This window comes from Camelus ferus, chromosome 17 (assembly GCF_009834535.1).
Source record: "Camelus ferus isolate YT-003-E chromosome 17, BCGSAC_Cfer_1.0, whole genome shotgun sequence".
Taxonomy (NCBI): domain Eukaryota; kingdom Metazoa; phylum Chordata; class Mammalia; order Artiodactyla; family Camelidae; genus Camelus; species Camelus ferus.
In genome coordinates, this window is record NC_045712.1 from 33,769,472 (window position 1) to 34,346,187 (window position 576,716).

At 43.2% G+C, this 576,716-nt stretch overlaps 5 protein-coding genes, 3 long non-coding RNA genes and 1 other non-coding gene across 40 annotated transcripts; 6 read left to right on the forward strand and 3 right to left on the reverse strand.

The window, feature by feature from the left end:
- Positions 1 to 15,529: 15,529 nt before the first annotated feature.
- RAD18 (RAD18 E3 ubiquitin protein ligase) lies at positions 15,530 to 115,611 on the reverse strand. 3 transcript variants are annotated; one of them, XM_032458862.1, is made up of 13 exons: positions 115,477 to 115,611; positions 112,831 to 112,912; positions 100,569 to 100,630; positions 99,429 to 99,499; positions 87,975 to 88,309; positions 85,485 to 85,584; positions 80,683 to 80,867; positions 70,644 to 70,720; positions 69,290 to 69,350; positions 54,832 to 54,969; positions 50,275 to 50,449; positions 27,863 to 27,925; positions 15,530 to 16,420 (listed from the first exon to the last, which is right to left on the reverse strand). In XM_032458862.1, the coding sequence occupies exons 1-13, from the start codon at positions 115,525 to 115,527 to the stop codon at positions 16,288 to 16,290; spliced, it is 1,533 nt and encodes a 510-aa protein (XP_032314753.1). In that variant the 5' UTR covers positions 115,528 to 115,611; the 3' UTR covers positions 15,530 to 16,287. The 3 variants fall into 3 exon arrangements, with proteins under 3 accessions (XP_032314753.1, XP_032314754.1, XP_032314755.1); XM_032458863.1 differs by lacking the exon at positions 27,863 to 27,925; XM_032458864.1 differs by lacking the exons at positions 85,485 to 85,584; positions 87,975 to 88,309.
- On the forward strand, positions 89,601 to 89,672 carry TRNAV-AAC. The gene has a single exon. It is a non-coding gene; the product is annotated as a tRNA-Val (tRNA).
- A 10,581-nt stretch (positions 115,612 to 126,192) lies between the features above and the next one.
- On the reverse strand, positions 126,193 to 413,894 carry SRGAP3 (SLIT-ROBO Rho GTPase activating protein 3). 7 transcript variants are annotated; one of them, XM_032458881.1, is made up of 23 exons: positions 413,775 to 413,894; positions 407,610 to 407,741; positions 240,491 to 240,683; positions 223,094 to 223,256; positions 204,152 to 204,214; positions 192,546 to 192,731; positions 188,506 to 188,634; positions 186,945 to 187,166; positions 185,344 to 185,445; positions 182,991 to 183,188; positions 178,895 to 178,979; positions 171,785 to 171,812; positions 166,761 to 166,863; positions 162,072 to 162,132; positions 160,304 to 160,381; positions 152,325 to 152,459; positions 150,252 to 150,357; positions 149,818 to 150,045; positions 146,933 to 147,012; positions 139,072 to 139,252; positions 137,655 to 137,804; positions 135,382 to 135,709; positions 126,193 to 131,442 (listed from the first exon to the last, which is right to left on the reverse strand). In XM_032458881.1, the coding sequence occupies exons 4-23, from the start codon at positions 223,154 to 223,156 to the stop codon at positions 131,029 to 131,031; spliced, it is 2,940 nt and encodes a 979-aa protein (XP_032314772.1). In that variant the 5' UTR covers positions 223,157 to 223,256; positions 240,491 to 240,683; positions 407,610 to 407,741; positions 413,775 to 413,894; the 3' UTR covers positions 126,193 to 131,028. The 7 variants fall into 7 exon arrangements, 5 of the variants coding, with proteins under 5 accessions (XP_032314772.1, XP_032314771.1, XP_032314770.1 ...); XM_032458880.1 differs by lacking the exons at positions 166,761 to 166,863; positions 407,610 to 407,741; positions 413,775 to 413,894 and adding exons at positions 162,834 to 162,864; positions 346,300 to 347,063; XM_032458879.1 differs by lacking the exons at positions 407,610 to 407,741; positions 413,775 to 413,894 and adding an exon at positions 346,300 to 347,063.
- LOC116657218 lies at positions 138,911 to 146,602 on the forward strand. The gene is made up of 3 exons (XR_004312266.1): positions 138,911 to 139,078; positions 145,019 to 145,020; positions 146,592 to 146,602. It is a non-coding gene; the product is annotated as an uncharacterized LOC116657218 (long non-coding RNA).
- LOC116657217 lies at positions 382,912 to 396,839 on the forward strand. The gene is made up of 4 exons (XR_004312265.1): positions 382,912 to 384,151; positions 384,265 to 384,453; positions 394,905 to 395,132; positions 395,970 to 396,839. It is a non-coding gene; the product is annotated as an uncharacterized LOC116657217 (long non-coding RNA).
- Positions 413,895 to 413,944: 50 nt separating the features above from the next.
- Positions 413,945 to 435,269, forward strand: THUMPD3 (THUMP domain containing 3). Of its 4 annotated transcripts, none has more exons than XM_014557204.2 (10): positions 413,945 to 414,069; positions 415,385 to 415,671; positions 416,786 to 416,863; positions 423,241 to 423,717; positions 425,611 to 425,741; positions 427,963 to 428,032; positions 430,283 to 430,398; positions 433,284 to 433,394; positions 434,038 to 434,161; positions 434,329 to 435,269. In XM_014557204.2, the coding sequence occupies exons 2-10, from the start codon at positions 415,417 to 415,419 to the stop codon at positions 434,476 to 434,478; spliced, it is 1,512 nt and encodes a 503-aa protein (XP_014412690.1). In that variant the 5' UTR covers positions 413,945 to 414,069; positions 415,385 to 415,416; the 3' UTR covers positions 434,479 to 435,269. The 4 variants fall into 4 exon arrangements, with proteins under 4 accessions (XP_014412690.1, XP_014412673.1, XP_014412677.1 ...); XM_014557187.2 differs by having other exon boundaries at positions 414,001 to 414,086; XM_014557191.2 differs by having other exon boundaries at positions 414,002 to 414,115.
- A 9,765-nt stretch (positions 435,270 to 445,034) lies between these two features.
- Positions 445,035 to 518,823, forward strand: SETD5 (SET domain containing 5). Of its 19 annotated transcripts, XM_032458868.1 has the most exons (29): positions 445,036 to 445,378; positions 473,261 to 473,320; positions 476,472 to 476,656; positions 477,219 to 477,316; positions 477,473 to 477,697; positions 479,367 to 479,965; positions 481,034 to 481,226; positions 481,506 to 481,611; positions 481,938 to 482,146; positions 482,484 to 482,542; positions 483,041 to 483,219; positions 484,151 to 484,189; positions 487,238 to 487,480; positions 488,060 to 488,208; positions 488,594 to 488,711; positions 489,447 to 489,556; positions 490,458 to 490,704; positions 491,034 to 491,156; positions 491,897 to 492,154; positions 492,846 to 493,166; positions 493,580 to 493,822; positions 498,958 to 499,087; positions 505,606 to 505,850; positions 508,949 to 509,005; positions 510,918 to 511,388; positions 513,705 to 514,003; positions 515,085 to 515,218; positions 515,697 to 515,785; positions 516,118 to 517,089. In XM_032458868.1, the coding sequence occupies exons 7-29, from the start codon at positions 481,135 to 481,137 to the stop codon at positions 516,724 to 516,726; spliced, it is 4,530 nt and encodes a 1,509-aa protein (XP_032314759.1). In that variant the 5' UTR covers positions 445,036 to 445,378; positions 473,261 to 473,320; positions 476,472 to 476,656; positions 477,219 to 477,316; positions 477,473 to 477,697; positions 479,367 to 479,965; positions 481,034 to 481,134; the 3' UTR covers positions 516,727 to 517,089. The 19 variants fall into 19 exon arrangements, 18 of the variants coding, with proteins under 18 accessions (XP_032314761.1, XP_032314764.1, XP_032314762.1 ...); XR_004312260.1 differs by lacking the exon at positions 477,219 to 477,316 and having other exon boundaries at positions 445,035 to 445,378; positions 515,697 to 515,933; positions 516,118 to 516,258; XM_032458865.1 differs by lacking the exon at positions 477,219 to 477,316 and having other exon boundaries at positions 516,118 to 518,823.
- Positions 518,824 to 530,822: 11,999 nt separating this feature from the next.
- On the reverse strand, positions 530,823 to 555,034 carry LHFPL4 (LHFPL tetraspan subfamily member 4). Of its 2 annotated transcripts, XM_032458885.1 has the most exons (4): positions 554,903 to 555,034; positions 553,493 to 553,977; positions 537,087 to 537,323; positions 530,823 to 534,544 (listed from the first exon to the last, which is right to left on the reverse strand). In XM_032458885.1, the coding sequence occupies exons 2-4, from the start codon at positions 553,896 to 553,898 to the stop codon at positions 534,444 to 534,446; spliced, it is 744 nt and encodes a 247-aa protein (XP_032314776.1). In that variant the 5' UTR covers positions 553,899 to 553,977; positions 554,903 to 555,034; the 3' UTR covers positions 530,823 to 534,443. The 2 variants fall into 2 exon arrangements, with proteins under 2 accessions (XP_032314776.1, XP_032314777.1); XM_032458886.1 differs by lacking the exon at positions 554,903 to 555,034 and having other exon boundaries at positions 553,493 to 554,062.
- A 391-nt stretch (positions 555,035 to 555,425) lies between these two features.
- LOC116657216 lies at positions 555,426 to 574,508 on the forward strand. Of its 2 annotated transcripts, XR_004312264.1 has the most exons (4): positions 555,426 to 555,558; positions 556,372 to 556,415; positions 573,493 to 573,735; positions 574,487 to 574,508. It is a non-coding gene; the product is annotated as an uncharacterized LOC116657216 (long non-coding RNA). The 2 variants fall into 2 exon arrangements; XR_004312263.1 differs by lacking the exon at positions 574,487 to 574,508 and having other exon boundaries at positions 573,493 to 574,269.
- The last annotated feature ends 2,208 nt before the right edge of the window (positions 574,509 to 576,716 follow it).

The window sequence follows — 576,716 nt, forward strand, 5'->3', positions numbered from 1 at the left end:
AAGGCTTGAGAAAGGCCTGAGAAATAGAAAATGCTGCTCACACCGGCAACAATAACCCGTTCTCAGGAGGGAGGACCGCATTCGGGAAAGCTCTGGACAGGTGACATCTCTCGGGTGTCCCCACTTCTTTCTTTTTTGAGTAGGATGCTACCAGCTGCAACCCCATCTCTAAAGACATTAGAGACACACATCACTTAACATATGGAGTCCAGACCTGGACATGAAACGCGGCTGCCCAAAGACAGCTTTGAGGCTGAGGATTCTCTCAGTCTCCCTGTTCCCCTACCTTTAGCCTGGGCTTTGTCCTTGGACTCACTCCCTTCCTGGGTGCAAGCTGGTGGACCCCAGGGCAGCACCACATCCAGACGCAGAAACATCCAGATGAAGACGATCTTCCTCCTGACAAAGGAAGCCTTTCCCAGAAGCCGCGACCATGTACCTCTCACATCTCCTCGACCAGAACTGCACCAAGTGCAAGTGCCCAAACCAATGACCAGCGATGGGAGCCAGACGCAGGGAAGGGCACGGTCCCAGGAAGGGCAGATGCAGCAGATGGAAGCGGAATTCCATGAGAAAAAGGGAGGGGGATGTCCCGGGACAAACCAAAGCGCTGCTACACCCCAGGTACCCCGTGCTCTTGACATTACCCCTCCCCCACGACAGAAAGACAACTCCCTGACCTCTCCTACTGTCTCCTTTTCTTGGGCCTGTGGTCCAGTCTACCCAGGGATCAGAAATACTCTTCCTAGACAAGTCTTACTGGAGACCATCATGGTTTCTGTGGAGCTCGCTGGGAACTCCTGCCTCAGTCAGAACTTCCTCTCCTAAGTCCTGCATCATTGTCCTTATACTCTCCACTGTCTGTCTCTTACACTAATCAGTTCAGTGTTTTCTGTATTTCGCAAACTAGACCATGAGCTTCCCGGGTACAGACACTCTGTCGGGTTCATGTGGTGGTCCCTGCAGTGTCAAGCTGTCTACTTCATATTCTCCATTTGTCCACTTGCAACCACAAGAGCTTTGCATCAAGTAGCTGACATCCAAGCACCCACCTAGCACACCCATGCTTATGTTCCTAGTTAAAAACAGTCTAGGTGAATGTGAAGCTAGGCAGGAGGCTGCGGCCCTCCACCTGCTGGCTAGTTTTGTGCACACATGAGTCCTTGAGACATTACACAGCAGCAGATGGAGTCACCTGGGCCTTAGTGAGCGTCCCCTGCAGTCTCTCCCCCCAGTCTCCAGCCCAGAGAGGACCAGCATCACCCCCAAAGCAAATGTCTCGGAAACACACAGAGCAGGCCAGAAACAGGCCAATTCCTCATGACTTCCTCTGAAAAACTAAGTTCCAACCAAGTTACTGGTCACTCCTACTTGGTGAGTGCTGCCCTACCAGTCCTCAGGATGGCCATACCCTCTGCTTCAGAACAACTCTCCCTCCGGGCACACATCAGCCCGTGATGGAACTCCAGACAGAACTCCTCTCTCCTGCCCCTGCTTCTGAAGCTAAGGCCTGAAACTCCTGCATGACTTTCCACGAGACGGGATACTCTCAGCTGCCTGCTGGCCTCACTCATCCCAAAGCACTCAAGCTTGTCAGTATCCTCCAAAGACGAGAGAGCAAAACCTGACACTCTAGTGATGGTGTGCACCCAGAGCAGAAAAGAGGGGGACTTCCTCTTCCTCAGTAAGATGCTAAAAGAATCCCAAATTGCATTATTTGTCCAAACAACTATTTAAATGGCCACTTATGTTGAACTACCCAGTTTGGAAAGTGCACCAGCTTTGCAGTCAGTCAGAGGTGTGTTCAAATCCCAGCTCAGCTACCGATCCGTCTGCTGTGTGACCTCGAGCAGATCCAATCACCTGAGCATCAGTCAGCTCGCCTCTCAAATGGCAATAATGATACTGATCTCACAGGGTCGCTGTGACAATTAAAAGAGAATGCACTCAAAGAACCGAACACAGGCTATGAGCCCAATACACAGGAGCCACGACTCCTGTAACCCATAAAAACATTAACCCCTAAGTTGTTCTTCCACTTTGTGCCCCTTCCCGTACTAATGACACCACTGGTGAGTATAAGGGTCACAGAATGTCAGAGCTGCAACTGCTCTCAGATATCAATTACTAGCTCAGTCATTCTCCACCCCTGGCTGAAGCATCTGGGCGCTTTCAGAAAATACCATCTGACATGGCCAACGCAGACCAATGAAATCAGGATCTCTGGGGACAAGGTGCGGGCTGTGTTTTCTTGGACCAGTCTCCTCACTTTATAGGGGAGGACGTGAAGCCCAGAAAGGTGAAGTGTGATTTCCCACTGGTCTTTTCCAATGTGATACTGCGGCATCAGTCCAGCATTTCTTATCTCGGACTATCCTGGGAACTCTGATTTTATCAGCCTATGTCAAGGTCCCTTCCAGGCAACACATATGATTGACCTGTCTTCATATCCTCACCCAGTCCTCTTCAGTGCAGACAGGACAAGGCCTCAAAGGGTTTGCACGATGGGGAGAGATGGTTAAGACGGATGGGGCACATTCCGGGGGGGGGGGGGGGAGGCAGGAACATAGAAGCGACTCACCACTGCCTGAATGATGAGCCTTCTTACGTCAGCGTCAGGCTCCCTGACGTCCAGGGTGTGCTGCTCTCCCGGGAAGAAGGCGCTTTCTCCTATTGGCTGTTTCCTACCCAACATCACCACCCTCTGGGGCCTTATCTCCTGCCTCAGCCCCAGCACGAGTTGGGGGAGCCCCCCCAAAAAAACATTCAAAAATTAAAGAGCTAGTCATTCAACAATTCAGCACCTACTCTGGGCCACGCTAGAAACGGCGTCCCCACAGCGAGGGAGCCGAGATGGTGGCTGCCCTCACGGTGCCATCACTCTGGCGGGAAAACAGCTCCTTTCCCAAGTCAGCCTCTAACCCGGTCACAGGAGGAGCCTCCCTCAGCCCAAGCATTTGCTGCACAAGGGAGAGCCGTACTCCGAGAGCACACACTGGACAAACGACAGCTGCTCTACAGGGCTCGGGGCAGCGCGGAGTTCAGGGCTGCAGACTCTCAGAAGTGGACGTGCTTAGGAATTCCTTCCTCTTCAGCTGAGGAAACGAAGTTACAGGCGCGTGACCCTCGCCGGGTCGGAATCCTCACGTGCGCAGCGTGGGGCCCCGGAGTGAAGCTGATGCTGACTGGCTGAGTGTTAGGCGACTCTGGAGTGAAGCTGTTGCTGATTGGCTGAGTGTTAGGAGTCTCGCGAGTGAAGCTGATTGGCTGAGTTTAGTCGAGACTCATGGGCTGGGCGTCTGATTGGCTCTGGGGTAGCTAGCGCGCTGCCAGGAGCTATGGCAAAAGGTTAGTTTTTCCTTGATGTTGGCTTGTGGGAACTTTACCCCCACCCCAACCCCAAGACCCCTTCTAGGTCCTTTCTCAGCCCTGTGTTCTGAAAGGGGGACACTCCAATCCCTAACTTTAAGAAACTCACGGTCTGCTTGGGAATTCAGGACACACTCCTAAAAATGGGGCCAGACGTGCTGTTCACTGGGCAGACGTTTATGCTATGGGCTCCAGCTGTGTTTTAGCCCACGTGGAAGCACTGGGGCTACACAAGCCGTAACCTCAAGGCCGTAGAAGGGTCAACAGCAAAAAATCAAAATAAAATAAAATAAGGTCTTGGAATTGAAGGATCTCTGAATGGAAACATGACAGGTACCCTAGAGACCTTCTGCTCCAGCCTCCTCATTTAAAGGGTAGGAAAACCTGATTCCCAGAGGTGGTAACTAACATGCCCACGTTCACACAGCAGGTTAGTTGACACAGTGGGATTCTGGCAACCTGACCCCTGGTCCACTGCCCATGAACAAGAAGAAAGGCACAGGCTGCTGTCATGTAGGGTGATGGGGGAAAGCTTCACGGGGGAGTTGAGCCTGCACCTGGGCTTCAGGGGAAGGGTATGAGCAAACATGAGTACAGAACCCCCTTCCACCTGCTCATTCAGGTGCCCCAATCCCTCACACCAGTCCTGTTGTCTTTTCCCTCCCTCTGCCCTGGTGCAGGGCTCCCACTTGGCTGGAGTATTCACAGCTGGAGCCCTGAATTGCAGAAGGCACATCAACCGGGATTTCTGAATTGCATTTGCAGGTCTGTCCCACCAGGTCCCTCAGGGGAACAGCAGAATGAGAGGATACCAGAGAGGTCACCTAGCTAATTGGGCAGGCACCCCAGGCTTCCCCTCCTCCCCTTGCTTCTGGAGCAGCTCTTCCAGCATACTCTCCAGATGCTCAGGTGGGGTCAGCGTAAACAGCTCGTTTGTGGCAGCCACAGCAACCACAGGCTGGGAGTGGCCTGTGACCTGACCTGAGAGACGTGCTGGAGGCAAAGCCTGTCCTTGGCACCCACAGATACACTCTGCTCATTCACATCCTCACCCTGCTCCCTGCTCTTCCTAGAGCCCCTAAACCCTCCCCTAAACCTGCTCTTTGATATAGTCATCCTTCCCTCTTACAGAAGGACACATATCCTGGACCTTCCATGTGTCAGATGCTGGAAATAAAGAAAAACATCAAGTAATCATGAAGAAGTCAGAGAAAGAGATTTTAAGAGTATATATGAAAAACCAACATGTTTATCTATTTTCTACATAGTAGTGTGTATCTGTTAATCCCAAACTCCTAATTTATCCCTCCTTCTTCCCCTTTGGTAACCATAAGTTTGCTTTCTATGTCTGTGAGTCTGTTTCTGTTTTGTAAATAAGTTCATTTTTAAAATCATTTTTTAGGATTCCACATATAAGTGATATCATATGATATTTGTCTTTGATTTACTTCACTTAGTATGATAATGTCTAGGTCCATCCATGTTGCAGCAATTGGTATTATTCTTTTTTATGGCTGAGTAGTATTCCTGTGTATGTGTGTGCATGCATGTGTGTGTATACAGAATAGTGGGAACAGAAAGATATTATTTATATTGAATTGAAGTCTGTCTCCCTGTAGGTTTTACCTGTTGGTCCAAATTTTACCCCCAGGTCCCACAGGAAAAACTGAATTCCCCAGATGTGGTTAAGACTGCAGGAACTGGAGTCAGAGAAACTCTGGTTCAGATCCTGGCTGTGCCACTCTTAGCTCTGCAGCTTAGCTCTCTGCTCACCCATTTTAGCCTCCATTGGTGGATCTCAACTGTGGGAATTAGTACCGTGGTAGACTAATGGTGATTTTTTTTTTAACCTGTGCTTCAGTTTCACCATCTGTTAGTGGAATGTGGGAGAATTTGAAAAAGTATGTAATTTGAAAAAGAAAGTACGTAATGTAGCACAGTATGCCTGGTACATACTGAGCACCCCGTAGATGCTAGCTTTCTTAGGTTAAGCATCCATAATTCTCAGGCCCCTCAGCATCCTGGACTGCAGGTGCAGAACATGCTCTGGGTGACCATCGCCCCTCTGATGGGACTTCCTTCACCTGCTGCCTGCCCTGTCCTGCTGTCATCCTCTACTTTTCAGGGCCAACTAACCCCTTGGCTGCTTAGATACAGAAACTGGCAGGGCTGTGCAGCAGGAATAAGCTGTGCTTTCACATCTGGCAGAAACAGGTGACCGGGAAGCTGAGAATAGCTGTCCGGGAAGTGAGCAGGGAGATGGCACCAGATGGTGGGGGGCGGGGGGTAGGCAGGGATCTGCATTCGCTTCACTGCAGACCGTGGGTGATGCCTTGGCCACTGCCCCGCCCAGTGCTCCCAGCTCCCTTCGGACTGGCAGTAAGCAGCGGAGGGAGATGTTCCTTCAAAATTATGAACTCCCTGCAATTCCCTACTCCAGGCCTCTTTGACCTAGAAAAACAGCCCAGCAGAGAATGGTTGCCCCATCTGGAGTCACACAGTGCACTGGGAAACATCCCACTTCCTCCAGTGCTTCAGGAAGCCATGAGAGGGGAGATGAAAAGGGCAGAACAAGGCCATGTGCACTTTAAATCAGTCACAAGCTCCTAGAATGTTCTAGCAGGAGTGGGGGTGGTCTGCAGATCATTTTGCCACTGAGAAGCCTGAGACCCTAGAGAAGGAAAATGAGCTGCCCTGAATCATGCAGGGGAGCTGTAGGAGAGCCTGGCTTAAGGCCCAAGTCTCCTCTGCCTCCTGTGATCAAGACTTCTGTATTTCCTCCTTACCCCACCTCACAACGCGTGTGCGTGTGTGTGCACGTACACACACACACACGATATACACACATATGTAGGATTCTCAATGAATGTATTAGGGTCAATTTAGAAAATGTAGAAAAACAAGAAAATTAAAATTCTTCCCAAAATACCAAAGTTCAGAAATTACATGTTGGGGTATTATCTTTCGTCTTCTCTCTGCATACACGTAACACATGAATAATACATGGTTATACATGTTGAAGCATTGCTGTTTATTATAGATATGGATTTGTCTACTCACTATATCATCAAGTTATGTCTACAAATATTCTTCCCACATATTTAATAGCTTTCAGATACATCACACACATGTACCACATTTATTTAACTATCCCCCTCTGGATGATCTGGAGATTATGTTTATTCTTTTCCAATTTAAATAGCAAGGCAATTTGGGCAACTTTAACTTCCAGATTTACTCTCTCTCCTGATAAAAAAAGTTTTAAAAACATACAAAACATTTTGAAAACAGACAACACAAGCAAAAATAGTTTGTAAAAACAGCAATTTTCAAGAAACCTGCCATCAGGCAATGAAGGATGGTGACCCCTGAGAGATGGGAAACCACCAGGCGAGAGAGCCCTTCAGCTGTCCCGCTCACTGCCTTGGGAGAATCTCCAGGGGCTGCAGGGATGGGAGACCCAGGTAAAGCTTGATGAACCCCCTGAGTTGAGAAGACAGAACTGGGAGTCCAGGGACACCAGCTGGACAAAGACGCAGAGAGATTTCTGCATAGGGAGCAAAGCTGGAGACCCGCAGAGGGTGCGTCTTGAGTTTTCAGGATAATATTGATTAGCATTATAAAGAAACTGCTAGAGACTGGGAAAGAACTTTTCAGAAGGATTAGAGGTAGGAGTGCCCAGCATTCACATACTGTGGAAACGGTTTATTTTTGCAGCTGGACACAGCCTGTTCTCACCAGTCAGCCTGCAAAACTCATAATTCACAGGACATTCACTTGAGTAGTCAGGGAAATCTTACCTCAACAGTAGGGAAAAATTAGCCCTAGACTGAGCACTGTTCTGAGCCCACCAAAAATATCTTAAAAGCAAGAACCAAGAGAATCAAATTGTTTCCACATAGCTCAGAGCACTGTTCTGAGCCCACCAAAAATATCTTAAAAGCAAGAACCAAGAGAATCAAATTGTTTCCACATAGCTCCACACATTGTTCTGTGTCCCAGAACAATGATCAAGATTACTTATAAGGAAAGAAAAATATTCTGGGCCCAACAAGGTAAAATTCACAATGACTAGCATTCAATAAAAAATTACCGAGCAGGCAAAGAACCAAGAAAACACAACCCATAATGTGGAAATAAATTAATTGGGTAAAACTGACCCAGATCTAATACAGATGTAAGAATTAGCAGATAAGGACATTCAAACAGTTATTCTAGCTGCATTCCAGGTGTTCAGAAAATTGAGACTTAGAAGATGTAAAAAAGTTCCAAATCAAACTTCTAGAGGTGAAAACTGCAATGTGTGAAATAAAAAAGTACAGTGGATTCAATTAAAGGCAAGTTGGACTTTTCAGAAAAAAAGATGAAATAACTTCATCTATAGCAATAGAAAGTATTCAAAATGAAAGACAGAAAAACAGAATTTTTAAAAATAAAAAGAGCAGCAGTGAACTATGGGACAACTTCAGTGGCCTAATACAAATGTAACTGGAATGAATCTTCAAAGGAGAGAAGCGAGAGGGAAGGACTGAAGAAAATGAAGGTCAAAATTTTCCAAATCTGATGAAAATGGTAATTCCACAGATCCAAAGAGCTCAACAAACCCGAAGCACAAGAAACATGAAGAAAATGACACCAATGCATATTATTATTAAATTGTTCAAATCTAGTAAGAGAAAAATCTTAAAAGCAACCAGAGGATAAAAAGACATGTTACAAAGAGAAGAACAAAGATAAGGATGACAGAACCCTTACAGGAAACAAAGCAGTAAGAAGACAATGGGGCAACATCTCAAAGTCCTGGACAAAAATGTCAACCCACAATTCTATACCTAACTAAGAGTTCTTTCAAAATTGAAAGTGAAATGAAGACAAACAAAAGCTGAAAAAATCAGCAGCAGCAGCAGCAGCAGCAGCAGCAGCAGCAGCAGCAGCAGCAGCAGCAGCAGCAGCAGCAGCAGCAGAAATGTTAAAGAAAGTCCTTCAAGTGGAAGGAAAATGACTGTAGGCAGAAACATGGATAAGGAAAAATGAGCCCCAAAAATGGTGGCTACGTGGATGAACAGACATGACTTTTTTCTTCTTATTATATAAATCCCTTTAAAAGATAATTTACTGTCTAAACAACAATAGCAATGTATGGTTTATAACATAAGTAAAAGCAAAATGTATAACAGCAATAACATAAAGGGGGGATAAACGGAAGTATCAGAAGATGATTGTATTACACATGAAGTAGTCTAGTAACACTTGAAAGCAGGCTGTGATAACTCAAAGATGACTACCATACACCCTAATTCAACCACTAAAATAACAAAATGAGCTATAGCTAATAAATCACCAAAGGAGGTAAAATGAAATAAAAAATACTTAATCCAAATACAAAAGAAAAAGAGAAAAAAGGGAATAAAGAATAGATGGGAGAAAATAGAAAACAAATAATACAATGATAGAATTAAACATAACCAAGGCAATAATCACATTAAATGTAAAAGTTCTAAGCACACCAATTTAAAGGCAGAAATTGTGATTGTCAGGTAGAATAACAAAACAAGACCCAACTACACATGCTACCTATAAGAAATGTACTTTAAACATAAAGGCACAAACAGAAACAGACTCATGGATATAGAGAACAAAGTAGTGGTTACCAAGAAGGAGAGGAAACAGGCGAGGGACAAGACGGGGGAAGAAATTAAGAGGTAAAAACTAATATGAATAAAATAAATAAGCTACAAGGATATATTGCACAGCACAGAGAATACAGCCATAGTTCATTTTAACTTTAAATGGAGTATTATCTATAAAAATGTTGTGTACCTAAAACTAATATAACATAGTATAGTTGTAAACCAACTATACTTCAATAAAAAGTAAAAATAAATTAAAAATAATTTTAAAAAGTAAAAGATGGAAAATGCACTAACCAAAAGAGACCTGGAGGGGGTATTCTAATACCAGACTAGGTAGATTTAAGAGTGAAGACTATTACTACAGATAAAGAAGCTCTACTTTATGAAGAATAAAGAGGTGAATTCGTCAAAAGGACATTAACAACCCTAAATGTTTATGCCCCTAAAAACAGAGCTTCAATATAAATGAAGCAAAAACTGAAGAAATGTAAGGAGAAATTGACAAACCCACAGTTATATTCAGAAATTTCAGCAACTCTCTCAACAAATGATAGAACAAGCAGACAAAATCAGCAAGGCTAGAGCAGACTTGAACATCACTGCCAAACAACTTGATGTAGCTGACATTTATCAAACACACCACCCAACCACAGAGTACATATTCTCTTCAAGTGCATATTGAACATTTTTTACCAAGATAGTCCGTCTTCTAGGGCATTAAAAATAAAAGTCTCACTGCACGTGAAAGGGTTCAAGTCATAAAGTTATGAAATGAAATTAGAAATCAATAAAACAAAGCTCTCTGGGAAATCTTCAAATATTTGCAAATTAAGTAACATTTATATATAACTTATGTGTCAGAAAAGAAATCAAAAGGGAAATTAGAAGGTGTTTTGAACTGAGTGAAAATTAAAACACAGCATATTAAGTATTTATGGACTATTGTTAAAAGCAGTACTTAGGGGAAATGTTATAAAATTAATTAGAAAAAAAGAAAGGACTCAAATCAATGGCCTAAGCCTCTACCTTAAGAAACAACAAAAAGAACAACAATTAAATCCAAAGTAGGCAGCATAAAGAAAATAATAAAGATCAGAGTGGCAAACAATCTAATAGAAAAGAGCAAAACATTAGAGAAATTCAATGAAACTAGTTCTCTGAGATGACCAATAAAATTAATAAACCTCTAAACAGTCTGAGGAGGAAAAAAAAGAAAACCCCAATTACCAATAGCAGAAATGAGAACGGTGAGAAAGGCTCTCACAAAAACTTGTACACAAAAGGGGAAATTATGAGGGACTTTTGCCTGTAAATCAACAAGTTAAATGACTGTTTCTGAGAAGCCAGTGCAGGTCCAGCTCAGGTCCAGCCTCCCCGACCACGCCCCTCACTGGCCCTTCCTCCACCGGAAGCATCCCCATGGCAGGGGACCCTCAGGGCCAGAATGGGGAGGACTTTGGCGACTGGCTCCAAGAACTCTGGAGGACTCCAGCTCACCCTCCTGTACCCCAGGAAGCCGGGGTCCTGGTGACTGTCATGTGACACAGTTCTTTTGCAATCTAAATGGGAGTAATAAAAAATGCCATGTGCACACCAGCCAGAATGGCCATCATTCAAAAGTCCACAAACAATAAATGCTGGAAAGGGTGTGTAGAAAAGGGAACCCTCCTACACTGCTGGTGGGAATGTAGTTTGGTGGAGCTGTTATGGAAAACAGTATGGACATTCCTCAAAAAACTAAAAATAGACTTACCAGATGATCCAGCAATCCCACTCCTGGGCATATATACAAAGGGAACTCTAATTCAAAAAGACACATGCACTCCAATGTTCATAGCAGCACTATTTACAACAGCCAAAACATGGAAACAATCTAAATGTCTATCGACAGATGACTAAATAAACAAGTTGTGGCATATTTATACAATGGAATGCTACTCTGCAGTAAGAAGAATAAAATAATGCCATTTGCAGCAACATGGATGGACCTAGAGATCATCAATCTAAGTGAAGTAAGTCGGAAAAAGAAAGAAAAATACCTTATGATATCACTTATATGCGGAATCTTAAAGAGGAAAAAAAAGACACAAATGAACTTATGTATGAACCAGACTCACAGACACGGAATACAAACTCATGGTTACCAGTGGGGAAAGGGGGTGGAAAGGAATAAAATGGGAGTTCGAGATTTGAAGACACTAACTACTATATATAAAATACTAGATAAGTAAGTTTATACTGTATAGCACAGGGAAGAATATTCAGTATCTTGTAGTGAAATGGAAAGGGACATATGCATGTCTATGTATGACTGAAACATTATGCTGTACATGAGAAAGTGACACATCATTGTAAACTGAATATACGTCAGTAAAAAAAAAAATGCCATGTGGAAGTCTGGGGTTTCAATTATGAAACCTGTAGTTTCAAAGCTATAGAAAAGCTGTACAGGGACCAAAAAACCCTCCCCAAACAAAAACAAAACAAAATCCTGCTGGTGTTCCTGAGCCCACCCAGCCCCCCACTCAAGTAAAGATATTCTTAAGAGTATATCAAATTTGCCACCTCTTCATCTGGCACTCAAAGCAGTGGACCCTTCTCTGGCCAGTACTGAAAAAATAACAGCTCTAGAATCTTGCCAGGAGATGTATCCAGCTGGGGTGTGAAGCACTATAAAAATTTGTCTGTCCACTCCCCTCAGAGATCCTAGATACTATCACATGAGAACCCCCAAGGTACTTTTGGTCTGCTTGCTTAAAACCTCTAGAACTGTCTTTTCTGAGTCCCCTTCCATTTTAGACTGTCAGCGTTGACAGTTAACAGTAGCAGCAGCCACACGAAAGCTTTTGCATGCTGTGAAATTCCCAGGAAGGGCCCCAGTCTATTTCCCAATAACCATTTTTTTTTAAAACCCACGAACAAACTCCCTTTAGAATGTAATATCCTGATGGCCCCTGTTTTGCAAACAGCCTGTCCATAGATTTTATTAAGAGCTAATGTTTCAACAATTCCATTTGAGACTCTAACCTAAGGAAATAATTCTCTTATTATTTATGACAGGGAAAAACTGTAAGGAACTTAAATACCCAAGAACAGGAGACTGTGTGCGAAGGTGGCAGAAGATCCAGATGAGTTCATGATGCAGTGATTCAAGAACAGTCGGAACGCCCTGCCAAAGTGCTTTGTGATAAAATGGTAAGAGCACTGTGTGTGTGTGTGTGTGTGTGTGTGCGTGCGTGTGTGCGTGTGTGTGTGTGGCGCTGGTCCTGGCTAAGTCATGTGAAATCCTAACTTGTCCGGCTTGTCTGACATAACTGTGAAATTAGTGAATACATAGACATGTATTTGCATGAGTCGACTTCCATGAATATTTTCATATTTTGTATTTTGGACCAAAGGAGTCAGAAGATACATGCACAGATCCTAGGGATGGGGACACAGAGGACAAGGAGGGAATACGGTGATTAACATCACCCCCTTGGACTGATTTTCAAGCTTCCTATAGACAGAGCTCATGGGCCAAACGGAAACCCCTCTCTCACGCGCTTTCATGAGGCCGGGCACCTCTGCGTCGCTGCACTCACCACAGCTGTAACCTGTGTGACGATCTGATCTGGTCCACAAGTTCCACAGGGCAGGGTCTGTCTGTCCTGCACACTATTGAACATGTTGTCATGGGAGCGGAGGGAAGGCAGGGGAGGGAGAGAGGAAGGAAAAGGGGGAAGGGAGCGGGGAAAAGGGGAAGGAAAAAGAGAAGCAGCAAATTTCCTACTGAGGACGCCATGGTCCCAGGGGACAGCACACTATGGACCTGGGAGTGCAGTCTCACTGCTCCCACTCTGAACACGGCAAGGCCAAGAACCAAGAAAACCAACAGGGTGGCAGGGATGCCTGACACCGTGCAGGTTCGCGCCTCGGGTGCGCTGGGAGACAGCATCCCAGGCAAGACAGGATCCTCCGGCAGGACCGGCATTGGTGCCTGTGGCGGGGCACTGGGGAGGGTGGCAGACGCCCAGCAGGCATCGGCCAGGAGAGCAGTGACATTCAGGCGTGGACTGTCCTGTATCCTCAGTAGTCCGGGGAAAGGGATGGGGAAACGCTGCCAGAAGCCTAAGTGTGCGTGGGGACCCAAAGCCAGCAACACGGCGGGGCAGGGCCCATGTGACCTCTCACAGCCTCAGATAATCACCGTGAAGGACACCGGAAACACCCAAAAACTAAAACCAGAGAAAGGTATCAAAACAGTAATGAATTTAATGGCTGTCATGATTACCCCCCTCTCATGCTCATTAGGAACTACTCTTACAATTTAAAAAAAAAAGGGAAAAACATGTCTTCGTTGAAGAATTGTGATTTTCTTTTATCAGATGGTAAGAATTTTGTAATCCACTGTTTCTGCCTTTTCCAGGTTCTAAGAAAACTGGAGTCAGATTTCATATTCAGCCCCAGTAACCACATTTGTGTGGCCATCTAGGGGGTTGCTTCTCATTCTACAGAGCCAAGGCCACAAGGAAGAAAATCCTCCACAAAGCCTTCTCTCATGATTCTACCTGTTGCCATGAATCTTTACCATATGAGGCCGTTTTTAAATGCGTACCCCCCTCCCTACATGACCTGCACTGTCTTACACGTACGCACCGCCTTTCCAACCAGGCCAGCGATTCTCAGTGAGGAGCACCAAAGACAGAGAAGGCATGAGGCGCGGAGGATGGCCGGACCCAGCAGAGCCATCTGGAAGCGCGTCTGTGAGTTACACACAGCTGCCCTCCTGCAGCATCGCTGCGGAGGGGAGATGACACCCCCACGGGAGCTGCTACACCCTGGAGAGGAGCTGGGCGGTAAAAAGAATGAATAATGACGGTCATGTTTTCACTAAAAAGTGAATTTTGGAATCAGAAGCTTATTGGTTTCAATCCTGGATCTAACACCTTATGTCTTGATTCTCAAGTGGGTATAATAACGCCTTTCTTTCAGTGTATGAATATTAAGTATGCAAGGTGCAACAAACAGAGCCCAGTAAATGCCTATGAGGCTTTATTTTTCAAAAGGACTTGGGACTTCCTTAATACTGGGGGCTTCTCAATCTAACACCGCTGACATTTTGAACAGGATAGTTATTTGCTGTGAGGTGTTGCGGGCTAAGTTGTGACCCCCCAACTTTGCCATTCATCTACTGAAGTCTTAATCCCCAGTACTTCAGAACATGAGTGGATTGGAGGCAGGATCTTTAAAGTAGTAATTAGGTAAAGCGAGGTCATGTGGATGGACCCTGATCCAATACTACAGGTGCCCTGATGAGAGAGATTAGGACACAGACACGTGCGAGCAAAGACGAAGGACCACGTGAGGACACAGGGAGAAGGTGGCCATCCACAAGCCAAGGGAAGAGAACTCAGAAGAAACCAATGCTACTGACAACTTGATCTGGGACTGCCACCCTCCAGAGTTGTGGAAAAAACACCAAATTTCTCTTGGTGAAGCACCCCCTCGCCTGTCCGTGGTGCTTTAAGGTAACCCGAGCACATGCCCCAGGGGGCTGACGGGGGCCGTGTGGGATGCTCCGCGGCACCCCTGACCTCACTCTACCCAATGAGAGCAGCAGCAGTGCCCCACCCACTGCTGTGACAGCTATAAGGTCCCCACACGTGGGCAGGTGTTCCCTGAAGGGCAGAATCTTCCTCTCCAGCCTCCTGAGAACCAGCGTTTCAGATGGCCTCTGGCCACCTCTGTATCCCTGGTGCTCTGCACAGGGACTGCTGCCTACCTAAGTAGTTAATCAGATGTTTCCCGAATGAATTCACTCGCCTGGGTCCCTCTCTTGGGCCTCACCGCTCCGTTGCAAACTCCTTTTGCTGCAATTCAAGTAGAAATTACTTCCAGTTTAATTTACAGCAGGCTGTGTAATTTTTAATGAAACAAGTAGTTTTCATTTTAGCATAATTTCTGGTAACTCAGTGATGTAAGTATCACATCAATGTTAAACCCTATTCTGTTCGATATGGTTCACTTACCTCACATCAGATCGTTTGATACATTCAGTGAGTGGTGGTGCTTTTAGCTGCCTTAATGTCACCACTTATGATTTTTAGCGGATGAAATGACTATGACAAATTCTTAACCATTTGAAGCTCAGGGAACTCATAAAGAAAACAAAAGGCCACTAAAGTGTGAAAATGCTGAACTCCAAGTCATAATGAGACTCCACACATTACCAAGAAACCCGAAAGCATACCAAAAAGCCAAAGTCAATGGAGACGTTCTTTGGAAAGGGGAAGTCACAAACGCCCCAGCACATTCATAAATTTGTTGTCTTACCGCTGCTGTTTGCTGTCGTAGTATTTAAAAGCCGGTTTGGGTTGGGAGGTGGCAGGGGGTTGGAGTTGGGGGGACTGGCTCTGAAATGCCAAAGACAGGCATTAGAAACTCTAGAAAGAACTGGGAACTCGGGGGACATTTTACACAGAGATAAAAATTTCTGATGAACCCCATTCAATGATCTGTAGCTTGAACTCAAGTATTCACAGGAGACTGTTTCAAGGACTTTATTTTAAATTGATATAGATGCTATTACAAAATTCATTTATTGCATTCTTTCCATTTAATAGCTGGGATTTAAAGTGTTAAAGATTCAATTTGGCCCAGTGGAAAAAAAAAAAGATGAAGGAATCCTTTGTAAGTGCCATTTCTAAAGAATATGCCAAAACGTTTCAAAGTTATTGTTTGTGCCTTTAGGTTACAGTGCTAACCTCCTACCCCAAGTCAAGTGTAAGACACGGTCTAACTACCGACCACATCAAACTCGGGCAGCCACTATCCTGCAACTGCTGTGACACGCACGCCGACACCCAGGCACCCTGAGCTCACACACACGGAGGACCCGAGTTAGGACATCCTGCCTTTCCAAAAACACAGTGGCTCTGAACACCTCGACTACTCCTGGTGGAGGGGGGCTGGAGGATCCTTTTCTGAAGCTAGTTTCTCCATGGAAGAGAAGGAGAGGGGCTTAAGGACATTCTGGAATTTAGAAACAAAATCAAACAAAACCCCTTTGCCAAAAAGTCTGTGTCCTCTGCAAAGGTGGTGAACGAGTGAGGTCGGTATCTTTAGAGAGAGATGTTTTAGAGGCAGGAGGTAACTGACCAAGTGAGGATGTTTTGTAACTTTTTTTCCCTGGAAGGTAGAAAAGACTGAAAATTGGTTGAACATAGTATTTAGAATTTAACCTCTTCACTTGGGCATTTATGAATATGAAATCTATACGGCAACAAAGGGTACCACATTCTGGTCACTCATGGGAACAGTCCGCACGCCCGGACTCGTTCCTGTTCCGCTTGTTGCTTGGCTCCAGCTCAGCGCTCTCAGCTGATCTCACACGACGATTCTGTCTTGGGCTCATTTCTGCGCCTTGAAGATCATTTCTGAAAATGGAAAAAAGAAAACGCTGCTTAGAAAGTAATGGTCATGATTATTCCACAGCAGTTTCTAGTTCGCAAGCAACTTTCCATGCATTTTCATTTAATCCTCCAAACAGCCCTCCACTCCACTGACAAATCTACTCTGATGATGCGGCACCCACTTCACAACTGAGAAAACAGTGACTGGGCACAGATCTTCGGGGACAGAGCGAGGAGCTGAACCCCTTTCTTCTGAATCAAAATCTAGCCATTTTACACTTTTGCTTCACATGTAGAAAGCTGCGAAAACACCCTGACAGGACGAAGCAAGAGCGTCTAACAAAATCACAACTTGCCCCTATCCTGTCGAAGAGCTGAGGCTGCAAGGGAACCAAGAAAACAAAACTCCCTCCCAAGAGAGCTGGGCACGTACGTCCCCTCGCTTCAGGCGGAGCATGGGGCCGGGGCAGGGGCAGCCGCGGGACAGACGGGGGAAGGCGGAAGCTGATGCTCTACTGCTTTCTGGGATACAGGCAGAAGCCCGTGGCACAGGGGTAAAGCAGGGGACGGGGCGCCTGGGTCAGGCAGAAGCCCTGCCTCTTCCTGGACCCTTCTGTCCGATGAAGCAACAGCTCTGAGTTGCTGAGGGAAGAGCAGGAAACTCACTGGTCCACAGGCTCGGGCAGAGCCCAAAGCCTCTGGGAGGAGTGGGAGTAAAATCAGTCTGCCTGAGTGGGGAGGCCAGGAAATCATTTGCAAGACCCCAGGCAAAGATTCACTGCTGCTGGGAAATGGCAGAGACAAACCTCCACCTCCAGAAGAGAGGCAGCAGACTCTTTGGGCTGACACGCTCAAACAATACCAAGCAGAGGGTGGGTCCGGGCAGTCCGACCGCCTGGGAGGCGGGGGAGAGCACCGAGACCCAGGCCACAGGGCTTTAGACCGGCCTGGCCCACCACCAGCCTGGCACCAAGTAATAAGCAACTGCAGGAAATGGCTGAGGGGGAGGTACCCACAGGGAGAAGAGATGGCCCTTGAGGGGACTAGGGGTGCAGAACCCACTGGAAGGAAATTGAGCAAAATTAGTGAGCAAACCTCCGGCCACCCTGCCTCGACACTAAGCACCCACTGCTAGAGGAAGTTGGCCCCTCTGATGCAGCGAAGGTCACGTTCGTAACAAGGAAACTCCAACCTAGGTCAACGCCCCACACTAACGGCCCGACAGAAGAAGAGGGCTGCCTATTTCCAGCCATAAATGTTATTTACCTCAGTCTCTATGGGCATTCATTTAGGCAAAATGTACGCTACACAGAGAAGAAAAAAAAACAAAAAAATCCATTGGCAAGAGATAAAGTAGCCATCAGATACAGATGAAATGACCACATGTTGGAACCATCAGGTCAGTACCTTAAATAACTATGACTAATGTTAAGGCTCCAGGGAAAAGCTGGACAACGTGCATGACCAGATGCTCCAGGGGCGGCTCTGAGAGACGAAGGTCATTACCGCCCTCCCCCTCCACATCCGCCGGAGCCTAAGGTTCCCGCCGCAGGTGGCCTTCTTGTTGTTCTTTCTCCACCTCCACACAGAATCAGTGTGCCTCTTTCCTATTAACCATAACTTTACCTTTTTTGTAATCTTCCCCATTCACATCCAGTCCTTTTACCCAGAAAGGTGAGGTGTGAGAGGGATAAGGGCATTTTTATAAAACGCTCAGAGCCTCGTTATGGTCCCCACCTTGACTCATCTGGGCCGTGGTAAGGGACTCAGTAAGCACTGTACTCAACCAAGTGGTCACCAGGCTTTTGACCTAGGACAGGGGCTGGAAAATTTCTGTAAAGGGACAGGTATTTGGGCTTTGTGGGCCAGTCTCCATCACATGTACTCAATTCTGTTGTAATGTGAAAGGAGCCACAGACACTAGATAAACAAATGTGTGTGTCTGTGTTCCAATAAAACTTTATTAACAAAACACTAGAGCAGATGCGGCCCCTGGGCCATAGTCTGCCAACCTCTGACTCAGATCATGTCAGTCCAACAAGTGAATCCAGGTGGCTGAACCAGAGTCAAGTCTGAATCCTCTAGCACCTCTCTTGGCCAAGCTGCCACTCAGAGGGTGTACCCATCTGGCCAATGTGGCATTGCTCTTAGGGAGAGAATGCTGTATCATGCCGAGGAATAGTGAAGAAAGAATCCTGAGTTTTTGGAACAGGTTGATATAACCCCAACACCCTTTTTGTCCTGATCATTACCCAGAAGGTGGCCAAAAGGAGATGATTCCTTTCTGAGCACAGCAGCACTCAGTGAGCAAACTGCCTTGCTGAGGTGTGTGGACCAGGAGGAGGTGAGGGAGTTGCTTTTTCTCAAGGAGGCCATTCTAACATTCAGTAATATCAAATGCCTGTGGATTGCAGGGAGGACAGAAAGTTCAGCAAGATCCTTAACCATCAGCCCACTGTTGATTCCAGTCAGTCTCTTCAGAGAATAGGCCCTTCCTACCTACAGGAGTGACCCAGATGGTTTGATCGATGCCTTCCAGGTTTTGCAGCCCCAAAGGGGAGGGGTGTCTTTATTTTGCCAATCTGTGACCTTCATGACAAGTCTTATGACCTGATTTAACCTTAATTACCTCCTTAAAGGCTTCATCTCCAAACACAAGTACATTGGAGGTTAGGACTTCAATGTATGAATTTTAGGGAGACATGATTTGGCCTTGACAGCCTTCATGGGTCAGACATTCAGTTTTGACAAGATCCTAGTAGCAAGCTAACATCCACTTTTCGAAAGGGACATAACTGGTAGCTAGGCTAGGCTGGAGACAAGCCCAGAATCCCAAGGGGTGCCTCTAGGTGGACGCTGCCTCCCTTTGCCAGAGGCTCCAATCAGTAAAATCATTCGCCATAAAGACTTGTAGCTCAAAGGGGTTATGTGGGTTGTGGGAACTCACGGGTATCTGGGCTTCTCTACAGTGGCTCTTCTCTATCAGAGAATCTGCTCTGGTGCTTACTGGACGGGGAATTAAAATCCGGAACACATCATCTCCTGTATATACTCAGATGTAGAGGCAACAAAGACAGCACACTGAATTAGCCCAAAGGGCGCCACCTATAAGGCCACAGTGCTTCCCTTCCCCACTGTAAGGCTCGTCAAACCCCACGGAAATCAATCCTGGTGCTTCCTTTCCCCACAGAACAAAGCAGGATGACGCATCTGCTACCTCTGTCCAGCACGGTAAAATCTGAGTCCCTCCCCTGCCCAATGTTCACTCCTGGGTTCGTGTGGTTGGCCTTTTATCTCCCTTAGGGAATGGGGAGACCCCAGCCCCACAACTAAACAGCAAAGCTAGAAGGGCCAAAACAATTCTGAAAAAGAAAAAATTATAACACCAGTTATCTGAAGACGCTGAAGATGTGGAGCAAGAAGCATTCCCATTCATCGCTGGTGGGAATGCAAAATGGCACAGTCGTTTTGGAAGAAAGTTTGGCAGTTTCTTACCAAATTAAACAACTCTTACCATATGATCCAGCAACCATATTCCTTGGTATTTACCCAAATGAAATGAAAACTGTGTTTACTGCAAACCCTCTACTTTATTCATAATTATAATAATATAGTTATATGTAGCACTTTACAAAGCATAATTGCCAAAATTTGGAAGCAACCCAGATGTCCTTCAATAGGTGAATGGATAAATGAACAGCAGCAATCCATACAATGAAATATTATTCAGCACTGAAAAAAAACGAGCCATCAAGCCACGAAAAGATATGAGGCAATCTTAAATAAATATTACTAAGTGCGAGAAGCCCATCTGAAAAGGTTACAACTGAAAAGGCTACACTTGGAAAAGATCACAACTAGGCAACATTTTGGAAAAGGCAAAACTATGGGACAGTAAGAAATCAGTGGTTGCCAGGGGGTTGGGGAGAAGATGGGGTGAAGAGACAGAGCACAAAGGAGTTCCAGAGCAGGGAAACTATTCTGTCTGATGCTATAATGGTGGACACGTGCCAATAAACGTTTGTCAAAACCCACAGAATATACAACACAAAGAATGAACTCTAATGTAAACTGGAAAAAAAAGTTTAGGCCTCACACTAGCTGATTTCAAGGCTCATTATATAGCTGCAGTAATGAAGGCAGTGTGTTACTGGTGAAGACAGACATATATAGATCAATGGGACAGAACAATGATTCCAGAAATGGACCCACACATACCTATTCAATAAATTTTCAACAGAAGTAACAAAGTTACTACATGGAGAAAGAATAATTTCATCATTAAACAGCGTCAGAACAACTGGAGACCCATGTGTGAAAAAGAAGAACTGAACGTCAGTCCATATCTTGCACCATTTACAAAAACTAACTTGAAATAGGACATAGATCTAAACGTAAAACCTGAAACTTCTGGAACGTATGAGAAGAATCTTTGTGACCTTGAGATAAGTGACTGCCTAGGTAGAGCACAAAAAGTACAAAAGAAAAAACTGATAAATTAGATTTCATCACAATTTAAAACCGCTCTTTGCAAAACACATACCTGATAAAGAACTCTCAAATCTCAATAATTAAAGGAAAAACCCAATTTACAAAATGGTCAAAAGGTTTCAAGAGACATTTCATCAAGACATAGGGATGGCAAAATGCAAATGAAAAACGTTCAATGTCACCAATCCTTAGGGAAATGCAAACTAAAATGACAATGAAATGCTACTATGTATCTATTAGAATGGCTTAAAAAAAAAAAGGCAATAACCGAGAACATATTGGTCAAAATATGGAGAAACTAGGACTCTCATACATTGCTGGTGGAAAACGTGTGGCAGTTTCTTGTAGGCGGAACATACACTTATCATACAATCTAGCAAAGCTACCCCTAGTGTTTACCCAAGAGAAATGACAACTTATGTCCACACAAAACACTACTCCTGGAAACAACACAAATGCCCATCAACTGCTAAATGGATAAGCAAATTGTGGCACGTTCACATAACAGAACACCAGTCAGTAATAAGAAGGAACGAACTACTGATACACGCAATAACATGGGTGGCTCTCAAAAGCATGCTAATGGAAAGGACCAGACACAAAAGCCTACATTATTATATGATTCCATATATTTAACACTGTGGGAAAGAATGATTAACTGTAGGGACAGAAAAACAAATCAGCGGTTGCCAGGAACTAGTGGTGGGAGAAGGGGACTCAATACAAAAGAGCCCCAGATGACTGTCTGGTATGATGGAAATGTTTTATATATTAATTTTAAGAGTGGCTACATCACTGTCTATGTTTACCAAAACTCATAAAATGAAACACTTAAAACAGGTGACTTTTATTATCAAACCTCAATAAACCTGATAGAAAACCAAACATCTTTACTGTAGTTTTAGGAAGATATCACATAAGTATACCAATTACTTCTACATTATTTTAATCTTATTTCTCCCTCGGTAAATTTGATACACTTGCCTTTATGAGATAATAAAAATTTAGGACATCTTTGGGCAAGTCTAACGAAGTCATAACTGGACTCTACCAGAGCTCACAAGGGCAACTTATTTTTCCCTTAAGAGCAGATGGCAGTACAAGTGACTGCACACAGTACGTACATTTGTTTGAGGAATGCTCCATCAGAAAAACATAGAGACAGAAATAAAATACAGCAAATGAGTCAGAGTGTGTTTGCAGTGACCCCACAAAGTCAACAGGGACTCTCACACAAAATTTGGTTTGGATGTTGAAACTGATAATAGCAAGTGCTCACACACACTCAGACACACAGACACACAGAAAGGGTGTATGAAAAGGTTTATTACTTGCATACAGAGGCTCTCTGGGGAGAGCAGGGCAGGCTTCCCAAGCTGGTCTGAAAAAGGCTTGAGAGAGCAAGGGAAGGAAATCAGCTTGGGGTTTTATGGTGGGTAATTGGGTGGGGCGGTCAGAATGAGGGCTGCCACACATGCAGAGGTTTGCCAGCTCCGAACTGGGAGCACCCAGGGTTTCTTGTCAGCCTGCCCAGGTGTGGGAGGGCAAGAGGCAGGACTGAGACTTAAAAGCTGTCAGCAAACATCACAAACATGGGATCAGACTCTATTTCAGGTGTACACTGATGAAGAACTCAGTTCAGAGAATAGCTGTGCACAGTGGGAAAGCACTAGACTTGGCTTAGGACGTTCGGGACAAGTCACTATCCCCCTGGGCTCAGATTTCTCATAAAACAAAGTGGACAGAATTCCTTCCTTCCACTGTAAACACAAGGATTAAATGATACAATGAGTATCAAAGTACTTGTTCCTTAGGTGATCAGCACATATTAGGAATATGATAGATGTTAAATTTGTCTTCTTCAATACCCAGAAATAACTTTTGCTAATTTATTAGTATTCACTTCCAAAAAAATAAAGGCATACAAGAAAAAAAAAATATCAGCTAACATGCAGCCTTTCTTGGGATAAAACAATTTTTGTTTCTAGATAAAAACCTCTTAAGAGGGGTGGGTCTCTGATTTTTTTTCACCAGATGACAGAAAACTCTTTGATAGGCAATATTAAAAGAAAAGGGAGAATCAATATGCTATATGGCAGAATTGGCATCCAAAAATTTATAGGCTGGTGTCAAGGACTGACACTCACCAGAGGAAAAGTACAAAGGATGATAAATGTAGTAAGGACTTGTACTTCAGTCCAGAAATCATTTCCCAAATTCAGGATGGGAAGCCACGGTTTACTGTCAGAACAGGAATACTAGGTTCAAAAGGAATGAATAGTGAGAGATGTTAATAAGCAGACAAGATTAAATTTAAGATCTTGGAAAGTCAAATAAGAAATACAAAAGCAAGCAGTGATAGCCCCGGACAAGTTTTGCGCTGAATGTAGTTCTTAGCATAACACTTCAAAAGGAACATGGACAGACAGATTAGCGGCTGTAGAACGGGCTTGGGATTTGCAGGGCCAAGGAGCTTCCCAGGTTCTCTTGTCTTAAGAGGCCATTCTTCTTCCCACTCCAGGCAAGACCACCGATGAATACGATCGCTGCGTGGAGACAAGTCCACAGGCTCACTCTGCCTTTAGACCGCAGAATCTTCATACACAAAGGACTGTAAACAAGCTGGGGCCAGGCCCATCCACAGTAATTTTTTGATGGGCCTTTTGTTTTTATCTCCTTTGCTTCACATATTTTGGGGCTCTGTTGTTACGTGCATAGATGCCTGTAATTATTACATCTTCTTGATGGATTGATGTTTCCATCATTATAAAATGTCTTTCTTTGTCTCTAGTAATAATTTGGTCCTCAGGTTTAGTTTGTCTGATACTACTATAGCCACATCAGCTCTCTTTTGGTTACCGTTTGCATGGTGATATCTTTTTCTATCCTTTTACTTTGTGTCTTTGAATCTAGAGTCTCTTAAAGACAGTATATACTAGAATCGTGTGTTTAAAAATATCTGTTCTACCAATCTCTGCCTTTTAATTGGTGTTTAATCCATTTATACTTAATGTACTTACTGATAAGGTAGGATCTATGTGTGACATTTTGCTATTTGTTTTCTGGTTTTGGGGTGGTTTTTGTTCCTCCATTCTTCCATCACTGTCTTCTTTTGTGTTATTCTTTGAGTACTATTTTAATTCCCGTCATTTCTTTTACTGTATTTTAAAATTTATTTTCTTGGTGGTTGCCCTGTAGATTTCAATTAACATATTAACTTATAACAATCTAGTTCAGCTTAATGTCATCTTAATTTCAAGAGAATCCCAAAACTTTGCTTCTGTATAGGTCTGTTTCTTCCTCCCACCTTTCTGCTGTTATTGTCATACAAATTACATCCTTTATATATCATGTGCCCATCAACATAGATTTGTAACTATTGCTTTATACAGGTCTTTTTTAAAATCAGGTGGGGGGGAAAGAGTTACAACAGAAAACATGTCTATACTGTCTTTTGTATTTACCTATACTTTTAAACTTGCTTTTACTGTGACTTTTTAATTTTTCACATGGATTCAAGTTACTATCTAGTGTCTTATCATTTTAGCCAAAAGACTCTCTTTAGTATTTCTTATAGAGCACATTTCCTAGTGACCAATTTTCTCAGGTTTTATTTCTCTGGGAAGGTCTTAATTTCTCCCTCGTTTTTGAAGTATAGTTTTGTTAGATACAGAATTCTTGGCTGACAGTCTTTTTGTCTTAACATTTTGAATATGTCATCTCACTGTCTCTGGCCTCCACAGTTTCTGATGAGAAATCACCAAATTCCTTTTAAGTGAAGAATGCTTTCTTCCTTGATACTTTCAAATCATTCTGTCTTTGACAGAATCCCTTGAACTTCTTGCACGTGTAGAATAATGTTTTTTGTCAAATGTAGGTAGTCAGCCATTATTTATTTACATATTATTTCTGCCTATTTTTCTTTCTCCTCTCATTATATGTATGTTGGTATGCTTGATGGTGTCCTACAGGTCTCTTAGGCTGTTCATTATTCATCCTTTTTTCTTTCTGTTCCCGAGACTGAATACAGTCAGCTCTCCATATGCTCAGGTTCTGTATTAGCAGATCAAAAATATTTGGAAAAAATGTTCCAGAATGTTCCAAAAAGCAAAACTTGAATTTGCTGCATGCTGGCGACTATTTACAGAGCATTTACATTGTATTTACAACTATTTATGTGTCATTTACACTACGTTAGGTATTATAAGTAGTTAGAGATGATTTAAAGTATACGGAGGATGTGCACAGGTTATATGCAAATACTATACCATTTTATAAAAGGGACTTAAGTATCTGTGGATTTTGGTATGTATGGGGCAAGGTGGGGTGGAGGTGGTCCTGGAACCAATTCCCCATGGATACTGAGGGATGACTGTAATCTCAATATTTTCTTACACCTGCTCAAATCTGCTTAGTGAATTTTTCACATCAGCTATTATGTTTTTCAACTCCAGAATTTCTTTAAAAAAAAATTTCTATTTCTTCATTGGTATTCTCTATTTGGTGAGACATACTTCCCTTTAATTCATGAATATAGTCAAAACAGTTTATCAGTTGCCCCCTCATCCAGTGTACAGGCCACAGTTTCTTATTTCTTTGTATGTCTCCTAATTTTTTGTTGCAAACTGAACATTTTTACCAATATACTGTGGTAACTCTGGAAATTAGATTTGTATCCTTCTTCAGGGTTTGTTGTTGGTGGTGTTTGCTGTTCTTATGTGACTTTCTAAACTAATTCTGAAAATCACATTCTTTGTTGTGTGTGACCACTGACATGTCTGCTAAATGAGCTTAGTTGTCAGCTAATGATTGGGTAGAAGTTTCTCTAAACACCTAAAACCAATGTAACAACAAACCCCTTGTCAAAATCAGTTTTTGCCAAGGGATTCTGCATGTGTGTTGGGGCATGCGTTAAGCACTTCATCAACAATTCTGCCTTAGCTTCTACTTTCTGCTTGCACAGAGCCTCATGGTTTGCTAGAGGTGAGAGCTTCAGGACCTTCTCAGGTCTCTCCTAAGCATGCACAGAGTCCTATGCATGAATGTGACCTTTTAGATCCACAAAAATATGTCAGAGCTGTTCAAAGCCCCCAGAGAAATCTCATTTTCCAGCCTTTCCTTTAAGCTTTTTGGTTAGCATATTGTTTGCCCCAACTGTTAACCACCACCTCAGACGGCTACACAAAGTTAATCAATCATCTCTATTTTAAACAAACACCCTAGGAGGAAAGAAGGCTTTTCACACTGAGTGAGCTCCAAGCCAGGTAATGACAGTCTTGCAAGTGGGGGTCTTCAAGGGAACCACTAGAGAAGGCACATAATAAGAATTCTCTGGGAGTGAGGCTGTGAAGGAGCTCCAAGTCTGTTCTGCCTTCTCTTGGGCTGCCAAGCTGCTGGTCCTCATCAAAATTGCACGCTACTGGCTTCCAAGGCCACTGTGGAGCTGGAGAGGTGGGGAGGGGAACAGCGCAAGTCAAATTACCACAAAGCTCTTCTTACCAAGACTCAGGCATTTTTCTTGAAGAAATGCTCCTTGGATTGCTACTGCCTATGGTTAATTTTCAGAGCTCTAAAAAAGTTGATTCTGACAAGTTTCATCAATTGCTTTTATGGAGAGAATTTGCAGAAGTCCTTGTTTCACCATTTTTCCTGATGCCACTCTTATCTTTTTATTTTCTTCCAGCTTTTAGCACCTGGTCTTGATACCTCTAAACTTTCACATATCAAATTTTTTCATCTTAACATTTTATTGCCATTTATTTATTTGGCTTGTTTGTTTTCTTGTTTGTTTGCTTGTTTTCAAGTTTTATTGTAATATTCCCCCTTACAATTGACTTCTATAAAATTACTATTTCTTAATTTTCTTACCAAGCTTTTAATTTATTTCTAAAATTTTAAGTAGGAGTGGTATAGCTGACTTATCAAATGCAAAGAAATCAAAGAAGATGAGGCTAAAAAACTATCCTTTGGATATAGCAACAAGGATTCCGTCAGTGACTCCAGTGAAAGCTATTTCGGAATGATGGGCCTGGTTGAGAATGCAGAAGAGTAAGCGGGAGATGAGGAAATGGAAAGTGAAGCAGAGGCCGTCCAGGAAGAAGGGCACGATAGCAGCTGCTTGGTGAGGCCGAGTGAGAGGAGAGACTGAGTGGGGTGTTGGCTGGTTTCAAGATGGGAAAGATTTGGGCACAATGAGAACTCAATGAGAAAGAGAGAGAGAGTGGGGAGGGAGAGGGGTCTAAATGAGAGAAGGGAGAAGGAATAACATGCCTGACAAGAGGGTAGGAAGGAGGTAGGAGAAATGAGACTGAGAAAGGAGGAGGGACAGCCCTCGATTACAAAAGTTAGGAATTATAAAAGGAGGGATGAAATAGATACACATACAGGTGGATTATACATCTGGTATTGGAAAGATGACGGTTCTCATATAATGGCTTCTATTTTCTCTATAAAGGAAGAGGAAAGGTCTTCAGCTCAGCTGGAACCACTGAAAAGAACTGAGAAGGGTTCAAATAATCCTTGTGAAGAACAAGACAAAGGACTAATCACAGAAACAGTAAGACAGCTAGGCAGTTCTGAGGCACACCTGAGTGTGTGACCTTCATGAAATCACAGTGGCACACATCCGCCCTGCTGTACCGCAATCTTATGACTGGGAACATCTAGGAAAGGATGAAAAGGCTTTCTAAAGACTCTGAGCCAGTGCTTAAAGCCCGACTGCTAATTGCCCATCTGAACAGTTTATCTTTAGACAAACAACTTCTGACAAGTAACTGGAGTTATGGCAGCTGAGATTCCATTTCTAAGCAGAAACATATAGAAACTAGCAGTAAACTGGACATCGTTACCTTGATACGTGTGAACTATCACGTTCTTAAATCAGTAAGCACAGAGTCTTTGGCTTGAAAATTAACTGTACAGAGTTATAATTTCTCAGGTCAAGTACACGCTTATTTCTTGATCATGAGGACTCACTTATGTGACGCTTCCCAGGCTTCCTCTTCTTCTAGGAGGTCTCTTATGATGTCTGAACTGGAACTAAAAGGATATGTATGTCAGTATTGCCAGACAATAAAAAGACTGCATGGTTCGTTCCATTTATATAAAATTCTGGAAAATGCAAGCTAATCTACAGTGACAGGAAGCAAACCAGCAGACCAGTGGTTGCCTGCAGGGGGCGGGCTGGGCAAGGAGGGACGACAAAGTGGTGCAAGGAAACTTTGGGAGCCGTGGACAGGTCACCATCTTTATTGTGGGGCTGCTTTCATGGTACACAAAGGACAAAACTCATTAAATTGTGCGCTTTAAATACTTGCAGTTTATTATACCTCAATTTCAATAAAGCTGTAAAAAAAAAACCTTAATTAATTAGCAATAATAATTTTTTAAAAATCACTAAAGCTTAAATAAATCCCTCAACATAAAACCTGGACTCAAATCAAAATGCAATACAATCGCGAGCCTTTTCTAATAACCTATAATGAAAAAGAATATGAAAACAAATATACGTATGTATATGTATGACTGAAACATCATGCTGTACACCAGAAACCGACACATTGTAACTGACTACACTTCAATAATAATAATAATAATAATAATAATAATAATAATAATAATAATAATAAAAAAATGCATTAAAAATACTCCAAGAAAAAAAAATGACGCACCTTTTCAATTTCAACTGATGGCAACCAAAGACCAAGTCGTGTTTTAAAAATTGCACTCTAGTAAAGAGAGTCACAAGAGATACTAAGTTCCTAAGTGGCGGTTAGTCCCTTTGTAACCAAAGTAAAGTAAAATGTAATTAATTGGAAACTGTGTTAATAATGGGATTTGTTATAACACAACCTAGCTTAATGTGCTGTGTAATCTTTGGCCTATCTGTGCAGGGCAGCAGAGTGAACAGGTTAGAGAGGACATATACTATTTCTTAAAAAAAAAAAAGCTGTTTTAAGGCTTTTAGCATCATGTCCTTACCCAACTACATTCCTACCAAACATATACAAATAGGTTTTTTAAAGATGTACATCATATAAAAAAAGCATTTCTTTAGACATCCAATACACAGAATGTCGTGGGCAGTGTTAGGGACAACTCAGAAAAAGGGAGTCACTACCCCCAGGGTAGAGGAGGCTAAAACAAAGGAACAACTCTCAGGCAAGAGACAACAGGTTTGCAGATGTTAGTGCCAATCATATTTCTAATGATATTCTAATAGATAACAAAAGTTTAAAAATTATGAAGATTTCAAATGCCAGTGAATCATTCTCAACCACTTCCGACAAATCGCTCTGAAGCAGTGTTTGCCTGTGATGCCTGAATAGGAAAAGGGCAACAACAGACAAAAAATAGTTTTGTACCAAATGTTTTACTTGAGGGATTTCCCTGCCCCCCAACCCCCAGATTCCCAAGACCCTCAAGGAGCTACAAGCAGGGCACCCTTAGTCTGTGGTTTGTAAGTATACTGGGCGATGTGTGGGGATTCCATTTGCACTCAAGTGTAGTGACTCCAGTCCAGTGAGCGCAACAGTTCCCAGACATTTCGGGATGAGGATCTGCATGTGGTAGGAGCAATACTTTTAGGATTTGTGGCTTGAGAAAACACGTATCAATAATGAATTATTATAGACATAGTAATACTGTTAATTTATATTTTATCCTTTAGAGCAGCACATGTATACATTTAAAAAATAGTGGACATGCATTTGTGAGACTACTATATCTACAGACAATTCTTGATGTGCATGTACTTTTGCAGACCCACTGCAACCATGCCTTCAGGTCGCTGGGCTGGGAACCACTGATCTAAGCTGTCAGGGTACCTCAGCACCTACTACTCTTTTACACTGAGGATGGTCCCCTGCTCAAATGCAAGTGTCCCTGAAAATAGTAACACATTAATTTATCACCAGTCATTTTCACTTTAGTATAAACAAGCCTATAACAAGCTTTCCCATTAAACACCTAGTTAAACATAGTTCTCATTAAGAGGGAAGAGGGAAAAGCGGAAAACCCTTAAGGAGATGCAAGGCAGACTTCATCAACTCTATCTTCCTAAGAGACAGACCCACACAGCCACCCGCTGGGGAGGGCTAATATCCACTGCCACTCCTGTTTCTAGAGAAGAGCTCTAAACCTCTCCGCTCACAAAATCCCAGGCTTTGTTATTCCTCATTTTAGTGATAACTACTCCAACTTTATAAGGAAAACTGAAGCTGTTTATGTAACTTCTCCATTTCCTTCTCTCTACTCCAAGTTATACTGATGCCATCATCCACCCTTCTTTACCTAATAGAGCCACGGCAGTGTTTTTCCAATCATTTTTCATTATTGTCCTCACCCTCCATACCTAAGCATTTTCAGACATTTTTTTCCCCTAATTGCCCCTCAATGAAATTTTAATACCACAAATATAATGTGTATCTGTTTACATATAATACATGTAGCATATATACGTATATATACATACATACATATAATACATGTAGCATACACACACACACACACACACACACACACATGCTTTAAGATGGAGTAGGATTTTTTCACCATTCAGCACCTCCCCCTCAACCAATTCCCACCCCTTAGGGGGCGAAATCACTCCTATTGGGAACGCATGAGGTCAGGGAATGGGGGAAAGGCGGTGCTCAAGTGACGCTGGGTCCTGGCAGGTGTCACACAGCTAGAGAAATAGCAAGGTCAGCTTCTTGCTGACACCACCCTCCCCAAATCCATACATGCAATTTAAAAAAAAAAAAAAAACCAGCAAGGTTACAAAGCATCCCCACTATTCCAGCTAAGTAAGCAGGACGGCCAAGCCTGTCAAATAACCTAGTGGTCTGGGATCAATTTACCTATGGGCTTTTAAATCACCAGTACAAATCGCTGATTTGTTAAAGGAAAATATTTGCGGTGCACTAACGACACAAACCTAAGCGGTGTTTGCTATGCTACCCCAGTGAGAACAGACGGCAGAGGAGGTTTACAAAAAACACGTCTCAGAAGTGGTCTGCAATCTCCTCTTCCTCCACACGTCACCACCACTGGCCAGCACGATGCGTGGCTCCCCGATTTCCTCAGTTCTCATCACCTTTCTTTCTACTCCAACTCCAGCCCCGCTGCTAACCTGATGAAAACCAATCACTAAACCGAGTGATTCAAAGTTTGGGACGTTTAAAGCTTACCTAAAGTGAAATTTCAGCATATAGTGCTACATTTGCTGCTCCAATTCCAGTTACCCCAAGACACTGCAAGATGATGCTAACACAACTAAAACAGCAGACAGAAACGTCCATTCCTTTCTAAGGTAATGTACTCGCTATATTCTACTCAAAAGCCGCATTTCTGAAATTGAACACACAGTTTCATAATAGGATTTTAGAAAGAGATGATTCGGCATGACACAGTGTTACTAAAATGATCACTCTCAGAGCTCTTCCTTGTGGATAGCGGTAACTAATATTTTTGAAATCTTAGTCATTTTAATATGCCTTGGAGATCAAAAATTCTTTTCACACACTTTCAAGATATCTAAACAATCCTCCACAGGAGAAAATAAATTACTCACTCCAGTATACCCAGGGTCAGGGCACAAACAGACCTACACAGCTGTAGCTTTAAATTCTCAGACAAGAAATTTTTTCAGAGTAGACTTCAGACACCCAACTATTTGGGTTTGAAACACTCTGGTGGACCATGATTTAAGAAGCCAGATGAATGTGAAGTCTGGTACATGAAAGTTACAGCTCCCCATGGAAGGGTATTCAAATTGTGCTCTGATGTTACCATCCAGACAAGGCTAGAGTGGATATAATTATACAAATTAAATACAAGAGACAAAGGTTCATAGGCACAAAATATGATTCTTGAGTTCTATCGGATTCCCAGCCCTTATTCAGGAAGATTCTAGTAGATGTATTTGGAACACTCACACTTGATTTTTCATGTAATTTAGACTTTGTTTTTAGCTCAAACTTTCAGAAGTGTACACTCAACTGTTTTTTGTTTGCTTGCTGGTTGGTTGGTCTTTGGCCTTTCCTATATAATTTTACTCCTGTCATTCCTGATCAAAAGTAGCAGCATAACATCTTACCAGGTGAAGGAAAACTCTTTGCTTATTTCTTTTGTAGCCTTTTATTTATTCTAACAGTCAAATTTTACCATCAAAACTGAACAGTAACATACCAAATACCTCTGGCAAAGGCATGACTGGTCATACTACCCAGAGGAAAAAACAAAATCACAGATTTTAGTGTCAGACAAAGTTAAGGTTTCATTCCTGTTTCTGTCACTAGGTATGTAAGTAACCCTGGGCAAGTTACTTAATCTTTCCAAGTCTCAACTTCCTCACCTGGAAAGTTAGGATTATAACACATGTAGTTCATAGGAATAATTAAAAGGTTAATCAATATAATACATAGAATGTTTAGCATAGAGCTTGGCACACCGTAAGTGTTCAATAAATGTTGCTTCCATTTTCATAAACCCAATTTGGGTCTGAATTACCTGAATAACTGCCTCAGCACCATGCTTCAGTGAGCCCTAGGAGACCAGATCACCATGTGCTCTGCTTTAATCTTTGATTTCTGCTGTTTCTATGACACCAGGGTGCAAGTTCATCAGAACCTGCTATTTATCCAGCATGGCAGGTACACAGGGTACTCTGGGGTAGGCAAAATGCAAACACCTGCTATAAAAATCCTGTGGACTAAAGGTGACTTATGAGTGGAATTTTTCTATTATCTAGTAGTTACTTCCTGCCAATCCCTCCCCAACTCCCAAATCGCTTCTCATAACTGGCATTAAATTGAGCATGGCTGAGTATATTCAACTTAAAAAAACAAACAAAACCTCTTTAAGGGCAGATCACTGGAGGACTGATGGACAGCACACAATACCCACCAGACAACAGTAAAGTAAACGCCGCCAGCTCCCATGAACCCTTCCCCAGACCCCTATTTTTAGTAATCTGTTCTGTAGGGTGAGCAACAGCTTATATGACAAATACTTCAGCAGTTGGCTGACAATAATGCATTTAGAACACTAAACACCCTAGGTTAAAAAAAATCACTTGTTGACAATAACAAAAATTACCATTTTGTGAGCAACTACTTCTACAGAGATCATCACAATGATCTCTCTAGACACAGTAGCTTTAATTCATACACGCATCCCAGTTTTATCCCCATTTGACAGACGGACAGAGGCTCAGAGAAATTCAAGGGAAAGCAAGGATGTTGTCATGCTTTCCACTAGATCTAGAAAAAGATAAAATGAAGAAAGCTTCAGATTCAGATTTTAGAAAAAGATAATACCAGAAAGAACTTATTTATCAAGTAATACATGGTAAATCCTTAATAAGAGATGAAGCCAAAGCATAACTAAGTTTATGTTCAATTTACAAAGAATTCACAATATATTTTCATCTCATTTGCTTTTTATAATCACCCAGGGAGGTTTCCAGGGCAAAAACACTATTATTCCATTTTATCAACAAGGAAATTGAAGCCCAGGGAAATTAGTTCCATAATCTACCACGTGCCAGGCACCCTGCTAGAGGCACAAAGCCAGGCTGAGCTGAACTCCCACAAAAGGAACAACGAAGATGGATGGCTAGGCACCAGGCTCTCGTGAACACATATATTTCAAGGACTTGATGTCATAGTATCTTAAGGGAAGATACATTCCCTCAGAGCAATGTCCCATTCATCCAAAGGACAGCAGATCACATGTACTATCTAGTTTAAGCTCTTTTAAAAATATAAAAGATATGGAAAAATTATTCCGTGTTCTCACATTTTCTCTAGCAACTTTGAACAATCAAAATTCACCACCAAAAATAAGACGAACAATTTAGCTTTCACGGTATTCTGAAGTTCATAAATGTTCCCAGGAAAAAGGCTATAATAAAATACAAAACAGTAATGTATATCAGTAGAAAAAGATTTTGCTGCAACATTAAATTCCTTCAATGACACATTCCTAACAGTTGAAAAATCAAATGTGTAGTATGTTAACCTTCCAAAAGCAATTATGAAGATATTTAAAAATAACAAAGCTACCACTGAATTATAGTAAGATACTTATACCTTAGGTTCAGTTACTTTGATAATGTTTCCTTTAGATACTGTTTTCTCTTAATTTGACAGAAATATAAACATTTAGCTATTTTCCTAATAATCCCAATGCCCTCTAAATTACAAAATCCCATTAATGTATTTGTCTTACCCTACTGCCTGCATGACCAAATTTCATTAACCAATTTTTAATAATGACATTGATGAAGATGACGAAGATGTCCAAAACTTTACTTTGAAGTACTATTCTTTATTGCTTAAAGTAGATTAATATAGTTACATGCTTCAAAATGAAATTGACGCAAGAAGATACACACTGAGAAGTCTCTCTTCCTACTCTGTCCCCAGCCAACCTGTTCCCCTTGTCTCCAGCAAGTAACTACTTATTAGTTTGTTGTTTATTCTTCTGGTGTTTCTTTATACAAAACTAAATAAATATAAGCATACATCATTTCTTCCCCTTCTAGAAAAAACAGAATGCTATCTATGCTGTTCTGAATTTTGGTCTCTTCACTTATAAACATATCCTGGAGATCTCTCCATATCAGCACGTAGAGATCTTCCTTTCTGAACAATCATGTCGGATCTCGTGCGGATGTTCCGGCGTACAACACTTTTAGTTGATCTCACCAGATTCCTCTCCTTAGGGACTGTATTATGTAGCACTTCAACCAGAAATAAATGAGAGTGTCTGTTGCCTCACAGCCTTACTGCAGAGTATATTAGCAAATGTTAAGATGTTTGTCAACCTAACAGGTGAGAAATGGATTTAATTTGCATTTCTCTTTGGGCAAACCATCTGTTCATGACTTCTGCCCATTTTACTCATGGGTTTGTGGGTCCTTTCCTTCTCAGACTCTAGGTGCTCAAAAAGAGTATCAAATCTTGAATGTTTTAAAAATGGTTCTATTAAACCCCTCTAAATGATAAGAAAACATATTAGCAAATCTTCTTTCATTGTCAAAGACATTTCTAAGTTATATCTGAAAACCAAACATTATTTTTTAAAGCTACATATTTGAAGTGTTTCTTGGTTGATGAGAAAGAATTCCAAAGCAACTGTCTATTACATTTATCTTACTTTTAATTCTGAGTGCAGTTCACAATCAAATTGGTCTGATTCTTTCTAGTAAACCCTACTACCTCTCTGTAATCAATGCAGGAACCTGGCTAACCCCTTAACTACCTACTCTGAGCTGTGCACCAGCAGTTAAGCACGCTGGGGAAAAAAACAAAACCAGAAACAACCATCTATTCATCTGACTTTATCTGCTGACTAATCTCACTTAAAATCTCTGATCACAAATCTCACATGGGCAATCCTTACTCCCGGGCAATCCTACAATACTCACCTGGCATGTTCTGTCTCCCACTCTCAGACTCACACCTCAAACTGCCCACCCGCCACCCGACCCCCACCTCAGCTGATGAACCTGCCTTTACTACATTAAGAAGATAAAAGCAATCAGGCAGGAACTTACTGGTCATGCCTGGATCAGATCACCCACCTGCACTCACCTGTACCAAGATCCTCTGGCTTCCTTGCTGTTTCTATGGATGGACCAACCCTGCTCCTGGCAAAGGTCAACCCTTCCCCTGAGCCCACCTCGCTGCCTCCTCAGAACTTCACTTATTCCACACATTCCCCACATCAGTGCCTCCTTCTCTACCCCACAGCCCCAGCTAATCCCCCCTCGACTCCCTTGGGCTCCCCCAATACGGTTCTGATCTCCACCATCCTTCACAGCCAGTCGCCAAGAGCTGTCAAGAGCTGCTCTCCCTCCTTCATCCCCTAGATCCCGTTTCAGGACACGAGTTGCTCTTCCACGGGAACCCCTTCACTCAAGACCACACTTGCTAAGCAAGACCTCTGTGCTGCCCACATCCACATCCTTCCTCGAGTCTTATCTGACCTCTCAATCTGTCTTCTGTCTGCTTCCATGGCATCACAATGTCTTAGTTTTCCTCATCCTCTACTGGTTTTACTCTTCCTGGATCTCCTTTGCTCAGTCTCTTGTGTTTCTTCTTTCTAAACGCTGGGGTGAGAGAGGATTCAGTCCTTGGTGCCTTTTCTTCTTCTCCATGTCCCCGCTACAGGATCCCAGCCAACACCATGCCTTTCCATGTATCTAAGGCCCCGACCTCTCCCCTTACCTGCACCACTTTGTCTGCTATCTCTGCTTGGTTAGCTCACAGACCCAGAACAAAGCCCTCGATCACCAATACAACCTGCTCCCCGAAACCCTGGCCCAACTTTCCATTGTCTTTCTCAAATTTCCCCATCTTACTGAGTAAGCAGTACCACCACTCACCCAGTTGCTAAAGTCAAAATGCAGGATTCATCCTCAAAACTGACCTTTCCCTGCCTTACCGTATCCAAACCGCCTGCAAGTTCTGTCAGCCCTACAACCAAATTTATCCCCAAATCCACCCATTCCTATCTTCACTATGACTGTCCTGATCCACTCGACCATAAACCCTAGAAGGGACTGTACAGAAGCCTAACGGTCTCCCTGCCGCCACTCCTGCTTCACCTCTAGGCCCCCACCCCTTCTTCACAGCATGTGGAGTGAGAACTTTAACATATAAACCAGACCAGACTGTATCAGATCAATATTGATAAGTCAGTTGGTCCTCAAATTAATCTATAAATTCAATGTAATCGCATCCAAAATTTGAGCAGACTTTCTTTTTTAGCAACTGACAAGTTGATTTTAAAGTTTATATGGAAATGCAAAGGATCTCGAATAATCGAAACAATTTTTAAGCCCATGGCAGGCCCCTCTGGCCACTAACATCAACCATCCCTTTGATGAAACTGACACACAAACACTACCATTCTTCATGTGCCAAGAAAAAGTTAGGGGATACTGTATTAAAAAGAGTATCATACCTTTTAGGTCAATTACTTTAAATTCTGATAAAAAGTGAAGAAAAGTACTATGTATTTTTTTAAGGAAGATAAATAAAAGGACATTAGGTTAACTGTAAACATTGGAGCCCTCTTGGCCCTCTGGAAAAAATTTAATTTCCAAATACAATCGAACATTTGTGCTTAAGTTAAACTTATAAACTTCAGGGGGGAAAACAGGCATCAACTCTGAGTGTCTAATGTAAGGGAAAATCTTTTTAATTAGCACAATTTTCACTGCCACAACTAGATACTGAAGCAAGGTCTCAAGGTAAGTGGGCGGCGGGACAAATCATGATGCCTCAATGTTCTTATTCACTCAGCTGTCGTCAGTACACGTGACTGTGACCCAGCACAAACAAAACCTAAACACGAGACGACACTGAGGTCTTGGTTACCAGGTTACAGTATTCAGCCCCGTAAGGAGAAACGAATTAAAAGACAAGCAACATTCCAAAGATGAAAATTCCCACTACCACTTAAGCAGCGTTCATCTGATTACAGGTTTCTCTGATAACAGAGACCCAGAGGCAGGTACGAGGCTTGTGATGAAACTAGCGCATCTCCCACTCAGCCGGGCCAACCTCTATACACTCTACCCAGCTGCCCGTCCCGGGAACGCACATCCTTCTGTGCAAATGTGGGATGCCTGGCCAGCACCAACCACCAAACCGCAGAAACCCAGTATCAGGCCAAAGTCAGGCTGTAAAACTCCAGTCTCACAGCCTGTTCAAGCAGGAGGAAAATTTTAACACTACCCTGTACCGCTGGGTTTCAGGCAGTGGACACTGAACTGCCCTGTGACTCAGTCCCACATAAAATGAAGCATCAGACTAAATGATCTAGTGTATGAGAATTATCCCTCTAAAACTATATATACCCCAGATTTTAACACTGACACATTTTAAATTTTTTATTTGCACTATTACCCACACTCCAATAACAAGTGATAAACGGCTCTAACAAATCGTGCTTGCTAGGGCAAGGGAAGCGGAGTGAAGCACACACTGAGGAAATCATGGCATCCATAACTGACTTCTGCAGAATTACGTAAAAATATAACACGACTCTGCATCTGGGGATTAGTCAGCAGATAAAGTCAGATGAATAGATGGTTGTTTCTGGTTTTGTTTTTTTCCCCAGCGTGCTTAACTGCTGGTGCACAGCTCAGAGTAGGTAGTTAAGGGGTTAGCCAGGTTCCTGCATTGATTACAGAGAGGTAGTAGGGTTTACTAGAAAGAATCAGACCAATTTGATTGTGAACTGCACTCAGAATTAAAAGTAAGATGCACGTTGCAATGTTTGAATCTCTCTGCAATACAAGAACAATGTGCACTGCTGATGTGGTGAAATCAACAAGAGTGAGCAAAATCAGCGATCTAATACATCCCGTGTTCCAGAATGTAACTATTTACGCGAGAGTAAAGAGAACAGAAAAGACGTGCAAATTAATACCGCATGTCCTTCTAATAAGGCAACCGTATCACCTACCGTCTACACCCAGACACTTGGGAGAGTGACAGGGTGCTGCTAACAATGATGCCAAGGCAAGAAGTGGAAGCCAACCTGATCTCAGGGAAACCAGAACATGTGGTCACACTATGTCCAACTGACATTTTGAACAACTCCATTAAAATGCTACTCTACTGACGAGGAAGCAATGGTGCCCAAGACAAAAATTCTGATGCAACTCATGCTGCAATGGGGAAAAACCTGGGCTGAGAATGACTGGCTTCAATCCTGTTCAGTGAACAACTGTAGGTAAGTCACGTCACCGCTCTAGGCCTCCATTTCCCTACCTGTGATACGAGGTTACTATATTTAGTGATTTCTCGAGGTACCCTTGAACTTGAAAATGTTGGTATTCTGTCCCAATATGTCTTTACGCAGGCTCTGAAGGTCTCTAAGGAGATCTCATAAAATCTGTTCCTCTGATTTAAAAGCAAAGATAGTATAAAAAGTGAGAAGGCAGAAAAAAAGCTGATTTTAAATTCCAAGTGGACTGTAACAAACTATAAACTTGATCAATTCACTAAAAAGACAAAATTCCAATAGATGATATATAAGTTACATTTCATTTCTAGTCCACCCAATTTCATTCACCAGAACAAGGCCAAAGGATTCTGATTCTGACATTCTGTTTTAAACTACAGAAAGCTCTTAACTGGCTGCCAACGTCTGAGGGTCTGGGAATGCTGATCCAAAACAGCCACTGACGGTACATCTAACATCTAGAAGGGACTCGTGGTTGCTTCAAGGGCCCACACTGCCTCTTCTCAGAGCATTCTGACATACACATTCTCGGCTATTCTTTTTTCTTTTTCTTTTCTTTAAATGAAGAACTAAATTCTGAACCAGTCAAGATTATACTTCAGTCTTACGAATCAAGCCAAACATGCAGAAGCACACGAGACAAGAATTTCTATAGTTTACAAATGTCTGAAAAACTAAGGGAAACACACTTTGAAGATTTTAACCTTATGCAAATAGCAAGTATTACTACGTCATGCCAACCCAAACTCTCAACACTATGGTCATCATACCAAACCTTGGGGGACGATCAGACACTGCCACAAGCTATGGCAAGTGTGGAACCTGGAAGAAACTGCCAATTTCTAGAAGCATTTTAGACACACAAGTATCACCCACTATGGAATTGTAACACTCTCTCCTGATACAGAAAACTGAAGGGTTCAACGTAATTTCACAGAGGACCTGTGTATCATGGCAGTTCACAAATTTGGCAGAAGCAAACAAAACTACTTGCCACCTAGGATTAACTCAGCATGCTGAAAAATCATGAATTTATTCTAAAACAACAATAACAAGGCTACTATAAAGAAGCCCATCAGATTACCCAATGAAAATGCATAATAAAAACCCCTCAAAAGGCACCAACATGAACCATCAAAGAGTAGAAGAAAACCTCATTATTTAACAGTGAATAGCCTTCGCCAATGAGAACTGGAGAAAAGATAAAAACTCTCTGTACTTTCACATTGTTCTTGGAGAATCAGTATTCAGGTCACTTTTACAAGCATGTCTTCACTAATAAAAACACGAGAACTGAAGAAGATGAGGCAAACTGTAACTCGTGCATGTTCTCCTTCTGATGATATGGAAGGCCTGGGTGGGCTACATCCTCTGAGGTGCGATCACTCTATAAAGTAAAAATATTAGCACAAGAAAGCAAAACTGATCAAACAAGTAAGACGATGGAGAGGAAAACAGAATTCTTCCTTCATGCTTCACTCATGGATCAAATTTTAACCTAGCACAAAATAATGCATTTTATAAAATGCATTAAAACAGGGCTTTATTAATTAATTTATATGACTAAATGTAACATGTAATTAAAATTTTTTTTTCTTTTTTCTCTTTTTCCTCCCTTAATGGAGGCAATGGGGATTGAACCCAGGATCTCATGTATGCCAAGCGTATGCTCTACCACTGAGCTATACCCACCACTCCCCAATATTAAATGAAAGGAAAAAAAGAATAATTCAATAACCAAACTTACTACAACCCAGAAACTGTCCAATTTGCCACTGACGAAAATAACGTTTCCAAGATTTTGGTTTTCCAATATTCAAAACATTCTTTGAATATTTTCATACCAAAATCCCTCTTTATTTTGATGTTGTAATGTACTTCTTAAAAAATAAACTTTTAATTTCACAGTAGTTTTATATGTACAGAAAAGTTGCAGAGATGGTACAGAGAGTTCCCATGTGCTCCACACTCAGCTTCTTCTTTGGTAAACATCCTACATTAGGTCTGATACATTAGTTACAACCAATGAAGCAATATTAATACACTATTAACTAAAGCCCACACTTTACCTGTATGTCTTTAGTCCTTACTTAATGTCCTTATTTTGGCTCCAGGATCCCAGACAGGACACCACACTACATTCAGTTGTCGTGTCTCCTTAGGTGCCACCAGACTGTGACAGTTTCTCAGACTTCCCTTGTTTTTGATGACCCTGACAGTTGAGAGGCGTGCTAACAAGTTACTCTGCAGAAAGACCCTCAACGAGAGTCTGATGTTTCCCTCACAACCTGACTGAGTTACTGAGTCTGGGGAGGAAGAGCCCGGGGGCCGCGTCAGCCCCATCACATCACCCAGGAGGACACGCCGCCAGCATCACACCGCCGCTGATGCTGACCTTGATCTCTTGGCCCAGGCAGTGTCCGTCAGGTTTTTGTCTTCTCTTTTCTCTTCCTTTCCCCTTCCCTCTCCCCTCTTCTCTCTCTCCCTCTTTCAAGCACTTTCTGCCCCAGTCCTGGAATCAGCCATTTCTCTAAGAACCATGGTTCCTTCTTTTGGAGAATGTTACTAGAAACCACGATCAGGGCACCAGGTGTGCCCCCTGCAACTGTGGTGCCCCTGCTTCTGGGCCCTGGAGCTGACAGCAAAAGGAAACGCATGTGTGTATACTAGCCCACTTGCACACACAGACCTGTAAGTATTTCCAGAGTATCCGTCTGAGTCTATATGAAGCCAAACATGAGTTCATGTGAAGGTCCCAGCTCTAATCCAGCACACATGGATAGTTTTAGCCTTACCTGTCTGTAGTCTCCCCTCCAGCAGTGAGGAACCGACCCCCGCCTGCCATCCATTTGAAGACCCGGACACAAAACTAACATGGCAGACAAACAATGTTACGTGAAACTACAGATGGAGAATATTAGACAGTGTCTTCTGAAATAAGGCAGGGAGAAACTCTGGCATGTATATATGAGACAAATATTTACGGTTCACACATCAGTGCAAATCAAATAGTACAGAGAAGCACACTTCGAAATACTACTTTCTAATTCTTAAGCATGAAGAAGCAATTCTGTGCAAAAAAAAATTTTTTTAAACAATTACCACTAAATGTGCTAAATAAAGGGTTGGCTTTTTTTCTTTATGTCCAAGGAGGGTTCAAAGGCACACAATACTGTCACATATCAGTGAGGTACTTCTAAAAACTTTCCCCCAAAAGACCAGCAGGCTGCTTCTGCCACACCCCGGAGCCTTGTCGGGGTGGAGAGGATGTCTCCACGCACCACAGGGCCACCAACAGCGCTGAAGTCTCCACCAAGGAGAAACCTATCAGAATAAAAACCGGCTCGGTGCCTGTGATTCTTCTGCCTAAGACCCAGAGATTTCTATCTAGCCTGCTGGTGAACTTGTTTGGTAAAAGATTATTTCGTACTTCAGTTCATTATCTATCACATATGATGAATAAGTAAATTGTTTCTTATCAACACATTCTCTCCCACCAGTTCGTGGACTCAGTTACCTCAGAGCTTTCTAGATAATCTGTCCCTTTCTCCCCCTGACATGTGCTTGTCGACCACGTGTTCAACAGCCCCCGGCATCCTCAACCCTTCCCTTCCTGGCAGCAACATGCAAGTGAGCACGGCAAACAGGTGCACAGAGGGCAGTGAGCCATGGGGCCCACCCCGCGCCAGGCTCTCTAGGGTTAGAGATACAGGCCAAAGTCTACAGCATCCCATTTCTCTCAACAAAGCCTGAGGAAAACCAAACCGTCTCCCTACCTTCAGTCGGAACCACCGCCTCGGCAGATCCCATTGGTGCCCTGCCCCTTTCCCTGGAGGTACCTGACTTGACTTCGGATGGTCAGCGCCCCTGCCCTCTCACTGCTAGAGTGGCTGCATCACCAGCGTGGAAGGCCGCAAGCAGCAGGGAGCAGCTCCCAGGGCAATGACGCGGACCCCTGCCCTTGCCTTGGGGTGGGGGCTGGGGGTGGGGGACGCCTCAGGTGAGAGTTTTAAACCAGCCCCAGTTCCCAGGAGGATGAAACTCCAGTTGCTCACAGTGACATCTAGTTTGATAACATGCCCCTTAAAGGTGGTTCTCCTTTCCTGTCTCACTTCCCCTGTCCCTGTAGTGGCTGCTTCCCCTTCCGAGTTAACCACCTCCACGCAAACCCTTGTCTCGGGGTCTGCTTCTCAGGAAGCTCAATAACTTCAACAACGGCATGTGCACACTCTCAACAAAGTGAAGAGCGAGCCGGCTGGCCACAAGCATTATCACAGAGAACGTGGGCGCTCAGGTCAGCCAGGCCTGGGTTCACAGCCCAATGCTGCCACAGACCATGCGCCCAACTCTTAGCAGCTTATTAAGTCCTTTGACCGTTCATTTCTGCATCTCTATGATGGGTCTGCCTAGCACTCCTAGCACTCAAATAACATTTGTAGAAACCATCCTGCCTACATTATCAACATTTTGCCATCTACTACTGTTTCATCAAGATAACTTGACTGTTTCAAGAGACTCTTGTACAAAAAGATAAAAGTTGCAAGTAACTTTATTATTGAGCTCCAAAACCTCCCATAAAACCCCTCAGCTTTACAACAGAGAGCATTGAAGACATAACCCTAACATCTCTTTGAATCCCTCCTTTCAAAATCCTCATCTTGCTGTACTCACCAATTCTGAACTATTAGGGTCACCCAGTCCCAACATGACCGGCATTCAAAGAACTTCCTGAAACCAAAATCAATCCCAGTGCACACCTCGACTTTGGCCCTCTGGCTGGGGGGCCACTTTGATGATGGAAGTAGTGTTTCTGTTCCCTTCAGTAAGCAATAAACTCAGCTTGAACTTATCAACAGGCTCACGGCGCCCGTATTCCACATTCCTTCAATGAATGTCACAATGGCACTTTTTCTCTTAAGCTTTCCCCATTATCCCCCAATTTACTTAGAATTTAAGAAAGGCTGAAATTTAATCACTCCTTAAATTTTCCAACAAATGATAATCAAGATTTCTTCACATGCTTTTGGGTTTGTTTTTTTTTTTTTTTTTTTTTCTCTCTCGCTCTTTAAGAATTCTGGACAGAGAGCTCTTTCAGAAAGGAACAAAAGGTGAGGAAACCTTGTACCAAAATGTATCAAACGCATGGCATGGCTGGGCCTGTGTCAGTGTTGGACTTCCTACACAAAGATGCTGCTACTAACTTAGTATCACAGAAGAGGTGATCGTTTATGCCAGGAACTGTGAAAAGTTAAAAATGTATGCATTCAGACCTTCTCTGACCCAACTTCTTTTATGACCAACATTTGACATCTGCAAGAAGGTTCACGTAGGTTACTGGGTACCAAGCAGTGACATGAGCTGTCTTCGTGATCCCCTTTGTTAAGTACTGAAACCACATCTCGACTTCGTTAGCCCACGTTCTCTCTGACGTCCCAAAGCAGAGACAACCATGTCAGGCTGGTCCTGGACAGAGTGACTGAAATTAACATGGTTTCATTGACTGGAAACCACATTCACCAACCACGCAGACCCCTGGCTACAACTTCTTTTAGCCAATAAATCGTAAGTATAAATCTTTCCTTTAGAAAATCTCCTAGAGTAAACAGACTTCTTTGATTATGGACAATCACTCTTTTCAATAATTTTTTTAATTTTAACAATCTCAGACCTATAAAAAAAATGACTCCCAAATCACCCAGATTTCCCAATTGCTAACATTCTGCCACATTTGCTTTCTCTCTCTGTACATGTGTGTGCGTGTGTGTGTTCTCACACACATGTGATTTTTTTTAAACCACTAAGATTAAGTTGCAGCCCTCATGTCCCTTTAACCCTTCAGTGTGCATTTCTTAACAAGTACATTCACTTACACGACCATAATAAAATTATCAAAATCAGGAAATTGAATATTAATAAAATATTATCTAATCTATGACCTTACTCAAATTTTTCCAGTTACATTTTAAAAAGGCTCCTTTCAACTTATATTGCCTAGAACTAAAGTGCACAAAATTTTTTTTTAAATAATGATCTAAAAGTTCTTCCCAAGAATAGCATGACCACTATCCATCTCAAGATGAAGACAAAGCTTCCTCTCTAGGGTCATAATCAAAACCATCTTTTCTTATAACTTAGCACTCAATAAAAATGCAATTTTCTCTACTTGCCAAAACTCAGGGAACAAAAGCTCTCTTTTCTTAATTAAGAAGAACAATAAGTTAATTTACAGAAATTTGGACAAGTCTCTGGAACTCCCGGAAATCATCTAGGAGGTGTACAAAAATCTAAAATTCTTATCAATTTGTTTATCATCTGTCTTCAGATTGACAAGAAAGAATCAATGAAAGATTAATGGTTCAAACTCTAAAAGAAGTCCTTACTTAAGAGTTAAGAATCAAAATTAGCAACAATTTCATCCTAAGAGTTAAGAATCAAAATTAGCAACAATTTCATCCTAATAATTATTTGGATTGGATCTTTAAAATAAGATTATTCTTAGCTGTCAGCCTGCGTAACTTTAAATACTGCTCTAATATAAAGAAAACCAATAGTGTTATTCAACAATATAAAAGTAATATCTATGTTCTGTATTACAGTATGACTGCATTAATTAAATAACAATCCACAATATATTTGCACTCACAGTAGACCTAAAACAGCATGACTTGTCTCTTAAAAAGAGAAAAAAGAAAAGAAAAAAAGCATTAAGAAAAAAAAAAAAGCACTATGATACTACTGTTTTAAAAATGTTCCTCTATCTACCCATGCATCCACCCCACTATCTTTAGAAAGATATACATATGAAAGTGTTAATGTTATTTCTGGCTGATAAAATTACGAAATTTTACTTTTTGGTTACCTAAATTTTCCATCTGTCACCACAAACATGCATAACATCTAAATTAAAAGTACTTCAAAAAATTTAGGGTTCCACAATGAAAGCAATAAAACTATCATAGGAAAAACAATGAGAAAATTTTTGAAAATGAAAGGGATAAAGCAAGGAACACTTTAATATACAAAGAATAAGTATGATTCTAGAAGGCTGACTCAGGGTCTGCAATGGACAAGTGGTCAAAGAACACAGATAATTTACCAACTACTACACTTGCCACAAATGACAGGACTACAGTGTAGTGCCCTATCTCTCTTCCATCTGATGGCTGAATATTATGGAAAATAAAAGTTAGACCAGACAAATAAAGACCACTTATCTCTAAAATGCTTTGATTCTAGTAAAGGCATTTGGTTGTGATGGGTAAATTGTTTTCCTGATTTCTATGGTGTTACTACTCTAATCAACTTGGCATCTCTTTTGATTCTGCAGGTTTTAGAGTTACTGAATGACACTGGCACTAACCCATGGATCAGTATACTTTGCAATAGCCTTCTGCCAAGTTACCAACAACTTTATGAGTTTCCAACAACTTTATGAGTTTCCAACTAAGTGATGAAGTTATGCTTGAAGTGAGCCAGGGACCGTATTCATATTCAGATACTGCATTTCAAAAATTTAAGTAAGATGAGCCATTATTTTTAATTTTTACATACCCAGAGAGTTCTTTTAAACATATGTGGACATACGTTTTCATCTTCTACCACTGATGTGCATATATATAAAAAAATTTGAAATAAATTGGTTAAAGTGTTCCTAAAATGCCTTCAGACTCAGAGCCCCACTCTTGTTCATAATGTTTGGACTCAATATCTCTGATGTCTGAGTTCCCCCTCACAAAGTCATCCTCCGTACTACCAAAAGCACTGAAGACAAAGTATTTCTTAAAATTACTTGACCATTGTCTCCAGGAATTTCATCTAAGGCACTGATACCCATTCTGCAAACCGAACTCTTAATTTTGTTTCTTTCTCAGGCACATCTCATGACTGGAAGATAAGCAGCTTATGTTCAAAGTCAGTAAGAAATGTCTGACTAATTGATATTTGACACCCTAACAATAGTCTTTCGCAACAGATGAATCAGTCAGGCTGTTGACTACTTTGAAATTTTTTCCATCTATTCCAAGGGATTTGACCATCTCTCTGGCCTTCAGTAGGTCATGGAACAAACAAGCAATCCTTTGTACACAGCTCACTAAGAAAACATAACTAGTCTTCAGATACTTGTGCAGTATCTTTAGGTCCTGTGAATCACTTGACTGTTCTTGCAAGAAAACATGGAATTGCAGTCTTCATCCAAGAGTAAACACTACCTTGCTAACATCAAACTTACACCCTGCTATCCTTTTTCTTACTTTCTTCATCCATGATAACCTTTTTTCTCATTATCTTGCTGAAGACATTTTAAATGACAAACCAATGTAATGTTACCAATATGTGTAACTGAACTGAAACTCACGCACTGGCAAGTACATCAGGACATAACCTGGCTGGCAGCAACTGTAAGGCACCAATGATTACAGTACACATCACAACTTCAGACATTAAAATGTGTAACAGAAAATGTACACCTTAGAATCAATCAATCCTTTACTTAATAAAGGTCTTGCAGAGACACTAGACAGGAGGTTTTTTTTTTTAATGAGCGACAGATTCAATTCTTCAGGAGTTTGATGAGTAATAACAGGAATGACAAAGATAATCAAATAACTGTAATACATGGTAAGATTTGATTTAGATAAAGTGCTTTGGAATTCAGAGACACTGCTATAGGAATTCACGGAGGAAGTTGAAATTACTTCCTGCTTAGTGGGAAGAATAAGAGAAGACAGATTGGAGGAAGGGCAGAGAAGAAGGGCCATCCAAGGGCAAACTTAAGGAACCAGTGATGGAACAGTGTCTTAAAGGAGGTGGGTGAATCTGTCTTAAGAAAGGTCTCTAGAAATGTCTTAAGAAATTTTTCTCTTACAATTAACAAGAAAGAAGAGGTCAGAAATTACAAGAAACCTTAAAATGGAAAGGACCTGGAAACAGGTCAGATTAGCTGCCATGGTGAACTGGGAGACGAGGTGTTCACTCTAAGCGAGGAAGCACGGTTTGGAAGGGGTGCTGGGAAACCCGAGAAGCCTGCGCCTCAGTGGTGTGGTGAGCGCCCCACCAAGGCCAACTTAAACGAATTGTGAATGGAGCTAATCAGCCCAGCTCACAACTTTCTAAAGATCAGAAGTAGGAACAAAATGATCAAGGACTAAGAAGGCATTTCTGAAATACGCGGTCATGGAGTCCCAAGTTTTACAGTATTACTGACGAAAATTCAACTGATTTGGTCTTTATAAAACTAGAATCAGATATTTATCAAAGACTCCCACATTCTATTATCTCACTTCATCTTCCCAACACATCTGAGAAATCAGATATTCACATATGCTTTTCACAGCTGGAAACAGACTTCAAAAGACTGACTCTCAGATCCCCCAGCAGATCCTGAGCTGAAGTCATTCGAGCAGCTCTCCTGCTCCCCTGTGGCTGCTACCCCTGCACACGGACTCAACAGTCTGCTCTGGAAGCCCTGGTATCAGACCAACCACTACTTTGTTCCCACTCTTCCTTTAGCCTTCCTGAGTTCCTAGATCTTGTAGAAGGAACAGCCTCAACCTTTTAAATTTAAAAATCTTAGACTGATAAAACAACAGAGCAAATGAAAAGGAAGGTATAAAAAAGAACCTAAATAAAGTTAAAATGTTAAAGATGAACATACTTAATATTTATAATGTGTACAACATTTTTTATTCATGCTTGAGATATGAGTAATAGTCACTGGCCACTTCCTCAAGGCAAGCCAGGCACAGCCTCATTTATGGACTCTAAAGCTAAGCCTCCAAAGTGTGCGAGCAAACTCAATGGTTTTGTCCTTGTCAAAACTGCAATGAGAAACAACCCAAATGCCCATCAACTAATAAATGAATAAACAAAATGCATATTTATACAAAGGAATATTGCTTGGAAATAAAGAGGGATATAGTACTGAAACATGATACATAATGGGTGAATCTTAAAGACATTATGCTAAGCAAAAGAAACCAGTCACAAAGACCACAGAGTGTATGATTCCATTTACATGAAATATCCAGAAGAGGCAAATCTACAGAGACAGAAATAAGACTGGTGATTGCCAGGGGCTGGCAGACTGGGGAAGAACTGGGGAGTGACTGCTAATGGTATGAGGTTTCTTCCTAGGGTAATGAAAATGTCCTAAATTGTGGTGATGGGTATACAACTCTGGGAACATACTAAAAATTACCGAATTGTAACTTAAATGAATGAATTGTATGGCATGTAAATTATATCTAAATAAAACTTAAAAATTTGCCATCAGTAGGTAGTTCCACTGGTCATGAATGTATGGGGGGAGGGGGTGCACAGACATGTATATATGTGTAACTAAAATGTGGAAGAATATAAGGGCTCACTTTAAAAAAAAATGAATGGTTTAATAATCCTCTACAATTAAATCCTCAGTGATGCCAGTGTGTCTGCGGCCAAGACCCCCATCAAACTGATTCTGTTTCCCACACCCTCCCCACCAGATAAACACACATCTGGCTGCCATGTGTCTCTCCTTTCACCTTCCTTCATTCTCCCCACTCCAAATTTATAAAAATGTCCTTTTTCATCAGCATACTGGAACATTCAGGCATCTCACAACCATGCTTAAAAACCAACTCTTACTTCCCTGGACTCTATTTTTTCCTCCATGTCTACCCTGTATTCCTATAAGACTTGTGTTTAAAAACAAACACTGCCCCCTGGACTTGCAAGAACGGCTTGATCCTAGGAAACTGGGCAGTGGTATCACACTCTTGGAGAAAACTCGGCTCCCATGGGTTTTTTCTTCTCCAACTTGAGATACGATGTTTCTGTACATTGAAAATATTAGGGGTAAAGTGAGAAGATTTACTCTTCCTAATACTTGGTTCTGAATAATTTGAAACTATTTCCCAAGAACCCTAGGAAAGCAGAGGGTCTTTGGATATACTCTTCTTACAAAAAAGTTTTCTTACTTTGATGTTTTAGATTAGACATCAGCTCTCACTCTAGAGTACTGTTAACAATTTTTTAAATGAACAATTATCAAAGGTTAAATAATTTCCAAGACACATTCATATGATGCTGTTGGCATTTGAAATCGGTCTAATTCATTCAGAAGGCAATGATAACAGCTCCCGGGGTCAAAATGATGTTACAGATAAGGATATAATTTAACTCGGTCTTTTAAAAATACATCATGTCTTTAAAAAAAAAAAAATCACTTGGAAAAATGACCTACCTCCAAATCTCTCACTTTTAAAGTTTCTCCATCCATTCTATTTGCTCAGTTAAATTTTTCTTTTTTGTCTTCCTGGTCATTTCTGTTTTCCAGTATAGTTATCTTTATCTCCTTCACTCATTCTCTTGGTAAAAATATCACTGTCAATCATGCTCTGACTCTACGAAAAATATCTATATAAAGGCCACAGAGCAGAAAACAAAGCCCCTTGGAGCTGCAGCACTGGTCTCCAGATCCTGCCTTGCTCCCATCAGGAACCCTGCAAAGCAGTGGACAGAGACTGCGGGGAGGGAAGGAGGGACAGCACCAGGCCTCAAAGCTATTTTTTAGTTATTTTCACCTGTCTAAGCATGCACAGGAAATAGAAATTTAAAATAATCAGCTACTACAAGTTCCTCACCTATTGCAGGACTCTGATTCTGGTGAGGACAGGGCTTCTTCTGGAATATCCGCACAGCTGGGAGAATCATCTCGTCTCTCAGGCTCTAATTTCCCTGGGGAGTCCGGCTTTGATTGAGGGAAGTGGTTTGTTATGGGGGGCATATCCAAGAACTTCATTTTATTATTTTCCTGTCCTAAAAAGGAAAAAATAAATGAAAGAAAGAAAAAGAAAAGAAAAAAAGAAATATTTAAGAGTAACTTAAAGTTTACAACCTCTCTGTGTTTATTATTTCCACAACATTTAATATTGCTATTTGTACTTGGTAAAATAGAAGTTTATGTATCATTGATTCCAAAAGTCTACCAACAGCCAGAGATTAAGAATTAACACTACAATGGTGTCATCTAATTATACTGTCCACTCTATGTATTTCCAGATTAATTAATTTAAATATAAAATTTTCTTTAAAACCAGGGGTGGAAAGGAACTTGTAATTCTAATGAGGCTTCTATTTCCAGTATTACTAAAGAATTCCTACATATTTCAGAGATCAGAGAACACTGATATACATAAGAGACAAAACAAATAAAGATCAGAGAGTCAATTAATAAGAGAACCACAATATTTGTCACTGACTGCTATAGGGTAGTCAAGCTATCCGAATATTTTTCTAATTGTTACAAAGAATCTAATATTCACTGGGGAAAAGGAAAACTAATCAGACATAACCAGGATTTCTGCTTGATCCAATACATGTCACATTTCTACACATCCCATGTCACATTCTCAATTTCTGAGGTCTCTCAGCGCAGATAAGATAAAGGCTCAGGAAAGCTGGAGTGATGCACACGCAGTGTTTGCAGGAACGTGACATGCAAGGATGAACAGGTATTTGCCAATATGCACGCAGAAAACACTGCGCAGGATTCCTCTATGTCCAGGCCTCCTCTTCACGATGTGTTCCAGGGCTCTGCTGGCATTTCAGCTGTGCTAAGATTCAGGGACTGACCGAGCACCTGACACGCAAGCCGTGTGTGCTAACAGAGCAGAGCCCCCTTTCATGCTTTTGATCACAGAGATGAGCTTTTACTTGAGGAGGGAAGTGACCTTTAACAAAGGACACTAAAAAGAACTGTCAAGGTTTCATTATAAAGAAAAAATTTATGGAGAAAAAATATGACAAATTCTTCAAACAAAACAAATCAAAAAAACCTTTCCAACTCAATACAGTCAAGATTTTACCAGTAATAATTATAAGTTTTTGTTACACTAGAGAGCAGCATACATCACACAAAAGAATAATTTCTAAAAATAAGTTCCTGATGTTGCCCAGCTTTCGATAAGCCTGATTACTACTGAAACAAAAATGTACCCTCCACTGTTTATCTGGGAAAGGGAAAAAGCAGCTAATTAGGATGACCATCGAGGATCTCTGGGATCTTCTCTGGTCAACAGACACCCAGGATCACATTAAGAGAAATCAAGCTCTCAGTAAACTCAGTGAACCCAGGCAACTACCACTCAACTGGATGGGAGGATGCAATCAAGTTGGCAAACAAGGGAACAGGAATTCAATTTAAAACTATCTTTTACTTTTGTACCTGATTTATATTCTTCTCCTTACTTCCCTCACCCCCGCTTAGGTAAGTTTCTACAGGATAAATTCTCTGGTGTGGACAAATATCACTCAAAAATTGTGGGCAATGAAAGCCAGTTATCCTTCATCTGTTTATGGATTTCAGAACAGAATTTCAAATAAAGCCTAAAAATATGAGGCCCTGACAAGAAACCTCCCCAAAGACATGCAACAAAAACAGATGGAGGACACACATCTTGTTTACTTATACCAGCACTTTAATGAACAGGTTTATTCTAAAGAGCAAAGATTACACTGGTTGTATGATGCTATACGAAACCCAAACCTTCAGTCTGCCTTCCTTTCTCTCGCGCTCTCCACCCCTCAGACACACGCTTTCACACACAGCAACCTACCAGCAGCACTCCTCTCTGAATCCCAGGGACAGCAATATTTGTGCACGTACAAAGAGAATACACAGCCCCTGAGTACAAGTGATTAATCATTTTCAAAAGAGACTCAACCAAAAAACAAAAATGTTCTCCTAATCCAAGATATCACACTGGATTTTCTCAGGAGCTACACTACTTTCTGACAAAACCTGTAACAAATGTATAAACAAATTTCAGTTGTTCACAAAGACCATGAGGCATATGCATATCCTCAGGCAGCAACCTGCTAAATGACACTAGGAGAACTTAGCACAAAATAAAAAATGCAATAGCACTAAAAGAATAAAATACTTAGAAATAAATCTAACCAAGGAGGTAAAAGACTTGACTTATATGCTGAAAACTACAAAACACTGTTGAAAGAAATTAAAGAAGATAAAAATAAATTAAAGACATCCTATGTTCATGAATTGGAAGACTTAACATTGTTAAGATGTCAACTAACCAAAGCCATCTATAGATTCAATGCAATCCCAATGGCACTTTTTGCAGAAATAGAAAAGAAAATCTATCCTAACATTCATGTGGAATCTCAAGGGAACCAAACAGCCAAAACAATCTTGAAAAGGAAGAATAAAGTTGGAGGACTCATACTTCCCAACAATGAAATTACAAAGCTACAGTAATAAAAACAGTATAGTACCAGCATAAGGACAGACATACAGAACAGAAGAAGGGCACAGAAATAAACCCTCACACACAGTCAACCCACAAGGATATCAGAAACATTCAATGGGGAAAGGATGGTCTTTTTAACAAATAGTACTGAGAAAACTGGATACGCTACATGTAAAAGCACAAAGCTGGACTCTTACTTGCACCATATACAAAAATTAACTCCAAATGGTCATAGACTTAAACTTAAGAGCTAAAACTACACAATTCTTGGCAGAAAACAGAGGAAAATCTTCACGACACAGATTTTGCAACAACTTCATGAATGTAACAGCAAAAGCACAGGCAACAAGGAAAAAAAAGGATAAATTAGACTTCATCAAAATAAAGCACTTTGTGCATCAAAAGATACTATCATGAAAACAAACAGGCAATCCAGAAAATGTTTAAAGATGTTTGCAAATCACATACATAAGGGATTAATATCCAGAATATTTAAAGCACTCCTAAAACTCTAAACAACCAAAAACAAATAAGCCAATTAAAAAATGGGTGAAGGACTTGAAGAGACATTTCTCCAAAGAAGAAAAATGAATGGCCAAAACCATACAAAAAGATGCTCAACATCATTAGTCATTAGAAAAATACAAATCAAAACCACAATGAGATACCATTTCACCTCTACCAAGACGGTGACAGTAAAAAGAATAAGAAAAAAATGAAAATAACAAGTGTTGACACACATACAGAGAAACTGGAATCCTTAAGCATTGCTGGTGGGAATGTAAATAATTACCATATAAGCCAGAAATTCCACTCTTAGGTATATACATATACATCCAAAAGAATGGGAAGCCAAGACTTGAACCGATACTTGAACACCAATGCACAGAGCAGCATTGTTCACAAAAGCCAAAAGGTGAAAATAACCCATTACAGATAAACAGATAAACAAAATGTGGTATATACATACAATGGAATATTATTCAGCCAAAAAAAGGAATGAAATTTTGATTTCATGGGAATCTTGAAAACATTATACTTAATGAAATCAGCTGACACAGAAGGACAAATAATCCATGATTTCACTTAGATGAGGTATTTAGAATAAGCAAATTCATAGCCACAGAAGGTAGACCAGAGATTACCAAGGGCTGGTGGGGGAAGTGGAAGAGAGAGTTATTATTACATCAGTACAGAGTTTTTGCTGGAGAGGATGAAAAAGTTTTGGGTGTAGAGTGGTGATGGTGACCCAAAACTGTGAATGTATTTAATGCCACTGAATTGTATATTTATGAATGATTAAAATCTCAAATTTTAAAATTGGTTGAAGTGGGAGGGTATAGCTCAAGTGGCAGAGCACATGTTTACTATGCCTGAGGTCCTGGGTTCAATCCCCAGTACCTCCTCCAAAAAAACTAAACTTAATTACCTCCACCTCATCTCAAAATAAAATAAAACTAAGATTGATAAAGGAAGAACTAAGAACTTAAGAACTAAGAGCTTAAAAAAAAATGGTTGAAATTAATTATGTATCAGCTTTAGATATTTTAGCAGAGCATTCTATTCAAAGTAAACACCAGTGGCCTACAATAAAAATAATTTATTCCCTTTGTAGGATATCTGCGGATCTGCAGCAGTAAGTCCTACACCTGGAAAACATCCTCAAGCTTAAATAACTAAGAAACTTCTGATTTATCATTAATGGCAAGGAAGACAGATTTTAGAAACTGTGTCTTCAGGACATCTCCCAACCATTTTTCCCAGAGGTATAAACCTAGTTTATATTCAACAACTGCTATATGTCTAAAAATACCTTTTCCCATTTCAAATACCTAATAAGCCCAAAATAAATTCCCTTGGTTTTATTATCCTTTTAAATTAAAAACAGTAAATTTCAATATATTTCTGTTTTTAATTAAAGTCTCTTACCCACGCATACAGATAATAGCTTTTCTGTACATTCATCTTCTTTTCTTGTTACTTTTTTTTTGGACGTTCCAACAGTTTTCTTGTATCCTTGTTTGGCCTGATCCACCAGGAGCTGGAATTCATTCTGATGTTTTTTACCTGAAATTTAAAAGACCTTCTCAGTAAAGCAAGGACTACACAAGCTATACGTCTACAACGGACAAGCTGAGCATCAGGAAGCACATGAGCTTGTTCAAGGACAGCGCCCGGGGCCCACCTGCGTGAATTTACAAGGGCAGGAGGGCTGCGAAGACTGCTTTTATATCATCTCCCTTCCTCAGATACAAACGTGGAAACATGATATTCCTAGTTTGCAACTGTAGGTTTCTTCCCAAATCCCACACTCTTTTTCATAAAAGGCTTTTGATATAGAGCATGAAAGATGCTGTTGTCTTAAATATATCCAAAAGACAACATTTTAATTTCCAAGACACAACAGAGTACTAAGATCAAGAGTATTAATGGAGTGTAGAAGCAGAAGCTTTTAGGAAAGTTGGGTTACAGAAAGAAACGATATCCATTTCAATTCCCTCCTTTTCCTTCACGTTTCTTGCCTGTTTCCCATCAGAATCCATTTAACAATCTAAGAACCCACCACCACCACCAATCCACCTTATCCAAGGATATTATAATGACACCAGTTTTCATTTACTACCACTAAAACACCTCTGAAGATAACTGAAGGCTGACCTCTAGGTCACAATTATTAATGTACATTAATCTACTCAATAAAGAGTAGCTGCTCACTGTTAGAGCGTGGACTTTAAGACATCTACGTGTGATCGTGAACCACGGTTCAAAGAGCTGAGGCTGCACTTACTTATCTAGCAACCTTAAACACTCAAGTCATGGTTCAAAATGATGTTGTAAATCCTGAAAAATACATTTTAGAAAGAATCACACTGCAAGTAGTTAAAACAAAGTTTTGAGACTGTTTTCATCCAGTAACCATCATTTTCCCGAGAGCACAATACCAAGGATAACTGGGTTCAGGGAGAAATTTGTGCTTCAGTTGAAAACCATCCATTTTCTAGAGCTAACCTTCCAGGATTCCAGCCATCCACTGCCTTTGAGCTATGTTACAGCTCTGTAAATTGTAGACATCTGATGGCAATGGAAAATAATGCTCGTCTCTAGACAAGCAAAATCCTGTCTGGTGAAATTTCAATGGACTTCCCCTCCCCCCCCCCCCCACTGTGGAAGAAGCTAGCTTTGCTTCTATTTGCATATTCATTTCAGTTTAGCAAGGAGATCCATACACGTGACTGCTCTTTGGACATCAGGGAGAGACTACTCCTGATTTGAATATATTTATACGTATGGTACGTGTATGAAAACTCCCAGTGAAACTAAAGAGTTGGGTTGTAAAGTGTTCGGTAAATTATAACTAAGTTACTGGTTAAAATTTCAGCAAAATATAAGCTGGTCATAAAGATTACTGGAAAAAATTCACTCTTCAGAAACAGGTGAGATTCTATGCAGGATACAAACTAAGTGATTTCTCTTAAGTCCTATTTGACTCTACACATGTGAGAATGAGTACTTTGTACTTCTTCAGCTCCCCAGAATCAATGGGCTAATGACATCATTATGCAGGTTGTAATAGGCACAGGGGTGACACAGAAGTATGGGGTCTGTATCATCTAATCAGACCTGGCCTAGGCTTGTTTTCCTAGTAAAGGCTCCTCTATTGTGCACTTACGGATTGTGGACTTAAGAATTACTCAGGAAACTTGCTAAAGTAATCTCATTAACAGTTAAAGAGGCTTAATGACTTTATCTTCTCAAGTAATAAAGTCCCAGGTTTAAAGGAGATTTTCTTTTTAAATCTAATTACCCCTACAGCTAGGCTGGAAACCAAAAAGTAAATGGCAACCACTGCTCTGCCTTTGGCCCCAGAGGTCCAATAACCCCTGCTCAAAAGATGAACAGTGCCAAGAGATTATGACTAATAAAATTGTTCCCACTCATTTCTTCACCTCATTTTAGGAGTTCTGCCATTTGGCAAGGAGAACTTTAGAGTTTAAAATCTCAGTTCTGCTGGTTAGATGCCCAGAGTTTACCTCTTACAAGCCTGAAATGGCTCAGAGAGTTGTCAGTTCTGATGAATAAGCCCACATTCAACCAGGTCACACTCCTTCTTAAGATTTTTAATACTTGAATCATACCACCCTTTCTGCCTCTCCAAGCTGAAATGTCACAATTTTCTCTAGAGCCAAGTCAAGCCCTTCATGCCCCGACCACCTTAATTCCCTCAGACCGGCTTTCACAGACAGAGTCTCTGGGTCTGCCCATAAACCTGGGGTGCACAAGCCCAAAACCAGGCGCCCAACAGTGGGACAGACTCGAGCCTCTAAAGTGATGCCACTGAGAAACTTACTCAACTACTTTAAGTCATGGTGTGCGTCTGAAGTCAGTGTCTCCCAAAAATCTCATGTTTTTTCATCAACCACCTATGACACGCAGGCAGCTAAGCATGGAAGAAGAATGGATTAACAGTAATGACTAACATTCACTAAGGGCTTATTCATTTAACCCTGAACTCTCCTCACTTTAAACCCATGGTCTAACCCTCAAATGAGCACTCAACACCACCGTACAGCTTCCACCTTTCTCTAGCAAACTCTGCTTTACGTCTCTAAAAGGACAACTTCACACTTTCTCCAAACCTCCAACACTCCCTCTCAGCCCCTCCTCAGCTGGCCTTACACTACTTTGAAAACACAGAGAAGTTCTAACAGTCAGTCTGTCATCTTCCCAACTACTGTTACTTCACTGTGCACATGATCCATCTTCCTCGAAGCTAAAATGAAACAACTTTCCTTGCTGCAATTAAAGGACAATCCCTAACTTACACCCTGGATCCCAGCACTAAGGACTTCTCAGTGATATGATACATGTAATTATCATTTGCTGTATCATCAGGTTCTCCCTCTCTTCTTCTGATTCTTTCCCACTGGCATCTAAACGAGGCTGGGACAGGACTGAGGTTTACAAACTGAGAGTGTCGATTGCGGAAACAACTTAGGTCCAGATTTTTCTTAAATAAAATATAAGAATAGAATGAAAAGTGTCAGAGTGCACTAAAATTGGAAAGAGGGAACAGCCAAGGTGTCCTTCAGTAGGTTAATGGATCAATAAACTGTGGTACATCCAGAAAATGGAGTATCATTCAGCTCTAAAAAGAAATGAGCTATCAAGCCATGAAAAGACATGGAGGAACCTTAAATGTACATTACTAAGTGAAAGAAGACAATCTGAAAAGGTGACACACTGCATGATTCCAACTATGTGACATTCTGGAAAGAGCAAAACAATGGAGACAGTAAAAAGATCAGTGGTCGCCCAGCGTGGGGGTGGGGGAGAAGGAACGTGAACAGGTGGAGCACAGCAGACTTTTAGGGCAGTGAAAATACTTTGTAAGATGCTGTAGTGGTAGATAACATGTCACCTCACGTCTGTCAAAACCCACAGAAAGTACAACACGAGGAGTGAACCCTAAAAATAAGCTATGGACTTAGCAGGATTATGATGTGCCAATGGAGGTTCATCAGCTGTAACAAATGCACCTCCCTGGTGGGGATGCTGACACCTGGGGAGGTTATGCACGTGCAAGAGCAGGGAATATATGGGAACTCTCTGTAACTTGACCTCACTTAAAAAAAAAAAGAGTAGAATGCATTATGCATTACGGTCTGGATATGTATAACCAAGTGGTTTGGGAAGTCAATTATCCCACTCCTTTTATTTTTTCAAAGTCACTAAAGAAATTTTGAGAAAAAATGATGGAAAACAGTATTTTCTTTTTAAAAATTAAAAAAAAATTGGGGGGGGGGATTTTTTCTGACGTTGGAGACTTTTAAAGTCAAGGAGGGGGAATATGAACATCATTTGAAAATATCTGAACACAACCTTTAAAAAAATGGAATGGGTAAAAATTGTTTTGCGAAACTTACTTCAGTCTTAATGTGTGTGCATACAGTTAGTAGTGATAAAAAATATATTTCTCACTGTGGGTTGCAATCAAAAGAGATCTGAAAACCACTGGGTTAAGTATCTCCCAACTTAAAAGAATACTTAAAATAACAAAGAAATTAAACCGTCCCTGGACCCAACACCCACCTCCAGCTACAACCTCATTTCTCTGCTCTCTCTGACACAGTAAAACTTCCCCCAAGAGCTGCCTGCCTCAAGGTCCCTACTCACCTCAGATTTGGTCTCAGTCAACTCTAAGTGCTTCTATTGCTCCTCTCTGCTGAAACCATTCAGTCACCGGAAGCACCTATGCTGAGGAGGCATCTGTGTGACTGAGTTGTGAGCTCGTCACTTTCTAAATGAACACGCCTTTTACTTGAAACAACAGCAAAGTATGATTATACAGACTTAGATAATCTATTTTCTCAAAAATGAATGAGTTGAGTTGTCACTTGAGGGTAAGCAAGTGACAGTATTTGCTGCCAAAGATAAAAATGAGAGCTTTCAACAGAAAGTCAGAATTTTAGATAACTTATATCCACCACTAAGAGCTTGAGAGTTTCCCACTTAATTTTTCTGATGATGTTAATGACTGTTATTTTTTAGCATTATATAATTTAAATGAAATATGCAAACATTTGTAACTCAAAAAATCAGTATTTTTCAAATAACGAACAAATAATGTTACAAAATAATCCCTAAGTAAAAGATCCATTTGAAGTACACAACAGACGAGTGATTTTTAATGTAATAAAGTAGTACAAAAACTTCATTAATATATCTTCAAATTCCACTATAACTAAGCTTTCTGAAATAACGCTTGCCAAGTTTTAGTGTAGTATCAAAGAACAGCCACAAATATCTAAAAATCTATTAAAGCACTGCCCCTCTCCTCAATTACCCATCTCACAGGCTGGATACTTTTCATATACCTTTATCAAATCAACACATGGCAACAATTTAAATGCAGAAGCTAATGTGAGAATCCAGATAGTTTCTATGGAGTAAGTCATTAAAGAGATTTGCAAAAATAGAAACATTCTTCTCATTAAATTTTTAAAATCAGACTTACTGAGAAATAATTTGCACACACAAAAAATTGAAGTGAATAATCTGATACATTAAAAAGAAACGTAGAGTTATGTGGTTACCAACACAGCCATGAAACAGAAGATTTAAATCACCCAAAAGAGTTCCTTTGTAGTCAGTCTCCCCCACTCCCCTTTTCCCACCCACAGCCCCCTGGCGGTACCAATCTGCTTTCTGTTACTATATTCTTGCCCCTTCTAGAATTTAATATAAATGGAGTCATGCGAAGTGCTACCTTTTTAGTTCGGCTTTTCTCATAGCATAACGTTTCAGAGATTCATCCAAGTTGTTTCGGATGTTTTACAGCTAAGGATTGCTCCACTGTATGAATGCATCGCAAAGTGTTCATGGCTATGTAGGTTGTTTTCAGTTTAGGATAATAAGAATAACCTGCTATAACATTTGTCTGTAACATTCATCATACTGTTCATTTACAACTGCTTAATTTTATTTTTTGTAAATTATACCTTAATAAATCTGATTTAAAAAATCTAGGTGTAGACATATGTTTCCATTTCTCTTGGGTAAATGGCTAGGAGTAGAATTACTGGGTTGTATGGTAGATATATGTTCGAATTTATAACAAACTACTAAGCTGTTTACCTAAGTGGCCATCTCACTTTGCATTCTCACCAGCAATGTGTAAGAATTCCATTTGCTTTACACCTTGGCTGTCACTTGGTATGTCCTTTCTTTTTTTCCTGTTTCTTTTGCCATCAAAATAAGTGTGTAGTTATTATTTCACCGTCATTTTAATTTCTATTTTCCTGAAGATTCATGACTAATGACTAACAAGACTAACCATATCTTTTGAAGTGATTATTTGGTGTTTGAGTATCTCCTTTTCTGAAGAATCTGTTTAAATTTTTTGCCCTTTTAAAAAATATGTCCTTATCATTGAATTGTGAAAGTTCTTTATATAATATAGATACTAGTACTTTGTTAAATACAAATTTTTACAATCTTCTCACAGTCTGTGACTTGCTTTGTCATTGTCATATTTGTCTTCTGAAGAGTAAAAGTTTTTAATTTTAATGAAAAATAATTTATCAAGTTTCCTTTATCTTTTTTTATGATTCGTACTATTTGTGAAAGATGATCATGTTGACTGTGAATAAAAAGTTTTATTTCTTTCTCTCAAATCTGAATGTTATTTCTCTTTCTTGCCTTATCACACTGGCGAGGACGCCAGTACAATGTGAACAAAAGTGGTAAAAATAGACATGTCTACCTTGTTCCCAATCAGAAGCATTCAATATTTCACCATTAAATATGTTAGTTGTAGGTTTTTCATTTATCTTATACCAGGTAAAAGAAATTTCCGTTTAGGGAGAGTTTTTATTACTAATGGGTGTTCAATTTTGGCAAATGCTTATTCTGCATCTACTTATAAAATCATGTAGTGGTCTGTTAATACAATGAATTATATTGACTAATTTTCAAACATTAAACCAATCTTGCATTCTTAGGATAAATCCCACTGAGTTATAATGTATTATCCTTTTAATATATTGCTGAATTTGACTTACTAAAATTTTGTTAAAGATTTTTGCATCTATGTTCATGAGGAATATTGGTCAGAACTTTTTATTATACTATTGTTGTCTGGTTTTTAGCTTCATGGAAATCTTAGCTTTATAAAATGAGGTAGGAAGTAGTTTAGTCTTTTCAATTTTTTAAGAAGAATTTCCATAGAATTGGTATTATTTCCTTCGTTATGTGTTTCAGAGGAAGCCATCTGCATCTGGAATTTTCCTCCTGGGAATGCAAATTCAATTTATTTCATAGATACAGGGCTATTCAAGTTTATCAGTTTCTTCTTGAGTAAGGCTTAGTGATTTGTGTCTTGCAAGAAATTTGTCCATTTCATGTATGTTCTCAAATTTATTGGTATGAAATCATTCATAATATTCCCTTATTATTCTTTTAACACATTGATCACCCACTGTGGATTGGGTGCTCCTGAGGAAACACAACTGTTACCCAGATTTGGGTGACGTGGAAATCAACGTGTTAATATCAACACAATGCTTAGTAATTTCCCCTTTTATTCCTGATACTGGCAATTTGTGTTCCTCTCTTTTTGTCCTAATCAGGCTTGCTAAGGTTTCTCAATTTTGTTCATTTTTACTAACAACCGGCTTGTGGTTTCACAGATTTCCTCTGTCAATTTCATTGATTTCTGCTCTTATCTTAACTATTATTTTCCTTCCGCTTACTTTGGGTAGAATTTGCTCTTCTTTTTCTAGTTTAAGATGAAAGCATAGATGACTAATTTAAAACCAGATCTCTTCTCTTTTCTACTATAATCTTTTAATGCTACACATTTCCCTCTAAGTACTGCTTTAGCTGCAACTCACATTGATAAAATGCATTTTCATTCAGTTCAATTTATTCCCTAATCTGTTTTTACCTCATTCAGTTTATTTTTCAGTTCAAGTATGCTTGTCATCTAAGGAATCCCATTTGGGTCTTTTTAACATCATCCATTTCTCACCTCAGCAGGGCCCTCCTTGATTTTTCCTTCTTCACTTAAGAAGCAAATTTGTAAATTTTGTTTTAACACTTTTATTCTACTAGCTTCGTATCTCTGTCATTCCTGGGTCTGGTTCTACTAATTGATTTTTCTCTTTTTTCTAGGACCTTATTTTTTGCTTCTTTGAATTTCTGGTAATTTAAATAGGATACTATTAATTTATATTGTTGGTTGCTAATTTTATTCTATCTTTAAATTCTGGAGCACATCAAGCTACTTGGAACCAACTAAATCATTTCAGCTTTGCTTTCAAATATTATCAGGGCAGATTACCAAGAAAAGAGAATGAGAACACAAGCCACAGAGTGGGAGAAAATATGTGCAAACGGATAAGTAAATGACTTATCCAAAATATACAAAGTACCTTTTAAGACTCAATATGAAAATGAACAACCCAATTTAAAGATGGGCAAAAGACATGAACAGGCACTTCAGCAAAGACATACAGATGACAAGTAAACATATGAAAAGATGCTCAACATTATAAGTCATTAGAGAACTGCACATTAAAACAATGAGATACCACTATACACCTATTAGAATGGCAAAAATCAAAAACACTAACAATACCATATGCTGGTGAGGATATGGAGCAATGAGAACTCACTCATAGCTGGTGGGAATGCAAAATGGTACAGACACTTTGGAAGATAATTTGGCAGTTTCTTATAAAAGTAAAGATACCTTATGATCCAGCAATCACACTCCTTACTATTTACCCAAATGAACTAAAATTTATGTCCACACAAAAACCTGCACATGAATGTTTATAGCACATTTTTTCATACTTGCTAAAAGAAGCAACTAAGATATCCTTGAGTAAGTGAACTTATAAATCAGCTGCGGTACATCCAGAAAATGGACTATTATTCAGCACTAAAAAGAAACAAGCTATAAAGCCACAAAAAGACTTAGAGGAAGCTCAAATGTATTACTAAGTAAAAGAATGAGAAGACTATATATGGTATGATTCCAACTGTATGACATTTTGGAAAAGACAAAACTATGAAAACAGTAAAAAGATAGGTGGTTGCTAGAGGTTAGGGAGGAAGGAAGGACGAAGATGTGGAGCAAAGAGTATTTTAGGGCAGTGTAACTAGCTATCCTGTATGGCAGAAGCATAGCATTATATATTTGTCAAAACCCATAGACTATATAACACCAAGGGTGAACCCTAAGGTAACTGTGGACTCTGGGTGATAACAACATGTCAATGAAAGTTCATCAATTGTAACAAACGTACCACTCTAGTGTGGGGTGCTGATTGTGGGAGATACAGTACACGTGTGGGACTGGGAGAAATATAAGCACCCTCAGTATTTTCCACTCAATTTTGCTGTGAACCTGAAACTGCTCTAAAAAACAGTAAATTAAAAACAAAAAAACAACTTTTTATTAGGGAAAATAGAGCAGTCATTAGCCTAGAGCAGAGATTAGCAAATAATAGTCCAAGGGTCAAATTCAATCTATGGCCTATTTTTGCATGGCCCTCTAGCTAAGAATGCTTTTGATATTTGATAAACAACTAGAAACAAACAAACAAGAATATCTGATAGAGATCATATGCATCCTGCAAACCCTAAACTACTTATCATCTGGCTCTAAATAATTTAGCCCTCCTAATACCTTTTTGAGGCTTCTGCCTGATGCTTTATATACTAAGACATTTTTTCTACAGCAGCTGGTGATGAATACAAACTGTTCCCTGCCAGAAATTGTTCTGGAACTAATCCTTTTAAGCAGTTCTTTCCCTGGTCTCAGGTAATTCCTCTCGTTCATGGGCAGGTCGCTAGGCAGCCAAAGATTTGACCAGATCCTTCTGCAGATCCTTAAAGCTCTCTTCTCTCTGCGGGTCCCTCTCTTCTGAAACTCTATCCTAGTCACCTTGGCCTCCACAGCTCTGATTTCTGTTGTACCTATTCAGAGATACCATCAGATTATTTTGGGGTTCCCCCATCCCGGGCCTTGATACTGCCTGCAAGCTGCTGCAACTGTAGAGCTTATCACCTGATTTACTCTCTTTCTCTCAGGGAGAACAGTCCTACCTTTTTTCAATATTTGAAAACCCATTGTTCTATACGTTTCACCTGATTTTCCAGCTTTCAGTGGAGGAAAGTAAAGTCTTGGTTATTCCCTCTGGGTTAGGAGCAGAAATCTCCATTTATTTAAATTTTTGGTGTGTTAGGGAAAGTTTTTTTGTTTTTTGTTTTGTTTTGTTTTGTTTTACCAAAACAAGTTATTTATTATTTATGTCAACATGTAAAGGATTTACTGTTGCTTTTAAAGGAGTTAATAAATACTTTTGAAAATTTCTCAGTTTTAATTTTTCTTAGACCATGTGTTATTTGGAAGTGTATTATTTAGTTTCCAAATATTTGGTGATTTTGAGCTCCTCTCCCCATCCACAACCCTCTCTCTCCTCCCCCACCTCCACCCCAGTAAACGGCATCACCATTTATCCAGTTGCTTGAACCAAAAATGTAGAGGTCACTCTTGATTCCTCTTTCAGTCATCCCCCATATTAAATTCACCAGCAAGTACTACTGGTGCTACTTGGCAAGTCCACCTTGAATTGTCCGTTTTACCTCTGCTACCATTCCAGCCATGGCCTATCTCTGGCCTAATTCACTAAAACAGCCTCACTTCACTCAGTCTCTTCTCACACATCAATATCACCTTCTTAAACGTGCCTTCCTGGGCCAGCAGATCTAAGACAGCAGCTCCAACACTTTCTACCCCTACCTTAAGTTTCTCCATAGCACATATTTCCAGCTGACACATTTTACTCATCCATTAACTGTCCGACTGTTCCCATTAGAATGTAAGCTCCGTGTGGGCAGAGACTTGGTCTGCTTCCTTACTGTTACATTCCCAATACCTAAATATTGTCTGGGATACAGTAATTGGTGATCAATAAATATTGCTTGGGTGAAAAACCTTCAGACTGGTTTTCTTACTATTTCTTGCCACCTTACAATTTATTCTCTATTCAACAGATATCATGGTCTTTTAAAATATAGATAAAATCATTATTATTTGTCCCTCTAAATTCTCAATAACTTCCCACTATACTAAGAATAAAACCCAATATACACTCTTACAAGGTCTTACAGGACCTGGCCCTGTCTTCCCATACACCGTTCTTCCCCTGGCTCACTACACTCTAATCACACTCACCTACACTGTTTCTACATCAGGGCCTCTGCCCTGATGTTCTCTCTGCCTGTGAATGGCTGCTTTTATTTTAATTTTGATTTTTTTTTTAATTCATGACTCATCTCAAATGTCAACTCCTTAAGAGAAGCCTTTTCCTGACTACATTATCTAATGCCCCTATAATTTCTATCAAATTACTCTGTTTTACTTTCTTTATAGCATCTGCCACCTAAAACTGTATTACCATTTGCTGATTTATTATGTTATTTATCTGTCTGCTGTTAGAATGTAAACTCCACGGCAAGAGAGATGCATGTATCTTGCTCACTGCTATATGCCCAGTACACAGAATAGCAGCTGGCACAGAGTGGATGCTCAATGAATATTCATTGAGTTCACGAACAACCACATTAAAAATAAAGGAACAAATTAAGCTAAACCGCCTTGCCTACTTAACAAGATTAGGTTGGTACTACTCTCAGGAAAAGTTTCAGGAGATAATCCCAGAGTGCTCATTTGGAGGTTTGTTGTTTCCTGATAGAGTATAAAACTATAATTTACCAAGGTAAAGAGCATGAAAATCCCCAAGATACATCTGTCACGGCAGTTAGGCAAGTAGAGTAACTACTTCCGCCTCTCGTTGGAGCAACTCACAGTCTTAATTAAGAAGACTTATCTGAAGCACTTGATATCTGAAATCCACAGAGAACTCAATAAACTCATTTGATTCAACTCTGTATGAAATACAGTTTCTACAGATTGGCAACTAAGGCTCAAACTGATTTCACGGTTTCCTTCCTCTACTATGAGGAATTCATGAATATAAATCTATCCGAAAGATTGCTAAAGAAAATAAGAAAGATATATCATCACAAAACTACCAAAGTAACTCATGCATAAAATTAAACTTTTTTAAAGCATTGTGACCCGAAACCCAGAAAAGAGGTTCCCAACATACAGGTCACGCACTCAGATTCAAAGCACAGCACAGTGCAAAGAGCTTAAACTTGATCATTGGGAGGTTCTGGGTTTAATTTCCACCCTGCTTTTTACTAGCTATGTGGGCCATTTATAAGTCCAATAATGAATCAGTAGTAAAAGTAATATTTCCAGTTACATGTGGGCTCAAAAAATATTCCTCCATAGATCCTTTTACTCAGGTAATTTCCTGGAAAATGTATTCCACTGAACAAGGAAAGAGAAGAGGTAGGTGTGGATCCTGGACTAAGTGAAAGGACACAGGAGGGAGGAGAGAATGCCTTGAAGGCTGCTGAACGGAAATTCCAGGGTAAGAGCAACCAGAGGAGGTTGGGGAAGAGCAGTAACAGAGGCTGGGGGCGGCGGTGGGCACGCCGTTTCCGAGAAAAGAGTGAGCTGATAAACAATCCACGTGTGCCGATGTATTAGTAAGTGATTTACATTTCTGATGGAAAGTTTGGAGATAGGTTAATACTAGATAAATAGAAATCTAAGCAAAGAAAATTATTAGTTATAGGAAAAAAGAATATTTTCCTTAAAGGACTTATAACTGTAGGGGAAGAAAAAATAATTTTCCCTCTAACCTTCTTAGTTCTTAGCTGAGGCCTTATAATAAAACACAGATTTACATGAGAAAAACAAGCAGGAGTTTATTACCATGTACACCTCACATATACATGGAAGAAACGCAGAGAAAAATGAGTACCTCTAAGCCACTCAGAGATGACTTAGAACACTGGCCTAAATGCTGTCTTCACCTAGATAAAAAAGAAAAGTGTAGGGGAGGCCAGTTATGGGGAGATTGCCAGGGAAAAAAATGCAGAGAAAAGCAAAGTCTTTTATGTTGATTTAAGTCAGAGCTTTCTCCATTGACACAGAGACTAACTTACCTCAAAGGAGAGACAGAAGAGGAGGGACAGACACCTTCATAATTATGTCTTGCACTCAGACTAACGGGGCAAGGCAGAGAGCTTTGTTCCCGCTGCTTCTCAGCTGCCTTTAGCTCAAAGTAGTACGCCACAGGGGCCCAGTCTGGGCGCACACCCTGCTGCCCTGCAACACCACAGCAGGGTGCTGTCTGGTTCAAACTATAAACGATGTCTCTCCCTAAATATTGAACTTACAGAGAACTAGGACAGTATTCAGAGGTTGGGAGGGAGGCAAAAGTAGGAGTCAGGATGTACAAGCGCTAAATCTTCATTTGTCCTGTTAGGACTTCAATCAGCTGTCAACACAGAAAACTGAGACACTTCAAGAAATAGCAGAAAGAACAATCTTTTATAGGAATGAAGGTAATTACTGAAACAAAAGCCAAAAGGGTTGACAGCTGTTACCCTGAGGAAATGGGAATAGAGATAGGTTGGTGGTAGAGGAGGCAGATTTTTGTTTTTTATAACCCTTGTAGAAATATGTGGTTTTTAAAAAACCACCCGCATGTAAAACGTTAATAAAAATGTTTAAAAGAAGAGGCGATACCAGTAGTATATTTGGATTCTGATACTAAATCAAACTGTATGACTAAACTATAATGCTAAGTACTTAAGTTTTAGAAAGCATCTGAAAGGTTAAAAAAAAGGATATATCGAGGTTTATTTTAGGGCTAAATGAATTAATTTAACATGATCTATAAACTTTTTAAAGATCTTTAAATTGTTGGCAATAGATATTTGCATATTGACTGTATCTAATCCACTGTTTCTTTAGTGTAGCTTAATTGTTAGACACTATCCTTTAGTGATTTAAATTATTTTTGTTTCATGTAAATTTTCTTGTTACAGGCCTTAGTTTTGCCACTTCAGTGATCATCTGATACTCTCTAGCTCCTGTAGCAAGAAAAATCATTTTGGCTTCCCAAAGGCTGATCAAAGAGAACCGATCACACTTGCTTATGTCTCAAGCACGAGAGCTGTGGCTTCTGTCCTACAGTCTCTGGTCCGTGAATCAGCCAGGCCCCTCTCCCTACTCCGGGCAGGCACAGGCCACCCAACTACATCCTCCCGCCCCAGACAGAGCACGGCTGAATCCGCCCCTCCAAAGCTCAAGGAAGGAAAAGAGAAAACAAAATTCTCTTAGCACAACTAAAATATATCATGTAGGGGATACAAATATTAACCACCTACTGTTTGCCGGGGACTTAAATTGAAATCTAAACTAGAAACCAGCCAACCAACCAGACAACAAACAGCTACTTAACTGACAAAACAGGAATGTGCTACCACTGGAAAAGATTCAAACAAAGGTCATTTAAGGAAAATGAAGCAATAAAGTTGGGAAGCTGGTAATAATGAATAAATGAAAACTATTTCTGGCACAAATTTGCAAGCTACAGAATGCTGAAATTCTTTACAGAAATACTGTCACTGAGTGGCCTGAGGACACGATGGCAAGTTAGGAATGTTTCCATTTTAATCCCATTTTCTTCCACAGAGATGCTTTGAGAGTAATTCATTAATATTTGCAAAGTGCTTGGTGATAAGTTCAAGGTGGAATGTTAGTCACAAATCATAGAGCAGGCACATAGGGTCACAAAAAAGGTCTGAGTAAACACTCAAGTAAAATTCAGTCTCAAGTAATATTAACAAGGAAGTTTGTATTAACACTAATATAAAAATTTATTTTAAAAAATTACTTAAGATGAAAAACTGCAACCCAAGTTTTTTACAAATAAAACATCACATAACTTACGATATTTACTGTGAATTTCATCTATTTCCTTTTCTGTTTGGTCCTTCGTAAAAACCAGTATCTAAAATAATCCAAAAATTCTTAATTAAAAATTCAAAAAAAGACAAAAGTAGAAATTAGTACTATAAACTTTAAAATCTCAAATCTGGATGTTTAAAATAGAGGAAAACAATCTCTCATCTGTTTTATATATACCCAGGAAGATTAACTCCTGCCTACTTCCCTTGAATTTTGTAATAAATATACATTTTACTCATTATTTTTCTTCATCAGTAGTAAATGCAACACTGATTCCATTAGAATTTATGAAGAATTAACACAACAATTAAATTTCCCATTTGCAATATTTAATTTTTCACATTCATTAATACAAGTAACACTTAAAATAACAAGATGGAAGAGACATTTAGCAGATCATTAAAAGGTAGATCTTTTTGTCTGCCTTCTATTTTTTCCAATCTAATTTTTCCAAATCTACCACAAAGATACATAAAATGAAAATACAATGATACAAGGCTTCGTATGTTCAATTTCTGTTCTACTTTTTTAAATCTTAGACTTAAAAGATCAGAAATCTACTTACACGACTCATTACAGTCTCCATCTTACAGTTAGCACACAGGTAATAATAAAGTCAATGAAAATCTCATTTTTTCCTACTATCTGATTATAAACTTACTTCCCTAAGGTTGTTGCTTTCCTTACAAACACATTACCGATGGTCTAGAAAAATAGTCTATTTGGGAGAGCCCAAAACACTTCCTCCAGTGTCAAAGGACACAATGACTACTTTCTTCTTTGGTATCCTTCCCTCAAGTTTTGGACCATCAAGCTAGAGGAAGGCAATAGTGAAGAAATTTAGGTCTCTGATTCCCTCAATAAGCTCAAAAGATGCTCAACCTCACAAATTCTTATGATACTTAATTTCTTCATGAGTATAATCATAGAACTGAAGAATTCCAGAACTCAAAGGATCTCAGAGATCATACAGTTCAACCCCCGAGTTTTACAAATGAAGGTCCTATGGATGCAGAGGTTAAATGTCAAATAACTTATCACCAGAGAAAGGGCCAATACCAAGGTTACCTAACGCACAGGCATACACTTTTTCCACAAAACTCTAATTCATTAGTAAACTCTACTTTGGATTGCATTTTGTGCCAGAAGACTGCTAAATATGATAGAATTTTGTGCTAAAAATGAGCTGCAAGTAAATTATAATACATTAAATGGAAATGTGTTCTAGCACATTTCCCACTCAACAGATTTAATACTGGTTTCTTTTAATTTGTAGGGTATTCAATTTTTCTTTCCTTCATTTCTACCCAGATACTGAAAGAGAGCATCAACATACACTTTCGTTGAGTTTACTAGCTTCAAGACGCATCCTCGTTTTCTCCATATTTTCAATTTCCTGAACTATTTCAGCAGCTGTTGAAATAAGGACATATAGCCAATGTCAGTTATATGATTTTGCTCAATGTACCTGGTTACACAACTGTTAATACTGAAGCTGGACGATGGGTATACGGGAACTCCTGCCCTATCTTTAAAATTTTTCTGTAACTCTAAAGTTATTTCAAAATAAAATGTTGGAAAAACTAAGAACACAGAGTTAAAACATGTAACTTTCACACACGCAATCACAGTTTAAAACATAACCAGAAGAGTACAGCAAAGTCATTTTGCTCTTTTCTTTGAGTATATAGGTGCATATATAGCAGTCCCAATGGAATGTGAAAATTAATGTTACTGTGAACTCTATTCTTAGGGGATACCCATTCAAACTCAACATAATAAATGTAGTACAATAGGCTTCTTTCTTTTTAGCATCTTAATATAATACCCATTTATTATCTCAGTAGGTTTTTTTCCATTTTTAATACAGTTTTGAAAGAACATTTTCCACTTACAGCTATTACAAAACATTGGCTATATTCTCCATGTTGTACAGACATCTTTGAGCCTGTCTTACACCCAACAGTTTATATCTCTCACTTCTCCACCCCAACTGCCCCTCCCCACTCCACTGGTAATCACTAATTTGTTCTCTGTATCTGTGAGTGTGCTTCTTTTTTGTTATATTCACTAATTTGTTGTATTTTTTAGATTCCACATATAAGTGATATCATACAGTATTTGTCTTTGTCTTATTTCACTTAGTATAATGCCTTCCAAGTTATCCATGTCACTGCAAAAGGCAAAATTTCATTCTTCTTTTTAAATTGAAGTAGTCAGTTACAATGTGTCAATTTCTGATGTACAGCACAATGTTGCAGTTATGCATATACATACATCATATTCATATTTATAATTTCATCCTTTTTTATGGCTCAGTAGTATTCTATTGCAAATGTATATACATCTTCTTTATCTATTCATCTGTTGATGGACACTTAGGTTGTTTCCACAGCTTGGCAAATGTAAATAATGTTGCTATGAACACTGGGGTGCATGTAACTTTTCAAATTAGTGTTTTTGGGGTTTAGATATATACCCAGGAGTGCAATTGCTGGGTCATATTGTAGTTCTGTTTTGAGTTTTTAGGGAATCCTCTATATTGTTTTCCACAGTGGTTGCATCAATTTACATTCCCACTAACAGTGCACAATGGCTCTCTTTTCTCTATATCCTCGCCAACATTTGTTATTTCTGTTCTTTTTGATGACAGCCATTCTGACAGGGGTGAGGTGATATGTCATTGTGTTTTTAATCTGCGTTTCCCTGATGATTAGTGATTTTGAGCATCTTTTCATGTGCCGGTTGGCCATCTGCATTTCCTCTTTAGAAGAATGTCTATTCAGTTCTCCTGCCTATTTTTTAATCAAATCATTTGGGGTTTTTTTGATTTTGACTTGTATAAAGCTGTTTACATATGTTGAAATATTAATCCCTTATTGGTCATATCATTTGCAAATATTTTCTCAGAGAAAATCTTGAAGCCAGTCAGAAAAAGAGGGTATATTATGCAAGAAAAGTCAAGCATTACTACGTCATGCTTTTCATCAAAAACTACTCAAGATAGAAGAAAATGGAATTAAGAATTTAAAGTGTTGGGGGAAAACACCCACCCACCTTGAATTCTATAGCAATGGAAATATTTTTCAAAAGAGAAATAAAGACTCTCTGAGACAAACAAAAACAGAATGTGTTACCAGCAGACCTGGACTACAAAGTGTTCAAGGAAGTTCTTCAAGCAGAAGAAATCTAAAACCAGAAACTCATCTCTATAAAAAGAAATGAAAAGTACTACAAATGACAAAAATTAAGGCAAATATGAAACATATTTTTCTTATTTTTAACTAATGTAAAAGATAACCGTTTAAAGGAAAAACAATAGCAATGCATTGTGTTAACTACCAGCATACGTATAAGCGTAAAATTCATGGCAACAACAGCACAACGAATTAAGAGATTGGGGCTGTACCGTTGTAAGATTCTTACACTACAAGCGGGGCAGGATATTATTTGAACGTAGACTGTGGCTAATTGAAGGTGTACATTATAAACCCTAAGGCAAACACTAAAACTTCTTGAAAAAGAGGTCAAATAACAAGCGAGTAGTAGAAATGAAAAGTAATTTTAAAAATAATTAATCCAGAAGACAATAAAAAAGGATAAAAGGAACAAAAAAGCAGATGGAACAAACAGAAAACAACAGCAAGATATTAGGTTTAAAGCCAACTGTATCAATAACTACATTAAATGTAAATGGTCTAAGAGCACCAACAAGAGACAGGGAATGCAGAATGAATAAAAAAGAAAAGCCAAACAATATGCTGTGAACCAAGAACCCATTTTAAATAAAAGACATAGATAGGTTCAAAATAAAGTATGGAAAGAGACATATCATGTAATTACTAATGGAAAGAAACCTGGAATAGCTATATTAATATGAGGCACAAGAGACTCCAGAGCAATGATTATTATCCGGGATAAAGAGGGAAATTATATAAAGGAGTCAATTCAGCAAGAAGACTTAATCCTTAATGTGTTTGTACCTAAAACATAGAGATTTAAAATATGTACATGAACAAGAACTTCTGGATCCAAACAGGATGGGCTAGACTCATTTTTCTTCTCATTTCTCGTAATCTTCTGCCTGAGTATAACGAAAAACCCCAGATATAACAGACAACGGTAAGAGAACTCCAAAAGGTGCAAGGAGGAAAATGGACTGGCTAAGGACCTCAGAATTTGAGGTACAACACTGTGGTAAGTTTCCAGAGTTTTCTTTTCATCCTCTAAAAATCCCAGGCTGGTCTCTGGTGAAAACTGCAACACAGAAATGCCAACAGGCACAGAAGGTAAAAAAACAAAATAAAACAAAACAAAAAAAAACCAAGAAAAACCTATTCTAAGCAAAGCACTGTGAAAGGAAGAGATCAGAAATCTTTTGAACAACACCCTTTGGACAATACCTGACCTATTCCAGCTGAACACGCTGATGCTCCCAGCGCCCTCCCTGCAGTATCACTGGAGGGTAGGTGGGGAGTGTGGACCTCCAGCTCCCCACCCCCAACACCCAGCAGCAGCAGGGGGCCTGCAGCAGGCTTTCCTCTCCTGCCAACAGTGTCAGTGGAGACACAGTGAGGAGTCCAGATTTCTACTCACTCAGCAGAGGCAGGTGGCACCCTCATCCTCTCAACTAGTAACTGGGGGAAGAGGCTCTCAAGAGAAAAAACCTGGAGGAAAGTATTCTTTACTCCTGCAAAAGGAAATCCTGGATATGCCTCTGACCGACTCACACGTGAAATGGTCTAGAATTAATGTGGCAAAAGGTTTACGAACTGAGCCACAGTGTGGAATACCAGGTTTCCAGAGTGGCCTCCAGGTAGCAATTACATGAGGCAAACCAGAATCACACCGCAAGGGCTCTAAAAACTAAACTGTCATTAGAAATTAGAACCACAGCGCACAGAAGCAGGCCAGGATCTGTGGTGCCAAACCCAAACAAGGCGACTGCTCACTGAAACAGAGTATTTAGGGGAGCACTCATCCAGTCTCTAGATGGGATACTGCCCAATTCATGAGGCACCTAATGAAGCCAATTAGATCTTCCCCAAAAAAGAATATTTTTAGAAGTATAGAATCTTATAATATTATGCTGAAAATGCCCAGGGTATAATAAAAAACACAGTCCACAGTAAGAAGTAAGGAAACCACAACTTGAATGAGAAAAGATCATCAGCAGATGCCAGCACGGAGATGACTCAGATGTCAGAGTTATCTGACAGGAACTTTAAAGCTAACATAAAAATGCTTCAACAAGTAATTAGGAAGACTCTTGAAACAGAAGAAAACAACACTGTTAGTGTGTGTAATACCTTTATGACAGCAATGGGTCCATTATAAAAATACAGTTGACCCTTGAGCAACAGAGGGCACCAACCCCTAGCACAGCTGAAAACTCCCATCCTGCTGTTTCTGCCTCAAAAACAAAGGAATTAACAAATGGCAGGAAACCCAAATGGTTTGGATAGAATCAGGACTCAAACCCTAGTTCTTTTGATTCCCCTTACTGTGATCTCTAACGGAACACAAACTTTTCCCCACACTTAGTTAATGCAGTATCTGTAAAATGAAAATACAGTACTGTATTTATTGAAAACAATCTGCACATAACTGGACACACACAGTTCAAACCCGTGTTGCTCAAGGGTCAACGGTGTATCTCTTTAACGTAATTTAAATGTTATATTTTTTATTAATTTCTCATACTTAGAAGAGAAAACTAAATAACAACAACAAATATTGGAAACAAAGTGAAGCAAATGAGCAGGTCACTGTATTATTTCAAATAAGAACATAACCACAAGGAAGTGAAAAAAGAACTTATGAACGCAGCGCCTGACTATGTGCCCTGAGTCTGGGCAAGGGGGAGGGCGGGGAAGAGCCGGGTGGAGAGAAGTGAGAAACCTGGAACTCTTGCTCTGCTTGCAGAGGTGTAGCAGCAGAGATGAAGCACTTCTGGAACTATTTCAGATGTATTACAGAACTGAGCAAATTGGTAAATATGCTGATGCCACTGGGCGGGAAGATCTTCCTGTGATAAAGGGAAATACAAACATGAAATACAGAAAAGCACAGAGGAACTCTGCGGGGCGGGACTGAAAGTAGAGGTGTTGGCATGTTCTCATGATTCCTTGTACACACAAGTGGACTTACATGCGTACATATACATGCAGCATACTGCATCCACGCAGGTGTGCATATACACACATCCGTGTACGCATCTGTATACATGTGCATGTATTCCTGAGCGCCACCTGCTGAAAGAGCATCGAAGCTAAGGCAGCAGGTAGCAACGAGTGCAACTAGTAGCCGTATCTTGGTTCCCCCTCCAAAAAAGACCAAAGCTGGTTCCAGGGCTGGCATATGCTAGAAATAAGGAAATGGTAGTAATAATGATGATGATGATGATGATGATGATGATGATGATGATGATGATGATGATAAGGGTATATCATGAGGACCATGAATCAGCATAGAGAAGTTCCCATTGACCTAATCTGGAAATGTAAATACCAAAATAATCAAGGAAGGAAATAAGCTACAAATCTGTGAATTCCTGTTGATAAGAGACAAAGAATAAAACAAGATGGGAAGGCTCCTTTTCAGAATTACAGCAAGTGTCGACTGGTAAATGTGGAAAGAGGGCTGAAATTAGAAAATCATCATTTTGCAACTATACAGAAAAGATTAGTTCAGGTGAAAATTACCAAAGAATGTTAAATATAGGGGCGAGATTTTAATGACATATAGGATATTTACATGGTGTTAAAGTGTCTCCCTACAGATTTCTTATTAGGAGTAAGGAGGAAACTACACAATGAAGAAACTGGCAAGGTGATCAAATCTGCTACCACAACGAGGAGCACAAAAATGTCAAATACATCCAGATGTGACATTCTGAGGACAAAACATCATTTATAAATGTAGCATTCTGGCCACGAATGCACAACCTGAATGTAATTATAAGGAAACATTAGTCAAAGCCAAAATGAGAAACATTCTGTTTGGGGGAAAAAAACTAACAACAACAAAGACTGTATTCTTTTAAAATGCCAATGTCATAAAAGACAAAGAAAGGCTGAGGAATTGTTCCAGACTGAAAGAGATTGAAAAGATATTACAACTAAATTTAATATTGTGATTCAAAACCGGATCATGGGCTTGAGGGAAAGAAAAATCCATAAAGGCCATTATTGGGTCCACTGCCAAAACTGGAATCGAGATGATAGATTGAAGAACTGTTTAATAACAAAGGTGAATTTACCAAAGTTGGTAACTACACTACAGCAATAAAAGAGAATATCCCTTTTCTTAGGAAATACACAATGAAGTATTTAGGAGTCAAGATTATAGAACTTCTTCTCAGATGGTTTAAGTAAAAACATGTGTATATAAAGATGAACACACACAAGAACACATATACATTCATACACACAGAGAAATTGTAATGCATAAAGCAAAGGGACAAAATGCTAACAGGTGAATCTGTGTAAAAGGTATATATGTGTTCTTTATGACAGTGTTTCAACTTCCCATAAGTTCAAAATTATTTCCAGATAAAACTTTTTTTAAAAAATATGCAAAATTAAGATGTCTCCAGACAAATAAAAGCGAGAGAACTTGTCTCAACTGCACTACAAGAAACGTTAAAGTTTTTCAGGCCAGAAGAAAATGGTATCAGATAGATGGACCTAAGGAAAGAAATGAAGAACACTACAAATGGTGACTGTGCTGGCACATATATGCTTTCCTTCTCAATTGTTAAACTTTCTTTAAAGGAAATTGACAGTTTAAAGCAAAAAATGGTAACAATGTATTAAGGGGTTTATAAGATATGGAAGAAAAATCTATGACAATAAAACCAAGGATGAAAGTTGTAAGGTTCTTATGTTAAAACATGTCACATAAAGTTAGAGGTAAAGCTAGAAACCAACAGTGGAGATAAAATGGAGAACTAAAAAATATTCAATAGAAAAGAAAGAAAAGAAAAAAGAAAAGAAAAGAAAAGAAAAGAAAAGAAAAGAAAAGAAAAGAAAAGAAAAGAAAAGAAAGAAAAGAAAGAAAGAAAGAAAGAAAGAAAGAAAGAAAGAAAGAAAGAAAGAAAGAAAGAAAGAAAGAAAAACAATGGACAGGACAAAGAGAAAATGAAAAGATGGTAGACTTAAACTCAACCAAACAGATTAACTGAAAAAGTTTTAAATTCTACAATTTAATAATACATCTTGTCAAATTAAATTTAAAAAGCAAATCCAAACCATATACTGCTTACCAAAAAACACAATATAAATATAATGATATAATTTGTTTAAAGAAGAAAAGTGAAATAAGATTATTATTTATGGAATATCATCAGAGATTAAAACAAATATTTCATACTAATAAATAGATTAATTCATCAAGAAGACATAACAATACTAAATGCACATACACCTAATTACTGAGATTGAAAATGTAAAGAAAACTGAATATACTGAAAGGAAAAAAAGAAAATCTATAAATACACTTGGAGATTTCAATAATCTTCTCAGTAACTGATAGTATCAGTAAAGATGCAGAAGACTTGAATACACTATCTAGCAACTTTACATAACTAACATTACAGATCACTGAACAAAAAAAGGAAACTTTTCAAGTGCTTAAGGAACATACACCAAGGAAGACCTAATGCTGAGTTATAAAACAAGCTTCAATAGACGTAAAATGTCTGAAATCATACAGAACTGGTTCAATGGAATCAAATTAGTAATGAATAATAAAGAGGTATCTGCAAAATATTCAAACACTTGGAAGCTGAAAACACTTCCAAATAACCCATGGGTCAAAGAAGAAATCACAACAAAAATTCAAGTCTTTTAACTGAATGAAAAGGAAAATACAAGAGAAATGAAAGCACACAGCTACATAAAAACCTGAAAGCCCATGTTCATAGTAGCTTTATCCACGATAAATTGGAGATAATTTCAAGCTGCCTGTGAACAGTCATTCAGTCATCACTTCAGTCAGAACACAGAACATTTTCACCTCCAAAAGTTCCTCTGCTTACCCTGCAGTAAACTCCTTCCCCTTTACCCTAAGGCCCTGTGAAATATGATTTCTTCTATGTCCCTATAGTTTAGCTTTTTCTAAAATGCCAGATAAATGGAATTTTAAAACTGTACATTACATAGTCTTTCATATCTGGCTTCTTTGAGTTAGCACAATGCTTTTGAGATGTATCCACGCTGCTGCATTTATCATCAGCAGTTCATTCATTCTTACTGCTAAGCAGTGTTCCACTGTATGGCTGTACCACAATTCGAGTATCCATTCATCTATTAATAGACAATCTCTACAAATAACAAAGCTGGAGGAACTACATTACCAGACAGCAAGATCTATTATAAAATACTCATAAAGTAATTAAGACAGTGAACTGGGATAAGTAAGGAGTGTACAAGGAGAAATAAATGACCCAACAGAACAAAACAATGACCAGACCCACACAAATACAGTTAGCTGATTCTTAACCAAGATGGACTGACAATTCAGGGTGTAAAGGATGGCTTTTCAATGAACAGTGCTACACCAGTCAGCTATCCATATGGAAAAAAAAGAATCTTGCCTCTGCCTCACAGCATCAGTCAATTCCAGATAAGTTTTAGGTTGAAAGGTAGAAGCAAAAAGAATAATGCTTTTAGAAGAAAACACAGCCTTGTGGTAGGTAAGGACAAAAAAAGTTCTAGCTAATGGAAAAGTTCAACGAATGAGATATAAAATTTAAAACTTCTACTTCTCAAATGAACCATTAGGAGAATGAGAAGATGAAACAAGAGATTAAATATACATGTATCTAGCAAGATTTGTATCCAGAAAAATTTATGTACTTCCACAAATAAATTAGGAAAAAATAGATCCACAGCACAGAAAAAGTGGGCATGAGAGATTCAATGGGTATTTCACCAAGGAAGATATCCAGATGGTCAATAACTGTATAAAGAAGGGCTGAACATTATAAGCCACTAAGGAAATGCAAACCATAATGAGATACTACCATTGATCCACTAGAATGGCCAAAACAGAAAGTTGACAATACTGATGGTGCTAAGATGTGGGAACACTAGAACTCTCATACCCTCTGAATGAGAGCAAACACTGGCACTGGGCTTCTGTACCCATGAAAACTGAACATCTCCAAAAATACAACATAGTAATCCCACACCTAGGTACACATATCCCCGAAATACATGTACCTGTGTGCAAAAGAGATCTGCAAGAGATTACTCAAAGCAGCATTATTCTTAAAAGCCAGAGAGTGAAAAATCCAAATGCCCATCAAGCATCGAATGGACAATGTAATATATTTACACAATAGAACACTTTACAGCAAAAAAAAAAAAAAAAAGAAAAAGAAAAAAATCACAACTGTAAACAAAAATATGGATAAACATAAGGTAGCACAAAATGAAGCCAGACTCAAAAGAATGCATAAGCTACTCATTATTCCATTTATATAAAGATAAAATATAGGCAAAATGAATAATACATGGTGTTAGAAGTTAAGATGGTGGCCATCTGTGAGAGCCTTCGAAGGTGGCAGTGATTGGGACGGAGGGCAGGGCTTTGGGGATGCTGGCAGTGCTCCGAGTAGTGGTTACAAAGGCATTATCCCTTTGGGAAATTTACTTTGTGATAACTCACCAAACAATATATTTTTAATTTGTGTAATTCTGTTTGCAGATTATACTTAAATTTTTTTAATTAGGCAATTCTATACATATGCTAATAAATTAAAGAACTCCAAAATCTGGGTGTGATGAAATGAAAAGAACAAACTATTACATAGTGTGTATGTAAATTTTTATAAAACAGTAATGATCAAGGACATATGTTTGTGGATAATAATCTTAATAGCCTAACAGTAGCATTTACTGAATGCTAACTACCTGCTAAGGTACTATGCTCGGACTCTACGTGCATTTTATCATTTATTCCACTCAGAAACACTGAGAAGTAGCTACTATTTTAACCTTACTTTAAGGGTGACAAAACTGAGGTACAGGGATAGTAAGTAACTTGCCTAAAAAAGTCACTCAGTCACAAAGCAAAACTGGGATAATAGCCCACACTCTCTACATCAACCTTCACCCCCACTACCTCTGGAAAGATAAATAAGAAGCTGGCAGCAGTGGACCTGAGAAGGGATCAAGGATGGAGAGATTGGCTGAGAGAAAGGCTGGCTTATCACAGGACATTCTAGGTATCTTCAGAAGGGGCACATTTGCACGTCTTACCTGCTATCAAAAATATATTAAAATTTTTTTCTGTGGTTTATAATCCCCGAGCTACACAAAATTGCTTTATCCAGAGGAGAAACATAACTCATTGTTTTATTACTTTACCTGATTTAGGATGCAAAGCATCACACTGGGCATTGTACATGTGTACAAATTCCTGGTGCCTTTTAATGAGCTGTTGTTTATTTCCTTGAATAGATAATCCATGCTGTTTTAGCTTCTTCTTTAAATCTCGATCTGAGAGCAAATTATATACAGTTTTGGGCAATGGCTTCCTTTTGTGAACAGAACTGAAAGGGGAAAAAAAGAGATCACTGAGGATTATTGTGAATTATCAAATGCTTTTCATGCAAAACAGTAAGTTACCTCCTGACTCAATAATGGGGTGAGTGGGAGAACAGTGGAACGATTAAGATACAAATAGGAAAGAGAAGAAGGCTCAAATTTGCGAGTCAAGTTGACAGTATTCATCTGACAGTGACACATGTGAGGTGGCGGTGGGACATTCAGACAGAGGGGTCCCGGTGGCAGCCAAAACTTACAAAAAATTAGGTCTTAGAAAGAGGTCAGGCTAAAGATGCAGACTTGGGACTCAGATATGGAAGGCTTGTGGACTGAATGTTATGAGAGCTCAGAATCACACTTAACGTGAACTTACTCAATCCTTTGCCTCTTTAAAGCATGCTTTTCCTAAAATTCGCCCAGGCAAATTTCCATGCAAAGTCTCTATAAGAACCAGTTATCTGGTGATTAGAGTACAAATGCTATCGGGGGTCAGGTTAGGGATTTAAGAAAATCAACATATATAGTTTCTTCAGAAAAAGTTCTGATGCACAGGCAAAAGTGCCCCCTTAAACCCAAGGCAATCATTTTGCAAAAGTACCAAATGAAATAAAAGAAGACCTGTTGGGATGGTTAGCTTTATCCAATTCATTACACCAATGAAGAAAGAATTGAAAGAGCTGACAGGTAGACAGGGGCATCGTCCTCAAAAGAGCACAAATCATCACCTGGCTCCTGACTGCATTTGCATAATGAATGTAATGATAAGCACCAAGCTACAGTTTAAAATATAACAAAACTCTATCAAATAACTTTCTTCTACTCCCTCCAAAAAAACTAATTAATAAACAGTATTTCTTTAAACGGAATATGTAGAAGTCAAGCTACCCAAAGGTATCAATGACTTGAAACAACTTTATAGACAGGAACTCCTTAGTGAAGTTTAATCTATTTAATCTGATTATAACCTGGTTCTCTGAGCACATCGCCTGGCTCAACGCTTTGGCAATTAGGTGCTTAATACATATGTATATAAAGTAGTCATTATAATTGCAAGCATTTTTACATAAAATACCAAAACCTCAGGTAAAAATTTATAGGAACTTGAAAGTAATAGGTTTATCAAAAACCAAACAAACAAACAAACAAAAAAAACCCAAGATTTACAAAGGACTTGTGCCTAGCTACTTGGCACAAGGGCACGCTACTCAAACTCTAGTGCATCTTGGAACTACCTGGAGAAATATTCAGAATTCAATTTTCAGTCACTTTGCCACATCACACACCAATTCTGACACAGCTTGTAAGTGGAGACCTAAAACCTGTATTAACAAGGTTCCACAGGGTAAATCGATGCGAATGGTCCAGAGACCACAGGTAGAAGAGAGAGACAGTAGAGTCCAATACAGACTAAAAACCACCAAACACCTCTATTAACCAACAGTACCATTCCCTGGCTAGGTTATTTCTTTTATGCTCTATCAATAAAATCTAAAAGCCAGAAATAACTACTTAACTGCGGAAAGACCTGCAAACCCTCAGTGGATTACATTTTCCTGAAAACTGTTCTTCTTGTAATGACAGATAGCCTACTGGACTCTACAACACTGATAGGATTATAGCTAAATAAAATCACAGTAGGTAGTAAGAGCTGAAACATTCTGTAGGAGTTTAGACCGGAACATTGTGAGGGACAATCCATCGAGTCTGTATCGAAAATATTTATTTTATTAAGGACAGATGATTAAACTTATGACTGTGAAATTCTAATGGAAAAGTGTACTGTTGACTGGCATTTACAATGAAAAGCACCAGCAGAAATCAACAATTTCTGTCAAGAATTTTAAAATATGAAGCCTGACAATGTTTCCCAAAACATGAAAATGACAATGATCTTTCCTCCACGATTTAGTGAAACTGAGTAATGCATTCAAGGGTCCTCAGGACCCGAGGTCATCAAAAGGAGGAGTATTCTTTGAATCAGCTCTACATGAACCTACCTAGAATGGGTTAAGGGTTCTCATCCACATTAAAGAAATGGCCGGTTGGGGTGGAGTGGAGAAAATTTTTTATTTTTATTTTTTTTTTTAGCCTTTTTAATTTTAATTTTTTTTCCACAAGTAAGTTACTAGCACACAAATTAACACTCATTGTTTGCTAATGTAGGCTAATTTCCTTCCTGCTATATTTATTTTTTTTAACATTTTTTATTGATTTATAATCATTTTACAATGTTGTGTCAAATTCCAGTGTTCAGCACAATTTTTCAGTCATTCATGGACATACACACACTCATTGTCACATTTTTTTCTCTGTGAGTTATCATAACATTTTGTGTATATTTCCCTGTGCTATACAGTGTAATCTTGTTTATCTATTCTACAATTTTGAAATCCCAGTCTATCCCTTCCCACCCTCCACCCCCCTGGCAACCACAAGTCTGGAGAAAATTTTTTAAATGTCAGAGACTCTTTTATGTAACCAGCCCCCAGGATCAGGATGTAACTAAAGAGAAAGGTGACAACATTTCCTGAAGTGTATCTTCACAAACTCTAGTTTTGCAAGATGACTTACGAGGATGAAAAGGTTCTGGGGTCAAATAAATTTAGAAATTACTGGATTGAACAAAACCCAACAGTTATGCTTGACATAGGGCTTCTCAGACTCTTTGATACACTAACTTGAACAGTGAACCATTCCCTAAGAGAGAGAGCATGCAGCACTTGTAAATGCGCTAGAAGGCGATTGGCAGAACCACAGTGCCCCATGGAGTATGTGGAGAAGCACTACTGGGACTTGAACTTTGTTACACATGGAGGAGTATGTCTTTGGATAAACGGACAGAGGTAAGTGTGTTAAGACGAAATATGATGGACGCATCTAGAGAAAGAGCAGTCCAAGCAAGATTATCAGTGCTGATTCCTTCTTCTTCAAAGAGAAAATGCTCAGCTTTTGATTCTTTAGGAAAAACATTTTTAAAGAGAGATGAAGGTCATTAGATTTTCATGGCTTCTGGGAAATAATCCTTGGGAGCTCTAGCTTCATTTATTCCAAATCTTGACTAACCAGGCAACCTGAAAATCTAAATTTTACCCTTGTTAACCAACTTGCCTACCAGGAGTGAGTACTGCATGTGCAAGACTGCACAAGCATCTGTTGCAGGGATCTACGGAGGCACCTCGGGGCCCAATGGCCACCGTGGACAAAGCAGGGACGAAGGGGGAGGTCAGGTGCGGCAGCACAATCCCCAGGCCCTTCATTTCCGCTTTTATGGAGTAGGGCCATTTCTACCTACTTTAAATGTTATGAGTCACTGTGGGATTTCACTTGAAAAAAAAAATGTTCTGCTAGGGGAAAAAACTTATACACCAAGTTAAAAACATGACAATAAGAACTGTCAGTTGGTGCCCTTCACTGTAAATTAGTAAAGCATCACTGTGCTTCACATGTTAGCTTGTGAAAATTGTAACAGCAAGAGTTTGTCCCTCAGAACCTGCATTCACTCCAGATTTACTCATCAAAAATAAGTCACACCATTTTATCTTTGATCACAAAAAAACCACTAAATTGGTCCTGACTTACGAGCATGGTTTTTGGAAAATACTCTTCTAAGTTCTTCAAAACAGACCAAGCATAAGAGCCACTCACTCTGTTTATTCCCACCTCCCAGATACCATTCATTTCTTCCATTTCCTTCCTCTCCTCTCCAGCTCTCTCTGAATTATCACCTATGCTCTCCCCCTTCCTTTCTATTTCGGAAGAAGGGTTCTTTCTGCATGGTAAGGGTAACTGCATTACTGGACTTCTGATCTCCTGTTCCATTTATCATCTGTTCTCTCCCTGGAGATAGTAGAAGGAAAGAGGCTAGAGGCTTAAATAATTTCTAATTTAAAAAATAAAATCTTCCTTCATCTTGCTGCTTACTCCTTCCCCAAACAACCATCTCATCTCTTCCCTTCATCCCCAGATTCATCTAATTTGCAGCTTGTTTCTTTATTATCTTCATTTACCACTGATTCCACAACGCCCTGCAATTGAATTCTGACTAAAATTTAATTCCTAGACACTTACATATATGGAACAATAGTAGCCTAGTTTAATAAGCTACCAGGACTCTGATGTTTAAGGGAGGCAGAACAGCACGAGCTTAGGTACAAATACTGGGTTGACAACTTAGTTATGTCACCTGGATAGTTGCGGGGGTGGGTAGGAACACATTACATTTCAAATATACCTTTTAACGTCATGTGTATACATGTATATTCAGAAAGAAAAATAAATTTTGTTAAACCTACACTTAACAATTTTTAACTTCCGAGGTTCCTAAGAACCAAAGAAAGATCTGAAATGTTTTATGTTCAGAATCTAACGTCGCTTTCTTTGGCCAAGAGCTTTATGGTAGCTCTAAAATTCTAAGAGAAGAAAACAAGTCTAAGAAGGATTGAATCCTAAGTCGCTAATGTCTCGTTAAGTCAAATTTTATTAGCATATAATAAAGTTAATTCTATTTGGCAAGGTGGGAGTTGAAGGAAGAACGAGGAGAGAATGGACAGTCGGCTAACAGTTCACACAGCACAAGAGGCGCTGAGCTACAGAAGCTCAACGAGTGCACTGAACTTCCTCACCTTCTGAGGCTTTCCTTCTTCTCTTCACGTGATAAACAGCTGTCTAAGTGCTTGTTAATGTGATTCTCTGGAATATTAACCCCACAAACAGGACAATCCACTGTATTTGGCAAAAAGAGAAAGAGAATTTATTATTTGTAGAAAGAACAAAAATAATATAACCTGACATCTTTCATTAATTAAGACAAAAAAAAAAAGAATCTAACCTTAACATGTACTTAGAACTAAGCAGAAGTGAAAAAGGACACCTCAGAGAAACAGGAGTGGGACAGACTGGTTTTACTGGGTAATGACTACACCAGGGAAGGTCACATAATCAGAATTCTGGGCCTAGAGGGAGACACAGATAAGAAGTCTGGAAATTTGTTTACTAGAAAATGCTTTAGTTAAATCTTTTCTACCAAGGCGTGACCAAGCTATACAACCAATCTTAAGTTTTCTCATCTCAGGAACCACACGTTTAGTACCAAACCAGTCCTAAAGACTTGAGGAAAATATACTTGGCTGGGGTGCAAGGTGAGGGGAGGGTATATGCACTAGATTAAAACATGTATTGGTTTAGGCCAACTACTGTTCAAATTATTAATGGCTACAAATTTGTTACTTTAGCTTTCATTTGTAGCTACAGTTATCAGTCATTCTTTCATGCTTCACTTTATTTTACTTTGTGGATACTGCCCTTCTTTTTTTTTAACAAATTGAAGGTATGTGGCAACCCTGCATTGTCAGATGATGGTCAGCATTTTTTAGCAATAAAGCATTTATAAGTAAAGTGTGTACACTGGACACACTTTACTTTTTAGACATAAGGCCACTGCACACGTAAGAGACTACAGTATAGAGTAAACATAACTTTTATATGCACTGGGAAACCAAAAACTTTGTATGACTCACTTTATTGAGCTATTTGCTTTACTGCGGTGGTTTGGAACTGAACCCTGTTTCTTCAAGGTACGCCTGTACAAGTGTAGTGTTAAAAATAGGAAAGACAATCACTCTGAAACTGTTTGATGGAGCTTCAGGAATCTGTCTGTGGAGGTATCCCAGGGCCTGGAAGTCACCAAGGATAACAGGCGGGGACCAAGGGGAGGCCAGGTTGGGTGGCACCAGGCCTTCCATCTCTACGTGAGCAAGGCAGGGCCAATTATATCTATTTTATATGTTACGGTTCACTGCAACATTTCATTTGAAAAAACTGGTCTGCTAGGGAGAAAATGTTACTAAGTTAAAAAGAGTACAGTAAGGGGGGTGGGGTACAGCTCGGTGGTAGAGCATATGCTTCGCATGCTTGAGGTCCTGGATTCAATCTGCAGTACTTTCATTAACAAAAAAAAAGAAGAAGAAGAAGAAGAAAAAAAAAAGAGACAAATCTAAATAAACAATTTTTTTTTAAAAAGGTACAATAAGAACTGTCAGTTGTTAAAAGACTGACCAAAGATACGTTATGCTAGGAAATACAAATAAAAAATTCACATTTCCATATGAAATTTATACATTTGGGTACTAACAAACTGATTTCAAGCTAAGTTTGATAACCACTAACAGCCCCGCACTGTGTTTGTTACGGGTGTACCAAAGACGCCTGAGACAGAGCTTCTGCCTTTTAAAAAGTGCTCTTAACTTCACTGGCAAGAAGACATGGAAACAACAGGCTAATTAAACAAGCTGACCCAGTCATCAAAAAGTTAAGCAAATTGTACACAAAAGAGTCCAGAAAACAAACGCGGTAACACTTCAGGGGTGTGAGATACCAAAACTGAGTAACATAACCGAAGAATCGTTCGATCTGGATAGAGCCCACGAAGGTAGAACAGGGCTTGGCACACATTTTTAGAGAAGGGCCAGTTAGTAAAGATCTTAGGCTTTGGGGGCCAGAGGATCTCTGTCGTAACCAATAAATGACGCCGGTTAGCATGAAAGCAGCCTCAACAACGTGTAAACACAAGGGCGCAGCTGTTCCAGTGAGGCCTTATTTACAAAAACACATGACAAGCCAAATCTGGCCTACAGGTTGTCATTTTCCAGTCCCTGGGTGTTGCAAGGAATTGAGGGGGGACCAGCTCGGCTAGAGCAGGAGGATTTTTGAGAGAGAGAAGTGAGAACTAAGGTCAGCTAGGGTGGTAGTCAAACTGTCTAAGGCCAGAAACACCAGTCTGAACAGCACGGAAGTGGTCAAGTACTGACATAGTAAGATAAAAAGAGCTCTTTAACATTAAACTGGAACTGACATGAAGGGTGAAGGGGGGGAATGAAGAGCTGAAAAACCGAAAGCTGCTGCCGTGCTTAAAGTATGAACTAATTAAAACTGCTTCATTTTTGCAGCAAACATCCTGGAAGCAGTGCCTACACCCCCCTGAGACTGTCAAAGGTGACATCTGGCTTGCCCTTTCCCACTCCTTCCCCCTCAAAAATGCTGCTTATTTATTCCTAGGTCACGTGGGATGAGAAGATCTCCACAAAGAAAATACACCTGTGAAAATAGTTTCCTACCTTTAGCAACTTGTTTCAAAGCCGATGTAGAGGGTGTCTCAGGAACACGAGTGTCCAGGGAATGTGGAGCTGACTTTTCTAAAGGTGTCCCTTTGGTCTTTGCAGAAGTGCTCACCTCTTTCTGAGGGCTAGATTTGCTTTCCTTCTCTTTTATCAATAACTCTGATGCAGAACCACCACTTTCTCTAATAAAGAAATTCTCCATTAACCTGCTTCCTTGCTTTAAAGAATGTTTGAAGGCTACAGGAGTGTGCACTTTGGCAGCAAGGTTCTTTGAAGAGGAGGAAGCAGGAGATATGGGTGGTGACTCTAAGGCAAACTGCAACAGATGATTCCTTGAAACACAGAAAACATAACAGGTAATTAAGCCATCAGCTTATGTATACATAGTAGTAAGTTAACCGACATAAGCTGTTTTCCCAATTAACACTTGTTTCTATGAAAAATAGAACTTAATTCATAATGACAACCAAATCAGTGTTTCTTCTGGAAGAAAATACAAAGCAATAAATATGACTTAAGAAGAAGTTAATCTGTCTATAAAAGAAAATGGAGGGACTTCAGATTCTGGCTGTGGAGAAGAGCTGGTATGAGACTTACTCTCCAGCTTTAAATAACTTTAAAATCTGGACAGAACATATAAAACTGTTTGCAAGCATAGACTATAATCAACACAAGGCTACAATTCCTGAGAGAGAAGAGAAACATAAGGTGATCCAACATTTCCACTGGAATTTCTCCTGGAAACATTTTCTGCGAGTTGGGTATTGAAATGAAGTTGAAACAGGAACCAGTGATGTCACAGGGTGGAGGGAACAGAGGCTAGAGCTCTGGGCAAAGGTCGCTGGGACTGGAGGGACAGGGTCCTGGGCAGGAGGAGCCACAGAAAAGTACGCTAAAGGCTTTTTATTCAAAAAGAGAGTGTAATGCAAGAGGAAATTAAAATCTATAACCAAAGGAATAAAACAAAGACCATGAAACCTAGGCATATAATAATCGAATGGCTGAAAAATCAAAAATAAAGAGAAAGTCTTGTAAACAACCAGAGAAAAATAAGACATGACCTCCAAGGCATGGTTTCTCAACCTTGGCACTACTGACACTTTGAGTCAAATAATTTTTTGTTGTGAGGGATTGTTCTATGCCTTGTAGAAATGTCAGTGTCATAACCGCCCTGCTCCAGGTTGTTTTTTTTTTAAAAATCACTAACAATGTCTTATGGAATTTTAACATACATGGAAGTAAAATATCTCAAAACATAACAAAAAAGGAATTAAATAATGCAGAAATATTATAAAGTTCTTGTACTGTTCAGAAAATGATAAAAGTATTAATTTATGGTTACTATTGTATGTTAAGGGTGTATTTCATAATTTTTTCAGAAATGACCTAAAAGAGCAACACTAAGAAGTATACTGCAAAAACTAACAAAGGAGATAAAAAATAAAAATACTCTTAATATCAAAAAAAAGGACAGGAAAGGAGGAATAATTTAAAAAAAAAGAACATATGGACAAAGAGAAAACAAAGAGTAACATGGTAAACTGTAATCAACTAAATGTGATGAATACACACTCAAATTAAGACAAAGACTGCTAGACTGGATTGAAAAATAAGATGCAGGGGGAGGGTATAGCTCAGTGGTAGAGTTCATGCTTAACATGCATGAGGTCCTGGGTTCAACCCTCAGTACCTCCATTAAAAAAAAAAGGAATAAAAAGAAATAAATAAACCTAACCCTCACCCCCCAAAAAAAGAATTAAAAAAAAAAAAAAAAGATGCAACTATATACTGTTTAAAAGAAAACACTTTAAAGACCAAGGAAGAATAAAAATAAAAAGATGGGAAAAGATGCACCATGCAAACACTAAAAGAAAGCTGATTGGGCAACATTAATAAAAGACAAAAAAGAATTTAGGGAAACAAGTATTATGAGAGAAAGAGAAACATCTCATTCTGACAAAATGGTCAATTTAACTAGAAGTCATAAAAATCATTTTACTCCCTTCACAGTATAGTTTTATAACAATGTATAAAACAGTATAGTTTTATAAAAATGTGTAAAACAAAAATTGACAGAACTAAAAAGAGAGATAGTCAATTCACAGTAACAGTCAGTTTAAATAATAGTGCATATAAATCTAAACACACACTTCTAACAAAATAGATAAAAATCAAGTTAAGAATACAGATCTGAACCAAGCCAATTAATCAAACTGATATAATTAACAAATAAAAAAAATCGCACCTGATAAATGCAGAATATATATTCTTTTCAAGTATACGTGGCACATTCATCAGCACAGTCCATGTTCAAAGCCATATGTAAGCCTCAACAAGTTTCTGAAGAATGAAGTAATTCAGTGTATCTTTTCTGACCACTGAATTCTCATGAAACTCAGCTGACAGAAAACTAAAAAAATCTCCAAATTTTAAGAAATTAAGTACCACACTTCTAAATATAGGTTAAATAACTATGGAAATTAGAAAATATTCTCTCACAGCGAAAAAAAATGTGACAATTAATATATGTATGTTCATGTATAACTGAAAAATTGTGCTTTACACTGGAATTTGACACAACATTGTAAAATGACTATAACTCAACAAAAAAAAATGTTAAAAAAAAAAAAAAAGAAAATATTCTGACTCGGGAGTTTCCAAAAACAGTCATTAGTAAACAATTTACAGCTTAATAGAAAAACTGAAAATCAACATTCTAAGCTTCCACCTTAAAAGGTTAGGAAATGAACAGCAAATTACAACCAAAGAAGGAAGGAAACAATAATAGGTACCAGAAAAATAGAAAATAAATGTATAAGAGAACATGAGCAAAGACAAAAGTTGGTTCTTTGGAAAAATTAACAAAATCGGTAAGCTACCAAGACTGAAAAGAAAAATGAATGAAAATATAAATTACAGAAGAAGAATTAAATGGAGGTATCATTAAAATTAAAAGACAGTAAGAAATTAGAATACAGTAAAAGCAACACTTCATATCAATAAAATTGACATTTTAAGTGAAATGGACAAATTCCTTGAAAAAGACTACTCATCAAAACTGACAAGACAAAGAAAGAAACAGAAAACATGAAGAGTAGTAGCTATTAAGGAAATCCAGCTGTAATTAAATACCATATAATATCACTCATATGTGGACTCTAAGGAAAAAAAGAAAAAAACAGGACACTATGAACTCATCTACAAAACAGAAACAAACTTGCAGACATAGTAAACAATCTTATGGTTACCAGGGGAAAGAGGGTGGGAAGGGATAAATTTGGAAGTTTGAGATATGCAAATGTTAACCACTATATATAAAAATATATAAAAAAACAAATTTCTTCTGTATACAATGGGGAACTATATTCTATATCTTGAAATAACCTTTAATGGAAAAGAATATGAAAATAAATATATGTGCGTGTGTGCGCGCGCGTGTGCGTGTATATATATATATACACACACACATATACATATATACGTGATTGGGATATTATGCTGTATACCAGAAATTGACACATTGTAATTGATTATACTTCAATTAAAACAAAAAATATTACTACAAAGAATACTCAGGCCCAGATCAGATAGTTTTGCTAGTGAATTCTACAAAATATTTAAGGAAGAAATATCAATGTTACAAACTCATTCCGAAAATAGAAAAAGGAATACTTCCAAACTCCTATTAAAGCCAGCATAATCTTGATTAAAAAAAATCTAACAAGCACATTATAGAAAAAGAAAATCATAGTCCAATAATATCTCATATAGACACAAAAATCCTAAATGTAAATTAACAAGCAAAATCTAGATAGATAAATTTTAAAATACAATGCATTATGACTAAGTGGAATTTATTCCAGGAATACAACATTGGTTTGCTAATTGAAAAAAAATCAACGAAATTCACCACATTAGCAAAATAAAGGACAAAAACTACATTAACTGTCTCAATAAATGCAGAAATAGCATTTGATAAAATTCAATACCCATTCATAATAAAAACAGTCAGAGCACCAGGAACAGAAAGGAAACTTTCTTAATTTGATTGAAGATATCTTCAAAAAAAAAAAAAACACAAAACTACTAAAATGATAGTCACTAATGAGACTTTGAATATCTTCCCCCTCAAATTAAAAACAAGATAAGGATGTCTACTACTGCCACTTCTCTTCAAGTTGTACTGGAGATCCTAGCTTTTGTGGTAAAGCAAAAGAGGAAAAAAAAAAAAAAGAGAGAGCGATAAAAGGTATGAAGGCAGTAGGAAAGAAAACATACTTGCAGATGATATGATTATGTTCATAGAAAAATTCAAAAGAATCTATAAGCAACTAGAATCAATAAGTGAATTTCTGCTTGGTCATTACATATAATGTCAATAAACAAAAATTAATGCCATGCCTATACACTAGCAAATAAAAAGTGAAAATTTAAATATCATTTGAAATACTATTGAAAAATATGAAGTACCCGGGAATAAATTAAACAAAAATATGCAAAACTTATGTCTTGAAAACTCCAAGACATTGCTGGGGGCAATTTTTAAAAGGCCTAAGTAAATGAAGAGATATCCTATATGAGTGTACTAGAAGACTCAACAACGTTAACACACCCACTTTCCCCACGTTGATTTATAGATTCAATAGAATCCCAATCAAAATACAAGCAACTTTTGGGGCTGGAAATGATACATCATTCTCACATTTATATGGAAGTCAAAGGCCCTAGAATGCTAGCAATCTTACAGGAGTCAAAAGCAGAGGACTCCCACTACAGCCTGTAAGGCCGTCTGACACAGTTACAGTGCTAAAGACACTGTAGTATTAGTTTAAAGGGAGACAAAGAGAACATGGCACACATTCTTCAGAAGCGGGCAGACACATACAGTCACTTGCAACAAAGGAGCCACGGCAAGTCAGTGAGTCTTTTTAACAAATGGGGCCGAAGCAAACGAGTATCTGCCAAGAAAGAAATTAATCCCAATCCTTAACCCCATCGTATATAAAAATTAACTTGAACAGGTTCACAGGCCTAAATATAAAAGCTAAAACCATAACAACTCTAGAAGAAAACAAATGAAAAACTTTTTATGACCTGAGGGAGGCAAAGATTTACTAGGCAGGATTTTAAAAAGCTGTAACCATTTAAGAAAGAGACATACACACACACAAAGAATATACTGGACTTCATCAAAATTAAAATGCCTGTTCATCAAAAGCCACCTTTTGGAAAATGAAAAGGCAAGCTACAGACAGGAAGGAAAAATATATAATACATACATCTGACCAAAATACATAAAGAATTACTAATCAATAAGAAAAAGACAAACAATACAATTTTTAAAAACTGGGCAAGAAACCAGAACAGACACCTCACCAAAGATAAAAGAAGAGTCAATAAGCTCAAGAAAAGCTACACTAGTCATCAGGAAACGTAAATTAAACCAGCACGAGTTACCATTTCATACCCAACAGAATGCTTACAACTAAAAGGACTAACAGTACCAAATGTTAACCAGGACTGGGAACAACTGAAATTCTCCTGTGATCTAATCCCATTGGAAAACCGTTTGCCAATTTCTTATAGTTTAACATATACCTGCCCTATAAGCCAGCAACTCCATTCCTAGATGTACCCAAAAGAAATGAAAATAGATGCCCACAGAGACTGCACACACATGTTCACAAGAGCTTTTTACCATACTAGCCATAAACCGGGAACAATTCAAATTCATCAGTACACATATAGATAAGCATATTGTGCATACTTACACAGTGGATACTATTCAGCAATAAAAACTAATGAATACTGACACAAGCAACAACATGGGCAAATAACAGAAAGAGTATGTGACACGAGAAAAGAGAATCAACATACACTGTATGATTCTATTTACATGCAGTTTAGGAACAGTCTATGATGATGAAGCCCGAATGGTGACTGTCTGTTGGGTGGGGGCTGACTAGACGCAGAATAAAGGAGCTATGGTACGGAAACGTTCTCTATCTTGACTATGATGGCAATCACACAGCTTTATGTTTATCGAAATTCAAACTTACTGTATGTATTTCACTATATGCAAATTTACCACAGTTTTAAAATATCAAGAAACAGTAAAAAGAAAAACAATAATTTCAAATATCTCACTGGTATGCTAATGAGAAACGCTAAAGCTTGAAAGACCAGAAAAACCAAGAATATCAAGTGTTGGTGAGGCTAGAGAGCAGATGGAACTCTCCTACTTTGCTGGCGGAAGTGTGATTGATTTTAACCATTTGGAAACTAGCTTTAAAGATATCAACAAATAAATTAATACCTGCTCTCTGGCCTAGCAATTACACTTCTATATTCATGCCAAAAGAAATATAAAAAAGACATATACAAGAATGTTCAAAGCAGAGTATTCATAATAGACAAAAACCAGAAACAGCCCAAATGTTTATCAATATGGAAATGGGGGGAAATAATCCATTATCATCTGAAGTCAAAAGACTCAGAACAAGATCAAGTATTTATCACGATACAGCATTTGATTGGATTTCCCTTTCTCTGTAGGCCTAAAGTCAATAAAACCACTCTTTTAACACTCTTACCACCTGGGGGGTTAGTTACTTCACTCAGCAGGAAATGACACAAAAAAGAAAAAAAGCAGTAATATCTTATTCTGACTTACAGTTTTATAGAAATCCACAAAAACCCTACATCTAGATATCCTGCTTCATAATGTATTTAATTGCCAATCATAATCTGAATGCTTTGACCCCTTTAAACATGCCCTGAGACTAATGGGTTTATCTACTATTTTACGCATTAATATTAAATGTTGTTAAATGAATAATCAGGGTTGAGAGAGGCTGAGTACATGTGCAGAAGACCAAGACTGTCCACGAGTTGATAAATGTTTAAGTTAGGCAATGTGTACATGAGCATCATTATTTTTGTATATATTTGGAACTTCTCCACAATAAAAGGTATGAAAATAAATAAACAGAAGCTATAGTGGGAGAAAGGTTAAAAAAAAAATTCAGGATCTTCACCTTTGCGAGGAAACAGAAATAAAGTGAAAATACAGAGCTACAATCGTTAAGTCTCTTTTCCTCCTAGGATCAGGATCTGGTACAAAGACAGTTCTAAGAAAAGCTTTCGTCTCACTATGACAAAGTAAAACACACACTATCCAACTAACAAAAAGAACTGTCACTGATAAACCACTTCCATACTACTACATGGGTTTATCTTTTCAGCTAAGTGTCTACTCTAGAGATAGCTCTCCTTTCCACTTTTATTCACAATTCAGATGAATTTTAGTCTTCCAGTTTGTCCTCTTCCTTCAACATATGCCAATGAAGAATGTGGTACCATGGCAATAATAAAATTATGCCCCATGCTATGGTTAAAGTTCATTAATTTCTTCACGTGCCTGATAATCTTAGCAGTGGAAATATAACAGAGAACAAAACAGTGTCCGTCCTCATGAAGCTTACACTCTAGTAAGGGAAGAGAGACCAGACACCCACAACGTATGTCAAAAGTACTACAGGAAAAAAAACTGAAGCCAGTGAAGCCGAGAATGAGGAGGGGATGAACTTAATTCTCTTTACAGGATGGTCACAGAGGACTCACTGAGAAGATGACCTATGAAAAACAGTCCAAAGAAAGGGGAGGATTAAACCACTGGATATCTAGGGAAATACTGTTTCACTGAGAAATAAAAGTTACGTACAAAGTCTCTAAGGTCAGAGTGTGAGTAACATGTCTGAGAAACTGGGAGGTGACTGGGGCTGAATGAACAGGGTGGTGGGGGTTGGGGGTGGGTGGAGGAGGGGTGGAGAAGCAGGCAATGAAGTCAGGGGGCCTGCCATGGAGAGATCAGAGGACTGGCACTCACAGGACGCAAGCTTCAGCTCCAAACGAGACTGAAAAACACCCCTGAACGATATTCAGTATGACCTACTTTTTATTTCAAGGATCGCTCTGGTTGCTCCCCTCAGAAGGACTGTGAGAGGGAAAAAGCAAAAGTAAGAAGACCACCAGGAAGTGATCACAATAATCTAGGCTGATGCTGGCCTGGACAGGATAACACTGACAGGGTGAGGAAAAGCTGTCAGATCCTGGAAGTCTAGTAAAGACAGAGCCAATAGGCTTTACTGGCTGAATGACAGATTAAGTGTAAAAGAGAGGGGGGTCAAGGATGACTCCAAGGTTTCTGGCCTGAGCAAATGAAAGGATGCAGCTGCCATGTACTGAGATGAGGAAGACTGTGGGAGCAGTAGATGGGCAGTGGGGCTTGGGGTGGGGGCGCATAGGTAAACAGTATTTTAGTTCTGGCTTTCAATACGTCCAAGCAGAGATGTGAGATAATCAGCTGGATATGTGAGGTTGAAGTCTCGGAGAGAGATCAAGCTGAGATATAAATTTGGGAGCCATGAATATACAAATAGTATTTAAAACGATGAGACTGTTTATGGCAATTCACGTACCTTAAAAATGAGCTGTGTGAAAACATTAATTTCAAAATTGATACTCAGACTTAAAATGAACTGGTAATTTCCCCTTTAATTTCCATCACTCCTATGAATTTAAATTAACGTGAGTTGGCACTGCAGCGTCTACAGCATTCACCATAGACACTCAGATTTTTTTGTATGAGTTATGGACTTTCAGAATAATTGTGACTCAATAAAATATAGGAGAATCTTGCCCATTTGTCAACTGTACAATAACCTTACCTTTTCAGAATGCGGCTAAGCATCAAGAATCAAAACAGATTTTTGGGTAGACATGGACAGTCTTAAAAGCCATGCACTCAGGTCCATGGACTTTGATAACTAGAAAAAGACCCTGCAAAAACTTGTGCTGATCTGGAACGTGCAAACTGCAGTCTAGGACCATTTGGTTAAATACGCAGAGGCCCACCAAAGCACAAATTCTTATTAGCATCTTAAGACATGCACAAATAGAACAGGGCAACATACAAATACAGATAAAATATATGATAGTAATGACAGGAAACTTTTCTTAGGTTCCTTTGTTCCAGGTACTATTCTGGGTATCTTTTAATATAACTCTTCATTTCTAATCCTGATAACAATTCCTCAAAGTGTCAACAGTATTATTTCTACTTTTCAGTTGTGGAACACAGGCCAAAGACAATGAACACCTTGATTACACCCATATCAGAACTAGTAGGGTCAGGACTGGAACATAGTTCTGCCTGAATCCAACCTAGCATGCTCTAAACTATACCACAAGTAAAGCTGAAATTATATTCTACATATCCTTGTAAGATGCTAAGGGAATTTTTTATTATGATTATCATCTAAAATGTTTAAATTCTTAAACTTGGATTAAGTACCCAAGGAAAATTCTTATCTTGCCGGTGGAGAAACCAAAGCAGTAAATGATGCTCTATACTCTCAACTTGTAAAAATAATGACAAACATGTAGACTGGCTGCTATACACAAATACGGAAACAGCATTTTCTTACTTAGATCAAGAATGAGGTCTACTTTTAGATAAAAGTATTCTAATTAAATTTTATTAAATACAACAGTTTCTTCGTTTCTTTATTTTAAATAAAGTCGAGTCACGGAAAAAAAAAAACTTGTTCCTTGAAAATAAAAGGCAAATACAGAAGAAAATGTAAGCTCTGCATGTCAGCCTTGTTTCTGAAAACCTCTGGAATTATTTCCAATACCCTTTTATTATTCAGTTTAGAAAATTAAAATTTTAAAAATCATAAATCATAAAATGGCAATGACAGATGGGAAAGACTAGAAATAAACAATACAAATAGCTTACATTTTGCTCATAAAATTAAACTTCCTCTCTCACTGGTCTTAAATCAGATTTCAAAGAAGTAATGAAACTGATTAGCTTGAACTTTATCCCTAATAATTTTGCAAATGAAGTATCACAGCACTTTAGACATGACAATTGTCCAAGAAATGTTCACCATGTGGCAATTCCAAAAAGGTAAACAGAGGGAGAAGAAAATGATAAAATCCACCCCAGATCTACAAAGAATGCCTCCTACCCCATCACACCCACTGTAATGAACACATGACTAGCCTATTTCGTCAGGGAGGGAGGGAGAAGGGGAGAGCACAATCGTTCCAAGGCCTCCCTTTAAGTTACCAAAAGGTCTGTAAACCCAAAGATACTGATCACTTTTCTTCAACAAACAGATGCTGTTCTTTGTAGCATTCCCTTTTTCCGAGCAGGAAGGTTGATATACTTCCAGTGCCAGCTGAGGAAAAAATAAGTCTTGAGATACAATTTTACTGTCTCAGAGAAAAGCAAACAGCCAATCAATTCCTCTCTAAAGACATGGCTCCATCTTTCCTCACAGACTTCAAAATCTAACTGGTGAAGGACTTTAAAATAAGAAAAGCAATCCCTTTAATTATGAGAATCAGAGAATCTCAGTGTCTTTATCTAGGAAAGTATCTTCTTATAACTTTGCTTAGGGAAATAACTAACCAGCCAATTTCTAGCATATCATACTAGGTGAGCTTAGAGTTCTAAATTTGATCATTTTTACGATGCAAATCAATGAATAAATGTGCAATTCTACTGGAAGAAATCTCTTTTTGTTTTTAGAAACAATGTAATTAACCTCCAAGAATGTCCCAACAAGCTTGGAAGTGATGTACTGAAGTATGTGGGCACCTAACCGTTAACTAAACACAGTATGTTCCTAACAAACACTCCTGCTTAGCTTGCATGATTAAAACTAAAAATAATTCAAGATATTGTTTGGTAAAATATGCCATTTTATATCCCTTTGGGTGACCATTCACTATCACCATCATGCATTTGACAGTTAAGAAGTAAAACTACACTTTATAAAGCACCAGTAATTACATATTTCACAGGACATCATTTTACCCATGCTGAGCAAATCAGATTAAGAATTAATGGTTTAACACATAACAGACACAGAAACCATCATAGCTAGATGTGTGTATACACGGGTTAGTACATCTATGTATACATGCATGTGTTACCCAGCTCTGTCCACCGAGAGAGCTTGGAAGCAATGACACCCCAGTAACAATGAGCATACCCAGCTCCAGATCCTGACTTCTAAATGCCACTCTCCAATAAAAGGAACCAGGAGTCCTTGGGAAAATGGTTGATTCGAATGTTGGGGTGGAAAAAATAAAAGACAAAGTTGAAATATCTCTGAAATACCAAAAGTATGTAAGTACCCAAATCTGCATTTTAACTCTTCTTTTCATAACCAGAGACTTTCTGTTAAGCAAGGGAACAAAGCCCTATTACAATGATGTTATTCCATGTGTGATTAATGACCATTGTCATATCCCTTCTTTTACCCCCAAATACGCAACCCTGCATTCCCTAATCCCCAAAAGTGCACAGAGTAGAGGGGGCACACATATAAAAGGCAAAAGCAGTTAGGGATTAGTCACAAAATTAAATCATACCGTGCAAAATTCAAGCTTTTTACCAGTTCATCTAATATACGGTTATTTTTCAGGTCCGGCTCTGTGACTGTCTAGAAAAGAAAAACAACAGATGGAAAAAGGTCAGAAACAATAATTAACCTGTCATAATCTTGTTTTTGAAAGCATGTGTACCATCCTCCTGAGACTCCCCATCCCACTAAGTCTTCCAGGAAAGCCTCAAGATAAAAGTTCATTTATCTCATACTAACGTGGAATTTTAAAATAGTTAATCATTATCTGTTGACTGGAAGTCTGATAAATGCTCTCTAAAGCATCTGGTAAAAACATATGTACACTGTACTAAGATAAAACCTAATATGAGCAAGAATGCTCTTCTTCAAAATGTCAGCACTCAGCTTTTCCAAAAATTTCTCCTGAAAAGCAGAACAAAGATGCTCTTTTAAGTGAAAACACTGGGAGAGGTACTAGGTGTTTAAAAAAGACAGCAATGTACCTAGTTGTAAAGACCGTAGACTCGGGAGCCAAACAAGTTCAATGACATCCTGACACCATGTACCAACAAGAGGCACCAAACTAGAAGCGAAACCCTTTAATTAGCCCCAGTGTCCTTCCTATCAGACCTTACTGTCTTTTTCTTCTTATGTTTACTTTCCTACCTTCTTATGTTTTACCTACCTTTTCACCTATTTCTACTACATGAAATGCTTCAGAAGCTGTAGCAAACTTCCTGGTGTTTTCCCTGAATGTCTGTTTTGGGAAAGAGGTAAGGGGCCAGTTAAACTGAATCTTTGCCTTCTGCACAAATACTTAAATATCAATCCTTTGCAAATAAATAATCCTACCATCAGATTTTCTACCCAAGGTGACAAATTATAAAAAATGAGGAGCCATAAAAACACAGTTCATAAGATTTAAAGTGTGCTCCATCCTGCTCTTAAAATTAGTTTTTACTTCCTAAAATCCATTTAGGTTTTCAGAAATCTTAATGAAAAGTTGAACAAGGCTCAGTTTTCCATGTATGTATCTTAGAAGTTATGCCTTTGATATAGTTTAATTCAATAATTACACATCTTCCTATGAGCTTTTGTGTACACATGAAGGAGAAAAATTTGTACCAATCAGTAAGCTTAAAAGGAAAAACAGGAAAGAAAAACTCACCACGCAACAAGTTGGACATTGGGTTTTATAGGACAGAAATTTTCTTATACAAAGAGAGCAGTCTGCAAAAACAGAAATGCAACATAATAAATGAGTTAAGCTGTATTAATAATATTGGGACTTGACTTCTAACATAATCTGGCCCAAGCCTTGGAGTATTTCCATATAATCTAAAATCTCTAGTACCTCTACTCTACCAATACATGTTTGCAAATGTGACTAAATAGCACTTTTAGGAAAGGGAAACATATCAAATAATACTAGTAACGATGAGTCCCTAGCATATCACAGCTCCACAAGCAACATGCCCTGCTCTCTGTATCCTCCATCTGTAAAATGAAGCAATCATAATGTCAGACCTAGGATGGCTATTATATATACACGTCAGATGTCTTCACTCCCTAATGTTCTAAAACAGAAATTGTGAAGATATATACACATATGAAGAAATAATACACACCCAGATTACCAAACTAGAGATTTTCATATCCTAACTCTGTAAATGATGTCCATCATCCCACATTTAACAAGTGCTTTGTGTCAAGCACTAAGAAAAGACCAATATATGAGGGAAGGCTCTTGACCTCAAGGAGCTAACAAAGCAGTGAGGAATTACAGTACAATTCGGTGTATTAAAGGCAATGATGAAGCCTTAACAATTTAAGCAGGAAACTGGCATGAACTAAATGCTTCACACCCAAGGGAGTGTAAAAAGATCTTCCAAAGGGAAAAACAGACGTGACTAATAGAATGGTACCTTACTGGTAGCTAATTTGCTATTAGCACAAATTCAGCTTAGTGAAGGTCTCCTTAAAAGGATTCAGTTTAGCTAAGGAGGAGGAGACTGAGATTCAGGTACAGACAACCTGGAAGTGAACAAGTCATGCCCGCCTCAGTGGAGCATCAAGAAAAACGAAAGAATGAAATGAATTTCGCAAAGGTCAGTAAATGGAACATTGCACATTATGAAGAAGATAAATCAGGCAACAAGTGAAGTTCTTTGGGGAGGCAGAGATGAACAAAGGGGGCTTCCAGTCATCACTTTATCTAACAATAGGCTACTGATTTCTCTTCTGCATAATCTTATGTATGTTTTGTTTTGAACTATGGAGAACTACACACTAGTCCAAAGTAGACCAAGCCCTTGGCTTAAGTTCAACCTACCAGTCTACTACCAAATATGCCCTGGTGAACTGCAAACCAGCATAATTTATTCTCTAGTGAGCAACCATGATATTCTAGTCAAAGTAGAGCAGTTGAAGGAAGAGCTCTGAACCATGTATTCCTAGGTGACTTAATTTAAATTTCCCATGAAGTTTGTTTTTCCACCCGAAAGCCCAACTATAGGCCATGTATGTGGGGTCGGGGAGGGATGAAGAAAACAATGAACTAAAGGGTCGCTTCACAGAAACATCCAAGCCTGGAGAAGGAGGCATTTCTCATCTCAAACAGGATACAGACATCTGCTGGCTTTCATGTATCAATAGGGGCTAGCAACCTAACAGTAAAAATAAACAGCACATTTCTAAAAGTTAAGCCAATCCATTTTGCACATGATCTTAAGGACTTCATGAGAAAATGAACCATTTCAAAGATAATTCTGAGGTGTCCAATTAAAACAAGAAAATCTAGTCCCAAGTTTGAAAGGAACAGAAGATGCTGGAAAGCTGAGAAAGCTGGCCTCTGCCCCTAGTTCTAGTGCTAAGTGATCAGTTAGCTGATTAGAGAATAACATCCCTGCAACTGACAATGAGCACTCCAGCACCTCCCCAAGGGCAGCTCTGCGTAACTGCATGCCCCTTCTGTACGCACAGCTCTCTCCTTTCTCCCCAGTCTTGTTTCACAGTGCTGCCTCGCAAGAATGCAACAGCAGAATAACACTGATTATCTGCCTGAAAGACGCTTACATTGCCTCTTAATTTTGCAAAGGTCAGTAAATGGAACGTTGCACATTTCACTTCTTTTTTTAAATAAAATTAGATTGCTTTTTATTCCAACACAAGCCTCAATTAATTTTGTGAGTCAAAATACACAAAAGGAAATGAAAAATGACTGCTGGTCCATCTTTAATGGAGCAGTAATTTAACAGAGCCTAAGAGCCAATGATTTCATCTGGAGCAAGTATTCTGAGCATCTTCCATTATGAAGTCAGAAGAACTGTGCAAGTGCAAAGTAAACTGGCACTGGAGCAGATCAATCTATTAGTGAGAACATTTCTCAGTGGTGTTTTATGAATTGCAGTTTAAGTCCATGCCCTCTCCCCGCTTTGGGGTAATTCTGTAGCATGAATTTGGATCAATTTAATTCCCCTACATTCTGCCACTGCACCTCACTCAAATCTTAATAGCAGCAGATCTGCAAACGTAGTGCTCGTTACCTATATTCCAAAAGCTAAACAGAGCAAAACAGAATAAAGAGATTTAAAATGACAAGTCCTGAAATGTTTAAGAAGCAGCAAAGCAGCCAGGATTCTGGGGCAGCAATTCTAGTCAATCCAGGACAAGAGCAGACCGTGACGGCTAGATCTGGCTCCTACTAAGCTCTGGGGGCTTTTGTGCCATTAGAATAACTACAGACTCAGAGCAACTTTTAGTCTGGAGGGAACCTATACTGGTGATTAGCAGAAAAAGCCTACTGAATACTGACAGGTATAATATGAAAAATATGTGCTTATAAAATACATTATCATCATTGGAAGTACTCCCCACTGACTTCCTCTTAGGTAAAGAATGACAAGTGTATGTGACAAAGAAACAAGCAACAAAAAAAAACAAAAAAAAAAAAAGAGAAGAAGAAGAAGAATGGAAGTAAAGGCTAATATTTCAGCTAAGCAGAGTTCACTGAATTCATAAAAAGTCTTTCCTCTCTAAAATGACATAATTAAAATCTACAGAATAGACTTCCATCTCAGTCCACGAGAAGGTAACCAAGATCCAGAATTAACCTACTTCCATAAACAACTAAAATACTGGTGGAAAATATGAAACAACTATTTTCAGACCTTGGACAATTGTAGAAATGAGAGGAGTTACCCCACAGCCCAAGATATCTGCCTGGAGGCAATTTCTTGACCACAGTGCAGGAAGGAGAGCCAAAGGCCCGTCAGTCTTGCTAGTTGAAGAAAAAAGATCAGAGTTCACGGCAATCCAGGTAGCTAGAATTTGGAGGGCAGAGTGCCAAAAAGAAAAAGCTGTATATAGAGAGACCTCCAGAAATATGATGACAGATCCACTCTATTCTACGACTGACTGTAAATCTGCACATACACAGGGTGAAAACCCATGAGACCAAAGAACAACTTCCAGGGAAAAAAACAATAACAAGCCTGGAGAGGTAACATAGGGCCAAGAGTTCATAAAATTTCTAGCAGCCAGTTTGGAGGAAACTCACTAAATGCACAGGAATTCAGTAGCTATCCCAGAACATCATCTTAGTACAGGAGGAAATCAGCCATAGAGAGTGGGTGCTGTCAGCAAGATGGCAGAATAGGAAGCCAGATCCTGCTTTTCCCACGGAAACACAAATCAGCAGCAAACATGCACCAGTCCCCTTTGTCAGAAATTCTGATACTAGTTAAGATGCTCCTGTACCCCAGGGCAAGCACAAAACCAGCCACATCAAAGCCAGTAGAAAATTTATGGCCCTCGATTGCCAGAGTCCTTCCCCCTGGCTCAGCACCACATGTTCAGAAAGAATTCCCAACTCCCAGCTTTTCCCAGGGGAGGGATAGAGACGACTTAAACACATATGAAATGTTCCGAGCCTTCAGGGATCTGCCCAAGGGACTGGTTTCCATCATGCCTGAACCTAAGCACTGACAAGAAAGGGCACCAGGTCGGGGTTGTGGAGAACAAAGGCGATGGTTTGGTCTAGTGCCCACTCAGTCACCACGACTCCTCCCCTGGGCGTGAGCAGGAGAAATTCCCACCTCTCAGCTTCTCTCCAGGGAAGAACATGCACCCAACACTTCAGATTTTCAGGAGGCTGCCTGAGAGACTGGTTTCTGTCTCACCCAACTCACTGTGCTAAAGAGACCTGTCATCCTCTAGATACCTGGAGACTAATGAGAACAAAAAAAAACTGGACAGTTTGCTGCTGCCGCTGCTCCAGAGGACCCACAGTACAGCAGATGGAGGCCAATACAGCTCAGTGGCTTCTCCTTTGGGGAGAAAGACAAGGGAGAGGACTGCAACCATCATTTCGCCATTTCAAGGGGCTTCCTGAGCGACTGCTTCTACCTTGCCTGACTCAGAGTGCTGATGGGACCTGCCATACTCTAGTGCCTGGGGGTCACTGGGAACAGAAAAGAGCTGGGCAGTTTGCTACAGTCCCAGAGGCTCTGCAGTACCACAGATATAAGATGCAGCAGAAGACTATAAACCAATGAAAAAAGAAACCAGCAAAACATCTCTAACTGGGAATTTACACTTACAAGCCCAAAGAAGATACATCCACAGAAAAGGTTTAACAGGCACCCAGAATCTCTAGCTGGGCTGGCTGGTGAATCTGGCTGCAGGAACATCTGGCTTTCCCTATATGAAGCTTGTCTGTAAAGCCTGTGAAAGGTGATTTTTTTTTTTTTTTCAAATGCACAGATCCCAATACAGAGCAACAAAGCACACGAACATACAGGGAAACATGGCCAAAGCAAAGGAACAAAATGAATCTCCAGAAACTAATCCTAAAAAAACAGATGTATAAGAATTACCTGATAAAATTTTTTAAATAACCATCATAAAGATGGTTAATGAACTAAGGAAAATAATGCATAAACAAAATGAAAATATTAATTAAGAGACAGGAAACATAAAAAAGAACCAAACAGAAATTTTGGAGCTAAAGCATATAATACAGATTGCCCCCACCATCTGAAAGTTGAATGCTCCTGTGAAACCTTTCCTAAGCTGAAATGGCATAAAGTGAAAAGAAATTACCTGAAGAAACACTTTGCTAACAGATACACAACATAAACCAAGATAAAGTAAAGATGCTCACAGACAAGCGATGGCAGCTTGATGCTGAGATGCTCAGTAGCTGCCAGGGAAGGAGCTTGGTGGAGCCACTCTCGCTGCTCAGGGTGCACACCAACTCTAATACTGCAAAACAAACGCTGAATGCTATTTTCACTTTTTTCTTTCTCTCCTTTTTTTTTTTTTTTTTTTTTTTGGTTAAAAGTGAAAATCCTCTTCAGATTTCTTTTGGTTAATGGAACCAAGCCCTATCGTAGGTCTTTCACAAATGGGAAGTGGCATAAAACAAACTTTTGAAAAGCAGGGAATGCCTGTAACTGACTTGAAAAATATACTAGAAGACCTCAGCAGCGGATTTGATCAAGCAGAAGAATCAATGCACTTGAAGACAAGTCATTCGAAATTATTCATTCAAAATAGCAAAAAGGAAAAAGAAAGGAAACAAAGAAAGCCTAAGGGACTTTCAGGACACCATCAAAAGGGCCACTATACATATTATGAGAGTCCCAAAAGGAGAACACAGAAACAGGCAGAAAGTTTGTTTCAAAAAATAATGGCCTCAAATTTCCCAAATCTGGGAGATGAAATGGAAATCCAGATTCAAAGCCCAATAGATCACAAAAATGATGAACCCAAAGAACTCACCAAGTCATATTATAATCATATTGTCAAAAGTCAAAGGCAAAGAAAGAATTTTAAAAGCAGCAAGAGAAAACTGACTCATCACATACAAGGAGGCTCCCATTAGACTATCAGTGAATTTCTTAGCAGAAATCTCTCAGGCAAGAGGGAGGAAGAAGATATATTCAAAGTGCTGAAAGAAAAAAAAAAAAAAAAAAACCTGCCAACCAAAAATCCTATATCCACCAAAACTGTCCTTCCAAAATGAAGGAGAAATAAGACTTTCCCAGATAAACTAAAGCTGAGGGAGTTCTTCACAACTAGGCCTGCCTTATACAAAATGTTAAAGGGAAGTTTAAGCAATAAATGACAACATTAAAAGAAGAAAGTTTCCAAATAAAGACTCTAACTCTACACCTCAAGGAACCAGAAAAAGAACAAAGCCCGAAGTTAGCAGAAGAAAGGAAACTGTATAGATTAGAGCAGAAATAAATGAACAGAGAATAGAAAAAAAAATCAATGAAATTAAGAGTTGTTTCTTGAAAAGATCAACAAAACTGACAAACACTTAACCAGACTAAGGAAAAGAGAGAAGACTCAAGTAAATAAAATAAGAAATGAAAGAGGAGACATCACAACAGATGCCACAGAAATAAGGAGTTAAAAGAGACTAGTGTAAACAATATATGCCAACAAATCGAACCTACCAAGACTGAATCATAAATAAATAAAAACCATGAACTGACTTGTAACTAGAGTGTAGAATGAATCAGTAATCAAAAACCCATCAACAAAGAGAAGTCCAGGACCAGATGGCTTCACCAGAGAATTCTACCAAACATTAAAGGAATTAACACCAATCCTCTTCTAACTCTTCATAAAAATTGAAGAGAAGGAAACACTTCCAAACTTATTTTATAAGGCCAGTATTATTCTGATATCAAAGCCAAAGACACTACAAGAAAACTACAGGCCAATATCCCTGATGAAAAATTATCTAAAAAATTTCATCCCTGATGAAATAGTAGCAAACTGAATTCAACCACACATTAAAAGCAACATCACCATGACTAAGTGGGATTTATCCCTGGGATGCAAGCATAGGTCAACATAAAAATAAAAAAAAAAAAGAAAGAAAAAGAAATCAATGTGACACACCATATTAACAGAACAAGGATAAAAATCAAACGATCATCTCACAAAAGATGCAAAAAAAGCATCTGACAAAACTCAACACCCTTTCATGATAAAAAAAAAAACCACTCAACAAAGTTAAAAGGAAAGTACCTCAACATAATAAAAGCCATATATGACAAGCACACAGCTTGAAGAGACCAATCACTAGAAATGAAGTAGACTTAGCAATAAAAAATCTCCCTGCAAACAAAAGTACAGGACCAGATGGCTTCATTGGAGAATTCTCCCAAACATACAAAGAAGAACTCATACCAGCCCTTCTCAAACTCTTTCAAAAGACTGAAAAGGAGGGAGTACTCCCAGACTCATTCTATGAAGACACCATCACCCTGATACCAAAACCAGGCAAAGACGCTACCAAAAAAGAAAATCACAGACCATTATCACTGATTAACAGATGCAAAAATCCTCAACAAAATATTAGCAATCCAACAACACATAAAAAGATCATACACCATGATCAAGTTGGATTCATCCCAGGGACACAAGGATGGTTCAACATACACAAATCAATCCATGTGATACACCACATCCACAAAAGAAAGGACAAAAACCACATGATCATCTCAATAGATGCAGAAAAAGCATCTGATAAAATTCAACACCTATTTATGATAAACAATCTCACCAAAGTGGGTATAGAGGGAACATATCTCAACATAATAAAAGCTATTTATGACAAACCTACAGCGAGCATAGTACTCAATGATGAAAAATTGAAAACCTTCCCATTAAAATCTGGGACAAGGCTGCCCACTCTCACCACTTCTATTCAGCATAGTCTTGGAAGTCCTAACCAGAGCAATCAGGCAACAAAAAGAAATAAAAGGGATCCAAATCGGAAAAGAAGAGGTAAAGTGTCACTATATACAGATGACATGATACTATATATAGAAAGCCTTAAAAGCTCCACACAAAGACTACTAGAGCTAATAAAATAATTCAGCAAGGTAGCAGGATACAAGATTAACGTACAAAAATCAGTTGCATTTCTTTACATTAATAATGAATCAACAGAAAAAGAAAGTAAAGAAACAATCCCGTTTAAAATTGCACCCAAAACAATAAAATACTTAGGAATAAATCTGACCAAAGAGGTGAAAGACTTGTATATGGAGAACTACAAAACACTGATTAAGGAAATTAAAAAAGACTTAGAGAAATGGAAAGATATCCCATGCTCTTGGATTGGAAGAATCAATATCGTTAAAATGGCCTTATTGCCCAAGGCAATCTACAGATTTAATGTGATCCCTATCAAATCACCCAGGACACTTTTTACAGACCTGGAACAAACGATCCCAGGATTTATATGGAATCACAGAAGAGCCGGACTTGCCAAAGCATTATTGAAGAAAAAGAACGAAGCTGGAGGAATAACCCTCCTAGACTTCAGACAATATTACAGAGCGACAGTAATCAAAACAGCATGGTACTGGCATCAAAACAGACATGTGGCTCAATGGAACAGAATAGAGACCCAGAAATAAATCCACAGACCTAAGGTCAATTAATCTCTGACAAAGGAGGCAAGATTATACAATGGAGAAAAGACAGTCTCTTCAGCAAATGGTGGTGTGAAAACTGGATAACAGCAAGTAAGTCAATGAAGTTAGAACATTCCCTCACTCCATACACAAAAATGAACTCAAAATGGTTTAAAGACTTAAATATAAGACAAGACATGATAAATCTCTTAGAAGAAAACATAGGCAAAACATTCTCTAACATAAATCTTGGCAACGTTCTCCTAGGGCAGTCTACCCAGGCAAAGGAAATAAGAGCAAAATAAACAAAATGGGACCTAGTTAAACTCATAAGCTTTTGCACAGCAAAGGAAACCATAAGCAAATCAAAACGACAACCTACGGAATGGGGAGAAAATATTTGCAAATGATACGACTGACAATGGCTTAATTTCCAGAATACATAAACAGCTCATACAACTTAATAACAAAAAAACCTAACAATCCAATCAAAAAATGGGCAGAAGACCTAAACAAGCATTTCTCCAATGAAGACATAGACATGAAAAAAATGCTCAATATTGCTAATTCTCAGAGAAATGCAAATCAAAACTACAATGAGGTATCACCTCACACCAGTCAGAACGGCCATCATTCAAATGTTCACAAACGATAAATGCTGGAGAGGCTGTGAAGAAAAGGAAACCCTCCTACACTGCTGGTGGGAATGTAGTCTGGTGCAACCATTATGGAAAACAGTATGGAGATTCCTCAAAAAACTGAAAATAAACTTGCCATATGATCCAGCAATCCCACTTCTGGGTATATATCCAGAGGGAACTTTAATGTGAAAAGTTACATGTACCCCACAGTGTTCATAGCAGCACTATATACAATAGCCAAGACATGGAAGCAACCTAAATGTCCATCAACTGATGACTGGATAAAGAAGTTGTGGTATATTTATATAGTGGAATACTACTCTGCCATAAAAAAGAATAAAATAATGCCATTTGCTACAACATGGATGGATCTAGAGATTGTCATTCTAAGTGAAGGCAGAAAGAGAAAGAAAAATACCATATGATACAATTCACATGTGAAATCTAAAAAAAAAAAAGAAAGGCCACTATGAACTCACCTATAAAACAGAAAGACTCTCAGACTTAGTAAACAATTTAATGGTTACTGGGAAAAGGGGGTGGGAGGGGATAAATTTGGGAGTTTGATATTTACAAATGTTAGCCACTATATATATAAATACATTAAAAAAAAGTTTCTTTTGTATAGCATAGGGAACTATGCTCAGTATCTTGTAATATCCTTTAATGAAAAAAAATGAAAATGAATATATGTATGTATATGCAAGACTGAGACATTGTGCTGTATACTAGGAATCAATACATTATAATTGACTGTACCTCAATTAAAAAAAATTAGTGTAATTAACCAAATTATAAAATAAAGGAAGTAAATCATGTGAGCATCTCCAGAGACGCAAAAAACAAACCTAACAAAATTCAATACCCATTCACGATTTTTAAAACAAACCTCTCCGCTATTAAGAGCAGAGAGGAACTGCCTCAAACTGATAAATTTATGAAAATGTTTCAAGAATATGATAAGAATTATAGCCAACATCATACTTGAAATGCTGAATGGTTTCCCCAAGAAATTAGGAATAAAAAAAGGATATCCACCTACACTACTTCTTTTTAACATTCTACTAAAGCCGCTAGCCTAACAACTAGAAATAAGAGGCATGCAGTTAGAAAGGAGGAAGCAAAACTGTCTTATTCGCAGAGGACACGATTATGTACGTAAAAAAATTAGCCAGAATTACACAGTGAGCTTAGCAAGATCACAAGATAAAAATTCAATACAAAAAATTGTATTTCTGTGTGCAAGGCCTGTGCACTGAAAACTAACAATGCTGTGGAGAGAAACTAAAGAAAAGCTGAAGAATGGAGGCACACACCACAGTTCTGTAAAAATAAAATAAAGTCCCCTCAGGGAAAGTGAAAAAGAAGAATCTCCTGTGTTAGGAACAAAGAAATGGGCCCAGTGTGTCTAACAGGGACTCAAAATAAAACGGAGTCAGGCAGTCATGACAGACCTGGGGTTCCAGTCACGTACTCTGTGTTCTCAGAAAAACCAGGATCAGAAAACTAAATGACATCTGATGCTACTAAGGATCCTACCTGGAAAAGCCCTCAAAGCAAAGCTCTAATGACAGCCTCGCATCAAGCTGCGAGGACTTGTGAATGGCTGCTAGGGCCATCCAATCCCCTCTGCAAATCTTCCAACTGTGACTTCTGCAGTTTGTGTTTTTAAAACTCCCTCACTTGCTTCACCCTCTGCCCCGAAGGTACTTTAGGTTACAGCCAAAGGCTGTGTATTCCCAGTTTGCAACAAACAATAAAGCTGTCTTTTTGCTTTAAGATAAGCCTCTTTTCTGGGATTTATTTCTAATTTAGGACAATATTCTTATATTGAAGATAACACTGTTAAGACGTCACTTATCCTCAGACTGATCTCTAGATTCAGTGCAATCCCAATGAACATCTCAGCAGTCCTTTTTTTTTGTCAAAATCGACAATCTGATTCTAAAACATATATGGAAATGCATATAAAATGCAGAGATCCTAAAAGAACCAAGATAACTTTGATAAAGAAAAACAAAATTGGAGTAGTTACAATGCTTGACATCAAGATTTCCCAGAAGGCTACAGTAATTAAGATAGTGTGTGGCGGAGGAGGGTACAGCTCAAGTGGTAGAGCGCGTGCTTAGCATGCATGAGGTCCTGGGCTCAATCCCAGTACCTCCTCCAAAATAAACCTAATTACTCCCCCCACAAAATAAAATAATTAAATAATACAATAATAAATAAATAAAATATTTTTTAAAAATGATAGTGTGGTACTGGCACAAGGGTAGACACATAGATCAATAGAATAGAAAAGAATCCAGAAACAGACCCACATATAACTCCCTGGGGCCATACTGACTGAGATGGGGAGAACTCTACCAGGTGACAGAAATGGTCAATATCTTACCTGCAGTGGTTACATGATATACACATTTGTCAAAACTCACTGACACTTGTACACTTTACTGCACACTTAAAATGGCTACATTTTATTATATGTAAATTATACCTAAATAAAGATGACTTTAACACATATTTAGAAATAATCCCCAAAACTTAATCTTGGTTAATATGAATGTAGCCTAGAGGGAAACTAACATTAAGAGCTTATAACAGTGCCAGACACTGGACTCTGCACATTTAATTCTAACAAACATCGTCTAAGGCAGCAACTACTCATTAGACTTTTCACATTTGAAGGAATGTTGGGCATTTGCAACTTTATCCACCTAGTAAGTGGGGAGTTGAGAGTCAAGCCCAAGTATATCTCTAACGCCCATGTTGCTACCACCACCATCCTTTTATTATGTCTTCTCCTTGGAAACTTTTTTCACCAAAGCTACTACCATCCACTAAAACCATCTTTTAGGCTTAACTTTTTAAACTTTCCAAGACAAACCAACTCAAAAATAGAAAACAACAAAGATCACAAACCTAGATAATCCGTTAACTGGAAGACCAGATCCTAAACAAAGACAAGTGCACCCTATGCACTAAATACTACCTGGACAATGCCAAAGACTGCCCGGTTGAACCACCTATCTGTTACCCTGTTAAAATCAAAAATTCTGAAGTCTAACATCTAAAAGTGCTGGGCAAAAGCATATACAGGGAGCAAAATCTTTATTCCCATAAAAGGCATAAAAATACCCAAGAGGGAGGTGGTAGGAAATACACGAACCCTGTGAAAAAATATTTCATATTCAGGAGGGAGGTTGTGAGAAAGACCATCCGAAAACTTCAAGACAGAGGAGCTAAAGATGAGAAATTAATATGTGTACCCATCTTTGGTGTTAAATTAACACTACATTGTGTAAAAATCACATTTTTCTAACTCTTAGTTGCATTACATACTTACAGTTATGTGAACACTGAGGAATCATCATTGCAATGTTGAAATATTCAAAGCAAATTCCACACCGCAGCAAATCATCTACTGTCTGAAATGCAAAAATACATATATACCTATCAGAAAGCCACCAAGATGGGAACATCTGTCACAGAATGCCACTCTTTCTCCTTCCATCCCCTAAAAAAATAATAATTTAATATTTCTTTCTCAAATATGCAAACGCAAAAGCTAAGTCCACATAAACTGCAGAGGAGAGAAAAACTTCCCCCATATGATTTATTTAAATCTTAGGTTACCCAGAACACTTTAGACAGATAAAGCCGACACTGTACAGATTCCCATTCCTCATTGCCAGCCCTTCACAGAAAGGATACTCTTTTCCTGTTCTACCTGCCATGTGCTTCCAGTCCTCCTCCGAGCCTCCTCCTCTTAGACCCCATTCCCAGGCCTACAGTCACTGCTGGGTGAGAGGTACCAGCAGCCATTCACCACAAAGGTTAAGAACCAAATCAGAGAATACTAAAGACAAACATCAGAAATTACCTAGTTAAAATTCTGACTTCACACATGAGGAAACTCATCTAGAGCAAGTACATGTAGTCGTCATGAGTCCAGCCAGGACTAAACTTCCTGTCTCCCTACTGGCGGTCAGTCCAGTGCTTTCTGCAGGGTACTGCACATTAGTACAGGGTTGAGCCAGATGAGGAAGCCCTAGAAAGAGCTGGCACCTGAGACAGCAGAGGGAGGGGAAGAAGTGGGCAATCTGGAAAGCCAAACAGCTGTGCATAAATCTGGAATGGAACTCACACAGGAAAGGATCTACCTCGCAATCTAAAACCTTCTAAATCATTTAAAATAAAATGTTATTTCATTCAAGGAATACTGAGCAGATATTTAAGAGAGAGAAAAGACGGCACTCACTCATGTACTAATATGCAAAGACTGCCAAAATAAGTGAAAAAAGTAAAATACAGACAGAACATAACGGTCTGCAACCTTCTGTTTAAAAGGGAGGAGGAAATAAGAATATATTCTATTCTTATCTTGTGTGTATACATAAATGTATAAATCTGAATGTAAATCTGAACACAAGAACATAACAAATCATGGTCAAAGGGGTCAGGAAACTGGATAATTGAGGGACAAGCTGGGAAGGAGACTTTCACTCTTTATTTCACATGCTTTTTGAACCAACTCAGTGTATGACCTAAATTCTAAAAATATAAACAAAAAGACTAATGTCTGTAATAGTCCATATGATAAAATACTGTTTCCATTAAAAAAAAATGCTTTCAAAGAACTTTCAATATATCGGAAAATGTTCATGTTTTAATGGAAACTTTAAAAAAAATCAGAGAACAAATCTACAAAAATAATACATAATAGAATTACGTAGTTTAATCTCCTTAACAATCTTAGGTCTACAGCATCATATGCCAATTTTATAGATGAAGCCTGTAGAACTTAAAAGTGGTTGGATCAAACACAAGAGGTTGACTCCAAAGTAATCCCAAAATTTATATGCGTGTACACATTGTGGGTGTGGGTTAGCACACACGGGAAAAACTGAAGAACAATAAGAGAAAACATTCAACAGTAGTTCTCTCTGGATGGTAGGATGCTAGGTAACTTTCATTTTCTCCTTTATCTTACTGTAAATTTTAATTTTCTTCCACTATATACACATAATACATTTATAATCTGTCAAAAACAGACATTTTTGTTACAGTGAAACCAGGGAAATATACATTAAAATGCCCAAATCTTCCATTATTTGGGATGGTAAGCTACCATTGACACAAAAAGCTAGAGGACTGTGTTGAAAATAGATTAAAAGCAGAGTCAGGACCGGGAGCCAAGCCCTGGCACCTGGTCTATTTGTTTTCTTCTGTGTAACCATCCTCTCCTGGGGGAGGAGCGGTCCTGACAGATCTGCTGAGCAATATCTGTGGAAAGTGACACTGCATCCAAAGAGCTGTAACATTCTTGTGCAAATTTCCAGTCCAGTGGATGCCCCAGGATTTTCTTAACTTACAGAAAGTGGAAGGGGGAAGTAGAGAACAGGTGAAAGACTGAATACTGGAGCAAAGTTTCTTAAGATTTTGGGGTCACAGATCCCTTTGAAAAATAAATGAAGACACTAGATTCTCTTCTCAAAAAAAACAAAAAATGTATCAATAATTTCAGGTACCAAATTCTTTCCATGGATCTTAGGTTACAAATCATTGATTTGGAGTCTGATTTCTATTCAATATAAGAAAGAACTCCAAACAGAGCTACTTCTGGGAGCAGTACTGGGAGAATCTGCATAATGCTTGGCACGTAGTAAGCCTTAAGAAAGGATTCGTTGTCACTGTCGTTTCCATGGTTTAGATAACTGTTTCTCTCCAGACTATTGGCATTGTAGCTGAACCGCACAATACCCCATTCTATACGACGACCAGCCTCGGCTCACCTTAAGGGACCGAGGCCTGCCTCTGACACTTCCCAAGGTGAGAAACTGAGGCCCAGAGCCACGCGGTCAGCAAGTGGCAGACCAGAGCCCGGTACCCTGGGCCAGCTCGCCGCTGGCGCCGCGTCCTTTCTCCTCCTCAAGGCGGGGCTCGCCTCCCGCGGACGCCCAGAAGCCCCCAACCTCCCTGAAGCACTCACCTTCATGACTGCCAGGCCCGGAGGCCACCGGGGCTCAACTAGGGAGTCCATGGTCTCCCCTTAGGAGGCAAAGGGGTCCGCTACCCACTGGTCTCCCGCGCTCCACTGCCACTCGAAATTCCCCGCGCTACTGAGACACGTCAGCAGTCCGCGACGCGCCTGACGCGTGCGCGAAGCCTGCTGGGAGTTGTAGTATGTGGGCGGAACATAGCCAAAGATGCTCTCATTGCGCACGCGCCAGGCTTCCACCTCTCGCTAAGGGAGGTGTGCGCTAAAAAAGCCCACATACAGTTCTGTACCAGACCTTTGATAGACAAGTACCTGTTGCATGTTAGAAAAAGCCTAAAGTCAAACCAAATCCAGGCCTTGCCAAACCTTTCAGGGTCTACACTCATGCCTTCTCCTTTCGGCCGCCCTCCTTGATTAGTGATCTGTCCCTGCAAGATCTTAGCAGGGGTTTTCATATCCATTATTTCATTTCACCCCATTACAACACTGAGAGGTGAACATGATCTGTATTAGTTTACACAAGAGGACGCTTCGGCTCAGAAAAGTGAAGAGAGTTTCCTTGAGTCACACGGTGTTTTTGACCAGACTACAAATAGAGCCTCTGTACTTTAAACAGGAGATCCTTTATCAAATAAAAATTTTACTTTTAAGTTATTCCTTTTCCTACCTTTGGAGTGTAGTCTTCCAGATATTTCCTGTAAAGATACATAGATACAGTTTTCTTCCACAAATGTAATTATAGTAAATGCATAGCTCAGTCAACAGAGTTTTTCTGTTTGTTTACTTACATACATCCTGAGACCTCTGCATGTTGTGAACGAAAATACTCCAATGTGAGTGAAAATACTGCAAACATATCAGTAAACAAAGAATGCTGAAACCAAGTCATCAGCGGCTGCCGCCACCCCCCAGTGGGGACAGGCCTGCAGCCCAGCCTCTGCAGCCACTCACAATGGTGCCCTCTGAGCAGACTCAGAATAAGAAAGGACAGGATACTGGCCCTAGATACCTAGGTGCTTGTGAAAGGAATGAATTTAGTGAGCCCAAATGTTTGCTTCCTCCCATACATAGAAAAGCACTAAATTCTTTAACCTGAGATGCCTGATTCTCTTTAGATAACAAGTAATCTTTTATTGTTCTAACTACCGGGTCTTTGTTGTAAAGCTCCTATATATCCTAGCTCCTCCCCTACCTCTTCGGAGCAGTCCCTCAGAGCCATCTGAGAGGCTGTCATCCCGGCTCGAGTCCTCCCGCCAAATAAAACATAACTTTTAACTTTTAGGCTGGGCATTTATTTTACTCGACAATGTTAATACATATAGATTACCTCATTCTTTTTTTTCTTTTTAAAAAATATTTTTAATTGTGATAAAATAGACATAACATAAAATTTACCATTTTAACTATTTCTAAGTGTACAGTTCAATGGCTTAATTACAGTCACACGGTTGTGGAACCATCTCTAGCATCCACGCACAAAATGTTTTTTATCTTGCAAAACTGAAACTATGTACCCATGAGACAGTATCTCCCCATTTCCCCTCCCCCCAGCCCCTGGCAACCACCATTTTACCTCATTCTTTTTAATAGCTACATAATCCATAATATAGATAAACCACAATTTACTTATCTACTCCCATACTGAGGACCATTTAGATTGTTTCCAGTTTTTCAGTAATGCAAAGGGTTGCAGTGAACACACTATCTACAGAAATCTTGGCACACTTGAGCCAAGATTCCTGGGGGATGGTTTTCTATTAATGGAGCTCCTGGGTTAGTTTGTATGCTCTTTTAATACTGTGATAGCTAGCACTATGTGATTTTCCAAAATGGCTGTACCAATACATTTATACTTTCACCAACGGAGTATGAATATCCATTACCCAAATGTGAAGCACTGACGAGCACACCATCCAGCATGTCTGCTCAACTCAGCACTCATCACTGCCTGAGGTGGGCTTCCATTGCATCAGATCTCATGTGCAGCAAGTCAGCACAGTCATATTGCTCAGGGAAGAACACTGCAGCTTGCTGCCGCCGCCCCACATGGTCCGTGCATTCACTTGTTCAACAACAACAAAAATTTTAAGTGCTTACCATTAGCCAGCCAGAGCTTCCCTGTGAAGTAGTCAAGAGTGAGGCTGTTATTGCCATTTTACAGACGAAGACACTGAGGCTCAGAGAGATTAAGGCTTCACTCCTTTGGGCTCTCCTAGTAAGGAACTCCTGGCCCCTGAGCCAGAGATGTACGCAATCAGTTTTTCTCTGTGCCCAAAGATTTACTGGGCAATAATAACATTAACAGCATTTGGACAAAGGACTTTAATATCCATTACAATAACAGCTGACATTTATCAGGCACTTGTATGCCAAGCACAGTTCTAGATGTTTTCACACATACTGACTTTTTTCAGACTCACTCTAACCAAATGAGGAAAGGGAAATAAACAGATAACTACTGGTTTAGAGCATTCTGCTAGTCAGTGTAAGAGGAAGGATTTGACTTGCGCTGTCTGGCATAAGCATCCATATTAAGTACTACAGAATATTCTCATAAAGACCGCATCATGAGAATTATTCTCATTTTACAGACGTAGAAACTGAGTCTCAGAGAGGCAAAAGGACTCATTCAAGATCACACAGTTTGTCAGTGGCAAAGTCCAGACTTGAATCTAGATTTTTTTTTTAACCCCAAACCAGAAGGAATCACCCATTGACACTTTATCGAGGAATAATTGAGCCGACAAGGCCAGAGGTCTGAGGATCCCAGGATGCCTGACCTAGCGGGGCTACAACAGGGAGGTGGGGAGTGGCAGGGAGGGGCGGAAGGTTAGGGGATGCAGTAGGTATCAGCCAATCAGAAAAGAGCATGCAAATGAACTCCAGGCTAACTTGGATGCACTGCATCCACGTTGTGTTGGATGCATTGCCTATTTCTGGGTGTAGGGAGAGTGGGGTGGGCTTGGGAAGACAAAGGAAATGAGACCAAGACCAGATCCTAGGCCTGAGTGCTCCAGTAATTGTTCCTTTATAGTACTAGTTGGTTACAAGGTTTAAGGCGGCAAAGCGCAGGGGAGGTGAGAGAGAGGAGGAATGGGGAAGGGAGGGGAGAGAGAGAAGACAGGGAAAGAAATGGACACTTCTCATCCAACTATGAAAAGCGATTTTTAAGCAGGCATTACTTGTTGGTCCTGGGGTCCAAATCCATCTCCCCATCTCTAGAGAGCCTCTGGGCAGGACCTTGTGCTATTCATCTCTGAGTTTTTGCTTGGCACAATTGAATGAACGGGTGAATCACCAGAATAAGCCCACATTCCCATAAATCTTCTCCTCCTGCTTTCCCCTTCCTGCCCTCTTCAACAGCACTCACTCAAGTCCACCTCCAGGCCCAGGAAGGAAGGTCCAAGCAAGGGCACAGGCAGGTTCTGAAAGCCACTTTGGGCTCAAGACAAGGCATCTGTCTTGCCCGCCCCATGATATTTATCCACCCCCAGGAACCAATCTCCTCTAACAGGCTTCTGTTTCAGCGGACATTCTCCTTCTGTTAGATCAATAAAGGGATTGTACTTCCTTATTCAGGAAGAAAAACAAAATGTTCTGTACCAAAAAAGCCAGCCAGTGCTCAGTAGAATCTCCTGTTGCACTAGTACAAAGTAAGGATTGGGGATAGGGCCACCAGGTAAAACACAGGATGCCCAGTAAAGTTGCATTTCAGATAAACAGTAAACAATTTTGGAATATATCCTAAAAATTACATGTGGCATACTTATACTGAAAAATTATTCACCATGTATCTGAAATGCAAATTTAACTGAGCATCATGTCATTTTATTTGCTAAATGTGACAAGCCTAATTGGGGAAACATTCTCCTAGCTGAGTGTGGGGCCTGATCTGGCTGCACCTTGAGGGGTTCTGGGCCCTCGAGTTCCTTTCTGGGGTTTCTCTTCCATGCTCTCCTCTGTCCTCCATTCTTCCTCCAAGACTCATCCTCATTCTAGTCATGGGAGAGGGAAGACTGAAGGAGCTCAGCCCTTATTCCTTCTTTCTTCCCTTCCTCCCTCGATTCTAGCAAGTGTTAACTGAGCTGATACCCAACTGTGCCGGGCACTGGGATACACAGGTACACAAGAGTTGTGGTCCCTGCTCTTAAGAAGCTGACACCCGAGGGGGAGGATGGGGCCAGGACAGAGACAAGGGAGCATGTAACAAAATAATAGACAAGATCATTGAATAAAATGTGAAGTGATGTGAAAACAAGAGGATGATGTAATAGAGAGTGGAGAGGTTCTACAAACTGGAAGATCTGGGCAGTCCTTTCTAGGAAGGTGACACTTGTGCTAAGACCCAACTGATAAGACAGAGCCACGCAAAGACCTGGGAGTGGAGCGTGCCAGGCTTTGCTAGAGAGTTTGAGTTTTAATCCATGTTAACTCAGGCAAGTTATTGAGCCTCTCTGTGTGTCAGTCTTCTCATCTGTAAAATGGGGATGATAATAATAGTATTTGCCTTATAAGGATGTTGTGTGAATTAAATAAGTTATTGTACATTAAGTGCCTGTAACAGCACCTGGCCCCTAATTAGCAAGTGCCATGTAAGGGTCAGTTGCCAGGGTTGTTGTGTTGCTATCAGCAAAGGGGGAGCCCTTGGAAGGTTTTAGGCAGGGAAGTGACACGATCTGATTTCCATTTCCAAAAGCTCCTTTACATGTTGAAAGGATTTCAAATCATCTACAGTTTTATTTATATTTCATTTCTAGCTGCTGGGTGAAGAAAGGATTTTAGTGGGTAAAGAGTTAAAAGTACCCCTCAAGGGCTGTGACAGAGCTGGACCAGGGTGGCAGCAGTCAGAGGAGGTAAAAGGACCATGGGCCCCGTGTTTACTGTGGACTCTCTCTCTCTCACACATATATATGTATATATATATATATTTTTTTCTATTATCTCACAATCATACGTGGAGGACAGCCACGAGGGAATTGACGGCTCAAGGAAGCAATCAGACAGGGCCAGACCGTAATGCAATCCACCAGAAAACGAGCCAGAGTTCTTCACAAGTCATGACCGATGTCCCTGTTTTAGAATAAAAATGACTTAGAAGATGTAAACCCATCATACCCTTTTTTGGCTCCTGATTTGAACAAACCAAACTTTAAAAGATAGTTGGGGAGACAATCAGTAAAATTTGAACATAAATTAGGTATTACATTACAATGGGGAATTATTATTAATTTTATTAGGTGTGATAATGGGATTGTCATTAAGTAGAAAAATGTCATTTTTAGAAATGATGCTGATGTATTTTGGGGTAAAATATTATAATGTCATTGATTTATTTGAAACTTGAAAAAGATAAAGATAATTTGGAAAAATGTAAATAATTGTTAAGTCTAGATGATAGACATAATGGGTTAATTGTACCATTCTCTGTATTCTTCCGTATGTTTGAAATTTTTCAGTTAAAATTAGGAAACCACAGATCCCGCCTGCCACTTTACAAATGGCCACATGGGAGCAGTAGAGTATCAGGCTGGATGTGGGACAGTTTCGAGGAAGAAATGTAGAGACGCAATCACCTCATTTATTTCATCTTTGCATTTAATCAGCCTTTCACTGAAAGAGACTGTGCTGGGTCTAAAGGGGACAAAGAGTTAAATTCAGCCCCGTCCCTGCCCTCCTGCAGCCACTTGTAGTGTCCGTGAATCTGGGGACCAGGAAGGGCCAGTCACCAAGAAGCTCTGTCTTGGTGCAGACATGAGTGTCTGTATGTTTGCCATCACTGGAATGAAGACCTAAGCTGGGCATGTCAGAAACAAGAAAATTAATATGGGGGCAGGGTCGGGTGGCTGGGGGAGCCAGCCGCCTGTGTTTTGAGTTGACCTCTTCCACAGGTATTCATGTTTACCACTTACCAGCTGTGACCTTGGGAAAGTTACTTTACCTCTCCGAACCTGATGGGGCTAATAACAGTTCATACCTTATAGTTTCTCTGTTGGAGGAGAATGAGCTCGTCCACATAAACTGCTTAGAGCGGCACCTGGCACACAGCACTTGCTCAATATGAACATTTTTATCTACCTGCACGTTCCCCTGCGGAGCTCTGGGGTGGAAGCAGGAGGTCAGCGAGCTGCTTTACACAAAGGCCCCAAGGCCCATCAGGGAAAAACACAAATTTGGCTTTGAGACTGCAGCACCGGAAGCAGGACTCTCCAAAAGACAAGAACATAATTACAGCAGCTGCATTCATTGAGGGTTTTCTCTCTGTGCCAGTCTCTGTCCCAAACACAAGCCTTCGAGGCAGTTATTGTTATTTTCTCTGCTTTAGCGGTGAGGACACTGAAGGGCAGAGCTGTAGAGAACTTTCTGGAGGTTTCTCAGCTGGTAAGGAGGGGAGGCCAGGATTTAAATCCAGGCAGTCTGGCCTTGCAGTTCTCATTCACATCCGCGAGGGTGGCTGAACCCCTCTTGGGCATTGGGTGCTGTGGGAAGTCAAAGCATTTGCCAAGAGACAGGGGGTGTCACCCTGCAGGTGAGGAGTCTGTGGGCCTGGGGGAGAGGTGGCAAGAAGGCCCTAGATCATGCTCTGAATTTGTTTCTCGAGTGCGCCCCCTGGAGGCTCCCTGGTGTTTGCCTGACCAGCGCCGTTTCCTGAATCATAGACAGGACCCCCATCCCTTCCTGTGGGGGAACCACTCTTACCCTGCTCTCAACCATGTGGTCAGGCAAGGCTGACCCCAACCTCTAGCTCAGTGTTGGGTTCATGGTAAGCTTGCGACTTAAGCTAGGTCAATCAAAGAAAATCCTGGGACTTTTTTACTCATCTATTGGGAACCAGATATACTTTTTTCTATTGATGTAGCTGAAGGCTAGGATGTAAGCCTGTTTGGGCCATTTTTGCCATCACTTGGAAAGAGTCAGCCTGGGAGTGTAGAGAACGTGAAGGAGAGCAGGGTCAGAGGCGAGCCCAGCCCCCCTTCAGCCGAGGTTTGGGCAGCCTGGGAGAACCCGGCCCCACCCTGGCTGTTTGTCTGAGGCTGTCTGAGCAGCAGCACCCCTACCACAGCTGCGGGGTTGGGGGGGCGGGGGCGTACAGGGCCCCTGGGTGAGGTCCCTTGAGTCAAACACACCAGACCAGAGAAAGTCACAGTTATGCGCTGTTCTCGGTTCGAAATCCCGTCTGGGGTCCTGCCCAGCCCTTGGGCGCAGGAGGGAATGGTGGAGACCCAACGCCACTCTGACCTCCTAGCAGTGCGTCCTTGAGCAAGTTACTTCCCTCTCTGTGCAATGTCATCATAACGACAGTACCTCTTTTATAGGCTGGCCAAGAGGATTAACAAGCTGGTGTTTACATGTGAGGGGGCTTAGAAGTATGCCCAGAATAGTGTAAGCGCTAGAAACACGTGGGTATTATCATTCCTTCCTCTTTTTCCTTCCCGTTTGCAAGAAACAGGAAACCACTGCACTGGCTCCTACTTAGGGTGTGGAGTGCAAGGTCTCCCAGAGAGGGCGAGGCGGCACCGGGGCAGGCCCCTGGCCAGCTAGTCTGACTCTCTGGGGACGTGATGGTCCTGCTCCTGAAGGCTGTGGTCCCCTGCATTTGCCTCACCTGGTCCACTAGCTTTCTCACTGTGCTCACAGAGTCTCTTCGCTCCTGATTTCAGCCTCCACATGGTCCATCCAGGCGCCCTCCCTGCCTCCAGCCTCTTCATCATCTTCTGCTCCCCTTGCTAACTCATTTTCTTCCTTCCAAACTTTTTTTTTTTTTTTTTTAAAAAAAGGCCATTTATTGTCTCAGCTTACCAAAGGCCAAGGTTACTAAACAACCTACCATCACCTTTGGGTCAACTGCCATCCTTGACCCAAGCAGCTGGGGCCAGGGGATGGGCTGATGTAACAAACACAGCCACTGAGGCCGCAGGGGCAGCAGGCTGTGCCTGTCGGGAGTCAGGGGATGGCTGACAGCCCCCATGGTGTTTCTGCAGCTTTCTGCCAGGCTGGCAAGTGAGCCCTCTGAGCCGGAAGGAACAGTCAGGATCAACTCCTCTAACCCCCTCATTTTACAGATGAGGAAACTGAGTCCCAGCCCAGGGAAGAGACTTGCTCCAAATCTGGTAGCCAATAAACGGCAGTCTCTGTTCCAGCTTTTTCCTTAAATCTCATTTGGTCTGATCTCCATCGGATGCGCGACCACCTGCTCTTCCTTTCACAGAGCCTGAGAGATGCAGCAGGAACTCTTCCATGTGTGGAGGTGACCAGGGCTTGCTTCCCAGCAGCACTCCGGGAGTGTGAAGGCAGCCAGGGCATCTTACACAGCACATCCCTTCCAGCTCTCACATCACCCTGAGAAGTCGTCTCTCGCGAGCCCCGTGTTCCTGAGGAAGCAGAGGCTCTGGAAGGGTTGTCACTCGCCAGGGTCAACTGGCTGACAGAGCCAGACCTGGGAGCCACGCTCAGGCCTGTCTACATCCAGGGCCTTGGCACTTGCACTCAGGCCCAAAGCGTGTCAAGGTGACCCAGACGGTCAGTGTGGCGCCTGGGAGGGGAGTGTGCTGGGCCAGGGACTGAGGGGGAGAGGAGCGAGATGCCCAGGAGCCTGGGTCAGGGGCCAGGAAAACCAGAGGCCTTTTCTCTCCCACAGTCTGGTCCTGGGACTTTGGGCAAGTCCTGGGTCCTCCCAGTTCCTTGGTTTCCCCGTTTGTAAAATGAACATCTCACTTTCTCTGGAGAGTTGGAGTAGAAAAATGAGACGATAGAAAGTGATCTTAACAGGAGTTAAAATACACATGGCACGAACGCAAGGAATATGTAAGGATCACGTAAGGATCCTCAAATATGAGGCTGTGAAGGAAACTTAGCGTGGGTTCGCAGGAGCCGGGAGAGACTTTAACCTTTGGGTGGTTTCAGGGCCATGAGGCTTCCCTACATCCAGGCTCTTGGGGGCCACAGAATCCATTTACTATTTATCACGGTCCACAGCGTGAGGACGGCCCCCAGGATCTCCTTTGGGCAGCTCTTCCTTTCTGACAGGTGTGGGTGGGGTCGACACCACCCGTGACACCAGGGGTTGCTTGGGCCCCTTGGTCCATTCCATCCCTCTGGCTGCCTCAGGGATGGACCACAGCGCAATTCTGGCCAAAATGAATGAAACCTAAGACTTTCACTGTGTTGAAGCGGGGGGTGGGGGAGTGAGCAGGGGGCACTTCTACAGCCATGGGGCAATCACAGACACCAGAGAGCCAGTCTGAACATCAAGGGAACATGCAGACCTGAGTAGAGCCGGCCTGAGAGGAGAGGTCGGGGGCCTGGAGACAACACTCACCCTCACGCCACCCTAACCTGGAGTTCCCAGTGATGGGAGCCGATACAGCCTCTGTTCCTAAGGCTGTTTGGGTTGGACAGTTTGTCGCTTGCAGAGTCCTAAACAGATGTGCCCAGAGGTGGGCAGTCCAGCAGCGGACTGCTTGGAGGCTGGCAAAGCCATCAGGCAGCGAAGAGGTGCCCTTTCTCTGTGCCTCTGTGGGTCAGAGATGGGGTCCTTTGTATCACTGTCACCGAGAGTCAAAGCTGATTTCAGGATTCTGGAGGGATAGTTTTGTGCCATTAGACTGTAAGCAGCTTGAGGGGAGGAACCAGGTCTCGGGCATCTGTCTCCCCCGCAGCCAACTTAGGGCAAGGCTCACACCAAGGTGCTTTCCTGCACCCTTGTTGAATGGATGTGAGGCCTCTGATTGAGGCTCTCAAGTGAGCACGACAGCTTTGAGCAACTATACAGATTATGGAACACACCCAAGACCCAGTTCGCCACACTGGAGCCTGGGATTAGCGAGGGGCCGAGTGATGAGCGGTTACGCGGGGAACGATGGACTCCCCGAGTGGCCAGAGGAACTTCTCTTCTGCAAAGAGAGCTCATCAGAAAGAAAAAGGCCTTGGAGTCTTCCCTGAGTGAAGCCCACGGTGAGCTGCCCTGATCACAAGGTCCTGCCGCCGATCCCGCTGTGACGAGCCTGCTCAGGGACAGTGCAGGACGTGAGTATGCAAGCGCATGGCTGCGGGGTCAGACAGACCGAGCTCGGGTTCTGGCTCCTTCATTTCCTAGCCGGACCCTGGGCAACATGCTTAGCTTCTCAGAGCCTCAGTTTCCTCCTCGGCAGAATGGGGCTTAAGAAGGGTACTTACCTTTAACAGCCGTTTGGAGAATTTGATGAGATAATGCATGTAAAGGGCTTCATCTAGTGCCTGGGACGGAAAGAGGTGACAAATAAACACTTCACACACACATAAAGAATTCCAAGGAGCTGTGTCACACGTGTGCAGATGCTAAAGTATTGCGTAAGCTGTTGTGTCACATTGGAAATCGGTATCCAGTGGCCTCAGATGATTTGTCTTAAACTCTCAGAGGCGTTCTCCGCAGGTGACAGCTCCTCCTCCCCCTTGTCTTTGCTCGGACAGTTCCAGTGTTTGCTTTCCCGGCCAACACCCCGCACTTACCTTTTGTCACTTCACTCCAGAGTGGACACAGTCCTCCTGGGAACCTTGGCCTTCACCCTGTTGGATCTGAGCTACAGGACATTTCAGGGATGGTTCCTGGGGGAAGCATACAGACTGTGGACTGGAGCGTCGGAACACCCACTCGTCCCTCGCACCCTCCCCTCCACCCCGTCCCCATCCCCCAGGTGCCACGTCCCCCTTCCAAAAAGCCACTGGAGCACGTTTGAGAAAAGTTAAGCTGTTTTATTTCACAGGATAGCTCCACATCAAACCAGCAGGCACCATCAGAATACGCGACAGAGGATCCAGGCAGACACGCTAGAGGACGGGTGCTGGGTTGTAAGAGAAACGCTATCCGGGTGAGGGCAACATGTCATCACTTGGGAACAGGCAACCAGCAATTTCCTAGGGTGGTTTCGGTCTTTTTTTCCTGATAGTTTGGGGAGGAAGGAAACCAAAGGAAACAAAATAGACCAGCCACTCTGAAGCAATCAGAACCAAACCTATTGCCAAACCGTGTAAACAGTCACACTGCCGGGACTAGAGCCTGGGCAGAAACTCTGGCTAGAATCTACTTCCGTCCAAGGAAAGCAAAGTGCACTCTGGCTGCTCTGGTTCAAGGTTGTTGTTTGCCTGGGACAGTTCACACAGAAAGGAGGTGTCAGCAAGGGGCAGCGCTGGCCATTTGGCCTGTCCCAGAGGAAGGGACGGGGGACACTGGCAGATCTACCTCAGAGAGGCCAGGAGGACTCTGACCTGACAGCCAGGTCCCTTCCCTCCGCGTCCCTGGCAGCTCTGGGTATGTGGGGAATTCTCTATGCGGCTGCTCAGTGGTGCCGAGACCCCAGAAACCCGGGGAAGTTGACACGAGACATCAGCATTAGCTCTGCACAGCAGAAAATCATCTTAGCAACAGGTCACTCAGGTCACTCCTCCTGCCATGTCCTCCCTGACCACCCTGCCCAGCCCAGCAGGGCCCCCGCCACGGTTGTGAGCCAGCCATTCTTCCCTCTGGGTTTCTCAGGAGGATGAGGCATTTGCTCTCGTGTGGAACCATCAGAATGCGTGAAAAATTAGGAGAAGAGAGACCGAGAGGAAGAACCATCACACAAGTCCGGGTGGTTTTCCGTCAGCCGCGCGCGGGCGCTGAACGCCAAGTAATGACCAGGTCCCAGGAAGTCCTCTGCATCCGTGCCACCTGATGAGAAGACACACACCCGACAAGGCACTCCAAGGGACTCCATCAGAGAGGCCAGCCCCACGCAAGGCCCGTCCCCGCACTGGCTCCCCTTCGGGTACCGCAAACCAGTTCTGAAGTGTCTATAATGCAGGTCGCTGAGCTGCTGGTTCCGGCCGGTAGCCGGGGGATGTCTCCGCTTTCCTGCATCTCTTCCCACTTGGGTTTCTTCACTGACTAGGAACCTTCCGACCCTTGGGAATCCATTTCTCTCCTGCCTCTCGGCCTGGCGACCTCAGAGAAAAGACCCCAAGTCCAGTGTCCAAGCCGACAGCTCCTGCCAGTCGTGCGCTCTGTCCGGGGTTCACAAGGCGCTTCAAGGTGAGAAATCGTTAGCACTGAAAACAAGGAAAGGCAAGAGTTTTTCATAGAATCCCACAGCTCAGAGCAGCTCTTGAAGAGGAAAGGGGACTAAAGGGAGAGGGGGAGAGCGGGGTAGGAAGCACGACTCGCTCTCAGTCACATCTGAGAAAGGTCCTTCGAGGCTGGCGGCTGGGCCCCAGGCCCAGGAAACTAGACCAGGAATGAATTGTCTTTGGTCAGTTTTAAATGAACGTCTTGCTGGTTCATTCCTAAAATAGACTGAACACCAGTTACACATAAAGACAAAAGGCTTGACCTCAGGGTAAGTCGAAGGTTAAGAAATCATTCTGTGAAGCAAAAATTAAAACAAAAACAAAAACAAAACAAAACAAAACCCAAACAAAAACAAAACAAAAAAATTGCCCGTTATCAACAAACTGAGCAGAACAGCTTTCGGTAATGGTGATGGACAAGGAGGTAAACACCACTTCCCCTCGTACAATTGGTTATATTGAGAACTACTAACTAGGTTACTACATTCCCCCACACTCACTGTACAGTTAGGTTTCTGGTATTTGTTTTTTACATTGATCTATCTACTAGGTGCAAAGATTTGGTGAGTGGCATTGGCTATAATTTAACTGTAGCCTTTAAAAAAAATTACAGTTTCACATTTTAACAGTTACTTTCCAGCATTTAAGCAAATACAGCAATATATAGTGGACTAACACAGGCAGGAGTCAGGAGAAGAATGCCAATGCTCGTGACCGTGGGTGGGCCTGGGTGCGTGTGGAGGGGGCCTGAGACATGCAGGGTGACAGATGGCCGGGGAGGGGAGGATTTTTCCATTTGGTTCTGCGTCAGGGCTCAGATTTGGGGCTGGATGAGTAGGGTGTGAGTGTCCCTAAATGTGAACTCATCAGCCGTTTCCCAATGGAAAAATAGGTGTTTAAAGAAAACAGCTGAGGCTCTGCCTTCCTGTAATTCAGTAAAAGGTAGGTCCATTTTCAGTAAGGAAAAATGAAGCTAGTCAATTCACAGGAAAACCCACATGGTCTGACTGGTGTTATGTACATCAGGCAACAGATTTGTCAGCTCGGATTTTTGCTTTTCATCTGGTAGTCACAGCAGAGACTGCGACATTGGGCACAGGAGGTTACTGCATTTAAGGGGCAGAAATGAGAAAATCCTGTATCCTGGCTGGACTTCAGCGCATCCTTACAAATAAATGACTTTAGGAGCCAGAAGGACCCCGCCCCCACCTCATTCGTCTACTAAATTTGGGGTGAGTCACAGCCAGCCCAAGGCCTCACTTTCTCTCCTAAGCTGTAAAATGGGGGTATCTTTATGTGCAGAAGGCAGAGGGCTCCTAGCTGGTTCTGAGGCTCTTCCAGGAGTTCTAGGCAAAACAAGGAAGGTCAAGTTAGTCACTGGCCTCTCCCCGGCATTCTTCCCTCCTCTGGGTGTTCGCAACGCCAGTACTTCGGGGAAGGCAGCATGGCTCACCACCCCTAACACCCAGGGACTGTGGCTTAACAGTGCCTCCCTCTGGAGCACATTTTACCCTTGTCCGGAGGAGACCAGAGGAGAGGGCGAAACTGAATCCAATGGGCTGAAAGGGTAGTGATGGAATGTCCAGCATCCATAGGCGATGTACCTGCAGGGCTGTGCTTCATGGCTCTTACGAAGCTGGTAGGCAAATTCTCCTGCCCATGTCTTCAATGTCATTAGGAGGTTTCAAAAGGAAGGTGCTGGACAGGTTTCACCTTCCTGATGACAGTGAAAAGAGCAACTGTGTTGGTGCAGGGCTTCCTCGTTCACACAGCTTGTTCACTTACGTTGCGTCTTTACTCTCTTCCTTTTACAGAGCAGGAAACGGAGCCTCGAGGGGCTGAGTGACACCCAGTCCCACAGCTCCTAAGAGGTGGGACTCAAACCATGGCCATGAAGACACTCTCAGGGGTCTCAAGGGAGGGAGAGAGGAGGCTGGAGCACAGTGAGGTTACCCTTGGCTCCGTGGGTCCCGTTAGGACCCTATTAGCCTGTGTTCCATTATTCAGAGACAACCCATCTCTGGGAAACAAAGACATCAAAAGAGGAAGCAAAATGGAATGGCCCAAGAGTGACCCAGGAGGCCTTTTCCCAGCCAAGTGGCCAAAGCCCTGCTCCTGCTACTTGAAGATCACCCCACCTCCAATTCTACCCTCATATTTTCCACGGGGTCAAATGCTCGGGAGGAGGGGGGGAGAAGTGAAGGAAAGGGGGAGAGGGAAGCGTTCTCTAGGGCAGAAAGGGCCAAAGACTGCCTCCTCGGCCTAGTCTGAGCTGGGCACTCAGGGCCCGTGGGTTTCATGCAAGAGGCCACCAGCCAGAGTGCGTCACAGCCTGATTTCAAAGTAAAATGATGGGACTCGAAGCCTCCTTGCCTGTTTAGTTCCAAATCGGACACAGTATAATTAGTAGAAAGAGGAAAAGGAAAAATTAAATATTTCAAAAATGGTATAAGTTAAACCTCTATAGTTACCACAGATTTATTCCTACAGCGTTTCTGGGTTTTGAAGTGTTCCACGCCACTGTGTTTGGTTTTCTTCCCTTTTTCCCAACCAACACAACACTGTGCTACGACGGGGCTCAGCTCTCACCACCCCCTCTTCTGCAGACGAACACAGGACACTGCAGTCCGGGCTCTTCTCCCCAGCGTCCTCCATGCTGTGGGGGTGCTGTTGGCCTTGGCCTCTGGGTGGAAAGGCAGGGCCTCTGGGGTGGGCGGGGAGTGGGTTCTGTGGAGGGTTCTCCGCCTCTGGGAGCAGCCTGCCTGGGGTACCGCCTGCCCCACCCTTCCTTTAGGGGCAGCCTGTTCTGGAAGGCCACGGCTTCTGGAGACAGTGGGAGACTGGTTTTGTTTTTTCTGCAGGTTAGTGTTATATTGCTTCTTTCGCAGTTACTGTGGGCCTTTAAATTCTCCCAGAAAAGTCCCTGCAAATCCCACCAAATAACTCAGCGGGAGATGTTTGGTGGCATGGGTCTGAGGTAAATCTAAGTTTCATAAAAAGAAAAAGGAGATCCTATATACATTTAGTACGTGTGTCCAGATCTAGTATATAGATGCATAAATATATATATATACACACACCTACAGACACAGCCATACATATATACGCGTACATATGCACACACACATACGCATATTTATGTATGCAGAGACAACGTCGAGAGAATAATTTTCCAGTGATGATATGCAGGCGAAGCCATTTAACACCTGGCGACGATCTCGGGGCGCCGGCTCCGCGCTGCTCCGGTCACCCGCGCGCACCCGCGGCTTCACCCGACTGGACGGGAGCTGCAGCTGCGGCCGAACCTCCGCTCCGCACAGACCCGCTCCCAGGCTGACCTTCTGGTCCCTGCCCGACGAGGCCAGGAGCCCGGGGAGGCCGCGGAAGTCACAGAGGCCACCCTCGGCCGGGGCGGGCCACAGCGGGCCAGGGCGGTGCCGCCCCCACCCCGCCCCGCCCCGCCGGTCACATGGTGCCTGACTTATCGGCTGAGCTGTTGGGGAACATCTTCTCGGTGGGCGTCACCGCCGGGCTGCCCACGCCCGAGCTGCTGCTGCTGCTGGACCGGTGCTGGACCACGGGCCGCACTGGCCGCATGGGGGGCGGGCGCAGCTGGGCGCCGGCCAGGCGGGCGGACAGGGCTGGCTTGAAGGTGGTCATCATCTCAGTGGAGGAGCTGCTGCTGCGGCGCATGGCGGCGTCGGGGTCGCGGATGACGATGGTGTGCAGGGGGCTGGCGGGCTCCGAGCTGATGGGGCCTGGAGGGTTCTTCAGGGGCTCCAGGGTGTCCAGCACCACGTCTGGCGCCTGCTTGACCGTGTTCTGCCTCTCCAGTTCCCGCAACTCGTGCAGAGCCGTGCTCATGGTCTTCTCGATGTCCTGGGGACAGAGAGGGCTCTGGTCACTGTAGAGTCAGAAGGCCGGGGGTCCAGTCCTGCTGGGGCTGCTAACCAGCTTGTGGGCTTCTTAGGAAGGCGTCCCTACAAGCATCATGGCTGGGATGGAGACTCAACCCCCAGGTGTCCTACAACCATGTGGGAAAATCAGTGAGGATTATCGCCTGCACCAAAAGCTGACTTACAGGAGGCAGGGCAAGCGACTGGCTGAGAAGACAGTAAACTTGTATTTTGTAAATTACAGGTAAGTGTAAGACTGACCTCAGGGAGTTGATGAGTACATTAAATATGGTTCCTGCGAAGAGCTTGGCATGGCACCCAGCACACAGCACCCACAAATAATGACAATAACAATGGCAGTGATGGCTGACACCAAGCACCAATTCAAGTCCCTTCCCCTAATAATTCACCCTCACACTTATCTGGTAGGAACTATCATTACGGTCATTTCCCACCTGAGGAAATGGAAGCTCAGACTGGTTAAGTAACTCGCCGAAGGTCACACAGCTAGTTAGCAGCATAGTAGTCTGACTCCAGAATTCATGCCCCTATTACTATGGAAAAAAAAACCAAAACAAACTCCCTGTCATAGGAAAATTATTTGGAGGTTATATATCAGAATGTTTGCAACATTATCCCCAGAATGATGGCTTTGTTACTTTATTCTTTGTATTATAATCTGAAAATACTGTTTTTTAAAAAATGGAAATTTAAAAAAGCAACAACAATCCTCACCTGCCTATGCAATTCCCGGGGATATTGCAATATTTAAGAGCTCATCAGTATGAGAGCACACTGACTGACATACACACACAGATTTTGGCAGCCTGGAGGGGCAGCCACACCGGCCAGGGGCTCAGCTTCCGGGAGGGGGCACTAGAACTGGACGTCAGCATTTAACCCGGAGCCCTGGGCTCGGACAGAGCCTGCCTGGACTTGGGAAGGAGAGGCCTTCCCAGCCACTGCTGCTCTGCAACCTCGAGTAAGTCTCAGTCACTCTGCACCACACTTGGTCCATGAGCTTGAAAGCCCACTGCTCGCTGTGAAGATGGGAAGAGACCATGGACGTGATGAAGCTCTGTGAACTCTCAGTGGTTTTCGAGCAACCTTCAGCCAGCATCCTCAGCTCACATGGGGCTTTCCAGGGATGCCTCCATATTAGAAGCAGGAGGAGTGGCTCAGGCTCAGGCTGAGCTGGGTCACCGAGGGGACAATGAGGGACAGTGCTTACAAGCGCTGCTGACAGATGCTGGCACAACCTTAGGCACAAGGATGACTGCTGAGACACACTTGCCTTTCTGCACTGAGGCAAACCAGAAAAAAACAGGAAGTCTGGTCAGACTGATGGGGCTGGAGCCTGGAGGTATCCTGGCCAGCCCCTTCCCCACCCACATTTTCTTTTATCTTTTCTCCTCCCCTGGCTTCGGGTGGCCTCCTGCCTGCCCTGGGCCCCTAGGACCAGCTCCAACCTGGCCTCAGTCAGGGCCTCAGCCCACAGTTTTGCTTTAAGAGCCACTGATAATTAGCTAATGGCGAATATTAGCATTTATGCTTCCCCATGACATTTTCTCCTTTGCCCGTAACATTGTCTACTTTAAGAAAAGGCTGTTTGTGCCTTTATCCACAGGAGCAGATGTGGGGGGTTTCTGCATGATGGGGGAGATGGCCGTCCTCTCCCCACCTTCGCTATATCCCAACCCTGCAGTGATAAAGCCCGCTTTCCACACCCATCTGCTTAAATTAAGTCCCCACTGACATCACTACTCTGTTGGCTTTACTCTGGCGTGAGCCAGAAGGCAAAACTAATAAAAAAATATAATCATTGCCCCTCCACCCCCATCACTCATCCCTCGAAAAGAGTGAGCCGGAAAGAGAGCTCAGAGAAAGGTCAGCTGAGTTGTTTAGGCATGAGCCTGGTGTTAGTCTGAGAGATGCTGCTGTGATCTCCAGAGTGGAGCTGCAGAGAGGTGCTAGGGAGGACGGACAGCCGAGAAAGGGGTCACTTTTCACTTCCTCCCACATGAGATCTTCCCACATTGGATGGCAGTGCTGCAAGATACCCAAACAGCCTCTTTAACTGGGTTCAAATCTAAATCCTAAAGGATATTTTGAGACCAGAGAATTTCAGGTACCTCCATCTACTACTGGGGTTCCCCATGCCACAGTTCCCATCCGGACCCGCAGTCAAGTGCTCATTGGAGCCAGTGCGGAACAGGCTGGAGGCCGTCAGGGTCCCCCTGGCTAGTCACATATAGTTTCCCCTGCTTTGCTATTTTGCTTCTGTCCATGAAAGCAGCTCTTGAATGGCAGTTATCACAGTGTGCGGATACATCGGCAAATGGAACATGAGCACAGCATCCCCCAAATGAAGGCCAGTCCGGCAAAATGCTCTGTGACTAAAGGTCAAAGAAGTCTGGGAGACGGGTGTGCCCTGCTCTCTTTCTTGAAGATTCACAGTGCACACTGACATATTGAATAATTCTTAAAAATGTTGCAGACAAGCCATTCAACTTTGTCAGACCAGCATTCCCCAAACTTTCTTGACCACAGAGCACGTTTTCCCCTTCAATTATTAACATCCCATGGAACTCTTCTGCTGTGGGAGCTACTTTGGAAACACTGGCCTAGACGGCATTTGATTTCCTGTGTAAAGGGCTCCAGGCCAGGGCCCAGGTAGCCCTCTCCCCATCATGGACCTCGGAAGAGCTTCCAGGTGATGGAGGATGCTAGGGTTATGCTTCCCAAGAGGATGGCCTTCAAGAATGAGGGGCCAGCAGGTTGCCTGGCTCCTCTGCTGGACCCACGCTAAGGTGCTGATCCCTTGGGAGTGGGCAGCAGGACGTGGGGCCCGGCTAGATCCCGAGGTGAGTTCTCCTTGCTGGGTGAGCGCCTCTGTGTTGGTACCCCCTGGGAACCCCACCTTGACTCCTCTAGAACATAGCCCCCAAGCTCACAACTTTCCCTTCCCCTTGTGAACAAGGATGCATTGCCACTCTTCACAATACAATTCTCTCAGCCTGCAAGGTTCTGAAAACATTGGGAAGGGGGTGCATTAAGAGGCATCCTGCCAAATTCTAGAAAAATGGAAACTTCTGAACTATGATAGGATGTCAAAAACACATGAAAGCAGTTACGCAAATTATTAGACAGTTTAAACAAACTGTTTCATAATAATCTCTTAAACAAGTTTGCTTGCTTTGTTTGGCAAGTGTAGAGATCGCACAGGCTTCTCTAAGCGCTGTGGAAGAGCCTAGCGCATTCTTCACTTCCGGCTTCAGCAGTTTAGTCCTGCTTCCCCTCTGGATCTCAGGGACTACCCTCCCCGGGGACGTCTCTCCCAGCCTAGAAGCAACCCCCACATTCCAGGCTCTCAGTATGCCATGTCCCACTCCTTCAAGACACCTGACCCAGTGCCATTCCCAGCTGTGTGCGTTCCTGGTTGATCTCTCTCTCTTCCCTAAACCCAAAGGGCCATGTGGGCAGGGCCTAGGTCCGTTTAGGTGATCACGGTACCCTCTGTGCCGGCCAGTGACTGTCACACAACAGATGCTCTATCAGTATGTCAATGAACAAATGTATGAATGAAAAGATGAGTGAATGAACAAATGATGAGTACCATCTTGCCATCTGGGGAAGGCACCTGTCATTACCACGTCCCCCTCGTCCAGGAATCTCCCCTCCAGCCCTGGAGACTGGGGTCTTCAGTCTTTACAGGACCCCTGGCCAGCAGCTGCCCCCAACCAGCTCCTGCTCCCACAGGGAGGCCAGCAAGGGGATGGAAGCCAGCTCATGACCTGTGTTATGTTCTGGCTTAGCCTGGGCCCAGGGTGAAGGGCGAAGTGGCTCCCCAGTCTGCAGATGCCCACCCGCTGTCCCTCTGGGGGTGTCGGCGGGTGCAGCCTGCCTCCCCACTGGCCCTTACTTCTGCCAGGGCCTCGGCCTCCAGGGACTTGTGGTCCCCCAGGCTGCTGTGCCTGGTGGAGCCGCACGTTGACCTCACGGAGTGCCCTTCAGAGAGCGCCTTCTTGTCAGGGTAGTTGATGCTGCCAGCACTCCCGAACGTCGCCATTCTCCGCTTCTCGGGGCTCTCGATCCTCCCCCGGGTGAGGGGGATTTTGTGGGGGCTGCTGGGGCAGGCAGCAGCCCGGGGTGGCGTGTCTATGCTGGGGCCCAGGCCCCGGGGCGGGCTGTGTGTGTCACCCCCGCTTCGGCGCCTGGGGATGGCCGCTCCGTCTGATCGTAACCGCACTCTGCAAAGGAGCCAGGGGGCAGGGACATGGGGCAGAGGTCAACCCCAGCCAGTGTCAAAACAGGTCAGCCCACCTGCGGGCCATGCACTACACACTAATCTAGTGGGCAGGTATAGTGAAGCCTCATTCAGCCAGACTCATCCTGCTTCCAAGTTTAGACGGTGCCAGTGCTAATCACAAATGAATCTTGTCTACACTAGGTCAGGGCCAAGAGGATTTCAACCTGGGAATGTTTTGGTGATGGTTAGTTAGGCTCATGGTGTGTTTTAAGCGGTTTAGACATTTCCATGATTCCAAAGGGCTTCTAACTGGTCTGAAGCATTGAGGCTTGACTGTACCAAAAAGTTACCAGCTCCCAGCAAACACAGGAGGGGCCCCCCTAGGAACTGAACACAGTCCAGTGTTGTCACCCTCCCCCCACCTCCCCTAAGGGCTGTCTATGAGGCTTTTCCAGATCTTGGAAAACTAGTCATGAAGAGTAAAAATGGCATCACTGTAACGTCTTTCATGCATTTGGATACCTTTCACCCGCAGGGAGGCTGTGATGGAGTGAAAAGGGGACTAGAGTCTCTGTGAGGAGGGCGAGTCCTTGTCCTGTCTCTGTCAGACTTTTCTGCGACCTCCTTCAGACCCACTTTATTAATCTGCTAAATGGGCATAACATTCCCTGCCAGCCTTTGAGGGAGGTTCAGTGGGAAGGCACTCTGAGGAGGTTCTTCCCGCAGGAAGCTTCGCGGCATCCTGGGAAATCACCAAAGCCTCTAAGGCACTAGTGAGGGGAGGGCAGGCTGACGTGGCGAGGGGATGGGAGGGGGGCAGAGTGCGGGGGTGGACTGTGATTGGGACTAAGCTCAGTGTGGTCAGTGCTGCTTCGCATCCTAGTGCCACCAGCCAAGCCAAGCACTGCCTGTGGGCACCCCGACAGGACCAAAGCACAGGTGTGGAACAGGAAGAGTGCTGAGAAAGAAAGAACAAGAGGAAGGTGGATGAGGGAGGAGAGCGGGAGAGGGAAACGGGAGCAGGAGAGGGTCCGGCCCCCGGGGAAGTGAAGGTCTGTGTCTCTGTCACCTGCCCACCCAACTGTCCCCCTCCCCGCAGTTCCAGCACCTGTCACAGCACCCTGAACTCTATGGGATGTGCTGAAAAGAGGCCCTGGGACTTCGGCTGAAATAAACTCATAGACGTGTGTTCCTTCTGCGGCTGATTTCTCTGTCCTCAAGTACCCATGTGAGTGGGTTGACCCCATGACCTCTTCACCAAAGAAAACAGAGAGTAAGACATTCTGAGGATCTGATTAAGAAAGCAGTGAGAAACTGCCAGGTTGTCTTTTCTTCTCTTTTTCTGATATATATTTAAACCACCACAGGCTTTGGACTATACCTGGACACACAGCGAGGAGCCCAGCGCCTCACCTGGAAGGAAGGTCACCCGACACGGCCCCGCCCACGCACCCGAGCATGAAATTGGCAAGCAGGCTCCCACCACGCATGGGGGTGGAGCTGAGTGTCAATTTCCCCCCACACGAGTGGGTGTGAGACTTGTTGATGCAGTGCACTTCAGGGAGTAAGTGAGCTTTACATTTTTAAATATAACAACTTAGGTCTTCAACAGAAACTGGGGAGGAGGTGTAAGAACTGGAGAGAGAGAGAGGAAAAATACTTGCCAGTTTGTAACTCTCTCCCCCATTTGTTATTATTTGAAAGAAGCACTGGTTGCCAATGTATGTCTTTCCTCCTCCTCCTCCACCCTCGCCCCAAGCTGGATGGGTTCGCACTTGGCATTCCTAGGCCTGTTCCAGCCAGCCCACCAGGTGTGCCTGGCATCACATCTTTTGGGAGACAAGGGTCCACGACAGCCTCCCTCTCCCCACTGCCCGCTTGCTTCTCCCCGATCAGACAAGAACGGGCATGGCACAGGCAGGGGAGAATGAATCCGCGTTTCCTACCGGCCCATCACCCCACCAAAGCCGTAATCCGAGATGTGCTCCGTGGGCGACTGAAGGTCGTTCTTGGAGGAGGCCTTGTCATCCAGCAGTGGCCCACTGCTGGCCTCGCTGTCAGCCTTTTGGCTCAGGCTGTCGGAGAAGGCATCATCCCTGGGGAGAAGGACAGATGTGAACTGGAAGCACCTTGCTCCAGAGAACCCAGGATGTGCCGAGACCCCAGGGGCTGCATCAACACATATGTCGTGGTTAGTTTACGATGCAGCTGGGTCTGAGCCACCTCCCACTCCGCGCCTTCCTACCACGCCTGTCAGCTTCTCCAGCAGGAGACCCTCTGTGGCGCCGCCCCACGCCTACCTGCTCCTTCCCCTTGTCTAAGCTCCTCTCTCTCAGGTGCTCTAGGCTGGGACAAGAAATGGGGAAGGCCACCCTGCCACCACAAACCAGAGCACTGGGCGCTGAGTCTGGTGACTCCACAGAAGCACTTTAGGGCTATGCGAGGGTGGAGGAAGGTGCCTCCATCCCTTCCTGGTCCCCCATCCCCCGTCCCCCCACCCCAGGCCTTGGACAGGTGCGAGGAGGCTCAAGCTTGTTGGGGTGCCCTGCCCGCCTCCTCTCATGCCCTCTTCCTTCCAGTGGCCTGTCCCTGCCTTTGGAGGCCTGGGGATGTCAGAGGGCTGCCTTGGGTCCCCTTGTTGTTTGCCCTGCCCTGGACTTTTCTCTGGCCCCAGACCGAACCCTCTGCCATCAAAACACATGCATCTGACCCCTGCCCTCGAGGCCCAGCTTGGTGGCTGCTTCCCTGGTACATTAGCTCTACCTGAGCCTGACTGGAGCTTGGAGGGGGTGTGTGCAGGAAACTTCCGTGGCTTTCAAAGAATGGAACGTGTAGGCTTTCTGGGCTGTGTGGTGGAGCTAGGTATTTGGGATGGAAGGCTTTTTTAAATGCCTAAAACTGTATTTTTAAAAATAGTGCCCTCTTAACTGGAAATGAGGAATGACTGCTTCTGCCCCTCCCCTGAGTCACCTCAGGGGAACAGAATGGTGGCCAGTTAAGAGGGCAGTAGGCTGGCCACTGGCTACAGGGAAGGCCCAGGAAGGCGGAGGTATGTGGCCAGATCCACTGGATGCTGAGAACCACAGAGGGTGATAAATGCCCTGGAGGCTGTCTGGTGGGTCAGGACGGTGGGCCAAGGGCACCAAACACTGTACTCTGAAGGATGAGCAGTTTGCTTATTTGTTAAGTGGATCACCATTCAAAGGAAGGTTAGACATAGTCCATTCTTGCAGAAGACCAAGTGTATCATACCAGGGAGAGCAAATCACTGGCATACAATCCAGTACCCCAGTCCCTATGCCCATTGCAGACATCACTAATCAATTACAGCATTCTTCCCAGAAAGTCCCAGCTCCCACTCACATGTCCTGTACGACTATGTACTGATGTGGGATGAGTCCGTCCACGCCATTGTGACGACCCTCCCACCAGTCCTCTGAGGCACGATGGTACAGTAGCAGTGAGGCCCCCTTCTTGAAGGACAGCTCACGTGGGGACCGCCCCACGTAGTCAAACTTGGCGATGGCCTCAATCTGCTCCACTTCTAGAAGGAAAGCAAGGGGAAGAGAAGCCATGAGGTCAGTAGAAGGGCTGCCAGGAGCCTTGCTCAGGTGGCCGTGGCTTCTACGGGGCAGCACAGGCAGCAAGCCTGGTGAAAACGTGGGCTGGGGCTCAGAATAGTAGGTCCTAGCCTCAGACCCACTCTCCACGCTGTGACCTCAGGTAGGCCATCTAACTTCCAAAAGTGTTTCTGAGGGGCTGACATACCATATCCTTACTTCCCACTGCCCCTCTTTTTCTCCACTTTTTAACACTTATTAAAACAATATTGTAAGAAATTTTTTTCTGCCCCTCAATACCAGCTCTGTTTCCATTTTTCCATGAACCCTCTCCCTCTTTGTTCACTCATAATACTGTCAGTGGTTCTTACCTTTTGGGAGATCAAACAGATTTTGTGTGGATTCCCATCCAGGTAAAATGTTCTACACAATTTTTAAGGGTTTCCAAAACTCTTAAAAGCTCTTTTTATAGACTGAATTGTCTCCCTCAAGATCCAAATGTTGTAACCCTAACCCTCAATGTAACAGTATTTGGAGATAAGGTGTTTAAGAAGTAATTAAAGTTAAATGAGGTCATAAGGGTAGGACCCTAATCTGACGGATCGGGTGTCCCTCAGACGACAAAGAGATGTCAGAGATCCCTCTTGCTCTCTTTGCCCGGGCACAGAGGAAAGGCCACGTGAGGACACAGCAAGAAGGCAGCTGTCTACAAGCCAGGAAGAGACGCTTCAGCAGAAACCAGCTCTAATGGCATCTGGATCTTGGACTTCTAGCCTCCCAGACTTGGAGGAAATACATTTCTGTTGTTTAAGCCCCTCGGGCTGTGGTTTCTGTTATGGCAGCCTGAGTTAACACACTCATCCAAAAACTTAATTTTGGGGGAGGGAGAAATCTTATTGGGGCACCGCTCAAGCCCCTCTCTTTGCACACACATGTGTGCCCAACAAACCTTTATTCTTCTCTGGTCAGTGATAGGTGTTGCCTGGGTTAAGCAGTGAGAACATGGCTCTTGCCCTTGGGACACCCCTACTGCCCAGTTCTGTCACGTCTTGTTTGTGTGACCTCAGGCAGGTCACATAACTTCTTAAGCTTCAGTTGCCTTTTAGGAAGATTAAAAGATAATGCATGAAAGAAGACATACAGATGGCCAACAGGTCCATGAAAAGATGCTCAGCATCGTCAATCATCAGGAAAATGCAAATCAAAACTACAATGAGATAGTGCCTCACACCTGTTAGAATGGCTATTATCTGAAAGACAAGAAATAACAAGTGTTGGCAAGGATGTGGAAAAAGGCAACCCTTGTGCACTGCTGATGGGAATGGAAATTGGTGCAGCCAATATGGAAAACAGTACGGAGGTTCCTCAAAAAATTAAAAATAGTACTACCATATGATCCACCAATCCCACTCCTGGGTACTTATCCACAGGAAATGAAAACACTAACTTCAAATAATATCTGTGACCCCATGTTCACTGCAACATTACCTACAATAGCCAAGACATGGAAACAACCTAAGTGTCCATTGACAGATGACTGAATAAAGAAGACTGGTGTGTATAAACAATGGAAAATTATTCAGCCATAAAAAAGGAAGGAAATCTGCCATTTGCAACAACATGGATGGACCTTGAGGGCACTGTGTTAAGTGAAACAAGCCAGACAGAGGAAGACAAATACTGTATGATCTCACTTACATGTGGAATCTAAAATAAAAAACAAACCAAACTCATAGATACAAAGAACAGACTGGTGGTTGCCAGAGGTGTGGGTGAGCCAAATGGGTGAAGGGAGTCAAAGGGTACAAACTTCCAGTTATAAGATAAATGGCTCACAGGATATAAAATACAGCATGATGACTATAGTTAAAAATACTGCATTGTATATTTGAAACTTACTAAGAGAGTAGGTCTTAAAAGTTCTCATCACAAGGAAAAATATGTAACTATGTGTAGTGATGGATGTTAACCACACTTACTGTGATCATTTCATAAAATATCCATGTATCAAATCATTACGCTGTACACTTGACACTAATAAATAATTATATACCAATTATATCAAAATAAGGAGACATAATTGTATCAATTATATCTATACTTTAATACACTAAAAAAAGAGAGAATGCATGAGCGCTCAGTATAGCACAGACATATAATACATTAGGTTTCAGTTGATAGCGGCTCTTGTGATTATGATTATAATTACCACGGCTTTAGCTTACGGGGTAAAGCTAGACAAGAAATCCGAGCTGCAGACAGTGTAAGTGGTTTGCTCAAGACCATACAGCCAGTGATGTCTGGGGAGGAGACTACTTTTGAGGGAGCAGCAGATTCTGCCTACGATTTATTTCACCTGGGTTATAGCTTGTATCCTAAGAGGTGCCCATACTTGTTAGAAAGTGGATTGTGTATAAGTGTTAATGTATTTGTATTTTAAAGCAAACACAAAGATGTTCAACATTAAGATACATATATTATATATATATATATATATATACCTACACAGATAGATCAATTAAATTCTAATAAACCAAAGAGTAACAAAGGCGGCCCCTGCTCTCGCTAGCCTGCAGATACCTTCCCGGTACTGAGCATCCACAGGACTCTCTCTGTTTCAGTCCTCATGGATCATCTTGATTCTGTCTGTCCGTCCATCCACCCGTCCATCACGGAGCTAAGCCCAGGATACCTGGCTTTGCCATTTTTTAGCTGTGTGGCCTTGAACAACTTAGTTTGCCTTTCTAAGCCTCAGTTTCCTCTGTAAAATGGGGTTGATAAGAACAGTCCTTACCTTACAGGATGAAATGAGTTACTACACACGAAGCGCCTGTAACGGTGCCCGGCACACAGTCAGCTTCAGATGAGAGGTGTTGCTACCAGAGCTAATGGCTCCTAAGGGCCCCAGGCAGCATGGAAATCTCTCCCCGTTAACCCCACCCCACCCACGCACATTAGGGCTCCCCTTTGTAAGCGGCTGGCTCAGGTAGACTGTGCAGGTGCCGGTGAGACGCAGGGGACTTTGGATGGACCCAGTCCTCAGTGCCCGGGGCAGCTTTCTGCAGGGAGCGGGCCTCAGACAGTTAAGTCAGCTTTCCCTAGCTGGCTCCCTGAAAAATGTCTTCAAATGTTATTCTGACACAGTTGATGCAAAGTGACAGCACAGTGAAATGGGTCAAGTAAACTCAGACCTTGACTCAGAGTCACCTTCTCAGTAAAATGGAGGGCTCTCCATCCTTCTTTCTGCTGCATCCTTGAATCTCACGCCAGCCATGTGTTAGCACCACCGGGTAACCTGTCTGTCTGCCTCACTACAGAGACAAAAAGGCCGGAGGGTCTGCAAGACCAGGAGCTGAACCCCGAGGGCTGTGCACTCTTGGGTTTGACCCCAGGGGCTTCCTGTGAGCCTGGCCCCCAGAAATGCTGAAGGAGCCAACCCAGTAGAGATGCTTGTGCTGGGAGGAGCATGAGGGGCTGCCTCTCCGGGCTCCAGAGGCTCCGGGCTCCAGAGGCTCCAGCTGTCACTGGTAGTGATCTGGAGGAGCGAGGAAAAGTGCAACATTTAAGGGGGAGAAGAGAAGAAAGCAGGAGGAGCAGAGCTGGCCACAAGCTGCGAGAGAGCTGTTTGTTTGCAGATGTCACTCCACAAGCGTGGGTGGGAGACACAGTGATAACAGCTACCATTTATTAGGAAGTCTGTTATTTGGGTTTATCACACCCAAAAGAGAACACGTAATGCTCCCCCTTACCACTCCCTCCCACACCCCTCCTCAAACTGACTTAACTCCCTCATCTCCCCCATCTTAGGAACCCAGCCACCCTTCACCGCCCCCTCAGGCCAAAGCCTCGCTTTGGGGCATCACGTACCTAATCCATCAGCAACTACTTCAAATTGTCTCCTGAATCTGACCAGCCTCACCACCTCCACTGCCACCCCCACCCCAGTCCAGACCACCGCTGCCCCTCTACCTGGCCACCTTGCATTCATTCTTGCTTGGTAGAGTCATTTCTTCCCTCAGAAGCCAGAGGGATCTTTTAAAACTGTCTTGTGCAAATCCCCTGAAGGCTTCCTGTTGGGCTTAGAACAAAACCCAAGTGTCTTTTCAAGGTTCATGAGGCCCTCAGTGCCCTGGGCCCTGGAGACCAGGCGGCCTGGCCTCCTACCGCCCTCGCCCTCACTCAGTCTTCTGCAGCCTCACTCATCCTCTTGATGTTTCTCCTCCAACACTGTATTATGACATCTTTCAAAGACAAAGTAAAGTTGAAAAAATTTTACAGTGAACATGCGCATACCTATCATCTAAATTCTACTGTTAACATTTTACTGTGCTAGCTTTATCACATATCCATCCATCCTTCTATCCATCCATCTAATTTTTTAATGAATTTTAAAGTAAGTTGCAGACATCAGTACACTTTATCCCTAAACACTATAGCATAAGTATTCATAGAGCCTTCTTGATGCTTTTGAAACATGCCAAGCTTTTTTCCTGCCTCTGGGCCTTTGCACTTACTATTGCCTCTCCCTGGGATCCTTCCTCCCAGACATTCACATTCATTCTCATTCCACAAATATTTATTGACTACTGTGAGTCATCTTCTCATTTCATTCAGGCCTGTACTCAAACGTCAATGCCTCAGCAAGGCCTTTCCTGAACACCCTCAACTAACTACCAAAGCACCAACTTCAAATCACTCTAACATCTTCTCTTGTTTTATTCTTCTTCATAGCTTTCATCACAAGCTGAACTTCCGTGTGTGTGAGTGTGTGTGTGTGTGTGCACAAATGGGTAGTTTTTATACTTTGTTGCGCTGATCTTTCCTACTAAAATGTCAGCTCCATTAGATCGGGATTTTATTTTATTTCCTGCTGTCTTCCCACTTTTAGAACAGTTCCTGGGATGAGACGGTGCTCAATACATATTTGTTACTTGCATGAACAAATTGGGCTTTTACTATGTGCTACAGTTTCTACTTATATTATCACATGGAAGTGATATCCTCCGAACAGTATCTGCACACTGTCCTCATTTGACAGGTGAGGAAACCGAGGCTGAGTTGAAATGATGTGTCACACAAGGGGCGAGTCACATGCAGAGAGTGATGAGCTGAGACCTAAGCCCAGGTCCCAGGTATCATTATTTTTTTAAACTGAAGTATAGTTGATTTACAATGTTGTGCTACTTTCTCATGTACAGCAAAGTGGTTCAATTATATATATACATATATTTTCATATTCTTTTCATTATGGCTTATTACAAGATATTGAATATACTTCCCTGTGCTACACAGTAGGACTATTGTTTACCTATTTTATATATGGTAGTTTCTATCTGCTAATCCCAAACTCCTAATTTCTCTCTCCCTCAACTCCTTTCCCCTTTGGTAACCATAAATTTGTTTTCTATATCTGTGAGTCTATTTCTGTTTTATAAATAAGTTCATTTGTATCATATTTTAGATTCCACATATAACTGACATCATATGATATTTGTCTTTGTCTGACTTACTTCACTTAGTAGGATAATCTCTAGGACCATCCATGTTGCTGCAAATGGCACTATTTCATTTTTTTAAAGGCTAAGTGGTATTCCATTGTATATATATATACACCACATCTTCTTTATTCAGTCATCTGTCAATGGACATTTAGGTTGCTTCCATGTCTTGGCTACTGTAAGTAGTGCTGCTATGGACACTGGGGTGCATGTATCTTTTTGAATTAGAGTTTTCTCCAGATACATGCCCAGGAGTGGGATTGTTGCATCATGTGGCAAGTCTATATTTAGTTTTCTGAGGACCTTCTATACTGTTTTCCACAGTGGCTGCACGAATTTACATTCCCACCAGGTATTATTAATAAAGCCCTCTTGATATTTTAATATATCAATCAATAGAATAAAAAAACAAAAAAAATCACATTATTGTCTCAATAGATGAAGATAGAACATTGGACAAAAATCTAGCATGATAAAAACATTCAGAAAACTGGGACTAGGAGGGATCTTCCTCAACCTGATAAACGGCGTCTAGGACAAACCTACAGCTAACACCGTGTTAGTGGTGAAAGTCTGGAGGCTTTCCCCCTAAGATCAGGAGCAAGACAAGATGCCCGTTCTCATCACTTCTAACCAACACTGTACTGGTGGTTCTAGCCGGGGAAATTTGGCAAGGGAAAGAAATAAAAAACACCCAAATTGGAAAAGAAGAAGTAAAATGATGTCTATTCAAGGTGCTAGGATCTGTATATAGAAAACCATGAAGAATTCACTAAAAACTATTTGAATGAACAAGTTCAGCCAAGTCGCAGGATACAGGAGCAATATATTAGAATCAATTGTATTTATATACACTTGTAATGAACAATTTGAAAATGAAATTAAGAAAACAATTCAATTTACATTAGCTTCAAAAAGAATAAAATACTAAGGAATAAATCTAACAAAAGAAGTGCAAAATTCATATTCTGAAAACTACAAATTATTGTTGAAAGAAATGAAATAAGATATAAAAAACTGGAAAACATCCCATGTTCAGGGATCAGAAGACATAACACTATTAAGATGACAATAGTCCCAAATTGATCTATATATTCAACGCAGTCCCTGTCAGAATCCCACCTGACTTCTTTGCAGAAATTGACAAGCTGATTCTAAAATTCATATGGAATTGCAAAGAAGCCAGTATAGCCAAAAAAAAGTCTTGAAAAAGAACAAAGTTCAGAGACTCACACTTGTCTATTTCAAAACGTACTACAAGGCAACAGTAATGAAGACAATGTTGTACTGGCACAAGGATACACATGGAGATCAGAGGAACAGAACTGGAAGTTCAGAAATAAACCCATACATCTAGGGGCAACTGATCTTTTGCAAGGGAACCAAGACCATTCAACGGGGTCGAGAATACTATTTTCAGTTTATGGTGCTGGGACGTAGCCACACACAACAGAACGAAGTTGAACCATTACTTCACACCATATACAAAAATTAACTCAAACTGAATCAAAAAGGGTTATCTACACACAAAACCTAAAACTCTTAGAAGAAAACACAGGGTAAATCTTCATGAACTTGAATTTGGCAAAGAATTCTTAGATTTAACACCAAAAACACGAGCAACAAAAGGAAAAATTGATGACATCGATTTCATCGAAATTAAACAATTTTTCCACCTCAAAGGACACCATCAAGAAAATGAAAAGATAAACCACAGAATATGTTTGTGAGTCATATATCTGATAAGGGACTTATATGTGGAATACAGAAAGAGCTCTTACAACTCATAATAAAGACAAACAACCAAACTTTACAATGGGCAAAGGATCTGAAGAGACATTTCTCTAACGAAGATATACTAATGACCAATAAGCACGTAGAAAGGTGCTGAGCATCATTAGTCATAAGAGAAATGCAAATCAAGACCTCAGTGACCTACTACTTCACACCCTCTATGGGATGGCTAAAATCAAAAAGTCAGATAATATTAAGTGTTGACAGGGATGTGGAGAAGCTGGAACACTCGTACACTGCTGGTGGTAATATAAAATGTTGCAGTCACTTTGGAAAGCACTCTGGCAGTTCCTTAAACGATTAGACACAGAACTACTGTATGATCCTGAGGGCAGGGGTTGGGGGGAGGCGCTGTGATTCCCCGTCACTCACCTTCATCACTGGTGTGAGGCTCAGTGCCATTGTCGTGGTCAACCTCATCAATGGTCCCTGGCTCGCTGTGTGGGCTGTCACTGCAAAGAAACACAGGGAGGGGACTCTTGGGGGGCTTTGTACCCTCACACGGCCCTCAGCCTCCCATAAGCGCTGGCCCAGCCCACCTCTGGGCCTTGACCCAGAGCAGCCAGGCCCACTTCATCCCATCTTTTCCATAGGACCACCCACAGACTCCCAAACAGGAAACCACTCCCAGCCCCCTCGTCCATCAGAAGCTTCCCTGAATAACCTCACCCATCTGCCCCTGGGCCTGGAATTTGCTGGGCTGCTTTCTTGGTAAAAGTTGTCAATGGTTAAGTTTTCTCTAAGACCTAGAAGACTGTGTAAAACCCTGGCATTTATCCTCGGAAGGACCACAGGCCAGAACAGAAGGGAACTCTGAAAGTACTGAGAATTATCCATCTACCTTGGCTCCCTGTCTTACAGCGGAGGTGACACACCCAGCAAGGTAGGTGAAGCTCCCCCAAAGTGGGTTCCTCAGGGCTGCCATGTGGTGCTGTGTGCAAATCCACATCAGCCCAGCGGTGAGCAGGCTAGCAACCATGATGGGCTTGAGGGTAAAGTGAGTCCAGGCCCAACAAGTTCAGTCATTAATGCACAGGGGTAATTTCACCAGCCACTGCCCCTCACTGGATTCTAAGCTTCTTGAGGCCAGGGTTCATTCACATCGTCAGTGGGTCCATTTTTTATCAAGTCATTGACTGAGTCCTAATATATGCCAGGCTCAACACTAGGTGGGAGGGACACACTGATGGGTAAGGTGGACACAGACCCTGTCCTCATGGGCTTGGAAGTAAAACTGCTGCAAGTTGAAATGCATTATGCAAATGAGCAGAGACAAGAACAGCAGAGGAGATCTATGCAGGGTGGTCAGGGAAGGCTTCTCGGAGGAAGTGACATCTATGAAACCATTTAAAGGAATATGGATTTTATCTGAAAAATTCTCCCCAATAAGGTCCAGACTCTGCACAAAGTCTTCTTTAAGACAGTTCATAACCTGCAGAGCCTCCACCCTCACCGCCCCCTCGTCACACGCAGCATTCCAGTCATTCAGAAACGCTTTTGGTTTTGTCACCTACTCTAGGCCTAGCACATTCTTTGCCCGCTCTCACCTGGCTGACCCCAGGTCATCCCACAGATCTCAGTCAAGTTACTGTTTCCTCCAGGAGAACTTCCCTGACCCCCCTACATTGGCTCCAGGGCCCCGACTTCCTCCTCCCTGTGTCAGGGGTTAATTCCAGTTGGGTTCCATCCTTGCCTCCTAGCCCAGGGCCTGGCCCAGGACAGATGCTCAGTAACCATCTGGTGAATGAACGAATGTTGTCCAGGGTGATGAGACCCTCAGCCAAATCTCCCTTTCTGGTTTTGAAAACACCTCCAAAATTACCATGTAATTAATAGTGTTCCTTTCTCGTGGGGTGCAAATGGGATTAAGAAAAGTGAGGCTATTGTACATTGTGCTTTGATAAAGACGCCCCGATCTGCAGGGGCCTTCCCAGAGAACTAACTGTATGTACTATAGCAAGGAAAGAAAACGGAATGGCTGCAAAGAGTGTAAAACTGAAAAGCTTCTCTTTGTCTAGAAAGTATGCTCGCTGGCTGTTTAATGTTTCTGTTACAGAACAGGTGCTCCTGGTGCCTCCAATGAGATTGAGAGCTGTGATATTTCTATGCGGGGCAGCGTTGCAGAGAAACAAAGAGGCTGGAACGTTTCCCTTCTTTGAAGCAGCTGCCCAAATGTGCCCACAGAACTAAAGCGAGGCATGAGTCCAGGAATGCTTTGACCATCAAAAGATAAACTCCCCTATAAGGCACCTGGCTGGAAGCAGTGTGGGTCATACCTAAATATAGAGCCGTGAGCTGTCCTGGATTGAGAAGAAAGAAAGAGTAGGAACCCTTTGGTCTCTGTCAGTTGGTGTTCTGAATTTTCTGTCTTCACCCCATTTATAAAAAAGTGTCCTATTTTCACCACATTTTAAAGTCTTAGCCTGGAGAAGGTAGTCAGCCCTGAGTTTACTAAGATTCTAAAACATTTCTCCCAAGGCCCGGTGTTATACCAGGTACACAGAGGTGCCCAACTAGCAACTGTGGGCCTGCTGTGGAGCTCGCAAAGAAAGTGAGTTCGCTTTGCCCAGAAAAGATAACTCCTAGGTGGGAGGGGACGAGGTGAGGGAGAGCCTCCTCTCAGCTCGAGAGGTTGAGGTCGGGATGATCCAACCTCCTGCTGCCTGAGATGGGCTTGCAACTCACCCGGCCAGTGCCAGCCTTGCATCTCCTAACCAATGTGATTAGTTCACCACACTCAAGCCTCGGGAGGAGACATGACTCTTGGGCTTGTGTTGAAACATTTGGGAAGGAGAAGCTCTTTTTCCACTGGGGATGCTGAGATAACGGATTCCAAACTAAAGTTACCAGATGCCCTCTTAAAACTACCAAGCGAGAGGCTGCCTGAGAATGAATCCAATGCAGAAGAAAGCAGAGCTGGGGGCTGTGGATTACAGGACTGGGTCCTGATGATAATCGTTGAATCCCTGGATCCAGCTATACCTAAAGCCATAATTCTAGACGTTTTAGTTAAACGTAAGTTCCCATTTGGCTTGAGCCAGTTTAAGTTGTATTTCTGTCCCACAGAAACCAAGAGAGTCTTGACTGATGCAGCTGTCCCTTGCACAAGGCTGCTGCAAAGCTTAAATGAAAAAATGTAATCGGGAGCACGGACTAAAAAGCGGTAAGAAAACCAAAGGGCTTCTTACTGTTCCGCTTCAACAGCAACAACAATAACAAAGATGCTGAGAATAACATTAAGAAGAATGGAATCTTACCAATATTCTTCCCCTCCAGCCATACACTTTTCATACACGGGTCCCTCTAGCTCCCGGGGGCTGGGGAAGATGGCTTCATGATGGATGATGATGGTTTTGATGACTTCGTTGACGTGTGCCTGGCAGGACACAGGGTCTTGCCCATCGGGGATGTGCATGAGGGTGGGCCCGAAGCAGATGGCCAGGTTGTAGGGATCCATCATGTTCTCGTCGCTATACTGCGAGAGGCTACAAGAGAGGAGTGGCCACAAGTCACCAGGGAAAGGTGAGTCCTCCCTGTGCTCGCTTTCTTTGGGGGCTCTGCTCTACTCAAGTTCAGGAGGTTTCCATGCTCTGTTTTAAGAGAGTTGTCCCTGCAAAATCCTCAAGACACCCCCTCCCAAAGAAGGCCGGGGCTGAGTCAAAGAGGGGGCCCCCCTGGCCAGGCAACTCACTGGTTAAGGAAAGCGAAGAGGTATCTCATGACCACGATGACCACGCGGGGAAGGGTGATGAGGATTTGTTGGATCTGGTGCACCCTCTCAGCTGGGTTCTCCAGTTCTGTAACACAAAGGGGCTTTTCAGGGCGTCTTTCATCCTCAGAGAGCCATGTAGCCCCACCTGTGGGTCCCACCTACGAGATCAGTCCATGTGGTTTGCGGGAGGCGGTTCTATTTTCAGTTCCTGGGACTGAAATGGGACCCCGGCCTGGCCAATCAGAGCATCGTACTCCCCTGGCCACAGGGCGGGCCCAGGAGGGGGTCCATGGTCTAATCAGAACCAATCAGGGTTGGTCCCTGGGACTCTGGGCTGCAGAAACCAAGAGAGAGGTTCCCTCTTGAGACTGGGCGGAGAAGCAGCTAGGGGGCCCCAGGAAAGAAGATCCTGCCTGGGAATGAAGTCAGCACAGAACCAGAGGGAACCGATTCTGATAGATGTTGTGTGAGGTCTGGGCCCAGCTGGGCCTAAAGTTTTCAGGGATGTGAGCCAATACCTTTCCCTTCATGGACTAAGCCAGTGTAAGCTAAGTTTCTGTCACCTGCAACCTACAGGTCCTGATGAACACGGGCAGGGACCAGGTTTTATTAAACTCTGTAAAAACACCAGCTGCAGCACAGGCCAGGCACAGAGTAGGTGCTCCGGGAGTGAGCTGTGTGTGGTCAAAGAGCCTGCAGATGCTTGAGCTCTCTTCTCGGACCCCTGTTTTCAGTCAACCCTAGAGACATAAACTTTGGTATTTTTATCAGTCAGACCAGGGTTGGGGGAAACAGACTGGGTTTGCCAAGGAGTAAAACGTGCTTTGTGGGCTCTTCTCTGGGGGGGAAAGCTGGTGCTAAGAGTGAGCTCCCAGAGCTCTGATGATGACCGTCTACAGGGCTGCTGCGTAAACCCATGTTGGCTTCTTTTTCAGAAAAAAAATTTGTTTTTCTCCCCAAGACCTTCCACTCTGCAGCCTCACACTCCATCAGCATGCCCCTTCTAAAGCCCAACTTCTCCCCTTTCCCCTCTGTGTCCAAGGCCCTTCAGGATGGGGCTTCAACCAACCTTGCCTGCTTCATTTCCCAGCTGCCGCCCCTTCTCAAAGTATCTGAAGATGATCTAGAGTCCCGTTTCTCAAATGGAGTGGGAGTGTACCTCGGAGGTACTTAAAATATGTGGGCAGAACGGGGGGAGAAGGGTTTTTGACACAAAGCAGACAAGAGGTTCAAGCCTCACCAGGCTCTTGTCACTTCCTGGGGCACTTTCCTGGCTGCAAATATCTTTCAGAACATTGCAAAAAGGATTCCTAAGTGAAACTGGGTGTGGGGTAACTTTTCACTAAATTAAATTAAAGAGTTTATTTTTTTAAAGGAGTTTATTCTAAAATACTAACATTCTAATACTCTATGATTAAAAGTTTATTTTAAAAAAATTCCCAAAAGGCTGCCTTTGATTTTGGTATCTTACAGTCAAGGTGCATTTACTTCAGCCCCTAGACTGGACTCCTGCCTTTATGCACAGAAATATCAGTCAAGAAGGACTCTGATGGCTAGTGACATCAGAGGAAGCCCCAGTCAACTTATTTTCATTATTTCCCTTGTTTTCTATGTCCTTGACCTGATTCCCAAACCTTCCATGGCTCCCTATTACCCAAGGAGTAAAGCTCTGGAATCCTTGCCAGGCGTTCAAGGTCTTCCCTTTCCTGTTTCATTTTACCCTTCCTGGCTCTTGCACCCTGTACTGGCTGCAATGCCCTCCTGCTGGTCCCACTGATCTGTGTGTACCCAGCCCTTCCCAGGACCCTTATGCCCACTCCTCCTGGAAGACTCTACTCACATCACCTCCCAGAGGTGTTCCATGCCATCAGTCCTTCTATTATAAACCATCTTGTTATTTTCAGAAGAAAGTTTTAAGTTCTCTGAGGACAAGAGACATACGGCTTCTTTCACTGTATCCCTCCTGTGTGCTTAGTGCCATGATGAGCCTGGACTGCAACTTCCAATAAAGATTTGTCAAGGAATGGATCAGCCCACCTGGGAAATACTTACTAATAGTAGATATCAAATCTTGAAACCTTTCCTTAGGAAAGAGTGGGTTTTCCAGTCCTCGGAAATACAGTTTGAGAACACCAGCAACTGAATTGATATCTCGTTCATTTTGATCATCCACGAGGGGGTCTTCACCTAAGAGGAAAGGGGAGATGATGATTCAGCTTGGTCAGGAGGCAGGGTAGATGCAGATGGCAGAAGAGGTGACCTGGCCCACCCTGAGCCGGAGAAGCAGATGCGACAGCCTCCCCAGCAGAGCAAGTGCAGAGTTCCCCCTGCAGCCGATTTTGAAACTGTTCAAACCTATAGAAATGCTGCATAATTAAAATGATGAACATCCATCACCTTTCACTTACACTCATGTTGCCCTATTTGCTTTCTCTCTCTTTCTCTACTTAAATGTATTATTGCTCAACTGAGAGTATTTTGTAGACATTACAACACATCACTGCTAAATACTTCCCCTTATACTTCTCCTAAGCATAAAGATATTCCCCTACATAACCACACAGCATTACCACACCTAAGAAAATTAACAACAGTTCCACAGCACCGTCTCACAGACAGCCTACGTTCAAACACTCCCCATTGTCCTGTCTTTCATAGAGCTTTCCCAAAGCTAAAATCAAATCCATGTTCACACAATTCATTCAGTTGTTTCTTTAGTCTTTTGAATGTAAAATAGACCTCAACATGTTTTATCATTAGTTTTTCATAATACTAACTTTTTTGATGAGCCCAGGCCAAGTGCCTTGCAGAATGCCTCACAATCTAGATTTCTCTGACTGCTTCCTCATGATTAGAGTCCGGTTAAATATTCTGGGCGACAATACTACATGGGTGATGTTGTGAAGTCAGGCTATCCTGCTACTGGTGAATCTCAGTTGGATCACTAGGTTAAGGTGGTTACGATCTCTACACTGTAAAGGTGTACTTCCTCCTTTGTAATAATAAGTGTACAATACAAAATATTTTTGTAAAAAATAAGTGATCTATGTGCATGTCATTATGTGCAGTGTATTTTACCCGGTGCTTTGAGCATCCAATGATAATTTTTGTCCAAACCAGTTATTACCTTGGGTTTGCAACAAAATGGTGATTTTATGCCATTTTGCTGATCTACAAGCACTACAATGGTGATCTACAATTACTAGCTGGCATTATTCCGTAAAGAAGAGCTTTCTTCATGTTCCCTCTGCCCTCGTCCTTTTTTTTTTTTATGGACTTTAATTTTTTTTTTAATTTATTGAAGTGTAGTTGGTTTACAATGATAGTTTCAGGTGTACAGCAAAGTGATTGAGTTAGACATATACATACATATATGTTTTTTCTTTTCAGATTCTTTTCCATTATATGTTATAAGAAACTGGATCCAGGCCCTGTGCTATACAGTAGGTCCTTGCTGTTTACCTATTTTATACATAGTAATGTGTGTCTGTTAATCCCAAACTCCTAATTTATCCCTCCCCGGCTTTTTCCCCGTTGGTAACCATAGTGTTTTCTATGTCTGTGAGGCTGTTTTTGGTTTGTAAATTGAATTTGTATTTTTTTTTTTTTAGATTTCATAGGCAAGTGAAATCATTGGATATTTGTCTTTCTCTGACTTACATCACTCAATATGATAATCTCTAGGTCCATCCATGTTGCTGCAAATGGCATTATTTTATTCTTTTTTATGGCTAAGTAATATATTTTATGGACTTTTAATGCAACGTGTTATAATCCACTACACCACTACCACTGGGATGCTCAGACTGTCCCCAGATCTGGCCATCCTTTTGATGTGACCTCCATGGAGCACTTCATTGATTTCTGGCATGAAAGACGCCCCTGATCACCATGCACCTTCCTTGACCCAGATCTGGAACCAAACATCTCCCCAAGGAGCTCTGCTTTGGGTAGGGAATGGTATTTAGAAACCAAGATCTAGGCTCTAGGTCTGCTTATGACTGCAGGAGTGTCATAAAGCATTTCCAGGCTCTTGCAGAGGAGAGAGATAGACTCTGTATTTTTTTTTTCATGAGTTCACACTAGTATTTCCAATTCACGTTTAAGATGCAAGGTTTTCTTTACCCTCATTTATTTTATATTCACATTTCATTTTTCTTACAGTGAAAATCTTGTTCGGAGTAATATTAGTAATTAATATTTTAATGTGTCTGCCTTATCCTACAGTATACATAAAATAGTTTCAGATTTTTAACAGCAATACTACCGCTGACAATAAATCTACTACGTGAAATCTGAGATTTTTCTGCAGGGCTTTTTTCCTTCTGTTCTTTAGGTCCTCAGAATGTAAGACCTAAAAAACAGAACCAAAGGCTCAAGACGTATGATCAGAGGACCGAAAGTAGATCACTGGTTGTCTAGGGCTGGGGGCTGGGGTGTAGAGGGCGTAGGGAATGACTACAAGTAGGTACAGGGTACTTTTTAGGGATGATGAAAAATTTCTGAAATGAGATTATGGTGATGATGCACAAATCTATAAATACACTAGAAACTACGAAAATGGACACTTTAAAAATGGATGAGCCTCATGGTATGGAACTCAAAAGAGCTGTCAAAAAATGTATGACCAGAGCCCATGTTCAAAAGTTACTCTCTGCGTGGCTGTCAGGCTGATGCATAGCTTATTTGCTTCTATTTAGAGTCAATTTTATTTTTTTAGAAATCCTTTTTTTTTTTTAATTGCAATTTAGAAATACAAAGCATCCACCTGGTCCAAGAGTCAAAACCAGATAAAAAGCTGCTCACAGAGAAGCCCTCTTCTTTCCTTTCCCCCCACCCCCCACACCTCACAGTTCACTATTTTCATTTGTCTGTCCTGCTGTCTGTCTTTCTACAAAAATAAGCAAATATATGTGTACAATTTTTTTTATGTTCCCTCATTTCTTACACAAAAGGTAAGCAGCACACTATACTACTACGTAGACTTGTTCCTTCTCGTAACAGTAAATCCTAGAAATCCTTCATTGTCAGTCCATAAAGCTCTTCCTTGTGTGTGTGTGTGTGTTTTTTATGGCTGCAAAGTACTCTATGTTATGGATAAACCATAATTTAGTCAACCAGTCTCCAATGGATTGATATTCCCATCTTTTGCTGTTACAAATATTGCCACAACAAATAACCTTGTACATGTATTTTCTATTCGTGCGGGTGCGTCTCTGTGGTAGGTTCCTCAAAGTGGAATTGCCGGGTAAACACACAGATAGTTTCACCAGAAAAAGCCACATTCTCCTCCCCTGGGGCTGTACCCCTACCAGCAACACAGGAGAAGACTGTCTTTCCATAGTCCTGCCCATGGAATGCTGTCAGTCTTTACAATGTTTGCCAATTGCACAGGGGAAATGCTATCTCAGGAGAGCAGCTCTGTTCAGTTTAATGGGGGTTGAGTAGCCAGTTCCCCAGAAGGAGTTTCAGTGGGGACGTGAAAGGAAGCAGGCAGCAAGCTGACAGCTCCCTGAAGATACTGAGAGAGGTCTGCGCAATGAGCTTCTCTTCCTCCTCCTCTCAGAACGGCCCAGAGCAATCCAAGGCTAGCAAGCAATGAAGATGAGAACTGGAAATTCATACTGGGATCTCTTTACTCCACTCCCATGGGAAGAGAGTATGCTTTCCTGCCAGGGCTTCTGCTAGCCCCAACATACTTAGTGCAAATTAGAGAAAGGCATCCCCAGCCCTTTCCTTCCTGAACCAGGGCTTGCAGCTTCCAGTGCATGAGCCGAGTTCAGCTCCCTCCTGTCCTCGTGACCGAGCACCCTTGTTCAGTGCCCAGCCTGAACGACCATATGTGGCAGCCCAGGCACTGGTGTTCCACAGGTAATCTCTCAGATATTCTCATGGGAGGAGATGAGAATGCTTCCACTACAAGACTTTCTCATGGGGAAAGAAGAGAGAAAACATTAAAAAAAAAAATTCTTGCCTATACTGTTACAGCACTTCTCAAGTGGGAAGCACGCTGGTCCTTGTGATCTCTTCTTAATCCTGACAACAGCACCATGGGGAGGCATGGTTCCAGCACCATCACTCTGTCTTGCGAGAAAGCTGAGGCTCTAACAAATGAAACAACTTGCCACGTGGTCAAAAACAGACATCAGCAAGTCCCAGGTCTTGTAATTCCTGGGAGATACTCCTTCTTTGACCTGTGGTTTTCAATTCTATCTGACTGCCTGCCTGCCTTACCTGTCTATTATCTATCTATCTATCTATCTATCTATCTATCTATCTATCTACCTATCAATCATCTTCCTTTCCTCCCTTTCTGTATCCCTTCTTCCTTTACAGTAGAATTCTAACCTTTTTTTTCCTTTTTCAAGAAAAAAGTTCCCATGGATGCTCAATATATAGAACAAAGCTGTCTTAGTTGAATTTAGGGAGAGGTCCATTTCCCTTTCTACCCCAGTAGCAGCCCTTGGGGCCCCTCTGAAGGATGCTAAGAGATGGAAAACTCTGCACTATATTAAGCTGTTTCTCTCCTATACTACGCATTACTCTTGTGGTCTCATGACCCAGAAGCACGAGGATTTTCTTCCCTCCATATAAGCGCCCCATGTTAAGCGTGGTTAACATATTGACTCCTCTCTCTCTCTGTCTCTCTCTCTCACACACACACACACACACACACCATTCATTCTTGCTCTTCCTCCTAGAAGGCACTCTGTCCTTAAAATGAGCCATCCAAGTACTCCTTCTTCCCAGCCCAAGCCTTCGGCTCTCTGCAAGGCTAGACAATTTTGTCTCCAGAAATGCAAGGAATTCCAGAGCTCCAGATGAGCAGGATGGTGCATGTGACTGATGGTTTCCTCTGGGAGGAGAATTAGAGCTAAAATTCCAGGCAAATCAGTGAGAAAGCTGTGTTCCCACTCTGCTAGCTAGTGTCCTTGGGGGCGGTAGAATAGAATCATTACCAAACAGCTGTGCCCGCAGCCTGCTCTCAGCCAGGTCGCCTGCGCACTGCCCAAGGACGGAAGGCAGGGCTGTACTCAGTTAGAGTGAACACACAGCAAGTGCTTAGGCCTCCAGGAGCACATGCTGCTGGGGCCTGCAGGTGGTCTCTCAAGGGCACTTCTCTGCCGCCATGATCCCCTGAGGCCCATCCTGAGACTCCACAACTTATCAACCCCTCCCAGTGTCTCCTGGTCACACCCCCACTTCCTGGGGAGGGAAATAAATCTCAGAAGGGCCAGGTCCAGAGTCTAGTATGTGTCAGACCCTCCACGCTGTGATCTCAGCCCCAAATCCAAACCTTATCTTGATCTGCCAGTGAAAGGGCCAGTGACTCCCTCTCCAGCCACCATGCCACGCACGGAGAGACCACAGGCAGCTCGGTCATCTTTACATACAGAGAGAACAGGGGACTGACTTGTGGGGAAAAACAGGGAGGCAGGGGACTGGTCTAGGAGGCAACAGTGAACCACAGCACTCCCCACACACAGCCGCTGACTCCTGCCCTGTCGTGATGCTTTCTCCTTCATTTTGCCAGATAACAGGAAGATCTCAAAACTTGAATGGTGAGTTTAAGATTTACTGACAGCAAACTATAGTAATAAAAATAATCTTCCCAACTAAAACCCTGGTTGACCTGTGTCAGAAGAAAAAGAAAGTGGGTTTAGGGATAATAAGCCAAGAACGGACTTCCAACATGGAACTCTTCCTAAGCTTAACGAAGAGAGGTCTGCGCTCCTGTTCACAGCCTTATGCAAGGAATGGAGACAAGAGCTTCACCCAGAGAGAGAAAGAAGGGGGCCAAGGAGGAAAAGACTCAGGTCTCTTTGAACAAGTGGCAAAGGACAGGCACCCTGCAGGCATTAAGGGTTTCAATTTTTAAAAATAAAAGGAAGGAAGGAAAAACACAATGTACTGGTTTGGAGAGAAAGTTCAATCACAAGTTAGAGCACATGGGCTGGGAGGAGAGGGCGAGAAGAGAAAGACAGAGCAGGGCCCACGTTTGGGCCACCTGGCTGCCGGAGGCTCTGGAAGACAGGCCAGGCAGAGGGAAGTTAGTTTCAGGTTCGGGGGAGGAGGGGCCCCTGAGGGTCAGCTGGGTCAGGAGCCCAAACCCAGGGCAGCTGGGTGGTGGATGTCAAGAAACAGAAAGCAATGAGTGAGAAATCTGGGTGCCCGCCAGCCCAGAGAAGCCAGAACAGATTTTTCTAAAAGAGACATCCCAGGAAGTATTCTTTTAGAATAAGCCTTGGAGGCTCAGGTGGAGCAAAAGGACAAGGCTGGCAAGAGGATGAGATTCATCCTGGAATGAGGATGAAGGGAGAGGAGCCAACTGCATACAAGTGAGGCAAAGAACAAAGCAGAGACGTTCTGGCAGCTGAGGTTAGGGTCAGGAGAACTCTGTGGTCCAAGACTTGTTAGGAGCAGAGAATTCTGGTTTGCCCATCAGTCCTGTTAGTCATTCAAGCAAGTGAGGGAAGGTGCTGATCTTAGAAATCACGATCAGGAAGGAAGAAAGCAGTGCTGTGGGGGCAGGGATTGGGCCTGGCTGAGTACTTACAAGGAAGAAAATACAAGGGCCTTCAGGGGCAGCCACCAGGCTGGGGGCGCCAGGCAGTGAGTGGACCCATGAGACTCCGGGAATTCTGTGTAATGGGATGAGCCCAGGAGGATGGAACCAGCAAAAGGTCCGGACCACGGCTCTGTTCATTTACAGTGAAGAGTTGGAGGAAATAAAGCCCTGGCTGGGCTGTCCGGTGTTGCCCAGAGGAGCTCAGGCAAATGATGAATGACATTCTTTGCAGATGCTGTTCCCTTGGTCTGGAATGCTCTTTCCCTGCTTCCCCTGACTTTTACTCTTCAAGCCTCAGCTGAGGCGTTTCCTCTTCCAGGAAGCCTTCCCAGGCTTTGCTCTTCTTGTTCCTCCCAAGTGGGGCTGGGGCTTCCATCCTCCCCAGTGCTTACTCCATCCTTGCACTGAGCACGCAGTCTGTTTACTAAACTGGCTCCCCCCAGCAGTGATCTTTTGTTCCTATCATATTTCCCAGCCCCAGTCCATTACCTGGTGCCGTGCAGGGCTCAACACAGGCTTGGGGAATGGAATGAACAGATGTACGTGGACGAGGAACGGGGGCAGGGGAATTCTGGGGCTCTCGGATTCTACGTGCCCGACATGCTGGAGTGGACTCCAAAACTAAGCTCCCTAGGACCACAGGAGGCCACTGAGAGCCACATCCAGCCAAATCCTGCTCTCACACCCAGTTCCAAGCCAGAGGGCCAAGGGCTGCAAAGCTCCGTACTGGGGCTACAGTGGTGACCGTCTGGGGTCAATTGAATGCACCCTCCACCCTACAGTTAAACTTAGGATGGAACTAGGAGCCCAGGGAGAGGGTGAGTCTGCTCGGGAGGCAGCCCCTCCAGGGAAAGGCCGGTAACAAGTAGGAGAACTTCTAGTTAAGTAGGGATCTTGAGACCAAGGGAGGCAAAACCAAACAAAGCACATTTTGGTGGTCACTTCATTTCTGATAAGCTTTTTTATGTTTGGCTAATCAAAGTGGGAACTAAGGAACCTCACTGAGGGCAGGGGGAGTATATGGGCTCCTCCTCCCAATGTGTAGCTTTGCAATAACACCACATGAAAAGGTAAGTATTAGGCAATTCTAAGCCACTCCACGTTATCTATTTTCTTCCAACTTTCCTAAAACACAGAAGCCTTTATAGACTCGCGTAATTATTCCAAGGCCCTCTTTCCCCCAACCACTGCAGAGCCCATGAGAGAAAGTCACCCCTGCGTGCTGGTAAATGCTCTTTGGAGAGGAAAAAAGAAAAATCAAAGATCTCGGTGTTTGCCAATTTTTATGGTGTAAATACTCCCACCCTGGCTGATTTCGAGCCACCAAGGTGAAACCTCTGACTGTGAAGTTAGGAAGAGATGTTGCTACAAGCCGCCCCAGCACTGCTGGCTCCAAGACGTGCGTTAACACCCACCCTGTCCTCCTGTGGACAGAAGCTGGAGAAGCTCGCTCTGCACTTACCTCTCTCGAAGGAATTTTTGATGTCATTGACTTCAACCTGAGATCCTGGCACTCTGAAGATCCCTTGCTGCTGGAGTCCTAAAAGAAATAAACAATCAACAACAACAAAAAAAGACGGAGAACATGCATTGAGCTCATCAGACCACCAGGAACATCCCTGACTCTCTCCACTGCTGGTCTCTTTCTCCCACCATCCTTTGCAACAGTGTCATTCCCGATGACTGTCTCCTGGCAGAGGCCCCAAGGAGCCTTTGCGATGGATTCCAGCTGGCCAGAATGCCCAGACCCATCCTGCTTCACATGTCTAGGATCTCCTGTTTGGGTGATGCTATCAGCACTGGACCAGTGAATAACTTCTACTTTAACCCACAGGTCAGCTCAGTCAAACAACTGGGTGGTAAATTCTGCCTACCAAGTTCACCTACTGCAAGGGTGTCGAGTACCTTGGCCTGGGTTTACAAATGCCCTGAGTTTAACAGCCACAGAGATTTTGAACAAGAATAATTAATGCCACTTCCTCAACCATGCCCTCCCTACCCACCCCATCACAGGCATCTTCTTCCTTCAAGAAAAGCTAGAGTCGAGAGTGCATGCTGGCTTGGGATCAAGCACTCTGGGGGGAGATCAGCTTATTAAAGAAAGCAATCTCATTTCTGATGTGTTTCTGGGAGGCCGTAACAAAGAGGAGGCCCTGACACCTGACACAGCAGTGACGACAAAACAGCGACCTACAGAACTGAAGGAATCAGAGGGCCTCCCTCATCTGAAATGGGAATTAATGGGGGAGACTGGGATCTTTCCTCTGAGATTCAGTTTTTCTACAGAAAACAACCCTTACCATTATAATTTAGGAAAGCCTTTACCCTTAAAGGCAGGCTCTAGTCAAAGTTTGGTTTGTACACAGCATGTGCTCAGTAAACGTTGCTCATTTCTCTCATTAACCAACCCTGAATCTCTACCGTCTGTGTCTTTTATCCCAGCCTCCTGGCTCATTCCTGTCCAGTCGCGTTGGCCTTCCTGCCCGTGTTAGGCCTTTGAAAGTGTCATTCTCTCCGCCTGGGCTCATGGCCATCACCCCACGGAGATGCCTTCACTGCCTTAGCCAAAGCAGCCCTGCCCTCTCCAGCCACTCTCTATCCCCATTTAATGAGTTTCTTGGCATTATCACTATCTGAAATATTATTTCTCTGCTTGCTTACTTCTTTGCCCTTCTAATTGGTCACGTAAGCTATCTAGGACCAGCATCCTACCTGTCTTGCTCATGGCTATACTCCCGTTGTCAAAACCAGTGCCTGCTATGAGCTCCAGAAATATACTTCGGAGGAACAAATAAATGAATAGATGGAGGCACAAGGCAAGTGCTGGGGACACCATGGATGGAGCAAATCCCAGACACTGCATTTTCCCCATGGAGCTCACAACAGTCCAGCAGGACTAAGTGACTGGTCAGCTAGTGACATTCAGCACTCAAAGGGCCGATCTCTGCGGTGGGGTGGGAGCCAGGAAGGAACGAATCCGGTTCTCCCACATGCTGTCCCAGCTCCTCAGTCTTCCTAGTTCCTGGGTCTCCTCAGCACTACCTTCAGCCCTGCCGACACACGAGGCCCGACAGTAACACTCAGAACAGCAGCTGTTCCACGGGGCGAGTTCCCTCTCGGAAGCAGAGCAGCAACAGGAAAATCTTCCAAGATGAATCTGAATCTCATTTCTTAGGAGTACAGCCTGGCTGGCACCTGTTCTGAAAACACCACCCTGAGATCACGCTTACCGTACAAATTGATGTATCGGATGCAGCTCTCGACGACAAGCGGGATCGCTTGTCCTGAATCCTTGAGGAAAAAAAGTCATGAGTTGTATTGGGCTTGGCAACCACCACAGGAAAAAGACACTGCAAACTCGGTTATAAACTCAAGCCAGAATATTAGTACTGTCAGATTAGTAGGAAAACAAGCAAGGAACTGCTAATCTCAGTCTCCACCAATAGGTAAAGTAGAAAGTCTTCCGTTACTGCAGAAAAGGCATAGCTATGATAGTTTTAAAGAAATGCTCTGTCTTCCTACTCAGCTGGGGAGGAATCAGGGCTCAGAGGCCCGACAGGTACATCTGGGGAGGGGAGGGGGCCCACCGCGTGGAGGGGGCTGTAGGTCCTGATGCCAGAAAGAAGAACACACTATGGGGGAAGCAAGGCTGGCCCCAGAGGGCCTTCCAAGCTCTGCAGAGGGAAGACCATTTCTAAACTTAAAACTTAAAAACTCTCTTTAAAAGGAGCCACATTAAATTGCTAGCCTCCTGAGAAGGTGGGGAAGCAATGAGGCATACACAGTATGCTCTTGTAAAGGGACAGAGAAAAAAACCACGACTTTGGATACTTCAGCGCTCCTCCACACCCTACCCTGATGAACTACAGTCACAGAGAGGACAACAAAGTGGACTGTTTGCCAACAGGCAAGGTGGGCCCAGTGCTAGAAGTCAGGATTAAAAATAGGTTCCATCCAGTTGAATGGGGCTAACGGACCTTTCTAGTAAATACCTGGTTCCTGGTTCGAGCATTTCTTCTTCCTCTGATAACAAAAAATAAACAGGCAGCAGAGCAGGAGAAAAAGAAAAGATTATGCAGGAGTAAGATCAGTTAGAGTAAGCAGATCTTTCAGAGTCCGGGAAGGCCGAAATGCAGTGGCAGCCAGCAAAGGTCCGGGGGACGGCGTCCCTGCCGGTGGGGGGCGCCCTTCGGACACCACGGGGCAAAGGGGTCTCTTTCAGTCTTTGTCAAGTGCAGGAATGGTGTGTGCTGAACCCTTCCTCACCCCATGTCTAGCTTCTCCTCAACACAGGGGCTGTTTATTCACCAGCAGGCAAGAGCCCACCTAAGACCCCTTAAGGTTCGCCCAGCAGCCCACAGAAGGGAGGGACACACGCCCTCACATGTCTAGGGTAACGCAGTCCCCGCAAGTCAGCTCTGGAAACCTCGCTCTTAGTTCTGAGTGAACCAAGATCGTGTTTACCAGGTGCCCTCTGGAGAGAACGCAACGGGATCCACCTGGTTCCAAACTCCACGCAGCCTCCCCTGCTTTCCTACCACATACCTGGGGTAGCTTTTCCTAAGTATCCACTTGGCTTCACTCTCCCTCTACAGGGTGCCCTCGCCCTGGCACTGAAAAAGCCTCAGGGAACCTAGAAGCTGACCAAGGCCTGGAGGAGGGAGGGCAGTGGAGTCAGATTGCCTTCGCGATCTTACAGGCAGAACCGGAGCTTCTGTTTTCCCGGGAGTCGCCCATTTTCAGGGGCGCACTCGCTGCCTCTTCCTTCTTCCTGGACGTGCAGCGGGTCAGGCTCTGGGGCGCTGCTGTGTCTCACCCCCTGGAGGAGGCCGCCCGACTGAGAAACCCAGGATGTGCCTCTTTTTTCAGCTGGTGTCATCTGTCCAGCCCCTGGCACCTCGACAACCGGAATTAGCCTAAGCCTACCCGCAGCCTAGGACGGCCGTGCCAGATGGTCAGACGGGGCTCCACGCGCACTCCTGGGGACGCTCACTGATAGCCAGCACTTCCACGGGGCTTGCTGTGCACCGGGCAGTGCTCGGGAAACACGGCGGGCGCTAGCTCATCCGATCCTCCTCACACGCTCATGAGGTGGGTAATGAACATTCTCATTTCACAGAAACAGGGCGAGGACTCCCCCCGCCCACACACACACACCTGCCTCCCCACCCACGAGGGAGGCCTGCTGGGCTTCAAAATTTATAATGATAAATTGACTGGGTTTCCTTCTGTTTGAGAGGGGAAAAAAGTTAAGGATTTTGTAAATCCATTCAGGTAGGGTCCTAGAAATTTATAAAAGTAACTCCAACAACATTTATCCATCATCCTTAACTTGGAGATGCATCCTTGTTCCCCTAAACCCTCAGAATCATGGAGTCTCAGTGATGTTATTTTATTGAAAAGCCTTTTGGCGGTCTGGCATTTCAAAGCTGGGGACGCAGCTCTGGAAGAATCCTCTTCTGGACAGTATGGGAGTCATAAGGGAAAATTAAATCCCGTTCACAGAGGTTGGAGGACTTGATATATTATACTGCCTTTCATTCTGAGAGTTAACAGTCCTTGAGAATGGGACCAGCGCTGCAGGTGACTTGTCTCCACGCTGTGAGCGCACAGTAGGTGCACAGAAGAGTTTGTTGAACTGCACTGATGATATGTGGTATAAGCACTCGGGACTACAAAGAAATGCAGTCGGATAACACACGTACTTTTTCTTCCTGTCAAACAGTCCCCTGGGAAGGCTGCGCTCTTACTCCAGCAATGTGTGGCTGCTCAGCGCTCTGGGGCGTCCCTCTTGGGGGCCTCTTTTCAGAGCCAGTCCCCTGGTTCCCACTGGAGCCCGTGCCTCCTGCCAGTTTGTGCCCCCGGTGGCTGCAAAGCTGGGCTCTAATTGATGCTTTTCACTCCAAAGGCCGGGGCGTCCACGCTAATACAGAGTTTTGGCCCTGCTGCAGGCTCTCGGGAAGGCTAACCAGCTGCAGCAGTGGCGACGTATTTAGAGCAAGAATGTGGCTTCCCGAGGTGACCACCTGCAAGGGGCAAACGCTCACGTGGTTGGTGTGTTTGTCAGGGCAAGAAAACCAGGTTACTTGATGGCCGCACACTTTACGTCGGAGCTCTCCCTTCGGAGACTCTTTCACTAAACAGAACACCTGACCTTCAAGTCTTGTCAGGTAAGACCTCCTTCCAAGCGTCCTGACCGATCAATCATCCATTTCCAAAGAGCTGAGGAAACTCCAAAAGGAGTCCCCTCTCTGGTGAGGCCTCATTCACTCCGCTCCTCCTGTCGCGGGCTCCTCCGTCCTGCTCCCTTGGCTGTGTACCCTCTTTTCCTTTGCCGCCTGCTCACAGCTCTTCCTGCTCTGGGCTCTCACAGAACTTATTTCCGAGGGGCTGTCACTCAGGGCTCATCCTGGGGCATCTGACACATTCAGCGTTCTGTGTTGAAAACCTCCTGAGCCACACGTGAAGCTCCTTGAGGGCAGAGAGAATCTGCTTCAGTCCCCTGTCAGCTCTGGGGTGTGGCTTTTTCAAAAAGAAGGTCTTGACAGAGCCAGCAAGGAGGGAGGACGAAGAAAGGACGCGTGACACAGCCCCCTCCTCCCATGAGCTACTGGATGGCAAACTGCTCTCTCGGGGTCACCCCCAAACAGTGCCTCTTCCCCGATGCACCCAGCGGCTCCCCTCCTTTTGGGGTCCTCCATGCCTTCCTCTCTGAGGTCTCCTAACGCAGCCGCTACTGATTCCTGCCCCTGGCTGTCCCAACTTGCGCCCCACTGTTCCACTTTCCCTCTCCCCCACCATCCCTTCCCCAGAACTCAGCCCACAGGCAGAGACGGTCCTGGGCCCTGGCTGGTCTGCCTACCTCCTCCGACACCTGAGGCTGGCCCTCCCTGTCCTGCAAGTACTGTGCGCACCCTGCCTGAGGAGGGAGGATAGAGGGCTGGAGCAGGGGCAGCCTCCACCACCCCAAAAGTGTTAACTAAGCCTGGAAGCCTTGACTTCTCTACTTACTGATATGAGTCTTACTTCCTGCAGAAACCGTCTTCGTTAGATGGTGGTGGGCTCTCCAGTAACTGGGAGGGACCCTGCCCCTGTTCCCCTAAGTCATGTTAAGAATGCATCCCGCCTTCCTTAACTTTGTGCCCCACCTGCTGCCCTTGTCAACTCCACCAGCATCTTAACTTGCTCCGAGCCATTCTATCCAGCATGGCGGGATTCTGCACCCTTTGCAGCCAAGAAGCAAGAAAAGAAAGACTCACTGAGGTGAAAAGCCTTGTTTTGTTTAAGTTGTAAAGGGTTAACCTGGAATTTGAAAGGGACTACCTCAGCTCTTCTCCCTTCTGCCAAACTGCCTCACAACAAGCACAACTAGGTGGGAGGGTTGTCCCTCATTCAAATTGTACGTGTTTCCTTTGCTTGTATATTCTCAGCAGTACCCGTGGGGGTTTTCTTTGCGTCGCTTCCAGCCAGTCCCCTCTTGGGAGCCGTGAGTGTGACTCGAGGTAAGGGCGTCTCGCTAACTGTCCCTTGGGCTGGTTGGACTGCAGTTCCTGAAGCAGCGCAGTGTGGCTGGCAGGGACCACTGTGCCAGCAGGGGTTCAGCGCCACCCAGACTTCCCTGGCTTCCAGCACGATCGCATCTCACCCCCAGGGCTGGGAATCAAGGGAAGGCACTTAGGAGCAACTGGTCAGAGACAGAAGCAGCTCTAATGAGAAGCCCTCACTGAAGCTACAAGCAGTTGCCGTGAGGACCAGCTCGCCTCAGGCCTGGCTGAGAGCACAGATTCAAAGTTCCAGTCTGTCTGGTTGGTCATCAGTCAGTCGGTCTGTCAGGGGTAGGGCTGTTGGCCAGGGGAGAGGTGGAGAGAGGCTGCCATTACATTGGGCACATTCTCGGACTCTGGTTCCCCAGCAAGTACCTTAATGAACGCTTCCATACAGCCGTTAAATAGTTTATGGCTACACACTGAGAGAGGCCTAGGTCTCCTCATTTTCTGTGGTTTAGGGGGAAGACAGGGGGGCCTAGGGGAAAACGGAACAAAAGAAATCAAGAAAGCAACCAAGGTAAACATATAACTGGGAAAGACGCTCTTATAACCCATGACTGGAGAACACAAAATGCAAACGGCAGGCCTGAACCCCCAGCGCATTGGTGTCCAATGCTCCATCTGAAGGCCTCTGGATGTTTAAGGGGGTCTTAATTCACCCACAGTGTCAGGCAGGAGCAAGGCTCACATAATACAAATGCATTCTAAGTCATGGAGCGGGGGAACAGCACGCGTCCCGGAAACCACTGAAACTCCAATCAGAGGCTGTCATCCTGCAAAGCTGACCAGATGGAGGGGGAGTCAGGGGGAGAGATGTGATCTGTAGCCCAAGAAAGCAAGAGACTTTCAAAGATGATTGGAAGGGTTAATTTTCATTATTTTGGCTTAAATTCATCACCAAGTCTCAACTCCCAATGTATGAGGGCATTGATCTTCCCAGTGCCTCCTGGCATTTCGAATATACTCGACTCATCTTTATTCCATTGATCTAAGAGCCAGGCAATTAGTGTTCTCATTCTAGAGATGAGGAAACTAATGCCAGGTGGGAGGGGTCCCCGGGTGACCCAGATAATGATTATCTCCTGTCTTTTAGTCAAGTACACTTTCAATTAAAGTGCTTTCAAATCCGTTATTACACTTAACGTCTGCTCAACCCTTACGTATGGCCCCATTTTACAGAGGCCTAAACTGAGGCCTAGAGAGGGGAAATGGTAGAGCCAGGACCCAAACCCAGGCCTCTTTGTCTCCAAGTCAAAGATTTTTCCCAGCGGGCCAGTCACGGAGCCTGACACTTTTTCATTTCTAGCCAAAGACTCACCCATCCCATTAACCCTTGCCAGCAGAGGACCCATGGGGCCAGGTTGAAAGTGTCTTGCTTGACTTTACGATCTCCATTCCCTGTGCTCCACTCTCGGCCACAGGGAGGGGCGACCAAACCACAGTTCACCAGCAACAGTGAAACAGCCACACACACTGGACCAGTCTCCAGAGTTGCTCACATGCATATACCTGTGCTGGCTTATTTGCTCATCTTTCACCACCCAAGGCGGCCTGACTCAATGCTGCCAGCCTTCCAGGGCAAAGGGCTTTCTGAGGTTAGAAGGAGGGCCCCTAACCCAGAGAGGCAGTTCATTTTCAAATGGCTTAGTTCACAATTTGAGAAGGACCAACTGGGGACCCAGTCTGGCACAGATAATGTCTGTGCATGATAAACACAGAGCTGGGGCCCCAAGTCTTGACTGATTTCTGTGAACAGGCAAGAAATCTTATGCGTTGTGGAGCCAGTCGAGGTGCTGAGACCCACACTGCCTCTGCTCACTGGCCTTGCTGTGTCTGTCCCCTTCAGCAGCCCCGCCATCTGGGGAACTCTGAGCGACTTCTCCTAGTTGTCTGAATACTGAGCAAATGCTGCAGGCTCCAGGACATGCATGGGCAAAGACACAGTGGAATCCAAATATCATGCCACCCAAACACTGGAACCAAAATAACAGCACAGACCAAAAATTTCAAAAGGAAACACCAGGCAAGATTATTTTGAGCCCATCTTGGATCTATGTCAATTTGGTTAGCTAAGTCCATGTCATTTCTTTTTCACAAGTTACTTATTTTGGGGGGAGGTGGTTCTGTGGGAGTGATATTTCTTACAATGGATCTGCTTTTGAATTTCCAAATGGCAAAAGGGAGTGAGTGCCAAAAGTGTGACACAGGGCCATGGGTTTTACATATAATAACTGGAGGAGAGCGGCTTCGCCACCTTGCTTCCACAGTGTTTTGGGTTTGTTTTTGAAGGTTCTCACACTGCATGATACCCTCACAACAACCCTGTGAGGTAGGCAGGAACTGTTAAACCTACTTTAAACATAAGGCAAATGAGCCCATGAGACGTTAAGAAACTTGCCCAAGGTCATGGGACTAGAATTCAGCTCTTCCTACTCCAGGTTCCAGGGTGAGTATAGAAATTGGGAAATTGATTTTCTCACAGAACAGCCATCAGTAACATTGAATAATCTATTAAACTCTCATGGCCAGCAAGAATAGAGACTTTTAATGCAGGCGTTGCACACTCAATACCAAAAAATCTAGGATGCCTTTAAAATTTTACTTCTTCAGGTAAGTCCTAAGGATTTTTTTAAGTTTACAAAATGGAATAAAGGGGAAATAGGATACTTTTTTCCCATTTCCAGAAAGCAAAGGACTGTTGGAATCACACGTGGATTTCTTTCTTTGTGTGGTGCTCTGTACACGGGGAAGAATCTCTGACAAGGAGACGTAGCTATCCCAACTTTGCATGACACCAAATCGATACCGACTTACTGAAGTGCTGGGTGGGGCACAAAGTGGGGAGCGGGGGGGCAGCTCAGCCAAGGAAAGTGGGGCAGCCTAAGCCTTCCATCTCTTCTGCTGCTCAGTTGCAGAGCAAAAAGGAAAGAGAGAGAGAGAGGCAGGGAAAACAGGAACCGAGAAAGCCACGGAGAGGAAGAAAGAGAAACCAGAGACCAATGCCCCCTTTCTGCCTTTCAACCAAGATGAAAATTAACACACATTAGCGACACAGGAATGGGCCTCAAAATTATTCTGTGACCAAAAGGATGGTGATTAAAAATTTTCCCTAGACAACCCAACAGATGTGGGCGTCAACATCCAAAATAGTGGCAACATTGTAGTTCAGTGGTGGTCAGGCTCTTGGAGGCTGTGTGTGGATGTGCACGGGGTTGCAGCTGTTTGGACAAAAAAAAGTCTCAAGTGATATCACTACTGATCCAGTCTTGGGGCCAGTCAACCTAGGTTAGGAGAGCCAGCCAGCGGTCTGAATAACCATAATCAAACCTCACGTTTGCGTCTGGCTTTGGCATTTACCGCATGCCTTTCACGTGTGTTATTGCATCTGGTCAGCCTAATCACAGGGTTATTCTGAATTCAGGCTATTCTAAGATAAGGTTCTTACGTGTGAGAAAAGGAAATATAATGTGATGCAGCCCATGTGCAAAATTGGTCCATCTACACAAGGCCAGCAGCAACTTGGCTGAGGGGGCCTGCCCAAGTGATCATCCAAAATGACACTGACCTTGGACAGGAAACCATGGGAGGTACAAAGTCATAGTACAGAAATAGCTCGCCCAGGGTGTTTAAGATTAATTTAAAAAACACTTCCAAGTTAGCAGTGTATCCCACAATAAGTTAAAAATGATTTTTGGAAGTAAGGGGAAGCTTTTCGTTCACTAAGAGTTGCCTCTGACCTTGGCCAAGGGCCAAAGTGCAGCTGGCCGGATCAGCAGCTTAGTGCAGTGTGCTCACGTGGGAGGTCTGCAGTCCACGCCTGGGTTTCCCAGGCCCCAGGCCAAAGGGGGTGTGGAAGGCAGCATCTCAGAGGGCTTTATTTTAAAAAAGCGAAGCCCCCCAACTTTTCTCTAAGGAAGACTGTGGGACCTCGCCAAGGGTTGGATTACAGATCTCTCCTACAATCTTCTGGAACCATCTTCTCCCACATGAGTTCTAGGAAGTAGGAGGAAGTGAGGGACGGCTCAATTCGTCATCTCCTATCTGTTTCACTATTTGCAGTCTTTGGTGTAAAGTGTGGCTTCCGTTGTTTTGGGACTATGAGAACACTCTCTCGCCAGTAAACAAACAAACAAACAAATAGGAATTTGTTTCTAAAAGATTCTTGGAAAGTAACCCTGCACATCTGGTGACCCATGTGCTGGAAGGGCCTCGCCTGGCATTATGAATCACCACTATGTTCCCAGACTGCCGGGGTCAAGAGGAACAGCTGCACGGGCTAGGCTTCTGGAGAGCTCTTAGTCTCCCCCACCCTGGGCCCAGCAAGCTAAAACCCCAGAGCTTTCCAAGGCACCTTCCAGCCAACTCCCTTCTGGATGAGGAGGGAGTTGAGGGTTCATCCTCCCTCTTGCCAAGTAGGCCAGCTTTCCAGGAATCTGGGACACTGGGAAGAACTTGTGCGGAAAGGATGTCATCGAGTTCCCGGGCCCAGAATGAGGCAGAAGTAGCTCTCAGTGGTCACTGTGATGGTGGAAATGATGGGCCACTGGCTGAATTCATGCTGGGCAGTGGGACAGGCACTGCTGGGAACGCAGAAATGGATGGGCTCAGAGGAACCCCGGCAGCGACAGGGCTGCTTATGGATCTAAACTCTCTGAAAGCAGAGGAAAGGGCCAGCCCTGAAGGAAGCCCCTGAGCTATCAGCTGCTGAGTGAAAGTGTTCACTGGCTCTGGTCTGCTCAGGGAAAAGTGCAGAGAGTAATGTGGAGCGAGCTGGAGAGAAAGCAGAAGCTGCCCATTGTTACTTTCCCAGCAAGGGGCTCCACCATCCATCCATCCAAGCGCGGTGAGGTCCCAAGCCAGGTGTGGATATGCGCATGCGTATGCCCAGTGCTGTGCGATTCCAGCCAAATCCAAAGCCTGGGCAAACGGGACCCTAGCCTGCGCTCCCGCCTCGGCAGTTTGCTCAGCAGCCATATAACGGATGGGGAGACAGATCGACAGCTACCCGACACACTCTGGCTTCTACTGGGCGCCCTCAGCCACTCTGCAACATTTATTACCGTCCCGCCCTCCCACCTGATGGGCAGCGCGGAGGGAAAACACCCTCTTCCCACAGCAGCTCTGAAAACCCCCTCCCTGTTATCAGCCTGGGAGGGAGGGGGTGGCTCACCAGCCTAACGCGGCAAAAGTAGCCAAAAGAGCCTTGCCCTCCCGCTCAGCACCCTGCCACAGCACCCCGTGGGGACGCTGGTGAAGAGCTGTCCCGCTCCAAGAAGCCCCAGCTCCTCTGAGCTCCTAGCAGCGTCCTCCCGCCTCCCCGCCTCTCCTGCTCCTTCCACCTCCTCCCGCCCCCGCCTCTGGCAGCCGGTGAAGGAAAAGAAGACCCCGGCTCTTACCTGGTTGTGCCGCATTCTGCTCTCTCCCCTGAAAAGAAGAGTGTACATTGATGTTTAATTGTTGGTTTTGTTTCTGCTTGTTTTTCATTCTGACCAGAGACCATTCATCTATTTCTAAAAACAAGAAGCAACTAACAGCTGAAGTGAATTATTTGCGAAATGGGAAATCTAATCTTGCCTCAGGTATGGTCTGTTGGGAAGAAGTGAGTTGTATTAAATCCTCAGTGCCTCCTATTTCCAGGGCGATGTTCATGTATATTTCTCTTGTTATTGCTCATACATATTTTTTCAGTGATTCTCAAACTACAGCCTGCTGACCACTGGCAACAGACCCTCCTGGGGCTCTTGTTAAAGATGCAGATTTCTTGGCTCTTTCCTGGATAAGAACCCAGGAATCTGCATTTTAATAAGCACTCCAGGTGCTCCCTTCTACACACACCCCAGCTCAAGAACTCACGCAGTGCTTTATGTCAACAAAGGTTTACTGAGTACCCATCATGCCTGGCACCGAAGGGTACCAGCCAGAAGACACCAGCTATTTCTCAACCTTGCTACGCCCCTATTCCCAGCCCTCCTGCCTTCATTCTCTGCTGAAGACCTATTTGCTTCCTTCACTGGAAAAGAAAACCAGTAAGACAGGGTCTCTGGATGCCTCCATGAGACCCACTCACCTGCTATCTCCTCTCCTGGTGCTCTGGAGGAAGCATCCTGCTTCTGCCAAAGCCCCAATCTTGTATTCCAGGTCCCGTGCCCTCTGCCCTTCTCAGGGGCTTTGTCTCTGCTACTGTCTCCCCTCTAGTATCACCAATCTCCTCTCTTCCGGATCATTCGGTCAGCACATCAACATGTACACTGGATACATTCAACCAGACTTTTAAGCCCCTTCTTGACCCCTTTTCTCCTCTAACTGCATCTCCATTTCTCAGCTTTCCTTTACAGCAAAATGTCCTGAAGGAGCTGTCCAGAGTCCCTGTCGCTCCCTCCCCTCGCCTCACTGCAGGGCTTCTGTCCTCACCACTCCACGGAGACTGCTCTGTGCAGGCTGAACCCAGTGTCTGCTCTGCTCTTAACTGACTTTCAGCCCTCAGCACCACCTTAACTCAGTTAACCACTCCCTTCTGATGAAGCTTTCTAAAGATTTCGCCTCTTGATTTTCATGACTCTATTCACTTCCCAGGTGTCCTTCCTGCCCTACAGGCTGCTCCTCGGTTTCCCTTGTTGTCTCCTCCTCATTCTGCCCAAACTCTAACCTCGAAATGTCGGGATGCCCCAGGATGCAAACTGCATCTCCTCTTCTCTTCCGGCCCACCCTCTCTAGGTGACCTCAAATGCTTACTGATGACTCCCTACTCTTACCTCCGGATCTTACATTTCCCTGGAATTCCAGACTCATATCCACTGCCCTCTTTTTTTAACAGCTTTACTGAGGTATAATTTATGTATCATAAAAGTCACCCATTTAAAATGCATAATTCAATGATTTTTAGTAAATGTTCAAAGTTGGGCAACTGTCACCACAATTCAATTTTAGAAAGTTCCCTCACATAGAAAAGATCTCTTGTGCCAATTTATAGTCACACCCTCTTCCCACCTCCAGCCTGTGGCAATCACTAATCTCTATAGATTTGCTTATTCTCAGGTATCTCATAAAAGTAAAATTGTGCAATATGTGGTCTTTTGCATCTGGCTTCTTCCACTGAGCATAATGCTTCTGAGGTTCATTCATAGCATGACTCAGTACTTCAGTCCTTTTATGGTACAGGAAGAGAACCTCAAAGCCAGTGCTGTCCCATGGACATATAATGCAAGCCACAATTTATAGTATGCACGTTACAAAAAGTAAAGAGAAACAGGTGGTATTAATTTAAATAATATATTGCATGCAACCTAATACGTCAAAAATATTTCAATTTGTATCAATATAAAAATATAATAATATATATACACATAAACACACACATGCATATATATACGTACAGTACTAATTCTTTGAAATGTGGTACTCATTTTACACTTCTCAGTTCAGACTAGCCACATTTCAAGTGTTTAACAGCCACATATGGCTGGTGGCTACCATACTGGACAGCACCGCTCTACACTCTAGAATCCCATCTAGCATTCACATGAAGGGACTTTATAAAATAAAGAACTGAGCCCTTATTTTTCTTTACAGAAAACAATGCTGATTGGGCTGGGGAGAAAAATGAGGGGAGGAAGAGAAGTCTGAAAATAAAACTTGGAGTGAATCAATACACAGTTCCTTAATTCCTGACCAAAGCCACAAGCAGTTACAAGAGTGACTGTAGTTGGTTGAACTAAAGCCAAAGCCAGAACAGAGAAAAGTAAAACAGGAAAATGTGTTCTGCTTAAACTGATTGTGTGTCTAAGGTCTGGGACAAATTCCTACCAGACATCAATTTGAGTTAAATTTTCATGTAGACCCAAGGCCCTGAGTTGGAGCAGATGGCAGCCCACGGAAAGGTCGGCTAATGGCCTTGGTGGACCATAAAGCACATTGTTTTCCTGAGGGGTGTAGTCAGCTGTGCAACTCTGACTTACAAAGGGGACCTAGGAAGAGGTTCCTGCTCCACTTCCTCTTGGTTCCAGAACTGCCGGCTCCACTATGTATTCACTAGGGTCCAGTCCCAGGGCCCTTCTTTTACTCCTGCCTCACCACATCGCTTCTCGCCTTCACATATGCTGTTCCCTTGGCCTCAACAGTCTTTCCCCAGTTTCTCATGACGCCTTCTCATCCTTCAGTCTCAGTTTAAATGTCACCTCTTCTCTGAGGCCTCTCTGATCACCCAACCTAAAGGTCCCCCATGCCTCCCCCTCCACCCCAATACACAACTGTTCTCTATCTCAGCCCAAATTTTCCATTCAAGGGCACTTATCACAGCTGTAATTCTTTACTCAAGAGCTTGTTTCCTGTTTGAGGTCTCTCCTCCCCATGAGGGCAGGAACCTTGTCTGTCTTGTTTACCCTGTACCCTCAGTCCTGGCCAAGTACAGAGCCTGCGCTTTTGGATGGATGGGTGGACAGATGAATGGACAGAAAGGGGCCAGGAGGGAAGAAAGGGGTAGGTAGTAACCAAACAGCCTAGGTCCTGGAGTGCAACATCAGAACACACTCAAGACAGACTTTCTTCTGGCAGCAAATCAAATACATTCTCCTCCAGCTTTTGACTCACTTTCCAGCTCTCAAAATTCCTTTACCAACACCTTTTGGAATATGGTATTTCAACTTCTAACAAACATCAAAAATCAGAAACACTCTGCCCTTTACCTTTCAAGACCTGTTGAGATTTAAAATACATATTTTATAGTTGGTGGCTCAGTCATTTTCTAGAAGGTCAGACTGTCTGGTCCTCGCAGACATTCGGCTCTGCAATGGGCTATTAAATCTTGGCCTGAAAAGGTTATGTCTCATCCCTTTGGAGACAATGAACCATTCATCCTTGAGGGCCTGGAGTAAATTGAAAAACCACCCGCATCTTAGGTGTCAACCCTAGAGCTTACCGACTACCCAGAGCAATAAAAAAGTCAGACATCTAAGACTGAGACGATAAACTAAGATTTCTCTGGCCAATAAAATGACCTAGCAACAACCAAGGGCATACAAGGGTGTGTGCTCTTCTTTCCAAGACGTGGCAGTGACATTTGTAACAAGGAATACCACTTTGCAGGGCCCTAAGCTTTCTGACTTGTGTGTCTGGGGTCAATCACATTCCATTTCGCTTCTAAGTGAAAGCGACCTGGAACATCTAGTGCTTCCTCTAACTTGTGACTTCTCTGAGGCATGCTGTCAAAAGAGTACTTGAGAGAAACTAAGGCACTAGATGATATTTCATTTCATTGAAAAAAAAATTTTGTACCTTCTTAGTCAAAATATTCTGCTTAGCTCCATATTTCTCACTTGTTTTCAAAATGAGCAGATTATCCTTCCCAACACAAAAGAGTTCTCAGATGACATTAAAAAAAAAAAAGCCATTGATGCAGATGTCACCCTAACCTAGCCCCCGTCTTAGAAGAGCTTTTGACTTAAAGGAAGAGTTAACATGTCCAGGCAGAGGAATCATCTGAAGACCCCTCAGAAGAATGAATAAGAAGATCTGAGCTCTCTTTGGCCTGCTCAGTTTTTTCATGCCCTACTTGCCCAATGGGCAAGAGCTTTATCAAACTAAGTGCAAATTCCCTCTACCAGCTAATGCCCTAGGAATCCACATACACCTTCATCAGGAGATACAAAAATGCCTGAAGATTGTTCTCAGCTTCAGTTTTTTCAGTAATGCAGTAACTTACTGATTTTAGTTAACAATAATGGATCAGTCTTCATTCACTGTGACAAATACACCATAGCGGTGTAAAATGAAGACATTACTGGTAAGGGAAATTGGATGTGGAGTATACGGGAACTCTGTACCATCTTTGCAACTTTTCTATAAGTATAAAACTATTCTAAAGCAAAAACATTTATTAAAAACAAAAAACAAAAAACAAAACCTCCCCAGAATTGATGAGTCTAACAAGATGCATGCCAGTTATCAAAAGCAGCACAGTGGGCTTTTCCACTGCCGGCTGACGAGGTAACAGGACGACGGTAATTCTCCCAGACGGCTCTTTCTTAGCTGCCCTCATACTTCTGAAGCTGCGTCTTCCTGCAGTTTTGTTGTTTTTGTTGCTATTCAGCTCAAAACTCAGAAGAAGGACTCGTTAATCACATCTCAGAGCAAGGTGTGGCTGAAGGCTAAATAAACTTGGAAGACCAAGTGGGTCAGGAGCTCCGCCAACCAAAACTGATGATGATTATGATTTCATTAAGGCCATTCAGGCAAGGGCGGTAATAAAGGTTGCATCGGATAGCACTCCTGGGGGAGCTGGAGAGAAGCGCTTCCTCATCTGGGATCTTATTTTTTAAAACAATATCTTGTTTTCTAAATCCAGGGCACCTGATTTTGAAAATACAAGTAGCCAGCAACTCACACGGACCTGCCTTTTGTTACGTGGCCCATGAGAAACAGCCCCCAGTCCCCCAGCCCACAAACATAGAAACTGATTCTGGGAGTGGCGGAAGCTGTCCCCATTGGCACACTCACTCTAGGACTTCCTGTCTTTTCCCTCTCCCTCTCTCCTTGCTGTTTTGGTTCCCTCTATGTTCCCGACACTACTCCATGGCTCCCTTCTCCTGGTCCAGTAATGAAATGTCAGGATGTGCAGAATGTAGGGGGCCGGAGGGTGAGGGTGGGGATAAAAAAAATGCTCGTTGCAACTCACTCCTCCCCACCCTCCCTCAGTCAATGAGTTTTGATAAATGTAAAGACCCATGTATAAACACCACCCAAATCAGGATATAGAACATTTCCATCACCCCCTAAAGTTCCCCAGCTCTCACCAGCTAGAACACACAAAACTAGTCTATGGTGACAGAAATCAGGTCAGTGGTGGCTTGAGGTGGAGGATGCGGGGACTGACTATAAAGAGGCACAAGCGAACTTCTGGCTGACAGGGAGGCTCTGTACCTTGACTTGATGGTGGTTATATCTGGCCGTACGTTTGTCAAAAGTGATTTCCACATGTAAAATGGGTGCATTTTATGGTATATCCATTATATGTCAATAAAGTTGATTGAAAACATTCCATTGGTCTTAAAGCCCTGGCTATTCCTCAAGCCCTAACTGTCATCTGCCTTGAAGCCTTCCCAGCTTTCCTGGGTCCATGGTGAAACCTGCCTCCTGTGACTCACGGTCCTCAGAATCCAAACTGTTCTCCTGGCAACTCACTCAGTATTTCTGTGTGACAGTGTTACTGCTAGTTAATTCTTTATGAATTCATAGGTTGTCTCCCAGCTAGACCGTAAGTGCCTTGGGGCTGTGAAATGGTTTCATTTCTCACCAGTTCCTCTAAAGCATGGGGCTCACAAATGCCACGCACCCCTTGACAGCTGCCGAGTGGACTGGCTCAGGATTTGTGTGGCCAGGGCATGGCCACTAGAATGTGCACCCCCAAGGAGAGGAGAGTGAGCCATAGAAGGGCGAGGATACCCGCCAGCCAGGGAACGCCAGCCCCATACCCCATCTCGTCCAGTCACATTCCTCCGTCCCCAAAACACTCCTGGATGGTCTAGACTGCTTCCAGCTGTCATCTCAGGATCTACTGGCATCTTCACCTTGGAAATTCCCTTCATCACTCTCGTATTGGCCACTATTTCCCAGACCCCATGTGCCTACTCTGGTTGAAGATATGATGCTGTTGGGGGTGAGGGGCATGACCAATGACAAGAAGTAGGTGAACAAATAATAAACAGGATGATTTCACATGGTGATGAGTGAGACGAAGAAAATCAAACAGAGTGTTGGGACAGAGGTGGTGATTCCCTGAGGCTGGGGGGCAGGGAGAGCCTCCCTGAGGAAGTGATATCTGTGCTGACAGCTGAAGGATAAGGCGGCATCCACACAAAGACATGGGGGAGAGCATTCCAGGCAGAGGGAACAGCAGATGCAGAGGTCCTGGGGCAGGGAGAAGCTGGACAAGCTCTGAAGTGCAGAAAGGAGCTCAGTGCGGCTGGAGTACAGTAAGGAGTGGAGGATGGGTAGCTGAGGTCAGGGAAGGAGGTCAACTGGCCTCAGGCCTCATGTGCCATGGGAGCGCTGGGATTTTATCCAACTGTCCTTGGAAGACTTTGGGGAGTTTTAAGCCTAGTCCCCACGTCCCTCAAGGACCAAACTCTGACTTAAACACATATGGATTCTCCTTCTTGAACCTAGAATCCTGGCCAGGCACTCCAATGGTATTCCTGGCAAATAGGATCGACTAAAAATCATCAGTGGGGACCCTTGTGCCCTGAGTCCCACCCCCTACCTATTGAGGACCTCTCATCACCTTACCTGGGACCCTCCCCACAAGCTAAACTACAACTTGTGCTGGCCCCGTATTTTCTACAGCCAGGCTGGACCCCCTCAGCATCTGCACCACGGCCGTTTTCCCAGCCTCATCCTGGTGGGGGCTCCAGTACCAGGCCTCATTCCACCAAGTGCCCAGGATCTCCCTTTGGCCACAGCAAAACCCAGCGGGGAAGACAGCCCCCCTCGCCTGCTTCCACCACCTGACTCACCTTCGCCCAGAGTCTGCTTGAGTAAGTCGTGCTTGGCTTGCAGCTTAGTGATGAGGTTACTGCCGTTCACATATTCTTTAAATTTCTGGAAGACACAAGTCACAAAGACATTACAAATAGCAGGGCTGAGTCCTGCCATCTCTGCCTCCGGAACGGACCTCCGAGGCGGGAGGCCACCCTGAAGGATGCCGGCGTGGGGAAAGGTCAAAGGGGAGAGGGTATCCCTGCATCTGCTCCAGCAGGTCCCCAGCTCTGCCGAGTGTGACCGGCCAGTCCATTCAGGCCTTTCAGGTCAGTTTTGGGAACACAAAGAAAGCCCAGGGGATGGCGTGGTGAGAGGCGCTTCCGTCAGGGGAGCTGTGGGAGCCTCGGAGCAAGTCTCACTCATCTGCTGCGCTCTGGAGGAGGAAGGGCTCTGCAGGCCCAGAGGCATTCCTAGTAAAAGAACCCAACTGGACTGGGGGGAGATGATTTTCTTCTTTTTACAGATGAGACAGGTCAAACTGGCACAGGGAATGATTTGCCCAGGGTCCCTGGGACTCCAGGCTGCCTCTGGTTCAGGGACCTGGCCAAGAACAATGCGCTTCAGAGCAGCGCCTGGGGCCGCCCAGAACAGAAACATCTACCTGCCCCCAGGTCAGCCTAGCCTCGGCCACGCCGCAGCACAGGTACCAGCTTTCCTTGGCCCTGCCCACCCCGCATCACCCAAACACAGGCCTGGAGCCCTCTCTGCCAGACTGTGAGCCGCTGTAGGTGCTGCCCCCGTAGCTTTCTGGATCCCCAGTGCCCACAGCTGTGCTGGCAAATAGCAGTGCTGAGAATTTCAGCTGAATCCCTGACCCAGTGGGACTGACATAGCAGAGCAGGAGAGAGACAATAAACTAACAAAAACATAAGCAAAAGACACAATGGGTCAATGATGGTGAATGCCAGGGATGAAAACAAGGCAGGAACAAGGGACGGGAGTTGGGGCAGACCTCACTGCAGAAGTGACATTAGAGCCAGGCCTGAAGGAGGTGAGGAAGGGGCCGGGGGCAGGGGGTGTCTACAGAATTCAATTACAAAAGCCCTAAGAATGAAGGCATGGGGACGGATGTGACTGCTCCAAATCTACCAGCTGGTTTTTCACAAAAAAATCCTTTCTATGCCCTACCTAGAAGACTCAGAAAGGACACAGAGAAGCAGAGAAGTGAGCCTCGACGGCTAAGGACATCTGAACATCACCAGCTTCCCAGTGAAGACAGGTGCAGGGGCCCGTGGAGTGGAGGCTTACATGTGGCCCTGATAAGACTGAGGTCACCTCACCCTGGTCCCACCCTGATAAGTGTCTGGGAGGTTGTGGTGTCCCATCTCCTTGGCCACGGTCCCTCTTAGCTCCTAGGACCTTGTCCCTTGGTTGTTAAGAACCGCCCCACCTTGCATCTGCAAAACACATGACAGTTTTCAAACACGAACATCTGGTCCTCCCCGCGGTCTTGGACAGCAGATGGGGGGAGCATCGCCACTCCCATCCTACCCAGGAGACAGAACTTAGAGCGGTGGCCACTCAGTGTGCAACCTTGGCCGGATTTCTGAACATTTCTGGGCGTCCATGCCCTCCTCAGGGTAAAATGAGGGTAGACTCACAGTGTTTCTCCAAGTGTGGTACAAGGACCAGTGGCCTCCTACCCAGCGGGAGATCTCAAAATGCAGCTCCCTGCTCTGTAATATTTTTGGAATACTGTGCATCTAACCCGAGGAGGATACCATAGAGGCCTCAACGCGTTCACATTACCAGGGCCCCACCTCAGGGAGGGTGGGAGTCTGGGAACCTACATTTTCAACAAGCCTCCTTCATGATTCAAAAGCACACTTGAGTTTGATAACTACTCAGCTACAGCTCTTTCTGGATCCTCCCAGGAATGCTGCCCTCTGATTTTATCTTATGTGTAAAGATTCACCATAAAAAAAGCAGAGCTGAGGTCCAAGCAGGTGTTATCTCCATCACGCCTCACTGCCCCAGGCAGCTGAAGCTCCACCCCAAATGTGTGACTCATGCTTTGGTGGGTTATTCACTGGTTAGTGCAAATTCCACCCTGCGGATCTGGGGCCTTGGACCCTGCCCACTCCTTCCAAGCTTCACCCTGCTTTCCATGGGACCATGAAGGAAAGAACGCCATGGAATCATACTGATGTCTATGTTAAAAGGAGTATTAAGTCCTTAAAAATACCTAAATAATATCACAACATCAAGTTATGAGGTGTACTAGCCAACCAGGTTGATAACTTGAATATTAAGATCAAATCCATGACCCTTCATCATAGACGCTGTCTTTTCCTTTCAAGCAGGGTGAATGTCCTTCTTTGCTTCTGCTACCAAAGTGACTTAACACGTACTCCTTACTTATCCTTGGAACCCATACGTTCTCTGTGCAAACATAGTAGGTCCTCAGTGGTGAACCCCAGAAATCAGCAAGGTCTGAGTCAATAAGTCTGGCTCTGTTTTCTTTGTTGAAAACAACCAGGTCAAAGATCGAGGAAATGCAGTATGTGTAGACTTAGTTTTCAAGAGGGATCTGACGAGGCCCATCACGAAATGGAGTTGGATGTTAGAACTGGGTGGGTTTGTGACTGACTGAATGAACGCAATCTAAAAATGCTGATTAACGGATCAATATCAGTATAGTGGCATGTTTTGAACAACTCTGTCTTTGACTATGGCCCTGGCATACCAAATAGGTTTTGTTTTTTGTTTTGGGTTTTTGGTTTTGTTTTTACTGACAAACTTTAAGGTACGGAGGCCACACTTAACTGAACCTGTATCTGTGATGAACAAGTGCATCAGGCTCCTGACTGTCTGGGGCCACGAACTGAACCCGCCGGGAGGAAATCTAATGGGTAATAAACAGAAGAGCCACCCGAGACATCACCCACACATCCCATAGGAGGAAGGCGACCCTGTTTAAGGGCAGTGCGGTGGGGATAGAGATTTAACTGATACAAACTTAGCTTAAAAAACATATACGATCATAGGAAAAACACACAAAAAGGAAGCACAGCACCTAATGTGGAAGGAGGTGGACATTTAGCCCAACTCTGGGCTGGTCAGACCGCTGCTGGGAGTCTCACGTTAGAAGAAGTGTTGACAAACGGGACGTGCTCAAGGACAGAGTCACGAGGATGCGGAGGCCACTCCAAACAAAAGCTTAGCAGGCCGGACTGAAAGAATTAGATATGTTTAGCCTGGAGAAATAAAAAACCCAGCTCCCTGCAACCTTGCCAGACTGTCATGTAGAATTAGCCTCTCTCTGGGTTGCCGCAGAGAACAGAATCAAGCTCAGTGACCAGAAATTCTAGTGAGGCAGATTTCTGAAGGTAACAGAGATGCAGGCAAACATTATAATATCTACAGCCAGCCACAGGCCAAACAAAACGGTTGTCTGGGGAAGGAGAGAGAGAGCTTTTCATCCTGGGGCTCCTCAAGCAACGTCTGGATGGCTTTTGGGCATGGACACGGCTGAACAGGATCAAGGGTCAGACCGAAGATGTAAGGCCCCTCCAACCCCAACATTCCATGTTCACTAAACACATGTTGAACCAAAGCCCGATGCCTCATCCCTGCTTCTCCCTGGCCAAGTGAAATGTAAGTAATCTGGGATTTTACATGAAGATGGCAAATCACCAGCAATTTACCAGGATTACCCAGGGCATATTTGCCAAGCCCACTCCTCAGTTTGAGACAACTCAACGTGACAACCATACACTATCTTGGGGGGTGTTACTTAGGGTGTGCACCTGGCTCTGTGAGCGCTTTTCCTCTCTCCCTACCAAATGCAACTCTTTCTGGGTTTTTGTTTTCTTCCTTTCAGTTTTCCTAGAACAGGAAAGTTGCAGGAACTGTCAATCTAAGATCAAGGCCGATGCTACCCACTGGTAACTCACTTACGGCGTTTCACAAAGCCAAGCCAGGAAACTTAATCTGAAAAGCATGTTGGGAGAATCTGAGGTCTGACTGACCCACGTGGTTTCTCTGGCTCCCACTAGGTTTGGGCTGCTCCCCAAAAGTCACTGCCGGCGGGTCAGCAGACGGCAGGTCCTGGGCCAGGACGCCACTTACTGTAAAATAAAACATTTCTGTTTCCTGCTGGTTGGCTCTCCTTTTGGCGATGTTGATCTTGCTCATGTAGGTCTCAGAGGCGGCCGACTTCACGGACTCTGTGGACCGACTGTGTTGGAAGGCGTCAGAGACGTCAAAGTCCTCCACGGTCAGCATGTCCTGTAAGGTCTGCATCGTAGCATCCAGGGTTTTTCTAACCTGGGGAAACACAAAAATCCTTCAGCCTCAGAAGGCTTTTGACACTGCAAGTCCTTTTCCCAACTGTTCCTTTATTTCTCCCACACAAAGCCTCTGGGCGGCAGGAAGGACAATGATGGTAGTTCCCGTTACACTGATGTGGAAAGGAAGGCCTGCATCTGGCTGGGTGAGGAGCCAGGTGCCCAATCTAAAGTCATTTTATGGCTCTGCTTCTGCCAGAGAGAACCTTGGAGAATGCTATGATGAACAAGGAGCTTGGGTTTCTAGGTTTGTTTCTCTTTGTGGGTCTGTGGCCCCAAACTAGCTCCTCCTGGGATGTGGGTCCCCCTCAGAGGAACAACACTAGCAACAGCCCTGTTCTCTTCATCCAGAGAAGGGAGGGGACACAGTCTAGATAAGGTGAGCGCCACCCTCGATGAATGAACTCTCCAGCTGCCTGCCACTGAGTCCTACAAAAGCCTGACTGAGAAAAGAGAACCTCTAGGAAGTCAGATGCTCAGACACACATGGTATGGTCGGTCCTCCAGGACTCTAGCCCCTCTGCTGGGATCGAGCAGGACCCCCAGGGGGCTACATACGCAGGGCTTCGATCTCACCACAGCTCTTCACTGAACTGGGCCTAAATGGCGAAACTGTACTTGGATGGAGGGTGTTTCCAAAAACAGTCCTGGGAGAAAGTGCATCTACATTTGCTGCACAATTATTGCTCAAAATCTCTCTTGTCACTCAGATCTCAGAACTTAAAAGTCACCTCCTGGTGACACCACCACCACCCTCCAGCCCCCACCATCCTTAACGCAGTGCCCTTCGCTGTCTGGCATTGTTTACCCTCATTCATGTTCTGGTTAGTTTGCTTCTGTGTTTTAATTATCACCTGCCTTTTCTCACTAGGATAGAAACTCCGTGAGAAGAGGTACTATATACATTATCTCATTCACTCACTTAACTCTGCATCTAAAGCAGTGTTTAGTTCATAGTATGTGCTTAATAAATACTTAAATAAATATTAGTTGAACAAATAAATGAGTGAATCTGTTCTGTCTAACACAGCCTCGCAGAAATTCAGGTTCAAAACTAAGTATTTCCACGGCCATGAACAGCCTGTCCAGAGGAACACTTGCTTCACCCTCTTTTCTGTGGCCCTGACTTCCAAGTTAAATTCCATTAACATGATTATCCACATACCGCATATGCTGTTCCATGTAAACAATTTAAACTGATTCGAGGGAAGATGTAGGGCATAAGTAAATAAATATTACCCTCCCTCTTTGCAGGATGAACACGTCGATCTATCTCACCTTCAGCGTGGCTCTGTCCTTTCTGGAAACACAAGGCAACTTGCCCAGGACAGCCCTCTCGAGGTCTGAAGACAGGGACCATGAGCCCCATCTCCAGCTGTGACCATGCTTCTCAAGGGTAAACCTGCCTGTGGTCTCAGGTGACACCCCTACATCCTGGTGTCCTCTAGCTGGATGACACCCTCCCTGAGTGGGGGCATCCAGGCTGGGTTAGGATGTCTCCCGCCTGGCCTCGTCAGTCCACATCAGAACAGAGCCACCCCAGCTGGTATTTCCATTTGTGCCCACCTGGGGGTCGTTCTGTGCCACCAGCTGCATGGGAGGTATGCTGGCCGTGGTAAGATAGAAGTTTCTTGGAGCTCAGAATCCATGACAAGGTTAGTGTGCCCTGAGCTGGTTATTTCATTGTGTAATTTTAAATACCTACTATTATTTCTGATGATAAAAATAACATAAACTCACTGCAGAAAACAGAGAAAAGCACAAAAAAGGACCGGAAATCACCTATACTCCTGCAACCCAGACATAACCACAATCGACATTTCAAAGTATTTCCTTCCAGTCTTTTTCCTACACCTGTGACTACACACAGACACATACGCACATCCTTTAGTTTATCCTGGTTAGGATGCACTGAACAGAGAGGTCCACTTCCTCTTAGCTTCTCTTTAGCATCTTGTGAGCATTCCCTCCCCTCCCCATTAAGGATTCTTGGTGGGCGTGGTTTCAGTGGTTGCGTAGGAGTCCATCCTACAGATGAACCCAATTTCTTACGTGTTCCATAGCAAGGGTGGACTCCTCGGGACCAGCCAGCCCTCCATAAGGAAACCCCGTCCAGGGCGGAGGGGCCCACTCACCTCCTCGTTCTCTATCTTGAGCGTGGCCAGTCTGGACTGCAGCTGGTGGTACCGCATGAGCAATTCCGTCTGGACGGGCTGCTGGGCGCTGACCTGGCACACCTGCAGAAACGACAGCGCCGCCTGCAGAAACAGGCCTGGAAAGGGCACGTGACCTGCCCAAGGTCACACAGCTTGTCTCCGGCAACTCCAGAGCCAGGCAGGGCCCAGGGGCCACCTCTCACACTGCTGGGTGCGGCCTGTTGGTTGTGGTCTATGTTTGTGCTGCACAGGACGGTTTACTACTCAGGGCTTGGACATAATCTCACTAAGGGACACTAACTGGTTAATTTCCAGCAGGAAGTTGTAGTAAGGAAGCAACTGCCTAAGGGAAGCCGATGAAAAGAACCAAGGATGGGCAACAGTGGAGTAGGCCCAGCAGGAAGATGCTTGAGAGAGGCAGCAGCATGCTCACGGCCCTTCTTCCCTGGTCGGTTGTGGGTGGGTGGGGGCGTGTAGAAGCAAGGAAGACGAGAGAGAAATACTGTTCCCCCAGACCCACTCCACCCAGGGCTCTGTGACTGACTACCCGTGGGCTGGGCTGCCGGGTGTGACTTAGCTGAGGTCATAAGGGACGGCAGGGCTCTGTTCTTTATCACTAACTCGGCAGCCCAGACTTTGCAGCCACAGATGATGAGCCAAAGGGCTGGACCCCGAGGGCAGAGGGATGGGGCAGGAGCTGCAGGGAAGCCCTGGAGAAGGCACCTCTTGCAAATGAAGAAAGTGGGCAGAGCCATCAGATGGTCCAGCAAACACCATCTTCCAAGGTGCCTCCTGGCCCCTCCCTGCTAAGCAGGGGCAGCAATGGCCCAGCCGAGTCCCCAGTGGGATCCAGAGATGGGCTGGGTCCCCCCAGCTCTTGTGTGCACGGGTGGCATACGTCAGGTGGAGAGAATGGGGCCACTAGGAGAAATGTCTGTGCACGTGTCCCTGGGAGTAGAGGTGGTGGAGACGGGGAGGCAGGTCTGACATCTGTGGCTGTCCTCCATGGGTTCCAGGGACTAGGGCCTGAGCCCTAGAGAGAGGGAGGATGACCAGGAAAAGCACAAGGAGCTATTTGTGAAACTCAGGTAACTAGTGTGCTGCTTTGGGGCCAGTGACAAGTGCCTTCTCCCATTTTTTTTTCCAGAACATAATGAGGATCTTGAACAGGACAAGCCCTGAAGGAAACTCGGCTGGCCTGTATGCCCAGGGCTCCCAGCATTGGAGCACAGGCCAGAGTGGCTACGCTGAGGCAGTGCCCTTGGTGATCCAAGGCCATGGAGGGGAGGGTAGAGAACGTGAGACCATCATCTATGTGCAGATGTGGGGCTCCCTTGGGGTCTTCTAGACACAACTGGGAACGGTTTTATGGGAAGCTAAGGTCCTGTAATTCTGCAGGTCGGGGATATGAGCTACCAAGATTGGGGTACTAGTGGTAAACTCCTGGGCTGGTGGGGTCCATGGACCAAGAACTTGACCCCAGGCCCCTGAGCTAACACTCCCCTGCCAACCGATGCTCTGGGAGCACACGGGAGACAGACAGAAGCAGCCCCGAGCGCACGCTCCAGGGGGACGCCTACCTCATCCCCCATGTGAGGCTGGAACTCAAACTTGAGGGGGGGACAGAAGACCTGGTTGCACATGTCCATGACCGTGTGCTTGTCGCTTCGGGAGTCCAGGTTGTCCACTGCGTTCTCAATGACGTCCAGCCCCTCGTGGCGAGAGGTCTCTAGGTTGTACTCGGCTGAGAGGTAGGTCCGGAAGGTGCGGGCCAGGCTGGCGTGAAAGCCCAAATCACAGCACTGGGGGAGAAGCATGCACAGGAGGGGCGGGTGAGGGTGGGGACCGCCACGGTGACTCACAGCTTCCTGTTCCACAGTCAGATCTCTTATGCTGTGGGCCCTTGTGCACTTTGGAATCCTACCACACAGCCCATGGCAAAGCCCTTGGAGGGCGCCAGGGGCTGCCTCTGGGCAGTGGCAGTGCTTCTCCGGGCTCCCCAGATTCACCACCTTCTTTTTCACCTCCAGGCCTTCACACATGCATCTCCTCTGCCTGGAAGACTCTTCCTCTCTCCTCCTGCCTAAATACTCTTCCTTTGGGTTTCAGTTTAGAGGCCACTTCCTCCAGGAAGCCTTCCTTTATGTTCTCCCCACTCAGAGTTTACATCGTCAGGTGCCCCTCATCCAGGGGTCCATGTGTCCCTCCACCTCCCTCACTGTAACACCCACCACTTGGCACTGAATTGCCTTTAACCCATCAGGGTCGTGCAGGGTGAGCTCTGTGAGGGCAGCCCCATCTGCTCTTGTCCACTGCTGCACCTCAAGGCCCAGAGCTAACAGGTACTCAGCGAAAATTTGGTAAGTGAAAAACTGAAAGGGCTGTGTGAAAAAGAAAATTAAAAGGTAGGAAAGTGGGGGTTCTGGTCTCAGGGCACTAGGGAGGCACAAGCAGGGCCGAGCAGCTCCTCTCCCCAGGATGCTGACATCCTGATGGGACACACCAGGACCAGAGCGAAGGCTGCATCCACCCTCACGGAAGCTTGAGAGAGCCCCTGCTGGGCCAGATCCCTGTCTGCGTGAAGACACGAGGAGCAGTCCCGGCTCCATCCCAGACGACAGAAGCCCTCCCTGATGGCACCACTCAGTATTCCTTCTCTGAGCCCAGCTGTCCCTCTAGTGTGTCCTGCACAGCTAGTACTCGGGAGTCAGTGTTCCATTTTCCTTTTGCTTAAACTGCCTGATTTCTCCCAAGATAACACCCCCAAGTAAAGCTGATCTATGTAATTCATTATTTTCTTCCGTGTGCGTGTGTGTGTCTGGCAGAATGGATCCAGGGGCATTGAACATATAAGGGCACTTGGTAGGTAGAGGAGGGCACTTAGTAAACACCCAATGAATTACAACTGCCCAGCCCAAGTGTGTAGGGGCCGCCAGAGGCCCACTCCCACCCAGAGGGAGAAACATGAGGTGACACTCCTCTCCCAGGCTCCAAACGCTCACTGCCCTTCCCCTCCATCAGGCCTCAAGGGGACACTGGTCACCTGACGTGTCAGCTAAGGACACAGGCCAGCCCTCCCTCAGCTGACCACTCGCCAGGCGAGGCAGGGCCCTGTTCAACCCATGACTCCCCAGAGCTCACGTCAATCAGGTCAGAGACGTCATGGATGTAGTATTTGCTTATAGCTGCGTTGGTGGCTGCCAGATTCAGCAAGTAGTCATTCCGGGCCTTGGTGCATTTCAGCTTGTTCTCGGAATACTTTGCCTGCCTCTGGAGGAAGGAAAAGAGTGGGTGTAAGAGTCAAACCACTGATGGGAGAGATTTGGGGTTTTCTGGATGGTCACTGTGAGCCATCAGTCCCCCGCACCCCCTAAATTACTCCCTGTGCCAGGCGGATTAGATCTGTGTGCTCAAAAGCTCGTCTTACATCGCACAAGTGCAGCCAATGACAGCGCCGTCTGGTAAGCAGCAGCCGTTCTCTGAGTCTGCCAGGGTGGAGTGTAAACAAGACCCCGAGATCCCTACTCAGCACTGGCAGTGTCTGCCCAAACCCCGCGGACGGCCTGCGAGGCCCTCCCAACCTGGCTCTTCCTCCTCCCTCCCATTGTCACCTCCGCTGCCCGTCCTTTGAGAGGCCACGTTCATTCCTGCCTCGAGACTTCAGATTCGTGTCCTCCACCTGTCAGGCCATCCTCCCACGTCCCTGCGTGGCCTGCTTCTCCAAGTCATTCAGGTCCTCACCCACGGTCACACTGTCAGAGGGGCCTCTGCTGACACCCTTGTCTGCCGTGCATCCCCAGCATCTCCACCGCCACTCCCCCTACTCTAGCCTGTCCTATTTTTTCCACTTATTTAATCTCTATTCAATTTTTCAGTGATTGTTTCATTTTTAATTAATTTTTAAAAGATTTCTTTTTTTTAAGAGTAGTTTGAGCTTCGCAGCAAAACTGAGAGGAAGGTACAGAGCTCTCCCACACACCCCGACTCCCCCCACACACACACTGCCACCCCCACTATCAGCGTCTACCACGAGATGGTACAGTTGTTATACCCCATGGACTTACACTGACACATCGTTGCCACCCAGAGTGCACAGTTTACCTTCGGGTTCACCCTTGGTGCTGCTGTATGTTCTGTGGGCTGAACAAACGTGTAATGGTGTGTATCTGTCATTATAGTATCAGACAGAGCAGTCTCTCCACCTTGACTCCTCTGGGCTCCACCTGATCACCCCTCCCACCTTTTCACTGTTCCACAGCTTTGCCTTTTACACACAGCATGTAGCCTTTTCAGATTGGCTTCTCTCACTTGATAACATGCATTTAAGGTTCCTCCCTGCTTTCCATGGCTTGCTAGCGCATTCTTTTTAGCGCTGAGTAGTGCTCGCCTGTCTGGAGGTAGCAGTTACTGGCCGTTCACCTACATCTTGGTTGCTCAGTTTTTTACATAAGCACTTTATACCACCCAACATTGTATTTTTTACCTCTTTGCTTACTGGCGGATTTTCAGTGTCCCCTGCTAGAAAGTGAACTATAAAGTCAGGGGCTTGACGGGCCTTGCTCGTGGCTGGGCCTACAGCACCCAAGACGGGCCCCACGCAGGCAGGCATTACACGATTTTCACAGGCCGTCTGGATGTGAGTGGGGGCGAGAGAGGGAGCAGAGGAGCCAGAGGTGGTCTTGGCGGGGAGCTGGACGGCCTCCCCTGGAAGCTGCTTCCATTCTAAGCCATCCTGGGCAGGAAGCGGTCAAGAGTCCATGGGTTGGAGAGCTGTCCCATTGCCCCTTTCAGACAGATGAGTCCTACTGCCGAGTAGAAAGACAGCTCTCCTTAAAAAAACAGGGTTTCTCCCTTCACCTAAGCACTCTCTACCTTCCTTACTCCAGGTCAAGTTCTTGAGCTGTTCAGCAGAGGTGCCCCCACGGTCAGCCTTTTCATTTTCTTCAGACATCTCTGACCTTTCTCCAGGCTCCACTTATTCTGAGAATTTCCAAAAACAAACTCCTGGCAGTTACCTCTTGTACCAGCCACACACCCAACCTCCACAGAGAGTTTTGATATTCCTGGCCCATTGCCAGGGGGCCACTATGACCCTGAGACCACTTTCAGCCCTTCATGGACTCATAAAATTTTATACCTGGAAAAGATATTAAAGATATCTTAGTTTAATTCACCATTTTATAGGTGAGGAAATGAAAACTGAAGAGTAGTGGGTTGTCCAAGAGCCAAATGGCTAATTAGCATAAAACTCTGAACTGAAATTTAGCCTCCAGACCCCCCTGCCAGTGCTTTCTCTGCCCCTCTATATATGACCCTGTGTTGTAGCTCTGTAATTCCCTGTCTCGTTATCTTATTGTTTAGATTAATTTTTAGGATATTCAAGACATTCTGTACAACCATCACCACTGTCTAAGTTTAGAAGATTTTCATCGCCCCAAAAGAAACCCTGTCCCGTTAGCAGTCACTCCGTTCTCTTCTGCCCCAGCTCCTGGTGACTAATAATCTACTGTCTGTCTCTGTGGATTCGTCTGTTCTGGACATTTCAAATAAATGGAATCATTCAATATGTGGTCTCCTGTGACTGGTTTCTTTCACTTGGCGTGCTGTTCTCAAGGGTCATCCATCCTGTCGTCTGTATCCATTTCTTTTCATGGCTGAATTTTTCATTGTAAGGACTGACCACATTTTATTCATCCATTCATCAGTGGATGAACATTCATTTATATGGATTGTTTCCACTCTTTGGCTGTTATGCATAAGGCTGCTATGAGCATTCATGTGCAAGTTCTTGTATGGACATGTGTTCTAATTTCTCCGGGGTTGATACCTAGGAGTGGAACTGCTGAGTCCGGTGGTAACTCTATGTTTAACGTTTTGAGGAAGTGGCAGCACCATTTTACACATTCTCCAGCAATGTATGAAGCTTCCGATTTCTCTGCGTCCTCGCCGTCACTTGTTACTATCTGACTTTCTGTTTTAGCCATTCTGGTGGATGTGAAGCGGTATCTCACTGTGGTTTTGACTTGTGTTTCCTTGATAACTCACAGTGCTGATCGTCTTTTCACGTACTTCTTGGCCACTCGTGTATACTCTCTGGAGAAATATCTATTCAAATCCTTTGCCCATTTTTCAATTGCACCTCAGCCTGGTGGCTGTGGAGCATATTTTTCTTTGCCTTTGGAAACTACTCAGAAACTTCAGTTTATTTGCCTCCGGTTACTTTTCCAGCTTATCCAGGTCCTGTTGGCTTTTTGTTCCCACTCAATCTCCTATCATTTTTAAGAGTTGTAGGATCCTATAATCATAGAATTAGTGTCATAGAAGCCCAAATAAACATCTGATACAATGTTCGGCAAATACAAAGAGCTCAGGAAATGTTTGCTGACTGCATGGAATGAATGAACGCAGAGAATTCAACAAGAAAATCATAGCCTTTTAAGAAGAATGGCACCTTAGAAATAACCTAGTCTAGGATGACAAAAAGCAGCATGCACACTGCCTCTCTAAATTCCCTGGCCATGGCAGACATCATTAATTGATCACAGCACTGTCTTTTACTAAAGCCTGGGGAGGGCTCACAGTCCTCAATTCAGGGCTCTGATCAGGGTTGACTTCAAAGAGGATTTGTTTGCCATCACTGTCAGACGTTAGAACTGAAGTTCAGAGGGTTGTTGTAAATGGCGCATTTTTGAAACCCAGCCTGGCTGACTCCAAAACTCGCCTTTTCACCATGCCCTACAAAAGCAACTTTTCCAGCACCAACACACAAGGATTCTGAGTCGCCTGACTTTGGCTTGGCAGTGGCAATTTCAGGATGGTTCTGTCCCTGGTTCCCAGGTGCTGGTTGGTAGTCCAGTGCTGCTCCCTCTAGTTTGGACACACTAAGTCCCAATCAGTCCCCCAGCCACCAAGGTGACCTCCAGAGCAAGTCCCGCCTCCACAAATGCCTGGTGAGTCCTGCTGGAATGTGCCTGCTGGGCGTGAGTCTCCACAGTTCAGCTCTCTTGCCAGCTGAGTGCCTCTCCCTGCTGCCAACCCTAGCCCGAGGCCTAACTAGTGCTAGCAGAGGCACAGCCAGCCCTGCCTCCACCAGGACACTGACCTCTTACACCCCTAGACACTCACGGTGCCCTCCCCTTCCTGTTCCACCCCGATACCTCCCATCTGGGGCCCTCACTCGCCTTCTCCTTCATCTTCTCAATCTTCTTCACGGAGCTGCGGCGCTGGGGCCGGTCCTCGTGCCGGAGCAGGTTCATGCTGAGGTCTCCTGACTTGTTGAACTGCTTCTCTTCCTGCTTCTCAGCCTCCTTCAGCTTGCTCTCCGCACTGATGCTCTCTGCGTGGTACATGTGGTAGGTTTTCATGACCTGGGGACACAGGAAGGTGGGAAATCAACAGGCTGTGACAGACAGCCCTGGTGCTCCTGGCTCCCTTCCAAGTTCTCCACCCCGGTCAGCTCCGTCCCTGCCCTCTTCCCACGCCAGGCTCTGAAATCCCACAGCACTTTACTTCTGCACAAACTCTGCGGACTGGAAACAATGGTCACCATCAGCAGTTTCACCATTGCCATCGTCAGCATCATCAGTGTCATTAAACCTTTACTAAGTGCCAGGAACAGACACAGTAGAGAGGAAATAGAAAAGGGCAACCCCAGGCCCCGGGCATGTGGGGGTTCTAGGAAGTGAAATGGTGACCATGCCTTCCCCAGCTGCCCTCTCCAGCCCTGCCAGCTGTGACGCTTGCCTCCCTCTCAAGTACACCATGGGAACATCCTTCTTACTCACACGCAGATCATTTTCTCAGCTGTTTCCTTAAGTAAAATTGGCCTGCAAACAGCTCTGTTCCCAAAAGGAATATTATTGGATAACCTAATAGATATTGTTTGCTCTCAGAAACAAACTCACCCTTGGCTATAAAATGAATTCCTATCAAGCAAATTGCACTTTGCTATTCTACTTCCACATTAAGAGTCGGATATTGTTATAACAAGGGAATTTTTGAGTCAGAAGAAATCCGATACATCATCGAATCCAACCACCAAATTTTACAAATAGGGAAACTAAGGCGCAGAATGGACAAAGTGGCTTATCCAAGATCATGCAGCGTTACCAGTGCGGCCATCAGGCTTTACATCCGTATGGTCGTCATCACAGTCAAGATGCAGAACACTCTCACCACACCAAAAAGACCCCTCGTGCCCCTTTCCAGTGGGTCCCCGCCCCGCACCCCAGTCCCAGGTGATCTCTGATTTGCCCCTGTCCCTGTAGATTGGTTTTGTATGTTCTGGAACTTCATATACATTGACCCAAAGAGCATAAACTCTTTTAGGTCTACCCTTGTTCACCAGGCATAATTCTTTTGGAGATTCTCCCATATTGTTGCATGTATCAGAAGTTCTTTTCTGTTGCTGAGTAGTATTCCCACGTCTGGCTATACCACAATTTGTTTATCTAGTCAGATGTTTACGGTTTTTGGCTGTTATGAATAAAGCTGTTAAGAATGTTCATGTACAATTCTTTATGTGGACATATGTTTTCATTGCTCTTGGGTAAATACCTAGGAGTGGAATGGAGGATCATACAGTAAGTGTACACCTAACCACGTTAGAAATCTGGTCTCAGACTTTTTTTTTTTTTTTTTTTTTTGGTTTGGGGTGTGCATAATTGGGTTTATTTATTTTTTAATGGAGATACTGGGGAATGAGCCCAGGACCTCGTGCATGCTAGGCATGTACTCTCCCACTGAGCTATATCCTCCCCCTGGTCTCAGACTTCCAATTCACCACTTTTTCTATGCTATCATACTGTTTCCTTAGTTCATTATCATTTGCTCAGATGTGAGTATTTCTGGCAGCCTTAGAGCAAGCTGGCCAGTCCCATACCAACAGTATTCCATCTCCCAGTCCCCAACTAGGAGTACACTCTTCCTTTGCAATATTAAGTGCATGATCATCTGTCTATGCTAAGAAGCACAAGGAACTTCAGAAATTCATGGCTCCTGAGCTTTGCTGGTTCTCTTCCCCTTGTTGTTTGGATAATTACAGCAGCTAACAGAGCAGAGGCTTCCACCTAGGGATGGAATATGCTCCTGACTAGCCGGGCCCTTTATATCGAGGACCTTGGAATGAATTATAGCTAACATTATAACCTTATTCATTCTCATTTAAAGCCTTGTGAAATGAGCTTATTAGAATGAGGAAGCCTTCTGTGGCCCTTATCATGAAATCACAACACTGATCTGTTGTTCAGGAAGCTCCCTTTGTCCTACGTCAGGAGTCATGGGGGCAGCATCTCTTATACAGCACGTTAGGTAAGAATATGGAGTCTGGCCCAAACGTCTGGGCTGAATCCTGATGCTGCCACTTGCAGCTGTGTGACTTTGGGCAAGTCACATAACCTCTCCGACCTCTGCTCCCTCATCTAGAAGATGGGGATAATAACGGCACCTACCTTGCAGGTTTGTTGTTAGGACTAAATGAGTTAATGTTTATAAGGTGCTGAGAGCAATACCACCCCATATGACTCCTGATTTGGGCTGAGGGTTTGAAAATCTTGAACTTACTTACTTGATTTCAGGAAAGTGCTTCTACATTCTAGATAACAGTAGCTAATGTGAAAAAAAATTTATTACAGACCACTTTTCTCCCTGCTTTCATCTTGAAAACCTCCCCAAATTTCAAAACAATAAATGAAAAAACACAATCAACTTTTCTTCGTGGGTCTTGGTGGGAAGACTTCTCTGCATCCCGCCCATTTGTGCTCACCTGCGGGTGCCCGAAAGCCTCTAGAGATGCCCTTCTTGCTGATTTCATCCTCTCCTATGCTGGTTCCTCTAAGCTTATTTCCAAACAACTCAAGGGACCAGAAAGTGTGCCAGATCAACATGTTCTCGACATCCAGTGGCCAAAGGGGATGTCTGCAGGTTTACAGGTAACCGAAGTGGTTGCCTACTTTCAACCATCTTTAAACCATGGCTCCGGAAACCCGAAGAATATAATGTGGCTAAGAGCTGGGAACGCATGCTGAAGTCTGTCTCTGGGTCCCTTTCCCATTCTTAACCTTTCCTCTATCCCTCCAGATTCACGGACACCACTGGTTTCTTTGCTCCTTCACTGTGCTGCTGGTGCTGCTCATTTCTGAAGTCCACGTGGCTCCTGGGTTCAATGATTCCTGCTAAATCCCTTTTTATTTTTTCCTATCTCAGCGGCTGCTTATCGCACCACGAATTTATCCCCTGCTGTGGGTAGTTCAGAGGAAGAGAGAGTGTTTCCATTTGCAGCTAGATCTTCCTGTCCAGTCATCCATGCGTCCATCCATCTACTTGCTCAAGGTCAGCATCCCAGCTGGGCATTCTCAATCTCCCACATTTTCCACTGGTTACTTTTCTGCTCTTTTTGAACCACAGAGTATTCTTCTTGTCCTCCAACGAGACAGACTACCCAGTACAGTTTCTGAACTGTGTTCCACAAACCCTGTGCTTGGAACATAGCCCAACCACTCTGGAGCCAAACTCTGTGTGATCCAACTGGGAATTCCACATCCCAGTGGTGAACTTGATCACCCTGGGTGACTTATGTCAGCTGCCACAAGAGCTCACCTGGGGACCTCTCTGAAAGGAGTCTAACTGCATGTGCCCAGAGTCCTCTAGGTGTTTCCTTTAATTATCCTTAAGTCAAGAGTCAAGAACAGTCTGCTCAATCCTGACAGTCCAAGAGGTGTTAAATAATATTTTAAATTATCAATTACTTCAGAGTTTGCAAACCCCTTTTTTCAGTACCCTTCAAGGAGCATTTCAATTAATCCTTACCCGAAGCCTGTGGGGCAGCCTGATAACAACAACAACAACAGTGCTTACTGAGCATTTGGTACCCACCAGGCCAGGCTCTCAGCACTCTGCATATGTTAACTTAGTTCTCACAAAATCACTATGAGGTGGATGCTCTATTGTCCCCTCTTCACGAATGAGGAAACCACAAAATAGGGATGAAAGGATCCTCTACCCCATGGGGACTCCGGATTTTGAGACTCAACCCTCCCACCATCTGCTGGGTGACTGCGGCAGAGGCTTGTCCTCTCTGTGCCGCCGCCAGGTGAAGACCAGAGAGGGGAGCTGGGAAAGAGCTCCGCAGAGGTGACGGCAGAGGGACGGGTTGACCACAGTGCTGTGCTAGGAAGGGGGCAGAGGTGGACACAGGCGTTCAGCTCAGGCCAAGTCACCGAGACCCATCTTCAACCCAGGATCCCACCCAACTTACTGCCAGAAGGGACTTCACTTTCCAGCCCTCCCAAACCTACCAGGGAGGGCCTCCCAGAACAAGCCCAGCACATGCTGAGAAGCACTGTGCAGGGACACAGAAGTTGAGACCACTGTTCTTGGACCCAAATCAGTTTCATAGGTTCTCAGAGGCCCTGCAGAAATCTTGGTGTATTAACTTGTGATGGAAGGAAATAGAGGCCCAGAAATAGCAAGCACTGTGGCCAAAGTCACACAGCAAGCCAGACAGACTACCAGGCCTTCCAAGCTGTGGACGTTGACTTTTTTTTATAATCATGCTGCCTTTGCCGTGTACACTTTGCCTTTTGCATCTTCCCAAATCCTCAGATTATGAAAACAGGAAAGTACTGTCTGCACAGCCCTTCAGATCTGCATTTAAATGCAAAAGATGGCAAAGGCAGTCCGGAAGTTGACAGCATGAATACAGGGACGTGCTGGGGCAGGATCAGGATCGGTTCTTAGAAAACAGGTTCCCAGCAGTGCAGTCCATGTACACTTCCTCCATCCCTCAGGCGGGGCCATCCCTGGGCCACACAAGAGTTGTGTATGGGGTGAGACCCTGGGCCAGCGCAGGCCAAAGGCATCCTTGAAGGAAAAGGGAAGTCCCCACATTTCACTCTGACCACCCACACTCTGTGTGGCCTACGTTCTCTGTAGAACTTGTAATCACTGCCTTGCTGATTCTTTTTGCACATTTTTAAATGGTCTCACTCAACTAGAGGGCAAAGTCCATGAGGGCCAGGACCTTGTTCACCACCACATTCCCTATATTAGAGCAGAGACTGGTACCCAGCAGCTATCAATATGTATTTGCATGAAACAGAAGCAGACTCACAGACATAGAAAACAAACTTATGGTTACTGAGGGGAAAAGGGTTGGGAAGGGATAAATTGAGATTTCAAGATCTGCCGGTACTAACTATTATATATAAAATAGATAAACAACAAGTTCATACTGTATAGCACAGGGAACTATATTCAACATCTTGTAGTAACCTATGGTGAAAAAGAATTCGAAAACATATTCATGTATGTGTACAGCATGCATGTATGTATGTACAGCATTATGCTGTATGCCAGATATTGACACAACATTGTAAACTGACTAAACTTCAATTTTTAAAAAAGGAATTTACGAAAAAAATACATATACATTTGCATGAATGAATGAAAAGCAGCTGGCTGGCTGGCTGGCTGGATAAATGCGTGGGTGGATAAGTAAATAGGTGGGTGGGGGATGGATGGATGGAAGGACGGATAGAGAGATGGGTGGGTGGGAAATGAATGGATGGGTGGATTGACGGACGGACAGATGGAGAGATAGGTGGGTAGGTGGGTGGATAGAAGGGATGGAGGGAGGGTTAAAATGGGGGAGGTCCAGTTCCACTGCCTTTGATCTGGTGAATTATCTGGGGGTAGGGCAACAGCTACACTTTCAATCATTAAATATTCACTGAACAGTGCATTGTGTGTTAGGTACTGCACTAGGTACACACTAGGAAAGGCTACAGTGTAGGAGGCAGGCAGAGTCTCTGCCCTCACAGAATCCATGCTCTAGCAGAGACACAGATGATTACACAGTGATCATCACACGGCATGACAAGTGCTACCATGAGGGGTGCACAGGGTGCCAAAGGAAGGCTTCCTGGAGGAAGTCATATCTAAACTGAACCTTGAAGGAAGAGTCAGCTGTTAGCTGGGTGAACAGGGCTTGGGATGGGGGTGGATTATTCCACACAAAGGGAGCAGCGTCAGCATTAAGCCAGGTAGAAGCAGGAGCCAAACAGGTTTGAGGAGCAGCTTACAAGGTAGACCATCAGGTGTTTGTTTGAAAATCAGCCAGTGGAGCCACTTTCTTCTCCTCCCCCAGGGCCTCCCCCTCAGCAGACATCTGCTGTTTTTCCTCTACCTAGAATCATCCAGTCCTCCTTCTTCTGGAAGGGCTTCCTGATTTCCTTTGAGGAAATCCTCAAAATTCCCTTCCACCATTCTCAGTCCATGTGGTTCATGGGAAGCTGACCCTACCCTCCAACCCCTGGGCGTGGGCAGGAGACCCAGGCCTAGCCACTCAGTAACAGTGTGTTAACGTGGCCTCAGTGATGGGGCCCCAACCAGGCCAATTAGAGACACCGGAGTTTTGCTGGAAACACTGGGAAGGGAGTACTCACTTTCCACTAGGGGGCGCTGAGCTGATAGGAAGTGAGCCTGCAGCGGAGGTGAGGGTGAGGAGTGGGGAGGGGGCGGTCAGGGATCATCTTTGTTGCTACAGGGAGACACCTGTCTGATCATGAAGACACTGCTGAGGAAAACAAAACCAAGTGGGGGAGGGGATGGGTGGATGGGTGGGTGGATGGATGGAAGGAAGGACAGATGGAAGGAAAGAAGGAAGAAGGAAAGAGACACAGAGGAGTAGGAAGGAGGAAAACTGAAAAAGGGCAGGATAAACCGAGGCGGTGCTGTTCTGCTGCCTTTGGTCTGGTGAGTATACTGAAGGGGGAGGGCAGCTACACCTTCAAGTATTAAATATTTATTGAACAGTTAATTATGGGCCAGGCACTACAGCAGGTGCTGAAGACACCATCCTGTGGGAGACAGACAGGGTCTCTGCCCTCAGAATACACACTCTACTGGGGAGACAGACAACGAAACAAATGTGTCAGCCTCTGAGATTCAGTAAATTGCCACTTTTACACATGCCAGGTTGTACTGGATGCCTGTCTCTTGCTACTGAATGAGGCCCCTAGTGGCAGACTTCCCTCCCTGCTAACCTCCCCACCACCCATAACAATCCTAGTCCCAACTGGCCCAACTAAGCACATGACTCACAAATACTGACTGGCTGAACAGGGGCTACTCATCCCATACCCTGGCTTCCTGCTTCTCTGCGGCCAGAGATGCTGTTCCCTCTGCCTCCCACTCCAACCAGGAAAGACCACTGTCATTCATCTCCAAATCCAACACCATCTCTTCTCTGCTCATGCCATGTCCATATCCCCACTAAAAGGCTTGTCACATCTCATCCTTTGTACACAGCGACGGTCAGTAAACACACGCTGAGTGAAGGCATGTCTCGGCAGGAGAGCGGACAGGGGAGAGGAGGTTGTCTAGCGGGAAATCTCGTCCCTCCAACCCCCATTTTTCTTAGGACCACTGCCACCCCTAGATGAAACTGGGCATATGCCCAGCAGGCTGTGACAGTCCGGCAGGGCCTGCCTTGTCCTGAGTCTGAGACATGCCCTGGTCTCCCGCCCAGGCAGGCATGGCATGAAGAAGGCTGAGAGGAGCCTCGAAGTTCCTCTCGCTTCTTCGTACCTTCATCTTACAGATGAACATTGAGGACCAGAGTCCAGCTAATGTGCCCTGGGCCAGTGTTTCCCAAAGCATGTGATGGGTACTGGCTGTGTTAGCGAGGTGATTTTCAGTGTTACAGACATGTTATTAACTCTTTTGAATTCTCTTGGACTCTTCTGATAATATCAGGAGGAAAACCAGGCATCGTAACCAGAAAGTGTTCAAAAGAAATCCCTAGTAACGAGGCATGGGATTGGGGTCCAGGGTACTCTCAGCAACCGGGCACAGTGGTGCACTGTTTGCAAAGAGGGCCACAGTGGTTGCCCCACGGCTTCAGGGATGCGCATTTGCATTGTCACTTCTCAAGCAGTTTACTTTTCCATCCCACAGCTCTGGGCTTGGGTGTGACTTGACTTGGGCAATGAGATATCAGTAAACGGGACACAAACAGAGGCTTGGAAAGTGCTTGCCCACTGAGGTTTTCCCACTTTGGGCTCTGTCTTACATTGGCCAGGAAACTGTAGCCATGTCAGCGGGCCCAGCTGAACCTAGCCCAGTTCACCAACCCACAGAATCATGAGCAAATAAAACGGCTGTCATTTTCAGCCACTGAGTTTTGACATAATTTGTTATCCAGCAATTGATAACTGATACAAAGGCCTTAAGCAAGGCTTTACTTCTTTGTGCCTCAGTTTCTTTATATGTAAAATGTGTGTTAGTGAAATAATTCATATAAAGTATCTAATACAGTGTGAGATACATTCTGGCCAGAGATGTTACTATTATCCCTGTTTTGACAGTAAAGAAAATGAGGACCTAGGACAATATGGCCAAGCTGGGAGCCAGCTGGGAGGTCGTGCAGCAGGAATTCAAACCCACATCCATCTGTGGTCAGTTTGCTCTGCTATGATCCTGTGTTGTCTCCCCTGGTGAGAATTCCCTTCCTCTTCCCCGTTCCCCATCTGCTTTGTTAATTCCTACCCATCCAGAGGCACCAGGCTTGATCAGTCTTGATCACAGTAGCCTGCCTGGAGCCAGCACTTTGCTGAACCCTCAGTCCATCTCTCACACACACACATACTCTCTCTCCCTCTCATTTCTTCAGTCAGCAAATATGTACTGATGACTGCCTACTCTGTGCCAGCACTGCCCTATGGGGACAGCTCTGGGGACACCGTGGAAAACATGGCGTGGCTCCCACAGGGTCATGGTCCAGGTGCCCTCCCCCGAGTCCATGTATCTGGCACATACTAGGCATTGTCTCAGGGGCTATATCACCGGTTCTCAAGTTTACTCTTGTCTCCCTGTGCAGATTCTAAACTCCTTGCAGGCAAAAGCAGTTTCTTTCATTTATTCATACAGCCCTCCCTCCCTCCTTTGACAAGTACCTTGGGAACAGCAAGGGTGTACAAGACACGTCAAAGACCAGCTCTTGAAATGTTCACTGCCTGCTGCTGTGCCTCCTGCAGTGCTAAGTCCACAGAAAGCAGCCCCAAATACTTGAATTTAAATGAATTTCTGGACAACTACTAAAAAACTCGGTGCCGTCAACAAATGACCTAGCAGGGGGTTGCTGTTGGCACCGCCACGTTCTCACTTGTCTGCAGCAGGCAGCAAAAGGAGGAAGCTGGGGAGGGGCTGGCCCTCCCTTCCCCACCGGCTCTGAGGCCCTCCCCAGGCTACTGTGAGACAGGAAGCAGGGACCCCTTGCCCGCCTGGCCAATGGCATTTCTGTCCAGCCACCCTGCCACATGGCCCACAGGGACAAATGTGCATGGAGCATCTGCTGGGTTCAGGGCACCGTGCTGGGCACCGGCACTGTCCTTCTGGTCCCTGACAACCACCTGCCCTATCCACCCTCCACACTGGAGAAAGGTTCTGTTGCCAGTCCCCCGTTCCACAGGTGAGCCCGAGGGCTGAGGTGACTTGCCCGAAGCCTTTGGGCCTCAAGTGCAGAGCTTCTCACCAAGATCTGACTCCAGGGAGTGTGCTTGCCAACTGAAGAGACAGGGCAGAGATGTTCAAGGTAAGATAAGAGGTTTTTAAAAACCGCTGTAGGAATGAGAAGCCCAGAGGTGACAGCTTTATTAAGGTGGTGGAGTTTGGTCTAGATTTGAAAAATGAGACAAAATAGATAAACAACAAGGTCCTACTGTATAGCAGAGGGAACTATTTTCAATAGCTTGTAATAACCCATAATAAAAAAGAATATATATATAAAACTGAATCACTATGCTGTATACCAGAAACTAACACAACATTGTAAATCAATTATACTTCAATTAAAAAAAAAAAAAAGAATGTGACACAGACCAGAAGAGGAAGCAAGAGGGTGGTTATAGGCAGGGGAACTGCAGGGGTGAAGAAGCCAAGTGGGGAGATGTATGGGGTGAACAGACAGCAGCCAGCAGAGGAGCCCAGCTGGAGCTCCAAGGCCCTGGACGGGGAACACCAGGTCCAGCCAAACCCTCTGCAGAATTCTGAGAAGAAACATCTCATCTGGCTCTCAACCTGGCCCATTTCTCACCACGCCCTGCCCCACACGGGAATGCATGAGGCCTGTTTCACCCTCCCGAGGAGGCGCAGACAGTGATGGTGTCAGGACCATGGGAACTTCTGAAATGCTGGGTTTCTTGGTTCTCTTTGTTCTGAGCATGCATTATGTATCTGATCTCCTTTCTTTTTTACTTTTTTCTTTTTTGGCAGGGGGAGGTAATCAGGTTTATTTAATTTTTAGTTTATTTTTTTAATAGAGGTACTGGGGATTGAACCCAGGATTCATGCATGCTAAGCATGCACTGTGACTGAGCTATACCTTCCCCATGATGTCCTTTAATTCTCACAAGGGAGTGTGATAAGTTGGCACTATTATTTCTATCTGTCAACTGGATTTGAACCCAGGACGCTGGCTCCACAGTCTGTGCTGTGAACCACTGGGCGAGTCTCCCCGACTATCCCAGCAGATTCAATCCTATGTCTTCTCAAGCAGCAATTCTTCCTTTACCCTCAGCAATGATCCAATTAAAAACTGTCAGGGCTCGACGTTTTCCCCTTAACTTGGGATCAAAGAAATGTGTGTTTCAACTTTTATAGATTAACCTCTACGAACCAGCACCCGATTTTACCGATTTGGAGACTGAGGCCCAGAAGCACAAATGCCTTGCCCAGAGCCCCATCACAGGTCAAAGTCTGAGGCAGGACTTCCAACCTGAAGTCCAGGCTCTTGGGCAAAGGCTCTTGGCCCCTGAGGGGTCCACTACCCACTGGCCACACAGGACGTGGACGTAGAAAGAGAACAACACCAAAGGGAGGGGCCTCCTCACAGCCTGCAGCTCTTTCTCGAACCGGGGATTTTCAAGTATAATTTTAGCAGTAGAATCCTCCCCATTTAATGAGAAACTTTATGAGGAATCGCCACATATTTAAAACATAACCGTTTTACTCTGGCCTGACTGTCTTAGGGGTGGAGGGCCTGTAGTGCGGCTGCTGGGCCACCCCACCCACTCCCCCAGGCTGTCTGTGGCTCCCCTCACTCCTCCTCGAGGAATCTCCTCGAAGCACAGGCTGTAATGTCCCCACCGTACCCAGCGTGCTTGTGTTCCCCAGTTACTCACCTCCTTGGATTCCAACACCCATCCCAAATCCAGTTAGATCTTGCCACCAAGCAGGTAGCAAGATCAGTTCTGGGCCAGACTATGATATTCTGAAATTATTTCTTGGAGACAGGAAGGCACATTCACCGCCCCTGCCTCATATGATCCTCAGAACAGTGCTCCATTTTGCAGATGAGAATACTGAGACCCAAACAGCTACCTGCCTGCCTCAGCTCCCACAGTTAGTAAGGAGCGGGCCTCAGCATCAGTGTGTCCGACCAGACCTGAAACCCCAACCAGCCTCAGGAGATTTCATCCCACACTCTCCCCACTTCAACTTTGTGTCTTCTGCTTTGGGAGGTAACGCACTCCCACAGCTGGCAGGTAATCTGAATCTCTGTGAACCTTTACAAACTAAACCTGCCTGGGGCCCCTTCCCGAGATGTGCAGAGTCAAGCTGGGGCTGTGAGTCGTTACTTCCCATCGCAATGACCCGCGGTCACTCGGGACAAAGACAGAGCACAAAGGCCCAGGGTCACCCCAGATCTCTGGTAGGCTTCCATCCCGCTCTGGGCACAGAAGAAAAGGGGCCCAAGCCCAGACAGCAGCAGAGCCCGAGCAAGACTCACCGTGTAGAGCTCGTTGGTGACCTTCAGCAGCTCCTCGTGCATCTGCAGGCCAATCTCCTTGCTCTGGAAAGTGAAAGAACAAGTGTCAGAGGGGTGGAAGGGTGCTGGCTGCACTGACCAACTTCCTTTTCCACACAGAAAGGGCAGCAATGCTTGGGGTGGGGTGGGAAGACGTGCAGATAGCAACATAAACCTTGCTGATCCAGACCTGAATTCCTCCACTCACAACCACGAAACAAATCCACAGAGTGAGGCTCCTCACAACAGGAATTCCCGGGCCATGTAAGTTGGGGAACCATATACATCCCCTTGGTAATTCACAGGGACATCACATTAAAGATTCTGAGACGCACCTGTCCATCTTGCTTTAATTCTGTGTGTCCTCAGCTGATGTGCCCAGAGTGTGTGTCCCTAGCTCTATAGTCATTAACATGTCATGAAACTGGGGTTCCAAAGAACACGGTTTGAGAAATAATGGTCTAGCTTCTCAATTCAGTGAGCAGCTCAGGTAAGCAGACAGCCTGCTGGAGCATGAAGCAGGGGTCTGGCTCCTCGCCTGGCTGTATCGCCAACTGGCCACATGGCCTTGGAACCTAAGTTCTATAAAATAAAAGCACCTATAAAATAAAAAGCTTTAAAAAGCTGCTTGAACAAAATGAGACAGGTTTTCTTACTGTAGGACTTTGCAGCAGCTTTCATCCCCTCGTGTGCACGGACTGTCTAAGGGGGTTGTAGGGTGCAAGTTTCGTTGACCTCAATCCAAACCTCGAGGTGACGTGTGTATTTAGTATACTGACGGACGTGAGTCAGAAAACAATGAACAGGAATACATATAAACACAACATTGCAAATCGACTTCTGTAATTTAAAAAAAAAAAGAAATTCATACAGAAAAAAAGGAAAAGAATGATCTCCCAGGTTCCCTCTAGCCTGAAGAGTTCAGGATTTTGTTATTTTGCTTATTATTATTATTGTTATTGTTATTGTTATTATTATTATTATTACAGTCAGCCCTCTATATCCATGTGTTCTACATCCAAGGATTCAACCAACTGCAGATGGAAAATATTTGAAAAACAAATTCCAGAGAGTTCCAAAAAGCAAAACTTGAATTTGCCTTGTACTGCCAACTATTTACATAACATTTCATTGTATTTATAACTATTTACATAGCATTTACATTGTATTAGGTATCATAAGTCATCTAGAGATGATCTGAGGTATGGAGGAGAATGTGCACAGTTAGATGCAAATACAATGACATTTTGTACAAGGGACCTGAGCATTCATGGATTGTGGTACCCCAGGGGTCCTGGAACCAATCCCCCATGGAGACTGAGGGATGACTTGTTATTATTATTCTGGCGGAGGGGGAAATAAGTCTCCCTGTTTGCCCAGGCCAGCACAGGAAACTTCTGTACGGAAAATGGAAGCCCTGATCTCTGCTTACTGACGCTGAGTCATCCTGTCCTCTCTCTCAGCTCCGTCAGCCTCAAGCATGACCAGTAGCTGACTGGCAGAGACCTGCCTTCCTCTGACCCCTGCACGGGTCAGAGCCCCGGACTCAGCGGCAGCCGAGGAAGGCTCAGTACCAGACGCGATGCTTTCCCTGTCTCCTTCTCCGGGCGCACAGCCGTCCTCACAGCTTCTGGGCCTGGAATTGCCAAGAATCCCCCGTCTGAAGGCAGCCCTTTCAGGTGCCAGATCTAACAGACAGCAGAAGCTCTGGGGCAATTCCAGAGATCTGTTTAGACCTCCCTCCAGCTCTAGAGACTAAAGAAAGGGGACCCAACCCAAAAGCACAGCAGTGTCTCGGCAGCCTTTCTGTGCGGAGCTCCGGGGGAAGCTCCAGTCGCATCCTGTGCCTCTACAGAGGTGCTCCATGAACCCGACCAGCCACCCGCATCTCCTTCCGTTCTCCCTGACTCTCAGCCTGCGCTCCTCCCCTGACACTTGCTTCGAACTCTCTGACGCCCTCCAGCGGTCTCTTCTTGGTCCTCCATCTCATCAGCATCTCTGACACCCAAGACCTAGCTTCTCACGTATGTATTTTTATGGTTTAGTTTTACTGATAGGTAATAAACGTACATAGTTAGAGGAACTCTAACAGCCAGCAAGGTAAAAGGAGAAAAGTTTCCCAGGCTCCCAGAACACCACCCAGAAACAACTGCTATTAAAAGTTTCTTCTGATACCTTCCAGAAACAGCCTCTGGATCTACAAGCATACTTTAAACTAGCAGATGTCTTTTTTTTTTCCCAACACAAATGGCAGCAGTCTATACATTCCTTTGCGTCCTGCCTTTTTCCACCTAACGCTGTATCTGAGGAACTTTCCCTTCACAGCCCCTGGAGCTCCTGCACCCTCCTTTTCTGACTACTACTTGGGGTTCCATATACCAGATGTGTCGCAACTAATTAACCAGCAGGTTGTCACCAGTCTCTTAATATTCCAATGACGCAGTCAACAGTGTTGTACTCTGTCACTGCACACATGGGCAGGGACCCCTGTCAGATAAATTCCTGGAAGCAGCTCTACTGGGAAGAGTCCAGCCTTCTCAGCCCTGCCCCAGCCGGCTCTCCACGTGCTCCTGACTTCAGCCCCTGCTTCTCGGTAACCAGCAGCCACGTCATCATCCCCATGGCTCTCTCTCCTGGGCTCCGTCCTGCATGACCTCAAAGACCTGTACCTTCAGCTGCTGCAAAACAGTGCGGTCTGGATGGCCCTCATCACATCCAACTCAACTCATCCAAATGCAAGCTCGTGAACTTTCATCTATCTCCTCAAGTTCAGTCAATGGGATGATATTGTGCCGGGCATGGCAACTGGAAATTTGGAGCTATTTTTGACACTTCTTTTTCATCCCTCCTCCTCAGTCCATCCTGCCTTCAGACTGCCCAGTCCTTTGTTGTACGTAGCAGACCATGCCGGTTCCCTCCCCACTATCCATCCTCGCCCTTCCTGCTTCCTAATAGAGTCAGAAATGTGGCCCTGTGGTCATCCCTCCAGCTGAACTCTTCCAAGGATGTCACTGACCCCCATCCCAACCTGAGACAGTGGATTCTGGTACGTGTTGTTAGTCTGGGGGTGAGCACGTGACAACTGCATGGAAGAGGACTTAGAAGGTTAAGGTTAAGGGTAAGGTTTTAGCTTTTCTACTGAGTCCTAGAAAAAAGCATGGAGGCCCAGTTGTTACCAGCAGGCCTCTTAGGACCAGGAGAGGGAGCATCCTTGGGTGGCACAACAAAAGAAACCTGGTTCCTAATGACCTCCCAGGAAACTGGCTGAACCGAACCCAGAGCCTACCTCCTGGTGAACTTCCACTTCTGTGGCTTTACTGGTTAAGCCACTCAAAGCTGGGGTTTTCTGTCACTTGCAGCCAAGAGCAACCTAACAGATACATTTCCCCCCACCAGTCCCAGAGGAAGCAATGCCATCGCTGTAGGACCCAGATTCCTGAAGCTGTCCCTTACCACAGTCCTGACTCCTGTCCCTGATTATGCATGCCCAACCCAGGGTAATTTCATAGAAAGCTATGTCACTGTGTCCCTCTGAAGCCTTCTCAGTGCTTGCAGGTTCCAGACCCAGCTCTTCAGCTTGACTTTTGAGGCTCTCTGTGACTAGCATAGACTTGGTAGAGAGTGGACAGGACTGAGCTTTGGAGCCATGGAGCCCGAGACTGGATAGGGCTTTAAATCAGCTAACCTCTCAGCACCGCTGCTTCCTCGGGTGAAGTGAGCACCCGTTACTGTCCTCCTTTGCACTTGTAAAGGGAAGTGGAATGATCTCTCATGTTTACTTGCTTATTCATTTGTCATTTGTTTCCCCCACTTAAAGGTAAACCCCATGAGACTTTCTCTCTGGGGGATCTGAGCTTCTGGAAGGGCTGGCAGTAGACAGCCCCCAGCTGAGAGCAAACTTCAGGGATGGCATCAGAGGACAAGGTGACAAGCCCTCCAAAATTGACACTTCATCCAAAGACAGATCTGTGTGGGGCATAGAGGCCGGCCTCTCCTGACTCAAGCTGGATAGCTCTGAAGGGTTGCCCCATCTACAGAACTCCCTGTAGGGCTGGCTAAGACCTAGAGTAAGCCTGCCTGCTCCCTCCCCTGCCCTCCCGAAGGGGTAGATCCCAGGTACGTCCCCTAATCATTCTGCTAAGATGTTAAATTCAGGTCTCAGAGTCAGTTTCCTGGGTACCCAATCTGCAGTGTCTCACTTCCCCACTCTTCCCAGCAATGCCATAGAGCCTGTCACATAGTGGATGCTCATTAAGTTTATTTTTTGGGTGAATCTATGAATGAATGGACAGTTCCACTAAGCCTTAGTTTCCTTCTCTGTAAAAGTGGGATGATGTCACAGGTGTCGTGGAGTCCCTGTGAGGATGACAAGAGATGACACATACGACAGTACTGGTTTCACCCCGGGCACAAGGGAAGAGCTCGGGGAGAAGTGCTACAGGCTGAATCGGTACCTACTGGATGCCAGAGGCAAGGCTAGGAAGTTGCCCAGAAAGGGGAATACAAAGTTGCATTTTTTATTAACACTTCGTTTAGCAGGATCAAGGGTCAAGAATCAAATAATTCTAAGGCATGAGGTGGAAAGGGCCACAGAAGAGTGAAAGATGAGGTCACTTGGGATAAAGATGATGGAGGGACCACCATGGGGCCATGTCATCCTGCACAAATGGCCAGAGATGCCATTCCAGGGGGCGGGTCCAGCCGGAGCAAAGGCACGGAGGCTGGGAATAGGGAAAAGTTCAGTTTACAAAGAGAAGTACAGCAACAGAAGAGCGGAAGATAAGTTTGAAACAGAGGCTGGGCAAGATCAAGAGACCAATGGAGTGCAGGCTGCATTCAGAGTGGAACTGGGGGCCTCCTTTGGTTTTTGAGCAGGAGAGGCTGATGATCAGCGCTGTGCTTCTTCAGGAAGATGACGATGCCGGTACACAGAGCATGGATTGCATGGAGGCACCGCAAGTCACCAGACAGAACCTGCCTGAGTCTCTGCTCTCTCCCGCTCAGCGCCAACCCCAGGCGGGGCTGGCCACAGTGAGCGCTCAGCAAATCATGATCACTGAACTGCACCAGACTAAAGGCATTATTTTTTATGGTTGGATTTTGTTGGGAAGGGAAACAGTCTCAGCTACAGTTCCAGAAACTACTGAATGAGGAACCCAAACCAAACATTCCATCAGGAAGAGGAGGCCAAAACCCCACCGTCCCCAGTGGCAGTGTATCCGCACTCTCTGTCTGAACTTCTCTGCAGAGGTCGGGGCGGTAGGCTGCTTCGGATAGTGAAAAATGATTACACTGCGCCAAGGAGGGCACAGCCACAGCAGCGCTGGTCCCTCGGGGTTGGAAGGACAGAGCCCTGTCTCTCTGACCCAAAAGTCTATAAAATCAGGTGGCAGGTGGCCCTGGCCCTGCTTCTATTTTTGCCCATGACTAAAGTTAAACTCCCCTTAGGACCAGATAATTCTCTGAGTGGGGGCAGGGGGCTGTCCTGAGCATATAAGATGTTTAGCAACATCCCTGGCCACTAGATTCCAGGAGCATTTCCCAGCCCCACCACAAGTCGGACATTGCCAAAAATTATCTCTGGACGTTGCCAAATGTTCCCTGGGGGACAAAATCATTCTGGGTGAGAACCATTGCCCTAGACCAAAGGCTCCAAGTGGCAGCTTCTCTGGCATACAGATGTGTTTTATTTGGCCGTTTCGTGTTTTCAGAAAAATCTGACTCTTCCCAGCATTTAAAAATCAAGAAATTCCCCTTACAAGTCCGGATTTTCAGTTTCTCTGGAAAAACAAGACAATCCAGCAAGACTGCACCCCCACTTGGAGCACAGCAGCCCCTCTGGGTGGGGTTGTGCCCCCCACTTGGCCACAGTGCCCAGCATCTCCATTTGCCTGTCCATTTGGGTTTCTGACCCAGAAACCAGTGAGGTCTCACTGGGGTTGGCCATCTGTGTCCCCCGGTGCTCATCAAGGCAGCCGTCCCAGACCTGCCAAATCCAAATGTGTGGGAGCATCTTTATACAAGTGCCCTTCTAGCATCTCAGCCTTTGAGAGTCTGGTTCCTGAGACTGAATGTCCAGGCTCCCCTGGGGATCCGGACACCGCTGCCTGCATGGAATCCCAGCACCCCCTCAACCCACCCTCCTGCCTGCACCTCTGGGGCCAGTTTCTCACCTAGATTCAACTTACACCAGTATTTATCGAATGACCGACTAGATACCAGCCTCCACTAGGCATTACAGACACAAAGCAGAGTGAGACACCATCCCTGTACCATCAGCGGCAGCCCACGTTTCTGGAGAACATCCCATTGGCTGGACACCATCCAAAGTCACTTCCATACGTTATCTAATATAAACTTGAAGGCAGGTACTATTATGATGCCCACCTGGCAGACGAGGGCTGGCGGCTCAGAAGGGTCAAGCAACTTGCCCCAGGCTGTACAGCTAGGAAGCAGCAAAGCCAGGATTCAGCTTTTACTTGGTCTAAATCCAATGCTGGCACTCGTAATGACTTTCTGTGGCCTGCTTCCTCGGGGCCTAGACAGGCACACAGGTGAAAAGAAGCCATTGCAATGCTGTCACAGAGATGAGTCCAGGCCACAGTCCAGGCTGCGAAGGAGGGAGTGCCCTCTGGAGACCACCTGTGCAAAACTCCGCATCCCGGCCCTTGTCCTCACTTGCAGGCAAGTCTTGTTCTCCTTGGCCTGATTGTCCATGGCCCACCTGCCCTGCTAGGACTAAATCAGCCATGACAGCCATCTCTGGCTTCTCCCTCCTTCTTTTCTGATAACAAAAGATGAGATATGGGTGGGACTGACCCTGCTTGCCTGGTCACACCAGATGGTCCATCCCACACAGGACCCCGCCTGACCAGAGTCCTCTGGTGCCTTGTGTCTAGTGACCAAGTCAGAGATGGAGACATATTCCAGGCTGAGCCAATAAGAAGCTTCCCTGCAGCTTTCTAAGAACCACCTCTGAGATCATCTCTCCTCTGGGGTGGCTAAGCTGGGATGTCAGGGGTCTTGGGCTGCCCAGCACAAGGAGAGTCGGGCCTGAGTCCTGATCTAGTGATGCTTAGATAAGATTTACCTCTGGACTTTTCCAGCTTACGGAATCCCATGAATTTCCACCTCTGCCCACGTGAAAGAATACTGACGCACTCTGCACTTATATCATTGTGAAGACACCAAAATGACCACAGGGTGAGACAGCCTTCTGAAGACACTTCACCAAGCACTAGAATTCAATCAGTTTCTGCAAAGGGACCAATTTCCAACCAACCAGAGAGAGCATAAGGTCCTGAAAGGCTGGGACTCTGGCTTCCCAGAGTGCTGATTACAAAGACTTGCATGCAAAAGGAACTCCGTATCGCCAGGAGGAAATGGAGACAGTAAACAGTGGCCACCTCTGACTCTTGATTTTTTGAAAAACAAACAGAACAAAAAAATCATACATTCATGTCAAGATGGTACTAGCCGACAAAAATTTTTTGACAAAATGATTCCTGAGTGAAATCAATTTCTTCACCATGAAAGTCTTGCCACGGATGGCTGCATTTGGTTTTCAATGCAGGGCTAATCATGCTTTTAAGGGGAAACCTCAAAACGGCTACAACAGATCCTAGGACTTTATGAGCTGAAAAGTTCTATTTGCAAAGGGTACATCTCTGTCTCCCTCAGACTATGTCAAAGGTGGGTCATTTCTAGTGCTGGTCACTTTGTATCGACAAAAAATGCTGGGTTATAACAAGACTCCTCCTTCACTTCTCCAGAGGAGACCATTCAAAAGAACCCGTCAGAAAACCTGAAGGCAGGGACTAAGGAGGCACCATCCTCAATCCCAGCTCTCCCCTCTTCCATCTCATCAGGCTCTGCGTCAGTGAGGCCTGTCCCCTTTTTCTTGCTCTTTGCTCGACTAGATTTTCTCATGTTGGGTTTCCTTTCTTTGGGGACATTCCATGGTTTTCCTAGTTCTGGGGTTCCAAGCAAATAATGGTAACAAATAAACAAACAAAACTCATTAAAACAAGAATCTCTGTTTCTTTTCATTCTTATCCACTGCTTTTCCACACTCCAGCTTGTTTTCTCATCAAATAACAACACTGGAGACCCACAGATGTTCCCCATTTAAATGCTGTATGGAAGCACTGGCCATCTCCCAAAGCAACTGTGCTTTTCTTTGCAGAGCAAAGGCTTTAAGGGCGTGTCTCAGAGGGATGGGGCTTCTCCAAGCTGTCCTGGAAGGTCAGCTTAGCCCTGAACATGGCAGCTTGGACTGCTGACGGGCTAATGTTCTCCCGGCCGTGTCCGACCTTGCCGAGCCCTGGGCTGCCGGCGCTCCGTCACCTCACCACCCCTGGCTTCCAAAGAGCATCTTAGCCTGTACTCCGCCGCACCTTCCATCCGGACCCTTGTTACTCATCCCCCCTCCCCCATCTTCTTCCTTTCCCTGCTCCTGGACACCTCTCTTCTCTCCTCCCCTTTCCAGACTAATTTCTGTCTCCTGTTGTTGCAACTCCAAATGTTGTCATCTCCTTGTTTTCACAAGGAGCTGGGACGCCAGGGCTGGAATATCAGACTGCAGGGAAACAGGAAGGCCCTGCAACCACTCGTCACACATCCTCAGCTGAGGTGAGCCGCACTGCTGCCTACCCAGGAGCCCAGCAGCGGGCTGAGGCAGTAAGCCCAGCACTGAGTCTGTCACCCGCTTTCCCCTGTAATAACTCCCTGCGTCTCTCTGGGACCTGTCTGCACTGAAAGCTTTTCAGAAATGCTTGAGATAACAGGTCTGAGGAAGTCCAAGGATACCTTGGAATGGCCACGAACAAGTGACCCCCAGTGGTCAGGCCAGGAGTTTCTGGATCTCTACTAATGATACTATTAATATTAATACTAATACTTATTATCATCGTTAATAACAATGCTTAGTACTATTGCTACCAATGATACTTGTCATTAACGATAACAACAGCAGCAACAGCTATTGTTTTCGATCTCTCAGCCTGCACCAGGCCCCGCAATAGCAGCTCTACGGACAAGGACTCACGTAAGCCTAGTACCAGAACTTCATGGGAGATAACCCCACTTCCACACCACTTTAAAGATCAGGACACAGAGGCTCAGGGAGGGTAAATGATCTGCTCAAGGTCACAGAGCTAGTAAATGTGATTCTCTCAACTATTCCACTCTGTTGTCTCCTTTGGGAGAGCTATTCCTCTGTGTGCCTGTAGAAGGTACCCCCTAAACATTCCAAAATAATTATAAAACACTCTGCCTTACTGTAAAAAGCATGCTGATATTTAAAAGGCTCTGCTGTAGGTCACTGTAAATATCAAACTACATAAAGTACCCAGGGCCACTTTGTAGCATCTCCTGTTGTCTGTGGCCAAGTCCGGGCCCCTCCCCCGGCTTCCAGGCTGAGGCAGAAAGAGATGGTGGGGACCGCTGGGCTGAGCATCTGCGAAAGCAGAACATACTCAGGAATAATCCCTCTTGACTATGTCTTTTGCTCTGTTTTGCTTTTGGCAGTAGTAGGGGGACATGAATCTGTCACTCACAAATAAGCAGCAAAGGGCTCAGGGGAGGGTGAGAATCTCTGCGTCCTAAGGAGAGTGACAGATCTGTCTTCCTAAAAACTCAAAGGCTATGAAAGCTGGAAGCCGCTCCCGTCTGAGCTGTTTTCTCCCTCTGTACATTGTCTTCAAGGTGAATATGGGTGTTGTGAGGCTAATCTGCTGGATCCACAATGTTATTGATCACTTACTGCCGAATCACTGACCTGAGCCATCTCTCTAACGTCCCTGTTCTTTTGTAATCTGATCTTCGATTTCCTTTGCATTGTTTGTGAATAGGGTGTAATGAGGAGTGCACTGGTGTTTCAAAAATGTCTGTGCCCATGTATCCACCCAGCTACCCACCACCTTCCCACCCCTTCACCCACCTCCCCATCCACTCATCCCCTCATCCGTCCATCCATCCATTCATCTAAGTGTCCATGAACCTACCCATCCGCCTATCCACTCATCCATCCATCCCTTCCTTCCTTCCTATTTCCGTATCAGCCTCCCTGATCCAAGTGCCTTCCATCACTAGCTGGTTCATTAGTGTATACATATAATAATATGTGACTACTCTCCCTGAGTCCAGCATCTCTCTTTCCAAAGCCATCGATTACACCAAATTAATCCTCTTTAAACTTGGATCTGACCACATCACCCCTGAGTCAAGAACCTTCAGTGGTTCTCCCATGTCTGGAAAATAAAGCCCAGCTTCTTGTTCTGACACCCAAGGACCTCCTTGATCTGCGTCCAACCTGCCTTTCTTTTCCCCCCCTTAATTTCAGTGCTCCAATGATAAACACACATTGTTAAAACACACAGAAGAGTAGACAGAACAGTAACAAACACCAGCGAACCCACCATCCAAATTAGATAACCACGAAGATTTTGCCATTTTTGCTTCAAAACTACTCTTAGGAAGCCAAATGCTGTAGAGACCCCTGAAGTGTTCTGTCTCCTTCCTCCCTCATCCCCCAATTCCTCTCCTCAAGCTGGTATATATTTTTATACAGTCCACCTTTGTATAACAGCTCTATTTCAGACAGGTGTCTAACAATATAAATAATATGAACTGTTTATGTTTTAAACTTAAAAAGCATTATAGTGTACCATGCTTTTTTTCACCCAACATTGTGTTTTCAACTTATATACACATTGATATACGTAGATCTTGTTCCTTCATCTAAATGGTTGTATAATATTCCACTGAATGACTACCCATAGCTTATTTAACCATGCCGTTCATGATGGCCATTTAGGTGATTTCTCTTTTTTTCTTCACTATAAACACTGTTGCAGCAAACCTCCTTGTACAAGGTTTTGGGAGTGTGCAGACATAGCAGACTATCTCAGGCTATACTTAGAAGGTGAACGGCTGGGATACAGGGTGTGTACCTCTTCCTTCTGTTACTAGATACCTCAACCGTTCTCCAAAGGGGCTGGACCGATTTGCATGTCTACTAGGAGGGTACAAGTGACCCCGCTGCCCCACATTCCTGCCAACACTTCAGATTCTTTTCCTAATCTAATGGGAGTCAAACTGTGTCTCATTTGGTTTTATTTTACCTTTTCCTGATAACCAGTAAGTCTGAGCATCTTTTCTTATATTTTTAGCCATTTAAATGTCATTTTCCGTGATTTACTCATTTATATCTTTCACCCATGTTTCTGTTGGGTTATTTGCCCTTTTCTGATTTATTTGTAGGAGCTGGTTTGTATATTCTGGGTATTAATCTTTTATTAATTCTGTGCATGCCAAATATCTTTTCCTTACCAGGTCTGTCTTTTCCCATTATTTATTTCTTATGGTTGTTGTAGAGAAGATTTTTAAAGTTTCATATAAAGAAACTTATCAATATTTTCCTTTACGGTATGTGCTTTTTTTGTCTTACATTTTATGTTTAAGCAGCCTTTTCCTACCCTCAACATTTTAAATGGAATCTTCTACATTTTCTTAGAGAATGTTTAAAGTTTTGCTTTTTAACTTTAGCTCTTTAATTCATCTAGAACATATTTTTGTGAATTAAGGTGGAGGTCTAATTTTTTCCATATTAAAAAAAAATGGTGTGCATGTTTAAACCAGTTCCTAAAAAATAATAATAAATGGACAAGCAACCAGTGGAATCAGCCTCGTTTACTAGACAGTCTATCCTCTCCCTGAGTCTGTAAGGAACCACTGCCATATACTGCATTCTCGTTCGTGGAGGGCTTTGTGTCTGGCTCTGCCCTGGCCCGCCGGTTAGTTTACCCCGCCCTGCGTGAGTACTACCTGTTTTACTATCACCTTAGAGGAAGTCTTGATATCTGATGAGGCAAATGCTCTAGCAAATACCAAGAAATATAACCTACAGACCTTAATTTCTTTTTATGGTGCAATAAACTTAGAAATTAAAAGCAAGTAGAAAGCTTTTTAAAAAATACCTTTTGAACTAAAATATGCATAATTCTGAAAAATTTATGGGGCAAAGAAGAAACTGCAAAATGGAAATCACAAAATATTTATATCTGAATGACAATGAAAATATCATTATAAAAATTTCTAGGATGCAGCTAATTTGTAGCATTAATGGCATTAATTTTCAATCATTCTTATTTTCCAATATATGCAGGGTTTATTTATTTATTTATTTATTTATAATATATGCAATTTTAAATTACATTTTCTAACTGGATGTGGCAGGCACATAGGAACGTTATTAACTTTTGTATATTGATCTTGTAATCAACCATCTTGTTGAACTCTCTTCAGCAGGAAGTATGATATTTGATGCTGGTTTTTGGTAAACACCCTTTTTATCAGGCTAAGGAAGTTCCCATTTATTCCTAATTTGCTAAGAGTTAAATGGTGAAAAGTTAGAAGCATACTTTTTAAAAGTCAAGATGCCATTTCTCTCCCTTTTCCTGCTACACTATACCAGCGGAGGCCCAAGCTATTCTATAAGGCAAGAGGAAGAAATAAGAGGTTATAAAAAAAGAAAGACCTCCGTCAGTTAGAATTAATCAATGAGTGGCTTCCTGAGCATACTGTCTTATTTCTGACCATCTATTTAACCTGTGTGCCCTGAACATTCCTTCATCCCACCTCCAAATTTAATTCTCACTACGCTCTTTCTCAAAGTCCCAATAATCATCCTAGTAATAGCTAATATTCAATGATTGTTTACTGGGTACCAGAGGTATTTTACATCATCATTTTTTAATCCTTACAACAACGCTATGAAGGAGATTTTTTATTAGTTCCATTTTGAAAATGCTGAAACTCAGAGGATTTAGGGATTAGGCTGGGCTCACACAGCTGGAAAGTGGCAGAACAGGGCTGAGCAGACTCTGCCCACACCCTAACTGCCGGACTAGACTGCAACGCTGGCTGACCTGTTCACAATACAGGACTCAGACTTTTCCGCCCACGGGCCTTGGCTTTGGCCTGGAATCCTCTCTCTCACTTTTCTTGAATCTCCACCTATCTGTTGAGGACACAGTGATGCACCACTCAGATCCCTGTCAGGACTGGAGGACTTATTCCCCGGCTGGAGGAGGGCTGCCAGCAGACCCCCAGCTGTCAGCCCTATTCAGAACTGCCTCACCAAAGAGGCATCTGCCCAAGGCCACACCCCCATCTGGGAGCTATAAAGGCCTAACTTCCTAGCCACATTCCAGGACAACTCGGAAGGGCCTCCCCAGCCTCAGAGCTCCCCAGGAGTCATTTGAGGACTTTGTTGTGACTGCACATTCCCTGAATCCTGCTTCCCTGCCTCTCCTTCTGCAAGTGGGGACCCCAAGAATGGTCACTACTAGACCCCTGCACATTATCACTGTCTCACAGTCAGTTTCCCTGGAAGGGAGCCTAATCCTCAGTTCAGGATCCACTTCAAATGCTGCACCCCCAACACAGACGCTTCCCCAAACTGCCCCCCAGCCCAGATGAGAAGTCCTCCTCCCTCTGAGCCCGCTGTATCTTCCCTCTCCACTGTATTTACATCACTGATACACATCTGTCTTCACTCCCATTCTGCACTGTGAGCTCCAGACCATGTCTGACTCCTTTCTCCATCTTCTCTAGCACCTGCCTTTACCACCGAGCATGGGCTCTGGAGTCAGATGAGTCTGGATGCAAACCCCAGCTCCACCTTTATTTGCATCAGTTTCCTCATCTGCAAAATGAGGGTGATGACAGCATCTTCCTCTAAGGCTTTCAGAATTAAACATATATAGAATGCTTAGCCCGCACACAGTAAGCACTCACTAATTGTTTATCTATCATTATTGTTCATCTGTTCTCAGGATAGTACTAAAATATGCTTTTTGAGTGAGCTGGAAATGCCTAATGGGGACCAGCTCAGCAGGCTCGACTAGCAGAGTGCGCATTCACAACTCATCTCCCTGGGAGACAGGGGAGATGGCTGAAGGCTCCTCGTCCCCTGGCCGTCAGCCCACTTTGCTAGCTTGCTCTCTCCAGGCAGGCTTCAGAGCTGGACCCTCCAGCATGCAAACCCTCACTCTCTCCTGCAACCGAAAAAAATAAAAAATAAATGTGGCTTTGAAGCCAAGGCCATGGGTGCTTTTGATCTTGGTTACAAAGCAAGGCAATTATTGGATACAAAAGCCCTGATTTATTTATGAAATGCGACGGACATCTTCAAGGCGGGAACGAGAAAGCTCACTGAAGACCAAGCCCTTATTGCCACACAGTGAATGGCTGCTTTCAAACACAGACCCCCCGAATGCCCTCTCTCCTCTTCTAAGAGTCCTTCCTCATTAGCGCTCCCTTCAGAACACCGCGGCTGCCAACAATCAAATTCACTTCACGGCCGGGGCAAGTAATTAAATTCTGCAGGCATCAGAGCAGAGAATAATGGATGGCTATTGTGTAGGAAGCTGATGCTGGAAATGGAATGGGCTTCAATGCCCAGTCTCAGAAATGGTCGGGGCGGGAAGGGGGAGCAGGCAGGATGCAGATGGACCCTCCCTGCTGCTGCACCACGGGGGGCCGGGGACTCAGTACTGGACCTGGAGAAGAACACCTGCGCTTGGGGCCAGACCCTGCCTTCACCTCAACTTCCTCACCTGGAAAACAAGGAGGTCGGACTCGGTAAGTCATTCTCCCTGTGTGGGCCCCAGATCAGCAGCATCAGCAGCGCCTGGGAACTTGTTAGACACGCGGAGTCTCAGGCCTCACTCAACCTAGCGAATCAGAAACTGTGCGGGTGGGGCCCAGCAATCCGTGTTTAACAAGCTGTCCAGGTAATCCTGACGCTACCCTTTGTGACCCACTGGTAGATCATGTTTCAGGGTGAGGCCACAAACTCAAACACATAAAGGGCCAGGGAGCTAAAATAAAGAAGTAGGTGTCACACACCAGACAGCTGCAGGGGCTGTGGGACAGTGGAGAGAATGTGCCTGGCCCGAAGGGCCAGTGGCAACTCAGCGCCAGACAATTACTGCCAAGAATGAACCCCTGTGGGTCTGGTACTGTCAGAGCTTCTGGTCTTCCAAGAGGAACACAAAATTCTGATGTTTATGTGAAAGCCCACAATTTTAAAGTATTGGTTGAATTTTTCTTAACATAGTGAGGGTCAAGCAGATTACACCTGAGAACCAATTCAGCTGTGGACTGCCATTCTGCAGCCTGCATTCCAGGCTGCCCTGGACCTGCGTCATGACATACTCTGTCCACCGTCCTCTTGCCTTTCTCCTAACACCGAACTCCAAACCTCCCTTCCCCACTTGGGGGACTCCTCTTCATCCTTCAACACCTAATTCAAAGATCACATCCACTGTGAACTCATTCTCCACCCTCTGCCCCACTTTCCACCTTCTCCAGTAAGAAGATAGAGATGAATCAAACACGGGGCCCAAGAACTGACATGAAGGAGAAGGTAACACAGAGGAGGAAGACAGGGAGAAGTTACAAAAACAGGCCTTTCCCACAGACAAGGAATGAGGATCTCTTGGAAAAGTTACCCTACTGCTGCTTGAAAAATCATTTCAGGACACTGATCTCATTTGACCAGAATGTAATAAAATGAAGTTTTAAAAAGGGCAGATACAAAGACACACAAGTGCAGAATTCATAGGATAGATTAAAAACCATTTGGTACAAAATCCCCAGGAGACTGGAGCTGAGAGTTCAGAGTGAGTCAACCATGTGATGAGATGATCATGAAACAGGCAGGCGCCTTCATAGGTTTCCTTATCAGAAATAAAGTGTCTAGACAGCCCTGCTCTACTTTTAGCTGGTCAGGCCTTCCTGCAGTGTTCTGAAAGGTTCTGAATGTTCATTCTGCAGGTCAGAGAAGACCTGGAACATGACCCAGGAGGAGAGAAAATGCAAATCAAAATCACAGGGGGTCAACAGAAGGAACCTGGCATGTCTACACAGAGGTGGGAAGGGCCTGGGTGTGTGGTCATGATTTCTGTCTCCGAATAACTGACAGGTTTCCGTGTGGATTTGATCTGGGTGGTCCACAGGATGTCAGCCTGGGGCTACAGGGGGTGGGCCATGTGGTCGTCACATAGAGACTGACTACACCCAAGCCCTTCTTACACCATTCAAAAAAAAAAAAAAGAAAGAAAGAAAGAAAAAGAAAAGAAACAAAATTGAAGCAGAGCTGCAGAGAGATTGAGTTCTGACAGTATCTTTTGTGCCCTTGAAGCCCCCCACACCTGAAGTCAGCCTCAGCTCAAAGAGCTGATAAGCTCCCTTTCTTCCCTCCAGCCAGGTGAGCTGCGTTTTTGCTATTTGCAACCATAAGAGTCCTGATCACTACGATGGCCTCTAAGATCTCACCAACTTCTGTCCTGCTCTGGTGGATCCACATCTCACACTTAAAGCATTTGCCCAGAAGAAACCTACTATGGCTGTGGACTGTGAAGTGCTGCCTCCAGTCCCCACTGCAGAAGGGGACATGGACAATCAGGAAAAGGAGTTATTAAGTCAAAGGGCATCCTGCCCCTGTGAGAGGCTGGCAGGTGGGGCAGCTGCCCAAGGACTAAGCTCAGGAAGAACACCTGGCCTGGAAGCCATTCCCTCCTCCTGCGGAGGCAGGGCCAGAGTATGACTTGGGGGAGGGTGAAGGACTCCCACCCTCAGCTGGGAAGGGAGACTCCATTCCTCGGGATCACTAGCAAGCCACCCTTTAATGAAAACCTACTGGGTCCCAGGCCTGTGCTGGACACTGGGCCTACCTCTACCCTTTCAAGTTAGTCCCTGAAGTTGGCATTCTCATCTCTGCTTCCCAGATGAGAAAATTGAGGTTCAGAGAGACTTGCCCAGGGTCACACAATCAGTAAGAGGCGCTGCCTCCTGCAGGTGTGACAAATGGTGATTCTTGGGCTTTACTTCCTCATCTGTAAAATGGGCTGGGGGGACGATCCTGTTCCCCAGGCTGACCAGAAACCAGCCTCTGCCACTGTTTGAGGTCTACAGGAACTATTATTATGTAAGGCTGCAGCCCTCGGTGCTGAGATCATCTCTAACTGATGTCACACAAGGGGGCCACACTGCTAAATCAACCAGCAAGGCCCTGTCCCTAGCTCTCTCTTGACCCAGAGGGGCCGGGTCATTTCCTTTGTTCCACAGGCACAGGCCTGGTAACGAGGACACCAGGAGCTCAGCTGTGGACCTTTTTTCATTATTTTCCACCCTGTTAACCTCCACCACAAGTGAGGCTGCTGTCAGCCTAAATGAGACCTGAAGAGATTTATCTCGCTTGTCCTGGGGCTCAGCTCAGGAAAAGACCCTTCATTTCCCGAAGGCCCTGATGACCCTTTCGCTGCGAGTCCCTCCCACCCAGGAAAAAAGATGTGACAGTGGCAGTGGCAGGCGGGGGCTTGAGATAGGACCAAGTGATCTGAGTCACTTTAGATTGGCTTTGCAAAGAGCTATGTGATATTTTTTTATTATTGCACTGTATTTATCTTCCTAATTATGTTTGCTTATGCAAATATTAAACTTAGACTACATCTCATAAGCACAGCCCCAGGAGGAGACCAGAGTATACTGTGTGGGGAAAGGGGATTAGCTTGCAATTACAGTTTTGTTATAGAAGTCATCCTCAAAGTGGACACTCCATGTACAGACCTGGAGCAATCCCGGTCACCTATTCCATGAAATTGGCACCTGGCAAGAACAGATATGCTAGATGATTTTAGTAGTAATAGTCTCTCACACTCGTACAATAATAGCCAGCTTTCCTGAGCACTTACTCAGTGCCGGGTGCTACTTTCCATGCTTTACTTGGAATTAACAACCGTTTTAATCCTAGCAGCTGCTCTGTGGGTATTTCTATCCCATTTCACAAATAAGGAAACTGAGGCTCAGAGAGTTTAAGTAACCAGCCCAAAGACACACAGCTGATAAATGATGGAATCAGGAATATGAACCCAGAAATTTAAGAATTCTGGACCCAAAACCATACCCTGAACCACTTCTCAGTAACACCTCCCTCCTTCTCATGCTCCATCTCACTGAACCCTCACACTGCCCCTGAGAATAGTTGTTCTTAACCTCATTTGATAAACAAACAAATGAGCAAATTTTGACCCTAAAATTCCTGTTACAGAAATTGATCTTAAGAAAATACCAGTTGCCTATCAACCAATGAATGGATAAAGAATATGTGGCATATATATATACACAATGGAACATTATTCAGCCACAAAAAGAATGAAATCCTGCCATTTGCAGCAATGTGGATGGACCTAGAGAATATTATGCTTAGTGAAATGTCAGAGAAAGACAAATACTGTATGATATCACCTATGTGTGGAATCTTAAAAATTACACAAATGAATGTATATTCAAAACAGAAACAGACTCACAGATATAGAAAACGAACTAGTGGTTACCAAACTGGAGAGGGGCAAATTAGAAGTATGGGATTAAGAGATACAAACTAAAATATATGAAATAGATAAGCAACAAGAATATATTGTATAACACAGGGAAATACATCTATTATTTTTACATTAACTTTTAATGGGGTACGATCTGTAAAAATACTGAATCACTATGCTGCACACCTGAAACTAATAGAATATTGCAAATCAACTATACTTCAATTTAAAAAAATAGCAGTGAATATGATAAAGGTGTATGTATAAAGAAGCTCACAGCAGCATAATTTATAATAATATGCAAATCACTGAAGTGTTCAACAATAGGGATTGGTTAAATAAATTAGGGTACATCTATATCATGAACTACTACATAATCTTTCCAAATGTTATGGAAGTATGCTCATTGATATGGGAAAATTTTGTGACCCAGTGTTCTGTAACTTGTTAGGTGATATCAGCAGAGAGTAAAATCATACATGCAGTCTGATCTCATTTGGGGAAAGTATATCTGTATTGCCCAAGTGCCCACCTTTTTGAAGAGTCTGATCACATCCTCGCTGATCTGGGAGAGGCGGACGATGACATTGTTCATGAAGATGTCATTGAGGGTGGCATGGTCTCGGCTCTCCCGCCTGGTCTGATGCAGGACTAGATACCAACAGTTCACAGGCGAGAGGAGATACTGGTCCTTCCTGTGGAAACCAAGACAGCTCAGGTTGGCTTCACTGGAACTGCCATCCATACAGTTTCTATGTTGTCACCCACTCTGGCTCTTCTGACCATCACAGGGCCCTTTCAGCTCATTTTATTATAACGTATTTAACAGCTAGGGCCACGAGGGCAACAGAGAGCATGAGGGCTGAAACAATCCTCCCAAGGTCACAGAGCAGCGCTGGGGCCAAACGCCAGGACTTTGACTGTAAGCCCTCTCCCTATTGGGCACTTGCTGCACGCGTCCCTCCCTTCTGGGAAGAAGCTGTCTTCCCTGGAGCTAAGAAATACTAAACCAATTGTGTTTGAAATACTTACATGAGTTCCAGAAATATCCAGTGGAAAGAACACAAAGTGGACCCTTCCCTTCCACTCCCTGCCCCCCCCAGACCCAGGTTCCCCTCAGGGTCTTAACCTCTTTGTCCTCTTCCAGGGTCAGTCCTGGTCTCTTGGCCTCTTGGCAACACATTCCGTTGCCCCTCAGTGGAGCTGAAGGCCCGGAGGATTTCAGGTTCTACACTTGGGAGGAGGAGCTGAGGAAAGCTGCTTTTGAGTGAAGTACACACAAGACAGATGAATCTTTGTCCTGCAACGACTGATAGACTCACAGCGTCCTCTAGCTGGGCACTGTGCTACAACAGGGGTTCCCACAGGGTGGGGGTCCCCAGACCAGCAGCAGCATTGCCTGGGGTCTGTTAGAAATGTACTCTCGAGCCCCACTCCAGACCTGCTGAGTCAGGACTTCCGGGGGTGGGCCCGGCCACCCAGGTTTTAACAAGCTCTCCAGGGTGCTGATTCACACGAAAATTTGAGAACCACCGGTTTCCCAAAGCTTGTGAAACGGGATATTTCCAAAAATGAAATGGGGGCATATCTCTCCAGTCTATACTTTACCAAAGACCCCCTGTTAGCCTCAGTAAAGCGTGTATATATCCTGGCATCCAGGAAGAGAAGGGAAAGGGCAATGAGAAGCCAAAATCAAGCCACTAATCCCATGTTGCCACATGGGACATCTGGGCTGAGGGCTTGACCTATGACCCTTACTCCACTTTCCAAGGTGGGAGGGAGAATGGGCAGCGGCCCATCCACCAGCTGAGGGTGACTGGACCCCCATCCCTGAGGGTGGGTCACCCCTGGGAGCTGGCCATGGTTCTCTCAGGAAACTCGGCCCCCCACCGTCAGTGTCTTTGAGGAGAGAATTCTGTGGACTCCCAGTATGACCACATCATCCTCCCACAGCCAAGTGGAAGTGTGGGAGGGGGTAGCCCTGAGGGCCTCTGGGCTTGGCCACAGCACACCCACCCCTCACTCCACCCAAACCCTGGGCTTGGGAAGGATGGGGCAGTGGATGCGAGGCGCTTGACTTTCCTCTTTGTCACCAAACGAGCTAAAAATTTGTCTAGGTAGCAGGGATTTGGGAGAAGGGAATTTGGTTTAGATAGAGGATGGATATGTTAGAAACCATCTGAGGAAAAGGGAGGAGACGTTATGCTATAAGAGAAGTAAACCGATTTCTCCTTCGCGTATAGCCTAGAGAAAAAGCCAGAACACTGAGATCCAACGGCCCAGCCTGAATCCCTCAGCATTTACTCCGTGTCAGGTCTCGGGTGGGCCCCGGGTGACAGTGACACAGACCTGCCTCGGAGGGGCTCCCTGTGAGGTGGCTGCGGTGGAAGGATACAGAGGGAGGTGGGCAGATGCTATGACGGAGACACGCGGGGCATCGGTCCTGCGTGAGAACTCGGAGACGGTGCACTCTCCTCCCGGGCTCTCCACGTCCCCAGCACACAGTCCCCTTTGCTTTCCTGCCAGCTTCTTTCCCACCTGGGGCCTTCACGATGGCTGTTCCATCTGGAATGTGTGAGCCCCTACTCCTCTCTCTTCCTCTGGGTCTCAGCTTAAATGATACTCCCCGGAGAGCGTGCCTCTGACCATACTCTAGGGCAGGAGTTCTCAAAGTGTGGTTCCCAGACCAGATGCCTCAGCTTCACCTGGAAATCTGTTATAAACGCAAATTCTCGGGGCCACCCTGGGCCACTTAATAAGAAATCCTCCGAGTGGGCCCAGCATCCGTGTTTTAACCAGCCCTCTAGGTGACTGCGATGCACACTCTGGTTTGAGAACTTCCACCTTAAGGGGTTTCTACTCCCCACCTGTCACCCAACTCGAAGTTCTGTGAGAGCAGGAGCTGTTTCTGTTTTAGTCACCATATCCCGTGCCCAGCAAAGTGCCTGACATGGAGTAGATGCAATGGAAGAGAGACCCAAGAGGAAAGGTCACATTTGTGCTGGGTCTTGAAGAATAGGTAGGAGTGTTTCAAATAGAGGGGCAGAGAGAGAGATGGAATTGCAGGCAGACAGAGAAGTAGCTCAGTCGAGCTAGAATTCTGAGTGTCATAGGGGAGGGCCAGTAGGACTTAAGGCTGGGGAGACAGGTTAAAAGTTCCATTGTGGGGGGCACTGAATCCCAGCCTAACGAGTTGGAATTTTATCATCTAGGCCAAGAGCCACTTGGTTGTAGCACACTAGAATCACCTGGGAAGCTTTCAAAAAAACACCAAAACCCAGGCCCCATCCAAACACCAATTAAGTCAGAATCTCTGGGGGGACAGCCTTGGCATTAGCATTTTTAAAACATTCTCTAGAAGATTCTAATGTGCAGCCAGGGTTAAGAATGCCTGCTGTAGGCAGTGGGGAGTCATGGAAGCTATTTAAACAGAGGTATGATCTAACCAATGTATGTCTTAGATCATTGAGGGCAGACTGGAGGCTGATGGATGGCTGGCCGGATGGGTTGGTGGATGGAGGGACGGATGAGTGGGTGGACAAGCAGATGGATGAGTGCAGGGTGAATGAGTGTGGGGACAGGCATGGGGCTGGAGGCAGGAGGACCAGTCAGGAGGTGACCTTAATCCAGGAGAAGAGAGATGATGAGGGCCTGGGTAGTGACTCCTCACCAGGGTTGCAGATAATCTCAGAGACTTCCTGGAGATTGAGAGGAGTTGGGGGAGGGGGAAAGGGATGAGGATTCTGAGGTTTGGATCTCAGGCATCTCAGGGTCGATGCTGATGACATGAACCGAGATAAGAGGTGCAAGGGGAGAAGGAGGTTTGGGCAGAAAACACATTACACTTGATCCCATTTCCACTGCTTCCTAGGTGGTGATGGAAATGGAAAGATTAAAGGAGAGATGAGATAATTGAGCTGTTACTTAAATTACTTCAGGGGCTTGCTCAGCCTGGGATGCGAGAATTGAACAGCACCAGGGAATTAAATGTGCAAAATTTATGGAAATCACAGCCAGAAGATGAGTTTCAGGGGGAAAGGAAAAAGATCTTGAAAGGGTGAGGAAGTTCTGGGACAGCTTGTGGACCATAAATTAGGTCACCTGGCCAGGGAGACTGGATAAGAGAAAGAGGAGAAAGGACGGTGCCTTCCTTACCAGAATCTGTGACCAAGAGGCAACGCAGCCTCAGACGGAATTACAGAATGAGCAGAGGCCAGGAGAAAGTTAGCCAAAGGCAACCAAGGATTTGTCAAGCTAAAGTGAGCAGCTGCTGGGAAGATGAAGGCCTTGGTTCATTCAGACTTTCATTCATTCATCTGTCTCCGTATGTATCTGCCAGGCAGGCGAGCAGAGCGGGCAAGACCCTGCCCTGACAAGCGTTCCACTCAGGTAAGGAGGCCACACAAGGAAACAAGATGATGATACAGCCTCACAAACATAGTGATGGGAAGACCCTGTCACCCAGATCTGGTGTAGAGGTGAACATGGATGGCTTCCTGGAGGAAGCACTTTCCAGACTGAGAACTAAAGGCTGGAATGGCGGTTGACCAGGTTGAACTTTCCAGGTGGAGAAATATGACAAACAGAGCCCTAGAGAGAGCATGTTGGTGAGCTAAACATAGTTGAGGGGGCTCAGGCATGGTGCCTGGGGTCAGGGGCGAGGGAGAGTGGAAAACAAAGTTGGAGAATTAGGCAGAGGCCACATAGGCAAAGGGCCTTTACGTCCCAGTAGAAAGTTTGAGCTTTGTCCTGAGGCTGGCAGGAGCCATTGCAGGGTTTGGAGCTGAGGAGTGAAAGGGTAAAATTCCACTTTCAAACCCTCACTCTGGCTATTGTGTGGAGGATGGACTCACGGAGGCCAAGAGGGAAGTTGAGGGATTCAAGAAACACTTAGGTAGTAAACTGACTGGACTCGGAGATTGGTTGGCTGGGAGGGAGAAGACGCCGCCCGGAATGAGGCCCAGGTCTTCCAGGCTGGGCACCCGAGGGCAGGGGTGGCATTTACTGAGATGTAGAGGAGCCTTCACAGCAGTGGGGCAGGGAGGGAAGGTGAGGAGTTCTGTTTGAACATGGAGAGAGTCTCGAGGGCTCATGGAACACTCGGAGGGCGGTATCTGGACAGAGACAAATGTGGAAGCCGGCAGCAAGCACTTGGATGATACCTGAAGCCACGAATGACATGGGACTCTTTACAGACGCACGTGATCGTGGGACAGAAGAGGCAAGTCCTCAGGAGGCCCGGCCAGGCAGTGGCAGGACAGACGGAGCAGGGTCCCAAGGGCTCTGGCTGGTGCGCTGATCGCCGTCCCACCGGCCACCTGCGTTGTACCGGGACCACAGCAAGAGGCACCCAGGCTGTGTCTGGCAGAGCTGGACACTGGCCTGCTCCTTTCAGGGTGTTATTTGTCCCTTTTGGAACAGGACCCCTTGGACCTGAGACCCAGCTGTCCCTCAGCAGCCATTTTGCCTGCTGCAGCCTCACTTTCGGAAGACGTCAGAATGAACCTGGGCCGGCACTCTCTCCTCTAAGGCACATCGTGAGCAGCCTTTCTGCTTTTCCACTCTCGCGTCCCTGCGTCCACACAGGTGGTTGCTGCTGAGCTAAGGTATAATTGAGAACTTTCCCATATATCTGGATGCATTTTCTTTTTTACGGCCAGAAAATAGCAATGAAAATTTCTAGTGAGTCACAGCTTTCTTTCTTTGGCTGGGGCAGCTGGGTATGGGGCTCCAAGCGACTACAGCTAGAGAAGCGAGGCCTTGCCAAGCTGGTAAGTTGGGAAAAGGAAATCAGCAGTGTACCAGCTTCTCTTGCTTGCCGGCTGGGGACCGGAAAATTCCATTTAGCAAACAGAACCCATTTCCAGGCCTGCTGAGCCCCATGTTTCAGTTGAATATTCCAAATCCACTGCCCTGGGATCCTGGTCCCCCTGGGAGGGAGAGGAGCTCTGGCAGCTGACACTGTCCCCAAAACACCAAGTCCCTGCCTCCAGCTTCCTGATCCTTCCAAGACATTCCTGGGTCTTACACTGGGCTTGCTTGGGCAGCGGCCAGCAAAGCTGCCTCTGAAAAGCACACCTCAGTGAGTTCCAGGGTTCAAAACACGGGGTTAACCTCTGGCTACCTAAGTTGCCCCAAGCAGGACTTGGAACTCACTGTCCTTGCTGGAAGCATGATTCGTTCATTCTGCAAATATTAACTGGGTGCTATCTTTTGGGCCAGGCGGTGGTAAGCAAAATGAGTCATGCTCCCTGATTCATGAAGCTTACAGTCCAGCAGGGGCCCCAGGTGACAATCAAATAATCACATAAGTAGACAGGAAATGGCATCGGTGATCGGAGTCCTGCATGGTGCCCTCAGAGTCTGTAATGGGAGGTGGGGATCCAGGGAAGGGGCAGTCCTTCTTGTCACTGAGACCTTAGCTGAGATATGTCTCCTTGTTGAGGCCTTCCCTCACCCCCAGTGGCAACCTGCTCTTTAGGACACCACCCTATTTTATTGTTATTACAGCACTGACATTTGACCCTTTCATTTACTTTTGGTTTCTGTCTTTGTCCCCTCTCTGCTCGGTCTGTCCTGCTCACCACTGTTTCTCTGCTACGAGGCAGAGCCGGGCACACAACCAGCTGACAGGTGCAACGTGCCCAGAAGGATGAGTTAGGACCAGAAAATGGGTAGGTTTTACGGCGGCCTGGGGATAAAGGACAGCACTCCCAGCGGTCAGCGTGAAGGCTCCGTCGGCATGCATGGGCACCTTCCCGAGAGCAGAAAGGATGGACGAGGGGCGGGGCAAGGCCAGAGGGGCAGCGTGGACCAGGGCCCTGAGGGACAGGATGAGCGTCTGCGCTGTGTGTCGCTGGACACAGGGCTGCTTCACTGAACAGCAGAAGTGTACTGTCTCCCAGTTCTGGAGGCTGAAGTCTGAAATCGAGGTGTCGTCAGGGTTGGTTCCTTCTGAGTGCTATGAGGGCAGCTCTGTCCCAGGTCTCTCCCCCAGCTTCCGGTGGTGTGCTGGCCATCTTTGGTGGCCATACGTGGGCTGGTTTCATCACTGATTCTATAAGCCCCCTGAAGGCAGGAACCATCTCGTGTATTTCCTTGGGTCTCTCCACAGCCCTTGGCAGAATCTCGTTCATTCATTCACTCACTCTTCTAACATCTTTTGAGTTCCTGCTATGTGCTAGGCACCGTCCAGTCACAGAGGATTAAAAAATGACTGGATGTGCCTTGAGAAGGCTCGCAATCTAGGAGCTGAAATTAATGCAAACCAAGAATTATTTTGGCTATTGGTCAGAACCCCTTTAGGTGAAGTGACAGAAAAACTCACTTCAGACTGCCTTAAGCAAAAATGGCAGTAATCGGAGGAAGACAAATTTTAAGGACCAAAACTTTTAATCAGAAAAATGTAAAGGAATAAGAGGTTGTTGGCCTCAGGCATAGCTGCATCCAGGGGCTCAAAGGATGTCAGCAGGACCTGGTCTTTCTCTATTTCTTGGCTCTGCTTTTCTCTGTGTGTTGGCTTCACTCTCACGCAGGCCCCCTCCAAACCCAGAGTCCCCTGACTGCTAGTAATCCCAGGAAAAAGAGAGCTTTTCTCCAGCTGTTCCACCAAAAGTCCTGGGATTACATGTCACTAGATTAAAGCTCGTGGCCAAGAGGACGCAGCGCTGGTCAGAGGCTCACCATTGTTCAGGGATGACTCCCCAGAGGAAAATCTAGAGCTTGTTATCAAAAGAAGGGAGGGAGGGATGCTGAGCAGGGGAGAGTAACAGCTGTCCACTATGTTATGCCGTGTGAGGACTGGGATCCCAGAGGAGGGAGGGAGGCAGGGAGGGGCTGATTCCGCCTCAGGGTGGATGGGCAATCACAGAAACCGTTGCAGTGGGCTTGAAGTACACCTAAGAGTTTGCTGGGCAGGAAACCTAACGACAGGAGCATCCTGCAGGCAGAGGAGAGGCTGAGTGTGAGCTGTGAGGTCACACAGGACATGGTTCCAGGGCTGAAAGCAGTTCTGTCTGGCTAGGGCAGGGGTGGTACAGGGCGGGGTGGAAGAGGAGGCAGCTGTGGCTGGAAGGAAGCGGCCAGATAAGGACCTTGTAGGTCAAGGTCGAATGAAGGTTTTGAATGGGCCAGTGACATGATCACGGGGGCAGAAAGGCTGGAGGAGGCAGAGTAGCCATCCAGGTGAGGGGGAGAGTCTGACAGGGCTCTGCCTTGGGGTCACCTCGTGGCGACAGTGGGCATGCGGCTTCAGGGCACAGCAGCCCCCTCTTGAACCTGAAATCCAGTGCCTTTGGCTGACACCAGCCCTGAGACAGCCATTCCCAAGGGGAAGGACTATGCCCACTGGGCTGCCTGGCCGAAGCAGGTTCTGCTTACCCAGGCTGGGGTGCTAAGGAGTCAAAGCCAGGGTTCAAATACCAGTTCTGCCCTTTGTCAGCTGGGTGAACTTGGAAAGCTAGCTCAACCTTTTCGTTCCTTACCTGTAAAACAGGGTTGAACACATTTACCTCACAGTGGCACTTCAAGGATTAAATGGAATGGAACAGGAATGTCATGGGACATCCTTAGCATCAAACCCAGCATCTGATAACAGTTACCATCGGCATCACTATGATCACCACCAGCACCTCGCTAGGCTATTGGGAAAATCCAATGACTGATATAGGCCGACGAACAGCCCCTGTAGGTTTGTTACAGATGTTGGTTTTCCTTCTCCCATTAGTACCTTCTCCCCCAGCAAACTCTTATGTGTACTTCAAGGCCCAGTGCCAACAGTCCCAAGACTCCCCCAACCCTGAGGCAGAATTATTCACTTGCTCACTCATTCCTCATGCCTCCAAGTGAAGGGGCTACTGAGCTCTCTCTTGACTTGCTGAATGTATTCTTGATACCAGAACAAAAATCCCTGCCTTATCAGGCAACATGTGGCCAACCTCATTTATCCACCTGCAAAATGGTGTGTGTGCAGCACTAGGTGGAGGAAGGGCACTGACCCACAGCTCCTCCAGCCACTCCTTTCCTCGATCAGCCGAGTATCCTCAGCCAGGCTCACCCTGGCTGGCCTTCTGGTCCCTTGCCTGTCAGGTGGGGATGATGACACCTTCCCTGACTCCCCTGGCCCCAGCAGGATTCTTGGGAGGACTGAAGCAGCTAAAGGCTGGGGAGGTACTTTGTAAGTGTAAGGCACTGTATAATCTTGGAAAGTCATTATTATTCTATTTATTTAATAGAATCGAGTCAAAACCAAACCCCTGCATATTACTGCTTGATAAAATCTTGATTACAACATCAGTTTTTCAGTTTTAGAATAAAATTTAAATGATGTGAACATCTGTATGTATATCAAGCACATCCAAGTATAAATGAATCACATCCTGGTTAGTACTTTGGCAGTTGCTGATTATAGTCTCTGAGGATCGCAGGAAACTGGGTGGAGAATCTGGAGAGGAGCCAGAAGGAAAAACTGGAAGAAGAAAAAGGGGCTGTAGCCTTCGCCAAGACCACTCAAGAGGCTGAGCCTCTGGCCTTAAAATCCCTCCCAGCAATGAAAACAATGGTGGAGGATGGAGGGTAGAGAAGAAGGATGTTACTTCCCAGGAGGGGCTGGAAGGGGCCCGAGGGCTGTCTCGTGCTGGCTGCGGGGTTTCGACCATCCCCGCACACCTCCATGCTTCATATCCCGCTATTTATTGACTGTTTCTTTTTACTTAAATGCATTTATTTACAAAGGACTTTCCCTAGTTTTAGTTAAAATAAAATTAAAAAAAAAAAAAACAGCATCACTTGCCCTAAATAGAAGATAACCGAAAAAGTAAGATCAAGAGGAAAAAACAGTATCATTCAATCTTAGGCAGATGCTGATGCCCGAGGTCTGTTGTCTGTTTGTTAAAAGGGGGACTAGAGAGAAGTGTCAGTCACACACCAGAACCAAGCTGTCACCACAAAGACTGAAAGAGAATAGAAAAGATGAGTCAACACTTAACTGGCTCCTGTGCTATCAGCACCTTCCCTCACTCTGAGGAACATGATCCCGCCTGCCCACCCTTCACATGACAGACATGTGCCCCTAAAATACCCGGCCTTTGTGGAACCCCCTCCTTGGACTGGGAGCCCACACCTCCCAAGGCAGCCCCTTGCTTGCTGGACAGCGCTGGCTACTGGAACGCTCTCAGGGTTGAGTTAAAGTCTGCTTTTCTGAAAATGCTGTCCATAGACCTCACTTCTCTCCTGCCACAGCACAAAGTAAGTCTGTTTCCTTCAAGTATTTGAAGAAAACACTTGGTAGTATCTTGGTCTTTTCAGTTATCCATTCAAAAACCTTTGATGGGGGCGGGGAGTGTAGCTCGGTGGTAGAGTGAGTGCTTGGCGTGCACGAGGTCATGGGTTCAATCCCTAGAGCCTCTGTTAAGGGGGAAAAACTTTGATAGAGTTTATATTGTATATCAGAGAGAGAGAGAAACTAGAAATGGCCCCTTGCCTTCAAGCAGCTGGCCGATTGAAGTGGAGAACCAGGCACACAAACTGAATCATTCCTTGATAATCTGACCTGAGCCCCAGGAGAGCCACAAACAGATCCCTGTGGGAGGCCTAGGGAGCAGCTGCTAACCGTGGGCCTGGGACCAGGAGCAGGGGCTTCACAGAGGAGGTGAGCCCCAAGCTGGCCCTGGGGAAACAAGCAGGAGAAGAGGGAGCCCTTGGATGCCCATACAAGATGGATGTGGTCTGGACTGATGGGTGACTCTCAGGAAACAGTAAACCAGCCCAGAGAGGCAGGGGACACACCCAGCATCCTGCAGCCAGACGCAGTTCTGCATTTTGGCACCGGTTAAACCACGATGAGAATCCCAGCTCTGCCACTTACGTGCTCTAGCAGTGTCCCTCTGCACAAATTACTTAATTTCTCAAAACCTCCATGTCTGCAACTAGCAAGACTGCAATAGTGCCTGCCTCAAAGGTCACAACGTTTACCATGAAGGTTAAATGAGACGACGCACGTCAAACACCTAGTAGAGTACTTGGCAGGCGGTAATCTGCACGTGGTGGGGGGTGTATCTGAAAGACTGAACCACCTGCACGGCACAGACACAGAGCCATCAGGGATGCTCGGCTGACAAACTGTCCTGGGAGGATACCAGCTCTGGAAAGCGTTCCTGGAGAGCCATCGCTGGTGTGACGGTGGTCACAGTGACAGCAGCCGCCATGAATGGAGACCTGCGTCCCACCTGGAGGGCCACCCCCACTGTCCCCCCCCTCATTCTGAGCAACCCTTTTCATTCTGAGTCCTTTGCACATTTACAGGCTCAATTTACTCACGACAAAAGGATTAGGATTCACCTGGAAGGCTGAGTCTAAATTATACAACCTTTTTAGGGAAATGCTCCATCTGCGGAAACAAAAAGTCTGTGATGTTTCACCCCCCGCCCAGAAGCAGCATTTTCTTGGCAATCAAGTTAGCTGCCCACTGAATCCTCCTTCTCAAGTGCTTTGTGAAGCTAAGAGACGCTGCAAACCTCCCTTGCAGAGAACATGAAGCATTAGTCCCTGACTGGCCAAGCGCCTCCCAGCTCCTTCCACACTCCGTAAACATATTTGAACAGAATCCCCTGTTGCTTTTTTTCACAGCTGTCCAAATAGCAACCAACACGTAACCTTCTAGAGCGAGCATCTTTATCGGGTGTAACCCCGAGAAGGTCAGGGGCATCAAAGACAGAGGGAGTCAGAACAGAAGGGGGCTCTGTCACCTCCCACACAGAGCGCTAGCACGCAGTGTGAACATTCCAGAGGGGAATCCAGAGTTTGTCTCAACAGAGCTTTTCAGATTGGGTCCCAAGGAGGGCTGGTTTGGTAACATATTAGTAAATATTACGGATGAGGGTGAATTTTGTGGCCAAACAGCCTTCAGAAAGAAGTCAACAGGCTTATTTATTGCAGGAGTTCTCAGAGCTTCCATATCCTGATGTGTGTCAGGAATCTCTAAGGGGAGGTAAGGAGTGGGCAGGTCCTTCCCAACTCCATTCATTCTTTCTCTCCTTCAGCCCCCCTCCTCAACTAGACATCTCAAAGTATTGGAGCTTCAGAAACAGTTCTCTGGAGGAAGAAAACATCTTGGTTCCAGGAAACCCTGGCCTCTTACCCAATTGGTTTGGAGGACATCCATCTACCCCAAGAGGCAGGTTTTCAGGCCCCCACGTGCCTCCATTCACGCCACACCCCTCCTCAGTGAGGGCTCCCAGCTCCAGGCCTCAAAAAGGAGAAGGCGAGCCCAGGTCAGGCCTGGCTGCAAAGGGGTAGTGGATCATGGATTTGACACCGGGGAAGAGGAGGGGTCTGCCAGGCCAGCACAGCCTGAAAATGAACTGTAAACAACTGATTACCTGGAAAGTCATCAGACTGAGCAACTCCTCAACATGCATGGCCATCAGAATCCCCTGGAAGCTTGTCAAAATACAGATTGCTGGGCCTGATCCACAGAGTTTCTTATTCAGCAGGTCTGGGGGCCACGGGTTTTGCATTTCTGACAAGTCCCCACACAATGTCGGAGCTGCCAGTGGGAACCACACTCTGTGAACTAGTGCTCGGCCTCTGTGGTCCTGATTCCCCAGTCAGGGAGACCATCGTAAAGTCCACACTGCCCTCTCGGCAACACTGTGCCTGTGCCAGGTACCAGAGTGGGTGGCCCTTCATCCAAACTGTCTCACTAAGCTCCTAATGCAGCCAGAAGACAAATGTCCCCTTCCCTGCCTGCCACCCACACCCCGCAACAGAGCCACTCGAATTACCACCTGACCTTCATTCATTCACTCAGCGTTTACCAAGGGCCAACCATGTGCCAAACCTGATGCCAAGTGGTAGGGACCCGAGGTCAGCAGCCACCTTCTCTGCCATCTTGGAGCAGGTAGCCCAGTTGTCAGAAGAGTGACAGACAAGAAAAACAGGAGATCACAACACAGGGTGGCAGCTCCTCATCCCCTCCTCAAGTCCTTCCATCTCAGGTCAGAACAGATTCCTCTCTTTTCCTCAGTTCTGCCTCAGAGAGATTTCCCAGCCCCTGTCACTCTTTGTGCACTCTACTGTCATCACCACTGCCCGGAGAGCCACCCTCGCACCCGCCCTGCTGGCCTCCTCTGCAACACTATTGCCCCTCCAATCCAGAGTGATCTTTTAATGGACATCAGATCACACTGCTCCCTGCTGAGGCTGCTTCCCTCAGTGGCTTACAGCACCCCTCATCACCAGTTCCAGCCCCACCAGCCTCTGTTTCCCTCCTACTGTGCCCATGGCTGCTCCTTCTCATCCCTCAGGTCTCTGCTCACACACCACCTCCTCCAGAAGCCTTCCCTGACTGCCATCCTAGCTCAGTGTGGAGGATTCATGAGAGATGCAGATCCTCTGACAGGCCCCCTGTGACAGCAGGGCTTTATTTTCCCTCCCCTTGAAGCTGAGCTGGAGCTGAGACCACCTTGATCAAGAGAATCTAGGGGGGAGGTGGGGGTGGAGGCAGGGGTCCAAGAAGATTGCAGCTCCCCCACTGCCATCTCAGTGCCCTGAACCCCCACGTCTGAAGTGGGACCACACGGAGAAGGGGGCAGCCTGGCTGAGCTTTACAGCTATCGTCACCAAAGTGCCAGGAAACGTGTGTGAAGTCGTCTTAGAGCCTCCAACCCAGACCACAGCAATCACTCCATCATTGCAACCATTTGATGACAAGCAGTCTTTTACTTGTTTCTGATGGTCTCTCTCCTCCATGAGATGGTCAATGCCACTATGGCAGGAACCAAGCCTGTCTTGTTCACCACCATAAACCAGGGCAGGGCACATGGTAGGTGCTCAGTAAATATTGGCTGAATAAGCAGATAGACAAGTACAGAGTCTTATAGACACATGGAGGAAGGGAGCAGGGCAGACTCAGGAAGCTTTCCAGAGGAGGTGGCAGCTAAAGACTGAGGTCTGAAAAGCAAGCAGGTGGCAGGGCTCAAAGAGCAGGGCCACAGGGCCCGGGAGCCCACCCTAGCCATACCAGCCACGTGCTCGCTCTCTCATTAATCTGTGTCTGCAGCATGAAGCACAGCCTAGGTATATAAGAGGCCCTTCAATATACACATTTCCCACAGATGACGACCCACGTGGCTTCTCGGAGAGAGAGGCCCACCCTGGAAGTCACGAGACCCGGGTCTTCTCACTCAGCAGCTCATGGTGTGTCCTTCATAAAACACCACTCAGCTTGCCTGGATCGAGATAAAACCCCTGGCTCCCTCTCTATATGCTCGTTCATCATCAGGATTAGAAGAGAGCAAAGATGTCAGAGTGTTTTGAAAAAGGTGTGTTAGAACAGATATATGTAAACAACAAGGTCCTACTGTATAGCACAGGGAAATGTCTTCGACACCTTGTAAAAGCCTCTAATGGAAAGGAGTATAAAAAGTATACACACACACACACACACACACACACACATATCCTGAATCACCATGAGGTACACCAGAAATTAACATAACACTGTAAACTGACTATACTTCAATTAAAAGAAAAAAAAAAGACTAGCAATACATGATGGTGGAAAAGAAACATGATGATGCTGGTCTCTAAATGTTCAACCTCAGTTGATGGCCCTCAGGGCCATCAACTGAGCCTTTCTTTGAATCAGGGGCCACATGGAAGTCAGCCCAGGTGAGTCTAGCCCAGACTCCTCTTGGCCACCTCCTGGGCAGCTGTAAACTTTTCAGTTGCCCAGGTGGATAGGGAGCAGCTGAGGCCTGAGAGGGGCAGAGCCAGGGAGCAGAAGGAGGAGCACTGGACTTAAGAGTCAAGAGACATGAGTCCCTGTCACTGACTGAATGTGCCCCACAGAAGGTGATGGTATTAGAGGTGGGGCCTTTGGCAGGTAATTAGGGTTAGAGGAGGCCATGAGCACCCTTGTAAGAGTCACTCGGGCTGCTTCCTCACTCTGCTTTCTGCTGTGTGAGGAGCCGGGAGAAGCAGCAGTCCGAACGCCGCGAGAGGGCCCTCACCAGAGTCTCAGACTTCCAGCCTCCAGAACTGCGAGGAACACATTTCTGACTCTAAGCCACCCAGTCTGTGGTCCTTTGTTGCAGCAGCCCGAATGGACTAAGACAATGCCCATCCCAGGTTTGCTACTAATTTGCTGTGAGATCGTGGGCAAATCAGTCCCCTCTCTAAGCCAAATCTCTCAGCCAGAGTGAATTTTACAAAGCAAGTAAATCCCCTCTCTCCCTTTCTCCTGCTCACTCACAAACACCACGCCGCTGCCCTGCACTGGGCCCCATGCAGAAGGAAGAAGTGACCAGACCTGGGCCTCGGCCTCCATGCCCTGAGAGGCCACCTGGCAGACCACTGGACACTCTTGATCAAGTATCTGTAAGTCAGCAGGACCAGGCTTCTCTGGACAGCCAAGATGAAGGGCCTAGGACACAGCACAGCCCCTGTGCACTGAGCTCCAGAGAAGAGGCAGCCAGGGGTCAGCACTGGTTGGCCCCGGGGTCAAAGGGCAAGCCCAGGCATCCCCTGGAGACTCTTGCTTCTAAAAGACACGGGGGGCTTCGGCCGCCACGTTAGCCTCATCGAGAGGGCCTGCACCAGCTGCACTGGCCTGGGCCACGCCCTAATTAGACTTTCACAGTGTGTACAGCGGTCTGCTTGGCCCGACTGCCAGCTGGGGCTCCCGTTCTGTCTGGCAGCCTCGGTTAATGAACCCAGGAGGGGCTGACTGAGCTCATTACAAGCAACGCAAGGAAACAGGGGCCCCAGGCCCATGCTCCCCGAGTGCCCCGCCTCCCTGGGCCACACAGCCCTGGACAGTTCCTGGGACAGCTCAGCCGAGATGTGGGTCTCCGCACGTGTGTCGTTGTCTGTGGTTTCAGAGGAGTGTTCAGAGTCCATGGCTGCTCTCAGACAACACCCAGGCCCTTTCTTATCTCAGGGCAAGGAGACAAGATGAGAGCAAAGGTTTGAATCTGTCACATCCTGAAAACTGGTCCACAGACGTGTTTGTACAAGCCGCTCTGTCAGGACTTTACTGTCCTCAGCTTTAAGATGGGGTAGTAATACCCATCAGGCTCAAGGCAAGTGCTCAGTAATGTGCTCAATAAATGATCATCGCTGTTGTCATTATTAAAGGCAGGCGAGAAAAGGCACCAAAATGGGAGCTTCTGGGTGGTGGGACGGTAAGCAATTGTTTTTTTCCCCTACTTTTCTGCTTTTTCTAAATTGCATATAACGAGCATTGGAATTTTATCATTTAAAAAAGCACAAATTTGCTCTCAAAAAATATATCAGAAAAATGGGATCATGTACGAAAGGGTCCAGGCAGTGCCTGGGAGGAAGTTATTAATAGAAGCATTCTCCTGCAATGGAAGTTTCACCTGGATGAGACTGGGTAGTAAAAATATACATGGTATTTGCATGTGGAATAAATTTTTGCCCTTTAATAAAGCAATTTCTTTTCCCCAAATGTCAAAGGAAGAAGGCACAAAAGTGAGTGTTCAAATGTGGGTGCCGATTAAGGGAGATGTTAGGGGAGTTTAAAGGAAGAGCACTCCCTGGACAGAGCAGAAGGTAAAACACAGAGAGAAAAGTGGAAGCAACTCATGTCCACTGACAGACAAGAGAGAATCACAGCGTGGTCCATATACACACACGGAAATATTATTCAGCCTTGAAAAGGGAGGCAACTCTGACACATGTGACAACATGGATGAACCTTGAGGGCATTATGTGAAGTGGCATGAGCCAGTTACAAAAGGACAAATACTGTCTCTTTCCACTTACATGATGTCCCCAGAGTGGTCAGACTCCCAGTGACAGAAAGTAGAATGGTGGGTGCCAGGGGCGAGGGGAGAGGGGAACTGTTTACTAGATGCAGAGTTTCAGGTAAGATGAAGAGTTCTGGAGAGGGATGGAGGTGATTGTTATACAACAGTGTGAATGTACTTAATGCCACATACCTATACCTTTTTAAAATGGTTAAGATGGTAAATATTATGGGTATTTTACCACAATTTAAACCTACTGTAGAGATTTAAAAAAGATGATGGAACCCAGAGGAAAAAGGAACGGAGAAAGCAGGATGAAACAAGTCTCCGGTCCTGAGGTTGAGGGCCATTCTCTGGAGAGATGGCCCATGGAGGAGGGGGACATCTGGGGACCGTGGTGGAGGGGGAGACAGCTTCAGGGTGGATGCAGCCGCGTGAGGTTGTGGCTCCTGCCTGCTCTTGGCCGCAGGCCCCGCGGGTTCTGAGCTGAGAGGCATCTGCAGCTAGAGGACTCAGCCCGGCACGCACTCAAGAGGACCAAGCCTCCCTCCTCGAATTGGAGCTTGGGATTTGAGAAGTTAGGACCTGGGAGGTGTGTGTATGTAAATAGGGAACTAAGGCAGGGAAAGAGCCTGGCACTGTCCTCCAAGGGAGTGAGGAAGAGGAATGCATCAGGTCCACAGAGAAGAAATTCTGAGGTCATCATGCTGAAGGAATTCAAACGGGGGCTGGCCGACCCCCAGGTGAGAAAGAACTGGGTAAGAGTTAGGATGTCCTGAAAGGAGTCGGGGTGTAACCTTGGCCCAAATGGAGGCTAGTGCGGTGCCTGGGGTTTGGTGGGATCCTAACACCAGAACAATTTATTGAGCACTTACTGTCTGCGACAGCACTTTTCTAGGGTCCCTCATGTATTCCCTCCAGCATCGTAATGGGTAGGAACTACTTCCATCTTCACTTTCACACTGAGCAAGACTGAGTCTCGGAGACGTAAGTCACCTGCAGAGCCAGGGCCTGAAAAGCACACCAGCTGCCTCCAATGAGTCTGTGCTTCCTTTCTTTTTCTGTTTGATTTGTTGTTTTTTTCTTTCCTTGCCTCCTTTCTGCTTCACCCGCCCAGCATTGCCTCCCGCCGCCCCAGCCCTCCAGCCCCTTCTCACTTGAACTGGTGCTCCCGGGAGCTGCGGATCTTGGAGGAGAAGCGCTCGGCCAGCTTTTCCAGGCTGCGGGAGTATTCGAGCTCGATCTCGGCTTTCCGACGGAAAAACTCCTGGAGGTCCTGGAGCAGCTGCAGCCTTGACTCGGACTGCTGCTCCAAGCATTTGAACTGCTCTACCAGCTGCGTGCGGATCTCTGCGGGCAGAGACAGGAGTGGGGCGTTAGGCAGTGGCGGGGACAGCAGTGGGACCCACCCAGCTGACCCAGTGCTGCTGGCCCAGGCCCTGCAATTCCAGCAGCCCCCTCCCTACCACCCCGCCGCCCAGAGCACCCCAAGCCCAAGCACAACTGATTTGGCATGTGCCGGTTTTTGCCACTTAGTCTAACTCGATGTTTCCCAAAGTCGAATCATTGCACGTCGCCACCACGATTTTTGCCATATCCACACACCACCGGCGTCATTATTTCTTCCATATGATCTAGTAAATTCACTCACTTTTCTTACTAAAAAGAACTTACTTAAAATGAACAGTTTTATGTCATTACAGCAAGGGGAAAACTAGGACCACTTGCCATCCTGGTACATAGAAAACTTAACGCAACAGAAACAGCGAATTTGTAAATTCTCTCTAGAGACCACTGCTTACCAAAGACCCATGCTACGCCCATGCTGCTCAGTCTCTATCAACAAAAGGCAAACAGGAGGGTGAGGAGGTAAAGGCAGAATTTTCCCAGAGGCAGTCAGGACTGAGAGGCCTCAGAGGGGGTGCTGCTCACTCACAGGGTTATTTAAGGCCACGTCTGCACTCCATTCTGAATGACCTTGAGCTCCATGCAGAAACGTCTCAGGTACCGCTAGAGAATGTAGCCCAGACTTCAGGAAATGCTGACAGAGCAAACCAGGTCTGTGCAACCAGGGCAAAAGTTCAAAAGCAGAGGGTAGAGATAAAAATCACAGCCGAATCCCAGCGACCACACCAATCTCATCTTCAAGCCTGTGGTTCTGTCACTGCTGCCATCTCCACGCATTAACCCTTTCCTTTCCATCCCCCAAGCTGCTCAACAGATCAGTCTGCCCACACCACTGTGCTCACACCAGATCCCTGCTCAAAACACCCAAGGGCCCCTGCTATCTGAGTATTAAGCCCAACTCCTTAGCATGGAATTCAAGGCCACCTATGCCCTGGCCCCAAACTTCACTTCTCTGGATTTAACCCCAGTGGACTCTCCAAGTCATTTAAACCAGTCCCTGCAATGTCCAATCCCTCAGGCATATATAGGCCTCCTGTCTGCAAAGGTGGCCAACACCATCTTAGCATCATTTCGAGAAGCGATATTCAAAGACGGCAGCCCTCGGGGCTACTCGAAGCCTTCCCAAGGGGTGCACAGGCAGGAAAAGGTATAAAGGAATTTGTGAGAGATCCTGTTTCCATTCCCACTCTTCCCTGCTCTGCCTGAGAATGCGCCTTGGTGTCTCACCTGTCCCGCCTCCCTCTTCACAACTGTCCTTCTCCTTCTCAGCAAAAGAGACCAACTTCTCCCTCATCCGGAGTCTGGCTCTGGGGCAGAGACCCGCAGCAGTCCAATTAGAACAATTTAGAATGTTGGTGCTAACAAATCTTCTGTAATCCAGGGGCCAGAAACCCTTTGCTACTCAAAGTCTGGTCCGTGGAAAAGCAGCATCAGCATCACCCATAGGCATAATTAGAAACACAGACCCTCAGGTCCCAACACAGACCTCCTGAATCACAAGCTGCATTTTAGCAAGATCCTTAGATGGTCCTTGTGCTCCTGGAAGCATGAGAAGCACTGCCATCAACCACCCCACCCTCCTCATTGTGAGAAGCATTTCCCATATGTCCTTTTTATTTTTAGTCATTACTTATCAAATTATCAAATATTGATATTATCCTGATAAACTGTGATAAATTAATCTGTAAGATATCTAGTGTTTTATGGTCAAAAGAAATTTTTTAATGTCCATTTCAATATGTATTTTGGATAAAAATAAGTATAATAGAGTCAATAAGTTTCAAGCGTAAGAATATTTTAAGACAAAACTCTGTGAAGGCATTAGAAGGGAATAATGCGTTCAAGAAGGTAAAGACAGGAACAATGCAAATGTAAAATTTCTGACCTGTATAGGAAATTTTTGATGAGTGGTGGTGCATACCAGTGTATTGTGGTATTTATCTTATGACCTGGTAATTCCACTCATGGATACATAACTAAAAGAAATCAGTGTTTATGTCCACCAAAATTTTTTTTTATTTCTCATAGAAGCTGTATAGCCAAATATTAGAAATAACCCAAGATGTCCATGAAGAGTAGGTAAGATTTTTTTTAAATGTGAGACAGTCATTCAGGGGACTGCTATACACCAAGGAAAAAACTAACTGCTACCTGCTTGAATCTCCTTATGTTGACCGAAAGGAGCAAGAAAGAATGAGATCATGAAAAGTAGTTTCTGGTGACAGAGGGCAGAGGTGACAGATCACCTCAAAGGTGATCATTTCTCTGACTGAGCGGGAGATACACCATGACGCCTTGATCCGGGTGGTAAGTGCAGAGGTAGAAATGAATTGAGCTGCACACTGAAGATCTGGGCGTTCCTGTATGTAAGTGATACTTCGAGAAAAGGGCAAAAGAAAAATTGCCCTGTTATTTAGTTTCCATTTGACACATTTAAGAGAGGAGTGTAATTTTACTCAAGGTCAATATTTACAATATGGCAGAAATGATATCCTTTGTAACTATTTAAACTTCTAATGAAACAGTTTAGATGTCAAGTTAAAATGTGTAAGGCAGAAGAGATTTTTTTCCCCCCAAAGTTCATCTAGAGGGTAGGCAAGCAGAAAAGTTTTAAAATCAGTGCTTCAGAGCCCAAGCACGGCTCCTCCCAGGAAGCCCGGGACTGCTCAGCCCTCATGACCCTCCTTTGAACTCCCATGGTTCTTACCATTAGCCTCAGCCTGCCTCGTACTGTGTTTTGAATCCTTTCATGTGCGCGTGTCGTGCCTGCCTCAGCTCCGCCAGTGAAATGTAAGCTCTCAGGGCGGATCCTCCCAGTACACGCGGTCACCAGACTATCAGCGTCTCAGAGCAAATCACTCTTTGCCTTCCCCAAGAGCTGCGTGATTAAGGGAACCTCACCCAACACACACACACACACACACACACACACTCGCCAGACACACGCCACACACACGCACATACAACACATGCCCACACTCACTCACACAGCACACATACTCATACACACACCACACTCACATGCCACACACACACCACACATACACACACCACACAATCACATACACATCACACATTCACACACATTTACCACAGACACACACCATAAACGACACATGCCCCACACACTCTCACACAGCACACACACACACATTCACACACACTACACATACACACCACACACAACCACATACCACACCCACCACACAACACATACCACAACTCACACATACAACACACACATTCACACAACACTTACCATACACATACCACACATACACGCTACACACACAACCACATATCACAAACCACACAACCACAACACACGTTCACACATTTACCATACACACAACACACACACACTCACATATCACACCACATTCAACACCAAACACCTCCCAGATACACATCACACACACCAGATACACCACAACCACCACACACATTCACCTACATTTACCACACATACCATATATTCACATACACACACCACACACATTTACACACTACACCCACACATGCAAATGACACACCCACACATTAACACACCACAACCACATACAACCACATATCACACATGCCACATACATACCACAACTACCACACATTCACACATATTTACCACACATATCATATATCACACACACCACACATTTTCACAGGCACACTCATACACATTCACGTATCACACACTTACACATTTACACACATTATATATACACACCACATACTTTCACATACCCACATACACACACAACCACACACACAACCACACACATACACAAATTTACCCCCCACGCACCACACATACTCACATGCACACTCACACATTCACACACACACACACTACACATACAACAGACATAGATATTATTATTATCCACTTTTACAGATGAAGAGAGCAAGGCTCTGTGTGAACTGATCAAGAACTTGTCCAAGGTCACATTCTGTTCCATGAACTGTATCAGTCCACACAGGTACACCCTGACACGGCCCACTTTGCTGAACTTGATTGAGAAGCCATCACTCCCACAAGCACACGCCCAGCCTTAACAACACATACTCATAATGCTTTCCAAACATTTAAAAACTTACTTCTAGAGCACCACTATTTGGGACTCATAATAACCTTCATAACAACGGGGAGCACTTACAGAGCACACGACTTGTTCCATGCCTGGTGCTGAGTTCCTCGGATATCTGCCTCACGTAATCTATGCCACATCCCCTATAAGGTGGGGGCTGCTGGGATCCCCCCACTTTTCCCCACAGATAAAGAAGTGCGGGCTCAGAGGTAAGTAGCCTGGGGTCACAACAGCTGATGTGCGCAGCGAAGCTAGGACTCAAGCCCAGCTCCCTCAGATGGGAACAGGGACCCTCCCAATGCCCTACTAAACTGAGGCCAGATTTTTTTTTTTTCAGTCTTCCATCCATCTGTATTCAACTTCCAGTACCCTTCTTGTAACAAGAGGCTGGTCTAAAGAGATACTATTTATCAATAATGCTGCAGTCACTGCCTTCCTCCATTACAGGGCATAATCAGGAGCCAATGTTCTAGACTGTAGAGGAAAATCTCATAAATCACACTGTGCTGACGGAGACAATTTGGAAGGAGCAGAGAAGCCTCCCCCAGCTCACACAACCAGCGGGAGCCTCTAGCAGCTTGGACGGCTCAGAGTCAGGTCTTTCTCGCAGGAAACGGCCAAGCAGGAGCCCTGACTGCGGGGATTTGACTGCCCGCTCCTTATCTCTAACTCCCTTCCAAGTCACTCCTCCTAGGAGCCCAGCACAGACTGGGGCTTTCTCCGGAAAGATTTCAAAAATAAATAAATAAACAAAACAATTGCTCCCAAGGCACAGACTTCATTCAAAAGGCATTCCACCCAGGGAGTGGTTCCAGCCTCAGCACAGCGCTGAGTGGCAGAAAAATAAAAGGTGGTCAGGCAGGGAGGAGAAGGGGCTTGGAAAGTCAGGAAAGGCTTTGATTTCGGCACCTTAGGGCTACAGTGGACCTCCCTGACTCCTGGTGCAGCCTCCTGGCTTCACAGACAAATGCGTGAGGCCTACAGGAGGTGTCCCGAAGCATAGCTCTCTCCGGGTCACTCTCCTGATAAAAACTCTCCATGGTGTAACAGGGAAGAACCAGCCTGACAGCATAGTGGATCTCTTTCTTTCACTTCAACCTTTGCATTCTATTGCTTTTGCTACAAGTTAATCACTAAAAGAATGTCACCTAGAGCCTGAAATATACAGGATGACCAATTCTCAAGGCTCCGATTGTTAGAGGTGTAACAGTTTTCCATTCATATAGTGATAAAAAGTTGCAGAGCAGAAAATAACATTTGTCTTGTTGCAGGTTTATAGGAACGCTGTGACCAGACGTACATGCACAGCTGCAAGAACAAAGGGTTCGGTGTCAAGAAATCTGCAACAACCAGCCACACCTCCTCCCCTTTTAAAAGGAGCCTGAATTCTAACTCGGGGAAGATGGTTCTTTAGGACACTAGTTCACCTTCTCATTCTGCTGGCTTTTCGAATAAAGTCACTATGCCTTGCCCCAAGACCTCATCCTTTGAATTATTGGCCTGTCGTGTGTAACAATGGCTTCCTATTCCTTATAGGATAAAGGCCAAACTCCTCTGACATTCAAAGTCCAAGAAACTACAGCCTGCCTCCCATAACTGCCATTTACTCTCCATGCAACAGTCTCACCGAAGACCATGGTGCCTGCACCAGTGCCACCGTCTGTGGCAATACTCAGGTGACCCACTTTACAGGAGAAGTTTCCTCACGCTCCCCACCCCACTCAAAACCACAACCTCAGAAGCAGAGGGAGCAAGGAGATTCTTCAAATCCAAGGTAATTAGGAACTTTTTTTAAAAATTACTAGAATATTTTTAGAGCAGTTTTAGGTTTAGAGAAAAATTAACCAGGAAGTACAGTGTTCTCATATAACTCCCCTGCACAGACTCCCCAGTTATTAACCACTTGCGCTGATGTGGTACATTTACTACAATTAATGGACAATACTGATACATTATTATGAACTAAAGTCCACAGATTACATTACGGTCACTCTTGTGTTTTCATCCTGTGGGTTTTGAAAAATGCATAATGTCATATGGGCATCATTATGCTATCACGCAGAGAGAGAACACATCGGGGAAATCAGTCCATGTCATTTTATAAAGAACTTCCTCATTCCTTTTTACAGCACTATAGAATTCCATATTCTATATTCCAAATGTAGAATTGTTTAGCCAGTCCCCTTTCCCGGACTTTTAGGTTGTTTGCAATTGTTTACCATCATCAAAAATCCTGGAATAAATAACCATATACAAGCCTCATTTTGCAGATGTGCAGGGATGTCATCTGTGTGATGAATTCTTCATGTAGAAGTACCAGATCAAAAGGCATTTGTGGAAGATGTGGTATATTTATACAATGGGAGTATTACTCAGCCATAAACAAGAATGAAATACCGCCGTTTGCAGCAACATGGATGGACCTAGAGATTATCATACTAAGTGAAGTAAGTCAGACAGATAAAGACAAATATTATATGATGTCATTTATTTGTTGAATCTAAAAAAATGACACAAATGAACTTATTTGCAAAACAGAAACAGATTCACAGATATAGAAAACAAACTTACAGTTACCAAAGGGGGAAGGCGGGGTAGGTAAATCAGGAGTTCAGGATTAACAGATACACACTACTATATATAAAACAAACAACAAGGGCCTACTGTACAGCACAGGAAGCTATATTCAATATCTTGTAATAACCTATAGTGGAAAAGAATCTGAAAAAGAATTTTATATATACATATATGTGTGTGTGTATATATATGTATCACTTTATTGTACACTTGCAACTAACATAACATTGTAAATCAACTACAATTTAAAAAAATTGTGTAAGGCGTTTGTGTTAGTACTTCTGAGATTGCAAAAATGCCCTTCCCTGAAATTTTACCAATTTGTACTCCCACCAGAAATTTATGAGAGGGTCACTAGGACTATTATAAAGCTGACATGCTGGGATTTGCTTCAAAATAACCTTTGGTGAGGGAGAGAGGAGTGGTAGCGTTATAGGTAAAAACCACCATAAGCCTTGAGTTGACTGGTGACGTTTAGTTGTAGTGATGAACACGGGGAAGAGGCCTCTTACACTAATCTCTCTAGTTCTGTAATGTTTGAAAATTTCCATAATAAAAAAGGAGAACAAAGAAAGCCAGGCAAAGCCAGAAATGTGATACAAAGCCTGCTGCTCTCGTTAGCAGGTCTGACCAGTTAGGAATTAAGCATGACAATAACTTGTCCCCAGAGGCCTCTGCCCTGGGCCTGCAGAGGGCTCTCCTGCGTTAGAGGGAGGGGCCAGAGTGTGACCCTAAGAGCAGGCCCCACCCAATTCTCATCCTCGGACCCTGTCCTGAGAACGTGGCAACTTTTCTGACACTCCCTGGGACAGTGAGGCTCCACTTTTCACCGTCGGTATCCGTCTTGAAAATCAAGATACAGTGAGTGCTTGCCCCCACCGTGCTCCGCAGAAGCAGCTGGTATACTCTCCCCACGATAAAGTTTCAGGAGCTAACAAGGAGGATGGTATGTTACACAGCTATGCACAATCATGCCTGGAGCTTGCACTGTTCTAATTCCTACTTTATAGATGAAGCAATTGAGACTCAAGGAAAGGGAATGAGCTGCCCAGGGTCACCCAGAAAGTAGGAGAGCCAGGGCTCAAATCCAGAGCAAAGGGCAGACAGGAACCAAGATGACCCAGCCTCCAGGTCAGGGTGCTTTCCCTGAGGGGTCCCAGCACCTCCTCTTTCAGGGATCATGTTCCCACTCCACCTCTGTCTCCACACGGCACTCCATCTGTCATCTCAGTGCCATTCTTACTGGTCCTGGCTGTCAAGTATCCTCAAGCGCATCCTGACCTTGACCCTAGGTCCACCTACGGTGGAGGGAAACCAGCTTGGGAACAGTGTAGCCGACCCCGGGTTTACCTGCCTGCAGGGTTCAGATCCTGGCTCTCCCACACAGTCAGCCGGGTGAACTTGGGAGCATCTCCTCATTTCCTCATTTCTGTGGGACTTGGGTCCCCCTGTAAAATGGGGGTGCTAATAATCTACCTCATATTGTTGTAAGGGTTGATAAATGACAATGGAGACTTGCTCTCACTGGCTACCAGCCCCATGCCCAGCGTCCTGAGGGGTCCACGGCCTTCCTACTCCAGCCTCAGGAGGGGCAGCACCACAAAGCCAATAGACCGAGCAGAGCCTGGACTCCAGCTGCTGTCACGAGCTGGAATGTTGGCTCTGGCAGAGACCATTGTGAGGTCCTGGGCAGACAAGTCATCTCCTCCGAGCTCTTTTCCCATCTGTAAAAGGCGGGTAACTATGCTTATCTTGCAGGGATGCTGCAAGGATCAGACTAGAAATAATGCGTGCAGTGTCAGGCACCTGACAGAAGGCCCTGGCAAACAGCCTCCCTGGAGAGGTGGCACAGCACAGCAGGAAGGGCACACAGCTCACAGGCTTTGGGGACAGCCAATTTGGGCTCCAATCCTGGTTTTCTCCACTCTGTAGAAGTCGCCTCAGCTCTCTGAGTCTCTTTTCTAGTCTGTAAAATGGGGAATAATAATACCTTCCTCGTGGGTTTGTCAAAAGAGCGGGAGATACTATGCACGTAAAGCGCCCGGCCTGGGACCTGGTTCATAGCAGGTGAGCAATAAAGCGGAGGAATGAGGCTGCAGCCACGCAGAGTGAGCATGGGGTCGCTGGGCACTGAGCTAGGTGATTCCCAGGCCATCCCAGGCCATCTGTCCACAACCCCCAAGGGCTGTGCACCCCGCGAAACCGTGGTGTATCCTCCTCTGCCCTCTCAGGTCTGGGTTCCCCTCTTCCTTCCCTGCCTCCCTGCCAGCCTGGGCCCATGTTTCTTTCCTGCTCTGGGTCCTGCACAAAGGCTCGGCAGCCCCGCCTCTTCTCACAGTCTCGCATAGGTGAGGAGGCAGCTTGTCATGGGGGTCCCTGCATCCCAGAGGTTGCCCAACTCCGCACTGCGCCAGGGGCACCCCGGTAACTGCTGCCGGCCTCGAGCTTCGCCCCGCCCTGCCCACCCAGCGGAATCTGTCTCCCCTTGGACTGGAAGCTGGCTCCTCTGCCAACTAGAGGCTCCTCCTAGCACCGTATATTGTCTCCCTCACTTTGCCGAGAACCCCTACCAATGACATCAGTCCGTCCTCTATTAACCTTGACCAAGCACCTTCGCATCTTTCATGGCTTCTGATCATGGAAGAGAGCAGCAGGGAGGAAATGGGTATCACACCATTTTACAGAAGAGGAAATTGAGGCCCAAGAGATGGGAAAGGCCCTTGGAGAATCACAGGATTCAAACTCAGGCTGGCCTGACCCTGCCAGGTGCTGCCCTGGTCCACTTCCGCTCTCCACCGACCCGAGGGAATTAGACCGAGAATGGGACTGTTTTTCAAACTTTGTCACTGTCTCAGCCCTGATAAATGGATCACTGGGTGATGCAGTGCCAAGAGCTGGGTCTGGGGTCAAACTTGCTGAGTTCAGAGCCTGGTCTCAAAGCTTGCTAGCTGTGTGAACTTTAACAAATCAGTTAGCCTCTCTGGGCTCTGGCCTTCCCAACTGCAAAATGGAAGGAATAACAGCAGACAGTTAGAGCACTGGTCCCTCCCAAGATTGTCTCCTTGTTCAAGCAAAGCAGTGAATATTGTGCTACAGCCTTGGGAGGAGGTAGCTGCCACTGTTACCCTATTTTGCAAAGGAGACTGAGGCACAGAGAGGGGAAGTGATCTGCCTAATTTCACCTAAACATGAAGGTGTCTTTTGGCTCCAAGTCATTTATTAATTGACAGAGATGTTTCCTGAGCACTTACCATATGTACTATCCCCAAACCAGCCAAGTTTTCACACTCTGTCTTCAGCCATCTCACAACTACTTGGGTAGTGAAGGCCAGGCTTAGAACAGATAATCAAAGCACATCAGCTCCTGGGGCCTCCTTGAAGCAAACTGTATCTGCTTCCAGCTTGCTGGGGGTGAGGGAACACATATGCTGGGAAGGAGTTGGGTGAAGTGACTGGCATTTCCCTCTCTGCTTCTTACCACCAGTTCCTTCCCCAGAGAGGAAGTGCAGTATATGGGCTAGTGTTCTGAAAAAATAAGAATTATTTCTCTAAGAGGAAATGATATGGTCCCAAACAAACTAGGTAATTAGCATTGGATATATATTCATGGTTGAAGAGATGGGAGACAAGATTCTCACTTCCCATTGTGGTCCAAAAGCACAGGTTCAGCTCTGTAGCCCCCTGAGCACCCCTACCTGGATTGCTAAACCAGTTCCCTCAAGCAGGGAGTTCAAGGCAGAGTGAGTGGGAGAGATTTCCCCACAGCATATGGGCTGTGTCCAAGTAATAGCCATTCCTTCTCGTAAAGAAGTCAGACAGAAGTTGCCTCCCCACCTTCCAGATGTTCGGTGAAAAGCAAGTAACGGTCAGAAAAGGCCATGCCTCCTCCCACCAGAAGCTCTGAGTTAAAGTGGGATGTGATCAATTTCAACATGAGTTTAATATTCACAGCTTTGCTGCTCAATGGTCCTTGAAGGATCAGATGCATTTACATGGGAAAAGATCAGGAACCATTAATGCTGAATTTCCAGCTGCATCCTCTGACTGAGGATGCTTTTCTTTGTTTTCAATCCTACCCCGCTCCCAGAATTCAGGAGTCAGAAAACTGGGGACCCCTGGAAACATCTGTTTCCCAAACTTCAGAGACATTTTTACAATGTGTCCTCTCTAAAAACATTTATCCTATATTCATTTAATATATTTCTTTAAATCACCTCACTTTTCACATGGGATACTTAATAGTATCGCCATAAATGGAAAAACCTAAATCACTCGGCATTAATGGAAGGTAACTGTAAAAATAACTACAATGATCACAAAAAAATGTTACTGTATTCTACTTAGATTCTGTAGCCTGAGACCAGCTTTCTTTTTGATAAAAAGAGTTTGGTAAGTATTAGAGGAACTGCTGAAGACACACTAGCACCTCACAAGAATCTCCCTAAGAAAGGCTGAAAGAGGATGAAAAAGGAAGTAAGTATCTATTTCTGTGAATCAATGCTATTGCGTCATGTCCCTGTGAACCACCTAAAATTAACCGATTACACACCGTCCGTGGTGCTCATCCCTCACTTCAGGAAACTGTAATTGGTCCAACCCCTTAATTCACAAAAGGGAAACTGAGGAACAGAGAGCCTTACCCCCACGTGGTACCAGAACCTGGGTCTCCTAGCTGCTTGACCAGTGCCCAGCTCTCTTGACTACAGTTCTTCATATACAAGTCCTTTCTGCTCTGTTGTGATGCCAGGCAGCTAGCACAGTGCCCGTGTCTGCCACCAAGTTGGTTCCTCACAAATATTTTTAAATGAATAAATTAACCAATCAAATGAAATGATGTATTGTGGCAGGCTGAATAATGACCCCCCCCCAAGGAAATTTAGCTCCTAATCCCTGGAACCTGTGAATGTTACTGTAAATGGCAAAAAAGGACTGTGAGATGTGACTAAGGATCCTGCAATGAATAGATTATCCTGGATTATCCGGGTAGACCCGAAATGGAATCACATGTGTCCTTACAGGAGCGAGGAAGAAGGAGATTGGCACAGACAGAAGAGGAGGAGGTGCTGAGACTACAGAGGCAGAAATTGGAGGGAGGTGGCCACAAGCCAGGGAATGCCCACAGTCACCAGAAGCTGGAAGAGGCCAGGAACAGATTCTCCCTTATGATCTCAGGAAGGAGCAAGTGGGGCCCCCTGCCAACATCTTAATTTTGGCCTGGTGATACTGACTTCAGACTTCTGGCTTCTAGAACTGTGAGAGAACTAATGTGTGTTGCTTTAAGTCACCAGGTTTACGGTAAGTTGTTACAGCAGCCATGGGAAACGTATACAGTGCACATTACACCACTCTGAAAGCGCCAAAGAATTGTAGAATATGGTCTAAGCAGTGAGTGAGATAGAAATTCAGATGACCAGAAGAGGGAGGGGCAATGGGGTGCTGGAGTGTCACCTGAGACTTTAGGAAGGAGGAGAGCTGAGGCAGGATTTGTAGGATCCAGAGAAGTGGAGAGAGAGAACCGGGCATTCTGTTATCCATACCCACAAGCATTAATGACTGCATACTACTTCTGTGTTAAAGGGACAGGAGGAGCTGAGAAGGAAATATGTGTACAACAGGACCCCTGCTCTCAAGGAACTGCCAGTGTACTGATGGGATAAGGTAAACCTAGGTGAAAAAATAATCAGCAATGGGAGATGGAATAATTCCCCTTCCAGAATCAGAGGCATACACCAAAAAATCTATGTGCAGGTATTTTTATCACAGCACTGTTTATAAAAGTAAAAACTTGGACACAACATAATCCAACAACAGGGGATGTGCAGTTAAATATCATGCACATCCATGTAATTAACTTCTCTGCATTTTAAAAATCATGCTGTATAATAGTTACTGATAAAATGATATAATCGTTATTACAGTGGATATAGTAGTGAATATATAATAGTTAACCGGAAAATGACCATAATATATAGTTGAATAACAAAACTGGGTTATAAAAATAGAAGGTACAGTTTAGTTCTCCCAAGATATAACTAGAACTATTTACAGATGAAGAAAGACTGAAGAATATACACTAAAATGTTCACTGTGGTCATCTCTAGGTGGTTGGAGTACAGATTGATTCGTTTCTTTGATAAATATTTACTGAGCACCTAGGTGCTGACCCATGGCTTGGCAAACTTTTTCACAAGGGGCTACACAGTAAATATTTTAGATTTTTCAGGCCATATAGTCTCTGTTGCAACTACCCAGTTCTGCTTTTGTAGCACAAGAGTAGCCATAGACCATATGACAGTGAATGCACATGGCTGTGTTTCAATAAAACTTTATTTACAAAAACAGGCAATGGGCCACACTTAGCCCATGGGCTCTAGGTTGCCAACTCCTGTACTAATCACTGTGTTTTTCTATATTTTTCAAATCCTCTACATAATAGGCATTACACCTGTAATATGGGGAGGGGCAGTAAATTTTTTTAAATACTCACTATCCCTGGAAAGGCCATGGTTGGGTCCAGTAGAGTAGCATCTCTTTTAGGGGTGACAAACTCAATTATCTCCAGGGGTCAGCCAGGCAACAAAAATGTGATTAGAGACCTCATATAAAATAATACAGAGAGCACAGATCTGATCAAATATTCAAATATTCAAATATACTCTTTAATGTTAATACTGTATTTGCTAAACAGATGAGATCTATAAACCTCTAGTTCATGACTCTGGAAAACCTTCCCAGCAAATGTTACTTTAGCCAGTGCCAGCCCTGCCAGATTCAAACCCAGAGTATGCCAGACCCCACTCTGCCAGAGCTGTCCCCACCTTGACCCCATTAACTCATGTTGAAATGACCAGCCAGGGCAAGAGCTGCTAATCTTCATCGAACAGGTGCCTCCAGCCATGTGTGCATTCACCTGACAGTAATAGGATGCCGGATGAATTTCCTTGACCTTCTGATGAGAATGCCACATGGAGGAATATCCAAGGCCACAGGGAAGCTGAAATCTTTTATGCACACTGCAGCTACTGCTCGCAAAGGCTTGCCCCGGGATGGAAAGGCACTCCATCAGGCTGAGTGATTTATGTTTCAGGAAGCCACATGAGTTATTGCTTATGACCTCATCCTGGCAAATTTGCAAATTCTTGCCAATTGATTTTTGGAAAGGAGAGAAGGAGAAAAAAGAAGGGTTGGGCCCGTGTGTATGTGTGTGTGTGTGTGTGTGTATTTTCTTTTTAACCTTTGTAAAATTTCACAAAGGTTTTCAAAGGGAATCTTTATCCATTCCACAACAGGGGCAGAGGTTAAATTTTCAAGGAGGTCCATGAGTGGGGGGCCTGGCTATCTGCAGGAGTTTTATTTTTACAGCGCACATCAAGCAAGTCCTTACGGTCACCAATCTCAATTCTTGTTGTCAATCAGGAACTTTCAAGGGAAACTCTTCAGGAGACCTTCCATGCCTTTGAGGATGGATGAAGGACAGCAAGACAAAACAAAAAGAATCCAGATATGTACGTTCTCAAATGCTGAGCCCAGCAAACTTTTAGGAAAAGGCTTAGAAAAAACTACTAAATCATAGTTGCCTAATGGCTTAATAATGAGTTACAAGCCTGAGCACAGAGACTGTTGGCACATGTACGTGCTGTGGTCTGGTAAAGCCATTTCATACTCAACCATGGACTTGAATAAACACATTCAGGGTAGTTCCAGCTCTGCCTCAAGGCATTAAGTTCATCCATAAACTGGGATTAACGATACTTACCGAAGAATTGCGGTAAAATCAAATTAAGAAATACATACTTACATGAAAGAGTTCTATAAACCGTAAAAAGTTAAACAAGTGTGATTCTTCTTCGTGGTATGATTATTATTACTTTTTAAGAGTCTACTACCTGCAAATTAGAACAAAACATCCACTGACTGCAACAGTTACACTAGCTCAACCAAAGAGGAAGAGGCTACAGCTCCTTAGTAGACAGGTCTCCCAGGGCTGCAGCGAATTTCAACTCAGGCTGGAATCTAATCAGTCATACTTGGGCTCAGAGCAAGCACTTACTACCCCGATATAAATCTATTTGTCCTTTTAACACAATATGGAACTCCCTGCCAAGCACATATTTCATGTCTTGGGTCCGATTACCAAAGGCGAAAAGCACCTCCTGTTGAGTCACTTGCCACTCGGCAGCAGAATGTAGTGGGTTCTTTCTGTTCCCTGCTGGGGCCATAACTCTTCACGAGACGTTGACCAAATGGCCTCACTCCTCTCGGTCAGTTGGTCAATGGACTGCTTCTGTGGTCCTACTATGGACCAAGCTCTAAGCCTCAAATTCCACAGGAAGCCAGGTTGTTGGATTAAGGTCTGTTTCAGCACCAAGAGCTTATGTCAAACAAGTGGGCAGTTTCTTAGTCTAACACCCCTCGGTGCTCCCAGCTTGGGCATAAATCGAGTGATATGCCTATGGTTCCAGAGAAGTCACCTCCCAGCCAAGGTGCCCACCACCTGCACCATCGCACACAGATGAACTCCAGCCCCTAGTCCTTCCCCTTCCTCTTCCTTTGGCCTCTAATAATTTCTCCCAACACTGAGGGGAGTCGCTGGGTGCAGTCAGCTCCTGCAAGGACACAACAATGGCAGACCCTGACCTCCCAGGCGCTGCCCGTCCCCTTCTGTTTGACTCTGACATTCTCCCGCCTGAATGAGGGAGACCACTGTGGGTCAGCTCATGGGGGAAATGAACAGATATAATGCCACCTAATGTTGCATTCCAGTTTCCAGAACCAATCCTTTTGGATCCTGAATGTATGTTATGGTAGGAAATATATAAAATATCAACAAGGAATATAGCAGAAACCCAGATTCCAGGGATGTTGATGCCTTCTCAGGGTCTGTCTTTGAAAGGTTGAGGAGTGCAGGGCAAAACCACAGTCGTTACAAGGCTCTGGATCCACTGCTTCCCATGAGAAGGGGACATGAGGGATCTCCAAGCACCTGATAGGAGGGTGGTGATCTGGCCCGGGAAATTCTAACGACCTGAGTAAGCATCAAAGCCAGCATTTCCTCCCAGGGAGTTCCACAGACCCCTGTGCCCATGAGATGTCCCTCATTCCCACCCTGAAACCCTCCCTCCCAAAAAACAACCCCTAAGTGAGGAAATGGCACTTTGATTCCCTTACTTGCTCGAGTTAGAAACTGGCCATCACTTGGCCTCTCCCTCACACCCACATCTCCATCCTGACCCATTCCACTGCCTCAAGATTTCTAAATGCATCTCCATTTCTACCACAGCCCTAGTGAAAGCCCCCATCATCTCTGCCCGGACAACCACAACAGCCTCCTAAACCAGAGTCCACATCACATCTGTCTCCCTTCCAATATTTCCATTCTTCTTTGTAAAGTAAAATTCTCATTCACGTCCCCACTGGCAAGTCCCTGTCCTCTCCACCCTCCACCTCCAGCCTAAAATCCTTTGATGGATTTTCAGCCCTTTCAGGATAACAGACCAAGCCCTGCTGTGGCCTACAAGGCTCTGTAGGAGGGGTCTCTCTACCCAACCACGGCCTCTTCTGATTCCATCTGCCCCTTGCTCACTATCTTCCAGCCACCCCGACCCTGCCACCTTCTCTCACCAGTGCGCCAGGGGCCCCAACTCTGGGGACAGAACCATTAGCCAGATGAACCCCTCCCAGGAAGAATCCAGGCACTGTGATTCATGAGAGGGAAGAGAAAAATCACAATGTGCTTTCAGCGAGATGCGTTCAAACGCTTCCTTCTGCGCTTTTGTGGGAACTGGACGTGCTCTGAGCCAGGTGTTTCCACACAGCCGGCCAGCGCGACAGCCCCTGGAGAGATGTGAAGCCTCAGAAAGGAATGCAGTCCACACTGCAGCCACAAACCAGATGCATGGCACAAGCCAGGGTCCGCGTGGGTTCAGTTAGGTGCCCAGACCCTGAGAACTGATTCCTATCCTCCAGCCTCTCCCTCCCATCCTGCAAAAAGCCCATCTTTCAAAAGCCCCCTTCCAGGAAGGCAAGGGCCCAACTCCTCCTGCCACCCTGGGACTGTCTCCAGAGCCAGAGGGGGGCTGCTGTCCTGATGGAGTTACCTCCCCAGCTGGGGGGAGAAATGCCCATAGGTCCCGTTTAGCTCAAGTGCCCAAGTGAACCTCCCGTGAGCATTTCGGAGAAGTTGCCAACCCTCAGAGCCATAAACTCAAGGAAGGGAGGGAGGAGAGATGAAGGAGGTGCCTGCTTCTCCGCCAGAAACACAGAGGGGATGACCACATAGGACTGAAAAAAGAAAACAGCCAGGAGAAAGCGCCAACCCTGGCGTTTCTCTGCCCTGGGCAGCGGGCAGGCAGGCGGCCCTGGGGTACAACCGCCAGCAGCTTTGTGGGCAGAGCTGCACCTTGTTCATACAGAAAAAGGACACCTAGTCAGTGTCGCCCGTCATTTTCTTGGGCTACAGAAACATCTTTATAGAACAATTTGCTCCTGACCATCTCATCACCTGGGCAGGCACAGGAAGTGCCACGGGGTAAAGCCAGACTTGTCAAACAGCTACTTTGGCAAACGTGGCCCCGTGTCCAATAATATCTTACAACCACACGGTGCTCAGTGCTTTTCAAAACCCAATTACATGCATTATTTATTAGACCCCACACGGCCTCCAGTTCACAGGGGAGAACCTGAGACATGGGAAACAGGATGTGGGGCTGGCGGGCAGGTGCCCGGTCTCACCATCCTCCGTCTTTCCACCGCCCCATGCTCCTCCCCAGTCCTGCTGGGCAGGTGTCCATGGGAGAGCAATCCTGCTGCCCACAGCACAGCACTCTGCAGATGAGAAACTGCTTCCAGACTCGGAGTGGGAACCGAAGAAAGGATGAATGAACTCCTTGTCATGATGTGGGAAGGACAGGCTGGATGTCCTCATTCCCATTTCCCAGGTGAGGAAATGGAAGCTCATAGCCCACCTGACACGTGTGATCTCCTGAGGCCCCAGCCAGTGGTGAACTATGACCCAGGGATTTGTGATGCCCGGTGTGACAGGTTTCGTTAAAGGCCTCTAACTTCTTCAGCCCCACCCTGTAGCCATGGTCTCTGCCATGTTACTTCACAGTTCCTCTCTCACTCGAGAGGTGACGTCTGTTTCCCCACCCCTTGGCTCTGGGCTGGCCTGTGACTTGCTTTGGCCAAAAGAATGTGGTGGGCCAGGTACAGCCTGGGCCCCGGAGGCCCTGCGTGTTTCCACCTGCTCTTACACCCCTGCCCTCGCCAGGAGCACGTGCCCAGGCTAGCCTGTGGGGGGACAGAGACACAAGGAATGAGCTGCATTGCCCTGGTTGCCCCAATCCCCCTGCCCTAAAACAGCCAACTTCTGACATGTGAGTGAGCCCAGCCGAGATCAACAGAGCTGCCTAGCAGACTTCCCCACAACTCCAGACACACAAGCAATAAGCACTTGCTACTGATGCCACTGAGTTATGCAGGTGGTTGTCTGGACAATTCTGTGGCAGTCGCTAACTGGTACACAGCACCTGTCCCACCCATCCGTCCACCAATGCCTCCATCGATGCACTCAGCATGCATCTGGTGAGGGTCCACAATGCGTCCAGCACTGTGCGAGGCCAGGGACACAGTGGTAAGCACTGCAGTACGGAGTATGCAGACCAAGAAGGGAGGACTGATAAGCAATTACGATTCACAGAGAGGAGGGTGGGCTGGGAGGAGTGACAACAAAGCAGAAATCTATGGGCTAAACAGGAGCCCGTGGGGCGAGGAGGGGTGACAGTGAGAATGTTCCAGAAGAAAGCTTGGCAGAGGCCTGACGAGGCATCTGGTGCTGGAGCCCGGAAGTAGGAAGGTGGGGGAGGAAAGGGGGCTCCAGAGGGGCTGTCATCAGAGGGACCTCATCATCATCTCAGACGCTTTTTCTGTATTTATTTTCAAGGCCAACTGAAACCCAGAAGAGGAAACAGGAGCATTTTCCAAGCACAGATGGAGCAATGAAGGCAAAGGCCACAGAGCATTTCCAGGGCACACCAGGGCAGCAGGGCCCGAGGACAGCCTTCCGAGGGCAGCAGCAGAAGTTCTTCCATTCTGACTCTGTGGGAAGTTTGCTACCTGCCTAAAGCCACAGGTGCTTGGCTGTTTCTCATGCGACAGAGTCAGGAAATGAAAGCCTGCTGCTGGAATCTACAGCACTCCTCTAAAGCAGCCAATCCGAGGGAGACAAAGGTACGCTCATCTCTACAGAGAAAAATGGGGAGAAGAAAGTCCTGGGGCCGGGGGCTGTATGTTGTGGTATTCATTCATTCATCCATTCATTCAGTCAACAAGTCCTCCCTAACTGGTCATATTCTGCCAAAAGCGAGGAGGACTGAAATATGACTGGCCCTTGGTCCTGTCCTCAAAGATCTCCAGTCCAGAAGAAAGTGGGGCAACTCCAGACTTTCTATACCAACAGAGCCTAGAGGTGGCAATCTGCTGGATGTGGACACGTGGGAAGTGCTTTGAAGCTGGCTGAGAACACAGGAACCCGATTTTTACTTAGATGTTGTGTTTATCTGGGGTGGCTGGGGGAGGGGAGGTTGAAGTCACCCTTTGGATCAGCCACTGGGGGAGATCAAATATGTGTGAAACGGCCTGCAGTACCGTTAACAAGCAGTAAGAGTGACAGCAAGATTCAGATGGAATTTGAAGAGTTCAGAAGAGGGCAAGATGGGCCATTACTGGCTAAGTGAATCAGGCAAGATTTCTAGAAAGAAAGATGAGTCAAGGACCGAGGAGAATGAGGAAAAGGTCTAGAAGGGGAAGGAACCCCCCAAAGGCAGGGAAGCCCAGAACCCACCTGGGGACTCACTCTGGATGCCTGGAGTCCAGCCATGAACAATAGGGACAAGTAGAAGGTCCGCTGGAAAGGCGGCTGGAACCAGATCAAGGAAGCTCTGAGATACCAAGAGAAGGAAGCTGAGCTTTATCCAGAAGACAACTGAATCAAAGAATGTGACATCAAGGGTGCATTTCAGGAATATTACTCTCAGCAACTAATGGGTAGGAAAAGAGAGACTGAACCCAAGAGGCCAGTTCAGAAGATGCTGCCAGAATTGGTTGAAGAAGAGGAGACAGATATGAGAAAGAGTGTTCAGAGGACTCAATGACTGGCTGGCTGGAAAGAGAAGCACTGAGGGTCCCCCCAAGGTTCCCATCCGGGAGGATGACTGTGAAATCCACTGCAGTGGGGAGACGGAGGGACTGCACTTTGAAGGCTGTGGCTGTCAGACACAGTGGGGGTGAACTGGCTGAGGGGTGGCCGGCAGGGAGCTTGGAGAAACAAAGAAGGTAAGAAGATGCTGCTGCCCTTGAAAGACAGGCCAGGTGTGGAAATGAGAAGAAGAAAGCAACGGGGAGCCAGTCAGAAGGAAACTACTGAAGCTGCCGGGGAGAGAGAAGGTACCGGCAGAACCAGGAGCTCGTCCCGCTCCCCCCACCGCATCGCGTGTGCCTAGCAAAGCACTGCTCTGGGTCCCCAAGGCCTGCCTTGACCGGGTCTTATTCATTCTTCACAGTCAGTCTCCCCTGAATAGAACGTGCCCTCCACGAGGGACTGTGATCAGCTGATTTTCTGCAGCATCCACTGCACCTCAAAGACAGCCTGGCACGTCAAGGGGCTCCTAAGTGCCACACAGACGTGTTTTATGGTGCCTGACCTGGCGGCCACCCCTGGGAAGGAGCGGTACAACAAGATCCAGCCCCCACCTCCAGTGACTGGACTGGGAATGGACGGTGAGTCACATGGGAGGTGGGGAGGGGGTGTCCACGCACAGGCCTGGTGGAAGCCGGCCAGTCTCTCTCAGACATTGGAACTCAGACCCAAGGGTCAAGGACAGTCGTGATGGGCACTGGAGTCTTAAAGCCATGCAGGTTCTGGGCTGGTGGCCACTGTGGGCCACAAGCAAGGTGAGAAAGCCAGTGGTCAGAAGAGAGGCAGGAGAGTGGAGTGGAGAGAAGCCGAGACACAACTCCTGAGAAATGAGCAGAGCGGCCTCCACTCTTAACCTCCCAGCGCCAACTCTGGAAGGACTGGCTGACCTTCCCTTCCAGCCCCTGGGCACTGTGTGGGGCACGGAAGAGCCAGCAGATTCCCCTTCAGGAAAGAAGGCTTCATCCCCTGACTGCTGGGAACACTCCTGGAAGACCACCCCCAGCTGCCTGCCTCTCTGAAGACGGAAGGACACTGCCTCGCCCTAGGTCCTGCTCCTTCCAGGGGCGGCCCACGTCCGTGACCGAGCAACATGGGCACCTAAAGGCCTGGGCCCCTTCCTCCAACCTGGGACAACACTGAAGGGCCTCTCCAAGTTCCAGAATGTCCCACGGAACGGGCTGAGGCCTTCGCTGGGACTGCCCCAAGGCACAGCTGCTCCCCTTGGCCAATCCCACTGCCGTGGCCTCACTTCCATGGGGGGTGGTCCCAATCAAACTCCCCAGTAAATACTCTGCATGCTAACCTCCGACTCAGCACCCGTTTCCCAGGGAACCTTATCCTTAACAGCCCTAATGTTGCCTATGGTATCCTTAAAATAAACTCTTTGCACACTAGCCAGCACAAGGAAATCTTGATTAGACTGCTAGTACCAATTTTTTTTAATCCTAAGGGCACTTACTATAGTGTTTTGCAAATAATAGTAATAATAATAATAGTAAGTGCCAGAAATTGTTCTAAGCATATTACAAGGATCATTTAAAGGTCACAGCACCCCTATGAGGCAGATACTATTATCCCCATTTTACAGATTTTAAAAGAACAAAACTGAGGCATACTTTCCCAGAGCCACATAATTAAGCAGGAGTAAAATAAAAATGAGAACCCACTCTGCCAGACCCAGAATGTGTGTCCTTCACCACATTCAGCCCTGCTGCCTGCATCAAGGACACTTAACTACAATGTCAAAGAAAGAGTCAATGATTTTGAGCTGAATAGAGGCCTATACATTATCCGGGCCACCCATTTCATTATACTGAGCCCTAAAGTGATGGTTTTTTTATGCTCAAGGTTATACAATCCAATTGTGATATGTGAGTATTATACTGATACAAAGTCAAAATATACACGTGTCAAAAAAGAGTGATAAGAAGATAGTTTGAGTAACGTCGTTTTCTGTACAATAAGTGATCTTGTTATAGGGACTGTACTCATGGCACTATATACACTGTACCTATACACACATTACTGTATAGAGTTACATACACTAAACCATGTGCGTTCTATTTTAAGGGCAATTTCAGGGTTTGGCACCACCCAACATGCTGACTTTGGAATCCAAACCCCTGCAAGATGGGGTTGAAAAAAGCACCACTGAGTGACTAGTAAAAATAAATTCACATCTAGACATATTGCCTCTGAAGGAGCCCATGGTGAGAAGCAGGCTGGAACTGGGGTCTCCTGACTCATGATCCAGCTTCTTTCCACCACTCCCACCCACGTCCCCTCTATCTGTTTATCTGGTTTTATTTCAGAGAAATCAACTGGTTCAGAGCATTGCAGCACTGCCATTTAGAAAAACTCAGAGCCCGAGGCTCAAGCTACTGAGAAATCCACGTGAACTACAGCACTGCAGCCATGCTTTCAAGATCACTGTTTCTAATTAAAGGACTGGCTGACACATTACGCAGCTCCTTGGGAAGCATCCCATCACATCGCACATTCTCCCGGACGTCCCTGGATTTCTCCTTCTTGCCTCTTTCATTGACGCACTCGCCCTCGTCACCTAGTAGTGCTGATTTACTCACCGCTGCCGTCCCTGGGGAGTGACGTAAGACACTAAACAGTGTGACTCAAAAAAGATCGGCTTCCAGATCTTAAGGACACAAGGATTCAAGACAATATTCAAACATCTCTGGCAAACCTTCCTCCTCCCAAATCAGACCCCCACCAAATTCATTATTTCGTGAGCCACTGCAAATGCACTCCTACCTCGAGGTCTCGAGTGCCCTTCCTGCTCCTCTCCACTTACTTAAATCCCATCCCTCCTTCAACTCCCAGTCCAAGCACCACTTCCTCTGAGAAGGCATCTCTGCTCATGTGTTGGAGACCGGAGAACCAAAGGGACATTTAAATATTGCCCGTACCCGATGTCACCAATTGCAGGCTGAATGGCTGTATAGTGTCATATGCTATGTATGGCTGAAGCTTTCTTGAATCTACAAAGTGTTGTGTTAAAATTTCTTGAACCCTTAAAAAGTCATGAGATTTCACAGAAAAGTTCTGGCTGATCTTGAAAGACCAGTGATCTGGAAACCTTGGAGTTATTTCTTACATGGCGACAATCAGACGAAAGGGAGAAGTTGCCCTCTCCGCGTTTTTTGTTTTTTTTTTTTTAACACAGAAGTTTTGGTTTTGCGCTTTTCAAAAACATAACCCATGGTTATCTAAAATCTGCAATCAAACTATTCCACCAATTTCTAGGCTCAGGATTTTTTCCTGTGTGCCTTTTTTTAATCTCGATGTTTCCATCTCACTTTCCTTCTCGGTAGAGTTCATCTTTCAGTATTTCTTTCAGCAAGCCTCAGCGTGTACTCAACTTTCTTCTTTCTATGTATTTGAAAATGCCTTTCTACCGCCCTCACTGTTGAATGCTAGTTTAGCTGAACACAGGCTTCTGGGATGACAGCTGTATTTGCTCAGCTTTTTCAAGGTGCTTTTTCACTGTCTTCTGGCAACTGCTGTTGCTGATGAGAAGTTTGCCATCAGGCTAGCTATTATTCCTTTGCAGGTAATTTGTCTTTTCTCTGGGGAGCTTTTAAGAGTTTGTCTGTGTTCTGGAGGTTCTAAAGTTGCACTACAACATGTCTAGATGTGAATTTATTTTTATTTGTCATTCATGGTGCTTTTTTCAACCCTAGAATTCACATCTCTTCATTTATGGGAAAGAGTGTGTTCACTATCTTTTGTCAAATGTTGCCTCCCATTCATCCCCTCTACTGTCTTCTTCTGAAACTCCAACTGATACATATTGGAGCCTTTTGATCTGTTCTCTGTATCTCTTAACTGCTCTTTCTTGTTTTTAATTACTCACTCTGGGTTGGGTCTCTGATGAATTCCTCAGTACCGACTTCTAATTCACCAATGCTATCTTCAGTTACATCCAGTGTTGAGTCTATCCCAACTACTGAGGTTTCATGAAGAAATTCACAACCATATACAATAGCCAAGACATGGAAACAACCTAAATGTCCATCGACAGAGGACTGGATAAAGAAGCTGTTGTATATTTATACAATAGAATACTACTCTGCCATAAAAAAGAATAAAATAATGCCATTTGGAGTAACATGGATGAATCTGGAGACTGTCATTTTAAGTGAAGTAAGCCAGAAAGAAAAAGATAAATACCATGATATCACTCATATGTGGCATCTAAAAAAAGAAAAATGAAGATACTAATGAACTCATCTACAAAACAGAAACAGACTCACAGACATAGTAAACAATCTTACGGTTACCAAGGAGAAAGGGGATGGGAAGGGATAATTTGGGAGTTTGAGATTTGCAAATATTAACTACTGCAACAACAAGTTTCTACTGGGAACTATATTCAATATCTCCTAGTAACCTATAATGAAAAAGGATATGAAAAAAAAGAAATTCACAACTATACTTTCTGTTTAGACATCACTCGGTTCTTTTTACATCCTATGCTCTTGTTTTGTTTCTGCTTACTTTCTTACTTCATTTTTTTCTTATTCTTTTTCATAGATTCTGTTCTATTTTATTTCTTCAGCACTCTGAGAATCCTCCTCACACTTATTTTGAAAACATCATTAGCTTTTGCTCTTATTTCTTATAGTCCAAAGTGAATTCATTTCCCTCTCGTTGATTATGCTGGCCATATTCCTTTCTTTCTTCCTCCTTTTTCCTTAGCAATAATTTTCCACTCAAATATTTTGGAATTTGGAACTGTAGGCTCATCTTGAGTGGGAGGTTTGTTTTGTGTTTGTTGCATTCTCTATCTATCTGGCACATTGCACTTGGCTTTTCCTGGACCACTAGAGAGCCTAGAGCAGACCAGACCCCAGTGGCAGTTCAGGGCTTAAATCCCATGGTGATACTGGGGACATTCAGGCTTACCACTGAGTGCTGGGGGACTTGCCAGATACTGTCTGCAAGGATATCAGTGCATTGCTTTATATTTGCCATAGCCTTAGACAGAAATCAGGAGAAGCTTTTTTTCAACCTGCTTTTCCAGGTGAGGGAACCCCACTTCAGCCACAGATTTCAAGCAAGAAAACTGGCTCTGGCACCCTGCCTCTCATGGGGCACTTTGAAATTCCCATCTCCTCCCCGAAATGTATTCCAGGGGAAGCTGCCACTTGGTTTTATCTTTAGACATTGAGGCTCCAGCCCAGGATTAGGGAAGAACTGTACCAGCCAGAGGAGTGAGACCTAGTAACACATTTCCCAAGAGACTTCCACTAGTTCTGGAAAAGTGAGGGCAGTAGGGAGAAGCTCAGGTACATATTTTAACAAAGGATGCAGCCAAGCAAGCACAGCAGGGCCGAGCACCTCAAAGGGGCATCCCCTGTACCTTTCCTTCCCAAATAAATGAAAATATTTATTAAGACTGTACTCTGTACCCCCAAGAGCCTTAGTTTTCTTTAATATTCCAAGTATGGATCCATGGATTTATCTGAACTTTTCAAGATGTTTATATTTCTAGGGCATATATCTTTCTTGAGGGTAATGAATACCATATGTGCTACTTGAAAAAAAAATCCTAAAATTTATTGAGTGTTCATTGTGCATTAGGTACTACCTAAGCGTTTTACGCACATTAGCAACTTCCAGCCTCAAAACCATCCTGTGAACCCTGTGAGACAGATACTGCTGTTACCCTTATTTATGAAAGGAGAAACGGAAGCTTGGCCAAGACCCAGAGCTAGTAATGGTAGAGTCTGGCCCCAGAGCTCCCACGCTTGGCCATTACACAGCCGGCCTTCTCTAGTTTACACTGGGGGACACCAGGAACTAAAGTAAGAAGACCCCAAGACAAAAATGAACTCCAGGCCAAAGGGTTGAGGACAACTCATGTATCTCTAACCTGCATATACACAGACACCAAGCAAAATGCAAACTGCTGTAGGCAGAAGGGAAAACTTCCTGTTTCATGGGAAGTAACAGAGGAAATAATCCTACAGGAGTATTTTTAGAGTCAAGGGAAGAGTCTTCAAGGGAAAACTCATACTCAGAAGTTGCTCATGCACCATTTAATGAGTAACAGTCCGTTGTTATTTTCACCTGACCCTCCTGCGGTCTCTGTGGAAGTCCAGCTACAATAACCCTTTCAGGTTACCAAGAAGACCCACCCGGGCTATGCAAGAGTGAAGCCCCTTTCTAGCCGGGATTCCATCTGGCTCTCTTGTCTGCTCGAACCTGGGAGGATTCTGTAGGATACTCTCACAGAAGACACTGGTCCTTTACAAAGAGCTGGCAGTGGGCAGGGATTCTACTTCAACTGGAGGTTTTATCAACCAGGACCATCTTGAAGTTTTGCTCCGTGAGCCACGGGCTCATCATGTCAGTAGCTCCCCTGTGAACATGATTGGGACATCGAAGTTCCTATGTAAAGAGGGGCCCACTGACAATATTAAGATCTCTCAGCTGTCACTGGCTGGAGTTTATTTCACAGTAATATTCCCTTAGGTTCACACAGCACTTTGCTGTTTGACCAATTGTAGTCACATGTCTGATTGAACCGATTCTCCCCAAAATGCCGGGAAGTGGATATTAATTATCCCCATGTCCCAGTGAGAAATTATCCCAGATCATCTGCCTAAGATCCCACAAGAAGAAAGCGGCAAAGCTAAGGCTCAGATCACAAACTTAGACCTTCTCTGTAGGGGAATTTAAGAAGCTTTTCCCTCTCTTTACACAGAAGGAAAAGTACAGAACTGTAGGCAGGCTTCTACGGCAGTCATGCTCCTGGGGTCTCATTCGCAGTGTGAGACTGGGTGCCTCCTAAGGAATTCAACACTGAAGGCCCTTGAGAGCAGCTCACCCTCACTCCAGCAGGAGATCCAGCAAGAAGTTCCGCCTCCTTGGCTGTTAACTCTGCTAATTCTCCTACCTAATCCTGCCTTCTGAGGCCAGGTGCTTCACAGCACTCACCTCCCCTGGCCGGCTTGCCTGGCCTCACCACCAGGTATTTCCAACATAGTGTCTGTCTGTCTTTCATTCACCTAACATACAATCAGCAAGCAAAGCGGGGCACCTTGCTATGCACTGTGGTGGGAGATATCCTCAAAGTGGACCCTCTCGCCCCAGGTAAGCCCTCATGTGACTGCAGCCCTGAGATCTCAACTGCAAGCTCACTAGAGAGCCTGAGCCAGGACCTGCCCAGCTGACTCCTGATTCCTGACCCACGGACACTGTGTGAGACAGTAAATGTTTGTTGTTTTTAAACTACTATGTTTGGGGATAATTTGTTTCACAGCAATAAATAACTGTTACACATATGAAGAATTTATATATATAAAGAGTTAATAAAGAGACTTAGAAGAGTGCCTGTCACATGGAGAATGCTCAGTATTATTATCATTTCAAGTTACAATCACACTAGTTTATGTATTATTCTCCATGTTTACCAGGTATTTTAAAATCTATTGAAAAACAGTTCGAGCATCAAAAAAATAATGATTGTTATGGATTATAACTCACTGAATAAAATACAAATTCATGAGTTTATGCTGATATAAATGAAGGAAAGAATGAACAAATAAATAAAGGAGGGTGAAGGCTCTACCTTGTAGCAAAATTACAAATAGTACATGTAGAAAGAATGACAAAATCATAAAATCATGATTTGACAAAGCAAGATGCTAAAACTACAGAGTGAAAGTTTGATGAGGAACAGAATATATACCTAGTCTCCTAGTAATTCCCACAAAATGCTTATTAAATAGCTAATTAATTAATCAGTATAAAACACTTGTTAATTAACTTTGCAATGGAGAAACCTGGCAGATACCATCTTAATCAACTGATAAATGTCAATATTACCAGTCATGGGACAAATGAACATCATGTGCCTCTTGACCTGATGCACCGAGAAGAACTCCCATTGACCAGAGCCTGCCCTGTTCATCTCTTTATCCCCAGCAGGGCCTCATGTAGCTGCAGCTCCTGTTCGCTGGGTGCTGTGTGCCAGACACTGCACCAAGATGCACTGGACACATATCAGCTCATCGGATCTTCACAACAATCCTAGGCTCTGAGAAGCAAGAAAATTACCCTAGGGCATACAACCAGGAAGAGGCAGAGTAAGGTACAAACTTTGCTGCAGAGTAAGGTACAAACTCCACACTGGACTGGCTCCCTGAGCACTCAATAAGTGATGAATCCAGTCCTTCCTGCATCGCCAGGAGGTTTCTGGACACCTAGCAGTTGCCCCCAGGACACAGCTACCTTCTCCTTCCTTCCTTTGATAAATACCAGAGCAAGAAAAAGCACTGGATGCAGAGTCTGAAGGCTGTAGTCCAGTCCCCTCATGCACAGGTTCCTTACGCACACTTCCTGGGTCTCCAGCTCCCCCAACTTTGGTCCAGCACAGTTGTTTTCAAATTTCTTATAGCAACTGAACTTTTCCTTTAAGCAAACTTTTCTACAAAACCTCAATATATCATAGCAGTGTTATTTGCAATAGCCAAAAGGTGGAAACCACCAAGTGTCTACGGACGAATGACAGAAAAAATAAAATGTGCTCTATACATATGATGGAATATTATTCAGCCTTAAAAAGGAAGGAAATTTTAACACAACATCGTAAATCAACTATACTTCAACTTAAAAAAAAATGCTACAAAATGGATGCACATCAAAAACATAATGGTAAGTGAAATAAGCCAGACAAATATTGCATGACCCCACTTACATGAGGTCCCCAGTGTAGTCAAAGTTATAGAGGAGAAAGTCAAACAATGGTTGCTAGAGCCTGGGAAGGGAAATGGGGGGTTAATTGTTAAAGGATAGTTTGGGGAGATGAAAATTTCCTAAAGACAGATGGTGATGATGGTTGCACAATATGAATATACTTAACATCACTGACCAGTATATCTGAAGTGGTGTTATTAAGCGGTAATTTTATGTTACGTATATTTTGCCACAATTAAATAAACAAATACCTTAGGGTGTGCAATAGATGAAGCAAAAATAGAGACTGAAGTATTAAAATGCTCCCTTAACACCAACCCCCCAGCGACCACAGACTCCCCCTCCCTGAGGAGCACGTGGGCCACTTTAATCCTAGCACTGGGCGCTCTGGGAGCAACGGCTGCCCATGGAGCCTGCAGCCTCCAGTTTCAGCCCTGAGCAGTCCCTGCTCCCTCTGTTGCACTGGCTGCTGTGATGAAGCCCACGAGTTAAACTATGGTGAGGACAACCCTCCAACATAGGGACAAAAGCTCCCGGACGATCTGGCAGGTGGGCGCCCTCCCAGGGAGCTGGCAGGGCGAGGAGGCCGGAGCCCAGTGGCACAGCTGCACTTATCACTCCACAGCTCCCCATCCAGACCCTGGGCCTGTCAGTTAGCTTCTCGGAGCCTCAGTTTCCACATCTGTATAAAGGGGACAGTAGCAGCAGTACCTACCTCAGAGGGTGTGTTGAGGATTAACTGAGATAATGTACACAGAGGTGCTGGCCCAGTAAAGGATTCAAAAAGGGTGATGCTCTATGATGGGGGCAATGTCCTGGCGAAGGGCTGGGCTTTGGAGGCTGAAGTTCAATTATAGCTCTGCCCCTTACTAGCTGCATGATTTTGAGAAAATTTACTAACCTTGTCTGTGCTCCACTTTCCTCATCTATAAAAAGGGTTATCATCATACCCACTTCCTAGGTTGTTAGGAAGACTAAATGGGCTCACAGAGGTAAGGCTGGAGGACAATGCCTGGTCCACAGCAAGTGATCAGTAGATGTGAACCATCTCTCCTCCTGTCTGACAGGCCTCCTAAGGCAGTGGCCTGGCTGGACAGAGGGGGATGGAGCCCACATAATGAAGCTGGTGTGTCTGGGCCAAACCTAGATTAGGCCAGCCAAACCAAACACAGGCCAAGGGGGCCTGCTCCCACAGCCCAGCGCCCCCAACCCTGGGAGAGAGACCGGCTCCAAGCTGGGGGGGCAGGGAGGGGTTCCTCAAGGGCCAGTCAACTGGGGAAGCAGATGAAAAGGAAGTAAGATTGTTCCCCAGTCTCCCTTCAAAAACAAGCAGAGGGCGTGGACCCCTCCAAGGGCCTCAAATTTGCTGTTTGTGGTCTTGACCAAAGGTATTTTGAAAATGTGCCTCCCCCTTGGTCTCTACCTGTGGCTCACCACTGAAGCCCAAAGGCTAAATTTAGGCCACTCGGCTGCTCAGGGCCAGTTGGGAGGCTGCTGCTTTCAGAGCAAAGAGGGTAGGGGGTGGGAGACAGGGGACAGATAGGAAAACAGAGGCAGACTCCACCAAAGGGCGTGTGGGTGCTGCTGGGATCCTGGCCATCGGCCTGGCATGAACCACTGCAAGGATCTCGGCTCCAGGCCTCCAGCAGGCCGTGGCCTGGGGCAGGTTGGGGAACTGGGGTGGGTTGGGGAACTGGGGCCTGTGCACCAGCAGGGCTGAGTCAGAGACCCCGGGATGCCACCGGTGGGAAACACTCACAGGAAACTCTGACACTCTCGGTGGAAACCCCTGTCATTGTCACCACTGGGAGAGACTCAGCCCAACTCTTTGCAGATGGGGAAGTTGGGGCCCCCGGTTTCCATTTCATGTGCACGCACTATTCCAGGACTGCATGAAGCACCTTAGGTGTGGCGTCTCCTTTCAATCCCAGCAGCGACTATTACTTTAGTATCGTAAGTCCACAGCTGATAAATGGCTTGGCAGGATTTGAAACTAGGTTGATCTTTTTCAGGACCTCGTGCCTTTAAACATCATAATCTACCACATAAATTAGGGAACTGAACGGCTCAAGATCTCCCAGGAAGTACTGTTGGTGCTGAGCTTGGACCCCTAAATCCCCAGACATCCGGACCAATGAGAGTGGGCACTGTATCTGTTTTCACTTATGATTGTATCCCTACCACCAAATTCTTGCTGAGTAAACAATGAATGAATGCATGAATGAATGAATGAATCTCCCTCACAGCCCTCTCCTGTGAAGGCTGCCCATCCCCCAGCCCCCCACTAGGCTATGGGCTCCATCAGGGCTGGCATCGTGTCTGTCTCCTTCTCGTCTATAACCCTAGTACCCAGCATGTAAGAGGTACTCAGTAGATATCTGTTGAATGAATTGATTCCCCATCCTCAAAGTCATCTGTGCCAGACTGCTAGATGGGCCCACAAATTTTGTTCCCTCCTTCATTCACAGGGATGGAATCTTAACTGAGCACATAGCTGTCCCAGAAAGAAACTTCCCAGCCTCCCTTGCAGCTAAAGGTGACCCTGTGCCTAAGTACTTAGTGGTCATCATGGGACCCTGCATCAGCCTATAAGTAAGTGTAACATCCTAGAAAATGGCCAAGCCATAATACACAAGTCCCGAATGACTTCATGGAGCAGAGCCTGGCTGACAGCTGAAGCCAGCAGGACTGTTATAGGAGAGAGAAGTCAACGTCTGTGGCATTTAAGCCTAGTTAATTGGGTTTCTCTTCCCTAACTAACATGTCATCATTTCCAGATCTCCAGGCCACACTCACGAGAGCAAATGTGGACGTGGCTGCTGATACCCCTCATGACATGCACTTGTCTGATGCCAGCTGAATGTCCATGCTGAAGGCCAGTTATCACTCTGGCTTCATTTCTTTGTCCTCACTAATCCAACAATCTTCTGCTCCACCCCTTCTTGGAGCCCATGTCACATGACCCCATCCCGACCTGGTCAGCTCCCAGGAACTGCCCTACCTCTGACCTCCTGAACTGGAAAATTCCTCTTTATAGCTACAACTCATTTCTTTCTTTCTGCTACCACCTGACTCCCAACCACCTTTGTTCTCCAGCCTCCCGGACACCTCTAGTCCTGGATGCCCCATCCTTTCCACGACCCAGTAACCTTAAAGAGATAGGACGTACTCTCGCCATCAGCAGAAGCTCACTGATGGCAGAGATTCCCACAGGCAGAGAAAGGGGCCAGCAGTCCTTGCAGGGATGCGTACGGTCCTCTCGTGGGCTCGTCCCAGCACCCCTCTGCCTGCCCTCGCTGCTGCCCTTGCTAGGCTGCTATTCTCTCCCACCACGCAAACCACAGGGGGCCATTGCTCTTCTTGCTGGTTTTCCATCTAATGCCTCTTCCCTCCTCTCATTCCCCACTGCTAGTTCCCTTCTGAAACTTGACATTGGGTTCCCAAGACATCATTTCTTTTGCTCTCTCTACTCACATTTCACATTCTCCTTAAACTATCTTGCCTGCGCCTGTGCCCCTCCTTCACACACGTGTTGACAACACCCACATCTATGGCCTGTTCTTTGACCTTGCTCCTGAGTTCCAGGGGCTGAATTCCCTACTGTCTCCAGGACCCCAGCTACGAGATGCTCCTCACCCTCGATGTGTCCAAACAAAACTTAGGATCCTCTGCTGCTCCCCTAAATGTGAGCTTTCTCCTGTGTTCCATGTCTTGAAGAAAGGTACTCAACACATATCTGTGGAATGAATGGAAGTGTGACTAGTTCTGCAGCATGGATTTTACTTGGACAGGCGTGGGAAGGATGTGCTGGATGGAGGGAACATCAGAGCGAGAGTGCGGAGGTGGGTGTGAGCAGGAAGCAACTGGCAGACAACAAAGAGACCAGCCTGGAAGGAGAGAGAAGCTGGGCTCTGCATTCTTTGCCAGTCCCTGGCTTTGGGCTGGCTTCATCCTTGGGATGTGCTAATTGTAAGGAATATCTCTGGGCATCCAGAATGCAACATAAAGAAGGAGGAGAATCCAGCATCTAAAGTCACATCTGCTGAAGACCATCGACTTTGCCACTTCAGACTGAAAAAAGCAAAAACCGTTTTCTCCACTTCTAAACAAAATCCCCAGCCTAAAAGGCTCCCCGTCTTCTGCCTGCCTGGTTGTTTTCTTCCCACCCTACTCCTCCATCAACACCACCTCCAAGCACACTCAGCAGATGCAGCTGGGAGCAAAATGCCCCCAGGGAATGGCAAGAAGAGCCACCTAATGACAAATAATGGTAGTTAGAGCATCTGCACAGCCCTTCCCAATCCACAAAGTGCTTTTTTCATGAACACTGGCTCACTGACTCCCCACCACAATCCTCTGCAGCAGGTGACATTCTCCCCTTCTGCTGGAGAGTAAACAGAAGCCCAGAGAGGTTAAGAGACCTGTCCAAGGATGTAGCTAGCAAGCAGCAGGCTGCTGTGTCAATAGGAGGTGTTACAAAGTCACAAGTCAGGACCAGAATGCACAGTTTGACTACTGAGCCCAAAATTCCATCAGAGAGAACTTTGACCACAGGCCTCTCCAGTCCCTGTACAAACTCAGACGTTTCTGTAGACATTTCATCCTAAAGCCCGGCTGTTGCCTGTGACAGAGGCCCAGCCATCAGCTCCACTGTTATCAGCTGCTGCAAGTATGCTCAGAAAGTCAGCAGCCAGCCCACCCCACTCAGGACCCACTGAGGCTGCACTGGGGAACCCAGCACTTGTGCACCGCGACTAGACCCAGGCCCAGCATTCACGCGCAAGCAGAATGTGCAGTTCCTGCAGCTGGTTTCAAAATCCAGCCTTTGTTTCAGTTCACCTGCGGTTTTTTTAAACACCCGCTTAACAACTGTCAAATGTCCAAACTGGGAGAATGAATTTACTTAGGATAAAAGACAACCATTTCTTTGTACCTGCTAGTTCATCAACTAAAAGATGTGCTTCTTAAAACAAGTAACCTGTTAAGTGATGACCTGTTCCTGCAGATATGAGTAAAAAGGAAAAGCCTCTGGTTCATAATCTCCCTTTCATCTACATTTAGGCCCCTACTCTGTGCCAGACACCAGCAATATGAATGCATATTTGTATTCCCAGAATGTCCCAGTGGTTAAGAGCCTAAACCTGGAGCCAGATCTAATGGTTGTCTGTGTGCCCCTTCCTCCCAGTACTCACAGCTCTGTACCAAGGTGAGAGCAAGATTTCACCCTCAACTGGCCCCTCCCCCAGATGCCTTTGGGCAGTGCGCAGCCAGCACAACTGTGTACATGGCAGCACTGACTTCAATCCTGACTCTGCTACCTACTGTGTAACCTCGGGCAAGTTTCTGAATCTGCATTTTTTTCTCTTTATTGACGTATAGTCTGTTAACAACTTTGTGTCAATTTCTGGCATACAGCATAATGTGTCAGTTGTACATATACATACATATATTCCTTTTCATATTTTTTCATTTCACTACAAGATACTGAATATAGTTCCAAGTGCTATACAGTAGAAATATGTTGTTTATCTACTTTATGTATAGTTGTTAGTATCTGCAAATCTTGAACTCCCAATTGTCCTTTCCTACTCCCACTCCTCCCTGGTAACCGTAAGTTTGTTTTCTATGTTGGTTAGTCTGTTTCTGTTTTGTAAATAAGTTCATTTGTGTCTTATTTTTTTTTTAGATTCCACATAAGTGATATCAGATGGTATTTTTCTTTCTCTTTCTGGATTACTTCACTTGGAATGACAATCTCCAGGTCCATCCATGTTGCTGCAAACGGCATTATTTTATTCTCTTTTATGGCTGAGCAGTATTCCATTATATATATAATGGAATATATATATCCCACAACTTCTTTATCCAGTCATCTGTGGATGGACATTTAGGTTGATTCCATGTCTTGGCTATTGTAAATAGTGCTGCTATGAACACTGAGATGCATGATTTTTTTCAAACTAGAGTTTTCTCTGGATATATGCCCAGAAGTGGGATTGCTGGATCATATGGTAAATCTATTTTTAGTTTTTTAAGGAAATCTCCATACTGTTTTCCATAATGGCTGCCCCAAACTACATTCCCACCAACAGTGCAAAAGGGTTCCCTTTTCTCAACATCCTCTCTAACATTTACTGTTTGTGGACTCTTTAACGATGGCTCTTTCGAATGGTGTCAGGTGATACCTCATTGTAGTTTTGATTTGCATTTCTCTGATAATTAGCAATACTGAACATTTTTTCATGTGCCTATCGGCCATTTGTATGTCTTCATTGGAGAATTGCTTGTTTAGGTCTTCTGCCCATTTCTGGATTGGGCTGCTTGTTTCTTCGTCATTAAGTTGTATGATGAATCTGTATCTTCATCTAGGAATAAGGAAAAGTAGTAGCATCTATCTGATAATGTCATGAAGGATAAAATGAGACAGTGCATGGAAAATGTCAGCATACAGCCTGGCTGCAAGGAAGTGCTTTTTAAGTACTATTATTAGCATTGTATATAGGACATTGTTCAGGCCTTCCTGGAGTTTACAGTCTAATGGGAGAAGCAGACTGCAGAAATATTAAGTTGGGAAAGAGTGGCGGACATGAACCAATAAACTGTTCTTGAAGGATGAGTAGGAGTTTGCAAGACAGAGAATAAGAGGAGGCTGGGATCAGGAGTGAGAACATTCAGGGCTCTAAGAACAGTGTGTACAAAGGAAATGAGGCATTACGTGTCATGGCATGTTCTGGGACCGGCGAGACGTTTCTGCACTATTAACTACTAATTATGAATTTTTGCTGAGCTCAGGTGCATGGTAGCAGAGCAAATAACTCCCTCTGGGTGCCAAGCTTATGAGTCTAGACACCTGACTTTGAAATTCAAAGTAGCTGTACTTTTAGGCCAAAGCCTTTTGAAGTAGACAACGGCCTGAATGAACCGACACCACTTTTGCCAGGTTTAGCCAAAATCTGGGATATAACTGCAAGAGCATCGCTGAATAAGGGCTTCCCCTGGTACCCACTGGGCAACTCCGAGCAGCAGTTCAGTGCTTCTCTGAAGGGAAGGATCGAGCAGCAGAAAAGCCCTGGAAGTCAGGACATCTGGGGTCCAGTTCCTCCTTCTAGGAAGTCACCGTCCCCCTTCCCAAGCCTCAGCTTCCTCACCTGCAAGACGAAGGGACTGGGCTAGAGTTTCTTCCAACAGACAGAACACTGTAACTGCTCAGAACCTGGACTTTTAAGTCAGACAGACCTCTGTTTGATTGTTAAGAGGATAAAATAAGGACTTAATATATGTAAAGCACCCCACACAGTGACAGACCCACAGGAAGTACTGAAGAAAGGACAGAGGGTTTCATCATTGCCACAGAAGCAGTGCTGACATGTGGGATGTGTCCATGAACGTTTCAGAGCGAACAGCCCTTCCGTCTGCACCCCTGGAGAGTTCTGAAGCCTGCAGAAGCCCCGCGCCAGCGCAGTGCAACAAACTCCATCCACTTCAGACTCAGTGATATCACCTTTCTGTTTGGTTTGAATGGGTTTTCCAGATTTTTTGACACAGAAAATACTCACATGACAACCTCAGAGCAGTGGTGGTGGTGGGAGCGGGCAGGGAGGGGTGGAGTGGAAAGAAACTCTCTGGTGCTAGAAACCAGAAGAGTTTTCTAAAGAGGCCAAAAAACTGCACAAGAATTTGAGCCCCACCCTGACACAACAAGACAGAGGCAAAGGGAGCAGACAGGACTTCTCTTTAGGAAGTGGCCAGTGGTTCTTGGTGGCTCCTCACAGAAAGAAGGACTTACGGTACTGGCCCCAGACTCAGGGACATTCACTGTTAGTATCGTCGTGAGTAAATCGAGGTCAGCATTATAAAGAGCTCCTACCTGTCCTTTCCCCCTCCCCTCTGCCCAGCAAGGTGGATGATCCCACGAGGCCACTTCACGGGTGTAAGACCTGAGACTCAGCGAGGTCAAAGGAAACTTGCCCAACATCACGGTCTGCAGAGGCTTGAACTCAGGCCTTGGACTCCACCCCTTATGATCACTCCTCTTCCCCAAGCTCTTCACTGACTGATGGGTCATGGGCACTTTCAAAGTCCTGCGGAGTGTGACACAGTGGCCCAGGACTGCACATCAGGCCCTGGCTTGCTGAGGGTCAGGCCATGAGACTTGGTTCTGCTCAGCCCCTGTGCAGGGGGACAGCTCGCCATCTGAGTGCTAACCCCGCCCTGGGGCCAGCCCTGCCTGCAGCCTTTCTCCACCTGCTGTGCATGTCAATGACCCATCAGGGCCATTCTCACAGTAGGACCTCACTCGAGTAGGGTCCCAAGAATCCCGGAGGCCCCCTGTGGCCACCACAAAGTCCTCTGAGAACTGGAAAGGTCCCAGCAGGCAGATGGCCCCTCTTCCTTGTTCCTGAGAAAGGATCCAAAGACTGTGTTAATCCTCAGGTCACCAGGCAAGGGCTCAGCTGCCCCTGAACCACCCCTTCTGCTCCAATTCAGGGGCAGCTGTGAGGGCAAGGAAAGAACAGGGGACTGAAGTCAGAAGGCCAACATTTAAATCCCAGCTCTGCCACGTAAGACAACCGTGGAACGTCTGTGAGCCTCAGTTCTCTCCTCTCCAAAATGGGAATGCTCACAGGGCTAACCTTACATGGTCGCCCTGAGGGTCAAACGGGATAATAAATAAGAAAGTTTTTTGTAGACTGGAAAGCCCTATGAAAGTATATGTGGGATGATGGGTCATCTTACCCCTTGCCCAGCTCTACATCAGTTGGAAGGATATAAAAAAGCTCCTTATTAGAATCTTATTAAAATTCTCATTAGAGTCTTATTAAAAATTTTTATTATTATTATCAAAATCTTTCCCAGGATACCACAAAATTGCCTCTATATGTCCAAACTAAATGAGATAAGAGGAAACATGAGAGCCAAAGCACCCTGTCCCCTATCAGAAGTGAGAGGCTCTGAAGGCACTCAAATACTGTACTCGTTTCCTGGGACTGTCATAGAGAAGAGCCACAAACTGGGTGGCTTAAATTGATTGCCCCGGTTTTCCTGAAATAAGGTGCCAGCAGGGTTGGTTCCTTCTGAGGACTTGGAGGGAGGATCTGGTCTGGGCTTCTCCCCCAGGTTTTGGAGACTTGCTGGCAATCTTTGGCACTCCTTGGTTTGTACACACATCACCTCATCTCTGCCCTCACCTTCACATGGCATGCTCCCTGTGTGTGTCCAAGTCTCCCCTTTTATAAGGACACCAGTCACACTGGATGAGGGCCCACCCTAATGACCTCACCTGAACTTGCAAAGACCCTGCCCCCAAATCAGGAAGCATTCGCAGCTCTTGAGGGGTCAGGACTTCAGCATCTTTGGGAAGGAAGCAATTCAACCCCTAACAAATGTCTTCCCCCAGCTCTCCGGGGCACTCCAAGCCTGGGTCTCCAGCTCTTGTCTGCCTCCCCATGTGTCTACCTCATTCATCTGTTTTCAATCAAGTTCTGGCCACGTTGGAATGTTCATCCCATGACTTAAAGATTAGCCCATTCTGCCCTCGCCCCCACACCAGGAGCTGGTCCCCTTCTGGGCACTTGATGGAGGAGCACAAGATACATCATAGGTTTAACATGAAAAAGCACACAGATCCTTCTTCACAGCCGTAGAGAGAGCTAGGCGTGGGGTGAGGAGCACAGGCTGGGAGGGTGAGCCAAAGACAGCACACACTCTGGAATGAGGCCACCAGGAAGGGGCCGTTGCAGGGGCTGTGTCTAGTGCAGCAGATTAGACTGGAGGTAGCATGGGGACGCCACAGGCAGGGAGGCCAGAGAGAGAAGTAAACAGACACAGAAGTCATGTGAGAGGAAGCTGGGAAGCTACCAAGGCCAACAAGAGAGGTGGCGGGGCATGGCTCTCGGCCATCAACCCCTGAGCACTGGACATTGTGGCCCGGCTGAATCGGCTGGGCTGGCGCAGCGAGGCTGGACATCTGCGGGCCCAGGCAAATGCTGTTGCTAGGGAGGTTCGGCCACATCTGGCCCAGCCCTGGCAGGATGCTTCCCACACTCCCCAGTTAGGAGGCCACAGAGCAGGCAAGCTTCAACCGGCAGAAACGGGCAGCCCTGTGCACCTACGTTAGCAAGCAGGGGGCACATAGTGGGCGAGAGCACATAGTGGGCGAGAGCACAGAGGAAGAGCTTCCACGTTGAGTCCAATGTCCTCCCTCACGCCTGTCCCCTGCCCAGCTCTGGCCGGCTCCAGATGGCAGGGGGTTCCTTGTTTAGATGATCTTGGGGCACAGCCAGTGAAGCAGCTGGCCCTCTTCAGGGGAGTGTCTGTTTGAGTCACTGACACCTACCAAGATATGCAAGGATACCCCACAAATAAAATAATAGTTCCTACATTCAAGCAGCTTACTGGCCAGTGGGAGAAACAGCTGAGCAAAGGGGCAGTTTGAGTGGATAGAAATAGTGCCATGGTGTGGAGAGAAGAAGTAAAGTGGGCCTGGGGGTTGGCAGGATACTCCCCAGGGAAGGGTACCACCAAGTGACAATCTGAGGACCGAACTTCCTTCAACTCCTCCAACTTGAGGAACTTCACACATGCTGTTCCTTCTTCCTGGATCTTCCCTGCAACCCCCACCCCTACCCCAACTCCTCTCCCTTCAGGCCACTTCCTGAGGAGGAACCTTTACTCCCATTTGACAGATGAGGACCCTGAGGTCAGTGAAATGACAAGCTTAGGCTTGTCCCCAGGGCTCAGGTGAGTCATCTGGGAAAATGGAAGTGACCTGGCAACACTGGACACCAGAAAGGCATCCTTCCACGGGCTGGGGGACAGCAGGCAGAGGCAGTGGGCGACGGCGTTCTATACAAGCAGACATTCACCACCAAGATGTGGTTAGCAGCACAGGCCAGAGGACACCTGTTGAGCCAGCACCTCATTCCCATGTCCCTCCTTGCCCTGTGGGGCAGGTGGGCAGGAACTCCCTGGGAGGTTTTCCAAACACATGGCTGCTCACTGCTGTCAGCCAAAACACCTGGACTTGCCCATCGTCCAGATGTTTCAACATCTTTTAGGCATGAGCTTAAATCCCAAACCAAAATCAATTTGGTTAATTAAATAAAAGAAAAAAGCAAGCAACCGTCATACCTCAGAATTCACCCAGCACTTCTCAATCTTGTATTTTTTTTTTTTTATGGTTTCCTATGCACTGATCTGTCTCTCCCACTAGACAATAAATGTCTCAGGAAAAGACAGTATTTTATTTGCCTATGTGTTCCCAATTCCCAGCACAGGTCCCGGAGTACAGAAGGTCCTCACTAAACATTTACAGAACGAACATGTAAGTTTTGCTATGAACTAATTCATAGATGTGACTCAGGACAGGACTCCACTAAGGGAAGACAGAGCTGAACAGTCTGAGGATGATCCGGAGACAGGCAGCTCTCGGCGGAGCAGCCCAGGAGGGACCCAGGACTGCTATGGGGACAAGCTGGGCACTGAGGATGTGTCTTTGTGCCCACTGCCCACTAGTACCACACTTGGCACAAGGGGTGCTCTGGAAATATTTGTGTCTATGCCAGGTGTACTTTTCTGGTCTTAGTTCTACTTCTACTCAGCATGAAATAAGACTTCACCAGCATGTCCCAAATTAGGTGCAATCCTTGACAACTAAATGTTTGGAGAGAAAGGGGGTTCCATTATCAACAAATGAGGTTAAACAAAGGTAAATTGGTTCCACCACAGGATTTCTCATGTCTTCAGTGATTAAGGAGACTGGACACCCATCAGATTGCTGGGATTTGAGCTCCATATCTACCACTTCCTAGAAGACAACTTGGGATTCTTAATTCATCTAAGCACTCATTTCTCTTCTGTAACATCGGGTGACGATGGCACCCACTGCATAAAGCTATTGTGAGATTACATGTGAAAAAACACACAAAGCACCTAATAAGGCACCTAGCACGTAGTAAGCCCTTGATAAATGATAGTTATACTAATGATAATTCTTAAAAATACATGTATTTTTAACATTTTCAGAGTTATAGTTATTTTACAACGTTGTGTCAAATTCCAGTGTAGAGCACAATTTTTCAGTTATGCGTGAACATAATACATATATTCATTGTCACCTTTTTTTTTTTTTGCTGTGAGCTAGCACAAGACCTTGTATATATTTCCCTGTGCTATACAGTATCATCTTGTTTATCTATTCTGCATATGCCTGTCAGTATCTACAAATTTTGAAAATATATTATTATTAATGTATGCTGTAAATCTCCAACAAGAGGAGGAGGATATATCAGATTAGACAGTTCCTCCCGAGTTATCTGACCACAGATTTCACCGAAACTAACCACCCATGGGACTCCACTTAGAAGAAATCAACTTGAGTCAATGTCACCTAGATTATCAGGAAAACTGGCTCGGGTAAGGGGGAGGTCCTCATTTGCATGGCCCTGCTTTAAGAAAACTGACTGTCCGATGCCTTCATTTTTCCATTTTTTATTCCTAGGTTCTTAACTTAAGGTTAGAGGTTCAGAGACTGACTCTAGGAAGGTGTATGCCACTAAAAAACTTATGGGAAATCGTATTTTTAAGGGTAAATATTTATCCGTCTACTATTAAGTATCAACTATGTACCAGACACTCTACTGGGTACTACAGACATAAAGGGAAGCAAAATCAGCTCCCTCCCCCATAGAGCCTCCTTTCTGCTGAGAGAGGTAAGTATTAGCCAAACAACCATATAAACAATTTTAAACTGCTCTTGAATTAGGGACCAAGGAGAGGTTCATGGTGCAATGGGAACATACATAGAGTCATGTTAACTCAGAGGGAACAGCAAGTTCAAGGCCCTTTGGAGGGAGGCAGCATGGTGAGAACAGGGACCAGCTAGAAGGCCAGTGTGGCCAGCTGGTGTCTGGGAGAGGCAGGAGAGACCGATGGTGTGGCACCGCAGGGTCCATGCCAAGGAGTTCCGTTTGTCTTTCTAGGGAGGAGGTTCATGGCTTTCACGGCATTCTCAAAGGGTTCTATGACCTTGACACGGTTTAGAGGGTCCCATTGTCATGGCTTCATTTACAGACAGTCAGGGCAGCCCTTGGATGCTGAGAAGGGCATCTGCGGTTTTGCTTGCCTGACATGCATTCCCTCTTTTTCTGGTATCAGCCCTTCGATGTTCCTTTGCGGAAATCATCCCCTCCCATTCTCATTCCATGTGACTTCTGTGAGACTAACTCTACCTCCAGCTCTAGGGGGGGAATCATGTGACCTAGTCTGGCCAATAAGAGGCAAGCAACCCTGGCCACATGACCAAGCAGAACCAATGAGCATCTGCCCTAGGGCTTCTGCAGGAACTACTGACAGATGCTCTCCCCCTGTGGGCTGCATGGTCGGTGGAAGGTAAGCCTGGAGCAGTGGCAGTCACTTTGAGATCTCGAAGGGTGAGCCTGCCTGTGACAGAAGGCATCTCAGTAGAGAAGAGAGCCAAAGGATGGAGAGAAACAGACACCCAATGATACCATTTGACCCTCCAGATCCAACCTTCCCTAGAACCAGAACTATCCCTGGGCTTTTCAATTACAAGTCAACAAACCCCTGTTTTCAACATCTGAATGATGTTCCTGTCACTTACAACCAGTAGTTCTTACTGATACATCTCTCAAGTCACAGTTTAGGAAAGTGAGGCCCAGAGAAGAACCTGTATTTCACCCTCACAACACTATACAGATCACAGCACGCAGGTATCCAGACTCCAGACCAGTGCTGGATGCCCAGCTCTCCCGACTTCTCCCTGGGCCTGGTCCCCTCCATTCTCCTTCCTCCTCCCTGACTCTGAGATGAAGCAACTCTGTTCCTCTTCTTTTCTAACCTCAAGGCCCAGAATGAGAAACAACAAAAAAGGACATGACCTTTGTTCCACCCCAGACCCGGAGGTGTCTCTGGGTACTAATTTCCTTCGGTGGCTAGGGCGTGGGCTGCTGGGCCACAGCTGCAACGGCTGCTGGAACAAACTTCAGCTCCCCTGCTGCAGGTAAAGCCCATCACATCTCCCACTGCTCCCCCAAACGCACCCACCAGCCAGAGTCCCCTCCTCGTCTCCCTTCCTTCCCCAAGTCTCTGCTCTTCTGAACTTCAAATCACGCCCATTGTTCGAGATCCACTGTCCCAGTAAACCTAGGTTGCAGGAAGCCATCCCTCGTGATGCCCACAGTCCCCACTGCCCAGGTCACCCCTCTGGGGTATGTGTAGGGTTGTGATTACTGCCAGTCTACCCACTTCCTACTCCCTTGTCTACTTTCTGGTTATTTGGGGCACATCAGGTTGAGATGCCCGACTGGATAAGCAATAGCACAGAGGTTACAAGTCTAGGCTTTGTGGTCAGACCCACATGAGTTTGACTCCCGACTCTGCCTTTTCAGAGAAAAGTGACATCGGGCAAATGACTTCTTCTTGCTGAACCTCAATTTTCTTATCTGGAAAGTTGGCCTCATGATAAGCCTATAAAGGATTTAACCCAGTCCCTGGCATAGAGGAAGCAGCTGACGAATGTAAGTTTATGAATGCTCTTGTGGTTGAAAATGTCTGTAAGCGCTATCACCCGTGAAAGCCTGGGGCAACAGCACACAGTAAGATAGAACAAACCCACAGCTCAGGAGCTGAACATCCAGTTCCTGCCCCTGCTCTTCCACCTCTTGGAGGCTTTGCTTTCTCATCTGTAAAATGGGTGTAACAACGGCTGTGCCCATCTCACAAGGTGCCTGAGATGATCAAGTGAGGGAATAATAGCTGACGGCACCACCTCCATTGAGCTTACAGTTTACAGCAAAGTGCAAAGTGCCATTTCAGTCACCGCAAGACATGATTATAATACAGAGGTGAGATGGCAAGCTCAGGGTCACACCACTAGCAAGGGGTGGACGCACGGCTGGCACGTGGTCCTTCGCTGTCTTGTCCAGTGCTGCGTCCCTGAGTCCAAGCACAGGGCCAAGCACCTAGGAGGTGTTTAATCAAGACCTGAGTTCCGTCCACAATGCTGTGCCCCCTCCCAGACTGAAGCCTGCAAGGCCATCACTTCTGGCGGCCCCAACAGCCCGTGGCTTCTGCGCTGAAGGGCGCTCCAAGACACATGGGATCAAGGAAGGGCGTGAAGGAGCCTTCCAGCTCCCCACGAGTTTAGGTTTGGGGAAGATACACTCCAAGTCGCTTCAGCCATGCAGGGGACAAGACTGAGGAGGGGACACCCCAGGCTCAAGAAGGACAAGTGGAAAATTGCTAAGGAACCTCTACTAGGAGGGCAGCTGCCCTCAAAAGAGAGGCTGTTTGGTTCCCACCCACAGAAAGACAAAGAGGTAATAAGAGTTACAGCGGGTAAGCAGGGAAGCCACAGGAAGCAAAGCCGGGCAGGAAGTCGTTCTCCGCTGGCATTTCCCTTACCCCTCCGCTCTCCCACCACTGTTCTCTTGGCGGCAGAAGCAAGCAACCGCATGGTGTGCCCTGAGCCACCACGATGGACTCGGGAGGTGGGTGCGGCCAGAAGCCGTGGGGTCCGCTCACTTCATGTTTGACCTAGTTCCTGCATGCAAGGTTCACCAAAGTAATTGGAGTCAGAAGGCGTGGGAAGACATGTACCCCGCAATCACGCCAGAAACCCAAACACAGCCATCCCCTCCAAGTCCTGCTCAGCCTCCAAACCCCAGCACAGATCAGCTTCCTCTGTGAATCTGCTCTGGGCCAATGCAAGTCTCAGTGAGCGTTCTCTCATCTGAAGTGTGGTACCAAAAGCTTACCCCACCTCCCACTGTAGATCCTGAACTGAAAAGGGTATCAGGTGCCAACGTCCCTCCCTGGATGGCAGGGATTCCCTCCTCGGCACACCAGGCAGACTGACTACTGGTTTCTGCTTGAACATTTCTCAGCAAAAGTAAGCTCACGATCTCACAAGGGGCCCAGGCCTTCGGACAGCTGGAACTGTGTTCAGACAACAGGTGTTTTGGGAAACAGAGGCAGCCATGGGCTGTGGGGAAAAGTGGCTATGACTTGGAAGCAGGAAACCTGGTTTGCAATCCCACCTCTGTGAAGCCTTGAGCAAATCACCACCTTCATTAAATCACATGGTTTCCTGCTTTGTAAAATGCGGAGAATATCCCTGCATCTCATGGGGCTGCTGGGAGAAGCAAGTGAAACTTTGTAAGAAATGCACCAGGAAATATCACATTCTGCACAGGGCGGTGGTATTATTCAAAGGAAGACCCAAGAAAGTAAACGTGAGACCCCAGGAATTCCTATCACTGGCCATGTCTTTGGCTTGAGGCACTGACAGGCCAGTGAAATGGGAAAGTAACTATATTCTTTCTATTACTGCCAGAACACATTTTTACTAACTTAGCAACTCAATAAGCACAGATTTGTTATCTCACAATTCTGAGGCTCAGAAGTCCAGATTGACTCAGCTGGTTTTCTGCTCAGGGTTTTACAAGGCTGAAATCAAGGTGTCGGCTGGCTGAGTTCTTATGGGAAGATTTTGGGAAGAATCCACTTCCTCACTGATTCTGGTTGTCGTAGAATCTAGCTCCTTGCAGTTGTAGGACTGGGGTCACCACCCCCTGGTCGGCTGTCAGCTGAGAGGCACTCTCAGCCCCCAGAGGCCTCTCTCCAATCTCTGTACTTGGACAAGCCCTGATGTCTCAGAGCTAGGGGTGGTGCTGACTTCCCCTCTGGGCACTTCTCTTCTGCCTCCAGTCAGAGATGGTTCTCAGCTTTTAAGGGCTCATGTGAATTAGACTGGGCCTACCAGAAAATCCATGATAATCTCCATAGTTTAAGGTTGTTATGGGTTGAATTGTGTGTCCTACCTGCCACCCCCAAAAAAGATAGATTGAAGTCCTCAGCAAATATTTCAGAATGTGACCTTAATTGGAAATAGGGTCTTGCATAAGTAATTGAGTTAAAATGAGGTCATTTGGGTGGGCTCTGATCTAAGATGCCTGGTGTCCTTATAAAAAGGGGAAACTTGGACATGAGACAGACATACATGGTGGGAAGACAATGTGAAGACACACCAGGAGAAGATGGCCACGTGACTGGAGTGATGCACAGACAAGCCAAGGAATGCCAAGGACGCCAGCAAACAGCAGAATCTGGAAGAGGCGAGGAAGGAGACTCCCCTAGAGTCAGCAGAGAGAGCACGGCCCTGCCAACACCTTGATTTCAGACTTCTAGCCTCCAGAACTAGGAGACAATCAATTTCTGTCGTTTTAAACCACCCTAGTTTTGGGTGCTTTGTTACAGCAGCCCTTGGAAACTCATACAAGGGTCTTGATAACCTTAATTACGTCTGCAAGGTCCCTTTGCCCTGTGAAGTAACACTCACGGGGTCCCAGGGAATCAGGGCACAGGGCTCTTTGGGGGACCGTTATTCTCCCCACCAAACTCAGCCAGTGGCAATCAATCCTTATGTTCTAGCACACCTTATCACATTCTCTGAGCAAACGATGCCCTGAGGGCAAGGCAGTGAATGGGAGAGGAGGAGGGGGTGGTGGAGGGGCCAAGAAAATGGCCCAGCGCAGACATTCTGCAGCAAAGAGGGCACATATGATCCCCCTTCATTATAAACAACACAAGCACAACCAGTAGGGAAGCAGATGCACGTTGCAGACATATTTCCACACCCGGCATCTTACTAAGTCTCACTTTACCCAACCAGTGAATGGGGATCATAATACCTAACTTCACAAAGAGGGAAGAATTATATGAGGTCATGGAAACAAAGAATATCTCGTACTTACTATAAAGCCTGGCACATAGTATACATTGAATAAAACTTAGCCATTGTGGCTACATGTCTGGTACTCAGCTGTTTAATTATGTATCTAAAACACAGTACACACACACAGGCACACCCTGTCATATTCCCTAAAGACCTCCTCCCTCTCATCAGCCTTCACCCCAGCCCCAGTCCCGGCCCCTTGGCCCCGGCAGCTGTACCCAGAGATGAAACTTAGTCCTGTTGGCCTTGGCTTTTTGGTGGAGTGACTGCAGACCCTCCTGCTCTGCTCTCAGTTTGCCAAGCCCCCACTCCTTTGAGCCCCTCATCCCCTCAGGAGCTGTGCTCTGAAAGGCTCTTTGTTGCCAGCAAAGTGCTTTCAGAGGCTGTTCGAAAAATGCCTTCTGCAGACATTTCCATCCATTCCCCAGGCTCCCTCCACAAGGGGCTGGAGGAAGGAAAGGATGCTAGTCCAGGTGGCCTGGGTTGCCCACCCCCTCAATCCCTGTCTGCTCCCCTCCCCCGTTCAATCAATCAATTAATTCACATACAGAGATCATGCAGTGATGCCGGAGGCTGCAGTGAGGACAGAGCGTGGTAACGCACTGCAGAGTCACAGCCCCTAACAAAGACTGGTTTCAATACATTGGAATGATTTTATTTCACAGTACAGCACAGGAATTAAAAGTACAGACTTTGCATGAGACTTCATTTGAATCTGAACTGCAACAGTCACTAGCTGTGTGACCTTCAACACTGGATTTTAAGTTCTCTGAGCCTCAGTTTCTTCATCTGTCAAATGGAGACAAACTTGCCTCAAGGTCGTAACATGAGGACTGAATCAATCATATACGTGAATCTCCCAGCACCCAGAAGAAGTGCGCAAATGGACACTGCTGTTGATGTGCTTATTGTTATTAGAACTGCAGACGCAGATCCTGCCCTGGAGGTGCTGTCGGTCTAGGTGGGAGGTAGGCAGAGCCCCTTGAAAGTTCAGTGAGGACTTGGCTATAATGTAAAAGGCATTCAGAGACTACGGATCAACAAATAGTAAAGAGCTAGTTCATTGCTTTACAGGAGAAATTAGAAGAGGAAGGTTATCCAGTCCCACCAGGCTCCTCATCTTTGCACGTCTCTTCCCAAGAGCCTTTAAGCCAGTCCAGAAAGATCTCTACCAGACAGAAGGTATGAACCTGCCCTGCCCCCACCCCACCCTGTAGCTCAGCAGCACAAATCCCAGCCTGACAGCAAGGACCCGCCTTGTTCCCAAGCCCTGGTGTGGGTGCTGGTCCAGCCACCTACCTGATATCTTGTTCTTACCATCTTCTCTCTCCGGGTGGGGTCTTCCCCTCAGAGGCTCTGTACTAGATCCCCAAAGGCCCCATGCCCAACCAGCACTCCATCCACCTACTGGGGCATCTGTGGTTTCAGAAACACCATGAACCCCCTGTCTGCCTAGAATCCCAACCTCCCAGTGACATACTGGTGCCCCTGGACACCCTGCCCTCCTTTTCCACCAGGTGTGCCTCTCCAGCCCCCTGTGCCTACTCTCAGCCAGATCCCAGCCCCTCTCACTAGCTACCCTGTGTCCCAAGAGAAGGCAGAGAAGATCATGGCTGGCAGAGCCAAAGAGACAGGCTCAGTGGAAGAAGGAGCCACCCCGGAACTGGGCTGACTGCAGAGGGGAAGGGCATCCCAATGGCACCCGATTTGTAACAGAGTGAAAGAAGGCTTAGAAACAGACTGCAATGAGCCTGGGCTGCCAAGCTTGATCCCTGCCTCCCAAAAGGCTCTGGGGAGGATGAGATGGAGGAGCAGGGGTAGGCTGGCACACAGAGAAAGGTGAGTGCTGGTAGCGGTCCACTTTCCAACCACAGCAAATGGCACGGGCCGTTTATTCCCCAACGCCATCTCCCCTCAAATCCCAGGGCTGGTGGAAATAGTCACCAAGGCCATTTTGCTCACGTCACACCACACGAGCCAGTGCTTCCTCAAAGAGTACTAAATTGTCTCAAACCTCACTGCCTTTGGACTAGCAGTCTTCTCTGCCAGGAACATCTTTTCCCCACTCTTCTGCCTTCAAGGTCTAACTTGAGAGGCTACTCCTCTAGGGAAGCCTTGTCTGTCTCTGCCAGAGGATCCACCGTCCTCGCCTTCATGGTCTCACAGAACTGAGTGCCCCTCTATTACAATGTTTACCACATTGCCTTGTGATTATTTCCTGAGCTTTAGGACCCTGTCTTTACTGCTGCATTGCCAGCTCCTTAAGAACAGGAGTCCTGTATCATTCATTCTATAACAGCACCTGGGTAAATGCTTGCTTGTAGTATCGTCAACATCACCTTTTATCGAGTCCTACTACATGCCAGAGATGACACAAAGTACCAGTGATAGAAAAATCTCATTTATGAAGTAATGTTCCTTCTGGATATATGCCCAGGAGCGGGATTCCTGGGTCATATGGTAAGTCTATTCCCAGTCTTTTGAGGAATCTCCATACTGTTTTCCACAGTGGCTGCACCAAACTGCATTCCCACCAGCAGTGTAGGAGGGTTCCCCTTTCTCCACAGCCTCTCCAGCATTTGTCATTTGTGGACTTCTGGACGATGGCCATTCTGACTGGTGTGAGGTGATACCTTATTGTAGTTTTGATTTGCATTGCTCTGATAATTAGTGATATTAAGCATTTTTTCATGTGCCTATTGATCATTTGTATTTCTTCCTTGGAGAATTGCTTGTTTAGGTCTTTTGCCCATTTTTGGATTGGGTTGTTTATTTTTTTCTTATTGAGTCGTATGAGCTGCTTATATATTCTGGAGATCAAGCCTTTGTCGGTTTCATCATTTGCAAAAATTTTCTCCCATTCTGTAGGTTGTCGTTTTGTTTTACTTATGGTTTCCTTTGCTGTGCAGAAGCTTGTAAGTTTAATTAGGTCCCATTTGTTTATTCTTGATTTTATTTCTGTTGCTTGGGTAGACTGCCCTAGGAGAAAATTTTTGAGATGTATGTGAGATAATGTTTTGCCTATATTTTCTTCTAGGAGGTTTATTGTATCTTGTCTTATGTTTAAGTCTTCGATCCATTTTGAGTTTATTTTTGTGTATGGTGTAAGGGACTGTTCTAGCTTCATTGATTTAAATGCTGCTGTCCAGTTTTCCCAACATCATTTGCTGAAGAGATTGTCTTTATTCCATTGTATATTCTTGCCTCCTCTGTCAAAGACTAGTTGACCAAAAGTTTGTGGGTTCATTTCCGAACCCTACTTCAAAAAGATACCTGCACCCCAATGTTCATAGCAGCACTATTTACAATAGCCAAGACATGGAAACAGCCTAAATGTCCACTGACAGATGACTGGATAAAGATGTGGTATATTTATACAATGGAATACTATTCAGCCATAAAAAATGACAACATAACGTCATTTGTAGCAACATGGATGTCCCTGGAGAATGTCATTCTAAGTGAAGTAAGCCAGAAAGAGAAAGAAAAATATCATATGAGACTGCTCATATGTGGAATCAATAAAAAAAATGAACATAAATACAAAACAGAAACAGACTCATAGACATAGAATACCAACTTGTGGTTGCCAAGGGGGCAGAGGGTGGGAAGGCACAGACTGGGATTTCAAAATTTGTAGATACTGACAGGCATGTGCAGAATACATAAACAAGATTATACTGTATAGTACAGGGAAATATACACAAGATCTTGTGGTAGCTCAGCGAGAAAAAAAGGTGACAATGAATATATGTATGTTCATGTATAACTGAAAAATTGTGCTCTACACTGGAATTTGACACAATATTGTAAAATGACTATAACTCAATAAAAAATGTTAAAAAAAAAAAAGAATCACACAAAAAAAATCTCATGCAATCCTCATATAACTCTGCAAGCTAAGTATCACTTATCCCATTTTACAGATAAGGAATCTGTCCTTTGGAGAACTTCAGCTAAATGAACGGCGAAAGCAGGAACTTCAGCTAAACATGTGCTGTGTCCGTAGGTAGCCCAAAGTAGATGTTTATTTCCAGTTATTGAAATCTACTCAATATGAGTCAGTCCAATCGATAAACTGCTCTTGAATAAACATCGAGGGCATCTGTTATTCTACAGAGAAGCAGCCTGTCATTTGGACAGCTGCAGAGCAAGGTTAATTAGACTTTTCTAAAGCCGGTGGGTACTAAACTCTCCCTGTATCTTACTTTTTCTTCCACAAAAAGAGCTTTAATCCCGATCTCCCTAAAAGGCAACATACCTCCCAGATAAAAAGTGGACGAGAGGTGACCCCATCAGTGGATGAACTGAGAAAGTGGCCAGTGGGATTTAATCATCGTCGCCCAGTAATTGAGGGTAGATGAGAGGTAATCAGGGGAGAACCACACCAGCACACACACACAAACTGCACGCTAAGTGCTTTGCATCCATTCTCTCTCCCGCATCACTTCCCTTTCACCTCTTCAAAGAAGCACCATCCTCCCCAACCTCCTAATCACAAATCCAGTGTCCTGTCAGCCCTGGTCCTCCTCATCCTCTCTCTTCCTCATCAGAACTCACCACCCCCTGCACCTCCACTCCCAACCCCCTTGGCTTATATGAATCTAGTGTCTGCTGCTTCTTTCTTTCTGTTGTTCCTCCTGACAGCATGTGCTGCATTCCACCTCACTCCTCTCCTCCTGTCTCCTTTTCCTTTGCCAACCTCTTCAATCAGGGTCTCAGCCTCTGTCTCATTTCACTGAATGTGTGCTCCCTAGGGATCTCATCCAAGCCTGTGTGCAATGTGGCTTATACCAATCAGTGCTGCCCTTAGAACACTTGAAAATCTTTGCATTAACCATAATGGTGATTAGCAAACAACTCCCTGCCAGAGGCCTATGGAAGCAATAGATCTGGGACTCTTGTCCAGTCCCTCTTGGTATCCATCCCAAATTAGAAGAGTGTTGAGAGAGGGGAAAGAGAATACAAGAAAATGATCATAAAAGCAAGGGCAGAGCTGTACACTTAATCAAACATGCACTTATCTATATGTATATTATACTTTACAAACTTAGGTTTTTAAAGACACCCTCAAATAAAACAAAAAAGAAATTGTTGAGAAATCCAAGGCCTAGATCATCAGCATTGGATAGCTAAAGCAGGAGAGAGATATAGAAATACTAGTTCACTTTCCTTTTCCTATTAACATCCATGGAAAGACTGCCCCTTATGGATAAGGAGCAGGTAATTAGTGTGTCCATTTGTAATGTTACACAGCTGTAAGTCTTCAAAAAGACTTTGGCACAGAGTCACAGACCTAGAGGGAGGGGCCTTTTGAAAGATCATCTAATCCACCTTTTCATTTTATAGGTGAGGAAACTGAGGTTCAGAGAGGAGAAGAGCATTGTCTCAGTCCAGTTATCATCTACCACTCATGCCTCCTCTGTATTCTGATGCACTGGGATACTGATCGAAACTGTGACGAACAGGACCCCAAGGTCCTAGGAGAACTCAGGTGCACCCGCCAATATCTTGAGGGCTTAGAGGAAAGCTCACAGCAGCCTGACAAGGCCATTTACAGCAAAGCACACCCCATCTCTTTGGTGCCATATCTTTTTTCCCTTTGATGTATGATCACTTAATTCCCTCCTTGATTGCTTTTCAAAAGCAATCTAAATTAATGTGAACCCACAAAGGGCAAGGCTCTCTGTGAATAATTAGTGCATGATGATAAATGTAAATAGGGAAAGATGCAAAGTTGGGCTACGAATTAATGCTCCCAGCTCCCTGACCCACTCATTCTCTTCTCATTGGGAATTCTCTTTACACCATTAAAGAAAGGATTCTGAGGAAACTTGAGAAAGGGCAGTATTTCTAAATAGGTCACTGGGTTCACCGAAGGATAGCCAGAAGGAAAAAACAGAAGCTGAAAGAATCAGACCAGTGATTTGCCATTTGCTACCAGATCCTTGCCATTTTCGTAGCTTCTGCTGGCGACAAAACACAAGTCCAAATTTCTGCCATTCAGAGAGGAAACATCATCACAGTCAAGGACCCACTGTTGCTTATATCCCATCCATGAAGGATTTCCTCCTGCAAACGTTTGGTGCAGCCAATCTTGTCTCCTTTCTGAGTTAGCCTAAGGCCAAGTGGTTCCCATACCTTTACTCCTGCTTTTGTCCTTCTCTGAAATGCCCTCCCTACTGCCTACCCTTTGACAAAGTCACATCTCATAGATCTTTCAGAGCCCTTCTCAAAGCCTTCTCTGGCAACTTCACCCTTTTGGGAAGTGACTATGGTTCCAGGGCGTGTGGTAGAAACTGATAGTGTCCACCAGTATCTGCATTTCTTCCCTCTTTCCTGCGCACACAGTAGACTGTCTCTCCTGCCTTCCTCGCAGTCATGTGTGTAATGTGCCTGGGTTCCAGTCAATAAATGGTGAGCAGAGTAGTGCGTGCCTTTTCTAGGCCAAACCCATAAAGAATTCTCAGGCGTGGTCCTCACTCTCTCTTTCCCCATCTATGGATGAATGGAAAGGATTCCACAGGCCTCGAGGAGGGGCTGAGTCACAAGAAGGAAGAAGCCTGGGTCCCTGAATGACTGTGTGGAACAGACTTCCCTACCAATTCAAAATGAGTTTGAAATAAATTTTCATTGTGCTAAGCCACTGACATTTTGAGATTTATCTGTTAGAACAACTAGCTTTACATATTTTAAGTAACATAGGATGGCATATAGATTTTACTACATGTGCCAGTTCTCACCTCTGGTAGTGGCTGCTTGGAACTCCATACTGAGAAGGATCATCAGGCAGCATCTGAGCTTCCCAGGAAAGACCGTACTGATTGATTAGTTATGTCTGCCAGGCTGTTTTCCTATCTCTGGTCTATAACATATGCTTTAGTACTTAATTTAGCAACTCATTGTATACAACTTTGTACTGTTTTTCACTGCCCTGTGTGCCTCAATCCTGCCCACCCCCATAAAGTGGTAAACTCCTTGAGGGCAGAGGTCAAGCCCCATCCACATCTGCCTAAAAGAGGACATACAGATGCAAATACTTACAAAGGTGGCTTAAAAATCAAATTCAAAGATGGAAATAAAGTGTGTTCAGATCTTCAGTAGGACAGTCTTGAACATTAAGCAGAGAAAACTGAGGTTTAGGAAATGTTGCAGCCAATAAGGCAAGACTCTGCTCATTCCCAGCTAAATGGTACCCAGTGAGTCCCTTCTGGAAGTCAGTTTTTATCTACTGTCATACTTAATAGGCAGTTATATGGGAAGGGGATGGACTGTCTGTAGAGTCTGAAAACTGGGCTCTACTCACCCCTTTATTTAAGATTATAGATTATCAGAGTTGGAACATCATCTAGTCCAGGGACAGAAAACAGATTTCAAATCAGGTACCACCTAATCAATTTACAGTAGCTGCCTGGAGAGCTGTATTAAGGAGATTCTGAGATCATATCTGAGACTGGTGGGAAACAAGTGAGAAAATCCAGAAGTTCTATGCCCTTCATATACCTATCATTCCTGATCTAATCCACCCTCATCATTTTTCTATGACCAAATGAAGTCCCAAGAGGAGGAGCTAACTTACCCAATGTCACAGAATAAGTTGGCAGAAGAACCAGGACTCAAACCCAAGTCTCCCTTCTTCTCCTATTTTCCTAGTATTCCAGGGTTTAAGACAGGAGATGGGCCTGAGAGTATAATTTGGAGATATGGAGAATCACAACACTCATAATCATTTACTAGCACTCACTATGGGCCAAGTACCGTTCTAAGTACTTTTCATGTATAATCTCATTTAATCCTGTCAGAACAGTGAAAAAGATGTTATAATCATCCCCACTTTACAGACGAAATTAAGGCACAATAGAGGTTACCTGGCCAAGATCCCAGGGCCAGCAAGAGGCAAAGAAAGGATTGAAGCACAGAGAGAAGGAAAAACCCAGAAAAGAACAGAACTGGGTTTAGAAATATCCTTGTCTAATCAATGAAGAGTCTGGTAATTTCACCAACACATGCAAAGTCAACTAACACTGGGAAAACAGCCCAGGAAGCCCTAGTGACCTTTTCAAAGCACCTAAAAGTTGAGGAGCAAAGTTGAGAACAGGGTAGAGACAAGTCCTTCTTGCAGGGGTGGGGAGCATCTGTGAGAGACTGAGAAGACGGGAAATGAGAACAGGTGAGTAAGCAAGACTCAGGTGGGACACGGAGCTCCTGGCATGCACGGGCAGGTCTCACCATGATCTCAAGCATGACAGGTTGGCCCCAGAACATCTCACTGTGCTCAAAAGACTCCTTAAAATGAAAAATGTGGTGCCTGGAATAGAACCGGCTGGCTCTGATCCCCAGGGCTGGTTGTTTCAGAACAGAAAGAGGTGCCCATTGATATATTTATGGGCTTAAAGCTGGCCTGCAGTTAAGCTGCCTGGGGTTGCCCAACATCTGTTTCAGTGCACATTTCCCCCAGTTTTGGATTTCACTAGGTTTTAATCAGCCAGTTATTTTGAGTCTAAATTACGATTTCACACATATCCAGAGCCAAATGACATAAAAAAATAAAGAAACCCCATGACTAAAACAGAACTTGGGGCCAGAAGCCCAGCAAGGGTAGCCCCTTGGGAACAACTGCTGCCTGGGATCCAGGAAAATCAAGTGGTGTGTCCCGTCAGAGGGCTGGGGACGCTGGGGGAAGGGAGGCCCCTCAGTCCTGAGCTCAGCCAGCCCAGGCCATGCACAGCCAGTCACCTCTTTGTTCCATGACTTTGGCCTGGAAACCTCTTTCCTCTCCTTCCTGAGCAAAATCCTCAGTTCTTTCAAGGCCTAGCCCAAATGCCAACTTCTTGGAAGTTTTCCCTCACTCCATCCCTACCCCATCTCTATTTCCTGCAAAAAAAAAATACCAAAAAACCAAAAAAACTCCCTCCTCCTCCTCCTCTGTGTTGCCAGCTACTTTATCACATCACAGTGAGCTGTCCAGGGTCTGTCTCCTTGACCACACTGAGACCCTCAGGACAGGGGCTGCATTTTTCTCAACTCTGTCCTCAGCTCCCAGCCCTTTCCACATGTTTCTGGATGACATGCGAAGGAGGAAGGGAGAGAGCACAGCTGGGAACCACCCTCGTTCCCAGCCTTCCCAGGACTGAGGCAACATCAGACAGCAACGTGGAGGCAGAGGCAGGTCCAGGGCCTGTGGTCACTAGGATTATTATGTGGAAAGCACCACAGAGGAAAAGTTGAGAAACAATATATTGCCCAAATTTTTCTGCCACGAGCAAGTATTACTTTTATCACTGGAAAAATACAAAATAAACATTATTTTTAAGGGACTACAAGTTCCCCATCCTAAAAGAATTCACACTGTTTCCTACTGTTCAAGAAATAGACACTGAATGACCTACGATGACAGAAGACATTTACAGGGTGCTTTGGGTGCACAGGGAGGGAGCAGCTCAGCCTGCCTGGGGACAACAGGGAAGGCTTCTCACAAGAGGGGATGCCTCCTTGGAGACTTGGGGACGACTTGAGGGTGAGTGAGATCTTAGCAGGTAGACTAGGGCAGGAAAAGTGGAAGGGAATTCCAGGCAGAAGGAACACTGTATGTGAAGGCACAGAGGCATGAGAGTGCTTGTACTGAATACAGCTAGAGTATCGGGTGAATGGGAGAGAGCGGCAGTGGATGTGAGTTTGGAGCACAATATAGAGTTAACTCAGCAGACCAGGGGTGCTCCAACCCTGCATGTTCCAAATAAAGGACTGATTCTTGACCAGCTCCTTGGAGATTACCTCTGAGCTCTTGGAATATCCTGCCCAATAGTGTCTGTACACTTGGGGCTTTGGGCCACACCAGATAGTTTATGCTGACACTGATGTTCAGTGAAGGCCTGAGTTTGTTTCGTAAGGTCAGTCACACAGGTGAACCATGCCTATGTGACTGACCCCCAATAAAAACCCTAGATACCAAGACTCGGGTGAGCATTCCTAGTTGGCAATACTTCCTACGTGTTGTCACACAGCACTGTTGGGAGAATGAAGCACTGTCCACAGGACTCCTGGGAGGAGATGACTGGAAACTTACACCTGGTGTCCCCTAAAATCCACCCCACACACCTTTTCCTTCGCCGATTTTAATCTGTATCCTTTCACTGTAATAAACCATAACCCACAGGTACAACAGCTTTTCTGAGTTCTGGGAGCCCATCTAGTGAACCAGCTAATGAATCACCTAACCTAAGGGTGGTCTTGGGGACCCCCACATCAGAGGGTCAAGCAGGAGCAGAGCAAAAAGGGGCTGGGCCTGTCCAGCTCATGAGTTTGAGTTTCACCCTGGCGGCAGGCATCACGGAACTGAAGGGCTCTGACTTGGGGGCCAGCATGTTGAAGTTAAGTGTGCATTTCTGGGAGATACTCTGGACTACAGGTGGGAATGGATGGGAGGAGGGAGCAGGGCTGGAAGCAGGAAAACCAAGACCAGGGAGGAGGCTGCTAAGCCAGTTTAGGCAAGAGCTGGCCATTCCTCGGTAGCAGGCAGTGGCCATGGCCATGGAGAAGTGAAATCAAGAGAGAGCCAGGAAATGGATGGCACGACTAGGCTCCGGGGCGAGGGAGACAAGCTTCTGGCCTGGACAAGTGGATGAATGACCGTATCAGTCACTGAAGTGGGAATCCCGCAGGGAAGAGTTGGGGGCTGTTCTGACTACCAACCTGGCTTATCTCACTATATTCATCTCTTCCACTCAGGGCAGAGAGACTCTGTGTCTATTCTTTTCTGTCTCCCTGAAGCCATCCCTTCAGCCCTTTGCCTTCAGGGATCATTCACAGATTGCTCCTCCTTAAAAACCACCAAAAGGTGTACTTGGCAGAACTCCCTGCCCTCTGAGTCTCCGCTGGCAGAATCACAAGAAAGGCATTAGCGCCTGCTGTGCAATGGGGAGCCAGGCAGAGGAAACACCCAGGTTGGGTGGCAGAGGCCTAAGGAAACAAGAGACATGTGAAGAGATTTCAAACACTGAGATGGGTCCTGGGCCAGACACTGGAGAGATGAGAGTCAGATCCCCGGTACGTGGAGTGGGGGTGTGGGACTGAGGGGAACAATGAGGGAAAAAGGCTCTTTGGGCCACACAGCCCAGGGCCGCAGGTGGCAAGGAGTCAATGTGAACTGTGGTCCCTCCGCGCTTGGCCCCAGGACCAGACATCGCTGAGTGGCCAGGCCCTTGGAGTACAGGTGATCCGACCGGTCACCAAGCCCAGGGTGCATCCCACATGTCCTGGCTGTGCTCTCATGGCCCAGCAGCCCCGACAACGGCACAGCGCCTGCAGCGCCCCTGGGGAGGCATCCTTGGGGAGGCACCCCTGGGAAGTGCTCAAAACCAGCCTGCGCTGCTCCTCCGCACATCACTGTACATCCCAGACAAACGGCTGAGTGCACAACTGGCTTCCAGCCCCCTGGCCTTCCTCCTTCATTGGCTTATTCAACAGTTACAAAGGCCTGAGCTGCAAAGGGCTTCCAGCCCATTCTACCCAGAAGAGGGCCCAGAGTGAGAAAGGCAGAAAGGAAGTACACAGGAGAGGAATCAACCAGCCTCTAGGTCCCAAACTGGGACCCAGTATAGCAAGAGCCTCTTATAAATTCATTCCCAATAAGGGAATATGGGAAATGGTGGAAAACACAGGCTCTGGAATCAAGGAGTCTGAGCCTGGAATCCCAAACTGGCCATTTACTAGTGAGTTTCTTATCTGTAAAATGGAGAGAACCCTACATTTCAGGGTTGATACACGGATTAGATCAGCTAAGGCCTAAAATCCCTCATATAGTAAGTGCTCAATAAATGCTATCTGTTTTTACTGTTGGCTCTCTAAGCCTGGGGGTCGGAGAGGAAACTTTTGAGCGTTAGGTCCTGCAGGTACTACAGTGAGACATGGTTCCCACAGCGCTCCCAACTCAGGCCAGGTGGGTGAGAAGATCACATAGCTTGATCAAGGCTGTGCCGAGCGAGAACCCTCTTTGAGAGACCATGTGATCCCTCCTTTCATGGGTGAGGAAACAGAGATGTGTATAGCTCCTCCAAGGTGTCACACAGCAGGGCAGCAGCAAAGCGCAGGCCAGAACCCGGGGCTCCAGATTTCTATTCCACTGTTTTCCTCCCCATGGAAACTTATGAAACCAAAAAAGAGGATGTCACAAGTCAGGTCATGGAAAAAAACATTAAATGACTCGCTGTGGTGCAGAGTACACAGTTAGTGCCCTATCCAGATCCCCTCTTCCAGGCCATGTACTTTCCCTCCGCTGCTGTGAGTACTGGCTGCTGGTGGCTCACAGCTGTCCCCTCCTCTGGACAGTCAGCGCCCCTCCCCACCCCTGCCCCGCCCAGCTGATGGAGGCTGCCTGGCCCAGATTACACCCAGTGCTGTGCTGGCAAATGGTGAACAACTGGCTTTTTGGTGGTAGGGGAGAGGGGACCCCTGGTTTGTGTGTTTGCCACTTTCTGTGGTGTAAATACTCCCACAGTGGCCATTATCAAGCCATTAAAATGACATCACTAAATGTAGAGTTTCAAGGAGACCCTCCATCATATGGTATTTCTGCCATAAAGATAAAATAGACAAAAATAACCACAAGAGCCCAGATAAGAGAAAACTGTAATAAAATAAGTGGGAAGTGATGAGTTTCAAACATTTATTACTGTTGTTTTTAGTACTGGTTATTTAGTTATAAGCTGATATAATTTAATTTTAATAGTGGCTCACAAAATTCCTAAAACTTTGACAATTGGCTCCTCCGAGGCCATAGGGGTCAGGTCCAGCACATCACTGACTGACACTTTACCCCATTCCTGACAGCCCAAGGCCAGTGACTGACATGAGGGTGCAAAAAGCTGGCCCCTAGTCTCATCTAGGGAAGAAGTCTGTTATACGATTAATTTTAGAGCTCCAGTGAATCAGGCTATAGTTAGACTTTACATCGGGTCACTTCCTCCACTGGCTCCTCCTCTTTCCCTATCCTGACCCCCTCACCCCTTATAGGTTTTTCAAGAAATCACATGTACCAGGGGGAAAGTATAGCTCAAGTGGTAGAGCACATGCTTAGCATGCACAAGGTCCTGGGTTCAATCCCCAGTACCTCCTCCAAAACATAAATAGCTAAACCTAATTACCTTCCCTCCAAAAAAAAAAGAATTCCAGGAGGCTTTCTGAAGGAGGTGGGATTCAAAGGGTGGGTGGGATTCAGGTTTGGAAAAGAAAAGTGAGAAGATACTCGAAATGAAGGAAGTGATTTAATCCAGGTTACACCAACCACCGTGCAGATGGCCAATCCCTCCACCAGGCTGGCAGAGTTCTCACAGTGACAAGGCATGGACCCTGGGGCCACCCATTAGGGACAGCCAAAGCTGGAGGCGAGGGTGTTTCTGTGGCTACAGTATGATGGAGAAAGTTTAACTGTTCCTCTGTCAAGATGAGTGACTCCCTGGCAAGGACATTGTGGCATCCTCGTTTGCACTAAAACATGGAGCTAGAAGGTCATTTTCAGACCATCAAGTGCCGCTGATGAATGAAAAAGTTGAGGTGGTACGAGAGTAAATAGCATTAATTTTAATCATTACATTGCCTTTGCTTTTGTAAAAATTTTAATTGTGGTAAAATAGATATTAACATAGAATTTACCATCTTTGTTTTTGCTTTTAAGGTTACCTTCAACAGACAGCAATAATGCTCACTTTTCATTTGCAGAAGTATGTAATGTTTCCCTTTAAACTAACTTGTACAGAATGAATCTATTTCAAGAAAAATATGCATAAAATATTAAAAAATTGATACAGATGTGGAAAATTCACAAAGGCAGAACACAAAACCCCTAAATTTCACCAACACTATCATTTTAAGATAGAAAAATTGCACACAGAAAGGGTAAGGGAACTTTAGCAGTTCCTTGCTAAGTTAACTAGTTAGTTGTAGAAACTAACTAGATCATATGACCAATTAGCTGCAGAAACAGGACTGAAACCCAGGTCCTGGAATTCCTGTTTTCATGTTTCTCACTCTGTGCAGCTTCTCTTTTAAAGACGGATGAAAAACAGTACGTTCTTTTCTAGAACACACCTTTCCAAAGCTTTCGTCCTCCCTCCAAAAGATACACAACACAGAATCTACCAGGTTTTTTCACTCAAGACAGGAAAAAGCCACCTTCCCTGTCAAATCAACCTCACTGATGGTTTTCAGAGTAGAGAAGGCACTCATAGATAACAGGGTGTGCTGGCCTGGAAAGGACACAAATCCTCTTGAAATCTGTCACCTCTGAATTCATCATTCTGCTAACAACAGATATCAAAGCTGGAAAGGAAAGAAAATTTGGCATTTTGATGCCAGCGTCTGCCTCCAGCTGTTCCACTGGGCATGCCTGTCAAAGAGGTAGCCTGTTTGTTTTCTAAACTAAAACGTACAAGCAGAGTGGTCTAAAATGCATCTTGATGAGAACCATGAAGCAGGAAACTGACTGCGTTTGCCATTAAACGGCTTTGAAACGCCAGGCTCCCTCTTAAACCTCTCCGGGACTCAGGTTACCCACTCTCAAATAGAAACGATCATTCTTGTTTATTTCAATACTGTTTCAATGGCCACTGAATGTTCTGCAGGACAACTTAACAGTTTACGTAATGTTTCCTCAGACCTACTGTCTCATTTGACCTGTACAATTGTGTTGATGGCGGTTTTATTATTTAATGGATGGAGAGACAGTGTCCGAAAGAGGCCATGTGACTTGTTCATGATTGTAACTGGATCTCAAACCCAGATCCTGTGACTCTAGACCACCCGTCTTTAAAAAGTTGGAAGGATATCACAAATGTTTCCCAAAGCATAGTCTTCAGAATCCCTGTAGATAGATAGATAGATAGATAGATAGATAGATAGATAGATAGATAGATAAAGAGTTGCTAATTACTTTTTAAAAGAGGTGCCATAAATAACATCGTATTCAAAATTTCAACAGCTTCTTTGCTGCCACAGGGACTCTCATATGAATTGCAAATCTCCAAGAGGGAACAAAAGATGAAGCATTGCTAAAGCTGATTTGTCAAACTGTCAATATTGTCAAATTTATCTCTCTAAAAACCAATATTCCAGAGGACATTTTGGGAAATGTGAGACTATCCTATTGTGGTTACTCTTAGTTCTATTATTGCTTTCAGTTAGGTTATCTGTTGCTTTATAGAAACTGCTAAGCTGTCTTCTTCACGTTAGCATACAGAAAACAGGCCTTTCTACAAAGCCTGTTTTTCAGGCCTATAATAACTAGGCTATCCATTTGCTGCATAAGGCAAAACTTTGAATGGCAAAGCTTTCCATCATCATATTTGATTATGTCCAGATATTTTCAGAGAAGCTGAACATTCTGTGTATGTCTGTGTGGCCGAGCTGCATGTCTCAAGCAACCAATATTTATTTAATATTTATCCTGCCTTTTATCTGTGTTCAGTTGTCTCTCTGTGGGCCCCCTGAGTCAAGAAGATACCCTCCTCTCCTGAGGCAGCTCAACTCCCACACACAGTGATAAGAGGACAGAGATCATAAGGAAGGAATAAACTCTAAATAATTTTTGTAATCAGAGGTCCCACATTTTCATTTTGTACCAGGCCCTGCAAATTTATGCAGTCCTGAACAACCCATGTTTAACATAAGCTCCATGAAGGCAAAGACCTTATCTGTCTATTCCCAGCACCTACCATCACGCCCAGCACAAGAAAGGGACAAACGATGTATGTATTGAACCAACAGGTACAAGGAAAGGGCTGCAGAGGGGAGCCACCTGGTCCTTCCACTTCCTAACAAAGTGTAGGACCCCCCCTTATATTTTAAGGGCATTCACATGTAAAACAGGATCAGTCACCAACTGGGAATGAAAACTCATACACAGACAAGGCCAGCTGGTGAAATTAAAACCCAGCCTGTAGGAAGGCAAGCAAGCAAAAGACAGGAAGCAGGCAGACACACTGTCCTCTCCCCAGATAATGGTACATTTTCCATCACTTTTCCAGGTGACAGACAGTATCAGAAAAGAGCACTAACCTGAATGTGATGCATTTTCCTTCCCATCCCCATCCAATATCGGCCCCCCTTCCTTCCCTTTCTAAGCCAGCTATCTCTGATCCCCAGCACCTCTCAGCTGCTAAAAGCCTGAAAGGTTTAATCTCCAAGAAGGATGCTCCAGGGCTCTGTTATCAGAGTTACTTAATTCTGCATTTGCCATGGGCTTAATCATCTGCATCAGACCACACTCCGTGACTCATGCACACACACTCGCTCTCCAGGAGCTGAAAGTTGTTCTCACTTCATCAGCACCTCAGAAGCATTAATAAAGTGCAAATGTGCAGTGGCAAAAGCGGGGGCCAGGGAGGAGTTCAGTTTTGTGTTTTTGTTTCTCAGTAACACTGATGTTCTAGCAACACTGACTGAAATTTAAAAAAGCAAAACAAAAAAAAACAGTCATGGCATCTCACCCCAACAACCAAATGAATAGTATTCATTTTCCCATGTTTCCTTCCTTATTCTTTCTATATCATTGCCATGACAATAAACGCTTTTACATGGTGCTACAACACCTTCAGACGCCTCTTGTCTAAAGGCTGGGTAATATTCCATCAAATGGCTGAAACCATCTGCTATGGATTAAATGTGTGTGTCTGCCCCAAATTCATATGTTGAAGCCTTTAATCGCTCCCCCCACACCATGTGATGTTATTTGGAGGTGGGGCCTTTGAAAGGTAATGAGATTAGATGAGGTCATGAGGGTGGGGCCCCTATGACAGGATTAGTGTCCTTATAAGAAGAGGAAGAGACCAGAGCTCTTGCTCTCACTTTTCTTCTTTCTCTCTCTCCCCCTCTCCCCTCTCCCTCTCTCTGCCATGTGAGGATATAGCAAGAAGGCAACTGTCTGCAAACCAGGAAGAGAGTCCTCACCCAGAACTTGACCATGCTGGCACCTTCATTTTGGACCTCCCAGCATCCAGAACTTTGAGAAATAAACATCTGGTTTTAAAGCCACCCAGTCTGCAGTATTTTGTTACAGCAGCTCAACCTAAGACACCATCCAACACTTAACTATTCTCCTCCCACTGGACATTACATAGGTTTGTTATTATATCTAGTGCTGCAAAATCATTTCTGAAAGGGTGTTAGAGGGAGTAGAACTGCACTGGAATTTTAGCTCTTACTAGCTAGTGAGACCCTAGAGGGGAAACAGTAGTTTCCTCTGACTCGAAGAATTGCTGATGGGAAAGTGCTTTACAACTATATAACACCCTACAAATTTCATTATGACTAAAGGTGCCAAGCCCTGTCCAAAAAGAATTGCAAACACGTGGTCCCTGCCCACTGGAAACCAGCCATTGAGACAAAGCAATGTGAGCTATTAAAGAGAGGAACCATGACAAAGAAGAAGCAGGAGACTAACCTCTAGGCTTTGAAGTATAAACGTTAGAGGAAAAAAATTAAGTCTTCAAAAAAGCCTTGGGAATTACAAAATGCAATACAGGTTGTAGGCTGACTAATAACCAGAAAAATGGCATTTAAAAGCAAACGGTTTAAAGTAGAGGCTAGTAATTCGGCAGTTACAGGCAAGGCGTCATTTGTGGGTTTGGATAAAAAATAGCTACAGCCAGGAAGATAATAAACTGTGTCCTTTGGAAATTAGAGCCACGAGCCATGAGCCATGAAAAGAAAATTTGTCCCTTAAATATCACTAATATTTTTTAAGATAAATGAGCTATAGTATCAAAACCAAAATTGTATTATTTGAATATACTTTATGAAGACCCTATATATAGTAAGAGTATGTTGTTAAGGGGGCTGGACAAGGATTCTTTTGTTCAGTTAATAAATATTTATTGGTGCCTATTACATGCTAGTCTTACATTTGAGAATGAACAAAAAATGAAGAAGATGAGCTCCCTGCCTTCAAGGAGCACATAAAAGCCCACGATAAACGTGAGATCTGCCATCCTACAAAAGTACCTGCAAAGTGCTGTGGAAGCAAAAGGAGGAAGCAAGTAATTCTACCAAAAAAGAGGGGGAGTTCAGAAAAATTCTCACAGTTGAAGCCACGTTTGATCTGGATCTTAGCGGATCAACAGTCTCCCAGGCAAAGAAGAAAGAACATGGATATGTGTGCCCATCCCTAGGATAGAAAGCAGAAAAAATTCCAGATCCCAAAAAGACAGAGTTCCAGGCCATCCTGTTCTGAGTAGTCTAAATTTATCTGCATCAGCATTACTTTGGGTGCTTGTTTCAAATGCAGATTCCTGGGCTCCAGCACACACCTACTGAATCCCATGGTGGGGTCCAGCAGTTTGTACCTCACTAGACTCCTCCAGTCACTCTGACACATAACAGCATTTAAAACTAGTGGTACCAACAACACAGTAGCACTTTCCAAGCACAAATCAAGTCACAGCTGTTCCCTGATGTAATCAGCTGTCAACGGTCTGGAAATGCACCAACAGAGCAGGAGAGGGGTGAGCATGTTGCCACCTCCTTCGAGTCACCTTCAAAGACTCAAACCCCTGACCATCCAGCCATCCCTGACAGCCAGCCAAGGCTGGTTGAGATGGACATATTCCCTAATCGGGCAGACACTATTTTGCTCGCTTAAAATTGGCTTTCCAACAGGAAGGCTCAGTAACAACAGATGAGACGTGAAGGGCAGTGGCAGGAGCCAACCAAGCCCCACTCCTGTCATCTCTCAACCACTACCTTACTCTCACAAATCAGACTGAGACACCCAGAGACCCTGAGTGAGGAAAGGGCAGAGGGAGCTCCTCTGACATCCACTGGTGGTTGAGCCAGTGTTGAAGCTCAGGTGATGGAAAAGCCCGGAAGCCAAAGCAGATGTTCAACCCAATTAAGTGGTTCCATGAGAAAATGAGAGCTTGCCTGCCGAGACATCTGGTGTCCATTAACCTCCTAAGCAGAGCTGTAGCAGAGCCATCTGCCGGAATAGACTCTCTGGAGGCAAGGAGCTTCCCCACCTCTGTGTGCCCTGCACACTTTCAGCAAAGGCCTGGCCTTAAGAAGAGAGGTAAAGACATTGGTCCATTTGATTCCTTCCAAACTCAAGGGCCAGCAAAGAGCATGGTCAAGAGACAGCCTACAAGGCTGCCGTCATAGGACGTGATGCTTGCCATCAGGGAAAGTAAACTGATATCAAGGAGAGCTTATTCAGTCTCAACTGTGTATGAGACTCAGGGAGACACTGTACAGACTGGGTGCTACTGGAGAAAGGTGATGTCTAAGTGGTGCAACTGACCAATACAGAGAGAGGAAAGAAAGTAACATCTAATGAGGACCCACCATGGGCCAGGCAATGTGCCGGGCATTTCAGGTACATTTATCTCATTTAATCCTTACAACAACTTTATGCCCTAGGTGCATTTTACAAATGACAAGACTGGGATTCAAACTCATAACTTTTGGGAAAACTTCAATGCATCTTTCGCCAGATGATGGTGCCACAATTAAGCCAGTGTCTTTGCTTCAGAGGATGGGTGGGAGGGATGGGGGAAGGGCTATAACAAAAGCTATTTGTGGGACTATAACAAAAGATTATGCATGGATGAGGTTTGCTGCCTTTGATGCTTTTGAAGATGACCAGACTGAGGCTTGAAATGTATCCATGGAAACAGCTACGGTAGGAGCAGAGGCCAAATTAGTTCACCCTTGAGGCAGTTGAGCTGGGGACTCTGGAGACTGTTCCTTGATGGAGAGAGAGCAGTGTCAGCTCCCACTTCATCTTCCAGGCTCTGCCTCCCCTGCCCCACAGCTGGACCACCGAAAGGCTCTGTCTCCTCCCAAGACAGCAGCCAATCCAGTCACCAGGCTTTCAATGAAGCCAAGCCTTAATCACCTCTGAGCCCCCAGTTCCAGGGGGCTGAAAACCCTCCCAGGGAGGCCCCAGGTCAGGCTGCGCCAGTGGCTTGTGCTAGTCGGCCCTGCTCTAGCAAAGACTCGCGCCCCACCCACGAACTCTGGTCTGGAGAAGAGGATTTACCACCTCTGCTCAGACCTCCAGATAGAAGCTGCCTGCCCGCCTCACCCAGCCCCCTCCTAGATGCCTGCCCTAGCTCTGTCCAGCCCCTAGGAGCCCTCCCTCTTCTCTGTGAGAAACCCTAGACTGACATTCGGCCTGATTCTCCACTGAGCCTGCAGGCCTTAGACTCTGCCTTCACTCTACTGCTTCTCCTGCCAGCATCCACTCTCCATACCAGGATGGTGGTCCCGTTCCCCAGCTGCCTGCAGGGTTGGCAGCCCACAGCCCTCAGCTGAGCCCATCTCCAGACGCCCTAAGCCTCTCCAAAGGTCACAGCCCCCTTTGGGGGGACGCCAACCCCAGTGGCAGGTTGCTGTGGGGGTATAAGTTCAGCTACCTCCCCAATTTGAGACAATTCTGGAGGCCACTCCAGCTTCAGCTCTCCTTGTGAGATCGGCTGAAGCTTCTGATGTGATTGCACAGCAAATCAGCTCTCCCTTTGCCCAATCCTGCTTCCTTCCCTCCTGCACAGATGTTGATTTTAAAAGCAATCCTCGATAAACCTACTGCACAGAAGTCTCTGACTCCAAGTCTGTTTCCCAGTGAACACAGCCTCATAAAGTCATATTTGCCCTCTTTAAACTGGGGGGCACCATACCCCATGTCCTCCCCAGCTTGTCCCTGCAGCTGCAGCTTGTCCCTATACTGGAACAATCACCCACTTCCCCAGGCTCAGGAGAACCACCTTGAGCACTGAACCTGCTAATGCTAATCCTAATTCCATTACATACTTGCTGGGCACCTTAGGGAATTACTTAACCTCTCTGAGTCAGTTTCCTATCTATAAACTGATAAGTGAACATGGGGCAGTAATCATCCTTGTAGCTCATAGCATTTTTATTTTATTCATCAACAAACACTTACTGAGAACTGACCACATGTTTTCATCCCTCAGACCCCAGCTTAGATGTCACTTCCTCCAGGAAGCCCTATCAAGCCCCAAAGCTGGGATATATAACTTTCTTCTGTGTTCCTGCAGACCCTGATCTTACCCTTCCTGTAGTTCTTACCCCCGAACATAATTACCTACTTTATGCCTTTCCCTCCATTGGACCATGGGCTCCATTTATTCACCTTTATATCCTCCATGCCTAGTTCACAGCCTGGTCCATGGTAAAGGTGTAAAAATCTTTGTAAACTAACCAAGCCATTAAGCTAGGGCTGCAGGGAAGGCAAAGACAATATCCTGCATTCACAAAGCCCTTTACAATGTGCAAATTGCTTTCATACCCAGGTCTCATTTGGTACTCAGAACCACCTTGCAGGGTAGGCAGGGCTGGAACAGTATTCCAATTCCATAAATGTAGATGCAAAGGCCAGACTATGCCAAACTGACTTACAGACTGTCAGCAGGTGCACCTCCCTTATAATCCCCCTCCCCCACCAAAACAGCTACTGGGAGGCCCGCCTCGACTCCACCATCCCCAGCCCACTCTTGGGATCTGTGACTTCCCTCATCCAGAGACCAACATCCTAACACCGAATGAAGGAAGCCATGAAGCATCTGGAGACCCATCTTGGAAACTAAACTATTTAGACCCCAAGGCAGACTATCACATGTGACAAAAATCCAAGGGAGCGGGGCCCTGCGTGACACTCAGGAAAGCTGGCAAAGGCAGAGGGCATGCCTGCCTGAAGCGCTGCAGGAGTGGAACCCTCAGATCCTGGCCTCTCAACTCTGTGCAGAGTGTTAGCTCATAAAGCAGGAAGCACACACCAAGAGAGCAGTGGGGAGTGGAGCCGCGCCCCCAGTCCTCCTGTGCCATCCACAGTGGGGCAGGGCGGGGGTGGGGGGACCCCCCTCCCATCCGGCCCTCCCCCCTCCCCCAGGCCTGCGCTAGCTGTGCTTTTCTCCCACTGGCTTCCCCGCTGAACTTATCTCCATTTCTGTGTGGAACACTCGCTGTCACAGCTTCCTCAATATCCTCAGTCGGGAGATAAAATGAGGAAAGAGGGAGGGGCCTGCACACAAAAGCCCTCTTCCAGCTGCAAAATAGAAATTCTTTTCTCCTCTGCCCCATGGGGGAAAAGAATTCTACACCTAACACAGTACCAAACAGATCTTAACTCTCCCTAGGGTCTTTTTTTTTTTCAGTCCTAAATAAATGAATGATTTTTCTCTAAAGGAACTGTGATAATACAATTAGCGATACACAGAGGCCTTAGCTGGGAAATCACTGGCCCTCCCATCCCCCAGCCCCAGCCAACGTAGGAGTCAGGCTTTGAAAAGAAGAAATCTATTGTCGCTGGGGAACACGAAGCTAAATCACCAACCCCAGCAGAGTGGCGGTGCTGAAACCTCCCTTTGTGGAGGGAACCAGGAGGCTGCACGTTAACGGCTGGACATTATTTGCAGCAACACGGAGGCCTATTCTTCTTGTTTAAGCTTGTTTAAACTTCCATGGGCCATAAACACTGATAACCATTTAGACTGCAGCACCTTCATGATGTAAATCATTTGTCCGCCTGGAACTCTGGGAGAAGATCTCCTTTTAGACACCAACCAATCATGGGAGGAACACCCAAAGAAATGCTGATTTCGATCTGAAAATGGGTGGTGAACTCTAGACCACAGCTACCCAGTCGAAATCTGAAGCAAGCTACTGTGCTATTTTAAGTTTTCAGGTAGTCACATCAACAAATAAAAAGATGGAGAGGAGGGGTGGGGGAGGGGCAAAATAAGTAATGGGGATTAAGAAGTACAAACTACTAGGTATAAAATAAGTTACAAGGATGTAATGTATAGCACAGGGAAAATAGCCAATATTTTACAACTTTATCTATTAGAATACTGAATCACTATGTTGAACACCTGAAAGTAATATAATATGGTAAGTCAATTATAATTAAAAAATAATAAAATTAAAATTAAGAGGTAAAATTACTTTTAACAATACATTTTGTTCAACCCAACATATCCAAAATATTATTATGTCAACATGTAATCAATATAAAAAATTATTACTGAGATTTTAAAAATTCTCCTTATTCTGTAGTAAGTTTTCAAAATACATATGTATTTTACATTTATAACATGTCATGATTCGGACTAACTGCATTTCATAGCTCTGTAGTCAATTGTGGCTGGTGGCTACCATGTTGGACAGTGCAACTCTAAAGTTTGCAGAATGTATCTAATTTGATCTTTACAGCAAGTCCCCTGAAGCAGGCATTAGCATCACCATTTCACAGATGAGAGAGTTGAGGTTCAGAGAGAATAAATGAGTTGGCCTCATGCAAATCCAGAATCTACATCTCCTGTCTCCTGGTCCTAAGCACTTATCATTTTCTCGCACTTACACAAAGCAGGATGAAAATGATGACAAAGATAAATCAAGTGCTTACATAACACAGATGCAAGATTCATAACAGCCAGAGGTGGAGGCAACCCAAATGTCCATCAATGGATGAATGGATAAATAAAATGTGGTATATGCATACAACGAAATATTATTCAGCCTTAAAAAGGAAGGAAATTCTGGCACATGCTACAATATGGATGAACCTTGAGGACATTATGCTAAGTGAAGTAAGCTAGTCACAAAAAGACAAGCACTGTATGATTCCTTGTATGAGGTCCCCAGAGAAGTCAGACTCACAGAGACAGAATGTAAAATGGTGGTTGCCATGGTCTAGGGGAGGGTCATGGGAGTTACTGTTTAATGGAACCAGAGTTTCAGTTTGGGAAGATGAAAAACATCTGGAAGAGGATGGTGATGATGGCTGTACAACAATGTGAATGTACTTAACCCCACCAAACTGTACACTTACAAACAATTAAAATGGTCAATTTTCTGTTATATTTTTCCACAATTTTAAAAATCAGCTGTAAAGAGAAATGCAGGTGCTATGTTAAACTCTAGAAGCATATCCACATCTTGTCCTCATAACAAACCCACTTCATAATTTCCGCTGTACTGATGAGGAATTTAAGGCTTAAACACATTAAGCAAACGGTTCAAGGTCCCACGGCCAGTGAAGAGTACAACCAGGATTTGAACTCAGGGAGTCTGATTCCCAAGCTCGTGGTCTTAAATATGATGTCCTCCACAACATCCTCTCTGATTGTCCCCAAATAGAAACAGAAATAGAAATAATCCAGGAAGGAAATGGAAATGACATTTTTTACAATCTATTCTCAGCACAACAGTCACAAAACCCCCTTTGAAACATAAATTTGATCAGGCCACTCGCCTTCTCAGAACCAGCTTGCAATAAAGTCCAAGTCCTTTATTCCCAGCCCCAAGCCCTGCAGGATCATGGCCCCTTGATACCTCTCCAATCTCATCTCCCCCTTGGCTCATCATGCCCCTGCCACTGGCCTCCTGCATCTTTCTTAAATCTGCAAAGCCCAGGGCCTTGGCACACTGTTCCTAACTCCTGGGAGGCACTTCCACTGACATCTGTACGGCCAGTTCCTCTACTCATTCAGGTCTTTAGCCAAAGGTCTCCTTATCCCAGAAGCCTTCTCTATCCCCTGTCTCTAAACTAACTTCCTCACTCTCAGCCCAGCACCCTCCATCCCTGTCCTCTTTTCTTCATTTTCCTTCATAGCACCTACCATTGCTTGACATTGTAGTGTGTACATGCTTGTTCCATTGCTGTCTGCCTCCCTCAGCTCATTCTACTATGGAGCAAACAGAAATCCCAGAAGGGTCTTACAGACTCACCCACTCTTCCTGCCCCCACCTCCTCAGACTCTGCTGCAAACGCACGCCTTCTCTCCTCATTACAAGAGGAGAGAAGATTTCTGGGGAGTTGTGACTAGAACCCACAGATGTTGCAGCTCAAGTCGGTGGCTCTCTCACTTTACCATGCCACCTTCCAGAGGATCTGCATCCGTTTTTAAAGGCATCTTTAATTATCTCCTTATTGGTCAGAGCTCAGTCAACCCACTAAATGCTTGAAAAGAGAAGATGAGGGAGTCCTGGTTAACCAGAGGCTCTGATGTCCAGGCGACCCCAAGTCTGAATCCCAGCCCCAGTGTATGCCAGCTGTATGACTGAGCAAGTCATCTGAAGAACGCTGTCTCTTTTTCCATGGGGAAATAACTGTACCTATGTCATCCAGTGACGGCAAGGATTAGTGGGAACAAACGGCAGACAGTATGCATTCAATTAATGTCAACTGTCATAATTATTACCAGCAAGGGGCTGGGAGGCAAAAAATATCCAGGTTTAGTTCTCAGGTTTTGCACTAATACGTGGAGTCTGTGCTTATATGACACCAAAACAACCATGTAAAGCGTTTGAGAAGGATCTCAACCATTCAGATGTTTGGTGGATGAAGCACATGTTGAATTTCACAGCTTTCTCCCCTATCAATATTTTACCTTCCTCACCTCCTTCTGGGGATATTATAAATATCTAAGTGATACTTGTAAAGTGTTCACAGATTCTTTTTTCCCTAACAGATATGAGTACTTAAAAATATAAAATATCTGTATAGCACAGCTACCATGAACAGTTTTTGAGGTAGAAAAAAGGATAAGCTGAGGAATGAAAAATTTGCAATTCATTTTATAAGCGAAGAGCCAATTTCCTAAAATACAAAGAGTTATTTCCAAGCCATAGGAAAAGATAAACAACCCAGTAAAAAAGTAAGAAACTGACATATAAATGGTCATCAACTTCTCCAATAATGAAAGAAATACCAATTAAAATGACAATGAGATTATTTTTCACTTATGAGATGAGAAAAAAATGAAAATATTCACTCTTGCACACAACAAGTATGTAGGAAAACAGTTACTCTCACGCACTGCTGGAGGTGGGAGGTAAAAACTGGTGCAGCTTCCCTTGGAAGACAACTTGACACCAGCTATTGAAATGTCAGATGTTTACATCTGTTGACTCAGAACTTCCCCTTCTAAATATATATCCTTTCAAACATTCACCCATTACCACAAAGATACATGTATAAGGATGTCAAATACACAACTTGTTTATTTATCAAAAAAATCAAAAACCAAGTAAGCAACCACCGGTGGGGTTTGGCTAAATAGGTTATGGGATAGCCATAAAATGGAAACTCTACACATGCACAAGAAAGAAAGAAAAGAAGAAAGAAAGAAAGAAAGAAAGAAAGAAAGAAAGAAGCAAGAAAGAAGAAAGAAAGAAAAGAAAGAAAGAAAGAAGACAAGACCAAGAAAGAAGAAAGAAAGAAAGAAAGAAAGAAACTTCAAAAAAGCCTCCCTTCCTAACCACCTACGCAAGAACTCAGAAATACAAGAAAGAAAAAAAAGAAAGAAGAAAGAAAGAAAAAGAAAAACATGTATCTACACAGAGACTTGTACACAAATGTTTGCAGAAGCATTATTCATAATAGCCAAAAACTGGAAACAACCCAAATATCCACCAACTAGTAAATAAACAAAATGTGGTATATCCTAAAATGGAATAGTATTGAAAAGGAACGGAAGGTCTGTTACATGCTATAACATGAAAGAACCTCAAAAACATTATGATCCATAAAAGAAGCTAGACACAGACAAAAATATATACTGTGTTTATGATTCCATTTATATGCAAGCCCATAAAAGGCAGATCTTCAGAGGCAGAAAACAGATTAGTGGTTGCCTGGCAATAGAGATGAGGATGGGGATGACTGCAAATGGACACAAGGAATCTTTTAGGGGTGATGGAAATGTTCTAAAATTGGACTGTGGTGTTAGTTGCACAGTTCAGAAAATTTACTAAGAAGTCAATGAATCATACACTTGAAACAGGTGAATTTGATGGTACATAATTTATACCTCACTAAAACTACTCTAAAAACAGAATGAAATAGATTGATAAATTCTCACATGCAAAGGTGTCCAAGATAAATCATTAAACTTTTCTAAAAGAAGGAAAACAGTATGAATAATATTATGTGATTGTTAAGGCAATCACAATGATATATTGTCATATACACATAGAAAAAAAAATCTGGAGGAATAGATACGAAACAGGTAACAGGGATGTTCTCTCCAGAAGACGGGATTATGAGAACCTTTTACTTCCTTTATGGGACAATTCTTATATATCTGATTTTTTTCTAATTAGGTATTTTTGCTGTATGTTTGAACATTTTCTTACAAAACATTGTGGGGAAAGTGGGCATTATTTTTATAATCTCAAAAAACACAATATAAATATTAAAATAAGTAGGTAAATAAAAGAGTGTTGTTTGAAATTGACTCTGTTTTGCTGATACTGCTGAGTCTGAGTGAAAGATGTCACATCTGGTCACAAGATGTATGGAATCGCTCATTCTCCTGGCTCCACCACAGTCCAGAAAAAAAAAAAAAAATCTGAAAGCCGCCCAGCTCTCTTTCTCTCATTCCAAGCTCCCCAAACAAACTATGACTAATTCTGTTTCCCGGCCACCTTGAAGCTGGAAAGAATGAACGCCCAGCAGAGGGGTATCCCCCAGTGTTAACGTATCCATGGATAACAGGGCTCACAAAGCAATTTTTTATAAGTTTGGCTGGGGGAAAAAAAAAGAATTTCTCAAAGCCTGATAAAATAATCCAATTATTCATTAAGCTGAAGAATGGGGTCCAGGGCCTGAGGACCCCATCAGGATGCAGAGACCCCTGGAAGGCCTAACCTACGTGCCTGACCCACCTCCCTACTTTGATCTCTCCAAGCTCAGACTCTGGCAGCTCAACAAACGTAAATAGTTCTTTTCTTAACTTTTTATTGAAGTGTCATAAACATACAGAAAAGTGTACATATTTTAAGTAGAATTTTTATGAAGACTCTAAGGATAAATCTTCCCATTTTCCAATAGCCTTTTTCCCCTTTGGCTTCTCCCACAGAGGTGAATGGAGCAGCTGAGCTAATAACAGTCTAGATCCACGCTGGACCCACCTCCCTGGAAGTCCGGACTAAGCTGCATGTGCACTGTGAGTGGCAATCATTGTTTCCCACCCCCAAGAGGTGCTTCCAAGTCAGATGCCAACATTTCATGTCTCAGAGAACAGGGGTTGAGATCAGCTCAGGCTTTCCCCCCAAAAAAGCTCTCCAGCTGTCATGAAGAAAGATGGAATTACCTCTACCAGGCTGTAAGCTCTTCAAGGGCAAAAAGTGTGTCTGTCTCTTCATTAATATAAACTGGTGCCTAGTACACAGTAGGTACTTAATAAATATGTGCTAAAACAAATGCTGATTGATTGGAATAGAAACCAGGCCACAAAGCAGAAACCCCAAGGGCTGGGAAAGGGCCACTGCTAACCCAGATGGTGCGTTGGTGCCAATTAGTAAGAGAAAGCCCTTTCTCCCGCCTGACACACTGCCATGCCAGGGCAAAGTGCTGGGTGAGCAGAGTGTGGACTGGGTTTCAGGCCCCATCTCTCAACCAAGTGCCCTTGTGTAGGGGGCAGCCTGCGTGGCCATATGGTGGCCTTGCATTGGTATCTCTACTGCCTCTTGTGCCCATTGCAAGTACAAATTGTGTAGGCTATCCCTTGCCAGGCCTCTAGGCACATGCCCAGTTTGTCCACAGGAAAGGCTGACCTGAAGTGAAAACCAAAGGCCTAGAAAAAGCCTTCCTACAGTCAATAAATGCTTGTCAGTTAATTATAGGAACATGTAGTCCCAAACCCCACATCATCTGAAAAGGAAATGCAGAATTTCCCTCTGCCCACTTCCACTCCCTCCACACTCCTAAGCAAGAGCAAAGCAGATGGGAAAAGGAGAAGAGAGAACATCCTGCTTCACACCACAGACTGTCCTTTTCCTATGGAAACAGTTCCCTGAGCTTCATTCCCAAACCCCTCAAGGATGACTTCATCCGTGCATCATCTCTTGCCTAGACTACGACAATAGCCCCTAACTGGTCTCACTGCTTCTCGTCACCTACCCACAATCTATTTCCACATTCTAGGAGGAAGGACCTTTCTAAAGGAGAAAACTGAACATGTCATCTCCCTGCTTAAAATCTCTAACTGCGCACAGAATAAAAACAAGCTCTTAACATGGCTCATAAGGCCCGCTATGACCCTGTTCTGGCCAGCCTCTCCCAGTTCTTGTAATGCTCTCTACCCTCACTGATTTTTTCTTGCTGTACCTACTTTGTTACAGTTCCTTCCCCATTTTCCCTTTTTAATTCTCCAAGCTTATTGTTCCTGCCACCTGGCCTTTGCACTTGCTACCTCCCAGGCCTGGATTCTCTTCCCCAATTTTTCACATGACATACAAGTGTTAACTTAGAGAGGCTTTTTCTGATCTTTTATCAGAAATTCCAACACCCTCCACCTTCATTCTCTATTCTATTATTGGAGCTTTTTGGTAATGGTTACTATTATCTGAATTTATCTTGTTACTAGTTAACCTTTTTATTGCCAGTCTCCCTGCCTTCCCTAATCCCCCTACACCATCCTCACCAACACACACAAGAATATAAGCTCATTTTCCACTCTATCTCTGGCATCTAGAACACAATAGAAACTCAATAAATACTTTTTAAAAGCATTACAATAATTATAATTGTAAGGCTCTTAACAGTTTGCAAAGCATACTCGTATTCATTGCCTACCATAACCTTAAAAGCAATCCCACAGTGCAGGTAGCACAACCCTCATTTTACAGATGAGGAAACAGAGGTTCAGAGAGGCCAAGCAGCCTACCAAAGATCACACAGCAAGGAAGAAGCTTATTTTACATTGAGACCAGGTTTTCTCCCTCCAAGCCTGGAGTTTTTCCCTCAATATAGGGTTAATATCCAACGGGACTATATTCAGGGAGCAAAAACCTTACAACACCCAACAGGAACAAAGCAGTTACTTGCAAGATTGGGTTAAGCGCCAAGACAAAAGAGAATATAAAGCTATGAGACCATTTTGGAAGTCATCAAAATAGACAATTATGTAAAATGAGCCCCCTCTGAAATCCATGGAGAGAGAAGTTGCAAGGCGTCCAGATGTCATATCTTAAGTCTGATCTGCACTTATGGAATTCCCTGATTCAAATGAAGGCTGGGGAACTTGGGAGTGGAGAATATGGAGAGAGATGAAAAAGGCTGTATCTCTACCCAAGAGTGGCAAAAAGAAACTATGACTAACGGAGAAAATTCATTGTAGGAAACTAACCACATGCTACAGGAGGATCAAATTTCTCACCCTTCAGACCAGAAAGTTAAAAGCATAACAACCAAGGCATGTTTAAAACTATCTTCTCAGCTTCAGCTCAAAACGAATGAGAGTAAAAATCTCTGAGAGGATAAAGTGGCCTTTGGGGAAGGGGAGCTGGGTGGATGGGAGCAAATACTTTCTACTATGTTCATAGTGCTTTATATGTGCCTATGTTATATGTTCAAAGAATGAATTAAATTTAAACAAACAATTAAAATGAAAAGGATGACAGGGGCCAGGAAGCAATTTCAACAGGTCAGCTCTTCCAATTCCAGCCTTCCTATCAGATTTCATTTTTTCCAACACAAACAGAGATGAGCCATCAGGTCTATTCTTCCCTATTCATAGCATGACATGTAGGAAGTTCTTCCTTTGGTCTCACTCAAATCTAGGGCACTTCCTCTTCAACTCCTGGAGCTATCGAGAGGAAAAGAACTGTCTTCTCCATACCCTCCACTTTACAGATGAGACCCAGAGAAGGGAAGAGATTTTTCTCAAGGTCCGCAAACTGGTTAGTAGCAAAACTGGAGATTGACTGCAGACCCCTGCCTCCCAGAGCTATGCTCCTTCTGTGACACCAAGGCTCCCTCTCTGTTCAACATCCAGAAGACCCAAATACCAATTGCTAATATGCACAGACTGAGTATGAGCCCACCAGGCCATTCTCTAAAGGTCCCACATTTCCACACTGCAGCTACTTTCTGCCTCCGACCATTCCAAAGCACTCAGCCTGTGGCTCTCCCCTGCAAACAGGACCATCCCCCAAAGGGAATGCAAAACTTGTGGGGCAATGTCACAAAAACTAGGGAGCACTACCAGAATTTAGTGGGCAGAGGCCGGGGGTGCTAAACATCAGTGGGGTAGGGGACAGTCCACGCAGAGGACTGCCTTGCCCAAAATGCCCTGTGGGGTGCCCCTTCCCCGCCACCTCTACCTCAGTCTCTGAATCCTTTCCCACCCTTCAAAAGCTGAATGTCCTCAGGGTAGAAGCCCTGATAAACGCTAGCTGAATGTTATCAGAAAGAACTACAATAGTGAGCAGCACTGGAAGGATCCAGCAGCTAAACACTGTCGCAGACAATCGTTCCTACAACCCCAGAAAAAAGGACACAGATGTTTTAACTTAACCGATGAAGAAACTGAGGTACTGAGGAGTTAAGTCAGTGGCCAGAGTCATGCTAAAAATTGACAAGGCTGGCACTCCTTAACTGTCTCCCAAATCCACAATCCTAAACACTGTCACTTTTAACATACATTGGGCTGTGGAAAATTTAAATTACTAATAAGTCACCCATGGCCCAGTCTTGTGCCTCACAGACCTCATTGGGATGGCAGACTGCATCTTCTAGACCCTCCAGAAGTCATATTGAGTCCTGATGGGTCTCACCTCGGACAGGGCTGTAGTTTTAAGACCAGATTCCACAGCTCAGTAAATTCCCCCTCCCCCTAAAATGGGATCCAGGGGCGTCTGCAAAGGGTGGCCAACTTGCAAAGGGTATTAGGGAGGAAAAACTACCCCAGCTGTTTAAGAAAAAATAATTTCACACACACACACACATCAGAAAGAACATAGTTTAGAATAAAGGGCAGGTCATTAATTACACAAAGGGAGCTTTATTGGGAAGTCCCTGCAGCATCCTTAGGCTTTCCATGTTGCTGCAGAATGGGAGACACTTCAAGGACTGACAGTGGTCCAGACCTTTTGGGCAGACAACCTCATTGTGACAAGAAGACCTATGGACCTCACTGTACTGGCTGCAGGCCCTAGTCTTGCTGAAGCCAAACCACTGAGAGAGTCACAGAAGCAGAAGAGAACAGTGATGGCAGAAAAGGGGCAGCAGGGCGCTCAGCTGAAGTTCTTCTTCCCATGAGGAGCCCTGTGCCAGTGGTCCTGACCTGCAAGACAGGAGAGGAGAGCAGAGGGGCTGGTGCACAGGGGCCCTCCTACCCTCCTCCCTTGCCCCTCCTCCTGCCACCTGCAGAATCAGAAGCAGAGTCTCCGAGCTGCAGCTTTATAAACACAGGAAAAAAGCTAAAGCAACCTTTAAGCTGCATTACCAGGATCAAGGGATGTGTTATGAGTCTCGCTGGCTTCCACACAGTTCCAAGTACTTTTCAAAGACAGTGCTTAGCTCGGGCTCTGTATTTTTAAGGCATATTAATAATTTGGAACATTTTTCAGTGGCTGCAGACTCAAAAATGGTCCTCCTGTACTTGGGAAGATTTCCCAAAAGATACTGCTCTAGAAGAAGGCCTAGTCTGGCCAGCCAGATTGGTTAAATCTGCCCTAGAAATGAAGTGGATGGAAGATTTGGCAGCCAGATGGCTTTGAAAACGTTGATAAGCTGAAATGTGGCAAGAAGAAGAGAGCAGAAGGTAAGGAAACAAGTCATCTGAAGCATAAAGGAAGAACCTAAGCGTGAGAATGCCTAGCAGAAAAAACAAATACTTCGCACATGTACCACCACGGCCCACCCCCAAGTCCGTGGCAGAGGTGGTCTTTTCCTACAGACCCTGGAACACAGCCTCAGAATCCTTCTCAACACAGTCCTCCAGCAGCCACTACCAATCCATCACAGTTAGCACTCGGCTGGGGAGCCTTCTATCCTCAGAGAAGAGTTCTCTCCATAAAGGGACACAAAGGGCATGTTAGATATGAACAATTCCCCGCCCCTAATTTAGGAATACACGAAAGTGGTCTTCACATCATGGAAATGTTACCACGGGGATAAGCTTAGACTTTGGTTGTTTCAAAGGACAGATGTATCTTGCAGTTCTATTCAAGGAAGACCTTTCTAGAAACTTTTCCAGCCATGGAATAGCCTGATTTATGAAGTGGTCAGTGCTTTGCTACTGGAAGTTCCAATCATTAGCTTTACAGCTGTCAGAGATTCCTGCATAGGGAGGGCATTCAGGCAAATTCTGTGATTCTAAGTAGGACTCGAGGTTCAGATATAACAACCACATACTGAATATCTAATGTGTGGCAGGAGCAGGCACGTAGGTTATCATGGTGGATGCTGTGACCCCATTTACAGAGGAGGGTGCTACGGCTCAAGGGGACTAAGTAACCCAGTGAGGGACTGGTGGATCAAGAATTCAAATCCCCATATCCTGACTCCAAATTCTGCATCACACCCAGCCCCCAACCACTGCCTCTTTTAGTGGTAAACAAACACCAGGATGCGGCCTCCTCTGAAGCTAACTGGTCCTCTGACAGTACCTACCCTGGCTGCTTTTTCGTCCCTAAAGATAATGCCCAGTTGTTATGTGATAGCCCCACATCTGCTGCTCTAGAAATGTTCAGGTCCAGGGCCAAAGCTCCCTCACTGCTAGACAGCAGGCATGTTGTTTGCTCATTCTATCACCAAACTAAAGGGCACAGATGGAATCTTTGATGTTGCACTTAGTATCTCTGCCCTGAAATCCTGGGCATTTTCATTCTTTTGGTTTGAGGCATTTGTGGCTTCTGTTCTAATGCAAAAGTCCCTAAAATGGGGTGACACCTGCATGGATCACTGACTCCCTAGCTAATTGTCAGCTGCGAGGTCCTGAGCAATGGGAGGGAAGACGGAAAACTTTCAATGAGGGAAAGGGAAGAGGGTAGTTTGAACTCCATGCTCGTCGCCTGTCCTGCTGCAGCATCGTGGCCAGATTCAGATTCCCCGGAATTCCACCTTGTACCTCAATCCCCACTCTCAAGTCCCGCCTTGTCCCACTCTCTGGCAACAGTATCTGCATTACTCCCCAGTGTCTGGGTCCTGTCTCTGAATTGCCCAACCCCATGGCCAGGCCCTGCTTTTTGCAGTATCTTGCTGGTACGATGCAGTATCCCCATCCCAGACACCTGACACTCCCACTTGCATAGACCTGCACCTGCTTAGACTTCCTCTTGCCCCTGTGGAGCTGGGGGCCCCCTCTCCCAGGGGGTGTAGTTATAGCTCCCAGGCCCTCCTGTTACAGCCCCACCTGCCTCCTCCTGCTCTAGTCAACACAGACCACCGAGGACTATGTCTCCAGCACTATTTCCCACTTTCTTGAGTGGACTTCCCACTGCTCCCCAAAGTCACCTCCAGACCACATTCACATCAGTTATTCTATGTCTTTATGCATGTCCATCTCCCTAGTCAGAAATTGCTTCCCACCAGCCCTCAGAGAATATTTATCTGTCGCCTGAAACCCTTCCTGGTGATGCCAGTCCCCAGACTTTTCCTGTCTCCCTTTTTGCACTCAATGTCTGTACAACAAAATTAGTCCCTTATTTACACTATTGTCTTCTTCACTGCCTAATGGAACAATTTAGCACACCTGACAGTCTCATCACCACTGAGTATTTATTTATATGTCCAAATAGTTTATAAACATCAGTGGGTAAAAATATTCTATTTCCCTCTGCACCTGCTCAGCGCCTAGCCAGGGCAGGGTTATAGTAGACTTTCTTCTCTAGGGAGTGCTTGCCCCACCAACAGGGGTAAGATCCTGGCTGGCAGAGTTATGTTGTTAACCCCACACATCACTGGTCACAGCCACTAGTTCACAGACCACCTAAGCTGGGCCAATCAGAGTCTCTTCCCTAGTGATACCGAAGTGAAAGAGGAGGAAACGAAGGCAAGTGGGAGAGAGACAGAGAGAATGAGTAAGAGACAACCTTTCCATGTGTTCATGCCAGGTGAAACACGAACTTCAAAGCTGTGGGCAACCACTGTCTCCTTGCCGTGTACAAGTATCAGAAAGAGCCAATTTGCTAAGAAGGAAGAGTGAAGCAGATGTGCAGAGAGAAGCCAAAATGAGAGAAAGTACACCAATTAATGTCCAGAGCAAACCAGGGCTCCCCAGCACCCGGTTACCTGTCCCTGGCCATACCAGGGCCAACTGCATTTCTCCAGCTGAGTTCCACAGAATACCCTGCACCGTCATAATAAATGCCATTTTCACTACCACCAGCGTTAGCTGACTTTCGTTGTCGTAACCAAAAGTTCTAATTAAAGTGAGGGTACGTGCTAGGTGTTCGGTCAGTTCTTGCACATTGACTGAATGTATTCCTGATTTCTTACCACAGGCCTCAATTCAAGTAACACTGGTGAACCTCTTTAGTCTCTCCCACTAGGTGCTTTGAAAAAGACTTCTAACTAGATCACTTTTCTACTGGCCACATTCACACGCAAGAACACAATACTAAGGTCATTCTCAGACCAACTTGCAACACCTACATGCACCTACAAGCACATCACTTTGATTGCACACAGCAGCGACTCGGTACATTTTGCCCTCTTCCTGGGTCTTCGCTCCAAAAAAGACAGAAAACAATGAAAAATAAATAGAATTTACAGCCAAGAGCCTGGGTGACATCTCTGTGATGGCATTTGGCAGTCGTATACCATTCAACCTCTGAGCCACATTCAGTAAGGCACTACCACCAGGCCAGCTTTCCTGGGGGGCAGGAGTGGAGTTCTTACCTAGGACTCTCTGGACACTTTAAGCAGCATTTCTTGAAAGATGTTTATTCTAGAACAGGGATCAGCCAACTACAGTCCATGAGTCAAATCTAGCCCACAGCCTGTTTTTACAAATAAAGTTTTATTGGCACACAGCCAGCCCCATTCATTTCTCCATTGTCTGTGGCTGCTTGTGCACTCAAGAGCAGAGCTGAGCAGAGACCACGTGGCCCACAAAGCCTGAAACGTTTACTATCTGGCCCTTTATGGAAGAAGTTTGAATATCTCCAGAAGATGCCAATAGGTGTACTGTAAAAAATAAAGAAGTAAATACTATCTCAGTTGATGAGTTCAGGAAACAATGGGTTAAATAATGTTTTTTTCCCCACAGGACTTATCAGAGCCTTTAATGTATAGACATGCACTATGACCCTCTAAGGAGGGAACACACTAGAATGCCTCCTTTCCTTAATTGAACATTCAGCCCTTTTTACAGAAGACATCTTGAGGACTGGTGTTCCAGAGTACAGAGAGTTCTTCATCTGTAAAATAGAGATGATAATAGCCCAGCTCCACCTGCCCCGCAGGGCTGTTAGAAAGATCAATGACTGTGCCATGCAAACCACAGACAAATGAGAATTATGCCTTCATCCAAGTAACTTAAAGCATTTTCTCTCCACTTCCCACCAGCCACTCTGAGGACAGACACAAATGGCCTCGAAGAGTCAAATGTTGCCAAGAACCTGCTGATTCTGAAGAACTCGCCAGGCCTCCATAGAAATTTGTTCACTACTGTAAGCATAATGGGAAGGGCTGCTGAGAGATTCGATTTGTTACCATTAAAGAACATCAGTTAATCTTGATTCTGGATGGATGGAAGGCACCTCTCCTCTTGAAGTTTTGGCTCCCCACACTACACAGGAGTGACCTGGGCTCCAGATAGATGGTTTCCTCGTGCAGAGCTGGTCCACAAGCCATGGGCTTCTGATGGGGACAGAAGCTCCTGCAGAAGGAACACCTGATCTCCCCTCACAACAGAACCCTCCTCATGTTCCATACATACAGGCTCCCAGCCCCTAGTTTTTCCACGTAACACCTACAGCACCAGCTGGATTTGGTCACCAAGCATTACCCAAGCCCAGTTAATGGAACAACTCTTTGAGACACAAGACCTCTCTATTTCTGACTCAAATGCAAGGACGTGCCCAGGGAAGACCAAGTACGTCAGGTAGGGAATGGCCAGGGCCCCAGATCAGGAAACAACAATGATGTTGTGCTGTGATGACATGCTATTTACAAATGGGTGTCGCTATTTCCTTTTCCAAAACAAGAAATGGGGAGTGTGGGGAAGAGGACAAGGAAGAAAGTGGGAAGGGAGACGGACAGATGGAAACACCATCCACCCACTCACCATCCTGCAGTCCTAACCCTCTCCAGGCAGTTCAGATGGCACCTGCCTGCCTCCTCCCCTACCACACTGATTCCAGCATCTCCCAGGTGCCAAGTAGTCACAGGTAGTCCCTGGAATTCCTACAATTCACAAATACCCCTGTGGAAGAAAAGCCCTAAGCAAGGACAAGTCTTTAAAAAAAAAGAGATTAGGGAAAGGTGACAGGGAAATAACAGGCAAAGGATGACTCAATAAAAGGACACACACAGGCTACCACAGCAAAAACATAAAACTGCTGCTGGATGGCTTGAACCATGGAGAGCCAAACAAGACCCTCTGTCTACACCAGAAATAACTCAGACCAGTAGGGCATTTCCTAAGCGATAAGCCTGAGGTCCCAAGCAGGAAGGGGCTCGCTCTGTGAGGAAGTAGTGCTGGAGGGTGTCCCTAAGGGTTTTGAAGCCCCAGGCTGGACAATTTCAGTCTGAGAACTGAAGAGCAGAGAGACAGACTCGAGCAGGGTGAGGGTCTAGCAGATTCCATCTCTGAGCCAAGAAGCCGATCAATAAGCCTACAGTGGGCCTCCCTCCCCGGCTCCTCGCAGCCATCAGACACTGAGCTCACAGGCCTTGAACGTCCTCTGCTACTGGTGAAGTTCTTGCAACTTCTAGACCCAATACCACAGCTTTCTAAGAAGATTCCAACCTTCTTGGTCTCCCTCAGACCCCAGCAGCTGACAGAGACGTTCTGCAGCTGACAGAGACGTTCTGAAGCTGGCACAAGGAGCCTTTGGAGAGCAAAGTGCTTCATGTAAAACTCAGGCTTTCAAGCGGAAGTCACCCATCTTGAGACCCACCTGAGAGCAACTCTGTCTCACCCACCTCTTTCTGGTCTCTCTGTGTCCCCACCCCATCTCATCAGAGCAGGGAGTGTCATCCAGCTGACAAAACAGTGGAGACCACTAGACAGATATCCACAGGGCTGTGCTATGGAAAGGAAGCCACTGTTCTTCACGGCTCCAGATCAAGCCCACAGTGTGGAAGTTACAAGGGAGATCTGGGTCAATATAAGGAAAACCACCAGAAGCAGTTCAAAAGAAGTGCCAGGAGTGTTTGCTGAGATAAATGAAACTGCTGGTATATGAGCCACAGTTATACATTTAGGAACAGCTATAAAAGCATCTCTGCTCCCTCCATCCTACTTCCAACCCTCCCCTGTGGACCCCCACTGCCCACCCTCATCATCAGGGAGATGAAAAAGAGGCATCCAGGACTGCACCTTAAGGAAGTCTCTGACCGTGCAGGGCATTTTGATGTGGCCTTGAAAACAAACCACTGCCTAATGTATTGGTCATGCTTAAATAAACAAATAAATCCCTTCTGCTCCTTAGAATGAGGCATCCTCTATTGAGTTAGCCCTGGGAGAGAAATTTCAATTTGATGTTCAAGTTGTTGCATTCTTGCGCTGTACCGTCTTGACACCTATAGCAAGTCTCTCCTGAGATACAGATTTTATCTTGGTTCCAGCTACTCTGAAGATGCCTATTCCTCTTTGAGGTACTGCACCCAACTCACCTCCTAGAACGTGAAATCCAGGTAAACCACAAAGGCTATATTTTAAGTCAGACCATTCCAAACATGATATTCCCTCCAAAGTGGGAGAAAATTTATCAGACTTCTATGTAATGAAAATAAAGTTCAGTGACATTTTGATTAAAATCAACAATAATGACAAAGCCACAGCAGAGGTCACTTACTCCAATACCTATAAGGGCCTGGGGCGTCCAGGCGAGGTTAAGGGGATGAGGACGGGGCCAAGTGAGAGCTGGAACCCTGTCAGGGAAGGGCTCCGGCACTCGGCCCGTCTTGTGCTGCCACATGGGAATGCAGGCCCAACGCTACCAGACCTTCTGACTTTTTAAAAAGGTGCTGGAAATCCAGACTTTATGTGAAATCTCCTCATTTTTACATGTTGGCATCTACTTCACATTTTTTCAAAGACCCAGTACAGGCCAAATCAAACACATCTGAGGGCTGGATCTGGCCTGTGTGCCGTCAGTTTGCAAGCTCTGCATAAAAGTTCAGCTTAAACAAATTACCAGAAGGTGCAAAACAGATCCTCCCTGGTCACCCCCTCCACCTATGAGAAATGAGGTGGGGGGTTGTCAGGGATGGTGACACAGGTGAGCTGAGGCTCAGGGATGAGGTAAGGCCAGTGGCATGTGTTGTCCAAATTACAAGGTGTTCTAGAACCAGAAGTTTACCTTCCTGTTTTGACAGAGTCTGAGCAAAATGGCTGTCGCGTCAGTGTGTCCTGCTTTCTTCTATCAAAATGCAAGGTTTTTACTTTTGTTATGGAAATTTTCTCCCTCCACTGGACTGCAGAAAGCAGAACCTCAGGGTTGGCAGAGCCCTCCTATGTCACCTAGAACAAACCGCCCTCTGATGCGTAAATCCCTACTCTGACAATATTTTCCAGGGGCCTGTCACCCAGCTTCAAACACCTCCTACACCAGGGAGATGGAGGCTTCCTGAGGCTGTCTGCCTGTCCTTTCAAGACAGCTCTAATTGTCAGAAAGGTCTTCCAGACATTAGACTTCCATAAACCCAGCCCCAAATCAGATTAGGTTTTTTGGCAGCTGCCTCCCTATGACTCACACCAAACTTAATGTCAACGAGAACCTTAAGCCTTTTTCATAAGGGCTGCTGCTAAGCACACACCTCTCCCCAGTCTGTGCTTGGCCAGCCAGCTGAGTTCTTAGACAGAAGGGCAGGCTTTATACTTTCTTCCTTATTAAATTTCAGCCCACCTGCAGGTTGCGATGAGGTGGCCATCCATTCACAGGCACAAATCTTTGTTAGTGTCCCAGATTCTCTTTAAGAGGACCGTGACCCCACCTCTGCCCCACGGATTGTTGAAGCTGAGGGCTCTGCACTTAATCGGTAACACAGAAGGCAGTGGGGGCATTTGCCAGTAAATACGACCTACTGCCTACCTTCTCCAAAGCCTTGTTGCTAGAAATATTTATGGAGGATTGAATGAAAGTTGGTCCACTCCTCTGGATCGAAAAACTCAAATGTCCCCAGGATCCAAACAGGTAACAAAAATGAGTGAAGTGGACTAGCTGGGACCTGGAACAAAGTAGAGCCTGTGCCTTAGTTGGAAGGGGCAGCCAATTTTTGCCTCTGTTGGAGAATGAGGGCCCAGTGTTTCTAGATCTTCCCATTTCATAAGAAATGCCAGAAATCTAGATTTTTATGTAAACGCTCCTGATTTTTTAAAAAACTTTCTTAATTAATTAATTCACTTTCATAAATGTTCCAAAGTCCACACAAAACACACTAGCAGTTCCTGCAAGCTGCTGGTTCTGCTGTAAATGTTCTAAATTCCACTCTTCGAACAGATCAAGCCCTCCAAATCTGGGCAAGCACAAGAGCAGAGTGTGGCCCACATTCCAGCAAGGTACCCATTTTAAGGAGGTGGACGCTGAGGCAGAGAGTGGTGAGACAACTTGCCCAAGGACAAGCAGTTGTAAGTGATGAAGCTGAAATTTCATCCCAGGTCTGTCTGACTTCGGAGTTCACTGCAGAGTTCCTGGACCACACTGTCTGAGCAGAATTGCTTTTAGTGAAGTGTGCTTTGGTGTGCAACCTCTCAACTTACATTGAGGGATTTTTAACTACTAAAAATGTGTTGTGGTGACTACTACAGGGGTAACTAAGGCCACCATCCACCACATTACTGGGTCCTTAACAGCCTCCAGCTGCTGAAGGGCCCACCAGCCCACGCTCCACCAGGTCCCCTCAGGAATGGGTCAGAGGCAAGCACCACAGCACTTCTTGGGGGAGAGCATCTTGCCCTTGACTCCAAGCTTGAACTCATCCATGAGGAGAAGTGGAGAAGGATTTATTCAAAGTAATGACAGAGAGTCTCTATTATGAAATTTGAAAGGATGGTGGCAAGTCAGAGGCATTTCTACATCACAGATGTTGAATCATCTGTTAACACCGTCACATGATTCTCACTGTACAATCCTAACTAATGAGCTTAATTTGAGAGAGAAGATAGACTGTAACTTCTTGGCCGTATTAAGAAGTGGCAAACCCAACTGCCCACAGAAACCAAGGAGCTTAGGGACACGAAGGAAGCAGTGGGTGTAAGATAAGAGGGTGTGGGGACCCAAGAGCTCTTGGCTCAGAAAGTAGAAGAGATTTAAGTGTGCATGCCTCATCTAAGAAAGGCGGCTGCTACTCAGCCCCTGCTGATTGGTTGCCATGAGGGAACGGCGGGTATCAGTGCACCAGATCATCTGGCTTGTCTTCTAACAGTCAGAAATAGAGATTTTTCTATGAAGCTGCCCCATTTTTGTGTGCATCTCAATAAAATACATCACTGGCTTGCAGACCACCTCTTGCTTGGTGATCAGTGCTGGTCTGGAAGAAAATAAGTTGAATTTTTAAACTTAGTCTTGAGCTGCTTTAAACATCTGGAGAAAGAAAACGACATCAAAGAGGCATTCTTGAACCTTTGTGGGGTAAATACCCAGCTCCTGGCTGCGTGGCAGGCACACTGTGGAGCAGTGCTGAGGAAGCAGCCTGGGCTACGCTAATTCTCCATCCATTTCTTCCACAGAGGGAGGTAGCCACACCCTGAGTTGATCATGAGCTTGCTCCTGGGGGTGTCAGAAGAAAGGTTAACAAAGATAGGGAGGGAGGGGGATTTTGACCTCCAGTGAGCTGAAGGCCAACTCTTCATTTCTCCCAAGTCAGGATCACAAAGAAGGGCATGGAAATGCATCCACGGGAAGGAAATGATATTATGGACTGGCCAGGTTCTCGGCACCTTTGCGGACCAAAATTCCCAGACGTTATACTGCCAAGAAGATCGAAGGTCAAGTCTAGGTGGGGTCCAGGCTTCTGACTCTCTCTTTTCCCTTGTGGCTGGTTAGGCCTGGTGGCATCTCAGAGAAAAGTCAGGGCAGTTTTCCAGGCTAGTTCCTCTAGAGAAGGCACAGAGGTTCAAGCTGCAGACCAGCTTCAGTTACCCGGGAGCAACAGAGCCACACTTCCAGTATGGGCTTAGAGGGGAGCCCTGCAGGCCCAACCCACCTGGGCCAAGGGAGTTCACGTGGAGAACAGACTGCTGCATTAGGTGTTGAGCTGCAGCTTCGAGACAGGTGTCCATTTCCCAGTCAGTGGCCTCTATCATCTATTTCCCTCTGGAACCTCGTGGGGAGGGGCCAAGAGCCTCCTGGACAAGGGACAAGGCTTGGAGCAGGGACCAAGGTCTGGTATCCTAACCAAAAGCCAATTTGTTACCGCCTCATTCATGTTTCTATCTATTCAAAGGAGAAATTCCTTTCTGGGCTCAATATTCAAAAAAGTTACCTTGTCTTGAAGAGCTGGTGGTATTCTCTTAAAGATACTATTAAACTCACATTTTCAGAGTCAGTACCTCATTCCATTCTCTTAAGATCTCTCTGCTTCCTGGTTCTGTCCACCACAGGATGTGCTGTGTCTCTTAATGATAACCACTGCTTATGGAACATCAACTATGTGTCTGTTCCGGCCTGAATGCTTTACAGAAATGCCCGAGGTAGGTATTATTGTTCCCATTTTACAGTGGTACAGCGAGCTGAGCCCCAGAGAGGTTAAACAATTTGTCCACAACTCATAAGTGGCACAGCTGGAATCTGAGCCCAGATCTACGGGATTCCCAAGCTGCCGTATTACTCTTACAGTTGTGATTCTTAGCCACAGTAGCCAACACTGAGTCCTTGCTACGTGCCAGGCACCGTGTGAGGGCTTTACACATATTATCTCATTTAACTCCATAGATACCTCTTTGGGATAGGAATATTATCTTCACTTTACAAACGGGGAAACGGAGGCCCAAAGACACACAGCGGGAAGGTAGCTGTAACCCTTGGGCAGTCTGATACCAACAACCATGTCCTGATCACTAAGCCTGCCTTCCTGGGTTTCCTGACATTCTCAAACTGGATAGGCATGCTCATGAGTTCATCCAAAAATCAACAAGTATTAAAACACTGCGGGGAGAACCTTGTGGCAGGCCACCAGAGACTTCACCTAGGCTGACAAAGGCCCGTGCAACAATCAGTGCTTGTTCAGACGATTATGAACCCACTTAATGGTGCTCCCCAGCCGTCCTGTGCTTAGGGAACTGGCACAGGAAAGGCAGAAGAAGTGCGGCTTCGTGGCAGCCCTGGAAAGGGGTCCAGGTTACCAAAGCTGAGACCGGTCCCCTCCTTCGTAACTGCAGGTGTGCATCAGGGCTCCATTTCTAGACTTGGCCTCAGTCCTCCCCTCAGCCCACTCGGATGATAATTATCTGGGTCTTAGGGATACTGGAGCCCCCCACATCGGGCCTCAGACAATCCTTCCAGTTTCGCCAAGCAACTTATTTTCCAGGGGAAATAAGGGACTTTGTGGCTCACCAGCCGAGGCCCGGGGTAGAGGCCAAAGAGGCCTTTGTCTGAGGAGCCCGCAGAGGGCCTACCCCAGGGCTCTGACAGACAGCAAAGGAAGCAGTGACCCGGGGGCCGTTCTCGTTTCTTGGGGGACATCTCTTCAGAGGCATCGGGATTTGTCCTCTGACAATCTTTTTTCATTCATCTTGCCCTCCTTGGACACAGCCATTCTGCACTTGACCGTAATGAGGATGGAGAGACGTGGCCATCTCTTTAGAAAATGGGCAATTAAATTTTCCTTAATGAAGTTCCTTACCTTCTCCAAGCAGTATCATTTCTGTTGGATTTGGATGAATTTTTTTTTTAATTCCTTCAAATAGAAATAGAAGACAGTGCTTCCTGGAAGAGCATCTTGATATTTTCATAAGCCTAAACCTAACTGTGCATGTATTTTTCTAACCTTGATAGCTGTTGCAGAACTTGCTTTGAATGCCTCCTGTGTGGCAGGCACCAGGCAGAAGAATTTGGGGAATGAATAAAACAAGGCCCCTGCACTCAGTGAGCTCACGGGGAGACTAACACATAAACACCCCATGGTAACAGCAGCAGGTCCAGGGGAGGAGCTGGGCAAAAATAGAAATAATTAACATTTCTGCAGCACTCTAGAGTTTACTTTCTCACATACCACCTCATTTGATTCTCACAGCAACTAGCCTTTAAGGTATGGAACACCCTCATTTTATGGATGAGGAAGCAAGGACGCAGAATGGAGATATGCCTTGCTCAAAAAGACAGATCAGAGATGGCAAATCAGGTCTATGCCTCTAAATCCCAAGTTCTGGACACAACACCACAATGGCCTCTGATTTAAACCCAATAAATTAAACGGTTGCATGTGACTATTCCACTATATTCATCTCTTAGAATTTTGAAAGAGCGGGGACAAACATCCTCACTATATGGGGGAATAATCCAGGAAAATAATACATTTCATTTCAGCAATCATTCTTACAATATATAATGAACACCACAAGAAGTTTAGCATAACTTAAATATCTCTTGCAGGTGTATTTCTTTCTTCTTTTTTCTTTTATAAGTTGATGTCGGAGCATCCTTCATAGTGCGAAAATTTGTCATATTTCTTATTGTCAGCTTGGTGTACTTGTTAATTAGAAAACAAGTCATGCTCATTATTTTCAAAGTCAGTCAATATTAACAATGTAAAGGAAAAAGGTCTCCTTTCTGCTGTTCTCTATCACTACCATCCTGTCCCCATCCCTGACCTCCACCCCATTCCTAGTCCCCAAGAGTAAACATCATTACCAATCAGTAAGAACTATCATACTCTTTTTCACACACACCCAAATACACAAAGACACACATTTTTACAAAAACAAAAAAACCCCACAGGATTGTAATACACACACACACACACACACACACACACACACACACATACAGGGGGTTCAGGTTTAGGTTTTTTTTCCTCATTCATCAGTAATTTACATGACTACTAAATATCCTTTGACTTTCAAAAGAGGATACAGCAAACTTAAGGTTACCAGGAGGGGAAGGGGGCAGGGAGGGAGAAATTGGGAGTTTGAGACTGGCAGATACAAACTACTATGTACAGAATAGATAAATGACAAGGTCCTACTGTATATGTACAGCACAGGAACTCTATTTAATGGCGTACAGTAACCTGTAATGAAAAAGCATATGTATATACATGTGTATAACTGAATCATTATGCTGTGCACTAGAAACTAATACAACATTGTAAATCAACTATACTTCAATTTAAGAAATGGGGGGAGGGTGGCGAGGGGAGGGACACACAGACAGTAACGCTGCTGAGTTTACTACAGTCCAGGTCCAAGTATTTCAAGTTTATGAAACCTGGGGCACTTGTAAAATGCAGGTTCAAAGGTCCCACCCCAAGAGATTCTGAAGCAGGTGGCCCAGGAGTCACAGTGGGGAAAACACTGAAATAGGCAAAGAGAGCATCATGCCTGTCTAAGACTTTCTAGAACCTTCCTTTCCCAGCTGCCCATGCTGGTAACACCGCCTCTACTGACGGCTTTCCAGCACTGCCCCATTCTCCTCTCCTCTCTAATCTGCACTCACGGAGGGCGTCACCTTAGGCTCAGGATCACTGGACTCAATGCTGGTGACCTTCTTATTGGTTTAGCTAACATTTCCACTGTTCAGTGACCGCTCCTGCGTGCCAAGAAGTGTGCTGGAAAATCTGATGTGTGTTATTTCAACTAGTTCATGCACACAAACACACACACACACACACACACACACACACACACACACACACACACGAGTGAGGTACTGCCATCCCCATTTTTCAAATAAGGTAACTGGTGAGGAATTATCCCTAGCTTTCTTATCTTTCTTGGATTAAAAACAACAACAACAAAGGACTTACCATTCAACTGGTAAGCCATAAGCAAGGCTCAAACCCAGCTCTGTGCAATTTAGTCCACAGCACAGTCCCCCATCACAGCTGCCTCCCCCCACAATCCATATTCTTGTCTCACCTTCCTTCTGTGACTTTAATATAACTCTATCCAACCAAGACGGATTTCAACCCTCTTCAGTTGATCCCTGGCTTTAATTTCACCTTAAAAGCACTTATCTTACGATTATATTTACCAACTGGGAATAACTATTATAAAATTCCTTTTCTGGAACCATTTTTATCTTTTACACAAAGAGTTGTATATTTCTCTTAGAAGCAGCACTCTTCCTGACCCCTTAAATATTTTTATGGCTTCTGACCCTTCTCTAAATGGAAAGATGGTTCTCTCTAGATCTTAAATAACTCAGGAAATAACAGGGGTGAGATAAGCTTGGCCAATATGATTAAGCTTTACAGATCAGTATCAGAAATCACAACATTCTCAGCCATTTGGATCCATTTGCTATAGGTAACCCCAAGAACTCCAAACCAACCTTTCATTAATACTCAACAGTTTGGTAATTACGAGTTAAAATTTGGCTTCCTCACAGAATTATAAAGTCTATGAGGGCAAGGAACATAGTAGGAACTCAATAAATACTTGCCAAACTAAATCAAAGTGAACTGGCCCACCAGATACTCAGTATTTCTTTCCCACTATTCCCAACAGCCTAACAATTCTGTGTCTCTGGCAGGGAGCAGCAGGGCCTCCACCATTTTTGGTGCAGAGTTTCCATGGCAACGTTACGCCAAGTATGAGACCTAGCAAAACAGAGATACTCAGGATAAGGCCTGAAGCAGAAGGATCAGGCCAAAGCTAAAGCCCCAGATTAGCTGAGGGACAAATACACTCGAAAGACCACAGCCAGGCAAAAGGTCAAGAGTCCAAATGACTGGGGTCGGAGATCAAGGAGTAATCAGTTACCAGTGTCAGAAGTGAGAGAGCAGCTCTGGTTCTGCCTTAGTTTCCCTGAGATGATCTATCTTCAGGGGATTCAAAATGGACTGTCTGGAGAGGCCACTGATCACCATAAAGATGCTGTGAACTGAAAAGTAACATGCTGGCCAACTCTGCTTGGAAACGTCCTGCTGGGACAATGGTTGGGGAGCAGCCACGTTGCTCGGCCAGTTTGCACTCTTCAGTACAAATGAAATCAGAGAAGAGACACCCACGCTTTTGTGTCCCTGAGGGATCCTGAGGTGCTTCACTGGTAAGGGTCCTCTCATGGTATCTCTCTCTGGTTCCCCGTAAGGCACTCTAAGCTACGGAAGGTCCCCCCACGGAGCTGTCCCCTCTCACCAAATTCCAATCTCTACCCACCTACAGGAATCTTTTCTGTTTGACAAAGAGTTGGACAACTTACTGATCTACAGTAAAATGTATTCTGAAAATACACTCACTGGCCATCAGAAGCAAGGGGATGGCAGGTTACCACTGCTGGGAGCAGACCAGCAATTAGGAGTCCCAAAAGTACCACCGATGACCAGGGACACGGGCAGAGGAACAATGAGGAAAGGTACCAACATATTTTTTGCCTTTGACAAGACTCTCCTTTTAATACTTCATGCCAAAGGCAGGAATGGCTGCCTGGGTACCAACAAGGAAGTGAGACTCTGAGGGACCAGGAAGGGGACATTTGTTAGCTGAAAGTAGCTGGCACAGATGCGGATACAGGGGAAGTTCTTGCTGAGTGTTATACAAATCTGGTGGGACAGAAGTGGCCTCCAACAGACTAATTCCTAGTCCTCATGGACCATCAAAAGCATGAGGGAGGTCACGCTTCTTGACTGATATTATCACTTGGAAAAGTCTGTTTATTTTTAGGCCATACTCTTATTTCAAGCCCTAGGCCTTTAGGCCTATGAAGATTTGCCTATCTGCTTTATTTTCGTAACTTTTCATTAAAGATCTATGATCCCATTTTTGTTATATATAGATATAAAACAGATCTGATAGAGATATGAAGTCTGACAGGTAATATATTGAATGTTTACAGTGATTATCTCGGGTAGTGGCTTCTAGATTCTTTTTCCCTATATTTTCAAAACTTTCAAAATAATGAGCATGTATTATATCCAACCAGAAAAAAAATATTATCAAAAAAATAAGACCCTCATCCACTATCTCCAAGGTAAAAGGGTCACAGGAGCCACTAGTTAGAAAGGAACTTCATACTCCTCTCACTGCTAGAATTACCTCCCACCGCAGCTACTTTGGATTTCAGCCACATCAAACTTCTCCCCACTTCCCAAGTAGCCAGGCCCTCTCATGAACCCCATGCCTTTGCACATGCTGTTCTGTCTTCATGAAATGCCTTTCACCACTTGGAGAGCTTCTACCCATCCTTTAAAACCCTACTCAAAAGTCCTTTCTTCTAGAAGAACTTCTCCAGGCTCTCCCCAGTAAAGCTGTTACTTTCACTCGGAGTTTCCAAAGTGCCTCAGTACTTACTATACTGGATTATAATCAATTAATCTATTTTTGTAACTATCTTTCCTAGAAAACTGTGAGTCCATCAAAGTCAGGGACAGGCATCATATTCCTCACATTTTTGTGTCCCTATATCAACCACATACTAGGAACTCAATTAACAGAAAATAGGAAATTCCCTGCAGCATCCCTGAAAGTGTCCACCTGGTCTCCCTACCCCATTCCCCTCTAAGCCATTAGGTGGATGCCTCTGCATAGATACAATTGATCCTTCTTTTGATTCTTCGTCTTCTTGAATTATCTCTCAGTCAGGGCTTGGGAAAGCCTGGATCTGCTTTATTATGTGCCTCTAAACTGAAATTCCCAGTATAATCCCATGCACCCTGAAACAGAGCAGATACATGTGCTTATGTATAAAGTCCATCACAAGGGCATCAACATTCACCACTCACCCAATCTTACAGTTACTTATTACACACCAAATGGTGTTCTAGGTACTAACAGAACATAAATGAACAAAAGGTCTTGTTCTTATAGACTTTCATTTCTGGTCAAAAGAAACAAATAAAAAAGAAGGGACAGTATCATACAGCTATAAGTGCTCTCCTGAGACTTCAAGTCAGCTGATTCAATAGGTGCTCCCAAGCTACTTAAGACTGGGTGGTGAGGAAGTGACATGCAAGCCAAGAGTTGAATACCTAGAAGGAGCCAGCCATGTGACAATCCAGGGGAAGAAGATTCCAGAAAGAAGGAAAAACTAAGTGTGAAGTCCCAAATAAGGTACCAGGTTGGAACCAAGGGAGTGGGAGAGGTGCGGGAGCCCAAGATGGGCAGACCACAGCTTTGTAAGCCCAGCTGGGGGGCTGGATTTGATTCTTGAGCTGTGAGATGCTACTGGAAAGTTTGAAACTAGGAAGTGACACGGTTAGATTTAAACTATGTAAGGACTGCTGCAGACTGCAGTGGGGGGAGCAGACTGTGGGGACAAGAGAAGAAGCGGGGAGACCAGTTAGGACAGTGGCTTTAACTGGGGCCTATTCCCCCCGCCTCAGGGGCTGTTTGGCAGTGTCTGCAGACATTTTTTGTTGTCACAACTTGGAAGAGGGAGGGTGCTACTGGCATCTAGCAGGTAGAGGTCAGGGATGCTGCTCAACATCCCACATTGCACAGGACAGCCCTCCCCCCCAACAAAAAGTGATGCAGCCCCAAGTGTCAGTAGTGCGGAGGCTGAGAAGCTGTGAGTTAGGAGGATGTTGCCTTGGTCCCAGCAAGAGGTGATGGTGGCCTGGGCCAGGATGGTGCAGATGGAGAAGGATGGAAATTCACTGCATTTAATATTTGGAAATACTGAAGGTTTTTCTCCCATATATCCTTAGACCTCCTAGACCTTATTCAGGCAGGGAGGGAGGGCATTGTGCTCAGTGCCTCAGGGGTAATACAGAGAAAGACTGAATTCTTGGCTTTTGACTTTAAAAAACTCAGCCTTCAGGGAGAAATGAAAGAATGTGGGTTATGCAGAAATTGACACAACATTGTAAACTGACTATACTTCAACTAAAAATAAATAAATAAACAAAAACTAAAAAAAAAAAGTTTAAAAAATATATATCCTGATAAGTTTTTATTAAAACATTAAAAAGCACAAATAAGACAGATTTGCTTAAGAAAAAAGCAAAAAAATTTTAAAAATTTAAAAACTTTAAAAAATTCACTTTAAAAAATCCTTTAACTTCCCAAAAAACGGACACTATCAAAGAAACAATGTCCCATTTCACTGAATACCTGATCTGCAGCTTCACATATAACTTCATGGATGTGGATACTTTGTTCCTCTAATTTTAATGTACTACTTGATGCCCAAAAGGTTTTCTTCCATTATGGTCAGCCTTGTTAGGGCCAAAAAATTACTCATTCATAAATAAAATACTATAAGAACAGGAAAAAGTGGACCCTAACTTTGAGAGAATGTCTAATGACAAAGAGCCAGGGAGCCACCCCTCCTAACCCCCGCATCCCTCCCATTCCCCACACACAGATAAAGATTCTGGGAGTCAGCAAAGCAAGGTGTGTGTAGACATGACAGATCTGTAAGAAAATAATCTGCATCCTGCCTCACCTATGACAAGCCCGAGGAGCGAGGGCGATGAGGGAACATCCATACAGATTTGCAGACTCTGAGAACGGAGGAGCTGCACCACTTCCCAGGCAGTGCTCTCGGGAGACCCTGAAGGAGAAGTGAGTGCTGGGCATGGCAAGACAGGCCTGAGACTACTGTCCAGAGTCTCTCTCCACCCAGCATGGTGTGTGAGCCCCAGGATGGCCCCTGGTACCTGCAAATCTCACAGAAGGAGCTGAAGAGGGGAACGTGCAAAGCGGCCTCAGGTTTGGAACAAAGAAGGCTCACTGGCAGGGCCGACCACTGAAGACCCAACAGAAAGGAAGGTATCCCAGTAGTTGCCAAAGCAGACTGATGATAAACCACAACAGATGTCCCTTGGCACTGCCCTAGTCCCCCTGGACCTCGGGAAACAACACTGGAGGAAAAAGGAGGAAAACCCCAAATTCACTTGGATTTATTTCTGCCACCCCTAGTAGAAAAGAGATGTGAAATGTAAATCAAGTTACCAAAAAGTCAAGAAAAACATATTTTTATTGCACCTGGATTTGTGGCTGAGATCTGTTCACTCTGAGGCACCACAGGCCACGGGCTTCTGTGTGTTCATCTGCACCATTATCACCTGAGATCGACTGTACAATCCCAGGGGCAGCGGCCAGGTCCACTCAGGGCCCTGTGCATGCTACCTGCAGCTGAGTGCGCCCCCAAACTGTCACATGCAAATAGGCACGTGCCACACACATTGATCAGAGGACAGCTATGGCAAATCACCATTTGAATCAATGGTTGAGCAGCTCAGTAATTGGAAATGTCAAAACCCACATTTTCTAAGTGACCTCAGAACACCACACTGATGTCACTTAGATAAGCTGGACATACATTTGTTTTATCTCTTCCCCTCTTCAAATGGTTCTTTTAGAAAAGTATAAGAATTAGGGAACTGTACAAAAGGCAAAAAGAGAAAGAATCTGAATAATCCACAAATTGCGTAGCTGTCCAAAATGCCATCTCAGGAACAGTCTTGTGGGATTGCCCATGAAAAAGGTTTACAAGACTGAATAAGTTGGAGGAAAGTATGTGGCCCCCAAATTCAAGGTTCCCATAAGTCCTGTGGGAAACAAACCAATTTAATTCATTTTCTACTAGAACCTCCAAAATCTATTTGACCACAGAACAATTTTTTCCACCCAACGCCCCTTTACATCCAATTTAATGGAACACACCTCAGGGAACACCACTCCAAATACAAACTGGCCTAATGATTAAACAAATGAAGAGAACAGAGCCAAACCCCCACTGTTAGCCAGCCAAGATATTTTATAAACACCAACAAGCCATTAGGAACAAATCACTTACAAGTGAAACCAAGCCCAGGATACAGCTTGCTGGGGCCTTTATTAGGTCAGGGGTTCTGAATTGAAACTCAGCACCTTTCAGAAGTCAACCCCTGTCCCCTTCCTGGCAGCTACCAGGACAGGACCCAGTTTCTGAACCAGCCTAACCTCATCTCGTCCTGACTTCTCCCATTCTTACCCTGTTAGATCCTCGCCTCATCCTGTTTTCCAAGGTACCATTCAGCTCTGTCTCCCAGGCAACCATCACCATCCAGGCTTGACCCACTCACCAGAGCAATTCAACTCCATACGGTTACTAATCACTCACTAGATGCCTGGCACAAGGCTACAGCAATAAGCCGAGAAGACAGAGCTTTCGCCTTCGTGGAAATATGGTCTGGAAGTACCTGCAAGCCAGATCCCTTCTCTGCACATCAGTTTCCACAGCTGGGGAGGAAAAAACCTGGGAGAGTTGGACCAGAAGACATCTAAGAGTTCTGGTTCTGTATCTCCAGGTTGGTGGAGCCTCCATCAAACTTCCAGTGGGTACTTTCCCCAAGATGACTCCCTAGGGTGGGAGTGAGGGATCTGACACAGCTAGGTGGCATCAAGGGGAGATTGGAGAGGTGGGATTAGAAGGAGCATAGAAATGTTAGGAAGGGCAGGAAGTCAAAGTCTAAGACCCACCCCGGACTGGCCTCTCAGTGAAGGAATCCCTGGGTTTCAGAGCCGAGTTGCCCTGGCATGCATCTGGCCTCCCTGTGCACAACCAGAAGGCAGAAAGCCTCCACTTTAACCCTGAGCTCTGCCACTGTTCACTGAGCCATCTGATACAACTTATCTTATTTCTCTGAACTTCAGATTTCAATCTATAAAATGGGAATAATAATGACTATCTCACAGAATTTGGGGGATCACAAAATGAGATATCATATATACGACAGAGACCTAGACAGAAATAAAAATTAATTACCTCCCATTGCTAAACAAAGCTGTATAACCTGAAGCATGGCTTATAACAGTTACTGAATGAGTGAGTGAGCGAGTGAGTGAGTGACTGAATGAATGAGTAAGTGAATGAGTGAATGAAAACCTGAAGCATGGCTTGTAACAGTTACTGAATGAGTGAGTAAGTGAGTGAGTGAATGAACAAATAATAGAGGTTTCTGGAAAGGAAATGTCATCTCTAACATACAAACTCTGGTGGTGAGATCTCTGGAAACAGCCAATAAAAAACCCCAGATCCACTGATTTCTCAGACTGGGAGGTGCCTGATGTGCAGTGCTCCCCAGCCACATCCCACCATGACTGTGACAAACATCACCTCATCAAACACCACCTTGGCTTTCAACACATCAGCCTTCACCCAGTCTCCATAAATAAACATCTCCCCTATCAGAGAGAAACAAGGAAATTCACCAAACCATGAGGAATATTTCCTTACCCAATAAAGCCCCTACATTCAATGTAACAGAAAGTATGATTTTGTTATAGGTTGAATGTTCATATCCCCCTGAGATTCATACGTTGAAGCCCTAACCTCCAACGTGATGGGGTCTGGAGGTGAGTGGGGCCTCTGTGCAGTGACTGGGTTTAGATAAGACCCTGAGAGTGGCGCCCATGATGGGATTAGTCCCCTCCTAACAAGAGGAGGAGAGAGAGCTCTCTCTCTCCACACACAGAGGAAAGACTGTGTGAGCACAGCAAGAAGGCAACTGTCTACCATCCAGGAAGTAGGCTCTCACTAGGAACCAAGTCTGCTGGCACCTTGATCTTGGACTTCTCAGCCTCCTGAACTGTGAAAAATAAATGTCTCCTGTTTAAGCCACCCAGCCATCCATGGTATTTTGTTATAGGAGCCCAAGCTAAGACAACTGTCAAGGAAAATATAACTCGAGCTTAGTAACTTAGCAGCCATTCCCTCAAACTGATTGTATTCCAAGCATATTGGGGAAATAAAAATGACCCCAAGCATTTGTGCCCTCAAGAGTTCATGGCCAAAGGATGAAACACAAAATTGTAATAAAGAATAGAATAATAAGGCTCAGAATAGAGGGGCAGATGTGAGGGAACCACTAGTTCTGCCTAGAAGAGTTATTAGGAGGGTGTCATGGAAGAAGGGATCATTTGAGCAGGCATTGACGGATGGTCAGGAGTTGGCCAGACGAAAAAGAGGGGAGGAGGAGAACAAAGGCATGAATGAGGAAGTACTTGGAGGTGAAAAGGGGTATGAAGAATGCAGGGATGAGGAACTGGTCTAGCGTGGTTATGAGAGTGCAGGCCTATTACAGAGAAAACAACTGAAGGTGGAACAGGTAAGTCAGCTGCCAGCCCATCACCAAGACTCTTTATGGACTTCAATTTGTAGGCCAGAACTGCAGGCTGGTGGGCACGGGCTGAAACTCTGCAATGGACAGGCATGTTCAGGTAGCACAGGGTTTCTTAAAAACCTTAAAAATCAGGAAATTTTTATCATAGCCTTGGATTTGGCAAAAGATTCTTAGATATGACACCAAAAGTATGAGAAAAAAAAGAAAAAAATAGATAATCAGAGATTTATAAAAAGTAAAAACTCTTGTGCTTCAAAGGATTCCCTTCGGGAAAAAAAAAAAAGGGGGGGGGGGGGAGATAACCCCCAGAGGGGATAAAATATTTGCAAATCATTTATCTGATAAAGAACTTGTATCTAGAATGTGGAGAAGAACTCTTACAGCTCAATCATGAAAAAGGTGATCCAATTTTTTAAATATTTTTTAAGTTAAAATTTTAAATATTTAAAATAAAAATCAGGAGATTTTGTTTTAAAATCCAGCTGCCCTGGAAACACTGAAAGAACTGACCACTCTGGGCTCACAACCCTTCCTGGCAGGGATAGGCTAGAGCTGAGCTGTGGCCACCTCTTCTAAGTGAGCTCCCCAGTCAGCCACAGTCCCCATTTACTCCACAATGTTCCCCAACTCAGCCTACTTTCCTCACTGAAGCCTACTGAAGGTGGGGAGGGCTCCTAAGGTCATTATCCAATCACTCTATGGCATAATCTCTTTAAGATTAAATTTATTCTGGTGCTGAGTTGAAAGTTTTTTGTGTTCTGGTTTTTTTTAGTATCTTTTTCTTCACTGATTTTATCAACATATTCCAAGAAAACTCTTAGGAAGCCAAGAATGTATCATATATTTTGCATTTCTCACAGCACCCAGCTCAAGACTAAGAGCAAAGTTGATACTCAATGTTTATTGAATGAATGCATATATGAATGAGTAAATAAATGCTTCTCTGTGATCTTCAATATCTGCTCTTCTTCCCCCAAATTCCAGACTTACGCCATTAAGAGGATGGCCTAAAATGAATATGGATGCGTAAAAAAACAAAAACAAAAACAAAAAAAACACTGAAGTCAATCACTGCATTTCTATTTTCATTTTCTGTTAGAGTGAACTGGAAATGGGAACTCTGAATAAATGCAGAACAGACCATTATGTCTGACAGCAAGATGAATTAGAGCCCAAGATACCGGAGAATACCCGCAAGTAAGATTACCAAACACTATCAGTGATCTTTGAGGGAACTGGGAAAAACAGGATAGGTGCCAAAGAGCTGGAGATGGGCAAATGTTCTGATTTTCAAAAGAGGTGAGAAGTTATAGCTCACCAGCTCCAGACTAGAGAATATAATGTCACTCTTGAACAGATTCATAAAGGGACACTTGCAAGCACCTGGGAGAGGAAGCAGTGTCCACCTGGAGCCAGCACAGGGCCACCAAGAACAAGTCACATTAAATTCATTTCATTTTCTTCTCTCTGACAAGGTTCCTAGCTACTGGTTGGAGAAATATAACAGATATATATGGTGCAATGAGGGGGTGGGCAGTGAAAAAGGCTAATTCAACCCTTGGGCTATATTAATAGAAGCATTACGTACACCATAAAGGAAGTGATAGTTGTTTCCTTTCTCTGACCACATCTAGAGAATCTTTTAGAACTCAGTACCACTCTTGAAGAAGACTTTTGACTGTACTGTCTTTTGGAGGTCCATTTGGCAGTCTCTTGAAAAGCATAAAGCTCGATTCCAGATTACTGACATCTGTTGAAAAAACTGAAAGATCTGGCTAGGCCTACATTCTAAATAGTAACAACTGGCTGAACCCAAGTGGCGACTGCCCATTTGGACAGGACACGCGCTCTCGGGCCTCCCATCATCACCACGCCCTCTTATACTGCCCTGGCTGAGGTGGTAGGCCAGCTGCCACAAATCATCTTACTGAGCCAGCTTCACTCACTGATTCTATTTGCCAAGAATTCAAAGACACTGGAGTTTGCAACCCAGGATGCAGTAGCTCCAAAGGAGGGTGAAGATGATAAGCAGCAGTGAACCATCTTATATGAACAAATGACAAATAAGCATAGTCCAGGGATATGATCAGAATCTCCAAACACCCAATGGGCAGTCATGGGGAAGAAGCACCTGTCTTGTTCTATGAAGTCCCAAGTTATAGAACCAAAACATGGATGAGAGACATACTCAACGCAACATAAAAACTGCTTACAACAGCCAGAGCGGTCCAAAACTAGAATGTGTGGGCTTGGGAAGTGGTGAGTTCCCCATCACTGGAAATGTGCAGCCTATGGTATACTACTGGGTTGCAGGTAAATAATCAGAAGGATTCAAGTATCTAAGGAGGCAAGAGAAGATTCTGAGATTTTTCACAATAGAAAAAAAAAATCTGTTTTAAAATATTCCTTTTTGTTAGGTCAGTAAATTCTTCAAAAAGAGAAAAAAGAGACTCAGCCAAGAAAAAACTCAGTATCATTTTTAAAAATCAAAAGTTCCCCTCACAAAATGCACAGAGAATAAAATCTGTCAAACTAGGTGGAATGTTTGCACCAAATTGGCCAAATGATACCCAGGGAGAAAGGTAATTGGCATCAGGCATTATTTTGGTGATTGGTCAAACGCTCTTCAGAGGCAAGCAGCAAAGGCAGGGGAGGAAAGTAAGAGGGTAAACAATGGACCGTGACTGAGAGGCAGCCAGTCTCCACCACAAGACTGCCATCTGCTACTGACATCAATCCTTCAAGGGGCAGCTTCAGGCAAACAGTGTACTGGGGACACTGGGCCTGGAAGAAAACCAGCTGCCTTCATAGCTCTCACCTTGTGACCTTGGGCAAGTCATGTAACATTTCAAGGCCTCAGTCTCCTCATCTCTAAAACCGAGCTCCTACATACCCCTTCTGTACTTGGTGTACGCCAAGGGGGGTGATGTCTCAAGCCCTGTACACATGTCAGTAGTTACGATGAGGATGAACAAACAGAATTTTGAATGAAAAGATTCCAGACAATTTCAGGCACAGCAGCATCCTGACCTAAATTGTGTGGTTGTCAACCCTAAAGGAATGAAATTAAACTCCTTTAGCCAGAATGCAGAGACATTTAGAGTCTGGAAGAGACCAGCTCATTTGAACAAATTTCCTGGTGAAATATATTCCCTTGCCCTTGCTAATTAGTTGTTAAAATAAAGGTGAAAGGTAAAAAGTAAAAGAATCAGCCAGAGCAATAAATGCCTAATTGATCCTCAAACAAACTTCATGGGCCCAGGGGTAGCAATCCTTCAAAAATGAGATAAGCACATTTCCTACCAAGACAATGTTTATAAAAATCCCAAACTGTTCAAAACTCAGCATACTCTTCTCTATTATGGCATTTTTCAGAGGAAACTCCGTTTAAAAAAATAATAATAATCAGCCAAGTTAGTCTTATAAAACATAGACTCCCTAAAAAAGTGTATATGCAAAGGCTGAAACCAGGCTTTTGTATTGAGCAGTTGGGAGAATTCAGATCTCTGACCAATAAAGGGCTGGTTTCTAAATTTTCAGCAAGGCTGAAACATCTTCAAGTCCCTGTTTTCTACATGGAACTGAAAACTAAAGAGGAAGAGCCCAGGGATGAGCTGGGTTTTCTGCTCATTTCACCCTGGGGATCCACTGAGAGGTGATTCGCATGCCAGGTTTGACCAGAACTAAAAGGCAGAAGACGGCTAGTGAGCCTGGAAACAAAACAAAGCTCTCCCCTGATGGCTGCTCCCCTCCCAAAGTTTCCCAAGCATCTTAAGCGTGTACAGCAGCTGTGATGTGCGGCCTCCCGCCGCTCCTGCGGAGGCCACCCGACTTCCTGGGTCACTGAGCCTTAAGCAGCAGCAGCACCCAGAAGCAGGTGTGGCAACCTCAGGTCCCTGGAGCCCCAGATAACTAGCTTGCTCAATAGTCCGCCCGTAACCTCAGGGGCAGGCCTCGGCATCCCCTGAAGATGCATTTTATCTTTACTCTTTCTACCAGAGACCACAACACACCCTGTGTCGCAACTCGGAGAACCGTGACAAGAAAGAAAACAGATGCCAAGAGGCACAGGCCCAGGCTTCCCTTGGGGTACATCCTGGGAGAAACCGTAAGCATGGTGGATGGTGCTTTTAGGTTTCCCTTGCCAAGGCTGAGCCTGGAACTCGGGAGGGAGAGAGAAGCCCCAGTCTGGCTTGAATAAGGATTCTGCCTGGGTTTGTCTATGCGATTGTGTCCGGTTTCCTCTTTCGCCTTGCAAGTGTGGATTTAGGGAGCGGCTTCTGAAAGAAGTGTGCACCCAGTGAGCGGCACCAAAGCTGGAACAAGCAGCCAGAGGTCATCTCACCCTCCTGGCAGGCTTCCCCTGGCAGCACGGAAGCCAGGCAGCGCCTACCCGCCGAACCCGCACACTGAAGCTGTTGGCGTTCAGTGAAGGCTGATGACCCTAAACGCTAGTGCACAGTGGTGATCGGGGCTGCACACTGCGAGAGAATACATTTTCTGCACCAAGCTCCCTTTTTATGCCTAAATGCCTGCATTAGTTTGGATCAATATGCTCCACAACAGTTAACCCATGGCAACCCAGGCCAGCCGAGAGTCACCGACAAAGAAGTGCAGCCCAGGGACACCGCTTCCCCGTGCACATGCATGTGAATTCCAGCCCAGAGAAAGGGGCACAGGCGAAGCAACAACAAAAACCAAAAAGGAGAAAGAAAAAAAAAGCAGATCATAAAATAATATGCATCATATTTAAGGGCTTTTTTAGGGCGGGGAGGGGAGGAGGCAGTGACTGTCAAAATGGCCTTAGAGTGGCATGTCACGGCCAAGATGATGGAGTATCCGCGACACTCCTAAAGCCGGGCGTAGGAGCCTCCTCACACACCTGCAATGCAGTGATTGCAGCCCATTCTACAATTTGTCCTCCCAGCGCCAGCGGTCTCTGCAGTTGAAACCAGTCCGGACTTGTACGGCTGCCACTGTTTCTCCTCACAATAAGATTATTGATGCATAACAACATTTCAGGATGGCAGGGAGGAAAAGGGGAAAATAGCCAAAGCAAGAGAAAAAGGAAAGGGGAGGGGAGGCATGACTCCCAGCCCGAATCTCACCTTTTATTTGGGCTTCATATTCGGCAATGATCTCTTTGTCTTTCTTGAACTTAGTTTGAGATGACATCTTCCAACGTGGCCAAAGGCACTGACAGGCTGTTGGATTTATTGCTCCTTTTCTTCCCGAGTCCTCTCTCCAGCCCTGGTAGTCGCACGGTTCTGGTCGATTTCACAGGTGTAGGGGCTAATCTCTTTCAGGGCTGCAGAGCCAGGGGAAAAATCCCTCTCGTTCTCAGAGGAAAATTCTCTTTACTCGCTGAAAAATGTCTCTAGTAGCTTGGTCTGATCAGCTCCTCTTGCAGAAGAACCACCACCCTAGGAGCACAGTAACCTGCCCGAGATTTTCAAGATTTTTCTTCCAAAAAAATAATAACTGGGAGTACTCACACACACACACACACACACACATACACACACTCACGCGTGCACTCGCACACTCATCCAGACACACACACAGTTGTGATGCACACACACACCCTCACACTCGCTCACACACACTCACACACACACACACCCATCCACGAGAGGCGCGGCGCCTCCTTGGTCGTGCAGTCAGCCTCCGGCTGGCTTTCAAAGGCTCTGGTAAGGAGATGGTCAGGTTGCCAAAGGGCCGGTCATCTCGCATCCTCCCTCCCTTCCGCGCCTCTGGTCTGATGTACAGTGAGGCTCAAAGCCAGGAGAGCGAGGTGGAAGTTCTCCTGCTGCAAGGCTTAAGCTCGGGTGAACCAGGGGCCGGACTGCTCGCCCTGCAGGGCTGGCCGAGCGCTCCCCCACGCTCTCGTCACCAAGCTCCACCTCCCGGATTTTATAACAACTGACACATTGTAGCCTACAGGAGAGCAGAACTCACTGCAAGCAAAAAGGGGAAGAAACGCTCACAAAAGGGAAGGAGGCAGGAAAAAGAACGGAGCTGGGAGGGCCTGAGAGGCCCCTGCAAACTCCTACCATTATAGTTGGCTGAGGGATTTTTCCTCCAAAAACTCCAAAAGGTCCACCTTTTTTTTGCAGTGTGCAATTTAATTCAATTTCTCAAAGCACGACTAGGTGACAGTTTGTCACTCTGCCGGAATTGTCTAGCAGAGGAGAGGGGATGACCCACGTAGGCAAGCTCGTTAATATGTGCTGAGCAATCACAGGGCCACAGGAACAATGCCAGGCGTCTCAATGCAGCTTTGCAAAGCCAGTGGGTGCAAGCTTGAAACCCAGCTGCCTCAGGGTCTTGTGGGCTTTAGGTAAATCAATGACTCATTGAGCCTCAGTTTCCTCACCAGTAAAATGGGTTCTCTCTGGAGGCTTTTCATTCATTCTTTCGACAAATATTTACTGAAAGCTTACTATAGGTCAGGCATTGGTCTGGGTATGGGGACACAACATTGATCAAACTAGGCAAAACAAAAACAAAAACAAAAACAAACACAAAAACAAACAAACAAAAAACTACACAAACACACACAAAAAAAACCCTCCCTGCCCTCCTGGAGAGCCAGGGTCTCCAAATCACCCAAATCTGGGAAGTCAGCACCAGTTGTGTTAATATTCTCAATAAAAGCAGCCCTGTGCAGAACTCAGAATGCATTGTGAATGGTGCCTCTTGGAGTTGTGCAAGACAAGAGGCCCTGGGAGGGGACGAAAAATAAACAAAATGAGTAAATTATTATAATATGGCAGAAGATGAATGCTATGAGGAAGATAATATTGTAAGGGCATTCAGAAAGGAGGGAGCTCTTCAGAGGCTCGAATAAGAATGCGAAGCTAAGCTTAGCACAGAGCCTGGTAGTGAGCACTCAGTGAGTGGGAGCGATTATTATCACCCACGATATCCCCCAACGACCTCACAACATCGTGTAAGTACCCCTCTTTCACAGGTGAAGGAACAGAGGCACAGATATGGGAAGTGACTTGCCCAAACCCAGGCTGTCTGACCCCAGATTCTGCCCATCAAACACGCCACACCTCTGGCATTCTACTAGAGATTAGACCCATTTCACATGCACTTAAGGCAGAATGAGAACTGTCCTGTAAAAATGAAACTATAGGGTTGCTGCCACTGGAATTTCACATATTAAGATCATCATTAACTTGTATTGTCCAGAGTGTATTTTCACAAATTTCTCAAAATAATCTTCCATTTGCCTTTTTCTGAGTGTATAATAAGTGATCTGATTTGGGTTCGGAAACGAATAGGTTATCCATGATAGTCCATTTAGGCTTCCTAGAGAAAATGTGAGTTGTAGTGGGTCCTCCCAGATAGGAATGGGGAGGGGAAGGGATTCCTACGGAGCAGACAGTATGAGCTAAGGCCTACAGGTGGGAACGCCCAGGGTCTGCTTGGAGAAAGCAAGGAAGAAGTCCAGCTGGTGAACCATGGGGCTTATTACAGCTTCATGCAGTTCACAAGGAGATGCCCACAGCCGTTGCCATCACCCCCAGCCATCACCATCACCCCCTGGCCTCTCCCTTCCCAGATGCATGCTCAGGCCCTATGCAGTCCCATTCTGGACCACTGTAAAACAACGAAAGCCACACGTTACCTCAGAAAGATGTGCTCAGAGATTAGCATCCAGGCCTCAGGCCTAGACTCTCAAAGGAAAATGGGAGTTAGCACCTGGCTCTGCCATGGACTAGCTCCGAAAACCGGAACAAGAGACTTAACCTGCTTGTTGCCTGTTTAAGGCAGGAACTAGTCCAAGTCAGCTGTTCTCTATGTCCCTAAAATTTTAAATCCACAAAGATTTCTGGGAGACCCATGCATAAGGCATGGAGCCACAGAAATGTCACAAAAGCCATACAAAACTGAAGCGAAGTATGGTATTGAGCTATGTGCTGAACAGCAGAAGAAGCTGGATTTTGGCGTAAGGCAGATGGTGATTTAAATTCTGGCTCTGCCACTTACCAGCTTGTGGGGGGCCTTAGGTAGCTTCTGTGCTTTCACTGAGGCTCAGCTTCCTCATCTATAAAATGGTGGGGATCTAACTCCTCGCACAGGGTCCGACGTGATCATGGATTTAAAGTGCCCGGCATTTAGCAGAGGTCCCACGGACATTATTTCTTTCTTAGGGCCCAATCATGCTGAGTCTAGGACCAGAGTTGGGGCTCTGCGGATCCCTTGGTTGGGAACAGGGAGAGAGGAAAAAGAAAAAGGGAAAAAGAAGAAAACGGTTGTGCCCTCCACGAATACATCACTGCACAATGTGAACCTACAGCATCCAGAATCTTCCTTTCCCAAGAAGAGGGGGTGGGCGGGCCCTTGCTCTATTCTTCCCACCACACAGCTCACCCCAGCCTCCCAGCTGCCCTCTGTGACATCCCCCTCCATGTGCCACTTCTTCCTCGCTGTATGAGGACCAACTGCCATTGTGAATGATTACCCTTCATGTGGCAGTAACAGAAACCAGATTGCTCCAAAAATAACTGTGGTATCCAGCGGGACAAGGGGTTCCACCATGTGATTTGATCTGTGCCACCCCCCCCCCAAGGATGGGACTACGCCCCTGGAAGGGTATATTGCACTTCCCTCAGGTTCATTTCCTAGATTTGTTTGGATATTCCTGAATTATACTAATAGCTAATATTTATTAAGACTTCATTCCATACAGACACTGGGCCAAGTACTCTGTGCAGATTTTATCACTGACAAAGATTTTATTAGTGGGTCAGGTGCTCTAATCACCCTTATTTTACAGCTGGGGGAACGGAGGGACAGAGCAGTGGAGCAATTTGCCCAGGATCACACACCCAGCTACCGACTGAACTGCACGCAAGCCCAGGTCTGGCCCTCCCAGAGCCCAAGGACGCGGCCAGAACCCAATTTTTCCTACAGCAGTCGGAGGAGTAATTGCTGTCAAGTACTGACATTTTTCTTCAATCAATATACTGTTCAACCTAAAGTCTGCCATGAAAAAAAAAAAGAATTTAGAGTTAAAAATACAAGGAAAATGTCACAAATGGCCATTGATGAGGCTTAAATTACAATTACAGCTGAATAACAAAAAACCCACTGAACTGGTTTCTTTTCCTGGTAGGGGGGAAAAAAAGACTCTACTTAGAGAAGGAATGACCAGAAGAGTTTTTGGTTTAAAGCAATTTTATTTTTCTGGTCAAATAATGAAATTCTCCCAAGATGACTAATAAGGTTTTGATATATTTTGTGACATTCTCCGATGCTGCCAACTAATGCATCCTTGGGTGGCTTGGTGAGTAATTCTGCCCTTCAGTCTCTGCTCTGCAGCTTTATATTTTATAAAGCCCCTTCGTATTGTTTCTCTTATTTAGTCCTCACAATAACCCCGGTCGGGGTAGGGAGGGCTGTTTTTAATCCCGGTTTGACTGATAAGGAAATGAGTAAATAAGTGGCCGTTTTAATGGGAGAATTATTTTATAACCTTGAGTTAAGGATGGCCTTCCTAATTGTATCACAAAACCCATAAGCCATAAAAGCCTGACAGATTCAACTACATAACAATTTGTTCAAATTTGTGCCTGACTGAAATCACCATAAGCAAAGTCAAACACGAACTGCAAAATGAGAAACAATATTTGCAACATCTATTGTAGGCCAAGGACTAACCTCCCTAATATACAAGTTAAACAAATACTTGTGCATGAATGTTCTAGTAGCACTGCTCACCACAGCCAAAAGGTGGAAATAATCCAAATGTGCCACAGTGAATGAATGGATAAATCAAACACATGCTGTCCATACAGTGGAATATCATTCAGCCATAAAAAGGAATGAAGCCCTGATGATGCTCAGTAAGAGAAGGCAGACACAAAAGATCACGTATTGTAGGAGTCCATTTATGTGAAATATTCAGAATAAATAAACCCATAGAGATAGAAAGCAGATTAGTGGTTGTCAGGAGCTGGGTGAGGCAGGGAATAGGGAGGAAGTGCTTAATGGATACAATTTGGTGATGATGAAAATGTTTTGGAACTAGATAGAATTGACAGTTGTTGTACAAGACTGTGAATGTACCAAATGCCACCAAATTGTACACTTTAAAATGGTTAATTGTATGTTCTGTGAATTTCACCTCTATATAAAATCAATAAATACCAAAAAGTTCCTTCAAATCTATGGGCAAAACACCAACAGTCCATTAGAAAAATCACTAAAGGATATGAATAAGGCTTCACAGAAAGGGAAAAATACATGAAACGCTAATCAATCTCATTCATAATGAACACAAATCAGGCATGGCTGGGTCCAGGGGCTCTAACAATTTCAGCAGGACACATCTTTCTCCAGCTCTCCATTCTGCTTTCCGGTATGGTGGTAGGCTCTCTTCCCACAAGATGGCAAAGGTAGCCACCAACAGCTCCAGGCTTACATTCTCCAAGCTTGGCAATTCCAGCAAGGAGGGCAAAGTCTTTGCCGGGAGTCCTAGCAAAAGCCCCAGGAACAGCCAGCTGGCCCAAGCTGGGGCCCATGGCTATCCTTGAACCAATCACTGTGGCCAGAGGGATAGAATGTTGTTCTGCTTGGCCAGGCCTAGATTGTGGACTTGCCCCTGGAGCTGTAGGATGGGGTCAGATCCAAACAAACCATGTGGCCCCAGAGATTCCCAAAGCAGGAGGAATGGATGCTAAATGAGCAATCAACCTGTGTCTGCTATGAAAAGGATGCAGGAAAGAAAGAAGGGGGATTCACAGAAAAGATCCATAGAAAATATGATAAAGCAGCTTGAAATTATCCAGCTTTGTTGTTTATAAAGCACTCTGTCATCCATTATCTTGATCCTGATACAGCCCTTTGAGATAGGTATTATCACGCCCATCTTACAGATGAGGAAATGAAGGCACGGGGAGGCTGAATGACTTCCCCAACCTCCCATGGCTCATAAATGGGAGCCGGGCAAAAAACCAAGACACCTGACCCCACACCTGGTGTTCCTCCCCCACTCATGCAGGCGCCACATCCTACTGAGAGACACTGAGATACACAGGAGCTCACAGGCCTCAGGCATCTGCCCGCTTGGCTGTTAAAAAGAGGGGGAGAAAGCAGTCTCAGCAATCAGGACCTGTCACTAAGCCTGAGGAGAACTGCTAGGTCCTCTGACTTTCCAAGAGCAGTTCCTGACACGCAGCCCAGCTGTTCTCCAGTTCTTCCAAGGGCTGGGCAGCCACAGAGACAGTGATTCACAGCTAGGCCTCAGGATCCTGGTTCTGGAGGAATACAGAGAAGGGTTTTAAAACACCTGAGCCATTACCTCAAGGATGATGAGGCATTTGGTCCACGGCCCCCACGGGGTTCAGGGGAACACTGGAGAGACCTTAGCTGGATGAACACTTCAGCCATTCTCCCCTTCCTCACTCACTGCACCCCAGAGGAGGAAAGTGACTTAGCAGATTTGTGACATTGGAAAGAGACTGAGTTCACCCCTTAATCTTGTCTTTTCAGATCTTCCTGCTTAGAGGGAGGACTGACCTTGCAGTAGGAGGAGCAGGGCTAGCTCTGCCCCTGTGGAGACATCTGTGGGGACCACAACCAGCTGGGAGAGGCTAACTCAGGGGTGGAGAGCTAACTTGCCATTTTGGATATGCACCTAAACCATGTCCTCCAATCTAGCTTAATCATGAATAAAGCTTACATTGTAAGAAGCAGAATAACAAGAAGTTTCTGGAGCTGGGTTGAAAGGCTGGCTCTGCCACCTACTAGCTGTGTGACAGTGGACAAGCTGGTCGGCACCTGCTAAGTGCCACATGTGTGCTTGTTACATAAATAACAAAATCTCCCTCTGCTTGTCTCCTTTATCTACTTCTCAGTTGGTTTGAAGTTTGAAAGGGGAAGAACAGGGTATGATATATTGACCCTGACAAAGTCCAACACTAGAGAACTTACACCTTTTCAAGTTTTTGAACTCTAAGGTATGGGGTAAATCACAGCAACGCGTAGCCCCAGGCGCTTGGTCAAGAGGCCCAGGGTCAGTCTGTTCAGCCTGCTATAACAAAATACCACGGACTGGGTGGCTTATAAACAACACACATTCATTTCCCACAGTTCTGGAGACTGAAGTTCAAGACAAGGGTGTCCGCATGGTCGGGTGAGGGCCCTCTTCCAGGTCACAGAATTCTTGTGTATCTCAGCTAGGTAGAAGGAACCAGGGAGTTCTCTCAGGTCTCTAATATAAGGGCACCAATCCTATTTCTCAGGGCTCCACCCTCATGGCCTAATCACCTCCCAAAGGCCCATCTCCTAATGCCATCATATTTGGTGCTAGGATTCCATCAGGTGAATGGGGTGGGGGGTACATTCAGACCACAGTACCAAGGTACAAGGACTCTGGCTAGAGCCTTCAGACCAACAAATGCACAGGTCACAGGTCCTCAAGATCAGACAGGGCATCAACTGCCAGAAGATTCCAGGTGAGAAATGGGAAACTCATGTCATATTCTCACCTTGTCTTAGAGTTACAGGCGGAATGTTTGTGTCCCCTTCAAATTCATATGTTGAAGCCCTAACCACAATGTGATGGTATTTGAAAGTGGGACCTTTGGGAGAAAATTAAGGGTGAGGGTGAGGCCTTGTGATGGGATTAGTGCCCTAATAAGAAGAGACACCAGAGAGCTCGCTCTCAGTCTCTCTCAACTCTCTCTTCACCCCCACTTCTCCTGCCATATGAAAACACAGCAAGAAGCTGGCTATCTGCAAGCCAGGAAGAGGGCCTTCGCCAGAACCATACCATGCTCACCCCTAATCTGGGCCCTCAGCCTCCAGAACGATGAGAACATAAATGCCTACTGTTTAAGCTGCCCAGTCTGTGGTAATTCGTTACAGTAGCCTGAGCTAAGACACTCAAGCTGGGAAACCTGAAGAATGGTTGATCCAAAAAAAATAACAATAACGGGAAAAAGAAGGATATAGAGAAAGAAAGTAGCTGTACCAAGGGTTATAAATACAAGGTTTTTTATTAACTCGTTCACCTACTTATTCAACAGACATATCTTAAACACTTCATATGGGCTAAGCACATGAAGAGCTAGAAACAATTATGAACGAGGAAGACACAGTCCCAACTTTCACAGCGGCCTTAGTTTAATGGAGGAGACAGGTAAACACACAGTTATAATGCAACATGAGGAAGAAGTAGAGGGTTCCATGGGATCTCATGGTAAATGCAACTGACCTACACTTGGAGAGCCAGAGATGGCTTCTTAGGGGTGGGCATTTCTGAGCTGAGCCTAGGAAGACAGAGAGCTGAAGACAGCAAATCCAAGACGGGAAGGGAAAGTGTTCTGGGCAGGGGCAGCAGCGTGAGCTGAGCGGTGATGATCGGCGTAAGCGGGGCCTGAACTCGAGGTGGAGCATGAAGGGGATGATGCGGAGAGAGACCTGGGCCAAGGTGTGAAGAGCCTCCTCAGCCACACTAACAAGTTGAGAGGTGAGCCAGGGTTCATTCAGGAGCCTCTGAAGGGAACTGACCTCATCAGCTTTGCCTTTCAGAAAAGGTGACTCCAGTGACACTGTGGAAACTGGGTTAGAATAGGCAAGACGAGGGACTAGAAAGCAGAGAGGCTGTTGCCACCATCGGGGAGAGACAGGGAGTTACGCAGCATAATGCCACATACTGCTGCTCTGTGAGGGCTGGGTGCTTTACAAACATTGCCTGACTGAGTCCTTGTATCAGAGACAGTACACACTGGGTACCACCACTGTCCCTGTATCTTCAGATGAGGAATTACCTCCTGCAGAGCTACCCCTCTGAGCTTAGCTGCTGCCCCTAGCTCCTGATGCCAAGGCCCCAGTTTCTCTCACCTGGACAGTTATAAAGGCTCTTTCCTGGTCCCTCTGCCTCCAGTCTTGCCTCCCTACAACCCAAGATCCACCCAGGAGACAGAATAAGCTTTTAACGTGTAAATCATATCCTGATTCTTCGCTGGTAAATACCCTGCAGTGGCCTCCCACCACTTAAGAGTTAAACACAGTAGGGGGAGAATATAGCTCTACGCACACATGACGTCCTGGGTTCAATCCCCAGTACCACCTCTAAATAAATAAAACCTAATTACCTACCCCTCCCACTGATTAAATAATACAATAATAAATAAATAAAATATTATAAAAAGAGTAAATGGACACTCTCCCCCATGCCCCCCACGACTGCGCCTCTACCTGGCTCCTGTGCCCGTCACACTGCTCTCCCCCTGGCTCCCTACTCCAAGCCACAGCAGCTCTCCTACACTTCTGGAATGCTCCAAGGACTTGCTGTTCACCCAGCTCCTTCCAGGATCTTCGCCCAGGTGTCACCTTCTCAGAAAAGCCCACTGAGACCATCCTACTCAAAAGGCAACTCTGGCCCAGCCCCGGGCTTGTTTTGAGTACCACCACATCTGACGTTATCTTCTTTACCTACATGTTTGTTCGCCTAGTGACTGTTTCCAGACCTTCCGCGCCCCACCCCTGCCAAACCAGTGGGTCTAAGAGAACTTCCTGCGATGGCAGAAATGTCCTGTACCTGTGCTGTCCAGTATAGTGGCCACTAGCCTCTGAGCACTTGAAATGCTCACATGTGGCTGAATAATGGAATTTTCAATTTTATTTTGTTTTAATGAGTTTACATCTAAAGTTCATGGTTATTGTATTACAGCAGCTCTAGAGTATAAGCTCTAAGAAGGCAGGGACCGTGTCTGTCACTGCGTCCCCTGTGCCTAAACAGTACCTGACACTTAGTAAGTGCTCACTAAATAACTCGTGAGTGAATGTACAAAGATGTGAACATGTGAACGATGAAATCCCTTCTGACCTCCTCTTGGCTCGGCTCTCCACCTCTCACTAGAGGCCCAGAGGCCTCCCTCCACCCAGCCAGGGAGGGGGGTTTCCTTGCTGTAGTGACCTCAGGCATTTGGCAGAAACACCAGGTGCCAGGGAAGCAGAGTCAATTACTCCCTCCACTGCACTCCATTTGGAGCTGAACACCCCCTGTGAAGAGGTGGGGTGGTAATGAGGCCTTACCAGGCCCCAGTAAATACTGCAGCTGTTTCCTATACAGTCATTTGGGCTTTATGGAATGTGGAAGTGGCTCGGCCTATAAATCCATGTGAATCGTTTTATTTGTCTATTCCTCCTCCTCCCTTGTCTAATGTTGGAAGGAAGGCACTAGGAGGGAGAACCAAGTCAGTGTCAGGTCAAGAGGCTGAATTCAATTAAAGTCTTATTTGGACCCAATCTCTTTTAGGAAATGAAATCAGCATTGGGCTGAATAACATATTTTTTGCAAGTTAGGGTCTCTCCTGGGCTCTGTTTAGTCAGAAAGATAATTCAGAACAGACATTCAGTCTGGTCTGATTTCTGTACAGCGAGGATTAGGACATCTACATGATCCCGTGGCGGTAAGACGAAGTTATACCTCCCCCCGTGATAACCCCAGATGATGACTGAGAAAGATACGGCTCCCAAGGCCTCCAGAAAGCACTGCTTCACCTTGTTAACTGTGCTCAGGATCAACTGGGAAAGGAGCAGACACAGATGCTTTGAGATAGGAACGAAGATGAGGCAGAGAACAGACAATGGTTTAAGAGACAGGATAAACTGAGATGCACTGAGCGAAGGTGGCTCAAGTTAAACTTCCTGGATCATCCATATCATTCACAGGCAGTGGATGCTAGAAGGGGTCTGGTTTCTAGGGATGTGAGAGGAAACTCTTGGGCCTGCTCTGAGAGGCCGACATGGAGGGATAACAAAAACGACTGCTGTATACTTCATGGCGCACCTCTGAGAACTGCCAATCCCATGATCCAAGATGCTTCAAGAAATGAGCTGTATTTTCTATGTGGTTAGAAATTGTCCTTGATCTGGGGAAGACTCTGTTATAGCAGGGGACAGGGCATATCCTCATATGGACAATAGCCAGGCTCCAGAGTATTAGATGCTTGAAAACTATAATAATAGTAACAATAGTTACCATTTAGGAAGCCCCAACAAGGTGCCAATCTGTGCAAAGCCATTTTCTACATTGTGTCAGTGAATTCCCACAACTCTTGGAGAGCTATAACCATCCTCATTTTACAGGGTAAAAAGGGGCCTGCCTTGTTGGAGAGGTCCACGTGGAAGAAACCAAGGGTGACCTCCAACCAACAGGCAGCAAGGAACTGAGAACCTCAGTTCAAAAACCCATGAGGAACTGAATCCTACCAACAGCCACATAAGTCAGCTTGGAAGCAGACCTGCTATGGACTGAATATGTTCCCTCCAAATTCATATGTTGAAGCCCTAACCCTTAGTGTATGGAGATAGGACCTTTGGAAGGTAATTAGGTTTAGAATATCAGTGTAGGGCCCTCATGAAGGGATTAGCACCCTTACAAGAAGAGACCGGCGATCTTGTTCTCTCTCTCTGCACCATGTAAGGACATAGCAAGAAGGTGGCCATGTGTGAGCCAGGAAGACAGCTCTCACCAGAGCCCACCACGCTGGCACCCTGATCGCAGACTTCTAGCCTCCAGGAATGTGAAAACATACATGTCTGCGATTTAAGCCACCCAGTCTGAGGCACTTTGTTACGGCAGCCAGAGCTGACTAATATTAAGACTCTTCCCCAGCTGAGTCTTCATGTAAGACCTCAGCACTGATACCTCAGTTGCAGCCTCATGAGAAACCCTAAAGCAGAGGACCCGAAGGAACTAAACCTGGATTCCTGACCCACAGGAACTGTGAGATAATAAAATGTATATGTTTTATGCCACTTTTGGGGGGTGTAATTTGTGACTTGGCTACAGATAACTATTACAGTCACATTACCCACAGGGGATCTCCTCTCTGATTCTAAATCAAATCAACCTGCTCCCAAAACCCACTCACACTGCCTTTCATGTTTCCTTCCATCCCTTTCCCCAGAAGTGCCAATACAGGTGCCTACTGATCTGAAACAGCCTGATACTGACCCCTTTCCTGAGGCCCTGCCCACCAGGCGTAAGAATAGGACCACTACAGAGTGGAAATCAGACCGCATCTGGAGGCAGGTGATTTAGATTGTAATCAAACCAATGCCAGCATACCTCAACTGTGAGACTTTGAGCAAGTCACTTCCCCTATCTGAGTCCTTACAGGCCATCTTTTGAAAGGTGATTTCTTGTCAGATGACTGGAAAGCCTTTATGTGGCAGGATATACTTAGGACAACTATGAATAAGGGCTCCTGCCCTCTTCTATCAGCCTAACAAAAATCATCGCAAGATAAGAACAGTCAAGGGGCCTGCCAGGCTGGAGTCTCCCAGTGGACACCGTGCTGCTTAGGAGTGTTGGGTCATGAGGCAAGAGGGAAGTTATGCCTATGTTATGTCCAAACATAACCAAGGACCCAGACACTGTCCCCAACAGAGCCACATAGTTACTTTCCCTTCAAGATGTCTCCTCTGCCATTGGCAAGCCTGTGTCTGCCCACCTAGACTGCTGAAGACCAATCCTTATTTGGGAACAAGTATCAGCCCTCTGTATCATCTGCCTGTATAAAATTATTTGCCAGTCCTACATGAGACAAGGTCTGTCTGTAAATCTTCCCAACTACACCTGGAGCCATTCCACCCAAACACATGTCCAACATCTTCATACTAAGTGCTGATGAGAGCCAGTAAAGGAAGCTGCCCACAGATGTGGTCGGGTTGGGAAGTAGTTACCCCAAGAGACGGCAAAAGCCAAAACAGGCCACATTTAGCCTCATTACTATCTTACAGACCATACCAATTTTTCTTATTCTGGATAAGTTAACTCATTACCTGTCATGATATGGTAATGCTTCTGATAAATTGTTACATCAAAATGTAGAATGTGAAAATGTGAGCATGGCATGATCTCACCTAGGAATGAAAGGAAAGAAAAAGAAAAACATTCTAAGGAAATGGTTCTCAAATACCCATGTAGCAGAGACACCTGGAGGACTTCTTTTTTTTCACATTTTTTTTTTTTGAGTTATAGTCATTTTGCAATGTTGTATCAAATGGAGGACTTCTTTAAACACACTGTTGGGCCTCACCCCCAAAGGTTCTGATTCACAAGATCTAGGATGAGGCTGGAAATTTTGCATTTCTAACAAGTTCTTGAACATTATTAGTCTGGAGACCAAATTCTGAAAACCACAGTTGTAAGAAAATATGCCAAGATTCAGCGGTTACCTATAGGAATGGATCTAAGGACAATAATTTTTAATACTGCACAGTATTATTTGATATTTTTGAATGTTGATAATAAAAGGATATAGTTTTTATATATTCAGAAAAGTACAGGAGTAGTATAAAGAAAAGGATAAAATATACGTGCATCAAAAGAGTCAATCCTCTATACTTCCTTTCCTATAAATTTCAAAAAAAAAAAAAGACAAGACTCATCCATGATAATAAAATTCAGACTCTTGGCAATGACTTTTTGGATATGACACCTAAAGCACAATCAATAAAATCAAAAATAAGAGGACTGAAAAATGCTTCTGGACAACAAAGGAAACAATCAACAAAATGAAAAGGCAACCAATAGAGTGGGAGAAAATACCCGCAAATCATCTATCTGATAAGGGGTCAATATCCAAAATATGTAAAGAACTCATACAACTCAATAGCAAAAAACCAAAAAATCCGTTTAAAAATGAACAAAGGACCTGAACAGACATTTCTGCAAAGATACACAAAATGGCCAACAGGTATATGAAAAGTACTCTCAGCATCTCTAATTGTCCGGGAAATGCAAATCAAAATTACAGTGAGGTATCACCTCATGCCTATTAAAATGGCTGTTATAAAAAAGCTAAGAGATAACAAATGCTGCCCAGGATATAGAGGAATGGAAACCCTTGTGCAGTGTTGGTGGGACTGTAAATTGGTGCAGCCACTATAGAAAACAGTATGGAAATTCCTCAAAAAATTAAAAATAGGACTACCATGTTATCCAGCAATCCCATTTCTGAGAATGTACCTGAAGGAAACAAAAACACTACATTAAAAAGATCGCTGCCACTACCCCCCACCATGTTCCTAGCAGCATTATTTATAATAGCTAAGACCTGGAAACAACCTAAGTGTCCATCCACAGGTGAATGGATAAAGAAATTGTGGTGTTTACATCAAATGGAATATTATTCAGCCATAAAAAAGAAATCTTGTGGAATCTAAACATAACAAGAACAAAACCAAACTCAGAAAAAGAGATCAGATTTGTGGTTACCAGAGACACAGGGGTTGGGTAGGGGAATTAGAGGAAGGTAGTTAAAAGGTACAAACTTCCGATTATAATATAAATAAGTACTAGGGATGTAATATACAACATGATGAGTATAGTATCTGAACGTTAAGAGAGTAAATCCTAAAAGTTCTCATTACAAGGAAAAAACTTTTTTTCTTTTTTTGTATCTGTACAAGATTATGGATGATAACTAAACTTATTATGGTAATCATTTCACAACACATATAAGTCAAGTCACTATGCTATACACCTTAAAGGAATGTAGCACTATGTCAATTATAGCTCAATAAAACTGGGGGAAATTTTTTAAAAAAGAAATCAGAACAGGAGTTGCCTATGGGGGTGGGGATTGACCAGTAACTTTTCAGAGTGAAGGAAATGTTTCCCTTGACTGTGGTGGTAGTTACTCAGGTGTATATATTTATCAAAACCAATCAAACTGTATAATTTAAGATCTGTACACTTCTCTGTATGAAATTCAACTCATTTAAAAAACCACTGTGATCAGGAAACCATTGTGTTGTTTACACAGATATAATACAAATATCATATATACACACGTATACATAACACCTATAATCATAATTATATAAAATTGGTATGTGCATAAGGATGATCTGACCAGATAATAGCACAGCAAGTGAAAACGAGCAGTTCAGAAAGAAGGTGGCAGTTTAATAAAATTTTATTTCTATTTTTCTTGTTATAATATTGTGTGAGCAAGAGATTATTTTTAAATTAACAAAAATTCAACTCCTGTTTTGTTCATGCTGTCAGTAATTTGTGCTACCTTTCCAGGAAATGGCCTAAATCTTGCACCAATGGTATCTGAGGATGAAAGCAGAGGATTCATACAGTGTCTTAAGAGTATGCTGTGCCACCCAGGTCCCCAGCAGGAATGAGGCACTCACTCTGCAAATGCCTAGGAGTGTTGGCTATTGAGGGCTCCCAGCTACAACTCCTCAGGTCTTGACCTTAGCCAAGGAGAGCTACTCACTCCAGGTTGTGCCCCTCCTCAGGCACTTGCATCAGTGACTGTGGCATAGGTGGTCCCACCCTGTTGCCACACTTTGGACAACTCTGAAGGACCATCCCAGCTTCAGAGCTTCCTGTAGGATCAATTCTGCTGCCCTCACTCCCTCATAGGTGTTGCTGCTGAAAGCAGTCCCAAAAACCTACACACAAACCTCCAAAAAACTTAGGACAATTGGTTTCCCCATTGAACAAAAGGTACCATTTTGTAGGATGGATTTCCATGGCATCAGCCTTGCTAACAAGTCAAAACGAACCCTACAGCCAAAGCAAGATGCTAGAAGAAAGCACAGATTGGCAGAGGATGGAGAAAAGAATTAGGAACATGAACCTCTGTCCTGTCTCCTGGAACATATTAAGTCCACAGGAAATGTCTCAAGGGTAAGTGAACAAAGAGGTACTCTATTCCTATCTCTTTCATGGTGCTTCTCATACTGTAATCACAGCATGGAAGGTCTGAGACCTGCTTCATTCTGATATTACAGTAGTTCTGGAGTCTGCCTATCTTAATGCCAAAGTTTGTTTAGTCTGACTATGATCAAACTGAAGTCATAAAGCCACAACAGATAAATGTACAATAACTGTCACAATTTGTGTAACCTCGAGTCCATTGCAATGTTGTGGCCGTTGTCTACAACAATCTGCCTTTGGGCAGCCATCACCTGTCAGTCACAGTCCACTGGATCACACCATCTCCTCAAAGTACAAAATGGTGTCAGTCTTTACAGCAGTGTGATTTTTAAATGAGTAGTCACTTTTTTTTTAACTTAAAATTGTCTTTAAATTGTCAACATGTAAGATTTACCAACTTAACCATTTTTAAGTGTACAGTTCAGTGACATTAAGTATATTCACATGGTTGTACAGCCACCATTTATCTCTGGAACATTTCACCATTCCAGACTGAAACCCTGTACCCATTAGACTCCCCAGCTCCTGGAAACCTCCACTCTACTTTCTGTCTCTGATTTTGACTATGCTAGGTCTCTCATATAAGTGGAATCATACAGTATTTGCCCTTTTGTGACTAGAACATTTCTCCTAGCATAATGTCATCAAGGTTCATTCATGTAGTAGCATGTGTCAGAAGTCCATTCTTTTTTAAGCCTAAATAATATTCCATTGTTTGCACATTCCACATTTTGTTTATCCATTCATGGATACTTGGGTTGTTTTCTACCTTTTGGCTACCGTGATTAATGCTACTATGAACACTGTTATATAAATATTTGTTCAAATCCTGCTTTCAATTCTTGCATATACATATATATATATATATATATACACACAAGGATATATGTATATATATCCAGAAGTGGAATTGCTGGATCATATGGTATTTCTGTTTTTACTCTTTTAAGGACTGCCATGCTGTTTTCTACCGTGGCTTACAGTGCATGACGGTTCCAATTTCTCCATATTGTCGCCAACACTTGTTATTTTCTGTTTTGACAGTAGCCACCTTAATAGGTGTGAAGTAATATCATGGTTTTGATTCACATTTCTCTACTGATTTGTGATGTTGAGCGTCTGTTCATGTGCTGATTGGCCATTTGTTTTTCTTCTTTGGAGAAATGCCCTTTGTCCATTTTTCAATCAGGTTGTTTTTTGTTGTTGTTGAGTCATAGCAGTTCTTTATGTATCTGGATATTAACCCCTTATCAGAGAGATGGTTTGCAAATATTGTCTCCCATTCTGCTGGTTGCCTTTTCACTCTGTTAACTGTGTCCTTTGTTGCACATTTTAAATTTTGATGTAGTCCAATTTATCTATTTTTTCTTTTGTTGCCTGTGCTTTTGATTTCATATTCCAAAAATATCACTGTCAAATTCAAAGTCATGAAGATTTCCACTTATGTTTTCTTCTAAGCGTTTTATAGTCTTAGCTCTTACATTTAGGTCTTGAATTCATTTTCATTTTGAGGTAATTTTTTTAATTTGGTACAAAATAAGGGGCCAATTTCATTCATGTGCATGTCAATATCCAGTTTTCCCAAAACTGTTGAAAGGACTGTCCTTTCCCCATTGAATGGTACTGGCACCCTAGTTGAAAATCATTTAACCATAATATAAAGGTTTATTTCTGGGCTTTTTATTCCGTTGGTCTATATGTCTGTCTTTAAGTGAATGATCATTTTTAACAACCTTTTAGAACATCTCTGATGTTCAGCCTCCCAGATTAAAGTCTTCCACTGTAATCAGTTTCCATTCATGCTCTGCCAAAAGACTGTACACTCTTGAGGAGCCAAGACCATGTCTATTTGTCTTCGTAAACTCAGTGTCTGGCACTGTACCTGGCACATAGCAGGTGCTCCAAAAATATGTGTCCCAGATGTGGCAAGATCTTCGTGGGCAAGTTTGGCTCATCACATGCCCACCTTGAACTGCATCAGCATTTCAATGCATTCTAAGAAAAGGTTAAATTCTATAACACATTAATAAGCATTGTCTATTTTACTGAAGAATTCTTAGGGAGGCAGGAAGGAAAGCTTACACTGCACAGAATATGACAAGATTTCATAAAAGTTCCTTTAAATATATCTCTTCTTTTCCCTCAGAGTCCTCTCCCCTGCCAGCTAATTTATTTCTGCTCCTTCTCTTCCTCTTCCTTTTTCTCAGCCTCCCAAAACTATGCTCCATTGTCCCAAAGCTATTCACTTCTCAGTCTTACAGTCCCAACCCACTCAGACAAATATGAGCCCAGTGGTTAGTTAATGGGCCAGAACCATCTATCTATCGTTCTTCAAACTTAATGCTTAGGAACTCATCTTCACCCCCACCCCAAGCAGCTGATCAAAGTGTTCATTCACATATGTGGGTCTCCTGAAATGAGGAGGGATGGGCACTGCTAAGCAAGGGAAGAATCTACTGCTAAGAAAGTAAGACTTTTCTCCATTGGGTTACTAAGATATACTGAATGAATGAATGAAGATTATCACCATCAAGCCTTAGTCAAGGTCAAGATACAGATGCCTGACAGAAGCTGCAGTTCCACCTAATTCTAACCCTTTCTCCTGCAGGGCCCCAGTCGACCACTCTTCAGTAGGTTCCTGGCTTAATGGAAACCACAGCAAAGCTCCGGACCTGAGACAGAGCCTCCTGGGTCACTGAGGTGTCTCCTAGTGTGCTTTCTCTGGCCTTGTGAGTGTCTAGTTCCTGAGCCCACCTGCCTTGCAAGGGCCCTCATTGGCATCCAGGCCCCACCCGTCTTCCTGGTCCCTGATCCATGTAAGTGCTTTGACCATCATTATCTCCCTGGTTTGGCCTCCAGCCCCCTCTGATCTGTGCCACCCAGACATGGCCCTCTTCCACCCTAGTTCCACTGCTTCAATTCTGCCCTGAACACCGGATGCTGAGCCTTCCAGAGAAATGAGGGTAGGATAGAGAGTATTCTGTTATTTAAACACTTATCCCAGCTGAGCACTGAGTTTAAGAGTTCTTAACCAGCATGTTTAGGCTGAACGCTGCTCTGCCACTTACAAGATATGTGACCTTGGGTAAGTCACTTGACCTCTCTGTGGCTCAGTTTTCTCATTTGGAATATAGAGATAATAATAGTAAATAATACAGTAAATGCTCAATTCATGTTCATTGTTGATATTATTATTATTACTGATCACATGCATTGATTTCATTTAATCCTCACAAAAATCTTCCAAGGTAAGTATTATTCTGACTGGTTTTACAAAAGAAGAAACTAGAGTTCAAATAAAGCGAGTAACTTGTCCACGGCTGCAGAGTCAGTAAATGCCAGAAACAAGACCTAATCATGGATCTGTCTGACCCCACAGACCCCATGCCCTTGCCATTGTGTCAGACCTCCTCCAAAGGCAACTACCCCCAAGGTACAGAGTGGTCCGGGCTCCTTGGGGAAAGTAAGAGACAAGAAGCCAATAGCTGGGGCAATTCAGGCAGTGACAGAGGGAGATGGAATGAATATTAGACCAGACTTAAAATAAGCAGCCCCACTTAGCCACTCACTAGCTAAGTGCACATGCAAACAATCCTCAATGCCCTCATCTAGAAAATAGGAATGACAACACTGTGCTTAAAACAATAAAACTAATTAGCCCTGGGCTGGGAGCAATAAACTGCTGTGCTTAGCCATAAGTCACATGAAAGTACTCTGCAGATTGTGAAATGTGTCACAAAGGTAATACTACTATCCAAAGTCAGCATGGGAGAGTAGAAGAGACAGCCTCTGCAGGCAAGAGAAATTGGGTCACACTGCAGTAACTGGGTATCCTGGGCAGGTTATTTCACTTCTCAGAGCTGCTTGAATGGGGATATAGAAGACTCTTTCACTTGCAAATGACAGAAAACCCAACTCAAACAGGCATTTGCATAAAAAGGGAGTTTATTCTGACTCAAGTATTTGGATTTCAGTTGAGGCACGCAAACAATGTCACCAAGTCACAGGCTCTCTCTTAACCTCTTAACTGTACACTCTGCATTGCTTCATTCTCCTTAAATTGTAGGCTGTCCACATCAGCACATCAGGATTACATACAATACCCACAAACAACCACAGAGCAAAAAAAAACCCAAAAATTCCTTCTTGTGCAAGTTCTGGAATTAATTCTCATTCACCTGGCTTGGATCATGTGACCATCCCTGGACCAATCACTGAAGCTAGGAGATGAAAATACTCTGATTGGCCAGGCCCTGAAATGAAAACAGTGGGATGAGCCCCACTAGAGCTGAGAATGGGGAAGAGGAGTGGTTCCCCAAAAGACAAAATGCTATACTGTTCAGAAAAGGGGAGAATGGATGCTGGGCCAGCAGCAACAGATGTCCATGACAGAGGATGATATGGCCAGCTGGTGTTGTCTCCAGGTTTAAATGAGCTGTGCATATAAGTAGGAGATTGTGATAATTGCAGAGGAGGGCAGAGTTCTGCAGAGTAACAATCAAGCTACTGAGAAGTCAGTCTGATGAAAATAAAGTCAGTGCACTGATGAGGCCAATGGGAAAGTCCCAGGACAGGCAGTAAAGTGGTGGACCCCGCACTGGACTGGTGCTGGGGCAAAAGTCAAGGTCAGCCTCACAAGGGGCAAGATTTAGGGCTCAGAATGGACAGGTGATGAGCAATGGTTGGGACTGTGGCCAAAAGGCCAATGCTGGCAGCGCTGTGCCTCTGGCTTTCGGTTGAATGGACAGCATGTCCCCCTAAAAAGGCCAGTCCCAGCAGGCGAAGGAAACCATAGCAACCACAAGTTAAGGAAGATGGATGAAAAGCTTGTAAACACAGCTTCCAGCCATGTGGCATAGCTCTGGGCTCCTAGGAGACAGCCACATAAAGACCAGTCTGGCTCATGGCGACCAGGCATAGGAGACTATTTCTGGACTCATCTGTGGGCTGACGCAGAGTCTGCAAACCAGACAAGCAAACAGGCAGCACAAACAGACATCACTACTACAAAAGCAGAGCCTTCACGTACTGTGCTTCTAGTTGCTCACGTGTGCCATGAGGCCAAGTTACTCTCCTCACCCACACCAGCTCATGCCCACCTCCCTTTCCTGTCTCCCTACAAACTTCTGACCCAGCCTCAGGGCTGGATGGAAAGGAACCGTTTATGGAGTGGTGGCAACTGGGAAACCTACTAAGAAGCTCCGTGTTTCTCTGTCATAAATAACCAGCTGTCTCCTCCAATTTCCTGAGCTGCACAACCGGCAATGACAACCTGCCTTTCCATCCATCATCGGGCAGTGATTGTGGGTCCTCAGCAGGATGCTGACAACTCCATTTTTCAAGGCCGTGGCCAAGCCCACTTTTCACTACTGGAGAGTTAACCATTACTCTGCAATGCTGGGTATGACAGTAACTACCCAGAACATACATTTAATAGGAAAAAAAAATCTGCTTTTTCTCCAATCTGACTTTCCAAAGAGAAAAGAAGAAAAATCAGCAAACTCTTTTTGCCTGATAAATACTTGTAATTTTAGGTGCACAGAACCCAAACAGTAACTATGGCAACGCAAGCCACTCCAATAAGACTAACACAGATTATTTCCAGCACAATAGCCTAGCTTGTGCTCAGAAAGCAGAGGTAATGTTGGCTGAAAGCAATTCCTGAATTGGAGGGGATAAAATCCTCCTGCAGTGGAAGCTTCATGCTTAGGTTTCTGGTTTCAGGCCTCCAGGATTCAGCAGCAAGACGAACTAACCACTGGATTAATGTCATGCCACTCCACACTAATGAACTGGCAGCCTCTTCATCCTCTGTTTGGGCTTCTTCACAGAGATAGGCAGTCTGTTTTTTTTTTTAATTTAAGTATAGTTGATTTACAATGTTGTATTAGTTTCAGGTGTATAGCAAAGTGATTCAATTATACATATACATATTCTTTTTCAGATTCTTTTCAGGTTTTTACAAGACACTGAATATAGTTCCCTGTGCTATACATTAGGTCCTTGTTGTTTATCTATTTCACATACAGTAGTGTATATGTGTTAATCCCAAACTCCTACTTTATCCCTCCCCCTAACCCCTTTCCCGTTTGGTAACCATAGTTTGTTTTCTATGTCTGTGAGTATATTTCTGGTTTGTAAATAAGTTCATTTGTATCATTTTTTTAAGATTCCACATATAATTGATACTATTATTATTAATGGCAAAGCCAGAACTAGACCAATTACTCCCTAGAAGACTTCTGCACAATCCAAGGGGAAATCCGACTTCATCTTAATCTACAGAACAACTTCTTTCCATACCCTGTCTTCTTCTGACATAAACTAATCATTTAATCCATCAAATTTAATAATCTTTTTCTTTAAGGCATTGGTTCTCAAACATTTTGGCCTCAGGATCCTTTTCCACACTTAAAAATCACTGAGGGTTCCCAAAGAGCTTTTGCTAATATGGGTTTTCAAAACTATTTATTAGTCTATTTTAAAATAACAATAATAAACTCATTACATTTTAATATTAATTACATATTTTATGAAATGTAACTATTTTGTAAAACAAAAAAAAATCTGATGAGAAAAATGGTATTGTTTTACATTTACGCAAATCCCTGATAGAGAGCAGCTGGGTTCTCATATCTGCTTCTGCATTCAATCCATTGTAATAAGTTGTCTGCATTAAAGTATCTGAAGGAAAATATGGTCTTACACAGATGTATAGTTTGAATATGAAGGAATATTTAATAGACTGTTCAGATAATTGCGAATTTTCTTCTTTGATAATCAACTATATCAAAACTCAGCAAGTGTTAGTTTATTAAAGATTAATTGCATGTAGAATCTGAAATTATATCAATGAACTGTTACATTAAAATCAAGCCTATCATGTACTTTGAAAGGATTTTTTTTTATCTATGCATTTTGTTTAACATCATGCATTGGTCATTTGGAAAACACTGACTCACTGAGTTATGCAGACTTTCCAAATGTTGTCACATTTCACTATACAAGATCATATTCATTAACATCACTTCCAGTCTCATGAGATAAGTCTTTAAGTGTTAGGAAGCTGTCAAGTTCACAGTGGCAGATATTCTAATTTTCACTTGAAACCTTGGATTTGATCCTTGGTAGCAAATACTGTCAGTGCCTTGCTTGACAGGCTCATTTCAATTATTTCTGAGAAATTTTCTGCCACATACCCAAGCTGGAGTAACTATAGTTTTTCCTTAAAAGATAATTTTTTAAAAGGTAAAACCGTAACTCTCATACAGATATAAAATGAACACATGTTAAAGATTTTATTTAAGTCATAATGAGGGAACCAGGCAGATGTTTGAACCAGTTCAAAGGAGAAGTCAAAGAAGCACGAATTTATAATGAATAGAAGAATGCTGAAATGAATGTGCACATGGCACAAAACTGGCTTTTTCATAGAGGGGGATGGGATATCCCTCCACCAGACACAGCTCATTTGCATATCTATAGGAAAGAATTATTTTGCATTGCTATCAGTTATCTACAACTTACAGAGTCGTAAAGTAGCTCCACAGAGTCATAAGCAGCTAGGCATGTGTTATAGACCATGCACAGCTTTCCTTTGAAGCTCAGATCTTCCTTGCAGTCTTCTATCACTCATTCTTTCAAGTAAAAAAATGGTGTTTTGTTAAAAAAGCAGCTAGTTCAACTCACAGCTCAACGGTTACAACAGTGCTCTTCCTGAGACAATCATTCTACTTTGGTATGCAACACAAGTAACATGAGGAAAGATTGGTGCCACCGCCTAGATTTCTAAGGTGCCAGAGGCTTTAGCCACCATGGCTTTTGCACCATTAGTGCAACTGTCAACACAATGAAAAGGCAGATGATAGTCTCAGAATTAATCTAAGAATAGTTTTGACCTTGAGGACCCCCTGACAGGGTCTTGAGGAATCCCAGGGGTCTCTGAAACTTTCAGAATCACTGCTCTAAAGTATGTTGTTGATCAAGGTAATGACCTAACAAAAGAATGAGCAAAAAGAAGCAAAGAGGCAGACATCTGCAAATTGAAAAATCAGACCTCTCATGGGTCACTGCTTGGGGAGGCGAAAGTGATCAGTGAGAATCTGGGAACACTGGCATGAAGTTGGGGGAGTGGAGAATTTAAACACAATAATAAAATCCACTAAGAGTTGGTATGCTTTGTTGTTACTGTGTACTGGCAATCCCAAACAGTGCCAGTGATAAAATACTCCTCCCTGCAAGGGCAGACCATTCCCACTGCTCCCCACTTGCTCACCACCATCCAGAACTATGGACCTGAGCAAGACACAGCAGTCTACTAGCATTAGAGCTGCAGGCTATGAGATGGCAACCATTCTGTTCCTATTCTCTTAGTAATTACCTTAGAAATGTTAATATGGACGCTTGTCAGAATCCAAATTGATCAATATCTTGATCCTTCCTCTCCTTCCCAAAATAAGGATTATAACCCTTTAACTTTTTCTTTCTTTTTTTTTATTGATTTATAATCCTTTTACAATGTTGTGTCAAATTCCAGTGTAGAGCACAATTTTTCAGTCATACATGAACATATATATATTTATTGAGACATTTTTTTTCTCTGTGAGCTACCACAAGATCTTCTGTATATTTCCCTGTGCTATACAGTATAATGTTGTTTATCTGTTCTACAATTTTGAGACCCCGTCTATCCCTTCCCACCCTCCGCCCCCTTGGCAACCACAAGTTTGTATTCTATGTCTATGAGTCTATTTCTGTTTTGTATTTATGCTTTGTTTTTGTTGTTTTGGTTTTTTGGTTTTTTTTAGATTCCACATATGAGCAATCTCATATGGTATTTTTCTTTCTCTTTCTGGCTTACTCCACTTAGAATGACATTCTCCAGGTGCATCCATGTTGCTGCAAATGGCATTATGTTGTCAGTTTTTATGGCTGAGTAGTATATAACCCTTTAACTTTAATCATATCCTCCCCCAAATTTTGAACCATTTTTAATCATACACTTTAGTTTTACCTTGGTTTTATTTTTAACCTCACAAGACTTGTTATCATCGTATAGAGCTGATTTTTTTATTCATCCATATATTTATCATTTTCTTTGCTCTTCATTCTTCTTACATCTTAGACCTTCCTTCTGCCTGAAACATATTCTTCAGAATTTCCTTTGGTGAGAGTCCACTGGGGATGAATTCTCACAGATTTTGTTTGCAAATGTCTTTATTTTCTCCTTCTTTAAAAAAACGTTTGCTTCACATACAATCCTAGGCTCACAGTTATTTTCTCTCAACACATTTAAGAAATTTCAATGGTTTCCATTATTGCTGTTGAGAGGAAAACTCTCAGGATAATTACCGTTCTTTAAAAATAATCTGTCTTTAAGATCTGATTGCTTCAAGATCTTCTCTTCATCTTGGTGTTCTGCAGTTTCATTTACTCTGAGTACAGGTGTGGATTTCTTTCTCTTACATGAGATTCACTGGGCTTTCTGAGTATGTAGACAGGTATCTTTCAGCAGTCCTGGAAAATTCTCAACTATCATCTGTTCAAACATTATCTCTGTAACACTCTTTCTCTCTTCTTCTGCAACACCAATTATACATGTGTTAAATTATTTCATTCTATCTTCCAGATCACTTAATCTCTCTTTCAAATCTTCCATCTCTTTGTCTCTCTGTGCTGTGTTCTGAATACATTTTTCAGAACTCTCCCCTAGGTCAGATTCTCCCCTCAGTTGTGTCTAATTAACTGTTGAATCCATAGTATTTTTTATTTCTAGAGGTTCTTTTTTTAAGTATACTTTGTCAGTTTCATAGTCTGATTCTTTATTCATAATTTTATTTCTTATTTCTTTAAACATATTAAAATATTTATTTTATACTCTGTGCCTGATGATTCCACTCTCTATAGTCTTCATGCTGTCTGTTGTTTCTGCTGGCTCAAATACTCATGTGGCCTCACTTCCTTATGAAGTTTATCATTTTAGAGCATGAGCTGAAATTTCTTAAGACTTTATCATGAAGAATTCCTTGAGGCCTGGGGAAGACAAGTTCCTCCAAGTGGATGTGCATTTGGTTCTGCTAGGCTCCTCAAGGACACTCTCAATCTAGAATCACTTTCGTGGTGTGAATTCATGTTGTGGATCCTCTTAAGGGTTGACTTGTGATTACAAATTCTCAGAGAAGATTTTTTTTGACCCTCCACCCTGCCCCAGTGTTCAAGACAAGCAACTGTTTTTATCCTTCAGGTAACAGGTTTATTTCTAAATCAGCCTTGCACTAAATCACCTTTACACTGAGGTATGGCCATTTGAGATCCTCACTTTATGGAAGGGGTCCTATTAGACCCCTATCTTGGGCAAGTTCTAGGCTGCATCTTCTGTCTCCCCATGACTGAAGCCATAAAAAACTAAAGCTCAAAAATCAGCCAGCTCAGCAAGTATCTTTGAGGCAAAAACCAGCTTTGGGGCACTGCTTACTTTTCTTACTTAGTTTTTGGCCTTTGTGGATTTCTTAAGAACTTGCTGGCTCATGAACACATTTTTAAAGGCTCTTTATGTCATCCAGCACATTTAGTTGTTTCCAGCAGGAGGATCAATCAAGGTAAACTCTTCCACTATACTGCAAGAAATGAAACTCCACATAAAAGCATGTGGTATGTAAATGATGATTTATCTGATGCAGTTTGGTTGTCTGGACAGGAGTGAGGTGGGGGGCAACAAGACTGCAGCTGGGGATATACTTGAAAAGCTCAGCAGGGACTAGCCAAAGACGAGCCTCGAATGTCACTCTACATTTGAACTTTATCCAAGTAGGTAAGAGTTTCTTCCAAATTTGGGCTACAAGATTTGTAACGTTTTTCATATACTAATATCTTAGAATTCCATTATTGTTTCCCTTTAAAATAGCATTCCTCAAAGTGTGGCCAAGTTTACCTGCATCATAATTATCTATTTCATTTATCAAAACTTGCAGATTTCCAAACCCCATCCCAAACCTACTGAATCAGTATCCCCAGAGAAGGAAGGAGGGGAGAAGACCATTAGTGGATTGGAAAATCATTTTTTAATGAGATAGAATAGAGTAAGAACACAGAGCATTTCTCTTGCTATAAGGATGATTATTATCTCATTAAAACCTTTGTTTAGGTGTTATGAAGTGGGTGTGTGTACACGTGTGTACGCACACACACTAGGCCAAGCTGTAAAATGTGCCTCGTGTGCTGAAGAAAAAAAAGTTAGAGAATCATTGCCTTAGAGGATGCCCTTTATATTGTTTTCCAGATTTTACCTGTAATTAAAATACTGTGAGAAAAGGAATGCAGTATAACTTCCCCTTGAAAAACCCTACCCATAGCATGCTGAGACACATCTATGTTTGTACATAAATCAATTAATTTGGGCACTTCCTGACTCAAAATGAAGTGATGAAAAAGCAGCTCTATGAACCTGGTATGGGTGGAAACATGGTGTTAATTGTCACCTATTCAAGAACTGTTTTCTTCTTTTCCTCAAAAGACTACAAAGCCTGTGTTCCAGCTCTCATCACGTCTCAGCAAACCTATACTTTAGGAAACGAAGGATCACAAAATCCTGGCACAACTGACTCCAAAGGACTGTGCAGGTCCTTCTGCTGTGCAAGATTTTGTTGTACTGAGTACTGCTCCCACAAAGATCGTAGCTTGTAGCCTGGAATGCCTTTTTGCTATATGAATACTTTTTTCCTTGCACTGTGCTTGCTTAGATCTGTGGCCTACTCTCAAAAAAAAAAACCAACAAACAAGAACAAATACAAATTTATCCATTCAACTGTCAGCACCAAACACACACACACACACACACACACACACACACACACACACACAATTGTTGTCTTAAATATACTTCATAATTTTAATCATTCATATGATGCCTTTACTATGTTTCCCATTTCCACATACCTTTAGAACTTTTACCTTTTTTCTTTAAATTGAATCACATTTTTACATAAAAGGGTTTTCTTAAAGAATACTTTATATTCCCTTTATAAAAGGAAAACAAGTATCACTTGCCAAAGGAGAAAGTAACTGTAAACATGAATGTGACGGAAGGAGAACCAAGTTATCAGAGTCAAACTGGGTTCCTTTACCTACCAGGTCTCGGAACCTGAAATGCAGCCTGTTCTCTTTGTTTGAAAAAGAGACTCGAATGTTTCTTTTTAAAGACCCAAGAGCACCAGACTGTGCTTTTTTTCTGTGATGCTATCAAAAGGCATGAGAGATTGGAAAAGGAAATAACTTTCTTGACAGTGATTCATTTTGCTCTAAGACTCAGCAGGTACCTCTTAGAATTATCCCTTGTTTCATTACTATCTCAAACTTCAGGAAAGGACAGTATAGATCTTTGGTTCTCAAACTGTACCGTGCAGCAGAATTCCTGAAGGGCCTGTGAGACCACAGATGGCTGGGCCTCATTCACAGTATCTGATTCAGCAGGTGAAGCCCAGGAATCTGCATTTCTAACAAGCTTCCAGGCGCTGCTGATGCTGTTGGTGCCCACCGCACTTGGGGAACCGCTGCACAGACACACCCTCCACCTCTTTCACATCCCTGTTTAAGCGAGTCCCTCCTTGCCTGCACTCTCCGTCCACAGCAAACTGCTCCTCATCACTTCTTGTCTGTTTTCCTGATTCCCAAACATTTTATTATCCTCCCTTCACAAATCCCGTGCTTGAAATACTTTTTGTCTCTCAAATAAAACACCGTTATCAAGTAATAATTCATTTTCTCATGTTTTATTAATCAAAGACAAGGGTAGCTGCCAATCAGCTTCCAGGCAGCAGGGGTAACTGGTGTTTCTACACCGACTTGTTATAATTCTAGCCCAGAACAAAGAAACCCGATGTTTTAATTTAAATAGACTGTGCATCTAATCTCTGGTAAATATGAGCTTCTAGCGTTAGTCTTTTTTGAAGTACTGAAAATAGCTCACAGGCACCTCCTCCCTTCTCCCCTCATTACCCTGCGGGGCTGCAAAGCTCAGGTTGGGACCACCTGGTATCTATCACTCATCTGGCACTGATTGTCTTCTGTTACTTCTTCTATTGTTGTCCCTTCACAGCACGAAGGGGCTGCATCTGGCCCTTCTTTGTAAACTGCACAGTACCTTGCTCAGGGCTTTAGAATATTAGCAACTGCCCCGAAAAAAGAAAAAAAAGAAGAAAGAACCAAAACTATTTTATTTCATTGGTATGTTTGACTATATACCACAATTGTATCCCAGGGAGAGCAACACAGTGAAAGAACACGTGCAGTAAAATAGACCAGTATTGTAAACAGGAGACTTCAACTCAAAAGTTACCCTTTGTGGGAGGAAAATGAGTCAACAAAACAATTAATTTTGAGGGTTGGTAAAGAGACTTGAAAATAACTACTTGCCTGATTAAGTTCACCAGGATATGATTTCAGTGGCTTGCCCTCCCTGGGGCCTCCTGGTAGGCTGTCAGGAGGAAATGTTTGAAAGGAGCCTGATTTAATCACAAGCAGAGCTGAGGATTTGGAGTGATGGTAAGATCTTAATGAATCAGAAATAACTCTGCCCTCCTCAAGACGATACGACTCTTCTTTTATCCAAAACTCTACTTACAACTCTTGTCCTCCTGGAAGCCACCCCTGGTGGTGATTACCACCACCCCACCCCACATGATTCTATCACTATTTATTCTGAACTCCCTTAGCAATACAGATTCACTGCATGCGGCAATGAAAATGCTACTGAAGCTTTTTCCAGTGTCTATGTGTTTGGAAAGGTGCCCTTCTTCACTCCAAGAAACAGCTCCCTACCTGTGACAAAGACCTAAAGCTTGACTATTACAATGTCCTTATTTGATGACCTCGTTTATGCCGGGCCTCTTCTTTTAAAATGCCACTGACAGAAAGGTGTTATCCATCATTAATCTGTCGGTGCCCCTTCCTGCCCTTTGCTGATGAATGGGATGCTCAAACAGTATCACTAGCACTGCTTTGGATAGTTCCACCAATGAAATTCCAAGGAAATCTTTTGACTCCAGAAAATCTTAAAGACTCCAGAAAAGATGCAAAAAGCAAGGTTTTAGGTTGTTGTTTTTCTTGTTCCAAAGACTTATTAGATTTAGCTAATTACACAGCTTATCAAAGTAAAAGATCTCTGGGTGCCATGTGATGATCTACCCCATTATTCATGCATGATTGAATAACATGGTTAAAATCCAAGGATCTCCTCCTCTAATGAAGTTCCTGCTCTTGTCTGTTGCCACGGCAACTTAGGGCTATAGTCCAAGATGACAGCAAATATATTAAACATTGCCGCAAATCCATTTTCTCCCTGCTTTAGTGACCTCAAAGCCAAAATTGTATTTGATAGCATACAAGTTTAGAAGTATTGTGCCTGCAATTTTTTTCTTTTTCAACATGAAAACCAATCACATTTATATTCTCAAGTACAGTGCCATCCATGTAGCAGGCACTAAAAAAATACTTGAGGAGAATTAGTTATACATGATGGACTGACCACACATATTCATCGCCTGTTTCCTGAGACCTCACCAAAATGACAGTAAAAGAATTAAAAAGGAATATGTTCACACAGATAAAGAAAATGGGAAATGACACCACTGTAAGCAAGTAATTTCCATTATTTTTTCAGCTCTTTTTTTAATTGTGATAAAATAAACACAACATAAAATTTGCCATTTTGACCATATTTAAGTGTACAGGTCAGTGGCATTAAGCACATTCACATTATTGTGCAACCATCACCACCATCCATCCCCCAGAACTTTTCATCATCCCAGACTGAAACTCTGGAGTCATTAAGCAACAACAACCTATTCCCCTTCCCCTCAGCCTATGGTTACCACTATTCTACTTTTTGTCTCTATATATTTGGCTACTCCACGTACCTCATATAAGTGAAATCAGACAATATTTGTCCTGCTGTGATTGGCTTATTTCACTGAACATAATGTCTAAGGTTTACCCAAGTGGTAGCATGTATCAGAATTTCATTCCTTTCATTTTCCGTACTAAATCAGATTGCATTTCATTTTCAGCTTTACTGAAGAATAACTGATAGATATTCATTTGTTTTTGAGGCTGAGCAATATTCCATTGTATGAATATATCACCCTTTGTTTATCCATTAATCCATCAATGGACATTTTGGCAGTTTCCACTTTTTGGCTATTGTAAATAATGCTGCCATGAACACTAGTGTGCAAATATTCATTCAAGTCCCTGCTTTCAAAACTTTTCAAAACAATTGTAGAAGTAGAATTTTGGATCAAATGGTAATTCTATGTTTAATTTTTTGAGGAGATATCATTTTCCACAGCAGCTGCACCATTTCACATTCCTACCAACAATATGCAAGGGTTCTAATTTCTCCACATCCATCCCAACACTGTTATTTTTTGTTTTGGTTTTTTTTTTTAACAATACGCCACCTTAATAGATAGTTTTGCAGTTTTGATTTGTGTTTGATGGTTAGTGATGTGGAACAGCTTTTTATGTACTTATTGGCATTTATTTTGTTCCTTTTTAAAAGATGGAAAGCAGATGAAGGAATGGTAACACCATAGCAGAGCAAGGGAGAAGGAGTGCGGAAGGAGAGTTACAGGTAAGAAGCAAAGTGATTTGCCTGACAAAACCTTTGAAAGATTCGGGCCATGATGAAAGCATGGACCAAGGTGAAGATCAGGGCTGAAAACATCCTCTGCCCCCAAAGCCAAGCAGTTACTCCTCACCCAGGCAGAAGAACAGAAGTTTGATCCCTGGTGAATATGAACTGGGGAGGCCATAGGTTCCAGTGCAACTGACAGAGCAGCCAGCAGGAGTGAGGTAAGGTCTGGAAATGGGGAGACTTAGTGAGAGTGCATCCTGAGCACTGAGGACCCCCAGTCCTCTTTCCCAACTCTGCTCCCAAAATGCAGGCAATGTATGTTACCCCCAGATAACAGATGAGAGGATTCTTCTCCTAAGAAACTGAACTGCCCCAGGAGAAGAAACCCATAGACAGTAACATTTGGGGTTCCCCTAACAAAACAGCAAGATCTCCACCAAAAACCCAACAGTAAAGGCTTCCACTTGATAAGTTCTGTCTCTGCACACAGGGCTTCCAATTAGGTTGTGTGCCTTACCCTAAAATATGCAGTGACAACTAAGGGTCACCAGACACTGAAGGAGAGCCCACATCGTGAAAGATAGAGACCAAAACAAGACCCCAAAAACTGGATCAGGAAGAAATAGATGATGCCAGAAACAGAAGAAAGCTTCAAATAAAAATTACAATTAATACTCCTGGAGAATTAAGAGAAGACATTACATCCATCAATTTTTTAGAAACAGCATACTATGAAAAATAAAAGAGCCCGTGGAAATCTACAGTGAGCATCAATTTTAAAAAGTTAACAGACAGGTTGGAGGTAATAAAACTGCAAATTGATGGAAAATAAGAGGAATAGTATAAGGATAAAATATTTAGGGAATCAACTGAATTCAGCATCCAAATAAGAAAACAGAGGAGGAAAAGATTATCAAAGAAATAACTTAAGAAAAATTTCCTGGAATTGAAGAACTTGAATCTCCTATTGAAAGCCTAATAAATGAAGAAACATGAATGCCAAGTTCCAGGATACCAGGAATCCAGAGAAGAACTACAAGTGTCTGGATAGACAAGTCACATACAAAGAAATAGGATTAAAAATGGTATTGGACTTCACAAAAATGAACTTAGAAGCTAAGAAGACAATAGAACAATGCCTCCTAGGGAAAATAACAGCCTGAATTCTACATTGCAAATCCAAAGTGAGGTTAGGAAAAAAAGACATTTTCAGATAAACACGGACTCAAAAAAATGCATCTCTCATGTGCCGTTTCTTAGAAAGCAAGTGTCACCAAAACCAGGACATAAAGCAAGATTTGGGGCCCTGGAAAGAGGGATTGCAGCATAAAACAAAAGCAAAGATAACTCTCAGAATCATAACTAGGTGAAAGGCCTGAAGTAAAACCTGTTTATACTGGAGCAGGAGGGCTTTAAGCAGGGAAGTTCCAGACAGAGTGGTGTACACACTTGAGTATGAAAAACTACTGGTAGGCCATGAGAGTCCTAATTGGAAAGAAAATGACAGGTACATAGAAAATAATGCAAGCAAAACAAAGAAACAAACAAACATTATCAACTCCAGAAGAGACAAAAAATATACAAGGAAGGAAGTATAACTACAGGACACTTTCTGGCTTTGCAATGGATAATAATTACATAAATGCTATATAATATCAATGCATACTGATTATAGGAGTTTGCAGGAAAACTCCTATAATCAATAGGACAATTGATAGACATTTTTACTTCAGATAACAGCAAGTCAGTAGATGATTTCGATAATTGATAAATAAGAAAAGTATCAGTATTTTATTTTGATGCGTAGCAATAAACATCTTCATGGTTGCAACTGAAAACTTCTGGGGAAATGATGGCCTAATGGGTCTTCTCTGACTTAGATTCTTTTTGTAGAAATAGTACAATTTCATATTTTTAAATTGAAGTACAGTTAATATACAACATTACATGTTATAGGTGTATAATATAGTGATTCACAATTTTAAAAGTTATAGTTATTATAAAATATTGACTATTTCTCTGTGTTGTATAGTGTATCCTTGTAGCTTATTTTATACATAATAGTTTATACCTCTTAATCCTCTACCCCTATATTGCTCCCTCCCCCCTCCCCAATGGTAACCACTAGTTTGTTTTCTTTATCTGTTGAGTCTTCTTTTTTGTTATATTCACTAGTTTGTTGTATTTTTTAGGTTCCACATATAAGTGATATCATATAGTATTTGTCTTTCTCTAACTTGTTTCACTTAGCATAATACCCTCCAAGGCCATTCATGTTGCTGCAAATGGCAAAATTTCATTCTTTGTTATGGCTGAGTAGTATTCCATTGTGTATATATACCACATCTTCTGTATCTATTCATCTGTTGATGAACACTTAGGTTGCTTCCATATCTTGGCTATTGTAAATAATGCTGCTATAAACCCCAGGGTCCATGTATCTTTTTGAATTAGTATTTTGGGTTTTTTTTCAGATATATACCTAGGAGTGGTTTTGCTGGATCATATGGTAGTTACATTTTTAGTTTTTTGAGAAACCTCCATACTGCTTTCCACAATGGCTGCACCAATTTACATTCCCACCAACATTGTATGAGGGATCCCTTTCCTCCACATCCTCATCAGTTTTGTTACTTGTGTTCTTTTTGATGATAGCCATTCTGACAGGTGTGAGGTGACATCTCACTGTGATTTTGATGTACATTTCCTTGGTGATTAGTGATGTTGAGCATCTTTTCATGTGCCTGTTGGCCATATGCATTTCTTCTTTGTTAAAATATCTATTCGGGTCTTCTGCCCATGAAAGAAACAAGATGACACAAACAGATGGAAAGATATATCTCGTTCTTGGATTGGAAGAATTAATATTGTCAAATTAACCATACTACTCAAGGCAATCTACAGATTCAATGTAATCTCTATCAAAATGCCAATGGCATTTTTCACAGAACTTAAACAGATAATTTCAAAATGTGTATGGAAACACAGAAGACCCCTAATAGACTAAACAACCTTGAGAAAGAAGAACAGAGCTGGAGGAATCAGGCTCCCTGACTTCAGACTGCACTATGAAACTATAGTAATCAGAAGAGTTTACTCCTGGCACAAAAACAGACATATGAATCAATGGGACAGAACAGAAAGCCCAGAAATAAAGCCACGCACTTATGGTCAATTACCTACGACAAAGGAGGCAAGAATGTACAATGGAGAAAAGACGGTCTCATCAGTAAGCGGTGCTGGCAAAACTGGACAGCTACCTGTAAATGAATGAAGTTAGAACATTCTCCAACACCACAAGAAAAAATAAACTCAGAATGGATTAAAGACCTAAATATAAGACCGGATACTATAAAACTCCTAGAGGAAAATATAGGTGGATCACTCTGACATAAATCACAGTGATCTTTTTTTGGATCTGTGTCCTAGGAGTGATGGAAATAAAAGCGAAAATAAATAAATGGGACCTAGTTAAACTTAAAAGTTTTTGCACAGCAAAGGAGATCATCGACAAAATGAAAAAAAAAAAACCTCCTGAATGGGAGGAAATATTTGCAAATGATACGACCAATAAGGGGTTAATATCCAATATTTATAAACAGCTCATACAACTCAACATCAAAAAAACCCCAAACAACTTGAGTATAGGTTCATTCTTCACCAGGTCCCCAGAGGCAGTTTGGAAGCATGATAGGTAAGAGTACACGATCTGGATTCAGACGGCCTGAGTGCTCAGCTTGAGTCTGCCACTTATTAGCAGGGTGAATCTGGGCAGGTTAATGCACCACTCTGCCTCAGGTTCCCCATATGTGAAACAGGAAACATAACAGTACCCACCTGACAGGATCACTGTGAGAATTAAATAATGCATGTAAAGCATTTGGCATTCTGCTGGCACACTGTACACATTCATGAAGTATTAGTAATCCTCACTATCATCCCCTAGCATGGTTCTATCAGGATATGCCACCCCTGCCACCTTTCAGTGCCCTTCTAAAAAGATCACGATGATACAGTGACAGGTGAAGGACACAGAACAGGTGACTGGAATTCAACCCGTTTCTCAGTTATAAAAAGCTAGGTCCTAAGTGCAAAGCTCTCCAGGCTGGGTGTCTTCTCCAACTGATTCTTTTCTGCTTGGGACGAGAACTGGAGACAATGTGGGGTAATAGTATAAGGAGTGGTTATTAAGAGGAGCCTGAAGTCAGACAGACCAGGTCAAATTCTAGCTTCCCACCTCTTAACCCCATGAGCAGAGGCTAATTCCCTGATGCAATGGGCTGAACTGTGTCCCCTCAAAATTTGTACGTTGCAGCCCTAACCCTTGGGGCCTCAGAATGTGACTGTATGTGGAGACAGGGTCTTTAAAGAGATGACGAAGGTAAAAAGAGGTCATGTGGGTGGGCCCTAATCCAATATGACTGGTATCCTTGCAAAAAGAGATTAGGACACAGACACACATGGAGGAAAGACCACACGAGGACACAGAGAGAAGACAGCCAGCTACAAGCCAGGGGGGAGGCCAACCCTGCCAACACCTCATCTCGAGCATCCAACCTCCAGGACTGTGAGGAAATACACTACTGTTGTTTAAGCTACTCAGTCTGTGGACCTTTTTTATGGCAGCCTGAGGTGACTAACACACTTGATCTCAGGTTTCTGAAAGGTAAAATAGGAATATGCCTCATGAGCTAATTGTGAGGATTAAATCGTGTATGAAAGTACTCACTCACCACAGTGTGTGGCATACAGTACATGCTCAATAAATGTAGGCTAGTATGATTATTGTATTATTATTATTATTAAAACACAATTTCACTGGTTTTTCCGCAGTGACAGAAGGCAGAATCTGAGTGACGAATCAACCAAAGCTATTACAGTGACTTTGTAATTCATTTCCATGTCTTTAGTCTTGCTGTCTTCAGTCCACCCCCACAATGTTGCTAGAACATTCTTTTTGGAATAAAAATCTGGCTGTGATACACAGTATCTAAAAATGGCCTCAAACGATTCCACTCCTCCCTCCCTGTATGGGCACGCCACTCCTCCCATCAGCGGCGGAACCCATGACCCCTTCTGTGAATCTGGGCTGTGCCTGTGACCACTCTGACCAGAACGATACGGCAGAGGAAATGACACCCGGGGACTTCCGAGTCCTCAGCCACCGAGCCACCAAGAAGAAGAGGCTCCTCTGCTGGAGAGAGTGGTCATGGGGAAAGGCCCAGAAGGAAGACAGAGGGAGAGGAGCACCATGGAGGAACATCGAAGTGGCAGACATCCAGCCCCAAGCCACAGTGACAGCCACCATCCCACTGCTACTGCATGAGAGAGCCCCAGCCAGATGAGCAGAGGAACCACTCAGCTGAGCCCCAGCCAACCCACAGACTCATGCAATATAATAAAATGGCACTGGTGAAGCCAGTAAATTTGGGGTGGTTTGTTATGCAGCAAAAGATAATGGAGACACTGACCCTGACAGTGCTCTGCTTAAAATCCTTGGCTCCTGAAATCAAATTTCCATTAACTTTCCCAAGCTGAATGGCCTGGGAAAGTTACACAATCTCTCTGTGCATCATTTTACCATCCATAAAGTGGAAGTGATAATGATATAACCCTCAAAGACTGCCATGAAGATTAAGAAACAATACACATAAGACACTTAGAACAGTGTGGCACATAATGTGTGGGGGTTTTTTTTTAATTTTTAAGATTTTTTACTAATTAATTTTTTAATGGAGGTAGCAGGGATTGAACCCAGGACCTTGTGCACACTAAGCAGGCACTCTACCACTGAGCTGTAGCTTCCCTGTATGTGTTAACTTAGCCATCATCACTGTCCCCAGCAGCGTTCTCGCCCTGCCTCTCCTCTCTCCAGCCTGCTCCCTAACCACACCCCACCTGCACCCTGGGACACAGCCACAGTTGAATACTTTTTCCCGCAGCATGTCACACTTCACAACTTTGACTTTTGTACATTCCATTCCTTCTTCCTGGAGTGTCATTCACCCGCCTTGCCTGCCAGGAAAATTGCCGTGTCCTCCTGTGAAGCCTTCCTGGACCTCCCGTCAGCGCAGCAGCTGCCGCTGTGCCCTTGGAACACCCAGCGCTTGTCTCTGTGTGACCCTGTCTGTCTCCCCCGCTGGTCTCTGAGTCCCTTAAGGACAGAGCCCATGCTTGACTCATGTACCAGCAGAGCATGGCTCATAGCAAGCTCTTAATATGTGATTCTGATCGGGAAGGAGCCGGCTTTTAGAGCACTGGTTCTCAGCAGGAGGGGGGAGTGGGGAAGGGAGCAAATGTCCCCCAGGGAACATCTGGCAATGCCCAGAGAAATTTTTGGTTGTCACACGACTGCAGGAGTGCTATGGCATCTAGAGGGTAGAGGCTCAAGATGCTGCTGAACACAGGACAGCCCTCACGACAAGGAATTATCCAGCTCCAACACCACTAGTGCTGAGGTTAAGAAACCCTGTTTTCCAGGATCATCACGTATGAGACAGAGAGCACTGAATGCACATGCACTCAGTGGCCTGGGTGCGTATTCCCACCTCATCCCAGCTCAGCCTCTTCTCGGCACCTCTGGGAGCTGCAGGCACCAGAAAGGGAACCGAGGGTAAGTAAGGGCTTAAATCTGATCTCCTTTCTTCCTGCTCAGTGTGATCCTGACCCTTTTCCCTGCACCCTACGGTCCGTTCCAGCCCTGACTGACTTTCTGTGATTCTGCAGTGGTAGGTTGGTGCCTGCTGTTGCCTTCATAGCTTAAAGATGTCAACGCTGCACAGGCTCTATCACAGGCCGAGAGAGGAAAACTCCCAGGTAGGCTTGCTGGAGTCACTGAGAGCTCGCCTTACATCCTGGATCGCCCAGAACTCAGCGAACTCACGCACCTGAGACGCAGGCACCCACCCTGCCCAGGTAAGTGGCCTGCAAGCTGCAGCAGAAATGGGAGGGGAGGAAGGTGGCCCTTGAAGGCTGCGTGGCTAACTCAGCTCTAATCTTAAGAGGCCTCTTTGTTTGTCAGTCACAGCATGTCATGTCTCTGCCCGAGAGCAGGGAGACATCTGTGAAATCTGCTCCTTTGTCCCCCAGGATAAGAGTGGCAGGAAACCTCACCCTGCAGGACTGCTTCTCAGAGAGATAGGTCCTGCAGAGGGGCAGGGAGCAAAGCGGATGCCTGGGGCTCCTGGGAGGACCTGAGGTGGTTCTGAATTGGCTTCAAGAGGAGGTCAGACAGCACAGTGGTAAAGAGCCTCAGCTTTGGCATCGGGCAGGCCTGAGTGTGAGTCCAGTTCTGTCACGCGCTGTGTTGTCCTGGCTAAATGCCTTCGTCTTGAGTAAGCCTCAACCCTGAGCTGGGAACAGTAATAGTATCTACGTTGTGGTGGTTCTGTGGATTAACTGAGATAATGAAGTCACAGGTTTGGCACACTGCAGAGCCTGACTGCAAGTAGACGGCACTTGTTGTTACGGAAGGGTACTACGGACGAGCGAAGAGTTGAGGACTGTGATGAGTCACACTGAAATTCTCACTTAAGCTCCTATACCCAGGCAGGATGCTGGTGAGTTACAACACTGACGACTAACGCTTTCATAGTTCTTACCACGTGCTTACAACTGCTCCAAGTGCTCTGCACATATTAACTCAATCCTCACAAAGACCCTGTGTGACAGGTACTTTATAACTCCCATTCTAAGGGTGGGACAAAGAGACATAGGTTTACTAACTGCCCAAGACACAGGACTGGTAAGGGGAAGACGAGAGTTTGGACAAAGGTGGTGTGGCTCATGGGTCCCTGCCCTCAGCAGTACACATACAGCCCTGAAAGATTGTAGAGAATGGTAAGAAATGGGGGGCTACCCAGCCTTCCTCACCCCTGCCCTGCTCCCAGACACCCTCTCCACCCCAGACAGCAGAACACAGCAGGGAAGCACCAAGTTCTGCAAGGAAGAGTCTAGAAGTGGCTGTGGGAAAGTGGGCAAGAGATGCCACAGGGAGGCAGGAAGCAAATGAGTCAGAAATGGGCAAACCGGGACCCCACCTCAGTACCACCTGCTGTCTGTGGGTGCCTCTGTGCCCTGAGACATATCTTCTCAGAGCTTAATTTTTCTCTCTCTAAAACAAGGCTTAGACACGGTCAAAATCCTGCTAGCTCTAGAAGGCTCGGCTCTCCTCATGAGAAGAGGCTGCAGCTGGAGCCTTGGCCAGATCCTATCCTGGGGTAAGAGCGCCCTCTGGTGGGCGATTCCAAGAACGTCCCAGAGCTCCTGGGCTGGGACTCTCGAAGACCTGGCTCCTAGTGCCTGCTCTGCCCAGATTTAGCTGGGCGGTCCCTGGCAAGCTGGGCGGTCCCTGGCAAGATGCTTCAGCTCCCTGAATCTCAGAATTCTGATTGGTAATATAACGCTGAAAAAACTAGCAATGATGATAATACTTATAATAGCTAACACTTTTTTCAGCACCTTATTTAAACCAATGTGAATGATAAATTTTAGAAGTGATATATTTGTTCTGGGCATTCTAATAAGTTATAACATTGCCTCTGTTTTTCCCTATGTATATTTTTGTCCTTCATGGGCTTTTTTATTTTGATTTTGGTTTGTGGGGACTTTTTTAATTGTGGTGAGAACAATTTCTGACCACAGGAAGAATTTAATTATGGTGAGATCTGTTCTCTTACCAGGTTAAGTGTACAATTCAGTGCTGTTAACTGTAGGGCTGTGCAGCACAGCAGGTCTCCAGAACTTATTCATCTTGTGTTACTAAAACTTTCTACCTATCGTTTTAGCTAAGGCTTTCTGAGCATCTACTACATGGCAGGCCCTGTTCTAGCAGTACATACATTTACTTAATGAATCCTTCACATATCCACGTAAGAAAGTTCAGAAAGATGGCACAGCTCACTACATTAGCCCACAAGAGACTGCACCAATTCGGAAAGTCTACAATAATGACGTCTGTGAGGTGATTTACATTTGATCACCCCACTGACTCCACCCACCACCCATGAGAGCAACATTGTTCTACTCATTTACAACGGGAGATGGAAGACCACTCAATCCATACATATTTGCTTGTGTGTGTGGAGTCCTGCACCAGACCCTGTGGGCGCACAGGAGTTGGGCGCTCAGAGCCCACGGCCTCTTGGAGTTCTCTGTCTGGCAGGAAGGGGAGACATGAGTAAGCACCCATGGGATGTGTGTGTGCTATGGAAAAATCTGAAACAAAGCCAGAGGAGCTTCACTTGGTCTGGGAGAGGAGCAATGACAAAAACCAATCCACCCAGGGTCCCATGCTCCCAAGCTGTGTGTTGCCTCATCATGGGACCAGCACACTGTTTACAGACCTGTTTGTCCACCCCTGGCCTCCAGTTAGTAGCTGAGCTCCTGAGCAACACAGGTGATTAGCCTGTGTCCTAATCACCTTCATAAGCCCAGCACCCAGCAAAGGGGCTGGCATCTGTGGCTGCTCAGTAAATATTTGCCCAGTGAAAGCCCTACTCCTTCCATGCCCCAAAGCCCTCCCTCCTTTCATTCCGTGGACCTTCCTCTCCTGCACAATAACCCACAGAGGTTAGGACAGTGGCTCCTTAGCCCGGCCCTGACCATTAGTTTCCAACCCAGAGAAGTTCCACTTATGTTAACTATTCCAAGTATAATAGAATAAAAGTGTTGTGTGGGGAGGAGAGGGGCCAGCAGTTTTCAGACACTTGCTCTGTGCTGCGCACTCTGTCTTTATCACCTTAAATCTTCTAACGAGCCCGGAAGTCGGTAGGAAGTGGCAGGGCTGGGATCTGCACCCGGGCAGTCTGTCTCTTGTGCTCACGTGCACTATGTTCTGCAGCCCCTTGGCTCCTTCCTCCAAGCATCAGTCAGTGGCCAGTGCTGCTCTCAGCAAAGGGCAGACCTCAAAGACTGTCATTTAGGCTTCTTCCCCTACACACTGGGACCTTCCTAAAATCAGAATATTCTTCCGGAAGCTCCATGGTCACTCTCTGAAAGCCACAAAGCATCTTCCCAGGATTTCACATTTCCAGTCTCTGGCCTCTTATTCCTGAAGAAACTCTAAAGGACATGGGGATCCAGGCGCAGTCCACTGGGTTGAACCAACCAATGAAACTGACTCCTGAAAGATACCATTCTCCATCTGCTCACCTGGGGAGTAAAATCAGTGAGCGTAATAACAATAGAAACAAGAATGTATATCCTTGACTGAGCTCTTACTGGGTGCTGGCCTTCTGCTAAGCCCTTCTCAAATATCATCTCATTTACTCCTCACAGCAACCATCAGAGGTAGGTACTATTTGATCTCCATTAGGTAAAGTTCTTGAGAACAGAGCTCTGATGGTTTGGGCCTTCCAGGAAGCTGACACCAAGACAGAATTAGACATGGAAGAGCTTCATTGGGAGAAACATCTCTGAAGGATAAAGGGGAAGGAGCAGAGGTAGGCAGGAAAGCCTCTGACCCTGATCCAAGTCTGATACCTATGGGGGTGGGGGTGGGGGGCAGGAAGGGCTGGGCTGGCAGAGCCCAGGCTGCAGTGCCCCAGCGCCCTCACCACAGCCTCAGCACGAACGCGGTGGTGCAGTGGAGGGAGGTGAAGTTAGCTACTTCACTGCTCGCAAGAGTTTCTCTCTTAAAGTTGCTCTAAGCAGCGTGATCCTGTGGCTGCCACAAAAGACTGAGTTCCCTGGTGAGTCCCTGCACCCAGGACAGCACCTAGCATGCTGCATTCAATAAATATTTATTGAATTAATCTGTTACTTGCGCTAATCCCCTTTTACATGTAAGGAGACAAGTGCAGAAAAGTTGAGTGGCTGGGCCAAGGTCACACAGCTGGTAGGTTGCCCCGCCCAGTTCTAAGTCCTGGTTTCCCCACTCCAAAGCCCACACACTTAAGACCGTGTTCCTCTGTAACTTGGCCTTTCCTACCTCCCTCTTCTCTCCCCGCACTGAGCACCAAAACATTGCCTGGCTGTAGTATCAGGATATTTTCTTGCCTTTACTCACTCAGTCAATCACTTATTCATTCATTCACTCACTCACTCATTCATTCAGCAAATATTTCCCAGGTCCTGCACAGGATACCTGGGTGACACAGACCAATAGGAAAGGTCCCTCCTTTGAGAAGCTCACTACCCAGAGCAGGGAGGCAGTCACATAGCAAAGGATTAGTGTGCAATGTGACAGGGTTACAATGGCAGGGCACTGCCCAGAGTTAAGTCTCAGGACAAGGAAGGCCAAGAAGTGGAGTGAAGCCCACCTACATACAGCTTAAAAGGAAGCAATCTCGTTGGAGATTCAGCCTGGAGGTTTGCCTTGAAACTTGTTTGCCCAGTACCTTAAATATGACTGAGATGATGCCAACTGTTCATATCTAAGGAAATAGAGGCTGATGGAAGTGACAGAGAACTAGTCTTCTCAAGTGAAGGCTTCTCAAATGGCTCTATCAAAGGACAAAGCTAGTCAGCTAGGTCACAAGGATGTGGTCAACATTCTTGACCTGACCACTCTCCTCCACTCCAGCCCAACCTCACTGTCCATCAGTCACGTACACCTTTGCCTCACTCTTCCAGTGGGCTCAGAAACCAGGATCCCTGAGCCTCTATAGTGGCTCCCAGTGAATCCTGCATTTTGCTACTCACATTCTTTTTTGGGGTTCCTTCCCCTGGGCTTGGCCACATGGCTTGCTTTGGCCAATGAAACATTAGCAAATGTGATGCAATCAGAGGCTAGATAAGTACTTGCACACTGAGGCCTGTCCCCTTGGAATGCTCCCTTTTGGACCCAGTTGTCACATAAGAAGGTTGGGCAAAACAAGTGAATGATGAGAAACCACACTGTGAGAGAGGTTCAGCCACAGGACATCCTGTGTCCTGCTTTAGCAGCCACACGAGGGACCTCAGGGTGAGACAAGCAGAATAATTGCCAGGTCAAACCACAGAATCATGAGAAATAATAAACTGGATTATTAAGCCACTAAATTCTGGAGTGGTTCCTTATGTGGCAGTAAATAATTGAAATAGCCTCTGATCCCCATTTTCCTGTTAACCCTGTGATGATCTCAATCACTACTCCTCTCCCTGGAGTGCCACCCACACTGGCTGTCTTGCTATTCTTCAAACACCACAAGCCCTCACCTCAGGGCCTTTGCACTTGCTGTTCCATTCACCTGGAGTGTATTTCCCCGAGATACCCACATGGCTTGTTCACTCAACTCCTTCAAATCTACCCAAATGCCATCTTCTCAATGAAGTCTTCCCTCACCAGTCCATTAAAAATGATAATCTTACCCTGTCAGTCCTTATTCTCTTTCCTAACTTTTCCCCTTTGCATGTTTCCACTTTTTAAAAGCTTATAAGTTAATTTTACTGCGTATCTCTACCAATTAGAATATAACTCCTTGAAGGCGGGGATTTTTGTATTGTTCACTGCTGTACCTTCAGTGCCTGGAATGACACTTAGTACATGGCAGGCACTCAATAATAGTTGTTGAATAAATGAATAAAAATATAGTACGAAAAATGTGATGCTCAGTACATAAAAGACCTTATGGGAAAACTGAGGAGAGATGTCTAACCCAGTTATGGAAATTAGGCAGAGCACAAGAAGGTGGGAAGACGTTCAGGGCAGAGACCCAAAGTAAAGATATACTCTCTGCTCTGGTGGACACCCAGAGCGGGAGAGAAGAAAATGGTCCCTGCAAGAAAAGAGAAGTAGCGCAGCATGAAGTTTCTGCCTTACTACAGCCCCGCACAGTATGTGTCCGGCCTGCCCCTCTCCTCCCTACAGCTGAAGGGTCGTGATCCCTAGCTCCAAGTCCCATTCTGCTCCTAGTTTCCAGGACAGCCCTGACCTGAGATGGCAAGCCCATAAGCTGCTCTAGCACCCCTCTACAGAAACATCAAGTCTCCCCTCGTCTGGGCAGGAGCCAGACAGTAGGGGGGAGGGTACTGGGGCCCAGTTCTGATGACCAGGCTCCAGCTTCATTCCCAGCACCTGGAGCCTTGTCTTGGCAAATTCCCAGTACCTTTGGACTCCAGACCTGCCTTGGTATGACCACTCTTAGAAACAGAAAACTCAACCCAAACTGGCTTAAGCACTAAAGAGGTCTAGTGACTGGAACAACTAAACATTCTAGTGGTGTGGCTGGCCTCAGGCACAGGACTCAAATGATGTCACTGGGACTGAGTTTCTCTCCGTTTCTTGGCTCTGCCTTCAGTGGAGTTGGCTTCATTCATCCTCAGGCTCTTCAAAGGCCTCCAGCCTCTGCCATAACTTCAGGCTTTTACTTCAGAGTGTCAAACTGGCTGCTGTGTCTCCAGCTCCACGTTCTCCCAGACTTTAGAATCAAATGGGAGAAAAGCACCTGCCTTTCTCCCACCAATCCCAGAAGTCATGGCTGTATTTCATTTGCTATGGCTGGATCAGGTGATCCATCCCTAAACCAATCACTGTGCTTTTCCCCCTTCCCCCATGCTGTGTGTGAGAAAGGACTTGCTAATTTGATTGGCCAGGTACGGATCATGTGTTCCAGACCTGGAGCTGAGAGTGGAGCCTCACAGAGATCAGTAGCTGAGAGAAGAAAATAAAAATCTGGGCTAGAACCCAAAGGAAAGGGAATGGCTGCTGAAGGGACAGACAATAACCTCAGACTCCAAGTTTAGTTCCATAGCCTGGCCTCTAGCAACTCAGCCAAAGAGGTAAATAACAGTCCTTGATTGAAGAATGTTTAACACCTCTGCCACAGTCTACAAAATTCAAAAACAAATGGTGAAAGTATATCTTTTATGGTGAAATGAAAATAAAAAATGTTCAAGTATACATAAGCCATGGAAAACCTATGGGGACCTAAATGATAATAATGATTTTGCAATATAATTTGCTTTCAGGATTTAAAAAAAGAATGTGATGCTATTACCATTCATCTTTGAAAAAGTAAGATAAAATTCAGGAAGGGAAAACAAAGATAACCTAAATCATGTCTAGTATCAAAAACCCATTTGAACAGATTCCAGAGGCTGTCTGGACTCCTCTCTGGTAATGCAATTTTGCTCTGTCAAATGTTTCATGAAAGTGGGTCACTGGCTAGAGCCAAAAACTGGTTTTTGTTTTTTCCTTTTCAGTGTAGCAATTTGTCCCATATGATTTTTTTTAAGCTGGATTTTAAGATTGAGCCCATATTTTTGGCCATCTGAGGAATGCATCAAACACATTTGTTTAGAAATCAGCTAGCCTAGTGATTTCTAAAATTGTTAAAGAAACATCTTATTTAATCATTGTTCTGCCCCTTAACTACTTCCTGCTAAGCATCTTAAAGCGGGAGAGGCTGGACGAAGGTTTGGTTTGGGTTTTTTGTTTTTTTTTTTTTAAGCCTGAGAAACTGGGACTTCCCTACATTTCAAAGCACAAAGGCCTATTATTCAAGGAAAGGGGCCAGGGAGGCAGGGCGATTCAATTTTGTAGGCCACTGAGTACTTCTTCCTTTCTCCTGCCAAATCAAGGCTCACTCCAGTCCCAAGTGGACTACACGTGGGGCAGTCCTCTGTGAAAAAGTGAAAGCAGTCGAGGAAAAAGAAAGAGCGGCCAGCCAGGAGAGCCTGGGGAGCACTCATTATATCTGAATAGAGCCAGTGAAAGGGGCTTTTTGCTGAGCTGCCTGGGTGAGGCCACTCCATTCAGGCTCCCATTGTAAATTCCATCTGTGTGCTATCATTTCCTGACCCAGAAACAGGGAAATGTTTAGGCCATAAATTTCCCTAGGACCTTGCCTAACCACAAAAATCACTCCCTGTGAAGTTCACTGGCTCCTTCGAAATTTGGTGAAGGTTTAAGACCATGTTTGCCTTGATTCCCTCTCCCCATTTACTGAATGGTCTCCTCCTCATCTCCCTACTTTCCTTCCAGAAATTAGATCCTCCATGAAGTGAAATGAAACTGGGATGTTTATGAGGAAAGCTCTGGGGGAAATCAGAAGCTCTTCTGTCCTCGAATGAGAAGCTTAAAATGTCTGGCTGGCCCAAAGCCAAAGTTAGTCAAGGGTCAAATGGTAATGTAACAGTTTGTGTTTGAATAAGTCTGAGAAACTGAGGATGTAAATAAGAAGAGAAAACAGAAATGATGTAGAACAGTGGTTGTCAAACTTTAACACGCATCAAAATGATGTGGAAGAGCTTCTGATTCCAGAGCTGTGGGGTGGGGTCTGAGAATGTGTGTTTCTCACAAGTGCCCAGTGGCGCTGCCGCTGCTGGTCCAGGGACCAGGTTTGGAGAACCCCTGATGTAGGGGGTGACTGTACCAGACCTCACACATCCAGCAGGACATTAGATATATTCAAAGGTTCAATAACATCTGGACTCAGACTCAGTAAACGTAGTCTGGTACCTACCTATAGACCCAGGCTGAGTGCTTTCTATGGTAGTAGTTATGGCTAGCAATCTACCACACAGTTATATACCGAACATAAAAATATTTTTATAACTCAACTTCACTTTTAGCCCCTATTCAACCAGAGTAATAAAAATGTAACCTCAGCTAATTTAAAGTCTTTCTCCCACTTTCAGGGATGCCTCTGGGTTCTCAGTGTTTATGAAAAATCATGGGATTGGGGGTGTGTGGGGGCAGGGCATGCATTCTGGTCCTTGCTGTCATCTGTCTACTAGGCTGTCAGATGAAATCGCCATCACCTTGTTTGGCCTGTAGGCGTCCATCCTCACTGATCATCACTGACACATCCCTCACCCACAGGCAACATGACCCCTTCTGGTGCAGCACCATTTCTGGGCCACTCTGGGAACTCAGAATCTGCCAGCCATGTCCTTTCTGCTCCCCAGGGCTCTGCCCAGAAAGCAGGGCACAGGGGCCCTCTCTCTCAGGGCTGCTGCATCTCTACTTGTATCACACCCTCTCTGTCTCTCTTTCTTCCCACCCTTACTGCCCCACCTCTGCCCAGAACGGCGGATTTTTTCTCCTCAAACCCCTGGCCATGTCCAGTGCTCTCAGTGTTCCCCTTAGGGCTTTAGACTTTTGAAAACCAAAGCAAGAAAGATTCCTACTTGTTTTTTCTGCTCTGACATTTCCTTCCCAGAGTTAACGAGCACAGAATGGCCTAGCTGCTTAAGTGGGGAAGGCTGCATAAACGAAAGAAGCTTAGAAGGAGAAAAAATAAACTAATCTAAAATACACACACATTAACAGTTTAGAATTATTTTCTATTACTATTTTGCAATATCTACATTCTTCTCTTTCATTTTCAAGGTAATCCTGTGAGGTAGATATTATTCTTCCTGTGTTACAAATGAGAAAATTGAAATGCAGAGAGATTAGGAAGCCTTGCCTGAAGTCCTGTATGCCAGGTCTTGAACTCAGGGCTTCTCAGTCTGAATCCAAGGCTAATTCCATTGTATCTCGGCTTTTCCTCCCAAAGAAGCAGCGGAGAGAGGGAGGCCTGTCAATGTAGAAGTCATAGCCCACAATACTGATCAGTGTTAGGGAATTATTTGGCCCATGAGATACTATTAAGCCAAGACTTAGTGGTAACAAGGCAGAGTAATAAAATAAACCAAGAGACAGGATGCGAGGTAAATAAGGGGTTAATAGGTTTGTGAACACCAGAGATGAAGGAGTCAAAAGGCCCCAAGTCAAGGCCACAGGTCAAGGAGTAACCATTTCCTGACTATGAGAGACAGGTTAGAAGTCCAGAAAATTAAGACCCAAACCAAAGTGCCCTGAGCCCCTCAAATCCTAAGCTGGTCAGGAGTCAGGAAGGCAGGAGTCACAGAAGTCAGTTAAGGCATCAACAGTAAGAGTTAGACCTTGGACTACAAAAGGGTGCATTTGCCCTTTAAGTTGTTTTCCTGGAAAACTCAGAACCCACAAGTTGAGTAGGAACATGACTGTGAAAGTGAGGACTGGCTGAGTGGAAATCCAGGACAGCAACGGGAGAGCAGAGATTAGAGAAAGTCCTTGAGGCCAAAAAGCATGTTGCTGTGCACAGGGAATGTCTGCTGCCTCTGTCTAGCACGCCTGCTTATGATAACAAAGCCCATCTCAGCCTTTGGAGGAACAAATTCTCCCAACCTTAGCTCCTGGGTTCAAGAGGGACTGACTGCCCACTGACCAGGCCAGGATTCCACATACATCACAGTGATTGGCTCAGGAGTGAGTACGTGACCCGAGGTAGGCCAGTCAGCATGGCAGTGGTCTGGATGTCTGTCCCACCGAAATTCGTATGTTGAAATCTTAACCCCCAAAGATGATGGTATAAGCCGGTGAGGCCTTTGGGAGATGCTTAGGTCATGAGGGTAGAGCCCTCATGAATGGGACTAGTGTTCTTGTAACAGAAGAGATCCTTTGCCCTTTCCACCAGATGAAAACAGAACAAGAAGGTGCCACCTATGAACCCAGAAGTGGGCCCTCATCAGACACCACAGCGAATCTGCTGGCACCATGATCTTGGACTCCAGCCTCCAGAACTGTGAGAAGCCAACTTCTGTTGTTCGTAGGCCACCCATCTGTGGTGTTTTGGTATAGCAGCCTGAAGGAACTAAGACAAGCGTCAACCTCGCCACTTTCTGGAGTGACAGGAAAACTGGAGGTAACCTGGTTTACTGAGCGTGCTAAGCCAGTAGAATATAATGGTGCTGTCCACTTGGACCACCTCCCCAGGAGAGCTTGCCTGACAATAAAACCAACAGAGCAGGAAGTCGGGCTAAAACACAGGGGCAGAGCAGAAGAGAAAGAAACTGTATCCTAAGAACATTCTTTGAGGCCCTAGATCCAATCATAATAAATTCACCCCCTGGAACTTCTCAGTTAAGTGAACCAATAAATCTCCTTTTTTGGTTATCTGTCAATGTCTGAAAGACTCTAATTAACTGTGCATAAAAATTTGCACTACATAATGAAAATATGGACAGATGCACTGAAAGGACAACAATTTTTGTGGAATTACAAAAGGAATAAGCCCTAAACATGCTTACCCTCAGTTTTTTCTGTCAGAGGTCTGATCTCTGGGGCTCTAGGCAAACCTCTCACTGACAAAGGGAGGTGTCTTTAAGACCTAAGGAAGGGCAGAGAGGTTAGATTCCAAGGTAACTCCCTCCAACCAGCAAATATTCACTGTGGGCGTGCTGGGTAAAAGGCTCCAGACAATGCTAGCTCCAAGTGTTACCACTGAAAAACCTTAACTCCAACACTTAATTATTCATAGTGCTATACAAGGCCCACACAAAGAACACCATCTATGTCCAATATGTGCACAACATCTGGTGGTTTTAAAATATGTCCACAAATTATTTGACGCTCCTTCCTTTAAATTTGGAGTTTAGTTTACTGCCCCTTGAAAATGGGACAGATTTAGTGACTCACTTCTAAGAAACAGAATGTGATGAAAGGCATGTTTTCTGACACTCTCTCTCTCTCTCCATTCTAGCCTTTGGAACTAAGCAAGGTACCACATTTTGAAGGAGCCCAAGTTACAGGGAGAGGACACATGAGGATGTTCAGACAACAGCCCTAGGGAGGCCCTCAGCCAACAGCCACAGTAAACCATGAGACAAGCAAGTGAACAAGCCTTCAGATGACTTCAGCCCCAGCCTTCAAGTCTTCCAACTGAATATGCCCCCAGGCACAGTGAAGCAAGGACTGCCATTCTGCTGTGCCCTATCTTAATTCTTGACCTGTGGAAATTATGTGAGATCATAAATGGTGTTTATTATTTTTTAGCCACTGTGCTCTGAAGTACTTTGTTACACAGCAATACATAACTAAAACACAGTCCAAGAACAAAACAGCAAATGATTATCAGCTCATATGCTAACTCCAATCAACTGACAGTTGTCTGGAGAAAGGTGCATCAGGGCTGAGAAAGAAAAAGAAGATGGAATCAAACTAGCGAAGTCTACCATAAGCATGGACGTGGGAAGTGACAATACTGTTTTTTTATTTGCCAGCCTTGGTCTAAGACAACTGACTACAGACCCAGGAAAAAAAAAAAAAAAGTTCCAAGAGGGAACGGGAGAAAAAGGCATGGAGAGTGGGCAGCAGAAAAAGCACTAGGCTTGGCAATAAGATACAAGGATTCAAAGCTCAACTATGTACCAGCTGGGAGAACTTAAGCTAGTTGTTTAATCTGGCCCTCAACTCCCTCATCTGCAAAATTACAGAACTGTTGTGAGAGTTAAATTAAATGTGATCATGATACAGATGTCTGGCAACAGTAGGTCCTCAACAAATGGGAATGTGGTGGGAGTCCTGGCAGAACTTAAGCAAAATTTGGATGTGGGAAGGGAGATGGATTGGAGGTCTATTTGACTCTCAAATACAGAACTGTCACGTGACATTCGAAGCCTTCCCAAAGCTTTATTTCCCAAGTGTGTTCTGTGAAATACTAGGACTGTCGGACATTAATAGCACATTCTGTAAAACACTGGTTCTGTGGATGTTTAATAGGTGTTACACAGATAAAAAGAGTTTGCATATATCCACTTACCATATGGCCCAGCAATCCCATTTCTGGATATTCACCTCAGAGAAGTCAACATTTATGTTCACACAAATACCTGTACATGAATGTTTATCGCAGCTCTATTCATAATCCCCAAAGGCTGGAAACAACTCAAATGTCCTTCAACAGGATAAACAAACTGTGGGACACTCATACCATAGCAATGAAAAAGACCAAACTCTTGATACATACAACATGGATGAATCTCAAAGGTATCACCTGAGTGAAAGAAGCCAGTCTCAAAGCCAGTATAATTCCATTTATATGACTTTTTTGTGAAAAAGAAAACTATTTTGGGGAAGAACATGTCAGTGGTTGCCAGGAGCTGGGGGGAGGGGGTGTGACTACAAAGGGATAGCACAAGGGAGTACTAGGGTCTGATGAAACTGTTTCATATCCTGACTGTGGTGGTGAAAGGGAGCAGGACCCTGTGGGCACCCCCAACCCCTGCCTCTTGTTTCTAGAAAAGCTGAAGTCTCCCAGGCCTCTCTGAGTCATAGAAGAGCAGGCTCAAGCAGTTGATTAGGACAAGCCTGACTGCAGATCTCACCTTCCCTTCCAAACAGACCAAAGGGTTCTTCTTCTGAAAACAGAACTGTGTACAAGTGAACAGATACTGGTAACAAAGTGTGGAAGATTATGCAAAAAAGAATGTCAAGAGAGCTCTTTCTCCATGACAGCAAGAAATTGTTTACAAAGGAAAATGTATGCTGAAACCAATTCATTTTTTTCCTTTGCTTTTATAGCACATTAGGTTCTTCTTCCGGGATTTATTGAGTCATGAAACACATTAACTGTGGCAGGCTGAGTTTCAATTAAAGGCAGGAGGCAAGGGTCATTTACCTACAACTAAATACTTCTTCAATAATAACAGACTCATGAACAAAGGGAACTTGTTCTGAGGAGAATATGAGGAATTATGACTATAGCCATCATTTTTATTCAGACACAAATGACTCTAGGCCAGAAAATCATATTAGCTGAAAACATAACTTGGAACCCACTGCTAATACCAGGAAACGTTTCTTGCATGTGGGCAACTCGCTACCAAAATCAGCAACCATGATGATTGGGGAAAAAATACCCTAGCTTCTCAACTTACCATCTCTCTTGACAGGATGACTTAGATTTTAGTTTTACAAAGTACCAGAATGTTATCATAGACTAATCAAATTCTTAAAATAAAATGATAGTCCACATTTTAAAAGCAACGCCACCACAAAATACTGCAGTGGTGTTTGGGGTTTGATGATGACGATCCTTTTCAGAAGAAAGTGTCTCAGGAGGAGGAGGCGGGGGAGCACAGATGGTGTCTGGTGGCTCCTTCACTGCAGCTCACTTTGCATTCCTTACTCTCTTGTAAGCGCTATCAGCAGAACTCCGTCTCAGCCTTCCTTCCTCTCCCTTTCTCATATTTCTTGGCCTGTTCCCTTTGTTGATTTCAATCACTTGGCCCCTTCCAATTCCTCCTTTCCTTGAACCTGAGTCCTCTCTGTACTGCCTTACCTGATACACAAAGATTATAACTGCTCCTCACATGACAGCCCTGCATTCTCTGGTGTTAGCACAAAGAAAGAATTCTCTCTCAGGCAGGATCTGTTTACACTGCAATTTCCCATGTCCTTTTCTCAAAGCTACAAGACAGTCCCAGTTAGTCTCTCTCCCTCTTTCTCTCTCTCTCTCTCAGCATCTGATCTCTGATAAAACAGTGAGTACATCTGGTTAATATTCAGGTGGAGTGAAAGTTGACTTAATCATGAGCAACTTTTAAAATCTTTCCCTAAACTGGTAACAAACACAATTTCTAACATATAGAAGTGACAATTACATTCAGATCAATAATTACTGAGTGTCTACCACCTCACGCTGGGGATAGAGCCAACCCCCATGCTGGGGATAGAGGTCTACATAAGGGTTAGACTCTGCTGTCACGGAATAAGCCTTGCATAAATTATAAAGAAAAGCAGAGAATAACAATCAACTCTTCGATGGAAAACTGGGCAAACATCACCTGAGTAACACCAATCTGAAAGAAATTTTCAGGATACTGAGCTTCTGTTTATTTTTAATACATATATAATGATATTAATAATAATACTTGCTTCTCAGGATGATTACTATAGGGGGTCAAATCAGAATGTGATTGAATGTTTCTTGCAACTATGCAACTGAATTTCAATTCCATTCTATTAGCATTTATTCAGCATCTACCTTGGGCCAGGCCCTGTGCTAGAGAGATTGGAAATAAAATTAAAATAATCCCTGAAACCAAAGCACCCAAGGACTGAGGTAGTAGAAAGACACATGAAAAAACATAATACAGTGTGATTATGTGCTGTAATAGAGATACAGAAAATGTACCAGATCATACATGAGAGATGACAGTATCCAGCCAGGGGCATGGAGAGCAGGGAAAGAAGGCAAAGGGCATCAAGGGATGCTTCTGAAAGAAAGCAGACGATAGTTAAGAGTAACTGTCTCTCATTAAGGCCCTTCTATGTACTAATCACTATGTTAAGCACTTTACAGACAATATTCACAATAAATAAAGACTAGATAGAGGGTTCCCCTTCTTGATAACATGCTACCCTATTAACTTACAGAGTATAGCTTTGGTGGCAACCAGGGCTACTGACCTGGAGAGACTGACAGTCACCTGCCCAGATGGAAGAGGAGAAAGCACTGAAGTAGAAGTAAAAAGTGATGGGTTCTTACCCTGTTCTGTCACTTTGTGGCTCTAGGGAGGTTCCTTAGCTCACTAGTCTTCAGTTTCTTCATCTGCAAAACAGAGATTTAATACCAGCTGACCTTGTGAGGTTGCTGGGATAATGGATGCATGAAAGACTTTCAAGTCTGTCGAGGGCTCTTCAGGGTAAGGCCCAGGCTGAGACTCACTTGCCCACAGGGCCCAGGGAGGTAACGTAACTGAGTGAAACAGGCCTGTGGGGACACTGCCAACTGTTGTATCAGTTAGCTATTGCTACATAACAAATCACCCTACAACACAGTCACTTAAACCAGTAACAGTGTACTACCTTTTCACTATTTGATAGGTTTGCTGGGTGGTTTTTCTGCTGGTTTTGCCTGGGCTCACTCATATGGCTACGTTCGTCTGGAAGGCTGGCTAGGGGCTGCGCTCATTTGGAATAGCAGGGCAGCTACTCCTTGTTGATTAATGTCAAATGTTGCCATGTAGGAAGCTGAGCCCCTTGCTGCCAACTTATTTTTCTTGAAACATTAAAAGACTTGTCTGTGTGTGTGTATGTAAATATACATGTGTGTACAAATCCCTGATTTTTAAATATTAACTAATTTTTATAATGGAAAAACATTCTGTGACCCTGCAAAATATATCTATGGACTGGATTTGGGGTTTGGGTCACCAATTGATAACCTTGGAAAAGATTATTCAACCTTGGAAAAGAAGATGGGGGTGCATTAGTCCCAGTTCCTCCTCAAGGGACATACACAATAATCTGACAAGATATCAGCGTTCTGCAGAAACTAAGACCTGCTCACAGTGGTGGAAGTTGAGGACTACATGCTGACCACAAGCACGTAGACCCCAGAATGATTAAGACTCCTGAAACATCAACCTGTCACCTCGCCATTAAGCAGTCAGAAGAAATTCATGTACCCTGCAGCCCTCACCCTGAATGTTGCCTTTAAAAACCCTTGCCTGAAAGCCAGGGGGGAGTTCAGGTCTTTTGAGCCACCTATATTCCTTGCTGGGCCCTGTAATAAATGCTGTACTTTCCTTCCCCACAACCCCGTGTCAGCACGTTGAGTTTACTGCGTAGTGGGCCAATGGACCCAAGTTTGATCTAGTAACAGTAGAAAACTTCAAAGTTTGAACCGTGGTAAGTGAAAGAATACATAGCCACTAATGGAAAAAATGGAAAGGAGAGGCTAGTTTATGCTCAGTTTCCAGTATGTTGGTTTTGGAGTCAAGGTAGACAAAGGCCTATGAGGAATATCTAAATGTTTTTGGAATTATGAGACTTGTTTGAGAGATACCAAAATTATAGTTCAATATAGGAAAAATAAACACAGAGTTGGAAACTTAATCACAAAGATACACCCTTCCATACTTCTCCACTTGTCTCAGCCAGGCCAGTCCCTTCTCACTGAAAGGGGCTTCATTTTAAGGGGCACACTTCCTACGCCAGCTTCAGGTCCTCCCAATAAGCTTCCCAAAGGAGCACTGAATTGGATTTATTCCTGAGCACAGCTCTGGGCTCCAGGGTGGTAACCAAGCGCCATGAGCAGGTAGTTTAAGGAAATAAGCCCTGGAGGAAGTTCCCTAGATATGCAAGGAGATTTAACTTTGGGATTTCACCACATTTATGGGCACAAGTCCACTGTACACAGAAACAGCATGCCCTCCTTGTCAGGTGCCAATGGTGCCCTCTACAAGGGTCTCATTATTATGAAATCCCAAAGTCCAAGGCACCCAGACACCAACAGGTTTTAAATAAATTTCAGAAGCTAAGAACCATGCTTGCAATCTTCTGGCTGCTTGTACTCATGAAAATATGTAAGAGTATCATCAACCAGTTCGGTAAGTACTTACAAAGTGCCTACTGTGCACTTGGTCCTGAATGACCCATGTCTTTCCCTTCACACTGGACCTCTGGAATCATAGTCTCATTTTAAATCCCAACTGTAACCTCCATTGGCTCTATGAGCCTGATTAAATTATTTGACTGCTCAGGGCCTTAGTCTTCTCATCTACAAAAATGGGATTAAAATGGCTCATTCATTTATTTTTGTGTTCATGGGTATGTTCACTCATTCAAAGTTCTTACCACGTAGCTTGACTACACTAAGCGCAGGGTATTCTCACAGTGTTGAGGAAAAAGGTTTTCTCGACCCTTTTATCGTACTTAGCTGGGTCTGAAAGTTAAACTGAAAGACAGATTAACAGGAGAAAAGCATACAAGTTAACTTAATATACGTTTAACATCACACAGGAGTCTTCATAAGGAAATGAAGACCCAAAGAAACAGACATGAGCGTGTTAGTGCCAGCTCTGACGAAGAGCGCGCGGTCAGGGAGGAATATGACAGGGTAAGGAGGGTGAGGGAAACAGTGAGATCTGCTTGTTAGGCTCCTTCTCAGAGTCCCTCTGTCTTCAGAGATAAGGATGTGCCTTTCCTCTGCACAGATACCCCCTGCTTTTTGAAAGTTTGCTTTACATCACTTCACGTTTAAAAAAGACCTGTAACTTCCTGCTTCTGCTAACTGAAAGACACTGGAAGAGGATTTTCACTTTTAAGGGGGAAAAAAAAAACAAACAACGAAAACTGAAAACAGCCTTTAGCATTCGCTTTGCCGCAAGCTGTTGTCGAGGCAGCCAGAGTGGCTCCGCCAAGCTCCTTCCCTGGGAACTACACTCAGCATCTCAGCATCAAAGCACCAGAGCTTTGAAATGTGTCCGAGCATCTGTGCTTTATCTCAATTTACTCTGTGCGTCCATTAGCAAGATGTGTCCTAAGGTAATTGCATAAAGCCGTTCTGACTTATGAAAGGTTTCACAGGAACACACTACTATCGGACGGTGGGGGAAACCTGTATAGAGAGCGCACTTCTCACGTGGAGGTTTTAGGACTTGTTTCAGGGGAGAAGGTCAGAGTGACCTTCCTGATTCTGCTGTGCTCTCAAAATTTTTTGGCTTTCAATATGTCAAAGTGCCATATTTTGGGGTATGGTCCCTGTAGCATTGGAGTGCAAATCTTACCGGGTTGTTAGGAAAGTCAAATGAGACCATATGTGCAAATTACAAGACACAGTGGTTCATGTATAGAATGCACATTCAATAAATGCTAGTTTCCTTCTAACAGGTACCAGGATATGCCATCCCAAAATATGCCTCTTTGGCATATGGATTATTTTGAGCTAAAGGCAACTGAGAACCAGCAGAGGCAAGAAAAGCCCTTCACCTCCCCCTAAGTGCTTGAAAATAGAGTATAAATTTCCCCTTTTGTAAAGGAAATTTACATTTATGAAGGAACTTTCCATTTGTAAAGGTGTCTCTGTACCAGGAAGAAAGACAACTTTTATCACCTAAGAGTCTCTTATCTACGTAACAAGACAATTACTTATTTCCTTGTTTCACTTTGTCATAACTTTCCTCTCCTACCCAGAAGCCCAAAACCCCTTTTCCGTTGTTGAGCCTAAGACAGTATACAAACCTCAATCGTCTGGCCACTTCCTTGAGTCTTGTTTCCCCGTGAAACTCCCATGTTTACCTACACGATCAAAACTGTTTTTTTCTCTCATTAATCTATATATTATCAATGCGATGCTCGGGCATAGCCATGAACCTAGAAGGGTAGAGGGAAAAGGCTTTCCCACCCCTACAGGTTCTTCCTGTAGACCATGGGACACAAACTCAGGTGCCTGTGCTGGCCAACATAAACAAGTGCAGCAGCAGGGACTGCGTCCACCTGGAGAGCTCACGTCCCCACTAAAGGGCAATGATCCATACAGCATTAGGCAATCATTTCCAGGAGGAGCTGCAGGGTCAATGTTCCAGATTTTCCAGTTTTAAAGAGAAGTAGGAAAACTGGATGTGGAGTATCCTTATTTTTAAATGTTGACAACTAATTCCAAACCCTGAGTAGACTAAACAAAATACATCAGACCCAGGGGCTGCCTGTTTGCAACTCCCCCAAGAAGGCAGGGCACTCAGATAGCTCCCAGTTCCGAGCACCTTCTGAGGCGTCATGCAGCAAGACAGAGGGACTCTCCAGTAAAATCCTTACTTCACTCCAGCTCGGTCTCAATCAATCAGCCTAACTCTTCACGCTCCAGTGAAACAGGAACCTAGTGTGACAGGATCATTATCACCAGAGGAAAGGACAATCTCATCATGGGTCATCAGTTTGCATTATATAAATGAATCTAAGGGCTCGATATGAGGAAACAATGAAAATGCACTCAACAGGCCAGCGAGGCACAAGGCAGTTCAGGAACCGAATTGTGCTGATCGGACTCACAGGGCCAGTCACAAATACATCAGGAATATTCAGTCAGCACTTTCAGGTGATATTTTCCCAGCGTGATACGCACTGCTTCCTTCATCCGTGACTCATTCTTTCCAGTTCAATCTATTCTGTTTTTAGATTTAATATTTGGCACTATTCCTCTAAAGAGTTCACGATTTCCCTCTGTCTTCTCTTCCCCCTCCTGTTTCAGGGCAGGGCAGATGGAAAACCAAAGGGTAAACAATGTGAGATGTAAAAAGATACAGATATTTATATTGTTTCAGTTTGGGGCCCTCAAATGAAGCTGGCCCGACAGACACAACATTGGAGCTGGCACATCCCTTCCAGAAGAGTCTAAGCATCATTGCCTCTGACAAATGACTTGCTTTATAAAGCCCAGTGATGATAATTCTGTGCTGCAGACCCACACTTAACCCCTGAGTGTGTTTATTCTATTCTGCCACTTAAGGGCAACTGAGCTTTCTGTGAGTTAGAGATGACCCAAGAGACGTGAGACATCTAGAAGTCCACCATATGTGCGGGGAAGACCAACATGCAGTAGTCTTCTTACCTGTTGGGGAGGTTTGGAGGCAGTAAGATTGGTACCCAGTGCGCTCCTTGACATGCACGGGACACAAGAGCCCTATGGAAGAGATGCTGAACACAGCCTACAACTGGAATATACAACCACCGCATAACATGGACAGGGGAGTTCCTTTAAAAGGCCCAACTGTTAGAAGAGACAATAGGGCCACTAAGAGAAAATCACCACAAATGAAGGAGTCTGGCAGGGTGGATGTCTTAGGCAGCTCAGGCTGCCACAACAAAATACCACAGCTAAAATAAATATTTGGATTACATTTTGTGAGAATGAAAATGACTTTCATGGGAATCTGAGCTTGGCAGGACCCTATGGGTATGGTTGCAAGTAGCCCTAAATTGCCAAATGTAGTGGGAACTTTTTAGTATTTATATTACTTGATCTCTCTGGCATCTGATATTGTTGACAATTCCTTCCCTGAAATTCTCTCCTCCCTTAACTGCCTCTTCCCTCTGAACCCTTCTGGCCACATTTGGTACGCCATGGCCACACCTGCTGCAGGTGGAGAGGCAGTAAGAAGAGAGAATGCAGAAGGATGTGCCTGTGGCACAGCAAGGAACTGCCTTAAGCGGTAGTGCCAGACCCCTTCCCCAGCCTGAAGAGCACTGCGTGGCAGATCAGACTCGGGAGGGACTGCGCTGACCCCTAAACTCTGGTCACAACTCCATGAGGAGCAGAAGAAACCGAGCATCTACTCACTCAAGGCTTGTTTGCACATCCGGTAGTAAGCTGAAAGGAAAGCAACCTTCACCTTGTCCAACTGGTCATTCTTGTCAGGTTTTGAACACGGATTAGCCTATTATGGGCTGGCCTAGCCCATCATTCCTCAGTCTTCTCAGGGACCTCCTCTTCCTCGTCATCCCCTGAACTTCTGTGGTTCCACAGGGATCCGTGCTCAGCCCTTTTCCCACTGTTCACTCTCCAGGTAACCTTAACAACCACCCAGTTTTAACAATAGCTCATTTACTGATGATCCCTAATTCTGTATCCACTGACCAGAACATGAGCTTCAGACTCATGTACCACAGCTTGGTACACATCCCCAAACCCCTCAAAATGCCACATGTCCAAAGCTGATTGATTCTCTCCACAATCCGGTCTCCCTCTTCCATTCTCCTTCTTGGTCAACTGGACCCCCATTAATTCAGCTGAACATGCCAGAAAACCAAAACTCTATCATCAGAGTTGAGTTTCTTTAAATGCATATTAGAAGGTACTATAAAGATATAGATGAATTATGTTGGCTCTCTTAAAAGATCAATTTTATTTTGACTTGGGGGTGTGGTGTGTGTTTATAGTTCTCAGAGGACTACTGACTGTGTCTTTAGTAAGCTTTTCCTTCTCTATGCACACTGCCATATCCTTTGTTCTTATCTGCATTGTCTTTTGCCTGCATCACTGCAGTAGGCTCTCATGCAATCTCCCTCATTCATATTCTAACCACTGCTGCCAAAGTGATTTTTTTTTGAGTTTTAAGTATATTTAAATACCTTTCTTTTTATTACAGAATTGATACATGTTTATTGTGGACATTCTTTTGGGGTAGAATTGCCAGGTCAATGGGAATGCATATTTTTAAGACTCTGAAACTTTGCCAAATACTCCCTGGAAAGGTTTTATCTATTTATTACACTTCAACCAGTAGACTGATCATTTTAAGGAAGAAATAAGATTGTTACTCAAAGACTCTGAAGAAAGTTATAGGTTCAAAAACAAAAACCAGAGAAGGCTCAGAAAGAAGGCTGTCATAGTCATAGGGCCAGCAAGTTTCCAAGTATAGCTGTGGCTCACTAGAGTCTTCCTGATGAAACGTGAAGAGGTCAAAGTATGAAGTTCTTTCCTCAGCTCTTAGGGCAAATGCCACGCAAGGACAGGGACTTTCATTTTTACACATGACTAAGTACTTAATAGCTTCCTTTGTTAATTATTAAGAGTGGTTAAAATTTTATATTCTCAAAAAAAAAGTGCAGTACTGCCAATTATTGAACACTTTGGCTGCTGCAGGGAGTTTGGCAATGATGCAAATTTCCTGCAGCACATGTGACAACACAGATTGATGGAATTTCCACAGTTTTCAAGAAGAATGCTTTTTGGGGAGGATGGGGATCCTTCACAGGGTCTAGAGTTTCAAATATAGCTCTTCTTGTACATGTTATTTCACGGATCAAATATAGTTGTTTTTCTGTTTTTGATCGTGTTGTTCATGCATTAATGTTCTGATGTTGCCATTTGGGGTTGTTACTCTGTCCCTCTCTAATTCTTTGTTATCAACAAATTCTCTTCCCACCAGATGGGTTAGGTGTATTGTGGGGTCTTTTGTGCCAATTAAGTTAACATGTTTGCAAATCATTGATCTGAATGTCTCAAAACCTCATTACCCTGAGTCTAGGTTGATTCACTAGGTTGGTCAACCTAGTAAAGAGGCCTGGTAATTACTACCTACAAGATGGCCAGATGTTTGAAGGAAGGAAAGAAAAATACAGTGGCTGGAAGCAATTTTTAGAAAAGGTGACAGGAGGCTCATAGACTTTATTCTCCCAACTCTCAATTTTTAAAACACTAGTCTTATGTGACAGAAGAATAAATGCAGGAATATATATTATAGGAATATGTATTATAGGAATATATATTATATATATATATGTTTTATATCTATATAAAACAGGACTCTATTAAACATTAGCAGGGCTGATGCTACGTGTTAGCCTAGCAGTAACAGGAACAAGGCTGTGTTGAGAACTGCATCAATACTGTTTCGTACTCAGCTCAAGCTACCCAGCCACTGGCCTGTAGACTCATGAAACTCTTGATCTGAATCTGAAAGACTAGCAGGAAAGAGGAGAGAGATCTTGCTACATGAGTGACTAACCGAGGAAATGGAGACATTTGTATAACTGGTTCTGAAGATGGGTCCAGAGCTTCTTATTTTCCCATCTAGAGCTGGGAAGTCATGATTTTAAAATATGTAAGATTTACCTTGACAAACAGCTTATGAGAGGATATGGGAATCCGGTTTCCACCCGTCCAGCTTGCTTTTCAACAGGAGTTCTGTAATGTTACCAGCCTGAGAAAGAACTGCTCCACTGTGTGCCAGTACATTTCCATTGCCTTATGGAGAAAAACGGGAAAAGAAAATTAGCTAAATTAGTTCTACTTGATTCTGCTCACATCCTACTGCCAAGTTACTCACCAACAGGCACTAGAAACATCCACATACCCAGAGACAAGTACAGTCAAGCATTTGTTAGACTATAACTTAATAAGCGTGCTGTTTTCCATTATCTAGGCCCCTGGTTAAAACATTCAGTAGCACCAGAATTGGGCTCTCCTCAACATCAGAATTTTGTGTGCAGTCCTAGGTTAGCTAAAAATCACATGTATGAATAGAAAAAGAGAATTCAGGGAAGGGGATATAAAGGAAATAAAGATCAGAGTGAAGTATCATTCTCAGATGCTACATTAAGAAGAAGAATTTCTGTTCATGCCCCAACTCCTCCAATAGAAAGACTTTAGAAGTTCCCACCATAACCAACTTAGTGGAAAGTCTGAATTGTGAATGTTTGAAGAAATATGCTTCTGTATTATTTCAAAAGTATATAGTAATTTGAAATGCTAACAAAGTATTTCTGAGTAATATTCAGCAATATTCTATTTAAATAAAAAGATAAGACATATTTGTAATACAAAACACTCATCTGCACATACTACCCTTGTTTCTCCCAGCCTACTCCAGTGAAAGGTAAAAAAAAAAAATCAGTGACTTATGAAAAGATAAACCAGATATTTGTCTGAACTCCTCACCAGCACCAATTATAATACTAATAGCTAACATTTATCAAGGACTGTCTATTTGCTACATAACAAACTATCCCAAAATGTAGTGGTTTCACAACAATGAATTATTATTTCTTGTGATTTTTAGGCTGGCAGATCAGTGCTGGTCTCAATAGCTGACTCATGTGGCTGCATTCAGGTGGTGGGCACAGCTGGGACACTGGCTTCCTGGTGCGTCTTCCTCCATGTGGTCTCTCACCACAGAAGAATCTCGGCTGAGATTCCTTACACAGGGGCACGAGTGGTCCAAGAGAAGAAAAATGGAAGCTGCCAGGCCTCTTAAGACCTACGCTTGGAACTGGCCAATGACACACCTGCCATGTTCTACTGGTCAAAGCGAGGCATAAGCCCTGTCAGATTCTAGAGAAAGAGAAATAGATCCCATCTCTTGTTGGGAGGAGTAGTGGTCCTTACAAAGATGATAATTGTTGGCAACCATTTTGTAGGAAGGCCATCTTACTTGCCACATACCAGGAACTGTATATTATCTCAATGATTCTTCAACAGCAACTTATGAAATGGTCACCATTTTATCCCTATTTGACAATTAAGGAAAATTAATTCCTAAAAGGTTAAATGTCCTACAACTGGGTAGTAGATCTAAGACCAGATCTTAACTATCTTCAGAGTTCCAATTCACAACCACCCCTCAATACAGGGGTCAGCAGAGTTAGAGGGGTTGAACCTCAAGCCCCCTCTCCCCTAGGGAAGCAGGAAAGCACAGTAATGAAGAGCCTGAACTCGGGTCAAACTGCCTTGGTTCAAATCTTGCCTCTAAGCCTTACCGGCTCTGTGACTTTGGGCTAGTTATTTAGTCTCAAGTTCATCAGCTGCAGAACAGGGCTGATAACAATATCTACTCTACAGGGCTATTACGAGATAATGCATGTAAAGCACTGCCTGGACAGAGTATGTGCTCCATAAATGTTAATTACTTCTGTTGTTCCCTGAGTGTCCTGATTTTACCCTGAATCAAGCAGTACTAAAGTCCCAAGGCTGTGGTCTCCAGGGCTGTTGCTGACCAGCAATCTTAGTCTACGTGACTTGATCACCATTCTCCCTACCGGCCTTGCTTCTGATTCTGCTTTACATGCTCCTCCTGCAGTGACCACTGCTGAGGTCCTGCCTCACTGTGGTCCCTCTCTGCCCACATGCTGCACTTTCTGCTTCCTTCTAGAGCTGCCACTTCATGCTAGAGACCATGGCTGTCCACGTTTACCGAACAACATTCTCCCTTTGTCAGTGCTGTTAATTCTTCCAATTATACAAAGAGTAGCTCTCAGAGGCTAATCCCATTAATACCTTGTTTAGTATCTGGCTATTTAAAAAAGGTTCACGAATATCCCTTTCTAACAAGGGAGGAAGGAATGGAAGTTTCCCCTGTTCAGAACACTTTGCTGGATGTTTCCTGTACTCAGTTTCTTTTCTGCTGTGAATTGAAAGAACTGCAGTGCTTCAGAGTGAGTAACCACTAGGTGGCAGGGGCGTTCCGCTCCTCAGCTCATAGCCTTCCCCTTAACAGTCTCAATGAGAGCCAAGACATTTTCTTTCAAAATGATTGAGCTGCTTTTAAACGAACTTACTTATCCATATGAAGTTCAAGGTGAACAATAAGTTTCAACTACATTCTCTTGAAAGTTCACAGTGATGTCACTAATTCTATTAGAGAGTTCTCACAGGAATTGAATTACTAAAGCAGTTTTATAGCCTTTGGCTTGAAAGGGCATGGGAAAAGTAAATAAATCTCAGCTTGTTTAGGGCACAGCCAAAGCTGACTGTTTTTCTCTCGAGTTGTTATCACCTGACAGGCCAAAGGTTTGTTGGATTAAGAGTTCATGGACTCCTAGTCCATCATATCATTTCGTTAATAGAATTGTAGACACATCACTCGTTTCCTAGTGAGATCCCAAAAGGCTTTCTTGGGGAAGATGGAATTTCAGTAGCTTCTTGACTGAGAAGCAGGTGTGGGGGGATCCTTTCTTTCAATTACATCCCACAGGAATCCAAGAATCCAACCTGCCAGGTGGAATCCTCTTCTAACAAAACAGGTTGGGAGCTATAAAGAAGGAAGGTAGAGAAAGGTACAAAGTAGGTAGAGGAAAAGCCTGGAGCTCTGATAAAACCCTCACTTTACAGCGTGGGGAATCCAGAGATGCTGTCTCTGGCTGATAGAACAAAATGTTTCAAATATCACTTAAATTTACTCCAGTAAATTTAACATAGAGGAACAAATTATATTGGATTGTAACTTTAATAGGAGGAGAAGGGAGGGGGAAATAGGATGGTGGGACATTAACAGGCTAAACCTCAAGTACTCTAACAGAGTTCACAGATAATGCCTAAAATCGAAAAAGCAAGACATAGAGCTACAAGCGTGTCATTTGAAAATGGAGGAAATCACCATGTGAACTAAAGGCAGAAGTCATTAATGATCTTCGCCCTCTGTCCAAGAGCAAAGGAAGGCACTCAGCTGGGGAGTGGCTGTTCTATTTAACTTTCTAACCATGACATTGTTTTACCCTTAAGAACAGGTGAAGACAGACAGGTAAAAGAGGTATCTGAGTTCACAGGAGCAACTACCACTCACTTCCTAATTTGTCTCACTATATCCGAAAGGAATTATCAAAGTTAATCATTTGCTTATTTACTTGGGGGTCACTTTAATATAAGCACTACTACTTGTTAGAAAGAAATTAGAGGCTTCAGTTTCCACAGGTATATGTCACTTACCCAAAACTGGCATTTTTGAGCAAGAATTCCAGTCAATATTTTTACAGCAGACCATCAGTTTTTCTGATATAAGCTAAAATACTATTAGCCTTTGCCATAAACCAGAACCAGAACTCTAAAGAGGAAATGTGTTCATTTTTACTTCCTCTGTAGCATTTTAGCCTCAGTTCTTGAGCATGCAACCCCCAGCAGAATATGGGCAATTCAAATCTGCTAGGCCTGACCCTTAAACTTCCTGTTCTTTACCCTGTTTTCAAATCTACATCCAATTCATTAACAGTGACAGGTCATCCTTCAATATACACCAGAATTTGACATTTCTCACCACACCCACACCTAATATCCTAATTTGAGTCATCATTAGTTCTCACTTGGACTGCTGAAATGGCCTTGGTAACCACTTCCATTCCTGCCCCCTACCATTCTCCATGCAGCAGCCAGTGATTCTTTTAAAATCTAAGCATGGTGATAATTTGTAAAACATTGGTTTACATGACATACCCACCCCATCTCATTTTCCACCTCTCTCCCCTTCATTCTCTCCTCCCTGGCCACAATGGCCTCCTGGCTGGCTATTCCCAAACCCTGCTGAACATGTTCCTGCCCTTGGCCTGGAATGCTCTTCTCCCAGGTATGCAAATGGCTTGCTCTCTCATTTTCTTCAGGTTCTGCTTTGAACCTTATCAAAGAGGCTTTCCTGACCACCTGATATAAAATATGTTTTCCCCTCCATCTCTCCAGCACTCTTCATCCTCCCATCTTGCTTAGTTTTTTTCCGTAATATTAATCATTACAGGAATGTTATGTGTATTTTTCTGTATTGTCTGTCTTTTTTCCATTAGAATATAAGCTCTAGAAAAAATTGTCAGTGCTGTACCCTTAGTGTCTGAGAGTGCCTGACATGTAATAGATGTTCAATAAATTCTGTCGCTTAAAAGACAGACTTAACATGATACTATGGGTAGATGGTGTCTTAGAATAATGTTTCCCCTCAGGTGTGAGACCTGTTTATGAGCATAAGCTAATTTTAGCTAGTATAAAGGCATGCATAAAATAACACTGATTCAAGTGGAAAGAATCTTTTCAATATTTTAATCCTTCTCATTAGGTCAAGAAAGTCTCATTTAGTGCTAGTTTGTCTCTAATTCTTGATAATTTATCCTTCTAGACAGGGAATGGACTTTACCTTTAGAGCCTACTAAGAGCCTGTTGTAGGGAACACTATCTGGCCAGAATCTAATAACTGTTTTGTTTTCTTTGTGTTTAGTTTTAAGGGAACCATCTATTTTAAATATGTGCCTGGTAACACAGTAATCTCATAACAATCTTGCAACAATTCTTATGAGAGAAGCATCATTTTGCATATAAGGAAACTGCAGATGAGTTTCCCATGAGAGTAGTTTCCTTTGAGTTAAAATTCACATTACATAAAAGTCATCAATTTAAGTATCTTAAACTGTACAATTCAATGTTTCTTAGTGTATTTGCAATGTTGTGCAACCATTACTACTAATTCCAGAACATTCTCAACACCTCAAAAAGAAACCCCATGCCCTTTATCTGTCACCCCTCAATGTCCTCATTCCTCCCAGCCTAAACAAGCAGTAATCTCTCTGTCTCTATGTATTTGCCTATTCTAAACATTTCATACAAATGGAGTCATATATATGGTCTTCCGGGTTTTTTTTTTTTTCTTTTCCACTTAGCATGTTTTCAAGGTTCAGCCATGTTGTAGCATGTTTCAGTACTTCCTACCTTTTTTAGTGACTGAACAATATTGCACTTTTGTTTGCCTATTCGTCAGCTGAGGGAGTGAGTTGTTTTTACTTTTTGGCTATTATAAATAATGCTGGTAGGCATATTCATGTACAAGTCTTTGTTTGAACATCTGTTTCCAGTTTTCTTAGGTACACACCTACCAGTAGAAATGCTGGGTCACATGGTAATTCTGTTTAACTTTCTGAGGAAAGGACAAACTGTTTTCCAAAGTGACTGTACCATTTTGCATTCCTACCAGGAATGTCTTAAGTGTTCCATTGCTCCACATCCTGACTGAAACTTGGAAGTGTGCATTAAAAAAAATTTAGCCACTCAAATAGGTATCTCACTATGGTTTTAAAGTGCATTTCCCTAATGACTAGTGTTGTTGACCATCCTTCCATGTGATTATTGACAGTATGCGTGTTAGGAGAAATATTCAAGCGTTTGCTCATTTTTAAGTTGCATTATCTTTTTGTTGTTGATTTGTAAAAGTTTCCTTCTAAAATAAGTTTAAAAACATATGTTCAAAGAAAAACGCTAAGTAAACAACAGTGCAGCTGGGCAAAAATAGTAAAGGCAATGTACAACTTGGGGACTAGTTTGAGCAACACTGGCTCAGATGTTAAGAGCAAGAATTCTGGAGTCACATAATCCAGGTTCAAATTTCAGCTCTGCCTCTAAAGTGCTATATGTGAAATCCGGGGCAAGATATTTAACCTCTTTGAGACTCAGTTTCCCAGGCTTTAAAAGAGGGGTGACCCCTGGCACTTGAAAGAGCTGTTGAAACAAAAGAAATGACGTATGTGAAGCGCTTACTCAGTACTCTACAAAGTTAGCTATTACGACGACAGACGACGAGGCCCGCGGCTCTCCAGGCTCAGCTTGCAGAGGATCCTGTCCCTAACCGCAAGAGCGGACCACCCAGTACTGGGCGCCACCATGCACAGACCTTTACAGAAACATTCCTGCCACCACAACTTTGCGCCGGCTCCCGCCTCAAGCTCCGAACCGTTGTGATCCCGCCACCAGACTTCCGTTTCCGGGGCGCCGGGGCCACTTCCGGCGGCGTGACCCGAGCTCGCTGAAACGGCGGGGTCCCAGAGCCGGAAGGGTCTGCGCTGGCGGCCGGTAACCGGGCGGCGGGTGGGAGTGGCCAGGTGGGGCGCCGCTGACCCTCGGGAGGGAGGGGCAACCTTCGTCTTGCGACCCGGGCCGGCGACGGGCTTCCTTTAGCCGGATCCACGGCAGAGCCCTTCTCGCTCCACATGTCTGGGCTTCACCTGCTCCCAGGAATTCCCGTTTTTAGGGCCCTGTGGGTGGAGTCGGAAAACGTGGGTTCCGTTTCAGCTTGCGCCACTGGTTGGCTCTCTGACCTTGGCAGGATATGTCCTTTCGTGGGCTTTGGCTGCCTTATTTAGAAGATGGGGGTCGTATCACAGTAATCTTGAGCTGTGTGTAATGGCAGGAATTGACTTTTATTTGTGTTAGACACTGTCGCCTTTACGGAACAAGTACAGTGTAGGTTCTCTGTGCTTACTTAAGTTGTTTTGAGTCGCAGAACCTTTGAAAATCTGGTGAGAGCTATTGATCTCCACCTCCCAGCTCTCTAGCCCCTCCCACACCGTGCCCCCTCCCAGTGCTCGGATGTAGGAAATTTGGCTTGCTGTTTCAAGATAGTTCACAGATGTCTCTTGATGCCCATTTATGGATCCCAGAGCCTAGCCTGTCGGAGACATTCAAATATTTGAGATCACTGAATAGTAGATGTTCTGTTTGTCATTTTTTAACGCAAGAAGAACTATCCACTTCAAGGAGGGAGACAGACATCCTTAATTAGCAAGTTTTAATCATGGGCCTGGCAGTATCATGGGCCTGAAAGACTCAGTTAAGTCTTTAAACAGCTGTAGGAGAGAGGCATTATTCAGTTCCCATTTTGCATATGAGGAAATTGAGGCATTGAGGAATAAACTTGTTTTCAGTCATTCAGCCTATGAATGGTGAGGGCAAGAATTCAAACCAATGTCTGAAATTCCAAAGCCCCATGTTCTTAACTGCTAGCTGAAAAAGGACTAGTTGCAGAAATGTTTTTGAATATGCTTTAGCAGCCACTGTTTTGGAATTAACTGTTGTAGTTACGTGATGGTTATTATCAAGATAGGTGATTCCAAACCAAACATTGCATGCCGTGGAAATACTCGTTTGTCTCTTTTTCTTCCATAGTATCTGTATTGCTGCTTTAATAATATATTTTATATCCTGCACTTTGTTCCCATGTTATTCAGTCCTTTTATCTTTGGTAAATACTGATTCATTTGTGTTGCCTTGTTCTGCCAGACCTCCAAAGCAGATGTTTTTAGTTATAGTTGAAATAAGAGGTAATAAAGTTTGGGCATTATTTCTTTTTCTTTTCTGTACTACTTTTAAAGGGACTACTCGGGATCTTGGAATCACTGCCAATATGTCTGATGTTGAAGAAACCACTAACCAACTCCTGGATGTGAACCTTCATGAGAACCAGAGGGCTATACAAGTGACAGAAAGTGGTCCCAGAAGTGAGTCCGAGCATCTCCATGTCACTATTGGAGCCACTGTGCCTACTGGTTTTGAGCAAACAGCTGCAGATGAAGTGAGAGAGAAATTGGGGTCATCGTGCAGAATCAGCAAAGACCGGGGCAAGATATATTTTGACATTTCAGTGGAAAGTCTGGCTCAGGTTTGAATGAAGCAATATTTAAAATAGTTTTCTAAATAGGTCACTTTATGGTTACTTTCTAGCTTATAGACATCTCTGGAATCCTTTTTGCTTTTCTTTACTCTGCCCCAAATGAGGTGACTTCAAAGTATTACTACATTTTCCATTAGGTGCTGATTTGTAAGTTTTACTAGTAGGTTTGCTATATTTTTTAGGAGTGATCTTAATATTTCCCAAGGATGAATTCACCAGAAAGAATCCTGTGTGACTTATGAAGAAATTCTTAGCATCTGCTACACATCTTGGAATTTATTTACTTTAGCATCTAGCTGAAGTTTAGACTTCAGTGGTAAAGCATAAAAGGAGAGATTTTTCTTTTTATCTGTATCAAAGAAATTCTTTTTCAAAAGTAATTAGGAATCACTAAAGATGAGAAGTAAAGGTCAGCAAACTGCCATCCCACTAGAATAAAAGTTAAGCTGTGTCTCATTACCACATAGGCAACATGAGGGCATGGATTCTTGTCTGTTTTTTGTATGTTTGTTTTCTTGGTCAGTATCTCCCAGACTTTTAGTGTTTGGCACATAGTAGACACCCAGTACATATTTATGGAATGAATTGGTCAGCAAGTATTTTTCATCCAGGGTTTTAGTTAATAACCTCAGCAGTTTTGTGAAGACAGGCTCTATCATTATGCTCAATAATCATTAGGCTTAGAAATAAATAATTTGCTAGTGATCACAGAGCTGGAGCTCAAAGCCTGTGCCCATTTTTTAAAGCTGTGCTGTTAACCACTGCGTTATACAGTGTACCCCAGAGAGCCATGAGTGGGGTATAAAGCCCCACTTGACTGTCTTTGTCTTTCCCTTCTCTCCCAAACCCTTGTTGCCCACATAACACTTCAAGCTCCTGTCCTTCCATCTGTCCTTTTTCCTTTCTCCTCTAGGAGAATGTAAGCTGATGGGTAACCAAAAAGATGGGAGTCTGGGGAGATGGGAAAAAATTTAAATACGAATTATAGATATTAGCTGCTTTAAAATCTTTGTACCTAATTTTTATGTTTTAAATGTTGATAGTTTGTGTGCCTCAAAAGCTTTCTCAGAAATTTGTTTCTAACATTTTTTTCCCTCCCCAGGTTCATTGTTTGAGATCACTTGATAACTTATTTGTGGTTGTTCAGGAATTTAAAGATTACCAGTTCAAAGAAACAAAGGTGAGCTGTCCCAAACATGATAGTTGATTTTCAGCCATCTTCCCAAAGAGATTATTTCGACTTTTCACATTCTGCGTATCATTTAGTATTACTGCTGCTTTTATAATGTAAAATACTGGGAAGCTATTATATTATGTTATGTTATATTATATTATATATAAATATAATTATATATTATATTTATGGAGGTAAAATCCAGAGACTTGTTGACAATCCATCTCAAAAATTGTTTTTAAAAATCATTACTCCAGGGGGTGGGGAATGGGTGAAATGGATGAAGGAGGTCAAAAGTTATAAGCTTTCAGTTGTAAAGTAAGTCCTAAGGATGTAATGTACAGCACGGTGACTAGTTAATAATACTGTATTTCATATTTGCAAGCTGCTAAGAGAGTAGATCTTAAAACTTCCCGTCACAAGAAAAATAACTTTTAACTATGTATGGTGAAGATGTTAACTAGACTTATTGCAGTGATTATTTTGCAGTATATACAAATACTGAATCCTTATGTGGTATACCTGAAACTAAGATAATATATGTTAATTATACCCCATTTTTTTAAAAAGGTGAAAAAATAGCAGAATAAATAAATATCAGTATTGAAAAACACAATTTATAAGAAGTAAAACAAATTGTTTGACTTTCTTGCAAAAGATATACACCTTAAATGAGCTTTGCTGATATATATGGTTTCAAAATAGAATTGGTTCCAGACTGTGAACGGAAGCACAAGTGACAGTTTGTGTCATGTCCAAATAACAGTCCCTCACCGTTCTGCTTCTGCCCTGCCTTCTTAACTTTGTTTTTTGAAATAAAGCCAAATAATATCTAAATACTCCTTCAGTTGTTAGGACAACAGTTTGTCCCCGACTTGTATTTAGCATCTGATTCCTAAATATTGAGATGCTGCCTAAGCTGAAGGCTGAAAATAGATCACAGTGAAGCTTTAGTATTTTTCCACATTGCTTTTTGGTCTGGTTTTCAGAGTCAAATGCTTGAAAACTTTTTTTTTCTATCAGTGTTATTGCCTATATTAGAAATAATCTGTTTTTTTAAAACTATGATGTGCTGCCTAATTCTCTAATTTTGATTTATTGGCAACAGGTTGATTTCCAAAACATTATTCAAAAACTAATCAAAGTGATGTGAGCCCCCAACCTAGAAAAAATAAAACCAGACCTAAAGGAATTCAGACTGAAAATAAGATAATAATTTTATTAATTTAAAATGCAACTTTCAACACTGGTGCTCTAACCCTTCAGCCTTCTGATAGGCACTGCCAACCAAATGGTATCTACGAAACTAGTAAGTAACAGGCAGGCTGCTGACAATTTTTACTGTTAAGTATGTCAGAACTTTAATAGCCAATATTATACATGAAAAAATATTGACAGGTTGTTTTTTAAAACTATCTTAAATTTCCATCTTAAATTCTTGCCTCTAACCGACTAGAGTATTGTTAATATTTTCTTTAATGCCCATGTTTTTGCCTTCCTAAAGTTTGTATTGTTTTGAGTGCTTTTGGTCTCTCTAAGTGGAGGTGAATTTGATATGCAATGGTTCTCTAAGAGCCAGGTTTTCAGAGTTGCCTGATAAGTAACTGCAAAAGAGGTTGCTGGTGGAGGTCCCAAAAGAGGAGCAGCAAGGACTTTGGTAGATTTTCAAAGGGCAACTTCTCTTGTGTATGACAGTGAAAAATTGTTGAGCCCTTCACTTGATGGACTTAAAATGCAACATGCCTCAACTAAAATCCTGTTTTAAAACATTTCCTTTTAGTTTTTATCCTGTTGACCATCAGTTTTATTCTTTGTTGCATTATACTTTCTTATGTCTTATAAACATCTGTTAGTTTAAGCATTTTAGTGGTTTCTCTTGTTTTTAAATATTCAGATGATATCGTGAATTTATTAGCCTGGTTTTTTTTTAAAGCTAACATCTGCAATTTATATGGTGTTTTTTTTTTAACTAGTTAAATATATGTACTTAGAGCAAAATTGTAAAGATTGAAAGAACATACAGTGAAAAGTGTTCCTATATCCCCATCCAATGCATTTCCCTCTTTGGAGGCAACAGCTATTACCAATTTCTTGGATGTCCTTCTAGAGGTATTTTATGAATATGTGTATTTTATTTACATGTTTACACAAGTGGAAGTATTCCTTACATACTATTCTGTGCTGTTTTTTTTTCCTCATGTATCTTGGAAATCATGCCAATATCATTGTTGGATTTGACTGCATCACAATATAATTGGTCCCATTTTAGGATATTAGGATTTTTCACACACACCTATGTGGCCCATGTATATCCTTATCCATATGCAATCTGAGGGGCATTTTTCTGTTTGATAAGTTTATTCCATTGATACTTATTGATATGACAGAAATGTTTGGTCTTGGTTCTGTCACATTTATGTTACATTCTGCTTTCTTTTTCAAAATTTGTTATGTATTTTCCTGGCTTTTTCCACATGCATGTGTTTTAAAATATTTGGAAGGTTCGTTTTTGTTCTCTAGCTGTTACCTTTATAAATACAGCTGTTACCTTTATATTTATACCATATTTTTTGAACCTCTACTAAAAGCAGTGATGAAATTGGCATATATTCTACATCTCTCCACCTTCCCTTTCACCTTCTTTTTAATTTTTTTAATTTTTAAAAAAAATTTTTTGCAGTGGGGAGGTAATTAGGTTTACTTATTTCGTTTTTCAGTGGAGGTACTGGGGATAGAACCCAGGACCTCGTGCATGCTAAGCACGCAGTCTACCACTTGAGCTATACCCTCCCCCCACCTTCCAGTTTTATTATTTTTCTTAGTGTTGACCCATATGCCTTTAAATCCTTTAAATATAGTTCTTTAAAAATCAGCTTTACGTTCTATCTTTTGACCCCAAGGTATAAGAGAAGAGGGTATCAGCATGTTAAATTACTTTCTACTTTTTATTACCTCTCCCTTTCAACTACATGCTAGTTTGTAACATTTACATTTTGCTTTGCAGGCATAACCCCTGTATTTGTTTTCATTTTAGTCCTACAGTTAAACTGATGATAGGCACACCACCTGTCCTTTTCTTATAGTTTGTATCTCTTGAATAGCATGAGTTCATAAATGTTTGTCTTTCACCTTTGTATTTGATTCATAGTTCAAGTTTAAAATTTGGAGTCACATTTTCCTTCCTTAAGAATATCATAGGCAGTGTTCATTCTTTTCCAGCATGAAATGTTGCCATGGAAAATTCTGAAGGCATCCTGTTATTTTTTCCCCCGTATTTGTTGCTTTCTTCCTATTTTTGCTTGATGCCTAGATGATTTTTTTTTTAATATTTGAAGTCTAATAAGTTCACCAGGATTTGCCTCCCTTGTTGATAATTCTTGGTTGAGACATGTCAGTCTATAGAGAAATTCATATTCCCTTATATTTCTTGAAAGTTTTGAGTTAACTTTTTAAAAAATAATTTTAAAGTAGATTTTTAAAATCCCTTCTTCAGGTATAAACCAGTTATACATATGTAAGATCTCTTTTAACTATCTTTCATGTTTTATCTTTTTCTCTCTAAACTTGTGACAGTTTTTGCTTATTTTTATTGTATTTGCTTTGCTTTGCTTCACATCCCTTACTGTGTTTTCAGCAGTGGCTTTTATATTTGGTGCTTTCAATATGGTCATCATTTTTGCATTGGTTTTATTTTCTTATTCCACTTTGTCTTTGAACTCTACAAGCTTCTATTTCATCTTCTGGTGGCTCACCTCATCTTCTTTCTGCTTTTCTATCTCTGCTTTGAGCTCTTATATTGCAGAAGTATTTCCTTGTTACATTTTTTGATGTCATGTCAATATATTTGATCAGTTTTCAACTGCTCTTCCTGGTCACTGGATTTTGGCTGCTAATTTGTTTTTCTGTCCCTTTCTTGTGTTTTTCTGTTCATATAAATCTTGTACTGATAACTTTTGATAATTGCTCATCTTTGAATGAGGGAGTTCCTGTTGGGCCTACTGTTTATAGGAGGTTCAGGAACTGTTCCGGGCCAGCAAGAAGCCCCCCTGGTTCACTGTGAAGTTCCTTCTGGCAAAAGGCTGTGGATGATTGAGTTCTCCTCTTCCTTCTTTTTTTAAATAGCTTTATTGAGGTATAATTTCCGTACCATTTAATGAGTTCTTTTAATCATTACTTCTCCTTAGCCTGGAGGGATCAGCAGCTGTGGGGTTATTCACCATGTAGAGTGTCTCTCCCCAACTCTACTCTGTCCAGCAAATAGAGCCTGTCTGTGAGATTCCTTGTTCAACCTCCATTTCTCTCCTCTCCTTGGTACAAATGAGATCCTGGAAGCTCCCTCTCAGTGCATATACTTCTTCCCTGCTGTTCCAAAGTAGAGTGTATTTGCTCCTACTTTGCAGACTGCTGCACCCTTTGTCTGAGCTCTGTAGGTATTCTGCCTTTCTTGTCTTCTGCACCTCTGCTTGACCTTCACCGCACCTGGGAATTCTTGTCTTAGAATTCTTATGTTATGGTTCAAGGTTACAGTTATAATAATGTAGATTCTGTTAGGATAGAGTTGGTATTTCTGTTGTTCTTTTCTTTTAGGATGGTTTCTGAAGTTAAAAGGGGGGTGGGGGCGGGCTGTAACAGTGTTATCCCACCATCTTAAACCTATAAGTCCTGTAGGTGCATTTTATAGGGAAATTATTTGTAAATAGAATTGTATTTGCCCAACCTTAAATTACCATTATTTCATCAGGTTCCAAGTAATATAAAAGCCTTCACTTACTTCCATTTCAAGTCTCAGTCCCATCAGTCCGCACTGATCTTTCTGCCTTGATCTTCAGTAATACATACTGTCTGTGCCAGCGCTCTGCAACAGAACTTTCTGATGGAAATGTTCTGCATTTGCATTGGTAGCCACTAGCATTAGAATGTGAAGTGTGGCTAATGTGACTGAGAAACTGAGTTTTTAGTTTTTAATTAAATTTAATTCATTTAAATTTCAATACCTGTATGTGACTAGTGGCTGTTGAATTGGACAGCACAGCTGTGTACCACTCATTTCAACATTTAACCACATTTTAATCCATTAGCTGTTTACTGAGCACCTTTTATATGCCAGATTGTGCTGCTCTAGATCTGTGGCTTATAGCAGTGGTCAAGACAGATAAGGCCCTTACCTCCCAGGAGGAACCTTGATAGTGAACAATACATAAACCTACTAACTTTAGGGGGTAAGAGTATAGCTCAGTGGTAGATAGCATGCCTCACATGCCTGAGGTCCTGGGTTCAATCCCCAGTACCTCTATTAAAAAAATGAATAAACCTAATTACCTCTCCCCCTCAAAAAAATGAAAAAAATAAATAAAAGTTTAAAATAAATAAAAATTAGAAAATGAAATAGCTGGACAAAACAGTTTAAAAAAATAAACCTGGTAACTTTAGATAATGCTAAGCTCTGTAATGAAAATAAAGTGGGAAAAGAATGGCTTGAGAGGACTACTTTAAGTAGAGCAGGTGTCTCAGAGGATATGCCTTTTAAATTGCTATTAAACAGTAAGAAGGAAGCCAGCAATGTAAAAAGGCCTTGTGAAGCAAGTATCTCCCAAGCATAGGTAGGAAGCTAGGGAGACAATGATCCTGAAGTGACGTAAGAGAAATAGGCAGGAGTCAGGCTTTTTAAGGAATTTAAATTTGGAGGGGTATAGTGGGGCTTTAGGCAAGGGAGGGGCATGATCAGATTCACTTTTTAAAAGATGACTGTAGATACTATTTAGAAATTGGATAAATACATTTTTAACTGCTTAAGGTTTGGTTTTTCTCTTTTTAAAAATACTACTTCCAAAATAAGTTAATATGTATATACAGAACAAAATTCAAAAGGAAGTCCATCAGTGAAAGTTAAGTTGCCCTCCCTCCCGTCTTTCATCCACCCACTTCCCCTCAGGGACCACTGTTAATAGTTTATTTGCTTATGTTTTAATCTTGAAGTCTAGTTTCTGATCTACCATTGTATGATTCTTCAGTGGCTTAATTTGTATCAACTTAAAATTTTTTTTTTTTAACTTTCGGAGGGGGAGGCAATTAGGTTTATTATTTATTTATTTATTTTTCTAATGGAGGTACTGGCGATTGAACTCAGGACCTCGTGCATGCTAAGCATGCACTCTACTGCTGAGCTATTCACCCCCAACCTTAATTTGTATAAATCTTAACTAACAGTGAGACTTTAATTTCCTCAATTGCAGGCACTGTAGTATTTACCCTTTTGTTCTGCACTCCTATCTCCCCCACCATAACAGTTAATGTAATCTTTAGGCAGAGTAGGGGTTTATTTGTTCAGTAAGAGTGGTGAGAAATGAATAAGATGAATGGATTTCATTCTCTGTCTTTTATAGGAAGAAGTTCTAAAGGATTTTGAAGAATTGGCTGGGAAGCTTCCATGGTCAGACCCTTTAAAAATATGGAAAATTAACACCAGTTTCAAGAAAAAAAAAACAAAGCGCAAAAAGATAACTCAGAATTCAAGTAAAGAGAAGACTGATAATGGACAAGGAGACAAAACAGATGAGAGAGATGTTAAAAAAGAGTTCACCAGCAATGTCTTAGATTCACAGATCTTAGACTATTACGAGAATCCAGCCATCAAAGAAGAGATATCAACATTAGTAGGTGATGATTTGGCATCTTGCAAAGAGGAGACTGATGAAAGCTCAAGAGAAGACACTGATCCTGAATTGCTAAAGTTTAGAGTCACATGTAACAGGGCAGGAGAGAAACATTGCTTTTCCTCAAATGAGGCAGCAAGAGATTTTGGGGGTGCTGTTCAAGATTATTTTAAGTGGAAGGCTGACATGACCAACTTTGATGTGGAGGTAAGTGCCGGCTCTGATTGTGATGATTCAAGAAGGCTGTCATAAATCTGCAGAATTTTCAAGACTAACCCAATCCTATGGACAAATAAACTGAGGTCACAAAGCTAATATAGTATCATTAACAACAGCATGGGCTAAGGAGATGGATCTAGATCCAGATTTTGACTCCCTATTCCCTCTGAGCCTCTGTTTCAAATACAGCCAGTAATAGTTTATGCCTTTAAGTGTGTCCTAAAGGTTGAATGAGATAATACATTTTCAATGTCTGGTGTGATACCTGGTCTATACTATGTGCTCAATAGGTGGGGACTATTAAGACTTGATTTTTCTAATTTCTAGTATAGTGCTTTTTACAACATTATGTGGATTTTCAAGCTATAAAATTCAACAGAATTAAAACTGTTTTGTTTCTATGTGTCTTGGTTGCAGTTTTGCAACTAAAGAGGAGTACCTTTTTGAAAGAAACCTTGACCTTCTAAAATCAGGCCATCATTGCAAATACTCATCCTAGAGCCAGCTCTCCTCTTTCTTAAACTCTGCTAGATTCCCAAACCCAGATACGTCTTTTTAGCATGCTTACTCTCCTTGGTCGCAGTCTTCTGCTATGCGGGTGATTCACATGCAGCCCATACTAACTGGTCTGTCCATCTCTGACAGCTTAAAAGGCCCCTAGCTGCTGACATTTTGATGAAGAAGTCATTTACTGTTGCTTTGGGGACACTTAGATCCAGGGCAAGTCACTTATTCTCTCTGTAACTTTTTAATTTTTTTGGCATATCAAATCAGAAAAACAATTCCCCACTCCTTTTTTCTTTTCTCATAACAGCTGTTATGAGAATGAATAGGCTAACTAGAACAGTGATGTCCAAAAGTTAGCAAGGGGGATCAGAGGACAGACTCCGGAGCTGTACTGCGTGGGTTCCAATCCCAGCTTATGAGCTGTATGACTTCGGGCAAGTAGCTGACGTCTTTGGGCTTTAATCTTCTCATCTATAAAAGGAAGATAATAATACCTAGCTCTGAGGGTGTGGATATGAAATGAGGTAATGAATACAAAGTCTGTGGAACAGTGGTTTGTGTATAGCTAAGCAAGTGTCAGCTGCTGCTGCTGCTGTTAAGATCATCATGAGGAAATTTTATATGGAGGAAAAAATATACTTTATTTTTACTTTTATTTTTATTTGAGTAGTTTATATTTAACTATGTGTTAGAAAAACTATAGTTAGGACCAAGAGAAAAAAAAACCATTATTTCACAGACATTACTTCAGTGAGTCTAGTTTTAAAAAGTACTAAGAAAATACTAGGAGATAAAGCAGATGTGGTACAGCGTTAACAGCTGGTTAATCTAAGTGAAGGGCATACTTTGGGAGTTCCTTGTGCCACTGTTCTTGTTTGCATTTCTATATGTTTGGATTTTTTTCCAAAAAAGTTAATTCAAAAAAATGTGTATTAAAAACCTATGAACCTTCAAAATGTGTTTCTGTTATAAAAATTCAGGGGAAATCTGGTGATAGCTAACTTTTGAATCTGGTGAATTAAAAAGAGAATAAAATAGATTTAAAAATTTTAAAGTAGTATGTACTATATGATATCATTTATATGAAGTTCAAAAAAATAAAACTAATTTGGTAGTGGTCAGATTAATGATTATTTTGGGTTGGTATTGACTGAGAAGGCTAGAAAAACTGTATATCTTTATCTGGGTGGTGGTTACACAGTGTATGTATAGGTAAAAATTCACTGCGTTGCAAGATTTGTGCCCTTTACTGTATGCAAAGCACACCTTAGTAATAAAGTAAAAAAAAAAAACATTGGTAGAGCCTCAAATTTTAAAATCTTAGTAATAAGTACAGTTTGAACAATCCTAAAACTATTTTATTCTGTTTCATAGGTTCTTTTGAATATCCATGATAATGAAATTGTTGTAGGCATTGCATTGACAGAAGAAAGTCTGCATCGAAGAAACATCACACATTTTGGGCCTACAACTCTTAGATCTACTCTTGCTTATGGGATGCTCAGGTAAGAGAAAGGGTTTGCCCTCTAGATCAAAGTGACACCTTGGTTTGAATTTTCCCTTCAGAACATACTTTAGTTTTTTGTGAGTTACTGTATTGGAATTTAGTGAACAGGATACAAAGCTAAAGATCTCTTTCTTTCCTTTGCCTCTAGTGTTGATTCCTTGTGATCCTGAAAATATCACTTAATTACTATCTCAATTTTCTTGATTTTAAAATGGGAATGATAGTTTTCATCTGCCGCTTGAATGTGGTTGCCACATTTGTTCAGAAAGGATATACTGCATTGCATGTTGGAGAACAGAACAGATTTGGCTTTGTTTCATCTCTGTGCAGTGAAGCAGATGAAAGCAGAGTTTTTTTTAATGTGTATCATGTATAAATGGACACAGAGAGCTTTTACTCATATTTTAAAATTTTATACTCACAGGAACCCAGGAATCATCTTGGAATTTCCCACTTTTCCAAGAGCAAGACCTAGCTTTCTTTCTCCTTTGCCCTTTTCCCTTTGATTAGTTGTTTCTTTCCACCATGACAAGTTGTCTTCTCTAGTTTCTTTTTCCAGACTGCAAAATGGGTTTGAGGTGAGACTTAAAGGATTATTAGTGAGGAGTAAATGCAGAAACATATGCAATATACCTGTTACATACAGTGCCTGGCATATCCTGGTAGTTAATTGCATTTCCTTTTCTTATAATCTTTGCTTCCTCTTTTACTCTGCTTACCCATGGAGGCGCAGTTCAACACATGTGAAACCTGTTAATTCAATGACAATCATAGAAAACTGGGCCCATTTGATGAAGGAAGAGCTCCTAGTCTTCATTCATTTAACAAACATCTATTATCTACTGCCAGGCATTATGGTAGGAGCCAGGAATAAGGAGTTATTTTGGGTGCAACTATCAGAACCCTAAGTAAGCTAGTTTAAGATAAAAAAAATTGATGATTATGTGGGAGGGGGAAATATTGGAAAGATACTGAGAAACCTTTGGGAATCCACAGAAAAACTGAAAGCTTTGTCTCAAGAAGGGTAGGAACCAGGTCTTGGAAAAGCACCAGAGGTCTAGACAGTCACTTTTACCTCCTCTGGAAGTCTGTAGGCTCTTGTCTCTGCTCTTCTGTGTAGATGGCTGTCCCTCACCTAAATTTATATACTTGCAATTTCATATAACCAGCCAGCCCCATACCACCTAGGGCTTCTAGCTCTTCATTCCCAAGTCTTGGAAGAGAATCTGATTGACATAGTTTCAGTCGTGTTCACCCAGACCCAGCAGCAATGGCTGGGAGTACGGGATTGCTTACTACCAGGAGGGTTGCCAAGGATCCTGTTGCCCCATGTGTTGAGAGGTAGGAACAAGGAAGTAGGGCTGGACAGGTATTGCAGTATGAACCCAGTGTCAGTCCCTAGGAATCTCAGTTTTGTGAGGGAGATAAATAATTACTTTACATGTGATAAATACCATAATAGAGGAAAGATTAGCAGAACAAAAGAAGGAAGGATAAACCTTGCCACCTGTCTGAGGAGGGGATGCTTCATAGACGAGGTAACATTTAAGTCACTAACAATAATGCTAATCCTGACTCTGTCACCCATTAGCTGTGTGTCCACAGACAGGTTTGGTCAGCTTATCTGTAAATGAGAATAAAATAGTAAACTATCTCACAAGGTTGTTAAGAGGATTAAAAAAGATAATGCAGGCAAAGAGCTTAAATCCATGCCTGGCAAATACTAAGTGCTCAAAGTAAAGCAGTTATTTTATATCCAGTTTATTATCTTTAAAATTAAATTAGTAGGGAAAGGAATACTGAATTAATAATTGCCAGTAAACTTATACTGATACATGTTTTGCTTGAAGCACGTTTGAGTTTTTTTTTTAATGTAACCACTACAGGTTTATATACAAAATAACTTCTATTTTCTAAAGGTATATATAATCACACACACATATTTTGAAAGATCTAGAAACTAAATTCCATTTGGGAGTGAAATGGGATTTTGGATGATAGTCAAAGGGGACTTTTAGTTACATGTAATGTTTTGTTTTGTTTTTTTAAGTGCCCGGATTTAGAGTCAACATGTAATTACAAATTGATTTTTTAAATAAATATTGATTGGTGTTTCTTCATGACAGCATAACAAGCCTTTAATCTTACAGCTTCAGGAATAGTCATTGTGGAAGTCTTGGCTGTTGAAGTCTGTTCACATAGGCTGTTTTCTTCTCTAGGCTCTGTGCTCCTCAGCCTACTGATATAATAGTTGATCCGATGTGTGGAACCGGGGCGATACCAATCGAGGTAATAACTTTTCTTCAGCTTTTTAGATAAGTAAGTGATAGGTCCAGAATGTTCTAGAACTAATGGGCAGATTAGACATGAAATCACCAAGGTTGGGTCAGTGGACCCACAAGTTTTGAGTGAATTACATTAGTAAAGCTGGAACTTTTGTGATAAGGATGTAACCACTGATTACAAATAGCCAAGGACTAGATTTAGATTGTTAGTCATGTATATTCAGTGGATTACAGGAGAGGCTGAGAATCACAAACTGGTAAGTCCCGTTTCGAAACAGAGAAACTGGTAGAGTTGAACAGAAAAGGTAACTGAAGGCATAGGCATCAACTGGAGAAGTTTCATCCCTGTAAAGTGAAAGTATGCGTCTTAATCCACTTAGCTTCTTGAGGGAGTAAGTATAGTTGGAAGATGGGGAAACCTATGAACATTATTTAGATTTTTTAGGAAGTCTAGCAAAGTTACAAGGTTTTCCGAAAGTATGACATTGAGAGGATTCAAAAACTTCCTAAAGCAAAGCAAGAAATAGAAAGGCGTTTTCTAAGTGGAGAACATTTAACAGGAGAGTCTCCTTGAATCAGTATTATTCACTCATTATTATCTATACTTTTATAATAAATAATTTAGAAGAGGTCACTCCCACTAAAATTGCTTATATTTGTGAATACTGTAAGTTCTTACATATAGTATAACTAAAGCCAATGGGAGTCACCACAAATTTTTTTTTTTTAATGGAAGTTCTGGGGCTTGAACCCACCACCTCCTGCATGCTAACATGCACTCTACCACTGAGCTGTTCCCCTTCCCCCACCACAGATTCTTTGAGTGAGCAGAAACTGGATAGATGAGCAAGTCCAGAGCAACGCACGAAAGGAAAAATAATCTGCAGTGCAATTAGAAAATGACATCTGTTATCTGGGAATTAAAACCCCAGAAGGAAATCATAGTACTCTAGATGACCACTCTTTTCTCTTACTGTCAGCTAGAGAAATTTACTCTGGCTTAAGAGCCACACAGAGAAAACTCAGTTGTTGTCAAGAAGAATTCTGGCAACAAAGCAAAGAGTGTTCTCTAGCATTAACTTCACGACGTGTCTATGTCTAGAATGGCAGGGAGGGTCACTGCATGTCAAGAAATATACAACAGAGCTAGAGAGAGTCCAGAAGAGCTCCTAACAACAACAACAACAACAACAAAAGATAAAAAAGACAGTGTTTGAGAGTTTGGCGTTTTCTTGGGCATGAGCCATCCCATCCTCCTTGCTCAGCCCCGCAATAAACCTTTCTCTGCTCCAAAAAAAAAAAAAAAAAAGAGACAATGTTTGAGACATTTCTATGTAGGGGTGGACATGAGGATGTCAATATAGAAAAACCTAAGTTGATATATGATTGAAATGAATGAAACTATGAAAGGAATTGATGATATAGATATAGATTTGTTCCGCAAAGTATAAAGGACTTGATTTAGAATACTCCCTTTAAAACTTGGAAGTTCTACAAAACCCATCTCTTTCAGGGGCTGAAAATCTAAGTATCTTTAGAAGAAAAAAAATGAAGGTTGGGGAATCGGAATCATCTGCAAGGCTTACATTAAATTCTGCATCATCCCCTCTCCATCACCCTCAAGGTTCTGGGCAAAAGAAATTACAAAATCTGAAGAATATGATCATTCAAAAGCCTATAGACTGGAGATTGTATTTTATTTTGAATTCTCAAATATTCCAATTTATCAGATTATGAAATCCAATAATCACAAAAGGGCAGAGGTTAGTCACTTTGATTTGGTGAAGTTTTCCAAACTACATTTGTATTTAAGGTCTGTAATGCTTACTGTGTGCCAGACACTTCTGGGTGAGGGAGTGAACAAAATGCCAGGAGTCCTTAAGGAGTTCCCAGATTCGTTGAGCGGCAGACAGGTATAGAAATCATTAAAAAGAAAATTAAGTGGCAGATACACATACAAAGTGCTTTTGGAGGGGCAAGTGAGAAACAGCTTGGAGAGTTGGGGTTGATGTCACAGAGGGCATGACATTTGAGCTTGATCTTGAACAAATGAGTAAGAGTTCAACAAAGAAAGAACAGGAGGGCATTTCAAGCAAAATTGACAACATGCAGTGTTTTGCCACTTCAGAAAAGCATTGGATTATTGGGTTGGATTGTCTTGTTTATTGACAAGTGATTGAAATAATTTTACTTTTAATCAGTCTTCTTTTGGCAGTTTGCTACTTCTGTTTTAATACATACTCTCACCTTTTAGGGGGCTACAGAATGGTCTAACTGTTACCATATTGCTGGTGATAATAATCCATTGGCTGTGAATAGAGCAGCAAACAACATCTCATCTTTATTGACCAAGAGCCAAGTTAAAGAAGGGTAAAAAATTTTACTTAAAAGTTTTGCAGCATCTTTTAGACTTAGATAATCACTTTTCATATTAACTTTATGAATTAATACACATAGTGCATCGTGACATCATTATAGCCAAAATGAATATATTGTGACTCCATTTAAAATTTAACTTTATTGAAGATAATTTATATTTTAAAAATATTTTTAATTCAACTATAATTTCCTCCACCCTAATGCATCTATTTTTATTTCTGTCTTTTTCTTTCCTTATTCATATATCTTTTTTCCCACATAGTGTTAAAATGTATATTCATTTTAATTTCGTAAATTTTCAAACACTTTTTGTTTTTATTTTTTAATAACTGCAGAATATTCTATCGTATAGAAATACTATAGTTTATTTAGCCTTTCCTCTATTATTTGGAACTTTAAAAAAAACCTCAAGAGTTGGAAGAGACCTGAAAGCCATCCCCACAGTGCTTAAATGTCCTGTAGGAGATCCTGACCAATGGCCTTCCAGCCTGTATAAACACTTCTAATGACTCTATCTCCAAAGGCCATTGATTCCACTTTGCACAGCTTTGAGTGCTAGTTATATATTTTAGGGACCTTAATATCTCCTTGTTCCTTCTACAGATCTGGTCTTTTTTCTCCCACTTGGGTCTCCCACTTGAAAAATCTTACCTCTGAGTCACAATGATGATTGACATCAGATATTTGAAGGGCTACCCCCACCCCCACCCTACCGACATCCCACCTTTCCAGATCTTCTCTTCTCCAAGCAGACTTTCCCAAGGTCCTACAACTGTATCCCTTTGATATCTGTGCACTGAAAACCTGTTACCCTCTGGGAAATTTTTTTTTCCATCCAAGATATACTTTGTTAAAATAAGCCCTAGCCCACTGCTACAGATTACATTTGACGACACCATCTGTGCCAGCCTTTCACCATTCTTTCAAAGTCTCAGCTGTCTTTGGGAAGAATTGGCTGAAATGTCACTTGGCCTACAGTTTCCTACCAGAGGTCTCATTATGAAATTGTTTCTCTAGTCTCCTCTTATAAAGTGACAGGAATATGCTATTTGCTAGGTTTTACAGGTGCTCCACATCCAGCAGCCCAGGAAGTCATTATATCCCATGATTGGCCATACACCTACCTTCATAACCCTTAGTGTGAGGTTTATGTTTTTAAGAAATATTTGTATACAAATATTCATATTTATTATTTATACATGATATGCCTTAATACTATTTTATGTCTGTATATTGGTTATCCTCTTTTCTTTGCTAATTTTGGTTTTTTCCCTTTTTTGATTAGAATCGCCAGTGCTTTGTTTTGTTCTCTCATATACAATTTGTTCTATGGTTTATGCTCATGCTTTTTTTTTTTCATTCCTATTTTCTATTGAGGTTTTAAATTTGTTTTCTAAAAATCTTAAGTTACATGCTGCAAATGTCTTCTTTTCAATAATAAAAGTTTTTATTAGAGTTGACTTTTATGCTAAGTACTCCTGTTGACCATATCCTATAGATTTTGACAAGTTCTCTATTTTGGTTACTTTCTAAATAGTTGGTTATATACTTGTCTCTCTGATCTAGTTGTTCAGGACAGTGCTTTTCAAACTTTAATGTGTAAATGAGTCACCTGGGGAACCTGTTAACTACGCATAGATTCTGATTCAGTAGGTTTAGGACGGGCCCTGCCAGGCTGCAGGTCCTGGCAGGCTTCCAGGTGCTGTTGACGCTGCTGGTCTCTGGCCCAGCTTTGAGGACCAAGGGTTTAGATCATTTTTTTGTATATAACTAGTTGAAAGCTTTTATTTTCATATTTATTTACATCTTACTGTGATGAATGAATTTTCATGGTATATTTTGCTTCATATTTATTGAGATTTTCTTGAGGCTTAGTACAAGACCAGGGTTTTTTTGAAACCTGATATTTTTAAACAAATTTCTTTTGTTTTCTGAATATCTTATTTTTCACATCATCTGCACCTTCAATTTTTGTCTGTTCAACCTATACTATCAATCTTACCTTGATTTTTAATATTTTTTGGCTTTTTTTGTTTTATTGCAGCCATTGCTGCCTGTGACTCTAATAATCATATTTTTGGTATCTGTTCTTTTTCCTATTGTGTAGTCATTGCCTTTATTGCATTTCATTTTTTCTTCTTTATTAAATATCAATATTACAGCACTTAATTTCTGCTCAGTCTTTGATTTGCCTTTAATTCTTAGCCTGTGCATTATTGCCTGTTTCTTAAACCAGTAGCTTTGCCTAAATGGGGAGGATTTAAATCATTTATATTTATTATTCATTCTGTCATATGTCATCCATTTTTTAAAATCTTTTTTTCTTTGCCATCTTGTTTTTTTAGTATGGTACATGCTTTTTAATCTTAAGACCAATACCTGTATTTGAGACAGGTAATTTGAGACATTTCTTTCTTTAGGTCCCCTGTTATTACCATGTAGATTTACCAGGCTTTATTCTTCAGATGTGTTACTTCATCATTTAGTGGGGTTTTTTTTTCCAGTGTATGTTTTACATCATCAGTAACTAACTGCCTCAACACTATTTTCAAAGTTGTCTGTTTCAGTTCTTTTTTACAATGTTTTCCCCTTAATCTGTTTTTCTTAAATTGTAGATGAAACAGACATCTTTTGAAAAACAATCTTAACCATTTTCAAAATTTGTCATTACAGATTTTGTCATTATTAAAGTTTTATCTTACGACCTGTGCTTTCTGCCTGCATTGCTACTTTAAAATTTTCTTCTCATTGAGTTGTTGTTGATGTTATCATTTTAGTAGTTTTTTGTATTTTACAGCAGTCTCTTTAGGAAAAAGTTTTTTTTTTTTATTTCATTCTTCAGGATATACTGAGCAACCCTTCCTTTGTCCCCACAGCAAACTGTCCTGGGGTTTGCCCATAGATACTGTTCAGTGGGATATCTGCAATCTGCCATTAAGAACTGGCTCTGTGGACATTATTGTAACAGACATGCCATTTGGTAAAAGGTGGGACTTGGTTTTTTTTCTTTTTAAATGAGTTTTTCCTTCTCTTGTTTAGTACCCGCTTGTATTCTAAATCTGTTGTATTTCCTTTTAGCTTATTCTGTCAGAAATCTTCAATTTCTTTTAGCAGACGTAGCAGTTTTTCACTGAAGAAATGTAATAATATGGTAGATTCACCCATTTTATTTTTTCTGAGAACTCAGGAACGTATTCACTTTATTTTGATCCTGACCATCACTGGAGGTTCATCCACTTTCTGGCCCATTGTTGAATTAAGTACTTCAGAGAAAGGTTAAGGAAAACTCAGTTGTTTCTCAGGAAAAAAGTTTTTTAATCACTAGTTTGGTTTATACAACTTGACTGCTTATTCTCATTAAAAGGACAACTTATGTAACTATTACAGTTGTCAAAACTTTTTTTCCCATAACCAGTTCATCCCCTTCAACATTCTGAGCTGTTTAGTAAATCTGATCACTCATTTTGTTGACATGTAATGGCAAAACTCTGGCTTCTAAAAGGCAGCTATTTTTCATACCTCGGGATTTTCTTATTGCATTAGAATGTGTTTTTAATAACTTCTCATTTCATAGTCCTAGATACTTATCTTTTGTAATAGTTAAGTGACTCATCAGACCTTCTTTTATAGGATGGGCTCCAAGAAGAGAAACTGGAACCTTTATCCAGCTTGCCTCCGAGAGATGAGCCGTGTCTGTAGACCGGGGACAGGCCGAGCTGTTCTTCTTACTCAGGACAAGAAATGCTTTATCCAGGTGTTGTACATTGGCTCAAAAACCCAGCCTGTGGCAGTTTTTTAGATCTTTTTAAGTAGACTTGAGGGTATTTTCTCTTCTTCTAGTGTTTCTTATTGGCACTTACCCCTGGCTGGTCTAGCAGTAGCTGTCAGCTAATTACCTTTATGCTTTTTGTGTGCACACAGGCATTATCCAGAATGGGACATGTATGGCGGAAGGTGCATACTGTCTGGGTGAACATAGGGGGCCTTCATGCTGCAGTCTACCTTCTGAAACGTACGCCTCAACCTTTTGTTCATCCTTCAGAACAAGATGGAGAAAGATCTCCTTGGTAATGCGAAAAATGAAGATGATTAATAGTATTTGTGCTTCCTAACACTGGATATGTCAACATGAAGAACTTGCTTTAAAGGAAAAATAGTATTAATAAAAGTGGTTTGGTTTAAAGCTCTTCATCCTAGTTAGAGAAAGGTGTGAATGGAATGGAATAAGTCTTCTGAGAAAGCAGAGCTTTTTTTCAGAGCTGTTTTGAAGTAGTTGGGCAATTACTCCTTTTCTTAAAAAGCTTTAAAGATGCTAAGCCTCCTGCAGTGCTCTGGGATTTGGGTTTAGAACATCTTATTTTCAGGCTTTACTGCAGTTCCTGTGTTCCACAGAAGCAGGTGGAAAGTTACCTTGACCTGACAGAAGGCAGAGAATACAATGAGAGCATGAGGTTACATGCCAGTGCCTGTGCAGCTTTGCTGTTTAGTTGCTCAAGTTCTTTACCTCAACTTTAAAGAATGAAGCATTGTTACACTTTGTAAAATACTGTTTGTCCCATGACAAGATGAAATCTCACAAGGCCTACAGGAAAGTTTACCATCTGCCTTAAAACTTATAATATGCATGTTATTCAGATTAATACAGAGAACTAAAGACACTTCTATTTGTAAATAGCAGCAAATACACTGGTAGATGAAGTATGGAACTAACAAGCCAAATTTAAAGAAATTTTATTTTTCTTTCAGTACACAAAGGTGATGATGCAAGTCAAACATAAACCCATCAAAGTATTTTTGTTGGTTTCTAAAAGGACTAGAGAACAAACTGATGTATCTTTAAATTAAAAACTTCATGTAAGTTCTTTTGTTATCTTCTCTGAGTCACTTTTCATATTTAGTTGCTTTTCCGGGTGCAGAAAGTCCCTCCCAAAAACAGGAAAATGAAATAACCTAAACATTAAGTCCTTGTGAAAACAGTGCTTCTCTGGGACAAAGAGTAGTTGGGGTTTTATGTGGAATTCTGTACAGTATTCAGTTTATTTTGTAGTTTCTCGCTGCATTCAGCCTAGATTTTTCAGTGTCATGTTAGTAATAGAATAGTTCTATTCATATTAACTTTTGATGTCTCATTTAGAATAAAAGGACATGGTACTTCTTTCCTTTGGAAGAAGAGTTCACAGTTGCAGCAGAGCCAACAGTCCTACTCTGCTTTCTCTGATATACCACCTCACACTTGAGAAGGAATTAGAAATAAGACATTTTTAAGGGAGTTTTTAACCATCATCAGAATGCAGTTGCATTAGTATGGGTTCAACATAAAACCACCTTTCACTTGTGACCTCTAAATAAGTGTTGGTCAGCAATCCGCAGAACTGGAAAAATACAGGAACCATGACTGTTTTCACCACTGCTTCCCAAGTGCCTAACCTGACACAGCACCTGCCAACTTGGACATTTATTTGTTGAACAAATGGATATTTTTGCATATTGGCTATTTTTAAGTATATCAAATTATGCTTGATCCATCAGTTTGAGCCCTATTAAAAACCACCATAAAAATATGAACAGACTGACTTAGATGATATAGCAGGCATTGTTTGCAATCGTTTACCGTCTTCCTCCTTAGTATTGTATTGTAACCTGGTGACAGGAACAGGAAATGAAGTTGAGATGAAGGTTCATAAAAGCTGAGATATATGACACTGCCACCTACTCGTTGTGTGATGTTGGCTTTTAACTTTTGAAGTGGGCCTCCTGCACCATGGGAACGTAAAAAGATGGAGAAGGTAATCTCTAATATTCTGAACACAAGATGACTGAGTTATGGACCAGACATTCAGTATATTTTAGAGGGGGAAAAAACATTGAAACAGATTTTGTAAGTTTAATCAAAGGAAAGGAAAATAGTTATCTTCCAGAGAATGACAATGTACTAGTGACAAGAGAGGGAAACACTTGTTTAAACATTTCTTTTAAAATAGTACTAAGACTTTCAGAAAACTTTAGATTCTGACATATCAGTGGCAAATGTGGCTCAGGTCTCTACTGTAAGGACCAAAAGATAAGCTAGAGACTGAAAAAAAAAGTATTTTAAAAGGCCTGTACAGTACTAAGTCCAATAAAGCCCGCAAGTGTTTAATATTAATTAGTAAGCTAGGCATAGAAAAAGTAAAGCATCCTCATTTTCAGCAGCGCCTTTTCCACGAAGTTCAAGTGAGGTGTTATGTGGTAATATATGTCTGAAAATTCTAGGACAAAAAAAAAAAATCAAATTATTGTACTTTGGTTACTTTTTTTTTTTTTAAGTTCCAAAGAAACACCATATACAGGTCTCTCCTATACCAAATGTTACAAATTAATTTTTAAGTTATCCTTGTTTATAGGAAGCCTTCAGTCACCCTCATACTTTTACCCTAAGGCTGAGTTTTGCAAATCAGTTATGAGGCTGTATCTGTTCAATGATACATTCTATGATGAAAGCAGTTTTCACTGGAAAGGAAAATGGTATTTAGCTTTTCTTAAGCCCAAATTCTGAATTTCCAACTGCTTACTATAGTTACCCCTGTATGTGCTACTTAAAACTCAACATGAGAGGGTGGGGTATAGCTCATTGGTAGAGTGCATGCTTAGCATGCACAAGGTCCTGGATTCAATCCCCAGTACCTCCACTAACAATAAATTAAAATAAAAAAATCCTTAAAAACAGAAACAAAAACTCAACATGAACCTATCTTTCTCCACAAAACCTGCCCCCTGTCCTAATATGCCCATACTCCCAGTAATCCAGGTTTAATACTGGGAGTCATTTTTAACTACATCCAGTTATTCAACAGGCATTGGAGTGTTTACTATATACACTGTGTTAGAGCAGCTCTTTCTCACACTTCTTGGTCTCAGGACCCCTTCACATTCTTAAAAATTGAGAGCCCCAGATAGCTTACTTTACCAGTATTTTACCATATTAGAAACTAAAACTGAGGAAAAAAATTAATATATAGTAACATGTACCACATTAACATTTTCATGGAAATAACTATTTTTAACAAAGAGTGGCATTGTTTTATATTTTTGCAATTCCTTTCTCTTAAATGTCTGCCTTAATAGAAGACAGCTGGATTTTTATCTTTTGCATTCAATTGGTTGAGATATGGTACTTACATGCAATTTTTTGTAATTATTTATTGGTCATATGGAAAATATTGGTTCACTTAGTTACGTAAGTCTTCCAAATATTGGCCTAGCTCATTACATAATATCTAAAAAATCATACTAATATTCCCACCTCTCATTAAAAACACTAAGTACTGGGAAGATGTCCAGCTCCTGAGGGTAGATAGAAGTTTTTCCAAAATTCTAATTTTCACTTCCACGTCTGAATTTTATCATTGACAACAACTGCTGTCAGTTGTTTTCCTTTAAAGACTCACTTCCTTCATTATTTGAAAAAATGTCTGCCAAATAGCCAATTCTGACAACCAAAATTTGATATTCTTTCAAGTAAAATCAGTGTTCCAAGAAAACAGGAGCTAATTCAGCTTGCAACTCAATTGCATGAGTGTTCGTTCTTGGGACAACCACTGTCCTTCAGCATGTAGCTGAACAACCGGACACAAACTTTCCATTTCATCACTGTATCAGTTATATAATCAGGGTCCAGATTTAATGAAATAATTTTTTTTTCACTGTTTTCACAAGGACATTCTTAAGTGAGAATGTCACCCCTTACGCTGCAAATGACTGCTACGGGTTCGTGCCACTGTGCCAAATGCTGGCAGTTTTACCCACCTTTGCTTTTCACCATTAGTGAAAATGTCAGGATAAACCATAAGATTTTAAAGATGCTGACTGGGGACATGTGTCTGTTACACTTTCACACAGGAGAGTCTCTGACTAGTTGATGCTGATGGTAGACAGCTAACAGCAAAATAACAAGCCCAGCTATGTCTGTAGATTCATCTATTGTAAGGCGTAAGTACACTTCTACTGGTGAGATACACAGACTTCATGTCTGTGCACAAATCTTAATGTGACAGTTACTGTATTGTTAAAAAGAGGCACTACCATGATTGTTTACTTTTCATCCCACAGACATTCAGCATCATCAACTGCGTATGGCTTTTTATAAAGTTTATCAGCTATTGTGTGTGTTCCACCAGCCAGTGTCACACAGTCTAACTTATCCTTTAAGATACTTCAGTAGGTTTTTATTATTGTTTCTTTGGAAAGGATTCTTCCAATGCATTATACAACTGTGATATATTAATTTCATACTTCTAGCATTTTTAGACACAGATGAGGTGTAGTTGTGGGCTGAACATGTAGTCTTCCAATCTTTTTTAAGCCAATGATCCATTCTTAAATAAGAAAACTGTAAGTTGGCTTATTTTCAATATAGCTATTGATTTTGGAGGTACAACCTAAACAGTGAGGTAATTTCTAAAAACACAATATTCATACCCTAAACCTATTAAGAAATTCTGGAAAATTCAAGAATATACAGCATTGCTAATAACATCAGCGATGATGTCATCACACATCACGTAGCCTCTAAACACCTGTGAGAATGAGTTGAAAAGGTAAATTATATCTGAGTATTATTAAGTTTTGACCCTGTGCTTAGGCAACAGGGATGCAGCCAAAAACAAGCAATGTCATTCCCTCAAGGAGCCACCTTAAAAAAGCAGGAAAAAAAACCCCAATTACTAATTACAATTGTGAGAAGTGCTATGACAGAATTCAAGTCGGGAACACAATATAGGGGAGTTAAGAACGTCATGGAAGTCTTCCTTGAGAAGTGATGTGTTGAGACCATTCTTTTCAGTGACTGATATCCAGTCAGTTATTGAGTCCTTTAACTTCCTTTCCATTTTGATTGCTGTCACTATCTCAGACCCCATCACTTCCGGTCTGGACTACCACACAAGAACCTAAGTGATCTCCTTTCAACCCCACAACCCACCTTGTGTGCAAACAGATAAATTTCCTGAAGACTGTGTCCATTAGAGAAAGACAGTACCCTAAACTGGTAAGGAATACTGACTAAGCAAGTCAGGCCAGAGTTTGAATCCCTGACCCTTAATTAGTTGGTGTGTCCACAGGGAAGTTGTTTAACTTTACTGAGCTTTAGGTTCCTACTCTGTAAGATGAGGTTTTATGTGTCTAAACCACACTGAATAATACACTAGCAGAGTTTGGCACACTATCTGGTACACAACTGGCGCTCAGTGAATATTATTAGTTCATTTCTTCTAACCTATGTTTCCATTAGCTTTTGCCTACAGTATACACTAGAATAGGTTGCCATTACTTATTACAGTAAGAAGTCTGGGATGATATTTTAACCAAAGGTCAGTAAAAAAGTCTGTAAAGAGTGTTGACCAAATTGACAAGGATTCAGACACTAGAGGTGGGCTTAGTTAACTGGTTAAATAATGGGTCTATAAATGTGAACTGAAAATGTGTTACTGTTGTCAGCAGGAAGAACCAATCTTAAACATGTTTTTTAAAAAAACCTAAAAAGAACGAGAAAATAAAGGGTGATTACCAGTACAAACTAAAGGTTAGTAATGACTGTGACCTTCAGGGAGCAAAGCTGGAAAGTAGGATTAAATGTAACCATGACTTTGAGATACAATCAGAGAGGCAGAAGGAGTCTCTCTAGTCACCAGGAAGGTATATAGCATGTATCCCAGGAATAAATCATCAAGTTCAGCTCTGGCCTAGATCAAACAAACCTAAATATTTTATTTCATGCTTTTAACAGTTCTCTAATAATCCAGTTTCTCACCCACTCCATCAAGACTGGAAAGTCACAGCTAAGGAAAAAAGTCTTCTGGAGAAATATGTCCTCCACTATAAAGTAGGGTGCTGCTAGAGAACAAAATAAGAATTCTCAGCCTGCAAAGTCAAGTACCAAGATTCCTGGATATGTGACCTCACAAGGTACTCTACAATTAAGACCGGCCTGAAATAGACAAGTTAGTCTTACTCTTGTGATACTGATCCCTATCATATTCTGGATTAAGTTACAAACCATAATTATACCAAACCTCTTCCACATATTAAAAAATATGAGAAACATGTAGCTCCAATTTTGCAAATCTTAAAAAATAAATAAAAGCCCTTACAAAACCTTCAACCCTGTCATGCAAGTACAAGTGTTCACTCTAATTTTTGTCCTAGGAGTATAAGAAATAATATGACTCCACTTCAAAAGGTTAGGTAGCCAGTTTATTTTTAAAATTGTAATAAAGTCTATGGAAGTAAAACAGGAAGAGGATAAGTGCAGTGGTTTGTACAGGAAACCCAAGGAAGAGCTGAATGGTGGACAGATGTATTCAGAGACCATGAGGCCATGAATAGGACATTAGGCGACTTGGTTTAAATATGATCCTAAAGTTTTTCCATAAAAGGAACCTTGTTTCTGTGGACTTAAACTATTATTTGAAAACCAAGTTCACATATACATCAATAAAATCAACATTTACTGAGTATCCAGCTCTGTATTCAGGCACGGGGGAATGAAAACCAAATCCATTATCCTTGAGGAATGCATTTAGTGGGAAAAAGACAAAAAAAGGGAACATACTTGCTCAAAAACATTTACTTGCAATATTTTAACATTCTTTTAAAAACAAAACAATCTGACCTACAAGTTTCCAAGACTATAAAATAGTACTTTTTTTTGCCTTTCAAAATGTTTCCCCATTCAAGTTTTTTGGTGGAAAAAATTAGGGACAAAGTAGAGGGAACATACAGTTTCCCTGAAGGTGTAATCATTTCTGTCAGACAGGCATACTGTAGCCCCAGGGCTATATTTGCAGTGTGATTTCTGGGCCACCAACATAAGAAGCATACAAGGAACTTGAAAAAGTCACAGAATTCTAGTGCCTCCTGCACCATCTTAACTGAATTCAGAATCTCTGGGTGTGCAATTGGAAATCTGCATTAAATAGCAAGCCAATTGTGTGCAGTTAAATCTCATTTTTAGGAGAAATTTTAAGTAAAAAAAAATTGTCTTTAAAAAATAAATTGAAATTTATAAGATGCTATCCATATCAGCACATAAATCAAAAAGCATTTTGGTGTTAAAATATCTTAATTTATACTTCATCAGGGTGAAAACTTACTCTGTGATGGTTTCCCATAACTTAAGATATGATACTTAGGGCCTCTTCTGGTGGAAGTTTTTCCAAAATTGAAAACCTGTATAACTGAAATTTAGTTGATTAAAATATAGTTGATTAACATCAACTATAGTCCTAGTCCTCACCAAACTTTTGTCACCATCTAAAATCCCACTTCCCTAAAATACATTATGCATTCTTTTTTGAAATCCAAACTAGTCAACACTTGCTTTCTCAACACACTGTTGTCCAAGGCAGGTTTATCTTTAGGAATGGTTTGTTAGATTTAGCTTTCAGCTGAAGTATAGAAATAGGTATTTAAGAAAAAAAAAAAAAAAGCCAAAAACCTCTAAATGAGCCAGAGAGGTTCAACATCTATTTCCTTACTGCTCGCGATGATGAGAAAACTATCAATGTCCATATTAGGCATTTTGCAATCCACAACACAAGATTGTGGCTATAGCCACATCATCCACAGTGGCAATTTAAATTCAAATTACATAAAATTTAATCTCAGTTCTTTAGTTACAACAGCCACACTTCCAGTGCTCAGGAGTAATAGATGGTTAGTGGCTACCATATTGGTCAGTGCAGCTACAGAACATTTCCATCACTGCAGAAGGTTCCATTGGACAGTGTTAAACCACAGCACTAGCAAACGTACAAAAAACTGTTTGAAAGACCAATCTATCAAACCCTATAAAGACATCTACATGTCGCTTCCTCCATTTTATTTGCAATTGGCTAGACATGAAGGAATATACTGCGAGCTTTGGTACAAGACTCAACAGGAGCCTGTGCCCTAAAGAAGCTCAGAATAGTTAAGAGGATTTAAACAAGCAATGACAACGACCGGAAAAGTGCTATGATTCAACCTGCTGTGGGAGCAGTAGAAAGTAACACTAACTTGTTTAAAAGGGAGTCTGGCTTAAAGGACAACAGATCACAGAAGGCACCATCACAGGGGAGATATTTGAATCTTGATAGTCTTTACTTGAAGGGTGAAGGCTATCAAGGGTAGCATTCCAGAAGGAACCACCCTACAGTAAGGTCTGATAAAGTCATTATGCTTTGGGCAAACAGCAATCAATTCCCTGTGACTTGAGGTAGAATAGTAGTGTTTGTGGGTTTATGTGGAAAATTGTGGCAAATGAAAAAGCTGTTAAGAAAAGATGAGGTCAGGCCACTGAGGGACCTTGTATATCACATCCCTGCTGATGGAACTCATCCGGTAAGTAGTTAGGAACCAGTATAGGAGCTGCATCAGTTGTTTTCCCACTCTAACTGTATGCTAGGACAACTGTCCTGGCAATACGTACAATGTAGCAGACCGAGACATCGGTTGCAGGCTATTAGCAACCTGGCTACTGAACTCAGTTACTAAGTGATGAAAATGGTAACAGAGAGATTGAAAAGTATTCAAAGAATTTAAAAGGGAGATGTTGCTGAACCTCACATCCAGGTCTCAGTACAGCAGTAGTCAAGATCATCTGGGCTGTGAAGAGGGTGAGTAGAATCCCAGTTGAGGGTAAAGGAGAAAATGAAAAATCAAGGTAAACACTAAAGAACATCCGTAAAAGAACAACAAACATTGCTGGGCAGGACTGAGGCCTCTGCTCTACTTGGGTAACCTTAATTGGTTGTGGAACCTGTCTGGTTTCATGACTCACCGGGCTACCAAAACAGGAGAGGAGAAAGCCAATATGTCTGGGGACTGGACGAGTGAGTACAACAAACAGAAAATTGGCTGAAAGTATGAGTGAGAGTTGCTAAAATGCCTGAACCTCGGGATGCAAGGGTGGGGGCCTAAATGTTAAGAACAAGATTTCATCTGAGATGCTGTACTTCGGCGATGTAGCCAGGGTCTCAAATAGGGTGAGTATAAAACCCAGGTGATCATGCCTTTAATGTACCTCCCTTTATCCCTAGGAAAAATGCGACAAAAGAATCTTAAGTACTAATAGCACGCAGTCTCACTGCATAAAATCGGCCCCAGGTGATTCCTGGACTCCATTTCCCTCCTCTACCCCTATTATAATTACTTTGTGACACAAACTCAAGTCTGTGGCTAGATAGAGAAATTGGACTCGTCCTCATTTTTACACCAGCTCAATCCCCTGCAGGACAACGCCCAGGAATCAGGTTAAGCCCGGGCAAAAGAATCCCGCCCATAATCGAGAAGGAGCGACTCGACATGGAGGCGATGACGAGATCGAGGGGGAGGGAGGGATTCTTCTAGGCCCAGGGCGGTCCTTAGGAGACTGGAGGCAGCAGAGAACTCCCATAAAGGTATTGCGACACTCCCCTCCCCCTGCCAAGAAGGGTGCGGCCTTCTCTCCGCCTCCTCCACTGCAGCTCCCTCATGATTGCAGCTCGCGCCGATTTTTGGAGAACATGCGCCTCCCACCCACAAACCAGCAGGACCGACCCCCGCTCTTTCCTCCACCCCCACGGGTCCTGGAGCAGGTCGCGCTAGTCTCGTCCTTCAGGCGGCCGGCGCCCAGGGTGGAGCCCCAGTCGCCACCACCCAGAAGTCTCGGCCCGGCAGCCCGCCCCCGCCTCCAGCGCGCGCTTCCTGCCACGTTGCGCAGGGGAGCGGGGCCAGACACTGCGGCGCTGGGCCTCCGGGAGGACCGTACCAACGGCCGCCTCCCCTCCGACCCGCGCAGTGGTTTCGCTCATTTGGGACCGAGCCAATAGCAAGGGGCCGTTCCTTGGACTTCAGCAGCCAATCAGATGCTGAAGCCGAGAGGGCGGCGGGTAAACCAACTCCCCCGAAGGAAGAGGAGGGTGGCAGGACGCCCGCTAGGGAGCCACTTTCACTGACCCTCTCCTCCCCACCGCGGGAGGCCGACCGCACCCGCCAGTCCAGCTCTCTCCCCACCCCACCCCACCTACTTACCCACCCACCCAGGGGGCAATGCGAGTCCCTAGGCGGCTGCGCACTCCCGACGCTGTAACTGACAGGCGTTTTACTCCAACCAAAACACGCCATTTGTGTTTTCACACACGGCGGGAGGAGAAGCGACCAATCAGTGACAAGAAGAGAGCCGGAAGCGCTCCACCCTCTGCAGGAGCAATGGCTCCATCCGGATTCGAGCCTTTTCCACTCCCTTATCCCTCCCTCTCCGGTTGCCGCAGGGCGGGCCGCATTCCCGCCAACCTCTGACCACCTCTTTCCAATCCAGCGTAACAAACGCTACGGTCCCAACTTCCCGCGGGAGAAGGCGCCTCCCTGCTACCGGCTAGACGACCTCAGCCACCCATCCCCCCCAATCGGCCAGGCCTCCCCCCACACCAGAGTCCCGCTCCCCTACCTAGCCGAGGCTCTCTGAGGAGCCGGAGCCCCAGAGCACAGCCTCTTCTCTAGGCGGCCCCGGCGGCTTCCGCTGATTGGCGGCGAGCTAGCCAATGGGTGCGGGGCGGTGGGCGGAGGGGCCAATGGCGCGGCGGGAGGGGGCGTGTCCCGGGTGCCCCTGGCGCCGGCGCTGGGAATCCCCGTGCGGTCAGTGGCGTTTCCGCTCGGGCAGCGGGCTGAGTGAGCTGCTGCCGCCGCCGCCGCCGCCGCCGCCGGGGGAGGGGCGGCCGCCGCCCGCCTGCGCTCAGAGACTCACGCAGCCCCAGTCCCGCCAGTCCGCCAACACTGTAGTGCCGGCCCCCCCCTTCCCTGGCCCTTCCCCCTCCCCGCCTTTGGCTCGCTCCGCCTTTCTGCCCCCCACCCCCACCTCACGGGTTCGGGCCATTCCCGGCCAGGAAACGCCGTGGCGCCGCTTTGGGCCTAACTCGAGTCCTGCTGCCTCCCGGGAGTGCCGTGCGCCGCAGCCCGGGCCCAGGCCTGGGATAAGGTAAGGGTCCGACAGAAAACAGAGACCTACCCTCACGACCGGGCCCCGGGGGAGGGAAGGGTCACCTCCTCCGTCTCCCCGCGCTTGCTCTCGGGACGTGGGCCTGGCCCTCTCCAGGCTTTCAGCAGGAGGATGCTGCCCCTTCCCATCCCCCTCAACACCCCCCACACACCGTTGCACCCCTCTTTCCCAGGCAGAGAGGCCCCCTCCGGAATGCAGTCGACCCCGCTACTCTTTTCGCGTCTTTCCTGGGTCAGGACGCTTCCCCTCCCCCCATGGCTCTTCACCCCTTTTCCTGGGAACTGCCTACTCCACGTTTACCTTTTACTTGAGGTTAGGCCTCTCGCTGCCCTCCTCTCAAAATACACAGGCACACTTTTTTCCCCCTCCCTAGGCCCCCCCCTTTCGCGCGTCCTTGTAACAACTCTGATCGCTCTGGGGGCTCGATCCCCCCCCCCGCCCCCGTAATGTTCCTGGACGCCTTCTCTCTCGTTCTGGGGTCCCCATCGCTGATGATTGCTTCCTTTCCCACACTGAAGGCATTACCTTCGCCACCCCCACCTCACGTTCTCGGGTTCTCAGTGGCGTATGCCCCAGTAGCTCTGAGATGGCCCTACTGAATTTGTAGGGTTCTAGCTTGGAGTTGGGCCAGGTTGTGTCGTTTTCCCTGTCTTGGGCGTGGGGAGCGATCGTTTGAGAACGTCTTTAAAGGCAGAAAAACGTACCCCTTTATGAATTCCCTTTTCCTCTGCGTGGAATCCAGGGATGCGAAGTGAATGGTGGTGAGAAAAAGCCCTGTTTTTTAAGTAGGTGAATCGCGGGAGAGGGAAAGTTTTAACTGTTGGGAAAGCCCCTTCTATGCTAATTTATTCTGTAGAGCTCCTTTGCTTGCCTCGCTTCTTAGGAATAACTGGTCTTTCCCTTGGATACTGATGCTGCAGCCAGCTCTGCTGGTCTGGGTCAGGGGTGCGTGTATGACCTGCATTTTCTGCTTTCTCATGTTACTTGTGCAATGTGTTCACCACTAACTCATTTCTTGCCCAGACCTCTGGGTTCCATTGGGCTTTGTCTATACTTAGTTCATTTTTCCAGTTTTTCCGGTGCTCATAGTACTGAAAGAATCCCCAGGTCCTCTCCTAATTTCTTTTATCATTTGATTAGACAAGATGCATTTAAATGGCATATTGGTGACCAAGGTCATATTTACATTTTTTTGTTGGGCAGATGTTACATAGCTGTACTTTGATTGGGGAGGATCCAGCTGAGTTGAGTGTTCTGAGCTTTTCAGGAGAAAGTGTACCCCTATTTGGGAAAATTCCTTGATGATTAGTTTTTTATCATTGTTTTTAGGTCACTGAGAAAAATTATAACTGGTAATTCTAGGTGTGTGGAATCTCAGCTAGCACTAAAGCAGAAAACATTCACATTATCAGAGGTTTTTTGGCCTCTTGGAAGGCAGAGGTAATTTTTTTTATTGGATTTCTACCAGTTTTCTCAAAAGGGTCACTAGTTTTCTTCTATAGCCAAAAATTCTGGCCTGTTACGTGATTAGAGTGGTTTGGACAGACAGTCATTATGTATAGAAAAATGAATTATGTCCTTTCATAGGACATAACACAAGCCTCTGTCTTTAGCTGCAAATTTAGATTTGACTAAAGAGAGTGTTTGGCAAATTGGCCTTTTAAAGACTGAAGCCTTAATCTTCACTCCTAAATTGCGGGCTTAATTAAAATGGATATTTGGAATTTGGTAAATGTTGGTTTTTCTAATAAAAGGCCTTAGTTCAAACTAAAAGGGAGACCTTAGGATTGTTTCTTTCTAAAAGCATAATTCCAGTCCTTTTGGCATGGAGCACTGGTCCAAAAAAAAAAAAAAGAGTGTGTAAGGAGTGGGGGTGGGGTAAGGAGAAGGTTGTTCCTTTGGGTTGGATCACAGGGGTGAGTATACAAGGCAGCAGCAGCTGCTGGCTCTGGAGCTCTGGTTGCTACGTGAGAAGCTTGAGTAGTGCTGGCTGCTGTCTCCAGGGAAGGACAGCAGTGCAGCGTCCATTAATGCTGTTGGCTGCAGGGAGCTGCACTTAGGCGATGGCTGCTTCAGGACTGAGAAGAAACCTTGCTTTCCTGGGAATTTTCACTGCTGAGCTGGTTTGCATTTTACTGGTGGGGAGATGAGCATTAGCAATTCATAACCTTCTACCCATTTATGGATATCCGCATCTGGAAACTGGATCATAGTTAAAGACTATTCTTTATGGTCTGGTTTTTGTTTTTTTGGCAGATATTTGGTTTTTATCTGGGGATTTTGCTTGGATAGGACTGAGAGTTCTGTTCGAATTTTGATTTTTCAATCTATTTAAAACTAAAGTAATAAGAATTTAAGAATCTTCCTGAGAACGAGGATGGGGGAAATATCAGTTCATTTTTCTGTAACTGATGTGTTTTCCTTCATCTCTTTTGTCAGTAAATCAATTTTAATACTTCATTGTTTGTATGTCGTCTTCCAGTTGTTAGAATGATTTCTAAATATAAACATCAGAAGTATTCTCTTATTTTCTGAATTAGTAATAGACTTCTCCAGATTAGATTATTTCTTTAGAATTTGACCTATCATATTGATTTATTATAATATTTGTTGAATATAGTCTTCTAAGATCACAAGAATGTGTGTTTGGCCATGGTCCATCTGAAATGTAGGACAGACTAGAAGAAATATTCAGAAATTGAATAAATCTAGTGTCCAGGATGCTTGAGAAGATGCTTCTGAGCCCCTTATGTGATCTCCCTTCCCCCACAGCTCTTACACTTTAGGAAGATCTCTGATTAAGCAGAATAGTTGGTATGGAAGTACTTGGAGAACCACCACCCCAGGATACCATCAGTTACGTACAGTACTTAACAGTTGCCAATGTGTTTTCTTCCCCCCTCCAAGACTCTTGCATCTTACAGTATTTTTTTTCTTCAGAATTTTGATATTTTCAGTTTTGTGTACATGTACACAATCATCTATCCTGTGTAGTATGACTCTGGCGTTTGTGGCAGGGAACCAAAAAGAATGGGAATCAGTTTTGTCATTCACAAATATGACTTGCATTGTCTCTCAGTGATAGAGGTGGACTAAAGCAACAGAACCTTTAATGGATAGTATTTTAGGTGGTTCTAAGACTTTGGATTCTCATGTGTAGAAGATGCTATGTCAGATAGATAGGGTTTCACTTATACTGGCTTTAACTAAACATAGTTAAGGTATAAATGTCTTTTAGTTTGTTATTTAATATGAAAGTTACCTTATAAAGTAATTGCTTTTAACTCATATTTCCTGTTTGGAACCTGTTATGATCCTAATGCTTTCCTTTGAATCATAGAGGGCCTTTTCATAGGATTTATTTAACCAGTATGCTTGGAAATTTTAATATCTTTTGATAATGTTTTGTGTACAGGAACATACATACTTTCTGAATTTATTTTGGCTTTTCTGGAGAAGAGTGCCTATTTCATTTTTTGCCTTTGGACAGGAAGATTATACAGTACAAAATGTAGATGTGCAGATAGCCACTTTTACTTTACCCTCTTCATATTCATATAACTTATAAAACATTAGGCCATAGTTAACGACAATGATTATTAGACACATCTTAGTGAGAAATTGGATCGTGAATAGGATTTTCTTATAACTTCTGGTTCAACTGTTGATTTGTCAGTTTAATTTGAAACTAGAAGGCCTAGTAGTGAATTTTATTTATAAATTTTTTTTCAGGTATTGAAAACTAAACTTATTGATAGGGATGTTTTGTTTAAGACAGACAAAACTTACTTTGACCCTGTTAAATTGTGAGATAGTACCTGTTTAATAATACTACTGGTGGTTATTTGTAATTTGATGAAAAACAGCCTTTGAGAGACACTCCTTAGAAAATAAGTAAAATGTACCTGAGATAAACAGGGATTGGTACCATTCCTTACTGCCAAAAATTCCAAAATATGTGGTGAAATGGCATTTTTAACCTTTTCCTTGATGCAGTGATTGATTTCTCTCACGATAAAGATTCAGGAAAGTTCATAAAAGATTGATAGAATATCATTTCTTCATTTCTTTAACTTCTCAATACATGTTTTGTTAAATCAGTTAGAGTCTTATGAAAAGTATCCTGTTGTATATTCATTCTAAATTAAGTAAAAGATACCCAGTTTCTTGGCAGGGGGCTGGGGGGTGGGTTGGAAAGCATCACTTTAGAGAATTCTGTTACTCTGACAGAGTGTATTCAGACTTTAAACACTTTGTGATGGAAACTGTGGGAGATAATAAAGGAACGATGAAGCAGAATATCTGTCTATATGAGCCCTCACTGAGCAAGGAATTTGTAATCCCATCCTGCCTCACTTTTTCTATCATATTGATACTTCAGTGAGAGACGCAAGGGTCACATTAAGTATCTGATATGAGGATAGGGAAAAGGAATTTTCTGCTTATTGGAATAATGTCTTAGTATTTTTAAAACACTTAAGATTATTGGCCAATTTGGCCTGATACATACGACTGTTGATTTGGTCTGACTGCTTTCTCTTTCTCTTCTGTGCCCTTCTATCTTCCTTGAAGCATGAGAATTCTCAGTTTTGATGACGAATTAAAGTAATAGGAATCATTCCTTTAGCTGTGTTAGTCATGTATATACACCAAGAACTGAGGATACTCCTCGGCCAATGTTATAAATCACAAAAAAAGCAGTGGATGTAGGAATTTATACAAAATTTGTTTCTAACTGAGGATTCAAGTTTTTGATGTGCTACCTAATTGAGGGAAAATGCTGAATTCTTGCTGCTCTGCTTGAAAAAAAATAGATGGAAGCATGGGAGGAGCCTGAGACCTCTGCAGCAAGATTTGGTCTGAGTAGAAAAGGAAGATTTTTGTTTCAAATTGCCAGCTGCTTATGTCAGACTGACTCCCTTATTATGCCTCTAGTTGGCCTGTCAATATGGCCCAACAGCTAGATAAGTGCGGGGCAGGACAAAGGGCTCTTTGCACAGCAGGGAGGCAGTGTTGGTGGGGGAGGGGCAGGAGGTAGGAAAGGCAGGAGGAGTTTCTTTTCCCTGGGAGATTATTCAGTTTGGCATACAATTAAAGAAATCATTTATAGTTCCCACTCGAGCTCTGAATTTGTGCCAGCCATATACTATTAACCCCAAATTTAGTATGTCCCTGAATATCTGGTAGGAATCCATCCCCTCTTGCTCCAAAGAAAAATAAAAAATTAAAGCTCTAGTGTAGGTTAAAAGAAAATAAATCTTATGTTCTCCACTCTTCTAAATACAAAGCATCTCCCGAGTAGACCAGTTCTAGAGCATCTGACAGCTGAATTCTCATTAAAAAATGGAAAAGAATATTCTATACAAAAAAAAATTTCTATTTCATTATATATATTGTCCTTAAATTGGGATTAGACCAGAATAAGTAGAATAATTTGTTTCCCATTGTGAAATAGTTGCATATTGTTAGCTCCAGTTTTATATCAGTAATATGGAGAGCACCCTCCAGCATTCAAGTGTTGGGTTGCAGTCACGTGAAGTACTAACTGAAGAAAGGCTACTTATTGTTTCAGTCTCATTCCTACTTCCTGGAGAACCTGATATTCCCTGGAGACTACCCACCCCACCCCACCCCACCCACCCTTTTAGGTTAGGCACAGCCTTGTTTGATACATATGTGCTCAGCTCCCAACTGAAGGTGGGATGGTTGCATCTAGTTAGAATTAATATGAATCATAGAATTGGAAGAGGTGTGTCAGTTATCTATCCCTTCAAGCAAAATCATAATGAAATATTTCAAAGTTTGGGCCACTGTAGAAGTTTTCATTAAAATGTGAAAAGGATCATTGTCCTGAACAGTATTTGTAGTTATTTTTAAAATAAATGGCAGGGAATATATATGTGCCAATTCTTTTTTAAAATCCAGAATATTAAAGAATTGAATTCACAGACAAATCAGCAATTATTTTGATTGCAAAAGGATTCCTACTTTATAAAAAGTACATACTGAGGATCTTTTCCATGTTTAACATTTTGAAAGAATTTGATTTTTAGAAATAAATGGTTGGAATCAGTTTTCTAAGTACATCTGTTGCTTGAATTGAGATACCACCTGTATTGCAATGTTATTAAACTAGCCTGAAAGTTTTCCCTTCTATCCAGACTGCAGGAGAAAATAAAGGAAACTGGAGAGCTAATTTTTGCTTATGGATTCAGAGCTTGTGGCTGTTAGCAAAGAAGAGATGTTTTAACTTAATAGAGTAACTAAAAACTGCCTTTAATGCTCATTGTAATATTAGGCAAACTTGACCAAATTTAGTGTCATTACCCTCTGTAAAAGAAAGATAAATTTGTTACCCACTTAATGTTATATTTTTATGTGCAGTGGTCTTGGCAGTAATGGTATATTTTGATCTGAAAAGGGAAGTTTGAGTGCCTCATTATTGCCATTAGTTAGAAGGTTTTTTTTTTCAATCTGTAAAATAGTAACAACATTAACATGAAATTTAATGGGCTGTATTTTATATTACTATAGAAATTTAGCGTAGTCATTTCTTCTCTTTATACTTCCTTCACATGGATTATTTCCATAGATTTGTGGGACTAAAATAGAAGCCATCTAGTTCAAACCCTGGCCTCCATTCCAGACAGTTTTCTCTGCATGTACTAAGACTCACATTTGCTAGCATTAGAGTAAACATCCTTTGCACACATGCGTGTACACACACACATGCATGCGCGCACACACCACTCCTAAAATAATTAGAAGTCTCTTCCCAAATAATTAGAAATCTCTTCATCGTGACTAGTGCTCCTTTTACCTGAATCATGCCAGAGACCCTAAAACATTCCTGGCAAAAGTAGGGGGATGCATTTTGATCCCAAAGGTTGTGTTAAATGCTTTGGCTCCCCAAACAGCTAATCTCATTTCAGTAAGACCCAGCCAGCAATAGGCTAGAATGGAGGTGAAACACAGCTCTGTACCTCATCTTGTCTGTGCAGCTGCTCCACCTTATTTCCTGCTATTATTATCCCACAGTGCCTCTCCCCAGCAAACAAAAAAGAAAGTAGGACAAAGAGGAAACATTGGATGGGCTAATATGATTTTTATTATGGTTAGATTGTGGGTTTGTTTACCTAAATACTGAGCTAATTTGTCCTATTCTTAAAAGTCAGTAGCAAAAGAAATTTTATAACTTTAGTGATCTTCCATATTCTTTCTTGATAATCCATTTCAGTTCTTAGCTTTACAGGAAAAAAATGTTTTTAATCATACTTAATTTTTATTGGTTGTTCACCCAATCATTATTACCGACAGATGCCACTGTGAGTATTATTAGCTTGAAGAAAGGGAGACTCTCTTCTGTAGATAATATTTGCAGTTTGAATTGGGAGTTACTAATTTGTGTAACTTAGATTTATGACTAAAGTAAGGTTAAGGAATTAAACCTTTATGTGTGTTTACCCTTTTACCTTCAAGCTGCATAATTTATGTTCTTCAAGCCTTCTTTTTCCCATACCACCCCCTCAAAACAAGAAATTTTATTTTTGTCATTTTTGCTGTTTTCTGATGCTGAGATTTTCTCCTCCCCACTCCTGAAATGTGAAGACTCAGATAAAACCCAGTAATCTAATAAGGTGTGTGCTCTGCTGAATATGGTAAGAGGATTATTTCATAATTCTTAGAAATTATGATCTGGTTAGAATGTTACAGTATAGTGTTAGCATATTTGATAATGTTGATGTGTTAATTTTAATGTATGTCCAGGTGAATCTCCTTGTTTTATATTTGCACCCATTGTTTGTCATTTTGTATGAGGTTGTTCCCCCACCCCACCCCATCTCTATGATTTTTTATTCCTTTCCTGTTGTGATCTTTGGCCTGTGTTGAAAAATTCTATTTCCTTCCACCAACCTCTGTGCATGCCACAACACATACAGTTTGTGCTCTCACAGCTTCACGAAGGTTGATGATCTGTAGTTAATAATCAACTGTTTGGGCATTCTTGGTATCCAGGGAAGGTTTTATTTATGAGGAAGAACCTGGATGGACCTGTTGGCAATTAGATGGCCTATGAATTTATGTTACATTTTCCTTTATTAACGTAGGCTGTTGAGAACTGACTTATTTTATGAGAGAAACCAGACAAAAACAGAAGAGCCACAGTTAGATACAGTTTTTAAAAAATAAATGTTTTATTATAACATTTGGGATAGAATCTAAAGGGCACTTTATTAAAAAAATTATACTTTAGTTCTAAAGACAAAAGAATTTAACCTCCTAAAATAAAACAAAGGACTTTTGAGACAATGTGATTGACTGCATGCTGAATGTAGCATTATTGTTGTATGAACACATAAATTGTTATTTTCTCAATTTCTGTGGTGTAGACTACTACAGCCATGCAAGTTAAATGTCTTTATGCCCACGATATGAAAAATACTAGGTGAAATGACTTTAAAAAAAAAAAGTTTGAAGAAATTGTAGGAGCAAATCCAAAGTTTTGAAGTCTATTTTTATTTTTGATCTTGCTAGACAAATTTAATTTATGGCAATTAGGACTTTAATGTCGTAGTTTAGTAACAGAACAAAATTAAGGTAGATTGATACAGTGTCAATGCACATTTTAGCTTGAGGCTAAGTTGTATCAAACTGTTACAGGTTTTCATGTTTAGGCTACTTTTATTGAAAAAGTTTGCCCAGTATTTTAAAACCTATGAAATGACATAAAATATTTATAGTTTAAAAGCTAGTTATCTTACTGGTGGCATATTATATAAGCAAAAACCAGTTATTAAATTACTAAATTATAAGTTACTAAAACCAGTTATTAACTAAAAATCAAAAAAATGAAAATTATGCTGACATCATCTATGGAGCTCTGCAGTTACTGTAGGCATACCACTTTATTTAGAACAAGGAGGTAATAATGCCAAACCCAAGGGCTCTTACTTTGGAGCCTGGGCTGGTTGACCTGATCAGAATGTTTTTGTTACTCTTCCTTACTTTACTCCTAGACCATTAAGATTTGAAGTTTTGCTAGGAGTCTGACTAGGTCATGTGTTGAGGCCCATGGGAAGACATGTATTTTTAGAAAAGCAAGGCTCTGGGTGAGTGTTGCTTTCCTCTCATAGTTTATCTCAAACAGTTGGTATGAAAAGGGATGGAGGTTTGCGGAATACACTGAGCAACAAGAAGAAAAATAGACCTTCCACTTTATGATAGAACTATGTTCCAGGAAAGAGTGGTGAAAGTCACTTTTTGTTGTAGAATATCTTACCTTTTTTGAACTCTCTAATATTAGGAATGTGTTACCCAAGGGGTTGAGTTGAATATCTTTTGTGAAAATGATTTTTTAAATTGAATCTTTTATGCATAGAGTGACCATATGTCTTGGTTTCCCTGGGACAGTCCTGGTTTATGCCTGCCACATAATTAGTAATAGCACCCCTTTCACTCTCAAAAATGTCCCAGTTTGGACCATAAATTATATGCTCACCCTAATTATAGAGGATCATGGAACTTTTCATCACTCCATAGTAACCCAGGTCTCTTTTATAGAGCTCTTCTGATTCTCTCTGCTAGGATTTTTCTGTTGGGCTCCCCCATTTCCACATGGACAGTTTTAGAATGCCTTTTCTTTTGCTTTTAGTTGGCATTGAGGGAAGGGATAGATACAGATTGAATTTTTTATTATGAAAAATTCCAAATACAAGAAAATAGATGGAATAAAAAAAATGGACTCTCTGGATTTTACGTAAACTGTTCCATTCGATGAAGATAAGCTCCATACATTGTACTTGGTTAATAAGTTTGTGTCTTTCTAATTTATAGTTTCTCTTCTGTTTTATATATAATATATTGTTGATGAAATTTATCATTGTGTTGAGTTCTTACCCTTGGATTTTGAAAAATGTTATCTTTATGATCTCATTTAACAGATTCTGCTATTAGATGATCCCCCATATTTTAGTTAAGTTATTGATTATCTATTGCAAGTATACTGTATAAAAGTACTGTTACTTCTGTTAAGAATTACATAATGTCTACCTGTCTGTGTGATATTAGGCAGCTTTTGAAGGCCCCAAAGAGTTTCTGTTTGTAGGCTCTATTGAGATTTACCATATTAAAAATTAAAACAATATTTTAAAAATATTTATTAAGTAATTTTAGAATAACAGTAACGAATGCTAACATAAATAACATTTTTATGAAAAATAACTTTACAAGAAATTTCTAATGGCATTGTTTTACATTTTTGCAAATCTCTTTAGTGATAGTAGGCAACTGCTTTCTCTTAGCTGCTTTTGATTTGTCATGGTATATATACTGTTTTGTTTGAAGACTATGAAGATATCTGGCCTCACATAGATGTGTAGTTGAAAGAAGAAAGACTTCACATATTCCCTGAAAGAATCTCAGGAACTTCAGGAGTTCTCAAACCATAATTTGGAAACAACTAGCTTAGATCCATTATTTCCTTTATGGTTTTGAAGTGGTGATATTTTATCACTACTTAATTTATTTTCTGTAATATTCTTCCTCATTAATTATTTGGATACCCTAAGGTAAAATTTGAGTACAAAAGGCAAAATCAGTACTTGGCTTTTTACTTCTTATTTACCAGTTTTCAAAAGAGTGAGTTGGTAACTTAGCAGCCTCTAGAGGTGAGCAATGAAGTTTGGTTATTAATATTGTGTACTTAAGGTTTTATATCAGTTTGATATCTTTCAGTCCCTTACAGTTATTAGTTTTGATATTCACATTATCCCACGTTTGGCTGTTGGTTCCTAATTTTACTCATTCTCAATCATTTCATGGCTTGTTTCTGTGCGTGTGTATATATATATATATTTTTTTTTTTAATTGAAGTATAGTCAGTTTACAGTGTTGTTCCTGCCTTATTTTGGTTGATTTCTTGCTCTCTAGCATGACAAGATGTTCCAGGACCATTTTGTACATTTCCTACCCCAAACCTGGAATTACTCATTTCTATAAAACTTTGGTTTCTTTTAGTGGGAAATGGTACTTAGAAACCATGGTCTGGATGTTAGGCGTGTTCATTGCTTTTGGGTTGGACCTTGTTTCTAGACCTTTTCAATGGACAGAAAAAAGTAGTTTCCTTTCCTTTTTTACTTTCTTTTTAAAAAATATCAGTTGTTGATATTTGATAACTTCTGTTTTGAAGTTAGTGCTACATGATATTTACATAAACCTAATTGTTTTCTCGTGTCTGCAATCCCAGTTTCCACTAATAACCAATGTAATTACTGTTTGCTTTGTTTCACAGTACATGCACAACAGTTTTAGAGTGGCAGAACAATATGATTACTAAGTGAATTATTTGTTTTTGTCTTTAGCGTATATCCCTCCAAGGATATACAGTCAATTACAGTGGTTTAAAATCACTTGAGATAGTTCTTCTCTGTGTGGTTGATACATGATGCACAGTGAGGTTAATTTATTTTATTTCACTTTCACATTTTTCAGGGATTACTCTTTGTTTTATAATAAAATATGGTTACTAAATGAAATTTACAAATCTGAGTATAGTCAGAGATCTAGCTTCTAGCTTTTTTGCACCCTGTTCTTTCCCTGTCCCTATATGTAAGACTTGACAAATTTGTCAAATACTATTTAAAGTGGTATTTTATCATGGTACTTCTATTGTAACAGAAGAAGCATTTAAATTAGTTTATTTACTAAAATTATCTGTGTCTAGATTTTTTGGTAGCTGGTAACTTTCAGGCCATTGAAAATGGGACTTAGTAGACTTTTTTGTTCTAGGAACTAAAATTTCTTGTCTTAGAGTAAACATTCAAGATAAGAAACTTCCTTTTTCTAGTTAAAATTACCTTTCTTGAAATGCTAGATTATTTTCCATTTGTCTCTGATAATTTCAGAAACTTTAACCTGACTACAACTTGGGACACTGGTGCTACTTGTAATAGAAATGTCGTCAATTAACATTTCTTGAATGGTTCACCCTTGACCTGAAATTTAGATATTATCTTGGAAAGGATGTCACCTAACTTTAACTTTGTCATTTAGAAGTCAATTATTTGATTTTATAAGTTTTAAATTAAAAACCAAATTGTTGAAAATCTTAAACCTGTTAAATGTTAAATCCGTTTTATCCTTTCTAATTATAATACCTAAAGAAGTTATAGTATTATTTCAGCAATCTGTGTCACATTCTGATATATTTATAGGCTAAAAAATACTAAGTCAAGATACGCCAAATGGTGAAGCAGTAGTGGCTAACGGTGTGAGGGTTCTGAAATTAGATAGAACTTAGTTCACGTTATAGTTTGCAGTTTTCTTGCTTAGCCTTGGACAAGTTTCTCAACTTAGTAATTCTTTGGCTAAAAAGAAGTAGTACCTTTCTCATAAAGTTGTGGGCATTACATGAGCTAATGCAAAGTGATTGAGGACACAGAGGCTGTCAGGAAATAAGCATCCTGCTTTTATTTTGGAAGTTATTGTTGTAAATATTTGATTAATTCCCTAAAGTGTCTGCATCTTTGGATAAGTAATGCTTACATGACATAAATATAGCACTTGATTTTCATGACTTCATCGGTTATGTGAAAGGAACCAACTGTTAGCAAAGGAATAATTGGTATCTAGCTAAAATTTGAGTCTTCTAACTTTGCAGATGTATCAGTCCTTGCTATATAAATATAATTACATAAAAAATTTTAGCAGAGAAGGGAACTTTAAGGAAACAAAACTTCTTTTCAGGATCCAAGGTCCTTTTCAGACTTTATTAGAAGTTATTTGGGATGACTTCAGGGCACCACATATACTGACCAGAGTTAAAGTAGTATTTTTAACTCCAGAATTTTAAGATCCATCAGTGTTTTAAGTGCCTTCAGAAAAAGCTGTGTAATTCCAGATGACTCCTCAGTTCAGGTGTTTTGGGTTCTTTTGTTTTTGTTTGTTTTTAGCTTTATTGAAGTATAATTAACAAATAAAATTGTAATATATTTACAGTATACAGCATGATTTGCTGTACGCATACCTTGTGAAGGGATTCCAACAATTGAGTTAATTAATACATTCATCACTCACAATTATCTTTTGTGTATGTGTGTGTGTGAGAGAGAGAACCTATAAGTTCTAATCTCTCAGCAGATTTCAATTTTACAATAAGTGTTATACATTAGATCCTTAGACCTTATACATCTTTATAACTGAAAGTTTGTACCTTTTTACTGACCCTTCCCCATGTCTCTTATGCTCCAGCTTCTGGCAACCACCATTATACACTCTGTTCCTATCAGTTTGATTTAAAACAAAAACAAAAAACCAATTCCATGTATAAGTGATACTATGCTATGTATCTCTCTCTCATTTACTTTATATAGTCAGATGGCAGGATTCCCTTCTTTTTTATGAGTAATACTCCATTATAGATAGGTAGGTAGGTAGATAGATAGATAGTCACATTTTCTTAATCCAGTCATCTTTCAGCAGACACCTAGGTTGTTTCCATGACTTGGCTATCGTAATGCTGCGATGAACATGAGAACACAGATAGCTCTTCAAGATAGTTTCTTTTTGGTAGACACCTGGAAGTGGGATTGCTTTATCAAATGGTAGTTCTATTTTTAATTTCTTGAGGACCTCCATAGTGTTTTCTATAGTGGCAGCATCAGTTTACATTCCCACTAACATTGTGCACAGGTTCCCTTTTTTCCAAATCCTCATCAACATTGGTCACCTCCTGTCTTTTCTATAATAGTCATCCTAAGAGATGGTGCCTTACTCTGGTTTTGATTTTCATTTCCCTAATGATTAGTCATGTTGTGTACCTTATCAAGGATCTGTTGGCCATTGTTTTTGTAAATTATTTTTTTAGTTGAAGTATAATCAGTTTACAGTGTGTCAATTTCTGGTATACAGCATGTTTCAGTCATACATACACATACATGTATTTGTTTTTGTCGGCCATTTTTATGTCTTCTTTGGGAAAATGTCTATGGAGATCCTTTGCCCATTTTTTAATTGGGACTTTCTGCTGTTGTTTTACTTTTCTCTCTTGGTTATTGAGTTGTATGAGTTCCTTAAATATTTTTGATGTTAATTCCTTGTAAGCTACATGGTTAGCAAATATTTTCTCCCATTCCATAGGCTGCCTTCTCATCTTGTTGATGGTTTCTTTTGCCATGCAGTCACTTTTAGTTTGTTGTAGTCCTGCTTTATTTTTTCATATGAATGAAATTTTAATTGTATTTTTATTTTTCATTTTAATTATATACAAACCAAAAAGCCACTTTTAATTTCTTGTATAAATTCCGTAACTTACAGGAAATGTCAGAGGAAATGCTAAAATGCCACTGTGTAAATTTACATTTAAAATCAAATTCAGACTTAAACTGATTTGTATGAAGAGTTAAATTTTTTAAGAAAAATTACTTCATCAGAATCATTAACTCTCTAGAAGTGCTGTGATTTATATTTTGAAATAATTTATCGGAAATTTATCCCAGTGTTGTCACGACCTATAAAATACTCAAAACAGCTCTAGTAACAGCTGGATCAGCAGAAAGATGTTTCTCAAAGTTAAAGAATATCCAGATAAGTCCTAATTTATAGCTTTTTCTGAGTTTCTCCCCATTATATATCCTTGACACCTTTGTCAAAAATTAGTTCACCATATATGCATGGGTTTATTTCTTGGCTCTCTGGTCTGTTCTGTTGATCTGTATGTTTGTTTTTATGACATGCTATACTGTAGCTTTGTAATATAATTTGAAATCAGAAAGTATGATGCTTCAGATTTGTTCTTTTTTCTCAAGATTGCTTTGCCTATTTAGGGTCTTTTGTAGTTTCATAAAAGGAATTTTAGGATTTTTTTTTTTCTGTGAAAAATACTATTGGAATTTTGATAGAGATTGCATTGAATCTGTAGATCATTTTGGATGGTATGGACATTTTAGCAATATTGTTCAAACTGATGAACACAAAATATCTTTACATTCGTGTCTTCAATTTCTTTCATCAGTGTTTTATAATTCTAGTGTACAGATATTTCACTTGTTTAAATTTATTCCTAAGTATTTTATTCTTTTTAGATGCTGTTGTAAATGGGATTGTTTTCTTAATTTCTCTTCCCTGTAGTTCACTGTTAGTGTGTTAAAACAACTGATTTTTATGTATTGATTTTGTATCTTGCAACTTTACTGAATTTATTTATTTTCACTATTTTTTGGTGGAATCTTTAGGGTTTTCTGGGTATAAGACTATGACATCTGCAAACAGACAATTTCATTTTTCTGATTTGGGTGCCTTTCTGCCCCCGTCCCCTTATTTCTCTTTCTTGCCTAATTGCTCTGGTTAGGACTTCCTCTACTATTTTGAATAAAAGTAGTGAGAATGGAAATTTTTGTCTTGTTCCTGATCTTCCGCTTTTCACCATTGAGTCTGATGTTAGCTGTGGGTTTGTCGAGTATGGCATTTATTATGTTAAGGTACCTTCCATCTATTCCTAACTTGTTGAGAATTTTTATCTTGAAAGAATGTTAGAATTTGTCAGATGCTTTTTCTGCATCTATGCGGAGATGATCACATGATTCTTATTTTTCATTTTGTTGGTGTGTATCACATTGATTGATTTAGGTAGCTAAACGAACCATCTTTGCATCTCAGGAATAAGTGCCACTTGATTATGCTATATGATCCATTTAATGTACTATAATGTACTCAAATTTTGTTGAGGATTTTTGTATCTATGTTCATCAAGGTTATTGACTTGTAGTTTTTCTTGTGTTCATGTCTGACTTTGGTATCAGGGTAAAATGGATTTGGAAATGTTCCCTCTTTAATTTTTTTTGTAAATTTTTGTTTGTCTTAATACTTTGGGATTACAGTGAGATTGAGGAGTGCTGAAATGAATTCAGATTGGATGACAGGCTGTTGTGGATCTTGTTAAAGCAGATTAGTAACATATTCAGATATTTCAATCTCTCCCTATTGATGCTACTTGCCTTTTGAGCCCATTTCCTCTTGTGACTATCATATGATGTATCCAACCAATGGAAAAACAGAGTGGCTACAAAGATACATAGTGACTCTGTACTAAAAGGAAATATTAGTATTTTAATGAAGTCTGCATAGATTCTAAGAAGTGTTCCTGACAAGAAGATGGAGGAAGCAAATGGGTAAACTAACAGTATGTTCAGAATATAATACATTTCATTTTATGAAATGGTTGAATTTCTGAAAAGGTATCTTATAAATACCAGATCAATGCCAAACAGTTAAGATTTCTCCAAGTAAACTAATAGGATATTTAACTAAGGGTGTAGATTATTCTGTGACTGTTAGAGGAAAAAAATTTTTGAAGGAAATCTTCCTTTTAGTGGACTTGGCAAGTTACTAAGAAACCTCAAACTGTAGATTCCTCTCTTCACGTCATACTTTTGCCTTGGAAGCAGAAAAATAATTCCTATTTGCCTTCCTTTTGACCTCTGTTTACTTCTGTAATATTGTAATTCTACGTACCAAAAGTGGGTGCCTGCAACGTGCTAAGTAGCTTACTAAATTCTCTTATGAATGTTATCTTACTTAATTCTCAAAGTAGTGCTATGGGGTAGTTTACATACAAACAAACTGAATCTGAGTGATTGCACAACTAGTAATAAGGCGAGTCAAATCTGTATGATTCCAGAATCTTTTCTGTATACAATATACTTGTATTATTTAGGGAAAACGTCACCAATATAATTTGCCCTTTCCTCTCCTCCTGACTTTGGGTATTGTCACCCATCTGTAGTTTTTCCTTTTTTTCATTTTAAGATTCACTGCCTGAAATTGGATAAGACTCCTGGATCCGAATAAAGAAAGGAAATGGACAGGGTTTTATTGGATTTCATCCCCTGCTAGAGTGATTATAAATTCTGGCTTCCTTGGTATTTTAAAAAGCTTAAATAGTCCCCCTCCATCATCCATACCTTATCATTCAGTCAATTGCAGGCTTCCTTTATTCCAGACTGGCTGCAGCTTAGGAAAGGGTATAGATGAGAAGCCTATGAATCCCTAGAATTTTTACCTCACATTTGTCTCTGCATTTTTCTGAAGAAAAGGTTCATAGTGTTCATAAGATTCTCATAGGAATCTGTGATTACTCTTCAAAAAGGTTAAGAACTAAGGTGTCCTAGGATTTGGTTCCTCATAGAGCAACTCAACTTAGTTGATTCTTCTTTGGCCTGAAAAGGTGCCCCCCTCTCCCAACCTTTGACCTCTTGGAACAAGCAGCAAACTGTCACAAAGCCCACCTGTGAACATACTTGTTTTCTCATAAATAATCTGTGAATTCATTTTTTATTATTGAAAATTCTAATAATTTTGCTTACAGAGATTGAAACCTCGCTTAGTTTTACTTGTGTCAGGTTGGCATAGATGCACACTCAACTGTGCTTGGTAAATTAGGTTTTTCCCCAAGGAAAATACATGTTAAAATAGAAATGAAAAAACGAAGGCATTAATAATAGGTCTAGAAGTCAGATAAGACTTCCTAAAGGAGCTTGTATTTCTATAGAATAAGCTCCCAAACATTTGTCCTTAAAACTTTTTTTGGCTTGTAAATTAGGATTTTTTTTAATTGTAATAAGCTGATAGCCAAATAAACATACATTGTAGCTCCTCTCAAAGAAAAGGCTAGATAAATATTGTCTCCTTTGAACAGTTCAGTAATGCAGAATTGGTAGGAATTCAGTGAGTATGTGTGCTCAGATAATAGCTAAGAAGTATTAAGTTTAAATCTGTTAGAAAACAGTAACAAGGTTGTTATATCCAGGATGAATTTTTGAATATTAATACTAAAGCAAATGGAGAGCTTACCTTGTGGGTTTCCTTCTTGTTTTCATATATAGGTGGGGGAAATGTTAGAATTAAAAATGTGAAACAGTCTTGAATCTTAGTGGATTCTTAAGAAATCTTAAATTTATTGAAGAGCCATAGGTCACATGTAATTTTTTTTTAGAATTCAGGGTTGTGTGTGAAGATGACAGTGCTTTAACAGGGGGGCTTCATGGTGATTTGAACCAAGAGGTTAAAGGAGGGCACCTTTTGAGGCAGGAATCTCCTTTGTTTCCCTTTTATTGTCACCCTTTGTATCATCTGATATATTTACCCAAGTGTAAATTGTTTAGTCCTGTCACAGATAATGGTCCTTAAGGACATGGGTGAAAGGATCTTGTGCAGAAATATTGTCAGTTCTCCATAATTATTTTTCTTAGACACTAGTACTTACTGGGCCAAGAGCCCCAGTTGCAAAGAATCTAATGTGATACCAAATTCATAGTGTGTGTATATATATATATATTTTTTTAACTGTATTTTCCTAATCAACAGATGAAATTTTTCGCACTTTTTTGAGGCTATAAGCCTGAGATCAAGGTGTTGGCAAGGTTGGTTTCTCCTGAGGCCTCTCTCTTTGACTTACAGATGGTTGGTCACTCTCTTGCCCTCTGTGTGCACAACGCTGGTGTGTCTTTCTGTGTGCAGATTTTCTCTTATAAGGACACTTGTCATATTGGATTAAGGCCCATCCTAATGGCCTCATTTTTTGAAATAATTTTTGAGTTATAATTGACATTAGTTATAGGTATACAACATTATGATTTGATACTCATATATACTGTGAAATGATCACCAAAATAAGTCTAGGTAACATCCTTTACTGTGAATAGTTACAATTTTTTTTTCTTGTGATGAGAACTTTTAAGAGCTACTTTCTTGGCAACTTTCAAACATGCAATACAGTGTTATTAACTAGTCACCATGTTGTACATTACCTCCCCATTTATGTTACAACTGGAAGTTTCTACCTTTGACTCCATACAGCCATTTCTTCCATCCTCCAAAATTTTTACACTTTTGAAAAACTATCCTTATGCCCAAAAAGATTGGGGATCACTACTATAAAGTTGTCAGTAGTGGTCTACAAGAGATTTGTCAAAATCTGGGGTGTAGGATTAAAAAAAAAAGATGTCTTAGTTTTATTTTGGTTACCAAGTACTGGCAAATGAAATACAATATTAAGAAGTAGTAACGTTCAACATTTAGAAATATTTTACTCAGGAAAAAATAAGTTTACAAATAGAAGATGTTTTAACAAAAAGGAAAAATAGAAGCTAAATTCTGAGATACTTTGTGTTTTACTCCACTTTCTTCAGTGCTAGAATTCTGGACTTTGCTGAGGGTCAAACTCTGATATGACAGGAAAATAGCTGGGAAAATTTAGCATATTTTGTGACTGTATTTTGCGTTAGAATTTGAGCAATTCACTGTAGAGTTTTATTCATTAAAAAGTGCTGTTTTGTCTGTGTCGTGGGGCTAATTTATTATAAGAATTAATGAATGAGAATTTTGGCCCAAATACAGCTGAAATGTTTACTGAAACTGGATCAAAGATGCACATTTTTATCAAGGTTTTTAAATCATTTTTCATATTAAGATCTCCAGAAAATATTTTTATAATCCATTAGTTAAATATTTTTGATGTTTTTCATAATGGGAACTCTTAAGGTTCTGGGATCTCATAACAAATTACTAGCTAGTTGGAGCAAAGATGTTTATTCTTTTGGACTTCTAGAGAAATAATGTACTTAACATTTCGAAGATTTCATTTTACTTACTAACTTACTATACAATAAGTACAAGCTAATTTTTTGCCTAGGCAGAACAGTGACCATCAGTGTTTCTTTGAGTTGATCATTGTCTCCCATCATTGTTATTTTTTAAATTATAAATTATTCTGAGTTTAATTTAATTATTATCAATATAGCTTATGGAGAGTAGTCTGTTAATAGAATGTGTGGTGGTATATATTTTCATTGACACTGATTTGGGCCTGTTTTCCACTAAATGGATCTTAAGATACCTCTGCTTTGTGTTTCATATAGGAATCAGATATAAACATCCCACATGTTTTTGTTCTCTCTCACTCACCATTATTATTGAGTTATTTTTTGACTGGACAGTGTGCCTTGGTCAAGTAAGTGTGCTTTTTTAACCCTAAGTTTGTCATCACTCTTAAGATTATCCTAGTACTCTAAGACACTGCTCGTTAAAAAGAAAGAGAACAGCGGTCACCACCTCAGCTGTGAGCCATTACTAGTGTAGTGTAACCAGTGCTTCTCTTTAATGCACTGGTTTATCACACCTTACTTGCATTTAGGTGTTTCTTCTGTGTTTCATCCATTACTTGTTGACATATAGCGTATACGTATATGAATGCTGTGTCACAGCTGTGAATCATGTATACTTGTAGTTAATTTTGCTATAAGAAATTTGCGTTCCCAAGAACACAAGAAGTTTTATTATTAACAAACTCATGTCAAAAATAATTGCTTGCAATGATTTCTTTCTTAAGAAAAAATGATTAAGACATTTTTAATAGCCGTAAGTGTGTAATTATAAAGCCTAAACATTACTTAGCAAATCAATTGATGAATTACATTAAGCTTTTTATCCATTTTAACTTTTACAGTGGAATGATGATCTTTCTTTACCTGTGACTACCACCTGTCATTTTAAGCTGACTGCTCTTAACATATTTATGATAAGCAAGGGACAGCTTTACTCAGCAAAAGTGATATATACAATTGGTATTTCTGGGATTCACTGTAAAATAATCCTGTAGAGGAGGAGAGGTTACAATAAAATTAGATTGGCTTTGAGTTCATTATTGATTAAAGCTGGATAGGGTCCATGAGTTCATTACAGGTTTTTTTTTTCTGGTTTTGTATTTGTTTGAAAATTTTATGATAAAGGTTTTCGTTTTTTTTTTTTTTTAAGATGCAGAAAATAGCATATCACACAGGAGGATGGTGTAAGCAAGATTTCAAAAGTGGTCTTGTTCTATTCAGGCAGAAAAGTTTGACCTAACACTTCAGGAAGCCTTTGTAGGTTCCTAATAGTAGAATGGTAATGATCAAAGTCCTGCCCTGGAAGGGTTAACATCATGGATGAATGAAGAGTAGATTGGAGGGTTGAGAACCCAGAAGTAGCAAGATAATTTCATTGCAACCTTGAAATCATAAGGAGGTAAGTAGTGTTGGTGAGTGGATGGATAAAAAACAGTCTGTGAAATATTTCGAAGGAGAAAGAATAGCTCTACATCCAGGCTCTCAGTCAGGTGCTACTACCAGCACAGCGAAAAGGAGAGGGTTTTTTTGCATTTACCCAGGATTTAGATTTGGACCATATGGGTGTCTGGTGTCATAATGGAGTGTGTACTAAATGATTTGTAGCTACATTACAAATTTAGTCAATACTTTGATACTCTGTCTTCTAGCAAATCAGTATTGGCAAGTTTCTCACAGTTTCAAAGTTTATTCTTTTTCCAAGGATAATTAGAAGTGAAGGCATCATACTTGATACTACCGAGGCAGAACTGCTAGAACAGAGTTTTGATAACCTGTTTGAAACTAAAGAGCTCGTATCTTCTAGGTTACTTGAATCTTTCAGTCAGAACCCTACAGATGCCAGCTAGATTAGAGAAGGCTAGCATAATTTGTTTTTTCGTTACTGCAAAAAAATTTAGAGCTTGGTGCTACCTTCTATTAAAAGAATTAAAAGTTGTCTTCATGGGACAACTATAAGAAAATACTTTGGTTCTAAAATAGTGCTTTATCTAGGTTTTATTTTGAAGATCTCAGCCCAAATTTTGTGAAAAAGCAGCTGAGATCTCATACTTTTGTATACAAGAATTTTAGAGGCAATAGTGCATCCAGTCAGTAGTCTTAGTGTGTCAGAGAATTGTTGAGAATTTGCAGTTAACTTTCATCTTAGGGTTTTCTTTTAGGATGTAGAGAGACTTCTAAGGAAGAGACTCCGAGAAATTAATTTATTTTAGACCTTATAAGAAAGCGTAGCCTTCCCACTGTGTTTGTGGGAGTGTAAAATGGTTTTAAATTTCTAGGGGATGGTTTGGGATCACTAACAAGTATGTTTGTCCCATTTTAGCAGTTCCACTTGTATGAATGTGTCCTAAGGAAATGTTTGTACATGTATATAAAGAAAGGCGTATGTATGTGACATTCAGTGCAGCATTGTGTATATTATGGAAAATTAGCAACAGTCTAAACATCCACCTGCAGAAGATTGACTTAAATTACGTCGATCCATAGGATAGAATACATTGCTGTCATTTAAGGAAGAAGTAAATTTATACATACACATAGGGAAGGGTGTTCAAAATTTATTACTAAGTGAGCAAAGCAGATTACAGAACAGTAGGATTATCACTGTCATCTTAGGGGAATCTTTGTAAAGTGGAATTATGTGAGAATTTTGCATCTTTATGCTTTGTAATGTTTGTATACTTTTACAGGCATTTTTTAAATAAAAAATTAAGAATAAAGATACAGCTATTCTTAAGCTTTAAATTCTTTTACTGCTATATACTTGGCCACTTGATCTGCCAAATAATCACAGAACATGTATAGTCACTTCTGTTTGTGTTTTGAAGGTTCTTACTGCCCATTATTATTCATTCTTAATAGAATTTTCCATGAGACTAGTCAACGATAAGTTTTGTCTGAACAGTTTAAGAGATTTATAGAAGAATCTGTTTCTGCACTCTTCTGTGTCACTAGTAAACTATGGAGTGGTTTGGGCTTTTCTTTTTTGGTGGGGAGGATGTTTTCTCTTCAGGATGACTCATTACTTGTAGAGACGCATTTTAGGATTTTCTTTTCCCTTCATGGTTGTGAAAATGCAATACTTGGCACATAGGCAAACCAAAAGAGTTTGCAAAGTGCCCATCCTCTTTTCTATGGATAGGAGAAACATCTTAAAATAGCACTTAACATAGTTTTTATACGTAGTAGTTATTCATTTAATGATTGTTGAATGAATGAAGAAAAACCTGACAAATCTAGATAATATAAATCCTGAGAGCTCCAGGAATGTAAATCTGGACTTGGTGCTTAATGTTTTTAAAATTTGTTTTAATTCGTATGTTGCTATCTAAGTAGTAATTACTTCAGTAAATGGAACCCATACATTAAAATCCTAATTTTCATAACTCCACAACTGTGTGTGTGACTTCTTAAAAGTTAGTATTTTTGTGGCTCTGGTTCTTTGTAAAATAATGAATTAGACTTTATAAACTTAAAACTAAATTTTTTTATCAACTGGAGAAATTTAGCATAAACTCCTGAAAGGATAACAGATATTAATGCCTTATAAGTGTGCATAACCCACTTCGTTTGGAGTAAGTAAACATGGTTCCCATTTCAGGGTTTGCAAATGAGAAAGGTATGGACTGAGATGAGACAAACGCAGAGGGTGGAGAGGTTCTTTTCCTATCTAGTGTGGTATATGGCTCTAAAGCATGATCTGAGGCTCCAAACACAGTAGGACAGAATCTTCAGAAAGTCTTGAGAATATAGCTCTTTAAAAAGGTAAATCAAAGTTCACTGAGAGTATCATCTTTATTTGATACTTAGAAGCCTAAAATTTTCCTTTGATTATTGTTAAGGGCAGAAAGAGTTTGTGCATCCTTGGTTAGTTTTAGCAGTAAATACCTGTTTATCATTGTTAAATGAGTTGTAAATAAAATATTTCTTCAGTGTCATCTTAAAGTAATTTAAGATTATAGTATTTAGTTTCATTATTTAAAGCGTGTACTCTTACTGTATTACTCACTCCCCTCCCTTCCAAGTACGACGAATATTCTGTAATGTTGCCGTTGCTGAAGTTTTTCATGGGGAAAGAAATTCTTACTATGGACTAAAAAAGGATTTTTTAAAAACTGGGTTTTAATTACCATGTATTCTAGTAAACCTAGAGCTTTTATAGACATTGGTTTATTGTGCCAAGCCAGTAGCCCCTAGAGAGAGTATAAATTTAGGCAAAGGAGCCAAGGGATAAACAAGTGTTGAAGAAGAGGTGGGAGAAAAGGAAAACTTTATCTTGGCTCTAATTTACTAAATCATGATGTTTACTAAATCATGATGTTTCTTTAGTGTCTTTTAATTGTTTACCCTAACACTTCTATTTTTTCTTCTCTTCAGCCATGAACTCTCTTCTAGCTCTTTGCCTGCGTTAACTTGCTTCAGATTGTACACCTAACTTGTAACTTACACTACCCCAAATACAAAAACTTCACAACACATCTCTGAGCTCTTTCTCTTTTCTTAGAGTTCATCTTTTATTTTTGAATAATTCTTATTCTAATACTTACCACTTATCTCTTCTACACCCCTCCCCCCAAGTTTCCCATATAGCCTTTTCTCACATTATTTACTATAGCAAAATTGAAATACACTGTTGGAGACAAGTGAAAGTAATTTTTAGCCAGATTCAGGTTGTTAGTAGCAGCTCCTCTTTGTTCACACATATTTCAAAGTTCCAGGGAGCCATTTTAAGTTCTCATTTGTGCCAAATGCTAGTCTGTGTGCACCTATGAGTCAGCAGGACAGGTATTATTCTTTCTGTTGTACAGTGAGAAAACTGAGACTTTTGAGACGTTGCATGAATTGCCTCAGCCAGTGCCAGGATTCATAGAAAGTTTAGAGAAGGAAAAAACCCAATGAAGATTTTACTTTGAGGAATTTAAGATTCTTCTATAAAAAATGATTTTTCTGAGATTTCTAAACTAATTAAGTTATAGGCTAGAACTCAAATTTCCTAACTCTTAATATAGTACTTTTTCCTAATATACTTTTCCTTCTCTCAAGATAAAAAGCTCTATGATACAGTACGATGGCAGTGTTTTTCCTTGATACCTTAGTTTGGGGTAGAAATGGAAGATAAGCATACGATGCAGCTGACACATTAGTTCTCAAACAAGATGGTCATGTAGATAAAATGCATTTGTATATTTATTGCATTTTGAACTGTTTTGTAATTTAAAAGTTAAGTTGAGGGTAATAATCATATGAAAAAAGCCTTCTAATACTCTTTCCCCATCTCCTCTTTTTACTATTTATTCATTCAAAATTAGAAAATTTAACTAGAAGTATTTAAGAATAAGTTCAGCTTATGTACACAACAAATTTTTGAATAATCAGTAGATTCAGAAGTTGAATTTTTAAATTAATGGTTATTTTCTTTTAATGCTTATTGAAAGTTTTTATGACATGTTTTTTCTCTTAACTAGGTTGAATTTTTTCATTTATTGGCCTATTAAAGACCTACTTCTTCAGTTATTCTGTATATCTGTTGATTTTCGTTCTTTAATAGTTTAAATGGTAGGTTTGGCTGAATACATTGATTTCAGAATGTATCTTAGAAGTTTGTGTTTTTTAGTGAATCTCAGTTTAAGGGTTATTACTTTCAAAAGAAAGAAATTTGGTTGATTGTGTCTTCTGGCTAGTTGGAGTTTAGAGAAATGGGATTTGTTGTATGCCGGGCATTTTATTTAGTATGTGACGGGGGGAAAAATCCTAATTTTACAGCAGTACTGTGTGAACAGCCTGATACCGAAGTTCTGGAAAGAAACCAGGCCTAGGAGATAAGTAATCTAGGGAATTTTTTTTTTTTTACGTGAGGATATTTTAGATTCTAAAATGATAATCAGTTCATCTAATAAGAGGAAAATAATCATTAATCCTCTTAAAAGATTTGAAGTTATATTATTGCCTTTGAGAAAAGTGGGCCTTGCTAGCTGTGATGATATTCCTCAACCTACCTTTTATGTCAGTCTAAGCAAGAAGAGATTTTCTCTTTTTCCGTAATACATGCCTATTTTTAACACTGAGTTTTACATAATTTCAACAATATTTATAAAATATACCTTTCTGGCACTGAATTAGTGTGTTTTTAAACACAAAACATGTTTGTCTTTACTTTGAAATCTCATAATTGGGTCCTAGATTCAAGAGTGATTTTAAAATTTAGGGAAGCCACTGCATCCCGAAACATTTTCTTATGAGAGTGAAGGGGGAAAAGTGTAAAATTTCAATGTAAATACCTTGGTATTAATATGAGAATTCCTAAAAGTGAAAATGATGTCAGTGTTTTATTTAAAATTTAATGAAAGATAATGGATATTGTAAGCCCAAAGGAACTGAAGGCAAAGGGACATTTTGAGAAAATGGCTTGTTTATATATGTCTAAATATTACTTACATGTTTTTGTCAGAGACCAAAATTGAGAAAGAAATTTGGCTTTTTGGTGGTTTGTGGAGTTGATCAGAGATTGCTTCTTGGCTAACTTACTGTCTGCATAGGCTGTTAACAATTGTTTCTCTGGCAGCAGATCTTGTTCGTCAGGATTGCATCATTTCTGGGAGAATGGCCAAGGTCCACAGCCACAGTACAAAGACTGTCTGAAGCATATGAGGCCTGTTCTTTTTCTGAAGCGGCACTCCTCTTCCTGCCAGTCCTCTTCATAGGATTACTGAAGCAGACTTGTTCTGAAATTTCTTTCATTGGATTGGCAGTTTATTGGACTCTTGTCTCCCAGCTGCTTCCGGCTCACCTGGCTGATGCAATTTCTTTTCCTGAAATCTCTATTGGAGTTGTTCTTAAAACACTTTCTGTCTCTCTTCTCTGAGAGTGAGTTACCAGACAGATCACACGGGTCTTGTGCTTTCAGCAAGTCATATAGAGAAGAGACTGTCAGAATGGCAAATACAGAGACTGTGGACCGTTTCTGAACCCAGTTAAAAAGATAGGGGTAGTTACAAACTATTTCTGCCATGCTCTTAACAGCCTTTCCCCTAGAAACTGTATGTAAATGGGGACTTTTCAAAAGAGTAGTCAGTAGTGGGAAACAGGCTGGTTCTGCTTCTAAGTACACGAACGTACTAGTGTTCCTTGGGGTTCTTACGGATTTTTCTAGAAATAGTTAAATTGAAATGAAGTTGAAATTCTGGTGCATTCATTTTCTGTCTACTGTACAGTCATGTACTTCTTTTTCTACTCCTGTCATTTCTTCTTTCTTACTGGTTGTTGCTAAAGGAGTCTTACTTCCTTGGTTTGATCTTTTTCTTCCTTCCTTTTACTGTTACCTTCATACCTTTCATTTTTATAATTCTGAGTGTGCTCTTTGAAAATTGTTTCTAAAGAATAGTTTATTTTCCAATTCTTAATAAAAAGTTAGAAATCCATAAGATATCAACGTAAAGTACATTTGCACTCTACTGCTTGGTAACTGGAATCCTGCAAACAGCTCTGTTCATGTATATGATATATTACATTTCAATGTTAATACCCCTTTCTGCATAATGTTAAATTTGACTTTTTTCCCCCTAACATCCTGGGTCATCGCCTATTTTCCTTTTCTTTCTTTCTTTTTTTTTTTTTTTTTTTTTGGAAGGTAGAAGGCTAATTAAAGCTGTATTTTTTCATGTTTGCATTATGACTACAAATAGAACTGACTCTATTTTGTCACTCTTTCTATAGTAGGACAGGAAGATAGCGGGAATGGAGTCAGGCGGAGAAAGGAGTAGTATGAACTTTTAATAGATGATGATACATCTCTGACTGACCAGAGAGGAAATTTGACATTTGATTAAAGAAAAGCCTCTCAATTTAGGAATGGGTCAGTAGAGAAGAGAGGCACCTCCTAGGAGGTATAGAAAGAAGGAATCCCTTAGAGATGGGAGATAATTCTAGTTTTAAGGAAAGAAAAAGATTACCCAGAGACAGTATTTACCACTTTTCAAGTCAAATAAAGATAACTTCCTTTTCTACCCTATATTTAGATTCTGGCTTTACAGGAAAATAAAATAACAAGGTTAAAGGACAAAGATACAATACTAGATGGAACATAGGATAATAAACAAGGCAGTATACAGAAATGAAACAAAATTACCATAAAAATATTATTTTTGTAGAATTCTCTTCTGTTTGTCTATGTTATTTCTCTACTAATTTGTGTCTCAACTTTTTCTAGGTCTTCAGAGCTACTGGCAGATAATTTTGGGGGACTTCATATTCAGAGGTCTATAAAAAGGTGACTGCACCAAATAAATTTAGTTTGGTTTAATTTCTGTATTTTAATGAATGCTAAATTTATAGTTTTGATATAATGCTTATTGTAATCCATTCAACAAATACTCTCATACACTTTCTATGTGACAGGCACTGTTCTAGACTTTGGAACTACAGCAGAGGATAAAACACAAAAATCCTTGTCTTCATTGAGTTTATATTCTGGTAAGAAGAGAGGCAGAGAAATTTAACAAGTAAAAGATATCTTGAAACTGTTCCACCTAGAGACAGTTCTTTCTCTTTTTCTAGGACATATCTCCAAACAGTGTGATAAATTAGTGACTGCTGTGAATACTAGCTTTGTAAACTATAGTAGAAGTTTGTCTTGTCTTATAAAACTAGAGTAAATATAGTAAAATATTGCATATAGATGATCTGTCGAATTCTTCAGTTAACATTTTAATAGCTACATTTTGCAGAGTGTTGTATAGGGAAGGAACTCTTCACAGAGTTATATGAGAAATTTGGTTTTTTGTTACCATTTTTTGAATTAAAAATTGTAAAAGCTTTATTTCAAACAAGACAGCCAAACTAACCTAAAATGCCTTTGTCAGAAGCCTGGAAGGGGTCATGTAAAATTACACAAAAGGAAAATGGAGTAATTCATGAAAGAGTATGAAAACTCATAGTTTAACTATTTAATCTTCCTTAAAATTATTTATCAGTTACCCAAATTACCTAGGTTGGGCTTTCATTAAGGAATGTATTACTCTCTTAAGTCATTTATAAGGAGATATTATCTGAAGTGATTTTTCTGTCTTTTAGTATATCTTTAAAAAATTACTCTCAGAAAAACAACCACTATCAGCTTAGTTTTATAAGTTTTCTTTTATTTAGGTGCCTACATTTTTTATGGGCATAGAATATTTTCTTAGGGCTGTGTCGTATATAATCCTTGTCTGTAGCCCATAATGGCTATGACAGAGGGGGTGTGTGTGTGTGTCTGCATCTGTGTCTGTCTGTCTGTCTGTCTGTCCAGTCCGTCCTTTGCTGAAATATAACACATGATTCAGATTCCTATGTTGGTCAGGGGTAGTATGATCATTATCAATTAGACTCTGTTCTGTTTATTAAGCCGGGCAGCCTAAATAAATTAAGCCTTGGGCTTTTTGTGGGGTGGGGAGTGGTTGGGGGGAGGGTGGGCAGTTAGGTTGGTTTGTTTAATGGAGGTTCTGAGGATTGAACCCAGGACCTTGTGCATGCTAAGCATGAGCTCTACCACTGAGTTGTACTGTCTCCCACACTTTTCTTTTTAATTTGAATTATGCAGTGATATCAAATAAAGAGTTGTGACCAACAATCTCCAGTGTTTAAATATGCCCTTTTGAGCTTGTTTCATAAGTATTCTCTCTTCCATTAGTTGTAGGTTTCATTTCACTTTCCCTAAGGATTGGAGGGTGTACTGCTCTACTTTGTTTGGATATATTGTTAGGGAAATGAAATATTCATGTGTATGATGGACGAAAACTCAGAAAGTTACATTAGCCATTTCTCTTTTATGAGCTATGAGGAAGCAGTAGATAGGAAGATTTGCCCTATTCATTTCAATCCCAAGTGTAGCATAGTCATTTCAAGTTGAGTAGGAACAGGTGTATTGCCACGCCCAGATTTGGTAAGTTCTAGATCCATTGGTGACATCTAGCTGTTTCAGAGTTTAGGTACCCCAGGGAGGACTACTTATTTTGTAGCTGTTGTAGCATTCTAAGATAACAATATGGAAAAGTAATATTATCTTTATGTGTTCTTAAAAATCTTGGCCTGTTTCACTGTTCACAATTGGGTTTCTTATCCACATTAATTTGCTTCATATATTAAAATAAGTCAAGCATCTCAGATCATCTTCCATTTTAAAATTTGCATTAATCCACTGGATTGAGTCAATTAATATATGCTTTTCATACATTTACTTTTTTTGATACAAACATTTGTTTTCTGCTGTCTTATTTGTCTTATAAATCACCATGACAACCATGACTTCTTTTTGTAGTCTTTTTTGCGAAAATCTTTACTAACTTGTCTTTGACTCATGTTGACTTTCTTTCTTCCCATATAAAATGCTTCTTATTTCATCCTTTTAGTTTTTTTTATAACAAAACTATAAAATCACTAATGTAAAATCAGAGTACGATTTTTCCCTTTGTACCATACCTCCACATCTCTTAGTCTACTTTTGTTTCTTTATGTTTAAATAGTTTGAGAATCTTTCTGTTCCCAAGTTCTTCTAGCTGTGGTCACCAACCAAGGTATTCTCACTGCTTTTCCACACAGAATTTTTCTAATTTTTATCATGAAATTTTACTCTTCGTGGTTTATGGGGTTTTTTCTAATTTTTAAATTTTATTTTATTATTATTTTTTAATGACGTTACTGGAGATTGAACCCAGGACCTTGTGCATGCTAAGCACACCCTCTACCGCTGAACTGTACCCTCTCTCCACCCCAGTTTATGTTTTTATTTATAGCTAGCAGTGGATATTACCTCACAAATACAGTGAGACAATTATATCTTCTCCCAAAATTATAGTTACTAAAATGGTTTAGAAGGAGGAGTGTTCTATGACAAAAGAAGGCAGCAATAAGAAATAGCTATATTCAGTCAAATATAAACAAATTTATCTCTTATCATTTTTAATTTGCAAGAAATAACATTGCTACTGGTAAAACTCATTTATTTGTGATGGGGGTGCGGTGGAGGAAGAGTTTAAATGAAGATCCTGAATTGTTAAAGAATTTAGTTAAACTATGATGTTTCTTTCAACCATCCTATTTCTTAAAACTTCTTAGGTCCTAGGATACCAGAAAATTTTGTTTGATAAGCAGTTGTGGAATGAGGGAAATGTGCTTATTGATGAGCTACGTAGACTATCACTTTCTCTTTATCTAAAAAGGAAAAAAACTAAAATAGAAATGAAAAGTGACTGTAGCTTTTGCTACCTCACTTTGTGGAACAGTAACAGTTGCATAGTAAACATGGGACAATATTGATCCCTTGTTGTACCTGTTTTATATTTATCCCTTAAAAGCTTTGTTCAAAAAATGGAAAATATTCAGTGGCATTTACAATAAATTTCAGAAACTGTCTAGTTACTAGATATTTTCCTTTTCTGTGACAGAGTTCCTCATGTCCATAACATGTTGGTTAAGGCTCTGCAGCTCACCCCCACTCTCAGAGTGGCCAGTCTCCAATAATTGGACCCCGTGATTTCTGCTCTGCTGTGTTGGACGTCATGAGCATTGCAATCCCTCTGGGAGTCACCACACCAGATACATCCTACTCAGATATGGCTGCTGGATCAGAGTAAGTGCTACTTCCTAGGTAATAGGTGCATTGCCAGTTTGTGTTGGAGACAACTTTCTTACGGGCATCTAATAATAAATATGTAGTATTTTCTAAACCCAAGCCTAGCCCACTGTAAATGACATTAGACCTTTCCCTTTCCCCCATAGAAGCTGAAAAGAAAAAAGAGTTAGAAGGGGGAGGAAACTAATTTGGGAGGATGGGATTTCTGAGTAAATAATTAATAGAATTAAAGTTGCAAAGTAGCCATTACTTTTCATTTGTTTTGATGGGTGAGGAGTATTAAAATAAGTAGGTGTCACTACCTGCTTCTGTAGAGTTAATGATTATTCTGATGAATGGAGATAAAGAGGAGTTTTCTCCAACTGATTTTCCTTGAAGGCCTCTTCCTATGTACTTCTCATTGTTCTAGAGTAAAGGGGCTGCAACTATATGGGCAGGTTACTTAGACGTTCTGGTACTTGGGGTAGAAAATGTGGAAAGCAATGTCATCTGTTTTTTATAATATTCATTGCCTAGAAAGAGGACCTTCAAAATCAGTGGTACCAAACTTTTTTTTCAGCTAAGAGCAGCTTTAGGAATTCAGAATTTGTCGAAAAGTCCAATCCCTAAAATAGACTCTCAGTTCTTGAAGAATTTAAATGCCAAATGGCAATGAAGGTAGGCCTTCATTATAAAACTTTATATATTATTCACAGTTTAAAAATTTTAGCCTTTTGTATCCCTTCTCTTTTAAGTTGTCCAAGATTCCCCCTGCTCACAGATTCCCCCTCTTGTCCTTTTACCTCCCTTGTACCCAATCTTCCTTGCTTACAGAAAGGAAGTGGAAGCCCCCTACCTTTCAAGACGAAGTGGCACTACACCAGGATGTGAAAGTCCAGCGAAAGAGACCCAAGGGGCCTAGGGGGCAGCACACCCCCAGAAGCCAAGTCTATTCCAGGCAGTACCAGGGATTAGGGTCTGGGCTGGAAAAATCCTGGTGTTTTGAATATGTTCAGGTCCAGTTCAGACTCTTGATCCCACAGCCACTTCTTGAGTGAGGTGGGTGTTGCTCTAATTCCCCTGTTTCTCTTGCCATTTTCACAGTCCCTGGGGATTCTTCCCCCTTCAGCAAAGTAAAGCAACTGTACCAGAACTCTGGGTTCAACTGCATCCCTGATAATAGTGGTTTTCTTCCTTGAAACTGAGAATATTAGTAAAGAGCATGTATATTTCTTCACAAAGCCACCTAGGATAACTTACCTGTTAACTAACTTCCTTATAAAGGAAGACTTAAAATGAAACTACCCTAAGAAGCGATATGTTATATTCTGGGGTAGTCTAGAATTGAAAGCAGTTTTTGGCCTTATTCCCATATAAAAAGAAAGATGGAGGGTGGGGGGCTGGGGAGGGGTGGATTGTGTTATTTCCAGAGCTTTTTTTCCTGTTCTGTTTTGTTTTTATTTTTTGCATGCCGAAGAGATTTAGTTATGCCAATAGCTGAGACTTCCAGTTTTCTATTTCCCAAATAAAGTGCTTAAAAATCTTCCTGCATTAATAGGTAACATAGTTGTATAGTGTTAATGGATTTTTATAAAGTCAGCCACTAACCTATATAGCTTGACTAACAAGCTATATAGGTAGACAGCATTAACAGTAGCGGGAAATTTCAACAAAGAGATTAAATCAATGAGTTTGGGATTCGTGGATGAGAAAAAGATCTAAAGCAGTTATTTTCAAAATGGGTATTTTTCCCAGGGTACAGAGCTGACTGCTCATAAATCTTGCTGGGAGTCCAGAAGTAATTGCAGAAACAAAAATACTTCTGGCCTAAAAATTTTACTCCAGTGTTTCTATTTCCTGAAACATTTTCATCAGTAATCTCCAGACAGATTTCAGATACTGTGGTCATAGCTAATTACACAGTTACTTGTTTAATATTTCTACAAAGTAAGAGAATATCAACAATTAGCTTATGCACCACTGTGTTAAATTACTGATGATATTTGTAATGCTTCACCATGCATATTTCACTGTCATGCATATTCCACCGTTCTGGGCACTCTTAAGATTAAACCTGGTGTGAAGGGCAAAATACACAACTAAGTAAAAGACCTAGATCTTACCTTATGGGATTTTTAATCTGCTGACAATGGTATGCATTGTGCTTTTTTTTTTTTTTTTGTATGTTTGTAGGAAAACTTCTAGATGTAATAGTAGAAACAAAGGTTTTTCTCAATTTACAATCCTGTCATAAATGAATTTCAGACATTTTCCAAGAGATAGTATTGTAACAGTAGGTTGCCTGTTTTACTTCTTAGTACAGTTAATGGAGTATCTGTTGTAAGCATGGTTTCTGTGTATGTGCCCAATTGTTATAGCAGTTCAAACATAGGAGAAGAAAGGCTATAATTACATTTGCGTAAAGTGGTTGGCAATCCTAACACTCTAAATTTTTAATCCATATTTTAAAATATATAGATAAGAGCTGGTAAATAATATGTCTATATGTCACGGGATATCCTAGGAAATCCTATAGTTATCTATCAACATGTAACTATGTATTTATTCAGTAAGCAATATGGAAGTTGCAAAGTTTCCTTTTCAAAAGATATGAGCTTAAATTTTAGTATTTGGCACACATAGCAGAATATGAAATGCTCTGCCTACCTAGAAAGTATTGGGATGGCCTTTTAACTGCCACAATATACATTTTATTTTTATTCCCTAGACTTGCACATGAAGTGCATATGTTCATATTTACCCAGTTTGGAGATGGGTAAGATACAACCAACATAGCTCCATCTCCATGGCCATCTTTTATTCCATATCACTTTCCTTTTTCCCGTCCAAAAAAAAAAAATCCATTTCTAATAAACAGCTGTCATGTTTCACCCCATGTGTTCAGTGATTTCTCTTATATAAAATACGTACAGCTCTTTGGAATATTTGTTCATCTAGTAAATTAACAATATTATGTAGTTACTACTTTCTCTTAACTGTCCATCATAGAAACTAAATTCTACCTTCATTTTATTAATGCTTGTTTGCCTTTGGTTTCGTTTAGGAAACCCCACCTGTTTCCTAATTCTCAGAGCTGATTGCCTCTCAGTGAGTCATGTTCAGATCATCTTTTTCTCAAGAATACTGACCTGCATTCTTGATGTATCCCCCGCCCAGTTCCCATCTTGCAGACACTCTTAAGTAATAAAATGCATGCAGTTCACTAACAGAGAATACTTTCCTATGTCTAAAGTTCTTCTTCACCCAGAAATTACCTTTGCTGTTATTAATAAGATCCCTTCTCACAGTTTTGGAGCATATAACTAGGTGAGTTGGATACATATCTCAGAACTTTCTTTTATCACTCACTTCTCAGCTGACATTGCACCAAGTTGAACTGTGTGCTTTATTCCTGCGAAGTACTGTATAATGTGTATTTCTAAGCAGGAAAAATGCATATTACTTGAAGCAAACAGTATTCATTATTTGACTCCCTAAAAGACTCTTTGATTAATCACTAAAGCTGAGTTATGTGTCTCTGGAGTTTCTAATTTGTGAATTCCTGTGCTGGTTAATTTAAGTGATGGATAATCCATTATTCAGTTCTGCAGAGTCATACAATTGCATTCCTTAGCTGTGTTTCACAATTCTCCGAAACCTAACCAGGTACCTAGCAAACAGAGTTATAGTTCTTTTTGCCCCAAAACTTGATTTTTGTCCTTTACCACCTGTGCCTTTTTACTGTCAAGTAAAGGCGTACATTAACTTCTTAAATTTGAATACATTTATAATTCTGTCATATTAATAAATTGTGCTTGAACAGTTTATTTTCCACTCAGCAAGGGCACAAAAAGATACTAAACCAAGTGTCTCACTGAGGCCTGGTTACTTAAGATCTTACATAATTTTCTTTAAAGGAAGAAAGTTATTCTGGTTTCCAGACCAATTAGGCATAGTAGAAAGAGCACAGACTTTGGAGTCAGACTTTGTTTCAGACCCTGACTCTATCAGCGTGTGACCTTGGTGAAGTCATGTATCTCACCACCTCAACTTCTCCTTTTGAAAAAAATGGGATACTATTTACCATGTTTAGTAGTTGCTTAGTAAATGAGTTAATACATATAAAGCATCTGGCAAATAATGGACATTCAAAATGATAGTCAGTACTACTGTTGTTATTTGTCACTAGAGTTTACTTCTGAGTACAGTTTTGATCAGTCTGAAGCTCTGTGGTATTACCATGCAGCTATTAAATAATTGTGTCCTTGATATGCTTGCATGTCATTGGTGGATGAGAAATTATTACTCTTAATATTTGAAAGGTGTTGGGGGTTCATCAAGATGAGAGGTATGATAAATATAAGATGCCGTTGTTTTTACCTGTACTTTCTTCAGGGTATCCTGTCTTGGTAGTGAATGGAAGAGGGCCTGGTCCCTGGGGCAGTGCAGAAGGCACTTTCATCATCTCACTCACTGCAAATGTCATGTGAGGTTTCATGGAAGTATTAAGAGATCCAATTAAGAAGAATAGTTCTGAGTCTAAACCAGCCCAGAGTGGCTTCTCTAGGGGAAACTCCCTGCTCAGCTGGTACGTTTGTGTTTGTCATTAGGGACACCTTGAATCCCAGGTGCCTGCCTTGAGACATCTGCCTGTACTGGCTTCATGTTACACACATATCACATTTAATAACACTCCTGCTGTTATTTATAGGCTTAGTTATGTTAATCAAATTGTTTCACTGAGTTCTTTCTCATTCTAGTGGCTGGTGGTTGTGGAAAGAGGAGGGATTAGAATGGGAAGTTAAGTCTTAGTTTAAGGGAAGATTAGGTGTTATGCTATCATGCGTTGCTTTTCGCCTTTGTGCAGCCCTGAATCTGTGGAGGCTAGTCCAGCAGTTAATGAGAAGAGCGTGTATTCCACTCATAATTATGGGACCACTCAGAGGCATGGGTGTCGAGGACTGCCTTATGCTGTGAGTATGCATTTGTTTCTCTCCAGAGCAGTGATCTTCCTGGAGTGTAATCCATTCTTATACATTGTGACTTTCTTGAAATGTTTATATGCAGCATGATGAAGTTGCCCCTTTTGCACTTCCCTGCCTCCAGCGGACGTCTAGCCCTGCATCATTGTTCTTGTTTTTATGTCCCAGTTGACCTTGGCATTTTGTTTTATCACTTTCCTGGTTGAAGCCAAAAAACAAAGGGTACTACTTTCTTCTTTCTTTCCATATGTACCACACTTTAGGGGAGAGAGGGGCCAGTGTTTGGACACTGTTGATTTAAAAAATCTTATTTTCAGGATCATAATTACGGAGCCCCTCCTCCTCCGACACCTCCTGCTTCTCCCCCTGTCCAGACGATCATCCCTCGTTCTGACCTGAATGGCCTGCCGTCGCCCGTAGAGGAACGCTGTGGAGACAGCCCGAACTCTGAAGGAGAGACTGTTCCTACCTGGTGTCCTTGTGGTCTTTCTCAGGATGGCTTCCTTCTCAACTGTGACAAGTGCAGGTAAGATCCTGTTCCATCTAAATCCAAGCCTGGGTTGCTGGGGTTAGGATTTCTTATCAGTAGGGAAAAGCTCAAAGTATTCTTTCTTGTGTTTGTTAATGTAGATGATTCCTTAGTGCTCCTTGGCTCGAATTCTCTGCACTAGGTGAGAATTGCTGACAACAAGGAATGAGAGATTGATGTTAAAGCTATTGAATTTGATATGAAATTTAATGTCCTGGAAACATTTGGTAGGTGGGAGGAAGGGGGTAGTTTATGCAGAGACTCTTCTCCCATGTGTGCGATGATGTGCTGCATGCGTTGGAAGGACTACTTTAAGTTTATTTTCCCTCTTTAGGGGAATGAGCAGGGGGAAGGTTATTAGACTTCATCGGCGGAAGCAGGACAACATATCAGGTGAGCAGAAGATGGGTTAGGCCCATATTTTGACATATACTATTTTGTGATTTTAATATTCATCCAAGAACCCCTCTTGTAAGTTCCCATGGTCCCCAGCTCTTCTAATGGAATGAAACTGAAGTCACTGTGTAATTCTCTTGTTGTGAATTAAATGTATCTAGAATCAACATTTTAGCCCTGTAGTCATCCAAAATGTTCCTTGTGAGCACACGCACACACAAATACACAAAAACAGTTCCTTTTCTGTTACATGTGCGTTGAGGTAATGAAGCTTGGGGGCCTAAATACAAGGGGAGAAATACATGCGATGTAGAACAGGATTTGTGTGCTTAATTCCAGTGATATAGGAAGAATCTTGTATGTCCTACAGATGATAGAGTTAATACTAGAAGTAATGACTTGCTGGATATAGGCCCGATCAAAAGGAATAAGCTGCTTTTAAACCACATTTGAGGCTTTTTGTACAACGTGAACTATGAAATAACCTTTTTTCAGGTGGGGATAGCAGTGCAACAGAAAGCTGGGATGAGGAGCTTTCTCCTTCCACTGTGTTGTATACAGCAACACAGCACACACCTACAAGCATCACCTTAACTGTTAGAAGAACCAAACCCAAGAAGCGGAAAAAGAGTCCAGAAAAGGGTCGTGCAGCACCAAAGACGAAGAAAATCAAGGTATGAAGGGTAAAAGTATCTTATATAGAAATATGTCTGAAATAGCTCAAATTTTGAACTGAGAATGCACCAGAATTCTTTTTAGAAGTTTGATCCAGATGTTTGAAGGGCCACTTTTGCTCTACTTGCAAAAATCAGCTAATCTGTGTTATGAACATGTAGATCAACCTCTCTTCTGCCACTCCATACCATCACAACTGGCAAAAAGTTTCTTCTACTCCAACCCCCGTCCCAGGTATGAAATCCTAGCCCCACCTGGCACAAGTCCGCGTGTGCTGCAGCCTCCAACCTAGCTTCCACCATCCCCGCCTCCTCAACCCCACAACACAGTCTGAAATTCTTGTCCTGGAACATGCCCACTTTGTGTCATTGGATAGATTGTTTTTTCCTTGTTTCAAAAAAATTCAGGAAACATCTCTTGAATGGTGTAGGCTTACTCAGTGTCGTGGTCACTTTTCCTCTATTCTTAACTAAAAAGTCTCCAGGAGAAACCTCTTCTGTTTTGTATTCTTTCTTCCCCATCACAGCAACTTTGTTGCTCTAGGTGACTTGCCCACCCCTTGTTAAGGGGATTGGTCTTTGTTTCCTTCTTATTTCAAAACTGGTAAATCTGCAACCTTACTTAACATTTTTGTTTACTTTTTCTTTTAGTGTCAGGGGTGCATATAGGACTTAAATGATGCATGCTCTTCCCTGTTAATTACTTAACTCCACGATGGAAAGTACTGGCATTAGCCTCAGAGTTCACTGGCCTTGAGCTACCCCTGTTCTTGATAATAGTACGGGGAATTCCATTGTATTTGTTACAATATAGGAAAAAGGGGACAGACTAGAATACTAGTTCTTGCCTTAGTTTTAGTTTCAGATAGGTATAACTGTCATTCTTGGTACCAAGTTTTGTTTTGTTCTGCTGTTTTCCTCTTTGGGATAGGCATTTCGAGAGGGATCCCGGAAGTCCTTGCGGATGAAGGTAAGGGGTATTCTTCCCTGATGCTGTGTTTTACTTCACTGTGATCTTGCATTTTGGTCAGCTTCTTTCTTGACATTGATGGTCTGGGAATCTTGGACTCTGCTTTTCGTTAGTTTGTAATTGTTGCCATTCAGTTTTCGTAGAGCCTTTCTCCAAAGTAGATTTTCTTGGCCATTTTCTGAAATATTTTCCCTTTCTGTAATCAGCCTTCATTTATTAGTTTTTCATTAGCTGCTTTTCTGGGGGCAGGGGTAAGTGACTTTTTGTCAAACAAAGTGAGGCTGATGTTTTCCGTCATTGTGATTGACCTCAACCTCAGGCATGAAGTTTTTCTGGTGATACAGGATCTCTTGTTCACCCACCCTAACACCATGTGGGCTTTTTAAATCACCAATTGGAAAGATAAATTGCATCACTAGGAAAGTATATTATTGATAAGAATTATTCTTATTGGAATTACTTATTTTTGAACTGTTTTCTCCTGGCATGTCTGTTTGGTATAGCATCAGGTGATGCTAGTGTGGTTCTTTTCTTCAGTTATCAAATAAAAGAGCTTATGAGACATGATTTTGGATAATGGTTGCAGGACAGAGAAATTATGTGCAGTGGTTTAAAAGGACTTTTAGTTACTAGGTGGTAAAAAAGAGTCTGCCCAAAGGAGATTTGAATATACTGTCTGGAATTTTCTTTTACCTATGTGTGTGTATATATATATGAGGACAGCATACTTCCCAAAACATCACTTATGGCTTCAAAGAATTTAATTAGAATTAAGGTCTAATTCTAATTCTGTTGGTATTCATATGCCTAAATGTGTAAATGTCTGATGTTAAAAAGAACATAGGTGGCACTTTATCTAAAATTAAAGACCTTACATTGCATATACTTATAAATAGATCTGTACATGTTTTAAGAGATGGGAGAGGACTTAGAGCCCAAAACCATCAGAATCCTGGGGTGTCTTGAACATAATTATTTCTTTGCTGCATCTGTCTCCTGTAAGGGGCCATTTGCTTAAATAGATTTATGGGGCAGACCTATTCCTGATCCCAGCTGTTAAGTAAGCCCCTTTTCCTTTTATCAGCTAAATAGTGTAACTTGCCTCCAAAGATTTGAAACCTTTTGAAAGCTATTGACTGGCTCTCCCAGAAAACTGTATGTAAACCCCATATATTGCTTACAGTTTTGAGATGTTGACAGATAGCCCCATAAGCATGTTAAAATTTAGATAACAGAAAAATACTAGTTGGTTTATTTTGATTCTCATCAGGATTCTAAGTTGATTTATAAATTTTGTACTCAGTAATTATTAGTAGGAACTCCACAAAAAAATCAGGAGCCATAAGAATGGGAAGAATCTGTTATTTGATTTTTAATCCCAAAGTAACTTCCCTGCTGGAGAATAATAGAGACTGCTTTGAACCCAGTTTCTTAATCTTGACACTTTATTTTGAACCAAATAATTCTTTGTAGGGTGCAGGGTTATCTTTTGCATTAGTCTAGGCTGTGTAGCAGCATCCCTGGCATTTACCCACTGGGTGCCAGTAATACACACCCAGGTGTGATAATCAAAGATAACTTCATAATTAAGTGTCTCCTTGATGGCAGAATCACCTCCGGTTGATAACCATTGCTCTTAACCCATTGAGATGGGGTCTCCAGTACCCAGAAGAATGGAATAGCAGAGTAGACAGAGTTACGTTAGTGAACAATAGTTAAAAGTATGGCAAAGGCTTCCACTATGCATTAAGTTTAACATGTCATAAGTCTAGTATCACTACTAGATGCTTAAACCTGGGAATACTGTTCGGACACCCCTAATCCTCAGTCTTATAGGCACCCTTAAGTCTCAGGTTTTGTGCTTCCCTTTTGCTCAGCTGCTGCTAACACCTCAAGCAGGTGGTATTCTGTTCTCAGTGTGCTGACCTTAGGTGTTTCTTAGACCCCTTTGTTTATTGTTTGTCCTTTTGGACTCCAGTGATAAATGTGGGGAAAAGTGTTAATTGTGTTGTTAATTTTTTCCTTCCATTTCCCTGTTTCTTGGGGAAAGGATAGTAGACAACAGTCAATCAAAACTAATGACACAAAAGTGAAAGAAAGCAGTTGTCATAATGGCTATAAATGTTTTCTCTATCATTCATTCATGGAAAGTAACGTTTGATTTTCTTATACCTGTCTTTGCAAGTTTAGAGTTGACATGAATTTGCAGATAGCTTTGGTACTCTAGTGCCTTTTCCTTCTCGTCATCGCTAGTATGACATTATCACTGTCAGTGTTTGTTTTGTTTTCTGATGACACCTTAAGTCTTGAACACCACAGAGGAGAACATGTGCTTAAGCTGTGTGTGTGTTGCTCAAGCACATGTAAAACTGTCTGTTTAGGTTGCTGTTGCTGAGATATAAGAACCTTTCCTCAGTACTGTACTGTCACAGAGGACAGTGGTTTTGCTAGAGAAGTATAGCAGAGTACCTCTCAGCATTTCCTACATTCCACCTACCCATGCCTCTCCCCCAACCTCACCTCTTCAGAGTGTGGCTGTTTTAAATTGTCAAATAGAGTGCTAGAAAGATACACTCCAAAGTGATAACTTTTTCTATAGGAGGCAAGTCACATAGAAAAACTGTCCTGGAGAGTAGTAAAACTATCCCAGTTTGAGCTGGCATACTGATGTTTGATAAGTATTGAAATCTAAGCAATGTGATATTTTGAAGTGCCTCTATTGTTCATTTTTATGAAGATTTCTTATGAACTTGATGTCATTCTTTTGATAAGCTTCATTTTTATGACTTAAAAGTGGTCATAAAATCACAGTGATAGGATGGAATTGCAATTTAAATTAATTTCTCACTTTATAAATGAGGAAACTGAGCCTCACAGCTCATTGCTAACTAAACCATAATAGAAGCCAGATCCTGACTCCCAGGCCATTACTCTTTTATGCCACACCACTGCCAAGTGAAAACAAATTTTCTTGAAACTCAGCCTGTTTTTTTCCTCCCATTTTTATGCATGGACTCTCCTAACCTACTTGACCTTTGTTCTCTACAGAATTCTCCTTCTGAAGCACAGAATTTAGATGAGAATACAACTGAAGGATGGGAAAATCGGATAAGACTATGGACTGATCAGTATGAAGAAGCCTTCACTAATCAATATAGTGCAGATGTACAGAACGCCCTTGAACAACATCTACATTCTAGCAAGGAGTTTGTGGGCAAACCTGCTATTTTAGACACTATTAATAAGACTGAATTGGCCTGTAATAATACAGTTATTGGTTCCCAAATGCAGGTAAGGATCAAAGGGTTAAAGACTCTTTAAATAAGTAGTTGAGATTTTAAAAACCCAGGAAGAGGACATATTTTGGAATCAATGTTTCTTTCAAATGTATAAGGCCTTAGAATAATGAGTTAGCCAGCTATTCAGCATCTTTAACCAAAAGCAGATTATAGTAACTAGAAACTGTTCAGATACATATTTTTAAACTATATATCTTTATTAATAAAAATAGATAAATTAGGAAATTTTATACAGTCTCAGTGGGCATTAATAAGATTAATAGAAAGCTTAGCTAGTACTTTCTGATTCTTACATAAAAACTAGAGCCACTAAAATCTTAATCATACATTTTTCTTTGATTTTTTTCTTTTTCTTGCCTGGGGGTTGTAGAGGTAACAGTTTTACTAGATGGAGCCTGTTTCCTAGAAAAACTAAAGTTTTGTCAAATTTTAAAATGTCTGATCATTGAGCTAAATAACTTACAAATAAAACCCAGTAATATTGATGCCTTTTCCTCAATTAGGAAATATTTTAAATGTCCACTAAGCTGCTGTTGATATTATCTAATGTTAATATTCTGGTTTTGCTCAGCTACAGTTGGGAAGAGTCACTCGTGTTCAGAAGCACCGGAAGATCCTGAGGGCTGCAAGAGATTTGGCTTTGGACACTCTTATAATAGAGTATCGAGGCAAAGTCATGTTACGGCAGCAGTTTGAGGTCAATGGGCATTTCTTCAAAAAGTAAGAACATCATTCATTGAGCTTAGGGCTAAAGTGGGTCTGATTAAGCAGTATGGGTGCAAAAAACCATCCAGGTTGATAGAATTCTCTTGGGGGAAAAGATTACAGCTCAGATAAGCTCATGCCTGCCTGCGATTTGTAAAGAAGTACAAGTAAATCTGCAAATTGTTTAATATGTAAAGTGGCGGTGATTCCTTTCCAAGCCAAGCATTCCTTGCTTTGTGCTTGTTCTTTAATCAAAAGCAGACAAGCTTGTGATATTTTCCAAGTTTAGGCATTGCAAAGGACTGCTGCTGTTTCTGTCAGCATATGCTTCATATTTGAAATCATGGGGTGGCCTGTTTATTTGTGTTGAGAATTACAGGAATTTTAATTATATCCCTAGACCATACCCCTTTGTGCTCTTCTACTCAAAATTCAATGGTGTAGAGATGTGTGTGGATGCACGTACTTTCGGTAATGATGCTCGGTTCATCAGAAGATCGTGTACACCAAATGCAGAGGTAAGATTTCTGTAGCAACTTCTCTTTGAACGGAACCACTAAAAGGACAAGTCAACTGAAGAAGCAGTCTGAAAACTTCACCCAGATTAAGGTCTGTAGATAATGGTTATCATCTTTCATTGTAAGAGATAAAAAACAAAAATATGATAATTTTATTCTGATATGATGGGGGTAAGAAATGGGTTTTCTTTAGAGGAAGTAGAAAGGGAAAAAAGCAAGTTAGCATTTGCTAAAGAGAAACAGCTAGACTGGATAAGAAGTCAATGAGGTAGTATTAAAGAATTGCTGTGTAAAAGAAGATGATATCATTGGGCCAAAAGTAAGATGTGTGGTTGTGGTTTTTTACATTTTAGGTAATAGAATTATAAGAGAGATTCTAGACGTTTCTAGAGTTCATTACTCAGTGCATAATGACTGCAACCACATCAAATGCAGCATGACAATCCACAGAGCTTTCATTACAGACCAAGGAATTTTAGTTCTCTGGTGCTCCTGAAAACAGAGCAGTGATCTTACTCTGATTGCTAATGTCTCAAGATTTCCCCATTTATTTCAAGAAGTATCATAAATTTTCAAACTATTATTATATGAAAGTTAAAAATGAATTGATAGAGTTAAATAGCAGACTACCATGACTCTAAGTGGGAAATATTTGGGTGAAAGGTTTTTTTCCCTTTTGTGAAAGTTCCTGGTCTTTATGATAAACCATAAATAACCATGCGCCTGTTCCCACAGGTGCGACACATGATTGCAGATGGTATGATTCACCTGTGTATTTATGCTGTGTCTGCCATCACCAAGGACGCCGAGGTCACCATAGCGTTTGATTATGAGTACAGTAACTGGTAAGACTGCCACAGCTTTTCCTGACATGAATGGCCTTTTCTTATACATTAAGCATTCCATTAAGTCGGCTTTTATTCCTTGCCATTTCCTTCTCTTTTTTTTCTGCCTAATCTTTCCACGAGTAATGCATTTGCTGCCTAGAAATAGTGGAGGAAGAAGAGACTGAGGTCTTTTTTCAGAGACATAGGTTTACAGTGTGATACTGCTCACCAGTCTCCTAACCATTTGGCTTATGCCTCTGTGTAGCAAGAATAACTAAAAGGGTATGTATGAGACACTTCTAGAAATTGCAGGAGCATCTGTTATTACATAGCACTTGTGCCGTAAATAAATCATATGGAATGAGGATTTAAAGATTCACCCCATCCACTTAAATCGTGTAAGCTAGCATTGTATGACGATGCAGAAAAACAGGTAGCAAGCCATAGCCGATTGTGTGATTGGTTTTGTAAAATGGATGCTTTTTTCCTGTTTAGGCAAAAAGGGTTATGTGGCAAGTTGATTTTCTGCACAAGTGCAAGAAGAAAAGTTACTAATATTAAGTAGGGAATCAGTAGGCAAGAGTGAGGACATGGTAAAGATAGATATGAGATAAGTACAGCCACTGCAGACTCTGATCACTGATTCACTGCCCACTAAATAGCATAAAGACAGTTGGGAGAATTGAATTTAGTGGGGATTTTTTTTTCCTTTCCACTGACCATATATAGAAGAGCTGAGTTTATAAGGAGAAACATAGAATATTGAAAGTATTCATAGGACTCTAATATATCTGTTTAACTTATTCAAAGATAATATCAGAGGAAATTACTATCCTGATATTTCAAGAGAATGAATGGCTAATATAACTGATTTTCAAGGGTACTGAGACAGGCACTTTTGGTTGTTTCTTTGGAGCAGTAATTATAAAGTGGACTGTGCATGTCACAAGGGGAACCGGAATTGCCCTATACAGAAAAGGAATCCCAATGCTGCAGACCCTCCGCTCCCACCTCCTCCAAGCCTGCCCACCGTCGGAGCAGAAACAAGACGGAGAAAAGCACGACGGAAAGAACTAGAGATGGAGCAGCAGAATGAGCCTCCTGAAGAAAACAGCCAGCAACCAGAGCAAATTCCTGAGAAAGTAACTGTATCCAGCGACCATGAGGTAATCTCCCCTGGTCAAAGGGTGTTGCTATGGTGTTGATCCTCTCCAAGTGAAGAGGATGCTGGGTTGCCACATGCTGTTTTATATAGGGAATCTATAGTAACACTTAATACCCTTCATATCAAGGTGGGTGTGCATTCATTATTCTCTATTTTTTTAATACACTGTCAAGAACATCCTTTCAGGTACTTTCCAGGTATCAGTCTAGAGAATGGGATTTACCATCTGTGTTTACCATGTGGCCCCCCCATGAGTAACTATAAAGCACTAGAAGTTGGTTCTAGAGAGTTTTAAGCTACCAGAAAAAAATAGGGATTGATTTTTTCTAGAGCTTAAGAGTACAGCTGAGTGGTGCCTCTGTCTTAAAGGAAATAGACAATCCAGAAGAAAAAGCAGAAGAGGAGAAAGAAGAGGTTACAGATGACCAAGAGAACCCAGCTCATGGCAGGAGGGTGGGTACCTTCTAACATCCTTTTGTTTCTGCTGATTCCTGCTACCTACAGCATGTGAACCCCTTCTATTCTGAATTTGTATCATCTCATTTCTTCTGTGAGATACTATACCATCACCTCTAGGTTACAACTTGGCCTTTTTCTATAAAGTAGATTTCATTACAGTTTTTACACGCGCACGCACGTTACTCTCTAGTGGCCATTATCTCATGATGGCTTTAAGAGGTTTCTTACTAACAATCTGGTTTCCAAAAAAAATCTTGTCAGAACAAAATGTTTGGGCTACTTGCTCTCACTTAGAAACTTCATAAGTTTACACGAATTTTGACATCTAAAAGAAAAAAACCTTCAGTCATATGGAGTCAGAAATTCTAGTTTGTGGCAGAAACCAGTTGTTTATTTCTGCCCCTGAGAAGTTGTTCAAGAAAATCTACTTGGCTTTTTTTGAACCCTGAAAGTACAGAGAAGAATTGGTATTGATGGCTGTTTTTCTTTTGTATTAAAAAGTTTCAAAATAGATGAACTTTTTTGGCAAGTTTGGGTTCGACCTTGCCATCCTTCACAACTCTTTCCAACATTTAAAATGAAACATTTTTAGTTTTTATGTTATATTCCCCAAGATATATGTATTATCTTACTGGTAGTTTCTATAGATGTCTATAAATTTCTGTTAATAATACTTCTGAAAAACTTCCCTTCTCCTAACTGAGGCTTCCTTCTATGCTAATGTTCCTTTTTAGACCCGGGAAGATAGGAAGGTTGAAGCCATCATGCATGCTTTCGAAAACTTAGAGAAAAGAAAGAAGCGGCGGGATCAGCCCTTGGAACAAAGCAGCTCTGACATAGAGGTCACTACCACCACCTCAGAGACTCCTGTGGGAGAGGAGACAAAAACTGAAGTCCCTGAACCTGAAGTTAGCAACCCTGCTTCAAATATTGTCATCCCAAGCACCCCACAGACTGTTGGAGTGAACACCCGGAGGTCTTCCCAAGCAGGGGTAAGGTGAAAAGACTCTAGGCCTTAGACGCTCTTCATTTTGCTAATGTCAGTTACCTATATTTTGGAATGATCAGAATCAGCATTTTTGGCTTTGCCTTATATTGTAATAAACAAGGCTATTTTCAGTCATCTGATATGTTAGATTTAGGGAGACATAATTTGAATGACTAGAGACTTTCAGACTATAATGGAACTTTCACTGTTTCTGCCAGATAAATTGTTGGTGGTGAGTTCATAAAAATCATTTGGCTTCTCTATGGCCCTCTGTGTAGCACAGTTACGCACCTGACCTTTCATATGATTCTCAGAATTAACTAATCTTCCCTTTTCCTACCTACGCTGGCCATGAATTCTAAACCTTAAGCTAAAACCTTAGTGTCTGGGGGAAAAAAAGAGAAGAATTAATCTTCCCTGCTAAGAACCCTAAAATTAGGTGGCAACTTTCAACTGACTTTTGACCTGTTTTATGAATACTTACTAGAAAAAAAATAACTGAGACATCTTCCTATAGCCTCTTTAGCTTATTTAAATGTATAAATTTTTGTAAGGATTACACCTGAAATTAATGTTTTTAAATGGTCACTTTTTTCACCAGTAAATACTCAAAATGCTGAAAGTGAATAGGAAACTGGGTAGAATGTTGGTGTTAAAAAATTTCTGGTAAGCCATTAACTTTGCTCTTGTTACAGGATGTTGCTGCAGAAAAGCCAGTCCCCAAACCACCTCCAGCAAAGCCCTCTAGGCCCCGACCGAAGAGTCGAATTTCTCGGTACCGGACCAGTTCAGCCCAAAGACTAAAGCGTCAGAAACAGGCCATTGCACAGCAGGCAGAGTTGTCACAAGCTGCCTTGGAAGAGGGAGGAAATAACAGCTCAGTAACTCCTACTGAAGCTGGAAACACAGACAGTTCAGGAGAAAACAGACAATTAACAGGGTCTGACCCAACTGTGGTATCAGTTACTGGATCCCACGTCAACCGTGCTGCATCTAAATACCCCAAAACCAAAAAGGTAAGTTACAAATACATCTTCATAAGTATCGTATGGCGAAGGCTATGGCTTAGTAAAGTGAAAGGACCTGTAATCTCCAGAAGAAAAACAAGTAGTCTTATGTATTATTAGACTGAAAGTTTTAGATAAAATGCTTAGATGCGTAGGGCTAAGGCCATCCCGCTACCTTACTTTTGTTCCCATAGTTTTTAGGCAGAGTTTAAATTGCTGCTAGCTGAAAGTATTCCTCCTGTAGTGGTCATGGAGAGGGTGAAAGAAGATATGCTTGTGCTCTGAGTGCACAGTTCATACTCTGCAGCTGCGGAATCTACCTCTGTCCTAGTTTCTAGATGAGGTTTGTCTTCATGAGCCACACTGCTACCCCTGACTTTTACATCTGCAGCATCAACTGACAATCTCTTTTTTTACCTTAGTATCTAGTTACAGAATGGTTGAATGACAAAGCAGAGAAGCAAGAATGCCCTGTTGAGTGCCCTTTACGTATCACCACGGACCCAACTGTACTGGCAACGACCCTGAACATGTTACCCGGTCTTATCCATTCCCCGTTAATTTGCACCACCCCCAAACACTACATTCGCTTTGGCTCGCCCTTTATCCCTGAGAGGCGTCGAAGGCCGCTTCTGCCTGATGGCACATTCAGCTCCTGTAAAAAGGTATGTCTGTGTTTACATGGTTGTTTTTTGGTTTGGGGGGGGGATTTTGTTTGTTTTTTCTTTTTAACCTAGAGTGCCTGTAATCATGACGTATCTAACACATTCTCTAGATAGCCACACTCTGCCTTTGTCAGTTTATAATGAGTTAGTTGTTCAGCCACGAATGCTGATGCATCCAGAGTCGGTGAGACTAAGGTGGGATGTATGCTGCATTTCTGGTGCTCAGTTTGTGAGTATTCACTGTTGTCTTTTCTGCGAGCCCTTGCGGTTACTGAGTTGAGAACACATAGCAGTTGGTGACTGGGTAGGGAGGGACATTCTGTTTGTGCTCTTGTGTATTGGTTAACATGTCCATTTGTGATTATTGAGTGAGATTGGGCCCCAGGTGCTCTAGAGCCCTGTTACACGGGTTTAAAAATGATCAAATTGTGTTTTGAATTAATTCATTCGCTGTTATCATTTGAATGAGAGCAGAAGAAAAATCCTATTACCATCAGCATAGTTTCTGTTCCTTGATCAAATGACAAGTTGGACCATTTGTTTATTCCCTAGTACTTTGGAACTCACTGTAAAATCCCCCCCACCCCTCTCTCTGCCTCTCTCTCCTCTCTCTAGTTATATTTTGTTTTTGGATCTAGTGGCAGTAGTATTTGATGGTGGTTTGTTTTTGGAATGCTCTTTCCTAATTCCCAGAAGTCCTGCATATTTTCCAAAGGTGTCTCTCAAGAATCGATCACTCCCTCAGACCTATAATGTCATTTTTGTATTTCTAAAAGTATAGGACATCATTTCATTTGGTCTTCCTTTGAGGTAGAGTCTGTTCCCTGGAACACCCTTTTCTCTTATCCTCAGATCTGGATTCAGGCTGCCTTCCTCAGTGTCTGCCATTGCCCTCCTCCACTGGCATCACGTACATGAGGATGCTGCATGTAGATTATTTGATGTGATGAAGTCTCCAACTCCAGGCAGGTCTTCCCTGACTCCTCCAAACTTAAAGCTTTTCTCTTCTCCCAAAGAGCAGATATTATTTCTTGGGGGGAGGGGGGCATGAAAGATGAGCCAAAATGGTGTGGGATATGGAGGGGGAGGAGGGCAGCAGGGATCTGTGCACAAAGGAAGGGCACTACACTGAATGAGCAGCAAACACTGAAGAAAGTCTTCCTAATTGCACATCTTACCTAAGTATTTGAGTCACATACTGGTTTATTTGGGGAAAATTCCCAAGTTGAATGAATCCTAAAGAGAAATATGACCGTGAGATACTTGCTGAAAGGGCTTGTGTATAATGGCATAACATGACTAACTTTCAGGGTTTAGAAATGAAAACAATGACAGCTATCTTAAGACAAAAGTAAGTCTGGAAATTTGCCCGAATGATAAAGGAGGGTTGGGTCTCTGAAGATACTTTATTCCACTAAGTCCCTTATCCTGGATCTTAGAGATTATCTGAGAAGAAAAAAAAAGTATTTGCCATTTAATGAGCATTATGATTAGCCTTATTCTGTAATAATTGGAGAGTTGCATTAACTCTGGTATGGCATGCAGAACTAATCTTCCTATTGTACTTAGCTCAGTCCCTCATTAAGAGTAACAGCTCAAAATCTCAACTACATTTTCATAGTATTAAACAATTAGAGAAGCTGTAAATATGGTCTTTAGCTTGGAGGAGCAAGTCAAGAGATGGCTTAATATATATTTGAAAGAAACTTTCCTTTTGTTCTGTCTTTGGCTGGACATAGTACTGGACTTCATAGGTTGTTCACTGTTGAAGTGTCTTATCAAGGCAGATACTAGAGTTTCTTATTTTGGTCCTTTAAGTAGGGTAGACAGTCTAGTGCAGGTTAATAGTGAACTCTGAATTGCAAATAGTATGGGCTAGCCTCTTTGAATGCTGCCTTGATCATTCTGATGCCAGATTACAGTCTTTATATTCCCATCTTGCTTTTTTCCAAGTAGCAGAGTTCCGTGAAAATCAAAAATGTGTACGAATATGACTTCATATCTGATATAAGTCCATTTCTTGGAGCTCTTTTTACTTGGTTATGATTTAGAACTTGTATCTGTATCACATCTTTGTGTCCCCACTGGCAACAGTTAGAAATCCCATTTAACTCATAGCCATGTAATGTTCTCCTAGTGTATCTGACCATCCTTAGTCTTGCTTTATACACACTGCTCTTTTGTCTGTGTCGTATTAGTCTTTTGGAAGAGTTCAGGCTAAGTATGCTGAATTATAGCAAAGTTACCTTACTTAAATTGAGTCTTTTTAAATTGTTTAAGTTTAAATCATAGGTTTGATATTTGCTGTTAACATAATCAGGATTATATTACAAAACAAGAATGTGGCTCTTTATGGGGCAAAATTAATGAAATTGGGTCTTATTAGAAATTGAACTCAGTTTTATCCTGGGTGGGGAGGGAAACAAGTTTTTAGATTGTTTAGAAAGTATTCTTACAGTTCAGATTTCCATTATTAAACAAAATTATAATAAATTTCTAAAATCCCTAAGAGAGGAAAATAAGTTAAACATATAGATAAGAGCAACCGTCCTCCATGTGAGTAGTTCAAGCAGTGTATTCCTAATAGGCTTCCTCTTTTATATCTGATTAAAGGAGGTAAAGGCTTCATGAGTTAAACACAGTGTAAAGTTGCATATGTATATTTGCACCTAGATTCTTACAGAGTATTTGACAGAACGCCAACAAGCCTGTTATGGTATATCTTTTGTTGGATTTTACTTTACTTGTTATTTTGGAATGGAAACATGTGTAAGTGGCCAACAGGCCTTTCAGGAGTCTCCCTCCTTGTTCTCTCTAAATCTCTAAACTTAACGTTGTAGGCATGATAAGTATGAGGCATTTGGTTTCCCATCCCAAATGAAAATGAAACACTGCTTTGCATTGATATTTCATTATTTACACTGTAGGGTTATTCATCTGTGTGTCTCTATACACAGCACAGAAATTCAGTTGAACAAGTCCTCACTGAGCATGTGTGCTCAGTACTGTGCTACAACCTTTCTTCACAGGCATCTCACTTACCATTCATGACAACCCTGTAAGGTTGTGATTATTGGCTTCAATTTACAGATCAAAAACTTTGGCTCAGAACTGTTCAGGAACTTGCCCAGAGTTAGGCATCTAGTAAGAGGCATGGCCAAGTTTCAGTCCAGATATTTAGATTCTAAGACACAAATTAGTTTCTTGCTCTTTCCCTATCATAAAGACAATTCTCTGGCTATCTCTAAGCTTCCAAAAAAAAACCTCTTCAACAGAGAGTTTCAGAGAAGGAAGAAACGTTCTTTTGACTTTAATAACTGTAGCTGGAACTTGGAGAGATTGTCTAAAGTTAATTTGTTATCCATAGGGGTGATTGGAACTTGTTAGACACAAACAAATGTTCATGTTCCTTCTTTATGGGCTCTAAAATATTGTGTAGACCTACAATAGAGCCAGGAGGAATGAATTTGATCATGTTGCTGTGTTCAACCTTAACCTAACCTGAGCAGCATCTTATTCCTTAGAATGCCCCTGTCCTGGTTTTATTTTCCCTTTTTGTAGTCATCAGTTCCAGAATTCTTTTATGGGTGCATCTACTTGACACTGGAAATATAAGAAATTAACTTTTCTTGGAGGAAAGTACAGTGACTCCACATGAGTCCTGCCATCTGGTCTGAAAAGAAAAACTTGTACTAAGATATCTGTAACAAAGGGTTTTCACTCATTTTGTCCTCCTGGGCCTAATTTTCCACATCTGTATAGGGAATGCTTAGGCCAAGGTGACCTCTGAAGTCTCTTCTAAGGTGTAAGGAGCATGGTTCTGACAGTTCATCTTTATATCAATATTCTGTATGTAAAACAGTTCATTCTTGGTCTTGTTTTGGCTTTTCAGAGACCTGGTCATATCCTGAAATACTGATGTAATTCAATTGACTGTTAAAATCTCTCTTTTAGATACGTATTCACTCTTAACTCCTTTCACGCTTCTTACACTTTTAATTATATTTTTGTTTTTGTTTGGCAGACCACAATGCCATTTATATGATGTAAAAGTTTTTTTGGTGAAATTTTCCTCACATTATTTCCTAAGTTCCTAAGAGGGTAAATCTGTTAGAATTGCTCTCTTTGGTAAAGAGATTATTTACTTACCTGTAATACTTGTTCTCTAAAGGTGTAAAGTTATAATCACCTTTGCTCTTCCTATTTGGGGTAGGGTCTGACTCAGACATTGATGTTTATCAAAATTCGATCTGTCTTATGTCAGGGCAGGAGAGCCACAGAGTGGTGAGCAACCTACAACTGTGTATCTTAAGAGAACACAATTACAGGTAAGAAATTTTCTCTCTTCCACAGGATACATAGTCTTATTATCCTAATCTTTGCAGACTTACTTTCTGACCTAAATTTGTTTCCATCATTTTAGATTCCAATATTCTGTACCAAAAAAATGTGACTGATTAGAGAGCTCTTTTTGACTTTTTCCCATTTTTGATTTCTGTAGAAGGTCATTTATTCTGGATATTTGTATTATTCATGCAAAATTTAACCAAACTACTTGATGGGGTGAAAAAACTTACGGGATAGTCCATCTGAGAGTAGATCTTCTGGAAGTATTTTGGTACTTGTAGTGAAGAGCTGTTTATTCTTATCCAAAGTTTTCCTGTGAATCTTTTCTGTTACGTCTTCAGATATCCCCAGCACAGGGCAGACAACTCTTAAGAGAGCGTTTATCTTCCTTCTACATCCTTATTTTATATATTAGTTTTATCCTATATGATCAGAGTCTCTTAAATAAGGGCTAAGATTTCTTACTTATCTTTTCCCATTTATCCCATTCTAAGCAATATGAAAAGTTGAATAGTAATCTTTTTTTATTGGTTGTTTTTTTTAATGGCAATTCATTATGTGTAATCCAGGCTTTCTCAGTTATGCCCTATACAAGGAATTAATGGGGCAGAATTCTAAAATGTTGAAACACAGGACAAAAAATAACTTAACTATGGACCTGAATGGAATGTGTTGGATTGCATCTCTCACCAGTTTGATATGTAATGACCTGGTTAATGCATTTAAATAGGTGTACTAAATAGTTTTAAATGATGCTTGAAAATTCTTTGGTTCTTTTCCCATTACAGCGCTGGATAAAGCAAGCCTTGGAAGAAGGGATGACCCAAACATCATCTGTACCCCAGGAGACTAGAACTCAGCACCTATACCAAAGTAATGAGAATAGTAACTCGTCTAGTATCTGCAAAGACAATGCAGGTAGGTATCTCAAACCTCTCTGAATACATAAACAGTGATTATTTTGGATTTACATTAAAAATTTCACTATGAATACTTAGAGTCTGATATAAAAAAGAAATAGCATTGTTCTCTAAATAGTTACTTTACATCTGTCTTTACAGAGGAAGAGAGAGATCTCAAGTCAGGGATCAGTTTTCCCAGGACGACAAAGAAGGAACTAGACAGTGTACAGATAACAGCAGAAATGGTTGTAAAAAGGTTAGATACATTTAAAATAGTAAGTTTAGGAAATCTATATCCATATTTATAAGAGGGGAAATAAGCAAGAAAGATGTGGGGCACTTTCAGGAGAATCAGAATCATAGGTAACTGAACTGGGAGGGACTTGGCTGAAGGGACAAGGGATGAGTGACGAAAATGAGAAATTGTTATGAATTGGTTGTTTTCAAAAGGGCTTGTGCAGTTTCTCCTAGCCAATATTAGTTTAATTGAAAATCCTCTCTATTTTTCTTAAGTTTATCTCTAAATCAGTTTTGTGAATATTACAATCAAAACGAAACACCAAAATAAATAAGATGCCAAAGGTCATGCAAGGCTATAGCTAACATGATAATATTTCAAGTTTTCATAAAAACCACTTATTTGTTACTGTTCGTTGCCTTTCTGAGTAAATATGAACTTAAAGCGATTGGTACTGGTAATACCTGCTTTATATTAAAATTCCATGTATAATACTGTATTTAGAAAAAAGTAGGCTACTAAAAATATTTCTTTCAAGTTATTCACTTAGTTTGTTCTTCTGTCCCTGGATTGGATTATGAATTATTGCATGTGTAACGTTAGGATAATAAACTCCCAGTGTAGAACATCTGGAAGATAAATAATACCATGTATTTAAAATATGTTACTCTCTTCTTCACCGAAGATTAGGGAGATTTACTCAAACTAGGTTAATATGAAAAAATACTGGCACCAGAGTTCCACCAGTATTAACAGTTTATTGGCAGCTTTTACAATATAGTGAGAATACAACTTAACTGAAGTCTTCTGTCTAGTATACACGCATAGGGGTGTGTGTGTGTGTTTGAATTTGGGAAAGGGAGGCTGTATTAGCAATTCATGTCCTGACTGGCAAAGACTTGGGGAAAATGCCCTTGTTACTGTGTGCCCTGGTTGGAATGGTGACTGTTAGTCACCAGCCTTTATTGAATTTCTCGTCTCTAGCAGTGAGAAACATCCAAAGGACACACCTTGCCTTTTAGAAGCAACATAAACAGAGAAAAATATTTAATTAAAACCAAGCAGTACACTAACACAACTTGGTATATTGCTACAAGTCAGTGTATATCCTGAGGAATTATTTATATTTTGTTTTATTTTTTTTCAAAAAGATCAAGGAGATCTTAAGAAAAGGAGACAGATTGGTGTAGTAGAAAGAATCCAACAGACCTGAATTTGAAAACTAGCTCTACCCTTTACTAAGACTATATGATGTTAAGCAAGTTACAAAACATCTCTGAGCTTCATCTGTGAAATGGATATAGTAATACCTGCTTTGTAGTTTTAATGTAAGATTAAATTAAATAATGTACATAAAGTGCCATATCAGACCCTTAATAGGAATTATTACTGTCATTATTCTTCACAAAATTCTTTCTTGTCAAGGGTTTATGAAAGTTATAGAAATTAGTCAGATACTAGGATATGTTAAAGATTCTAAGTTCCTAAAAGCTAAAGTTGTATAGAAATAAAAGGTATTACTATTCAGGTAGGAGAGCACACAGTGTTCATTATTTGTAAATTCTGTGAGTGTATAGCTAGGAGATCCTGACTAATCAATTGGAGAGCTTAATGAACAAGAGTTCAGTAAAACCGCTGGGTATGCACAAATTAATAGCATTTATGTACTGAGGAAATGAATGAAGAAAAATTTTTCATTCCCAAGCTTAATAAAACTAAGGAACTGGTTAGGAATAATGGTGAGACATGTAGAACAAACCGTCACTGAGAAGCGCTTTTTTAAGCTTCTAGGAAATGAAGAGAAATCCCATGTTCCTTAATGGAAAGAATAAATATAATCAGTTTCTTTCTTGGCTTCATATGGTTTATATCAAACTAACCTGTTTTTGGAATTTGATTAAATGATTTTGAAGTTTATCCTTAAAAAAATGAAAATAAGAAAAAATTTAAAAAGAGTGATGATGAAGTACTTTACCTAGAAGTAAAAAACTAGCTTCTAATATGAAACCAGAAGCTCGTAATCAAATTAGTACAGTAGTGTATAAGAATGGTTATATATATGTAACAGAGTAGCCAGAAACAGATCTTAATAATCTGCTTTATAGTGCTAATTGGAGATAAATGAAAGATTAGGTAAATTATTCTGGTTATTTTTACTTACTTAGAGGATTAAGAAGAATTAGCCTTTTGCCAAAGTAAATTCTTCGCACATTTAATTTTTTTAAATCAAACTTAAATAAACAGTGTTTCTGTCTTTATTTAATAGAGGACAAAAGTTTTTGGATAAAGGGTTTGCAGTAAAAATGATAGGAGAATAATAGCCCTACTAGCAATTTGGTAAGATTTATCATGTGCATTTAAAATATTCACACTCCCTAACCTAGTAATTACTGTTTTAGGTACTTGTATAGAAGTAGGTGCGGACCAAAATTTTAGTACAAAGTGTTAGTCATAGAATTATTAATAATTGCAAGTACATATAGGATAAAAACAACCTGGGTTTCAGCCAATAAAGGAATGGTAGATTCTGTGGTTTATCTTGTATTGCACATGCTTTTCATGGGATACTATACAGTCGTATTAAAATTTTTACTCTTGATTTGTTTTATCGAATTAACTTACTCCGTCTCCAAAACACAGCATAGTACTACTTTTGAATTAGATTCCAGTGATCTGTATCTTGAATCTTGTGAGAATATTAAAATAATAGTGTATTATGACCAAATAAAAATTTTCCTCAGAATATAAGGGTGGCTCAATATTTGAAAATGTATTAATATAATTTTTTAGCTAGCGAATGGAGGAGGGGGAAATCCGAGCACAGTAAATGTGAATTTAATGATAAATCTAATAAAATAACACACTTAATGATATTTTCTTTTACATCTACCAGAAAACAGTTGCTAGTTATGCTTCATGGTAAAAACTAGTTAGATTAAACATCAAGAAGGGTTATCATCCCACTATTGCCATTATTATTTAACAACTTCTAGAATTATTATCCAAAGTGATTAGGATGTATGTGTTATCACCGTATACAAATAATATGCTTATCTACCTGGGAAAGCCAAGAAGATTAACTGAAAAACTAGTAGAGATCAATAGGGTAGCTGGGTACAAAATTATGTAAACATTGTCTTATATGTTAGCAGTAACATTTAGGTAATGTAAAGGGAGAAATCCATTCAGTTCACAGTAGTAGCCAAAAATAGAGAACACTGGAAAGTAAATGTAATTAGGAATGTGGCAAATCTATGATAAAGAGGAATATAAATGAAAGCATGAGTAGCTGATAGATCGTGCCATGGTGTATGAGAATTCTCCACAAATTACTCATGAATTTAATACAACCCCAATCAGCCTTTTTTTTTTTTTTTTGGTGGCGGGGTAATGTCAGCAATAGTTGACAGATTATTTCTGCATTCATTGACATGAACAAGTATGCTAGAATAGGCAAAATACTTTGGAGAGCTAGAGTAGCATAACCAGAACTGACCAAGTAGATGTACTAAAATTAAAATGCATGTCAATATTGATGCCATCTGGACAGCAAGTGTACAGGATAACATTCAGAACTAAACCCAGTACCTGTCTTATTTTAAATCAGTGGAGAAATTATAATTATTCTATAATTACAAAAGGATTTGAAAGAATATGCTACACATTTGGCATGTGAAAAGGATAATCAATAACTTATCCTAAAAAATGTTCTATTTGAATTAAATTCAGAAATTAAATACGAGGGGAGAGGGTATAGCCCAGGAGTAGAGTGCAGGCCTAGTATGCATGGGGTCATGGGTTCAATCTCTAGTACCTCCGCCGAGAGTAATAAATAAATAGATAAACCTAACTACCTCCCCCCCAAAAAAAATTTTTTTAATAAAAATAAATTTTTTTTAACTTAAAAAAACAAAAACTAAATATGGATATAAAGGGAAAATAGCCCAGTATTTTTACAGTCTTGGGGTAGGGTGACATTAGTGATGTCAGTGGCAGGAAATAAAGGGAACGACTGATAAATTTGAGTAAAGATATACATCCTGTATAGCCAAAAAAGGCTACTAGTAAAATTAAAAAATAATTGTAACGTTTTCGTCATTGTTATGGAAAGAGTTTTACTATATATTTCTGAGTAAAAATAGTAGGTTATTGATCAGTGTGATTTAGACAAGAGTCAGTAAGGCCCTGTCAAGAAAGAGATCTAAATGAAAATTCACCAGTATATTAGCAGTGCATTAATTTGTGGGTATGACTTTAAGTTATGTATGTATTTCAGTATGTAGATGTTTGTTTATATAATACTAGGAATTATTTGAATAAAGGTTAAAAAAACATAAAAGATAGATTTTAACCACTTGAAATTTGACAGCTGTGTATGCAAAAAGAAGAAAAATGAAATTGGAAAAAAATTATAAATATAGTGCTATTAATAGAAAAAAGGCAAATATCCACTGGCATATAAACTTCAGGTCAGTTTTGTTGAATATAATATCATAAATAGGTTCTCAGTAAATCTATTTTAAATGAGTGGCCTGCAAGTTGATTTGGGGGTGGAAGAGTTCATCTGAACTTTCTAACTTCCCTACAGTGAACTTCATCATTTACATAATTACCGCTAGTAGTTATAGTGTTGGACCTTGCAGTATAGTCGTTTCAAAGATTCACCAATTAAGACTCCTGAAATATGTAAAAGTTATTCTAAGTATAAGTCGTGAATCACATTTGTTTGTTTTATACCTAGGCACTTTTGAAAAGGAGAAAAGAAAAATAAGACGGAGAACTTAGTATCTGGAACAAAAGGAAAATATGGATAATACTTCTAATCTAGGAAACTTAAAAATTCTCAGATACCAGGGAAAATATGTATCTCCATTATTTTTTGCATTTATTTCTTCCCTATTTCAACATCTACTGCCCCAGTTCAGTACTCATAACTCCTTCTGTTCAACTACTCCACTAACTCCAAACAGTTACCCAGTCCAATCTCATCCTAACCATTCCTGCCAGGGGACTCTTCCTGAAGCATAGCTCTGATACTGTCCCGAACTTTTCCTCAAAGGCTTGGGGTAAATGTCAATCCTTCCATCAAGCTCTGGGCATATGATTGAACTTTATGACTAAGAATGTAGGTGGGAACTAGATTACCTAGTCTTTATCTCTCTTATACTTCAAGTCCTTTATCTTTAAAATGGGGATAATAATAATAACAGTGATGAGTTTATAGTTATTCAAGTTAAATCTGAAAATTCATGTAAAGCACATTAATATATAGTGCTTAGTATGTAAGAAGCACTTGAAAGCTTAATTATGATCACCTCTGTTGAGGTTCTTTAAGTGATATTAAACATGTTTTATTTATCTTTTCTTTTTCTTACACATTTGTAGTCTCCTTTAAATAGGATATATGATGACCATTTCCCCACCATATACCTAGTTCAGTGGTTGCTGTATAGTAGGTATTAAGTAAGTAAATAACTTTGAACTGTAAATGAATAGAAGTAGATTTTTCCTGTGAGAAAGTGAAATAGGTGCTTTGGCCTGGGTAGTCACTAAAATTTATAGCATAGTAACTCCTTTCTAAGTGAACCTAAAAAGTGTACAGTAAAAAGTAAATTCCCATCAGAAAAAGAATACCAGCCTAGTTTTTGAAAATGGTTGGGAGTTCTTGAAGTACTCTTTAAGTCAGAGGGCTGGATAAGGGTCAGATGATCATATGTAACTCTTTCCTGCTGAAGGAGAATAAGTATATAAAGAGCTACTGAAAAATGGCAGAAATCTATAAAAGAAGACAGAAAGAGTTTGGAGTTAGGATTCCAGAAGCTTGAGCTATTGACATGGCAATTCTGTAGAGAGTGGTTTTGTTTGTTTGATTATTCGGTATTGGATATTGAACCCAGGACCTCGTGCTTGCTAAGCATGTGCTCTACCACTGAACTTACACCCTCCTCCTCAGTGGAGGGTGATTTTAACAAAGTGACACAGATTTGAGATTTTCAGAAACTCTGTGTGAAATAAGTAAATTTATATTTTCCACTACAAGAGATTATATTAACTCCAGGGATCAATCATTAAAAGTGTCAGATTCATCCGGTGATTTTTGGGGGGAGATAGTTTTGAAAGTTTAAGTGTGGTAATTAGAGTTGCTTTGGGCTTTTGGTTTAATTGCAGGAGATAACAATGGGATGAGGCCAAAGAGGAGTTAAGAGCCATTGTAGGCTAGAGATTAATGGCTACACTGCAGAGCCTCCCTGTAAACTGTAGTTTCAAACTGCTCAGCCAGGCTTTGTATTTCACAGACTTGTTGAGCCCATTAAAGAAATGGAAGTCTCGCTATCTGATGGAGCAGAATGTCACCAAGTTACTGCGGCCTCTTTCTCCAGTCACACCGCCCCCTCCCAGTGCAGGCTCAAAGAGCCCCCCGCTGACCACACCTGGCCCGTCTCACCCGGAAGAGGAGTGTCGAAATGGATACAGCCTCATGTTCTCACCAATCACGTCTATTACTACTGCTAGTCGCTGCAATACTCCTCTGCAGTTTGAGGTGATTTGGGTTTCGTTGTTGGGAGTACTGAATATGAAAATCATCATTTGCACCTCCTCATTTCAGATATTTCACTCCATGTGTTTCTTTACCATATTCTTTGCCCATCTTAGCAAGAGAAGAAACCTCAGGGTCATTGTGAGCTATTGGTAGCTTCTGGTCTCGGCAGTGCCCCCATTCTTCCCAGGTAGAAGTAGTGCTCCCACTGGTGACACTCATCAGTCTTTTGCATGCAGTTCCTCAGTCTCCATAACTTTAGGTGGTAATCATACTAGATCTCCATCTTTATCTTACCGTATACCTTGGTTAATACAGGCCTTTAGCTGCTTAGTAACCATTACAATGACACCACCTTGAGAGCTTAGATTATACTAATTGATTATGTCTCCATTTCCCAGCTTTTAAATCAATGAAATGTCTTTGTTATTTTGCATTCTTGTGGCCTCAGTAGACAGATTTAAGAAGCATTGGGGTATGGTTTATGGCAAATTAGGGGTTTTTTCCTGCTCCAGGTTACTTTCCCTTGTTATAATGTGTTAGGAATGGGAAGTAGAAAGAGGCTAGCAGCATGGGTATAAGAGCTAAATTTATTACATTCACTCTCTGGATTAAGTTAGAAATGTGTCTCAGCTGTTTCAAAAGTTAAATCTGAATTGCTTTAGTATTCAAGTTTGAGTGACATGAGGTGTACTGAATAGAATCCATGTGCATAAAAAATTTCATCTGTTTCATGTTGCTTTAATTTTTATTGAATTAAATGGACACTATGTATTCCTTCTCAGAAAAATTTGTTCTGATGACTAAACACACCCAACTGTGACCCTAGCTTACACTTCTCTAGATGTGTTCTTTGATAAGGTGAATGTTCTAACTACTGCCACCCTACATATTCTGGTTTTATGAGAGCGTGGGGATTCCTCAGCCTTTAAATGGCTAACTCAGAGTGACTAGCAGCCTTGGAAGCAAGAAGCAGCCATATTCTGTACCCATCCTAGACCGTGTTAACTTTTAGAGCAAACTTTTTTGGGGAGGGAAAGGTCCTTCCTGGTTATGTTTGATTTCAAGGGAAGTTACTCTCTACCAAATTCCCTATTGCATTTTTTTTAGCCAGATAGCAGAACAGCTGACATGGGCCTTACTAACTTTATTTGGTCTAGTTGGAATTGACTTTTCAATTGGCAAAGTAAAGTTTGATGGTAAAATTTCATGATAGGACATTCTCTCTATTGGCCAGCAGATTATAGGAATAGAATTTCATACTTTATCATAATTAAAGTTTTTACTATAATTAAAGGTAAAATTAGAAGGTAAGTCTCTTTCTAGAACCAAGTTTAGCACTCATTAATATTTCCTACCCCTTGCAGCATTTCGGGTAACTATAAAACACTATGCATATGTAAGGTGTTGGGTGGTTTGGGGTTTTTTTGTTTGTTTGGTTTGGTTTTTTGTTGGTTTTTTTTTGTTTGTTTTTTTCAGTGGAATGGGAATTTCAGTGGCTGGTAATTGAATCCAGAATCTCATGCATGCTAAGCATGCACTCTACCACTGAGCTATACCCACCCCCCATTTTTATTTTTATTTTAAATCAAAGATCATTTTAGTCTAAGCATAATGTTTAGAATACCAGGAAGGGGGAAAACACTATATATTATATTATCCCTTCAAAAAATCAGTACGTGTTTTCACTATTTTAGTCTCATGATTTAACTAAGGACATTCAAACTTTTTCATCAGTTAAAAAAACAAATTTCATGATCCTGACCATCTTTATCATCATTCTAATTGCCATACTCGTTCCTGTATTCTAGTATAGGGAGGTGGGAAGAAGCCTTATTTCCATCCAAGACTGTGACACAGAGAAATACCAGAAAGGTATCACAAGTAAAGATCAGCCCCATTGGGGGAAGTATATTTTTGGAAGGAAAAATTAAAAACATTCTAGGAGAAAAGTGAGAAATCTCTTCAGTACAAAGGGAAAGAATTGAAGAGACATAGTGGAAGAGAAACAAGATCATGAGGAGGGGGAAGCATCAAATAAAGAGTGAAATCACCATTGGGAAGGCATGCTTAATTAGCCCCTCCTTTGCACTAGAGTAACCCTTCCCTTGTCTTCCTGCCTGGAGAGCCTTACCCCACTATCCATCTCACACATACTACCCACACCACCAAATAAAATTTCACAGCCAGTATCCCTGCTCTGCTGAAACAGCCCCATTTCTCCTGCCACAGGATAGTCCTGCAACCCAGGCCAGCTATCCAGGCCTACAACATTAGCAACCCTCCGCTTACCCTGAATCCTAGTTATAGCTACCACCATCATCCTCTCTGCTTTTTTACCCATCATATCTTCTGTCCCAGCTCACTGCCCACTTCCTGTTTGATACGGGAGTGCTGCCTTAGGCAAAAGCCCTCAGGTAGCCCTGTTTTTAGGACCAGGGACTAGAAGTGTACACATCTGCTTTTTTTTTTTTTTTTTTTCTTTCTCCCCTTCCTTTTCTCTCTATTCCTCAAAATACAATGGATTTTAATATCAGAGAACATTGGTAGGAGTGATCAGATCCATTTGGATTATGTCCAGAACTGTCTAGCCTATGAGCTAGAGTCCATCAGTCATAACTCCTGCAACTCATTTGAGAGGAACTGGTCATCTCCCTAACCCTGTGAGCCCCCAGCACGAGTCACACAAGAGGATGAGCAAATGACACTGAGAAGGAGGCATGGGGTGAAGAAAAAAGGTGCCCATTAATGAAAAATAGGTTGCTACAGTTTAATCTGATTTAGACATATAATAATGTAGAATCTCACCAGTTTAACACTTTCTTGATATCTGCTTGAGATGTTCACTGATAGCATGAACCATTATAACCAATTTACCTTTAAATGCTTTCAAAGACACCAGAAAGCACTTTAACAAGTCATTCTGTCCATTGAGATGAATTCTGCATTTAAACATTTCCCCTGTGCACTTATTTACCCCTTTCCCTCCTGACTCCCTCAAAAAAAGTGTGGCTAACCATCTATGCTTGCTTTTGCTTTATTTTTTGTTTGTTTTGCTTCTTTTGAGTAGATGAATAACAAGATGCTTTTCCCTCCTCTAGAACATATCCTCCCCTGAGAGTTCCCCTGCGAGTAGGCCCGAGTCCCTGTCACCCGAGGTAGTTATCACACCATCTCACACTTGGAGGCTGAGAGTGAGTGTGCATGAGTGTGTTCTTGCGCGTGTGGGGAGGGCTAGGGGACCCTAGTGAATGATGCAGTGGGCTGGAGGGTGGCCGATTGGTCACTATAAGTTGAATCTTCCTATGTAAGACTGGTTACTCAGAGCTTTCAGGGTAGATGGAGGAAAATGAAGTTGTGTGTGTGTGTGTGTGGTGGGGTTTGTTTTTGTTGCTGTTTGGGGGCGGGTATGGCTGATGAGTTCTTTAAAAGAAGATAGAATCTAAAAGTCAAGTTTAAAGAAACTGAAGATGTGGTGGGAACCTTGTTAAAGATCGTCTAACGAATAAAGTGTGTTTGTTAAATAAGGAAAGTTAAATCAATAACTGGTAGGAACTGTCTCTTGCTATTTATTATCTTGGGCTAATAAAGGAGCAGCATATATTGGAAAAATTAGGCAATGATTTATGCTTTAATCCAGGGTTACTCTGACAGCTCTGTTTAACTGGATGTTTTGAGCTTTGGTTGATAGATTAAGCAACTTCTTTAGGAAGGGAGAGTCATGCCTCTCAGCTCTCTAGGTCAGCCCATGGCTTCTGTGACACAGGCCTCCATTCTGCAGTGGTTGGGAAATGGTTGCTGTACAAGTGTTATCTCTTAGGATATCATCTGAGTGCTTTTCTTAGAAATCCTACTGCTGTTGAGATGTTAAATTCAGATTTTAGTGCTAGAGTTTCTTAAGTATTACAAGATTTAGACAAATGTAAGTAATGATTAACTTCATGAATTCATGTGGGAACCTTTTTACTCTTGAAGAGAAAGTTACGGTCTGTCATAACCTTTCAGAAATTAACTGAACTGTTAACCCCTACCCTTAACAATAAAAATATTAGTGCTAAACTCAGTGACAGATGACCAAATTTTGCCTCAGTAGAATTTTATAGGTCAACATGAAGCTGAAAAGGATTGTTTCCTAGTGTACTAGATGTTTTCTGTGAGTTTTTTACTCTATCCTGTAAGGAACTTAAACCTCTCTCCTCAGTTGCTAAAGATTCTAAGATAGCATAATTTGGAGGCTGACATGGTATGGTATCTGGATTTCTGGTACTCTTCTTTGTATAGAGTTAGCTGTAGTTTACCTAGTGGCGGAAAATCTTGATGTTAGGAGGTAGTGATGACCAAATAGATGGGGTTGTTTTTGGTACATGTCAGCATTTCAGATGCTCTGCAGTGATGGGCATTAGTGGTCTTGTGGTATGTTGACATACATTAGAGGATAAAGAAAGAACAGTTGAGTAGCCAGAAAGTTTTATGAGAAACATAGCTACATAATAGTGAAAGTGAGTGAAGAACTGGTTGGTTGACACCTTTAACTAATACCATTCTCCTTTACTGAACCAGTAACTTAAATACTTGACTGTTCGTCTCCTTTCTACTTTCTTTTACCTTTTCCCCTCCTCCCAGCTTCCATCAATATTAGTTTAGAAATGAGTAACACCAGAAACCTGTTATCTTAAGACACCATTCTCACCTCTGTAGCATCCATGGGGCTCAGGTAAATCCCTGATTATACTGCCAGATTATACTGTAGTGCAGGGTGACTCAGCAAACCTAATGAAAGGCTAAGCAGGCAAAATAGTCGCATTTGGCCAGTTACCTAATTCTGACTTTCCCTGTATTCTCATCCAGAAAGACTTTAAAGCAGCTTGGGAAAGGCCGGGATTCTTTGGTGATCTGGCATGGGACTGGTGCTACATGGGACCTTCACGGATGTTAATGGCTTTCTCTCTTCTGCTTCCATCCCTCTTATCTTTCCTTGTTCACCTGTGCCCTCTCACTCCCTTCTCTTCTGCCCTTTGACTTTTTCCTTTCTCCCCTACCCTATGTCTCCGTTGATTTTTATTCTTTCAGCTTTGTCATCGAAAAGATCTGGACCTGACAAAAGTAGGCTACCTTGACTCCAACACTAACAGCTGTGCTGACAGACCTTCCCTCATCAACTCAGGTCATTCTGACCTGACTCCTCATCCCTCCGTCGGGCCCGCCTCTGAGACTGGCTTTACAAGCAGGAGTGGCGATGGACATCAGACCCTCGTGAGAAACTCGGACCAGGCATTTCGGACAGAGTTTAACTTGATGTATGCCTACTCTCCGTTGAACGCTATGCCTCGAGCAGATGGATTATATCGAGGGTCTCCCCTAGTAGGGGATAGGAAGCCTTTACATTTGGATGGGGGATACTGTTCCCCTGCAGAAGGGTTTCCCAGCAGATATGAACATGGTTTTATGAAAGACCTCTCTCGTGGCTCCATGTCCCCTGGTGGCGAAAGGGCTTGTGAAGGAGTCCCATCGGCCCCCCAGAACCCACCGCAGAGGAAAAAGGTAAGTGTCACATTTTATAGGCCCTTTTGAAGAACATTAACTGAATAATTAAATAAATATTTACTGAGTTACCACTATGTTTTCAGCACTGTTCTCAGTGTGAGGAAAACAAAAATAAGTAATACATAGTCTCTGGCATGTGCAGTGAAAGACTGTTTTAATACAATTTGATGAATGTTATAAATACTCAGAAAATTTAAATGCCTACCATGTATGTTCCATACACTTGGCGAGGCAATTCAGAGGATAAAGCAGTGAAAAAAAGTTACGCTACTTATATGTAGCACTTTTCATGTTCTAGGCATGAACACGTTAAGCCCTTGTGCATTTAACTTCATGATAATCCTGTTAAAAAAGATGGGTAATTTCCCATTTTGCAGATGAGGAAACTAAGGCAAGTTGAGTAACTTGCCCATGGTTACCCAGCTAGTATATGGTAGAGCCAGGACACTACCCAAGTCTGTCTCATTCCAGATTGTGTGCTCTTATTGCCACTATGCTGTGTTGCCTTCTAATGGAGCTTGTAGCAACTGAGACTGAACTTAGCAGATAATTACATTAATGATGATGGAAGCTCCAAAGGAATTGTTCCTATGTGATGAGAACAACTTAACAAGGGCACCTGGCTTAGTTGGATATGTGGAGAGTACTTTGAGAACAAGTAAGAAGCTCATAGCCAACTTTGAGGGGTGGTGGAGTGACAGGTGACAGGTCACTGACTTGGCTGGTCTCAGACAGTAAGTAGGATCAATCAGCCAGCAAATGAGGGTCAAGATGTTACAGGAGAAAGAGCAGAACAAGTAACTGTGGCTCTCCTCTGGGTGTGCAGTTGAATGTTGCCATGGTGTCACATGAAAAGTGAGAGGAGGAGAATGCAGAGATGGGCGGGGCCAGGCCATAGAGAGCTGGTTTGGGACTTGACTTTTGGGGGGAAGGGGGGCTTGACTTATAAGTAATGCCTATGCTAGAAATTATGAAGTCAAAAATAGGCTCTTTATGTCAGTGGTTTTCAACTAGGGGCACTTGGAGATTCATGGGAGTATTTTGAGTTGTTGCAACAACTGCAATTTACTTGTTAGAGCTAGAGATGCTGAATGTTCTGTGTGTGGCAGTCTCACATAATTGCCAAATACATGTGGTACTCCTGTTGAAATGTAGCCTGGTGGCTTTTTATCTTTGCAGTATAATGAAATACGTTGCCAGAATTTATTATTAACTTCCTTCCAAGATTGTATATAGAAAATGCATATACAGAATTGTCTTAAACTTTGTGCTTTTGTTATCTTTTACATTTGAATGGAAAATGAGAGCTCTAAGTGGATAGAAAAAGGAGGAAACACTGGCAGATAAGTTTGAATAAGATAGTGTTGGATTTAGAAGACTGTTGCATGAACAGCATTGACCATTAGGAACAAAAATGGTCTTTGAACTTCTGGTTTCATTTATTATGTGCCAAAGTGATTGAAATGACTTGTTATTTCAGAAATGCTGTTGAACACCTGCTGTTGGCCAAGTTCTGCCCTGGATGTTAAAGATAAAAATCCAAATAAACTTAGTCTTCGCCCTTGTAGAACATACAGTTTACAAAGTACACAAGACTTGTATTAGGTTGACAGCCAGTGTAGGCACAGTGTGCTGTAACAGCAAAGAGGGAGCTGCACTAGACAGGGCAGGAAAGAATGAGGCAGATGAATGGCGAGTTGGGGAGAAGCTTCCAAGTACAGGTTTTCTAGAGCTGACTTGCTAAAATATAAGTAGGAAACAGATAGTCCTAAATCCCTGGGTAAATCTTGAAAAATTGAGCACATTTAAGAATTCTGAAGCACTGACTTTTTCTTTTGTATTTTTTTGTGTGTTTTTCTCTTGTCTCAAAACAGCCAACTCTAGGGATTCTTGGAGGGTGAAGAAGAGCTAGTAGAATCACCAGGGGGCTTTTTCAGACTACACCAGCTCCTAACTCTTCACCTTCCATTTTTTAGGAGCTACCATTGTTGCGAATAACTATGATAGCATACTTCTATTCTGGAACTAATCCCACATGTTTCTCTGAAGGCAGAAAACGAGGTCTACTGGTGAATGCCATTTTTCAAAAATGTAGTCTCCTAGTGTATTCCCTTTTGTTTGCCAGTTGCTGGCTGTTTTAAATACGTAGCTGTGCTGAGATCTCTCACACACCTGGAAAACATCATCTTTTGGTACCTGCTTTGTTTGCGTGGCTTGCTAGTGGTTTACTAGGGTTCCATCTTCTTTCCCCGTTGCTGGTGATCCACCAGCAACGATGTCTGGCTAGAGTCCTGCTTCTTGTTTCCTTCCTAGGTGTCCCTGCTGGAGTACCGCAAACGGAAACAAGAAGCCAAGGAAAATTCTGCTGGTGGAGGAGGTGACTCTGCACAGAGCAAAAGCAAGTCTGCAGGAGCTGGGCAAGGCAGCAGTAACTCACTTTCTGACACTGGTGGCCATGGTGTGCAGGGATCCTCGGCCCGAACCCCATCTTCCCCTCACAAAAAATTCTCCCCATCTCATTCCTCCATGTCTCATTTGGAGGCAGTAAGCCCATCAGATTCCAGGAGCACTTCATCTCACTGCAGACCTCAAGAGAATATCAGCAGTAGGTGGTAAGTTTATCTTTGATGCTTTAATGATCGAGTTCAGGAGGGAAGTGTACATCTAGGCTCTTTCCCAGTTTTACCTAAAATACATGGGAACACTTAACTGAGGAAGCTGGCCAGCAGTTCACAGTACCATCTATCCTGTTCAGCTGATTTAATAGTATCAAACACAGACCCCCAGCCTTAGAGAAGCAAAGAATCCCACCAGGCCTGCAGGACAACGTGTCGGGCAGCATATAGTTGTGAACACAGAGGAGCCATTTTATTTGCTGGGCACAACACTGCCTCTTCTGTTTTCCCCTTTCATATGAAAGGTAAGTCAGGAGTTCAGCCAAGTTCCCCTTAAATTAATAACAGATGTCTTAGGGGGAAGGCATAACTCCATGGTAGAGTACATGCGTAGCACTCACAAGGTCCTGGGTTCAGTCCCCAGTACCTTTATTTAAATTAATAAGCAGACAAACAAACAGACCTAATTACCTCCCCCAGCCAAAAAAAAAATTTTTTTTAAGATAAAATTAACACAAAAAATAACAGATGTCTCAGATCCACACAGCTAGCATATGCAGAGAGATGTAACCTGTTCTGAAAAGACTTGTCTGGCGTAGGGGAGACCACAAATAGACTATACCAGCATCAAGGACTGATTGTCAAGTGAGTGAAATAATGAGGCATTTCAGGGATCTTGAACTTAAATGAAGTCTGGGAAAGAAGAGGCACTGCTCAAATGAGTAATGTTCATTAACCTATAAAACATTAAATGGCAAGTGCATGCCAGGGACGTGACTTCGCAGGAGAGAAAATGTAGCATTTCAAAATGGAGGTTAAGAGAAGTAGACACCCTTAAACCCCCGTTTCCTTGATTGCTTTTTCTTTGAAAGTGCTTATTCTTCTGAGCCTGAGGTAGACATAGTTTGAGGCAGAGAAGATAACCTTGTTTTAAATTGGTCCTGAAGGAAATAACGTTTAGGAGGGTGTTTTAAGGGAATATGTTGTACCACCCTTGTCAGAGCTTTGAAGAAAGCTTGTTCCAGACTGTTGACTCTTAAGTCCTGTGCCGTAAACCTGCATGCTCTTACCTTCACAGGATGGTTCCCACGTCAGTGGAACGGCTCCGAGAAGGAGGGAGCATCCCCAAGGTCCTCCGAAGCAGTGTGAGGGTGGCCCAGAAAGGAGAGCCTTCTCCCACGTGGGAGAGTAACATCACAGAAAAAGACCCAGGTGAGCCCATTGCCTTCTGCCAACCAGGTTCAGGGACACATGAGCCAGGCTCCACACAGTTCACACCAAATGCCGGGCTGAGGTGAGTCCATTTCTGAAGCCGTTGGGCTCCCCCTGTGTGTGAGGTTCCAGCACAGTCTTGTTTCCACTCTTTTGGGCTGCAGCGTTCTTAAGATCTAGCATTGCTTGCTCTCTGTCTGCTCTTCTTTCCCAAGGGATACCTTTCTGTAACTCATCTCTCCAAAGGCCTGGAAATCACCTTGATGAAGGATGAAGAGAAAGAAGGAGACAGGAATCAGATGAGGCATTTAAAACAGCCCATTATTAACCACTCCTGTTGCCCCTCTGGCATGCTGCACTCACCCGATTTGTCAGAAAGAGAGCAGCATGGGTTGATGATGGCATTGGTGACTTGAATGTACAGTGGCTATCTGTCACTTATTCTCAGAAAATGAGTTGATTTTGTATTACCTTCCAGACCCTGCAGATGGTGAAGGTCCAGAGACACTGAGCTCAGCACTCTCTAAAGGAGCAGCCGTTTACAGCCCTTCCAGATACAGCTACCAGGTGAGACGAGGAAGTGCTCCTCTCTGGACATAGGAGTATGTTCTTGCTTCCAATGTTTATGATTCTGGCCATCCTTTGCAGTTGAGATGCTGTCTTTCCATATAGTTTCAGCTGCCTTGGAAATAAGTCATCATCTGCTCACCTTCAGGTAATAAATCATGCCAGAAAAGTAAAATGACCAAGGACAGCCATTTTACTGTCTTTGATATCCTAGAAAGAACAAATGGTTAAGATGGTGATGAAGAAGTAAGGAGTTTTAAGTGTTCACGAGCTGAAATGGCTTAACAGGGACTTTTTCACCTCCTTATGCTTTTCCTCCCAACTCTCTCTAGCTCCTGCAGTGTGATAGTCCACGGACAGAATCACAAAGCCTCCTCCAGCAGAGTTCCTCCCCCTTTAGAGGACATCCCACCCAGTCTCCAGGATACAGTTATCGAACTACTGCACTGAGACCTGGGAACCCCCCCTCTCATGGTTCTTCAGAATCCTCCCTCTCTTCTGCGTCCTATTCCAGCCCCGCCCACCCTGTGTCCACAGACTCGTTGGCCTCGTTTACGGGGACACCAGGGTATTATAGCAGCCAGCCACATTCTGGAAACAGCACTGGCAGCAGTCTTCCAAGGAGGAGCTGCCCATCTAGTGCTGCTAGCCCTACCCCGCAGGGCCCCTCAGACTCTCCAACCTCAGACTCGGTTTCCCAGTCCAGCACAGGAACTCTGAGTTCCACCTCCTTTCCTCAGAACTCTAGGTCGTCATTGCCATCAGACTTCCGGACTATCAGTCTGCCCAGTGCTGGGCAGTCAGCAGCCTACCAGGCCTCCAGGGTATCTGCGGTTTCCAGTTCACAGCACTACCCACAGCGCGGGGGTGCGGGTGTGCACCAGTACCGGCTCCAGCCGCTGCAGGGCTCGGGAGTCAAGACTCAGACAGGACTTTCCTAGGGCTTCTGGACTTGGGCAGACAGAACTGAGTGAGCCCATAGCTGCTTCTTCCAGCTGCCTCTGGAACCTAGGCCGAGCATATTGCTGGGGAAGGGGGTACAAGGTGCCAGAGGATTGGGTCTGGTCGACAAGAAACAAGACTTGTGGTCGTGACTGGCTCTGGCCCTGGAGAAAGATGTAAATCTTGTCTGAAGCAGAGACTATAAAGAAGTTTCTCCCTGCTGTTAAGGGTACATTGTTGACAAGCAAATGGTGTTTTGGTTAGTAATGGTTCTAAGTGCAATGAGTTGTGTTGAAGCCTCCGTCTCCCATCCTTGCCTGTAGCCTGTAGTCACTTGTGCAGTGAGGACATCTTTTTAAATCCAAAAAAAAAAAAAAAAAGTTTTCAAAGGAAAAAAGGTGAAAAGAGCCAATTTCAAAGCCCCAAGCTAGCTGAAGTGGCGTTAGGGTTTCATGCACTTAAGTAAAAAGGTAGGTATTTAAATGTTCACCCTAAGACAACCATTCCAAAAGCAGGTATCTGGCCAAGATGTGTCCACCAAGAATATTCCCTACCTTTGTCTTAAAAACACAAAGAAATAGATGAACCTTGGAGTGTGCTCTGAGGGGTTCCTGGATCTCTGAAGAAGAGCTTGTAGTCAACTCTTGATTATTCAGGAGGAGATTGTCCTAGTGGTTCTCTGAGCCCCCAGCAGATACCATCCCACTTCCTTTCCCCAAGGTGTTTCACAGCTCAGTAACCCATGGAGTAAGTAGGCAAAGAAGACAGATACGATAAGTGAGATGGGCCAGTTGGCATTGCTATTTATCAGCTATTGGCAATAAATTTGATTAGGAAAGGTCCCAAGTGGTTTGGGAATTCTTTGAATTTTATTTTTTCTACTCCCAATTAATCAGGAGTTGATAATCTCTTGAGTAGGACCGCCTCCATGATTGGGGAGCGTGCACTCGTGACTGCAGGGTAAGCATGGAAAGACGTGTTTGTGGAGTGGCGCCGACAGGACTGTGATTGTGTGGGGGCATGTCCCATGTGTCTTTGAGAAGGGTGCTTATTTGGCAGTGGCACAGGTAAGAGAGTTCTAAAGCCACCCACACACCTGACACTGTTCCGGATGAGAGACGAGAGCAGACTGGCTTCTCCCCATCAGTGCATCGTGCCTGTTGTACACCCCTGGAGGAGCCCTGGGGCCAGCCAGGCGGGGTACACAATCTTTTTAAATTCCATACGGTTGCCAGCTTCTTTCTTTCACTTGTTTACTGTAATATCTGGCGTGTTTTTATTTATCTAATTTTGTATTCAGTTATAACCGTGGTAGGGGTAGCAGATACATGACAGGTGTAATCCCTGGTGCTGCAGTGGACCTTACTTCTTTCTTTTGGACAAGATAATACTGTGAGTCTCCCTCCTTCCTTCCCTCCTACTTGTTTTCTCCTTTTTTTCCCTCAGCCTCTTACATCCCCTTCCTTTCTACCCTCTCTTAAAACTATCATATGCACAGTCTTCTCTCTTTGTGTGTGACTGTTACAAAATTTCACTTTTTCAAAATTGAAATCAGGTGTTTGCAAATGAGGGGAGATTTTTTTCTTTTTTTTTTTTCCTTTTCTTTCTTTTTTTTTTTTTTTTTTTTTTTTTTTTTCTTTTTTTTTTTTTTTTTTTTTTTTTTTAGTGCTGAAACTTCAGCAGAATACTTTTCTTTTTGTTGTTTCCCCCACAAACCCATCAGTCTGGGAGAGCGTTGGGAGTGGAAATCATGTTGCCTGGGATGCTGGTTTCTTTGTATATTATATAAAACGTATGTAAATGTCTCTCCATTTGGGCTGGGGTTTGCATTCTCCCCTTGGCTATTAACCGAGGGGAGAGGCCAGCGGGCAGGCGGCCCTCACCCTGCCTGGCACGTGCAGAGACCCCAGCCACTCTGTGTGGGCAGGGTGCTGTCAAGACCAGACCTCTGGGGGGGGTGGGGGCGGGGGGTGGGGGGAACTCTTGGAAGGGAAGAAGTGTCACTTCTTTCTCAAGTGGAGTGTTTACACCTTGCTGTAACATTTGAACTTTCACAAGAGATGTAATAATTTTGATAATAAAATTCTTAACCATAATAATCATAATTTGAGAACTTATTTGTCCAGTTCTGTGACCTTGCCTTGCCTGGTTTTCCTAACACTGTTTTTACCTGAAGAGGGTATGATGGACCCACGTTCAGGAGAGTGTGCTTTCGTGGAGTTGTTTTGCCCATAATGGGGCTAGGAATTCAGATTGATCTTCCTTTACCCTTTATTAAAATCAAGCCAGTATTGGGGCCATTTTGTGACAATGGAACTGAATTTTGCAAACTGACTTGAACTAGATGGAGTTCGTGACCTTGGCCTCATTCATTTGGCAGCTATTATTGGCCTTTTTCTTTTCCATTCAGAAACAATACAAGGCATTGGTTTTGATGGTGGGTTCATGCTTATTAAAATGGGGTGTAAGAGTAGGCAGATAATGTCTCTGCTTTCACGGAGCTTACATTCTAGGGCAGGTGAGACCTAAATCAGTCCATCATCTCAAATAGTCATTACCACGTTATTGTTTCATAGCAGATGTGTAACTAGGGAGATTGAAGGGGACACTCTAGATTGATTGACCTGGGATGGTCTCTGAGAATTTGACATTTCAGCTGAGGTCTCAGTGATTAGGAGGCAGTCGTGGGATGCAGTATGAATAAAGATCATTCCTCGAGAGTAAGAACAGCCGGTGCAAAGCCTCTGAGTCAAAAAAGGCTTGGTTGGGACAGAGTGAATAACCAGGGCAGGGAAAGGGGGCAGCAGATACCAGGAAGAAAGGGGCCAAATCATGCAGCAGCAAGCTTTCTGTAAAGGGCTGGACAGTAAATATTTAGGCTTTGCAGGCCTTGCGGTCTCTGCCCCAGCTACTTACCTGTGTCCTTGAAGCACGAAGACAGCTATAGGCAATGTGTGGCTATGAGCAAATAAAGCTACATTCACAAACACATGCGGCCAGCAGTCAGGTTTGCCCCGCAGGCTTTACTTGGATGGTCCCTAACATAGAGCTGTGTGGGTTTAGTTTAAAGAATCTGGATTCTGAGTACAGTGGGAAGGTCATTGCAGGATTTTAAGCAGAGAAGAGACGTGGTCTGATTTACGGTTTGTTGGTTTATTAATCTTTTTAAAGTTACTCTGATTATTTGGGGGAGAGATGAGTAGAAGCCAGGGAACCAGTTTGGAGGCTGTAGTGGTAATTCAGCCAAGCAGCGATACGTGCTGGCTTCTATTAAAACGGTGATAGTGGGGATAAGGAGAAGTACTTGGAATCGGGATACATTTTCCAAGTAAACAGCAGTGCTGGCTAGTGGGTTGGTGCGGCAGTGTTTTGCTCTAACATTTCTTTAACCAAATATTCACTGAGAGAGTTAGGATGGACTGCATTTTGCTAAGCATACAGGGAAGTCAAAGATGGAGAAGATGCTATCCTTTTCCTAGAAAGTAACCAGTTGGAGACAAAAATGATTATCTTCTGATGATGCCTAGGTAACCGTCCACCAGCCACAACCCAGTTCTGCCTGGGCTAAGAGGAGAACAGGTACATAGCTCTCCTTTAAAAGCATTTTCATTTACAGTGCCTTATTTGGTCTCATAATTCTGTGATGAAAGCAACCCAGGTACTAGAATTTAAAGATGAGAGATTGAGGTCTATTGCAGTATTCCATCTGTACCGCAGGGCTTCTGATGGTTGAATAAGCCCATCTGATTTTTGTCAGGATTGGAAGGTCCTGTTCCATAATCGTTTACTGAACAGCTGCTGTGCATAAGGTACTGGGAATATGAAGGTGAGTAAGACAGCCACCTGCTTATTAAGAATTTCTAGTTTATTTGCTGTTGTTACCAAGTACCTGTTCTATAGCTAGGTGCTTTGCTTTTGATGTGGTATAAATGTTAGAAGCTGAACTGTATTTAAGAAATAAGCTAGTGCACCATTGTATCTTGTATATGACTTCACAGTTAGTCAGGCTCTTCCCTTTATGTCATCAGCTATCTCATTCATACTTAACAGTGTGTAAGGTAGGGTATTATTTCCATTTTAAATTTTTAATTTAATTTTAGAGGATATAACTATGTCCAAGATTTCTTTCTTCTAAATGGCAGGCTCAAACTGACAGTCTTGGAAATTTTGCAGTTTACCCAGGAAACAAGTAGAGACAGCTAGAGAGAGATGCTTTGAAACTGACTAGAAATCACTTAACTGGCTGGAAAAGTGTATCATACCCTTTCTTGCCTTAAAAACAGCAGTCTAACCTTTTTAGCCCTCAGGCATCAGTTTGATGGTATAGGGTTCTCCAGCAAAGGTCACCCTGAAGAAAAAAATGCACTATTGTCCAAATGGAATAGGCCATTTGCTTTGAAACTACACTGATTATTTCATCAACCAGAGCTGGGACAGCCTCCATACCCTGCTGTGAGACTCAGAGAAATAAGAGATCCTGTGCTGGAGATCAAAGAAACAGCTTGGAGAAAAGCATAGTTATTGAAGGAGATGATACTCCCCTGTATCTTTTGCCTGCTCCTACATTCAAAATTTACCTGGCAAAGGTTCTGAGAGAATAGTTTTGGATATTTCTCAAATACCCCGTAAAAGCATGCAGAGCAGTCGTGCTAGCAGAACAAAACTCTGGGCAACTTTGCAGGAAAACCAGGTATCCCCGTAAGCCTCAAAACCCAAAGGTGTGTAGAAATAAACCACCAATAACCACAATGTCTGCATGGTGTCACGTACTGTTCCAGAGGAAGCAGTGGTGCATCTGATGGATCTCAGAACTCCAGAACACGTTTGCGCTCACTTGGAAGTTCAGCAAGTCAATTCGAGAACAACAGTCAAACTAGGAGGGGCTTGCAGTTCATACAGAGAGTGCTTGGTTAGGTTTGAAGGGACTGGAGCAGCAGTCTGGGCCCAAGAAAATTCTGAGCAGCAAAGCTCCCAGAACAGAGCTCCACACTGCAAAAAACTCCTGATGGAATCTGAATTGAGCAGGACAATCAAACTAGAGGTGGATGGTCACATTCAGTGAAATATTTTGAGTAAAAGTGAAACCAGGATTGTCCCTGTAATCCAGTTTTATCCTTCTAGAAACAATATAAAAGTATTAAATAACTTACCGTATTCTTTACCTCCTGAGAGAAACAATTGGTCATGAATTTCTAATTATATACTCTGCTGAATTTAAGAGCCATTGTTTGCATGGTCCTTATTAAGTACTACAGAACCTTGAAACTAGGAAAACTCAAATCATACCTCCATTCTAAAAGTGCAGAAAAACTAACTCATAATAAATATGTGTAACAGAAAAGACCGAAGTCAAATTCCAAGCAATTAAAAGGAAGTAAGGAGCAGGATAATATCCCAGAAACAACAGAAGCGTGCTAATGCAACAGGACAAGAAAAGGGGACGACAGGTGTACAGACAGGGAGGGAAGGAATAACTGAAGAAAAAAAAAAACAATAGAGCAGGGTTGCAGGATACAAAGTGAATGATACAAATGTTAGTTGCTTCCCTATATATCAACAACAAACAATTGGAATTTGAAAGTTAAAACACAATAACATCTACACTAGCTCCCCCAAATACAAAATAGATATAAATATGACAAATTATTTAAAAGACCTCTATGGGTAAAACTATAAAACATGGAAGAAATAAAAGAACTAAGTAAACAGGGATATTCCATGGTCATGAATAGGAAGACTCAGTGTCAGGCTGTCAGTGCTCAACTTGGTCTTTAGATTTGTAATCCCAATCAAAATCCCAGCATGGGTATTAAACTGATTCTAAAGTTTATAGGCAGAGGGTGAAGACCCAGAATAGCCAACACAATATTGAAAGGGAAGAACAAAGTCAGAGGACTGACTTGGACTTTAAGACTTACTCTAAAGCTACAGTAATCAAGACTGTGGTGTTGGTCTTGGAATAAGAATAGACAAACAGATCAGTGGAACAGAATAGAGCGCCCAGGAACAAACCCACACAAATATACTCAGCTGATATTTGACCAACAAGCAAAGGCAATACAATGGCGAAAAGATAGTCTTCAACAAATGGGGCTGGAACTACTGGACATCCACATGCCAAAAATGAATCTACACACAGACCTTATACTCTTCATAAAAAACTCAAAGTGGATCACAGTCTAAAAGTAAAAACAGAACTATTAAATACCTACAAGGTAACAGAAAAACCTAGAAAACCTTGATTTGGGCAATGACACAAGATAAAACACCAAAGCCACATCCATGAAAGAAGTAGTTAGTAAACTGGACTTGATCAAAATTAACATCTGCTCAGCTGAGAGTATGAGAGAAAGTACTTGCAGAAGACACTTCTAATGAAAGATTGTTACCCAACATGAAAAGAACTTTTCAAACTCAACAGTAGGTAAGCAGACAATCTAAAGCAATCTACAGATTCAATGCAATCCCTATCTAAATTCCAGTGGCATTTTTCACAGAAATAAAATAATCAGCCCTGAAATATATGGAATTACAAAAGAGCCCAGATAGCCAAAACAGTCTTGAGAAAGAACAAAGCTGGAGGCAGGCATCATGCTTCCTGATTTCACACTGTATTACAAGGGCATGATGATCACAGCAGCACAGGATTGGCGTAAAAATCAACATGTATCAGTGAAACAGGATAAAGAACCAAAAAATAAACCCACCTGTGTGTGGTCAATTAATTTACAACAGAGGAGCCAAGAATATGCAAGAGGGAAAGGACAGTCTTCAATAAATAGTGTTGGGCAAACTGGACAGCCACACATAAAAGAATGAAGTTGGACCACTATCTTGGACCGTAACACAAAAATTAGCTCAAAATGGATTAGACTTGAATGTAAGGCTTGAAACTACAAAACTCCTAGAAGGAAGCAGGCAGTAAGCTCCTTGGCATTGGTCATGGTGATGAGTTTTTAGATTTGACACCAAAAGCAAAAGTAGACAAGTGAGCCTGCATCAAACGAAAGCTTCTGCATAGCAAAGGAAACCATGGACAAAAATAAAAAGCGACCTCCTGAATCAGGGAGGATACTTGCGAGTCATATATCTGATAAGAGGTTGGTATCCAAAATATGTGAAGAACTCATGTAACTCAGTAGCAAAAAGAAAAAAATACCCAATTAAAAAGTGGGCAGAGGATCTGAGTAGACATTTTCCCAAATAAGAATACAGATGGCCAACAGGTACATAAAAAGTGCTCCACATGGCTGATCATCAGGGAAACGCAAGTCAAAACGACAGTGAAACATACCATTTCACACCTGTTACAATGGCTGTATCAAAAAGACAGCTTTTGATGAGGATGTGGAAAAAAGGGAACCCTTGTGCTGTTAGTAAGGATGTGAGCTGGTACAGCCTGTATGGAAAACAGTATGGAGATTCCTCAGAAAAATTAAGAAGTACCATATGATCCAGCAATTCCACTTCTGGGCATTTATCTAAGGAAAACAAAAACACTAATTCAAGAAGATATTTGCACATCCATGTTCACTGCAGCCTTATTTATAGTAACCAAGATATGGAAATAACTTCAGTGTCCATTAATGGATGAATGGATAAAGAAAATGTGTATCTACAATGACAACTATAAAACAAATGAAATCCTGTCATTTGCAACAACATGGTTGCACATTGAGGGCACTCAGCTAAGTGAAATAAGTCAGAAAAAGACAAAATATATGATCTCACTCATATGTGTAATCTTAAAACAGCCAAAAATGAACTCTCGGAAACAGAGAACAGATCGGTGGTTGCCTGAGGTGGAGGAGAGGGGGATTTGGCAAAATGGGTGATGGTGGTCCAAAGGTCAAACCTGGAGTTCGTAAGTCCTAAAGGATGTAATGTACAGCATGGTTCACTACAGTTAATAATACTGCATTTGCAAGTTACTAAAGGAGTGTATCTTGAGAGTTCTCATCACAAGAAAACAATTTTTGTAACTGTGTCGTGATGCGTGTTAACTAGACGTTGTGGTGATCATTTCATAATATACACACATAGTGACTCATGTTGTACACATTAAACTAATGTAATGTTATACATAAGTTATATCTCAATTTTTTAAAAAGTAAAACTTGAGGGGGAAAGTACACAGCAGACGTGCATGGCCTTCACATTTTAGGTCCAGCCTGCCTTCGAGCCTGATTTCCCTGATACAGACTTTTTATGTCAGCCAGTATGATTAATTTCATTAAGGTCAGGATTTTACTGTTTTATTCTCCACAGAGTCTTGCATATAGGATGTGCTTAATTCTTCAAGAAATTGACAGAAGGGAGGTGAAAAGAAGGAATAGAAAGAGAACTTTTTGCAGAAATAAGTAACTTTCCTAATTAGAAGATCCAGCAAAGTTGAGGTCATAGAATACAAGTTAAGGAAAATTTTTACCAGAAGAAACTTACAAAACAAATGGTGTTGAGGAAAAGGAATAATGTTTAATTTACTAATAAAAGATGTAGCAAATCAGTCCGGCACAATTTTGTTTAAAGGCTCTACTTAAAGATATGCTTACATGTTAAGGTCCAATGGTACCCACCAGTAGTTATATAAAGTCCACTACAGCTCTTCAATTCAAATAAAACTTTATTTGTGGTTATCTGCAGAATGCTTTTCTGTCACATCCTTGGCAAGAAAAAAGAAAACAGCCTGATTTTAAAATGGACAAAAGATCTGAACAGACACTTCATAATCAGATGACAAACATATGAAAAGATGTTCAGCATCACATGTCAAAAACACTGGCACCATATGCTGGTGAAGATGTGGAGCAACAGGAACCCTCATTTGTTGCTGGTGGGAGTGCAAAATGGTACAGCCACTTTGGAAAACATTTTGGCGGTTTCTTACAGAACTAAACACATACTCTTACCATATGGTAAGTCCAGTAGTCGAACTTCTTGGTACTTACCCTAAGAAGTCGAAAACATGTCCACACAAAAACCTGCACATGGATGTTGATAGCAGCTTTATTGATAATTGCCGTAAGTAGGAAGCAACCAAGATGTCCTTCTGGACATCTTATCCGGAAGTGGTATTTCTGGAAAGTGAAGTATTATTCAGCACTAAAATGAAATGAGCTATCAAGCCATAAAACATGTAGAAACCTTTAATGCATCTTACTAGTAGAGAAAGAAGCCATACTGGAAAGGCTACATACGATTCCAGTTACATGACACTAGATGATACAAAACCGTAGAGATGGTGAAAAGATCAGGGGCTGAGGAGAGGGAGGAATGAATGGGCAGAACACAAGTGTTTTAGGGTGGTCAAACTATTTTGTGGTTCTGTAACGGTAGATACATGTAATTATACATTGTCTGAACCCACAGAGTGGATGGACACGAGGAACGAACCCCAATGTAAGCTATGCACTTTGGGTGAAAATGTGTTAGTGTAGGTCCGTCAAATGTAAAAAATGTACCATTTGGTAGGGATTGTGGATAATGGAGCCTGTGCATGTGTGGGGCACGAGGAATAAGGGAAATCTCTATATACCTTCTGCTCAATTGTGCTGTGAACCTAAAACTGTTCTAAAAAGGGAACAGAAGAAATACCAAAAGTTATAATTTAAGAAAACTCTTCCTGAAATATTTCAAACTACACATTGAAAGAACATACTGCATACCTTGTAAATTCAACCCAGAATGACCAGTATCAAGACATTCTAATTAAATTGTTGGAGTTTAAAGAAAAGAAAAAAAAACTTGAATATCCAGGCCCTCCAAAAAAGATACTTACAATGGTAAGAAAATGTATCTGTATCAGGTTTTTTGACAGCAACAGTTCATGGCAAAAGACAATGGAATGATATATTTAAAATATTCAGAGACTGTGAACCAAGAGTTCCATACCAGCTATATAATAGCAGCAAACTGCCACCTGCATTGCAAGAACCTGGGGGACTCTATACCTGTTAACTCTTAGGAACCTGTTAAAACCTGAGCTGATTGAGACAACCAAACTGGAGAAACAACAGAAAGTCTGGTAGTGAGTTACTCATACGCAGTTAGCTATGTGCAGAACTATGAGTGGGGAATGAGAGAGTGTATTGTCAGCTGGTGTATGTGACGCAGGCAATATAAATACCGTGCAACTACAAAAAAATAAGCAGGAAATACGTTTTTAGTAATTATACTGGTGGTCTTATATCTGAGGGCTTTAACGTGAGATAAAGCAAATGAGTCCAATGTCCTTGAGAACCAAGATTCTCAGTGTAGGAGGGAAAGGAGTTACAGATGTTAAGACAGAGGATGTTAAGCCAAAAACTTCCTTGTGTCAGTATTAACTCATGAGGTATTTTATCATAAATAGCTGAGACAAATAGATCCCATAACTATATATGTATAGGTAAGTTTTATGTGTCCATGTCTTAGCTCTGTCAACTGGAAAGGCTCAGAAATAGGGCTTCTTAGAGAAATGGCAGATTTTGGACTGAGGAAGGAAATGTACAAGGTCAGTCTGGAACATCTCGTCATACCGGAGAGCAAGGATACTACCAAGATAATTAGGGTTAGTTTTAAAAGACTCAACACCAACTGAAAGAGGCTTTTCTACTGACCAACGATGGGCCATTTTAAGCATGAATTATAAATGTACCAGAATCAAATACATTTAAATCCATGAGTTCATAATGATAACCAAAACATAATTGTTCATCTTGGGAGAAGGTCAGAGAACCAATTCCACTTTTGAAAACTGGCAAATAAAGGGAAAGATTCCAGCATCGTTCTTGCCTTTCCTATACAATTTGTACTGCTGGCTGGCTAGATTGAAAATGAAGATGTTCCCCTTACAGAAATGTTCCCACAAATAAGAGAGAATGATAGAATTGGAGCATCACTATTTTTCAACCCTTAATCACATGAAAGCAGTTAGATACTATGTATCTCTTGATTAAAAAATAAACAACTATGAAGCAGTCATTAAAATGTGCAAACACACGCTTGAATGTAAATAAGCATCTAGATCCAATTACCAGTTTGCTGGAAATACAGAGAACAGAGGACCTTGTTCAACTACACCACAAGAAGGAAGCCAGCGAAATCCCACCTGTGGAACACTGTATATAAAACAAATGGTCCAGTTTCTTCAACAAACTGCAAGGAGGGATAAACAGAAAGTGGGGAAAGACATCAAAAAAAAAAAAAAGTCAAAACTAAACTATTTTATTTAAAGATGCTCACTTGGGTGAAAAAATTATAAGTAAAAGTTAGGAAGTGGTTACAATAAAAATCCAGGCCATGGTTATTACTCTTAGGGAAGTAAGGGGCTAGTGTTTGGAGCACTTGAAAGGCTTCTGGGGTGGCTAGCCAGGTTCTTTGGTAACGGTTGGAAGGGTAAGTATGACAGTTCTCTGCCTGTACATTTGTTTTATGCTGCAACGTGTCTAACAAAAGAAAGAACAAAATCTGGGGGGAGGGTACAGCCCAAGGGGTAGAGTGTATGCTTAGCATGCACGAGGTCCTGGGCTCAATCCCCAGTACCGCCTCTAAAACTAAAAGCAAATTAAAAAACCCTAATCTCCTCCCCACCCCCAACCCCGGATACACACACACACACAAATAAATAAATAAAATTAAAAGTTAAAAGAAAAAACCCATTTTACATAGCCACAATAAACAGGCAAACAGCCCTGCCACTAAGTGGCCTAAGATCATTTGAGCCCAGGGCCTCAGTCCTGCTCTGCCTCAGTGGACTTGAAAGGGGTTTCAAACTAGAGCTCTGTGTGAAACTTGGCATCTGGCAGATTCTACCAGCTGCATGCTCCTTAGTCACCTCCCAAGAGCTGGCTTCCCAGTGCTCTCTACTTTTATGACGTGCTATCCTGTCTTTCTCTGTCCTTCTGTCCTTCTCTCCCTGCTCTTCTGCAGTGCTGTCTGGACACCCCTTTTCTTTGCTAAACAAACCCCTACCTCCTCCATCTCGTCCTTTGGCCTTTACTGAATGCGGTTCTCTCCTTGGGACCCAACTCTGCAAGCCTCCACGTGGAGGCTGCTCCTCTGACATCCTGTTGCTGGGAGGCTCTCCCCACAGGTTTCCAGACAAACTACATCTTGCCCCTCGGATAAGAAATCCCTGCTCCCCGATGCTCACACATTTGGTTGAGCTTTCAACCCTCTTCATTACTGTCCATCTTACCTTCCAGCCTCTCTCTGATTCTTTGGTTCTTGGGCAACTTTGGCTTGTCTTCTTCACCCCCAGTTTCTGCCGTTATCCTCACCATTTGGGTGCACATCCTAACCAGTGCACCTCAAAGTCCTTTTCAAGAATTACTCCGAATATTGAGGTCACTCTTCTTTCTGACTAGTCTCCTAACCTTGCATCTCATTCATGTAAACTTTAGCGCTTTAGTTTCTCCATTTTCTCCATCAGCGTGCCCCACCGCAGGCTCTCCATTCTCCATGCCCAGCCTAGATCTGACGGTGCGTCTCTGAAACACCGTCTGGACACTTGGCTCATCTTGATCCTACTTTTCAGTCTGCAGTCTCCCTTCTCTGTGCCTGCCCTCCCATCTGCTGTTCTTATTGCTAAAATAGATGTGACGCTTTTTTCCCCAGCTTTTCTATCCAAGATAGAAGTTGAAAGCCTTGCACCATTTGATCTTAATCCATTAAGAGACACAACTGGTGGCCAGAGAGGAGTTTTAATTAACAAAATTCCAAAGCTTTTAACTTCTCTTCATTGAATCAAAAATTCCTTAGCAGTAACCTATAATGAAAATGGATACATGTATGTATATGTATGACTGAACTATTATGCAGTGCACCAGAAATTGATACAACATTGTAAACTGACTATACTAAGGAAAAAAGAAAGAAAATCGGAAGAAAAAAAAAAAAAAAAACCATTGCCACCACCATGCTTCAGGCCAGACTTCAGCTTTCCCTTTAATTACAATCGTCTGTCTCTACTTCAGTCCCCTGTCACTACAACTAGAGCGATCTTTCTGAAATGCATGTCTAATTGTGTCCGTTTCCTGCTGAAAATCCTCGCATGGTTCCCCGTTGCTCTTAGCTCTGAACTGCTGTACGCAGCCTCTGAGCTTTTTCATCATCTGGCCTTTGCTGATCTCTCCAGATTACTCGCCCACCCTCCCTACCTCAGCTTTGCAGTTCAGCATTACTAAATTGCTTTTATTTCTTCACACATACCATCCTGTTTCTCACCCGTCTTTTTCCTTGGGCTGCCTTCTTTTCCACAAATGGCTTTCCTGACCCCTGCCTGCCTAACTCCTGTCCACCCTCCAGTAAAACCGTCCATCCCCTGCTCTGCTCACCCCAACTAAAGCCATGTCAGGTGTCCCTACCTGGGCTACCCACGAATGTTCATCTCCCCAGCCAGACTGACTCTTATGACAGGGTCTCTGCTGTTGTTCTTTAAGTGCTTAGCAGATACTATGTGCTCAAAATGTGGTGAATGAAGACCCAATTCCCAAGTGCAAAAATTATAATCAACGTAGCTGCCATATGGAGCACTGCCATATGGAGCACGTTACTATGTGCCAGGAGCTGTGAAGCAATTCACACACATTCCCTCGTTTGTTCCTTACAACTTCCCTGAGATCGCTGTCTTCATCCCCACTTATCCAATGGGGATTTAGAGAGAAGGGACTTGTCCCAGGCCACGCAGGCAGAAAAGGGTGACACCTCGTTTTCAGTCCTGTGCAATCAGCTGTCGAGAGAGTGCCAGCTACTCTCCTTTCTCCTTGGAAAACAACCCCAGTTTTGTCAACAGACTACATTGTTGTGTGCCGTGTGACTCAGTCCTTTCGGATCTCCCGAAGTCTCCTTCCAATGAAATGTGGACCAAAATGACTAGAGCCCCAGCAGCCACCCTGGGCCATGAGGCATCCTTGAGGATGGAAGCCTGGATTGAAAGTAGCACTGCGCCCTGTCAGTCATGGTCTGACTCAGCGTGACTGAGGAAAAAAGCATCTTGCTAAGCCACAGTAGCAAAGCTCTGCTAACGTGCAGTCACACCTGGTGCAGAGGGTTGAGTTGAATCTCACCCCTCCTTGATCCCCTGGGGGCTGACTCAGAGAAGGAGAAGCTAGCATGGGTGATATAAAGTGTTTCTTTATTTGAACGTCATTCCACCTGCACTGAAGCTCAAATCCAGCAGCAGCAGAAGGGGTCAGGACCAAAATCAATGTTACCAAATTGGACGATGAACAGCGAGGACACATTCAGACGGAACTTACTAATGGAGTATAGACGACACCAAGCTATCCTAACAACACACAGCACAGGCCCTCTGAGGTCTGCTGGTCAGAGCTCAGGGAAGGACTGTGGTTCCCCTGCTCCCTTCTCAGGAAACTCCAGTCCCACCCGAAGGCTAGCCCTGAGCCAGGCAGGGGCCCATGGAAGTTTCTCATGCTGGGAAGACCCCAGCTGCTCCAAAGAAAGAGTCTCCCTTTCTCGGTTTATGCTGGAAGCTGGAGAAGGGTGATTACCCTGGGCCTAAGCAGGAACCTCAGAAGAAGGCCAAGGAATTTTTCCCCACAGCTTTGTTTAAAAACCTTGTCTCAAATTCTTGGCTGTACCAAGACCGAGAAGAACCCCATGGTCCTTGCCCGCTCAGGAAGAGTGTTTTCCTCCATGGGAATTGTTCCCCAGAGAGGAAAGGTCTCACCCCAAGACCCAAAAGGACTTTGGCAAGCAATGCTCTGAACCCACATTTGGAGCTGCCTCAGCCTATCCTGGAAGTCCCACGCTGGGCAGAGGGGACCGGGTGGTGCCGGAGCCCTCTGGCCCAGGCACAGCCCGGGAAGGGGTGTCTCTGTGGGCCGCTCAAAGTTCAGTGTCTTTCAGGGACCAAGAGCTCGAGCTGGGGTCAGGAACAGACCGTCTCTTCTGCTTCAGTCCCTTCTCGAGGGCTAAAGCAAGTCTCCAGCCATGGGTGAGGGCAGATCACAACATCCTCGCTGCAATCCCTTCCTGGCCCCCCGGGGGAGCATCTGGGCCATGACTTGGTGGCACTTCAGCCTCACCTGGAGCCCCTGGCTGAAGCATCTGTTTCCCGCTCTGCTCTCACCTCTGCTGATGCCTCAGGGACAGGGCTTTGGTTTGGTCCCCACTCCAGCCTCTTTCCCTTCCCTAAGTTACCTTCAGCCCCCCAATCCTGCTCTCTGAACCCCAAGCTCCTGGCTGCATCTTCCACTGCCCCTTCCTCGGCCGGGGCAGCAGCTGGCTGGGTGGATGGCGACAGGAAAGCACTGTCCAACCACCCTAGCAGGGACCACCCACCCTCCTCTCTACCACTAACCCACTCCAGCGGTGCTAACCTGCTCAGCAGACACCTGGACTCAGTCCCTCTGAAGTGGCACCTCGGCCTCTGAGGAGGTAGGTTCTAGCCTTCCCACCAGGGCACAGGGTTCTGTGGCCTCCCTGGGCAATGGGTGTCCTTGGGGGGATGGGCTGTCCCCTTACACAGTGGGCACACAGCAGCTGCTCCCCACTCCTCCAAGTCCTGTCTCCTTTATCCTCTCTCCCCTGCACCCTGCCTCCCAAAACTCACCTCTTCCTTTGCCTCTTTCCTACCCCTAGTCCTCCTTCCATCTCTGGCCCCCTCCCCCACCCAAGTTCTCTATCCATCACAGCCCCCTCTCTGCTCTCTCTTTCTCATTTCTGTACCTCTCTCCATCTCCCACCCTCCTCTTCTACCCCACAGCTCCTCCTGCTTTCTCCCTTCTCTGTCTTCTCCCCTCATTTCTAAGGACTTGCTCCTAGTCCTTCCCCCTGCAGCCTGCAGCCTTCCAACACCAGGCTTTGGTTTGGATCTTGGAGGAACGTACTTCTGGCCCCCACCGCCTCCCCACCATGAGGCTCCCCTCACCGTCCCACGCAGCATGGGACCCTGGTGTACAGCCCCACCTCGCAGGCCGCAGCGGGACTTGGCAGGAGCAGAAGAGGGGAGCTCAGTGCTGAGGCCAGAGCACAGAGGGTAAGTGTTTGCCCAGGAGGAGGGAGTGGAGAGGGTGGGGGTCAGGAATCCTACCAGGACCCAGATGTGATTCCAGTTAGGGTCCAGATGTGGGACTCAGGCGGAGGATTTCTAGGGTCTGTCTTGGAAACCCTAACTCTCAGGTTCCAAGTCCTGTGGAAATGAACACAAGGTTGCAAATACATGGCACTCGCTACTCTTCTCCCTCCTTCGGCTGAGGCAGCGTGACCTGGTGATGACACGCTTCCCCACTGAGCCTGCAGGGGCCTCATGCTCCCTCTCCAAGGGGCCAGGCAGCCTGTACCTGGAGACGGAAGTAGGCACACTAAACGCAGCCAACTGGCCACCGACCTGGGGGCTGGGAGGGGCTGGGAGGGGCGGTCCCACCCCAAGCCAGACAGCGCCACTGCTGGGTCCACTAGGCAGTGAGGGGAGGTCAGAAACCCCTGCAGTCTCCTTCCTGTGCTCCCTGCCGGGGGTGGGGAGGAGCTGCCCCACAGTGGGAGGAGAGGGGAGAAGACTCCTCATCTGCTCCCCCCAACACTTCCACGCACACGCACACGCACACACACACACACACACTCGCACACACGCGCTCACACACACTCATGCCTTGGCTCCAAGCATGCCCATCGGGCTGCAGACCCTGGGCAAATTGCAAGGCGAGAGGTGGGCAAGGAGGAAGAAGTGGGGACAAGGTTACAAGGCCTGGGGATGGGGACGGGGTACCCTGTTCAGAGGTGACCTGCAAGTTCAAGTTATGCAGAAAAGTATCAAAGAGGCAAGAGAGTCTCTGCCCTTGGCAGATGCCCGAGGTGGGGGGGCATGAGGAGGGGCAGAGGGGTGATGCATCCCCTAATTCCCCACTCACTTTGGGCCCTCTCCCCAACCCTGACAACAGGGCCAAGAAGTCTGTGCTGTACAAAACTGGCCAGGGTCAAGGGTCCAGTCACTGGTGAGCCATCTCAGCAGGAGGAAGGCAGGCCAGCACAGGCTGTGCCACTTCCAGCCCCAGCTGCAGCAACCAAGCGCCACACCCAGACAGGAGTCAGAGTGCCTCCTTCCGCCGCCTCCGGGGTCTGGGAGGACAGGCCCCAGTCGGCAGCTGACCGGGAGGCCCTGGGCCTTCTCCCTCAGTGCCCCTCAGACTCCTTTGGGAGAGCTGGGAGCAGGCTGCAGCAGGAGCAGAGACGCCTTGGGGAGGCTGGTGGTACCTGGAGCTCTGTGACGAGGTGGTAGAACCACCATGAGCGGAAAAAAAAAAAAAAGGTAGGAAAGAGTCCGGTCTGTCCTGGAGTGGGTCTGTCCTGGAGCCGTGTCTTGGATAAGTTTCTGCAGGAGGCAGGGACCAGGGGAGGTGAGGATGAAGGCAGCAGCCCTCTAGACTGAGGGAGCCTGGGGAACCAGAACCACAGTGCCTCCCTCCCCTGGAGACTGTGGAGGGGCCCCAGGCCAGGCTAGTGGGGGTGGAGGAGGCCGGGGCTGGGGGCCGGCTCCCTTAAATCAGCTGAGGGAGGTGCAGAGCTAGGCTCTCCCAGGTTCTGCACGGCCTCCCCCCTCCCCCAGCCTTCATTCCAGTCCCAACCTCTTCAAAGCCTGGAGCTTGCAGAAGGGGAGCAGTTGAGAAGTCAGTCCGAGATCTGGATCTTCCCTCGGAGTTTGAATGGAGGGATGAGAGGGCAGGAGACAGGACAAGCTGAGGGCTGGTCGATTCCCGGGCTGCGATCTCGGCCTTCAGGGTCCCTGTGAGTGAGCGACGGGACAGGGGAGGACTCCCCATCCGGAGACATCACCCCCTGGCCGCAACACAGAGCTTACTGTAGAGCCCACAAAATCTGGGAGAGAGAGAGAAAGAATTGGAGAAATTCAGAAGCCACCAGGCACTGGGGCTCCTTCAGCCACTCCTCAGGGCAAAGCTGGGCAGAGGAGTGAGCTGCACAGGTCATGAAATGCAGCCAGGCCTGACAAGCTGGATGGCCTCCTGCCAGTCATTCGACCTCTCTGAGCCCCAATATCATTATCTGTAAAATGGACATAAAAGCCTAGTCCTTCACAGAGCGATTCTGAGGGGTCAAAAAGAAATAATGCCAGCCAAGGGCTTTGCACAGCATGTGGCACATAGTATATGTAGGAAATGATGGCGATTCTTATTTTACTTTTGTTCCAGAGGACTTGGGCTCAGACTGAACCATGACGCTCACTCATCTTGAGCTCCCAGTGAGGGATGGAGATCCCCAGATGCTGAAGGAAGGTAAGCTGGGGCTCCATTACATCACTTTTAACACACTGAGTTGTTGGGGCACTTTAGGGAGGGAGGAGAGGGCTCTGAGTGGGCATACCACATCAGTCACATCCCCAAGCCCCCTCAAAAAGGCCAGATGGCTGTCTTAGTCTTGCACTTCTGGAAGCTGCCACCAGAGGGCAGGCCCGGACCTCACACCAAGACCATAGAAACCACCAGGTGTCGGGGTCTCCAGGAACAGGAAGCCCCAGAGAAGGACAGTTTAGCAGCCCAGCAGCCCAGGAGGGCAGCGAAAAGCTTGGCCCCTGGACTTGGACTTGGGCTCAGATCCTGGCTCCACCACATAGGGGACCTTGGGCAAGTTACTGGACCTCTCCAGACCTTGGATTTCTCATTTATAAAATGGTGGTCATGATGTCCGCCTGATGGGGAGACGTGAGGAGTGACACTTTTCACTGGGCATTCACCACCTGCCCCTTGACAGGCACAACCCTTCCTTGCAGGACAGCCCTGTAAGGTGGTACTATTCTCACCACTCTCACTATAGGTAGCGCAGGAAACTGTGGCTCAAGGACGTGAAATCATTTCTTAGCTCAGCCTGCTTCAAACACAGAAAATCTGCCTTCACTGTCCGAGGGTATTCACAACACAGTACTAGAGTACCTCCTGCCAAGTGGGATGATAACCCTCACTACCATTATCCCCACTTTACAGATAAGAGACTCCAAGAGATGAATGTAATTAAAGAAGGGCACTAAACAGAGACCCAGCACATGCTAACAGCACAAGGAAGAGTGAGGCTATGAAAACAACGAAATCCGATTTCCCACAGCGGAGAACGTGCACCCAGACAGGCGGGGTGTCTCCCGTTTCTCGGGGGCACAGTGGGCCCCTGGGTCAGAGGACCCACCCTCCTTTAGAGAGCGATCTGGCATTATCATTACAATTGTGAGTGTGCAACTCCAGTTCTGGAAAGACACCAAGAAAACACTCATGTATAAGAAGGCATGGACAAAGATGTTCACTGTGGCATTGCCAGTAATAGTAAAAACCTGGAAACCTCCCAAGCAACCCCTGCAAGGAGTGGAGAAGAAACTACAGTTCCTTCATCTCATGTAATGCTAAGCATTGGATAAAAGGGGCAAAATGGGTCTCCACTAACTGACAAAGGAAGATCTTTAAGATGTGCTCTAGAGTTGAGCACAAAAAGTAATCTCAGAAGGGATTTGTCTCAGATGGTGCATCTCCTAAATGAGCACATCACACTGCCGTATATTTCATAAAGGATGTACCATGTACATAGATACGTGGATAAGCATCTGATAACAGTGGTTATCCCTGAGGCTGTGGTCTTAGGTGTCAGCTTTTTCTTTATTGTATATTAATGTTTAGTTAATACAAATGTTTAATTAATGTTAATTAATATGAAAGTTTATAGGTACTATTCCAGATACAAAGCATACTATACCAAACATCTGTGGACTCACCATGCAAGAACTTAACTCACCAAGGATTCGTACATGCCTACCTGTCCCCCACCTCATACTCCTAGCTGCCCCACTTCCATCCCAACCACAGAGAACTGCCATCTAACCTTCTGTATTGATCATTTCTTTGCTTTAAAAAAAAAACATACAATATTATCATAACTGTATAAATATGTTTAAACTATACATAGCATAGAGTTGCTTAGTTTCTGCACTCAATAAAAACATCACTCTGTCTTCTTCTGGAATTCAATTTCTTTCCTCTCTCAATATTATGTTTCCAGGATGTATCCATTCATTCTGTTATGTATAACTGATGTTCATTCATTTCCACAGTTGTGAACTATTCTACGATGTGAACATGTATCACCATCCTCCTGTCAATGGCCATTTAAGGTTGTTTTTAGTTGTTTTCTCCTGGGTTTATACTCATGGGCGGGTCTGCTGGGTCAGGCGTGCAAATGTTCGGATCTGAGGGAAGTAACATCAAATTGCCTTCAAGGCGCCCAGCCTGTCTGTAGGGTTTCCAGTTTGTGCTTCACTGCCGTGACTTTGAAGGTGCCCCGCCCCGCGAGGAGCCGGCTCCGCCCACACCCGCATCCCCGCCCCCGCCGCCAGCCAGCCGCTCACCCGGAAGCGCACACTCGCCTTTGTTCTCCTGCTTGAGCTCCTCCTGCAGCAGGTCTGTTTGCCGGTTGCCCAGCACGAAGGCAAGGAAGGAGAGGATGAGGGCGTTGAGGATGCCGATGATGGCCAGGATGTACGCCCAGCGCACCGAACAGTCCCCCAAGGAGTACTTCCCGGTCTTGGCCCCGCACATGTCCCGGATAGTCTCCGCGTCCCAGCCGTCGGGGAAGATCATGCAGCCCAGCACGAGGCACAGAGCTGCGGGGGCGCCAGGCCGGGCCCACCGCCACGGTCAGGAAGGAAGAGAGAAGGGGATGATTACTACCCAGGGCCTGAGGATCACCAGAAGCCCCCCTCAGCGTGGACCTGGCACTCCAGCTCCGCCCATCAACCTAGGGGCTTGTTAACGACCTCCTATGGATCCAGAAACTCTAGAGTCTGCGATGGCCTCCAGCAGAAACTTTCCAAAACGCAGTGCTTTCGCCCGCCCCCATCAAATCAACTCCTCCTCCAGGAAGCCTTCCTGGAAATACGAGAAAATAGGAAATTACGATCACCACCTCGGCTCCCTTTAGCATCTTTGCCATGCTTACCATCTCCCATCCTCATCATTCTTTATTTTTAATTTTTGTCATTTATTCAACATTTACCGAGCGCCATTTTCCTTTCCTTAAGTTGCTGGAAACACGATCTCATTCACAGCTGAGCAATGCGCTCAGAGAACAGACTTGGAACAAGAACAATGGGTTTTAAGCTTAGCTCTTTCACTTAGTGTATGACTTGGGGGATGCCCCTTACTTGCGTCTATAGGAGGGAGATCGCAGTACTTACCTCCCAGGGTGGTTGTGAGGGTTAAATGAAGTAATGCTTGTTAAGACGCTTAGCACAGCACCAGGTATTCACTCACCCTAGTATCTGTTGAGGGCTTTCTGTGTGCCAGGAACCTGACCAAGCGGGGGGGGGGGGGGGGGCAGTGGCTAACTTGCCACGACTCTAGCCTTGTGGAGTTTGCAGTGCCTTAGAGCAAAGTGGTTAAGGGAGCTGGGGCTCAAATCTTTGGCTAGGCCTGAGCTAGAGCCAGGTCAGTCACCTTTTGAGCCTCAGTTTCCTCATCTATAAAATGGGGACAATAATAGTATCATCAAGTGGTTGTAAAGATCATAGGAGGCAGCAAATGTAAAGCACTTGGCACAGTAAGTCCCAGATAAATGTTAGCTATTATTACTATTATCAAAACTAGTCATAATGATGAAAAAAAAATCACACAAATAAGGAAATAATTAGAGGAGGGGTTTGGTTTCAGATGAGAGAAAGTGGGAGAGGGAAAGAGCAGGTCAAGAAGAGACTTCACATCGAAATGGGTCTCAGCAGCTTCCCTCCTTGGCACCCACTCCCTCTGAGTTCAGTGACCCACCTCTGCAAACCCTTGACCCGGTGATCAGGGCGGGCCCTTCCTTGTGGGTGGGACCCAAGTCTGAGCCAATCAGCACATTGCACTCCTCTGGCAACTGTGATTGGCTCAAGCAGGAGTAATGCCCCACACAGCCAATTAGAGCCACCCTGGCTCAGTAGGCAACCTCCAGGCTAGGACCTTCCCTCTTGGCACTGTCTGCTAGCTTGATGTTATCCTTTTAGTGTCTGACAGTCCACCAGAGACTGGGTTACTGTGTCTGAGACCCAAAGACTCCACAAGGCTCAGGTTGGAGCTGGGAGACCCTTGACCCCACGCCAGGCCCACGGGATGCTTGACCTGGGATTTAGATGACAAGTTGGGGTTGGTGGTCAGTTCTGCCCACTGTCCACAAGGCACAACCTGTCCCTAGGGTAGAGAGGGGACCCTTGGCTTTGCCATCTCCTTCCTTCATCTACTGTACGAGGAAGTGCTCCCCAGGGCCCAGGCTCCTCCCTGATCGCAAGGTGGGGGCCCTCCCTCCCTGGTTCTGCTTCTTCTGGCCTCGACCTCCACCTTCTTACAGGACAGCCCTCCCACACTCCCCCTAGCTTGTGCTCCTCATACTGATATAGGGTGCTAGTGACCACACACACACACACACACACACACACACACACAGCGCGCGCGCGCACGTTGGAGCAGGCCCTCCTCCCTTCTCCAGCGCTCACGTTCTCCGACAATTCTCAGCTCCACTGGAAAACACCTCTCACTAAGGGCTGGGAAAGGAGTTAGTGGCATAGGAAATGGCAAATGCAAAAAGCCCTAAGGCAAGAATGAGCTTGGTGAGTTAAAGAACTGAGCAAGTTTGAAGGTGTCTGTTAGACACCCAAATGGAGAAGAAACCCAGGGAGAAATTTGGGCTAGAGAGGTAAATGTGGCAGCTACGGGCATGTAAACCCGTGGGACTGGACGTTATACAAACTGAAGAGAAGGCCCAGGATTGAGCCCAGGGGCGCTCCAGCATTTATGGGATAGGAAGAGAGGAGGCGCCTACAAAGTAGGCTTGACCCATCCATCTCTCCATGTACCCCTGACACTTTGCAAGGTCCTCCAGGACCCTAGAGAGGAGAGGAGGGTCAAACCCAAGGGACAGGAGAGTAGGAGACTAGGAGTCGACTCAGCCCAGCCCTTCTCATCCTCAAGGCTGGGAGAGTGGGGGAGGTGCACTCCACCTCCCCATCCTCTGGCCCTGGATCTCCAGCTAGAGGCAGGGGTGAAGGAAAGAGCCTAGGAATGGGGAAACCCATCCAGCTCCTCTGCCTCCCCTCCAGGGTATAGTGTTTCCTCTCCCGCCTGGAGCATCCCCGTCTCCATGGAAACCGCGCCAGTATCTTGCGGGTGGTCCTCCTTCCTCCGCAAGCCCTCGCTCAATGAGGTTTTCTTCCCAGGGCTCTGCGCCTGCACGTTCTCTCAGTCTCTCTGCCTCATCACTTACGTGTCTCTCTAGTCATGTGTCTCCATTTCTTTCTTTTCTCCACCCTTTTCATCTTTTTTTGCCTCCATCTCTTCACACCCCTCCTCCTCTCTCTCCAGCTAGCCTATACCGTGCTCAACCCTCCCTCTTCCCTTTTCTCCTTAGATCTCTCAGCATTTGACATTCATTCCGCACCTCTCTTCTCTCCTCCTTCTCTTGCTTCTCTTCTCTATACCTATCCCTTTGCCCTGTCCTCTTTCCCCTCTCCCTTCATATATTCAGCAAATAAATTCTGAGTGTCCACTATCTGTCAGGCAATGTGCAGGGTACTGGGGACACTGGCAGGCATGATTTCTTGTCCTCAGGAGCAGAGGTGTGTGGAGAGGAATAAAATAAAATCAACACACAAACAGAATATTTATGCATATCAGGGAGTGCTTGAAGGAGATCCAGGATAACAGAGACACTCAGAGAAGGTTGGAGGTGGCGACTCTCTCTCCATCTCACTCACTCTGCCTCCTTTGCTCTGCAGTGTTTTAGGTGGTGGCTGTGGGGCCCCAGAGGCTGGTCTGGGAATAGGAAACAACCAGAAGTCAAGCAAATGGAGAAAAACCAAAGACACCTTGAGGGACAACCTAGGCCAGGGAAGTGACCAAGAGGCTCAACCATCAGGAGGGGAAATAACTAGAGGTAAGGCACCCTTCAGCATCCCCATTTGCTGGATGAGGAAACCAAGGCTCAGGTCTTTGGAATTCAAGTCTCTTTTGGAAATAATGAGCTAGCTGAAGAACCAGCTGCTGCCGGGCATCGACATGGGTGCAAGGTGCAGGCTAGGGTAGGGTTTCTCCCTCTCAGAGTTTTTGACACTTGGCCTGGATAATTCTTCATGGTTGGGGGGACTGTCCTGTGCATTGTGGGATATTTAGCCTCACTCCTGGCCTCTACCCACCATCCATAGACACAGTCATTTTAAAAGGTCTCAAGACACTCTCAAATGTCCCCTTGGGGTCAAAGTCATCCCTGGTTGAGAACCACTGGTCTAGGGGAAAGGGTCCTCGGATAGGGCATTGCTGTCCAGTCACTCTACAGTCCACTGACTTCCCAAGCAGCCAGGAGGTGTTGTGAAATTTTTAATATAAATAACGTTAGTATTATTAATAATATAATGTTAATAAATAGTATGAAATTTAATAACATTGTATTAATAATATGATAATATTAACACATAGTATTGAGTGCTTAACTATATGCCAGGGTGCTAAGCTCCTAACATGTGTGATCTCATTTAACCATAAATCTATGAGGTGGGAAAAATGATCATCCCCACTTTACAGACGTGGAAACTGAGGCTCAGAGGAACTAAGTATTGTATCCACTCAAACAGCTAGTAAGTGGTGGGATCTGTACTCAAACCCAGACAGGTCTTAATCTTTTTCTTTGAATAGACTCACTTTTTAACTGAGAGGCATTTACTTAAAAAGTAAGCTTTATGTCACTATCAAAGACAGCTTTATATCAGTACCATCGACAGGAGGAAACTATAGACATAAGTATAATGGAACCAAAACATTGTTCTTAGGTTCTAGCTAGCTACTTTCACCTGCCAACAGCTCTGGGTCCGAGGGGAAGTTAAAGACACAGTAGCACCAAACTGAGACTTTCTCTTTGAAGTTGTGAAACACTGCCCACCTTGTACTGGAGAGGAAGGTCAACTCCATTCTTAGGCAAAGTCAGTTTACCATCTGGGCCTTGGTTTCTTCATCTGGGCAATGGGGGTCATGACATAGGCCCTACTTCAGGACTTCAGGAGTCACCAAACCAGCTCTGGACTGCCTAACTCTTGAGTATGTATTTTACATAAGAGACTAGAACCTGTGTCATTAAACCAAAATTATTTTGGATTTTCCTATCATGTGCAGCCAAACCTGGCGCTATCTGATATATTATTCCTTTTTATGTTATGTGTATGTACTATGTGTTTGTGTGTCCTTTGGCAAATCACATCACTTCTCTGAACCAAAGTTTTATCATCACAGAAACGGTGATACCTAGTTCTCAAGGCTAGGAGGTAGACTGGGTGGTCACCATCGTCACAGTAACAGTGGTGCACCCCACTGTAGAGTGGACACACTGCAAAGCACATCCCCTCTGCTTGGAGAACAGCACGGCAGTACCCATAAAAGTCACAAAGGCACTTATCCCTTGACTGAGAAATCTATCCTGTGGCTAAACCTGTGCACACACACAAAGGATGGATACAAGGTGTTCACCATCTTTATAACAAAGGACTAAAATGTCTATTAAAAGGGAACCAACTAAGTAAAGTACGGGGCATCTGTGCTATGGAATACTTCAAAGCCATTAAAACAAATGGGGTACAGTTGTATCTGTTGTCATGGAAAATCTTCTAAGGTAGATTAAGAAATTAAAAAATTAGAGGAAATCATAATTTTTTAAAAATCACATGTGTAGTTGGCATTTTCTATGTGCCAGGCACTGTTCTAACTGCTTTATCTGTATTAACTTATCCCCATTTCAGACAAAGAAACAGGCCCAGAAAGCTTAAGTGATGTACCCAAGGTCACACAGCGGGGAGTCAGACCCATCCTGCCTGGGGCCATAGCCACACCCTGAACCACCTCTCCTCTGACATAATAATCAGGTAAAAAGCCCAAACTTTATCCCTCTTATTTCAAAGAAGTAGGAGGTGCTCTGTGCCTACAATGGGAAGTTATTCAACCTTAAAAAGAAAGGAAATTCTGACACAGGAGACAACAGGGAGGAATCTTGAGGACACTATGCTGAATTAAATGAGCCAGTCACAAAAGGCCAAATATTGTATGATTCCACTTATATGAGGAACCTAGAACAGTCAGATTCCTAGAGGAAGAAAGTAGAATGCTGGTTGTCAGGGACTAGGGGAGGAGAGAGGGGGAGTTAGTGCTGGGTGGGGACAGAGTTTCAGTTCTGCAAGGTGGGAAGAGTTGTGAGGCTGGATGGTGATGATGGTTGCACAACAGCATGAATGTACTTAATGGCACAGAAGTAGACACCTAAGAATGGTTCAAATGGTAAATTTTATGTTATGTGTTTTTTTTTTCCAGAATATGTTATGTGTATTTTACCATGAAAAAAAGAGAGGAAGGAATGAAGGAAGGGAGAGCGGGAGGAAGGGAGGAAAGGAGGAAGTGAGGAAGTGGAACACAGAAAATGGCATGATGTGTTTTCCTCATGGATGTGTCCATAAGTCGGCAGAAAAATATCAGGAAAAATAGAAATTAAGTTTATAACAATGGGGCCTCTGAGCAGGGAGAGGGTGAGGACTTTAGCCTGTTTGTAATGGTTCAGCTTTTCACGGAGTGAATATTTTCATATATTACTCATGAAATTAAAAAAACACTATTTACGGGGGAGGGCATAGCTCAGTGGTAGAGTGCATGCTTAGCATGCACGCGGTCCTGGGTTCAGTCCCAGTACCTCTGTTAAATAAAAAATAATAATAATAAATAAATAAGCCTAATTACCTCCCCCTCAAAACAAACAAATAAAAGAAAATAAATAATTTAAAGTACTGTTTGTTCAAAGAGTACACATATATGCATATATAAGCTTGCATATCTGTAAACATTTCTGGAAGGAAACAGAAGCACCTTAATGATGATATCCCTGAGACACGGCCCAGGTGACAGAGGAAAGGAGGGGACACAGTTTTGCTTCTATGCCCCCCCATACTGTTGAAAGTGTTTAACATTTGCACATATTACTTTTAAAATAAGAACAATATTATTATGTCCAATCCTTTTCCAGCTATGTCCGACCATGAAATCCTCTTACACTTTAAAAAAAAAAATTAAGAAGCCAAGGGAAAGTTAAAAGGAAAAACAATACTTGAGTTTAGGGAATAAACCAGGACAAGACTAAGACGTGGTGAAGAACTAGTAAGAAAACATACTATACTCTAATGTTTGTTTTGTTTAACACTTTTGCTATAAATGTGCCTTTATACAAAGATTTTTAATGATGCATTCATGCTTAGCTATTTTAATAGAGTTTCATTATGATACCATAACACTATCCTTGTCAAGGGACATCCGCTGAGCTGGTCACTCCCAGAGGGAGGCCTTTGTTTATGCTCAGCTGTTCCCTCCATGCCTGACACACCGCAGCTGCTACTCATTACTAGAGGGTCAGATTGGATGTCCCCAGGGCTTTCTGTCCCTGAGCAGACTCCGAAGAGGCTTGCTATGGTCTGACCTATGTCCCCACAAAATGCATAGTTTGAAGCCCAATCTCCAATGTGATGGTATTTGGAGAAGGGCCTTGAGAAGGTAGTTAGGGTTAGATGAGGTCATGAGGATGGGGCTCCCATGATAGGATTAGTGTCCTTATAAGAAGGGACACCAGAGAGCTCCCTCCCTTCCTACACCTCCCAGGCGAGGACACAGCAAGAAGGCAGCCATCTGCAAGCCACGAAGAGGACTCTCACCAGAGCCACACCATGCCAGCAGCTAGATCTTGGACTTCCAGTTTCCTGAACTATGAGAAAATAAATGTCCACTGTGTAAGGCACCCAGTCCACAGTATTTAGTTATGGCAGCTACGTGCAACAACTTGGATGCATCCTACTTAGAAAAAGTGTGATTCCATTTCTAGAACTTTCACGCTGATAACCCTTGGTTACTTCTAAGGAGGAGACTGAGGGGCTGGAGGACAGGGGAGGAGGGAGAACTTGCACTGTTAACCTGCTGCACCTTTTGAACTTGGGACCGTGTGAGTACATTACCTCCTGAAACCATAAGGTAGGTGGGAGTTGACCGCTAGTAAGTGACTGTGGCCAGAGATTTTCACACACTTGGAATGAAATAATTAAAGCAACAAAGAATCACAATGCACAAGCCAAATGGAACTCACAGAAATAATGTACTGATCACAAAAACATGAAACCGAAAATCTCTAAACCCCTTTTGACTGAGCTGGCCAATTTCTGGGAATTTACCCCCAGAAAGTGCTCAAGGATCTGCCTGAAGATTTAGCTATGAGGATGTCTATCACGTCATCACTTACAAGAGAGAGAAGACAAGAAAGAAGAAAAAGATGAGGAGGAGAAGGAAGGAGGAGAGGGAGAAATAATAAAGGATGGAAGAAAAGAAAGAAAGAAAAAAGCAACTAGTTCTCCAACAATCCAGGAATATTCTTTCATATTGTGGAATTCTACTCAGCTATTAAAATTATACTGAGGAAGATTTAATGATACAGAAAGTACTCAAGATATGCTAGGTTTCAAAAGGCTATAAAAAATAACGTACAAGACAATTTCATTGTGGGAAAAATACTTCGATAGTTATAGCAAATAGTCATATAAAATTTACCACACCAGGCACAGTATTAAGTACTTCGCACACATTACTGCATTTAATCCCCACAACACTCTGTGGAGTAGACGCTGTTACTATTTTCTTTTTACAGTTGAGGACACTGAGGCACAGAGAGGCTAGCCTAGTTACCCAAGGTCACACAGCTGGTAAACAACAGAACCAGGATCTGGACCCAGACACTCTAGCTCCAGAGGCTGCTCATAACCAGTCCTCTATACTGTTATGAGTGCAGACCAACAGTTAAGAATGACTGTTTCAAAAAATAAGAAAAAGGATGACTGTTTCTAGGAGAAGGAGATTATGGATGCAATCTTGCTCATCTGTATTCTCCAGTTCCCATTCAGAGAACAATGATAATTTCCCAAAGCAATAAAAGTCTTAGAAAGGTGAGAGGCACGAGGCAGTAACTGAGCACAGAACGCACGAACGGCTGCTGTTTCCCCTCCTGTTTCCCCTCCGAGTCCCTCCCTCACGTTTACAAAGGTTTTTCTAGAAAGGACCAGGCTGAGAAGCCGGGACAAGGATTTGTGTCAGTGTTGGGACCGCAGCTTTCCAAGGGTACACACCACCAGGCCCGGTGTGCTGGGGGCTGCAGGGAGAACAGTCTGACAGAGAGAGCCCCCGACCTGAGAAGGAGGTTGTTCACAAGCCCCTCGCACCGGCTCCATCCTGCTCCGCCGGGCAGGGCTTATGTACAAGGGAGCCTGAACCGCTCCTAACAGTCAACCTGACCCGTTGGATCTAAAGATCCAGGCCCAGTCTTAGTGCCTCCATCAACTGGGGGGCTCTGGTGGGGGACTCCAGTGTTTGGGCTCCTCACGCCCCATCCAGCACCCAGATGCTCACAGGCCCCTTCCTTTCCCTCCCTCTCCACATCCAATCCATCTGCAAGGCTGGTTGACTTGACCTCTAAAAAATATCTAGGCCTGACCTCTTTTCTCCATCTCTGCTGCGCCATCTGTCCAAGCTGCCGTGATCTCCTTCCCAGATGACCGCAGGGGCCTAACTAGTTTCTCTGCTCTCATCCTCACCCCATCATCATCTGTTCTCCACTCAGTGTCCAGAGGGAGTTTTCAAAAACAGGCGGTGCCAATGCCCTGCTCGGCACCCTTCGAAAGCTCCCCGCTCTGCTTAGGATAAGCCTCGATGCCTGGTCCTCGCCAAAGAGGCCCCCAGCTCGCCCCGCCTCGCCCCTCCGGGCCATTCGGTCTCTCGCTCCCTACACGCCAGCCAAGCTGGGCCTCCTCTCTGTCTCTTAAGAACATTCCAAGTTCAGCCCCCTGGAGACCTTTGCACTAACCATTCCTTCTCCCTGGGACCCTTCCTCCAAGTCATTCAGTCCCCAGCCTGTGGTTCCTGGTTAGTAGGGGGACTGTTAGGAACACAAATAATCATATCTGGAGTCACAGATGCTGTTACGGAGAGATGGGACACCCATCACTTTGTGTGGTAATTGGGAACTGTATTTATTCCACGGCCTCTGGGCCCAGCCTGCACAGAGCCCACACCTTTGAGTTTGCGGCCCACTGCATCCCCCGTTGCCCTGGCTCTGCCACTCTCATCTCCAGGGCTTGGTCAGAAGCCTCCGGACACCCTCCCCACAACCTGTCTGACTCCTCCTGTCTGGACCAGGCCTGTCCAGGTGGCTCCAGCCCTTCCCTGTCCCCTCTGGCTCCTCCAGGCAGCTGTCCTTTCTCAAGGCCGTTCTTCTCAGTTTCTGGGTTGCTAATTTGAGCAGCTGCTCCGGCTCCTCTCGCCAAGCCTCCTTTTCGGGCTCCTCCTCCACCTGCATCATAAAGGTTGGTGTTTCTAGGCTGTTTCCTCTTTTCCCTCCACACACTCTCCCCGGGCAATTTCACCCACACTCAGACTCACATCTACATCTCCAGCCGAGACCTCTCTCCTCCGCTCCAGGCCCGAAGAGCCAACAGCTTGGCGGATGCTTCCTCTTGCACGTCTCGTAGGGTCCACGAGCTCGGCATTTCCCAGGCTGACTGGCTCTCCCTGCTGTGACTTTTGGGAATGTCACTCCAGAGACCCAATCGCCCAAGGAGGGGAGGTGGAGTCACCTGCATGACTTGCCTCTCCTTACCCCCAGCACACCAACTGGTCTCCGAAAGAGGTCCCCAGTTTCCTCCCCTAGCCTCCGTCCCTCTCACCCGGACACACCACTGCCTCCCCCGGGCTCCTTGTCTCCCATCAAGCCTCCATCTGGTCCATTTCCTTGGCAGCTGCCCAGCTCATCTTTCTAAACCCACATCTGGCCCTGGTCCCTCCCATGCCTAAAAGTGACTGCCCATCACCTAGGGATAAGACCCAAATTCCAAAGCCCAATTTTCAAAGCTCCCCAGAAGCCAGCCCTCCCTGCTCTTCCAGGCATATCTCCCAATTCTCCCCACTTTTCAACCTTTCCCCCCTTGTTGTGGCAAAGACCATGGAATGTTGGAGTCAAAGGGTTTTGACGCAAGTCACACAATAGCTGATAACCATCGCTAACAGTTATTGAGGGTTTCCTTTGTGCCAGGGTCTGTCCGCATATTCAAAATCAATCCTTCAGCAGCTCCATGTGGTAGCTACTGACTATTATAGTCCTCATTTTATACAGGAGGAAACTGAGACCCTGGACTTGCATGACACTTCCTAAGAACACCACACTCAGGATTCAGATTCAGGTCGTCTGACCACTGAATCTGCTGCCTCCAAAGGAGTGGGTGGAGGAGCAAGGACTTAAATCAGCGCTCGCCGTTCATTCATTCAATAGGCACTTACTAAACACTTACTATGTGCCAGGCACAGACCCCTAATCCAGGGCTCTCATTATATCATCCAACTGCTCTGGGATTATTTTATCCTTATACTTACATATATATTAAATTATTTATATGCAACATTATCCACTGAAATATTGTCATAGCAAGATATTGTAAACAACTTTAAAAGTGATTACATAAATGATGGCACAACTATACAAAAGTGTATTGTGCAGCTCTTAAGAAGAAAGTAGCTCCTTCTATACTGATTTGGAACAGTCTCCAAGATGTGTTGTTGAATTTAAAAAGCAAGACAAACCAAGTCTTTAGTATGCTACCATGTGTGGTGGTTTTTAAATACGTCCACAATTTTTAAAATACACTTCCTTTCAAGAGGAGGAGCTGAATTCTCCTCCCCTTGAATGTGGGCTGGATTTAGTAACTCACTTCTAACAATAGAGAGTGCCAGAAGTGGTCGTGTATGATGTCTGAGGTTAAGACAGAAAAGGCCGTGTGTTACGACAGAGGAGGCAAAAATATACAATGGAGAAAAGACAGTCTCTTCAGCAAGTGGTGCTGGGAAAGCTGGACAGCCTCATGTAAATCAATGAAATTAGAACACTCCCTCACACCACATACAAAAATAAACTCAAAATGGTTTAAAAACCTAAATATAAGACCTGACAGCACAAAACTCCTAGAAGAGAACAAAGGCAAAACATTCTCTGAAATAAATCATAGCAATATTTTCTTAGATCAGTCTCCTAAGGCAAAAGAAATGAAAGCAAAAATAAACAAGTGAGACCTAATCAAACTGAAAAGGTTTTGCACAGCAAAGGAAACCATAAACAAAACAAAAAGACAACCTATGGACTGGGAGAAAACATTTGCAAATAATGCGACCGACAAGGGGTTAATTTCCAAAATATACACACAACCCATACAACTCAATATCAAAAAACAAACAAACAAAAAAAACCCCAAAAACAACCCAATCAAAACACAACAGGCTATTTCCCACCTCCATGCCTTTGATCATACTGTCTCTTCTGCCCAGTTCCCCTTCTCCTTCCTTCCCATCCTTGAAGACTCAGCTCAAATGCTGTTACTTTTTGGAAGATTTCCCTGGCTGTCCTTAACGTGTCAGAAGTCCTGTGTGTGCCCCAGAATACCCTTGCATGATTGAATCATTTCATGTGTCATCCCCCTGCTGTGATGATTGGATTTCTTCCTTGCCTCTCCCATGAGATTATGAGCTTCCTGGGAGCGAGGAGTCTTACCCAGGATTCCCTGAGCCTCACACAGTGCCTGAGACACAGAGGAGGCCATCAGTAAAGGACTGATGTGGGAGAGGAAGGAAGGAGGGAAGGAGAGAGGGAGAGAGGGAGAGAGGGAGAGAGGGAGCAAGGCAGAAAACGAAAGAAGGGAAGGAGGGAAGGAAAGTGGATGGCAGGAAAGAAGGAAGGGAGAGTTGTGGGAGAAAGAAATTGAAGGAGGGTTGTAGGAAGGAAGGAAAGAAATTCCCCCAGTGTGCTTGGTACTTCAGGGACTGCTGTGAGGATTCAGTAACAGTATGCAGGTAACTGTCCAGTACATGGTCAAGCATATAGTAAAAGCTCAGACAATGTTAACTGCTTTTTCCCTGATTAATAACAGTGGTAGTAGCTTCAAAATGCCTTTGATTAAAGTTCAAATTCCTTGACCCAGTATTCAGAGCCCTGCACACTTCCTGACCTCTCCCCCTGCTGCTCCCCTAAGTGGATGCCACACTCAGGGCAGATATGGCTTTCTCACCTAGGAGTCCCTGGCCACGATCTTCCTCTCCATCAGAATGCTCTCTCACACCTCACACCAGTCCACACCCTGCCTGCCCCACTCAAGCTTCACTTCCCGACTAAGCCAGCAGCCTCCTCGAATGCCCTGGGGTTTCCACAGCACTTAGGGCCGAGTGCATATTTGTGCTCACACTGTCCAAAGTGGGGCTTCTGTCTGCACCTCTCACCTACAGGACCCTTCTAGCGGGGGTCACATCTGATTTCCCCCTGCGGTAATTTATCTTTTTCCCCTATCAGTCCACATGTTCCAGGAATGGGCATGTGGCTGAGGCCTTAGACAAAGTCACACTGATTAATTAAGAGGTAGACACTTGACCAAAACTGAGCAAATCAGAATCAGCTCTGGAACTTTGGCTGGAACACACTGAGTAACAGGTGTTCTTTTTTCTGTAGGCATTGTTAAACTGAAGCGATGAAGATTCAGAGCTGTTGGTAGCCTTATTTCTCACTTTCAAGAGAGAAGTGGACTTAAAAATGAGCCAACACAGAGGAACCAAGAAATGGAGAGAAGTTTATTCTTTCTCTCCTTTCTTTCTTTCTCCTTTTTTTTTTTTTTTTTGGTGGGGGAAGTAATTAAGTTTATTTATTTATTTTTTAATAGAAGTACTGGGAATTGAATACAGGACCTTGCGCATGCTAAGCACACACTCTACCACTGGGCTATACCCTCCCCTATTTTTAATGACATTTAATGGAACCTCTGGATCTATCTGTGCCTGAAGCCAATGCTCTTGACTTTTAATTTATGTGAGCCAAAAACACTACCCTCTTTACTTTATTTCAGTTTATTTAAGCCAGCTGGAGTTGAGTTTCTGTCTCTTTTTACTGAAAGACTGCTGATCAATTTAGTGATTCAACTAGACTGTAAGCTTCCTGAGAGCAGGGATTGTATTTTATAGACCTAAGAGCCTTGGGGGCAGGGGTGATCCCAGTATTGCAACACTTAACAGAGGGATGATCACAGAGCCCATGAGAAATAAACAAATGAATAAGTATCTCTTTATATTTTCCCAATGGCCCAGTGCTGTGCACTCAGAAGACTCTAAAATACTTGAATAAAAGTTCACTTGAGTCGGGAGAAGATACAGCTCAAGTGGTAGGTCACATGCTTAGCATGCAAGAGGTCCTGGGTTCAATCCCCAGTACCTCCTCCAAAATTAAATGAATAAATAAACCTAATTACCCTTCCCCTCCCCCCAAAAAAAGTTCACTTGAACAAGAACCACACAACAAGCATTCTAATTCTTATCTGATACCGACAGGACCCTTTGCTTCTCTACAGTTCCTCTGAGGATGTCTAATTTCTCACTTTCTGAATGGAATGTTCTTGGTAAAAGAGTTGTTTTAGGAACCCCACATAGCTGATAGAAATACTTTAAATCCACTAATCTAACTGATTAGTCCCCAATTGTACAGATGAGAAACCTGAGGTTTAAGCTAAAAACAACTGCTTAACACTGCTTGGTAAGTCACAGGCAGTCAGCTAAGGCCCCATATCCCATGACTTGGTGTCCACTGCTCTGGCCTCTGCCCTAGTGTCACTTTATTAAGCAAAGTGAATCAGTCACTTACCCAGAGAACTCAGATATCTCTAAAGTGAAATAAAATGAACTGCTCAACTCTGATAACCGCCCTCAGGAGGGAGGCAATAACACAAGGGAGAGTGCACTGGGCCAGGAGTCAAGACTAATTTACTTTATTACTGGCTCTGTGACTTTGGGTAAGACCGTCACTTCTCTAGGCTCAGTTTCCATTCTCTAAAATGGGTGCAGAGGAAGGCAGGATTTGAAGGAGTTGACTTCTAAGATCTCTGAAATCCTATATTTACATGGTGGTTGCTGGACAGTTCATCAAATCCCCAAGATTAAACCGACATGGATTACAGAAAATTGGAAGGTTCAAGAGGTCAGCAACCCATCTGCAGACTACAAATTCAGGTTGAGGAAATGGACATTCCAGCTGAGCATATATGCTTTCCAGCTTGCCTTTTAAGAGCAGAATGGAAATACATAAAATTGCCTCCTAGATACCAATAAATACAGAGATTCCCCCCACATCCTATAATTCTCCTTTCTCACCTTCTTCAAAAACCGTAAAAGACCCCCATCTATATTGACTGGAGTGAGATGAATTTAAAACAACCCCACTAGAATGTCCACAATGAATAAATGCTGCCTCCTCAAGGTAGTCCCTTTGGGGTATTTGGGCAATTATACCAAAGGGGCGGTAATTCCTCCCCACATTTGTAAAAGTCCTCTTGGGGAAGCAAATCAGCCTCATGATTTTGCCTTCACACGCTGGCTTTCATCTCCAATGACAATTCTCAATTTGATCTGATTACCCATTGTGTTTTCTACACTTGGCCATTTCTAAAAATCCTATTCCTCTTTTAAAAGATGGAGGGTTCCCCTCAATGATGATGTTCAAGAGAAAATACCCCACAATCCAAAGACAATTCCATACAATGTTTTGAGCTGTGCAATCATCAGCAATTGATATAACACCTTCTCCAGGAGGTCTCTTTTGAAGGGGCTGACACTTGTTGAATGTCCCAAGGTGCTCATTTTTTAAAACCACCTCTGCTGCACAATCATCACATTTTCCTTTCTCTTTCTCAAGAGCCCTGAAGGGCTCAAAACTTTTTCCTTCACCAGACTTTATCATTCTTCTTCCATCCCTGCCATCCTCTGGCCCCACTTTGCCCAGACCAACTCTCTTCCCTGCCTGCAATTAGGCAATTGCCCAAGTTGCTGAATCTTCAAAATCTGTCTTTGATCGAAAGGTAGGCGGGGATGGGGGACTCTAATGGATCCTGGAAAACTGTCTCAGCAGTTCTTATTCCCCAAATGCCCTCTCTGTTTCTTAGGGCAAGGCGTCTGTCTTAGCCAAACATTTCAGAGGGTCCCAGGGACACAATGCCATTGGGCATAGTACCAGAATCCTTCCTGCATTGGGTGGGGGTGGGGAGCTGGAGACCTGCCCTCCAGAGACCCATGTTGCCAGGTGTTGTCCACCACCTATATTTCAAACACTGGATAGACACTATAGACAACCCACCCCCATCTTATCACAGCATTTCATAGCTTACAAGTTACTCTTTCATGAGTTCTTGATCCCCTCTCCACAGTTTTACAGATGAGGAAACTGAGCCTCAGAGAAGTAAAGTGAAACAATCAAGTTGACAGTTAGCAAGTTAAAGTCAGAGCTCTTGATTCCACATCTCATGCTTTTTTCAATGCAACAGAAATTGCTCACACCTAGAGTAAGTCCTCATTCGAAAACTGATTTCCCCTAAGACACCCAACAGAGACTCTCAGAGACCCTCAGAAACTCAAACATAATGCTAACTCATCAGTAAATGCAGTCTGCCCATATCCAAGCAAACAGACCCAAAGACCCAGTTCTAAAGCTTTGCCCCCTGTCTCAAGGTGTCTCTCTCATAGGATCCCCTCCCCAGTGGCTTCTTAGAGTCAGCAAAGGAGGTGTGTCTTTAGACAGAGGAACAGAATCTATCTCTGATTCCTCCAAGAAGGGGTCCTGAAAGTAAGGAGCTCTGTCCCTGGAGTCTGTCTAGGAGTCCCGCCCCCGGCCCTCCCCTACCTGCCAAGAGCTGCATCCAGGCGCAGATCTTGTAGACCGTGGCCGTGTTGCAGAAGAAGAAAAGCGCAAAGCAGGTGATGCAGCCGAGGATCAGCACCATGGAGAGCAGCACGAAGAAGGCGGCCGCCTTGAAGGCGCCGGACGGGATGGTGCTGAAGTCGGTGAACGAGCCGCGGCAGGTGAGCTCGCGGCCCGCCAGCCCGCTGCCCACACAGTAGTGGAAGAGGCCGAAGTAGCCAGGCTTGGGGGTGCTCACGCTGTCGCCCACCCAGTAGGGCTGGATGAAGACCACCACGTTGATGATGGCGAAGCAGATGGTGAAGATGGCCCATAGCACGCCGATGGCCCGCGAGTTCCGCATGTAGTGCTCGTGGTAGAGCTTGGAGGCCTCCTGCGAGGGCAGCATGGTGCCCGGGGGCGGGGCCGGCGGCGCGACCGGCGGGGGCCGCCGGCCCGGGACCGACCGCCGGGTTGCCGGGCGGGAGCTGGGGACGCACGCGAGAAGCGGCCCTGAGCCAAGGGACCCGCGAGGGCGGGGCCTGCGGCGGAGCTGAGGGGACCAGAGGGTTGGTATGGAAGAGCTAGGAGGGTGTCATGAGAGTACTGGGGAGATTGGGGGGGGGGTTGCTGGCAAAGATCTCCAATGGGGGTACCTAGGAAGGGGCCATGTGAAAGTTGGGGGGCTGGGATAAGGGCGCTGGATGAGAATGTGGGAGCTGAAAATGGGGTGGGCGCTAGAAAGTGGTTATGGTGGAGTTGGGGAGTGGGCATAGGGGCTGGTACTGGCGTTGTAAGAGGGGACCGTGGGGAGATGGAATAGAGGATGGAGACAGGTGCTGGAGAATTAGCGGAGGGGCTTTATGGAAAGGTAGGAAGGGAATCTGGGGGCTGGCATTACGGGTAAAAGGAGGTCTGGTACTGGGTGTCTAGAAAGGGGCTATGGAGAGGAGGGTAGGCGCTTCTATGGGGGGGGTAAGAAGGGGATATAAGGGGCTAGTACTAGGGGACTGGAAGGTGATATGGGGGCTGGGACAGGAAGGGTGAAGTGAAGGAATCGGGATGAGGCTAGAGGGGAATCGGCGGCTGGGACTGCAGGTCTGAACATGGGGCCGGGGGCTGGGAGGGTCTCTCAGGAGACAGGGCTGGAGGTAGGCTGTGGGGAGCCTAGGATTGGCTGGCCAGGGCTGGGGAGAGAGGTTTTCCAGGCCAAGGGGAAGAGGGACTGGGGCCGGCAGGTAGGCAGCCCAGGCCGTGAGGGGCGGGCAGTGGGCTAGGGCTGTCCCCAGGGCGCGGGGTAGAGGCCGGGCCCGGCTAGGGCCGGGGGTGGGGGGGGGGGGGCCGGCTGCCCCGCGCCGAGGCCGGACGCGCGCGGAGGCTGCCGCCGCGGGGAGGGGGTGCGGGGAGACCAACCTGGGCCCGGTCCGGCGCAGCGGCTCCGGGACTGGCACGGCCTAGGCGCCGCGGCTCGGGGCTCCTAGCAGCGGCTGCCTCGGCCCAGGCGGCGGCCTCGGCGCGGCCTCCATCTTGTTGGGGTTCTCCCCGGGGCGCGCTCCCGTGCCGAGGCGCGTGCTCTCGTGCACCAGCGCGGCCCAACGGAGCCGCGCTCCTGCCGCCGGCGTGAGGGGCGGAGCGGAACAGGGAAGAGGCGCTCCAGGTTGTGGCAGAGAGAGGGGTAGGCACGGTCCCAGGGACCCCCGAGCCGGAGCAACAAGCCCCCTCCACGGTCAGGCCTTCTGAGTTGGGGGACCCCCTTCTTCCAGCCTGAGCTGTGGGTTGTGGGTCCCCGCGAAGCCCGTGGGAATGGGGGAGGGTCCGCACAGGGCATTATTTGATAGGGTTTGAACTGCTATCTTGCTCCCAAGTTATCTCCGTACAGCCTATCACAGTTGCACCTTAACGCTTCCAGTCCTTTGGGTCTTAGAGGCGTTGAAGGTTCCCAGAGTCTCCTAGGAAGCTGCCGACACCCCTGGAGAGGGAACCCCCCTAAACTGTTAGAAGCACACGCCCGCCCTGGGGATACATTGGCCGCCCGTGCGTGGAGCTGGGCCTGGAGCACAAGACCCAGAGTGAGTATGGGGAACAGCAGAGAAGGAGGCTGGGAGCGTGTTGGCATGAAGTGGGCACATCATTAAGATGTGTTAAAGAATAGCATCCCAGTCCAGGCTCACGCGCCGGGGCACTCCACAGAAGCCAGTGCAGGTCATTTCTTTCCCTGCAGGGAGATAGCTTTTGGCTTAGAGTCTGCCAAATGATCTGCTCTGACATCCGGAAAACTTTGACTACTACTTACTATCTCCCTGACCTTGCACTTGCTCTCTGAACCTCTGTTTCCCTATCTGTAAAGTAAGGAGATGAGGCCCCACTTCACAGGTGTTGGGAAAAAGTTACAATAATCTCTGTTAGTGAGTACCAGATACTGGACCCTACGTAGGGGTGAGACTGATGAAATTTAAATCTGGAAAAAAAATAATCATGCCAGGTTGCGAGCTGTCTTTTTTTCCAGGGTGAGAAGGGCTGTTCTTTTCCTCTGAGGTGAGGTACATCCTGCTTTCTTAGTGTTAAAAATTCCTTTTTTTAAAGAAATGATGATGATGGTTAGTGGAAGGTTTTTTTCCCCAATGTCCTTACTTGGCAAGAAAGAGAATGTTATTTCCTTCCCAAATTAAAAAGAATTATGTGAAGTCCCCCACAGTTTGGGGACTACAGATCCATGTGAAGTCATCTCACCTGAGACAGTATGCTCAATAAATTTGGTTTCCCCTTCCGTTGGCTCCTTTAAAGGCATCTAGGCTGTCTCCTGAGAACTTTAAGATCCTGGAACCAGGAACTGAAAGGGGCTGTGGGGAGAGTCTCATTCTACACATTTTCCCACTTGACAGATGGAGAACAGAGGCCAAAGAAGGGGAATGACTTGTACAAAGAGGTGAGTCCATCCTGCCAATTCGACTGATCAACATGATCCATTCATTTTTTCAACTATGCAACAAATATGTGATAGACTCCTGCACTGCGCCAGCACCACACTGTGCCAGGCCCTGGGAGAAGATGGTGGGTGAAACAGACGTGGTCCCTGTCCTCCTGGAGCTCACAGCTTCCTGGGGAGCTAGAAAGTGCTGGGAGGAGGGAGCGGTGTGGTCATCCTCAAAGAGGACCTTAAAGTCTCTTTCTGTCGGTGGTCCTGATTTAGGTACTGTTCTGAACCTAAGTTACTAGAGCCAGAAAGTCCATCTTTTCTCCTTACTCTGCCATGAATTATTACCTTTTTTTCTACCCTGCTGAGCCAAGCTTTACCATCCAGGAAAAAAAAAAATCACAAAAGTCCACTTACTCCTCCCTCTCAAAGCAAGAACTGAGAGTTAAGATGGGACCCCAATTCCTTACTGGTTGCTCAATTCTAGCTCTGCAGCATAGAGAGCTGCCTGCCACCCACACCACTTCTGACATCAGTATTTTTTCTTTCAAGATAATCCTTTCCCCCTCACTCAGTCCCTGAGTTTGGTGAGACACCCTCCGCCACCACCATATTTCTCTCCAGAGAAGGGCAAATGGTCAGTCTCTGGGTAATGAGAATGCGCCATTGCTCTAGACACAATGACTGGCTCAGGAGTGGGCCCAGAAGCCCACCTGAATAGTTGAGAATGACATCTAGGGCATTTGTTGCCGTTTACCAGAAAGAGGTTGTTCTCTTTCTACTGAGTTTGTCGAGCTGGGGCTTCAGCTTCAACCTCAGGGGGCCCAAGCAGAAAGACTGTCTAAGAATAAGAGGACCACAGAGAGAAGCTAAGAAATGGAGAGAGACAGTTCTGATGACATGGTTTGAGCACCTGGATCCATCCATGCCTGAAGACTGATTCTGGAGTGTTCTGTTAGGTGAGCTAATGAATTCAGTTTTTGCTTAAGCCAGTTTGAATTGGGTTTTTGTCATTTCCAATCAAAGTAGTCCCAAATCATTTATCTACCTCTCCCCACAAAGAGAGCAGGGCTGGTGTACTGGATTCTTTATATTGTAGAAAAATGCCTGAAAAGATGAGCTTCTCCTGACATACTGGAACCAAAGGACCAGAATTTAAGGTACATCTCTGCCACTGATCAACTGTGTGAGCCACGATGATGTGACTGTTCCTCACAGCCATGTTTTCTTCATTTATAAAATAGAGAAAAACATACTTCCTTCCGACAGATGTTATGAGGATTAAGAGAGAGGATGCATAGAAAATCGCTTTGTAAACTGAAAATGCCTTTATTACTGTAAGTGATTGTCATTAAATTTTAATAAGTGGCTCGCCTAAGTAGTAGAAATAGCAGTGATACTGGAAAGGCTCTTGTGAGCTCTGAGTAGCTGAGACAGAACGTCCCCTCACTTTTAAAACTAACCTCGGAGCAGTTACAGAAAGGAAGTTTGAGAACTCTCTGTGGGAAGGACAGAACAGAACAGCCGTGGGCTCAAGATGGGACCGTAGACTGTAAGGCAAGGATGGTGTTGCACTGAGCACCTGGATGAGAGAAGCCCCCAGGGCACTTCCAGCCAATATCCTGGCAAAGAAAGATTTGTGACTTGCCAGATACCCTTATGTCTAAAGTATGTGTCCAGTTACATTGAATAGGTATTAAGTTCTTACCAGATTCTAGGTCCCCTGATCTTTGCTTTACAAGTATTGTCTCATTTAATCTTCATGATAACCCTGAGAGGTAGTGTTTCGGGCTGAACTGTATCCATCCCCTTGCCCCCAAATTCATATGTTCAGGTTCTAACTTCCAGTACCTCAGAATGTGACTATTTGGAGAGAGGGCCTTTAAAGAGGTATTTAAGGTAAAATGAGATCAGATGAGTGGGCTGTAATCCAGGATAACTGCTGTCCTTATAAAAGGAGATGAGGGCAGAGACAAGATAATGACCATGGGGGACCTAGCAAGAAAGCAGCCACCTACAAGCCAAGGAACAGGCACCTCGCAAGAAACCAAACTTGCTAACACGTTGATCTTGGACTTCCAGCCCCTAGAATTGTGAGAAAATAAATTTCTGTTGCTTAAGCCACCCAGATTGTGGTATTTTATAACGGCAGCCCTAGCAAACTAGTACAGATGGGTGCTATTGTCCAGATGAGAACAATGACATGTGCCCATTTTACAGATGAGGACACAGATGTTAAATGACTTCCCCAAAGTCTCACATCTAGCAAGTGGAAAAGCTGGAATTTATCCCCAGGTAGCCTGCTTCAGAGCCCACATTCTTAATTACGATACCCTGTGAATCATTATATAGAGTGTTTTCAATTCTTCTGGTTGCCCTGGTTTCTTTTTTGTTTCCAAAGCGTTTGATTATGAGCACACGCACTGGCATCAGACCATCTGGGTTCAAGGCTCAGTTCTTCATTCCTTGGATCATAAACTGTAAGGGTGCTAGCTTTAGGTTGTAGATGGTCATGCTCACCACTCCATGGCAAGCCCAAGAGAATAAGACCAACAGGTCCTCAGAGAGATGGAGAGGTTCTTAATGCTTTTGAGAGCCTAAGGCAAAAGTTACACCTACATGTCTTTCCGTGGTTTTCTTAAATCCCTTTTTTTTTTTAATCCCTGTCTTTTGTTCACGATGGTTTGAATTAGTTTTCTGTCTCATGTCCTTGAAAGAGCCCTAACAAAGGCCATATGTTTCTCTTTGTTCTCTCAAACTCACCCGTTAAATCTTGCTCCTTGACTTGAGAATCAAGTCATTCATTCCTTCAACCATTCAGCTAATACATATCAGTGGCTCTTCTATTTGACAGGCCCTGTGCTAGACATAGGGGACACAAAGATGAGGAAGACCCAGTTCCTACCCTGGAGGAACTCACTGTCTAGTAGAGGAACAAGGAAACAGATGGAGTAGAATTAGAGTGACAGAGGTTCACCCAGAGATTTTCAGAAGCATGTGAAGGGTTTCATTGGGGCTGTGATATTGAATGAGTCACCTGAACTTTTGGAATCTCAGTTGTCTCATCTGTAAAGAGACCATCATAAAAAAAAAAATTCCTTTATGGATGATTAAGTAATGTGCTTTATACTTGAAGCAAACTAAAAATGTGAAGAATTGTTCATACAATAACAAGATGCTCGTTTAGCTGTACTGTACCTCTCCTGGTATCTCTTTTATTTGAGACCCTTGAGTTGCAAATGACAGAGACTCAATAAAAACTGACCTTAAGCAGAAATAGGTTCCAGCAGGATCCAGCCACTCGTGTGATAGGTTTGGGAGTCGGTAGCTCCCCACGGACCCTGCTTTTCCCTCCATGGTTGGCTCCATGCCCAGGCAGGATCTTCCCAAGCCATGGCAAGATAGGTTTGCTAGCTTTGTGGTCAGAGAGTGTAGTCTGTGTGATACTCATATTTTGGAATTTATGGAATATTCCTTTGAGGCCTAGCACGTGATTCATTCTCATAAATGTTCCCTATGTGCTTTCAAAGAATGTGCTTACCTTGTTAATGGAAGGATATTCTTTCTATGTTTTTTAGCTCAAGCCTGTTCATTGCATTGTTCACATTTTGTAGATCATTGCTCTTCTTTGTTCCCCCTGCTTGACCCATCCATTTCTGAGAAAAGTGTGTTAAAATCTCCCACTACGATTGACTGTGAAGGGACATGAGAGAACTTTATGGAATGATGCTAACATTCTACATCTTGCCAGGAGTTTAGGTTACACAGGTGTATGCATTTGTCAAAACTCAGCAAATATGCACTTAAGATTTGCGCATTTCATTATATGTAAAATTCATTTCAAAGAATAAATGCAATCAGATTTTCAACTTTAATGAAGTCTTTAAGGGAAATGGAATTGATTCTGCAATTTACTTTGAAATGCATACAAAATAAGATGGCTTAATAAGTGGATAGAAAGATGGAGAGATTGATAGATACATGAAAAAGTAAATACAGGGTAAAAGTGTTATTGGTAGGGTTAGGCAGTAAGTATTTGGGTGTACACTGTAAAGTTCTTTCAGTTTGTGGTACATTTGAAGTTTTTCATTAAATATTGTTGGAGGAGGTGGACTCTCCCATTATGATTGCTGATTTGCCAGTTTCTCCTTGTCAGTTTGTTGATTTTTTTGCTACATATATTGAGACTAATACCAGATGCGTACGAGCATTCTTTTGACTAGTATTTCCCTGGTGTATACTCTTTTCACCTTTAGTCTTTCTGTGTCATTATGTTTTTGGAATATCTTTTGTAAAAATCAAAAAGCCTCATAAAAGAAACCCAATATGAAAGTCTCTGTCTTATAACAGGTAAACATTAATCTGTTTACATTTATTGTGATTATTGATCAATTTGGACTTATTTATATCATCTAATTTGTGTTTCCCTTTTATTCTGCTCTTTCTTATGCATCTTTTCCCCCCTTTCCAGCCTTCTATTTTAATGATTTGGTTTTCTTTATTCTTGGTTTTGCTTCTGCTGGTTTTGGAGGCCTGTAGTTCATACCTCGTGAGGCATATCCCACTTAACATTTCCCAGGAGAATTCTCTTGGATTTCAATACCAGAACTTCACACAAATTACCTATCTCTCACTGCAACATTTTCTGGCCAATATTTATATATGAAAAATGTATATTTATATTCCTAAAACTCAGTACAATGTTCTAAACAAAACTCAGTGCAGGAAATATCTTAAGATTAAGATACCAACTGCTATAGGTAGGATGTCAGAATCAAATCTTCGTTGTAAATTGTGCCTCCGTGTCAACAGAAGGGGTGTGTACCTCAGATGCTACTGGTGCTAAGAGAGGGATCACCGTTCATGCTAATGTGTACAAAGCTATTGTTTGCCAAAGCAGTATCATTTGCTTGGTGGTTAGGAAGCATGGTTTTTGGTTTTGGTTTTTCTGTGTGTTAAAATATACATAGCAAAACTTACCCTTTTAACCATTTTTAAGTGTACACTCAGTGGCATCAAGTATAATCACAGTGTTGTGCAACCATTACCTCGTCCGTTTCCAGAACTTTTTCATCATTCCCAAACAGAAACTCTATACCCGTTAAACAATAACTCCCTATTTGTCCTATGGCCCCCAGCCCCTGGTAACTTTTAATCTACCCTCTGAACCTATGAATTGGTCTCTTCTATGTACCTTATCTAAGCAGGTTCGCACAATATTTGTTCTTTTGTCTCTGACTTACTTTACTTACAATAATGTTTCCAAGGTTCATCCATGTTGTAGCATGTATCAAAATTTTATTCATTTTTAAGGTTACTATTTCACTGTGTGTATATATTATATTTTGTTTATCCATTTTATCTGTTAATGAACATTTGTGTTGTTTCCACCTTTTGACTATTGGGGAGAATGCTGCTGTGATCATTGGTGTACAAATGTCAATCTGAGTTTCTGCTTTCAATTCTTTGGGGTATATACTTAGAAGTGGAATGCTGGATCATATGCTAATTCTGTGTTTAACTTCTTGAGGAACTACCGAACTGTTTTCCACAGCTGCCGCACCATGTTGCATTCCCACCAACAATGCCAAAGGTTCCAATTTCTCCACATCCTTGCCAACACTTATTTTCTGATTTGTTTTGGTTTTGTATTTTTTAAATAATTGTCATCCTACTTGGTTTGAAGTGGTATCGCATTATCGTTTTAATTTGCAATTCCCTAATGGCTAGGGATGTTAAACATTTTTTTCATGTGCTTATTGACTGTGTGTGTATACACATACCTTCTTTGGAGAAATGTCCGTTCACATCCTTTCCTCATTTTTTTTTATATTTTTTTTATTGAGTTATAGTCATTTTACAATATTGTGTCAAATTCCAGTGTAGAGCACAATTTTTCAGTTATACCTGAACGTACATATATTCATTGTCACATTTTTTTTTGCTGTGAGCTACCACAAGATCTTGTATATTATTTCCCTGTGCTATACAGTATAATCTTGTTTATCTATTCTACATTTTGAAATCCCAGTCTGAACCTTCCCACCCCCTTTCCTCATTTTTGGATTAGGTTTTTTTATTGTTAAATTGTAGGAGTTCTTTGTATTCTCAGAATATTACTGTCTTATCAGATATATGATTTGCAAATGTTTCCTCCCATTCTGTGGGTTGTCTTTTCACTCTCTTGACACTGAGTGTCCTTTGATGCATAAGTGTTTTAAATTTTGATGAAGTGAACTTAAACTTAGTTTTTCTTCTGTTGTCTGTGCTTTTGTATCATGTCCAAGAAATCATTGCCAAATCCAATGTCATAAAGTTCTTCCCCCTTTTTTCTAAGAGTTTTATAGTTTTAGCTCTTATGTTTTTTTTAAACCTTTTTTATTGATTTATAATCATTTTACAATGTTGTGTCAAATTCTAGTGTTCAGCACAATTTTTCAGTCATACCTGGACATCTACACACTCATTATCACATTTTTTCCTCTGTGATTCCCTGTGCTATACAGTATAATCTTGTTTATCTATTCTAGCAATTTTGAAATCCCAGTCTATCCCTTCCCACCCTCCGCCCCCCTGGCAACCACAAGTCTGTATTCTATGTCTATGAGTCTATTTATTTCTGTCCTGTATTTACGCTTTTTTGTTGTTGTTTGTTTGTTTGTTTTTGTTTTTTAGATTCCATATATGAGCGATCTCATAGGGTATTTTTCTTTCTCCTTCTGGCTTACTTCACTTAGAATGACATTCTCCAGGAGCATCCATGTTGCTGCAAATGGCGTTATGTTTAGGAATCTGATCTATTTGAGCTAATTTTGGTTTATGTTGTAAGGTAAGATTCCAACCTCATTGTTTTTGCTTGTGGCTTACCAGTTGTCTCAGCACCATTTATTGAAAAAATTGTCCTTTCCCCATTAATTGGTATTGGCATCCTTGTTGAGTATCAGTTGATCACATACGTGAGGGTTTCTTTCTGGGCTCTCCCTTCTATTCCATTGGTCTATATGTCTATCCTTACGCCAGTACCACACTATTTCAGGGAAGCAGTGGTTTTCATCGTATTAAATCTTAACATGATAGACTGTTGCTTGTGTTCAGGTGTTTCACTGTATTTTATTTATGTTTTAGGAAATTGTTTGGGGTTTCGTGTTGACACATCATACTTGATCATGTTTCCCCTTTAAAATAATGGGAACCAGACTTCCTTCCGATCTGTATTTTCACACAAAACATCTAATTTCTAACCAACACAGATTACTGATATTAAGCAAGAGATTCCTGTATTTTATTTCTACCCTTCATAGGTTACCCCTACATTTTTAAATAGATAAACTTAACATAATTTCTAAAGTAAATTAAGATCCCTGTACTCCTCTTATGTAGAAATGGACCTTAGACTATTTTAACTTAGGACCACGTTCCTCCACCTTCGTTGTTGTTGTTTGCCCATGTATTTTTAGTTCCTTCTTCTAGTTAATACTCCTCAGGGTGTAATTTTTAAAAGTCAGATGTATTGAGGTATAATTTAGATACAATAAAATTCACTCTTTTCAGTACTGACAAACACATACAGTTGTGTAACCACTGCTACAGTTAAAACACAGAACAGTCCCATCACCCCCGAGAAATTCCCCACTTTCCCTCTGGTGTTGACGTCTCACCACACCCGGAACCGTGGGCAACGGCTTGTTTGTTTTCTGTCCCTGGGGGTTTTGCCTTTTTAACAATGTCACATAAATGGAATCATATAACATGTAGCCTTTTCAGTCTTCTTTAACTTGGCATAACGCATTTGCAACTCAGCCGTATTGTTTGCTATATATTGGTGGTTTCTTTGCATTGCTGAATAGGGACCCCTTGTGCAGATGAGCCATAGTTTATCTGTTCGCCAACTGAGGGCCGTTTGGATTGTTTCCACATTTTGGCAATTATAAATAAGGCTACTGTACACATTCATGTAAAGGTTTTTGTATGAATATAAGCTGTCATTTCCCTAAGGTAGATACCTAGGAGTGAGACTGCTGAGTCGTGTGTTAAGTATATATTTAACTTTATAAGAAATTGCCAACCAGTTTTTCCGAGTAGCTGCACCACATTGCACTCCCACCGAGTGTTCTAGTGGTGCCACATGTTTGCTAGAACTTGGTACTTCTTTTTTTTTTTTTAATTTGAGGCATTTGAGTATCTTACAGTGCTTTTAATGTACATTTCTCTAATGCCTGATGATACTGTGTATCTTTCACGTGCTTACTTACCTCACTGGCAAGTGTGTGTTCAAATTGTTGCCCGTTTTCTATTGGGCTGTTAGTCATCTCATTATAAAGTTTTGAGAGTTTTTGATATACTACGGATGTATGTCCTTTATTAGATATGTGCTATGTGGCTCTTTCCTCCTAATTTGTGATTCATCTTTTAATTCTCTTAACAGTATCTTTTGAAGAGCAAAAGTTCCTATTTTGATAAAGGCCAATTTCTCATTTTGTATTTTATGGGTTATATTTTTGAATATAATATCTAAGAAAAGTTTGCTTGATCTAGGTAATAAAAAATTTCCCCTGTGTTTTCTTTCAGAAGTTTTATAGTTTTAATCTTTATATATTAGTCTGTAATCCATTTTGAGTTAATTTTTGTTTATGATGAGAGGTTAGGCCTTGAGGTTCACTTTTTGTACGTGAATATGCAGTTGGCCGGGTGCTATCTTTTCTCCTTTGTCTAACCTTTGCACCTTTGTCAAAAATCACCTCAACCACATTGAGATATCTCTTCACAACCACAGAGTGGCTAAAATTTAAAAGACAGATAACAATAAGTGTTGATGAGGACGGAGAAATCAGAACCCTCATACATGGACGGTGGGAATATAAAATGGAAAGCAAATTGGAAGTTTCTCAAAATGTTAAATGGAGTAATACCATATGACCTAGCAATTCCACTCCTCACATAGGAGAACAGTGACCAGGTTACAACCTCAGATCTGGGACACAGGATGCCTATAAGAAGCCGAGGTGATTGCTCCTGGGAAACTCTCAAAGACTAGCAGATGCCATAGAAACAGATTCCCACATAGAAACCTGGCCATCCGGAGCTTTGCATGCCCTACACACACATAGTTCAACTAATTCAGGGGTAAATGAGTGCTCTTCATATGTTCCAAGCTCAAGGTCTTACCAAAGGAAATGAAAACATATGTACACACAAAAACATGTCCATGAATGTTTATAGCAGTGGTATTCATATTTTGGGCACAACAGCCTACATCAGAAGTAAACAAAAGATCTCTAAACAACCTAACTTTACACTTCAAGGAACTAGAAGTACAAGAACTAACCCAAAGTTAGCAGAAGGAAGGAGATGACAAAGATCACAGTCAAAGTAAACAAAATAGAGAACAGAAAAACAGTACAAAAAAAATCAATGAAACTAAGGGTTGATTTTTTGAAAAGGATAAACAAAATTGACAAACCTTAGCTAGACTCACCAAGAGAAAAAGGGAGAACTAAAATAAACTTAGAAATGAAAGTGGAGGTATTACAACTAATACTACAGAAATCTAAAGGATCATAAGAGACTACTATGAATATTATATGTCAACAAATCAGACAATTTAGAAATAATCAGATAAATTCCTAGAAACATGCAACCTGCTAAGACTGAATAATGAAGAAACAGAAAATCTGAACAGACCAATAGTGAGTAAGGAGATTGAATAAGTAATAAAAAATGTTCCAACACAGAAAAGCCCAGCATGAGATGGCTTTATGGGTAAACTCTACCAAATATTTAAGGGAGAATTAATGCCCATCCTTCTCAAACTCTTCCCAAGAATTGGAGGGGTGGGAACACTCCCAAACTCACTTTATGAGGACAGCATTACTCTAATACCAAAGCCAGATAAGGATACTGTAAGAAAAGAAAATTACAGGTCAGTATCCCTGATGAATATAGATGCAGAAGTTCTCATCAAAATACTAGCAAACTGAATTCAACAGCACATTAAAAGGATCACACATCATGATCAAGTGTTATTTATCTCTGGGATGCAGAGATGGCTCAATACATGCAAATCAGTAAGTATAAGACACCATATTTTTTGTTGTTTTGTTTTGGGGGGAGGTAATTAGGTTCATTTATTTATTTTGGTGGAGGATAGTGGGGATTGAGCCCAGGACCTTGTGCATGCTATGCATGTGCTCCACCACTGAGCTATACCCTTCCCCCTAAGACACCATATTAATGGAATGAAAGATAAAAACCACACGATCATCTCAATAGATTCAGGAAAAGCACTTGACAAAATTCAGCATCCTTTCATGATAAAATCATTCAACACATTTGGTATAGAAGAAACAAACTTCAACATAATAAAGGCCATATGTGACAAATTTATAGCTAGCCTAATAGTCAATGGTAAAAGGCTGAAATCTTGCCTCTAAAATCACGAACAAGACAAATATGTCCATTCTCGCCACACCTATTCAGCATTGTACTGGAAGTCCTAGCAAGAGCAGTTAGGAAAAAAAAAAAAAAAAAGAAAAGAAAAAGGAAAAGTGAAAGGCATCCAAATTATAAAGGAAGAAGTAAAATTGTCTGTTTGCAGATCTCGTATACAGAAAAATCCTAAAGACCACCAAAAACCTGTTCAAACTAATAAATGAATTCAGTAAACTTTCAGGATACAAAATCAACATATGAAAATCAGTTGCATTTTTATACATTGTCAGTAAACTACCTGAAAAAAAAATCCCATTTAATATCAAAAACAATAAAATATTTAGGAATAAATTTAACCAAGAAAATGAACGATCTATACACCAAAAAACTATAAGATGCTGATGAAAGAATTGAAGAAAACAGACACAACATTGTAAAGTGATTATAAATCAATAAAAAATGTTAAAAAAAACAAAAACAGTTACAGAAGCAAATTGGATTTGCCCTATCACCTAAATTAATTAATTAATTAATTAATTTTAAAAAAAGAATTGAAGAAAACAGAAATATATGGAAAGATACGCTATGTTCATGGATCAGAAGAATATTGTTAAAATGCCCATACTGCCCAAAGCCATCTGAAGATTCAGTGCAAACCCTACTAAAATTCTGGTGAGGATGTGGAGAAACAGGAGTGTTCATTCATTGCTGGTGGGAATTCAAAATGGTACAGCTACTTCAAAAGACAGTTTGGCAGTTTTGCACAAAAATAAACATATTCTTACCATATAATACAGCAATCATATTCTTTGATATTCACCCAAAGGAGTTGAAAACATATGTCCACACAAAAACCTGCACACGGATGTCTGAGCAGATTTATTCGTAATCACCAAACTTGGAAGCAACCAAGATGTTCTTCAGTGGGCTATTGGATAAATAAACTTCTACATCCAGACAATTGAATAGTATTCAGCACCAAAAAGAGAAATGAGCTATTAAGCCATGAAGAAACATGGAGGAACCTAAATACATATTACTAACAGCGAAAGAAGCCAATCTGAAAAAGCTACATACTGTATGAATTCCAACTACATGACATTTGGAAAAGGCAAAACTATGGAGACAGTGGATTATAGAAATATCCTACAGAGATATGTTATGTTTTCTCCAGCAGGGCCTATGGGTATCATCAATTCTAGACCAATTTTAAAATCATTACTTTGCTTGGGATGCTCATACTAAGGGAGTGGAATGGATACTGACCCTCTTTGCATCTTTGCAGGTATAGCAAAGATTAAGGGTTCTCGGGTTAACTTTGTGACTCAGTAGTGTCAGCGAAGACCCAAGAACTTTCCATCTTTCCTCTCTGCAGTCCATCTGAAATATTCTTCATTATGGCCACAAGGGGGCTGCAGCAGACATGGGCATGACCAGAGTAGCGTAAGGGGACACTTCCTCCCATGCATCTCTTTCTATTAGAGAGGAGAACCTTCCCCAGAGTGTCTTTGCAGACTTTCCCTCAGGATCCCACTGGCCAGGACTCGGTACCCGGCCTATATCCGTGAGAGAGGTTGGAAAAGTGAGTCTGGGCACTCTCCAGGCTCTATATTGGGAAGTGGGCTCTTACAATGGCCAAGAAGGGACAAGCTGGAGTTGGAAATGGCTTTTTAGTAGGCAACATTTCCAAACATATCTAGCAGTGTGGACCAGAAAAAAAGACACTTTGTCATCAACTCAGTCTACCATATTGGCTGAAATTCAGTCTTATTTTTACAATTAGGATAAACTAGGACTAATTTACTTTTTAAAACTCTGTTCCAAGAATCCCAGCCATTTTACACAGGTGGGCCCCTGCAGACTGCCACCTGCTGCAGACCATGGTACCCACCTTTACCTGTGAGTGGAGTCAGTCTTAAGTCAGTCTTCAGTGAGTTGAAACTTCCAGATCATTAACTTTTTTTCAAAAAAAAAAAAAAAAATTTAAGTTTCTGTAAGCTTCCTTAGGGCTGATATCTTATGGAAAAAAAGTGATAATTTATCTTAAGGAAAGATTAAGGAGTCAAAATAGTTATTTTTCTCATCTGCAGTATAAGCTCCACAGCTATAGTTTAATTATGGATAAGATGGACATTTCCAGTAAATGTGTTATGATGGGTTCCTGGGGCTTGGTGACTTCACACTGTTTCTCTTCTCTGAGTGTTTTTTCTATATTCCTATGAAGAATAATTCTTATCCCGTATAAACAGCCAACGTTGTTTTGTTTCTGAAATGTCAAATATCGTCCTGGTTTGAAAAAAGATCAAAGAGCTCTAACTAAAAAGAATCCCCAAAATAAAAACTGGTTTACTAATTAAAAAAAAAAAAAAAAGAGTGCGGAAGGTATAGCTCAAGTGGCAGAGCGCATGCTTAGCATGCATGAGGTCCTGGGTTCAATCCCCAGTACCGCCTCTGAAAAATAAATAAATAAATAAACCTAATTACCTCTCCTCCCAAAACTTAAAATTAAATTAGAAAAATGTTTAAAATAGTATCAGTTGTATTTTTTTAAAAAAGGAAAAATAATATGTGTAATATATATATATTTTTTTTTTAAATAAAGGAATCCCAGCCATTTTCCAGCCATTTTAATTAACCTCCCATCCATCCCCTCTAGCAAGAAACCCAGCCTATTTAGAAAGCCCAACTGATTTGAATGTCATTTTGTGCAACAAGGGAAAAACATAGAAAACAGCATTTGTTCTTGACTGCCGCGTGTTGGGTCTTTACTATATGTATTGCCTTTAATCCTTTTTGATGACTGAATGAGGTAGATGTCGGTGTCCCCATTTTACAGATGAGGAAACTGAGGCTTAGAGAATGGAAGTGCCTTGCTCAAGATTACACAGCCTGGAAACCCAGCACAGCCAGGTCTGCCTGGCTCCAAAGTCCACACACTTTTCTTTGGGCCATTCTTCCTCCTGTTTCACCATCCCAGTTATTTGAAGGATAGACTTAAGGATCAGAAATGTAATTTCTTGTACTTCCACTGGGCCATAAACATCCATCCTGAAGTCAGAAGTCATCAGAGTGGAGCTTGTTATTAAATAATCCACCAGACAGGCCCTTGATTAGCAACATAGTGAAATTCTACCGAGAATCTCTCTGGGGATGCCATTTAGCATTATTAAATTGAGGGCGTAAATTAGTCTGGCTGAAGAGTTAATTCTCTCTTTGATTCAGGCAGCTGTCCTGAGGGAGATGTCCACTGGGAACCCAGTCTCCTGGTTCAGATATTCTGCAGATGAGATTCCAGGAGCACACACCTTCCTACAGCATCTGAACTGCTCTTACTCAGCACTCTGCTCACTGGATTGCCTCTTACCCTCTGCCTTCCCTATAAGATCTTGAGCAGCAGAGTTCAAGGATCTCCCCCACCTTGCTCACCACCACTCCCAGGCCCTGCCTGGTGCCTGGCACATAGTTGCGCTCCAAACAAACTTTTTAAATTAGTTGATTGATTAACAAACCATTGAAGGTACTAGCATTCAGTTGCCCCGGAATTAAGTTGGACTATTTATGCCAGGGTTTGCAAAACTCCCAATGGTCAGGTTAAAACCAGCGAGGGAACCTGCCTCCATGGTGCCTGCTGGTCGTTGAGGGTTTCCAGGGGCAGTCACTGCAGCTCCCTGTGTCCTTCCTGTGCCCCACATCTGAGGTTGTAGCCTGGTCACTGCTCCTTTCTGCTAGACTTCTGGCTTCCTTCCCTCCAGCTCTCACCTGGGTGACCACAAAAGCCTCTTCGATGGTGGTACCTCCTTACAACCAGGAAAGAGGGACCTTTGCTCTTGGCCCATGTTTCAGAGGACTTCATACATCACAAACACACACAACATTTTGGTAAAGAACACACAGGCACTTCTGTCACTGGGGATCTGGCGCTCAGTCCTGGCACTGTTGGACCCATAACCCTACATGTGCGTTCTCCCCAACTCAGGGCAATGCTTACCCACATCTCTAAGGAAAAGACAGCTACATCCAAATGGTTTTCAGTGAACTGTGTTCAGTGAATTTGTCCTTGCCCTCAGATAACATGATGCAATAGATATTTCTTGCACAACGAAACATCGTTTCCCAGGAGAGCCGAGTGTGCAGTGTTTTGGGCTTTCTGTGTTCCAATCTGTGGTTCCGGAAGTGCTCACAGATTAGTTCTATATTCACAGGACTTGCACATGGTGACTGAGGAACATTTGCAGTACTGCCGGTTTTGTCACTCTTAACTTTGCACGCATGCTTGTCTAGAAGTGGCACGAGTAATATGTGATACCAGTTCTTCACACTGGCGACGAGATGGACACTGGTGTTGCCACTGGAGTTGCAAGTGGTTTAACTTTTGTTAAAATATTTAATGAAATTTAATTGAATTTTTAAAAACTAAATAATTTAATTATCTAAATAATTTTGATTTTAAAATTTAACATTAACTTAGTATGATTATATTTTGCCTTCTCATTTGAACGATTTTGCACATTTTAGGAGAAAAGTAACTTTTGAGAAAACATACATGAGCCTTTTAAAATTTTTAATTTTTATATTTTACGTTTGCTCAAATTACATTTTGGATGAAAATATATTCAAGTTTCCTACAGTTTAACTATAACTTTTAACCCTATAATTATTATTGTCAGTAGGACACCGATTATGTGAAAGCTCTACTTAAAATCACTGGTGATATTTCTGAAAGGACAGCAAGAAAAATAAACTTAGTAGAATAAATTCATAATTATTTCTAAATTATATATCATTCTGTTGTTCTTCAGAACATCACAAGTCTGCGAACAAAACACTCATACAATTCACAATAATTAAATTCAGTCATCTTTAGTATTGTGTTACTCTTAGTCATATAAACCTGTGGCTTAACACGTTTTTCAGTTCTGACATTTTGATGTTTTTCAATTTTGACATTATATAGTATCGAGGTCAGAGGATAGAACATGTTTTATTTAACGGTTTGTTTGCTTGACACACTGTTAAATATTTAAACGCATGGTACCGGGCCTCTGTTTGCACTCTTGTCTCCAGTTCTGCAAATGTTATGGGTACAGCCTCGAGCTGGCCTCCCTGCTTTTGCCCTCACCCCAAATTCATTCTTCACATAGAAGCCAGATAGTCATTTTGTTTTCCCAAACCTGTATTAGAGCACGTCACTCCACCAGCAGCTCCCCATTGTCCTTAAAATAGAGTCTGAATTCCTAACTGGAAGCCCTTTCTTGCCCTGACCCTTGCCCGCCTGCCTCTCCCACCAGGAGTCCCCTCCCAGTCTCACCCCTCCAGCACTGTGAGTGGCCATCTGCTCTTCAAACACATCCAGTTTGCTCCAGCCTCAGGACCGTTTCTCTTGCTCTTTCCTCCTCCGGAAGGCTCTTAACACAGAGTCATGCCGCTAGTTCTTTCTCGTTAATTAGATATCAGCTCACACACAAGTCACCCCCTTAAAAAGCTTTGCTTTTCTCTTCCCACCTCTGCTGAGCAATTACGACATGCCTGGCACGGTACCACGTGCTCTAGATCTGTGAACCATTTAATACTTCCACCAGCCCTATGAGGTGGGTACTGTAGGAGCTCAGAGAGGGCAAGGGACTTCCTCAATGTCACACAGCTGAGGAGTTGTGGAAGTTGTGTTGCTTGGATTTGAACCCAGGCTTCCTCTAGAGCCCCATTCTTAATCCTAGGCTATGTTACTGTTCTGGTCACCCAGACTAAGATAGCACCCTCCCTGCCCCAGTCACTGTCACATATCTCTGTCTTATTTCCTTATTTTGTTTATCACTCGCTGAAAATATCTTGTTCATTGTGTGTCTCCTGGCATGAAGATGGGGTTTTTTTTCCTCCTTATTTACCACCATAACAGCACAGTCAAGACAGGGCCTGGCTTTAACTGAGTCATGTTAGCTGACTTTTTTTTAACCTTGAATTATTAGTTAAAAGTGTATACTGAAGTATGAATGGGTGAAATTATTTGATGCCTAAAATTTCCTTTGAAATACTCCAGTTAAAAAAAAAAAATAGCATCAGAGAAGAAATAAGATTCGCAAAATATTGACCATTGGTAAGGTTGGGTGATAGATCAATGGGGTCATTTTACTATTCTCGCTGCTTTTGCATGCTTGAAAAGCTCCTTAATAAAATAAAAACTATTTTTTCCCAAAGCCTGTCAATTGTTCTTAGGACAAGATAAACTTCAACCTTCAGGGCACACAAAAATTGTTTGCTGTCTCGGGGTAGGAAAAAGGAGGAAAACAAAACTAGATGCAGCCAATTTCTCCTGTCATGGGGACAAATGTTAGGAGATCCCAGGAGAGGCAATAACTAAATCATCAATGAAAGAAGAAAGGCTATCACAGACAAAAAAGCAGTGGATTGGGGTTCCAAAGGATGCGCAGGAGTTTATTAGGCAAACCACAAAGGCATTCTAGACGGAGGGCACGGTCTATCAAAAAGCAAAAACATTTTAAGTGCTTGACACGCTGATTAAATTTGGATACTTTCAGCTGAACATTAAAGACAATTTATTAGATCGCACTTATAAGATGATGAGAGGTACATGCTCCTGGATTTTGTTAAGTCAGAGACTCTGTAGTATCATCAGGGACTCAGATTTCCTCCATGTCTTTGGCAGCATTGCCATCAGGCTCAGTGCCCTCAAGGCTCTGAGGACAACTTCCAAATGAAGAAGTGGCATCTTTCTACCAAGAAGAAAACCCTTCTCAGAGGCCCCCAGCAGGCTTCCTCTTGTGTTTCACTGGCCAGGAACATATGAACCATCAGTGAGAAAACAGGACCACCACGACTAGCTTGGAATCGCCTTAATCCTCCTTTGGTGCTGGGCGTGACTCCCTTGAAGCACTGAGCCTCTGGAAAGGTAGGTAAAGGCTACATGGGGGCCTTGATGGGAGGCAAAGTCCAAAAATAGTGGGAATCCAGCACAGTTTTTAAAAAGAAAGCGATTTGATTGGATCTGTGTCTTTTTAAAGGACATGCCTTGGGGAATAGGAGGTCAGGCATGAAGTCAGAAAGGCCAGAGGGGATTGTCTGCTTCCAGGAGATGAGGGTTTAAATGTCTCCTATCTGCCCCTCCAGATCCATTCCCCACCTTTCTCCCTGGCTCTCCATAACCCTCAGAGATTTGCCTACTTGGGCCACATTAAAGGCTCCTGTATCCTAGGCCTTCCAGCGGTTCAGCCAATGGGCAGAACCGAGAGAAGAACAGAGGAGGGAGTGAGAATGCATTTGGGGTGTTTGTTCCCCAGTTCGCTCTACCGTGCCCACACCTATGTAACTAGTCCTTTATTAGGTCTTCCTCCATTTGATCCAAATTTGATGTGTCATCCACTTCCTGCTGGGACCCTGATTGATTCAGGTAACAAGGGATCATGTTGTCAAGGGACCCTTGGCAGGTGAGGGAGACTTATCAGCCATTTGCTTCCTTCATCGTGTAGCCGACAGACTAGACCAGCTGTCAGCAGTAGAGCAGAGTTGCTGGCCTGGGCTATTCCACTCCCACCGTGTCGTTTCTATAAGTTACAAGGGGCAAGAATAAAGGCATGAAATACCCTTCAAAATTTACCTTTTTCTCTTCTAGTAAAATTTTTGTTTGATTGCTTTCTTCCTAGTGTGAAGGAAAAGCTGGGCTGATCTAACAAGATAACTCACAGGTCTAGGAATGTGAAGGAGAGGCTGGGCTGGGCTAACAAGATAACTCACAAATCTAAGTATTGGAATACTGATCTGAATTCTGCTGGACTAACTTGTAAATCTAAGTTAATTAGTGTTGGTTTGCTGTTCATGTTTTTTGCTAGCCAGCTGGGTTTTCAAAGATACATATCTGGCTTTGGAATATTGGTTTGCTGCCTCCCCGCCTCCACTTCTGTGATGATAATGCTGCTAAAGCTGTTCCATGCCTATTGGCCTAATACCCCAAGCTTGTAGTTTACCCTATAAAACCTCATGCGCACGTCTTGGAGGTGCTCAGAGCTTCAGAGCAGAAGCCCCTCTGAGCCCGCCGGCGTAATACATCTGAGTACTCCAACCCTCCGAGTGGCGCTTGTTTCTTGACTGGCCTGTCGTTTCCGTAACACTAGCATTTCTATTAGAGGACAGAGGAAGCTTGCCCCTCAATGCCCCAAAGAAGAAAGTAAAGTCCTAACTAAATGTCATCCCTGTCATTTACCTTGGGATAAAAGAGGAGGTGGCCTCTTCAAAGGGGGTGAAGCAGGGAGCTGGTGCAGCCCACAGACTATAGTGAGCAAGAATCTTTCTCTCTGCACCTCCTGTTATGGGTTGAATTGTGCCCCACGCCAAAAAATATGTTGAAGTCCTAACTCCCCATAATGTGGGGTTATACCTCAGAATGTGACCTTATTTAGAAATAGGATCTTTACAGAAGTAATCAAGTTAGAATGATGACGTCACTAAAAGAATACATAGGCAACAAGCTCCTTGACATTGATCTTGGCAATGATTTTTTGTGATTGACACCAACGGCAAAGGCAACAAAAGCAAAAATAAACAAGGAGGGCTACATCAAACTACAAAGCTTCTGCATAGCCAAGGACACATGAGCAAAATGAAAAGGCAACCTACCAAATGGGAGAAAATAATTGCAATTCATAAATCTATACGGGGTTAATATCCAAAATATATAAAAAATGCACACAACTCAATAGTGAAAAAAAAAAAAAGATAGAGAGAAAGAGAGGATCTATTTTTCCAAATAAAACATACAGATGGCCAACAGGCACATGAAAAGATACTCAGCATCACTTACTGTCAGGGAAATGCAAATGAAAACCACAGTGAAGTCACTTCACAGCTGTTATCAAAAAGACAAGAAATACCAAGTGTTGGTGAGGATGTGGAACAAAGGGAATCCTTGTGCACTGTTGATGGGGATGTAAATTGGTGCAGCCACTATGGAAAACATTATGGAGGTTCCTCAAAAAAATAAATAGAACCACCACACGATACAGCAACTCCACTTATCCACAGGAAATGAAAATACTAACTTGAAAAGATGTAAGCTCCCTCTGTGTTCGTTGAAGTCTTATTTACAATAGCCAAGATATGGAAACAATCTAAATGTCCATTGATGGATGAACTGATAAAATGTGGTGTATATATACAATGGAATATGATTTGGCCATAAAAAGAATGAAACATTGCCATGGATGGAACTTGAGGGCATTATGCTAAGTGAATTAAGTCAAACAGAGAAAGACAAATACCACATGACCTTGCTTACCTGTGGAATTTTAAAACAAACAACTAAATAAGACTCATAGATACAGAGAGCATTTTGGTGATTGCCAGATGTAGGGGTTGGGGAGAGGGTAAAATGAATGAAGGTCGTTCAAATGTACAGATTTCCAGTTATAAATGAAATAAGTCAAGTGAAATACCTCAGTATATTTCTACAAATATTATACACCCAAAACTACAAAACACTGCTGAAATAAATCAAAGAAGATCTTTTTAAAAATGGAGACACATACTGTGTTCAAGACTGAACATAGTAAAAGTGTCAGTTTTCTTCAAACAGATCCATAGATGAATGCATTTCAAATCAGAATCCCAGCAAGACTTTTAATAAATAGACACAAGCTGATTCTAAGATATATATGGAGAAAGGCAAAGGAACTAAAATGGCAGAAACAATATTGTGAAGAAAAATAAAGTTGGTGGCGTCACATTCCCCAGTTTTCTAGTAATCCAGACGGTGTGATATTGGCAAGGGGACAGATACATAGATCAATGGAATAGAATGGAGAATTCAGAAATAGACCCACATAAATATGGCCAATTAAGTTTTGGCAAAAGTACAAAGGTAATTCATTGGTATTGGAC

Excerpts from the sequence above, each read along its gene's own strand:
- RAD18 (XM_032458862.1), bottom strand. The coding sequence starts at position 115,527 with ATGGACTCCCTAGTTGAGCCCCGGTGGCCTCCGGGCCTGGCAGTCATG. Across the intron at positions 88,310-99,428 it reads AAAAGCTTGAATTTTGCACG|GAATCATCTGTTGCAGTTTG; the intron begins GTATGATTTAAT and ends CTGTGTTTCAAG. Across the intron at positions 16,421-27,862 it reads GCCTGGGAAGCGTCACATAA|AAATGATCTTCAAGGCGCAG; the intron begins GTGAGTCCTCAT and ends TTCCATTTTCAG.
- SRGAP3 (XM_032458879.1), bottom strand. The coding sequence starts at position 346,366 with ATGTCATCTCAAACTAAGTTCAAGAAAGACAAAGAGATCATTGCCGAA. Across the intron at positions 204,215-223,093 it reads TGATCAGACTCTTCAAAAAG|AGCAAGGAGATTGGCCTGCA; the intron begins GTGGGCACTTGG and ends TTCACTTTCCAG. Across the intron at positions 183,189-185,343 it reads TCAAGATAGAGAACGAGGAG|GTTAGAAAAACCCTGGATGC; the intron begins GTGAGTGGGCCC and ends GTGTTTCCCCAG.
- THUMPD3 (XM_014557204.2), top strand. The coding sequence starts at position 415,417 with ATGTCTGATGTTGAAGAAACCACTAACCAACTCCTGGATGTGAACCTT. Across the intron at positions 430,399-433,283 it reads AAGAGCCAAGTTAAAGAAGG|CAAACTGTCCTGGGGTTTGC; the intron begins GTAAAAAATTTT and ends TTGTCCCCACAG. Across the intron at positions 433,395-434,037 it reads GACATGCCATTTGGTAAAAG|GATGGGCTCCAAGAAGAGAA; the intron begins GTGGGACTTGGT and ends CTTCTTTTATAG.
- SETD5 (XM_032458865.1), top strand. The coding sequence starts at position 481,135 with ATGGAAGTATTAAGAGATCCAATTAAGAAGAATAGTTCTGAGTCTAAA. Across the intron at positions 493,167-493,579 it reads AATACCCCAAAACCAAAAAG|TATCTAGTTACAGAATGGTT; the intron begins GTAAGTTACAAA and ends TTTTTACCTTAG. Across the intron at positions 511,389-513,704 it reads ACCCACCGCAGAGGAAAAAG|GTGTCCCTGCTGGAGTACCG; the intron begins GTAAGTGTCACA and ends TTTCCTTCCTAG.
- LHFPL4 (XM_032458885.1), bottom strand. The coding sequence starts at position 553,898 with ATGCTGCCCTCGCAGGAGGCCTCCAAGCTCTACCACGAGCACTACATG. Across the intron at positions 537,324-553,492 it reads CTGGATGCAGCTCTTGGCAG|CTCTGTGCCTCGTGCTGGGC; the intron begins GTAGGGGAGGGC and ends GCGCCCCCGCAG. Across the intron at positions 534,545-537,086 it reads GCTCAAGCAGGAGAACAAAG|ATTTTGTGGGCTCTACAGTA; the intron begins GCGAGTGTGCGC and ends TCTCTCTCCCAG.